Below are 535,283 nucleotides of genomic sequence, written 5' to 3'. Positions count from 1 at the left end.
CTAAGATCAATTATTTATATACTATAAAACAATTTAATCAAAATGCAAAATTAAACAAGTAAGAAAGCTGCAGTCGATATTTCCAATAAAACTAATTGTACAAAACTAAAAGATGGCTTTATATATTGGTATATTGATATAGTACTACATTCGAAATATACTAATTATTCCAGATTCCAACTAAAACCCTATTGCAGTAGGCGTTTTTTGCAATCCAAAAATTTTTCTTAAATACTTCTACTATTTTGTTCCTAAGCGCATCCAAATTTCCAGGAGTCATAACTACTGCAGTTACCCATAGGGTAGAAGGGTATTATAACTTTGTGACGGCAGGAAATGTATGTAACAAGTAGAAGGAGCCGAGACGATCTAGCCATGTCCGGCACTTTATCATGCTCCTAAAATTAGAGTTATGTCAATTTCAATCCAATGAGTGTCTATCTGATGTATTCGATTATTGGTCAGTTTATGTGATATAAGAGACTTCACAGTATTAAAGTATGTGAGAAAAATGAGCATGATATTATCAATCAACAATAGAGCATGAAAAAATATTTAAACGAGTGAGAAAGCTACAGTCGAGTTATCTCGACTGTGAGATACCCGCTACCCATTTTGAATAAAAGCAAAATATTGCGGTATTATTTTTAAAATATACCGAAAATACTACAATAGTACCACATTCAAAATATATCACAGTCGGCACAATATACCAGATTGTCGGTCAAAGCAAGTAAGCTAGGGGTCTTAGTAAGTGGGCGTTTTTGCCCATACAAAAGTATTTCTTTAATAACTTCGACAATTTTTATCTGATCGCAACCAAATCGGGAATTACATCTACTATAGTAATTATTGTATAAAACAAAATTAGCAGTTCTAGCTTTAAAATTTCGCTTGTTATTCGATTTATTTGCGGCGGCAGCGAATTAATCGCGATTAAGCTGCCCCGCGATTAATCCGCTGTCCCCGCGAATAATCCGCTGCTCCCGCGGTTTATTCGCTACCCCCGCGATTAATCCGCTGCCCCCGCCATTTATTCGCTGTAACCGCGATTAATCCGCTGCCGCCGCGATTAATCTGCTGCCCCCGCGATTAATCCGCTCCCGCCGCGAATTATCCGCTCCCCCCGCGATTTATTCGCTGCCCACGCGATTAATCTGCTGCCGCCGCGATTAATCCGCTGCCGCCGCGATTAATCCGCTGCCGCCGCGATTAATCCGCTGCCGCCGCAATTAATCCGCTGCCGCCGCGATTAATCCACTGCCCCGCGATTAATCCGCTGCCCCGCGATTTATTCACTGCCCCCGCGATTTATTCGCTACGGAGTTCGATATGCAGACTGCCTTTGGGAGACCCGTAGTACCGCCCAGCAACAGCGATATATCTGCATATATGTAAGTTGTTGTTAGATCGGATAGTCAGGGCAACAATTTTAATTACTTACACATAGTTGAGCTCACTTTTGGTAGGTTCCAAGAGATCCTCAATGCGCGGCAGCTGCAGGCGATGGTCCTTGAGCGTATACACCGGAGCCTTAAGCATTTTGGCCACAACCCCGAGTCTCTCATAGACCAAGCCGTCACAAAAGATGAGCCTGGGGCGAGTTATACAAAACAAATGCTTAAATGTGGCCTCATCGTGCCAGGGACTAACAGCATGAAATGGTGTGCCATTGAGGAGGCAGCCCAGCACAACAGGCATTAAGTATGTGGTATTAGTGCCAGCTATACCAACGACATCGTCTGCCCTCAGACCCAGGGCCTTCAGATGCTGTGCAATCCGTATGGCAAAGCTGATTGCCTCGCCATTGGTCAGTGCTGTTCCCTCTGTGTCGGAAATCTGCAATTGGAAAGGAGTATCAATAGTCGATAATTCGAAAAGTATGATGATGGATGATGGATGATTGCGCATAAAGGCAAACAGAATTTTGCCAATGGAACAGTCGGCGTCAAAGAAGTGCGCCGGCCTTGGTCCACTCCATATTTTTGTATATTTATCGAATTGTGTTGTGGGTCGATTTGTACGAATCCAAGCGAGCGAAGCGCAAGTTGTTCAGCAACTGCCGATTGATGCGTGGCCAGCACCTCGGCAATAGCCAGTTCTGGGCATTTATCAGTTTCAGTTAACCGGTACCCTTCCAAACGGTTAGCAAACGTCACCTATCAGACTGTCGTGCTAAAAGCTTTATAGATAAGCAACAATACCGATAAGCTCAACCTAAAGTTATACTAGATTGGCCAGCTGATAGCAAGACGCGATAATTGAATGATATTATGGCCTTGACTTAAATTTCTTAACACAATAATCTATACTATATAGGGACTTGCTTAGCTAGCCCTAATTAAAAGGAATAAAATAATAAGAGTTTTACAAAAGTAAATTATCCGAATTTAACGGTTCCTGCCACATCCCTAGAGCAGTGTTAAGAAACAGTTTGTACAAGCAGTACTCGCAAGAAGTTCATACAAAATGTTTTTACAAGCAGTTCACACAAGTTGTTCTTCAAGCAGTTTGAACGTTGGGTAGTACCATTATACGACGCCACACTTTTATGGCGCCACCTTGCAGTACAACCACTAACCATACAATCACGGTTGCCATTTTTGGTACAAATGTACCAAAACGGGTTCATTTTTTATGCGTTGGTACATTGGATCACTGTTTCACGTTTTGGTACATTTTTAATATGCCTGTTTTTCATAAAATTTTATGTTCCCACATATTATTTTAACAAATGGCTCTGTTCCACGGACATAGCGGACATAGCGGACAGAACGGACATAGCGGACAGAGCGGACATAGCGGACATCGCGGACATAGCGGACAGAACGGACATAGCGGACACAGCGGACAGAACGGACATAGCGGACATAGCGGACACAGCGGACAGAGCGGACTGACTGACAAATATTACAAATTTTGAGATCTTAGATGACTCCTTTCCAAATTTTTAGTATTGCAGCCAAAACAAACCTAAACAAAATAAGAGTAGCGCAAGCAAAAATATTATGAAAACTATGTAATGCTCCCTGGTACATGCGTACGAAAGATATAGAGAAGAATGTCAAGGTCCCCAAGGTTGGCGAAGCTATTCGGAAGCATTCGAATAACTTTCTTGTGAGAATGGATTTTCATCCCAACCCATTAGCGAGAAGTCTAAGAGACTAAAGAGGTGCCATCCACACGACCTTCCTACAAGGTTCCTTGTGTATAATTATATACATAAAATATATATATATATATATATCTATAGTATATTAATATATAATACATAGTAAGAATTTACACATAATATGATTTATTGTTAGTATTTTTTTTGTTTTAAGATATAACTTGTCAAGCTACCATTAAGGTGGCAGAACACCTGTTAAATAATAAAATATACAAATTTTAAAAAGGGGGAAAAACAAAATTAGATGACCCCACATTTTGTTGATCTTGATCGATAGAGTTCGTCCTTGCGATCCTATGTGTGCTTTGAAAATTCGGAAGGATATGCCCGAGATATTGCTTGTTTTCGAAAAAACGCTTGTTGCACCCTCAAAGTATGAAGAACAATTTTCAACTTTGGATTGGATTTTGAAAATGAAGTTGGCATAACTGAGCAATAACTTCAACTGTATGTTGTAGTGTTATCAATTCTTAATCCGTCAATAGTTGTCTTTTTCTGCATTTTTCCGCACAATTGACGAAATTCTCATTTTTTTTTTCAGATAACCTCACGTTTTCCAACACCGATTTGTGCTCTATAGGAAATAGACAGAAGGGCCCGTCTGAAGCAATGTTTTGTGAATTTTTCTCTAAAATTGCTCAAAATATACAATTTTTTCAAAATGTTGAGGGCGGGAATATACTAAAATAATACCAAAAACAGTAAAAAAATCTTTTATGGTTTACTCGTAATATTAAATGCCAGCTAAAATGAAAAATTTGAATTTGATATTTTTGCAGTGGACTCAGCGAACAGAGCGGACATAGCGGACACAGCGGACATAGTGGACATAGCGGACAGAGCGGACATAGCGGACATAGCGGACAGAGCGGACATAGCGGACATGGCGGACATAGCGGACATGGCGGACATAGCGGACATGGCGCACGACGCGGACATAGCGGACATGGCGGACATAGCGGACATAGCGGACATGGCGGACGAGGCGGACATGGCGGACATAGCGGACATGGCAGACATGGCGGACATAGCGGACATGGCGGACATAGCGGACATGACGGACATGGCGGACATAGCGGACATGGCGGACATAGTGGACATAGCGGACATAGCGGACATGGCGGACGTGGCGGACATAGCGGACATAGCGGACATAGCGGACATGGAGGACATGGCGGACATAGCGGACATGGCGGACATGGCGGACAAAGCGGACATGGCGGACATGGTGGACATGGCGGACATAGCGGACATGGCGGACATAGCGGACATGGCGGACATGGCGGACATAGCGGATATAACGGACACAGGGGACATGGCGGACATGGCGGACATGGCGGACATAGCGGACATAGCGGACATGGCGGACAGAGCGGACATGGCGGACATGGCGGACATAGCGGACATAGCGGACATGGCGGACATGGCGGACAGAGCGGACATAGCGGACATTGCGGACATGGCGGACATAGCGGACATAGCGGACATGGCGGACATGGCGGACATAGCGGACATTGCGGACATAGCGGACAGAGCGGACATAGCGGACATGGCGGACAGAGCGGACATGGCGGCCATAGCGGACATAGCGGACATGGCGGACATAGCGGACATGGCGGACATGGCGGACATGGCGGACATAGCGGACATAGCGGACATGGCGGACATGGCGGACATAGCGGACATGGCGGACATAGCGGACATGGCGGACATGGCGGACATTGCGGGCAGAGCGGACATAGCGGACATGGCGGACATGGCGGACATAGCGGACATGGCGGACATGGCGGACATAGCGGACATAGCGGACATGGCGGACATAGCGGACGTGGCGGACATGGAGGAAATAGCGGACATGGAGGACAAAGCGGACATAGCGGACATGGCGGACATGGCGGACATGGAGGACATAGCGGACATAGCGGACATGGCGGACATGGCGGACATGGCGGACATAGCGGACAAAGCGGACATAGCGGACATGGAGGAAATAGCGGACATGGAGGACATAGCGGACATGGTGGAAATGGCGGACATAGCGGACAAAGCGGACAGACCAGACTGACTGACAAAAATTACAAATGTTGAGACATGGCGGACATTGCGGATATGGCGGACATAGCGGACATAGCGGACATGGCGGACATAGCGGACATGACGGACATAGCGGACATGGCGGACATGGCGGACATAGCGGACATGGCGGACATAGCGGACATGGCGGACATAGCGGACATAGCGGACATGGCGGACATGGCGGACATAGCGGACATTGCGGACATGGCGGACATAGCGGACATGGCGGACAGAGCGGACATTGCGGACAATGCGGACAGAGCGGACATTGCGGACATAGCGGACATGGCGGACATGGCGGACATTGCGGACATAGCGGACATGGCGGACAATGCGGACATAGCGGACATAGCGGACATTGCGGACATGGCGGACATGGCGGGCATAGCGGACATGGCGGACATAGCGGACATAGCGGACATGGCGGACATGGAGGAAATAGCGGACATGGCGGACATTGCGGACAGAGCGGACATAGCGGACATTGCGGACATGGCGGACATGGCGGACATAGCGGACAAAGCGGACATAGCGGACAAAGCGGACATAGCGGACATGGAGGAAATAGCGGACATGGAGGACATAGCGGACATAGCGGACATGGCGGACATAGCGGACAGACCAGACTGACTGACAAAAATTACAAATGTTGAGACATGGCGGACATTGCGGACATGGCGGATATGGCGGACAGAGCGGACATTGCGGACAATGCGGACAGAGCGGACATTGCGGACATAGCGGACATGGCGGACATGGCGGACATTGCGGACATAGCGGACATGGCGGACATTGCGGACATAGCGGACATAGCGGACATTGCGGACATGGCGGACATGGCGGGCATAGCGGACATGGCGGACATAGCGGACATGGCGGACATGGAGGAAATAGCGGACATGGCGGACATTGCGGACAGAGCGGACATAGCGGACATTGCGGACATGGCGGACATGGAGGACATAGCGGACATAGCGGACATGGCGGACATAGCGGACAAAGCGGACATAGCGGACAAAGCGGACATAGCGGACATGGAGGAAATAGCGGACATGGAGGACATAGCGGACATAGCGGACATGGCGGACAGACCAGACTGACTGACAAAAATTACAAATGTTGAGACATGGCGGACATTGCGGACATGGCGGATATGGCGGACATAGCGGACATAGCGGACATGGCGGACATTGCGGATATGGCGGACATAGCGGACATGGCGGACATAGCGGACATGGCGGACATGGCGGACATGACGGACATGGCGGACATAGCGGACATAGCGGACGTGGCGGACATGGAGGAAATAGCGGACATGGACGACAAAGCGGACATAGCGGACATGGCGGACATGGAGGACATAGCGGACATAGCGGACATGGCGGACATAGCGGACAAAGCGGACATAGCGGACATGGAGGAAATAGCGGACATGGAGGACATAGCGGACATGGTGGAAATGGCGGACATAGCGGACAAAGCGGACAGACCAGACTGACTGACAAAAATTACAAATGTTGAGACATGGCGGACATTGCGGATATGGCGGACATAGCGGACATAGCGGACATGGCGGACATAGCGGACATAGCGGACATGGCGGACATAGCGGACATGGCGGACATGGCGGACATAGCGGACATGGCGGACACAGCGGACATAGCGGACATGGCGGACATAGCGGACATGGCGGACAGAGCGGACATGGCGGACATGGCGGACATAGCGGACATAGCGGACATGGCGGACAGAGCGGACATGGCGGACATAGCGGACAGAGCGGACATAGCGGACATAGCGGACAGAGCGGACATGGCGGACATAGCGGACATGGCGGATATGGCGGACATAGCGGACATGGCGGACATAGCGGACATGGCGGACATAGCGGACATGGCGGACATAGCGGACATAGCGGACATGGCGGACAGAGCGGACATTACGGACATGGCGGACATGGCGGACATTACGGACATGGCGGACTTAGCGGACATGGCGGACATGGCGGACATAGCGGACAGAGCGGACATAGCGGACATAGCGGACAGAGCGGACATAGCGGACATTGCGGACATGGCGGACATAGCGGACATAGCGGACATGGCGGACATGGCGGAAATGGCGGACAGAGCGGACATTGCGGACATAGCGGACCGAGCGGACATGGCGGACATGGCGGACAGAGCGGACATGGCGGACATAGCGGACATGGCGGACATGGCGGACATAGCGGACAGAGCGGACATAGCGGACATAGCGGACATGGCGGACATAGCGGACATGGCGGACATGGCGGACATGGCGGACATGGCGGACATAGCGGACATGGCGGACATGGCGGGCATAGCGGACATGGCGGACATAGCGGACATAGCGGACATGGCGGACATGGAGGAAATAGCGGACATGGCGGACATAGCGGACAGAGCGGACATAGCGGACATTGCGGACATGGCGGACATAGCGGACATGGAGGACATAGGACATGGCGGACATGGCGGACATAGCGGACATGGCGGACATGGCGGACAGAGCGGACATTGCGGACAATGCGGACATAGCGGACATGGCGGACATGGCGGAAATGGCGGACAGAGCGGACATTGCGGACATAGCGGACATAGCGGACAGAGCGGACATGGCGGACATGGCGGACAGAGCGGACATAGCGGACATGGCGGACATAGCGGACATGGCGGACAGAGCGGACATAGCGGACATGGCGGACATAGCGGACATGGCGGACAGAGCGGACATTGCGGACAATGCGGACAGAGCGGACATGGCGGACATGGCGGACATTGCGGACATAGCGGACATGGCGGACATTGCGGACATAGCGGACATAGCGGACATTGCGGACATGGCGGACATGGCGGCCATAGCGGACATGGCGGACATAGCGGACATAGCGGACATGGCGGACATGGAGGAAATAGCGGACATGGCGGACATTGCGGACAGAGCGGACATAGCGGACATTGCGGACATGGCGGACATGGCGGACATGGCGGACATGGAGGACAGAGCGGACATAGCGGACATTGCGGACATGGCGGACATGGAGGACATAGCGGACATAGCGGACATGGCGGACATATCGGACAAAGCGGACATAGCGGACATGGAGGAAATAGCGGACATGGAGGACATAGCGGACATAGCGGACATGGCGGACATAGCGGACAGACCAGACTGACTGACAAAAATTACAAATGTTGAGACATGGCGGACATTGCGGACATGGCGGATATGGCGGACATAGCGGACATAGCGGACATGGCGGACATTGCGGATATGGCGGACATAGCGGACATGGCGGACATAGCGGACATGGCGGACATAGCGGACATGACGGACATAGCGGACATAGCGGACATGGCGGACGTAGCGGACATGGCGGACATAGCGGACATGGCGGACATAGCGGACATGGCGGACATGGCGGACATAGCGGACATAGCGGACATGGCGGACATTGCGGACATAGCGGACATGGCGGACATGGCGGACATAGCGGACATAGCGGACATGGCGGACAGAGCGGACATTGCGGACAATGCGGACAGAGCGGACATGGCGGACATGGCGGACATTGCGGACATAGCGGACATGGCGGACATTGCGGACATAGCGGACATAGCGGACATTGCGGACATGGCGGACATGGCGGCCATAGCGGACATGGCGGACATAGTGGACATGGCGGACATGGCGGACATAGCGGACATGGCGGACACAGCGGACATAGCGGACATGGCGGACATAGCGGACATGGCGGACAGAGCGGACATGGCGGACATGGCGGACATAGCGGACATAGCGGACATGGCGGACAGAGCGGACATGGCGGACATAGCGGACAGAGCGGACATAGCGGACATAGCGGACAGAGCGGACATAGCGGACATGGCGGACATAGCGGACATGGCGGACATAACGGACATGGAGGAAATAGCGGACATTGCGGATATGGCGGACATAGCGGACATGGCGGACATAGCGGACATGGCGGACATAGCGGACATGGCGGACATAGCGGACATAGCGGACATGGCGGACAGAGCGGACATTACGGACATGGCGGACTTAGCGGACATGGCGGACATGGCGGACAGAGCGGACATGGCGGACATAGCGGACAGAGCGGACATAGCGGACATAGCGGACAGAGCGGACATAGCGGACATTGCGGACATGGCGGACATAGCGGACATAGCGGACATGGCGGACATGGCGGAAATGGCGGACAGAGCGGACATAGCGGACATTGCGGACATAGCGGACCGAGCGGACATGGCGGACATGGCGGACAGAGCGGACATGGCGGACATAGCGGACATGGCGGACATGGCGGACATAGCGGACAGAGCGGACATAGCGGACATGGCGGACATGGCGGACATGGCGGACATGGCGGACATTGCGGACATGGCGGACATAGCGGACATGGCGGACATGGCGGGCATAGCGGACATGGCGGACATAGCGGACATAGCGGACATGGCGGACATGGAGGAAATAGCGGACATGGCGGACATAGCGGACAGAGCGGACATAGCGGACATTGCGGACATGGCGGACATAGCGGACATGGAGGACATAGGACATGGCGGACATGGCGGACATAGCGGACATGGCGGACAGAGCGGACATTGCGGACAATGCGGACATGGCGGACATAGCGGACATGGCGGACATGGCGGAAATGGCGGACATTGCGGACATAGCGGACATAGCGGACAGAGCGGACATGGCGGACATGGCGGACAGAGCGGACATGGCGGACATGGCGGACAGAGCGGACATTGCGGACAATGCGGACAGAGCGGACATGGCGGACATGGCGGACATTGCGGACATAGCGGACATGGCGGACATTGCGGACATAGCGGACATAGCGGACATTGCGGACATGGCGGACATGGCGGCCATAGCGGACATGGCGGACATAGCGGACATGGCGGACATGGAGGAAATAGCGGACATGGCGGACATTGCGGACAGAGCGGACATAGCGGACATTGCGGACATGGCGGACATGGCGGACATGGAGGACAGAGCGGACATAGCGGACATTGCGGACATGGCGGACATGGCGGACATGGAGGACATAGCGGACATAGCGGACATGGCGGACATAGCGGACAAAGCGGACAAAGCGGACATAGCGGACATGGAGGAAATAGCGGACATGGAGGACATAGCGGACATAGCGGACATGGCGGACATAGCGGACAGACCAGACTGACTGACAAAAATTACAAATGTTGAGACATGGCGGACATTGCGGACATGGCGGATATGGCGGACATAGCGGACATAGCGGACATGGCGGACATTGCGGATATGGCGGACATGGCGGACATAGCGGACATGGCGGACATAGCGGACATGACGGACATAGCGGACATGGCGGACATGGCGGACATAGCGGACATGGCGGACATAGCGGACATGGCGGACATAGCGGACATGGCGGACATGGCGGACATAGCGGACATAGCGGACATGGCGGACATTGCGGACATAGCGGACATGGCGGACATAGCGGACATAGCGGACATGGAGGACATGGCGGACATAGCAGACATAGCGGACATACCAGACTGACTGACAAAAATTACAAATGTTGAGACATTGTCCGCCATGTCCGCTATGTCCGCTATATCCTCCATGTCCGCCGTGTCCGCCATGTCCGCTATGTCCGCTATGTCCTCGATGTCCGCTATGTCCGCTATGTCCGCCATGTCCGCCATGTCCGCTTTGTCCGCTATGTCTGCCATGTCCGCTATGTCCGCCATGTCCACTATGTCCGCCATGTCCGCTATGTCCGCCATGTCCGCCATATCCGCCATGTCCGCTCTGTCCGCTATGTCCGCTGTGTCCGCTATGTCTTGTCTGTCTTGCAAAAATATCAAATTCAAATTTTCCATTTAAGCTGGCAATTAATATTACGAGTAAACCATAAAAGATTTTTTACTGGTTTTGGTATTATTTTACTATATTCCCAAGAAATGTAACATAGAAAAGTAGGCGTGGCAACACCTCTAACGCCCACAAAAATCTGAAAAAATGTAATATTACGGGCACCTGTGGAGTTGATATTATACAATTTTACTCCAATATGTATTTACGTTTCAGAATTCGGCACGCCCATTCAAATTTTTCCCCGCCCCTTCCGCCTTCAAAATTTTGAAAAATTTGTATATTTTGAGCAATGTCCGCCATGTCCGCTCTGTCCGCCATGTCCGCTATGTCCGCCATGTCCGCTATGTCCGCCATGTCCGCTATGTCCGCCATGTCCGCTATGTCCGCTATGTCCTCCATGTCCGCTATGTCCGCCCTGTCCGCTATGTCCGCGTCGTGCGCCATGTCCGCCATGTCCCCTGTGTCCGCCATGTCCGCTATGTCCGTGGAACAGAGCCATTTGTGAAAATAATATGTGTGAACATAAAATTTTATGAAAAATTTAAATACTAAAACAGGCATATTAAAAATGTACCAAAACGTGAAACAGTGATCCAATGTACCAACGCATAAAAAATGAACCCGTTTTGGTACATTTGTACCAAAAATGGCAACCGTGATTGTATCACTAACCATACAATACATAGATGCGTCACTTCATACAACCAAAAGGCATCATTAAAAACAGTATTATTGCCGCCCCAGTCGGGCCGTGCGCTGCGATTCGAACACCGAGCCTCTTCGGCTCATTCGAAAATTCGAAGTTCTAACGCAGCGCGCAGCGTTGAGTTCAGTCGCAGATCAAATGCGGAGCGATGAGCACGGGCGCATTTCGTTGCGCTCTGCTTTCGTTTCTATGTATGCGTATCTACATGCTCGCCTATATTAGTATGTGTATGCATATGAAGTTTTGCAACGTGCAGTTGCCTCGCTGACGAGCAGCTAGCGCACGTCAATTTTGATTTGCCGCGACGAAAGTCTCGCAGAAGAGGACAACAACAATTACTCGCGTTCTATATGTTTGCAGTTAAATGGCACTTGTACAAGGATCGCGTTGGTTCTGCTGGTGGTTTGCAAGCCCAACATGTTGAGGGTCCGGGTTCAAATCCCGATCGAGAATATATGCATATTTTGTTTTTTTTTTAATGCGATTTAGCGAGCATGTAGATACATACACGCATACATAGAAACGAAAGCAGAGCGCAACGAAATGCGCCCGTGCTCATCGCTCCGCATTTGATCTGCGACTGAACTCAACGCTGCGCGCTGCGTTAGAACTTCGAATTTTCGAATGAGCCGAAGAGGCTCGGTGTTCGAATCGCAACGCACGGCCCGACTGGGGTCGCAATAATACTGTTTTTGATGATACAAAAAATTGTTCTGGGTGAAGCATCTATGTATTGTATGGTTAGTGGTACTACCCAACGTTCAAACTGCTTGAAGAACAACTTGTGTGAACTGCTTGTAAAAACATTTTGTATGAACTTCTTGCGAGTACTGCTTGTACAAACTGTTTCTTAACACTGCTTTAGGGATGTGGCAGGAACCGTTAAATTCAGATAATTTACTTTTGAAAAACTCTTATTATTTTATTCCTTTTAATTAGGGCTAGCTAAGCAAGTCCCTATATAGTATAGATTATTGTGTTAAGAAATTTAAGTCAAGGCCATAATATCATTCAATTATCGCGTCTTGCTATCAGCTGGCCAATCTAGTATAACTTAAGGTTGAGCTTATCGGTATTGTTGCTTATCTATAAAGCTTTTAGCACGACAGTCTGATAGGTGACGTTTGCTAACCGTTTGGAAGGGTACCGGTTAACTGAAACTGATAAATGCCCAGAACTGGCTATTGCCGAGGTGCTGGCCACGCATCAATCGGCAGTTGCTGAACAACTTGCGCTTCGCTCGCTTGGATTCTTACAAATCGCCGTGCTCTTATCAGTTGCCAACATGGAAGGCGGACCCACAACACAATTCGATAAATATACAAAAATATGGAGTGGACCAAGGCCGGCGCACTTCTTTGACGCCGACTGTTCCATTGGCAAAATTCTGTTTGCCTTTATGCGCAATCATCCAGCCAGTCTATGTCAGGTCCGAATTGGACTATCATACTTTTCGAATTATCGACTATTGATACTCCTTTCCAATTGCAGATTTCCGACACAGAGGGAACAGCACTGACCAATGGCGAGGCAATCAGCTTTGCCATACGGATTGCACAGCATCTGAAGGCCCTGGGTCTGAGGGCAGACGATGTCGTTGGTATAGCTGGCACTAATACCACATACTTAATGCCTGTTGTGCTGGGCTGCCTCCTCAATGGCACACCATTTCATGCTGTTAGTCCCTGGCACGATGAGGCCACATTTAAGCATTTGTTTTGTATAACTCGCCCCAGGCTCATCTTTTGTGACGGCTTGGTCTATGAGAGACTCGGGGTTGTGGCCAAAATGCTTAAGGCTCCGGTGTATACGCTCAAGGACCATCGCCTGCAGCTGCCGCGCATTGAGGATCTCTTGGAACCTACCAAAAGTGAGCTCAACTATGTGTAAGTAATTAAAATTGTTGCCCTGACTATCCGATCTAACAACAACTTACATATATGCAGACCTGAATCGCTGTTGCTGGGCGGTGATCAAACTGTGGCCATACTTTGCACATCCGGTACTACGGGTCTCCCAAAGGCAGTCTGCATATCGAACTCCGCCTGCCTCTTTGATTTCGGGTAAGTAGAATTTGTAGACTAAGTCTTGGCTCGACTAATGATGCAGTTGATCTTCCACATCCACAGCTTTGTTACCGGCCAAGATGTGTTGCTCTCATTCAGCACCATTGATTGGGCACCGGGCATGTTCAACATGCTCTATAGCTGCTGCCATGGCTCAACACGGGTCATCACCGATCGCGCCTATTCGCCGGAATATATGCTTCAGCTGATCGAGAGATATAAGGTCACGCTGCTAACCTTGGCACCTCAGCAGGTGGCATCGTTGTTAAAGACGCCCACACTTAGCCAGAATAGATTGGCTAGTGTAAGATTTATAAGCATTGGTGGCGGCAATTGTTATGTAGCCAATTTACTGAAACTACAGGACTATCTACTGAATGGACAAATGTCCTATGGATATGCTTTGACTGAATGCGGAGGAGTGGCTGCAAATATGGGCGTGGCAAAGCCCTCATCGGTTGGCCGAATAGTACCAGGAGTGAAGGTGAAAATTCTCGATGATGCCGGACGTAGTTTGGGTCACGGCGAAACAGGTGAGATTCTAGTGCACAACAGCAAAGTGTGGAACGGATACTATGGCAATCCGAATGAATCGAAACACATACAGGACTACCAGGGTTGGTTCCATACCGGCGACATGGGCTACTTTGACAATGAGAATTTCTTGCACATTGTGGAACGCAAGGGGGATATGCTGCGCTTCCATGGCGCTCAATACTGTCCCCATGAGGTGGAGCAGGTCATTGCCGAGCTACCTGATGTCATCGAGGCCTGTGTCTTTGGTCTCTGGAACGAAGTGGACGGAGATCCAGCGGCTGCTGCTGTTGTCAAGGTACCCGGCAGTCGGCTAAGTGAAATGGATATTGTCGAGTATGTGGCAAAGCGTCTGGTTGTCACCCACAAGCAGCTCCATTGTGGCGTCTTCTTTCTCTCCGAGCTACCCAAAACGGGCAGCGGAAAAGTCCTGCGTCAACAGGCACGTGATCAGGCGTTGGGCAAAAAGTGGTCGGACTATCGCAATGGACACGGGCACTAGCGATTGCTACTTAGACTTAACTAATGGTAGACATTTAGATATTTAGGTGACTCACACATTCCTGAATTCACAAACTGATTGAATGGTTGTTATTGTTGTTGGTGTCGACAAAACGAAGCGAATCGAATAGCGCCCAAAAGTTGTTTTAGATAGTCGAAAGTATTCATTCTGGCTTTGTTTTTCGCATTATCGCATGCTTATCAAAGAGAATACGATTAACAACCAGCATGTGAAGAACGACGGCAGTTTGAGGAGTTGAGCAAAGTAAACACCATAAAACAAAAAAAACTCCAATTTAAGAGAATGTGATTCGTGAGTCCTGACTCTTAGGTTCACTAAATATTTATTACAAATAATTGCTAATAAATGTATCATATCTTTATTTAAAAAAACAAGAAAAACTATTTATTTGAAATTCAATTATTTCTTCGATCATTGAAAATAGAATTCTAATCTAAATAATACTACTAAATGTTATTTTGCAGAAGATAAAAAAGTTGTATTGAAAGAAGTTCAGCTATTCAATAATTAAGAAAGAATACCTTCATCGTTTAACAAAGTCTTGCCACATTCTCCCACAAAAGTGTTAAAGCCTCCCTCATATTATCATCCAAATGTTTCGCTTCAATTATTATCCGCATCCCAATTGAATCATCCTTAACTGGGGCGGTTGTAAAGGTCTGGGGAAAGGGGTTACATGTGATGTACACGCATTTGATTGACAGCTAAGCCAAGTTGCACTTTGTACGTGATCTTGTCAGCATTGCAATTGGATACTTTTCAGGGTTTTTGATGCCTCTCCCCATGCCGAGCCATGATTCATGGACAACGCTTGGGTGCAATGCCCAAAAATAAACTGAAGATGTTTGCTTAATACTGCTGCTGTTGTGGGCACTTAAGAGCAAAAAGCAAAGACAAATGATTGAATTTTTGAGCTGCAGCACGATTGCAAGCATCGTTTGCTTGATAATTATCTTTGGCTCCCCTTCATTTCCCTTCCTTACCCAAAGTTGATTGACAGACAAGAGCAAAGACATTCGATGTTGCTGTTTTCAATGTCAAGTTCAATGAAATTCGATCTTATGAAATGAATGATATATATATTTTCGGGGCATTAAGATATATTTATCGTTGATTATACCCAGATGAAGATGATCGCGGCGGCGATAATGATTGTAATGGTGATGATCATGGTATGCGGCATGTTTGCTCAGGCGTATCAAATATGCAGGAAATGCAAGGCGTAGCCAATTGCATTAGTCTCGGGAGTAAGAGCAAGATCAGCATCAGCATCAACAGCAACAGCAACTGCAACATTTCAAAGCTGCCTGGCGCCAAGTTGGTTAACGCGGCTTAAGCCTGGCCTGATCTGATCTTGATCAGCGCGCGACAGCGACTCTAATTGTCATGCAAATACCAATTATCATTTGTCAGTAATAATGTGTCCATGGGTAATTAAATATCATACCTACGCTATATTTTTTCATGAATGATCGCAAAATCGTAGATCTTATTTCCCATAAAAGATATTAAATCTGAGATCACATCGCAGATCGCAAATCGTAGATCTCTCGTAGATCTGTACTGAAAGTGAATTGATTAGTTCATTAGCAACTGTCGACCAGCTTGTCAGCTGTACACTCGTTATTAATTGCCCAGAAATTGCTTTTCGTTATATAAAGAAAAATGTTGTTATCGCTATTTAAGAATACTTAAGACTTATTTATGCCAGCCAGAGTTGCCTGTTCGCAGTTTGAAGGATTGTTTAATTAGTTTCAACATTTGCATATGTCAAAGCAGTACTCACAGACCCCCCGCCTAGCAATCTTCTGTCTAACTCTTTCTCTGGTTGCACTCAAAGCCACTTAACACAGCTGCCAGACTAAACCTAAACCATGCACAGGAAAAATCCTATTAAGTCATCTAATGCAGCGTCTCATTATAAAAAGTGCAGTCCAGATAGAACAAAGAAGAGATCATGAGCATACTGACTTTAGGATATCCTATTTTTTTACGCTACAAGTTTCTAGCGTCACTTTTAAAATTGTTTTAACTAATAATGTCAAATATTTACAACAAAATTCTTCCGCAATGTGTCTGCTCCACATTTTTCCATGTAACTCTGCTTGTTGGCCTAATTATTTATGCGTATTTCATTTTGAAGAGTTGCTTGAAAGCTTTGGAAAATTGTCTTAATGGCATGTGTTACAATTCAAAATTAAAAAGAGAAAAATAATAATAAATAATTTTGTAAAGAGAAATGAAAGATGTAATTAGGCGTAGGTGAAGTAATGAGAATAGTTAATTAAATGTTAGCCAATATACCCGACTATACCCTGTAACAACTCTTGACATATTGCCATCGACATGGGAGCAGCGTTAAAACGCCGAGAGCACAATTTATGGCGCTTAAATTGCAGTCATGCGCATGAGCGGCAACGGCTAACAAGATCAACGTCTGGGCACCCCTTCCCCACCCGCTCGCCATGCAGCACCCCATCCATTCCACATCCCCTTCGGTGCATATAGAATGTATCGTATGCGAGTGCGACTAATGCGACTGCGGCTTTAGGCGGATGTTTGGTGTCAAAACATGCACAGTTTTCCCTGGAATTTCAGCTGGAGTTAGGCAGTTCGGTCAGGGATCCTTCAGCCTGCTCCAATGGGGTTGGAGATGGAGATGGGTATAAATGTGGGTCTGGGTATTGGTATCGATACGAGTTGGTTTAATTTATGTTAGCGACGTGTTTCCCACTCAATCGATAAAATAGAGTCGAAAACTCGTTGCTCGGGCTGCCGTTGTTGTTTGCTGCTTGCCTTTATCAATTTGTGTTCATTTCTAAGCACGAATCGACTAGCATAGATCATAAAATACTACCCCCGGCCATGGTCAATGCCAAGGAGGCAACAAAAGCAGCAACTAAAAAATTTACATAATTACTCGCAACCGCTGGCGGTGCTTTTATGCGCGCCGAACGAACGTGTCAAAATGAAAAGTGTTGCATGATTAGCGCGTAAATAACGCGGCCAGAGCATAAATCTCGCCAGTGAGCGGAGACTCGGGACTCCATCCACCCCAACGTTGCGACGCCACGGCTTGTGGCAAGATAATCAAATAAATGTAGCGATTAATAAAGATGAAGATGCACCAGAGCGACACCGACAGAGAGAAAAAGAAAGAAAGATGCAATCAAGATCGATTGAACCGCTGATGGGCTGCAACACAGGGACAGCAACAGCAACAGTCACAGTGATAGCGACTGGATGTAGTGGCTCATCTCGGGCCAGCTGTTTTGGTTCGACTGGCGCCTGCAGCGAGCGACGAAGCGATAGCGCGAATTTTCACTGAGGACGCCGCCCGTTGTGGGAGGTGTGAAATATAGAGAGAGGCAACTGGAGTGAAGTTGCAACAGCAGCGTTAACGTTGGCAACATGTTGCTGCCTGCTGCATGTTGCCTGTTGCCTGCGACATGGATGTGTATAGCCAACGGGCCAACATGACACATTGCTGTAGCATAACTTGGTCAATAATAAGCGACAACAGCAACAACAACTGTGGACAAGTGATATGCGGATGCCTCGTGGCCAAGATGGAACCGGCTAACTTGTTGCCCCTATCGCAGATTGTGCGATAGACACAATTCTTAACACGTCGCCCCCAGGCCCACAGACATTAAAAAGAAGAAAAACAACGAAGAAAAACAAAACAGTAAGAAGAAAATACTTGTTAAGAGCAAAATGTTGTTAGCCAAGCGTGGCAATCACTTGACTCTTATGAAGTATTTTGGAGGTTTCATATTACCGTTGCACGTTGTAGTTGCAGCCAGCAGACGGGTCAAGGTCTAGCCAACTTTCATTGAGACCGTCGTCCTGCCCCTTCTTGCTGCATCTTCTGCCGCATGCGACACACATAACATAAATTAGTTTTCCGTGTTCCCTTGTCAGTTGTATCGCCAGTCCAAGCCTGTTGCGGGTGTCCACTTCCACTTTAGAACTGGCAATACGAATGCCAATTGATTGCACTTATCAGCTGCCGCCTGCTCACGCAATTTGCAATCAATTTTGGCAAGAAGTCGACTAATTGCCCTCCACATTTACAACAATTGCTTCACCGACCTTTCATTCTCTGCTCTCAAAGTTCCGAATGCGCCTGAAACTGGTCGTTAATTGCCGATAAGACATTGTAAAAGCTAATGAACCAGTGGCAATAGCAAAACCAAATTATCCGACACAATTCGAAATACCTTATCTTCGTATCAGCTTTTACTTTTACTTAAAAGTTCAAGTTATCGCAGCAAATGACCAATGACCAATATCTGTAATTCTATATTTAATACTTGAACATCAGCTGTATGTGTATGAAATTCCCGCATTTGTGGTTTCTATTCTTTCATTGAACAACAAATGTAATATTGTTGCATTCACAGCAATATGCACCACATGCGTGCCATTTTACTAGTTCAAGTTCAAAGACCTCTCAAACAAGAGCAAGAAGAACTAATGCTCTTAGCTGGCACCGTCATCGACACCGCCTGCATGCCTTTGCCAGCCTCGCTGTCTATTTGGCTGTCTGGTTGTCTGCCTAACACAAACACTTTTACTCGCTTATCGCAATGCCCATAAATAAAGCTCACGTCTATTAACGTTGTCATTAATTTTCCTATTTGGGAAATATGCAAATTAAACACTGATTAATTGCAGCCAAGAAAAAGTGAATCGTTTTCGATATCTACAAGCATGTATGCAAAGTTGCGGCAGGTTACGACTTGAATTTTATGCCACTCGATCGTCAGGCGTTTCCGTAGTGTAGCGGTTATCACGTGTGCTTCACACGCACAAGGTCCCCGGTTCGAACCCGGGCGGGAACAAGTTACATATTTTTTATTTTTGCTTTGCACGCTACATATGTTTTTTGTTGTTGCTATTGTAGAAGAAATGCAAGGGCTATATACATGTTTACACATGTAAATATTTTGCATGCCTAATAATCAAGTTCAAGCGTGAGGCCAGTTTCACGCAAGCTCAATGCTGCAGATTCATCATCATGAATTGGCACTAACACTCTTACATAGTGAGGCATGTATACTTTATTTGCTTTTAATGAGTCTTGTTATGCGTTCATTAAGGTGTGTTGTATTTATAAACATTCAACCATCGGCACGCACCGATATCAACTGTTTAACGACCCGACAATGTCAGCCACTGCATTATTCCCTCCAGTCCTGACATTTTTATGATTCTCATTTATTGACCCTTGCATGTCTTTTATTGTACTTTAGTGCAGCGCTCTCTAGACGTATGCCACCCATAAAGGAAGCAAAATATTTAATAGAATCCATAAGAATTGTAGAATGTAGGAAGACATTAAATTTTCATGTTTTGTTGACAGATGCAACATTGAAAATAGCAAAACATAGAAGGGCAACTTTTATGTTTGTAAAATTAACAAACTAACAGTAAAAACAAATTTGATAGTTTTGTGTGAAAGTCTTTCAACATTTGCTTTCCCTTAGAGCCAATGGTAGTTTTGTTGTTGATGTTATTTTGTTCGTCCTTGTTTATAAGTTTCCGTAGTGTAGTGGTTATCACGTGTGCTTCACACGCACAAGGTCCCCGGTTCGAACCCGGGCGGGAACATTCCTTTTGCTAAATTTACGTAAATGTAAATAATGAAAAATGCTTTGACGTAATAACTTTTTTATTTCTGATTACACACACTTTCAAATTTCTAGTCTCAAAAAGCTTTTATGTGAAAAGCTCTTTGAACGTTTTTTCCAGCATATAGTGCAAAATGCCTTAACTTATAGCTCAGCGCAACCACGTTCACATGGGGATGTAGCTCAGATGGTAGAGCGCTCGCTTAGCATGTGAGAGGTACGGGGATCGATGCCCCGCATCTCCAATCGGTTAACTTTTTTTGATTCGCTTTTTTATTTTTATTTTGATTAAATTATTTATAACTTTTAATTGTAAGAATATTTGGATTTACTGGCCCTGTGCAAATTATTCAGTATGAATGCAAATTATGCTGGTCAAGTAGTAACTCTACTTTGCAGCAAGTTTCCCACGACTTCTGTGCAAAACCACTATGCGTCTGCATGTGGCTGTGTGTTCATATATCCAAGCAGGAAAAATAAATAGAGCTGAGTAGAAGTTGCAGCAGCTAATCCAATTAAGCATATTAATCATATTCATGTAATGCCAACGGAAACCATCGCGAGAAGGGTGGCAAATTTCTGACATTTCCGTCATGTTGCGTTTACTTGACGTTGTTTGAAAACCGTCATCATAGAGTTTAATATTAGTGCGCTATAATGAAGTAAATATAATCTTATAAATACTATTTATTTTGTATAAGACTGTTCGCAGTAATAGGTGAACATAGAAGTGAGTTATGTAGATCAGTTAATCAGTTTTCTGTGTATATACTATGTAAGCTACACGTATCTAATCTTAGGTTACGCGAATATATAATTGCCATTGGCATTGGCTTTGACAATGCCATTTACCGAACTGCAGCAGACCAGCTGCTTTTGGGGGTGTTTACGGTACTAGAACTGATTGTTTGTGTTTTTGAGTCGGAACGGTGTATTCTCCATACGTCACGTAGACAGTCAAAATGCCCATGCATATGGAAATCAAATGTCATTCTTAAATGACTAAAAATATATATTGGCGAAATGAAGATTAAAATGGAGGAATTGAAATCATAAATAAAAATCTCGATTGCAGACGTTGACTAAATTGTATGAGAATTGCTTAATTTTTGAAGACTCCGAATTGAGATTGCTCTAAACGAACTAACATAAATATTTACTTTTCAAAAAAAATATTGCATATCTAAATAGCTATGCATATTTCCGTCTCACAAACAATAAACAAAAAGAAATCGTTCAACATTAACATAGAAAAGGGTTTCCGATATGGAAGTCCGCATAAGTTCCACTTCAAATAAAATCGTTCAACGATTGGTCTTTACTCCGACAGTTACGTATCTAATCGTATCTAATCAAAAGGTCGACACGCAACTCGGTCTAAATGTGATTTTAACCGTTACGAATCAGATCTGCCGATCTACCATAACAAATATTTCCCAACACACACACAAAAAAGCTTCTTCTTCTCGGGGAATATTCCAATTAGAAATTATGGCAACGAGCGCCTAATATCAGCTGACGCGATTGCCGCAAAAGTGAAAGGTAAACAAAAACAAAAACAACAACAACAAGAAACACGACGACAACACGATGATGGCAGCCGGCGATTCTCTTTTTGGGCTTCCACTTGCTTCTAATCAGCCCGACCGACGCAATTAAAAGCTGACAGCTCTGATATCAACGCAATGCGTCCAAAAAGAGGAGACACAATGAGTGCGAGCGACAGAATAGAGCTGCAGACAGGGTGTGGGAGAGAGAGCAAGCGCCGTCATAATGATCATAAGATTCGCTGATAAGTTTCGCAAAAATTTCAGGCCAACAAGTGAGGCAGACGGGAAGTGCGCGTGCCGAGCAATGAGAATTGGGACGTCATCGCACTCAGAGCTTTATTTTCAATGCTTTATGCTGATTTGTTTGTTTCTCTATACCCTAGCTTGTTATGGAAAAGAGGTATTATAAAATGCCGTAAGTATATAACATAATAATGAAGAGAGTACCTTTTACGACCATTTATTCATGTTATATGTGTAGATTCTCAAGAATTATCTTTGCGGCCCTAAAGTTTCCACTTCTCAGTGCAGGGTATTGGGTAACTTGCGATCCATTTAAATCGAGCGAGCCTCTCCATCGAAAGCTGAATTCAATTGCTTGTTTGTTGCTAAGTGGGGGCAGAGCTTTTGTGTAGCTGCTGTTTGGTTTGCCTTTTGAATCGTATTTCGTCTATTCACGCGAAAATTTCAGCAGTGCCGTATGAATGAATGAATGCGAATGTGGGAACTTGAGCGACCAGCTACAGCAACAACAGCGTCAGCGGCAGTCGTCACAATTTCGCCATTTCAAGGCCTACGTGACTTGTCTCACACATGGAACTGGGTCTGGGTCCCGGGTGCAGAGTCTCCTCAGTTCTCGCTCAGTCGAGCTACTTTTGTTTGGGGCGTTCTCAAACGCTGCCCACTACTAATTGTTGTTGCATAGTTATTTATATGATTATTGCCATACAATGCACACGCTGCGTATACGGAACATTCTCAACTGCTCACCTGTCTCATGATCTTAACGTTTGCCTCACGTGCTTGCTCTAATACTATTGCGAGCGAAAGGTCTTTGACAGTTGTTCGTTGAGGGTCGAGTCTCTCAGCTGATTCTACTACTTATACTGATAACATGCAATCGCAAAACTGCACAACAGTTCGCTGGGCGTTGGGAATAATAAGTCGTAATGTTTAAGAGATAAATTTAAGAAAAACAACATCGGCATGAGGAGGAGCGGCAAGTGGCCCAAAAGTGCATTATGAAGCCCCAAGCACATAAAAAGTAAAGTTCTGTAGAACTTGATTAGCCCAAGAGAAAAGGGAAAAACAACAAACAGATCGCCCACCGCCCGCTGATGTTGTTTATACGAAGACGTCGACGTCGCACTCTGGGGTGTTGAGCGATTTAGTAGAGCAGACAACGAAAACAAATCGCATAAATTTTTAGCAAATTGAGTATTTCGGCAATGGAATAAAATACTATATATATATATGTAGTATGGTATGTATATCGTAGAGCCAACCTAAAAAATAAGTAAGAGCCCATTAATATTTTTAGAATGTCTTAAGCATTGTATAATTTATTTTCATTTAATTGTTTTCCTTCATCATCAGTCTTAAATAATAGAATATTTTGTATCTTCAATCTAAACAATCTAAGCATATAGATCAACTTTTATGTGTTACGAGTAAGTTTAAAAGTATGTACAATTGTAAATCTTATATCTAAGAGTTCAGGAACTATAGCTTGTGGTCCGTTTTTAAATTAATCGCAGAGGGTGAAGCTTCTCTGCATCCAGAGCATACTCAATAGATGAATTATCAACAATTTGGGGCTGAAAGTGCACAGAAGATAGTTAGGGAAAAGTTTGGGGAACTTAAAATGCAGTTTAATTTAAATTTCGGCATTAAAAATGAAATGCATTCCGAAACACCATGCCAAAGATCAACAAAATTTAAAAAAATGAATGCAATTTGTTCAGTTTTTTTTTTCTTTTTTTGAACGTGCTATTTAATTAGAACTATTTAGCTTTAACTGGCAATTCAAGAATCATGCAAAAGTAGAAATGATATAAACCAACTACAATGGTTCAACTACTTTTAATGCTACCTTTGCTTACCACAAAAAGATTTTTCAACATATTTTTAATCCACTCAGTTACAAGAAACATTTTTTATTTGTTGTATTATATTTTTGTCAATTATATTTTATTTTTTTAGTTTTATTTTGCAGTTTTCATGCTATTTGTTGTCGTATTTTAGAGAAGTTGTAATTCATAAAATTTAAAATAAAATTGATTAGTCTACAACTTAGCATTTGAGTTCATAAATACATATGTATATATATGCGGTGCTATTTCTTATTCAAATAAAATGTATAATAAATAAATAGTATAAATTAAAATTATATCAAATTATTTCACACATTTTTCGTTTTATATAAACTATTTTAATTCCCGGTTAGTCTAAAATACAATTTTACATGTTGGTAAATATTTTAATGTTTTCCTTTTAATAATTTGCTTCGTTTGTCGTTGGCTTCATTATTTTTGATTATGGCTTTGCATATTATGAATTAATTGTGTATTAATTAAAAAAATAATTGCATTTAAATTGGTTTACAACTTAAGTTACGCACTGAGAGACAGCGAGGTTCGACTTCGACATTAAGAGTACCACAAGCAAACAATTTAATCATCTATTGAATCGTAAACTTAAATACAATATTTACATAACAAATTTCACATGCGAACTATTCAAATTGTCACATCTCTTACAGGTATAGACTCTAGTTCTTGATCTTGCTCTCAAATAAATTGTTTGATTCTAAATATTTATTTTGCAAGCTTTAACTTTTGCAGTGTTTTTTCGAGTTCGAGTGGTTGTGTTTTTGAGTATTATATTCATGTTGTCAGTTAAAGGGTTTATCAGAGACTCAAGTATTTGTTAAATCAACAAAAATAAATAATTAATCGATATAGAAAATATTTGGCGAGGTAATTTATTTGATCGATATGTGGATACTTCAATTGTAAAATTAAAATGATGAATCGTTTGATGATCGATGTCAATTGGGTTGCCAAAACGAACGTCTTAAAAATACTCGAGACTCCGTTGTAATACGTTGAATTGATATTCATGTTTTTTTTATATAGTATGTGGGTTGCATTGGTTTACGCAGTTATCAATCGACGTTGCTCGATATTCTTCCAACTATCGCGATTTGTTCGCCGCTTCAAAAATACTTTTGAACCACAGTTGTTGGTATAAATAGATGTGATGTATGTGTGTGCAGCATAATGCGCGTTTGTGTGTGTGTGTGTATGTGTGTGTGTGTGAGTCGTTGTGAATGTGATTGAACACTTGCAAATTACAATATCGCATACGCAAGCCAATCTTTATACAAAAACTTTCTCAGCTTCTTAGAGATAAGTATATGGAAGGGTCCTTTTGATGGGACCCACAGATAGTATTTGAAATTGCATTTAAATGCCTAGAAACTGCTTTGAGGTAAACAAAATTCGTGAATTCACACTTCCACACTTTGTACGTTTTTCTTTCACAACCAGAATTTAAATCCATTTAAAATACCAAAAGAAATAATAAAATAATTTGGAAAACAATCGAATGATACGTATTAATGGTATAAACAACAACCAAATGAAAAAATAAAATAAATAAAAAAAATTATCAAAATTTTTGCAAACAGTACAAAATGTGAGAAAATGTAATGTAAAAAGTTAATGCCAATTAGATAAGAACACAATTTTCCAGTAAGAAATTAATTTGAAATAAAGTAGAAGTTACAATCGAATAGTAGAGTATTGAAAGTGTTCGGACAAACTCACAAATTAAAATGATCGTAGTCGAGGGATTCGTCAGCGGCACCGCTGCGTCCATGCCCCTCCTGCGTTTCATCCTCATAGCTGCTGGTAGCCTCCTGTGAGTCAGGCATCTCCTCCGACTCCTCCTCGTCCTCGTCCAGCTCTTCCTCGTCGTTGTTTGTCATGGGCATCCGCACATTACGCTCTACGCGATCGCTTGTCTCGCTCAGCGCCAGTGCCGGCATCGGAGAGCTGGTCTCCCAGAAGTTCTTCCCAGGCACGGCCAAGCTGCTGGCCATTGTAGATGTTGTCGTTGTTCTGACTGTCGTTGTCGTTGAGTTACTCCAGAACTGCCTCTTGGGGCTACGCTGCTTTTTGGCACCGCCATTGGGATTCGATCGTTGCTTGCCTGCTTGTTTCTTCTTGCCTCCCTGGTTCATCGGACCTCTGGGCTTTTGATGAGCCCCCTTCGTTGCGCCTGGCACAATTGCTGAGGTGCCGCCGTGACGTTTAGGTCCGCCAGGACCTGGTTTCTTGCCACACTTTGGTGGTGGAGCGCCCGTGGCTGCCGCTCTATCTCTTTCGTCCTTGCAGCGCTGAGCTTTGGGACCTCGCTTCCGCAGAGCACCCGCCTTGGCACCTGGGCCCGGTCTCTTCTGGCAATTGTGTGTCTCCTCGTTCTCGTGTTTCCGGCATTTGCGCAGTTTCTTTCCCTTCGGTTTCTGTTTGTGTGGCTGCTGCTGGTTACTGCTCTTGCTACTGTTACTGTTACTGTTATTACTACTGTTACTATTACTGCTATTGCTAATATGGCCGCTGAAGCTTTGACTACGGTTTGGAATACTAATCAGGCTGCTGGCACTGGCCGCAGGCTCAGGAACGTTACTGCTACTATTACTACTATTGCTAGAACTATTGCTACTACTACTACTGCTGCTGCTGCTGCTGCTGCTGCTGCTGCTAATGCCATTCGCAGGACACTTCGGGTGCGGCTTGAAGTGCGCCACGTCGATGAGGTCGATCAGTGGCTTGCCGGTATCACAGAGTTGGCGCACGCCATGCTTGACGCGATTGGCCCCAAAGTTCTTGGCTATCAGCTGGTCCACACGCAGCTGCGGCACCGGCTCGGTGATCGCATTCGTGTATGTGGTTAGCTTCCCCAACGATCTGGAGGCCGGAATTTGCATGCGACGCGGTTGGCCATGGCGATTCAGTGCCAAGTAGGAGACCCGCCTCGCATTTGAGTTGTATGTGGAGGAGTAGGTGTTGTAGTTCTGCAGCTCCATGTTCTCATTGAAGACACAGTCGTCGGTGAAGTCTTTCTGTAACAGTTGAGAACTAGAATTAAATTATTTGGCTTTAAGAAGGTCGATCACAGAAAACTTGAAACATATTGAATGGCTCAAAGTAGTATTTTCCTTAAAGGAATATGTGATATAAGATGAAAGCGACACGCTGTTAAAAGTATTTTTGAGATGCGTTAATAGCTCAGAATTCTGTGGCCAAGCTGTGGATATCGTAAACATTGTTTCAATGGCCTCTCATATGCATAACAAACAACGGAAGAACCCTCAAGCTAAGAGGGCTTAACCAACAATAACAACAATTAAATACTCCCAGCTACCTACAGTTGCCAATGCCAGTTGTCAGTTGCCTGTTAAGAGATGGCGGTTTTCCTTTTTCATCTACGTTTATAAGAATCTGAATCTGTTAGATAAATGTGCTCATTATCACAGGATGTGCTCGGTATCGGCGTTGCGATCGATAGACGCCGGCACCCCAGATCCCCAGATATGTGGAACTGACCTAGACTCTCATCTAGACCCAGACGTAGACACAGACGCAGACACTGACCGTGACCCTGACCATAAAGTAGACTACTTTATGAATGCCGCCTGACAGCCACACAAAAGGACAACAAACAAGTCGCCAAAGGCCTCTTAAGTGAATGGTATTTGGTCTTTACATGTACTCGCAGTTAGGTAGAAATTTAAATGAGCTACAAAGGATTTGTTGCTGCTAAAGTGTGTGCCTTAAATCGTCGGCAGCGCTTTGTTTGGCGATCATCAGATCAAATTCAATTAACAACATTGAATTAATTCGCTTGTCAGGCAATTAAAATTCTTTCCCCTGACAACGTGACAGAGTCAAAGAAAGCGAACTTCACTGCGAACTCGACGACTTCCATGTGGAAATGTCGCCGCTTAAATTTAGAAATTAATCAGCCAAATGGCGCGCCGGCTGCCGCTACACCAATTTGATATTAAATGAGCCATAAAATGGCCAAAAAGGGGAAAATACGAAAAAGTACAAAAGAGAGAGAGAAAGATGAGGTGAAACTGAGCATAGACTGCAAAATATGGCTAAAATGTTGACGCCATTTCAAAGTGCCATGAGATCTTGCTCTCGAGGGCAGACAAATTTTTGACATATGTGACAACAGAATGTGGCACGAAGAGTGAGTCGTGTGCCACATTGTCTCGACGTCTGCATCTTTTATAATTTTCCTAGCATTTGCCGCTATTTTTAGACTAATAGACGACACTCGAAATGAAAATCGCAGTCCACAAAGGGGGATATGAAGTTGTAGCTAGATAGTGTGAAATGCATCTGGCTGCTGGCTATCAAACCCATTAGCTCTTGATGTCTTACGTCGCAGGTCTTATCAAGTGGCGCCAGGTGGAAAAGGTCAACGTTTAGACCAGATACGGCGGACACCTACAACCAAGAGAGGCAAGAGCCAAGAGGAACCACTCTCAGTGCTGTGACGCGTACCACATTCTTTTGGGTTCGATTTTGGGGCATTATCGAGTGAACAACAGGACAATAACAGTGATAATGACGCAACATATTCATTGGTCTAAGACATGACTGGACATTAATTGATCGGCCCGAGCACCGCGGGCGGTCACCGTTTCAGTATTCTGTTCTCTGTTTGGTTGCTTGGTCTTCAGCATGGTCTTGGCTGCAACCAACCGCAGAGCAAATTATGCAAATTAATAATCATATTTATACTTTGTATATGCTTATGGCTATAACATATTAATTGGCCAGTAACACAGTTTGATCCGACGGAGACGAGACTCGGGTTATTTATGAATTGGCAAACGTTTTGGGATTTCAATTAGCTGCCCCATTAGGCAGCTAATCAAATCAGCTGCCATCGAATCACGAGATCATGACGTTTTTGGCATTTTAACAAAACATCGAAATGCAACGAAAAACTAACAGATCACAAGTTCATGAAAAGCTATTTTAAATATATATCATATGAAATCTATATTTGCATCAACTATTTTTAAACAATAATGCTAATTGTTTTCATTTATTAAATTGTTCACTTCGAATTTAAAATTAGCAAAATTAAATATTGTTTTGACTTTGAGTTTTAATTATTTAATTGTATTTACTATTTCTCAGCTAATAAACAAATTAATGATCGATTTTATATTTATTTTTCCGTTTCGATTTAAAATTGCATCAAAATGCATTTCTGTCAAGCAAGTTTACTTATGTATATAGTTCTTTGAAATGCACATCACAAGTTTCTTGGCTTTGGCCAATGGTCGCCAAAATAAACAAAAGCCGCCCAGAAAGCGGCCGCCCACTTGACCAACTTTGCGAAATGTCTGCAATGCATTTTACGGCGCCTTCAAAGGGCGGCGGCTGTTACAAAGTTGCCGCTGTTGAAGCGCATCAATCAACACGGCCACGCGGCGCAGCTAGAGTTAAAACTATCTCTATCAGCATCTGTATCTTTGAGATACAAAACACGAACACCAACCAACACTCGAATGGACTGACAGAATTGGCACAAATGCGTCTATTTCGGGTATGCATGCGAAAAGGTCAAAGTGCTCCGGCTGCGACAAGCTGCCACCCAGCAAAGACACACAGAGAGAGAGAGAGTGAATGCCGGACAATCGCTGAGGCGCAACGCAAAAACTAAAAACTAAAACTGCAGCCAGCCACGGCGCCAGTCGAAGGCGTTGAGAAATGCGACGCCAATGATCATGAGATGTGATGCCACGGGGAGTCGAGTCAACTGTGACTGGGACTGCGGCAAAAAGTGTCACATTCATTATCGACAGGACATGCGACCGTCCTCACTTGGCACTTGACTGCTCAAGTTGAAAGGCACGAAATCGAGCCGAGAGCCGAAAAAAATGAAAGGAAAAAGGACAAGGGTTGGCCCAAGGATATTCGTATCTTTTGTGAATGTTTTTGTTGTTATTGTGAGTGGCTTTGTTTTTGTTCACTTCACTCGACGCACTTAATGTTGTTATTTATTGAGGTGCGTTTCGGAATTTGTTGAGGTGCACCTCAATCATTTAACGGTCTTTTGTTTGTTTATGTTTGACTCATTGCTTTGTTATGGGAACAATCGAAATTTGCCGCTACAGTAACAGATAAAGCCGCAAAATTGAAATTAAAGCAGCAAATTGAAAAGCATTTCAAATAATCAATCAACAATTCTTCGGTCATTGCACAAATGTCACCACGTGTACTACTTGATTTAGTATTTAGTTCATATGTGATCTGAGTGATGAGTCTTAGATGGTTTAAGGGTTAGAGTTGCTTACTTACCCAGGCATAGAGCACGCCACAGGCATCCATACAGAGATACAAACAAGTGGCCACACTTTGTATCTTTATGCGTCCCACATCCACAGCTGAGCGCTGCAGAATCGCTGCAAGGTTGAGAGAAAGAGAAATGAAAGCATTCGTATTAATTAATTATCAATCAATTTCAAGCTGTGCTTTAAAAAGAAATCTGACCACAAAAGCCCCTTGATTAACCGTCCCGACACACACAGAACCAGTGTCAGATGGTGTCAGGGTGTCAGGATGTCAGTCGATTGCCCAAAGCGCAATCCCCTCCACCAATCTCTGTCGAGTTTGCTGTCGCCCCAGCTTCTTAAACTGTTAATTACCTGTCTGACACTCTGGCTGTTAAAAATATTGTAGCATTGTGAAAATAAATGCTTGGCATTGTCAAGTCAAAGGTGCAGCAGTTCTTTTAGTCCGACCACCAGAGGCTATTCAAACACGCGAGTATAAAAACCCATTACAGGCAGCTTGAAAAAACAACATTTAATCAGCTAGAAGCTAGTTTACAAATATACGCCCATCTACACTGGCGTCAATCGAACCCGCGCTACAAACTTCCACTTAATCACAAATGGGCGCGAACTTAGCGCACAGCGCCATGACTGCTGTGCAAATTTGTCAACTGTTCGCATTGAATGTGAGGTTATGAATGCCATACTTTGAGGTTAATTGAAACTGCTCTTGAGTTTTTAGTGAATTTCAAGTTCAGTGCCGTCTGCAGACACTTCCACAATTTTATTAAAGGTCAAACCACTTGTGTGGCCCATGCATCGACCGACCCAGTGCCTGTCAATTCCCAGTTTGCCAGTTGAAGTTGTTGTTGTTGTTGTTGTTCAGATTTTACGACTGCCTGGATAAAGTGTGTCAGCACTTGGTTTGCCATGCACTTGCGTTCAATGAACCTTCTGCACTTTTTCCATAATAAACAATTATTGTTATAAATACTGCAGCTTGTTATGAACTGATTGAGCCGATTAGCAGCTGCTGCGGATATCATCAAAGCAGCCACACATCCAAAAAGAAATAAAAATCGAGATTATTATTGGGAGCTAATGCTGGAACAGAGTTTCGATTTTGATTCCACCTCATGCTAATCGATTGAGTGGCCACTTGAGTGATTGAAAAATTAACTTTTGACGTCAAATTCCAAGTGTGTTTGTTATTTTTTCCAGAATTGTTTACGTAAAAATTACAATGTGATACTATGAATTACTGATTTACCATTCCACAACAGCATATGGCGGCTTAGAATATTTCAGGCAACAGCATAAAGGGTTGCAATTGTTTCTTTTTTAAGGGGTCGATCATAAAATTTTACTATGATAACTTTTAACAATAAGTGGAGCTACTGAAAATAAAAATAAAGGAGAATGCGTCTGATATCATATTTTATAACTCCATAAGAGCATAAACTTTTGCAATTTGTAACAACTTAGTGATTGGGGAAAGTGAATAATATGGTCGACTAAGTCTAAAGAGAGAGCTCCCTCAGGGCTTTATTGCAACTGTGAAATTGTGTCAAAGATAAGCAGACGCCATGGCGGCGCAAATGCCTATAATAAAATATTTCTGTCAATAGTTTTGCGATTTACGGCCTTATGTATCCGTAAGTATGTGAGGACTGTGTATACTATATGTATCTACATATATCCGCATCTGAATGACTATCTCCAGCAAAAACTAAACAAAGCCAACAATTACCACAACTAGATCAATGGGGAATTTTTGAAATGCATTTTTGAGTTTATTTACAGTAAGTACGGAAATTATAAAGTTGCTTCCCTACAGTTAAATTCGATTTATAATTTCCCTTGCATAAATAATTACTTCAATTTTATGCAACTTCTTCAAGGCATTTAAGTGTTTAGCCTTTTAAAAAGGAAAAAAAAACGAATCCAACATAGAAACTGCTAGTAAATAAATGATATGCTAAGCGCTTCAGTTCATTTGTTAAAATGCTCAGAGTAAGAGAGAAAGGGGCGACGGCATGTGGGCGGAGTAGTTGCTGGTAGCAAGTGACAGCCTTTCACTTTGTGTTCAAATGTCGCTTTTGGTGTTGCATTTCACTTGGGTCGCGTTTGTCAGTGACTTTTCTTTGGGGCTCATTTAAAAAACGATTTGTTTAGCTCGAGTTAACAAAAGTAATTTTTCTTGCTCTTTTTTATCTTTTTGGATACATATGGACATTTGTATTTTAATGTGTGTGGGTCGCACAACGAATTGCTCAAAATTATTATTAATACATTTTCATTTATGCTGTTGTTCTTGTTGCCGTTGTCAGCGTTCTCTTCTTATGTTTGTCTAGAGACCTCGTCACAGTTGCTGTTCCAAATTTAGTTCTCACAAAAAAAAAAGCAAAAACAAATCTATAGCAAATTTTATGGGACAGCAAGTAAAAGTAAAAGAAAGAGAGAGAAAAAAGAGCGTACAACATATACACAGTGCGTAGTACGCACACATATAGATACAGTTGCTTGCGCTCTCTTTGCTTGTGTTTGAACTTTGCGCGCTCAGTTTGCATGTGGCGCCGTGGCTTAGTTGGTTAAAGCGCCTGTCTAGTAAACAGGAGATCGTGAGTTCGAATCTCGCCGGGGCCTTGCGATACAAATCGCGTTGAATCATTTTTTATATTTATTTTTTAATTTTTAATAAGCAAATACTGATTATAAGTTGATTATAGAGTAAGAGAACCTATGTAAATTGAACATTTAACTCATACAAATCTGGTTATCAAAACAAATATATTTTATTTGGGAAGACTACAGGTTTATTCTCACTCGGAAGAAACAATTAACTTATGCGTTTCGCTCTTTGGAGGTGTGGAAAAATAAACAATAACAATTGGAATGATCATTAATTGAACAATAAAAGAGCTGGCAGCCCACAAATTAATCAGCAGTTCATTGAACTAACTGTGAAATTCAACAATTAGTACAGGAAGCACACACAAAATAAAAGCAAGTCCCAATTCAAATCGAAATCTGAAGCTAAATCCGAATCCGAATTCGAATCTGAGACTGATTATAAATTAGATATTCAAGTCACGCATTTGAGCTGCTTTAAATTGGCCACACATTAAGCACGTATTCGAAAGAAATGCAAAAGCAAAACCAACAAAAGCACGCACTGGCAATAATTAAAATGTCAAAAAATATTGCTGTCAAAATGCAGAGAAGTTCTGAAGGTGTTCGATTGAGTTATGTGGCAATTGAAATGTTTGTCTGTGTCTCCCTTCCATCGTGAATCCCCCTGGTATGTATAGATATATATGAACTACTCCTCTGTTAATCACCGTTAAAGGCCGTCTTGTGCCTTTATTTATGCTAATGAGGTCTTAATTTGGAGAGTTTTGTCGCTGAGCCGACTATCGGTAATAATCAAATTTATGTTCGAGCCTTCAATAAAACTTGACAAAAAATTTTGAAAACGCAACAGCACATATTTAAAATGCGAGTATGGGCATAAAAGTCAACTTTTGAAAACACATTTAAGTATATGTATATGTAAAATCGTTTTTTATTCATATATTTTTAATTATACTTAACAAAAAGAAGAAATCTCAATGTGTGACATATAAATAAAATTTATGAACACTTTGTGGTTATTTAACATAATAAGGGAATATCACAATGGATATTTCACTACTGTGGCACGCAGTTTTTACGATCGAGTTGTCTTTCTTTTTTTATCCAATATAATTTATTAACGTGGGTTGCGTATTTTGACAATTTAATAGCATTTACAGAGTCGGGTATATCAATCAATTAAATTCTATCTATACCCCATTAGAGTAGATAAAAAATTCAGTGTCGCAGATGTCGCACAGATGATCGTAGTGTCAGTGGTTGGGCCGAAAAGTTGCAGCTATTAAATACTAATTAGTGCCAGCTTATTGACTTGTCTCCGCAGTTTCATAAATCTTTCATGTTTTTAACAGAATTCGGAACACGCAACTGTGGGCGCTGTGATAAGCGTCTTATACTTATACTTATATGTTTATCTTAATCTATTTACATTTGGCAGTAAAACGTTTATGTGCATTTTACGAAAGTGAAACCTTCTTATGTAAATGAGGAAGTGGGAATGCCCAAAATGCTGTCTACCCGAATCCGACTGAAGGGATTTCATGGATGGGTGAAACAGCTTGACAAGAGAATTGCGAATCGTTTGAGTGCAAAAAATACAATTCACAGTTGGCTACCTTTTTTTACCCTCGTAAGTGTAATTATTATTATCATGTTCTTGTGCATTCTTTGCTGAGATTGCCAATAATCGAATTGCGTTTGCGTGTTTTTTTTTCTCAAAGAGGGTTGGGAGCGGATTTCCGGATATATTCCGCAATATCCAATAGATATAATTTACGAACATGTTTGACAGCTGACAGTGAGGGGTTGCAATAAATTGGCATAGTTTTGTCATCCAATAAACGCCCACAAAACTGTGCATATGGGTAAATGATATGAGTATATCTCAAAATATGAAAATTCATACATATGTATGTGTAGTTTCGAGATGCTTCCGATCTATTGTGATGATTATAAACGCACACATTGATTGGATTTGTCATTCACACGGCACATTCCACATAGCCGCAGCTGAGAGGCTGAGAAGACTTCTGTCAGTATCTAAAGCTGTATATCTATGCTCTTAGTGGCTTTCACTGCTGTACACAAAATTTATGGGACGTGACCTCCCTCCCAGCGAGGGCAGCTACCGTTTGGAGAGAACGATGAAATCTCGCATACCATCTCTAGGAAATGCCGAAGAAGAGAATCGGGGAACCGCTTAAACAAAAGTTCAACAACAAATCTCCACTTCAATTCATTAATGAAAAATGAACTTAGATATTGAGGGTGCCTTGATTTGATTAAATTAGACTAATAATGTGTAAAGTATGGCCAGCCACTTTAATCTCCACTCGTAACTCCGACTCCAAAATACCTATTCAATGGGCCCACCAAAGGAGCTGCCCTAAGCCGCTTTTGGTAAAAGTGGACAGTGAAAGTTTGGGCAATCCATTTAAATACAAATAAAAAGAAATGTGCAACATGTTGTTCTTACAAATTAATACAAGCGTTAAGCAACAAACAAATATGAAAATATGTAGAAGAGATTGTTCTCCTAACACGCCACGATTTGTAGATGTTGTAAAAATGTAAAAACAACATGGAAAAGTATGTTTAAAAAATGTCAAGAAATTTTAAAAAAGATGTTAAAAACTGTAAAAAAAACAAAAACTCTTTTAAATGCATCTCTCCGCCCAGCGTTCCTCAATGACAGGCCAATTTTAAGGCGCCCGCTGCGCGCCCCGCTGCCAGCGCCAACGTCGACGTCGACGTCGGTGTCTGCAGCAATGTCAGCAGAGTTGTCAACGGTTGTGGTCAGCGCACAAGTTTTGGTTTTCCGCATTTTCCTGTACATGTATCACAGCAACCAGTTGGAGTGGAAATGAAATATGTAGATGAGTCTTTAATTAATTTGAGACACGACAAGACAAGTGGCGTCGTCTGTGCCTGCGTCTGTGGCAGCAACGCGACTGTGGCGACTGCCTCCTGCCGTTTTAGCCGCAAAGCTTTTTAGGCCAAGAATGAACCAAGCCGCCAGCCATAGCGGACAGGTTTAGGACCAGCTCTAGTTCTAGTTCTAGAGAACGCTGGCAGGTGTTGACTCACTTGGTTCACTAGCCATTAGAGGCTGTAATCGGTTTTAAATGCACCCATTGATCATATCATTCCCAGCTGGCCATGGTGACACCTGACGATACGACAAGTATCTCCGAACATCGATCAGCGATAGTTGTCAATATAAATCCAGAAGACTTCTAAATACTCATATATAAAGTGCGATCTTATAATTCATTGTTGTTGTGTCTTCTTCATTGGCCATTTGTCTTTGGTGTCTATTATTCCAAGTCAATTTATCAGTTGTTGTTTGTATCAAAGCAGCTACTGATCTGTCTCTATTCCAAGAAGGAGTCCGTCAGCAACCACAACATCTCATTGATCACTCACATAACCCATATATAACTCGGATCCGCATGTCACCAGAAGTGCCTACACAGCACAGCACAGCAGCAGTCTCTGATGACAGTTCTAGACAGTCTGCCCGCATACAAGAGAACTGTATCTGACTAGGACGTGAAACAGCATCAAATAATTTTAAAAGCTGCACGTCTGCAAATGCTAAAAATGTTTTATGGTTTCTATGCTGCAAGTACATACATATTTCTGTATATTTTTTGCATTTTGTGGCATTAAAAAATGCCGTCTAACCAGACATTGGGGCAGCGCTGACAGCCCAAGTGGCATGGGGACTCGAACAGAGTTTGAGACCCGGCTAGGACTGGATACTGGGTATCTAGCAAATGGCAATTGACAGCTTTGGCTTTGACAGCGATGCATGCAAAACATGCGGCTTATAACAGTTAATTTTGGCCGCTGTCCTCATGTCAAACCATGTAATTAAAAGATATATATTCATACATTTTGCATATAAATCAAACATCTGACAAATTGCTTATTGATTTGTGACAATTTCCAATGGCTACCAATTAGCTGGCCATTAGACGACTTGCACAGACTGCACAGCGGAGTGCAGAGAGAAAAAGAAGAACAGCAGCTGATTGCTTATCACACGTTGGCTGATTGTTGACAAATTTCTTGCTCGTACTTACTGCATTAATGTGTCACCTAGATTGTAATGTCTTTGACTCTAGCTGAGAGAGTATTCATCTTAATGAGATGCGTAAATATTTGGCTTAAAGTGCTAAACGGAAGCAGCTGCAGCACTCTGTCACTATTTCATAGTTAGTTGGTAGAATTTGAACTCCAATGAAGCATTGCCTAAGCAGCTAGCAATTGTAGTTCTACTATATTCAAATGATATATTTATATCAGCTATTCTTGACCAGCGTTAACAGCTTTAACGGGTTAAAAGCTGCAGTTGAGGGGTTGTAATTACTCTAGTTGACAATATTTACTTTCCTATGGTATCTTTTGAATGCAGTAGTATAAAAATGTTGTCATATTTCGGTATATTTAGTGCCTTCATATTACTTTTTCATTTGAAAGGGTTAACGAGTTGATCAAACTCAACTGTAGCTTTCTTGTTCATTCTTAACACAATTCGCTGAAAAGTAAAGGAAGTGCTTCCCCTTCTCTATTGAAGCAGACAGCTGCTAATAGCTCCCCAGCCACACACATTTGGTGGCCCATTTAGTCGCTTCATATAAATGCGATCTGCAGTCAAAGTTCAAAGCATTTTCATTTGTATTGCATCCGATGCATGGCATTGCCGCTTTGTGGCTCATTTGCGTCAGCTTGACATGATTTAGCCATGTCATGGGATTGCCTTTGGGTTTCGATTTAGTTTTTGAAATACAATTTGGCATTGGCTGCGTTCTCTCTGTTGTCTGATGTCTGTTGTCTTTTGTTGGCTGCTTTCCCGAGTTGACACACATATTATACGCTTGCCATCAAATAAAAAAAAGAACAACAAACAAATATATATACATACATGTAAATCAACCAAATATAATGGAGAAATACTTGGAATCTGGAGCGCGACGAATTGCTTGTTGTTGTTATTGTTGTGCGAACAGGCAAATTGTCGCCTGTCAGCATTGCTGGCTGGGGCAACGTCAAGGGGCAGATATATTTTTAGCTGTCAACCCGAGAAACATTTGACATGCCCTTCACTCTGCCCCTTCCCCATGTGCTCCGCTTTAAAACAGAGATGAAGGCAAATATTTCAATTAGTTAAAGTTGAATTGTTGTACGCAAAGTGTTGCTAATGTCAGCTAATGCTTCCTCAAATGTTGATAGATGTAGATACGGATGAAATAGAAATTGCAGCCGCACTCACACACGTTTGCAACAATGTATGCGCTCCATTTGATAGCAAGTGTAATCCAACATGAGATACACCGATGTAAGTGTGTGTATCTCGAAGATACGAAACGTGTGCGTTGTGTAGCGACAGATGTGTGTGAGCGTAAATAGCGCAAAGCGAGCTTAGTTGCATTTGCAATTAATTCACAGCAAACAGCAAATGTTGCAAATAAATTAGCAAACAAAAACAGAAGCAACAGCAGCAACCACATCAACTATTTGTCCATGTAATTGTAACGAAAATGTATCTGTAAAGCGAACTGCAATTGCAACAACAACAACAACAAAAATGAAAAGTGCAACGATGTCGTTTAACGACAAAACACTCAACTGCAACGTCAGCAATTTTCGGTTGTTGTTATTGTTGTTGTCAATGGTTGTTGCTTGTTGTTGCTATTGCGCGCACACGTCATAATTATCGGCGCAAATGAATGTCGGGGCGAACAGCACAACTGAAACACACAAGCACACGCTCTACGTACTGCACATACACAGCTACAGATACAAATACAAATAGAGATTCAGCTACAGATACAGATACAGATACATACGTACATTTCGTAGTACACACATTGACCAAGCACAATGCAAAATGTATTGACTTAGGTCAGTGGCTCATTGAACGCAAATGCAAATTGTTGTTGTTGCTCTTGTTGTTGGTAATTCACACTTCACACTCATGCAAAGGCGTGTGTGTATGTGTGTGTGCTCGTGCGTATATCTGCAATACAGTATTCGTATTCGTACGTAAACTGCAAGTAGCTAAACTAAATGTGATAAACAAGCTTAACGCCCGCCAACTGAAACCGCCTTGCCGAGCAGTTAAAATCTAAAGCAAATAAAAACTCTAAAGTGTTACCACATCAGATACTGATAGAGATAGATATGCAGATATTGAGATAGAGATATTATAGTATCAGCGTGGTAGATAAATCGCGATGTGGTAACTTTGTCGAGTCTGCATCTTAAGTGCCCTCGCCAAGACCATGACCATCTAATATTGGATTACAATCTCCCGTATTGAAAAACTATCATGTTACTCAATCTCGATTGAAACATTTAATGGCTCGGACAGCAGTTAGTGTTATTAAATATGTATCTGTCAGTCATGATAAACATTTGATTGGAGGGATCATAAATATCTCTTCTCATAGCTTGCATATTTCCACAGAATTCAAAACGATCCCCGTAATGTTCATTTAATTGCGCATTAATTGAGTTATCATAAACTAACATTACAATTCCAAGCTGAATATCAAGTTTATTTATAAGCTGATGTAAAGAAAAGAAATATAAAATTCGAAAAATGCCCATAAAATAAAATCACTATAATAGAGGCATACGAAATCTGTCAATGCGTGTAGACGACACTCATTAAACAGATAATAAAGATAAATATAAATATATGCGATATCAAAGTTTTTATCTCCACTTTCCTACACAAGCGATTGCATGTAAACAGAGAGTGAAAGTGTCGCTCCAATTCCAGAATTTTTAACCAAAACTAAATAGACGATGAAAATAAAAACAAATACTTTACTAATGCTCGTAGCCATATCGTAAGTATCTTTGTATCTTTCGCTTTCTTGTTGCCGCCATGCATCATAAATGAGAAAATTGTAGCTTTCATCGCGGCCATCTGCAAGTTTTTTCGTTTCGGAAATGCCTAAAAATTTTCTTTGCATTATATATATGGGAATATGGGATGGAACTATATATGGAACTGTAGCCTCAAATATTATTGGGCTGAGAAAATCTTTACGATGTGTTAAACTATTATTATGGAAATTCTCATTTCTTGATTCTCATTTTCCTTGCGGCTTTCGGAGGGGATCGAAGCTATTTTCGTATTGCTTTGGGGTTTATTATTATTTAAATGCCAGCATTAATTGACCTCATAATGCGGCATGAAATTGTATTGCACTTGAAGCGAAATGCCGAACAAACGATTTGCACGCTTCAAATGATGGGATGAGTTTATTTGAAGATCTGGCATTAGCAATTCAACTTTTCAGATAGCAACCTTGAAGCCCACACAAACTAGATCCACAATATACTCAGTCAAGTAATTAGCTCTAATTAAGTTATAGTTTCCGCAGCTGAGCTGCTCGTGTTCGTTGTCAATTGCATTGTCAGCTAGTTAGGAGACCACCTGTGCGATACATCCACACAGTTATGCACCACATGCAGTTGGCTATTTGCCTCCTTTTGTTTGGGCCCACAATAAAAGCCCCCATTTGGAAAACGTTTAACAATGCTTGAGGTCTGGTCTGGCGCACTGCCAGACTCGCCTCTCGACTGTCGATTGTCGATTGTCGACAGTGTCCAGTGGAACATTGTGCATTTGTCATGCACGTAGGCAACATGCAACACACACTTGCCACCGACTTGTTACTGTTACTGTTGCTATTGTTGTTGTTGTTGCTGTTGTTGTGCTATATATGGATAACTGCGCTTTTGGTGGCCACGTTATGTTCACACTTCAGCCTGTTATTGAGATCGTTTATCGATTGACAGGTAATTGTGATTTATGCAAATTATAGCTCGACACCTTTGCCAAGGCAGCCTTAGCTGAGACTGCAGTGTTTATTGCTGCACTACGTACGAATTGTTTTAGCATGAATGAACATTTTCTTGGACTTTCTTTCCCCGACATGTTATTAGCTCAACGAGGCATGTTGATGTTGTTGTTGGCCGGCGGTCTATTGATTTGGAAAATAAATCGAGACAGCAGGAACAAATGGAGGAGGAACCCACACACGAACATCGAACATCGAAATTCGCCACAATATTCAATTGTTTTCATTTCTATTATTATTTTCTTTGGAAAATTATTCTTGCACCCCATAAAAAACAAGCAGTCTCAGTCTCATTCACAGCCTCAGCCTCAGATGCAAAGTCTCAGAAGTCAGACATGAAGCAGTCAGCTTCTGAGTAGCACGGACAGGCATTAATCACATGCCAAAATCTCACATAGCTTGAAAGCCAACTGAAGTAGTTCTGTTCTGTTCTGTTCTGATTTCAGATTTCTGTTTTGTTTTTTGTTTTTTATTTTTTTGCATTTTGCTTTTATTGTTATTTATAGTTTGGCGAGTAGACGCCGAAATGAAAACAAGCAAACACACCGCGATGGAGAGGCCAAAACATGCGTCAATAACCTCATTTCAAATTGATGTGTTGACTACAAGCAAAATCCTTTTGCAATCATCGGCTGTTGCTGCTGATGATGATGATCTTCGCATCATAATCATAATGGCATGCCAGTATTTAAATTGAGTGTGAATGGGGTAATAAGAGCGACTCTCTCGTAAACACGGCTGCGGCATCTGATCGTTGGACTCTAAATCAGGCACTATCAAAGTAGCTATCTAACCACTTTTCTCAACACTTTAGTTTGCTTTCAGTTATGCAAATCTCTTACACAGTTTATGACTCTTGCGATCTAGTGATAACTGCAAAGTTGTATAGAGAGAGAGAGAGAAAGAAGAGAGATACATAAAGTCATGTTCAATGTTCGTTTGAAGAAACATATTTCACAATTTCATTTTCAAACTAATGCGAGCTATTCAAACATTTCTGACCCCTCGATGCACCTCAAGCAAAACCAAATGAATGTCTGGGCATATAATTTCAGGTCCACTTCCAATAAAATTTCATAGACAAATACGAGTTCAGTTGCAGTTGCAGTTGCCTAGCAAATTGTAGCACAATTTGAACATAAACCAAAAGCCCAACCGGAAGACGATGCTAATAAATGTGGCACTTGAAGTTGCCTTTTTTATGAGTGATAATCCAAGTGCGCCACTTAATTATCGCGCAGATACAAAAGTATCTATAAGTTATGTGTACTTAATCCATCCCATACTGTGTGGCTTCTGCTCGCAGTCGAAGTCTGGCAGCCTCTGTCATCGTAATTGTCGTTGTCCCACTCAAGTGCATTTTTATGATCGCTCATTAAATTTATGGCTTTTAATTTGTCGTCGTAGGAATGGCTGTGCGTGCCGCATTGATAAGCGACCAATCCAATCCACATCCGAATCTGAATTCGAATCTCAATCCCACACACACACGATTGGTACTTGGGAGTCAAGTACTTGCAGCTTGTTAGCGTGTCACATCAATGATTGATATTTGTGTTTGTTGTATTCTCTGTGGCAACAAACAGCAATTAATGTATACAGGGTATTATAAGTTGTGCAGTTACGTTAAGCTACGTCTTATGGCCGATGAAAAGTGTGTGAACAATGAAACTTGTAATTTAATTTATAATGTTGGGAAAGAGTTGGAAAACCTAAGAGAAAGTGTATATAAATCAATATATGAAAGTGTATTTGCAGTTCGTTACTTCGCACTATCACTAAAAGCTTATCATTAGAATAATCACGTAAATGCATCCGAGTAATTTCGAAGTTAGAACTGAATAAAGCACTTGCTCCATTGACCGACTTAGGCATTGAGCATGCTTCAATCGCAAGTGGCAAAAGCAATGAAAATCCTTGCCAAAACACGTATCACAATCAGCTAATTGGATGAGCTTTTTATTGTCGGTTTGTGGCTTTCATTAGCATACCGCATGAGGGCGCACCCATAAGTCCGATCTGATATTTAATGGCTACTACGTGTTTGCAGTTTTATTTCGCATTAATTTTGTTTTTATTTTTGGTTGTTGTTTTTGTTTTTGTTTCTGTTTCTGTTGTAATTAATGTGATCCGGCATGACCTTAACAGTGTGTTGTCAGCCTGATTAAAAAGTGTTGAAAAACAAGTTGTAAATGCACGCAAATGAAACGGAAAACAGCACAAAAGATCACATCCTGGAGAAGCGACGATCGACTCTCGAGCGAGACGAAGAAGAGTCCCCTTGGAACGTTTTGTCATTTTAATGGACTGATACTTAGCCGGTTGAGCTTTCGGCGTATGTCAGCCTAATTAAAGTGAACATGTGCCAAGATCAATGTCGATGGCGCCGCCAGACCGTGTATCTGACAGATACGCATGCGACAGATTGCGAATCTGCGTATAAACGCAAATGTGAATTGGTTGTTTATTTACTTTTATGAGCTACTGCAAATTAATTTATGCCATATTCACAACTTATGACTTGTTTCGCTCTTAATTGCATTTTTAAGAACTGACAAATTGCGCCCGATTTTACCCCTCGCTTAATGCAGAAAATAATACGCGTTTAGCATGCGATTTATGCGCGACATGCGATTTTCGATTGTGGCCGATTTATCAATCCCAAAAATGGCATTGAACTCTTCTTCATATGGGAATTGTTGTCTGCTTCAGCCAGACTGAGAGACAATCTAATCTTAAAGAACTCGTCCGTTGACAGCAGACAAAACTCTGAGATGCAGATACATCTCCATCTGTGAGTCATTTTGCCTCGTTTAGAGAGCATCAACATCACTTATGCAGCCCCACCTATTTGCCATGCTAATGTAACGACTTCAGGAGAGAGAAAATAAGAGAGAGAATTTTTAAAGTGTAGGTTGCAGAGTCGTGAGTGGCTCATAACAGTGAAAGAGCTGCTTGATGAGTCGCTTTTGCTACCCAAAAATAATGTCAACGATTTGCATGTAAATTGCACAAAAGTTTCACAGTTCTGCAGTTGAGGAAGTTGTGCTAACAAGGCCGTTAAACTTGGCCCATCAGCATTTTAAGTTGGTTATCTCTGGGGTCTGGGTGGCAGTCTTGTGGCGTGGCAGTGCCAAAGTGCAAATATGTGGCCCCCACTAGGGAAGCAACGCCTCCACATTACTCAAACTCACGCCCAAGCGATATACAATTCAATTCAGCTAAAGGCTCGAGTGCCCTTTTAACCGCAACCTAATGAAGCTGAGGCTCAACGAGTGCGGATACCAACCACTATATATACTGCATTCTATATAGGCAAGCTAAATTTAGCGGCAAGTTGGTTGCAGCCAAAGCCGCCTACGATAAATCAAAGTTAATCAGATCTAGTTTCGATTGGGTTTTTATGGTCGCTTTTGCAGTCGCAACAGCGCGAACGGCATTGCCCATGCCATTTAAATTAGCTGCCGGGTTATTTATCGCATTGTTGCGGCTCGCAGGTTTCGTTTAGCGCCAGGATGCCAACTGCCTACTGCCAACTACCAACTGGCAACAGCCAAACAGGCAGCTGGACTGACAGACAGACAGACTGAGCAGACCATGACGGCTCCAACACAAAGGCCCAGACTCCTTCGACACCGGCAATCGGCGATCGGGAGTCAACAATCGACAGCCGCCAGTAGACAGAAGTTGTATCTTTCAGCTTCAGCTTTAGGCTGAGCTTTAGCTTGTATCCTATCAACTGACTAGTCGATAATTACGCATATTTTGTTGCCTGTTTTGATGGCGCTCTTTATTTTTATTCATTTTGCATGCATGCCCTTTCCACAGCGGGTATTATGAACTTGTCAGGCCGCAGGCAAGTGCTTAATAAAGCGATCACTAAGAGTGGGTAAATAAGCTGAGAAATGAAATCATTTCTCGCATCCTTTAATAGCAATCAACATATTTATCAGTTGAGCAGATGCTTTTGATTATCATAATAAACATTTTGGAAGCACCAGAAATAATCGAATAAGTTAAGAGCAAAAGAAATTCGGCGTGTTGCGGTGTTTTTAAGTTAAATTCAACTTCATGTGAATGGCCATCGGATGGGGTTTTTAGTAGCTGTTAAATGGCATCGACACAGTCGGTGGTCTGAGACTGTCGAATCTAGTGCTTGACTTGTTTTTAACACCCAGTCTCCAGTCTAAGGCGCTGCACCGTTCTTCACCCAGTATGCAAAGTCAAATGGGTTTCAATTTACACACACACACATATACACACTCTTCTCGTGCTGTGTTCTTGCCCACATATTTGCCAAGTTGAGGCTGGATGGCGTTGTCATCGCCTGGATAAGGCGCTTATTTATTTGCCGATGGTAGATGGTGAAAGAATCTATCGTATCGCAATTATAAATCAGTTTAAGTCGCTTGTGGAGCCCCTGACATTAAGCAATGAAACCTTTGAGCTTTGTTTAGCTTTGTCAAGTGGGCTGCTTGGCTGACTGTCAATCCCGGGTCGGCTTTCCACGCTCTGTGTGGCACCTTTGTTTGCACACTGCCAGGCGGTCTGATTGCCAAACATTCGCCAAATGAATGAGGAACTGAATGATTGCCGACATCTGACGCCACCAAGCTATCAGTATCTATCACCATAGATCTCACACGAAACTCTCAGATCCCACAGATCTTAGATATCTGTGTCTCTTGCTGTGTTTGCTAATAACTCAACAGTTAATCAGCGCACTTGCGACTCACTGAGCTGAGCAGGGGGAGATGGCTGGAGATACAGCGTGATGTTCGCAATTAAACGAGCAGAAATGTATCTTTGTATCTTTTTATCTGGCATCAGCATCTACGAAAAAACAAACAGCATTTCTCGAGTGTAATTGCCATGCACATGCCGAGTCTGTGTTTTCGCATTAGACAAATCAATTATGCCGTGTCTGTGTTACTCTTTTCTATTTTACTTCTCAGACTCCTGTTGGGAGAGGCCCCGAAAGCAAACATACTGTTAAAGTGCGGACTATCTAATGATTGTTGTCACATAAACTGTGGGAATATATGATTGTATTTACACCTGAGGTGAGATGTCTTCTCATGTATTTGCTTCACATTGAGCTTTCGAGAACCTCAACTTTAATCTAGCAGTGACGTTGAAGGCTCGACATGTCGCAATGTTGTTGGCAATTGAACAATAATATTTATTGATCTTGTCGCTTGTCACAGACTCTGGGTCAGTTTGTCAATCTGTGAAGCAATCAAGATGAGTTACTGAGTGTGTTAGCAGTGTGTGTTCAATCAATAGTGCGAGTTGCAGTTCGATTTGGATTCCCGCTTGCCTTAGTAACTTAGTGGCAATCAAGCGGGCAAATCAGCGCCAAGTGATAGGCAATTGTCCGCGAGTCTCTTGTGCTCCATAAATTCTGCTGATCATTATGCAAAATTCCGTGGCACAGGGTCATTAACTGGTCGGGCGGATTGCGAGATGGGCTCTTCTTGCGCGTTGACTTCTTGCACTCGTGCAAAACAGCCCGGTCAAATTCATAAATCAGCTGCCCAACTGAAGCTCCCTCTTCTGCTCCCTTGGCAATTGGTCAGGAATGCACTCGCAACTTTTTAAGATAGATCGCTGCACGAGCACTCTCAGATAAATTGATGATATGGGCGGACACAGCTGGTCCCAGATCTCCCCATTGACTAATAGTGTTAGATTCTCTCAAAGCCGATAAGCGTTTTGTTTCTACATACTCGAAAAATAAAGAAAACTAGCCCGCCAATTGTCATCAATTATATTGATTAATAGCATTTGAAATTCTATAAACCAGCCAAAATACATGTGCCAGTTGTATTAAGACTTAAACTTTGAGCGCGCTGCGTAAAAACTGCGCAACGCATTCAATTTTTATAACATAGCCATAAAAATGCGCTAGCTAAATATGTCAACTCTTATCGGTTATTACCCTTCGACTATTGATAACAATCCGTTTCATTCGAACTAGCGAACGAGTAAAATTCACAAAACTATCAGCTGACAACATCCGTTGTCATTTGCAGACATTAGCTTTAAGGCAGGTCATGTGAATTTGCCAAACGTTAAATTTCCTTCCAGTAAAAATTGAAGAGAGTTCAGCAAAATGTGAGCAGAATTATCAAATTAGAATAAGTGAAAAGTCCTTAGACAATCTTATTTTATTGATGCACCAAATCTTTGATGTGAAGCTGAAGAAAAACACTGACGTTTTTAAAAGAACTGTTTTTCTGTCACTTGCGCCAATTTGTGTAAGGCATAAACACGCACATATGCAGATGTTTGTGTATTCAAATATGTATATAAGATACTTAGATACATTTGTAGCTCATAGGCGCTGCTTTCTCGCGTAGTTTCGGCGTGTTTATTCAATTAACGTCTTGTTGTTGTTGCTGCTGCTGTTGTTATGGTTTGTTTGCCGGCTATGATGCCTTTGAACCTCGCAAGAGGAAGAAGAGCCGTACATCGATGTCGACAACATAGACGCAGCAGACATAATTGTGGGCAATTTATCATGGCCAGTTGGCAAGGCGGAGACAACGCACTGACAACTCAATGAGCAAAGTGAGCAACGCGCTACGCAATCAGCACGAATTAACACACCTAGGGCACGTAGTAAGAGTAGAAAAAAGCCTCAGCCCCCAGACTCGGCCTCCAACTCCAACTTCGACTGCGACTCAGAACGATGAGTCTGTCTTAAGTGGAGAGACACCTGCCGCTGGGCCAAGTTCAGCTCTTGGCCCTGGGCTGCCATTTAAATGCAGACAAAGTAATTGTGCACAGTGCGCTGATTAAAATGGATTTTATAAATTATGCGGCACAAACTGGCGATGAAAATCGCCTGGAGACCAAGAGTTGCGTTGGCGGTGCGGCTCGATGCGGCTCGGCGCTAACAAAGCTGCAACAGCACTTTTTTGCCGCATCGTTGCCAGTTGGCTAATAGAAAGATTTATCACTCGAACGGCGACTTGCAGGCCGCGATTTCTAGCTCAGTGATAAAAATGCGCGGCAAATGCGTTTTACCTTCTTCTTTTTTTATTTGCTGCGATTTCAATTTTCATTTCATTTTATGTGCACGGCGCGTCAATTCGTCTGACTCGAGGCATTATTTATGTGCAGTTCCAGAATCCCGAATCCCGATTCAATTCTCGCTTTGTCTTTCGCATTTCCTTTTTTAATTTATCGCATTTAAATTGCCATTTCTTTTTCTGTACTCTGGCCGTAATCTTTGCTGCCTCTTTGGCTTTGGCCATCGTTTTTTTCACGCCTAAACTGTAACGATTTTTTCTGACTTTTTTTTGGGTTCTCAAAGTGCTTTTCTATTAGCATGTAGCCAGCCCACATACCCAGCACGAAGTCAACATTTTCTCTTCTTCTCTTTTTGTTTGATTTGTGTGGAATGGGATAGAAAGATCACATGAATGGTTTGCGATTCAACCTTATGGTATAACAGTTAGTTCACACGGAGCTTCCCTGCTGCTACTCTGGAAAATTTTTGCAATACGAATTGTAATAGATAAAATTCAACAAGTACGAATTATTGAAAAGCATTCGAACTACTTATTATGATTAATGCGAATGGATTAAATGTATACAAAAAAGTGAAAGATGGATTAATTAGTTAGGCAACGCAATGCGATAAGAAATGCTAATTATAATAAATAACTTAATTTTTGAGCCAGCTTTGTTAGTAGCCGAAACTACTTGGAATTTGTATAAAAAATATATATGTTTAAAAATTCATATAAATTTTATAGAAAATTCAAAGTGCAATTTGAATATCGTTTAGATAAATTTCCTTTTTCTTTTTAATTTATTGTTGCTCAACATGAATTCAATTTAACGTTCCATAATAAAATGCATGGAATATTTATGTTGTTGGAAGCGAATAATTGCGCATTCGCCACGTGCGCCAAGCGAGAAACACAAAAAAGGCAAGCTATTTGTAATTATGCACAATCATGCCGTGAGGCAGCTAAAATATGTATTAAGCTAAAACCGACAACTACCAATAACATAAAGACGTCAAGAGCGATTGCCAAAAGAAAGCTGACCGCGATTTTCGAATCGAATTTCGATTAGTTTTTACAAAATGTTCAATTAGGAGGAATTAATTTCTGTTATGCACCGACTTACATATCAATTAAGCGAGAGCTAAAGACCGCCCAGACATTGATCATTGGTATCTGTATCGAAAAGGCATTTGTCTTCATTAGCCTTGTCAGATACAAATCAATCTGCCAAATCAAACTGTAGTCAAAGTCAGATTCCAGAGGAAAGACAGAGAGAGAGAGAGAAAGAAATGTAAATACACACTCGTATATCGATGGCTGGCTGATGTAATGCTGTAGATAGGTATTGATTTCTTTGCCAACTGTGTAGCAATGGTGTGGAAAGCCGTCTCGAGACAGCAACAACAGCAACACGCACATTAACGACAGCGACAAGTGCTGATAGGCAAATCAACAGGTTCAACAGGCGCCGCCTGAAAAAACACACTGGAAAAACTGGTAGCCAGGCGCTCAGACTCAATCAAAACAAAATCGTATCGGCTATTGAAATGAATTGAATTGAAAGCGGGTGCAGGCATGTGAATAGGTACGGAGATGAGGAATATCTCTATCTCTCTTTTATTGAATTGAATTGAATTGAATTTAATCAAAACACCGTTAGGCAGGTGAGCCAGATTTTCGAGATCAGTATCAATTCGGTTCAGTATATCTCGCTCTAATCGCCAGCCATGCTTGTCAGCTTGTCCAACTATTTCAAAGCAATTAAAAAAACTTAGACCCCAGCCGGAATAGACAAGACCTGCGAACGCAGCATGCACATAAACAGACAGTCTCTGATTGATGTTCCGTTTTCAACGCCTGTTAAGCGAAAATCCTATCCAAGTCTCCCAAGACAACTGCTCATTCGATCCACAAATGTTCATGCAAATGCAGCCAATCGATTATGTCTGCTCGCTGATCCGCAGACAGTCAGAGTCTGTCTAAGTGTATCTGAGTATCTGAAGTGTCGTCTGGAACGAGGTGGATCGAAATCTCAAACTGGGCAGCTGCTGCTGTTGCTGCTGCTTTTGCTGTTGCTGTTGCTCAAACACCCACCGAGCATGCAGCTCTAGAGTACATTATGCCGTTAATACTTTAATTGAGGGAGGCCTCTAAGTACATCACTTTACATGTTGTATTCCCAAGGAGAGAGCAGCTGCCATTTGCCAAGAACACCCACATGCCATAGAAATGATGTTCAGATATAAATAAAGTGCAAGTTGTGCATGCATGTAAATCGAGTTAAGCACTCGCTGATTATGCATGTTGTATATTCTTAAGATGCATTTATATTTTGAATGTAAATCTAATTTATCCCTACCATTTATTCCTCATTGCAATGCGGGTATTTAATGTTGTGCCAGTGTCAAACAGCGATGATGGGTGATTTGTGTTAATATGAAATTCTTCCTGAATTAGCTTTCATTTAATTTTAGTACTAACTCTTTAAGTGGAGTCTGCTTGACTCTGAGATACTGGCTACCCATTTTTTTTTTTACAAAAATATACCAATCAAATAAACTGAAAAATGATATAATATACCAAAAGCTATATTTCGTATATGGATATACTACTACATTAAAAATATACCATACCAAATATACCACATTCAAAATATACATTCAAACAGAACATTTTGTAGACGGCACAATATTTTAATGCTCTACTACACTAAGTATAGGGTGTAAAAAGAAGAAATGGTGAAGAAGTCTTCATTCGAAGTATTATATAATAATGTTGTTTGCCTTAATCTAAAATGATCTCACGCAAGTCTCAGCATGATTAATTAACCGCATTCTTTATAATGTGTGCTATTTCGTAGGCGCGATGAGAGCTAATTTGGCACTCGGCAAAAGGTGACAAATTACCTACGAAGCACGACGATAAGATTAAGCTGCTGATTATCATAATTTTTACATTTAAAGAAAATAAAATTTACACAAAGTATTTATTAGAACCGTGTTAACATTCATCCCATTTTGGATTTATTCGTTGATTGGCGATTTGAATTTACATCAATGTTTATCGCCTCAACAAGATCACGAATGCAAACTGTCACACATTAAGTGCAGAATTACAATTATAGTATTTGTCTCGCGGGTTAATCATAGATCACAGCGTCCTCAGATGCCGCTTTGTGTGTGGGCGTGTTCAGTAGTCGCACAAACTGTCACAGCTGTCAGAGTCAGTTGCAAAAGGTAATTAGCATAGAGCACCTAGCATCCAACAATCAGCAACCAGCAAGCAGCAACCAGGACAGACAATGCGAACTCCGGCGACATATGTCAACAATCTGTCAAAATGAAATGCGCAGATCGGGGGCGCCAGCTTGGTCTGGGTCATAAATTTATAGTGTCTGCTATTGGCCAAACAATGGCTGCTGCGTCTCTGACTAACATTTAATGGCCATATTTACTCAGTCTGAGCCAAATGATATGCGATATCAGAGTCTCGCAACAGAGACACCACGACACCAGCAATTCAGTGGTCAATTAGTGGTGCACGAATGCGGTGGGAGCTTTTATTTTTTTATCTGTTACACGAATTTATTAAATTTTATTATTTCTTTGTGTAATATCAAATTGTGGCCTTTGGCCAACGCATTATCATACACAAAAGCGAGCTCACAAATCTGGGTCACACGCTTCAGAGAACCCAAAGCCAAATGAAGTAATCGAAACAAGTTGCACACAAATTGCTGGCAAAGAAGAAAGGCAACTGCAACTACAACTGCAAGTACAACAAGTTAACAAGTTGTTTTGGCTGCAGGGCCCCACTTTCAATTGTCGCACAGCAGGACAGGACAACGGTCAGAAAGTCTGTCCAACTGCCATACAAAGTATACAGACAACCAGCAATTTGATGCGACTAAATTGGACCTTTTCGAATTGATTGTCTCCTGCCCTGTCCTGTCCACGTGGGTGGGCCACTTTTCCCTTTTCTTTTCCTTTCTTTTCTTTCTTCCAAAACTGATTTTTAAAGTTTATTGACTCTGCCTGCACATACTCTAACAAAAAAGGTTTCATCACTCAATCAGCAAATGTGACAAGTCTTCCTAGGGATGCAACTCTCGTATCTTTATGCTTTTGTGCTTTGACTTCTCGAGATTACTCTTCCTGTTGGGTCTTTAGTGGGTCAGTGGTTGTCTGACTGGGTTCATCAGCAGATCATTATGCAATTGCCCGAATCATAAATGTGAAGAAGTGGCCATAATATCGAGATGCCTGCGCATTTTATCTGCTCTTCAATTAAAGATGTTTGCTCCACCAATTGGCTGGCTAGACAAGCATGGCCAGTTCGCCTACACATCATGGCTTGGCTGGTTGACTATCTGGCGTCTGTGTTTGGCCAGTGTAAATAACAAAAACGCCGCATTTTGCTGTTTGGCAAATTAGTGAGGTCGTTAAAAACCATTGCATGCCCATAGGCATGTTCATTAAGGCGGAGCATGAGCGGGATTGGATCCATCAGTCAGCGGTATTCCCAATAGATAGATACCACACACCAAAATGCCATTGAAAACAAACAAGTTGAGTGCTACACGTTGCACGTTGCACGTCGCAGTTGCAGGCAAGTGCAGCAAGCATTCAACATATCGCCCGCCTCCTTTCACCGACTGCTCGACAGGCAACTTCTTAACTCATAAAATGCCGCAGGCCACGGAAGCATTTTGCCGCTGTCTGGCGAAAGTGTTTGATCTTAATGGATGGCATCATCTCTTTTAATATGGGATGCGAGTGAGTTAAGCTCATAAAGACTTTGAGTTAGAAGAGTGCGTAAATTAGTCTGGTCGTTTTCATTTGCCTGGGAAAAAGCCGTTTAGAAGCTTCACTTTTAAGCAGTCCATTAAATGTGTTAATTAATATGCGATCTATGAATGAAACAGTTCAAAATGTTAATTAAATGCGGCATTTTGGCATTGTGAAATTCTAAAAAGAATGCGAGTTAGATGAAAATTAATTCTGTATACTATATATCCATTAAATGTTCAACTTGATGAAGTTTCTAGAAAATTGAATCGATTTAATTAATTGCACAATAGTTCAGCAAATTTTTAATAATTCATATTGATGTTTTTTAATTTCGAAAAATATTTCGAATTTCTCAATATGAATAATCGATTCTTTTCATATTTATCTCAATTGCTAAAGTCTTTGTGCAAGTTTAGAATGGACATTTGTGTTTGTATACTTAACTTCCCACTAATCATTCATATTCATCATACCGTTGCAAGTTCAAGCACCCATGTATACCACACACAACCCCTCAGCCACAGACCCCTTTCGGTTGCATGGTAATCCGCTCAGCTCAATCAACAAGCCATTCAGACTTCCTCATTGCGGAGCAAATGTATCACGAAAAATGGCCATTGGAGAATCCAATGTGGCAACTAATTGAAACTCATTGTTCATTTTGACGCGCATCAATTGCCCTTCACCCCCGCTTCAGTCGCCCCCTCGCACTATTCCTGCATTCCAGCTCTAGTTGCTAGTCAACAGCGAGTCAAAGCAAGCAATTGACACTTTTCCAATTGCACCTCAGTGTAGTGAGAGAGAGAAGAGAAAGGAGAGAGGGATAGAGAACCCGCACACCTTTCATATGGTTGCGTTTTGCGGCGGGCGTCAATTAGTTTAAATAAAGCGGCCAGGCAACGGCTCGGCTTCGAGTCAATGGCCCAGCTACACATTGAGTGAGAAAGACATAGAGCAGCGTTTGGAAGAGAGAGCGAGCGAGCGAGCGAAAGATAGCAATGTCAGAGCTAAAGCCGCTTCCAGACGCACGTCTCATCCCGTCTAGACTCGTCTTGTGGCACGTTGCACACGCATGCCATTAGAATTTTGTATACACTGCACAACATCAGCGATGCAGCGACGGGCAATGCGAACGACATCGTGTGTGTGTCATCACCTCAATTGGGTACACTTCCTACTTGTAAGATACAAATGTATCTGCAAGATACAGCTCCAAGAAGAGCCCGCACTGCTACCGCTGTTGCTTGCCATTAGGCAACGATTGTAGCTTTGTCGATTGCGGACTTTTCACTTTTCCAGCGGAAGTCATTTGGCCGCTTGAGTTAATTTTCTTCAACTCTTTTCCCCCATATATCTATGTATCTCTCTCTGTCTCTCTCTCTCTCTTTCTTCCCCCTCTCTTTTAGCAAGTATTTTAAAGTTGTGTTTTATCAGCGCAAATTGCACGCACTTAACCCGCTTCCAGTAGCAATATGTGGAGCGGGTTTTCCATCTACTCTCCGCATACAGAAACAAACGAAAAAAAACGCCGCCTGACGGCCCCGGGGCAATGGATGTTTATTGCTTGTGGCATGCGGTGCGACGCATATTAAGAGCAGCTTGTGTCCTACGCCTCATGCATGCCAAATAGCGAAAACCTCAACCCAAAATACTCGTACGTACTTCTTTCTCGTTCGCTCTCTGCGCAGATTAACGCGCCAATTTGTCGATTGCCGTAAACTTGAGCTATTAAGTGCGAACATATCTATGCGTAAACTGCACTCCACCAAAGAGCTGGATTTGGGAGATGGCGTATTGGTGGATTGCCGGATTGGCGGATGGATTGGGTGGGTATCATAAAGAGCTACAGCTTGTTGCTTGCGATAGAGCCTCACTCTACTGTTGCTCTATTGCTGTAGCTGGGTGGCTGTGTATCTGGTCTGGCTTTCATTTTAAACCGGATTCATATATACACAAATAGTAGTGCGCGTTGTAATTGAAATTTGTTATTTTGTGCGCGTGTGCGGCTGCTGTTGTAGCTTTGCTGTTGTCGTGAGACGGTCATTAATATATCATTTACAAGCCGGCGAATTGTCACTAATAAATTGTTTAGACTAGCGAGAGAAATACGAGAAAAATATGCAATCCTCCAGCAATCAAGGCGACAACCACTCAAATACTCTGCCACCATGTGGGTTACTCAAGGAAATGCGAATGGATATTGATGACAAAAGTCAAGGTGGCTTTAGAAGGTTATCTTAAAAGAGAGACAATTAATTGTGACAGCTATTGCCGTTGCCTGCTACCTGGTAACCGTGATAAAGATCGCATCTAAATGGCATCTACAAACCAGCTTAGACTTTTCTTTATCTCCATGCCTCAGAGTAATTAATGGCGACAAACAAAGTGTGGCGAATAACTTGCAAATATTTAATAGAAATATTTAAACAGACCAATTATTTATCTATTATTGGCGTGCTGTTGCACTGTTGCCTTCAATATTCCCGGAAAATGCATTCAATCGTAGGAGTCGCAACACTCACGACCCACCCAAACAAAATCCGATGTGAAGAGTCATCGAGTCGATGGCTCCCTGCACCTTTCTAACGTCGTGGTGGCTTTGTGGTGGTGGCTCTGCACAAACAAAAAACCACTAAATAAACACTTTCTATGCACACAGACACGATATGGCAGAGCAGAGCATGGTAGAGCAGAGTACAACTCGAAAATAGTATAGACAACATAACACAACACTGTCAGATAGTTTTACACAGACCATTTACTGCATTTACTTCATTTTTCTTTCTCAGTTTTCGTTTCATTCGCATACCGACGCGATAATTTCTACCACAAGAGAATTGCCCATAACATGTATTACTCCTCATACCAGCACGTTCATGGTCATTTGAGTCGTAAATCTCAGTGGCCGAGACACGCGTCTCCCACCCAAAAGCCAAACCAAAAAAAAAAACACTGGGAAGATGAAAACTGAGACTAAAGAAAACTTTTGGGGTTAGCCATCGACTAAATCGGCCAACATCACAGAAAAAGAGAGGAAGCGAGAGGAAGACGGTGAAAAAGCGATCAGACAGCAACAAGTGGTAAACAGCCAAAACATGGCCACCTACAAGTCGCAGTCCGGAATACTTGCATCTCCATTGCACAGAAATAACTGGATCAATTTATTAAGCCACTTTGCATTGAGCAGCTAAAAGTTGTTCACGTTTTTTTCAGCTTGCAGCTTGCGTTTGGTAATTGAACGCCGACCGCAACATGTTTGGAAATGCATGCAAATTATGTGATTAATTTACATGTCAATTGGACTAGCGGAGGCGTCGCTAAAATCCCCAATTAATCAAAACAGCCAAAAAATTAATATATTATGAAAATGGCAAATGTTCAAGCAATTTGTGGCTACAACTCTATCGATAAGCCAAGCCAACTGTTATCTGCATAGTTATTACTCAGCCCCACTGGCATGCGGCTAATATATGACTCATTGCCCAATTCCTGAAACTCGTAACACCTTCAAATACAATTCCTCATGCACTGGCGCCTCGAGTCGTACTTTTTGCCTCCACTATAAATTTCATATCAGACAAGCAAGTGCAATCACATTATCGTTCATATTTCCACACACACAACTACATTGCATTACGAAAAGTGTGTCAAACAATCGTATGTGGGTCCCTAGAAGTAGTGTCTGGGATTATAAATTAATTGCACTCTAATTGGCAATCGTGTGCGCAATCATAAATCTAAAGAAACCAGCACGAAATGCTATCTCTTGATTCGTATCGTCGCTCATGCTCTGCAGATAAGATGTGCCCCACAGAACGAGGTGCTTTTTACATGTCTATAAAAGATAAAAGTCTAAGTAGTTAAGTAAATTTGGAATAAGTTTAATTGCTAAAAAATTAAATAAAAAAAATAGCATGGTAATAATTATACGAATAATTGGTTTTATAACTTGTTTGCTTTGTTTTTTTTTTATTTTGTTGTGACTTTTCTTTCTCAAACAACATTTTTCAAATCTAATGAAGTCTACACCGTCTAAAATACTTATTTTTTAACAAAAATTAATAGCCATCCTAGTTAAATGTCAATAAATATGTTTTCACATTTTAAAATATTGCAAACATATCTCAGATGGCTGAGAAATACCAATTAATTTCTGTGAGTAAACACTGCAAGATAATGCAAGAATTAAGTGAACAAGTGCGATATTGAGATATGATATTTGTAGTATTTAATTTAGCCGAGTCACAGTCAACTTGTCATAATCAGAGATTAAATAAAAGTCTTTTGAAAAATCTGTAAACAACTTGCAAATTAATTTGTATTAAAAATTAAGCATACGCCGCATAATCCAATCAACCTTAGTTTAGCTCAAGTATTGCCAACAACTTACTTAGCATGCTGTTAAACATTTTTAATGTTTATATAATAAATTTATTGCTTTTTATTAAACTCTTCATGTAGTTGGTTTCTGTGTCAATGTTTTTGCCACTGGGCAGCGGTCAACTTTTGCTGCTTTGCTGCTTTGCTGCTGGTTTTTGTGGACGGGGTGAAAATGAATTGCTCGTAAAAATGCTTGTAAAACAACGACAATACAACGACGGACGGCAACGGGGGGAAAACAGCAGCCAGCAGCATGACAACAACTGCGTGCAAAATATCATTAATCATGGTAATTTATATAGGCTGGCCAACTTCATAAATATTACGATCCTACCTGGTCTGGCTTCCAATTTTTTTTTTCGAACTTTACGCATAATTTAACATTCTTGTCAATGTTTTTTCTTTGATTTTGGACATTTTTTTGGGTAAGGAAACCACATTGTACATTAAAAGCGCCACTCGGCCATAAAAAAAGACAGCAACAAAAATTGTGGGTGACTGCATGTGTGTTGGCCAAGTTAAGCAAGTCGCTTAATGGCCTAGACCTTTTACATAATCGAAAGCAAGCACTTGAGCAATTTCGAAGCGTACAGTTCATTGCCACCAAACTATAAATAGAATTCCCCTCCGATAGCCGGAAAACTTTTGCAGAGATCCACCAAAGAGAACGTCGACGTTAAAACTGAAGCTGACGTCGACGCCAACTATAAATCCATTTGACATATTGCGTTGTCCATTCAGTTGCCATATACACTACATAATCTTATCTAAAACAAAACACTTTCACGGTGTTTTCTGCTATAGTCTGTGCTTCCATGCTATGGAACAAATGCCGCATAAATCAAGAGACAAGACAAGATACACGCTCAATGTGATGAGCCGACTCGCTGACAATAGCACGTCAAGTTGCTGCTGTTGCTGCTGCTGTTGCTGCTGCACCACCCACGTAAACTAAACCACGCAGACTCATTAGAGTCTATCCAAAATGTGTGTGAAACTATTTTCAACACAACAACAAAATACACATTTTGTGAAATTTTCATAGTAAATTCAAATAGTGGTGCGTAGAGATGTATCTATCTACTAGAAGATACATTTATATCTCTCCGTCTGTGACGTAGCACCTCGGAAATTGCTGTAAAAATAAATTTATTGTATTATGTGCTGAAAATGATATAGATAGATACATCGTAATAGCCAGGCATTTGGACATGCCACGATGAGTTCTAATCTTTCCCCACAAATGATTGCAATATTAATCATGATTATGCTTTAGTCAAAGATTTACGCAGTTTATGCAATTTCCTACACGAGTATAAATAGCAGAGGTATGTTGTGGAATCTTTAGCTTTGAAGTTCGGTAGATTTTGGAAAAATCTTTGAAAAGCTCATATCACTCATAATGCCAGCGGGTAGTTAAATCAAAATAATAAATATCAAATCATAATCGATTGGATATGGTTTCGAAACTGAGAACAAAGTGACCATTTGTTTGCATTTTCTTTTGACATTTATGATCTCAATCTAAATTCGGAGTAAAGCGGGTGAAAGAAGCCTCTTTGATGTGTCTAAATAAATGAACAAAAACTAGTTGAAGTGTGTAAGTATGGATGCTAAAAGCAATTAGCATGCCAGCCAAAAGTCGAGTGACAGTGAAAGTAACTTAAGACCGGGGCGGTAATTCAAATCGATGCAACTGGCGAGCGGCAAGTTGTTGTGGCAACTTCATCAACGCGCTGAAGACGTGCCGTAAATTAAGATATCAAAAAAATCTGTCGGAAGCTTTTAGCATCTACTGGCCAAAAGAAAACAGCGTCAGTTTAAAGCCAGGGCACTTCAGTCAACTTCACACCTCGCACCACGTACCACGCACTAAATCAGTCGCATAATTGCCCCAAGCCCGAAGGTGCACAGAGGCCAGCTCGAGTACTCGAGTCGTATAGACTCATATATCATTACGAAAATATGTACGCCCCGAAAAAAAAGAAAAACATAAAAGGGTCTGCTGTCTGCAAGGATCCGGTCTTGCCCCATGGAGGCAGTCACCGTTAGCCGGTTGAGCAATTTGCAACTGCAACTGGAACTTGGGGTCTATGCGTCTGACTTTTAGAGGTCAACTACTTGATGAACTTGACGTCGCCTTGCTGTGAATAGCTGCGGAAAATTCGACAATTTTCTGGCTGTTTGGACAGTTGCACTTTTACACAGTTGTCATTGTCTGTTAAAGCCTTTTCAGATCTGACTTTCCAAAAAACATTGTGGGTTAAATATGACAGTCATCGCAATAACACTCACTTTGCTCTTATCAAGCTTGAAAGCTGTTAAAAATTGTTAATAATTTTATGACCACAGAAGTCTTAAACGATCTCCGTTTTGATGACGGTGATGGTGATGTTGATGGTGCTGCACTTCACGCAATTTGAGGCACATAAAAAAACTCACTAACTTAGCGCAATAATGCCAGAAATAGGTCTGTTTGCTTGAGAAAGTGGGTGATAGAGTGGTCTACCATCTACGAAACATACATACATAGTATTGGGCAATGGTCACTTATGCTGTGGCTACCATAAAAATCATTTTAGGCGCCTTATAAAACCTCTACTTTTTTCTCATTTTGGATTGCTGCACTATGGGGGTAAATCTTATCGCACCCGGTTCGCATTATCGCGTGAGGAAGGCGAATGAAATCAAATTAACACCTGACTAACAACAACAACAACAATACGAAAGCCAAATATCAAATTTGTTCAACATAAAATGAGAAAATCTCAACTATCTGCTATCGGCATCGAGAGCACTCTGATGTCTCAATGACGCGATAGCGATAGCGATAGCGATAGTGAACGCGACTGCCGCGCGGTTAAAAACGCGCACAAACCGGCCGAAAAACCTCTTGCTGTTAACCGTGTTGAACAACAAGTTTTCGCATTGCCGCTTGTCGCTTTTGTTATCAGCCTTGCAAATTGCCGCAGTAAATTCGGAGGAAGAAAATACATACAAAAAAGGTGAATGAAAATGAAGTTGTAAATTAATTTTGGCAAGCTGTTGCGGTTGACGTAGCTGTTGCTGTAGCTGTTACTGTTGCTGTTGCTGATGCCGTTTTGTTTGCTTATCTCTAAAGACTGATGGTTGCCAGGTTATGCAAATCGTCCCAGCAGCTGATGTAGCTCGCTGACTCATGAGCATGAGCAGCAGGCCAACTTGCTAATCAGGTCGCTTAGTTCATTAAAACAAGATTTATGCCAGCATTCACACACACACTCGCAAGTTCAACATAAATTTATATGGCAAATAATACAATAGATTCTTCTCCTGGGCGCCCTCAGCAGCTACAACAACAATCAGCCAGCCAGCAGATTGCCAAATCAAGTGTCTGACTTAATGATGCTCAACATAAACAGCTCGCTACAAAAATTTTTGTTAAATTTTTCGTCTATTTTTCCTCTACTTTTTTTTTGTTGGTATTTTTCTTTTTTCTTCTATTTTTCCCCCCTTTCAGACCCCTCCATATAGTAGAGTCTTGGGGCGTATTTTGCTTTTGCGTTGAAACAAACACATACAAATTAAAAAGAAAATCTTTTTTTATGAGAACTTTCAACTTGTGGGCGCAGCGTGAGTGGGCGTGTGTAGATGCTACATATTGTTGCTGATATATATTTCAAATATTACGTATGAAGGGAGATTGTGCATTAGTTTATTTGATTGTTTATGTCTTCAAGTCTGAAAAACTAAACAACATTATGTTATTTCGAAGTTTCATCTCAACAGCATCTTAAACAATGGGGTGCCATCTTTGAAGTTCATTTCCAGCCTATTACATAAGGTCAAAGTTACAATTACCACCTAAACCAAATACCATAGAAACTGATCTTAAATTGAATAGTTTGATATTCAAAATTCATAATTTTCCATAATATTTTCAATATGTTTACAAGAAGTATCTCAGCTTATATATTTGCATTATAATATGTTTAATATATAGTAGTATGCTCACCATAGTCACTGTGATCCGATGTTGTCCCGTTTACAGTTCCATCGGGCAGTATTTGCAGAAAACGATTCTTGATGTAAATTTGAATCTTGCGGGATGGTTCAGCTAGATGGGAGATTGTAGAGCGTTCATTACGATCCAAGTAGTTGTTATTGTTATTGTTGCTGATGATGTTGGGATGGTTGTTACTGCTATTTATGTTTAGACTATTTCTAACGTTATTCAGTCTTTTCGATTTCGAACCAATGAAATTGCTGTTATTGCTATTGCTGTTACCATTAACAGAAGCAGATTGCTGCTGCTGCTGCTGTTGATGTTGCTGATGCTTGTGATGCGATTGCTGGTGTCGAATGCTGCGCTCCGTTCGCGAGAGGATCGCAAAGTGATCGCGGTGTGCGACTGAGAAGGTAAAGCCCAAGGCATCCGATTCCATCCGATCGGCATTTGTTGCAGGAGTTGTAACAGGATTCTGTGTTGTTGTTGTTGTTGTTGTGGTATTTATGGCAGTTAATTGATTTGTGGGTGTGGTTAACGTTCGCATGTTAAATTCAGCACTAATACTTTGATTTTGATTAACACTATATTCACTCTCCCTCTTCTTCAGCACTCGAGGGCTACTACGACTATGATCACTTTGTATGGAACTATTACTATCGATTAGATTACTAAAATAGGTGTTATTGTTGATGTTGTTGGTGTTGTTGGTGTTATTGTTGTATGTGCTATTGATAATATTTGTATTTGTATTGTTTATGGATTGGTTCGACATCGTCGTTAGCGCTGGCATGGCAAACACCAGTCTCGGCCAGGCGATAATACACGAAAGGAGGGCGCCCAGCAGCGCCAGGGCCCTCCAATCCAAACGCTGGTTTATTCGCATGAAAGATTACAACTGCAGTTTCACAAGAGTCTTCAAGTTGTAGTCGCTGCAGTTGTTTAATATTGCTTATACAATTGTTGTTGTTGCTGTTGATGTTGCTGCTTTCCTTGTTGCAGCTTTGTGTTTATGTTTTTTGTTTCTTTTTCTTTTTTTTTTTTTTGGGCACTGCCCCTTCAGTGGTTTATCAGTTGTAACTCTTGTTGGGCGTCCGCCACGCCCTTAACTGTCGTTGAAACATATGAACGCCCCGTTTAAAAAAAATTCGTTTTACTTTCGTTTCGATGTGGTATATTTTTTGTGTTTTTTGTTTTACGAGTCTCTCTTCCAGTTCAAAATTCACCGCTTGCTGGCAGGAAATTAGGTTATCATATCGTAGACGTGTTCAACACTTTTCAATTTCAAATGTTGTTGTTGTTGTCGTTGCTGTTGCAGATCCTCATCTTCGTCTTCCCCGCTGATAGTGCATTTTATCAACTTCAATGACTTCTTTGTCATGTCAGAGCAGTTTACACAAAAATCTACAGCTGTGGGAATCAAACAAGGTTTCTTCTGTTGGTTGTCGATGATTATAATGTTGTTCAATGTTCACGTTTAGTGTTGCAGCATCAGCGTGTTGCAATTCTTGTGCTGTAATGAAAACAATAAAAAATAAAACATTAATTAGTAATTAATCATCATTATGACGAAATCAATTAAATAGTATCTGTTATATAGATTAATTATCAGATAGCTCTCAACCTACGAAGCATACATATTTTTATCTTGACTTCATATATTTTCTGCGATTCTGAATTCTTAGGAGATATTGTTTATCCGAAATGGCTTTGAAAATTCCAAGCGTAACATATGAGATTAGTAGAATTGTATATAAATTCTTCAGTCGAAGTGTTTTTATGCGCAATTTTGACATTTAATTAGTGTGTATCTATATTAAGCGACAGTCGACGACGTCGGCAAAGTGGCACATTTTATTTTTGGCATCGTCTATCACGGCAGCGGCAATACACGAACTGAGATACAATTGTATCTATGGGCGCGCCAAAGTGGTCAGCGGGTTACATAAATACGACTTATCGCTAAAAGGGAGCCAGCAGCAACAGCAGCAGCAACAGCAGCAACAACAGCAGTAGTTATGCAAAAAACTCGGTGAAAACATCGAAACATCGAAATTGACTTTCCCCAGCCCATTTGAAAGAGTGCACAAATTGGCCAACTAAGCGAGAAAAACGTCATGAACGAAAAAGAAGGAAAAAACTCTCAAAACGTAACCAAGCAAGGGAAAAACTCAAAGACACTCACTGACTGGCAAATTGTTTAAAAATAAATGTGGCAACAAAAACAATTCGCGCATAAAACTGTGTCGAATTTGAAAATAATCACGCACTAACTGCAGCAGCAACATCGGCAGCAGCAGCAGCAGCAGCAGCAACAACAACAGCAACAGCAATAGAAGCTGTGTCACTACGCCAGCGGCAAGTGTATCTATGAGATACATGATCAGGAAGTGGCACAGGGCGTGCAAAGGGGCGGCTGAGTGACGTTTTGCCGTTGCACTTATGCACTATGCTGCCTCTAGGCTGACTTTTTGGCACGTGCTCAGATGCCTACGCAGCCGCAGCAGCAGCAACAGCAACAGCATTAGATGCAACAACAGTTGTAGGCACAGCAGAGAAACAGTAGCAGCATTTTTTATGCAACATTTAAGTGCACCCAGTTTTTAATTACAATAAACAACAACAATTCAATTGCAAAGAGTCGACAGCGAAAATAAATAGCCGACATCTCATAAGTTGCAAGTTTCACGTTGCAAGTTGTACTTTGCAGGTTGCACGTTGCACGCTGCAATGTCTATCCGGTTGACTGTCTGCTGTGGGCCAAATTTCAGGCATCAAAATGTTAATTGCTTTCTGCTGCGACGACGCGACGTTGCACTACAGATAATCAGCACACTGACATCACACACATACTCTTACATACGCATAAGCATACACACACATGCACAGATATACGCACCCCTCCCGCACCACTTATGCAATGGCCAGAGGCGTTGAAATTCAAATTTGTCGTCTTGCCACGCGCGCGTTAAAAAACGCACATAAAACACAAACAGTTACGACCGCTCAAAGTTGTCGAAACGAAGGAAAAAATATGCATACGTATGTTTTTAAAAGCCAGGGTTGGACAGCCTGTTCTGGATCCAACCAGTTTTCAAATCAATTTTTATAGCCAATAGCTTCCTTTTATTAGATTTCTTCAACACTACGAAATCCCACAAGTCACCAATCAAAATGTTCTGCAAAACGCGTCTTAAAATTGTGGCATTGTATGTTAAACTAACATTATGTTAGGGATCTGTAGAACTCTGAATTTTGAAGTAGAAGGTATTGGAATTCAGGTTGTACGGTTATAAAAATTAAACAAATTAATTCAAATCGCATTACCGTTAGCGAATTTCTATGTTAAATTAACATTATGTAAAGTGTCTGTAAAGCTCCAGATGACTTAGCCTTGCTTGGCATTCTTAACACTGCAATTAAAATACAACAAAACCACTATATTGCAAAAAATTTAATTAAGCCTCTGAACCTTAGGTTCAAGCCAAAAATGCAACTGTTTTCAGTTTTATTGGCATGTCAGTGTGCTTGAAAGTAAATATAAGAGTAAGAAAAAAAAAGTTATGGGCATTTAAAATATGCATAACCCTTTGGCATTGCCATCTCTGCAGACTTTTATGCCTTTCACCTAAAACAGCTGGCAGAAAGCAAGCACAGCAGGCCCGGTAAGCTGAATGTGTGCCAAGTCAAGTCAGAGATTCATTCCTGTTGGTGTTGTTTATGCCGCGAGTTGGTAGAATTTATGTTAAATTCTGTAAGGGCATCAAAAGCATACACCGCAGCGACCACAGCAACAACCACGGCAACAACAACAATGAAGGAATAGCACAATAAAAAATAAAACCAAAAAAAAAAACAAAACGCCCAATGAAAACTATTTAAGGGACAAGCGACACATGTGCCAAGTTATAAAAATAACCGAAAATAGCTAAATGTGTAGATTGTATATAAAATAACACCTAGTGATCGGCCACCATAGACATCATGCGGACGGACAGACGGACGGATGGATTTAATGATCGACGGATCCGAACTCCGGACTCCGAACTTGGAGTCTGCCGACTGTTGTCTGTCATTCATAAAACCAAAGACGCATAATCAACAAATTATGAAGAACATAAAAAATAATGAAACCAAATGTTAATGCCCTATATAGTGGCGTGGCATATCATGTGATATCAATGCGCGTTGGCAGGAGCTGCCAACTTATGAGTATGCAAGGCAACTTAATAATTATTATTGCTACAATGATAGCATTGCTGACTTCTCAGAGAGTAGTTGCCCAATTTCAATTCGGAAAGCGAAAGTTTCCCTCCGATTGATAAGCCAAATCTTATCGTTATCATTTATTGCCCAGCTAATTCCCTTACCACCTCTCTGCGCTCTCTACTATTCCTGTACAACCGTTAGACGACTTGACACTCCCATTGGCAGTTCACATAACCCAAATTCTTAGTACGACATAAGCGGCAGCTTTTGTCAAATTAATGTGCAAATAAAACGATGACTTAAATTGGAGCCAACAGCAACCATTTCAATAAAAAAAAAAAACATAAAAAATATGTGGCGGCAGCTTTTATTTAGCGAATAAAATCAAGACGAATAACAACAAGATGTAGTAATTTATTCACACTTTTGAATGTGTCAAATTATGGCAAATCAACTTGAGAGCAGCAGCTACAACTTCAAATGTTTTAGCTTCCTATTTGTTGAATGTAAAGCATTATTTAATATGCTGAATTCCTCTAGTGTTTTTCTACTTTCCATCAAGATTTTTTACTCATAATTTTTGTATGGTTTTCGCCAGATTTTCGCACGGATTTTCGAGTGCCGCAAGTTCGTTTAATAAATTAAGCAAATTCATCTTGTCGCTTTGCTTGACGACAACTCGCCGCAGTCACTGACACAGCATCACACAAGTTTATGCATATATGTATGTAGGTATAATATGTATATGAGGATACAACAATTATATGACTAGCTTATACCCTGTAAAAGCCATATGCAAATTGTCTTTGGGAGTACAATATGAATTAATAATAAATTTAAAACATTGCAAGTTATATAAAATATTTCATGCAATCTGACAGCCCGGGATTGCAGCCTTGGTTATCGATATGAAGTGCAGACAAGAATTTAATATTGATACATCGAATTATGATTTTAATATGTATTATTTATTAAGTATAAGGATTAGAATATAAATTAATTTAAAACCAAGCGTAGAGTAACTAGCACTTCTCTGATTCAAATTACATAACGTAAATAAATCGTACAGCCATTTAGTAGTGCTTCACTACAACACTTCAAATTGATACTCTCTAAAAAACCAGTACAGGGTATGCAAACATATAGATGACCGATCATCGACAACTCGCCCAGCTGAGTTTGCCAAATTGTGCCTAGACCTAGTCATTGAACTGTGTGCGTCTCCCCAGACTGATTATCACGCGTTGCTTTTTATCCAACCGTGCCAAATTTATGCGCTTCAAATGGATTTGACATTTACTTTTGTTTAGTTTTGTCGTCGGCTTTTTTGTTCGACTCGGGCTGGTCGTACTTGGTTTCGCTGACAGATGGAGGCATGGAGTGAATTTGGGAAAGTATTGCGCACAGATCGCTGAGGCAAACTGGTCGGCAGTAAATCTGATCGGACTGCGCAACTTAATTAGTTCATGTCAGACGCTTGGCTACCCCGCGCTTTGGGGCATCTATCCATCGGTCAGTTGAGTTTTTGTTGGGACACTCACTTCATCCAAAGGGTTGGAATGGGGGCTCGCTCTTGGACATTTATCACCTTAACAACATTTGAAATTTAAATTTCAAATCGTTTGCCTTTTGTTTTCGTTTTTATTTTATCTTTTGATTAGCTTTGAATGTGCTTTTTATATGAAAATGTGAGCGCAGCTCGTATATATTTACTATAGTTTAAGAAGCGCAGAAACAAAAAAATGTGAAACTAATTTAGTATAACAGCTGAATGCTGAATATTGTCTATTAATATAATTATGCATAGATATTATCATAAAATAAATTTCATATATAGTATAATTAGCAATAACTAAAAGCAAGTTTTATTTGACGTTTGAAAGTTGCTTTTGTTGTTATTCAATTTTTACTTTTAATTTTATTTATTATGCATTATATATAAACTAATGCGTAGTCGTTTAGAAAGACTCTTGTGTCATTGATTAAATGTATTCTATATATGTTATTAGTGAAATAGCTTAATAAACGAGAGGCAAACAAAGCAGCATAGGCGACACTTTGTATTATATGAATTTTAATCAGATTTTGATGAATACTTGTTGACAATTTAAAACAAGCAATCTTTTTAAACGTATGCACTCTCATCAAAATTCCGTGCTACACCGCTGAACTCGTATTTTCTCAAACATTGCTGCAACTAGCCGCAAAATCAATTTGGTAATGCAGCTTGGTCTCAGTCTAAGAAACCACAAAACCCACTTACAATATACTTTATGTGCAAATTATACATTTTTTCTTGTGGTTTCTACAGTCTCTTACTTAGATATATTTCGATTGAGACCACTGTGAGCAAGTCAGTAAAATCAAATTGCTCAAACAACTTTCAACTCACGCAAGAAAACAAACAAATTTGTGTTGTAAGAATCTTTTGGGTAATACTAAGTATGTATTTATTTAGATCTACACTTTCAATGCCAAACATTTCACATATAATAAGTAAGTCCTACAATACAATTTTTTGAGCGGTACACGAGCTAAAAGTCACAAGATTGAATGGGAAATATTATTCTTCTTATAGGATATTTATAAGGTGTAGGTAAGAAGTGCTTAGAGAGTGATTGATATGCGGCGGCATTTGTTGACAGCGTCAGCATTTGACTGTAGATAAATGTCTATTTGAATACAAACAACAAGATATTAAGATGCATTTGCTTATGGATATTGTCGCTAAAAATGCTGCCAAGAAATATAGTACATAAAAAGTATATACGAGTATATACATACATACATACGTATGTACAAAGATATATACAAGTAGACGAAGCTCTATGCACATTCGATTTGAATGCTGCTTTTTGTCATTGATGGCCTCATCCCCAATTCTAACCCCAGCCACAAGCGAAAACTCACGTGTTTACAAAACAATTAATTTTCTTTGGAAAAACAAGAAATTCAGATCGAAGATCGAACATAGAAAAAGAGAGAACAAAATGAAAAAGATACCGAAACATAACTCAAACAAAGGCAAACACAAACGGCATTTCCCAAAAAAAAAGAATGCAGTAATCGTTGTGCACTTCATTTGTATAGAAATAAAAACAACAACAATAACTGCAATAACGAAAGCATAAGATACTTGAGCACACACTGTCGGTTACACTACTTGTGACCAAGACGAGTGTTTAGAAAGCATCGGAAAACACAGCACTGAGAAGAAAAGAAAAGTGCAGAGCGCTTTTTTTTCTTTTAATTTTTTTTTTTTTGTGTAATCGATTTGAACCGGAAGCAATCGGGCCACCACAATACTCTCAAGTCTCAACTATTTTAAATATTTAGTGCACGAGACAAGCGAGGGCAAAGCCTCATTGAGACACCCAGTCAAGTGAGTGGCATCACAGATCGAATCACATGCGCTGCTCTCTTTGCTAACTACAAAGCAAATATCAATGGCTGCGACTATTGACAAGTGTATTCCTCAGATACAAAATCAAAGTGCGCGTGCAGCTCAAGCTAATACTAAAAGTAACAGTAATAATTAAAAATACAAAAAGCGTACGTTCAGAGTATCTACAACTAAAGTGAAATTCTCAGTTAAATGAAAATATTAAATTAAACTCCCACACATTTTTCACATTCATTATACTCTAATTAAAAGACACGCACTTTACGCGCGAAAATGTAGATGCAATCAAAGACAACATGTCGTATTAGTAATGTACAAAATAACATAACCAAACCAACAGCAATAATTACGTCTAGGATATTTTTAAAATGCGTCAAACAACCAAAAACCAAAAAAAAAACGCGACAAAAATGCTCGACAATTTTCTAAGTTTTTGTCTTTATCTTTTTTTCTCTCTTTTTGTGACTAAATGTACCTAAAGTTGGCTGTTAAAATGTGTGAGTATGTGTTAGTGCTAGCCAAATGTGTGCCGCACATTATGTGGTCTAGTGTTCACGCTTCGTTAATAAAAACAAGGAGAAACACGAAGAAACGTACTGCATTTTTTGCTGCGTTTTGTCGAAGTTGTGCCCCATGCCACACTTTTGCTAACATGGGCGACAGTTTTTGCGCCACATTCAACCAAAGTGCTTTACACTATTTACGCATGGCTATAAAACTTTGCCAGTGATAAGCATTATCTGCCAATTGTTTACCCCCACTTCTTTTAAACCATTTCTTCGATGTTATATGGCTTGGTTGTATTTCAAACTGCACGGCCTTTTTTTTGTTTTTGCATAGAATTCCAGGCCAATCAATCAAGCATAAAGCGAACACGAAATGCGTCAAAGTACAAATGAAAGTGTTGACCAACAAATTACGAAAACAAAGTACAACAAATTGAGCATTGCAGGGACCCGCTCAATCGAATTACAAATACCCTTTTTACTCAACTTCATTTCATTCTGGATTTTATTCACATCTTGATCTCAGAATCTCCATATAAGAGCTAGAAAAACATAGGATGCGATAATAAACTTGGAATTTATTAAAAAATCAATTTTGTAGAGCGTAAGTCATAATGAAATTACCAATTTAAATGAGCCGAAAAATAAATTCTTTAAAATATGTAGTGGGTACACAAGAACATTCGTCATTAAAATTGTGTTCTTTACATATAAATATTTTTAAGAACAAATTCTTAAAACTAACAACATTAGTCTAAAAAATACAAAATTTTAAAAAAGACCTAAATTCTAGATTTAGGTTAAAAATTTCTGTAATCCATCGAAAGAGAAGGGTGGTTCTAGCTTGAAATGATAATTAAATCATAAAATACAAAAATATTAAATAAAAATTATACTAAATGTTCAAGATGTGTTTTCTAGCGTTAAGCTCTTAATTTTTTTCTGTGTCGTATGTAGTATATTATGGATCAAAGTAATATCTATCAACTTTTGTATTTTAATAGAATTTACTTAAACTAGATGATGTTCACGGAAACCCCATTTATAGGAGTTAGGTGAGAAGGACATTATCATAGCCGAACCACCTGAAAACGCTCCTAAGCACTTTCGTGTGCCGAACTTGCTTTTCAAAACTATGAGATTTTCTCTTCTTATTATTAAGAACTTGTGTCTTATATTAAATGTTCTTGAAATCAAGATGGGTTTTCTAATTTATTTTGAATCTTTTTGTAGCACTTTTTAGACCAAAATTCTTAGTACTAAGACCAAAATCTTGTATTATAAATAGTAGAAATTTCACAACTTTCATGCATATATGCTAAAATAAAATATTTGCGTTTTTCAGAGTATTTAGAGAGTCTTATAAGTTATGTTTAATTATTGAGCAACTTTTATGACAACAGCCAAAAGCATGCGACTCTCAGGGGTACAATGAATGTTTTACTATCAAATGGAATTCCGATTATTTAATAGCAATTAAATAAAAAGTATTTAATATAGTTTTACTAATTTACGACTATTATTTACAGCTTGATTGCTGTTCGTTATTTCCCTCGTCTCAAAAATAAATTTACTAATGCAATTACATTAAATATTGCAGCACTTATCTAGAGAAATTTGTAGAAATTCAGCTCTAGCGAAACAACACTGTCATGTGATTAGCAGTTGTTGAACCCGACGCTACTTGACGTAACAATAACGCTAATTCACATTCGGCCGCAGATACAAAGACAGATACAGATTAAAGTGTCATAGAGTCTAAGCTGAGATAACCAAGTCTCCTACATTGAAAGTCTGTTATCTAACAGTAGAACAAAAAAAAGTGAAATAGAAAAGTTTTGCAAAGAAAGCAAAAATTAGATTAGAAATTGTATGTGTGTGTGTGTGAGACTCTCGTACGCACTCACGAATACGCACCTACGAATTCGCATAAAGTTGGATGGTATTGCGGATGGGATGTGGGAGACGGAGCTTTTGCGAAAAAAAAAAACTATAAATAAGTGAGTGCAAAATGAGGAACGTGTGTGTTATAAAAACTTTAGTTTTCCTTGTCACATTTTTTGTAAGCACAATAAGATTTATTAAATATATTTTCTGAGCATTGCCTAATGCATTTATTTTAATGTGGATTAAGTGGAAAATTACTTGGCATCAAATGTGTTGATGTCTTGTGATAACTTAAAATTATTTGCGTATTTAGTGGCAATTGCTTTTAAGCAAATGGCAACGTTTTCTTGTGTTTTTGCTGTTTCTTACACAAAAACGTTGAAATCTAATCAAATGGAAATTAATTTATTGCAATTAACGGTTTGCTAATTGAAAATGTGCCTTCACCAATTTCTATCAACAATATTTTTATTTGTTTAGCGGTTGAAAGCGTATTCAACTATCCACATTCACCCAAAGCCAATGACTTTTTCTATGTCTTAATATCTTAAGATTGATAAAATATATATATAATGAATCTTCGAAAGACTTTTTTCAATATTTATATTTAAATTTAGTTTTTTTCGACTTTCGCTTTCAAACAAAAAAAAAAACATTTAAATACACTTATTACTCGGCTGGGTGCCAAGTTCGAAGCATTTCAATTTGTTTAAATTCTAACATTTTGAAAGCAAATATAAAATCACATATAAATAATTGAATATTTTAAACTTTAATTACTATTTAACTTAATTTAAGCCATTTTTAAAAACGGAAAATCCTTCGCTAATTATGACCATTAAATTATGCCAAATGGCTAAATCAATGCCAAGAATTATATTAACTCAAGCCACATGAAAATATTCAAAATTAATAATAGACCAAGCACACAAAATATTTCGCAAACGAAAGAAAACATGAAAATTATGTAACTTTTTTTTTTGTTAATTTTTTAGCAGATATAAAAAAATGTACTCACCTTTTTAAAAAAAAGTTTGTACACTTTAAATAACTTTAAACAGCAACAATTCAACATTTATTTGCTTACACATTCAACACAATACTAGCTTTTCCGCTTTCGATTATATTTTTTCGATTATATGCCCTTAATTTTTTGTAGTTTTCTGTTGTACTTGTAAATTTTTAAACAAAACTAGCTCAGCGTTATAGATTTTCTTGATTAATTTGATAATTAATCAAATGATTGTGTTTGAGTAAAAATCTTTTTGCTGGCCATATAGCGCTAATTCGAATATTCCCAAACATTCTCATTTGAAAAATTTGGAATTGCTTTTAGTTTTGTCGCTTTAGTTGTTGTTTTGCATTAGGTAATTGTTTGGTCACCTTTGACTTATTTTAAAAATTTGCAAATGGCTTTAACACGTTTTTTGGCATTTCAAAAAATAACGACTCTTTTATTTGCATTTTATTTTATTTGATTTTAATTTTTTGCACAACAATTTAAGAACGTAAAGAACTGCGACGAGGTCAACGGTGCCGATTTTGCATTTTCCGTATTTTCCTGCAAGGGGTGCTCTGAAAATTCTTTTTCGATTCTCTTTAATTGTTACGAGACGCTACAACAATTCACAAGGTTTTTTGGTTGAAATTTATTTCAAATAAACCGACGCAACGATTTCAAAACACGATCGAACGCGACAAATTATTATAGCTATCTTTTATTTTTGATTTTACAACCGAAAAATATCGAATAGAATCGTAAAGACCGAACTCTCTACTCTCGTGTAGGTTCTTAGCGTGCCAGCGTGTAAGCGTGTCAGCGTACCAGCGTTTACTGAAGTCTCAAGTGTTAGCGAGTCAGCGACTCACTCAGTCGGGTGTTCGGGTGGTTAGTTCGGCTGCACAGTTCGGGTTTTCCGCTGTTCGTGCGATGCTTGCTGCAGCGATACATTTTTGAATGAACACAGTTTGTCTTTGGCCAAACTATTTTGTAAACTATTGCTGAACACAATATATTGCATTACCTTTACCTTTGGACAAATATAACCGGTGAATTACTTTTTTGATGATGACTTTTCTTCTTAGGAATAGGTTACGTAATGATTAATGCTTAGAAAAATGTAAAAATATTCTTCCAAATTATAAGCTGTATTTAAATAATCCTTATGTTACAAAAATATTTATGATTACATTTATTTTGAATTTACTGTATTAAATTGTTAAATTGAATATTGTACTCAAAGTAAAAAATTGCTAAAGTCTGGAATACTATTTTGCAGATTATAAAATCCACCAATTTATTTACTATTATGATTGATATATATTCTCATATATTGTATATTCATTTCGCCCCGTCTGGCAACAACAAAAGAGCGCGTTTCGTCAGAGAATTTCATGGTGGTTTTTATAGCGTTTTTTTTTTTTTTGTTTTGTGATTACAGAGCTTACTGGCGTTTGTGCTTTTTGGCGCGTAGACTTTTTCGATTTCACAATTGCACACTATTTGTGCAATTAGTAGCAAAAAATCCAGCTAGAAAACAATAACGTCAATAACTCACACCAGCTAGGGATGCTATTCAAATGGGTATGCAAAAAAAAACACACACACGAAAAAATCGAACTCTGTGATAAGCATTTCGGTGGCGTTTCCACTCAACAGACTGTGACGTTGGCCATTAAAATTTTAGTGCTCCCATTTCGATTGTTCTCTGCACCCCAGGGTAAACGATAAGCCATAAAAAATGTTATATTTTTGGCAATCATAATACAATCTAATTATAAAGTGTTACCAAATTACCAGTTGGACAAATACCTGTTGCTTCAAATGCCAAAGCTGTCAAAACCAGCGACTAAATGCAGTTTAAGCTTGTTACTTAATAAATGAATTTACTATTATATATGTATATATCTTATCTTTTTATTTTCACGGGGGTAAAAATCACATGAGCAACATAAGCGATGTGTACATTGAACTTGGCCACGATTGGCAAACAATTCTTTGGGGTAGACGTCTCCTAGTGTGTCATAGATGATAAGAACTATATTGATAAGTGATAACAACTAATTTGAGACGAGAATTTAGGCAGCTATATCAATTTTGGAGGTTCACAAGCTGAGCTTGCGTTTCGACATTCCTTCACCACTAATAGACTAACTAAATTCCTTAACTAATTGCAACTCTAAAGCATTTCTCCCAAGGGAGAAGCCGGAAGCTTCTTTCTATAGTTTTCGTTCACATTCCATTTTGTGGCATAGTTTTATAGTAAGTGCAACACGCACCCTATTTTGGTGGATCTAATTGCCAAACCACATTAAACAGAGGCAGTTCCTCTGTCCATGGCAGCACATGCTAAATGCCATCCTGGCATATAAATAACCAAAGACAAAATACGCGCTCCCCGCAGTTTCTGGATATCTTCTTCCTGACTGGCAACTGCGACTGTTGCACGCATTGTCCTTGACTTTGGCAGCGGGTGAGGAACACAGTACAGCAGAGCACAACACACGCACACACACAATTAAAATGATTAATTAAGGCTGGGGAGCAGCAGGACATTTTAGAGCTAATGACTTAATTAACCCCCGAGCGAAGTTGAGTGTTTCGGTTTAATGTGCTCGCCTCAACAGCCGCCGACCTTTGACCCTTTTTCCGTATAACTGCAGCCCGTCAAGATGTTACATTAATTAAGCGTAGCCACAGCAAGTGGCAACATCGTATGCCTCTGACTGTGACTTCTTATCCTGGCTGCCGCTGCTTCTGAGGTGTTCACCAAGTGCCGTTTGGCAGCTGCATGCTTTGCCCTTTCCCCTGGACTGTCGCATTATTAAACGCTTCGCTGGCTGATCCTGACAAACGTGACTGCCTATTTTACACCTTGTTTTCTTTTTTTACGTGCAGCGTTTCTCGCGCGTTTAAAAACGCTCAAGGTTGCACGCGTTTCCTGCTTGTAAGCTGTCGATTTGCTGAAAGTTGCCCAGCTGCCTGATCGCAATCCGCAGCTCTTTCGATTGTTGCAGATTAAATTACAAAATATATTGTCATGTCTAGTGTCATGATATGTCATTTGTTGTTTTGAGCTATTTTTCACCTTCTGATCACGTTCTAGGTGTATCTTTCTGTTAAGCATTTGTGATATTTGCAATTGATAATATTTGATAGCAATTGATAACTTTGCCAGCTATTCACTTTACTGCTCCAATCAAATCGACATTCCACTCATTTGCTGATTTAGGTAAACAATTTCGACGCAGTGCATTAATCGGCATTAATTTTTCATCATTTATCTCCAGCGATCGATAATTTATGTTAATAAAATTGCAATAGGCAGCGGGTCTCTCGCTGTCAGCGATTGGCGACGAACAGCATTAAAACTGCAGACAGACACTTCAAATCGAATTGAATCAATTACAAGTTGTACTTGCCAATGTTATGCCCATTGCTGTCTTTTGTCTTTAGTCAATCGACTGATTAATATAAACAACTGCCAGAGAAATGACTTTGTCCCATATAGAAATAGGTTTTAACCCATTGAAACCGATAGTCATCTTAACAGCATCAATAAACAATATTTACATTCAAGAATTAAAAGATAATTAAAAATTCTTATTAAAGACAATTAGCCAAGGTAGTCAAATATTATAGTAGCTATATTAAATTTTATAGATACTCTATAGATACAAAATAATAGAAACTGACTGTACACTGAAAAAAAATACCAGGTTGTAAAATGAAGAAACTTTGTTTTAAGAATGGTGCTTTTGAAATAAGTCAACTTTAAGAACAAATTCTTAAAACTAAGAACATTAGTCTTAAAAATTTAATATTTTCAAAATTAGTTCACAAATTCGAAAGTTATGTTACAAAAATCTATTATCCCTCGAAATTTCTATAAAGATTTTAGCTAAATTTGAATGTTTTAATTCATAACTCAGTTAGTTCGTTCAAATGCTGCGCGAATCGATGCTAAATATTTCGTAAGTAAAGTGATGAACATACAACTAAATAGCTGAATCATAAAATGGCAAAGATACAATACTTTTGTATCTTATAATAGATTTTTTTTCTTTTTAATAAGAACTTAGGTCCTTTATTATAATGTTCTTGAAATCAAGATGATTTTCTAGCATTAAAATTTTCATGTTCTTGACGCACTTTTGAGACGATAATTCTTAGTACAAAAATCAAAATCTTGATTTAAGAATTTATTTTCTGTGTAGATTTAAAGCCACTTTGTTGTTCATAAAAATAACAAAGCTTCTTCCCGGCAAATTGGAAATGGAAAATAGAAAATAATGAAACAACAATATTTTGCGTGCGAGTCTTAAACTTTGCCGAACTCAAGGAAATGCGTCAACGGCCACCATGGTATAAATATTATTACGGTCTTATATGCAAATTGCATTGGACTCTGTTTGATCTGTCGTCGCCAGATCGTCGCCGATGGCATTGGAGTGCCCAGCTGGGTGATCGATTATGCTGGAAGTGATTGCAGTAGTCGCTAATCATAATAATTGATTTGTAAATATTTTGATATTGATTGCAATGTTAATTAAAATGCAGACTAGCAATAAATTATAATGCCACTGCCAGATCGAGACATCTCACAGACGAAACATTTCTCAGAAATAACAGATCTACAATAAATGAAAACTTTCCTTAATGAAAGCCAACTGAGCATGCGTTGTATTTCATATCTAAGTAATCCAATTAAATGACACCTTGAATCTTAGGGGATGGGGGTCTCAAAGAGGACTTGTGCAAGAGTGGGGTTGAGTGTATAAGTGATTGTTGGTGAATTTAAGAAAACAATAGGCAGGGCAAACATTGACAACTAGATGTCTATTACCAAATTTCGATGTATTAACGATAATTTTAAAATTTCCTGAAATTAAATCGAATATTATGTCGCTCATCCATGAGATACTTCATCAGCAATTGCGACGCCTCTTAAGAGCCAAGCGGCGGTAAGTATTGAATGTATTGCCGGAATTATATAGAGCATATGTAGTCATCCAGCAGATCTAACGACAGACGCACAAGTTATTCGGTTGGCAAGAGAAGTCGCAATCGTTGGCAATCTCGATGCTATCGGCGATCTCCTGGTGGCCAGGACTCACATAGCGAAACAGTGACTTTCAGATTGAGTAGACAAGCCAGTTTGCCTGTGGGCAACCGTTGCATAGTACCCCTGTTGCACATATGGCTGCGACTGAACGAAAACACCTCAACCTCAAATCATATTACTCGTCAGCGTTGCATGCGTCGCATTCGACTGCAGCAGAGATCTGCGCTGGAGAATGCGACTCAAGTTGTCCAAATCCATTGGAGAAATTTCTGTCAGATGGTATGGCCAGCATCAAAGCAAACAACCATTGCCACGCAAACGGGTAGGAATCCTTATGTGGAGATTGTTCAAGCTAACAATGACCGAAATCGATTGTCATGGACGCAGAAGTTGAGAATTATCTTCCTTAAGGTAAGTCGTTAGCTCTCAACTATAATTGTACCCGCCATCGTCGATCTCCTAAAGTATATATATTTTTGATCAGCATGAACAGACAAGATAGGGTTCGTCTGCCTCTCTATATGGACTCCTACATGTCACAGACTACTCGTATATGAGCTAGAGCTACCAATAATTTAGATTCGCAAATAAATTTTGCGCTTAGAATGTTAAGGGGTCACACCACTGTAAACCTTGGTTTTGAATAGCTTCTTAGCGATATTTTTTAAACTAGAAGGCATGGGGTAAATGAATGAAATTTGGGTATGTTGTGAAACATATATTTTAAAGTACAACATTTTTGCTTGTTTAACTAAAACAAAATGTTATACAGCGATATGTATCCCCCCGCACTGAGACGTGCTTCGGTGAAAGACCTCCGCGGCACGTAACACAAATGGAGTAAATTTAAACCTACTGGGCGGAAAAAAAACCTCTTTATCTAAATCGGTATATCTAGAGAATGTCGTAGGGATTATTTAAATTATTGATTTTTGACATTTTAGTGAACAAAAAGTCAAAATTTCACTACAAATTTGGGTTATTTTCGTCAATTAATAATCGCCAAATAAATTAAAAAAAAAAACCATATGACATTCTCTGCGTATTCGCGGTATAAACATATGGTCGCAATTTAAGGCGAAAATGTTAAAAATTGTTCAAGTTTTGTTTTTTATATTCTAGGATAATTAAACCATTTTTAAGCAAAAAAATTTTTTGCGTCCATTTATTTTTAAATATTATAGTGGTGTTACCCCTTAAGAGAAGTTAAAAGCTACAGTCGAATTTTCTCCCAGAAATTAATATTCCAAAAAACACCAAATTATCCAAAAACCTACATATATTCTATATTATATAAGCCATAGAAGAGAAGTTATAGCAGATTTTCGAAAAAAAGCCATTAAAACCCGACAAAACATCAACTTCTAACATTTTTAACTAATCGCAACCAACAGACAGGTTCTATATAATTTCTAGGCTGTGGACGCTGATCAAGAATATATTATAAAAATGCCTTTATCATAGAGTCGAGCACTCTCGACTTTCTGTATGCAATAATTTATTTTTATCCCTTTTGCAGATCTCTAAAGTGCTGGAATCGGCACTCACCGATGCGAGTTCAAGTCCAGGGTATGTAAACACTTCGGCGGCCATGGAATTGATTAGCATTGGTGATTTATTTGACCAACTGAACTCAGTCCTCGTCGAACATTTAATTGACAATGCAGACTATGTAATAACTCCAAGCCAGTCGATGACACAATTTGACTTCGTTTTTCCAGAATAGACTCGAGATGCCACTGTTAATCAGTTAAGGTATACATTTTAGAACTCCACGATTATTTATCACTTTGGTTATTTTTTTCTCTATTTGTCGAGGCAAGATGTTTGAAATTTTCTTGCAATAAACCAACTCGTTTTCAAGGCGAGTCGCCAGCCTAATTCTAATTTAGTGGACATTTCAACGCCCAAAGGCGTTTTACAGCCCATAAACTGTGCATAAAATAGTTACCAATACAACTGCGGCTAGTTGGCCAAAAACCAACATTGACTACCATTGATCGATGGAATCACTAGTTGGAAGTGGTTCAGCTAGTTGTTGCTGGATATTTCAACCTCCTCCGATTGGTGGACAGACACTTTTCCTAGTGAAAATTTATGAGCATTAAAAGCATATTCTATGATCGCAACAGGTGCCTTTAGTATTTATGATCTAGAGTGCCAGTTGATTCGATTTTGACCCATTTCGAATGATTCATCTAATGATGAGACATCTTGCTTGGCAAATGGTAACTGGCAACGCACAACGAGCAACTGGCGCCTGTCGCCAGCTCCTCTCATCTCAATGAATGTCATCATCAAGCTGGCCAGCATCAAAGTTATGCGCTCGACACATGCAAAGAGGCAACTGAATCGGATTGGCAATTCCTGCTGCATTCCCACATGACGACAGCTAAATGAATCTCATTTAATTTGCCAAAATATTTATGCATTCCGCATTGTGGCATTGATTTTGTCTTCGACTTGGGCCGCGGCTCGCCCAAAATGTGTCCCTAATTTATGAGACTTATGAATCAAACAAATCTGTCACCCAACTTTATGACACTTTTCTTTCTCTTTTTTTTTTTTTTTTGTCATTCATTTCATATCGCTGTTGTGGGGGAACTTTTTTTTTGGATTGTCTCTGTCCACGCGGCTGACATTTTAATTTGGCAGCCATCGATGGCAATTTAATAAATGAAGAGCTTGATTTTAATGGGATCGCATAAGTTTGGGAGCGTGGTGAACAATTGATGGATGGGCAAGTGAAGGGCACCTTCAGTTAGCAAATGGGAACCTTGAACTACCAGACGCTGTCCGATGCCCGATGCCTGATGCTTGATGCTTGATGTTCGATACCAGAAAGCAACTGCAACACATTCCAAATCCTAATATCGATTTGAAATGTGATTAATTAAGTTACAACATATATTTGAAGACTGTCATAAATGTGTCAAATTGCATTTTCCTAAACGCATAATTTTACATATTTGATTTACACGAAAATTCTCAAAGTTCTGGCATAATTTTGTAATTAATATTTGAAATATTTGTATGCAGCAATTCGTTAGAAATTCTTTGGCTTTTATCTTAAGTGTTTGCAGGCTACTTGTTTGTGGCACATTCCCAGGCCTTGGCTCGTCAGACGACACCTGTTGAATGATGCTGTTGATGTTGTGGCAGGCGGCTAGCCACAGTTTGTGGCATCTGCATTCCGACTGAAGCTTTAATGTGAGCAATTTTTATTGTGGCTGCAACGAAATCGATATCAATATCGCGGCTATTAACCAAATCAGTGGAACGGCTATCGCACGATTGACAACAATTTATGGAACTTTGTGGCAATAACAATTAATAAAATTAGAAGAAAAAGAAAATAGAATAGAACAGCGCAGAGCAGCGCAGCTCTGGTGGCCAATAGCCAATGCGGTCGCTCACACACTCATTCTCGTCGCTGGCTCGGGTTACGTTGATATCAAAACTTAATCAAATATGAGAGAGACGAAACAAAAGAGTGGCATTGAGCATTTCGTTTTTCTTTTGGAGGTGAATCCGTGCGTCTAGCGCCAGTCGTAAAGAGTCCAGAGTTTTGGCCAGCCAAAAGCGTAGAATAGAATGCAGCAGCAACAGCAACAGCAACAGCAGCAGCGGCAACAACATGACAAGCAAACCGGCCTGATGGGACCGTTAATACAAGTAGAGAGTAGTCTGGAGTCTAGACTGTAATCCTTTGGAGATCTTGTTGTGCGATAAACTTGGCTCTGCGTCTGATTAGTGTGGCCTAATGTGACAGGCAAGCGACGTTGCAGATGTTTGGGGCACTTTTAACTGTTGTTTGAGTGATGTAATTGGAGCGGCAGCGGCAGCAGTGGCTTCCACATGTACATACGTGCACAACTGCCACCATTGCCGGCACCATTGTTAACCAACTGCCAGCCATAGCATAAATCAAGTGCCCAACACGATGTTAGATGCCGACCATGCTACGAGGAACATCGCGACTTGTTAAACAGGCCAACAAACCGGCTGCCGTTGCGCCCTCACTCCCCCATCCCTGCATCAGTTGTTGTCCTTAGGTGATGGTATAGTGTGTCCACCAAAAAAGGGTGTCATTCTTTTGAATGGATGATACATCAGGTTGAAGCTCAGATTCAGTTTCAGGCTGCCCCAAACCGTTTCCAGGCCGTGTTCCTGCCCCGCATATATGCCGTTAAGATTTACGAGTGTGTGTGACAGGGCAACGCCTCAGTTGAAGATCGCGTGTGGTCCTCAATTTAATTACAACTCAATGAGTTCGACTGAACTCGCCCAACAGGTGGTGCCTAAGGAATTCCCCTCTTCATATGGCCCAAAACAAAGACCCACAACAACAACAACAACAACAAAAACAAACAGAAGATGCATCAACTGCAGCCCAAATCACTTGACACAAAATGCTCTGTTAACTGATTGAGCATTGACATTGAACTTTTTTTTTTACTCAAGTCAAGTGTTATCAAAAACGATCAAAAATTGATCCCAGCGTCCATAGAGATTTCATGAGAATACCCAAAATATAATCAATAATCTTCTCAAATAAAAAAAAATATGTAAGAACCCGAGAAAGGGGAGCATAAATGTCAGAAATATGTTTGTAACAGATATATACAAATTTACCAAGCTCCTCATGTATCAATCTCATAATATTACCGTTAGACGATGCGTTAATCGAATGGAAAGCCATTCAATTATTACCTAATAGCCGAAGAAAGTCAACTTGAAGTGGGCTTGGCTCTTAAATGCCAAACTAATTAACTTTGGAACAAAGCATAAATAACCTGAGATACCATGTGCTTGCCCCCAAGGCTGGCGCTAAGTTTAGGGCCAAGTCAATATCTTTCTCTGATATTTTACTGCAATTTTGGTTTTTATACCCGTTACCCATAGGGTATAGAGTTTTAAAACTTCAGGAAATGAATGTAACAGACAGAACGACGCATCTCCACGTATATATATTCTTGATCAGGGTCAACAGCTGAGATGATATAATCATGTTCGTAAGAGATAGAGATATCTTTTTTCTCGACAGCATTTGTTAAGTTTGCACGCTGTTCGAAAATGTTTCAATATTTTGCCATAAACGCCTACTTCATCTGGTATACCTTCGGTATATTTTTAGCATTTTGTCATGGTATAATTTAAAATGAATACCGCATTGTTTTACTTTTACTCAAAATGGGTAGCGGGTATCTCACAGTCGAGCATACTCGACCGCAGCTTTCTTACTTGTATTTTTTTGGAAGTTCGCAATAAACGTAGCGGCTGCAAAGTCAAAAGCTAATTGAAACGACTTTATTACTACCAAAAAAAAAAAATGAAACCCTTTTGAATGGGAAATTATAAAGTGCATACATATGCATTATATCCGCAGGATATTTACCGCAGAAAGTCTCTTTGGCGAAGGCGTCAACAGAAGTTTTATGTGCCAACGGATATTTATATTTATACGGTTTAATGTCTTACGAATTGAATTTACCAAGACAGAAGACGTCGACTGGCGCTTGGGTTCGGGGCAATGTTAAATTTTACAACTTTCGCAGGAAAGGAAACACAATCCTTTACGTAAATATGAGCAACACACACGAATCGAAAAAAATAAGAAGAATTTCATAATTTACGAGCTCATAACTGGCCAGAAATGGAAACCGTAGCAAATGTGTCGGCTTCGGCGTCTGCTAAGGCATTGGGATTTCGAGATTAAGACAATGCCATGTGGTTCACAAAGTTGATACCAGTTTTTAGTTCACGTGTTGCATGTTGTATGCAACTAGCAACTGGCAACAGTCAACTGATCGTAGTGTCAACTTCACCTGTGGCCACAATCTAGCTCGTAGCCAAAGCCAAAGGGCGCAGCTTAGGTTTCTCCAGTCCAAGACAAGTGCCGCATCACATGAAATCGATATTTTCATCTCATCTTTTTATTTATTTCGTTTTTTGTTCTTTTTTTGCTGAACAGAGAGAACATTTCTATTGAACTTGTTGTGTTGAACCGGTTTGATTCGATTTGATTCGAGTTGCATTGAATATTTTTTTTCCCTTAAATATTTCGACATTTTTATTGATTTCTAGCCGCATTTTTATCATACATTTGTTTTTCCCCAAAGTACATCGTATGAGTCATTTGAGCTTTGGACTTGTGATTTGACGAAACAAACTCAAAAGGTGCGGGCACGTCATCAGCCAATTCAGACATGCCTAATAAAAATATTGAAATTAGCAAATATGCGTCAAATGATTGCTGCTGTGCTTTTCAAGTGAAAACCACAGCCATTCACGTTGTCAGGATTTTAAAATCATTTCAAGAATTGCGTACATGGGAAACTTGTGTGAGTTTTGGCACGTAGTCCCCAAAACGATGGTACTTTCCAAATGGCCTGCACCTTTTTACGGTACTGCAACTATGTGGTTAATGGAATGGAGGAAACAAATAAAAATCTCATTTTTAATAAATGAGTAATTCGAATTATCTGACCGTTCTTAAAAAAAAAACATGAAATGGAGATAAAATAACAACAATATAATATTATAAATTACACAAATTTTAAATTTTTTGGGTTATCCCTCATTTGTAAATAAATAAATAAAGCTTTTTTAGATTAACAATTAAATTAAGTAAATTTGAAAGTGTTTTATTATATTTACTTTATACAAAAACTAAAATTAGTTAACTCAAAAACCTAATTAAATTATTTATATTATTATGTTCAGCATTTTCAAACAACCGCCAAATAGTTTCTCGTCACATACAACTCTGTATATTTCTCGCCTACGTGGCAACGCCACCCTCGCATTACGTGACAAAACGCAGCATAGTGGCCCTTACGTCTTTTCTATTTGTCATTTGGTGTAGGGTTTTTCTGTCAAAGATCTCGCAAAGGCCTATCACAATGACGAATGTATTAACGCGTTTAACGGTTCAAACAAGTGCATTTATTTCGACGCGACAACGCTTGGCAGTTTGCAAATCGTTATACAGAAACGTCAGCTATGGCTATGGCACAAAATTACAGCCCAAAAACAATCGTCGCCTTCTATCGCTGCTGGGCTACAGCGCTGTCTCATTGGCGGCACTCGGCGCGTTTATCACATTTCGAAGTTCCGTCAACAAAGCGAATGCAATGAGGAAGAAAAGCCTGGTAATATAAAAACAAAAGTATATATATAACAAAACAATAACACTTATTATTGTAGTGAATTGTATAAAGATGGGGGTTCGTGGTGGAAAAGTCAATAATTGACCGTAAAAGACTCGCGCAGTTATTTTTAGCTTGGGGCAGCTTACGTTACACATAGACAGCTGTTGCTTTACGTTACGCATAAGTCAACAGCTGTTTGACGTTTCATGGTTTTTGTTTTGCTCCGAGCATTCGCTGCACATTTTAGTTGTGTTATTTGTGCTTAGATTGAATTTTAATGAAATCCCCAACGGAAATTTTTTACTCATTACACGTCATACGAAACGATTAGTCATTTTGAAACCTACTTCTATCATGAGAAGTGGTTCACGGTCGTTATCACTTTTCAGGCGCCTAGATAGTTTTTTGTTGTTGACGTTGTCGCTGTTGTGATTGTTGTTGTTGCGTGCCCAAGTTCATTGAACAAACAGCAACGGCAATAACAACAAGTAGTTTTCAAACCTGTTGACATTGTCTGCTTTTTGGGGGGGACAGACCCAAACAATTGTCGACGTGCGTTGCGTGCTCTGCGCTCTGATAAGCACCATTTTTTATATTCTGGGGTGTGAAGAACTAATATTTACATTAAGTGCTTTTGATCAAACTTTAAACAAATGTGGGTTATATTATGCTCTCAGCGCGGTTGACATTTGTCACCATTTTCTGGAAAAATAAGTAATAAAATGTTGTTGAGATTTGAAAATGTTGGAGTTTGGACATTGAACAACTCTCGAGATTGAAATTAACATACTTATCATCTTCATCGCACTTTTACAGTGAAAACTCCCTCAGCGCACTTTTCTGATAGGGCTCTTGGCCTGACACTTGATATTAATTTTGGTAACGTCTACTATAAAGATTTTAAGTGAGGGACAATCCCGGAAAATCATTTTATATAATTTTGCCTAATTCATTTATTCCGATTGTAAATATATTAAAAAAGCTGTTTTATTGTATGTATTTGTAATGATTTCAAATACTCTTAAAAAATAATACAAAATTTAACTGATGAAAAGCTCACAAATTAGATTTTCCTTAAGTGAATCTGTTTTAAAAAGAAATTATAGCACTGCATTATATTAATGAATTAAAAAAAGCAAGTTTCTTTTATATCAAGATAAAACGTTGCCTAGAATTTTAAATTTGCAAGAAATTAGAATAACTGAAGAAGCCGAGTAGAACTATCTTGGAAGCTCCTTGCCGACGCTTAAATTCGTTAAAATTAAAATATATTACTGTATCTATGTATATATTCTAATATAAGTGTAGCCCATTAATTTGTATGTAATAGAAAATCATGCCACACACCTTGAAAATAAGAATGAAAAGTGCATTTGGTTATGTATGTAATATGATGAAGTGGCAAGTAGATGCGAACTCCGCCCACGCACCTGACAACGTTTGCTTGAATGCTGACAGAGTGTCAGTCACTGAAAATTTATTTAACCATCGATCTGGTTACTGATTTGATACACCCACTATGCCAATGCCACCAGACACAGACGCAGACGCAGGCGTGGTTTTGATTTTGATTTTGGATTTGGATTTGGTTTTGGTTTTGCTCCAAAAAAGGCGTCCCTGACATGTGCCAAGTCCCTGGGCCAAGTTATGACAACGAAGCGGTGACGACGACGACCCAGAGGCTGAGATTGCAACTGCGACTGAGACTGAGACTGCGACTGATGATGATGAATGAGTTTTAATTGTTAACTATAAATCCAGCCTTTGGGGCCTGTGGTTCTCCTCCTGCTGTCTGGATGATGTCAGCCCAGTTATGAAGAATTATCACACGATTCTTGTCTTGTGGGTCGTGGGCGTAAAGTGCTCCGAGTTCAGTTGCGGCTGTTGCACATGTCTAACATTCAAATTGCGCATTGGCCTTTTGTTTTGTTGGATTTGGATTTATATTTGATTCTCATTTTTTTTTTGGGGCTGCTTGCGCAGACATGTTGCCCAGACAGAGGGCGCAACTTGGCTGGCTGAAAATTGAGTCATATTGTATTCCTGGGGCAGCAGCAGTGGCTACATTTTGTGTGTGTGGCATTAAATGTCAGATTTATGGAGCTTATGCCAATTTATTATACAAGTGTGCGCCCAAAAAAACTTGTTACCATATCAATTATGCACTTTATTTGGCAATTGGATTAGCCAAGCTTAACGTGAGAATCCTGTCCCATCAATATCACAGTTTAAAGCCCCACTCTCGCACACACTCACGACATTTTCATATTTAAATGAAGTTCAAGTCGTGAATTACACATTAATCAAAACGTCACCAGACTCAGCTCAGCCAGAGTTCCGATATCGATCAGTATTCTTGACTCTTTCGATGCCGCCGGCCTTTGTGAGCAATCGGAAATTAAGGCGATCCAATCGCTGCGTTGATTTATGCCAATTATATATATTCTTGTTGGATGTGGAACTGTATTGAATTACCCAACGATTCATCTTGTATCGCCTATCAATGCAGCACCGCGACGAGACCGAGACTGAGAATATCAAGCTGACGGCGCGCGAAAGACGCTTTATCAAATTCGCCTCTGTGGAGTATGGCGATCAGTTGTATATGACTCCGCAGGACTTCCTAGAGTCTGTGGTGGAACAGGAGCCTAGACGTGAGTATAAATTCATTTTAAATTCTAGATAATCATTCATTTCAAAATTATTGCAGCTCGTCTTAAGCGTCGCATACTCAGCAACGAAGAGGTGGAGAAGTACAAGGATCAAACGCCTGCAGTCAAAAAGGGTTCCTCTCGTCTATTTCGTAATCTCAGAGATAAAGGTAACATAATAACGCTCATGTGTGAAAATTAAATACCTTAACCTTACGTCATACTCCACAGGCATTGTTTCCTACACGGAATACTTATTTCTACTATCCGTATTGACAAGTAAGTTGGTCACCTACCTATGCATCGTTTAAATTTACTACGTTATTATACATTTCAGAACCCAAGTCGGGCTTTCGCATTGCCTTCAACATGTTCGACACTGATGGAAATCAACGCGTGGATAAGATTGAGTTTCTCGTCGTAAGTGAGAAAGGCAGAATTTATTCACTTTACCCAATATCAATCGCTGTCGTTGCCCTTCGTCTTTATTTTTATTTCATTATTATTATGATTTCTTAATTGTGCAGATTGTTTCGATTTTGGCTGGTGCTTTGAAGGACATTCAAGATGTTGATCCGAAAACAAAGGAACTTGTAAGCTTTACTTTTATTATGATTTATTATCTTTTAACTAATTTAAAATCTATCTAATACACAATTTAATGTTAGCCAGCATTATTAGCAAGGAAGTAAGAGTTTTGTGTAGCAGTGATTATTTGTTTGAATTAAGTACATTTTTTTTACAATATAATTTATTTAATTTAATGATTTAGCTGCTCCGTTTAGTACCGTATGAGGATCCAAATACTAAGAATAAGCCCACTCCGGAAGAACCTCCACGGAAAAAGGGTCTTGTAAGTGCGCTGAGAACTTTCTTACTCCATACAAAATGAGAGCTTTGGCTTTGCTTCCAGAAATCTACGCTTACGTTGTAAAATATGCACTGAAGGCATATGTACGTAGAAGCTTAGCAGTTACTTGTTGCGTTGTTGTTACGTTACAGTTGAGTACGTTGTTTGTACAGCGGCAGGAGCAGCAAGCAGTGCACCACTGCTTACATACGTAGCAGCTTACACCATTATTATTACTCGTTACGTTTTGTTGATTTCGAATTTTGTTATGTACAGACATTTATAAGAGAGAAACAAAAGCTGTTCATTTGCTTTGTATATATTTTAAGCTTGTTATAAATTTTATATGCTTTTAAATTGTTATTATGTTTTGCGTTCACTTAACATATTATTTCGTTTTTTACGTTTTTCTCCCGAAAACAAAACTTGTTACCAAAAAAAAACCCCCGATATTAAAACCTAACTTGTCTTTTCACCATTTCTAACAAACCCAAAATTATCCTGTCCACCTATCCGGAATGTATATGTATTAATATCCCAGATGGAGCGCATATTCAGTGGCGCTTGGAAAGAAAAGCACGGTGACCAATTGAATGAAGGTGAAGAAAATTCAAACGAGACTCCCGATGAGGTAAAGTCAAGCATGCTGCCTGAGCTTATACTATATGTGCTTAGACTGTGACTAATGCGTAATATAATAGAACTTGCTAAATACTAAAAGACTTCATATACTTACAGCGTGACTATGTTAACGATAGTGAGGGATTGCAGCGACGTCACCAAGTTGCCACCACGTTGCAACTGCATTTGTTTGGCAAACGGGGAACCGGCGTCATCAACTACGATAACTTCTATAAGTTCATGGACAATTTGCAAACAGAGGTGCTTGAACTCGAATTCAATGAGTTCTCCAAGGGTCAGACCCATATCTCAGAGCTGGATTTTGCCAAAATTCTGCTGCGTTACACGTATCTGGCCACCGATGAGTACGATGTGTTCCTAGAGCGTCTGCTGCATCGCGTCAAGGACGAGAAGGGAATATCATTCAATGATTTTCGCGATTTTTGCCATTTTCTAAACAATTTAGATGATTTCACCATTGCCATGCGAATGTACACGTTGGCCGATCGTGCTATCTCCAAGGGTGAGTTCACTGGATTCAGCTAATTTTATCGTCATTAAACATTGATATTTGACTTTGCAGATGAGTTTGCGCGTGCTGCTAAAATCTGTACTGGATACAATTTGAGTGAGCATTTGATTGATACCGTTTTTGCCATATTCGATGCAGACGGCGATGGTCTGTTGCATTATAAGGAGTTTATAGCGATCATGAAGGATCGCCTACATCGGGGCTTCAGAGTAAGTGAGCGTTTCTTTGACTACAATGAAGCACTGGATGCGTACGATGATCCAGAGTATCCGATGTTTCTTGCGTGGCGCCATCGTGTCTGTCGTCACTTGGATTTTTACATTGACAGCGATGCACTATGGCATTAACCAATCGCTTCGCTTCTGTTGTTGTTATTAAATGTGCTTATATGTATGTGTGTCCCTGTATTGTTTTTGTTAATTGCCTTTTAGTTATAAGCCTAATATTTGAGTGTTTCACCACATAAGCTTTACATTTATATTTTTATCTATTTAATTACTTATCTGTATTGTTACCAATTGTTAACCGACTCAATTGGTTTATAGCACGCCATTTATTTATAATATTCAAAATAATATTTTTAAGTTTTTAAGCGGCCAAATTAAACACATTAAAGTTTATTATCTATTTGAAATATTTATGTTTCTTTAATTTTTAAAATCTTTTTTAATAGAGGATTATTATTCCTCGGTCTAATACTAATTTATTTACAGCACTTCAACAATACATAGAGCCTCTTATATGTTTTTTCAAAATTCCTTCATTATGTTTGTCGTTTTTTTCCATATACATCGCATTAGCCACTTGTTGATTATTGGTTAATCAAATATTTTTATTTTGCCATCATCATGATTCACACTGCCGCTTGAATAGAGCTGACGACTAAATACTAGTCTAAAGTTACACGTATAAAGATTAGCAATATGTTGTTTTGCTTTTTTGTTATTACTTTAGCCTGGTGACGATATCATTAAGATGCGTTATAAAAAATCAAATGACTCTGATGCCAGTTCAAAGGTTAGTCTAGGCCATATGGAATCCCAGTGTTATTTCGATCTCTACACTGTTCTACTGCTGCTTATCATTGATCACTTGTCGTATCACCCAATTTCACACAATAACTTTTACTATTAATATGTTTGCCATAGCTTATTGTTGTTGTTGTTATTAATAGCGAAACTGTTGTCTTACAGTCGGTGGCCAAAACCGAGGGCTGGGATGCCTTCAAGTACTGCCTGAATCAAGAAATGAAAGCACTAAAAAAAGGATCCAACTAAGTGTCAACTGACTGATTGCGCAGCCGTAGTACATATGACAGAAGATGAAGCGAAAGTGACGCCAAAGTGAAACAAAACACACAAAAATTCTAGTTACCAATTTTTTCTTCCAAAGAATCAAAATCTCTTGTTTTAGCTCCAAGTACTTAAACCAATTATTTATTATTGTTAAACTTTAAAATTGTTATGACTTTGTTGATCAAAACTATGCCAAAACTTATATGATTTGAGATCTTTATGAGCACTAACCAATGCAGTTAACTTACCAAAAGATAAATGAAACCGACAACGAATAAATACAAAATTCTTATTTAAATGTATATATTTCTTCATAATTACATTTAGTAAAACAAGGACACAAATGCAAATTAGTCTGTTGATTAAAAAAAAAGTCCAATTTTGGTTGGTGTTACGAAACTTTTAATACTAAAAAGTGCATTATTACTAAAAAAAACAACTATACTGTAGAGTCTACAGTGTAGCTAATTTACACATTATTTTACCGTATATTCATCGTCTTGGGGGAGCCGGTTCATTAAGGATACTTAAATAATATAAATATTCATACAATAATGGTGTATAAAACTCTTGCACTATTTTCTAGATAAATTTGCACTTGGGCATTAAACAGAATTACATCAAATTATCACAGTTGAATTGCGTACATTCGATTGACGCAATTATTCTCTTCTCACTTTCCTAGCGATTATACATACTTATATAAAATAGGTCTAGTTTCCTCATATGAATTTCGATCAGTACGTTTTCCTTGCTTTTATCTAAACATTTAACTAATAACACGACATTGATTGGGAATTGTTTTGGAATAGTTGCATAGAAAAATTGCACATTTAAAATTATAAGAATTATAGTAAAATAATTAATTGTAATAAACTATTTACAACTACACAAGTGATGTGTTATAACAGATTAGTTTTAATCCGATGTAGCTGACGGCAAAGTCCAGCTAACAAATTTCTCCTTGTCCTGCTCCTTAGGACCAGCAGTATAATTGCGATTACCTGGTTTGGATCGTCGAAATTTAAAATTAGCGAACACATCGCGTTTGTCATTATCTGCTCCCAGAGTCTGCGTATCCAGCTCCAGATTACGCTGCAATCCGACGCCGGCAACCAGCTCATCATTTACTGGTTTTCGAAAATTATAGGCGCCTTTCCGCTGCTTTAACTGTTGTTGTGCTAACGTCGATGACGCTGGTGGCGTTTTCTTGGGGCTACCCACTTTGGGCAGCGGTTTAGGATCCCGCATCAATAAGGGGAAAAGTGCATCATCGGCATCAAAATACCAGGGACGGGAAAAGTGATAGCCAGCGTTGTAGTACGGCTTGAAGATGGGCTCATTGGAGCAAATACTGAATGCATGATAGGCATGCGAAATAAGCTGCGGGAATCGATCAACCCAATAGTTGGTGAACTCATGTGGTATGCAACCAAGCATCTCTTGGGCCTCGGCAGTGAGTTCGTGATAATGATGCTTCTTATTGCGTAGAGCACGCAACAAGTCCCGCACACTAGCACCCATATAGCCGCGATACTTTCGCAGATCATCGGTAATCAATGGATCTAAATGGGCGTTCCAATCGTCCAGAACAACAATGCGTCCGTTTTTCTCCAGTGACTTTAAAGGCTCTGCTTGAAACTGCAATTTCTCCACACGATCGCTAACGTCTTGCAGAAAGCTGAGCATTTTGGGTTCATCCCAAAATAGCGGATGATTGCCGATACAACGAGCAGGTGGACGCGCCTGTGAATCCTTCTGTATCATATCAGATATAAGTTGCTCCGCCAGTATCTAAAAGAGGATTTTGATAATTACATACAATACAACATAAAAGTACAAATCATTTGCTTACAATTTTGTTATGCTCCTCAGTACCGTCGGCGCGTAATTTGGACAAATTATATTCATGGGAAAGTATATTCGCTTGGCGCTTGAGAGTGTCACCAAAGGCATGATGACCACCGCTCAGCACATAGTAGTAGACGCAGCCCAACGAGAATATGTCCACAGCGGTTGTCTTTAAATAAATCAAAACATAAGTACTATAATCGAATATTCGGTTAAAACCAGTTAACTTACCGTACGTTGCGCCCGCATCATCTCAGGGGCTATCCATCCATCGGTGCCAGTGACCCCGGAACGACGCGAAAAACTGGTGCGTCCAAAGTTGAGCTTCTTACAAAGACCAAAGTCTGATATCATAACGCGTACCTTGCCCTTGGCATCGGGCAGCGACAACAGCACATTTTGCGGCTTGATGTCACGATGAACTGTCAATAAATACACAAGTTAAACAAATTTGATAAGATATTCGGTGTATTTACTTACCAATATCAAGGGAATGTAAGTGACCAAGTCCAGCCGCTGACTGAACAAGAACCTCCCAAATATCAATCTGTTGACGCAGTTCCAGTGAGCGATCACCCTCAGTGTAGTCCTGCAGTGTGGCTGCACAAAGCTCCACGGCGATATATCGAAATTGACGATCCTGCTCGGTGCAGAAGTAACGCACCACATTTTCGTGGGCATCGGATTCTCTCAGCAGCGCAACTTCACGATCAGCAAAAGTGAAGCACTCAGGTAGCAAACGTTTCACTGCTACAAAACGTTCCTCAAAGTTGCCCTTAAAGACAAAAGTTCCTTCGCAGCCTTTTCCAAGTACTTCGTTGGAATTGAAGCTGATCTTGCCCACACGTACATGACCTTGGCCCAAATCAACAAGATCCTGTGCGCTGATATTGCTCGCATTACTTCCATTACTGCCATTTGTACTTCCATTTGCAGCCTGCTGAGCCATTGTCTTGGATCCATTTTCGCTCTGTTTTTGCAATTCGCGCATTGTGCTGCATGTGTACCAGAACAACGCTATCATACCCATCACTATGACAATCAGTATCTGATGAACTTTTCCGCTCGGATGATCCATAAACCACTCGTTAATAAATGCTTGAACCTTGTTGCTGTTGGCCAGAATAATGGTTTTCGTGCGATTGATCGTATTGGGTCGCGATTCAATGGTAATCTCCACCATCTCTGGATCCGTTTGCACGCCAATATCAGCAGCGTTCTTTTCATTATTCGCTAGCAAACCGTATCCATCGTTATAGTTGTGTATTGTTGCCAAACTGTTAACATCTTTGGTTGCTGACGGTGTTGGCGAAAGGTGCAAATTGCCCTTGTTAGCATCATTGGGCATATTGTAATGACCTAGCATAATGCCGGGATTTTCTTGTAGCACGTCATTTATGTAAACCGTGCGAGGATCGTTTTCTTGATTATTGTTCAACTCGGCAACGGGTCCGTCCAGCAACTTAATTGGGGGCGTTGTTGAAATTCGGGGCGTATTCTTGTCCACCAACGACGGCAATGCATAAAGACCACGCTGATGCTCGCCCACGTAGAGGGATTGACTGTGGCATAAGGCAAAGAATTAGTTATTGTTTTACAGAGTTTATGTATGTGTAAACTTACAATAGTTTAACTGTGTTGACATTGCCAATTTTCGACTCCTCAACTATGGCCTGATAAGCCTCGTCGGAAACAGTCGTGAAAGGCACGCTGAGCAATCCATCAGGTCCTAGCAGAAATGCTGCCACCACAGGACTATTTAGATCGCGTTGCCACAAGAATTTACCCTGCTTCCGATCCAGGGTGACAATCTGGCCATTGCTTGTGGTGGTCAAGTGAATGTACTCTGTTAAAACATAAATGTAATGAGATAAGAACAGAAACTAGTGAATATTTTCCTTACCATATTCCTTTGCCAACTCTGGCGGTGCACTGAGTGCATTGTAATCATAGAATGTTATATTCCAGGGCTTTGCGTTCTTATCCTTGGCCAGGCTATCATACATCATGACCGTATACTGAGTGCGACCCAAATAAATAGCTCGCGATGTAGCCCAGCCAATTTGATCGCCTTCTTTGCCTTCCATATTGGTATCACCAAAGCCCATGACTTTCTCACGCCTGCCTGTCTTTGGATCGACCATGTACCATGTGTCGCTCTTCTTGCCCGAATAGAGAATACCATCGGAGGAGCGACAAGGTGCATTGGCAACCAACTGCGGTATTGTGTAGGGTAGCTTCTTCAGACTTCCCATTTGGCCAAGTTGATAAATGCTGCCATCACGTGGATCGGGTAGATAATGTGGAACTTGAACATTTTGTTGGGGCTCCGCAACAATGGGTGGATCTAAAATGAAATTTTCAATTAATTTAACAAGCTGGCAATGATTCTAATAGTTCTTCATGACAAGTATAATTGAAGTGGTTGTCGTTCTAATCGAAAACAAGAAACAAAGCTACACTTCAATAAGATTGATTGTTAAATATCTGCTTTCAGTTTTGTAGAAAATTCAAAGAAATTAAGGTAATCTAAGAAATTAAGTACTGATGATTTATGTTTGTTATTCTATCATAATGAAATTTCAACTTTAGTAATACTAGCAGTAAAATATTTAAATTTTAATGAGTATGCTATTGGATCTACCTTCTTCAAAGTTCCTTCTTTATAGGGTATATGTGTTTTTCAAATAAAAACAACTGCAATGCAGTCAAAATTTCATGACAGTCCTCCAGTAATATATGGAGAGCAAAGACACTTGAATACATATTTGATTAGCGAGTGCAGAAGCCTATATTGGCCCACGTGTTTGCAAAACATTCTCTGAGTAATTTTCTAATAAATATACTAGTGAATTTGAGCTTAAACTTTTTATAAATCATAATTCAAAAATGCTGGGTTTTTCCATATTCCCAAAGGTTTCTTTAGAAATAATTCGAAATAATCTGGAAAACAAGCCCAGTCCACAATCAGCACATTAAATATTTAAATTATGTAGATTCACTATACTGGAATTGCTAATTCTGATAAGCTCTAAAAATGCAAATAAGAAGTTGGTTTAATTAGTTAACTGTATACAGTAACAAAAGCAAGTGCATAAGCTGCAAATGACAAGTCGTGAGTTATATAACGGTTCTACGTTAAGTACAGCCATTACCCACATATAATTTATCTCAGTCAGCCCGTTACTGTTCTCTCTGGTTCTGTGTAACTAGTTGTAATCATACAAAATACCGGCAATATCGAGAAATTAGGTGATATTGCTTGTTGTAGTAAGAAGCGTTTTCAAATGTTGCGGGTACACGGCAACAAAAGCGAACGAAACGAAACACAACAATGTGGCAATGTGACGACTTTATCGCGCCCATTTCTCGTGCTTAGCCTTATCACTAATTAACCCACACAAGCCGTTGTTAATTATTCGACGGAAAGAGAGCAAGAGAATCGTAATACAAGAAGTTTGTTTTGGGTTTGCCAACTATTTGTACTATAGTATATGCTAGGTCATTTAACCCGCCTTGCCGGCCACTTTAATTAGCATGCGTATTCTAATCAAATAGCGGCAGAAACATTCATCTATCCAACTGTTGGCTTGGTCATTCGTCGGGACATGTGATGAGGTAATATGTTTTTGAGCTAAAATCTAGATCGATACATCTTTATAATTTTGTTATGGTCGACAAATTGCAATAATGCATATATAATTATATTTAACCGTTCGTAATCGTATTATGACATGTTCCTAACAACCAACCATTAAATGTGTCTCGAATATACTTTGGTCAAGCCTGGAAAATCGAATTCAGATGGTGCCCATGTGTTGTGTTTCTAATTCCAATTTCCACGAAATGAAAAGCCACACACACAAAAAGCAACATTAAATTTTCAATTCGAAACTAGCCACATGCACAAATTGTCATATATTATAGTGTACTATATAGATGTATGGTTGTGGGTTCATTTTTTTGTTATTTCATTTATCGATACCAACAATCTTTGAGAGGGGGGCGTATAATACTCGGTACTATGCATGAGTTGAAATGACTGGCCGCATGGTGATTCTATATTACTCTCGTAAATAATATATAAATGTCTGCGGGTTTTAAAGATAACCAACGGAAGAACACCAATACAATATGAATATTCCTTGATAAAGCACATAAGCTGGCACACAACCATAGGAAAAAACAAACATAGCTCTATTAATAGCAATAATTTAGCAAAAGCAAACATAAAACAAATTCAAAAAAATATGTACAATACATGTGTGCGACATTTATCGGATTGTAAATTTGTTATAGACCATCACAATACCCTTTACTAATTTTAATATTAAAATTGTATTATTTGCTATCTGGTCTAACCTACTGTTATACTATCAATCAGCGTTAACTGACATACTCCCAATATAACAATAAATTCGCACCGTTAAATCATAGTATAGCTACACGATGGCACTTTCATTAAAAGATTCGTTTACGTTGTGAGATTGTGTGACTCTCACACACACATATAATGTACATGTAAACATGCCGCCGCTGTTATCAGAAGAAAATAAATTGAAATAAAAACCAAAAATTACAGTTCATTTGTAGCGTGAGCATCTGAGCCAAACGCATACAAATGTTCAAGTGTGTGTTTTAGTGTTTCTGTGTTGTTTGTGTACGCATGCTACGCTTTGTTGCCGATGAGCGATGAGCTCATCACAGAGAGCAACTTGCTCTTGTTTATGTTGCAGTTTTAAGCAATTATTGCGAAATCAGCTTTGATGCAACAGCTTTGAGGTCAAAGCAGTGCCGGTGACAAAGAGAAAGGGAGTGCGGCAAAGAGAGAATACATTTGCTGCCATATGCTTAATATCTCACACAAACACACACAATTGCACACTGTGACACGCGGTGTAAAATGGGGCTACCTTTAACGATTGCATTTCAAGTAAAAAAGAAACAAGAATAAAGTAGCAGTAATATGTGGTTTGTTCCTTCATAGTTTGTGTGCGTGTAATTTATATATGTATGTTTATGTATTAGTAATTACCGTCGGCTATTGTCCATCGTATTTCACTTGTAATCGGATCGATTGCTGTCAATCCGCCGCCTAGCGTAGAGAACACCATCAACGCTTCCTCGTCGCGGGCAAGGTCCGTGCAATCCTATACAAAAGAGTAAGCAAAACAATTTGTTAATTGACATTAAAAATGAATATGGGGCAAAGGGCAAAAAGTGAACCCGCATATTTATTGGCAAATACTGTCGACTTACCGCCTTGTCTTCTGCGCTGCTCACAACTTCTGCTGAGTCGGCATTTGCACCTGTCGTTTGTTGTATTGCTGATGCAATCACGCCGCTCGACAGCAAAATGAACGCGCAACAAAAGACGTAGTATTTCATTTTGCAAACTTCAGACGACAACAACGTCGACGTCTTTGTTGTTTTTTTCATCGCGAGCGACACGGGGGAAAATTTGTATTCTTTTAATTTGAATTGTAATATGCACTTGCAGTCATATGCTGTCAATTATGTGTATCATATTTTCACACGTTTTAATTATTTATTTTTGCTCTATTTGTCACTTCACTCATTTGCGTACGTTTTTTTTACATTTAATAATGCGTATTTCTTCCATTCGTCATTGTCGCGTAGTGTCAAACTGTTCATGCAGTGCGACCTTTCATTCAAATGTAAAAAAAAACTTAAAATGAAAATACCAACTCCGCAAGAAAATACCAAATAATGGTTCACTAGTTCAAATAAACTATGCAATGATTTAACTTTAAGGTTATTAAATTGCTTTGATTATTTATTTTATTCTGGTACAATTATTATCTTATTCTCAAAATAACAATTATAAATAGTTCCCCAACTACAATAGAAAAACCAGCCTGACAACACTTTCAACCCTAACAAAATACAGAATTCACAAAATGCACTAAATTTAACCTCAGTGCTGTAACTTTGAACAGCTGTCTTTTATTTGTGTTTAACAATGCGGCAACCGGTTGCGATTTTAACCAATTGCATAATTCGGCGTTTTGTGCAAACTCAAAACAATCTGCACCATGCCAAGCAACAACCAAACAACCTCAAGGGAAAAAGCAAGAGCTCTCAGGAATGGCTGACTCGCCAACTCGCGGATCCCTATGTAGAGAAAGCCCACATGCTGAATTATCGGTGTCGCAGCGCTTTCAAACTCCTGGAAATGGATGATAAGTATAAAGTACTGAAGCCTGGCGATGTTGTGATTGATTGCGGTGCAGCTCCGGGCAGCTGGACCCAAGTAGCCGTCGAACGCACCAATGCTAATGGAAAAATAGAGCGTTCACCTCGCGGAGCAGTCTTTAGCATCGATCTCTTACATTTTCATGCTGTGCCAGGTGCCACAATTTTTGGTGGAATGGATTTCACTACACAACTGGCCCAAAAACGTCTGCGGGAATCACTCGCAGGTCGTCAGGTCAACTGTGTGCTCTCGGACATGGCGCCGAATGCTACTGGAGTTCGCATGCTGGATCAGGAAAGTATCACAAACTTGTGCTACGAAGTATTGAGGTTCGCTTTGGCCATGTCAGCACCGCAAGCAAATTTGGTGATTAAAATATGGGACAACGGAGATGTCCCCAAACTGGAGCGCGACATTCTCTGTTATTACGAAAAACTAAAACGTGTTAAACCTCGGGCCAGTCGTGGGGATTCGTCCGAGCATTTTTTACTAGCCAAAGGATTTAAAGGCGTTCCAACTCTTACCACTTAGTTCTAGAAAATTACTGCATTAGGTTTATATTTTGTTTATAAAGTTACCATAGTCTAAAATATTAATTGCTTGTTTTATATCAAAAATAAAGGGTATTTCCAAGACAGGCAAATTTGAAGTCATTACTTAACAGTAGTTACTATTCAATTCACGGTCCATTGTCACGGTTACATCAATAACATTTTTTAACAATTACTCTTTTAAGATTTACGCGCCAAACCGTTGGAAATAGACACCAATAATGTTAAGTAAAAATACTTTTCGAGTTTACATAATTTTGGTATATTTTAGAATTATGTACTAAAACACCCTGTATCACCACCGCCAATGTTGTTTGCAATAAATTAAATAGTATTGTTATGTTTTTTGAAATGAAATTGCTTGTCATAAAAGCATTGAAATTCACATTTACACTGTCAACATTTAGAAAATATCGAATGTCGATAACAAGTGCTCGCGCACTACACCGATCTGGCAACGCCTTAGCTTTGTCCTCAGGTCCAAGCATCAGAATTATACACCAGCTGGTTCCAGCGCCAAACTTTACTCCATTTCAATCGAACACTCTACCAACATGTCAGTTGCAGATACCATGGAGTACATTACCCTCGGCAATCCTGTTAGTCGAGTCCTCATCTCTTCAACATCGACCATGCTGCGTGCAATAGTAAGTTGTTATTGTGCAATTGAACTTCGCACTGTTTATACATTAACAATACATTTTGTTTTCGATTCTCCTTCGCAGGGACTTCGTCCCAAGCAAGTACCAATAAATGACCCAAAATTGCAATTGCAAACCCCGCAATTACCTTTGAAAGTGCCATTGTATAGTTTAATGGGAAGCCATTATAATTTTGTAAGAATCGCCGGCTTAGGCGGCGCGTCGGCCATTTTTATGGGCGCCTATTGCAAATATTTCCTGAAGGACGTGCACGATCCCAAGGAGCAGCAGGAGGCGCAGGCTTTCGCCGATGTTGCTAATAGAATACATTTTCTGCATTCTTTCGCTCTCATGTGCATGCCTCTGGCTCATTACCCAGTATTTGTAAGTATTGACTAAATTTCGAAATGGGTACTTTCCCCTCTTGTTGAGATGTGTTTATATAATGACCTAAAACTGTGGCTCAGTATAAACATTGTTCGGTAAGCTTTTTTGTTTGTGACGATATCCACCTACTGCTAGATTTAAAGTTTGTAATCAAATTATAGTAGCACTGTAAACTTCGATTTATTTCGTACGCACACTAATGCAATGCCAACATGTCAGTGTAGCCCTCTTACTTTTTTTAACCAGCTGTGTTTGGATTCTAATTTAGATTTTAATTTAATTTGACGGCCACACACGAATATAAACATAAATTCTTTAACGGCATATTCAACAGTCACACTCAAGATTAAACGAAAAGTAAAATTGTACTCCCTACAAATCTAAATTCATTAAAAATCTTTTCGTTTTTTTAACCTCAGTAGAGACCGTTTAGTGATTTCACTTAACCAACCACTCTTAAGTTGTTATCAAAGGACGAATGCAGAAAGCTATGTATTTAATAAATTGAACAATTGTGTTTATTTATCATTTATTTGGGCATCATAAAGCTTTTCAGTTATTTCTCATTTGTAAAGTTTAATCTTTGAACGGAATTTACAACAACTCACGTTACTTTTGGAATGAATGAATTGATTTATGCACAATTTTTATTTACTTTTCAACATTGATATAGTATATGTATATAAATATGTATGTATGTATTTAATTACATTTTAAATTTGCATGTATGTATATGTAATTGACACTCTTAGTTAAATTCTCATGCGCTGATTGATTTCTCTTTAGTTACAAAAAAACCACGAGTGAAATTTGATTTATGCTAAGCGTTCTCTAAATTTGTCCTTGTCCTTCCTTCAAAAAGATGTGAAGATTGTATATGAAATGTTTTCAAAGCTAAAGCTAAATGTTCAACAACCACTAATTGCAGCTTAAAAGTAATTTCCATACCACCACAATATGAAACTTGTATACAATAATTGCTAACATTAACGTTAATATTTAGGGGGAGCGATATGATGGGAGGTTCATAGCTGATATGGGCTTAGGATATAGGAAAAATGTTCACTTATTGTCATTTCTTAATTATAAATATTATTTGTTTGTTGTTTTGTGCATTTAAAAACGTACCAAAAGGCAGCTTCAATAACGCTGCTTTAATTTCCATATGTTATGTTTCATTGGTATTTTAACAATTTTGTTTTCAGCCTTATTAGATAAGTAAATCGTAGAGTTTTCTTTCATTTCGGGGTTTCAAAGCCAAACAACTAAAGCTAACATCAAAATATGCAGGCGGCCATATATTATATTTATCATTTAACACTTAAATGCAGCTCTTTTAATTAAAATATTGTCTTTTAATTAACCCCATTCTGAATTTTTCTCCATCTGCAGACTGGCGCTCTGATGACTGCTGGCACCGCACTCTTCTCCGGCTGCATGTATTACCGTGCTCTGACCGGGGAGAGGGGACTGCAGCATTATGCCACCATTGGGGGATTCTGTTTGATTGGAGCCTGGCTATCTCTGGTGTTCTAGATGGATGCGACATTCACATAAATACATTAAATACAATTATCTATTTATAAAATCAACTAAAGCTAAAGCCTAGATGAAGTTATGTGTGTACAGCAACTGCTCTATGTATAAATATATATTTTAGGCGCTTTTTAAAAGCGTGTTTTCATATTCATTTTAAATGTAAGTTGTTCTAGCACTTCAATTTAAAAATTCATTAAGATTTTCATTTTGTTTTTGTAATTTGATATCAGTTTAAGCAAATGGAAGATACTTGTCTTAAATGCATTGAATCTCTTAATTTGTTGTAGATGATTTAAATGCAGTTCTATGAGTTAGGATTACTTGTTTCAACTGAAAAGGTAATGCGCAAAATAAGAAATAAGTAGAAATTATAATTCAAATAAAATAAAAAGTTAATAAATTGTTACATTTATTGTGTATACTTGTACATTAATAAATTACTATAAAAACACACATACATTAATACTAGACGTAACAGTTTTATAGTTTTTCATTTTTTTTTTTGTTTGTTTTTTGTCTTTCGCTTCTTTTTTTGTTTTGTTTTGTAATCTTTATTGTCATTACGGAACACATTTTACATCTCCTTCTATACACCTGCAATGCAGCCAACCTTTTAAAGGTCAGCCAGAGTTATCAACTGATTGATACTCTGCATCTTTAGCTTATTGTCATCGATCAATCTATAGTTATAATTTCAAATCATCTAACATTTAGTTTGTACACGTGTCTCTTGTAAAAATTCTAAGCCGACTTGCTTGCTGATATTATTTGTTAATTGGGTCTGAATTAAATTTTAATTTTGATTTTGGCGTCTTCTATGGGGTTGAGCATTAATGTTTTTGCTACCCTAATAATTTCTGCTTGGAGGCCTCCGCAAATAGGAAGGTCTTTTGAATGCGTGCATTGGCCGCCGGGTGGTTTGTAATTGGTTCCAGTATCTTAAGTATGTAGTCTTTGAACGCCTTCGGAACGGCGAAATGTCAAGAGTCTTTCTTCGCCTTCAGATGATCCTCATGTGCCTGTCGCGAAATGCATAAATCAGTAAATTAAATTGTATTCATTGCTTCGTTGACTTACCTTCTGTGCAACCTTGAGCAACACATCGAATGTAGCGTCGCCCGTCTGCTTTACCATGCTGTGGAATACCTTCTTCTCGCTCACCGTCAACAGCTCGAATGGCGATCCAAATTCAACAGCACGTCCAGCGTCCATTACCAAAACCTTGTCCGAATCCATAACCGTGTGCAGACGATGAGCAATTGTGAGCACTGTGCAATCCTTGAACTTATTCCTAATCGTATTCTGAATGAGCGCATCGGTTTGTGGATCCACATTGGCGGTGGCCTCGTCCATCACCAGAATGCGATTCTCGCGCAAAATGGCACGAGCCAAGCAAACCAATTGACGTTGTCCCACACTGAAGTTGGTGCCGCCTTCTGAAATCTTGCTTGACAAACCGCCAGCGAGTTCGGCCACCACTTCCTTGAGCTTAACCTCCTCTAGGGATTCCCAGAGTTTCACATCGGAGTACTCATCGAACGGATCCAGATTGTAGCGCATGGTGCCCGAGAAGAGCACTGGTTCCTGGGGAATAATCGAAATCTTGCTGCGCAAGTCATGCAGACCCAGGTCGCTGGTGTTGCGGCGATCGATAAGGATCGAGCCCTCGTTATAGGATAGGCGGAAGAGTGCGTTAATCAACGACGATTTGCCGGCACCGGTGCGTCCAACAATTCCAATCTTCTCACAAGCCTGAATGTCAAAGGTCAAAGAGCGCAACACGTAGTCCGCATCTTTTTCGGGGAAGTAACGCAGACTCAGATCGTCAAAGACAATCTTGCCCTCATCTGGCCAGTCCTTTGGTGGTTTCTTGTTGGGCTTCGAATCAAAGTCACCCTCCGGCTGCAGATCCTCGTACTCAACCACACGCTCTACCGATGTCATGGTATTCTCCAGTTCTGCCGACTGACGCATGCCCCATTGCACCATGCCGGTCATACCCATAGCCTACAGAAGCAGTGCAAAGTTAGCAGGGGTATAATGAAAGTTGCTGAGGGGGTCATACCTGTGTTATAGCCAAGCCGACGTCGCCACCATTTTCGGGAGAGAACAGGAAGAAGCTAAGCGTCACAATCGCAATGTAGAGCACACAGACCAAATCCAGCCAATAGCCAAAAGCACGACTGGTAGCCAGGAACATGTAAAAGCCTGAACTGTGCATATCTTGGAAGTTGTCGAACTCCGAAATGAGCTCCTTTTGAGCACCAAAAGCACGAATCGTGGGCAAGCCATTAAGCGAAGCACTCAAGTGGGAGTAAATGGGCGAGCGAGCTAAAATATAGAATTTCTGATTAATTATAATTCATAATATATTGCGATCAACACTTACTAATAGCCTCCAGCCGCTTGACATCGCGGGATGTCGTCAGATAGAAGGCACGTAGGAGATAGAAAATGAGGACCAGAATGAAGGTGACCAGAAGGTACCAGATATTGACAATGCAAAGCACCACAATGATACCGATAATCACGAGGAAGATCTGCAGCACATCCATCATCACCGACGGCAAGATCTCATCCACCTGACCCAGATCCTTGGAGAAACGATTCAAAATACGACCCGATGGATTTGTGTTGAAGAAATTCATTGCTGCCCGCGTGACACCCTGGAACATCTTGTTGTGGAGCGTCGTTGAGCTCTTTGCGGCCAAGTGGAAGAAAAGCACACTGCGCACCAGGGAGAACACAATCACCAGAACGTTGATTCCCGTAAACCAATAAATATCGACGGGATCGGTGTCGTTATTAATGCGGGGCATAAACGAGCGCCTCAGCCGTGAAATCAGCGAATTCGTTTCCGTATCTGTGTCCGAATCCGTGCCCTCGTTTTTATTTACCCTAAAATTGCCAAGAATTAGTCGGAGGCTCGACTCCAAAAGAAGTTTACTCACCAGTAGGACAAGAATATGTCGCCGCCAGAGCCCAAGACCTGAGCACCAATGAGGAAGAAAGCAAAGATAATGAAGAGACCGTAACCATTGGCAGCAAAGTATTTCTTGTAGAGACCCATGCCAATCTGTCCCTCGGTGCGTCCCTCCTGCGTCTGCATGGGTGACTCCATCGCCACGGATTCCACAGTGGATGTCAAGGATGAAACACTGTTCTGACGACTGCGCAAGTTGCTGCTGACCTGCGACAGCTTGCGCTTCTCGGGTCCCTCATTGCTGCCCTCGTCCTTCTTGCTCGGATCGGTTAACATTTGGGCAAAGTCTAGACCACTCTTGCACATGGATTCGTAGGTGCCCTTGGCACTGATCTTTCCCTTATCCAGAATCACAATCATGTCGGCTTGCTCCAAGAATTGCAGCTGATGCGTCACCAAGAGCACAATCTCGTTCCGCAGATAGCCTCGCATACATTGATCGAACAAATGACGTCCCACATGTGTGTCCACAGCACTCAGAGGATCATCGAGCAGATAGATGTCCGCCTTGCGGTACACAGAACGCGCCAGACTGATACGGGCCTTTTGTCCGCCGGATAACGAAGCGCCACGCTCTCCCACAATTGTCTTATCGCCGTACGGCAAAAGTTCAAAGTCACGCTCCAACGCACACTTCTTCACCACCTGACGATAACGGGCCTTGTCCATGGGCAGACCGAACAATATATTTTGACGCACTGTGCCAGTGAAGAGCCAAGGCTCTTGGGAGGCATACGAGACGGTACCATTCACCTTCACGCTACCCGACTCTGGCGGCAGTTCACCCAGAATGGTTTGAATCAGACTGGATTTGCCGGAGCCAACGGGTCCAATAACAGCCACCAATTGTCGTGGCTTAAACTTGAGGTTAATGTTGTCCAAAGTGTATTCCGTGGCTTTCGAGTCCCACTTGGCCTTCATCTTCGTGATGGTCACGCTACTCTCCGCCTCGCTGGGTCGTCGGCTGTTCGGCTGCAAGACTACGGGGGCTGTGGTCACCGGCTCCTTGACCAGGTTATTCGAGGGCTTGTTGCCCAACTTCTGTTCATCGGCATCGTTGGACTTGTCGCGCACCTTTGTCTCTTCGTGCAACATGAATTTTTGTATGCGACCAATGGAAACGAGCAGTTCGGCGATCTACAGCAAAGAAATGGATAAATGAATAGGTGTCAGATGACAATATGTTAATTGTAGTATAGTTATAGTACAAAAAGCTAAAAACTGAAATTGATTTCTTTAAATCTATAGATTAAACTATAAAATTGAGTACACCTTTACTATAATTAGTAAATTTCTTGTTAATACGTTCAAGTATATAATTATGAATCACACTTATCGCCAAATGAATGACCCTTCTATCTTATTTTCTTTTTCAAATTATTTTTAAAGTTTTGTTACTTAATTAAATTAGGAATTGTATGTCTTTAATACGCATACCTTTTTTTACCAAAAGAAGTAAAATACAAGTAAACAACGGAACAACAACGAAAGTGATACAAAAAGTCGTACCATAAGCAATTATCAGTAATCTTGTTGTACAGTTGTTAACATGGCTGTGTTTAGATCTTAGATTAAATTATTTGTAGCAATATTATGTTTTAATATTTAACAACTGATTTGATGTTGAATGTCTTTGTCAACTGATTTCTGCTTTTAATAACTGCGGGTCTTAAAAAACATAATATATAAAAAAATCTACTATTTTGGAGCAAAATCAATGTACCAGCGAATGAAGTACCGTAATGCGATCACGGTTGGTACATGGAAATAGTTTGTATACTAATATAATATTTTTAAGGAAGACAATCTTTCTTGATTTTTTAATGTACCGAACCATAAAATGCAAAATCGCAAAAAATATGTCTTTTTATAATTTTAATATAAACCTTACCAAAATGTATACAAACTACATATGTGAAAAGGAAAAGTAAAATTACCTGTGAAATACCCATGGGGAAGTAGATGGTCATCGTGTTACGCAGAATATTGTAATAGGCTGTGATCACAAAGGCCTTCTCGGCGGTCAAGAGTTGACCCAGCAGGACGTAGCCAACCAGGCTGACAAATACGGATATACGCGTCACATACATGATGAAACTTTGCAAAGTACCGCGAATGTAGTTCACATTTCGAATGGCGCTCATCTCTTTGGCTCGCATATCGTTGACCATTTTGCAGAAGGGAATCTCCCAGGCGTACATCTTGATCACCTGAATGCCCGAAATGATCTCATTCATCATGCGCACTCGCTCGTCCGTGCGAAGAGCTGTCTTCAAACGGAGCACCGAAGTCTTCTTGCCCAAATATGCCTGCAGGGGAACGAAGAGCAACATGACGGCCACGCCAAAGAATGCCGAGACGCCAATCTATATGTGGGGGGGAAATTAAAATAATTGTTATGTTAAGAGTTGGTTAAGTCAAGTTCATGTCTCCTAAAAGTTCACTTACCTCTCTGTACATGAGCCAAGTGATTACTCCGATCTCCACAGGTCCCAGCCATAAATAATGCACGTGGATGACAGACACATCGAGACGGCCCACATCGTTCGATATGAGATTAACCACCTGACCAATCGTCGTGTCCCCCAGCGCAGTTCGGCTCAAGCGTAACGCCTTGCGATAAATCATACTGCACATGGCAACGCGCACCTTCATGCCCGTGTGGAACATGCCCAGCATATAAGGATGCATACCTAAGACGTTGAAAGCACTGCACAAGATCACGCCGCCGGCATATAGATAGGCCGTGCTCCGATCTTCACTGTCTGCATTGTCGGGATTGGCATAAAAGGCCACCAGACCGCCCAGACACAGAGGCTGTGTGACGCTAAAGCAAAAAAGATCAAAAATAATGGAAAGAGTAGGAAAACAAACATTATAATAAGGACCATAAATAATACCAAAGGGGTGTGTCTCAGCTTACCGGAAGCCCATTTCCAGAATAAATAAAGCGAAGCCCAGTAAACCAAAGTTCCAGCCAAAGACGCTCATCGTCACCTTGAACAGGCTTGGCGTCTTTTTCTTCTTGCGTTTTTTGTTCCACCTCATTTTCCCAGGCATCGCTTAGCTTCTTGCCAAGTTTATCTGAAATCCAAGCAAAGTTATACCTCCGTTAATCAGATTGCGTATTTATAGACGACAATCTAAATTGCCGCGCATAGAACGATTTGTAACCTTTCAAAATCTTTCATAAAAGAGTTCTTGACTTGATTTTTTTTATCGCTTACGTCAAGCGATTTTTTGCTATTGTCTGTGTTTTATATTTGAATTATGGCTGAGCTCAATACACGAGTCATGAAATCGACCAAGTTCCACCCAGCTGTCCAGTTATCAGTAAGCAAGCTAATCCCATCGAGCCAGTTAGTTGCAATTGAAATGCATATGGACATGAAACCATTTACTACTCGATCTAATATGTACTATAGTCATGGGTACTTCCGCAACGCTTGACCACATGCTTTAATTATCTTAAGTGGCCGATAGATCTTTATAGTATACATGTACTATACGCCATTTATACGGATTGACACATCATATGTAGTACCAAAGTTTGTTAAAAAAATTTTGCCATTGTTTACCTAAATAAATATTTACTCAAGGCGTATGCCTCGATTAGATTGTACAGTAGCACTTAATGTCAACTCACTTTGTCTCTATGGGCTCATTTATTATAAGTAAATATACGATATTTAATTGTATATCTCATATATCATTCTTCGGTCAAAAGGAAATTCATTAATTGCATCAATGGAAGTTGTCAATGTTATCGTCGGTAATCAATGAAAATTTCGGCTGTCCGGGCACCTGATTTTCTTTAAATAGTTATACGAATATCAAAGTTCAATTTGGCAATTTCATTGAAATACCCTTGATTAGGTCTTTATAATCTGGCAACTCATTGGATATAATATAATGGACTCCTATTTAAAAGCATTGGGTCTTCAATTTATTAATTGATTGACACCATTCTTATCTGGAGATGAGGTAGCCATTGATTTATGAAGACTGTAAGAAATTTATGAGATAATACCAATATAGATAAGTTTTATATAGGTATTTGAACTGTCGTAATATATATACTCCACATACAAATAGTAGAACTACTAGTGGAAATAAACTTCCCCTAGCTCATGCAATGTCGGCTAGGTTTGAAGAACTTTTGAATGTGCTTATCCATCGTACGACACAAGTTCCAGACTACAAAACCTTGCCACATGCACGCTCAATTCTATCTAATCATTGAAACCTGTACCCTTAAGTGGTGTCCCAGTGCCATTGCTTTAGCTTTGGCTTTTGTTTTTGCTTTTGCTTTTGATTTTGCCACTTCAGACTACACGTAAAAAATGTCTGAAGTCTTGATATATTTCCATAGATAATTCCCACTGTTAATACTTGGCTTTATATACTCGTACAGCTTATAGTATAAACGTGTACATAATACGAAAAAAAATCAGAAAAAAAAACCAATGACAGTTACTTTGTCATAACGATAGGAAGTCTACCGGTATCACAATTCCCTGAACGAATGATCCAAGTCAAGTGATGAACAAAGGGCAAACCCCAATTGAAATCCAATCAAAATAGATGGCGCTAACATAAAACCTTATTATGAAACTATTTAACTATTTTAAACAAAGATAAATTAAACGCAAACCGTGTGCCTTATATAATTTATGAGCATTTATTACCTAAGCCTATTCTAATCAATGAAGTGCTTCAAGTACTATATAAAAATTTTAATGAAACAAATCAAAGCAAATCAATGCAAATTTATTTGATTATGGAGGTAATTAGGATTATAAAACAAATCGCCACTTACCGGATCTATGTTCATTTAGAGCCCTATAAAGATCGTTTTCGTCCAGAGTCTTTTTACGTCCCTTGAAAAATGTGGGCATCGTGTAGCTGTATAGATAAATATATGTTATGAATCTAGATCGATAGATAATATTTTGTTAATTGAGACTTACCAAAACATAATCGAGGACAATGGATTTGCCTTCTCGCGCGGATTCGGCGGCAGCTCATCGGCGACGATGGACTGCATTTTGAGGGTCGGTAATATCTCTCTATGCGGGTCGATTCAAACTATGAATAACTTGTCATTTGTTGAGTGTTTTATCATTCAACAAGTGCCGCTGTAATTTGGATTATACAAACAAACATTAGTATCTCGTGGATTGCCCATATTAAAGTCAAAGCCAAATTCCCGACTGGAATATCAACATTTTTTTGCAGATAAGATTTTTGTATTTTGATTGCTCTCGATGGTGCAAATGCAGAAGTCTGCTTATCGGATACTGGAGGCTGAAGCTGATATAACTTCAATTGTAATTGTTTACCAATTATATAACAATAATCAAAGTCGCAATCATAATCATAATCATAATCAAAGCCGTCATTATCATGGTGAGTTGGCAAAATGAAAATCGTATTTAGTATTGGCACGAAATGATTGGCATTTATTATCAGGACGTTGGGAAATTTTTCTTTAAGCAATTCTTAAACTTATTGTCCGGTATTGTAAACTTGTATGACTAAACTTGTAATATTTTTCATTATTTTGGATTGGATAATTTTTATTAAAGTTTAAATTCACTTTGAAAGCTTATCGATATTTCAAATTTTTATCACAATTTTGAATCAACACTCTTTATCCTATAAGGATAAATGAACACTCGAATAATAACTCACAAAATGGCACTGGAACGCACTGGTAGCAACACGTCGCGTTCAGATCTATCGACGAAAAACAACTTGGCTCTTAGTCAGATGCACGACGCTCTTTTATAGCCAACACTGTTATCATAAGTCGACTTTGTATTAGTGGCGCGATCAAGAGAATGAGCGAGAGAGCTGTGGTGAGTACTGATATGATAAAACGTGACGGATTTCTCAATGAAAGTTAATCAAGGCTGACACAGCAAATGTTTGTTGCAATCCCTTATCAAAAGTGTCCTAGGATTTACGGTTTGGCGTCTATATTATTTTAAGCACTGCAAATGTCTTAGATTAATTATTTTGATTACCTCTTGCTATCGCTTATATGTATTTGTTGAGTCACAAATTGCCACTGGAACGGACTCGCAGCAGCACGTCTATTGACGATTAACAACTTGGCTATTAATTAGACGCGAGAGGCTCTTTTATATATAGTTAAACACTGTTATCAAAACTCGACTTTGTATTAGTGGCGCGATCAAGAGAAAGATCAAGAGAGTCGTGGTGAGTACTCAAAAGATATAGACGTGATCGAATTCTCAATGAAAGTCAATCGAACTTAACGCAGCAGATGTTCAATGCAGTCATCACTACTATGAGCTTTTGGGGTATCCCTTATTTGTATCCTAGGATTATGATTCAGTTTTGCGTTAATGGAATATCACATTGTAAATGTCTTAAACGAATTATGATGGTATTTACCTCTTGGTATCAAAGATGTATGTATGTACATATGTATGTATATCAGCTCGCAAATAAATTACCAAAACATAAACGCAAAAATTTCACAAGAAAAAATAAATAAAAAGGAAGGACCAACTTGAGTGCAAATCAATAAACAATTATTGTGCCAATTTAAAAATGTGCAATTCACTTATATCCACTAGTTGTTATTGTTACATTAAATAAGTGGTGCCCTATGTGCTTCTTTTTTTTGCTATAATTAAATTGAATTGTGCAATAAATAAAACGTTAAACAAGTCTGTGCGAGCCCGAATCCTTCGTCTTCCTCTTCGACTCATATTGCGCAGTCGCACTTTGAACGTTAACATAGCTACGAAAAGTCCTTTTTTGAAGAGTTGCTTGTTATGCAAATAAATAAATTATAAGCTTTATTTATGGTATTTTAATATCAAGTCCCAAATTGTATAGACTCAGTCTTAAATTAAAATTAACGGTTCGCGCCAATATTTTAAAGGAATTGTTACATATTGATGCAATTCAAAATATATTGATAACTCTAATCTAGTTATCGATAAGTTTAGCTAAGAGAAGTGTACTTCAAACTGTACATTTGTAACGCATTTTGTTTAAATTTCATTCGAAAGTAGAAACGTTACATCTATAAAAAATTCATTTTATCTAAATTTTAATATGCAAATGTATTCATTTTAGTGTATACTCCTATATGAAAGTTTATGAAGTTGTAATATATGTATTTTTGTTTCTGTTTATATTCCTCTATATCGACTTCATAAAAACATTTCCTTGAAAAGAGCGAATGCATTAAAATGCATGAAATGAATGAAATTAAAATAACACTACTCAGTATTTGTTTACCTAATAAATAATATCAAATTATCATTCGGATTTCGCAAAACGAATTTTGGTATTGTCGAATAGAAATGTTTAGTTTTCAATAAAGCGCAGTTTTGCCTTTCGACAACATAAAAATTTCGACTAAATTTTATTCACTCTCGGCATCATTGAGATGTCCAAATGTTCAAATATGTGAATTGTTCGACAAGCACGAATCCAGCCAGTTGTTTAATAAGCGTTTTCGAAAAACATCGCATCATATGCAGTGTAATCAAATGGCAATATCGGCCCTTCAGTATTTTGGTATATTTCTTCCGCGGTAAGACGTATGTTGAGAATTTTTGCCTATGGTCGCACTCCGGCTAAGGTGTTAAATAAAATAATTAATAATATTTGAATAATCGCTATAATAATTTGTATAACGCTTTAATTGTCTAGTAGTTTAGAAAATAATCACCATGCAGTGTCTTATGAGGTCCATTAATATTGGTGAGTTTACCTATTACTTGAATTTCTTTCTACGTGGACTTTGACTTGTTGATATGTAAATACGGCCTCCTTATCAACCGACTTTGTTTACAGCCCGCAAAGCAGCGCATCTTCGACAAATTGCCTCAATTGCCGCTCTGCCCGATACGCATCAGATGCTGCAGAAGACATGTAGAGACTTTGCAAACTCTGAACTGAGTCCAAATGCAGCCAAGTTTGATCGCGAACATCTTTATCCTGCGCAACAGATCAAACAGATGGGCGAATTGGGTCTGATGGGTGTGGCTGTTCCCGAAGAGCTCGGTGGCACGGGGCTGGACTATTTGGCCTACGCTATTGCCATGGAGGAGATTTCCCGCGGCTGTGCGTCGGCTGGTGTGATTATGTCCGTGAACAACTCCTTGTACCTTGGTCCCCTGCTCAGCTTTGGAAATGATAGCCAGAAGGCAGCCTTTATAACGCCTTACACAACAGGTGAACGTGTTGGTTGTTTTGCTCTCTCGGAACCAGGAAATGGTTCGGATGCGGGTGCTGCGTCGACGATAGCAACAGAAAAGGGCGACCATTTCGTCCTAAATGGAACCAAGGCGTGGATAACAAATGGCTTCGAAGCGGAGGCCACAATTGTCTTTGCCACCACAAACAAACAGTTGAAGCATAAAGGTATCTCCGCATTTATTGTGCCCAAAGGTCTGAAGGGCTTTACGGTTGGCAAGAAGGAAGATAAGCTTGGAATTCGAGGCTCCTCAACCTGTCAATTGATATTCGAAGACTGTGAAATACCCAAGGAAAATCTGCTTGGTCAAACGGGCTTTGGATTTAAGATTGCCATGCAAACGCTGGACGCCGGACGCATTGGTATTGCTGGCCAGGCACTGGGCATTGCTCAAGCCTCCCTAGAACTGGCCGTTGACTACGCACAGAAGCGTCAGGCATTTGGCAAGCCTATTTCGAAATTGCAGTCCATACAGCAAAAGATCGCGGATATGTCGCTGGCCTTGGAGTCGGCTCGCCTATTGACCTGGCGTGCCGCGTGGCTGAAGGATAGTCACCTGTCGTACACTAAGGAGGCCGCCATGGCCAAGTTGGCTGCCTCTGAAGCTGCGACACTATGCGCCCATCAGTGCATTCAGGTGTTGGGCGGCATGGGATACGTCACGGATATGGCAGCGGAGCGACATTATCGCGATGCGCGCATTACCGAAATTTATGAAGGTACGTCGGAGATTCAACGTTTGGTGATAGCCGGTTCAATACTCAAGGAATACGCTAGTTAGATTCCTTTGCACTTTTAACGAGATTCACACATGGAAATTATGAAAATATTTAAAGGAAATTACGGAAATTTGTATACGTCAATGCACTCTAAATACTCTTTGTACTTCAGTTTCAATTTAATTTTAAGCACAAAGTACCGAATGTTGTAGTCAAGTTTTGTAATTAAAGTAAAGTTTTGAAATTCAATTTGACCGCCACTGTTGAGCGACGTCGTAAGATTTGTTTGGTATTTTTCTGTGGTGGCAAATACAGCGAACTTCTGTGCTCGTCGCATTTGGTCACATTGGTGCCATTTTACAGCGGCGTCAACATCTCTGCGCACATTTCGTAAAAATATCGTATATATTAATATTAAGACGTTATAAAGTATTTAGCGCTTTGCAATTGCAACAAGTGAGTGGTAATGAGGCTGTTTACAATTTGTTCAAACGCACGCTAGCATCGCACAGCACAAATACGAACCTTGTTTCGTTTCCGTCCCCTAGGCGTTCCATCACAACAGTGCCAGGAATAGCCCATAGTAGGCTAACAGAAAGCAGCGCAACAGCGACGGCAGCAACAACAGCGCAACAGTAATGGATGTTGTTTGTGTAATTGATACTGTTGTGGGCGATCATCTGGAGGACCGTCTCTGTGCCCTCGAGGAGGTCAAACAGGCGGTGCAATCGGCGGGTGCCAATTTTCATCGAGTGCAGGTGCGTACAACAACTGTTATACAATAATTGAGTTGAATTCAATTGAAAACGGTAATTGTTTGCATATATTAATTGCAGTTTGAGCGATTGGATTTTGGGGAAACGAATGTGACGGAAACATTCATTGATGCCGATGTTGCGGTCATCGATTTAAGCATATTAACCCAACAGCGTCCCTTGTCCTATCATTATGGAGTTCGCGAAAGTTGCGGAATGAAGGAAACAATCTTAATCTACAACGATGTGGAGTCCAAACAGACGCTCAGTCTCAAGGTGTGTATCACGAAAAACAGGTGTGCGTAAGTGGGGCTTGATTAACAAAGATCTGTGTAATAAAAAAAAGGGGTAACTGCAGGTAAACAACAACACAGCATAATCGACACTGTTGCCGATAAGATAATAAGCAATAAGCATTTGTTTTAAGTTTTAAAACAGCGCCCCAAACGCAGCAGCCACTACTGTATGTGTGTGTGTGTGTTTGCTGTTGAGCTTCCGTTCTGCTGAAAACGTTATTAAATTTTATTTTGGCCGCCGCAGCACGAAAAGTAAAAGCATTAAAACAACATCAAATGCACGGACGCCAACGCAAAACAACAAAACAACACGCACGCCGCGCACACACATACAATCGTGCACGCTAGCAAGCACACGTATACAAACAAACACACACACAAAACAACATAAACAATCGAAGCGCCTCTTGCAGTTACAGCGGCGTCCATAAAACCTGTCTATCTGAAAATTTGATTTGCTTACAGCAGCATCCAACAAAATAGTCCAAGTTAATTATAACTATGTTCTTATACTCTTATGTTTATTGCAGCTTTCATGTGCCAACTACTTGTTTCTTAGTTATAAGCTCGATGGGGAGACCAACACCTGCAATCTTACAAACCAGTCCAGCAATAAAGAGCCGCCCGCCACATTACAGTCGCGTCTCAAGCGCAAGCTGCAAGATGTCGAAATACAATCAAAGTGAGTAACACACAATAAAGTAATGATGAGTGTCGTACATTTAACTCGCACCTTTTATTTATGTTTTGATTGCAGGGCGCATATGCGTGAGAAATTTCTCAGTGACCTCAGAGCTTCTCGGGAAGAGCATGGAGAGCATGGGATCGCCAAAATGAAGGAGATTCTACATGGGGTAAGATAAATGTATATGCAAAGATTATTATTATTCATTTTGTCTGGTCCAACTATAGTAAAGTCGTTAATTGCATCCACAGTTAATTGCATATAAGATAAAATAAGCCCAAACAAAATTTTTTTAATGCATCACTTTTTAATGGTGTGAAATTATCGACACTCTATTTGTAAGACTTTGCAATCGCAATGAACTAATTAAGATTTTTATGTTTATTTTCCTTAGATGCGCAAGCGTCTGGATGATCCCCATGTGCTATCTGTTGAGGTGCTGCACAGTTTTATGTTCTCTCTGCGCGATGTGCAGGACTATGATGCAATGGTGCGACTGGTAAACGATCTGAAGAACATACCAAACACACGCAAGTATGTGGAGACAGGCAACATGAGTTTCTTATACGCATTCGCGCTAAATCGACGCAATCGGCCGGGCGATCGAGAGAAGGCGCTAGAATCATCATTGAAGGCTCTGGAGAAGGAGGTGAATCATTTTCCCGATATGCTGTGTCTTTGTGGCCGCATCTATAAGGATATGTTTGTGGAGTCAGACTGCACCGACACGAAGAGTTTGGAGAATGCCATCAAATGGTATCGCCAGAGCTTTGAGGTGCAGCCCAATGAATATGCTGGCATCAATTTAGCCACACTACTGGTGATTGAGGGCAAGGAGTTTACCAACACAGTGGAGCTGCAGCACATTGGCATGACGCTCAACAATCTCATTGGCAAGAAGGGCAGCTTGTCGACGCTCAGTGGTTACTGGGATGTGGCGACATTTTTCGAGATCTCTGTGCTGGCCGAAGACTACACTAAGGCAATACAAGCAGCTGAATGTATGTTTAAGCTAAAGCCACCGGTTTGGTCGCTCAAATCGACCATTGGCAATATATCGTTAATACATCGTTTCCGACGCAAGCCCGAAGATCATCAACTAACCATTGAAGAGCAGGCTTTTCAATTCTGGATGGACTTTTTCCTAGCGGCCATCAACAAAGAGATTAATAGCATACGATTTCCCATATTGGTAGCTATAGCAACAATTGCAAAAGTTTTTTTTTAATTACTGTTTGACTTGTGTTCCTTGCAGATTCTGGAACCCAACAAGATTTATATGCCCAGCTACGTAACTATGAATATGGATGCCGATGAGAAGTCAATACAAATTGTGAACATTTGTCTGGCGCACTCGAAGAATGATTGCAAGAAGCTGCACGACTTTCTGTTCGTGGCTTCCAAAATCAAATCGGTTAGCCTTTATAAGCGGGATAATCTCTGCGCGTATCTCTATGTACATCACAATTCGGATGATTTTCAAATCTACTTTCCGTCCACCGAGTGCCGACAAAGCTTTTACGATCGCATACTAGAAATGACTGCTGATCAGCAGGTCTTTGTCAATTTGCAAACTGACGAGGCGCAAATTGAGGTGAGTATCTAAGAACGAGAGAATCACTTCTTGCTTAATTATTAATTAATTTAATTGATTGCAGTACGAATACGATTACAATGAACAGAACAAAAAGATAACGTTGGGCAAGGGAACTTACGGTACTGTGTATGCGGCGAGAGATAGACAAACCCAAGTGCGTATTGCTATCAAAGTTGTGCCGGAGAAGAACTCTCAGGATGTGCAGCCGCTGCATGAGGAGATCAAGCTGCACTCACAGCTGCGTCATCGCAACATTGTACAGTATTTGGGATCACGTTCCGAGGATGGTTTCTTCAAGATCTTCATGGAACAAGTGCCTGGTGGCTCATTATCTGATTTGCTTAAGACGAAGTGGGGCCCACTCAAGGATAACGAGTCCACAATGGCCTTCTACTCCAAGCAGATATTGCAGGGTCTTAAATATCTGCACGAACAGGATATTGTGCATCGTGACATCAAGGGCGACAATGTGCTGGTTAACACGTATAGCGGCGTCGTCAAGATCTCTGACTTTGGCACCTCCAAGCGATTGGCACGCATCAATCCCATGACCGACACGTTTGCAGGCACACTGCAATATATGGCGCCCGAGGTTATTGATCAGGGCGTACGTGGCTATGGGCCAGCAGCTGATATTTGGTCTTTTGGCTGCACAAATGTCGAGATGGCAACGGGCAGTCCACCTTTCAGTGAGCTGGGCAATCCACAGGCGGCCATGTTTAAGGTGGGATTCTACAAGAAGCACCCCACCATACCCGAGGAAATGTCACCAAACGCCAGGAACTTTATATTGCGCTGCTTTGCAATTAGCGTTCAAGACAGACCGTCTGCCTCGCAGCTGCTTGAAGATCCATTTCTACAAGAGTAAATACTGCCACTTAACGAAACAATTCCATTAGCATAGTGACCTGACCTTCTCTTCTCCTACAGCAAACCTCGCAAGCCAGTGAGACCCGTACTGCCCATTAGTACCTCCGAGTATGGTCGAAGCATATCCGTGCCAGCAGATCGTTTAATACAGAAGACAACGCCGCCTCTGACTTACAATACCACATCGAATACGCCTACAACGCCGGATCTGGAGTAAGTTACTGTCGGTTTCTTCCGCTAATATTACATAATGCTCAAAAACAAACTTTTTGCAGAGTTACACTCAGCACTTCTTCAGTGGACATTATTGAGATGGGTACCAATCACATCGAGCGTCGAAACTCATCAGGTTTTCTGCTCTCACCGGAAATTGAACCACTGACACCTTCACTGCGCACCAGCATCAGTGACACGAGTGAAACAGATGGTTTCTATCGCTTGAAGAAAGACTCGCAACGGCGCACAACGCTGTCCAAGGTGCTGGCACTGGACGAGTCAAAGATCTGTGAACTCTGGGAGAAGAAGATCAATGCGGATCAGAACTCTATAGCCATACATAAGAGCGATCTGGAGGTGTTGATACGTGGACTTCGCGACTACATTATGAGCGAGAATGAGAAGCATCTGGAGGCGACCATTAATGAACTGAAACAGAAACTCAATAACGATCCGGTGGCGTTGGAATATTTGCATTTGGCACTGTACTCATTTCAGGATGCGGTTGTTTGTGCCTTGCGTTTGCATTGCATTAAACCACATTGGATGTTCGCGTTAGACAATCTCGTGAAGCGTGCTGTGCAGGCGGCTATTACCATATTCTCACCCGAATTGGGTGCCAATTTGGCCGATAAGGATCTATCGGGCAATGACGACGATAGTGTGCATAATGCACATGCATCCATCGATAGCCAGGAGAAACAGGCCATTGGCAGCAGTGCTGCAAATCCCTTGCCACAGGCTGATCAACTCGACGGTGTTGGCAACTCTATTGAGTGTGCGCGCATCTTGCGCGATATACGTGACAATCAAAAGCAACTGCAGCTACAGATTATGGAACAGAATCGACAGAGTCTGCGTGCTTTGCACAACATCAGCCAGGAATTGGCACACATCTATATGGGCGGTCGCAAGCGTTTGAGGTAAGCGAAAGAATAGAAAATAGCGTCCACTGATGCATTGAGTTGACCAGCTTCCATTTCAGACGCACCTTTAACGGCTTTAATAAGAAGTGCCATAGAATGAGTCCCAGTGGAGCTGGAAATGTTTCCGCACGCCCATCGATAAATGCGAATCCACGACGCCAACTTACCAAGCACAATTTTGGTCTCCACGAGATAGACGAGCAATTGGAGCAATGGTTGTCCCAGCATGACATTGATGATTTCTCAAAGACACTCATTCTAAATGAAGGTTTCACATTTGAGGATTTCATATATAACATGGAGAAGTTGGACCTCATGCGTCTGGGATTAAGGTAAGGAATCAGTTGATACAAGATATCACTTAAAATTAATTGTATTTTCATACTTTAGGGTTGGCATCGAAGTGCGATTGTGGAAACTCATCATACAGGAACGGGCCTGCACCTCAGAATGCATGGATGGCCCAAATAGTCCCACAGAGTCATATCACAAGCCGGTTAACAATAACACCATAACAACGAGTGCAACAAAAGCTAAACGAAGCGAGAGTGAATACGTCTCGTGCAGTGAGTGATTAAGCCGCCCGGTGAATTGAAAGATCTATTTGGAATAGATGGATTTAAAATATAAAGTGTAGAAGCAGGAGAGAAGAGATGTGCATACACACATACATCGATTGTTGTTGTTTTTACTGATTCTGTTTAATTGTATATGTTGTCTTTGTGCTAATACTAACAGTTGCAGCCCTTTAGAAATAAGCTTAAAGTTCTTCAATGCGTGCGAAAGTTTGCCTTTAATTAACTCTAAATGTTAACTTATAAAATGAAATTTAAGTGCCTTTAAATTAAAAAACCTGAATAAATATATTGTGAAAAGCTTTGCAATAATTTCATAGATGAGAAGAGAGACAATTTAATTTTTTTATTTATTTAAAATTTAAGTATTTTATAAGTAAGTATTCCTTAAAATTCGACTTTCAACTGCTCTCAACATGAAACTTATTGCTTTCCTGAAAACTGAAACAATTATGTAACTTTTCTAGTTCGTTTGCCTTTATTTTTTTTGTAGATTTTTTAGTCTTTATTGACATTGCAGAAGATTGATTTTGACATAAGTTAGTTAACATTGTTTTGTTATTTAACAAATTGCTATTATTGTTATTCGAAAGCGTTTCGTTCTGTTGCTGCAGTTGTTCTTGCTGTTGTTGTTCTTTTGTATTGATATTGATGTTGTTATATTTGTTGCTGTTGTAAGTAGAAGTTGTTGTTGTTGTTGTCGTGGTCTCTTATGCCTTGGATTCGGCTTCGCTGGCTGTCGCTGTGGACTGAGCATCGCTGGACTTGCCATCGTCCACCTTGCCAAAGACGCAGCATGGGCACTTCTCCTTCAGTGCCAAGCGGTACTTGGGATGGCTGCAAATCAAATTGAAGTCAGCTCTAGCTGATCCAAGAGTTGAGTGTAAAAGGAACTCACCTGATGCCGTATACAATTGGATTGTAGCAGGCAGCCGACTTGGCAAGCAGGCGCCCCAGATGGTGTTCAGTGGTGTGAGACCCTCGAACTTGAATAGACCCATGCAGTTGATGACCAGATAGGGTGTCCACGCCATGAACCACAGTGTGATGGTGACCAGAGCGACCTTGGCCAGTTTGCCCTCAGCGCTCTTCTCGGCATCCTCGGACGAGCGCAGAGATTTGACATTCATTTTCTTGGCCTGTTCGCGCATGGCTTTCTCGTGGGCAGAGACGGCCTGTGGATCGCAAACGATTGATCAATGATCAGTCATTATAGATATTGTCGTTAAACTTACGGCAATGATGAACCAGTAAGAGTAGCAGATCAAGAACAGAGGAATATAGTAGACGAAGATCGAGTAGAAAATCAGATATGAGCGTGGATTCCAATCGCGTTCCAAGTAGTCAATACCGCACGATGTCAGATTACCCTCGGGCACATACCTAAACCGATCGATAACGATGTATTATAGCAATCAAATGCATTTCACGCCTCTTGCATACCTGCTCCAGCCGAAGGCGGGCGCCAAGCACCAAATGCTGGACATGAACCAAATGTAGGCAATCTTGCCCAATGCCAGCGGTATTGTCATGGGGCGGCCGGCCATGCCCTTGACAATCACTTGATAACGATCCAGCGATATCATGCACATGGACCAAATGGAGCTGCAGCCGAAGGCAGAGCCCAGACCGGCATAAATGTCGCACATCATGGGACCCAGCACCCAAGTCTCGAAGTACAGATTGATTCCCATCATGGGCGTATTGGTGATCATGATGCCAAAGTCGGAAATTGCCAGATTGATGACCAATAGGTTAGCAGGCGTGCGCAACGATTTTGTTGTGGCGAATATGTAGATCACCACGCCATTTCCGCACCAGGAGATCATGCCGATCATGATCATGTAGGCGGTTAGGATTTTCGCCCAGATGGGATCCATAGCGGGAAATTGATTCCAATATGGGCTGATTAAGTGCGCCATATCGGGTGTGACCTATGATTTGGAGAGAAAGTCGCATTCAAAACCAAACACTTGGACGGAGGATCATTCTTGCTTTGCACCTTACCTTGTCTACTACTGATCCATTGGACAGTGGGGCAAAGTGTGGCCCCAGCTGTGTGGCAACTGCTGCAAAGCTGTGCGAAAAGGATTCAAACAATCAGACATTGCCTGCAGAATAATTACACATGCATCCTACCTCTCCATATTTGTTGTTGCTTATAGACTTTTGTATTCCGATCTAACACTATATCCGGGCTAACGCTTTTGCCAAAACTTCTGCGTTACATAAAAAGCTGCAAGTTAACACTTTTAAATTTCAAACACTTTTTACATAAGATTCGGGCTGATTTGATTTTTCTTTTTTTCCTGAATATTTCACTGGAGCGGACTATTCGCGGCGATTGGTCGTGGGAAACCTGCGTCTGTGCCTCTTGCAACTGGCGTTTTTATACTCAGACGTTGCACTTACAAATTGAATTAGGCGCCAAGCCAAGACATTGTTCCACTCAAAGGGCCTAAAAATATCGGCGTTAACAGTTTTCGGCTTATAACATAAGCGTTGCACAAAGCACGAAAATAAATTATAACAAAATATAAAATATTATATGCGCTTGCAACGATGACGTGAAGACGCGGCACAATGTCAATAGTTATATTTCTTGTAGTATTTCAAAGGTTTCCAAGCTACACATTCTATATACCATTTCTTTCCTCCATTTCTCGTCTCATAGCTAACTAATGACCAAGTGGGCGGCTCGCTTGAGCTGACATTGTGCCACAAAAAGAGGCAATTTAATATGTCAATGCAATGTGCAAATATGAAGTGCAGAAGCAATCAATAAACATCAACAAATCGCAAGCCTTGTTAAGAGCACATTGACTTCACGGTGCGTATGAGTAACTGATTGCGCATACGTACTGTGGGCTCTCCCAAATCTTTTTAAATTGTATTTATCTTTCTATCGATCATATTCAAAATACATTTTTATCGATTTCATTTGAATTCTGTTCATGACTGTAATTAATTTTCAATTAAATTAAATTGTTTACGGTCGATGGTTTACTGTGTTTTAATTAATTTTATTTTATTTATGTCCAATTTAAATAAATCATTAGTTGATACAAATAATTTACATTTACATTTTTGTAGATAATGGTCTAAATAAACTCTTGTTTAGAGATGTTAGGAGATTTGGGTGATGTTTATGTTCATCTGTGATTCAATTTAGTACCACAATATTCATATCTACTCGTATTTTGTTTTCAATCATATGCTCTATATATTTTAAATTAGTTAATTAAAAGATTTCGTTCGGTTTCCATCATTCAATTTCAATTGTGTATAATAATTTGCATTTAAATGAAAATTTATACTATTAAAATTTTTTAAAAAACAAACTTTCTATATTTCTTTCTTTCTATATTTTGATTAAGTTCGTATTATTTGTCTTATATAATGTCTGAAATTTAAATAAAATTGTTTTTATTTTTGCATTTACTCATTGGCACCATATTTTGAATTCTTTAACTTTGATTTGTCTGTAACAAATTTTTATATGAATACAAATCTTTAATAATTATGTTTCACTTTTATTATTATGATTATTAATTTTTGTTTCAATCTAATTCCCACGATATTATGAATGATTTCATTTGAATTGTTGTAGATCATGTCTGTTATAAATTAGGAAAACCATTAGCGATTTGCCATATGTATATACATATATTTGGTGATCGAGCCGAGTCGCCTGCATTAAACGTAAGCTGCTTATTCATCCATTGTCGCAATTGATCTATTCACACTTCAATTGTGACGCTCGTGTTCCATTGTTTACGTGTTGTCTCACATGTCAGATAGCGTCTAAACAAATGACTGAATAAGTGTGCGTCTGTGTGCGTATGTGTGTGTGTGGCCCATGTTGAGGGTGTGCGGGTGTAACATTTGGCGTGGGGTTTGGGCTAAGTATTAAAGCTGTGGCATTGTCGAGTCTTCTATTTTGGGAGGGGGAAAATAAAGATCTCTGTTTGTTTTATGCATAGCAAAACTCAACACATTCATATAAATTGGGTCAACGCAAAGCTCAAGAGTCTAGAGCTAATCTTCTTCGTTCTTCGCGTGACGCCCTTATATGGTTGTGGAACGCGAGAGCGGCAAGACAGCTAAACTAAATAACTGTCAATTTATGAGACAATCAACATGTGCAAAGGTTGAGATCTTTTGGTTAAAATCAATTACCGCAAAGCAGCGCGAAAACACTGAAAACAGCGAAATGAGAAATGAGAAACGACGAATCGAAAGACGGCGCAACAACATGCAATAAAGTTAGAACAAAATGTAAACCGGAAGCTGCGCACCGTTGATGTTCATCGTCATCGTCAACACAGTAGCTGCAACATTTGCGGTTAACCCTCCCCGACATGTCTGAGCTTGTCTGTGCCCGTCTGTCTCTGTCTGCCTCTGTTTGCATGTGCAAAATTGAACAGCAAACAGGTAAATAATAGAGATGCCTCATCATACAATTTATATGACAGATGATCGCACAGAGTTCGAACATCATTTCAGGTTTCATTAAACAAACAATGGCGCCCACCTGCAAACTGAATATAAACAAAATACTACACATAATATACATCAACAATAGAGCCCAACAAAAAATACCTAAAATACAGCAACAATGACTGCAGCAAACATTAGCGATACTCGTCGACCTGAGGCACGACAGAAATAAGTAATTTGGCATTAGCAAAGCGAAATAAATGTTTCAGGTTTTATTCCTCTTCGTGTGCCACACAAAAAATAATCGAGTGAATATCGCAAAGGCAATGCTGATAGACAAATACCCTTTAATTATCATAACATAAATTACGCTTTTATAGCTGACAGTTGCACTGCTTGCCCTACGGGTAAAATTAGGAGATAGTGACCAGTGCGCAGGCTTTCACCTTCCTGCAAGCAGTGCACATCGTAAAAGCATTTGCAGCTTGCAAGCTTACCTATCTCTTCATCATACCCCATTCGCATGCTTTGCTTATAATTAACAAACACCTTTGCTATGATTTGCGTTGTTGCTTTTGTTGTTGTTTTCTTTTTTTGTTCGACAGCGTGTCGTGTGGGGGTACGGCAAGTGTTCTGCGTCTGCGTTTGCGTATACGTCTGCTTCACTGTCTGCGTCTCAGTGTGCGTGTGCTGTGTGGGGGTAAGTTAGAGAGCAGCACGCTGAGAGCCATAAAGTGAGTGACGAAGCAAAAGAGAGAGCGAGAGCTGCTGCGACTGTTCTTGCTCAAAGAACGCCAAAGTAATGGCGCTGTTGGCGCTCTCCTTACCACTCGTGTAAATGGATGTGTGTGTGGGAGCGCCCTAATCGTGTGCTCTCTCAGTGTCATTAGCTGCAGCAACAGCTGAGATCATTTCTACTTCGCACTACACTCGCCAACTGCGACAGCGGCTGCGCCGATGGCAGAGGCTGCGACTGCGACAGAGGCTGCTGCTGATGCTGATGTTATTTTCAGCGGCTAGCAGAGCAGCCAAAGATTTACAGTAACAACACGAAGCTAATCAACAGCGCTCGCGTCCGCGTGCATTGCGCTCGGTAATTTTGTGAACGTACACGGCAGTATTTTTGTTAAATTTAGCACCCCGGTCAGAGATTCCAGAAGATTTTCCGCCAAACTTGCCAGATGCGAACCAACCCACATGTACTCCGGGTATCGTGTGTGTTCGTGTTGTTTTCATTTTGAAAACTAAAAACTGCGATTCGTTGTTAACTTGTTTGTCTTTTGCGGCCAATATGAAATGTCAAATTGCAAATTCTTATTAACCTTTGTTTAATTAATTAATGACGAAATCCATCCAAACGCGAAGCGCGTCATCGTGACTGTCGTCAGCGTGCGCACGCCTGTGGGGCATAAATGCAATTAAATCATTAATAAAGTCAGACAAACATCAAAATATACTCGATAGCGCCGAGTCGCTCGCATTTGAGTATTCTCGAGTAGATACATAGCTACATACATGCTACATACATATGTTAAGTGCAATAGGAAAAGTGTGTGGCAAGCTACAACATCAGACTCAGCCTCAACAGCAGCGTCAACTACTTCGAAATTTATTTTCGAATAAATAGTACAAAGTTGAAGAAGCAGCAGCCGCAGCCGCAGCAAAGGCGGCTACAGCAGCCGCCGCTACACGTAAAAACAGCAAAAACGCCCCAAACGGGCTAAGGGGAAGACTTTTCAATTTTCTTACGCGTGCACAGTGTGCTGCACTCGATGGGCATTGCTTGATTTGTGAAAATGCAAATGAGTTGTTCATTAATTGCTACGCCTAGCTAGACACAACAAGGCAATTGCTGGTCGTTTATTTACCAATCTAATGCTGCTGAATACTTAGCATCTAGTTGTTAATAATAGTTTAATGCTTAAGTGGATGTCGCACCTTCACTTTTAGAAATTACATGCCTTCCATCAAGAAATAAATACCAAAAACTCAAGTCAAACGTTTTGATTTAAATTCTCACTAAATGTATTTTTTTATAATTTTTCTCTGTTCTCATTTTGTTTCCTACCAGAATATACTGTTTGTTAAAAGTCATTATCAAATATTCTCAGCAATTAGTATGATTCATATTTTTAAAGAAAACAATCAAATTTTAGAGTTGAGCACGTGTTCTTTCAAAATTTCTGTAGTATTCAAAAAAAACGATTTGCCATCGATTTAGAATCAGTGTTGTGCTCTGTGTGCGCGTTTTACTTATTGAGATGATGATGCCCCGATCCCGATGTTAATGCCGCCGTATTTTTTTGTATTTTTGTCTGTGCGTCTCCGTCTAGATCGCCGCATTTTCCGTGTTCGTGTTTGTGTGTGTGTGTGTGTGTGTTTCAGCAACTGAAATAAACGAAATAGGAAATTTTGGTATTTCTTTTATAAATAGATTTCGCCATACGGAGAAAAGTTAAGACGAGGAAAATGTGAAAAGTGAATGAAACGCACGAAAATTTGTTAAAAATCAAAGCGAATTACAGCCCACAAAAGCGGCCACAACGTGAATTGTGTGAATTGTTCGAAAAATGTGCAAATTGTGTGTGAGTGCGATTGAGAATTAAATTGATTGCCTACTGAGAAAGATATAGATTAAATGCAATCTACTCGCATTTTGTATAATCAACTAGACAAAGGCTAAACATGTGAATTGTGGTTGCACATTACATTGTGAATGCAAAATAAATAATTATAGCAGTGTGAAGCATATTTTCTATTTACAAAACGTACAAAATGCAAGCGTCTTCGACGACAACAACAACAACGACGACCAAAACCAAAAAGCTCAGCAGTAGCGGAGGCAGCGGCAGCGGCAGCTCTGGCGGTTCGGTGGCCATGACGAGTGCCAGCAAAACAACGACGACAACAACAACGACGACAAACCGCAAGCCTGCAGGAGCCGCCACCAAATCACCGAAAGCTGCGCCGGTCGCAGCGATCAGCAACGATGCGCACGCCGAGATTGCGGAGCTGTCAAAGAAGATCAGCGAGCATGCCGATGCCATCTATCAGACGTGGAGGAGCCGCGGTCTGCCGCCCGCGCAGCTGCTTGAGATGTACACAAATGCCGCGGCCTCGGGCGACTTTGCGGATGTTGCTGTTGCAGCTGCGACAGCTGCAACAACGGACATTAGCAGCGCCGAGGGCCTGCAGAAGATGGTCACCAGTTTTGTGAACAAAGACAAAGAGCAGCGCGGCAAGAATGTTGTTAAAAAAGCATCGGAAGTGGGCGTGGCTGCCCAGTCAATTGGCAATGGCAAGCTAAAGAAAACAGCGACAACAACAGCACTAACCGGAGCGACAACAACAACGCCGACAACTGGCACAAGCAAAGCCAGTAAACCGAGTCAACAGCAGGCCAGCGAGCAATCGTTGCAATCTCCCAAAAAAGTGGCAGCAGTGACTGCCAGCAAAACGCTGCCCGATGTGAATCTCAATTATGACATCGATTTGCATCTGGATGTTAACAATTTGTCGCAGCAGCAGACGCAACACTTGCTCAAAATCAGCGAGTTGCTGCAGAAAGAGGCAGCCGCCGCAGCAGCGGCAGCAGCAACAGCAACAGTTGCAAGCACAGGGTCAACAACGCCTACTAAGAAGCGGCAAAGCAACAACAATGGTAGTAAGACCAGCAGCAACAGCACTACTCTAATCAATAGCAACAACAACAACAACAAGTTAACAACATCAACTCAGAACAGCAAGAAACTGAGCAAAGCCAGCAGCAACAACAACAGCAGCAGCAACAGTCACGCCAACAGCAGCAGCGAAAGTGCTGGCGATGCAGTTGATGCACCTCGCGTGGGCGTGGCTGTGACAGTGACAGATAAAGGCGCCAGCGAGCCCACGATCAGCAGTCGTAAAGCGAGCAAAACCAAAGAGAACCACAGCGAACAACAGAAGCCGGCAATGGCGAATTCGACAGCAACAGCAGCAACAACAACAACATCAACAACAATATCCACAACCAAAGAAAAGCCAGCGATCACGAGGAAAACAGCCAATAGTCGAAATAGTAGCAGCAACAGCAACAGCAACACTGATAACAGCAATGCCAGCAACATTGTGGCGAACGCAAAAGCAACGGCAACACCATCGGCAACATCAACAGCAGCAGCAACAGCAGCAGCAACTACAACAGCAACAGTTGGATCGCCAGCGACATCGGTGGACACAACGATGCCAACGTTGAATAAAATCAAACCGACGAGCGGCAGCCGAGCAGCGCTCACCAATGGCCAGGATAAGAATTGTAATAATTAACATATACACATTGAATGTGAATTGAGTGTATGAAAACATAATCAAGCTGACGCTCATCTATCGTTGCCATCTATCTATCCATCTCCATTCCAGTGGGCAGACCAATCCTAACACGTGGTTCCGTCGCCGAGCGCGTGCTGCTCTTTGAGAAGCGTCCGGATGTGCGCAACTCGTTCCTCGACATCAAACGGCCTGTGGAGGCGCCGCCGAAGAGTCTGCTTAAGGTGAGTTGCCCCTAATTCCCCAATTCCATAAACAAACCATAAGTTTTGGAGCTAATTCCGTCCGTCTGACTGCAATGTTTGTGTGGGAATTTTATTCAGTTTGTTATCTAACAATTGCAAATAGCAAATGCAAAATCCCCACAGCAGCAACAATTCGTGTAATCCCTCCCCCATCAGTTCACCTCTCTCTCTCTCTCTCGCTCGAGTCAATCAGCAATTAAAAAAAATATATCGTGGCTGGCGCTGTTATCGTGCCGCTGTAGCATCATTGATTGATTTAAGGTTGCCCCAAAGAGACGCTGTCGCTGCCAACAGAGATGAGACTGAGGCAAAGGTAGAGACAGAGACAGAGAAGAGGGGCGAACAATACATTTTGAGCAACATTATTGCCAATAGGCCAATAGGGTTATTCACTTCACATGTGGGTTCAGCTTTAGTCGACTCTTTTATTCAGATGCAAATTCCAAACGATATCAAACACATAACTCAGATTATGATCGAGCCATCGTGGGCGTTGAAGTATTTTTATGTCGTCTCCAAATTTGTAAAATCGTTTGATTAGAGTTCAGCTTCAATCCGCGCAACTTTAAAGATTTAATGTTCTTCAGATTGTAGATGTATTTGTTTATCACAAATTCTTGTTTATTTTGCAACGAATATTTTACAAAATTGTGAAGCATCCATAATTACATTTTGTTAGTGTTAAATTTGATAGTAGCTCTGAATAATTATAGTGTTAATTCAATAATTATTTCACCTTGACTGCATTAAGTTGCCTTTAACTTAGTGAATACCCCTACTGAGTGTGCATATTCTCGACTACAAAAACAACCAAATCAAGCATTTGCGATCAGCACGATCGTGCATAGGCAGAAAAAAACAACAAATAAATAACAAACAGAGGAGTAAAAACAGCCCAACAACAAATAGAACAAAAGCACATGATTATTTAAGCAATGGAAAGTGCACTTTTTGCCGTGTTGTATTGTATATTTTGGGGAAGTTTTTATTTAATTTTGTTTAGTTATTTAATTACATCATGAACGCGAAGAGGCAACCGTATTTAATGGCATATGTCTGACAGCAAATTATCTGCTTTACTCATTGTATCCTCGCCCACTTTATTTTGTTTCATTCTGAAATTCCGTCCACATTGATTTGTTGTACTTCTCTTCTCTTATTTTCTCTCTTTTTGTACTTTATATTGTTTATAGTTTCAAAGTAAATAATTGCTAAAAATAATCCACAACTCTGTCGGCAATCAATTGTGCGATTAGCTTCAAGTCTTGTTCTTTCACCTCTTCTAGTCGTATTTATTCAACAACTATGCGTATGCATAATATTTTGTTTGGCTATCGAGCGAATCCATGCGTATACGTAATATGCGCATATGCTCAGTGCAATCAAGCATGAATGTGTGCGTATCTTTCCGTTGTTCCGTTGTGTTTGTATTACTCTTCAGATTAATATTAATGCTGTCGTTGACAGTTTTAAAATCATGAATGGTCTGTGCGTAGTTCATATATTCGATGAATGTGAACTGAACAAAAACGAATAACTTAATTATATGCTTATAAGGAATTATTGGAACAAAGAGCAGCTAGATCAACAAAAGATGAATATTAGTGTATTCTCTAATTGAAAATTCCACCAGTGTTACTCTCAACACAAAGCATTAATTTAAAAGAATTTTGAGAAGAATTCAAATTGTTAATTCTGAAATTCTAGTATACAACTATGCGTAGAAAAAGAATCCACTTAAATACAAATTAATGCAATAGATAAATGTTCAATCTGACACCACAATTCAAGTAGGAAATAATTAAATTACTTTATTGTTGTAATTTAACTTTTAACATTGCTGACACAATCTCACTTAATTAAATTTATGTTGTTTCAAAGAGCTCATATAGATTTCAACCGTAGATCATTTTCATTTGCGCCAATTAAGACATTGTACATTTGGATTCAATATGCGCATGAGTTTAGCACAATAGCAAAAAGCAAATCAACAAAATTATTGCTTCGCTGCAATTCCAATTCGTACGAAATATTCCGGTGTTATTGATATACACACACATAATAAGATACTATATTCTACACACGATAGTTCGGAAATGAAATCGAAAGAGAACCCACACAAAATATTAATATGTTGCTAACAATTTGTAGATTAAACAAAATTTCTTTGCATAAATTTAAGCAAATGAGACGGATGAAATTGCTCAACTAGAAGATACTCTACATTATTTGAGTAAGGGAACAATTTGTTAAAGAACGTACTTAGATTCCAAACGTTCATACCCAAGACTGTCTAACCTCATTTGCAGTTTGTTTATTTAAATTCATTAGCATATTTAAGAATAAATTTTAAGGGCTGTGGCAATCGAGCGTTGCAATTGAAAGCTCATTCCACGAAAAATGTGAATTGTAAACAGAAGGAAACTTGGCAAACATTTGAGAATAAATATGGAATTTTATTTAGTGATGCTTAGCCTCAACCAATCCAACCCAACCACATGGTTATATTGTACGCGAATGTGTGATAAATACTATAATAAGCTACTTATATACTACATTTTATTAAGAGACCTGTGGGATGTTTATATTGTTTATATTGCAGGTTAAATTGCACGCGACACCGCCTCCGCCGCCTGCTCAGGAACAGAACTCGTTGCAAAAGGAGATTAGAAGCTCCAAGAGTGTCTATATACCCAGGTAAGATAAATGTTTCCCCAAAGAAAAATAAATGATTATTATTGTTGGATTGCAGATTCTACTTTCCACATGGCAAGCCACAGCCAACGATTGCCATGGAACGGGTTATTCGCGGCATATTGTCCGCCTTTGATAGCTTTCCCAACAATCAGGTGACCAAGGATGAGCTGCCGCGCATCCTGAAGCTATGCGGACTGCCCTTCTATTGGCGCATGCCAGTGATGATCTTCTGTCAAGCGAGCACCACGGGTCTGGTCGAACGCCAGCGTTTTGTGGAGTTCTGGAAGCAGTAAGTCGTCGATGCGTCTCTTCTTAAACCACTTGATCAATGAACTGTCTTCTTTGGCGGCAGGATGAATGTATATTGCCATGAGGCTGCCTCAAGATTTGTTTACATTTTGTCGCGGGGCCAACGCTTTCGTTCGTATATTGTGCCCGATGATCTGGTGCCATTGGTGCAGGACGTGGTTGACACGCACCCCGGTCTGGCCTTTCTTAAGGAAGCAACCGAGTTCCATTCCAGATACGTGCACACGGTCATCGCACGCATCTTCTACTCAGTGAATCGCAGTTGGAGCGGCAAGATAACAATATCGGAGCTTAAGCGATCCGATTTACTCGAGGTGAGTCTTGCAACTCTTTTGATTCAGAGTTAAACACAATTGGAGCATCAATTTGCTTGGATAGATGATCAGTCTGCTGGAGGAGGAGGATGATATCAATCAGATAATGGCCTTCTTTAGCTACGAGCACTTTTATGTGATCTATTGTAAGTTCTGGGAACTGGACAAGGATCACGATTTGCTCATCAATCAGGACGATCTGGCCAAGCACAGCGACAACGCACTCTCCACACGCATCGTTGAGCGCATATTCTCCGGCTGTGTGACACGCAGCGACAACAAAAAGTCCCCTGAGGACGAGCCAAAGATGTCGTACACAGAGTTTGTGTGGTTCATTCTCTCCGAGGAGGACAAACGCACGCCCACAGCCATTGAGTACTGGTTCCGCTGCATGGATATCGATGGAGATGGTGCTCTTTCCATGTACGAGCTGGAATACTTCTATGAGGAGCAGCAACAGCGCATGGAGGGCATTGGCATTGAGTGTCTGCCATTTGAGGATTGCCTCTGTCAGGTGAGCTCGAAATCAATAAGAATTGATAAGGCTATAAATCAACTCTTCTCCTTTGTTCTTTTAGATGCTGGATATGATTAAGCCTGCGAATCGTGATTCCATAACGTTGGGAGATTTGAAACGCTGCAAAATGACGCACGTATTCTTTGATACGTTCTTCAATCTAGAGAAATATTTGGATCACGAACAACGCGATCCATTCGCCGCACAGCGGGATGAGTCAGTGAGTATTCATTGCCCCCTGAGATTTGCTTCCGTTTCGAGTGTATTTATTTGCTATTATTGCGTTTTCAGAATTCGGATTGGGATCGATTTGCGGCACAGGAATATGAACTGCTTATATCTGAGGAGAATGATTGAAGCTCGTTTGCCAAATTCGGTTTTTAACAACTTATACATAACATACAAACTCATATCTACACACACAAACATACTCATTCATGACAAAGCATATTTATTTACTTACAAATTTTTATACAAATTTATACACTACGTAAACGAAAAATCCAAGAAAAAAACCCAAAAAGAAAACTATTCTTTTAGTGCAAATGTGCAATAAAACTTTAAAACTATTTATTTATGCTTCTTTTCCGTTATTCAGTCATAACTATTTAATGAAAGAAACACATAAGTAGTATTCGCGATTTTAGCTTGAAAACTGAACTGAATATCGGAACACGCCAAATTGAGAATCAAAAATAAAAATTGTTTATTTTTTTTTTGAGTAGTAAACATTAGTCAATTGAATTTGTGCAAATTTTGTTTAGTTGAAATATGATAAATAAAATAATAATAAATTTTGTGAATTTTATTTTACTATAATTGGGCGATAATCCTCAAAAAACAGCAAGAATGGAATTACTTAATAGAAACTAAATTTTATGAATTTTACTAGTGTGAAAAAATGATTGCAATATACTTTTGTACATGATGAATTGAATAGGTCATAATTAAAGGTAATTAGCCTTAAATTTGGTTTTTTTTATTAACTTATTTTGAACATTTTTTTTTTAATTTTTCTTTTACAACTTAAATTAGTTAAAAATATACTTTGCTTTTCTTTGTATTCGTCTTCGCTTTAACACTTTTAGCTACGCCATCTGATTCGCCTAATTTATTTGCTTTCTATACATAACTTTAATTGAAATATATATATAGTATTTATGCAGTTCACGCAGCGCCAACTGATAAGTTAGATTAGATATTACATCGGATATTAGAAAAATGTTTATTCTTCGCATTACAATTCTAATTTATTGTTTTCTTTTTTTATTACAATTGCTGGTTTGTTACAAACGGTTCTTGAATGGTTGCGATGCAGATACAATCTACGCTGCTCGTCAGTTATTAAATCACAGGTGAATATGGGGTGATATATATTGAATTGTAATTGTTTATAATAATTGCGCAAATGCCATTCAAAAATTCAATTCTGCAGGAGGCGGGTGTAGGACGGCAGGCTACGTACCGACCAAAGTATCATTTAAACGTGACTAAAAATAATATAACATGTTAATGATAATGGAGAAGAGCTAAAGCAAATCAGAGTTTGTTTTAAACTCAAACTCAATATAAAGCATTTTAAGCAAATATGTGAAGAGGATCAAGAGTTTAAATAAATGAAGCACAAGCGCATAAAAAACGAGAAAATCGACAAAATCTTTGCACTACTACAAATGTTGTGTGCCTTTGTTAAACGCCTGTTTTGTATTCTTTTGTTGCTGCTGTTTTGCGTTTGCTTTTACTTTAGTTATGTTTTTTTTTTGGGATAGGCGGCGCATTAGCTAATTAATTTACTGTTTAATTCGTACTTTTTCACTATTCTCAAAGTTCTTATCATTATCGTCGGTGGGCTCCGAGTCTGGGGTTTCGCTTCTCTCCATGGCATTAGTATCAGTAGATCGGCTGTAAATTGGTTTATCGTTGCCTTTCACATAATCTGCGGTTATATGCACGCTCGTTATGTCCGAACCAGGGACAATGAACATGGGATCCAAAAGAAGTTGCTCCTGTAAAATAAACAGATTATTAAACACTGCCACAATCACAAAGTTTTGTCAATATTTGATACCATTATGGAGCGTAGACCACGTGCTCCCGTGTGTCTTTCCATTGCTAATGAGGCAATTGATTCAACAGCTTCCTCGGTAAATGACAGATTGACTTCGTCCAGTCCAAGCAATGCCTTGTATTGCGGCACCAGAGCGTTGCGTGGCTCGGTGAGAATGCGCACCAACATATTAACGTTTAAGCTGTGGAAGGGCACAATGACCGGAAAGCGGCCAACGAATTCCTATTGACGAGACACAGATATTGTTTAATTAGCTCATTTTATGTGAAACTGCATTTACGATTACTTACGGGTATCATGCCAAACTCAACGAGATCTCGCGCCTGCACCTTGGTCAGGCATTTGTCACGCTCCTCCTGATCATTGTCCATTGGGCTCGCTGCCGATTGAGCGGCCCGACGACCAGATCCGCTTGTCGAGGGCATGCCAAAGCCCAAATACTGTAATAAGACATTTTTATTAAATAATTTAATAGTTCAAGTGTAACAAAGGAGAAAGTACTCACCTTCTCGTTAAGGCGACGGGCAATCAGACGATCGAGACCCGTGTAAGCCCCAGAAGCCACAAACAGAATGTTCGTTGTGTCCACCTGTACAGTTTCACCACGAAGCTTGCGTGGAGAATTACGTTCCGGCACATTGACCACTGTGCCTTCGAGCATCTTCAGCATGCCCTGTTGCACACCTTCGCCGCCCACATCGCGCAACTGATGAATTCCCGGCACGGCGCCAATCTTGTCTACCTCATCCAGAAATACGATTCCAGTTTGAGCACGTTCCACGCTGCAATTAAAGAATGATAAATAGACTATCGATATATGATTAAATTTTGAGACTTACTTGTAGTTGGCGTCCTGCAGCAGCTTTGAGATAACACTCTCAATATCCTCACCAACATAGCCAGCTTGGGTGAGCGTTGTGCAATCGCAGATGGCAAATGGCACGTCCAAGCAGCGGGCAATAGTCTGGGCAATCAGTGTTTTGCCTGACCCCGTTGGACCAAGCATTATTATGTTGCTCTTCTCCAGTTTGACGTCGTTGTTCTGTTTATCAAGTATCTCCGAGCCAGGACGATGATCTCCACGTGGTATCGACGTATTGCTGCTGGTGTGGAGACCGAGACCGGACCCGGTCAATCCAGCACCACCACCCAAGCCCATCTGAGCCGGCTTTGGAGGCAATTCGCTGCCCGGTGTGCTGTTCAGTGTGTGACCAATGCCGGTGATATGCAACAGATCCGAACGTGGTATGCCATCCATTCCACCTGAGCCGCTGGTAGCACTCTGGTTTTGCTGCTGCAACTGCGGCAGATTGTGATGAATACGCTTGTAGTGATTGTAGACAGCAACCGCCAGCACTTTCTTGGCAAACTCCTGACCCACAACGTGCTTGTCCAGATACTCCATTATCTTCTGTGGCGGCGGCGGTGGCTTGCGCTGATTCTTCGGCTCCTCCTTGACACGATGCTTTGTCTCCACATCCGACAGCACCACGAAAAAGTAATTGCACTTGGCGCACTTCACGAAACGTGTCGAGCTGACAAATGTTTCCACCTGAGTGCAAGCGCTGCCGCACTTCGGACACGCCAGAAACTTATCGTTTCCGCCGGTTGTGTTTGCGCCGCCGCCACCGCCACTCGCCCCCGGACCACTTGCTTTAGCGGCACCACTTCCATGTCCGCCGCTGGCACTGCTGCTGTTACTACTGCTGCTGCTGCTGCTATTGTCGCTGCTACTGCTGCCATCGGACATCGTTGTTACACCATTCGTTATGTCAATGTAAGCGGGTATCGCCATCACTGGCTCAATCATCATCCGCCTGTTAGCGGCAAGGTGCCGTGTGGCCAGGTGAAAGTGTCGAGTGCATCCCGTGCTAACTATCACACATCTTGCTGTGTGTTGTGTGTGACTTAAGTTGGTTCCTGTAATAGCAAGAAGAAAGAGAGAGAGTTAGATAAGTAATAAACACAGTATATATCAGTTATATACAAAAACCAGCTTATGTTATGTCATGAAATGCGATTTTCTGTGTTGCATGTCCATTTAGTTGCATTTAAATGTATTCCACATTGATTATAACTGTAATAATGTTATATTCTATCATAATTCAAACATTTGTGATTATATTTTGATAATACTGAACACAATCACAGTTTAAAATTATATTTTTAGGTTAATTGCCCAACTTTAATGCCCATCAAAAAAGATTGAATTGAGTTGAATTTAGACTGGATATAATGCAATATTATTAAGCTACAATGAATGTTATAGAAAATATTAAATTTTTGTAAAATTAGTTTAGTAAGTATTAAACTGAGAAGTACAATTTTCTATAACATATTTTAATGTTAATATTCCATGTTAGCAATTCTTAGAAATTAATTTATAATTTTCGTAGACAACAGATTAACAAACTCTTTGACAATCGCATCGTTTATCTAATATTTATCTACGGGGGTTCGCGTCTTTCCTTGCCAACTTCACGGCCAATTAACACATATGCATCTACATAACAACTGACTTAACTCATTTAGATCCGATTTAGCTGACACTTTTAGAGCAAAACTTGACTTGGAAATTGTCAACAATTGAAAATAATAAGCATTATTTACTATTTAATTAGCAATAAAATAATACTTGTCATATTCGTAATGCTATTATATTATTACATGTAATTACAAACAGAAGGGAATATAAACTAACTGCCAGTCATAATACAGTTACATAATATGCGTTAATACTTGGCTTAAAAACATATTTTTTAAACTAAAAAAAAGAAAACCTTTTCCTCACAACCATTATGTTACTTATGCTTTTGACTCGTAAAATAGTTTATTAGCTATTAACAACAGATGCATGAAATGACTGAAATTACACCTAAACAAAACGTAAATTTTTCCAAAAACAAAAACCACAAAACTAGTAAAATTGCTTTAGCTAGAAGTGTCGACTATAAAATACCCTCTATTGGTTTGAACTATCTTTTTACCCAGATGGGCTAATTTTCTACAAATTTGTGAGTACACAAACAGTATATATAGATTATACATTATTATTACAATAAAGCTAGATCTTGGCATTATAAGGTATTCAAGGTATTTGAAGTTTAGACTAAATAACAAAATATTCTATTATTTGTGGATACTTGCGATGAAGAGAGTGATGTCACAAACTTGGTTTACATATGAGTTCAGGAGTCTACATAACGAATGCATGTGTCCAATTTTAATGGGTATAAGTAGCCAAATAAAAAAGGCCACAAATCAACCGGCTATTCGTTGCGTCAAAGTAGTAACCGCAATTATTAAACCTCGCACACATTTAAAACAATTCAAGTTCAGTTCAAAAACGCGGCCACTGTCTGTCTGTGTAAACAAGTAATCGAAATAGCAACAAATCAATGCTACGTTTTCTGATTGCCGCCATAACGTAATATCTTTCCGACTAGGCTAAAGCGCCGTAAAGCTGACCTTCGGCACGGGCTGTTTGACATGAATTTAAATTAAACCCAAAGCCAAAAGCCAAAAAGAAAAAATAACAACAAAAACAATCAGAGATCCAAGTTGGGTCCATACACCGAGAATTAGCTGCATTGAAATCGAATTACGACCTTCATCAAAGCCAAAAAATAGAGAGAGATAATTAGCCGAAACAGAATGGGATTGAAAGTCAAAGTAAACTTCGGTCATCAGCCGAAGACTTTGATAAGCGAGAGCTTTGCATTCTGTCTCAATTGGACAACAACATCGAGTGTAAATGCAGGCTTTATGTTGTTTTTATAGCTGCTTTTCTCTGTCCGATCGTAAGTTCACATATACACACACACTAATGGTCTGTCTGTACATATGTTTATTTGCGTGTATGTGCTACGTGACGCCCGCTCTCCTCAAATGACGCAGTTACGTATGCGATTTTGCACAACAATCACAATTGTGATGTGTGAGTGTGCCCGAATGAGTTGCAGATGTTACTACAATTCCCCCCGCCATCACACTATCTCTTACCCTTTGTCCATATTTTGTATTTTGGAGCCAGCAAAAGAATGCGCCGCACCATGCTCATTCTGGAGCTCTCTTGCTGCCTGCTATTACGGAAATCTCAGCTGGCGGGGCCCGCTCACACCTCACACTCTTCTTGCTTCCTTCCTTCAGCTACGATGATAATGTTGTATATGTGTGTATGTGTTGGCAGTCTCTCTGTTCTGGACTATTTTGACAAGCAAATAATGCTGATCATTCGATTTGATTTTGGTTTTGCACAACTCTTGAGACAATGTTAGTTTTTTTTGTTTTGTTTTTCACAAAATATTGTAATTTTCAGCAACTTCTTCGGCTTGTTATACGACGCAATTGTTACTTTTTTTTCGCTGGTGCGCTGCGGGTTTTCTGTGTGGAAAATGTGAATAAAATAGATTGCGCTCGGCGCTTTGCTGTATCTCTGCACTTGCTGGTTTGTTTGTGTGTGTGCGTGCGTGTGCCGTGCACGAGTGTGTGTTTTGGTTTTCTGATTTCTTTTACACGCTGATTCGTGCGCTATAGCTGCTGCTTCTTCTTGATATTTCGCTATTCCCTTGCATGCGTGTACAAAGAGCTTCAAATTCAACAATCCATTGCACAACTCGAATTTAATAAGCGAGAACTCCTCAAATAAAATGCAAATATTAAATTCAGCGCAATATTTTAACCGTAATTGTCCAACGTGTTTGCGCTAACAAGTTCACATAAAATACAACAATGCGCCCGAGTCAGCTGTTCGCTTTAATAACAGCTGTTGTGTGTTTCTTCTTCTTGCAAATGCCTTGCACCGTGGTACAAACAATGACACTAACCAACCAAAAAGGTAAACATAAGGCTAATAGAGATACACAATGAATTTGGACTACTTTACGGCCGGAAAATGAGAAATGTAATAAAATAAATTTGATTCTAAAAGTTCATCGAATTTTTGTATGTCAATTTTTATTTTGAGTTGTTAAACCTAGCTTAAGTTGCCAAAGTTTTTTTTAGTAGCCAGCTATAATTCGACCCTTCTTGCTTGCCTTTTTCAATTTCTTGATTTTCTTATCCTTGCTGCGCTTATCCAAATTTTCTTGACGTTTCTTCTGTCGCTTCGCAATATCGTGTTCCACTTTCTCCTTGCGGTCCGTCCACTTCTTCTTCGCCACTCGCTTCTCTACCTTTCGCTTTTTGATAGCCTTCTGTAGCAGCTTGGTGTCATCCTTGACTTTTTTGCCCTCGATCTTATCGAACGCCTTTTTCCATGCAATGTCATTTTGGATTTCAGCGGCCTTATCGGTGTCACCTTGTTCCTTCAACTCGTTGATGTGCTGACGCGTGTCCTTCAGCTTTTTCAATATTTCCTTTGGATTTTGGTGGGATTTTTTTGCCTTTGTACCAGGATTGGCGGCAAAATCGATCTTAGAGTAAACAATTTTCGCCTCTTCGTTATAAACGGGTTGCACTTTAACTGGTTGAATCTGTTCTTTGCTATCCTCCGTTTCCCCATTTACATTTTTTTCCATTTTCACAAATCCATTTTTTAGTTTCTGTTGCTTTACATTCTCGTTCTTTAACGATTTCCCTGAGGATTGTAGAATCTTTTGCACTCCCTTGCTTCGCTTCAATTTCTTTGCTTCGCGTCTCTTTTGTTGTTTCTCTGTTGTAGGCCTCTTTTTCTGTCGCAGTTTGTTTTTGATGGAAGCAATTCGTTCATCGACGTTTTCATCTTCTGAGCTATCTGCTTCCTTATTTCTCAACTGTTTTTTCTTGTTTTTCCCATTAGTCTTAGCGGCGTTTTCATCATCCGAAAGTAAGTAATCTTCGTAGGTGTCCTCATCTACAATAAGGTTGACGTTTAATACGGAATTCGGAATTATATTAATATATTTACCTTCTTTTGTTGAGTATGGCACTTTGTGTGTTTTCAATAAATTGAGCACACGCTGCTGGAAACGTTTCATCTGCTCAAAACCATTTTCTTTTTTATCAGACACTTGCTCTAAGTTATGTACACGGTTGTAGTACTGCCGTACCTTATTTTTAATAATATCTGCATCTATCATTTTGAATTATTTCCTTAAAAATCGCTAAGAAAACAATGTTTGTGTCCTCACACGTGCACTGGCTGCTAGGGTGACCGCAAATTTTCTTTAAATATGTACTAATAAAGGCTGAAAAATCCACCAATACGCTGCAATTTTGCATAGTTTCAAACATGATTAAGAAAAACTATACTACACCTATAAAACCTTAAAAAAGGTATTCAGTAGATAACAACTACGATTTTTTTTATTTATATCCTTTACTTAAAAATGAAATCCAATGAAAGCTCAGCCCTTGCGTTATTTGCGCCATAGCAGATAAATTTCCCATATCTAACCAGTGTGGGCTTACACAGCTGGTATATTTCAGTATATTTCTTAAACGCATAATAAGTGTGTTTGAAAATTGAACTTGTGGTCACGCTGGCATTTGGAGAATGACTAATTTTGCCAGTGTTACAAGTGTATTTACTTACTTATTAAGTATTTACTTGATGCCGAGCTTATTACATACAGCATACAAAAAACCACAACAAAGTGCATTTTTACGTAAATCGGCGGTCAGAATTGTATTGTAAAGCTGCAGCAAAATGAAGAAACAATTTGCAAAAATTAAAATTGCTGCAGAAAATTTATCTAGGTAAGTTCAAAGGCCAGGGCAGCAAAGAAGACGTAGGCGACGGCGACGACGACGCACATCGAAAAATACATACTTGTTATGTATGTAGTTGTCTTCTCCAGCCGCACACGATAATCGACGGGCAGGTGTTGCCTAATAACAACAACAATAACAACAACCACTGTAAATCAATGCCAAAATAAAGCACAGCATTTACATTTCACGTTTCATTTCGTCTGCTTCGTCGCTGCAATCAACGAGTTGTCAGCTGCGCCGCTGATGACCTAACGGCAGTGGTAGCTCATTTTATGTGTAATGGCATTTTACACGCACACCACTGCAAACATAAACAGATATACATTTACACAAATATTGTATCATACACACATTATGTTTGTATTCACGGCAGATCAACAAAATCAGACTGCAAAGATTCTGAACTTGAGACAATAGAGAAACAAGTGGACAGATATCGTGATACCATCGAGAAGATTGTGCGAAAATTACCAGCTTTAAGTAGCGGAAGCAGCAGTAGCAGTAGTAGCAATGGCCAAGTTAGCAACGAGGAACATGACAAGCGGATTAAGAAGAATAGTCACTACAAGATTGCACAAGCGTTGGATGAATCCGCCAGGGAATTGCCCAAGGATATGCCACTGCAGAAAGTCCTATCGAATTGCGGTGAGTATTGATTACGGACACGCCTTCCAAACGCATATTGTATACATGTATTATTGCGTGTGTGTGTTTTAGTGTTTGTTGTATGCTTTATCGACATTGATAAGGAAAAGAAGAAACAAAAAAAGGAATGAAATTTGAGTTCGCGCAAATCGCGCAAGGTGTGCACAATAATCTGCGTGTGTATGTGTGTGGAAATAGGCACACACATACAATACATATGTAAATAACTATGCATATATGATTATGACTGTGTGTCACGGGCTTGCGTGCACTTTATAAATGTGTGAGTGTGTTTGTGTGTGTGTTTTGTGGCCTCGCCTTGTCTGCGCTTGGCCTTGTGGCATTTACATTTCTCAACATTGACGCGCCGTCGATTTCTCATTGTTGTTGCTTTTTTTGTGGTGTTGTGGTTTCTGCCGCTTAGCGCGTTTTTTAATCATAATAATTTTATGATGACTTTTTTCGTTGCTTTCTTTTCAACAACCATTCGCTGCTGGCTGTTTGCTGCTCTTATTTTATTTGTGTATCTGCTTAGACAGTTTATTTATTTTTTTTTTTGTTTTGCTCGTTATAGTGGTGTTTATGTCTACTATTTATCGCCCCTTACTCAAGCAACTCCCTCTTGTTCATTTATATTTATGCTTTGGGTTTATTGCTGTTTTCTACAAAAGTCAATTGTGCATTTTATTAATGAAGAAAACAAAGGCAAAAGTAAAAGTAACTGCAATCATTATGATGTGATTGCCGATTAAAAGTAAAAGTTGTGCCAAATATTATTCATATACTTGATTATGAATAAATATAGACGCAACCCCCACACCTTTTTTTTTGTTTCTGCCCTCCCCACATTTTGTATTATTACTCATTATTTTGGTTCCACTTACACTTTTTGCACTCATACACTAGCATACACAAGTACACACACACACTGTGCAGGCAGATATGCGTGTGCCAATTGAAATTCAGGCGCTCTGTTTGCGGCGACGGAAACTGTGACTGCGGCAGAGCAGCACACTTACAACTGCAACTGTAACTGTAACTGTAACTTACCTTGGTTCAAGTGTATTTGATTAGCGTTGCATTTGCGACATTACGACATAAGTAAGCTCTTTGTTTACAACACAAAAAGTCGTACATGTTTAATAAATATACTGTGCGCGCTCTAAACAATGAACTTTAGATTAGCACAGCCTTTGTACACATTTAAAAACAGACACTAGTGATTGTAAACGTAAAACATTAGATTTATTTAGTTTTACTTTGATAACAGAATAGTTGGCTTATGCGCGAGTTTTTATTTAACTCGTTATAGTGAAATCCCAGTTTTGTAAATACCACTGGATTTTACTGTATCGAGTGTGAATTGTAGAACTATATTTTTGAGCAGTCATACAGATTGCTCATATATCATGTCAAGTTTCAATAAGGTTTAGTCAGCAACCGCAATAAGTACAAGTAGACCAAAACATTAATTATTTGAATAATAATTATTAAAATATTTATTATAAGGATTTTTTCCTTAATACAAAAATCATTTGTAAATTAATGTGTTTCTAAAATTACAAATTGTGGGGTGGCGCTGACTTGTAATTTTTTATCTGTATTCTTTCTTTAATAATTTCTTTATTATAAACATTAATTACTACTTAATGTTAATTATTTTCTGTGTTATGTTTTAGTTTTGTAGGGGTCGATTTAAATGTCGAAATCCATCAGTTTTAACCCACTGTGCCTGGTTCACTCGTTGCAACTTTATTTCTTAGCCACGATGCGCTTCAATTCAATTTTTTTCCCTATCTGTCGTCTCACTGCTACAGAGAGGAGAAAAACGAGCATATCTTATGGTAAATGTTATACTCCAGTGGTGTTGTCGCCTCGACTGCCTACTTCTCGGGTGCCTCTCATTGTATTATTCGCTCAGTTGCCACAATAGCGACGGCAGCGGCAGCATTGCACTCAACACAATTATCACAATTTTGTTTACTCAGCATCGTCAGGCTCGTTACGCCTTCGTCGCCGCAGCTGTTGTCACAATGTGCGGCCCACAGTTTTGAACCGGCATAACAACAACAATACTATCTTTGCTACCGTCTTCGCCCGCGATAAGGTCTTAAATAAGCATTGACTTCCTCACTTAGGCTCTCCAATACAAACACAAACACAACATAATACATATATAGTAGACACTTTACATCATTTTGTGTGGCTGTAAAAAGCAACTAAAGTTTTGTATTTATTTTGAATCTTTCGCAATTTGCAGGCGAACTGGAGAAGACTATTGCCGAATGCAGCATCGAGAGCGAACTGGAAACGGAGACCAAAGTTGTGCGGCGTTTAAAAAACATCTTAGATAAAGAAATACAAGAGATCTCAACATTAAAGCGTAATGTGTCCCGCACACTCCAGGAATACACCTCACTCAAACGCAGTCATGAGGTAAGAAAAACAAAACAAATCTCTTTGCTAGCTTCGTTATTATCAAGTACGGGACTGAGAGTTAAAGTTAATTAGTTAACTCGAATAACATCAGCATCAGGCGTTCAAATTCTTCATGATAACAGCACAAGCACTTATCCAAATTGAGGAATTCGCTTTGATTATGATGAAAGTGAACAATGGCAGAGAGGCCGCAGCTGCGAAAATAATAAAATAATAGCAACAACTATAATCACAACAACAATAATAATGGCCAATGGCAATAATATTTATACAACTTCTCGACTGTTGCAGTGCGTGAGTGCCTTTAAAATAGGGGGACAAGCGCACAGTGGTTTAGTAGTTCAGTAGTAGATATATTTTTGCAAAACGTTGATTAAGTACAGCTTTTAGTTATAGCGCAAGTGCGAAAGAAAATTGCTTTTGCTCAACTTGGAATATAAATTTGAATTTTAAAGAGACTTTTTTTTATATAGTTCGTTTTGTGTTGTTTAATTTGAGTCCAGTTTAATGTTGTTTGAGTTGTAACTTATTTTACTTGGTTTCAAATTGCGCTTGAAGCACTGTGCCTCGTCGAGCGGATGACAAGCGCCAGCAAGAAAGCAATCAATTTTTTTAATTTCAGTTTATTTCTTTTTTATCTATAAAACTCGCACAATTGATTTGTTGGTGTTGTTGCTGTTGTTGCTTGCCAGGCTATTCGCTTTATGCTGGCGTCGGGTTTCTTTATGATATGTCAGGGGGGATTAGGTGACTTTTGTTGTTTTTTGGTTCTACATTGCCGAGTTTAACGTTCTGTTCCAATTTCTATAGACATACTTTAAGAGTTTTGTATATTTATGTCTTTTCCGTTAAGGTTCTGCCAAAACTGTTACGATTACTTGTCAAATTTTCTGACGATGTTGACAACTTTTTCTTTTTATTTTTGGTGGGTTGATGCATTTTTACTTTATTATTATTGTTTTTTGGCATTGCTTTCCGTTGTTGTATATAACATATAAGCCAAGACAACTCGACGACACGCTTTATGCCTTATACGTGTATGTCGAGTCACCCAATCGAGTACCGAGCTGGTCATTGTCGTTGTTGTTGTTACTGTTGTCTAGAGTTGTTGTTGCTGTTGCTGTTTAAGGTGTCGGAAGACGTTCATTGACTTGATGGAGACACAGTGACATCATAATTGAAAATTGAGTGAGTCGAGTCAAATTGAAGCGAGTTTATCGTTGAATAAGTAGCATCAACTTTACGCATTAATTGCCCCACTCAAGTGTCAAACTAGTACTACATACAAATAAATATTTGATAGAATTTCAAGTTATGTTCGCTAATAATGGTCAACAGTTATTTACACTCGACCATAATCTTATCATCCGTTTCGCAGTGCCTCCATAAAACTGATGCGGGCGCCTGCTAATCAACGTCTAGCCTTCTATTGGGAGCGCTCTAATTGAGCCATGTATGTTTATACTTTGAATGTTCATGAGCTCAGCTGACACAGTTACATGTATGTATTTGGTGTGTACCTTGCTTGCAAGTGCTAGCTTTGGTCTGGGCTGGCACTGGAATGCCAGTAGGTAATGTTAGCTCAACGTCACTGTAGCTTTCATGTAGGTCGTTAGAGGTTACCCACATGGAAACGTGGATGTGAAGTGAGTCACACGGAGCCATTGGAGATGGTATTGCGACTTATAATTAGATGCTTGCCATTGTTTTGCGCACTCAGTTCGGCTCGGATCGGATCAGAGCTGAAGATTGATTGGCAAACAAAACGAGTCACAGCAGCAGAGAGGGGCTGAGATTTCAATTTGTCACGATTTGTTTATTTTTAGCTAACTTACGTCGCGAGAATGAGAGGGAGATCCGCGTATATTCAAATGGTGCTCGTTTACTGAAATTTTTTGGAAAATCGGCTCTTAAAGTACGATATGTGCAAGATAATATTATGTTGAGTTAGTTCTTTAGCTGATGGGATTGTTGGGGAATTCGTTATCTTTGTTTCGCTGCTTCTGCACAATACTTCAACAAATCTAAACAAATATTTTTATTCATATGTTTTAAGGTTCTTCTGTTATATTGAAGTGATTGTGAGCATAACAATAATAGTTGCTCTTATTCTTTGTATAAGCTATAAGTTCGCAAGAATTTATTCTGAGAGCTTCACTCATATTTTCTTATCGCTGTGCCGCTGCCGTAAATTTGAAGCCATTTTTATTTACACGAATGATTCAAACTCGCGGCAAATTGAAATTGGGTACTAGCAAGTTGGTATCGGTCAGAGGCGAACATATATATATATATATATATATATATATATATACGTAGCGAGATATTCGAAGCATACGTATATATATAAATATACATATACTTGTAGGGTTTAGAGTGAACAAAGAGATTTATTGGAGCAGCTGGTCAGTGAATCTATTTATAAATATATGTTAAGTGTCAAAGCATAAACTACAGACAGTTGTCGACCTGGCTTTTAGTCATGATGCAAGATCGTACTTGCAGAGATAATACAGTTTGATAGTAGGAGGTGGTGTGTGGGAAGACGAGGCAACTGTAGCGTCATACTTAAGCTCAGAGCGTGTGAAAATGACACCGGTAATTTGTGCAAACAAAAGAAAGCAACTCAATGTGCGACGAGGTGGGGTGAATAAATAGTGAGAGATTGTTGTGCTTATCGCAAATGTTTGACTAACTGTTTTGTTTTTTGTCAAATTTACAGGCTGCCATTCGGTTGGAGGAACCCGCCGCTAAGGTGAACAACATAAAGAGCCAACAGGAGGAGTGCGAACTGAAGCTGGAAAAGGAGCGAGATGCCTGGGCGGCCCAAATGCTGGAACTGATTGCCAAAGAGGATGAGATTGTCAACTGCATTCGCGACTATGTGCTCAACCAAAGAAACTATCATGAGCGGGCACTGCAGCATGTGAATGCCTCTCTGGCGCGCATCCAGGATACCATTCAGAGCACAGAGAAGTCCCGCTTTGGCACCTCACTCAAGGAACATCTGTCATCGAATCATCGCGATATTTCCTACATTGTGGAACTTTGTTGCTGTTGTCTGCTGGAGCATGGACTCGAGGAGGAGGGTTTGCTGCGAGTGGGATGTGCGAGCACCAAGCTTAGGCGGATGAAGCATGCACTGGAGGCGCAGCATGTGAAGACGCCGCTGCCACTAGAATATCAGGATCCACATGTCATTGGCTCCATATTAAAATTATATCTCAGGGAATTGCCGGAACCGTTGCTGACGTACGCGTTATACAAGGATTTTATAAAGATAGCCGAACGACACACCGAAGCGGAGCGGAAGACCGAGATTAAAGCAATACTGGGTAAACTGCCCAAGGAGAATTACGCCAATCTTCGCTACCTCACAAAATTCCTGGCGCTGTTGCAGCAACGAGCTGTGCATAACAAGATGAACTCCCAGAACCTAGCCATTGTCATGTCGCCCAACATGCTTTGGCCACGCGTTGATAAGAGTAGCAATGCCGCCGCTGATTATATTGGCCAGGTGAACAGCTCATCGGCAGCCAACATCATTGTGGAGCTGTTGATTAGCCAATGGGATTATTTCTTCGACGGAGAAGTTGAATTTTATTTGACCCTGCAACGTCAAAAACTTTTTGTCGAAGGCAAAAGCAAATCGAATTCCTCGAATGAGCATTTGGACAAACATGAAAGTGGTGAGTATTAATAGGATACCATAAACGACATTTAATAATTTAATGTTTGTATTTATTGAACAGAAGTCATTGAGAGTCCGCGCTATGGAACACTGCGTCGCCAGAAGCCTAATGCACCTTCGCCACCTACCAAGAACGAAGCAACAACCAATGGAGGTGGTTCAACTAATCATTCGCACTCGACTAGGCCTCATGCTAAGGAGTTATTCCCTCAGCAGCCGTCGCAGCAGCAAGATGACAAGCTGGAAAAACAAGAGAAACCCGCCAAGCCACCGCTTCCCAACTTAGCGCAGTTTCAACAGCCTGCTGTACAGTCTGCCGTCAGCCAGCCGACGCACACGCAACTAGAACCGCTGCCGCCGCCTCCGGTGACACCGGCCAAGCCTGTGCCGATGACGCGGACACAATTCTTTGGTTTGGACAATCTGCCGTCTCCCACAGCTGATCGCAGAAGCATCGATAGCATTGGTAGCTTTAGATTGAAGCCGGATTTACCACAGAAGCCGCAGCTACCGAAGCGCCCCACGGCGCTAGGCGTAGGCGGTGGAAATGGAGTTGGCTATAAAAGCGATAGCAAGAGTGACGACGAAAGCATCACGCCTACACAGGCCCACATCGATAATGGCAATAGCACTGTACGTTTTACAACTGAGAAGTTCATCGACCAGCTGCGGCAGGAGAATTGTTATACTAATGGAACGCGAGAAGAACCGACAACTAATCCTACAGCAACAACTTCAACACCAACAACAAGCACAACAACTGTTACATCAGCAGCAGCGGGCAAGGAGCAGAATCATAACCACAACCATGAGCAAGATCCAGCAAATAATGCACAGAAAGAACAACAAACGCCAACCACGCCCATATCGCCAAACTCATTTCAAACGCCCAAAAGGCCGACGGTACCAGCGCCTCCGCCGCCAATGTCTCTACGAAAGCAGGTCGATTAGATAGTTTGTGGGAGTAAACACAAGAAGAGAGTCCTTAGGGTTCGCTACGATGGCGCTTTTTTAGTTAATCGTAAGACTTGAACGCACAGTAATTTAGTTAAACAAAGCTTTTTAATAAGTTGCTGGCGGCATCGTGGATGTATATATGTTATCATATATATAATACCACTTTATGCTTTAAGGAGAGCAAGCAACTTAATTCTGTATTCTGCATTTGTATTCTTTGCATTGTGCATTCGCAATTTGAACTGTATGTGTTTTAAGCCATATGTTAAAACGATATCCATATACGATATACATTTATCTATAAACCTATTATATACAAACAATATATATATATATACATACATATGTAGTCTGTAGTAGGCATCCATGATTAACTCAATTGTCGAAATTTGATTAGCTGCCCAGCGAATGTTTTTTTTTAAATTACTATGTTAATATCCTTATTTGAAGGTTGTGATAGACAGGAAGAGAAAGGTTTGTGTTTCCTTAATTTTGCGTTGCTCTGTTGCTCCCCATTTTTCTGAAAGACAATTTCTATTGTGATTCTTTAATTTAATTAATGCGATTTGAAAATTGTTAAAAATTTGTTGCGCTTTGTACTTTGTTTATTTTGGGCTATATAGAAAAATTACCATGCAACCACTGTGTATTCCTTTATTCGTATTTTATTTTGTATGCGAAAGCGATGAGAAGATACGCTTAAGCGTTATTTTACGTTATGTACATATCTCTTTAAACGAAGTCCTATCAATTCTTATTTTGATGTATTCTGTATTTTTGCTTTATTAATTTGTATTGAAATTATTATGATTTTTATCTATAATAAAAACAATGTATGAAGATTTGTTGTGTATATGAAATATACATTAAAAGTGATTATATTTTAAAACAGATTTTTAATCGTTTTTTCATTTTGTTGCCTTAGATGCATTTATTTAAATGTAAATCCATTCATCCCATTCTCCCATTTACATTTATCTGAACTAGTTAAAAGTAACGCACCCGAGTCAACAATTCTACTAAATGTCTCCAAAAGATATGTGTATTATTTTTCAGTTCCATAATTACCTCTCCAAGCAATGGATAAATTTGAATATTCGTGCCATAATTGAATTGAATACCTGAACATACTGAAACATTTCCAAATAAAGCTTAATCTCGTGACACTCTTTCTAAATATTCCAGCAATATAGATTATTCTAAGCAGTTTAACATACATACATATATATCAAAGTGCAATTTTTTCTAGTTTGTATTGAAAAAGACCAAAAAAATGAAAAATCTTATGCAAAATAAAAATAAAGTTGTACACATTTATAGTATAGTACTTATTAAAGTACAGCTGGAAAATCAGTAAACACAAGAAGTAAAATTAATGTTGAAAAATTGAAATATATATTCTGCTACAATATAAATAAATGCGCCACACATTTGGAGCACAAATGGATGTATTTATTTTACGAAAGTTATTTAAAGTTATTCCATATGTATAATATTCTATTTTATAGTAGGAATATTGTTAGGGACTAGCTTATACAGCTGTCGGCAGCTGTTCGCTGCGGAATGCAAATGTCAAAAGCAGAAAATGATCCTGTAATCTTCAAGAATCTTATTAGATTGTGGGAATAACCTAATTGCGGTTCCACTGGACGTTTTGAATCGCTGCAAACTGTCTGCTCCTCCGCTTCCGGCGTGTTATCCAGTTCACGCACATAATCCATAAAGTTGTCTACGCTTAAAGGCGTCTCTTCCGCTGGCTTGGAGGTACTTGCACTTTGGATTTTTCGTTGAAACTCACTGCGATAATAATCGTTGATCATTGACATCATGCTCTTGGAATACCTTTATTTAAGTTGAAGTACGATTTCAATATATTCTTTGTCCAACTTATGTCTATGGCTTACCAATAGATAATGCCAATGAGCAATATGTCTTGCATAAATGGACCCACCATTGTGTCTTAAAACTTCAGTACTTCTATAGAGTTATTGCTGTTGCTGCCGTTCTCGAAAACTTTCCCACCATTGATTAAGCATATAAAACTGTTCCTTAATGTTTGGCCATGCCATTGTAACAATCAACATTACGGTATTAGCAAAGACGAACAATTTCATCATCTCAAATGCTGTGATTCGAAAAATATTGTTTATAAATAAGTCATAATTTTCTTGAGATTAATGCATATTTACAGACCCTCCGGCGTGCGAAGGTAATCCCCAAAGCCGGAGTTTAAGTCCTTTTCCTGCTCTTCCTTGTGCTCATGCAGATGTGGTTGTTTACCTTCTTTTCCCTTGGTCTTACTGCCTTCTGTCCTTTCCTTGTGCCCACCGTGCCCGCCGTGACCTTTGCCGTGTCCGCTGTGCTTGTGCCTGCCGTAGCCTGTCGATGTATTCGTAAAGGCGGACTTCTTGGATTTCATGGCATCCAAATTGAGCACAAGCAGCAGCTGCTCTCAACGTCGTAACGACACCAGCTCTGTTCCAGCAATGACGAGCCCCAAAAAAAATTTTACGACCCATCGTTGTGGCTGCTCGCAATTTTATGGCTTCATTTTTATCGATTTGCGATTCCCATTTGCCGCGAGTTGCCACGTTCAGCAGGTGAAATTACGGGTACACCTAAACTGCCAGTAGAGCAATGAGCTTAACATATCTATGCCTATTATATTTTTGTGTCAGCGCTCTCGCAGCTTGGCTTGGGACAGAGTACTGACTAGATCTGCTCAACTAACAAATCAATTCTCTGCTGGGGTTGCTTACAAAGTTCTGAAAATAATACAATTTTTCTTTTTAGATGATTGCACAGTCACTTCGGTCATTGTTCTTTTATATATTATTGAATAATATTATATTAAACTCACTTTATTTTGGTAACGTGACATATTTAAATATTGGATATTTTTCCTTGAGTTATCTACCACAGTGATTTTCATATGCTCAACTCTTAGATACTTTTAGACCTTGCACTATTGACATATTTTTTTGACTTTGAATATGAGTTTTGTCCTAATTTTTAAAAGAGAGGTCTTAAAGCATATTTAGATATTCGGCAAATACAGACGCAGACGATTTTAATATTATCAGCGCAGTCTGATGTCCACAAATGGGACATTTTAAGACTCTAAAATCAAATGCTGACATTACAAATCTCTAGATCGGAGCCTGAGTGCGTGTATACTGGGAACATTTGGAAGCAAAGATTGTGGCAAAGAAGATCGGAGATCATTACTTACGTCTTCAAGAGCAACAATAGCCCAAATTGGGAAACAGCTCAGAAACTTTGTAACGATCTTAAACACCTCGAGCTCAAATCGAAAAGCTCACCATTTAACTTAGCTCATATAGAGAAATCAAAATTTATGAATCACCGTTCTCTACAAAAGGCAGTATCATAGGCGAAAGAACTGAACTGAATTGTAATTTGTCGAATGTCAATAAGGGATTGTCTTTTAAAGATTGTGTCCTTAAAATTCTATCGGCATTTGAAAATTTTGATGCGCATTTGTATGCGCATTAAATGGTACATGCAATTATTCAAAACTGCTGTTATTTATCGAGAAGGCAGTTTTTTTAATGTCCTCCTCTTTCATAAGTGCTTGGTTAAAGACGGATTCCAAATGTATTGTGGAAAAATCCTTGCTTCCCCCAAATTTGGTAGTATTATAGAAGGGTCCGTCACTGGATATCTGTCTGGGATAGTGTTATTGTTTAATTTCTCGAAATCAATAACTAGTCGGTTTTTAAGACTTCCGCCCGGATTAAAGCTTTTTTTGCCAACTACTCAAACGGGTGAGTTGTATGGACTTTAACTATGTGGAAGATATCATTATTTAATAGCCGTGAAATTTCTTTATTCTCGAAGGAGTTTAATTCAGTAAATTGCCGTTATTTATTGAGTTTTCTTAGTTTTCTTTATATCTTCTTCTTTCATTTGTATTTGGTAAAAACTGGATTCTAAATTTATTAGTATTATATACGAAATATTTTTATTATTGTCAATTTTTTTTTTAAATCTGTATTGAGTCTCTTTTTACCAACGAACTGCTGCTGTGTAAGGACCGCTGCTGGAACGGATTATATAGTTCATACTAAGAGACTTAATTCATAAATAATGTACATATATATTTTATATTTTAGTAAATATTAAAATATAGTTATATTCCTCTGTAAAAAATAAATATTGATATACTTATTTAACATTACCTCATACATTTAAAGAGAATATATTTCTAACTAAACTTATGTACATGTATATTTTACTTATATTTAACTATTAATTATCACGTGCTTCAAATGCATTTTAAAAGTGACAGCATCGGTGTATTGCTCTTGTTTAACGTTATGTTGTATTTAAAAATTTCAAACATGAAATGGGCTAAACATTATCACACTCATATTACCTACAAACATTTAAAAATTAATATATTTCTATCTAAACTTATGTATTTTACTTATATTTAACTATTAATTATGAACAATCTATCTAGTCTATCTCGTGCTACAAATGCGTATTAAAACTGACAGCATCGTTGTATTGTTCTTCTTGTTGCCTATCCGCTTCCTGTTCATTGTTCACCGGAGTGCGGAGGCAACAAGTGCAGACTCCGCCCAATATGACGAGCACACAGAAAGTGGACAGCGACAGGGCGATGTTGAGCTCCTTGAGCACTGTAAGAAACGAGGCGGAAAGCAGCCAAACACGTGCCCATGTGACCACAGAGAAAGCGAACGGGGCACGTTTCTCGGGCGGCAAGGACTCGCCCATGCAGGTTAGTATCATGGCTTGGGCACATGAGATGCCAGCTTTGGGTAGTACGGCAAAAAAACATCCATAGAGCAATCTCATAGATTTCGGGTACTGCAAGATCAAAACGGCATTAGCTTGGAATAAGTCAGAAGCAGCAATATACCTACTCTCTCGACATGAGTAAAGAACCAGCAAAAGCATCCCACGCATCCACCCACAATGCAGAAGCCGCCCGCACATTGCCACTTGTGGGCATTGTGCTTAAACGTCAAGTACATGGCTAAAATGCAGCCTAGAATTTCGAAGACACCAACCACCATGGTATTGGGTGACAGATAGTCGCGTCCAAAGGAGCGTATGTTGAGCAGCAGACCCATGTGACCGATGAGGAATGTGGCCAGGGCCATGTGGGTGGCGAGCATATGGAGCTTGGCCCGTTTGTGACTATGCCATAGCTCTAGCCAACGAGCAGGAGGCGGTTGAGCGCGGAGCTTCTCGCCCAGATGTTGCAACTGTATTTCCAAGTCGTGAGGTATCTTGGAGTTGCGATCATTTATGCTGGCTGCATAATGAAGTAGGTTCATGACGTGCTCCACTGCGGCATCCAGAGATACGGATCGCTGGAGCTGCCAGCGTGGCGAGTCTGGTAACCAGGGCAGCAGCAAGACTATGATAAAAGGCAGCGACGTAATCCCAATATAAATCTGCCGCCAACTGTGAGCACCAACAGCAATTGCAGGAAGTACGATGATGCCAAGGGACCAGAAAGTTTCATAGAGAAGCATCACGCCCTGGCGATACTTACCCGATGTAATGTCCGTAACTGAAAGATCAAAGCAGACAGGATGTGAGAAACAGAAAGACAGAGATCAACCAGTGGAGTACCTACAAATGGTCTGACCAGCAGTCATCATAAGGGAACAAGACACGGCCGACAGGCAACGAAACGAGCAGTGTAAACTGAAATCATTGACTAGACCAGTTGCCACGCCACAGCAGAGCAGAGCCCAGATGCCAGAGATGTACACACGTCGCGGACTGACGACCCGCATCAGCCGCGTGGCAACCACGCCGCCGACAAACATGCCAAAGAGATGCCAGTACTGCGACCAGGCCACAAATATGTCACACAAACAGACCAGGTCGAACTCCATGATCAGCGAGTGAAAGCTTTGGGCATAGTGGAACTGTTGGCATTGTCGTACCGCATAGTTGCCATCACCATAGGATACCAACACGGAGCATTGATCCTCGCTGACGCTGCAGTTATCCATGGCACCATAGGCGCTGGTATCGCAGCAGAACTCCTCGTTGGGATAGATGTCCGGTGCCGTGAAGATGATGCAGGCCATAAACCACGCGGCGGGAATTTTGCAGAGGAAGATGATCAGCACGGAGCGCAGTTGCCATATGCCAAATTTTCCAAGAATCTGTGCGATAATGTCGTCGGGTTCGCCTTGATTTGTCTGCTCCCTGCCTTCCGTATCCTGGCCACCGTGTATGTAGGATATCTGAGCCAAGGCATCGGGATGTGGCGACGAACGACGCAACTTGGGATTGTCGCCATGAACGGGGTAGATTTCAGTCATCATCGGTCGCCTGGCTTACATTTGCATTCGTAATTTAGTAGCGACGTCTTGCTGGTTTCGACCCTCCAGCATAACTGCGACTTCGCTAGAGGTTTGCGTCAGCAGCTTAACAACATGGTAATCGAAGCGAGAGGTTTCAATTGGTGCTAGTCAACGATATCGTCGCTAATCAAATTGTCACTGAAATTAATCAGGCAATTTCAATTGTCCACCTGTCCGCCAACGAAGTCACACATCGAAAGTTCGTAAACAATTGTGTCAATAAGCGAGTGGATTTTTTATTTCTAACAGATTTTCCATAAAAGGCATTGTTTGTTCTGAAACAGTTGCACAACAATTTTATTTAATTTATTTACCCGCTTAACGACTTGTTAGCGGGTGAGCCGAGACGCAAACCAAAAAGTACTTTTGAATGGCGCCATCTGTCGGCGTAACATGTAAAAATCGGGTTGCAGTTACAAACTCACAAATAAATAACCGCTAACCTTTCCGTCTTCAAACAAAACGTTTAGAAAACTGCATTTCGGATAACAATTAACTCGTAAATAATATGATAATAATAAGTAATATGCATAATTGTTTTAAATTTTTAATTTAAAATGTTTTATGATAATTGTTGTAATACGTTTAGGGTAGTTTCAATTGTCTAATTTGTTTAAGTAATTCATTTGGATCAAATGTCTTAGTATTATTGCGTAATCTATAGCGAAAGAGTTACGTGAATGTTGTTTACGTCGCAGTGTGTAAGTGCCAATTCAAGTCCAGCTTGAACCAAGAGCTGCAAACGGCCAACTTGTGACTAAAACGTGTTTTTGTAGGACTTAACGTCACTGGGTAAGCTTTTCACTTTCTTTGCAGAAGAAAAATAAACACTTGTGAATCGCACTTGCACTTGCAGTTGATGCTGGGAGAAATGCAATGGCAACTCAGTTGCATTTATGCTACCAAAGTGAACACATGTGCCAAAGTATGGAGATCGTTAGTACGGAACCAAAAATGGATCTCTACCGAGAGGCAATCGTCTTTATAACAGGTAATCTTACACTTGAGAGTAGCTCCATTATTATTGCGTATTTTACAATACAGGTGCCACGGGATTTGTGGGAAAGGCCTTGCTGGAGAAGTTGCTCTGGAGTTTTCCACAAATCAAACGTATCTATATGCTCATTCGACCCAAAGGCGGCATTACCGCCGAGCAGCGTTTCCAGAACTTTTTGCAAAATGGGATCTTTGAACGATTGCGTAGTTCGTATCCCGAACGCCTCAAGAAAATCGCCTTTTTTCCTGGCAACATTGAAGATGACAACTTTGGTAAGACGTTTGAAAATGAGTGAAGTGATTTACTTCAGAGTCATTAAATCAATACCAACAGGTTTAAATGAGCTCGACAGACTTGAGCTCTGCGCCCAGGTGAACATTATTTTCCACAGCGCGGCGACAGTAAGTTGAAATTTGATATATACACCCACCATCCACCCACTCAGTGCCATTTTATATATACAAATAATCAACGCCCACAGGTGCGATTTAATGAGTGTCTAAAGGTAGCAGCACGTGTCAATTCAGTTGCCACCTACAATCTGCTCGAGATGTGCAAGGAGATGCCACAATTGAAGGTAATTATCAATCTTAAACATTGATTTATCTCATCAGCACAACTGGCAAGCAGACTTTTGTGGTAAACAACTTGTAAACAAAAGTGCGTAAAAAACAATGCTAAAGCGAGTTTTGGACTTATAAATGAATGGGAACTTTCTTTGAGGGAGCCATTTTCACTTATAACTATCATGAAACTATCTGTGACAACTTAATGATAACTCATTTTATGATTTTAGTAAGAAGGTCATTTTTAAAACAGTTTTACCATTCGCGGGGAATTCATTATATTCAATACTTATTTACAAAATGGAAAAAATTGTGCAACCATGAATTATTATTGAATTATTTAATTAGATTTAATTGGATTTAATTAGATTTAATTTGGATTGTGGTATTTTTATGAATAATAAAATCGCTATTATTATTTGTTACTTATATAAAATATTCGTTCAGGAACATAAGCTTAGTATTGTAAAAATTTAGTGCTATGAGCACTTTGTATAGAATTAGAAAAATTAGAAATTGGAGTTTATCCGCGACTCTAACATTTACTTTAACTTATGTCATTGCTTACAAATACGACGAAAAAAATGAATCTTATAATCTTGTGATTATATTTTACAGAGCTTTCTCTATGTTTCCACCGCTTACTGCAATCCGGGACGCAAGTATGTTGATGAGCGCATCTATCCAACACTGCCGCCAGTGGATTGGCTGCAGTTCCTCACCTGCACCAAAAAGATTCCCGACGAGTATCTCAATAGAATGGCTGACTACATAAAGGGTCCGCATGTGAATACTTACACCTTCACTAAGTCAATAGCCGAGCAGATCGTCAACTCCTACAAGGACCTTATACCCATTGTTATTGTTCGTCCTTCGATTGTGACGGCTGCGTATAAGGAACCGTATCCGGGATGGATTGATAATATTCAGGCAATCAGTGGTATTATGATGGAAATTGGCAAGGGCGGAATTAGCAGCATATTGGGCGATAAGAATCTTATCTGCGATATTATCCCTGTGGATTTTGTAGTCAATGCCATGATCATGATGGTGCACAAAGCTCAGCTGGGCAGGTGGGTAAAACTATTAATGCGAAATGTATTTTTCTCGATTTTTATCTTTCGGTGCAGCATCAGCATCAGCAATGCCACTTCGGGTGTTACGAATCCCATCAGCTGGCAGAGATTGGGTCAACTCACCATGAAATGGTCACGCATTTATCCCACCAAACGCATGATCATGTTTCCCAACTTCAAGTATCGTCGCAGTGCTCTCAAGCATGAAGTTGCAGTGTGGTTGCTGCACTTTGTGCCCGCTATCCTGATGGACCTTTCCACTCTGGTATTGAAGAAGAAGAAGCGACTTGTTACTCCGATTGCCAGCAAATTTCGACAAGCCTGTTTGGCGGGTAGGAATTGCGAGATGTTAAAATTAATCATTCGATTGATTAAGTTAATTCCATTGCAGGGAGCTTCTTTTCGCTCAATGAATGGATCTTTAAGAATCGTAGTAGATATTACTTCAAGGATCTGATTGAGAATGGCACATTTCCCATGCTCTATTGGAATCTGGATGAACTGAACTATGATGATTACGTTCGGCGTCATATGATTGGCATTAATAAATATCTACATCGTGAAAAGTCGACAATTAATGCGAATAAAATGCATGTGACAAGGTGAGTTTTATCATGAATTTAAAGTCGCTTCTCATATATAATATCGGAATATTCTAGAGTCTATTGGTTTTGGATCTTCGCACATATTTTCTTTTATATGTTGGTTGCCTATGTGCTTATGTTGTAGTCAGAATTTTAATAAACGACTGTGGAGATTTTGTGCAAATCACAGAGAATTGAATTTTATTAGCTAATTTGCAAGTCGCAACTCCTAATCTTAACGCCTATAGGCGTGTGTTATTCACATCGGACTCAATAGTCCAAACTGGCGTATGCAATGGCGACTGCTCCTTCTTGTCCTGCTGCTCCAATTGTGGCACAACCACTGGAGCTGAGCTGGTTCGGGGCGTGAGCAGCAAACACGTGCAGATGCCTCCAAGTATGCTGAACACACAGTATGAGGTCAATGACAAGGCGGTATCGATCTTTTTGAGCACATTGAAGAATGGTGCCGACAACAGCCAGACACGCGCCCAGGTGACCACGGAGAAAACAAAGAGTTGCTTCTTATTGGCGGGCACTAGTTCGTTCATGCAGGCCAAGAGCATTGACTGGGCACAGGAGACACCAGCCTTTGGTATGGTGGCAATAATCATCCACAGCGACACCCTTAAATCAGCATCCACTGTAGAACGAAGAAGTAAGTTAGCAGGAATTGAATTGAATTTGGCAGATTCGCAAAACTTACTTGAGTCGGCGCCAGTGAAGAGCCATCCCAGACAACCAAGCATGCCGGCGAGTATATTGAAGCTGCCAGCCCATTGCCACTTCCATTTGTTGTGTTTCAGTGCAAAGTGAAGTGCCAAGAAGCATCCAATAATCTCAGAGAAACCTGAAGTCAAGGAGATTATTAAAAAGAGAACACTAGGTCATTTTTTATTGGGAAGCACAGAAATATTTAGATAGTGCCTATTATTAACAGTGCTTGTACAGTTAATATAACATTCTTATATAATGTTATTTTCTATTATTGTTATCTACATATTTTCAATAGATTTTTTTCTTCGCTAAATACTGATCTTTTTCATCAATATGTATTTCAAAGTTTAACTTTCTTAGAAATACAATTTTGTAGAGATCAAGGCAAGAATATACTCGGAAATTGTTATTGGGAAGCACAGAAATATTTCGATAGCAATTATAACTATTATTAACAGTACTTGAACAGTTAACATAACATTTACATGTTAAAGTTAGAAGTTTACAATAGATTTCTCCTTCGCTAAGCACTGATCTTTTCCACATTTTGAGAGACAAGTTGTGGTATGGTATCATATATTAAATTAACATTAATATGTGTTTCAAAATTAAACTTTTTTAGAAATGAAATTTTGTAGAGATCAAGACAAACAGAACGAACAGATGAATATGGCAAAATTATTGAACCGGGTATAAAACCTATGTTCACAAGCAAATCTTACCCATTGCTATGGTGTTGGGTACGAGATAGTCTCTGCCAAAGGATCGTATATTGAGCAGCATGCCCATGAAGTTGATGACAAAGAAGGCCAGGGCCAAGTGGGCAGCCACCATGTGAGTCTTGGCGCGTTTGCCCTGCCAGAGCTGTGACCAGGGAGCTGGTGCTGGTTGTGCCTTGAGCTTTTCGCTAAGCTGCTCCAATTGCTGCCGAAAGTCTGGAGGTATTTTGAAAGTTCGATCGTTGATTTCGGCGCCCTCGCGCACCATTTGCTCCACGCTGTCGATGGCGTATCGATCGGCGGCATTTCGGAGTAGCCAGCGAGGTGAGTCTGGTGTCCAGTAAAGCAACACTATCAGCATGATTGTAGGGAATGTAATGCCCACATAGATCAAGGACCAGCTGTTGAAGAAAGACGACAACGTGGGCAGTAGAATGACGCCAACGGACCAAAAGGTGTCGTAGAGAATGATGGCACCAACGCGATGAATTCCAGCAGTAATATCGCTAACTGTTGAGGACACATTTGAATTAAACATATAAGAAGATACTGACTTGGATACGACTTACAAATAGCTTGTCCTGCGGTGAACATGATGGCGCAGCACACGGCCGAGAGACAGCGGAAGGCGCAATGCAGGCTAAAGTCGCGGGCATAGCCGGTGACAACGCCACAAAGGATCTGGGCAATGGCACCCACACAGTAGGTGACCCGAGGACTGATCCCAGCCATCATCTTGGTGCCCACCACGCCACCAACGAGCACGCCAAAGAGATGCCAATACTGTGTCCAGGCAACAAAGATATCGCGAAGGCAAACCAGATTGAACTGCATGATCAGTGAATCAAAGCTAGACATGTACTCGAACTGCTGGCACTCGCTGCTGATATTCGAGGACTCATCCAGCACATAGCACTGGTCATCCGAGACGGTGTAGTTGGTGCTGCTGTTCAGGTGGCTTGTATCGCAGGTGAACTCAGTGCCGGGATAGAGTTCAGGGCCCGTGAATATGATACAGGCCATGAACCAAGCGGCAGGAATCTTGCACAAAAATATGATCAGAATGGTGCGCAGCTGCCAGATGCCGAAGTTGCCCAACACATCGCTAATGATGTCGCTGCATGGAGCTGCCGCACAGCTGGTTAGAGGTGGAGCTGGCGTTGATCTCCTGATGCTGTCTGCTCTATTGCTGTTGGCACTCGGTTGACTCGACTGCACGACATTGCGATGAGATAGTTGCGGACTGGGCGTTGGAGAACGACCACAGCGTTGGATTGCTGACGCTTGATTAACCATATCTATAGTAGACAATTCCTAGTGGAGCATTTTGTTATTGAACACGATGACTGACTGCTCTTCTGTAAATATCAAAACGAAGGCGAAACATATCGGTAAGTTTACTGTGCGTGCCACGCTTTGTTATTTATTTATTTTGTTTATGTATGTATAAATATTAACAGTCGAAACATATATATTATCACTTGTTTACCCTCAAAACATTTCTTCCCCAATACCCCTTTCGCCAGATTGTTCAATTGAAATCAATTGAAAGCAGTTACAGCTGAAATCAGTTGACTTCCCATGTCGACGGTATTGAGTTTCCAAGCAAAAAATTCATGAAATGCCTGTGGTTCAAAATTTGATCCAGTTTTTCGTGAGTAATTTATAACATAACCATAATATAACCAACCAACGGGAAAACCGAATAAAGCTAGAATTAAGCATTTGAAATATTTGCCATACTTTCAAATCACTAGCATTAAGCTTTTAACTGATTAACTATTTATTTATTATAATTGTAATTTTGAAATAGATTGTGTAGTGCAATGTTATAGCTGGAGAATCTATTTTGCACTGTCTTTGGTTTAGGATGTTAAAAGACTTTATTCAGCTATTCGATGCCGCTTAAAAGCCTAGAACGTTCTGCAAGGAAACGGATGTACATGACTATATCAAGTTAGATAGGAAACTCCATTTAAATATGGATATGGTATTGGTATTGATTGATTTGCAACTTGGCACCCTTGTCCATAGCTTTTTATAAAGGCATACCACTTGAACTCTGAATTGTTTAGAAACATAAGTAAGTTTCAGTCCGCATATTACAGTCTTATCGTGACTGCGGGCAAACATTGATTATCAGCTTTTAACTGGGCTATTCTCGTATCTTTATAAAGAATTGCAAGATATCCCTCAATTGTTATGCCCACTAGCTGACCAAAATCGCATTTGTAATAATTATTTACCAGTTAATATTGATTTTCTATTAAAACATGGCTTTTAGCAACTTCATTTCACAGATTTCCCGAGAGAGGTGCTAACTCCGGCTGATATATCAATATGCATATGGAGCAGAGACAGTTTGGAACAATGCCCCAGACATCTGTCAAGCGTCGTCGCATGGGGCGTGCAAATATTTTAATTTCAAATTTAACCGGTAGTGTTAATTGCAAGGGGGTTTGCTTGACAAGATCTACGAAAACTGGTTCCCCAATATTTCATATTTGAATTTTCCATTTGAATTCCATAGCAATAGATTGGCACTTTTCTGTTTGCTGACCATGGGACAAACACAATTAGTTGAATTACGAGTAGTTATTGAGCAAATGCAAATTATTAATAAAGCAGAGCGCAGTTCGTTAATGGACTGTGGGCAATATTAGAATATTGTTTTAAATTAATTATCCAAGCAAATAAAAGTGATCAATTTCCGCAACTGATGCAATTTATGTCTCTCTATTGGAAACATTTAGAACAACTAATGCTAATCAAAACCATTTAGAGAGTTTCAGAGGCCTGACGTATATATTAGTTGAATTTGTATTTACTTTTTATATTTACATACACATATACGAATTTAACAATTTTGGCTCACTTTTTATGGAGTTTTTTGGACTTTAATTAACACAAAGTTTTTTCTTTTTCAATATTTTATAAGAGTCTGTTTTATTCCATAAAATTCCATCCAATGTCTCTTTTTTTTCTATTTCCAAGCACACAAATGAATATAAATTTATTAAGCAACAATAAACTATATGTTTGATATGTTCAATCGTCGATGACAGATATTCAATTTGCCCGTCGCGCGTTTTTTCGAGCACCGACTCAAACAGCGCGCGAGCGACTCAATCGGTTGAGGAACGGAATCCAACTGACGACGACGATGGCACCCGAGGCGTTACGTAGAATTCGAAGACAAGTCAGTTGTTGCTCCGACACTCGACGCGTTAATTTTCTTAATGAATTTGTGCAAATAATTAAAAGCTGTTGACTGTCTGCCTTTCAATCCGAATGCGGTGCGTGTCAACTAGCTCACTCCCACCGGAACTAATGCCTATCAAGTTTCTACAGGATATTGTTACAAGTGGTAGGCCTTACTCTGAGCTGAAGTTTGTATGTCTACCCCGTTTCCACTTATAATCAATAAAATTCTTTATTTTATTGCTGTGGAGACAAGTAGTGGCTGTTGCATTCACCACCGTATCAGTTGTATCTTCAATTGATTATGAGTTTTGTGATACAACTGCTGATAATTGTCATTAAACTTATAATAATCAAGTAAATCCACTTAGTATATTTGATGATAAAACACCCTTTAACTTGCGCCTGCTATTTTCTATTTTAATCTTTAGTGTACCTGTTGTATTTGTACTTGATTTTGTCAAGTGTGACGCATTGTAATTTATTTTCGATTTGCTGACACAGATTATTTCTTTATCGATTAAAGGGTGCCACCTTCTTAACGCAATTAAATGCAACATAAGCAGCTAAATTTGCAATGTTAAACTCATTTTAAGCTTTTTTTAATTTTCAGAGTTTACAAATGTAATACTTAAAGTAATTCTTATATATTGAATCACGAACTCTCTTTGTTCACTAGATTAAAGTGTGTCAAACTGTGTTAATTTTATAGTTTGAAAGTGTATTACTTATGTTATGGTAATACTCAAATATTGAATATCGAACTCTCTTTATTCATCACAGCATTTGTTTGCTAGATAGTATGTCAATATTTATGTCATCATTAGTATTGATTGGTTGAAAAAATGCAAATATTATATAACTTACAGAAGAATGAAATTATAATTAAAATGTGTTCTAAGTTCTTATATGAAAGTGAATCACGCGTTAAATTTACAATACTAATTGAACTCATACCTTGCACATTAGTTAATCAATAATTAAAAACACCGGCAATATTTCTATTTAATTTAATTAGCCATTGATTAACGCATCTTCGCTAGCAAATGATTTCAGTATGGTTATTGTCGATTGCGTCAAATCGCAACCAATACTCTGACCCGAATACATGTGCGAAAAGCGGATCTTTAATAAATTTATAACTATCTATATATTTAAAGTATTATTTTTATAATATACTAATATTTTATGGCATATCTACCGATCTCACATTTCTCGCATGCGGCATTAAGTTCTCTCTTCCGGATGAAGAAAAAAACTGTTGCATACTTTTAGACAGCTCAAGAAATTCAAATACTGTGCATACTACTGTGCGGCTTTTCGACCGTCTCGCTGAGTTCCTTCATGCTATCACACTCATGGATCGTATTGAAATTGATGTGCCAGAGATCAGCAATGCTTACGGCAACGGTTTGCTCAAAGTTTCGCAGCAACTCATTGCTGTAGCCACTCACATCGGAGCTGGCAGTGCTGCAGCGACGCATAATTACGGCAGAATTGCGACGATAGGTGTTGGGCGTGGGCACCTGACCAACCTGCACTTGCTCCGTATTCCAATAGAAACGATTAAGGAAGCGCATGATCAGGCCATACACCCAGCCAATTGTGGCAATTATGGTTATGGGCAGCAGTCGGTGCACCACAGTCAGAGTGCTCAGCAATGGAGAGAAAACCAGACAAAGGCGACCAAAACTGACCACGGATAGCATCAGCAAAATGCGTTTTGCCGGCGATACCATTTCTCCAGTGCAGGTTGTGAGTACAGCTATGGATGCTGAATTCGCAAACTTTAGCAGCATCCAAAAGATTAGCTCCAAGCCCACGCGTCTGGAATTGCGATCTGAGTGTGAGAGAAGTACTCGACATAAGTGTGAAATAATTAAAAACATGATCGGAATATATTCATGCTTACCGCTATCGGGCAGAAGCCAGACTAGATAGGTGCACAGACCGGCGACAATCATTAGATTGCCAGTCCAACGCCAATAACGACGTGTGTACAATATAAAGTAGAGGCCGACAAACACGCCCATCATTTCAGCAAAGCCCAACGCAGCTGTATTCACATGAACTTGAGCTTCACCCAGGCTGCGAATCATGAGCAGGATAATGTTGTACAAGACCTGAGCACAGCCCCAGATAAAATGAATATAGATGAGTTGTCGGCGCTTTGTTTCCTTATCCCAAATCTGGCAATAGCTGATTTTGGGTTCAGCGCTCATTTCGGCGGCATAAACAGTCAGTTGAACGTCCATAGTCAGGGGCACCATGCGATTGTTGTGTGTGGCAGATTCTAAAAGGATTCGCAAAGCGGGCTCCACCTGTTGATGGCGCAGCAGCCAACGCGGCGCATCTGTTATCCAGCGATGCAGCCAGACGAGCACAATGAGCGATGAAGATATGGCTACATAGAGATGGCTCCAATTGTCAAAGTAGATGGATATGGCTGGAAGCAGCACCAAACCAATCGACCAAAATAGTTCCGATAGTGTGACCACCAGAATCCGTGCCTTGCCCGACGTTATGTCCATCACTTGAGAATGGAAGTCAGCTTGAAATAAGTTTGTTGCTTAAGTCTTTTGTTTTCGCTTACGAATCTGATGCCCAGCGGTGTACATGATCGTGCAGCAAACAGATGTGAGGCAACGGAAGTAGATGTGCAACTGATAAGTGTCCACGAGACCTGTGAGATTGCCACAGAAGATCTGACCCAACATGCCAAGAAGCATAAGACGTCGCGGACTTATGCTGCTCACGAAAATAACGATTACATAATGCTGACCAATGATAATCTTAAGAAAACTCACTATCTCAGCGCTTGATAAGCCAATAGACCACCGAGCAAAGCACCGAGTGCGTGAAAAGATTGCGTGACTGCAACCAAAACGCGACGCGAACAAATCAAATCGAACTGCGTTATCAACGACTTGTACTCTGTATTGTGTTCCACTTTGTCGCATGGCAGCATTAGCTGTGCTGATGTCGCATTCCACGTCTGGCCGTAGTGTCTCACAAAATTCTGGGACAGACTCTGGGCATAGGCATTGCACACCTGCACACTAAAGAGTCGATCTGTGTTGCGACTATGCAGCATGCTGCCATGAGCCTGCGCTGTGTGGCTGCCATTCCATGTGGCAGGATGACAGACCAGCTCACCCCGTTGGGGATACGGTGCAGTATAGATGATGCAGGCCATGAACCAGGCCGTTGGTATTTTGCACAAGAAGATCAGCAGAATTGTTCGCAATTGCCAGCGCCCGAAGCTGCCATTAACGTGCTCCACAATATCCACATTGGGCGGAGCGGATGATCGGCGACGTTGGTAGTTGCTTTTACCTGCTGTCATGATCAGGCTGACATTTACACGCGTACTGAGCTTTTGCTAATTTTTCACTGATGATATGTATTATGCCGCAATGGGGGAAATATTTTAAGTTTGTTTTTGTTGTTAGCTCAGTCCACAAATTGAGTGCAAATTAGTTGACGACGCGTCGTCTCTTTTTACTTTGTATCATAATGAGAACTACGTAAGGCTAAATGCAAATAATAAAGTCTAAAATAAGAATTAATGCTAGATAACGATTTAAAGAAAACACAAATCAAATATTATGTTGAAGACAAAATTTAATTTTAAAATTTAACGGTAGTTTTAATTCCACAAGTGAATATTTTTGGACATATTTATTTATTCATTAATATCAGACATGATCAAGTTATCTTGTGATCATCATTAACGCTCCGATCTGAACAAGAAAGCTACAGTAAAGGGTGCTCGACTGTGAGATATCCGCTAACCCTTCTCAACAAAAGCAAAACAATGGGGAATTATCATTTAAATATATCAAATTAATATACCTAAAATAATTCCGAAAAATACCGAAAGGTCGATAATACTCTATGGGGTCAAATTACGATCCTTCTGTTTGTTAGCGCAAAGTTATAATAGCCCTCTATTCTATGCGTTTTGACTTTATAAAAATAATTAAACTTGAATTATTACTGAATGAAACACAACGATAAAGTATTATTTATTGAATTTATTCATTTTTACCTGCATTTAATCGCTTCTCAAAATGTACTCTAGTTTCTCCGAGTACAAATTGCTCAGTTTTGTTGAACTTTCTGATCATGACACTTGAAATTAAAAATTAAATAATCGCTTTGGCATGTTTAGCGCAAAGTCATGTTGTTTATTTATTTATTTATTAAGTTTTTGTTGTGTTGCTATAAAATGGCACATTTCAGATGCCTGCCTACTGAATGCAATTCATTTCTGATCTGATTTCTACATTTTATTATTATGAAATTCGAGTACTCATAGGACTTTTGGGATCAATTTTTCCAAGATATTATGTTCCATATATCATTTAATTATTTTTGTTGCTTAATTCGTTGCATTTATCAATCGAATTGTATTCATTGAATTTTCGTTTTGTTTGCATTTATCTGTTGTATTTTCTTTTTATAGTTCTCCAATTCGTTATTGTCTTAAACAATTAAGCCAGCTAACAATATTAACGCTTTACTTTTGAATTGTTTGCAACTAATATTCATGTAAAAATGTAAATTTAAAGTTAAGTATTCCATTATATTAATGCTGTATTCTTTATTTTTAAATGATTATACGTTGTGTGATGCTTATGGTATTTACAAAGTACGAATATACTAGAGAGTTAAATAAAATAAATGCGTTTTTGGATCGAAATCAGTTGTTCAGAGCTGAGCACTAAATATACATTGATTTGGCGTTTGCAAAGACATAACATTCACATAACAATAATAAAATAATTAATAATAGTTTAAAATCATATAATTAAATGTGACCTAAGACTAATGTATGGCGTGTAGTTGATGCGCTGGGTGAATTACAATTATCTTATTCGATCTACAATATTACAATTATGGGATACATGTTGAAGTTTATATACAATACGAGTGTAATGCCTGGAGTGCGACTTATTTTCGAGGAGTGTAGTTAGTTTATAAGTAAATATCTAACAGTTTAATCTTACAGTAAATGTTAAATATGCGCACAGAGATTTATCAATTTTCTGAAAGCAGCTGTAATTAATTGATTATGTATAATCAATGCGCTTTGTGTTTTGATTGAGTTGTTATATTTCGAATTTTGCAGTTTTCAGTAACGTTATGCTTACGACACTAATTTAAAGTCCTTTGTGTTTTTATTTTTTGTTTTTTTCGAGCATATGCGCGAGTTTTTCACTTTTCTTGCTTCGATTTGTAGTGATGTTACTTGAGGGTTCCGTTTCCTTATGACTAATATCTAGATAATTTTTGGTTTCCTTCATCCATTCGTTCAATGATCCGTGCTGAGCGCATCTTCAATGTTGCTATCCCAATTAAATTCCGTAACTCCTTGTTTGAAGTAGATGTTGCCAAGATTGGCAAATCGTTGCTCGAACTTGGCATCTTTCGCTTTCAGATGTTCAAAGCTGCAACAGAGAAAAGCATACATTTTTATAATTGTAATCGGTTAGAATATAATTCTTAAAATTCAAGATACAGCAAGAGTCTAAAACTTATTCAAATTTTTCACTTTTTAAAATTCTTAAGAGGCAGCTACCTGAATTTTTAAAAATCCTACAGCATACCTGTTATCCCATTCATTCCTAAATACTTTTCTAGCTAAACCAAATATACAAATGGATTTAGCATGAACTTGGTACGCAAAAAGTAGATTCATATTCTTTGTAAGAAATCTTTACTTGTGTGCTGTACCCTACATGCAAGAAATAATGGAATTCCTTTGCTAAAGGAAGTCTTTGCTTCCTTCCACCCTGCGCATTTGGCTGGGTATTTCCCAAAAGCTACTAGGCTTCTTATGTCAGTAAACACAACGAACTTGTGCACAAATCGAAATTCAATTGTTGTTGCAGCTGCGCTTGGTGCAGCTGTGCAATTAGAGGCAGCCAAGAATACAATTCTTACCTTACCCGGGGCATTGTTGTGCACAAAATGTCATAGGTCATAAGCAGCGATTGTTCAACGTATAACCTAAGCGAAAGAACGAAAAAACCAGAAGACAAAGGGGCAACAGGCAGCAGAGTTTACAACGGACTCAAGGAAAAATCCCGCCACAGACTGCGACCTACGAGCGGATTTAAGTCATTGCAGTGAATGGAAACACTTTTTACAGCCCAAGCTTGTTGATGTCGTTGTTATTTTGTACTGCGTCGTAGTTGTGAAGAGTCGTACCTTAGTCCACCCTTAAGAAGCGCATGCGCAGCTGCACATCTGCCTTTCTTGGCCGCCCCTTCCGTTCCGCTTCGCCTGAGGAAGCGGCAAGGAAGTTGGGTAACTCGGTTAAGTCGTGCATCAAGTCAGAATAATAATAACACAAAAAAAAGTTCCCATTGAGTGCGTTTGCCACATCGCACGTGTGTCATGTTCAATCTGCGTCGCATCGCTGGGGTTGTTGGCTGGGAAAAATGAAGGAAGTCGGAATCAAAACGAGTTTGCCTCTAATTGTCGTATGCAACAAATGTACATCATGTATTTCATCATATTCATCATCATCGTGCCTTAACTAAATATATATGTGTATTTCTAATAATTCATTATGTAGTTGAAAATTTAGCCTAAAGTTAGCTTTTTGTGATCGTTCTATTGTCCTCGTTGGCGGCTCTACATGTTCCGCGTCTTGAGCACCTGCTTCTGTGGCGGACTTGGCATGTTCTCCTTTCCGCTGGCAAAGAGCAGCGATTTCTTCGGAGTGCTGGTCGCCGACTTGGGAGTGCGCGGTGTGCGTGGACTGTGCGGGGTGCGAGGAGTGCGTGTCTTGGGCGATTTACAGTTGAGGATCTCGTTGAGCTCGCTGTTGTTGTCCTGGCGCACACACTTCTCCGAAGAGTTAAGCAGCCACGAGGTGATCTTGTCGCATTCGGCACGCAGCTCGGAGTCGATCAACAGATCCTCAATCTTCTCCAGATCTGTTGTATTCGGTTTGTTTGCTTTGCTCGGGGTTAGCATGGCCACTGTGGGCTGTTGCTTCGACTTGAGGGCAATGTTCTCGAGCTTCAGTTGCTCGCACTCTTCTCGCACCTTCAACAGCAGCTGCTCCTTGTTGTCCAGCTCTAGCTGGGCGAACTGCAGCACTGTGGCGAACTCGTCGAGGGCCTTCTTCATGTCGGCCATGTACAGCTCACGTGTTTCGTCCTTGCGCTTCAGATCGCTGTACATGTCGCAATAGTGGGCCAACTGTGCGTCCCCATCGATGCGATCCTGGAACGAGTTAGCAATCTTATTGAATTTCGCCAACGTGTCCGATTCGCTGGCAAGCAGCTCGTGCAGCATGGACTCTTTCAACGATACCTCACTCTGCAGTGTCTGCGATGAACTGCGCAACGCTTCAAGTGCCTTCTGCGATTCGTTGAGTTGCTGGCGCAGTTTCTCCGCATCCGCTTGCAAGGTCAAATAGCTCTGCTCCAACGCTCCCTTGGCCAGCTGCACCGACTCCAGCTCGGCCTTGTATTGCTCCACATCAGCATCGGACTTCTTGAGGCGCTCCATTAGAATGTTGACCGTAGAGCGAGTGTTGTTCAGTGTCAGCTGATAGTTGTACTTCTCCGTGATGGTCTTGGCCATATCCTGCTTCAGCTGCACCAGCTGCTGCTGCAGAGTGTCGCTCAGCTGGATGTAGTATTCGATGCCGTTGCGCAGCTGCTCCTCGCACTTCTGCAGCTTCTCGTCACGCTGGCGCAGCATGTCATTGGTGGTCTCCAGCAGCACCATAACATCCTGTTTCTCCAGCTCGATCTTGATGAGCTCGTTTTCGGCCAGCTTCTGGCGTTTGTCCAGCTCAGCGCGCCAATAGCACTTCTCGCGCTCCACAGCACTTTCCAGATCATTCTCGACCTGCTGTTGGACCTTGGCAACCGCCTGCTGTTGCTCTGCATGTTTGGCCTTCTCCTGGCACAGCTGGCGAATGGTGTCGCAGTGGGCATCGATCTCGCAGCTCTTGTCGAGCAGCTCATCCTGCAGAGAGCGGATCAGCGTGCACTTGTTGGCCAGATCGTTCTTCAGTGTATTGCGCTCCACACGTAGACACTCCATCTCCGACTGGCTGACCTTCGCTTCCTGGCCATAGGCAAGAGCATCTTGCTCAATCTGCTGCTTCAGCAGAAGCACATCGGACAACAGCGTCGCATTCTTCGACTGCAGATCCTCGATGAGCTCCATGTGTTGTGTGGTCTTTTGCTGTTCCGAGCTGCAGTTGTCACGTGCCTGAGCTACCTCTGCCTGGAGACCACTGAGCTGCTCCTTCAACTGATCTTGAGCTGTTTGCTGCTGCTCGCAGACTTGCTGCAGTTGCTCATTGGCCAGTTTGTAAGCCTCGTTCTCAGCCAGAAGCTGCTCCACTTGCAGCTCATGTTGTTCGCGTTGCAGTTGCAACTGCTGCTCGAGATTGGCGTAGCGCTCAAGGAGTTGTGTCTGCTCCACTGTCAGCTGCTCGTTGCGTTCCTTGTGGCCCAGATTCTCGGCATTAAGTGCCTGCAGCAGCTGATCCATTTTGGCCGTGGTCTGCTCGTGTTCTTCGCGCATTTTCAGCTCCGTCTCTTTCAGCTGATCAACATGACGACGCACCACATCCAGTTGGCTGAGATAGCTCTCGATGAGCTCATTCTTGTTGCGTATCTCCTGCTGCAGTGCCTCTTTGCCCTTCAAGCGGTTCGCTGACTTTGCCTCCTTCACCGGAGTAGTTGCTGCCGAGTGCAACGGTGTTGAGGCGGCTGTCGAGGCGCCACTCGAAGTGCCAGCGGTCTCAGCTGTGTGGCTAGACGCTGGACGGAAACGTAAGCGCTGTGGCAACGACGGAGTGCGGAAGAGACGCAAACCCTTGCATTTCTTATCCTCCTTGGGTATGGCAAACTCTTTGGCCTCCTTCGAGCTGGAGGCGAAACGCACGGCATCCTTAAAGAACTTCTCAATCTGCTCTTTTCGCTCTGGTGGCGGCACTGTGGCCGCACTAGCTGCTGTGGGCGTGGCACTGCCTGCGGACCCTGCCGAGCTGTTCGAGTTGGGCACGGAACCAGCTGGTGAGCCGCACACGACATCCACATCGTTGAAACGCTTCAATTTAGCTTTGGAGAACGACATGTTGGATAATAGTAGTATTTCTTTTCGTTGGTTGTTAACACTTTGCTTAATTATAGAACAACTTATATTGTTTCAACGTCAATAACAAAAACTCAATAGAACAATGTAAAACACAACTTTTAACTTTGTTTATAATAAAATATTTAACGAATTCTTTGTGTCCGTTTAATTTAGGTAGTACTGTATTTGGTTCGTTGTTGTTTTAGCTATAATGTTTCGTTCGTTTTTATAATTTAATTTTTTTTTTATATCCCGCAACCGTAACCCGCCTGCCCCTATAGCTGTAGCTGTAGCTGTTGCTGTTGCTGTAGCTGTGTTCCTACGCGATCTGTTGTCAAAACCTAACTGAAGCGTTGAAAGTTACGACTGCGCAAATGCAGACAGCGCAACGAGGCGATCGGGAGAAGAAAAACAACCCTCTTGGTATCTTAAGGTACTGAGCAGGGAGGGTAACATACACACACACAGTTGTTGTGAGTCTTGTCCCGTGGTTTGGTGGTGGTTCGTGCCACACTGCTCACACTCACTCACTCATACACATGCCTCCTTATCTGTATCTTTGTGAACTATAGAAATGTTCTTTTAGCGCGCGCAAATGTTGCAATTGTCAAGACGACATCGGAATCCCTTAGATCCTCTAAGGAACTCTCTATCGCTGCGTGAGAGTGTGTGTGTTTTTGTGTCTCACAGCTGCCTAGACACAATCACCTCAATGGTAACGAGTATCGGGTACATCGGCGAAATAACCGTTAGCCCCACCTTCGATAGCACACAGCTGGCAACCAGCATTAAGTTGCACTCAACCCGCATAATTAAAGGAAAATCGAGAAAATGCGCCGCGAATTGAATTGAATTGCGTGGAAAATGATTTGCGTTTGCAATAAATTGAATTGCGACTGCTAATATCAATCCCCTTTATAAAATACCCTATATCAATAGTTTCTTTTGTTGCCCCGCAGAAAAACTGCTGCCGCTGTGTTGTTGTGACATCAAGGAAAATGTCAGCAAAGTACAGGCAACAATTTCTTTAGGTATTTGGTAGAACAACAACTAGGTATAGGTATATAGAGTGGCTTATGCATTGTATATACATAAATTCGTCTTTGCAGATGCGATAAGAAGCCAATGCATATAACAACTGCCAAAGCAAATTGTTTACTTTACCTTTTCCCGCTGTGCGAAGCAATCGCAGCTAGTCAAACGCTCAGCTGGCAGATGGTTTCTTATAATCGTATGTGTGGACATTGCTTCAAGATGCACAACTGCTGTGCTGAGTGTGAAGGACATTAGGTGGTTTTATCAATGCTACAAACAACTTTGCTCAGACACACAAACAAGCCAAACTACAATTAATACAATTTCTTTACACTTCTTACTGCAAACTTCAGCAAATGTAAGTTACCAGTTAAGAGTCCCGACAATTTCCCATGCCTGACGAAGCATAAACAGAATTAATTCCCCTTTCAATGCGCCAAACATAACGCCATCTAATAGAAGGCGCATTCATTTCATATGGGATCCATTAATTCGATGAAGCCATTCTGTTGTCTATGTCTGCGACGCAACAATAACCTTTAGCTAGGCGATGTCAATATAATGCGATCGCTACAAAGAAAGGTCGTTGTTAAGGGGTTTCGCACCCTAACGCGCCACAAAGGCCCTAAAGGACTGACAATGAGTCATCGACCTTAGCAGAAGACAGTAAGCGGGCCGTTGACGAGACGCGCAAGATACGTGCAGCTAAAGCGGCCATAAGGATCGGGTTTCCCCATCCGGACAAACTTGTTATACCGATATGTGAGAAACTAGAAACCGAGAATCTGTTGGGGTTAACACCTCGATGTGGAAACTATCAGCTATTATTGTATTTGTACATAAGCCAATTATCTTCGAACTAATAACGGATATGTAAAAGTCGAAGATACACGGAGAAGAGCATACAATGAGTGCAAACTGTTTGCATTATGCACTGTTCGACAAAATTCCAAGCTCATATAAGTTGTGAGATGTTATTCACCACATTTCTTACTTTATCACAGGTTTCGTTACATCGACTTAATGAACATAACATAATTTCTAATTCAATTTTTAATTCTCTTCCTACAAACCACATTAAGCCGATGAAAATGGAATAATTTATTTAAATTACTTTTTAATCGAAATGGGAAATGAATTTAGTTTATCACATATTAAAAGGAGATTCACATATTATTAAGAGCTGCTTCCCTTATTTGTTTTTGAAGGGATAGGATTTATTCTTCATCTTGCAGTTTGCTAGCTAATTAAGAGTCACTTCATTCGCAAGTACTTACCGTTGGAACAGCAAATTCTTGGCAAATGCGTACAGCTCAATGTCCAGGCTATTGAGCTTCTCGATGCGTCGCCGCTGATCGGGTCGCAGATTCGTGACTGCAGCTGCCGAAATGGTTGCATTGTGTTGCTCGAAGGGTATGGCAAAACGCAGGTTGAAGGTCTCTTCAAATATGTATTGGGACATCTGTAAGGTACAAATATTCACCTCATTATTATCTGCATTAGAAAATAGAAAATCTATGAACGCACCTTTTGATATTCCGTCAGTCCAAAGTAGGCCATGGCGGCCAGATTGCGCTTAGCGCTGGCCAACATGACGCGATCGCGCTCGTGTGCCGGCATCGATGATTTGTTGTAGCAGCCGACTAGAGCGAGATCGGCTAACATGCGTGTTTGCCTGTTGGCGGCTAGATTTGATTCGCAGCCAGCAAACTGATCAAGATCCACATCCAGCCAATCTTTACCCTTATAGCAGGGCGGCAGCTCGCTGGCAGTGGCCTGGCGACCCAGACACCAATGGCGCGATCCCTTCCAGGTGGCGCCGCGACGCACATGTCGATACTCGGACATGTAGCGTGAGATCGGTTCGCGTAGCAGCGAAATGTAAAAGTATCGGCGCTTTGCCGTCTCTCCCTCGTTCTTGTCCAGCTCGACGTCCACACAGCTGGTCAACTCCGTCCAGTCGGCGTGCAGCCCACACTTCCAGCCTGTCGAATATCTGGAGAAGAGCCAGTTCTCATTACGATGCGGACGGAAGCAGTAGCAGCGTTTTCGCTGCCGTTGGCACTCGCATGGCCGCTGTAAGGAAATTGTCATTAGTAAAAACACATAAAGGCAAAAAAATGGTGACATTGTGACTTACCTTGAGGTCCAAATCGCGCACCAGATGTCTCCCAAAGGAAGTGCCGCCCGTCTTTTGTATGTGCAGAAAGACCATCACATCGTGGCCGTCCATGTCGAATTGAAAGTCATCATTCAACACATCCTCATAGCTCAGGCCTGCATTGGCTATTATGTTCTGTGGTGCTGAAGATTTCGAGGTAATGGCTGTGCTCCCGCCCACATTGAAATTGTTGTTGTTGTTATTATTGTTGTTGCTGTTGCTGTTGCTCGCCTGATGCATAGCTACAGGCTGGAGTTCATTGTAGGCCAGCATGTCCGAGGATTGAAGTATTACAGCGCGCTTGGAGAGGGCACATACCTGCGGTTCGGGAAGAGAGCAAAAGTGCAAACATTAAAATGCGAGTGCAAAAATGTTGAATGTAATTTCATTACTCGTTTTCATTGCCGTCGTGGGGCTTAAAATTCAATTTATTACCTCCTGCAATATTACATGAATTCCCTTCCCCACATCAGAGCGTGTGTTTGAGTGGGTGTTTATTTGTTTTCAACATTAATTAAATGAACAACAGGATTAAATGCATATTTTTCGTTTGAGCAGCGCGCAGCATTCGAGGCCCGACGGCTGTGAAATCTTCAGGCATGTCAACGCTCTGGACAGGATCTGCACATCTTTTCAGGTTTTTTATTTACTTACTGAAATGCGCACTCTCATTTATTGCATTCACTCAACAGTTATTAACCATGCACTTCAGATATTTGCCTCAATTATTGGCCTTTCATTAATACGATGTAAGTAAATTGACAGTCAGTTGACATAAATTTCGTTGCATACTTTCAGGCTGCATGGAATTCAATAAGTGCTTGCATATTGGAATTCTAATTGGATCGTTGAATGTGCACTAATTGGAAGTATTTGCTTCAAATAGTTTCAGACTCTAAATTGTTTCGAACATAACAATCTCAAATTAAAATTATTAGGCGCAGTTGGCCAAGTTTTCTAGATGACCAAGCGACACATGGTGTTGTGGCTGCCAGGATGTCTAAGTTAAGCCGAAACTAAGCTCTCAGTTTCGTGTATTCAAGTACTTATATGCAATCACAGCGAAGAAAAGTTTCTCGATTAAAATGAGCAACTTTGTCGAAATTCTCTTATCTAACCATTTCCGCTGCCACAATCTGAGAACACAACAAGCGTTAAGAAGGCCGGAACGGAATCAGAGCAAGTAACAATAACAACTGTAATGGGGCAACGGAGAAGCTCATTAAACAATTGGCAGTTGTTTTGGGGTGGTTCATAAGAAATTAAGAACATTTTGGGATTGTGGAGCAGATAGGCTTTATCTTAAAGTTCTGCGAGAACTCGTAATGTGCACATGCTCCAAAAGTTTCATCTTTAAATGACCCAGCCAAGGACCCAGTGAAGTGAGAGAAAAACCATTGAAACCATTTGCAGTTGCATGTAGCAAAAGTAAAGGTGGTTTACCGCTAGACAGATGAAAACTTTTGAATTTATTACACAACAAGAACAGATATAGCAAAAACAATGGCATCAGGCATTCATTTCGATAACAAATTTAAAGAGGAATAGCCTCGGGCTTCAGGTGACTATTATGATTTGGGTGGGTCATAATTTCTGATATACGATTCCCTACAGGGAATTTATCAAGTGATTGTAAAAATAATAAATAAAAATATAATAATAAATTAATGAGCAGAGCGTAAATGCGCATAAAATGCAATTTGCCCAAAATGAGACGAAAATCCACCACTAATGGGTAATTTAATTTTATTTTCGCGCAACCATTTTGGCCAACGCAACTAAAATGGCCTTCATATCATCATCCACAACAACAGCAACATCAAAATAATAACACTCTCATGTTTGTGTGTGCAACAGCAGCAAGCACTTTGCCGGCGATTTAATTGCTTTTTATAGGCAGACATAAAAAAAATTACATGACTATGACCAACCAACAACGCTATAGCCACAGGTCCAAAACCACCAAACAAATTCCCCTGTCGCCCAGCCCTCTTTTAGGTAAAATGGTGGCAGCGGTCCGTAATAATATAATAATAGTAATCATTTAGTGGGCAAATTTGTCGGATGTTCACGCGCCCGAAAATTCCCATACACACAGAAATACACACATACATACGTACAATGGCATTATGAGAGTTTATTATGTTAAATGTGTGCGTATTTTTATTGTTAAATATTTAGTGCACACTCTCCTTCATAAGTGTTTTGTTCTGTGCCATTTTGTTTCCTTCCATTTGAAATACTATGTAACTAAGCGGCTCTGAAATATTATTCACAAATTCATCGTGTTCAACTGAATTTGCAGTAATTTGTATTAAGAAATGTTGCATAATTTTTGCAATAAAAGGTTCACAAATTCATGCAAAACTGTGCAATATTTACTTCCATACCAACTGCACTTTTTAATATTGCCATTTTATTTCATTGCATAAATTGAATGCAATTCGAGTTAATAGCTACTTGAAGCCCTATAAAATCGAGCATTCTTGGCTCAAGACAGGTGTCAGGCATATGACAAGCCACTTAGCTTACTGTGAAAGCAGTCATAATTCTTGTATCTGCGAGTAAGACACAAAACGCTGGCAGCCAAAAGTCAACTGGAGTGAGCCACAAAAGCCTCAAGTTTGAGCAAGTAAATTAATATTTACGAGTGCGCCACTGAGATTTAAGATTTAACATTATATGCTTTATGAACCACCAGACAAAACCGCACTCAAACTGTGATAGAACACATATCACATCCTCACACTCGCTCTCTGGAAAAGGCTCGTAAATTTAAAGCACTCCGAAAAGTAAACAATAAAAGTTTTTTTTGTGAATCTCAAGATACAATTTGATGTTGGCAACCATAAAAACGTCAAGAGAAATAGAACAGCAAATGGAAACTGTGAAAATAAGGTACCTCCACATGGCCGTAAAATTCCTTGCAGATTCAAATTAAAGTGCAAACAGCAATCTCACAGTATTCGAGAGAGATTCCAATTCAAGAAGTCCTTACAATTTAATTTATTATCGTAAGACTTGCCAAATTTTATTTTTTTACACATATCGTAATTGCGCCTGTGATATCTGGTAGACATACTGTCAAGAAATTTACATTAAAGGATAAACTAGTTGTCTTACTCTTTTTCTTAAAAACTTACGTGTTTTGCTCTGCAGTTCACCAATGACCTCATCATCATCATTATCATTAGATTGCGCCAATAGCGAATAAAAAATGTTTAAAAATATCAGAAATAAAAACTGCAACACGAGTGGAGACATGATTAAAACTGAAGCTAACATTTTTAGATTCACTCAATTAAATAACTTACTTCTAATTGCGATTTTCATGATATCGTTTATGGCTGCTAATGAATTCGCAATGGACAGCAGATACACACTTAAAGGATTGATCGTGACGAACATAGCCGTACTTGCAACCGCAACCTAACTTGCAAATGTCAAAGTAATGACATTCATCATCAGGGTAATAGGGCACAGAGCAGGTTGGCTCGTAGCAGCCAACACAGGTGAGCTGCTCATTATCGCCACAGGCTGAAAGGTGTAAGGATAAGCAAGAATTTCGTTAAAATGCACTCCTATAGTTGCCTCTTTAGTTAGCTACGTACGTAGTCCAGTGGGAGCTGCTAGGTCAGCTGCCAACAAGCTGCCGAGCAGTGTTGAAGTTAGACGTGATGCAAATGCAAACAACATGACTCAACAACAAAAGCAAACAACTTGCTTCGGGCATGACTACAACACTAACTCATTTGGCCAACTGACTTTACGCTATTTAAGCAAATTCGACACTGTTGTTATGGCAATTAGCCAAATTTTTCAGACACTCAATTAAACTAGAACTATAAATAGTTTATTCATCTACCTTGAATAAAAAGCATTGATTTATAATACGTGTTACAGATAGACTTTGCTATGAGGTAGCATTACTAAATCGATAGGTAGCTGTAGATTAACATTAGCAGTAATTTGAAAGGAACGTAGCTATCAATTACAAGTTGTTGACATCGGTAGTTTAGCAGCAGCAGCAGTAGTCAGTAACAAAGTCATTCGACAGCAGCCAGAAATTTATACTCGTTTTAAACTAAATTGTCTTCTATTCTATTCTTAAAATTTCCATTAGAATAGAAATAACAATATACCTAAGACCGATAATGCAAAATGACTTAGTGACTGACATATTCATTTTAACCAATCAAATCGACTGCTTGCTTGGCATAACGTTAAAGGAACATTCCTGCATGATTCGGGTTGGCTTACAAAACGAACCGTTGTCACTCGGTTATGAAAGCCAAGAACATTCGAATTGATAATGCCATTTACCATATTTGCGACTAACAATTCAAGGGTCTACTCGAAAGCACACAAATCTATATAACATACAATGAAGAACACAAAATGGCCTGCCGAAAGGACCATTCAAATGCCATTCGTAGTACACACATACTCAAACAAATGCAGGTACAACATAAGCCATGACCATGACGTGTATCGTAAAAGTACCGTTTGCTCAATGTGGCTGGCATGAAAACCGGAAATATAAAAATTAAACATCAAAACATGGAAGCTTGCACACACTGGCTAGTAATAAATTACATTACCCTGCTGCATTTTATTATCATTTGAACAAATGCAGGCTATGCAACATACAAAAACACACAATTTCTATATGAAGGAGAGGTTAGCGCGGGTTTGGTTTTTGAAATTTACAACGTAAATTGTGTAAATTCTGTGCATAAAATTGCTGCTTATTATATTTTAGCATGCCAATGCGATTATTGCACGGCATTTGTAAATTATTTTTGACTCTCTCAGACCGATATTCTCACAGTCACGTCATGCCTTTAACCAACAGTAGATTTTAAATGTTTTGCAGCATATTTTTGGGATGCTATTTAAATGAAAGTATGCTGAAATTTTGTGGTGATATTTCTAGAAGTTGAAAGCTTTTACTTTCAGTTGGCTATGGCAAATTATTTGTAATAAAATCAAAGGACAAGAAGCACAGAAAAATAATTTCTTGCTTGCATTTCCGATCGCTTTCTACTGAATTGATAATTTAATGTGCGAATATTATAATATGAGTATTGACTAAAGGGTGTTTTCTCTTCTCTGACCCCATGTCGCGGTAAACTTATAGCAAACTTATGGCAAACTAAAATATTATATAAACAACAGTGTACATTAAACTTTAGTGCTCAATCAAAAGTTATCATAGTTTAGAACCTTTTGCGTCAGGTGCTACCATCAATTTGCCTCTTCTGAACTATCTGGATTGATGTATTTATTCTGTATTCTAGACGCTTGATAGTGTGTGTGTGCTGCTAAAGTGTTTGTCATTTCATTTATCAAACTGTGTGTATGTGTGTGTGAATGGTTGTGATTTCAGGCATTAAATCATTGACAGTTGCTTATGTTTTCAATGGATTTTCTATTATTTGCAGACCCAAATGCTAGACCAGCCAGTTGCAGGATAAAAAGGCCAACCAGAAATTATGGCAAGTAATTTATTATTTTTTAAAGAACAACGTTGAAAGCTAATCTATTTTAAGTGGCTGTAAAACATTCAAGGCAAACTCGCTTCATCCGCTCTGGAATGTGTGCGTGTGTGCTCCCTAATGAAATGTAGCATAATATTTTCAGTTTAGACGCTGGACGAAATGCACGACTCAGAGTGTGGATGGTGTAAATCCCGAAAATAAGCAAAGACACAAGCAACAACACACACACGTAAACACGTAGATACGGACATGAGAAAATCCCCTTGCCTAGGACATAAGAGAGCTGAATAACTGTGGAGAGTCCTGGCTTGCTAGCTGTCCGGCGCTTTTGGTCAATGACCATAAATTCAACTAAAATATATTTTGACATTTTGCACGCAGAAGCGGGCTGATGAGGGGGTGGGTGTAAATGCGGCTTTTGGGGTGTTGGAGTGTGTGTGTATTTGTGTGTGGTTTGGCTAGGCCAACAGCTAACTAAGCGTATTGGCCCCAAGGATCTCTGGGTGCAAAAAGAGGCCAAAAGGAGTCGCTCAGTTATATAAAGGTCATTGCAATGATGAAGCAAGGACCAGGCAAGCATTTCCTATGAAGTGTTAACATGCGATAACAGCAGCCCGACTCAACCAAATCAAACACAATGAAGCACAACTGATACTGAACATTCTCATGATAATGATGGCGACGACGATGATGATGATGATGAAGGCTAGGGACGATTCTGGCCAATCCTGTGGACTCGTGAACTCTTATATTTATCACTTATTGCTCCGTCATTTGACATTGTTTCGGTTTTGCAGTGAGTTTCCAAGAAGTAAATGAAGTGAAATGGCTTGAAAACGATGATAAAGCAAATCAATGCTTCACCATTTTCTAGTTATTTTCCTTCAGATAGAATTTAAGTAAATGTTGAATAAATTTGAAAACGCAGTGCTGGTCGAAGCAATTTAATTGTTCTTTTTATAACTGAAAAAATTCTTTATTTAATGCTCGTAAACCTGGTCAACAAATTGTGGAGGGTGTGTAGCATAATTGGCGACAGTTGGGGTTCGGAGCGCTTTCTTCACAGGGTCATAAAAATGTGCAAAGTATGTGAAATTCGTTCTCAGATATAAGCATGTATATATATGCTCAGAAACTTGGCTTTATGCCTTAACAAGCAGCGGCCATAAGATTTTAATTCAACGCCAGCTTATACAAACAATTTTCTTGTTAAGTGGACTTTTTGGACTCCACTTTTTCGATTTTTTTGTGCGTATTTTCTTTTATTACACACAAGTTCTTGCGTAAATTTAAATGAACTGGGATTTCTTCCTTATAAGCTGATATTGCGCAACAAAAACATGAAAAAAATATTGTTTTTGTTGTTTGCAACCTGGGAGTAGTAAATCATAGTAAGGTAATCCACTAGGCTTTGGAAATGTAACTTACTTCATATATAAAAATCCATCCAGACTATTTTTTTTAACCATCTGTCATAACACACAATGACAAGGGTCTTTACAAGGGCTTTAAAAACAATTTAAGGAAGTCTAGAATAAAGTTAAAGAGTTGATCCACCCTCAATATTTAAAAATGTAATCAGTGTGAACTGTGAAATATTCCAGGAATTTAATTAATTTTTATTACACAATTACTTTAATAAATTACTAGCTCTTGAATCACAAAAATTATGTAACGCTTTCAAGTGTGTTTTTCTAGTAGGCTAAAAACGGTGAGTCTTTAAATTTGACTTTTTTGTCTTGTTTGAGGACCAAATTCAATTTTGTGTGACAAATGTTTTTCCACAATGTCATTTCCTTGATGTTTTCTTTTATGTTGTTTTTGTTTTTGGTGCCTGAAAAATGCTGATTGAAATGGAGCAAAAACCTACTCGCCTTGTGCGGAAAACGACAAACGGCCTGGGTTTTAGCCATGCCTTTGTTAGCCTCAGTTTATTTATCTTTTCGTTGTTTTTTTTTTAGCTGATTTGATTTGATTTCATGGGTCCCATTGTGCTCGACTCTTTTTTTTTTTTGTAAATGTTCGCACTTTAATCAAATGCTAGCTAATCTTTTGGACAGCAGAAGCAGCATTTGCTGTTGTTGAGGCTGCTGTTATGCCCGTGGGGATTTGTTTTCTTAGGCTTTCGAGGACAATAGGCTAGACAAGTCGTTTAACGCATTACGTATACGCCATCCTGATGCTGATGCCTGCAACAACAACAACAATGAGAACGAGAGCGAGAGCGACAGCGTTTGTGGTTTGCTTAGAAGCTTTAGTTTTGGCGAAAAATGTTTGTCCATTGTGGGGTGAACAAAACTGGCCAGTTAGAGGTAACTTAATTGAGATTTGATATAAATGGAAACTGAAAACCGACTATCGTACATATGCACAAAGTGTCCAATTATAATTTAATTAAATTTTGAAACACAGAATGCATATTTGTTGTTGCCATAAACAAGATCCGAGCACACACAAACTTTTAGATGCATGCCAGACACGTACTCTGCCCCAGCTGTTGTTGTTGTTGTTGCTGCTGTTGCTGTTGCCTTAGCTGCTGCTGTTTTACATGTGCAACAATGTGTCACAACAATGGAGGCGAGTCGTGCAGCAACTCGTGCAACGATCCGCATGAGTGCTAACTGCCACTTCCCTCGGTGCGAATTGGACAAGACAGTAGGCGGGGAAAAGGGAGAAAGGGGAGGAGGGCAGTTGGCAGACTTTGTGTCAATGTGTTCGCTTGGCTTATTATGCTATTGCATGCAAGGCCGCAACAAATCATGACAAATGAAAGCATAGAGAAAGACATAGAATGTTAAAATATGTGCTAGCATAATGTCAAGGGGGCGTGGCATAGGAAAAACAAATACTCATATATACATACACATGTATGTAGGCGCATAACTAAAGTAGCACACACAAAAATCCAGAAAACATGCACACAATTGTCTTTATTGTTGTTGTTGATGGTTTGCTAACAATTGTTTTACACACACACATACAAACACACACACCCGAACACGCATACTAACACAGACAAACTTGTGGACCCTTTTGTTTGACTTACTCCCTTTTGTGTTTATTTATTTACTCAACAACTAGTAGATGGCGCCTTTCAGAGCTCATAATGTGTTTATTCCAAGTGTTTATTCAATAAATTTTTCTCATATTCCAAAAGCTTTTAGCTTAGAAAGATGTGGGCTCATCCACATAGAAATGCATTAAATAAAATAAATGTTGCCGTATCAAAAATATTAAATGATAAAGCCACTCATACTATTAAAGCTTTTTTTGTTGAAATGTTTACGCCCTTTATCAGCGTCAACTTACAGCAATCACGTGACACAAACTGATAAACAAATAACCGCAAAATATGAAAAGAAAATAAAATGAAGCTGCAAATTGAATTGTCTTTCTGCTTGCAAAATGTAAAATTCGACAGGAATAATTGTAAAATGTTAAATAAATACAAGTTAAATGACGTTGACAAAATGGCATGCAATATCAACAATGTGAAGCTTGTCAGCGCGTGTCGATCATAAAATACCCTATCAGTCTTGTTATTGTTAAACAAAAACAAAACCCTTTAAGTATATCTATTGTCAATAGAAGCAGACTGACTTTAATTTCAATTGCAATTCGAAGTTATTGTTTGTTATCATCCATGCATATAAAAGAGTATATATATAGTCAATAAGCTCCATGTAAAAAGTACACAAAATGTTCAATATTTTACATGTTCATGTGTGAAATTACTATAAAGCATAAAACTCAAGTGCGATTAACTTCATGTTACTCATAATTAAGAATCCTTGTCATGAAATAAAGGGCTAACTGGCTTTTCTAAAGGATGGAATACTATGTGCATACAAGTTTATCAAGTATGTGACAAGAACCGCAGGACATTAACCGTAAAAACCACAAGTAAGAACGAAAGTGTCTAGACACTGAGGGTGGACATCATGTGTATCATGCCAAGAGTAAAAATGATTTTGAGTACGGTGATTGCATAACTAAATAAAAATATTTTAAGTTAATTGCATTTTCTGTCAGTGCATTAGAATTTCGTCATACGTCGACTACTGATAAACAAAAATGCACAACAATTTGTTAATAACAAACTAGAAACTATTTACAATATGAGATTAGGCCCCAAACTGGCCTTATATATCAAGTCAGCAGCTGAATGCGCTGACAGTCGTGAAACGCAAGGTAAACAGTTAACAGCTAAAATGGCTCGAACGGTCGTTGCGATTCTCTTTTTCGTTCTGGCAATAACTGCCATTTCAGCAATACAAAGGTGAGTGAAATTTACAAAAACCGAAAGCGACTTCAAAGTGTAATTTTCTTATAGTGAATCTTCAGATGAAGTGCTTCAGTTGGCCTACAATCCAACCTACGATCTGTGGTTCTTTTTGCCAAGTGGCAGACCCGGTAAACTCAGTGCAGAAGTTAAAGATGCCTACAATCAAAGACGACCAGGAGGCGTGTGCTTTAAACAAGTAGATGACTGGTTCTATTGTGCAACTGGAGAAAAAATACAGTAGTACTCACTAATTAGTTATAATTACAATTTCATTGTTGAGCATCCGAAATTACCTGCAAAGAGAGAGAGAATATATTAATTAAATTAAATTTAAAATATAATTGTCAATATTAAAGTTAAGTGCTTTCAATAATCTTCCACACGCTTACGTGTGCATTGACAATAACTGATAGCCAAGACAATAGAACCTAGATAAGAATATTTGTGTGTAATTGATTGTAATTACTCGAAAAGTTGTGGCGTGTTTGAAAATCTTTGATGTCAATTTATTAAGAACGATGTCAAGTGATATTTTCCACCTACAAAAGAAAGAATACACAACACACATAGAATAGATGTCTGACCACTATGCACTCAAATTAAACTGAAACGTACCAAGAAAAAGATCAAAGACTTGACACAGTTACAAGGGAAGTTCTGGCGACATTTCTCATTTTACTAGCAACAATTTAAGAGTATATACACTTGGCTTGCATCTGGCTAACAGAAGTCTATGGATGAGTTAAAGCAAGGGCCGCAAAGAAATTCAAGTTGCAGTTGGTGTTATTATGTTTACTTTGGCCCCGCATTGGGGCTTGGCTCATTGCAACGAGGGAAAAAAACGCTGGCATTTCATTGCAACGCCGCGGGGCAGACAGGCAGACAGTTCGCATACATTTGACAGTGCTCCGACACATTTATTTCAATGTTTATATTGTGGTACTGTGCAGCACGCAAAGGGAAATGAAATATGAAATAATTTATGGGAGAAGACGAACGACAACATCTGAGTAGTAGTTTACTTTGTGCAGTCCAAATTTATGATTGGTATCTCGCAGATACGCTTTTAGTCACTTCTGATGGCTCGCTTATTGTTATTGTTATTGTTGGCGTTACTAAACATTATTAAAGGGGAAACCTTAACAGAGACACACCACTACCTCAACACCAAGACAAATTTAATATTTGCGCTTGAATAAAACTTGCAACTTGTTACAGCACAGCAAAATAATGCAGTGCGTGAAAAAGTCAATTCGTTACAATTTTTGTAGTTGCAGTTCCGACTTTTATGTGGCGCGGGGACAAAAAGCAAAACACAAGCCAAGTTTCCGACAACTGTTGTCATTGCCCTCAATTCTTTTAGTAGCTATAAAATGTAGCAGACAAAAAACCCGAAAATGGAAGAGATGTTAACAGACTTTTATTTAGTGGCAAGCTCTAAAAGTATGTCAGAAATTTGGTTTAAATCAAATAAGTACTTTCTATATACGCACTGTGTATACTTAACTTTTTGTTGCTTGAGAGTTCTAAATTATCTCAAGCTTTTTTTTTATATAAATTGTGAAGTAGTTGGGTTTTATTTAACTTGCAGTATCATGGCAATCAAATAAGATGTCTCTGCGAAAAGTTGTCAAATTCGATGCCAAAGAGAGAATTTTTTTAATATGATAACTTCAAAATTTGGCATTCGCAAAAGATTCGTGGCAGGCCGCAAACAACTATTTGCAACTAATCAAATTGGCATTCTGACTGCAAAACTTTCAGCAAAGCACACATGAACACGCATACAAATGAAATCGATAGATTGTCAGCAATCGCAAATCAAAGCATATTTTTCGGCATGCAAAAATAGAAAATTAAGCCAACTTAACTTCAACTATGTTTGAATACTCTGTATGCACTCTATATATGTGTGTATAATGTTTTAAATTATCGCTCTGAGCTTGACAACCCGATTTGGACTAAGCCATTTTAAAGGGTAAATCAACGTACGTGCATTGGCTTTTTATTTCCTTTCCATATATTGTATATATTTATTGATACAAAGTGGCAAATAAACCTTTTTTGCACTCGATGTGGTTTTCAAATTTGCACACACACATACACACCCACGCACACTCACTCACTCACACACTCAGTTGCACCACAAATTGAAAATGTTTTGAACGTTGTATTTTCGACATGAATTTTTGCACCGCAAAATGTTTCATCTGCATGTGGGTGCAAATTGGCTTTTTGCATTAAATTTAAAGCATTTTACCAACAGCATACGAGTCTTTTGTATTTGTATAAGTGTTTTTAATTGTTATTCCTTTTCTGCACTTTGCGTGATTATATTTTCCAATGGGACGGACAAGAGAGAATGTGTCTTTAAATGCATCTCATCTCTCTGACAGCACCTCTTTGTTTTGTTGCTTCGTAAATATTTATGAATATTACGAATATCATGCAAAAATGCAGTATCAAAGTCTAAATAACCAAGGGAAGATGAGAGAAACGGAAACAAAAAGATATGTCATCCGAGGAGCAGCGCAATCAAATCAAGCATGAGCACCAAAGCCCCCAGCTAGGCAGAATAGGAAAGGAATGGAAAGCAGGAGACGGAGACGGAGACTTAGACAAAGAGGAGCAGATTGGATAGCAGAAATTGCTGAAGGCAACAGAAGCGAAGCAGTCGCATCAAATGCAGCAGTGTGAAAATTACACCCGTTGACAATAAGCAAACCGCATCCACATTCGCATTCGCGTCAACATCAGCATGAGAGAATGTCAGCAAAGATTCCAATTCGTATTTTCTATAGAATGCGAGGGTCTCGTATCCATACAATACATTTTTTACCTGGTCACGTGAGGTCTTGTCAAATATGCAAATTAGTAAAATGATGGGTTGTTAATGGCTTTCAGAAATTTATGGAGAACGAAAATTTGCATCGTTGCTCCTGGACAATAATGGAAATGACGTGAACTTTAGATTATTTGCTACAATGCAAACAAGATTTGACAGTTCAAAAAGCATACAAGTAAGAAAGTTACAGTCGAGTGTGCTCGACTGTGAGATACCCGCTACCCATTTTTAATAAAGGCAAAATATTGCGGTATCATTTTGAAAATATACCGAAAATACTTTTAAAAAAATACTAAAAATATACCAAATGATATGTTTGGTATATCAATATAGTACCGCATTCAAAATAAACCATAGACGGCTCAATATACCAGATTGTCAGCCAAAGTAACTAAGACCCCTAGTAAGTAGGCGTTTTTCCCATACAAAAGTATTTCCTAAATAACTTCGACAATTTTTATCTGATCGCAACCATCAGGAATCAGGAATCAGGAATCATAACTACTACAGTAATTATTGTATATACCAAAATTCGTAGCTCTAGCTTTAAAATTACACTTGTTATTCGATTTTTTGATTTGCGGGGGCGGAAGTGGGCGTGGCAAAAATTTGAAACAAACTTGATCTGCGTGCAAACATAACAAATGCTGTCGAAAAAAAATTATAGCTCTATCTCTTATAGTCTCTGAGATCCAGTGTTTCATACGGACAGACGGACAGACACACAGACATACAGACACACAGACACACAGACACACAGACGGACAGACGGACATGGCTAGATCGTCTCGGCTATTGATGCTGATCAAGAATATATATACTTTATAGGGTCGGAGATGCCTCCTTCTACCTGTTACATACATTTCCTGCCGGCACAAAGTTATAATACCCTTCTACCCTATGGGTAGCGGGTATAATAATTATATCCGCTACTCATAAGAAGGGTAATCAGTCTTTATGCCAACAGCAAATGAAAATAACATGCAGAAGGAACCATCTTCGACAGAAAGAAAAAACGTGATAAAATCAAGAATAATATCTTGAATCAATATATGACAAAAATTGATCCAAAAAGGTTTATTCTTAAATCAAGATCGAAAATCTACAAAAATCTATGTTGTCCAATTTTGAAATTCAAGATTATAATCTTGTTCAAGAATGGAAAAATATTAAAATCAAAATAAATCTTTATTTAAGATTGTGTCAACATAAAAATCTTATTTCAAGATTGTTTCTTTTAAGATCGAAAATCAAGATCAAGATCAAAGATAAGATTTTTTCTCTGTGTAGATTTCAGATAATATAAAATATAGAGATACCATCTTATGTGTACATCACTTGTTATGACTGCACGTAGATAAATATTGCTTTAGCTTTTTGAGACGCCCACTTTCGACCATGGACACACTCTGTTATCATTGTGATAATTGCGATCAGGTAAAAACAGAAGTTATTCATGAAATAATTTAATATAGAACAAACAGCTGCAGCTATCGGATTTTAATTGACAATTTCGTATGATATAATATGAATGCTTTTGTGTATTGATATACAAAATATGTATAGCGTTTGGTTTATTTTGATACTTTCCAATGTATTATATTAATTTTAAATATTTGAACAATAATACCGCACTGATTTTTACTCTTATTGAAAATGAAAAGCGAGTATCTTATAAGTTTTGTATTTATTCGGTATCAATTCGGTATATTTAAGAGATAATACCGCACTGTTTTGCTTGAAAATGTGTAGCTCACATTCGAGCACACTCTATTTTTTTTAAGAGAGTTTATGTCGGAATAAAGCCAGTGTCAAGTTAATACGCATTCATTAAGCGCTAACCCACTTCCAAAGGACGTAAGGCAGCAGTTATGGTTAGGAAAAATCCGTTACCGGTTCAAATTGCTGTATAAAATTGCGAATTTCTTCTGTTGGCACAATTGTACTGCACCATAAAGTTCGCATCGCAGCCACAATGATGCCGCACACACATTCGCATTCGTTCGTATTTTTGCATATAGAAGTACTCGTATTTCCATATAGACAATCGCTCGATTGTATCCGCAAACTGTATTGTAATGCCCAAGTGGCGTCTCTCGCTCTCTGTCTTTTGTTATTGCCGCACTGAGCCGTAGTCAGGGTGCTGCCCTTGCCACAGCTTTCATATCGTTCTGTGCCGGATATTTACGATTTACACGTATGCCAAATGCAACGCTCTGCGTGCCACCGACTATTCTTGGTGTTCTTGCCGCTTCTGTTGCTGACTTCGACGCAACTGGAGGGCGTTAATGGTTTCGTGTTGTTGGGTGTAAGCAACAACAAATGTAACGCCGGATAAAGTGCAGTTGTCTTGAGATGCGACATTGGGCCCAAAAATATCCTATACGAACTGTATTTAGCGCGAATATATGTGCATATGTGCATTGCATATACCCATCTGATTTTGCAAGTACTGGGTATAAAGACAACAATGGAACTCCAAAGAGTGCCTATAGAATGAAACCATGGCAAATAGTGCACAGTGCGCTGTCGCCTTCAAGTATGCAACACATGCTGGCTTGACAATTATTGTGACGATGCTATTGAAATTCAATTTTGTATGCGGCGTGTTGTGGCATGCCCCATTGGCAGCCTCATCGAAGTGGACCGTCACTTTTTCTTCGCAGGGCCACTATGCAACGCTTGTAGATTCGCTCCTTTTCTGCTTTTCTGCATTTCTCCATTTCCCTTTTATTTACAGAATCTGCACATTTGTGTGTGTGTCTGTGTGCGTGTGTTTTATCGGCTACGTGTTTGTGAGTGCGTAAATTTCAGAGAGCCAAACACAGAGATGGCTGAGCTCTACAATTTCAGTAGATTTTTGATTTATTGAAACGCACGTTGCCTGTATTTGAGTAGTAAAAGTCATGCTTCATTTGTGATTTTCTGGCGAAAATGAAGCTATCCTCAAAATGCAATTAGCTTGCTGCCTTATGGACATTCGAGTGGAAAATCAAAGTTTGAGTTTACACAAGCGATGATGATGAGACTATGTGATGTTAATTGGATGTTATTGATAAGCTGAACGAGGAAACATCATTGTTGGCTCTGCCTTTCCGCTTTGTAAAAGTTGGTAATACAACATTGGTAATCTACTGTATTTCAGATGTATTGTATATAATATCTGGCTGACTTTAAAGCTCAAGTTGCTAAACATTTAATCTAAGAGGATTTCTTCTTAGCTACATAATTTTTAAGAATTTATTTCAGAAATGTTCTCGACTTTTTGTACTTCCATTTTCGCGCACAGTTTCAATATCCTCATTTTGCAGAGCGACTTTAATCTGTCGAGATTTTACCGAGGCCTGCAAATGTTCTTTGTGTAACAAACGAAAAATCCCAAAAATCCCATTCAATATTGATATATTCAGTCGAAATGAGAAGCATAATCTGCGAGTATGTATGTGAGGACAATGTGTGAGTTCCTTACACAAAAAATACCAGTTTTCATTTGTGGCCTAGTCCTGATTTCCTTTCCAAATGCACATGTATTTTTGTCATTAACAAGCCAAAGGTCCTTTTAGCATTATCAGTTGCTTGGGGCCTCCTTAGAGAGAACACAAACACAAAGTGAAAAACGAGAAGGAAAATATGCAAATTCTTTGTTGCTTTCTATTTCTTTTGTGTGTTTTAACTGGGATTTGCTATTTGCTATGCTTATACACTCTCACATATCCTTGAGGTTCCTTGATTCCAAGCAGTCCTGAGTCCTGAGTCCTGACAATTTACGCTTGGCTCTATGGTGGTTGGGGAATTGGCTGACTGCGGTTTCTCCTATGCTTCTTGTTCTTCTTGTTGTAGTCGCCATTAGGTGAACTACTTTGTACTGTGTATAAGGTTACTTGCTGATGCGTATCATGATCCAGGCACTTGTAAACAGACTGCCAGGCAGACAGACAGATAACGACCCACACAGATTGTAGCCATCACACTGGACCACAGAATCAATATGCATTTGAATACGTTGTATAGGTGAAGACTGGAACATTTCGCTTTAATGCGAGTGGAGTAAGAAGCTTGGGGTCCAAAAGGTGAATCACGCACGTGACTCCACGTGTTGTATGCTATTTTAGCTCAAGCAGCATTTGCATAAAGAAACGACGGTTACCATTGTGACAGGTGCCCCAACAGCCAATGAACTGGCCACACTTACCATTTGCTTGCCACAGTACACAAATAACATACTATGTAGTAAGTAAGAATATGTACATTCGCCTGTGTCCTATATCAAGTAGAAAACCTAATTATATGCTTTGCTAGCGTATAGTAAGTGAGACAGATACCAAATAAATCCCATTGCTGCATCAGCACAAAGTCCCAAATCCAATAAGTAAATCCGTAACAAAATAGAACAAAAAAAAAAATAAGAAAAACTGAAAAAAGGTGGTAGCAAATGAGCTGTCTCGGCGTCAATTTTTCCATCTGCCTACACTCCCATATACACAAACACACACATACATATATTCACTCAAATAACCGCAGTGAGATCCCAATGAACATAATAATAATAAGCCTTGGGAATATACTCACATAGATATATATACATACATTTATTAAAGCGTGAAATATATATGCTTTTGATGTTGTAGAATTTCCAATACCCTAGAATATATATATTCCAACATTATATGAAGTTTCAGCCCTGGTCTATCGAGTAATCGAGAGAATGAAATTGATATGTAAAACAGAGTCGATTTAAAAAAAAATACGTCTCTGTAAAGACGCTAGCATAGGAAAAACGGATAACAGTTGTGAAATATATTTAAGAACAAATTAAAAGAGAACAAATCAAATTAAATACATATATAACAAGTAAGAAATCTACAGTCGAGTGCACTCGACTGTGAGATACCCGCTACCCATTTTGAATAAAAGAAATATATTTTGCGATAATTTTCTCAAAATATACCGAATATACTGCAAAAATACTAAAAATATACCAAATAGTATATTTGGTATATTGATATAGTACCGCATTCAAAATATACCATAGACGGCACAATATACCAGATTGTCATCCAAAGCAACAACCCTAGTAAGTAGACGTGTTTGCCCATACAAAAGTATTTATTTAATAACTTCGACAATTTTCATCTGATCGCAGGATCAGGAATCATAACTACTATAGTTATTATTATATATACCAAAATTCGCAACTCTAACTTTAAAATTACGCTTGTTATTCGATTTTTTTGATTTTCGGGGGCGGAAGTGGGCGTGGCAAAAATTTGAAACAAACTTGATCTGCGTGCAAACATAACAAATGCTGTCGAAAAAAAATTATAGCTCTATCTCTTATAGTCTCTGAGATCTAGGTGTTCATACGGACGGACGGACAGACACACAGACACACAGACACACAGACGGACAGACGGACAGACGGACATGGCTAGATCGTCTCGGCTGTTAACGCTGATCAAGAATATATATACTTTATAGGGTCGGAGATGCCTCCTTCTACCTGTTACATACATTTCCTGCCGGCACAAAGTTATAATACCCTTCTATCCTATGGGTAGCGGGTATAAAAACTAACCTTCCGTTTGCAAATAAACTATTTAAAATATTCAATAAAATAAGTTCAGCAATATTTATTTTTGTTTTCATATTTTAAATCTATCGCTTTATTCAACTAATACACCCCTCACAGATACACTTTTCTGATGGGTATTAGACACAAGGTATGCTACGCATATGGAGCAAAAAGCCACTTGGCTCCTGATGTAATTAAAAGTAATTAAAACACAGTGTTTTTTTGATGAATTACTCGTAAGCCGAAGACAAAGTCGGCGCCGTGTCAAAAGTGATTAATTAATGTGTTTTTCACATGCTCGTAGCCTTTATTTGAGGACAAGTGTGGATGCGCAATGCGCATTTAATACAATGCGAGCATAAATCTCCAGTTTACTGATTAGTCGCCATAAGCCCACAAGGACTCGATTTCATAAATATTGTAATTTGTGTCTTAATATTCAGTTGTATGCTGCGTAGCACGGAGATGAAGATTTTATCCTTGTAAATTAAGCAGTTCATGTCTTTAATTACTTTTGCAAATTACATTGAGTTGAAGGGAAAATTGCATGCATGTATGTTGCAGATTTTACTCGTTTCCAACTAAAACTTATTCATTAGTTCAAGCCGCTTTCATGCTTCGAAGTATAAAACAAGTTGTTAATATGAAAAGCTAAATTAAGCATTCGCTCTAAGCACAATTCATAATAATAATATCCTAAAAACCCATTCAAATTAAAGTCAATATGCGTCAAACACTCTGCAAATTTTCTACCCTTGTATTCCGTATGGACACAAGTAAACTTTTGACAAGTCGCATTTATGTTATTCTTAGATCCATATTGTTAAAAGTTAGCAAAAAAAAAGCTATGAAAATACTGTGCAAAAACTTCCTTCGAGTGGTTCTGCATTTGACGGACTTCGAAATTTGATAGCCAAGGCAACTTTATCCGGGTTGATATTCAAAAGAGCATGAAACTTTTGGGCCTCAACTTAGAGTGCGAGTACATAACGGAAACGGAAATGTACTGAAGTATCTCACAGTTGTGAAACTTTTCATACTTCAACGTACAAAAATGTTGGTTGCAAAAATAATAGTTCCTCCTGGCAGAAAATTTTATCAAAAATATTCACTACAAAATGAGAATTTTGTTTTATTTTAATAGAGAGAAAAGTGGTAAATTTTGCAGGCCCTTACGAGCAACTTTACACCAACAATTTGGCCACGCCCACAATGTCCGCACGGATTTCGGTGTGCTCTGTACTGTTCTGTGTGGTTCGGCTCTAAATTAAAAGTTTTTCGCGAAATTTTAATAAACTGCTGCGCTCACTTAAATGCCACAAACGCCCCAAAACGTTTTGTGGCCGTCAACGTTACGCATACGACGTGTGAGCCCGCAGCAAATTTTAATTGGCTTGCCATGCGATATATATTTTTTTTGTAACCTTTTGCTTCATTTCGTGAACTTACTTTTTGTCTCATATATGTATGTCTGTCTGTGTATGGTATGTTGTAAAGTTCAACGTGCTTTGATTTGCCGTTGGTTTGATTAAAAACTTTACATAGTTTCGGTTTTTGAGTTTTTGTTTTGTTTGTATTTGCTTTTTGGATAGTTAGCCGGGATTATTGTATAACTTTGTTGTACGACTTGCCTTCAAAATTGGCCTCCATTGTTGTCGGTCTGTAAAGTTGTTAGGGGGCGGACTATTGGCGCTTAGGGAGTTTTCCTCGCGTATTTTCTATTAGAATAGTTTTTCCGGGCTCAGGTAAAAGTTTCGGTTTTTAATTAGTTTTAGTCGCTTAGCGCCAGGGCAATTTGTCCCTATATACAGTTTGAGTTTAATATAAATCTTCACAGTGCCACTTTCTGTTGCGGTTGATGAGGGTCTTTTTCTCGTTCCCTGCTCCTGCCTTTGTTACATTGTCTTGGTTGCGACTAATTGGGGTAAACTTGTGTAAAACGCTTTGAGGAAATTTGCAAAAATGCCAAGAAATTGTTACTCAACAGCTGGGTATCATTTTAAAAGGAGAGCTCTCCAGCTTAGATCGGATTACCAATGTTCGTGTTGAAATGAGACATCATGGTATAAATTGCAAGAGATAAGAAATTATTCTTATCCCTACGCCTAAGATACAGGCTACATGCGTAAGAATTGTAAATTAATTAATTGATAATAACTGCATAAACCTTACTAAGAACTGTTTCTAAAGTGTCGACACTGAACAATTTGATAAACTTGACCCGTATTTTGTATATTAGTCTTATGTACACTGTGTTCAACCACCCGAGTAATTTTTTCGCTCATTTTTGATCAATAAAATAGGTCGTTAATTTTGTTCTTTAATCGTTCCTATTTGATTCCTTTGGTGACGTTCTTAGTTTTTAACATCAAATACGTTTTGATTTATTATAAAAAGTTTTTGTATTTTTTACTTCAAAATTTATTGTTGTTAATTCTTAACCCTAAAAAAATAGTGACGATATCTAAAATAGACAGTTGTAGGAAACAACCAACCACTAAAATAACTAATAATCAAAAATCTATATGTGAACAAGTACGAAATAAAGATATAAAGTTATTAAAAAATGAACTTAAAAGCAAACATGAACAAATGAAGAAACAAAAAAAGAAGGTTAACTTACTATTAAGTTCATTCATTTTTCTGATTAGTTTATTTAGTTCGTTCGTGAATTATATTATATTATTATATGTTATACATCTACTTAATGAAGTCGGAAATATGTAATTGTCACACCAATGAGTACTGTAACAAATTCATACGAACAGTTCTAGCTTAGTTCTTGAAATACAAACAGAGGAAATGATTTGTTAATTGACGCTGATCAAGAGCAATTTTACTATACATTCCATGCCCACAAAAATAAAATTTAATTAACTTGAAAATGCGGCATGTCAAATTGAATGAGAAGTCGTGACATCACATACAATGAAGACACACACATAAGTGTGGGGTAAAGTGAGTGTGTGTGGGACGGACAAACAGAGAAATACCAAATAATGCACATTTCCGCATCCGCTGCGAATATATCGGCGCCATTTTGAGCCCCAGCTATGTACAAATATTAGCTCATTGCCTTTTGCCTTTTTGTATTGACCGCGTCTTGTGTCCCAGAGTTTGTGGGATGGAATTCAGCGCTTGCGATGTCCTGGCAAGTGTTTCAAAATAAACAGCTTCAGTGTAAATTGCCTTGGGCAAGTTTGATGCCAATGCTCGCATTTCGTTGCTTTTGAGTCAAGTTTGACTTGTCTACACGCATGTGAGATGAGCTGAAGTGTACAAGTGAGCAAGTGTGGGAGAGAGTGTAACTCTTAGTGTGAGTGCGAGTGTCAGAGCATGACTGTCTTTGCGGATAAGTTTGTATGTGTGCTGCGACTGTGTGTGTTTATGTGTTTGCCATATCGTCGTTTGCTACTGTTGCCATTTTGCAGCGGGAAGACAAACAGCAAAAGTTGCTGGCTAAACATTAAGAAATCAACTTTAGACGCTGTTCGCTATTCGCCGTTCGCTGCTCGCCTTTCGCGTCAGCCAAGGCGCCTTTGTTGTGCTCCGAGTACAATGTGTATTTATGCTACATCTGTGTGCGCTACTTGCTCAGACACTGCTATGGAAAGCTGTTGTAGCTGCTGCTGCTCCTGCTTTTCCCTTGGGTTGTTTTACCAAGCAACTTTCTCAGGCATTCCACATGCCGTTCGTTGGAGTTGTTGCTATTGCAAAATGCTCAAAAAGCTACAACATAAACATAAAGTTATTATATAAATATGAAGTAGCACTCTTACCAGCACTTCGGGGGCGGCAGTAACTGAAAGTGGGCGTGACGTTTGTGCTCTGTTTTTGGCACAAAGCGCGTTAGCTAAACGCTGGAATAGATCCAGAAACAAAAAGCATAATACTTAGCAGTTTCTGCTCAAAACTTTGCGCCAACAAAATCTTGACTTGACTTTCGGGTTTTTTCCTCAAGTTTTCGTTTTGGTTTTTGCAAATAATTTACTGACTATGGCTTCTGGGTTTCCCTTTTTTTTGTGCTGAGGATCCCTTTGTGGTGCCGTGGATTTGAATTATGTGGCAGATTAAGTCACAGCGCATGCCTTTGGGTTATTTACAGTCAATTCTTAGATGTCGGTTAAAATATAATTTCAGAAATGTTTCCACTTTCAAGTGAACAATTAGCAAACGCCTCTTTAATGTAAATATATTGCATCTAAATCTTTTTTAACTGCGAGTTTGGCATATTCAATTTAAACAAACCAATTTGGCACAACAAATAGTAAAAAATAAATGCTCTTTTACACATACATATAGAGAGCACTTGAACACTCGCACATGTTGTTGAAAGCAATGCAACCGCAAAATAAACAGCAACAAAAGCGTGCACAGGCCAAAGCCATTACTCATACGTCATGTTGCACTACCAAAGAGAATACAAATACAAAATGCATGCAAAAAACCAAAACTAAAAAAGAAGAAAAGCGAACAAGTAAATCGCTTGAGCGCCCAAAAAATAACAACGACAACTACAACCACGAAGCGATTCGGATTGGGTTTGGGTTTGAGTTTCGGGTTGCCAAGTGGATCAGAGAATGCGTTGCTGGTGCATTTTTGGTATTTTAGTGTTGGCTCAAACTCTGCTCGTTGTTTGTTCTCCGGTTTCTATAAACGTACGCACACACCCACAATCATACACACACACACACACACCCTTCAAATTGAGTCGACAACTTGGTTTTCTATTTTTGTTTTGACTCTTTCTCTCGTTTTACTTTTGGCTGAAACTTGCGTTATTTCTATTCCACAATTATACGTTGCCAAGACGACTTTAGTCTGCTGTCTGCTGCTTGCTGCCTTTTAGCCCATTATTCAAGCTGTGTGTGCGTAGCCAACTGATTGTAGGTGCAGGAATGAGAGTGCGAGTGCTGCTGTTGTCGTTGTTCTTGTGTTCTGCTGCTTGCTTACGACTAACTTGCGTTTAACCACAAATTGAATTACCCAACAGTTTAGCAGCTGCGTGATGTGCACCACTAACTGTTCCCTCAGCTCCCTCTTTATCATCATCATCGCTGTTCTCCGTCTGCTCTCAACCTTCTCCTGCCCTTGCACATTATTATCAATTGCTGTGGCACGCGCGTCTCTACAGCATTCAAATCTACAAATGCACTGCGTCACAAGGGTACGTGATGCGATTCTCTCCGGCTTAAGCCTTTTAGTTAACTTTACCACTTCCCGCCATCAGCATCGCTGTGTGGCACACAATTGTAGAGTGGCAAATATATGCCTAGTGGATTTAACTCAACTTAACGCTCGTCCATTCAACATACCTGCAAGAGAAAGAGAAAGGAGTGTTACTTCTGAATGTTTAAATTAGTTAAATGATTTGATAATATGACTATGATGTTTCTTGACAACACTTCAGTGCAGCAAGTTGACAAAGTCCATATGTCACATAATTGGGACTCAAATTAGACAAATTTCCAAGCATTTACGCTCTTTGGCTTTTTTGTCTACAATATGTCAACTAAAAACTGTTTAACTATTTAAGTATTTTCAGCACGTATTCGTCATACACACATGTACGTAGCGCAGAGTTAGAAATTACGAAAATCAGCAAAGCAAATAAATAAAATATCTATGTGGAAAAGGAGAAGAGAATGCTTTTCCTCATTTTTGTTCGACCCGGAATCGCTATTAGAATGCGAAATCTAGCAATAGCCGGAATTGACGACAACGTTGTCCTAACTGATTTCATCCTGATGGTGGTTGTTGTTGTTTTGGTTGTTGTGTCAACACACGAAAGGACGACACAACAAACCAGACACGGCGTTGTCAGAGAGGATGCCTAATTGCCAAGTATTCATCACACGCGCGCCCATGCGAGTAAACGTGACAGATGCCACTCGAATTATCTACAAATAGCGTGCGTCTCGGTCATATATAGAATCTCCCCTCATATACAAACACAGCATATTCTAATGTATACATAATATCTGGTAAGAATACTTAATCAAAATGCACCACATGCCACAAGGTAGAGCAAACAAAACTAAAGCAAAATAAATAGATGGAATTTAGTTTAATATCATTTGCTTAAACCTTTTTTTGCATTACATTCTTCTGTTGCCAAAGTGATAACGCTCCTTCCCCAATGGAAGCTAATCTAATACTTTTTTGCTGTTCAATGCTGTAAAATGTGGCAAGTAAAGTGCAAACTCTTGGCAAGCAAAATGAAAAAGTGCTAAGAAAAAGGTTGCCAGCTCCAGCTTCGACTATCATCCTCACAACTTGAATTATGGACTCGACTTAACGTTATTTGCTTGTACTTTATCTGAAAGGTAGAATATCCAAGCTCAAGCTCAACATCTCTTTTGTTTTGTGCTTTAAATCTACTCATGGATTTTATTTAAGATTCGTTAAAGCGAAAGTTGAAATTGAGTATCTAAGAGAAAAAGAGAACTTTGTTTTATATTTTGTTTGTATATTGTCTGAATTGAATTGATTAAAAGTAGTTTGCTATTAAGTAATTTTATTTTGACCTGTTGATAACTGCAATTGGGAAGCGTCAATCATAATAATAATGAGTTATCGATCAATCAATTAGGTAAGAGTTCCCAACAAGTATCAGCTTTGCAATTCATTGCAACAATGAAAGACACTGTCAATAGTATTTAAAACCGTTTTTGTGTTATCAGCTCCATTTCGCCTTTTCGGCTCAACAAATTTCTGGTTTATGTGATTGCATGTAGTTCATTTGAGGTATAAATCGCTTAAGCTGTCCTGCAGCAAAAATATGAAGTAAAGCTGTATGGCTGCAGCGGCACAGGGAAAACGCATTTGCGACGTTGTTTACGTGGCGTATGAGTAACAAATCAAATCCTGTACGCACCACAGCTGCACGGATGCCAACCACAAGCGAAATGTCTGATTGGCAACATAAATCAAGCTCCTGCACTAACTCTAACCACACACACACACATAAAAGCGAACACACACACACATATAGTCGACGTACAGTAAAAGAGGCTGCGATAAAGCCAAGAGATGACTGCACACAACAAACATAATGAACCCTGCCTCGTGCCGGGTTGAACTTGCCACGGAATTTGGTTGGCCAATTTCTTTGCCTCTTTTTCAGGCTGGGGCGCTTTGTCACGTTGGCACAAACGCTGAATGACTTCGTTAGCAGCATGCTAGCTTACAAACAGGCGACAGCGACACACGCTGCTGCAGAGCTGTCAAAACTTATGCAAAACAGGCAGCAGCCAGACAACTGTAGCTGCAAGCTGCAGCTCTCTGCTTGGCAATCTGTGTGCTGGGTGCAATTGAGCAGCAAATTGGCTGTGCAAAAACCAAAAAAAAACAAAAAGAGGAAAGTTGAAAAACCAAAAAAGAGAAGAGAAATGGGCGGGGCGACTAAAATTGTTAGCACAAATAAACGAGAGTCTCGAACGCAGAGTCACCTGCAACGTGCAAACGCGTAAATTTATTGCGTCAAGTGCGCCATTTGCATGCGGCCCCAAATCTGCTCCCAATTGCATTTCCAAATTTACTGTAGTCGATGTGGACCAAACATCACGTAACGAGACAACTTAAATGCCTTCTAAGCAGCTAAATGTGGGGCTGTTCATTCGAAACTTTATTCAATTAGCCCGCTCGTAAACTACTTTTCTATTATTTTCTTTTGTATGACAAAAAACCACTGAAAATCGGATTTTATCAGCTTTGGCTGACAATCTGGTATGTTTAGTACTCTAAGGTATATTTTAAATGTAGCCTTCCGTATTTTTTTGTATTTTAGTGATATATTAATTTGGTTTATTTTCAGATAATACCGCACTGTTTTACTTTTACTCAAAATGGGCATAGGGTATGTCACAGTCGAGCACACTCAACTATAGCTTTTTTACTTGTTTCAATTAGTGCGCTTAAAAGCTACTTCAAAATCAGTTAAAAGACTATAAATATTTATAAGAATGAATAGATTCATGCAATCAGAACTTGAATGTTTACTAAGCAGCTAATAGACGGTCTACTCGTTAAAAATCTATTCAATTATTATTATTGTCTATTCAGTTGCTCAGTAAATAATTTACATTCATTTTGGATTGCGATGATTTTCTAAATTTATATTTAAAATCAAAATCAGATCGACACTGTAAATAATAACAAGTACAAAAGCTACCCATTTTGAATAAATATTACGGTATTATTCTCAAAATATACCCGAAATATACTACAAAAATACTAAAATATGCCAAATGGTATATTTGGTATATTGATATAGTACCATATTCAAAATATACCTTAGACGGCACAGACGGGCGTGACAAAAATTTGAATCAAACTTGATCTGCGTGCAAACATAACAAATGATGTCGAAAAAAATTATAGCTCTATCTCTTATAGTCTCTGAGATCTATGTGTTCATACGGACAGACGGACAGACACACAGACGGACATGGCTAGATCGTATCGGCCATTGACGCTGATCAAGAATATATATACCTTATAAGGTCGGAGATGTCTCCTTCTACCTGTTAGATACATTTCCGGCCGGCACAAAGTTATAATACATCTCCTTCTACCCTATTGGTAGTGGGTATAAAAAGGAATAAATCGTACATTGGAAATTCTCCGTTATCTTAAATTTAGATCACCTGCTTTACCGTAGTTTAAGCTTGAATCCTCTATTGCGCTAGTTATCTAGAAAAGTTACGATTCACGTTGCACTGCACAAGAAAATAAATATGTGGTATATTTGTCTGTCGCATCTTTACGAGTTAGCTACAAAATTCGATTGGAAATTGGGATTTGTGCTGTTACACCTTTTGCGCTTTTGGAACTGATTTGCATGCTGGTCGTGTTGTTTTCTCTCTGTCAGTGTGTCTGTGTTGTTTTCCAGTGATTTAGCACCGCCCTCAAATTGTGCACCTTTGGCTGGATTTGGCTGAAAAGGTAAACGGCATCTTCTGCTGCTGCAGTGTAGTCGGATTTAGTGTTTGCTTTCGTTTTTAATTTGGACTTTATTTATTTATGTCTTTTGCCGTTACGTAGATGGAAAATTGGTGTCTAAATTAGAATTCAGCTCAAGTTGATTTCGCCTCTAGACTGCAGTCTGCAGACTGCGGACTGCGGACTACAAACTACAAAACTGTCGAGCGTTGTATGTGGGTTAGGCAAACAAACTGCAACCAGAATAGAAATGTGCGCCCATTTGGCACTTGCTGGGTTTTGGTTGCTTTCCATCCAACATGCCAAGTTCCTCATACAGCTGCTGCTGCCCTCCGGCTAAATGTAAGCACTTCTGTGGTTCAACAATTAAAACGAAGCGTTTGGGGAAGCATCGTCTCTCTCCGTCTGTCTGTCTGTCTCAACATCTCTCTGTCCCCGTTCTAGTTGCGCCAATTTTCACTCTTGGGTCGTCCCCCTCTGTGGATCTGTTTGCCGGTATTTACCCCGGGGTACGTGTGAGTGTGTTCCTCCTTCAGTCGCATTGTGGCACGTCAATTGTTTTGCATTGTTTTTAGTTTCTGTTGCTGTTCTGTTCCATTTTTCGTTATGTTACATCTAAGCTTTGAACGCAGCTGGCTGCATCGCCGCTTGCTACATTTGGTAGTCATCTGGGGTCTAATGGGAATTGCGAATATTGAGCAAAAGCTTTTCGTTTAAATCCATTTCGCATGTTTACATTTTTAATGCTCTGTTTTCTGATTGAGTAAAGATTTACCAAATTCAAAGCATTTACTTTTCTTCATAAATACATGAGGTAAGTTGCTCTACTTGATATATTCATGCCCAAACTACGCAAAATGAATTGTGTAAATAATTAAAGATTAAAGCAAGAACTTAGTAGATAGTTTAGTTGCTTTGGTAGTGAAATCTAGCTTCAAAGTGAAATCTAGCTTGGGTTTCTATACTAAAAGAAGAAAAAAAAAGGATCTCCCTAATACATAAAATGCTTTCCTTATAACATTTAATAAATAGATGAACTTTTAAGCTCAATTATTCGTATATACTACATCTTAGCAGTCACTTTACTCAATTTAAACTGAGATTTCCTCTGGCAATTTTTCAGACTGTTAAATCCAATTCAAATAGAAATTTAAGTCGCAATCACATGTGACGCCCCATTTATGTAATATCGAAGCCAAGTGCAAATAAATATGTTTGAAAAACTTATTCAGGCAAAACCATTTAAGTTTACAAGCAAACTCAATGTGCAAGTGCAGAAAATAATGGAATACTATCAAATTTGCCTGATAATCCAATAAAGTCAACGACAGTCTCACACACAAACACACTCTCATATTTACAACGAGAAAAGGAAGCAGAACGGAAGCGGCGCAAAGGAAGAGGAGACAGGAAGAGGCACTCGACTAACAACTTCATTGATACGCACGCAAGTCAAGAAACCTCGAAACCATGCCACAGTCTGAGTACTTGGCACCGCATACTTGCTTACAACAAGCCAATGGATGTTAAACCACATTTATAAGACGATGGTGGCTTCTCACATATGCAATATGAACCATTCTGTTCTCCATTCCCCACTGCATGTAGTTGATTTTCTCGCTTTCTCTCTCTCTCTTTCTTACTGTCTTGTTGACATTAGATTGTGTTTAAAGTGGTTGCGCACACTCACACACACACACACACATACTCGCACATAGCTTGTCATATATGGCAGACACAAGTCGCACGCACACATACCAGAGTAGTGTGGTTTGGCATATATAATGCCTCTAAAATTGTCTACTTATACATTTATGCAAGTGCCTGGGCCTGTCGGGATCATATGCCACATTGTCACACTTCAGCCTTGAGTGTCACATGAGCGTAAGTGTATGTAAGTGAGTGAATATGTGCGAGTGCGACTACGACTGCGAGTGTGTGTGCGTGTGCGTGTTTGACAATTGTTTGTTAATGTCCTTGTGCCAGCGGAAACGGAAGTCTAAATGACATTAACTCAATATGGGCCCAATTGATTTTCTCTTTTATTTTTCTATATTTTTTCCACCCAAAAGCAAAATAATAATAATAAGAACGCGACTTTCAACTCAAAAGTATAAAGACAAAAGAATTCGCATTAGCTTGAAGTAAACTTTGACAATAAAATGTCCACCATATTGCAGACTATCCCATTTTTGGACTAAGTAATACCCTGTTTTATTTTTCAACAATTCAATAATTTCGCTTAAGTTGTACAAAATAATTTTACATTGCGGATACCTTCCCAGTAAAGTATTGGGAAAACAGCATCGCAAGCACTTTATTCAGAAGTTTGACAGTTTACAAGGGAAGCCAGTATTATAATTGTCATCAAACAATTATTTTATAGAATGTTCTTTAAACTTAATTCTCTATTCAACTGATTGTGGTACCATAATTTGTTTGTCTATAATTCTACATAAAGAGATTGACAGTTGTCCTTTTTGAGTTTACATCGTTCGACAGTTTAGCCTGTATTTTTATTATCCTTAAACAATTATTTCATATATAGTATTTAACTGATTGTGATATCACACTTTGTTTAACTATAATTCAAGTCAGAGAGTCCAAATTATTCTTTTTACGTTTCCTTTAGTTTCGTTTATTTTTGTATTATTTGTGTTTAATTTATATTTCCCACAAATTTAATTTATGACAAATTATTTGCATATTTAAAACAGGTCATCCCATTAATTATTATTTTGCACAGAGCATATGCTTTTTTATAATGAATTGTATTAATTACATGTTTTATCTCGTCTGTATGAGCAATCCATAAATGTTGTTGTGTCATTAACGCGACATAAATCAATTGCGTGAAGAGGTCTTAATTTACCATTTACATTAAGAGCAGTGTTAATTAATGGTTTCCATTTCGAAGTGAAAACAAATATGAAAGTCACACTTGAATTTCTGAATATCTTATGCCAACAAATAGATTGAACTTAATAGCTAAGTTTGTATTATAAGAAAATGAAAAGACGCATATAAATCATCAGGACAAATTTGATTCTAAATCTCATAGACTAATGTAAGGCAAGAATGATATGACTGATTGGAGAAATACATGTGTGTATGCATGCAGCAGGGCGTTGAATGTTTGGTTATAAACAAAATTGAATTTTTATCGCTGCAGCATCGCAGAGAAGTAAAGAGAAAGATAGAGAGAGAAAGCACTGACAACATGCCAGCAAAGCGCATGAGAAACGTTCGAATCAATGAACAAGAAAAACGTACCGAGAGACTCATACAGCTACAAATAAGTGTGTACACATACACAAGAGTGTGTAACAGCCAAAAAGTATGCAACATAACTTTGAGCGCTGTGTAGCATAAGGTGGCATGTGGCAGGTGGCAGGTGATACGTGACCTACTTGACGGGCATTGCCGCAGTAGTGGAAGAAACTCAGCGGGTACAGAATTGATATCACATGCTTTTGGATACGTTTTGGAGTATTGCCCCGCTAAATGAGGACTTCTGGGGCATTCGGCATTCGGCATTTTATGTTTATGTATGCAAAATAGCAGAAAGTGTATAAATGCTTCAAGCGCGTATCGCGTTGCATACGTAAACGGGTTGGGAAAATCAAGGAAAATTATTTATACACAAGCATAAATGGAACAGAAAATGCTCAGGAAATTGGTTTATGCTTAGCTGACCTTTAACCGGATTGCAATTTGTTAGGCAGCACATACGACGAATGCAGAGTGAAACACTCTCGAAACTAATCCGATCGCCTGCTCTGACCGTTATGTGAACTGAATCATAAAAACTTTATGTGTCAAATGTCATAATCCGAAATCACTTTGCAGCTGGCGGTCAAACTCATAAATTTTCTGACCTTTGCGAGCATTGCTTGGTTGTTGCCCAAGACTATTTCATGTAGCCATTTAATAGAACTTCGCATTTTATTATTATTTATGTTTCACTTTAGTTTGCTAAACGAAGCACGCACATGATTTCGATAAAAGTTCAATCCCCCCAAAATCGTAATATTTTTGGGACGAAACCAAAAACAATAAAAGTAAAGACATGAGTCTGCATATACTTCGACTTTCCCCTATTTACGTATACGCAATATTTGCTTTGCTTCGCACTCCATTGCGCATTTTATGGCGCACACTCACTAAACGCTCCATAATTTCCCCACATTTTCATATATTGCTTCATAATATGCAAATCTCAAGCATCCTTTGCCTAAAAACCACATTCCTTGGACCGGACCAATTAAAAGCATGAATATTTAAATTTTTATTGTCTGTGCACTTAAATGCTTAGTATTTAATTGCTCCCGAATAAGTAAGGGTAAGTAATTTAGCAAGGATTATGTATGGACATTGCCAAAATTTTATTTTTAAAATAGTTAAAGCCACAAAATTTTTGGGGTTTCTCTATGTATAAGTATGCTTGGATACATTTTAATAGGATTTTGTGTGCTTCGGCAAGTTATATTCAAGAATTTGAGAGAGCATATTTTTGGCAACTGGCTGATTGAAATTACTCAATTACTATACAATGGCTATGAACAGAAAAGTATCAAAGAAAGCAAAGTCTAACAATACACAAAATAATCGCAGACTTTCGAGGAAAATCTCCTCGTTGTTTTCATATTAAAAACCTTTTTTCAACCAAGTCGCTATAAATCACGCTAAACATTAAATTATGCACATAAAATGCCAGGCAAATCCTCCACCAAGAGACACCCAGCTCACTGCATGAGCGGGGATAAAAAAGAACAAAGCCAAGGAAAAGCTGCTACAATTATGTGTTTAATGCATAAATCAAAAACTCATTTAAAATTAAATCACAGCATTCAACAAATCACAACACAAAGTTGTGCTGAAAAAAACACTGCGATATGAAAGCAATTATTATTTTTCCCTTCGTATTTTTTTCTTCTTTTTTGTTACAGAGGTTTGTGAGTATGTTGGATGTACGTGTATTTGAGTATGAATTATTCTTGTATTCTACATGCATATAAAAAATTCAAAAGCCTGCCAGTAACAACAACAATAACAACAACAAGGGGAGGACGTCAACAACAACAAGAACAAGAAACAGTCAGCGTCAACGAGTGTATAAAATGTTTATGTAGAAATAAATTGAATGCCGCCAAAAGAGCCAAGCTACAACAGCTATTAAAATGAGGAAAATAAGCAGCGAGTTGACTTCAAGTCCACGAATTGTTCATACTCTCAAAATATGAATATAAAAGGGAACACGAATTACATTTTGTCTCAAGATTTACTACTTAGTTGGATAAATAGATTACATTATGTTGGCATAAAAAGGATAAAATTTGGTAAGCGAATTTATGGTGTGACAATTGTCTCTGTTGGTAGATACTAGTTCTAGATGAGGTCTTAGTTTGAAAACTTAAGGCTTTGTATACTTTGCTAGGTTTTGGTCAGACTTTTCGCTTTCGCCATATATTTGCTTAAATTTAATAAAAATCTAAAGAAATTATTAAATTTGCAGAAATTTAAGAAAACTCTCGTTACTAACTGACTGACATAAGCGACGCTGTCAAGAGACTCGGTGAGGGTATGATAAATGTATCTGTATGCTCCGCAGGACACCTACGCACATAGTACAATAATTTAAGGAAGCCAACACCATTTCAGCAAGTGGCAGAACTGGGGTTGTGTGGCGGGTGTGGTTACGTGGGGTATGAATAAGTATTACCAGCCCGTTGTTGCAGGACGATGTTTGAGCGCCGCATGTCAACTGTCGGCAGCTGCGCACATGCAAGTCAGACACTTCATTCATACATATATCAACATCTACAAACACATGCACAACTACACACAAACACAGACACAGACAGGAAGTGAAGGGAACACACTTGGCAGCGCTGGGCCAGGCTGAGCAAACTTCAGTCAAGACTTGAGTACGTGTCGCCCTGCAGTTGAGCAGATGTGATGAGGACAATGGGGACAACGACAAGAAGCAAAATTCCTGCAGTAAAATGCGCTCAACTGTGCAGCCAGTTAGACTCCTTCTCCCCCGCTAACTGTTGTCTCTCTCTCTTGTGTGATGCGCAAGCATGCTCTGATCTATTCTCACAAATGTGCTTTGCATGCTGTCAAAAGTTGTCAGTGGCGCAGCGGTAACTGCAACTTGCACCCAGCAGTGGAGAAGAGCTGGAGCAGCTGCTTCATCAGCGTATTGCCTGTCAGGCTAATGGTACTACCAACTTTTGTTTTTCCTTCACATATCATTTACAGCCATGGTAGACTATTGTCCCAGCGATTGCCACTATAAGGAGCCAATGTGGCGCAGCGTGCGACCATGTCAAGTTCTATTCGGGCTTTGAGTTAAGGGTTAAACATCAAGTGCCAAGCAGCAGCATTTGACCCACTCTCTTGACTATTGGGAGATAATCCCTTTTGGCCCCAAAGTACTTTGGCTGATGTCTAGTGGTGCTCCACAGAAATGGTTCAAAAATCAAGCTGTGAGTACTCTTAAAAAGTTAACAACGAGGGGCCTAGCAATGCCACTTGGGTACAAGAAATTTATTGATTGCTATAAGAAAAGGCACTCTGGAAACCACACTGGCAACAGAGTCGCAATTTATCCATATGTAGGGCAAAAAACAACACAAAAAGGATATGTCCGAGAGGTTCAATTAATTGAGAAGTTTATGAGCATCAATTTCGTTTCTTACTAATAGAAATATATATTGCTCTTATCAATATTGATGCTGAAAACTTAAGCCAAGAGTAGCTCATAAGTATGCTATAAAAAGATTGGCGTGGAAGCTAACTTCAATCGCTTTATCATTTAGATACACACACTTATGTACACTCATGGCACAAGGAATTTCCTTGGCAATTGCAATATATCAGAATAAAAATTGCAATAAATTCCCATGGCCACAATATATACAATATGCATTTTGTATCATAAATGCGTCTGTTATATCAAATCCATCCTAATCCACTTTGCATGCAACAATATTGTTTGAGTATGTCAATATACTCTAGAGTGCAGCAATCTCTCATAAATTGGATTCCAACATTTTTTAATGCAGCTCAATTGAAAGTGCGCTTTTATTATTTGTGCCATTTCAATACAAATTATTGCAGTGAGCTTGTAAGCACCTCTGCTTCTCTGAAAGCTTGTGTTCGATATTAACATTGCATTCGTGCAATTGACTCGACTGGCACTCATCATACTGAAAAATCCGTTTTTTATCCACAATTTTTATGTGAGATAATCTCGGGCAATAATTCATAACCATAAAATATCAATTTTTGTCTACAGTTTCGTTATTGAGAGGGGGCGACTGTTATCTTCGCGCATAAATTTCAAGCTACTCACACATGCATACACAATACAACATAACAGAGCACAGCAGATGCCACAACAAACAACAGGAACTATGCACAAAAATATTGACAATGACGCTACAAGCGAAAAGTGGTGGGGAGGGGGACGAAGTGACATGCCAGACAGACAAGTGTATCGAAAACAGGAGGAGCCACAGCAGCAGTAGGAATATCTGACAACGGCAACAACAACGACAACGACAACAAGGACATGACTGGCAGCAGCGCAAGGACTATATCATAAGCAGCCAACGAGCATATCATAAATATGTGAGGGGTGCCTGCTGCTGCCAGCATATGTTTTAATGCCTGGCAATAAAAATTTATGCATGATTGAAGTTTTTCAAGATTGGCGAAAGGCAACCAAAATGCTGCTCAAATGTGTGTCTAAAATGTCTGACAGATGCGGGTTAAATTATGTACAAAATAAACGTCGTTTAACATTGAATTCCCCTTTGCGAATCAGTGCGACAATCATCACTGAGCAATCATTAAATTCGTACAGAAATGTCAAAAAATATAATTGCCGCACACGGTTTTGGGTAACAAATAAAGCAATTACCAAACCTGTCAACTGTTTAGCTAGACATCTAATTGAGACGGTAATGTGGCTTACACATTACAAATCCCTTAAGTACGGCACACAAAACTGAGGCGATAAATAAATAAATGCGCCAGTCAATGAAATTTATGCACCCAAATTAAAATCTTAGATTTAAGCTGAGCTGATGCGCATTAGGCGCCCATTTTACTGCCGTTGACAAAACCGCAACAAGGCATTTTTACAAAAGCAAAAAAAAAACGAAAACGAACAGAAACATGAAAAAAAGATATTGGCGACTGTGGCAACAGAGGGCAAAATGCCATTAAAACGGACTTTAGTTACATAAACAACCGCAAGCAGCAGCGTGAAGAAGTTCGCAACATAATCTAATTGGCACGGCAAAAAACACAGCAAGAAGCACCAAAGCAACAAAGCAAAAAAAAGCCACATTTTGTTTCTGGATTTCCTAATTCGCTTTGTTGACCATTTTAATTGCATGAACAACAAAAATGCTTGCTGGCTTTAATAGAATTCTTTTAATGTAGTTGAAAGGCATGACGTAAATGTTTGGCATTTATATCAATTCACGTTGCGTATAAGTAATGTGGCTATTTACAGTGCGTATGCTTGATGTCTGCTCGTTTTATTGTTTATAATTCAATTGAATTAAGTCATTTATCATGTTCTACTTTTCGATTTCGTTTGCTCGCCTGGCTCCAAAACATTGGCCGGATAAAAATTTCATGCAATTTCTGTGCGGTGGAAATATAATTTATCACATTGACGCTGATGAATTGTTTGTTTCACACTATGACAACTTTATCGCCGGCAGTAAGGGGAACGCCCGCCTCCCGCTTCTCGCTGCCACATGCCACCCCACTACTTCAGTTGCTGCTTCATCACGTCGTCGTGTTGCCGTTTTGCTGCTCCTTGAGTCTCCCTCAACTACAGATTGTGCTGCATCATTTGCTTTGCTACTTGTCTCTGCTGTTGAATTGCTTGTAAAATGTTTTGTAGCTGTCAGCCAAACTGTTGTTGTTGTTGTTGTTCGCTATTGCTGTTGCCGTTACATCTGATAATGATTTAATATCAGTGCCTTGCTGCATATTTTATGAAATGTTCTCGCCTCGTTCGTTTGTTCAACTTTTCGTCGCATTGCAGTGGAGCACATAAATATGAATTTCGCATTGCAATGGGCAAATTGTAAGCCTTTTGTTTGCCATTTCACACAAAATTATGTCGCATTGTATTAATGTTTTGCATATTCTGCGGCAGCCCTTCAAAGAATGAACTATTTCAACGTGTTGTCAGTGGTATGTATGGTACAAAAATATTTGAAATATGCATTCATTAAAAACACATTTATTTTAATCCACTAGTTTAAGAATAACTTTTGTATTTAAGCAGAGTTTATGCTGTAATAAAATTTAATTTCGAGCGACACCTTTTCGAAACAGACACGTCTCCGCATGTTCGCCTTGGGCCACGTCTGGCTGAGTCTCTTGCCCGATGGCTCTGTGGCAAGTTCCAACTAACTAACTAACTAAGCAGCCGCTTGTTTGCCTCCCTAAACTGTCTGGTTGTCTGCCTGCCTGCCTCTCTCACTGGCTAGCAACTTAACATCCAACCATCCCACCCAATGCGCCTACTCTGGACTGGCAGTTGTTGACTTCGTCTATCATAGCAGTCGTCAGACTGACGAGCCCCTTGACTATCCTCCTTATGCAAATTCTAGGTGGTTTCTCTGCAGAGCGTTCGGTCACGACGACGCTTTTGACATATTGAATTAAAAAACTGCTGTCTGCTTACAATTGATGCCTGATGGTAAAAGCGAATTAACGTCAGTCAATTAGTTCGTTTACATGATTCATGTCGAAAGCAGAGAGAGATTTGTTTGCACACCACTTAATAAAAATTCAAGTTTTAAAGATTTAAAGTATTTTTTAATAAATCCCAAAGATTCCATACTGAACACTGGGAAGACAGCTTAAAAAGTAATATTTGTCTTATTAAGCTGTCTTCCCAGTGTTCCCTTATGTGCAAATAAAACCTTTTGTGTAATAAAACACATAAAGAGATATTTTTATAGCGGAAAAAAGCAAGCTAATCGATACACTTTTCCAGTTAATATTTACACATAGACAGCATATTATGCAAATTCGATCATATTTATAGCTTCTTAGATCATAAACATGTCATGTGCAGAAGAGACTACAAAAATATCCAGCATGCAATGCAAACAAATTTAAATGCAAATGAAAATATTGCAAATATTCAAGGAATAAATCAAAATCAGTCACAATTTCTTCCATATAGATAACACAAATGATGCCATTAAAATGCAAAAATTCTATTTCTAATAATTTTCTCTCAAGAGTTGCCCATAATCTGAAAGCATTAGGTAAACCGTCGCCCTGCCCAATAAGCCGCTGGCTACATAAATTTGTTGGGCTATAAGAAAATACGAAAACATATACTACGATAGTATATGTATGTATATCAGTTTTGGAATAGCATTAAATTCTTCTGCGGCGTTGCTCATGTGCTATTTATATTCCTCATTTCGTCTTCTCCTTTCTTTTTTGCTATTGCTTTTGGCAAAGCCATTGCAGGATGAGAACTCACCACACAGCACCGAAGCGGACAGAAAGTGATAAATTTGAGCAGAAAATTGCAGCGCCAACACTTTCTCACAATGGACGCAAAACGTGGGCCGTCCAACATTTTACCACCTGCCCGCTCAGATGGCGCATAAAAAATACCCAAAGGTGTTCGAGGTGAAGGCGGATTGTGGCTAGCCCCATGGCAGCCCTTTCTACGTTTCCTCTCCTTTTGCCCACCTGTCGAGATGTCTGTCGCCCTGCGACTCTGTGTGTGTATCTGTGAGTGGTTTTTGGTATTTGCTGCCTTTTGCTTGAAAATGCAATTAAATGTTGTTGAATTTGCCGCAAACTAAAATATTTTGTTTTAATTATAAACTTCTGCACATTTCCCCTCCAACTAGTGGCTGACAGTTTGAGGATCCAAATAAAATTGCACATTGCACTGCCACTTCATTTGATGCTCATTTTAGTTAATAAAATGCCAAGTATTTAGTTTCCTGTTATATGCAACTACATTTATTTGACATAGATAAATGAACTAATCGTCCAATGAGATGTGCACTTAATGAAAGCGTATATTTGAACTTATTAAATGATATTACTTGGTCTATTTACTTTTGATTGAAACTTAATTTATTAGTAAACTTTAATACCCGATTTCCCAAATATAAACAATAAATATATCAATCTGAGTTGAGGAAATAATACTTAAAATTGAAGTAAAGATTTTTTGCCACAAATCCAGTCAAAAGCATTAAAGAAATGTTTTATTTACGTTGGAAAAAGAATACCATTAAAGTGGGATTTGTTATACGTTACGTATTTTTATTTATTTACTTTTGCACTCAACGGTGGCAAAAATCCGATTGCAATTTGCATTTGCAGACAGTTTATGCAACATACAAAATTTATGATCGGGCCAAAGGCAAAGAAAAAGCACCGTAAAAGTAAAACAAGAAAAAAAAGGTATGCGAAAGCGAACAGCCAAAGGACATAAACAGGCACGCATCACTGTACCTTCTGCCACAGAGAGAGCCAATTTATTATTATGGGAAAATAAGTGCGGCTATTGGTGTGTGAGTATGTGCGAGTGTGTGTGTTTTTTTGGGGAAAAACTATAATGCACACAAGACAATAAAAATAAAGCAACGCATTAATTGCGATTCCCAATTGACCACAATATGTATCCTATGGCAGCAAAAACAGAAAATTTGAAAACATAAAGTGAGGGCAGTTCCATAAGCCTGCCGGCTCGATAATATCTCTGTGTGCGTGCATGTGTGTATCTGTGAGTGTGTGTGTGTGTTGTGGCTGTCACATAAAGTAGCTAATTACTGTTAGTTATGTTGCTGCCCACAAAATGCCGTAATTTATGCGTATGTGTGTAGTGTGGCTTCCATGTGGTTGTATGCTGTGTGGCAAGAGTTGTGGTTACAACACCATAAAATGTCTGCTCTCCCTCTCTGGGTGTGCGTGTGTGTGGTCCTTTCGGCTAAATGCTGTCAAATGAACATTTTGCATGTGTCTCGCAGCCAGACACAGCGCAGCTTTTAGGCGTCATTTTACGTAAAAAGACAGCGGAAATTTGTCAAACATGTGTGTGCCAAAAACAGCAATTGCTATTTGCCAGTAGTAGCCAAAAATTTGAGCGCCTTTTTCATTAACCCAGTTGGTTGAGCAATAGAATTTGAAACTGGCACACAAACACACACACACACACAAGTTGCAGCTTCTGCATAACCTCAAACTGTCACGCTGCTCAAACGAATTCCATTAAGTTGGAATTCCAAATGAACCAACAGCGCTAGGCAAACTCTGAGAGATACCAATTACTACACAACCCGAGGCCATTCCTACAGCTACATCTACAACTGTCTGTCTGTGCAATTGCACAAGCAATTTTGCGCTCATTTGGCCAGCAAAGAGACGCCCGAAAAAGTATGCAGCACTAAGCGTAAAACTATTTAATTAGGCTAATCTATTTACATGGCCATCAGCATCGAGAGCAGCAGACACGCCCAATCGCCACAGAGAAGCACTTGATGCAAATTGGAGACGAAAGCAAAGTCACATGGTGAACACGATCAACACGTGTGAGTCGATGCTAGAGAAGAGCAGAATGTCATGGCACGCATAATGAATGTTCAATGATGTTCCTCTCTCTCTATCTCTCTTCGCCTAAAACTATGCAAAAGAATACAACACAATAAAAACTTTACTCTACACTCGGTTCCATTAGGCACTAGACAATTTTCAAAGCGAAATTGTCAACTGGATATTTGGTTTGAGGGACAGAACATTGCGATTTAGACGAGGCGTCAAGTTTACAAGTTGCGGAGTCAGAGAGAGAGAGACAGAGAGGGGGGAATGAGACGAACGAATGTGTCGTGTTTCAAGCTTTTATTGAATTTACCCAAAGTGCTTGTTTGTCTGCTGTCTAAGTGGATGGCCGATTGAGTGAGTGATAGTGTGTGGCTGTGAGTGTGTTGTTAATTCATCGAATTATCAAATATTATTGTTATTTTATACTTGAAAAGTCCTTTGCCTTTTAATTGACAACCACTTAATAGCCATGGCAATGTGTTCAAAAGATTTTTCGATAATAATATACCAACTTATTGAATGACTTCCTAATTGAAAAGTGAGCAGACTTTTCAATTAATTGAATCTGTGTTTAATAAAATATATATGTATTATTGCGAATCATAATTCAAAAGGTAATTTTAGTTAAGGATTCGGTCAATTGATAATACAAATAATAAGTGAGCAATTCTAATTTAAATTTGTAATTAATGTGAAGGGTTTTTTCTGGCTTTGTTTAAATGAATAGCTGGTATGAAGCCAATTTAATTACACTGCTAATTGGTAATTAATTGGTTTTAGTAAACGTTGATGCGGTGGTTTTTACGCTTGCCGTTAAAGCTTCGAATGAAATTAATGAGGTGTGTTAAATTGTTCCAGTAATTGAATTAAAGTCCAGTGCGCAAACATACGCGACGTATACGCAATGTAAAAGCTACAAAACTGAAACTGAAGCGGCCCAAAGCTAATGCAACGCAATTCCAATTTCGAATGCAAATTGCAAACGTAACCACAATTATTGTAAATATTATATCGAACATTTTCATTGGGACATTGGGAGTTCATCATGCACAACTGAATTCTGCAATTGCAACATTTGATGCCATATTTTATTTGATTAGCTTGACATTTGCTCGCCCCACCTGGCATGCAGTTGACCATTCACCACACCTGTGGTTTACCCGAGCACACCGACCCCAACCCCGACCCCGACCAGGGCATCTGCATATGTGAAATGCCTTCGGCATGCCGCATTCATTTGAATTGGCCTGACCATTCGTTGACTTCGATCACAAACGTGAAGTGCTGACATGCTGACTTCAATTATTGACTCTTCAATGTACCATTTCCTGCTGACTGCTTAGTTTTGCTTCCATGACCAATTAATGAGCTATTCATGCATATTATTAGCAGCCTACTTTTTGTGCTTTATAATTATAATTAATGTTTGCACAATAATAAAATTCCTTGTCAATAAATTCTTCTGCAAATAAACAAATTGCGGCTTCCAACGGCATTTGGCATATTTATGGTTATTTTTGTTTTTTTATTCTATCCTTTTGGCTGCTTCTGTTGTTGGAGTCAAATATGTGTATAATTAATCATACTGTGGCATTTCTGTTTGGATAGTTTACGGCCAGTTCTAGGGTTGGCTGACAAAATAAAATCAATATTTTGTTTCCCATTTTGATATATTCTGGGCAAATGTGGTAACTTTATTGCAGACAGAGGCAGCCAGTTAATTAATTAATCTATTTGAATATTCACTTTATGACATAATCAGATTGCATTACTAATTCCAAATGACATTTCAAATATTTTCCATTCATTCAATAAGGAGAATGTATTTATTAATTACATGATAATAAATTCAATTATGAAATAATAATATTCATCTTGGGCCTGATTGTGTTTCAATTGTGCAGACTTGTTGATGACAATCTAATTGTGGTATTAGAGCAAACATTTTAATAATTATGAATATATTTCGTTATCTATTTTCTTTGACCTTCCGGCTCTTCAATATATCTTAGTCGTTTGAAACGCTTCCATAAATCCATGCCAAAACCATTTCACAATCCATAGCTCAAATGTGTAGCATTGTCTACATGTCCCAGCCAATGACGAGTGCTCATATTTTCTGCGAACGCGCATCAAACTATAGTTCTCCCGGAGTTGGCAAGTATACGAAGTTGGGGTTGGCATAAAAAGTGCACTGACAAATGTCAAGTGTCAGGCCGCAAATGTCAGCAAGTGACAAGTCAAGCAGCGAACGGGCAACCAGCCAAAACCTGTCACATGTCGCCACGTGATTTATGTGCAAGAGTGGAGAAACCCCCAAGTGTCTAGAGGAGCCTCAGCAGCAGCTACATTGATGTGGCCATAACGACCGCAGCGTTTAGCGTTGACTGACAAACGTTTCTAAACCGAAAACAGGTGAAATAAAAAGATATGGTGAAAAATGCTGCACTCACGAATACCCTGTTACACGTTAAATACGTTCTGAATACTCTCCTTTCTTTGTTGCCGCAAAAGAGGAGTGCAGCTTAGAGATAGTTTAATATTACGTATACGCAGCATGGTTGCACTGCTAAAGCGAAAACTCTGTTGCATATGCACAGGAGGCAATTTCAATGCGATTTTAATTTGCAGCGAATTTAATAACCGAACAATGGCAATTTATGTCGGTTATCAGCAGCTGCACACATTTTCATTTCACATTCTAATTTTTAAAGCAACTGACTGCAGCATGCCACATAGCTGCACAATGCGATTTGCACATTATTTGCAATTAACTTTTCATATCGCTAATTGGCAGTGCAACAGACGCTTTTGCCAGAATAGTGACTATTAAATCGATGCAATGGATGCAGTATCCAACAAGTAATAATATCCTTGGCTCAGTGTCACTTTCATGGCCACTTCTCTTGAGTTATATATACGACCACTTGTACACGGACTATATTTTCTATAGTGTATGTAATCGCACTTGCCAATGGCATTGTGAGCACTTAAGTTCGTCGACTTGGCTACAGTCAGTGTCATTGGCCAATGGCAAGAGACCGGTCAGGGTCAGCGATAAACTGCTTTCAAGTCAAATGAAAAATTGATGTTGCAAAGTTTTCCACAAACTTTCTAAATTTGTCAACGTCGTCAGAAATGTGTTGACTTTATTAGTCAGTCGACCTTTGGAAATTCATTTAATATTCGAATATCCCTTAATACGAATTTCCAACAGGAATTAATTAAAGTTTCATTCCTCTTTCTGTCACTTCAAGTCAAGAAACCTGCTGAATAGTACTAGCAGATTATGCTTGAAGTTTGCAAAGCGGAAAGGTTCAGATCCTGAGAGATACAATTTATATGTTAAACATCAAAATTGCATTACGAATTACCATAAAATGAAATGCAACGGAGAATATCTTGAAATTTCAACGTTGACCGCGTCGATTCTTGGCTAGAGAGCAGAGAGGAAGCGAGTCTAAGGGGGGGGAAGAAGACGCACTTCCCGGCACTACTCCAAATAAGATGGCAGTGAGCTTGAGCTCGGCTGGCAACCTCTTGGCACCAAACAGCAGCCAAGCGCATTTGTATTCATTAAGGAATTTCCGCAAGTTTTTCAAGTTTTTTTCCAGTTGCCTGTCGCGCCGCTTCCTTGTTGGCGATGCTGCCGTTTCTTCCTTTCTGCCTGCTCACTTTAAAAACTGTCTTCTTGCACTTTTGCTTAACAAATGTTGCTTTTCTCCCTCTCTCTTCTCTCGCTCTCTCTCTCTCTCGGTGTGCTTTCTGAATGAATTCTTTTCTTCGGTCTCGCTCCTTCACCCTGACTATGGTTGATTAAAATGTCAAATGCCGTGCATATTTTAAATGCCGGCGCGCACCAACGAGCATAAAGCAAAAAAAAAAAAAAAAATAAAAACCAAAAAGACTTGGCCCAAAATCGAGAAAAATGGCCAAAAGCAACAGCATAAAACGGAGCCCTACAAAGAGGCAATTAAGAGACAAACGCGTCGAGTTGGTGGCAAGCCGGAAGTGGCAAGTGGCAAGCGGCATGCGTGCCAAGCCGCATGAACTTTCATTTAAATAGTATACAACATTTCTCGCTTAATATTTGACTTTCTTTTTGCGGTCTTTCAAATATTCATGCCGCCAATTTGCACTTGAAACAATATTTTGGTTGCTTTTTTTCTCTTTTTGTTTTTGATAAAATATGCAGGGCTCTACAAAAGGGTTTAATTAATTGCAAGCTCCGCTATGTTGAAGATGACAATGTTTAAGTCATCGCAGTCCCACCTCCTCCCCAGGCAAGCCTAATAAAACAAACACAACTGACAACTTTGCTGACAGCATTCGCTCACACTCATGAATGTATCCACACGCCTCGCCGGCTGTCATCGGTTTTTATGTTGATTGCTGCCCCTCCCCTTGCTTCGGCAAAAACCCACACAAATATTGACTCGAAGTTTTTCTTTTGCAAGCAGCAATGAAAATTGTATCCATTTATTTGATTTTCGCATTTTCATTTCCAGTTTCAAAGTTGCTGACAAGCTTTCAAACAAAATTCTATAGAGTGAAAAACCTTTGCTTTAAAGATTAAAAAAACACTTCAAACATTATAAAATTTTTGTAATATTACGAACAATTAATCCTAAGCTGGGGCTAGAAACTAAATCTTTATCCAGTAAATAGCCAAATTCACATTATTGCTTTAAAACTTATTTCGTTACCTGCAAATATTCGAATTAAATTTTCCATTTTCTCTTTTACCTTTCTGACTCTCTGCATTCGCAGACAACAAAACAGACAGAAGCAAGAACTAAAAAAAAAAACTTGAACACAACTGAAAAGGAAATAATGGCTACCGGGGGAAAAGTTAAACAATGAGCTAGAAAACTGCAGCCAAGAAATCAACTCTTTCTACACATCGTAGTTGACTACATTATTGCGGCAACGTGATTTATTAATGATGGTGTGCTTGATTTCAGAGCCTGAGAAAGAAATCCATTCAATTTCGTTGCTCAACTGTACTTAATTAAAAATTGGTGATTTAAATTCAAGATAAAACAAATAAAAAAACTGCAGTCGAGTGGGCACGACTATGAGATATCCGCTACACATTTTCAGTAAAAGCAAAACAGTAATTTAAAAATATACTAAATTTTGTATATTGATATATATTGATACCATATTAAAGTTCAAAACATACCAGATTTTCAGCCAAAGCAACCAAGGCTCATACACAAATATTTCTTAAATTACTTCTACAATTTTTAACTCACCACAACCAAATTTTCAGCAATCATAAAGACTATACAAATTATGGTATGTACCAAAAAACGACTCTAGCTTTAAAATTACAAGTGATTTTCGATTTGCGGGGCAGAAGTGGGCGTGGCAGAAATTTGAAACACACTTAATCTGCGTACAAACACAACAAATGAGGGTAGAAGATGACTTCGCAAGCTTGTTACATAAATTTCCTGCAGGCACAAAGTTATAACACCCTTTTGTCCTATTGGTAGCGCTTATAAATATTGAGGTAATGAAACTAAATTAAATTATTCAACTTATCGATGTTAACAAATGGTGGAAAGCTTCAAGGATAAAACTATAGTTGTATTTCGAAGGCTCAATTATTTCTGCAGTCATTGTTATTACCTGCAAGAAAAAAAAGAAGGAAAGATATAAAAATTAGTTAGAGTTGAATTTAAGAATGCAATACAATTAAAGTTAATATATTTTGGAGTGTACAAAAGTAAAACTACAAAACAAACTGAAATTAAACGAAACTTTTACCGCAACTTTCGCAACGAGACTTTGAAAAATGGCGGGCAATGGAAAAGTTTTGCTTATCAAGTGTAAAGCGTTGCCAGGCAAAAAATAAGGCAGCCAACAACAAAAACAACAAAGTGTTCGTGCCTCCAAAGAATCTGCACAGCACCGAATGGAGTTGTAGATAAGCGAGGCAGCCAAGCTGCGTGGCAACAACCGAAGAGGACAAATACCAAATACTAATTTAACAAGTAAACCAAAACGCAACGCGGTTGCCAGTGCTGAATCTGGAACTGAAACTGGAACTGGGCAGCAAAACTTTTTTGGAAAAGAAAAAATAAAATAATAACAACAAATATACAGCAAAGGGCCAAGTCAGGAAAAGTGAAAGTTGAAATTAGTGAAGGGGAAAATCAAAGCATTGTTGTTGGCGTTGTTGTTGATGTTGTTAGTGCTTCTGCTTTGGCTTGTGCTTGTGGGCGTTCAGTTGATATATTCGGATATTGTCCTTGCGAGTTGCTCAAATTAATTGACAAGAAAAGTAATTACACAAAGCACGGAGTACAATGAAAATGAAGCAGCCAAAATCTTTGCGGCAGTGCCGAATCTAGCTCTGATTAGCCTAACCAATTTGCTTTTAGACTCCGTCATAACTTATACGCCACGTTGACAGTGTTAGCCAGTGGTTGAATGCCAATTTAATGCAAGAACGCTTCACAAACTTATTTTTCGCATGCTAAAAAAGTTTGCTCGAGAAAAGAGCGAACAACAACAAAAATAATAAAGTTAACGTGGGAGATCATAAATCACATGAAATATAAGCGAACGTTGCTTTCGCGTGCGCCGGAAACGCGTCAGCATGTTATGCACCGGAAGCTGATATACGTCAGTGCTTGTGAAGCGCCGAACAGCAGCGAACAGCCAACAAAGCTAGTTGGCCAAGTGGCCTAGCCGGGTCGAAACGAACCGAAGCGAACCGGCGGAGCCGTAGCAAGTCAGTCAAGCAGCCAAGAGGTTGCATGTAATGAGGCACTGATTGGTGCATGAGAAATTGCTATAGAGTCTCTCGTTAGGTTTCTGCGTTGCATTTTTATGTTGATTATTTCAGCCAGGCTAAGTAAATCAAACAAGTTGACACTTGGCAGCCGCTCACTTGTACCACATTTTTGCCCATGGAACGCGTTCATAACTTTGCCACTTTATGTGGCACTGGCGTCAAGAACTTAACCTGCATCCTGTTGCAAATGCCATTACCCCGATGCTCGAGCTTCCCATTTTGCTATTTTACCATTTTACCATCACTCCCACTTCGCTTTTTAACCCATTACAATGTGCGACATTTTTCATCGCCCACATCAAGGATGCCACTACCCGCCACTTCCCTCGCCACTATAGTCTGCCGCAGCTCGCCACTTTTTAAGAATTTGCAGCATTTTTCAAGTGGCAAGCGCTTTGCTTTCTTGTCTACTGCAGTTCCAGCACTTTGCATAACTTTGTTGCATACTTTGTGCGTGTTCTGCTTGCCGGTGCCACTCTAGCCACATTATGTTTTATAAATGCATAAACATTGTGCCTGGCGTTTACTTAATGCTGCCACATAACTTCAAGCAATATGGCAGAGCGAAAGGGGGCGTTGGGAGATGCAGACAAAATGAAATAAAATGAAACTTTTCAATAATTACTGGTACTAGAAAACATTGTTTAAGTCGCTTGAAAGCTTGAAATGCATCGTGCTCTCAACTTGTGATTATATCTGTATATTCAAATAAAATAACTGCCTAGTGATGTTAAGGACTGTAGTTCTTAAGAGAACCTTTGAAGCGATAGCATATTAAATTTCATCGCTTCAAAAACTAACAATGTTGTTTAGGTAAAAAATGACGACGCCATTACAAAATAATCTAAACACATTTTGCCAGACACTTTTCAAATACCTGAAATGTCATGACCAGACAGACAAGCTTGACCCAACAACATTTTGAATAGCAGTACAAAAACAAGATAGCTTTGCTAAATCTAGGTAAACTTTTCGTGTATTTTAAATCACTATAAAACTAATAACTAAATAAAGTGTCATTCAAATATTCAATTTAAAAAGAAATGCTAATCTAAATCTGTTAGATCTGGCTACAGGGTATTGAGTTGTCAGTGTCAAACGATAAACATTTTTTTTGTACCAGAATAATCGCATTGTCGCTCTCGGCTACGAACCTAAAACTAATCGCAAGAAAAAACTGTGAGGCAAACTTCGTTTGACAGCCGACACAACAAAAAATACTAGGATAGCTGCATGAAAATTCAATTTTCGAAAAGCTGCATGCGGTGTATGCGTAATCCGACAGCTAATAAATATTACGTATACGCAAAAAAGTGATTGGAATAAAAATCAATATCTTATTTGTTACACCTGAATGTGAGTTGCCACAAGCAAATTAAGTTCGACATTTCATGCATCGAATGGCTGGCCACGTTTATAGAAAGAAAAGTCCAGTCCAGCCTAGTGATTGACTCGCCGCGGCGCCCAAACGAAATGGCTTCCATAAAAGTTGATAATTCGCGAGCGGGGTCGATGCAAGGTTCCTCTCTAATAGTTCAGTTTTTGTTCCCTCCACACCTGAGTGCCGGTTGCTATGTAGGTCGCCAATTGGATTTCAAGCAATTAAAAACGGATTAAACCTGCTGCGCGTGCGGAAAATGAAAACTTTTCTTTGCATTGCATTTTTCCTTTGCACTTTTCACTTGCGTAATCTGATTGTGCCCGCCGACAAGGATGGGAACAATCAGTGGGCATGAACATACGAGTTGGGAGGATGGTTTACTTGTGTCTCACTTGTTACGCCATTTTATGCGCATTAACTGGGTAATTGTAGCAGCTTTGCAGGGCTTAAGGCGATGCTAACTTGTTAGCATGATTTATGCTTCAATATGTTGACTCAACAACAGTTGCTAAGGATGAATATTTTATGCCAAATTGGAAGATGTAATATGATTAGAATTGCATTGATTGACTTTGAAGACGACTTCGATTACGGTGACAATTTGAATGCTCGTTAATCGTTAAGCTGCTTTGCAGAATGCAGATTAAATGAAATACGGTCTGCTATCGAAGCCATTTTGGAGTGCAGGCACAATCAACGCAACAACCGAAAGTTGAACTAATTATAAAACATGTCATTGTGCAAGAGCAGCAGTTGCTTGAACACCGGCAGCACAGCTATGACATTAGTCAGCTCTCATTAGTGCGTGCAACGGGGTTGCACCAACAATTTTCCAGCATGCTTGAGCTTCTGTGAGGCTAAAAGCGCATAATCGCATGTCAAACTGAGCTGCAAGCCAGCTCTGAGAATGAGGCTAACAATGTTATGCTGACGAGTGTTTGCATCTGTGCATGCGTGTGTGTGTAACTGTAATTAATTACTAAATACGTGTTTGCAGTGTACACACCTAGACACATACACACGACATTAACACATTGAGCAGTAGTTAAACTATGCGTCGACTAGCGTTCGCACTTCAAACAACAAATCCTTGCGGAACCTCACCGAGTCTCGAGAGTGTGCAAGTTCCTGCTTATGCAAGTGTGTTTAAATGATTATGTTGCAAGCCAACAGCCACCCACACTATTTTTGAGTATCGCAACAAAAAAAAACGTTGAATAACAAGTTGATGTCAAGTTAGAAGAGATCCCACACCCTTTATTTACGACTGGCGACCGTCTCTAAGCCCCCCAGCTTATAAATGGATACTGAGCATCTTAGTTATGATATGCTCTTTCACTTTTGCTCTCTCTCACTCCACCATATCTCTTTCATTTGCCGCCCTTTTCACACGCTGCGAGTTAAGACAAATGTTATGCCACCAGTGCTGGCGAGACATTCGAAATATGCTGGTAATTATTTTGTTGAATGTCTCACAGGTCTTACGGCGTGCAAAATTTATTGTCTGGCTTCTGGCTGCCTGGACAGTTATTAATGTGCAGGTTAGTTTGGCTACGCCCGAATACATTAAATAAATGACTTTAATTGCATTGTACATAATCCAGATGCATAAAACTCAAGTGACGTCATATTTGTTAATTATAATTGGGATTTATTAACACAAATTACTTATATTCTAAAAGGTCGAAATGTACGATTTTATTTCATTTAGTTTATTGAAAGGAAAAATACAATGTAGAAGGATAAGCAAACGTCAAAACCCTTTTGAAAATAAAAGATATTAAAAATATTTCTTGCATGGGGAAAATAGTATTTTCAAACATATGTTCAGATGCGAAATCAACAGTTACACACATATTTTCCAAAATGGAAGGAAAAACTAATCACGACAACAGTTGATATTTGCTATTTTCGTATGATAATATCAGTTTATCTAGTTACTATAGTTTCATATTAACAAATAGCGGACGGCAAATTTTGCAAAAGTGCCGCAAAGTAGGCAACAATATTTGAAAGCCAACAACTTTGCTAATGTCAACAAGCTGCAACAACTTTTCTAGTTCACGTACTTTAAAGCAAAGCACGTAAGTTACGGACCGTCACTCTTCACTCACCCTCTCCACCCACCGCCCGGCTGCCTTCCCATTTTTCATTGCTTTCTGCTTCGTCCACACCCTAGACACTAGGTTTTTTCAGACACATACTGCGTTAGGCATCTTTGCTTGTGGTACACACCCGAAACCCAAAAAAAAAGGAAAACATCCATAAAAAAAAACACCCAATTTATACTCAAAGCGTTTGCACATGATTTAGCGCGATTCTGAAGCTCTTTTTGTGCTTTTTGCCGTAGTCGTCTTTTCAGCCCCGTTGTTTTTGACCTGTTCGACTGTTGTTTATATTTCTTTTTTTTGCTTTTGCACTTTCATGCAGCTGTCAGAGACACACACGCTTACCTTCTCGGGGCACTTTTCTTTTGTATAATTGTTTGGTTCAAATATGAAAGTAATGAAACTTGGTTGTCTCTGCAGCATTTCATAATAATTATCGAAAATGCAGGGTTTTCGAAAGTTCGCTTCATGCTTTTCGCTTAACTAAACTTTTACAAAAGTTAATTATATTTCTTTAATAATAATTTGTCAAGAGTTTAATAAAGTTTTCAAGAATGTGTATTAAAGTTAATATGATACTTCGTTTATCACTTGTTAAGCAACAGTTTAAAAATGTTTCAAAGAACTTATATTAAAGTTAATGCGATACTTTGTTTGTCATCTGTTAAATCGTTTTCTATAATTACATTTATCGCAGCTCACGAAGAAAGCAAAAGTTATTAATTTTCCCCAGCACAAATATAACGACAATGACAGAAAATGGCACAATAATCGAGGCTGCAAAGTTATTCAATTATATTGATTCAAAATGTTCAGCAATTAACATAAATGCTTTTTGGACTATTTGATATTGGTTTTTATTGTTATTTGTTTAAGTAGACACAAAATAGCTTAACATGAAAAGTTTGTGATGTTGAGAATTTATTCGGTAGATCAATTTATTAAAAGTTTAGTCCTCTACCCATTGTTGCACATTCTTAACAAAACATTTTATAGTGTTTTTTGCCTTTGATGAAATTTGAAATGCACGTAACACACTGATATATTAACTATTCTGAGAGCACCTTCAAGTTGTGACTAGAGCAAATCTCGAAGTAAAAAGGAAGCTTTGTACACGTTCGTAAAATATGAAACGTGCCAGCCATGTCCTTTTATAGTACATATATATCTGTTGAAGAGAACGGTGTTGGCGCTGTCAAGTCATTGACATTTGATACAAGCACTGGGTCGAGCAAGTTATAAAAGGAGTGAAAATGCTAGAAATTGGAGGATGGGATGGCGCGTGTGACCATAAATGCGTCATTGGCTCATTAGTAAATGAACTGTAAATGGGTTTGAAAAGCCTGTCAAAAGATATTACCCCGTACCAACTACGTTGAGTGGCAGCTGACTTCGTTTGCTCAGCTTTCAATAAATTCCTCTTTGCCATTTCAAAATTAATCTGTTGAAATGGGCTTAAACTGTGGAATGTGAATAATTTCTAACTGCCAAAGGAGGTTGATTAATTGTTAAATAATGGTATACAAAAATAAACTAAGAAAGTCAAGAAACCTGCAACTACTGTTATTTATTTCGGCTTACATGAGACACCTCACCTGATTGTGTGTGCAAACAGTTCAACGACTTGAAGACTTAATTACGTTTGAAAATTGCAGACATTGGCAGCACGTTGACAGGTTTTCTCCAACGGCTCAATCAAATTAGCCAACATTCCTTAGCTCTGTTCTCACCTAAGCGTTGCTCAAATTCCGTTCGTGCCACAATTGCAATTAAATATGTGTATATAACTGATATTTGGCACGCAGCTCACAGAAGGTAAATGTGAGCTCAAGCATTAAACGCTTAGCATATAGGCCTCTTACTTACATCCATGTAACCTCCAGGGTCAATGAGACCTGCCCCCAGACTCAGGATTTGACAAATTTACGACATTGAAACTAGGAAATCGCACACAAACACTGGCTCACACACACACCTACATACACACACATACACAAACTACTATTAATAGTAATCAGAGTAATCACATTAAGAGCAAAGCAGACGCCGCTACCCAATTACGCACAATTGTGGGTGTGGTCGTTGAGCCATAAGTGTAAGCAGTTTGCTGTTAGGTAAGTGGACACAATGTATATTAATTACCGACACATATAAACACAGTAATAGAAGCAACGGCAACAAGAGCAAGAGTAAGAGCAAGAACAAGAACAAAGCAAAATCAATTAAAGCAACAGGCCGCTTCGCAACCAGGGATGGAATGTATATCAAAAGACATAATAATAATTAAATCAATCTAAACTCAAACTGTGCTGAGTTTAAAATTTGAATTAATACCATAGTACATATGGTAAATTCCCTTATTGTATTAGTAGAATAAGAATATTATTTCTGTATGTATTAATATTATTCGGGTCAATTCAAAGTTAATTTGAAATTTGAGACCATTAACTTTTTGTTTGTAAGGTTGAATAAAACTAAACTAAACACGATGCTAATACATAATTAAGCTTAATGCAAAAGAGAATATAGTATTTAACATAAAAAATATATATATTTATTTCGTTATTTTAAACTATATAATTAATATTCATCTTTGCTTATATTTTAATATATAATTTTTTTGCTTATACCAATCGGAATCGTGGTAGAATTAAAAAAAAAAATTTTCGAATCGCTCTGACATGATGTTAAAATTTAACCAAGAAAATAACATCAAGATCAAAAGTCTACAATAATTTAAAATTCACCATTCTTTAAATTAAATAATATATTCTTGTTTTAAGCAATAAACGAATAATAATAATAATAAAAAAAATGTTCTTTTCACATTCTTTTGATATTTAGCTAGGGTGTATACCTTTTTTTTAATATTACTTATCGACTAGAATCACTCAATCTCTATTCACTGAGCTAACAGCGACACTTGAAAGGGAAAGTGAATTTTAAAAGAGGAAGCAAATTCGAAGGATTTGAATTTTTGATTCCAGGATTTTTCAATCTGGAATTCCTGTTTAATGAGTTTTTCATGAGCTGTATTCTAGCTTATAGAGGGTCTTTTATTCTATCTGTATACGGAAAGTATCGCTTACTTCTTGCCTAAAAGTATACTTTTAAGATTGCTTATGTAGGCACATAAATCATTTCGCTATACTTGTACTAATATATATAAACTAAATAATAAAACGCTTACAGCAAAAATCTCTAGCTGACTCGCTGTTATCTATTGCAATCGCATGCGCACACATAATTACATTTAATGACAAAAGATTGACTGTGAACTTGGGCGTTTTTGGCATGATACGTCATCACGGCGTAATCGTGTGGTCCAGAGTTGTCCAGGGGATCCAAAAAAGTTTTTGTTGCCTGGCGCTTTAGATAAAAGCGAAACGCGAACGCGAATTCGAGAAGAATAAAAGAGCTTCATAAAACGTGGTTCATGTTAAGTGCAACGCAACGTTGTCGTGGTCTGTTTTGGGGTCTGTCGGGGGGCATGGTTCAACCTGACGCCATGTGGTGTCATTAACGTGGCTATATGTACGGCTTCGTGCGTGTTGTTGCTGTGTCTATGTCTGTGAATGTTAGTGAAAGTGTGTGTATGTGTGTGAGCATATAATGGCAAACATGTCGCCGCTTCACTTTTGGTCAGGGCAAGCTTAATATTTACTGCTACGTGTTGAACATGGAATTTAATTTCTTTGGTAATTAATTGCAATCGTGTTGGCATTAGGTTTAATGTTCTAATTGGGAAAATAAGTGGGCTGTGTCTATGTGCATATAGGGTCGATGCGATGGTATGTGTGCACACCAAATTGTTTGGCTTCTAGTTTAGCGTTTTATTTGCAAAGTCAACGCTGTTAATTTGAAATGCAATGTTCGCTAAATTGATTTTATGATTTGCCTAATTGCTTTACGGGCGTGAATACTACTCACACTCTTGGTGTATGGGTTTCTGTGCGGCATTTATATCATTCGTGTTTGTTATCACTTTATTGTCGCTATAAAATTAGAAATGGGGACCTGATTAATTTAGTTGCCTTTTGGGGAGTTACGAGTCCCAATGGGCAAGTAAAATAATTTAACGCCAAGAGACTTAATGCGCAAACTTTTATTAATATTAATGCAATTATGATGTGACATGCATAATCAATAAACACTTTACTAACTAATCAACAAACACATTAACAACAAACATTTAACAGTAAATAGTAATATTTTCGAAAAATATATTGCCAAAGCATCTTATTTTTCAGTAGCACTCACATTTTTCCATCTCGTTTATTAGTCTTTGTAGCAATTACTTCCACCAATTCGTTTGGTCAAAGTGTTTGCTCATAAAGCAGAGAAGAACCACAAATGTGAAAATGGTACTTAAATTTTTTACAAACGCTTGCGCTTACCTGAAGCGAAGAGATGAAAAATAGATAAAAAGAACTTTCATCTTGAAAAAATATGTTTGTATAAGCAAAATATATTTTACGTTCAGAAAAGGGACACAAAAAACAGAAACAGAAAAAACAGGGAACAGGGACTGACCAGTACAAAGGACAAGTAAAGCAAAAGCGGCACAAAAGCCTATTAAAACAGGACCAAGAGAGGAGACCCTTAAAATCCGGTCGCAGGACAACACTCAATATTTGAGTAGGCGCAAAGGCGTTTGCCACGTTTGTGACATAAACGCCAGAGGGCGCCACTCATTACACACACACACACATATATATATATATATATATACAGATACAAAGTAAAGTAAATTTTCCATATCAGACGCCTCGCTTAGGTCGGTGGCTCAAATTAAAACGTAATTGCAAAACTTGAAGAAGGACAATTTTCCGTCAAATGAGCCCCCTCATATAAAAAGAGTGTCAAAGCAGACTAAAATAGAAATTGGGCACGTGTCGAGTCAACGCACTTGACTTTAATTATTTTGCATGAATATTTGGGGTTAAATTTTCCATAAGAGGTGTAGTAAAATTAGCTGCCTCTTGAGGTCCTTAACGTAACCGAGTGTAGCTACTTTACGAGTGTGTTTGCATTCACCCTCCTCCCCGTCTCTCTCTTTCGTTCTCTCTTTTCCTGTTTCACGTCGGTTGACCGCAAATTAAATTAGAAGAAAAACGAAAACGTAACAAAAATAACGAGTTGTATACATAACAAGAACAACTCAAGAGGGGAAAAGGGAAAAACCACAACACCGAAATGCCTGGCATTACGGAAGCAGAACGTCGACAACGGCGTAACTAAAGTGGAACGGGCCGGAGCTACTGGATGAAAACAATAGCCAAAAGACACAGAACACAACAGTAAGCGGGACAAGGAACAGCGGACAGCGGACAGGGAACGACGGACATCGGACTTAGCCTGCAACTGGGCTGTAAACAAGTTGGCAAGTGTTTCGCTTTGTGCTCGACCTCCTTCAGCTTAATAGGATAATTACGTAGCTCAGGTACGTAAGCCGCTCTTACGTAACGTAATGTAGGAAACCCTTTCGGATCCCTCCCCTCCCACGTCCTTGCGGCCTTACGATCTAATGCTCGATTACCAATTAGTTTTATACCAATGCTGTTTATTTGAGTGTGTAAAATTGCCGACCAAGCAGCTGACCAACCAACTAGGTTCGCGTTAGGTTCTGTAACTTTCCCAAAAGTACTTAAAAACTTAAGGTAAGAAACTTTTATGTTTGCCCCTTTTTCCAGTTTTTTTTGTTTTTTTTTTTCTTTTTTGTATTTTCGTAGGGACGGTTTGGGTCAGGCCTAGACTGTTGTTTTTGTCAAATGGCCTGAAAGTTTTGTGCAGCAAGGCATAAAAAGGGTTTTCAACTTTGCCTTCTGCTTGGGAGTTCTAAGCGGCTTACAACAAATAACAGTTTCATGCTTTCTTTATCACAAAAAAAAAGGAAATGTGTAGATTCTTATTGAAATTTAATGACTTCGTAAAACTCATTAAACTAATTACAACCAAAGGAGCAAATTCAAATTATTATAAGATAATATATTTGTACATGTAAAAGCAGATGCATCCGAAAATGAATAGTAAGTTGAAAGATAGAAGATAAACGGGGTATGTTGATGTCAAATATATTCCACATTTTACAAAACTTTATGCAAACTTTATTCAATGCCAGTAAATGACAGACAGAAACTAAATACTGGAATAATTTATGCTGGCGCCAAATTCACAGTCTGTTGAGAGAATCACAGCTGTGGGGATCATTCATTAAATACAAATAAAATATCGCTAGAAATTCTCAAACATCAGTCCATACAATAACAACACGCCATAATCAGCCAATTGTGAAAAAAATATGTTAAGCATATGCATGAAATATCTGACAATAAAATAAAAAAACGTCACCGTCGACCGTCTGGCTGGCTGACGGCTTAAATCACAACAACACAAAAAACTTTGCCTCAGAATGTCGCGACAGTGTCATTAATTTTGTTGTTATTATTTATTATTATTTGTTCGGTTTTTTCTTAACGTTTTGTTGTTGTTGCGTTGCTTATGACGATGCAAAAAACTGCTGCTAGAGATACGAAATAATCCCGATTGCAAGAGATAATCTATCTCATGAATATGATATGCATTGATAACGCCCAGACTACACACTTTCAGTACAGTCTACTCTCCATCCAAGTAAAGTGATAAAACTACTATCTATTGCACCGCCTGTCTTGCGAAGTCGCATCAGATTGTATTGGTTCGCACACTCCGAAGTTGAAAGAGGGTAATAAATCATTTCATTTATGGTAGCGACTCCGTCGACGCTGAATTATTGCCGATAATGTGGCAACATGGCTGCCGATGGCAGTCTCTGATGTAGGGCATGCAAAATACACAAAAAAAAAAAAACAAATAACATTTTGTGAAAAAATTATTGAACACAATAGCAGTCATCCGTACTCACTTCATCTATCAAAATATAAAATCGAATAACACTCTCTAAATTCAATATAAAGTATTAATTTATAAGATTTAAAAATTATACATACTATGTACAAAAAGGTTCGGCTGGAAGCATCAGCATTGGAAACTTTGTCTTTCTCAGACTTACTATATAGACTTATATTGTGGTCTGCATAATAAACACAAGTGACATTTTTATCAACTGCAATTTTTGCCAAATAAGCGGAAACCATACCATGTAGAGCAGCAATAAATGTGGCAAAGCGGCAGCTGTTACATATGTAAGAATATTGCCGAAAAGAATAAAAAGGCATATTCAAATACAAATAAGAGTGCATTCAAACATTCACCGCTGGTCATTATGACACTTTCAGCACTTGCACTCAACTTTGTGCCGAAAATATCCCACATGACCATTATAAACATAAAAAAAGGGCATGGGAACTCAAAAACGAAAAAAAACGAAAAAAACACAACAAAACAGAACAGAGAAAAGGTTAACAAGAAAACAAAAACGAGAAGAACTGAATCAGCCAACCCAAATAAATGCAAATGTATGTGTGTGTGTGTGTCTGTGTGTTCGCTGGCAAGGCGTTAACAACAAACCACACTTCGGGTAATGGGCTTTGGCTCTGCCAAAGAAAAACACAAACGGACGTATGTGGCGTATGTGTAATATTGTGAGTGAGGGCGAGCAAGTGCATGTTGACTTTGGCAACAAGACCTACATATTTTTTTTAAGCACCCGTTTGCAACTGAATATGTGCATTGTTTGCTCACACATACGCAGATACACATTTTGACCTACATCTCGACACATATATAGTACGCACTCGTCTAGTTGGCAGGCTTGATTTTCATTTAAGCCTTCATGTTGCCCGCATTTCCGTTCTGTTCCATTCCGTCCCCGTTCCTTATGCATTTTTCGACCAAACGAATTTTCTTTTCCAACAAAAAATGGGGGTCATGGTTTCCGGTTATTACTTTGCACATATATTTTCATTTGCATTTTCTTTTATTTACTTTTCTTATTATACTTTTATTTTAATTTGCCCAGCAGAAAAAACGAGCAAAAAGTGCGCGTATTTAGTTAATGGAAATTATTCAAAATGAAACACTGTGGCAACAAACCAGGCAGGTCAGCGGGTTATGCATTGACTCCAACAAAATTATTCTGGATCTGATGACCGCCTTTCAGCTGGGCACAAGGGAAAAACCATCTTGAATTTCACAGGGATTTTAAAGCAAATATTTGTGTTTTGTGCTTTTTGCTGCGGCAATGCGGAAGTAAATGATAAAGATGAAACGAAAAGCGTAATTAAGTGCACAATTCCCTTGATTTTCGAACCACTTTGCTGTATATATGTCGACTAACTCAATTCGCTTGCGATTGAAGCCAAGATTTTCGCCATTTATGCACACATTTCAAGTAACGCTACGCTCACCTTACCTTATCAAAATGCCTTGCCACGTGGCAGGTAATTCAATTAACCCATACAACGCGCTATAATTTGCTAAGACACGACCTTTATCTTTTGATAAGGTTGAGTCTTCTCGGGCAAAGCGCCAGAAAGCAAATGCCTTTTACCTGTCTGAGCATTAAACTAATTTTCTACGACTGCACATTAAACACAATTTTAGGGGCAACTCCTCTCCCTCGGGACAATGTGTGAGGTGATTGCGGCAACGAAAGCAAAGGCAATTATGTATGTATGTAGTTTCATATGTATGAGTATGTACACTCGACCGTGTGCTTGTAATCCCAAATGGGAATGCGCCAAACTCAATCTGGGGCTCGTCTGCCCTTTATAAGAATTTCAACACAAAGCATTCAAATTATGCATGGCAGTCTTATCAATATTCATAACTTTATTAAAGGCCAAGGGCCAAGAGAATGAAATGTTTACGGACAAAAATTGCACTAGATTTATACAGAAGATTTATCGAATGTTTTCGAGTTTAAGTTCTTTGAAATTTCCCTTGAATATTGATAAGACAGTTAGATAAAAGCGAAAGCCTATTGAACCACAGCTCTGTTCGCTCTACATACATATTACGCAGATTTAATCGCCGTTTAAAATGGTTCTTTCGGGAACTGGTGAAAGTTGAGCATTAACCACCCTCTAACTGTTAATTTAACGCAACGCTTCAGCTCCAATCTGTGGCAAACGACAGCATTGAGAACAAAACATTGAATCAGCATAAAATCCACATTATGAAAAGCCGAGCAAAGCAGTACGAAAATTTTATTAAAATCACCCCGCCTTGGCTGAGCGCCAATAGAATATCACCTGCCACGCCCCGAACCCCTCAGCTTTTATGCTTCAGCTCCAGCATCCTGTCTCCTGTCGCTCTGCCCTTATGTCAGTCTGCCCATTCCGTAGAATCATAAAATTAATAGCCTACGCCTGGTTTACGACAGAGCATAAGACAAAAAGGAAAAAAAAAATTATACAAAAATTGCTTAAAGAAGAATGTTTTCAGCGCGTAAAGCTCCAGGATAATTTTATAGTCCTGCCTGGTCTGGAGCTCCATTCATTCAGATAAGCATCATAGAAACTTTCATTTCGGCAAATTCCAGTTGAGACAAGCACAAATTTTCAACGTGATTTCAGCTAAAATATGGCCACGATAGTATGCGGCATTTTAGCTAATTTAGTCAGGAGTCATGTTGGTTGGAAATATTGAGAGATTTTTATCAGTAAAGTACTGAAAGAAACAAATTACGCAACTGTCTCAACTATGAAAGGACATTCAGGTGAAGCAAATACAATAGTAAATTATGAAATGATTGAAATAAGCCAGATTTATGTACGTAGAGTCGATTCATAGCACATTTCATTCTACTTGTAGGAACTTGTTAAAGCTAATACAGCTGTCTAGTGCCTCTGTCAATTGTTATTGACCACTCACAAAGAATCTGACACAAATTTAAATTCCTAACACACACCTTTATGCCAATCGTTTGCGCAGCTGATATTTTACAGCAAATTTTCATTTAAGCATTTGAACAAGATCGTAGAAGCACCATAAATTAAGTAGCTCTCAACGATTGCAATGGCCTCATTTCTAACCGGCACTTACAAGTCAATTGAAGCACATCGAGCAGCTGCTGCACTTCAACACATCTCTGGCAGAAAAATAAAAGACGATGCAGACTTGGAGTAAGGAGCAAAAAAGTAAATAAACAAGGGAACAATTACAGTACTTATCGGCAATTAAAGACACGCCCGGATAAATGGAGAATACAAATGCAAATGCACAATGCAACTGCAATTGCAAATGCACAAAATGCAAACACTTCTGTCGGCTTGAATCGCAATAAAGAACAAATTTAATGCGCACCGTTCGCCATGAAAACTTCTAATCATCTTCAGGAAAAGGGGCAATGCAATGAAAAGAGAGAGAGAGAAAAGTAACTAGGAAACAGAACTTGTCGTTAATTGCATCACAAAATGCTGCAAAGGGCGCACATTACAATTGCCAGCCTCTAGCCTCTAATTGTTGCAGTTTATGCAGTTTAACGCACATCAACTTTTCAATTGTTGCGACATTTTTATTGCAGAATTTATGCAGCAGCATAGAAAATCAATGAGAAGAGTGCTTGATTGGGAGATACCCTGTAATAGATATAGTTTACTGTGAATCAAGTATACACTTTAACAAATTGATAATACTTTAACTTTGCCATTGGCATAGGGTATAAGCTGACGGAGGAGGAGTTCGTGTGACCGGTCGCTCCGAGACTGGACGTGCACTGAACTGGCGACAAAAAGTTTTGCAACTCGGAATAATGAACAGTTGCAAACACTCACACACACACATACATACAGTCATACTGCTGTATATTAACACTGAGGCGGCTGTAATTTAGGCATGTGTGTGCAAGTGGTGACATTTTGAATTAAGTGTAGTTAATGTTGACAAACGTCAACATTATGATGCCAGCCAAGCCTGACTGCCTGACTGTCAGATTGCCACAACAACAACAACAGCAGCATCAGCACCAGCAACAGCCGCAACCGCAGCTTTAGTAGCAAAAGAACAATGTGCCACAGTCTGTAACCCACTCGGATGCGGCACTGCGAATGCGTATGGATCTCTTGGGACTGACAGCTTCGTTGACGTAGGGGACACATTGAAGTGGCATTAGGCGCTTGATTGATGAATGTGTAAGTGTTAGATTAAGATAATCGACATTTCAATAATTCAATATTCGGATGCCAATGGGAATGGGAATGGAAATGGAAACGACGCTCTCAGCATAAATATGTTGTGCTTAAGTGACGTGTGAGCTTGATTTAAGGCATTAAAAGTGCTTAAGTTCAAAAAATCCGCCGAATTGAATTAACTTTGCTTCATGCTTCATGTGACATAAATGTTTACTTAACTTGGTATTGTAATATTACAATTGAAATGAATGAGAATTTATTTCAGTATGTTCTTGTTATTTAAGGTCTTAAACTTATAACATGTTCTTCAACATTTAACTTTCACCATACAGAAAACTCTAACACTTTTCGGTATCTATGGTCCGCTTATTATTGCAAAAATGCAACTTACAAAAAAATGTACTTATACCCGCTATCCATAAGTTAGACGGGCATTGTAATTTTTGCGACAAGAAATATATATGGGAAAACAATGATTGCTGCTGTCGAGTCTTATGTCTTGGTATGTTTTTTACTCTAATGTTACATTTTGAATACCGATATAGCAAATATGTTTTCAGCTGTATTAATTATTTTCCAAATGTACAAGGTTCAAATTACAAATTAATTTATATAGTCTTCCCATATCCAAATACTCATTTGCATTCCTTTATCTGCTCAGTTAAGTAGTTTTACATATTGTTCTAGTAATTTTGCTAACCTGACACAAGAGTTCCTGGTTTGCAATTCAAAACGCGACATGAATTAGAAAAATCACATAAAGGGACAACAATAAAAGCTAAAAAGCATTGTAGACCCGTTGTAGCATATACGAATTGTAAGTACAACACAAAGCAATTGTTTCTATTGTGGCCTCGACAATATTTAAATGCAACCCGGAGGAGTCAGATTGCAGCTGGAGCTTCAACCGGACAAATGGGCAAGCAACGAGGCGTCAAGACCCCGCAAAGACATGCAAAATATGCCAACTACATGTACATATATAAAGAGGCATATAAATAAAAAAGAATTGAAACATTTCTATGCGTCACGCGGCATTTGCGACAGTTAGTCGAACGACCGAACGGCCTATCTCCATCCCTGGCCAGTCTGTGCAGCATTTGCCATTCAGTCGCTGTCGTCACTTGAGAGTGAAATGAATGCGGGTTGAAAAATAACGTAAGTCTATTAGGAGAGCATGCCAATCAAAGAGATACCTTAGAATTGTTTTAATCTGTGATAAATTATGGTTTGGCTGACACCTTTTTAAGAACTATAGGAATAAATCGTATAGGAAATGAAAAAATGTTACACATCATTAATTATAACACAATATAAATAGTATCAAGTAATTTATTCTTATGTACTATGCAACTTGTTTTCAATTTAGAATTATAGAAAAATAATAAAATAATATAAATAATTTCAATTCTTTATCAACCAATCTTATGTACAGATTAAGTAATTGTTACTTTAAGGTTAATAACATAAAATAAAATATTTAAGATAAAACTAATTTTTTTCATTCATTTCATTTCATGTCCCTTTATTGATGTCGTGTATGCTACCTGCTTGCTCATTCGGTTACAGGGCATTACACCCAGCGAAAGACAGACTAAAACAAAAAAAGAATTAAAATTGGCAAGAGTTGCCAATGAATTTTGCAATAGGGCAATGTCAATGCACTTTCGTCGTATTCTAAAATAGACAGGCGGTCAGCGGGTAGAGAGTCGCGGATCGCGGCTCGCGGTTCGCGGATGAGTACAATGGGTAGCGGGAAATGGATGGAGGCAGAGATGCAGATAGAGATTGTACTCAATCTGCTATTCTGCTTGAAGGAGGAGCACTTAAAAACTGAATGGGAAATTGTTTGGAAATGCTTTTTAAGCAAATTGCAAAACAATTAGCTGGAAGTCAAACGATTCGAGAGAAGTTCTTAAACCTTAACCCTCTTTCAAAATTATTTAACACAAAACCATTAGGCCATGTGTTCACGTACAGTAAACTATTTTACAACAACTATTCACATAATGTTTTATTTGGTATTCTTAAGCTGCCACACAATTAGATGGGTTCAATGAAATTAACAATTTTGATTTACAACAAATGAGTTCCTGGAGAGTAAAAAACAATCCAAAACTTATATACGATTTTAAAAGCATTTCTAAATTTTTGTCACGCTTTGATTTCCTGTCTCGAATGTAACAACAGAAACAACAAACCTTAATTTCTATTAACACATTTAAGTTCAGCATGAAATCGGAAAACACATCCACCACGAACGTACAACTGTAACTGTGAGCCTGTCTGCCTTAGATGAAAGTGATAAGAACGTTGCTTGTTTGGCCCTCGACTGGAATGTGAACGTGTCCATTGTGTGTGCCTTCTTCGTAATACAAACGTACATATATCCCCTTGGTTTATAGTATCCTGCCTGGGCTTAGTTGCCTTACGTTGTTTCATTGATTTTTGTTGGCGTTTCCTTTCTCACCGTCTTCCACTTTCCTTCAATATTTTTATAGGCGAAACCACTCAGCGACACCTTTCTTAAGATTTACCTGCCGCTCAAACGCTTCTGGAAGTAACAAGTTGGACAATTGCTATCGATTTTACATCAAAAAATTCTCAAATTTTGTTTCACAATTGGCAATTTTCTTTGTAATTTCATGTTTAGAAAGCAGCTATTGAACACATCTCGAGATTAATTTTTAATTATTTTTATTTTCAACGTTTTGTTACTGCGAAACATTTATTTTAAAATTATTGAAATTTAATTAGGCTTTTCGAATCTGTTTAAGAAGTTGCTCTCTAGTAGATACGCATTTGCGTTTATCACAGCATTCTGCTTTTCTAACACAACTTCCCAGTTTTCGTACATATCCCAGTTTACAAGCGCATATCATGACGCACTCCTTGGAACATTTTTCACCGTCATATAGGAATTGTTCGCATGACGGTTCAAAGCAAGGTTTGCACTGAAACTTCTCGTGGTGTTTACAACCTATGAAAGCATTATAGTAAAAGCATGTAGAATAATAAAACACATTTTAAAATGCTTACTAGTTGAACCCTGTGCCATTATAAAATTATTCAATGATGCCACTTGAAGAACATTGAAAATCAAGAGAAATGCTGCCAGTACTGTATATATCATCTCGCTAACTTGGTTTATTCTAGTTTAGGGTAAAAGTGACTAAAGACTAAACTGAAAAACAAATATACTTTAGATCTTATGTACACGTCACTCAGCCCAACTGATATGTATAACTAATAAAAAAAAAATCAATTCGTTATGAAACGATAATAATTAAAACTCTTTGTTTTTCGCATACACAAATCTTTTAATATTAATCTTGATTTTACAGTTAAGAAGTTTCCCATTTCAATATTAGTTAAAATATAAGACTTGAAATATCTTATATTTAATAACTACACTTGTGCATTTTATTAAGCAGCTTAAGCCTGCTTTTCGTTTCGTACTTTCCGGATAATGGCCTCCTTCTTCGACATAATTTTCATACTTCCACTCGGAAGACATTTATCTTTTGTCAGACATTCTCCTCCAACGCGTACATATCCAATATCGCAATGACATTCAATTTGGTGTTTAGTGGGGCAATTGTCGCCATCGTAGAGAAACTGATAACATGAACTTTCAAAGCAACCGTCTCGAAGCACTTCATTTTTGCCACATTCTTAAGATCAGAAAACATCAGCATAAAGCGTTTGGTTGCAATGTGAAGAGCTTACCAGTGAATGAACAATGATAGATTTGATTAACGAATACAAGTGTGATAAACAACAGTTTACTGATTTTCAAATACTGCATCTTCTCTCTTTGAAGCCAAGAAAATTACTAACACAAAATATTGCATGCTATTTTAAAGCAATGTAAAATGAATCAGCATTAATAATCTAGTTTAAATGCAATATAATAGTTTAAATAATATTTGACTATAAAATATCCTATATCAAGTTTATACTCATTTCAAAGATAATTTCATGTAACTAAGAATTGTTTTAACCAAGTTGAAGGTTTAAACAATGATGAGTTAGGAAAAGAACCACATACCCGTTATTAAACTACAGAAAATAAATATTTAATGCACTGTGTTTATCTTGTGGATGTTGTTACAAGCCCCACAGGGAATGGATATCAGTTTGTCAATTGTTTTTTCGATGCTTCTTTTTAAATTTTTTCAAGTCTGAAATGTAATATTGCAAGCACTTTTCATCTCAGTTTCTTGTGAATTGCAAAGGCAAAGATGAATGATGAAAAGCAGAGTAGATGCACTTCCGTTTTGGTATCGGTTGCACTCGGATAGAATGCTGTGGATGCCACCGACCGGGTGGCAGTTGTGTGCTCACACTTTGTCAACATGTGTTCAACATGATCATTCAACAGGCCGACGGCTTTTACAATACATTAATATAAACAACATTACCAATAGCTGGACGAGAGCATGCTACAACTCGACCCAAGCAACTAAGAAGTGAAGAAGTGGAAGGGGCAAAGAGTTGCCATTCGATAAGGCTACTCATAGATGCAGTTGGAAGTCGGTTTTGGCCACTTGAGAAGCGCATGCTAAATATGCAAACACATTTTTGTAACAGATCCAGTTGAATGAGTCGCACATCGTGCCTCTCTAAGTGATATATAATAGGGCGTTGAAATGCGTTCTCAGTTCTATTTCTCTATTGTTTTCATGGCGATGATGAATTGCTGGCCACTCTGCATTCAGCATGTTGATGTCTGCCACTTGGCAGCTGTTTGTAGCCTGACGGGCAACATGAAAGGCAGACAGGAGCTATTGAACAGTACTAACACATTTCGTTTAAACATCTCTCTCATTTCGCCTTTCATTCTCATCACTCTTTCGAGGTTAGTCTAATGGGTTAATGCTATAAATATGTGCATATACATATGTGTGTACGTAGACAGAACTTGCATCGGTTCACACTATGACACGTCCGTCTGGGAACATTATTTACGACTTCCGTGATGAATTTTCAGTGGCTACTTCTGCAATTACCCCAACAGCGAAACAACTTCGAACTTTGTAAGCAATCGACATTCATAAAGTGCCTCGATTTTAAATATAAACCTCAATGCGTATTTCATATGCAGTCCATGACTCCGATGTCTGCGCTGATGGACAGACAGACAGACAGACAGCTGGACAGCTGGTTCTGGGAGGGACGCATGTGGTTTAAAGTGAAAATACACACAGATAACTTTGCTGTGCGGGCGGTCTGGAATTCTGGTATTGGATTAAAAATCTGCAGTGTATGATTAAAGTATGCATATCAGCAATGTGAAATAACACAAAATAAATAGAGGCAAAAATTAAGAATAAAGGTTGAAAAAACTTTCGCAACTAGATATTTTGGAAGAGGCAAACTATACTTTGTATTCCGTACCTAATTCGCCGAATATAAATCAAAGCAATGTTTGAAGTAACTCACAAGAAGCATAAGTCACGAAAATAGCACAAAAATAATAATACACAAAATACAAAAAGGATTTGTGTTAATATTTTCGTCATATTTTGAGGAGTGACCAAAGCAGAAAAGCAAAAACGAACAAAAACATCAAAAACAAAACATGTTTCGCTCAATAACTTCTCTGTTTTCTCCCTCATTTTTTTTATGTTTTTCTGCTGCCGCTGCCGCTGCTGCTGCTGTCGTCGTTTCCACTCGAGCAATTAATACGTGAGCAAACTGGAAAATACTTGAAGCACCGAGCTGTCAGCCAAGTGCAAAACAATGTTAGCCCTGATGTATTTGTACTGTACTGAGCATATTCGCGGGGGATGAGATTTAAAGCTCTTGCTAAGATAGTAAGAGAGAGACAGAGACAGAAAGTGAGTGATAGCGCGAGAGAGACAGAGGGATAAAAAGACATAAGCCATAAGACATTCAATTCAATGTCGCGACGTTGAGCGTTGGGCGTCAGGCGTTGGGCGTTAGGCGACGGTAAGTCGATATCCCGAAAAAAGAAATTTTCTTCTTATTCGGATTCCACTTCAGGAGGGAAAGATGGGGAATAAGAAGAAGAAGCCGAAGCAAAAACCATAACCATAAAATCGTATTATGTGTAGTTAGCAGTTAGCAGTCGTATTGCAATTGCGAAATCCAAACACGCCTCTCACATTGTCACATTGGTTTGGGATATATTTAGAAATGTTCATCGCCCCCTATGTGATTCTCGTCGACGGCTTTTGTAGTGCTCGTCTCGTTGTAATTATCATCCTCTCATTGTCATCATTTGCGTATGGATGATGATTATCACGAGTGCCACTGGCGTCGTCGTCTACAAGAAATATAACACATTTTCCACTGCATAATAAATCGCTATACGGTTTTTCCTATGCTCGCCACAGACAGAATATAACATTCTTGTCGAAATCTCCTCATATTTCAAGCAACCAAGCGGAAATCCTTTATCCCCCTCCTTTCCTCTCCCACACACACACACACACTTATTTATGTGCGAGCATATTCTATATTGTATAATACGAGTACGCTCACATTTTTGCAGCTCTTTTGATAGGCGACAGTATAAAGTTATTCATAGAATTGTTGTTGTTCTTCCCATTATTATTGTTGCTGTTGTTGTTGTGGTTATACGCTTAGTACATTCGACCATACAACTAACTCATTGTTAGAACGACTTTTGTCAGTTGCCTTGCAATTGTGTGAAAAAGTTTTAATTGGATGCTTATTGCACAATTTGCTTCATTTTTACCACGACTCGAAAGCGTAATGCAAAAGTTTTATCATATTACTGTTCATTAGGCTTACAAAAATGAAAACCATCAACAAATTGAAATAGATTAGATAATTTTTGTGATATAAAAACCAACTACAGAATATATTATACAATTTGCTAATAATTTATATTCAATCAAGCATTTATAATCAGTAACCAAGGACCGGAATCGATCAACTTAAATTTGAATTATTCAATGTAGAATGCTCTGATTAAAAAAATAAAACACATTAGCATTTAATCAGTTATTTTTTACAAGTATTCGGTGAACAGAATCCACTAATTAAAAAATGAAGAATCGTTTAAAAATTGTCTCCTCGAAAATAGTTGAATTGTCCATCCAGCTGCACACGATACTACCACAGCATCTGGTCTAAAGGGAAACGCACCGGATAAACTGATCCAATTAGAAATACAAAATGCTAATTGCCTTTTATAAAACATGTTGAATTGAATTTGTAATTGGCCAAAATGCTGGCACAACAGTTTTCCACATTAATGAGTTTATACTATGAAAATGGAAATGGAAATGAATTAAAATGCAAAAAACACGCAGCGAATGGTGCTGGAAAAACCTCAAACAAGTTGCAGAATATAATTTTCAAATGTGTGGATGGATAGTAGAAAGTGTTTTCACACAAGCCTAGCATGAAATCAATAAGAAGAAAAATTAAAAGTCAAAACGAAATCAAATACAAATCGTTCAAATTAGACGGCGTCCAATAACCAGTCAGCTAAGAGCGTAACTCATGCACTTGGATTTCGATACGGTCAAGTTTCATTTGACCCAATCGCTTGCCATTTGGTGCGCCTTAACTGTTATGGAGATGAGATGCCGCTGCCAATCGTTTGATCCCCTTTGATGAACTACCCCAAAGGCATAAACAAAGTGGAGAAAAAGGCATCTTCTACCTGCATTGCCATTTAAGCTCATAAACGGCTATCAGCTTACAATGCTTTCAAAACATGAGACCGCCACACATTCAATAATAAAAGCAGCCAAACATTCAAACACCGCACTTTGGGATGCCCTATAGATCAAATAATTACGAGTCTTGCAATATTGACAATTAAAATGCAAACGTGCTCTTCAAAGATTCCGCCTTTCAAATGATCTTTCACACATGCGACCATAAAAACAATTATTTTATTAATCACTTCAAACTGCGTGACATAGTGATTATAATCAATTTATGTAGGGTATCGTCGACCTGAAAAATAAACTCAAAACCAGTTTTCATAAATGTTCCAGGCACAGGCCCAGCCTAAAAACAGCTAAACAAAAAAAATGATATGTTCGAGGCTATCAGAAAACTTTTATCAACAAAAAAAAGTCTGTTTAAGAACAACTTAGGCCTGTGTTCGACAGTAAACGGGAACGTTTAACTAGTTTACTAATTTGTGCCAGACGATCATATGAATTAGCTTTAAGTGTAAGAACGATATAGCAAATCTTAGAGATTCTTTCTTTTCTCTTCTTCCTATCTACTTGTCTTTCACTCTCTCTTTCTATCCACATCTGAGATCTCTTGGGCATAAATTAAGTTCAAAGAGGCGTGAAAAATACGAGCTGATCTTTATTAAAATCATTTGAGCTCCCCATTGTTTTTGGGATTTCAGTTTAGCCTCAGCAAAAACCGCAGATGGCATAGCACTAATCCGAAATTCATGTGCCCCATTGTTAGATCCGCTGGTACCACATTAAAGTGCCGCTGACACGCGTCTTCTGGCTTATGACATGTGCTACACTCTCTGTGTTGCTGCTGACACACAATCTCTGACCCAGCCGCCCGCTTCTTCTTTTTCTTTTTCTTTGCCGACTTTTTTAGCTCCGCACATTTCTTGGCATGTGCGCTTTTTGTACATTTCTCAGATTTTGTTGATAGTTTAATTGGTTTGGACTTGATAGTTTGCTTTGTTGCTGTCGGGCTACTGGTTTTACGTTGCGGGTTGTTAGGATGATAATAAAGATAACAAACACATAAAACAGAATATTGATGATAATTGGATGGACAGAATTGTTTTCAATTGCTGCTCAACAATTGGCGTGGTGTTAGTTGATTCTTGCAATGGAATTTTAACAATAATTCAAATATTTATACTAGCCAATTGTTATCACTGTCATATAACATAAGAATTCTTGACCTAATAAATTATAAAGTTGCAACAATCACAACAATGTAGAGTGTACATTGTATCGATTTCGAAATTAAAGTATCGTTTCCCAATAAATAAATAATTCAATTACACTCATGCTATTCAATATTTTCCACAGAAAACTGATTTTACCAAACCCATCTAACAGATAATTATCATCAATAGAAATGTTGTCAAAAAAAAATGTATGTTGATACAAGCAGAAAGCCCTGATCTTCAGATTTCCTTTATATCGACAAACAAAATGTTTATGGCTCTTAATTATATTGTAGTTACTGATTTTACAATTAACGGCTGTGTATTGTGTGGGGACATGTGTTGCTCCGACACACCATTAAATTGATTAAAGCGAGACGCACCTTGTCGTGAACATTGGGGAATGGAAGTAAGCCCAAATAGCTCAATAGACAAATCTAACATGGTCATAAAACAACGAGATCGTAAACCAAATCTATGCTAATAAAACTGCTAAGATATGGTGAGACCTGAATATTATGTTCATTGGCTGCCGTTGCCGTAGTTGATTTTATGATCAAACTAAAATCAGTTGCGTGTTTTTTATTCAACTCAGCTGAACTGTAGCTAGACGACAAGTGTTTGCAGTTCTAATAGAGCAATAAATTCGTAATAGATATTGAAACCTGGTCTGATGGATGTGTCTCCTAATAAACATGCACACTCACTCAAGCAAACACTCGCTGCTCTTACAGAAAGTTAAACTCATAAACATTTTGTGTATGTGCTTTTCCTCCAAAGCATGTTAAGGCAATAAAGCAAACTTTGTTTGTACCCAGAAAGTTGTTAAAAAATAAAGCGAATAACAAAGCGGTTGCATTATGGAAAACAAAAACCGAAATATTACGAAACTAACACATTAAAAACAAACAAAAAAACTCATAAATGACCTTGATTTTACATTTTATTAGATGGGACGGTAAAATTGATGAAAGATCATAAAAGTTGTTTTTGACAGCACAGTAAGAAATGCAAAAATATAACTTTCGATACCTTCAACGAATCTGATAGATTCAATTCTTTGTAGACACTTTAATTCGCTGCTGGCATTAACTAATAGGAAACTCAATTAGAGACGTGATATACATTTGCATCTGGATACCATTCGATTATTACGCAAAGTGCGCGTCGTGGTTGACTTCTCTAACCTCCACGTCTATTCCACTTCAAGTTGTAAATATACAACGAAAGCAACTCAACAACAAAATAGAGAAAAAACAACAAAGCGTGTAATTAATGAGTTTTTATCAAAACGTCGAAAAAAGAAATACAAATATTCAGCGAGCTCAATTTTATTGCGTTTTTTTATCATTTACTTTTTTATTTATATGTTCGTCTGACGTTTACCTCGTCGAAATTTGAATAAATGCAAATGTGTAAATAAAAGAGCATCTGAAGTTGTGGCAGCGAGTTAATGAATATTCAGAGTAAAAGTGTTCAATTTTGTTTGTTGGTTTAGAGTCTGATAAGTTTAACACATTTCTAGTGCGCTACCAACGCCACAGTGGAGCATATAGATTTCATTTGAAACTTGGGAAATTTTCTTCGTAAATGGAATAGCATTAACAATTATTTCGATTTATTTTTAAAACATTTTGTGTGTCACTTGAAAGCAAGAAGTATAAATATATAATACATAAATAGACTGCTGGTTAATCGTACTTAATCTAAGATAACGAATGATCTGTTATTCAAATATAAGCTCTTGCCCATCAAAATAGACATTATGACGACGCTTGGACATGAAGAAACACGCCCACGCAATGTATGATTTTCATTTATTTGAGTACACTTTTCATTTGTCGTAACGCGTCACTAATTAAGCTATTTTTGAAACAAACATATTTCCCCAACACCCCAACGTCAGCTGGGCGTGGCAAACCGAAGGCCTCTTTTCCTTCCCTTTCCTTCACAAATGTCGAATATTCTTGTATCTGTCTACGATGTCTGCCATGCAGTCTCACTCGAAACTAACACATCGTATTCACATTCAAGATCGCGTGTTTTCCCAACTCTGGCAGCTGTACCCAATTAATGTCACTTTGTGCACTCGTTTCACTTTGCCTAAAGACAAACTGTTGCGTATAACTATAGATTGTACATATTGTTTGTCTCATTTAGTTCAATTCTCTATTTGCGAATTGATTCGCGTTGATAAGCCTAATTTGTTAATCAATTGACATATCAATCCAAGTATATATTTTTGTTATTTATACGTGTATAAGAATTTTTATATGTATATCTTTATGGGGTTTACACACAGATCTGACACTGAATTCATTTTCAAAAACAAACGCCTACGTGTCAGTTTAGCACACATGGATATTATATGGTAATATATTTTCCACATAGTTTCATATATGTTTATGAGACATTTGGTAGACAAAAGTTCGTTTGTTTATTTCAATCTAAACGGGCATATTTAGATTCTACAAAAGAAGTTCAGAAATGTTTCCTAAAATAAAATATGTACATATTCACAACTTTCTAATGTTTATAAAAACGTTTTTAAAATATTTTAAAATTAAATAAGTAAAAAACTACGTTCTAAATCTAGCACGGGTATTTTAAAGTCATTCCAAGAAGTATGTCAGATACCTATACAAAATTTGAGGCGAGTCAATTTTAATGAAATTGCAGTGCATAAAACGCGCGGCATTTCAAAATTTATGAGCTCATCTAATGAATTTATAGACGCTAATATTAGAGAAGACTTGGCTCGACGATTAATTGATAATTTACATATACACTCCCAGACACAGAGGCGCATCTATATTTATGTAGCTGTAAACTGACTGCTAGCCTGGTGAGTTCAGAGTTTATGAGTCCCGGGAGTGCTGTTAAATGCACAGAAATGCTTGGGAAATATTTTTATGGACCAAGATTAATGCACTTTTGCACCTCACTTATTAAATCCGTCATAACATTGTGTGTAATTTCAACATAGTAGCTACTATTTTTTGATTTGAAGACATAAATTTCAAATATTATATTTTTGATTTGGAAACTGAACAGAAGACATAAATCTTAAAAGAAAGAATCTATTGGAAATGCCAGAAAAACTTTAATAAATGATTACCCAAGTTACTTCTGATGTCGATCATAAATTAGAAGAGTATTGCAATTATTATAAACAAAATTTGATATCTAGGGTTGTATTAGAATATTTGGAAGATTTTCTGACACCTTTTCGACTTGTGTGTATACAAATATCTAAACAATGCAAAGGTTAAGGCGCCAATATTTTCCGAAAGAACAAAAAATTATTTGATTTTGTTTTGTTCCCTGAATGAAAAGAAGCGGAGTCGAATGTTTGGAGTGAGCGGCTTGTAATCCGCTGATGAGAGACATGCTAATAAATACTTTACTTAAACAAAACAAAAACCGGTTTTGGGTCTACGAAAACCCCCAAGAATCGATTATGGAACGAAAATAAATGTTTATTGAATGCAAACAGCAATATAAATTATGAAATTTAACATTTCTTGCTACCTTATTTGCATTGGCGCCAAGAAAAAGTCTCAAAAAATGCAAAAAGTTAAATTTATGGTTTTGCGTCAGACGGAATTCCGAACGAAACCAAAAGAGATAATAATAATTATAGCAACAGTTATCGATTACTGATCAGTATCTATAGTCATTTGACACTTACCTGATCTTGACAAAAGTAGCCGAATCCAATGATGCCAGCAATGGCCAGAAAGAGACAAAATACAATAATTGTTCGTATTTTGGATCGTGGTTCCATTTTCTTGATTTCATAAACACCGCTGGGCAGTAATAAAGCAAAATCACTATCAACTTGTACGGAGACGTTTTTATGCATATCCACGGGCATGTTCCATAGGGCCTCAATTTAGTTTACCGCGAATTTGGAAATAATAAAATCCACATTGGTACCATTCATGCCCCTTCAACACCGAACCGATTAACATTTACGTAACCCAAGCAGACGCCAGTCATTGTCCGATAACGATTGTCGCTCACAACGATCATGAAAAGTACGCCGACGATTAATCATTTTTGGCGACCCATAACAGAATTCTTGATTTTTAAATGTATTCGAAATGGTAACTGCAAAAATATAACAAAAAAATATTTAATTAGATAAGTCATGAATATGTTTTTATATGTATAATTCTACAGTAATGTTTCAAATAGATTACACAAGCCGGCCATTACAATTTGAATAGTCTTATCAGAAAAGAGTGGGGAACCAAAACAAGTCTGACATTTCAGAGCGAAGTTAGCTTTACAAATTATTCAAATTAAAATCTGAATTGTTTCGAAAAGTGTTTCCTGTTTTTTTTTTTTAATCGTTTAAAAGCTTTAAAAATTTTTAATTAGGTTTATAGTGTCTAACAAATGACATACTAAACTTTTTATTACTATATTAAATAAACATTAGCTGATAAAAAATATTACTTTTATTAGCACAGTTCCAGCTGTCTGAGAACTTCATTGATACAAAAACAAAACTTGCTAATTACAAATTGTAGAGAGAAATAATCAGTTACTCAAAGTGATATTCCTCTCTGTTCGGTGACCAAAGAAAAGCAAAAAAAAATTAATACATATACAAAAAATATATAATATGTGACTCGAAAAAGTAGACGACGCTCACTTAAACAGATTTATATTTGTTACGATCCAAACACTTTGTGTAGGCACTTTCGATAATCTCAAGCCACACAACTTATAGATAAAATACAGGGGGCATAAATCAAAAATTGACACAATACAAATGATAGAAACATTGAACAGAAGCTGAATGAGACTTGCCACAACTGGTTGGGACAGTCAAATCAAACCTATATCTACACTGTGGGTTGATCTCAATTTCCGCAAATGTAAAATATGCGTATGCGATTTTGTGGTGGTTGTTGCTGTGGCTGGCATACATAATTATATATTGACAGAATATATCATAGTATTGCTTATGTGCAATGTGGAATTAAGCTGATATCTGATAATCTATATATATATAATATATTAACAAAAAGGTAAATATATTTAAATAATTCAGCAATGAAACGCAATTGCAATCAATCTTGAGTGATTTATTTATACTTTTTAATCAACCGATGCAATTTACTAGTGATTGTTTGCTCTTATTCAGCACGTAAAATGAATTGAATTACGTCGAATTTTTGTTCATTCTAATCATGGAAATTTCATAGATTATAAACATTGCTATACACAAAACAATACAAAACAACAAATACAAACATATTTGAAATTCATGAACTTAAGAAAAGCTTTTTGCAATTTTTATTTAGAATAGAAGGAATGGAGGTAAATTAATGAAATTTGGAAATGTAAAATGCAATTTTCAAAAAGTTCTCATTTTAATAGCTCATTAAAATGTCTCTGAATTGCAAAGAACTTGTGATGGGAATCTAAAAAAAACTTAATTATAATATCTCTTCAACATTTGTATTGCATTTCAACTCAACAATCAATTTATAAAAGGGGAATAAATTTCCAATTGCAGATTCGGCACGCGAATAGGGCGTATACACATTGTATGCTAATATTAGCCTTGTTTATTTATTTTAGTAACAATTTAGCAACATTTCGAATTGGATGCTTGAGCTGCTCTGACGCCATTCCCCAACAATCCTCAACCCTCGTGGCAACCCCCGTCGCCACCGCCCCCAACCCCCAATTAACGCCGGTGTCCATCTGCAGCATTTGTGTCGGCTGACGTCAAAAGCAAGCGCTGTGAATGTTAGTGGCAGCCGCAATAGACTAAATCGCTAACAAAATGTGAATGCAGTAAAAAAAAAGAATTAAACGAATTACATATTACAAAAGAGCTCGTAGTTAATGCACATGCTGAGAGACGAAGCGACTAAAAGTAAACCACTCAACAAAAACAAAATGCGAAGGCAAAGCAGAAACGTAAAAACAGCTGTTCGCTGGTGTCTTATTGCAACATTTGCTTTGGCCAATTGGTCGATTAACGGGGCTAAGTCCAGTAGATAAATGTTTGCAATTCACTTACTTTGTTTACGAATAACTGACCTCTTCAATTTGTAACAATTTGCAGACAACACTGCTGTATTTATTTACATTTTTCGAGTATTTTTGTGTATTCTTATTGCTTACATTCTCATTTAGCACACATTTTCTTTTTGGCTTACGTTCGTATAGACAAAACGCGCCACACGACACAACAAATGCGTAAATATTGCAAGAAACACCCAAACGAAAACTGTAAAACACACTCGGCGTTTTAAGCACTTAATTATTGTATTATTTGTGTAAATATTTAGCGTTTAGCGAGTAAATGTTGTAATAATTCTTAGCCACAAACGCGCATTCTTGCTTTACACGTCTATTTTCACCAGCAGCAGCGGATAAACTGGCGAAAAGCGAAAACAAAATACGCACATGTGACGTCACGATGAATATCGGGGCTACCAACTTAATTTCGTTTAACAGCACAGCTGTGAACAATGTTAGCTGGCAACATAACAGAAAATCACAATTCAACTAGGTGGCAACGTCATGTTATGAGTCTTTAATCGAAATTAAATTCGTTTGCCGCTCGTTTTGAAATGCATGTAATTGTGCTGCTAAATATAATTTGTGCATCTTTTTGCTTCGAAAATTACCGCTTACCGAGTTCCATAAAACCTCATCACTACAATCTGCGTTTATTAACCCATCTGAATGACTACACTCGGCTATTCTTCACCGGCGATGTTGAAATTCATCTGCACATTTTGCAAGCCACCAATAACATAACGTTGCATGTCGGTTCCCGACTAAATATCGACACTACTGGCATATGGATGCAGTCCGTGGCCAGCAAGTGCCACAAGGACATTGCTATTAAAGGTGTGGAGCGTGACTCCAAATTTGATTTCTATATATTGCATCTAAACACTCAACTGTGGCCTTCACAACGTTATGTGCTTCGACTGCCATTTTGGGCCAGACTCTGCCAAACGTTATCGGGTTACTATGCCAGTAGCTACCAAAATGAATGTGGCCAAACACGGTAAGAATATCTGCATCCTTTGATTGCCTCTTAATGTTGTATTCTTCTCCACAGATTCATTTCGATAACGCAGTTCGAGCCGACGGACGCACGAACCGCATTTCCCTGCTTCGATGAGCCCAATCTCAAGGCCACCTTCAACATTACACTGGGCCACCACAAGCATTACAATGCTCTTAGCAATATGCCGCTAGCTGAGAAGATTCCCATGTATGTAGCTTGCTCCTAATTACAGAGAGACGTGCTTAGCTCATAGTAGTTCCCAAGACTTGCAGGTGTGAACGCAGGAACTGGGTATGGAGCATATTCCGGCAGACTGAGATAATGTCCACGTATCTGGTTGCTTTCAGCATCAACGACTTCGCAGGCTACGCCTCGTACAATGACCCATATGAGCGCCAAGTCAAGTTCATCACCTGGGCGCAATCATCGGCCATTGAGCAGTGCAAATATGCTGCCGAGATTGGACCACGCTTAATGGCCTACTATGAGCAGCTGTTTGGCATAAGTTACCCGTTGCCCAAAATGGATCAACTGGCTGTGCCAGATTTTAGTGCCGGAGCAATGGAGAATTGGGGTCTAATTACCTATCGAGAAGCATCGTTGCTCTACGCAGAGGAGGCTTCATCTCTGCTGGATAAGCAGCGGGTTACCAATATTATAGCACACGAGCTGGCACATCAATGGTTTGGTAATCTGGTCACAATGGAATGGTGGAATGATCTCTGGCTGAACGAAGGCTTTGCCACATATGTGGCCACCTTGGGGATGAACGCGTTGTGCAGCAATTGGCATGCCTATGAGGAGGAATCAGTAGAAAACGTGCTTGCCATCCTCTACACAGATTCCTTCTGCAACACCCGACCCATTCATCAGCCATCTGTGAGACGTGGCAGTCAAATTGCCGAGCTCTTTGATGTCATTACCTATCGCAAGGGAGCGGTTATTATTCGAATGATGCACTTTTTCATAGGGGACAAGGCTTTTAAACGTGGCCTAAATTCTTATCTACAGAAGCACTCATTTATTAATGCCAAGCAGCAAGATTTGTGGCTGCAGTTGACGGAGGCGGCGCATCTGTTGAAAACTATGCCACATGACTTAGATGTGCAAATCGTCATGGACACTTGGACATTCCAACCGGGCATTCCATTGATTAGTGTGCAACGTCACTACTTCACAAAGTCGGCAACAATTACCCAGAGCCGATATCGAATGTATGATGAAGTCGAGCCTCCTAAGATGAACGAGAGTCCATTGCAGTCGGAGCCCTGTTGGTTTGTGCCAATTAGCTACACGACAGATTCCCAATCCAACTTTGTGTCTACCGAGCCAAGAGCCTGGCTACGTTGTCAGGGAGGCGAAGTGTTGCCGCTTGAGCTGCTGGACTTGCCCTATGCGCAGGAATGGCTGATCTTAAACGTGCAGCTGGCAACTCCATATCGCATTAACTATGATACTGGCAACTGGGAATTGATCATCAAAGGTCTGCAAAGCGGTGTGTTTAAGCGCATTCATGTCATGAATCGGGCACAATTGTTGGACGATTCCTTGTCGCTGGCTTGGAGTGGTCATCTCAGTTATGCGTTAGCTCTGAAGCTGTTGGGATACTTGAAGCATGAGCATGAATTCATTCCCTGGCGGGCTGCATTGAATCAGCTATCTGCCATCGAACGAATCATGCGACAAACATCTGAATTTGAAGAGTTTCAGGTTAATTTAAAATAAGTATTGATTCTACCACATCAATAACATGCTACACTCCCTAATTTACAGCACTTTATGAACCATCTGCTCGATCCCATCTACAACTACTTGGGGGGCATACACGAGGATGCAGACAATCGTCATCACGTGGCCCACAAAACACTAATCAATCGTTGGGCTTGCCGCCTGAACCAGGCAGATTGTGTAAAGGGAGCGTTGAAATATTATCATCGCTGGTTCATCCTTAACAATCCGGATGAATCGAATCCAGTTCCCCAAAATCTACGTACAGTGATTTACTGTACGGCAGTTCAACATGGCGATGCGGATGATTGGAATTTCTTTTGGCGACGTTACACGAACAGCTCAGTAGCCAGTGAGAAACGACTTATACTTCTCTCATTGAGCTGCAGTCGTAAAGTTGATCAAATTGAGCACTATCTGAAAGTAATATTTAGAGAAAAGTCTCTCATACGAAAGCAAGATGTATCTCAAATTTTTGAAGCGATTGTACGCAATGATATTGGTTTTCATATAGCCAAAGACTTTGTCATGCATAAGTTTGAGAAACTGAAACAGTTGTAAGTAAATGAGTTTAATTAAATGTAATTAATAATTTATTTATTCCACACATAAAAAGCTATGAGTCAAACCGACGAGAACTAGCTGCGCTACTCGTCAAAATTGCCCAAAATATCAATTGTCAGCGGGACTATCAGCAAATGAGAACATTCATTGAGACACAAAAGCAGCTGCTGGAGTCTTCAATGCTTATCTTGCGACGAGCGCTTGAGCAAGCTCAGTTGAATCTTCGGTGGCGGCAAAAGCGAATCTCGGAATTCAGCAGCAATCTGTATATGCACTGCTATGACTAAAGTTTAAGAGGATGTTTTATTATCCTAAATAGATTTTTGTAATTTTAACAATTGTCGTATTTTTTTATTAGTATAACAAGTAGTATTATAAGCGCTAGTATTAATCACAGAACACAAGACCAAATCCTATTCGAATGAGAGATGCACTCAATTGTCTCCCGCACTTCCATGATTACCTCCGCCACCGCCTGAGAAAGCGGAGCTAGCATTTCCAGCACTCGCTGCAAACACGCTGCGCAGATTCTGCAATATGCCCCAGAGCATAGTGCCAAGCATGCCCAAGGATTCGAGGGTATTGAAACCATTGCTCTCAATGGCTGTTTCGCGATCCTCTTCCGTCTCAATGGCAGATGATTCGTTACCACTGTGATGGGTTGTATGATGAACTCCATGATGGCCAATCAGTCGATGCGTGTTGGTGCGCACATGTGTGTCATTGACACCGCCTCCTCCAACAGCATTCAGCAAGTGCTTGACCGGCTCCAGCACGGGAATTGCAAGCTTAATGCGATTCCATGCGTCTGGTGTTTCCATTGAGCTTTCGTGTTGTTCACTCACCGGATCATCAAGGGTAAGCTCATCATCGAGCGTATTCCGTTTGGTTGCCGGCGCATCGTCTGTGTCGAGACTATTGTTGCTTGGTCCTTGCAACAGCAACAAGCTGCCAAATAATTGTTGCACTTGCATCGAGTTGTTGGCCTCCGCCTCGTTACGTTTAAAATCGAATTCTTCTCTTGGTCTTTGTGCTTTCTTTAGATTCACGAAGCTGACAATATGTGTCGACTCTTTTTTACTGACTATGGATGGAGATGGGGATGAAATTGCCTCATAATTGTAGTCTGCTGGCTTTGCCTCTGCTCCAGGTGTCGTCGTCAGCAACAGCAGCCATACGAACTGCATAAAAATGTTGTATATAATATGAATTATTAGTACCTTAATCAAAAATCCATATGCAGATTGTGAATTATAATTAGGCAGTTCATATGCTACGACAATCGTAGCTCACATGATTGGCCTTAATGAGATGACGACGCTTCACCCGAAATCATTTTAATGGTTCTATTATACCCTACAAATACACTCAAGGTCTTGAAAAGCAATAGTTGGCTAAAATTTTTATTGCGAATGCCAGTCCAAATTGAAATCCTGTCCTTAAATATAATCCACAATTGCTGTTTGAATAATTAGAGGAGCACTTGGATGTTTAATTTAATTTGGCCTAAATTGATCTTTAATATTTATATCCCATTGAGAGAAAATTACTTGTTGTGGAAGAATGAGCAGCCTACCGAATATGTGTGTTTAATTATCCAATCACATGCAGCTCTTGCACAACGTGACTGATTTGCTGAAGCACAGCTCAAAGGCTACAAGCTAGGAGGTTGAGATTTGGGCCCTCACTTCTTCAAGCATATGACTTAACTCTTGGTTCGAAGACAGAGCTAGCAAATACAGTACCAAACTTTACTAATTGCGTATAATTAAAGGATCTTTCAAACTGTGCTACTACTTTGTATCTTACGAGTTTTTTATTTGATGTTTGGGCTTACGTGGAGGAACAGCAAAAGACATAGTGAACTATATGTGGAGCTTGACAATCGCGACATTGTCAATGACATTTATGCACATACGAATAACTAAAAACGAAACCGTTGCCAGCAAGCGTACAAATCAAACCTAGACCAACAACCAGGTAGGTATTCGTACTCACGACCCGTTCAACGTCAACCGAATACTGACTGGCTACAGACTGAGTGTCTATCGGTGTGCCCAAAACTGAACGTTGGCTCTGAATCTGAAAAAAAAACAATAAAAGATTGATTAATATGCTGTAAGTGTACAGTCAGTTTTTGAACATAAATTCATTGCATTAGGTATAAAGAGACGCAAAAATAAATTCGAGAACTTATAGATATGTACGAATATTCTTATGCAAGCGTATTGAAACCCAAAACCTTTATATTTTCAAATTTAAAAAAAAAATCTACATCGTAGTTAACATGCTTAGACGTTCTTTCGTTTACATTTACATAATGTAAATTAGTCCTCACACACAGCTCAACACAAAACCATCCAAAATCTGAAAAATATATAGCGAAATTCCAAATTTTCTGTAAATGTACTGCTTATAAAAGTACATATTTTTTTCGACTAAAACAAAACTTGAATTATTTTTGGTAAATGTTTTTCATTGTGGTGTATTTCAAGTAATTTTCGAATTTTGTTATTTAAGAGTTATTAGTGGTTATGAGGATATTTGGTAAAATGACCCGATTTCTTCAGGTATGTTGGCGGTACATTTAATTATCTTAATAAATCTATCATTCGTAAAATGATAAAAGATATCATAAATTTTTGTATTATCTAAGCAACCATTGATATCCAAACTTAATACTTTGCTGAAGGGAAATCTAGCAATGCTTCAGTTAATTCATATTTCTCTTTCGATTCACTTAGTTTTCCATAATATTTGTTCAGAAAATTCAAATTGTCTAGCGAAATTTTTTTAAATACATTTTTATTTTTTGTTTATTTTTTTTTTTTTTGGCAATCGAAATTGTGCAAATTAATAAAAGTTAATCGAATGGCGACATATCTATCACAGATTTCTCGATGTTTACGTTATCACGCCCCAATCTGCCGACCGCATCGCTTGCTCCATGGCAGTTGTAAGCAATGGAAAAAGATCTGCTCAAACTGCGCCAGCTGGCAGCCGCCATTACTGATGGAGATTCGCCCACATCTACCAATGCGCATCCATGTGCAACTCTTCACCACAAGGACTACGAACGTGTTCACCTTTAACAACGCATCTGACATGCTGCGCAAGCGAATCTGCTTCACTGGAACACAAAATGAAGAAGCAGCCTCCCAAATTGTACCGGTTGGCGTTATTGTGCCAGATAAAGGCGAAAGCAATATGAAAATCGTTATAGTGCCGCTGGACTTAGTGAATCAGGATAGCGAGAGCTTAAAGAACACGCTGACTGTCATCAATGAGCTGCGTAAACATGCCAATGAGATAGACTTATTTACTAACACCATAATCGAAGACTATAGCAAGGATCAGTTGAATAACCAGATTTCCGACATTAACAATAACAGCAATATAGTTGAAGAAAAGGCACCTGTTATGGAGGAACTAGAACAGATTGCTAAAGCGGATGACATTCATCTATGGGACACATACACTACCAAGGAAGTGGATGTCGTGGCCTCCTCTGCACCCGAGATAAGCGCACCCGAACTGGAATTACAGGCCGCAGTAGCATCGCTGGCCACCGATTTAGCTGCCTCTACCCAAGCAGATGTGGCGCCCATGACTCCCTCGCCATTCACACCAAGCTTGCCAAACGCACCGCCGACGCTACCAATTAATCCGAACACAGTGCCCATCACAACGCCACAGACGCAACCCGGTGCCATGCCCTTAGCTGATCCAATTGAAACACAAATTTCAGCCCAACCGCAAAACGAGGACGTTCCACCAGAGGCTGAGATTCAGCAGATAACCATAGATGTTCCCCAACAGCTGGGCGAACATTTGGCTGATATGGCCATTGCGTCGATGCAGCTGTCATTCGAGATGAATATGACGAATGTGCGGGATGCAATCCTCTATGGCGATGAATTAATCATGAAGGACGGTCCAAAGTTGGACAACGAACCGATGGTTTTCTTGGAAACCAATGTCAAGGTGGATCCTGCGAATGAACCACAATTTACAGTTCCCCTTCACTTTAATGCCTTGATTAAGGGTACCGTCGATATCGATGCCGATCGCCTCAATCCCGAACAATTGACACAAGAGAACCTACCTAATTACAACGACGCAGTTACCTCGATAGCTGCTAACATTTGCAGCACTGCCTTACAACAAGGCTTTGCCTCCGAGCTGACTTCAAAGCCCACTGCCCAAGCTAATCATGATCCTCACAAATCACACGCTCAGGCCCGCATGGCATTGAAGCGTCATCAGGCCCAGAAGCACATGAAAATGGATCACAAACGTCCGAAAGTCGAGTACAACAGTCCTAAAGCAGCTTTGCCCAACACTCTTCCCCAGGAAAGCTTAGCGGCAGCTGTACCAATGCCATTAAGTCCATCTCTAAAAGACGGATGCAAGCACCCGATTATTAAAAAAAAGAAGAAGTGCCCCAAGCCATGCAAACTACCAGACCCCTGTAAAGAAGACAAGTGTAATCGTCCGCAAAAGCACCGAAAATCAAAGAGTGAAGATAAGGTTGAAATAACGGCTAGTTCTGGTAAGAAGGGTGGTAAGGATCCCTGTGCCAAGGGTAGCGGCGGTAAGGGAAAGGATGCCAAAAGCGGCAAGGATGGCAAGGGTGGTAAGGACGGCAAGAAGGATCCTTGCGCCAAGTTTAAAAAGGGAAAGGATGGGAAGAGTGGACAAGATGGTAAAAAAGATCCCTGCGCCAAGGGCGGCAAGGACGCTAAAAGTGGCAAGAAAGGAGAAAAAGGAAAAGATGGCAAGGACAAAAAGGATCCTTGTGCCAAGTTTAAGAAAGGAAAAGATGGTAAGGACGCAAAGAGTAAAAAGGGAGGAAAAGACGGTAAGGACAAGAAGGATCCCTGCGCCAAGTTCAAGAAAGGAAAAGATGGTAAGGACGCAAAGAGTAAAAAGGGAGGAAAAGACGGGAAGGACAAGAAAGATCCCTGTGCCAAGTTCAAGAAAGGAAAGGGCGGTAAGGACGCAAAGAGTAAAAAGGGAGGAAAAGACGGGAAGGACAAGAAAGATCCCTGTGCCAAGTTCAAGAAAGGAAAAGATGGTAAGGACGCAAAGAGTAAAAAGGGAGGAAAGGGTGGAAAAGACGGCAAGGATAAGAAAGACCCTTGTGCCAAGTTCAAGAAAGGAAAAGATGGTAAGGACGCAAAGAGTAAAAAGGGAGGCAAAGACGGCAAGGATAAAAAGGATCCTTGTGCCAAGTTCAAGAAAGGAAAGGGCGGTAAGGACGCAAAGAGTAAAAAGGGAGGAAAAGACGGGAAGGACAAGAAAGATCCCTGTGCCAAGTTCAAGAAAGGAAAGGGCGGTAAGGACGCAAAGAGTAAAAAGGGAGGAAAAGACGGGAAGGACAAGAAAGATCCCTGTGCCAAGTTCAAGAAAGGAAAGGGCGGTAAGGACGCAAAGAGTAAAAAGGGAGGAAAAGACGGGAAGGACAAGAAAGATCCCTGTGCCAAGTTCAAGAAAGGAAAGGGCGGTAAAGACGGAAAAGGAAAAAAAGATCCCTGCAAGAAAAAGTTTTCCACTTGCACAAGTCCTTTATCACAGTTGAATCAGTCGAAGTCCTTGTGGCATCCGAAACGCAGATTATCCACATCTCGCCGAACCCAAAGCTTAAAGCCTGCACGTTTCACTGTGTACTCGACTCTTGTGCGCCGTCATTATGCAGGCTTGCAGATGAGTGCATGGTTGCCTCGTACTCAATTTATTCGGACATATGGAAAAAAAGATGAGGGTCAAAAATCAAAATGTGCTGCTCTTCAAAGCAAACAACCAAAACGTAAGCATAAAAAGGCACGGACTGGTCTTCGGACCGATTGTTATGGACAGCATTCAGATGAGTGTCCAAAAAAGTTTGTAGCGAAATGCTCTACCGTGAAATTCCCCAAAAAGAAATGTGAAAATCCAAAGAGTAAATCCAAACCTCCAATGGCCAAAATGCAGAAGCCCAAGAAGAAACTTCCTAACGTATGTAAGCATGCAAATCCTCGTCAAGGTACGCTAAACAATAATTCAGTTCAGACGTAGGAACAAAAAACTAATCGTTTCTCATTGATTAGGTAGAAAGAAATAAGCTCTTAAAATCGGGCTTATGTAGTTTAAACCAGATGCGTATGCAAAGTTATTCGTTACTTAGCATAAAACGGTTTGTCTCTCAAGCGGCCACAGAAAATTGCATGCCCCAAGAAGAAGAAGCTTCCTCCGGATCTGTTGAGGTCGTCAAAATTCCAGTGTCGTACCACATACGCAAAGAGCACAAAGAGCGTCCGAATCTCAAAAAATATGGTGATTAATCTCTTCGAAAATGTGTATACATTTTAATTTAAAAAGATTTTACTTTATAGATGTTCTAATCCGTACCGCCTCGATTGCTTTAACCGGCTCAGATATTCATGTCTATGAGAACGCGAACCGTGATATAGAAGGCATAACATTGGGACACGATGCCACTGGTTTTGTAGAAGAAATCGGTAGTTGTGTGCAAAATCTGCATGTAGGCGATCGTGTAGTCATGGAGGCGGCGCTGTCATGCGGTATTTGTGATTATTGCAAGAATGGTCAATACAACATTTGCACGGATTTGGTTTACAATGGCTTTATGGCCAGTCATCAATCGCATCCCGCCGATCTGTGCCACCGCTTACCAAACTCCATTAGCATGGAGGAGGGCACACTCACCCAAACGCTGGCCATGGGGTGTCAGGCGTGCTTCAAGGCAAACATAACACCCACCAGCAATGTACTGATCATTGGCTCAACTCCCACTGGGGTGTCGACAGCAATGTGTGCTGCCGCAATTGGTGCTAAGAGGGTGATAGTTGCTGGGACAATGGCCTCTGCGCTACAAACAATTAATCGGGTATTTGGCTTCGCTACGATACACTTCGAGCCGAACGCTTTGTTTGGCGAGGTTCTCGAGACAATATACAAAAATTTCGACGGTTGGCCGAACTGTGCCATCAACTGCGCCGTGGCTCCTATGACTATGAATCTGGCTGTAATGGCGTTGCAGCCATGCGGCGTGTGTGTGCTCTCTGAATGTGAGTGTGAGTGTGCCAGTTTCAATGCTCTTGATGTTCTCATGAAAAACATACGAATTATTCCAAGCTTTCGATCCGCCAACATGTAAGTAAGATAGGATTTGCACGCTTATTATGTTGTAACGATATGCTCTCTATAAAAAAAGGTATCCAACGGCATTAACGCTTATGAAATCGGGACGCGCGCCGATGCACAAATTCATTGCCAAAACATTTACATGGAGCGAACTCGATGAGGCCTTCAAATCGGCACTGCACGAGTCCAATATTGGTCCCCGCAAAATTATCGTCAACAGCACGGAGGGAATTAACATTGGGGACTTGTTAAAAAAAAAGTTAAATGCGAATGTAGCTGATAATACTAAAGTGGCCTGTGATAAATAAAAGCATTAAAAAATTAAATAGACATAAAGAATGTTAATGCCAGGTTATTGTTCAGTGCTGCAACAAAAAAAGCTTCGCATATTAACATTTTAATTGAAAAAAAGTGAGACTGCTTTTTGGATTTAAAATACAATACATAAGTAACATTGTTTTTGTTTTCTCAGCATCTATGAATCTCTCTCATTATAGACTATTTAACGACATATAAAAATTATTGTACTTCGCTGCTTACAACAAACTATTTTACAAAATTTACATACGCAAAAACTAAATGGAGTCGTTCATTTAAAACTGTAGTCTAAGGAAGGATTAGAATGTTCACCCATAACATAAATCACAACATAATCAATAATTAAGAATTTCAAAACAATAATAGAATTAGCATAACATACAGCGAGTCCATCGCACAAATTGTTTGGAACATTTGCTCGCATCGATTTCGAGTATAAATAATAAAGAATTATAGCTAATTACTAATCAATAGCAAAGATATGTAAGACATGTCAGAGGTATGTTCGTGTGTGACTAATTACTGGACTGTTTCTTGGTTTCAAAGCATGTATGTTATCATGCGTGTGTATGTTTGACTCTTGTTCCCTGGTTGGTTTTTGCATTTAAATCTTTAAGACAACTCTTTGATCGCCTTCGCAGACGCTCAAAAAGTTGCATTTGGCTAATTCCAAGCGCTTATGCTATAAAGTAATTTATGGTAATATAAGTATTTAATATAGTAGAATCGTCAGTGTCAAAAATAATGTTTAGACGCTCGTGCATCAAGCGTTCATTTGTGAAGGTAGTTTGTCTTTTGGTGTTCAATCTTTTCACAATATTTATATATATATATTCTTTCATTTAACTTTTCAAACAATATATTCCTGCCGTTCATTTCTAATTATCATGTATCTGCATTTCGAGCTCAATATCTGACAGATTTATTTCGCGAATCGAGTTAATGAACATGTAGCGCGATGTGTAGATATACAGCCAACGGAACCATTTCAACTGCGATTGATGCTCCATCATGGCACTTCTTACAATCGACGCATCCTTCCAGCTTAGAATGCACCTATAAAATTAATGGTTAAATACTATATATATATTGATAAATATATATTTAAATACATACCAATGCGAGGACATGAAACATGTGCACAGCAAATCGAAGATTGATAGATATTTCCGTACCAAATTGATCGAATCTAGTGTATAAAACTTACACCCTGCAAAAAGTTATATCAGAATATTAAATTATTGAAGCTATAATTAGAAAACGAATCGAAGCAACAACACCCAGAATTAGCATGACAATTAACATGTGCAATTTAGGTTGTGGCCTATTTGTTATTGTTATTGTTGCCGCAGCTATTGCTGTTGCTGCTTATGCAAAAACCCGTGACTCACCCTTAGGCAATAAATTGGCTAAACACAATGAAGCGGCTGCGTAGTAGACTGCACAATGATTGGGATGTGAGCTGACCCCATCGCGATCGAAGGTGAATATCGCCTGTATATCAAGACTCTCAACCGTGTGCAATATAAAGCTGGCAACAGCATCTGATCGCCACTCAACATTTGGATCATCTGGCAAATTGGTGGCGTTAACCAAAATGATATTCGACTCGCAAATACCCAAACGTTTGCACGCCCGATATAATTCATCTCTTCGCACCTGGCCCTTCTGCTCGTAGTTGCCTAATTGTTTTCAAATAGTATTAATAGATATAGATAGAGGGAGAATTTAATGCTCACCATTCGACAAGCAGAGCACGTAGACTTGACATCCATCGCGCTGTGTTAGCGTATAGATCAATGGCCCAAAGAACATGCACTCGTCATCCGGATGTGCGATGACCAAAAGTACACGACCCATTAAAGCTGCCTTGGGCAGATGAACGCTACGCAGACCGCATTGCAAAGCGTTGCGCAAGCCGCTCTCCCCGCTGCCACTGCTGTTGTTGCTGCTGCTGTTGTTGTTGTTGTTGTTGCTGTTCCTTGCGTTTGATGGCGACGCCGCTGCTGTTGCCGCTGCCGCAGCCGACAGCCAGAAGGTCAGCTTGTAGAGTCCCAGGCATACTAGCAAGTATACCGCACATGCTATCAGTATATGCTCCAGCGCTTCAGCCGATGATGACTTGATCAGGCAATAGATGCTTGATGGAGTCAGTTGTTGGCGCAGGCCAATGAACGGACGTGTGACAGCCTCGGTAATTGCGCTAGCGTTAACAATATTGGCCAAGTATTCGCTTAGCCAGTTCAATTTCATTTCATTGCGTTTGCTTGTGTATTCTACTACTGTTTTTCCGTTTGGTCAAAACGTACACCAAAAATGGACATAAAAACTCAATTAACTCGAACTAATTTATTATCCTCGTCCCCTTTAATGCACAGTGCAACAATTGCTTTGCAATACTTAAATAATTGTAAACGAAATAAACGTATGTCGGTAATTTAATACTTTAAACGGCTTTCCAATATACGCGGCGGAACTAAAAAAAATTGCATTTTATTTTTGCGCTGCGTGCGTGTGTATTTTGACGGGGCAACAACTAGGGATGGGTGCGTGTAGCGCCAATTTGCGAATATCGTGTCCTCAAATGTCAGCGCACGATAGCTAAACACATGCTTTTGTTTTCAAATACCTCTGGATTTTATGAGCCTCGATTGCTGAAAAAAAAACTATTACTAATCAAACAAATTTATATATTTACAAAAGAGAACAAAGCAGACGTATACGTGTTAAAATCTAATAACGTGATTATTTTACTGTCATCACCAGCAGCTGTCAGACGGCAACAGCTGTTTAATGTTGTCCAAATATTAATCGATTAGCCCCAGTTATCGCATGCGCCAACGATAAATTTATGTGAAGTAATCGATGTTCTTATCGCTTCTTAGGCAGCTCTAGTTGCCGAACTTGTAAAGAGCAATAAATTTTTTTGATTCAAAAAAAATTGTTAGTTAATAATTTGTACACTAGTGTTATATTCATCTGTGTGTGATTTTTTGTGAGCTTTCTATAGTCCCAATCATCCAAACTAAGGCAGCCGTTTCGCGTTTCCAATCTGCACAAAACTAAAACGTGCCGGGTTTAACTCAAGCGGCATTTGGGGAACATAAAAAACAGAAAGAAGGAAGAAAAAACAAAGCGTGCGCGTTGCTTGCGGCTCGCTGTAATTAGGTTAAAAGAGACGACACAGGCAGTGACAGCATAACAACAGCACCAGCGGCGTGTGGTTAGATTGAGTAGAGTGTGTCGTCAAAATAATAAAAAAAGAAATACCATGGCACAGCAGGGCATGGATTCCGCATTATTTGAACGGCGATTGCGACCGGTTTATGGTAAGTTTTTGCTTAAGTTGTTGATTGATCTAATTGATATTATTTGATATGATTGACAGACAACTTGGAGGTGGGTAACAATCGTAAAGCACTGCAGGAATCGGAAAAGTTGCTACGTAAGCATCCAAATTTATTATGCGCACGTGCTCTAAAGGTAAAAGGAAAAAAGTGTAGCCAGTACCCCAAAATAAACATAAGATATATAATCTATCATTATTATTTATAGGGTTTGTCGTTGCTCCGCTTGGGCCGCTACGAAGAGAGCCATGGCTGTTTGCAGGTTGTCGCCCAGGAGAAACCCATCGACGATTCCACGTTACAGGTGCTCTCCTTCTGCTACCGGGAAATGGAGCAACGTAAGCAACGTCTTATCTATATGTATTTGCATACACACGAGTCTGTGTATCTAGATACAATTCATATTCTTAAAAATCTTTGTTGGCACACGCACATGGCCGGCTAATTAAAAATTGCCTCTCACTCACTTTCATTTGCGCAAGAATTAGCCGAAATAGTGAACGACCATCAAACTGACAGCTGGCAGATGAAGCGCGTGCCAAGAATATATGCAAAGCATTTATGTCTTAGTTTACTCATTGCTCACTTTACTGCACACATAATTTATTCAAATACTTACCATTTGCTTCTTCTTGCAGTTGACAAAATCGTTGAGCTTTATCAACACGCTGTTAAACAGAATCCCGGCAATGAGGAACTTTTGGCGCATCTTTTCGTTTCACATGTCCGTGTCGAGGATTACAAAGCCCAGCAGGCGGTCGCATTGCAGCTGTACAAAGCGCAGCCAAAGAATGCCTACTACTTTTGGTCCGTTATCAGCGTGGTATTCCAAGGGATTCGTGGTCCCGAATCAGCAATACCTGAGAAACGTAAACTTTACTTGGCATTGGCTCAACGTATGGTCGACAAGCACATTAAGGAGGGCAAAATGGAAACTGAGCAAGAGGCATTTCTCTATTTGCACATATTGAAACTGCAAAACAAGCACCAAGAGGCCTGGGAATTTCTTACTGGCGAATTGTGTGCAAAGCTTTATCCTGGTGCGCCAGTTAGCATGAAGTTTGAACTGCTTAAGGAGCTGGGCAACTGGAAGGCGCTGAATGAGCTACTACAGCAGCTCTTAGAGGCAGAGTGAGTATCAATATCAGCAAAACAGTCCAACATTTGAATTAATCGCTATTACTGTTTTGAACAGTCGAGATCGCTGGGATTACTACAAAGAATATCTGCAAAGCTGCTTTGAACTGATCAAAAGTACTCCTACTACCGAAGAGGGCACTCCAAATGACACGCTTAACTCTTGCCATAAGTTTTTGCTGCACATCATTGAATCATCGACGCGCAAGACACGCGGTCCATATCTGGCACGACTTGAGCTGCATAAAAGAATGCGCGCCATTCAACTGCCAGCAAAGGAACTTGTTGGGGACTTTGACGATCTTATCATTGAGTACTTTGTTCTATTTGGTGACAAATCGTGTTGCACACATGACATCGCGCTCTTTCTGCCCTCAATCAGCATGGAACAACGTCAGGCACTGGCTAACAAACTGCTTGCTGAGAGCGGCATTAGTTCAACATCATTGCCTCAAACAGTAAGTGGCGCAAAAAATTACATTAAATTTGTTAATATATATATTTGTCTTTTGCAGAAAGAGCATATGCAAAAGCATATTTGCGCCTTGCAAATCTCACGCATGTGCGGCGTTCACATCGAGTTGTCCGTGGATCATCTTTTAGCCTTTTATACGGCACTTAAACTGCACTATGAGCATGGATACAGTTCATTTGGCACGCAGCTATTGTCAACGGAAATGGGACCCTCAGATCCATATGCTTTGCTGGCAGCCAATGTCATGTACGATATATCGTTTCGAGAACAAAAATCGGATCAACTCTTCGAGGCTTTGTGCTTACTTCAATATGTTTTGAGGAATAGCACGAGCAACTTTCACGTGAAACTGCTTAGCCTGAAAATCTATCATATGTTTGGCTGCATGCTTGGCGCCCAGGAAATGTATGACTATCTGGATATTAAACAAATTCAATTGGACTCGATGGGTTATGTGCATTGCAATTTGCTGCCTCTTTCTGGTCGTTTTTCTGGTGTGCGCACTTGTTACGATTCCACTTTGAAGTTCTTCACAAACAGCTACAAGGAGCGTCTGGAATATATTGCACTAACTTATCGCTTCTGCACGTTCTCCAAAATGGAGGAGTTTATGAACTTCAAGGAACGCCTGACAAACAGTTTGCTGTATGTGGCATGCTCAGTTGAAGCGCAGCTCTGTGATTTGGTGAGCTGCTATGGCAATGTACAGCAAAATCTGACAGCCTATGTAACAATGAGTATTGAGCCCGCTGACGATCGAATTGCATGGAACGAGCTAAGCGATAATCGTGACTTGGAGGCCATTATACGATGGGATCCATTGCACTTGGTTGATGCTGAAGCTGCTCGAAAGGAGTCGTACGATCAGGAGATTGAAGTGCTACAAATACGTTCACTGCTGCTGCGCTTGTTTGCCTCGTTTATTGACTTGTATCATGCACCGCCTACTGCCAAATTGGACATGTCGAACTCGAAGACGCCCTTAGAACCGCCCGTCGAAGATACTGCCACAATAGAGCTACTGCGCGAGTCATGGACAGGCCTCCATCAGCGACTACGACTTATGAATTATAAGCCACTTTCGCAACAATTTCTAGTCAATTTGTTGCCCACGCGGCTGCACCTGCTGCTTGAACTGCCCTACGAACGTTTCTTCGATGATTTGGCCCAATTTGTGCTTAATCTTTACGCTGGTGCGCCACAACTGGCGATGCAATGCAAGCGGATGAGTGAAAATGTGGTTGCCGTCATGGAATTATGTGTTCAGACCATCACAGAAAGTAATGAATGGAATAGCAAGGACGGACTATGGAAGCGACGCAGTCACCCAACAAAAGGTGGCGGCTTGCCTGGAGGTTTGTAGTAGACGTTTTATTCGACGATTGCAACAACTTGTATATTATTTATTTATTTTTCAATTGTAGATACTTTCACTTTATGCCTTCCTGTTATCGGTACTAAACGACAAGCTGCAAGCCAGCGCGAAAACAAAAACAAAAAAGAAGCCTACGGGAGATAACAAGACACAGGACATGCCACAGATTATCAGTGAAAAAAGAGCGCAGTCAAATGCTGCAGGAATTGATGCGTCAATTAAAACACAAACTCGAAGCCTGCGACAGCGCCTTACGTAAGTACAACAGGACATCCATTGGAGGAAAATCCGAAATGATAATCGAAATTTTATTTTTATTCAGGATCTTGGAAGCCACCAAATTTGCCGCGAGAGCTTAGTTCCTTTATGGCAGACATGTCATTGAAACCGGAAGTTGAGGCAACACTTATTGGCGATGTGTCCGCCACATTTAAGGAGTCTCATGAGGTGATGGTTACCGAGCTGCGCAATTTGATAAAGGATAAAATTCGCATAGTGGGCAAATAGAGTTGCCTCTGACTTTGCTGTGCAAAGTCATGATCACCATTGCCCATCTCCATTGTCTCCCACAATCAGTCTTTCAATCAACTAGCCCAGTTTGTTATTTAATATTTTAAAATACAAGGCAATAAATATGCCGAGATCGATCCAACTTCTATAATAACTTACGAGTATAATCACCAATCAAATTATAAACTTGTGCACTTTTCCACTTACCAATTTTTCGGCATTTTTATACAACAGGTAACGAGTTGTAAACTTGCTTAACAAGAAGTGTATGATTCATAAGTTGAAATTAAACCGGAACAAATTAGATGCTACACGTGTATTTTTATTAATTCTCAGCTAACTTCTCTAGCAGCTATAACATTTGCGGCTCGAAGCGTGTGCAGATAGGCAGCACAACGGGGATCGTTCACATGCTGTTGCGTCTGGAGATGGGCCACCAAATTGTGATGGCGAGCAAAGCTCTTGTTGCATAGTTTGCACATGTGCGGTTTTTCGCCGGTGTGCGTCTTATAGTGCACCTTGAGCACATTTGAATAAGTGAAGTTTTTCCCGCAGGTGTTGCAGACGTATGGTCGTTCATTACGATGTATACTGAAAGAAGAAACATACAAATGATTATAGATCTCATGTCGAAATTGTGTATTAGAAAAATTATAACTAAAAAGCCACAGTTATTCTTGATGGCTGACATGTCATTGAAGCCGGAAGTTGACGCAACACTTATTGGTGATATATCCGCCACATTTAAGGAGTCCCAATGTGCTACATAATTAAGAATAAAATTTGCATAGTGAGTAAACAGAGTTGCCTCTGATTTTGCCGTGCAAAGTTTTGATCACCACTGTCCATCTCCATAGTCTCCAACAATGATTCACCTAGCTCAGTTTGTTATTTAATATTTTAAAATATAAGGCAAAAAATATGTCAAGATTGATACAACTTCCCTAATTACTTACGAGTATAATCACCAATCAAATTATAAATTTGTGCACTTTTCCACTTACCCACTTTTCGGCATTTTTATACAACAGATAAACATAACATACAACTAGATTAAATACGAATATTCTTATTTTCCATATAAGGTTCATTGTTGGATATTATAATTGGCAAATAATTTCTTAAATTATAATTCTTTATGTAGGAAATAATTACAATTGCAATTGTGCAAAGGTAGGAAGTAAATATTGTGTTATTAGGATGAAAATATATAAATCAAAAACGGATCTTATGGATTTAGTTAAGGAGTTAAAACAAAGAACTCAACCAACTCACCGTTCATGCTTTACTAGCGATGTGCGATCTGCGAAACTTCGCTGACAGTATTGGCAACAATAAGGTCGAGCTCCGGTGTGTTGTCGTATGTGACGCATCAACTGATAGTTTACATGGAACGTTTTCTGGCAGATTCTGTTTGGAGTAAGCAACCATGTTAAGCAACGATTAAATGTTTTTGTAGATCGACTTACTCGCATTGATAAGGCCTGTCGTTGTTGTGGCGGCGTAAGTGGGTGTCAAGCGTGCTCTTGCGCGGATAACTGTTGCCACAAATATCGCAGACATGTGGCTTTGCCGCCTTTGAAGCTGCCACTACTACGAGACTGGTTGTTGGCTCCGAGGGAACCGATACTGCCGTTGCGGGTGTTTCTTCAATTACTTCGTCGTTACACCAGACACCTTCCTCTAGCACTTCGACTTCAACTTGCTCGTACGTCTGTGCGGGTGCCTCTTCTAAGTTGGGTTTTTCCGGCTCCTCACACGGATCGGGGAATATGAATTCGCGCAAGAAATCATCTGAGTGTCGGCAAATTTGTCGAAACTTATGGGCCAGTGTCAAAAATGCACGACATTTCATGCAGATCCGCGTGGGAAGCTCTGGAGTGCGAATAATCTGATAGAAGAATTAATTGTTAATATCCGTGCTTCCAACTGGATATCCAAATACTTTTATTCCGCAGCAATGTTCGATTTTATCGCAAATGGAAACGCCCCGTTGCTGCTCGTCATGGTCGTAGATGGATACCATGTGTGCATCGTTGTCCTGCAGGCAAATACGGCACACGGATGAAATGTCTAAGACAGGCTCTGTGGTGTCCATAACTCCAGCAATATTCAAAGGCTATTTATTATTATTTTGGGCTTTGTAATCGAAAGTTAACGATGCTGCTAATTTGAATAAGATGATGTTTATAAATAAATCGCGAAATGCATGCTTATCGATTATGGGTATATCGAAAAATATAGAGAAAACTTATCGAAACGAAGCAAAATCAATTCGGCGATTTGGTCTTATCGATATATTATTATTTTGGTGGTGGACAACATTGTTAATTTGCTATCAACATTGAAATCAGCATTAAACATGAACAGCGCGGGACCGAGTTGTAGGATCTGCCTGCAACAACCCAAGACAGAAACACTAATGCCAACGGATGAGAATTTCTGCTCCAATATTAAACAATGTACCGGAGTTATGGTAAATTTGACGCATTTTAATATTCATTCATAACACGAGTTCTCATCTCTGCAGTTCACGCAGGAAGTGGAGATGCCCAATAAGATCTGCACCAGCTGCGCTTTGCTGTTGCGCGCCGCGCTCAGACTGCGAACACTATGCCAGCAGGCCGAAGAGCAATTGCGTCACTTGAAGCTAGAACAGCAACAGCCGCAGGAGCAGCAAATGAAATTGGACAGTGACAGTGAAAGTGATGTTGCTCTATCGGAGATTGAGGGAGGCGTCTCTTACGAATTGACGCTGGAGACGGAAAGCATTACCCACACTGAGACAACTGTGCCCGAAACTAAATCGGAGAGACATCAGCCTGAGGAAAACAAAGGAATAAACTATGTTTGCAACATCTGCAATAATGTCTATTCGGAGAAGGTGAAACTGACGGCGCATTTAAAGCTGCACAGCGTGCATAAGCCACACGAGTGCGAGTAAGTTGCAAGTTGATGTCATGTTGAAATTATATGGCAAGGAGTAAAGGAATGAATTAACAGGAAGTAAAGAATAGCTACGAATACAATTAAAAAGTATCTTAGAGAAAATGAAAAGAGCTTAAAGCATTGCTCCTAGGAAGAAAGGACAGGAGACTCAACAGCAAGAGATCATCTGATCAAATTGGATATAGAACCACAATAATCCAAAGCTCACATTGTTGCAGAATCCTGTCCTGTACAGTTAGTTGCGTCTAAGATGCAGAGATAAGTCTGTGAAATGGAATGAAAAGATAGCAAATATGAAATTATTCAATGCCTTGAAAAGCTGTAGATTCATAAGGGAGACCATATATTACCAATTTACCATTTGTACTCGATCTTAACCATATAGTATGCATTTCTTATAGAATCTGTCACAAGCGCTTCCGACAGACGCCTCAACTAGCGCGTCATATGAACTCACACACTGGACTACGACCATACAAGTGTGACTATTGCGAGTCCTCCTTTGCAGATCCTTCCACACGCATCAAGCATCAACGGTAAGTATAGTCGTAAAGCACTTCAAATATGAATTAATCATACAAAACTTTCGTAGCATCCACACAAAGGAGAGACCGTACAAATGCAAATACTGCACTAAGTCATTTGCCTACTCGAATGTGCTCAATGTACACCTTAAAATCCATACGGGAGAGCGACCCTTTAGTTGTCAATATTGCGGTCGACGATTCTCTCAGTTGCATCACAAGAATACGCATGAACGCTCGCACCGAGCGAAGGATTCAGATTCGATAATGATAACACTGGAGGAGGAATAAATGTCATTTCGATAAATGTCTAAGAAAATCACACTGTGTAGTACAATTAATTAATTTTTTGATTTGTATTTTCTTTTAAGGAATGAAACACAAAGAAAAAAACTTCATATCCAACGTAAGATAAGGCTATAATTAGTATATATTTGTAGTTTGTACGCAGCCTAAGACGAGGGCAATATGCCAATAACCATATCGGACATATCATTTTTAATACGCTCCGGTCGTTCTATGTCCAGGTCGACGGGCTTCCAAGGACCACGTTTCTCGTGCGTCACACGATGCAGACGCATTTTGTATGCCTTGACAAAGCCTTTGCCACACAGATCGCAGCTACAATATTAAAAGAATTGTCTTTAGGATTGGCTAATAAAAAGAGGACAAGTGGCAACTTACACGTGTGGCTTTTCACCTGTGTGTATCATTTTGTGGAATTTCAAATTGTCCGAATAGGTAAATGTTTTAAGGCACACATCGCACTCATAAGGACGCTCCTTTGTATGTATTCTGAGGATATTGGAAAATATGTAATGAAACATATACATAATTTTTATGGCCATACAAACCGATGATGCTTCGTTTTCGTGGAGCGATCAGCAAAGGCAGCGGGGCAAAAGTTGCATTTGTAGGGTCTGTTACCTGTATGTGTATTCATGTGTCTGACCAGTTGCTGGTTCTGCACAAAACCACGTCCGCAGATTCTGTATGGGTTAGATTATTAGATTGCTTGGAATATTGTAGCTATAAAGCATCTTACTCGCATTCGTGTGGCTTAATGCCGCTGTGGAATTTCATGTGTTCGGTGAGACGCGCCTGGGAGGGATAAATGTTTCCACAAACATCGCATATATAGTTGGAGTGCTTGTCGCGAGGCTTGCGCCCCACTTTTTTCTCCTCAAGCAGCGTATCTGTGTGGGACCCACCTGTTTTTGGCTTTTGTTGCACCTTTCGCGGCTGCCGTACCCGATTCAAAAGACGAGGTGGCGTCTTCGTTTTCGCTTTTGGCAAATAGCTTTCGTCGTCTGAGCTCAATATATCGTTGACTATATCATTATCGGGCACATCGCTCCAGACAATGCGCCGCACATTACGATCAGCCAATGACACCGCTGTGGTGCTTGGATTCAGCGCTTCGCTTGCCAGCACCTCCAATTCCTCATAATCTTGAAAGTTCTCGCCATCGGTTTCTGTTTCAATTTCGGCTTCGGTCAGCGTCACAATGTCGTTGCCATCATAGACAACCTCATGTTGCTCCTCTGTAGCTACATCATAGACATCGACGACTCCAGCATCTTCGCCAGAAACCACATAGCTGATAAATTCTGAGCTCGCCTCTTCCGCCTCCTGTTCCATTTTTATTGGTGCATTCACCTGATTCGTGTTCTCTTCCCACGCTCGCGCAATTGCTTCCGTCTCCGCGTCCTCGTCCTCGCCCTCCTCTACGCCAATGACAGTGCTCAGCTGTGTCGCCAGCATATCGGCAATGTGTTGATGAGATCGCTGGCAGGTTGAACGAAATTTGTAGGCGACTCGCAACAGACGCACGCATTTTGCGCACATCTTATCCGGGAAATTATCGTCTATGCTGACCTACAAGCATTAAAGTTGTAAAGAGATATTTCAAATTGTTTGTTTATTAACGATACTCACAGGAATCCCTGCACAGATGTGCAGCATTTGATCGAGGCGGGTGCTTGCATTTTGGCTGAATATGTCCTGCAGCATCTCCTCGCCCTCGCTGGGATTTGTTAGGCAGACGCGACACACAATCCATTTCTCATTCAGTTCGGTTTTCATAACTTATTCGTTATATATCATATACATCTACGTATCAATGCAAGTGTAATTATTATTAGTTCAATTACAGTTACAATAATAATGCAAGCGTCCCTTGCTATGACTACCATTCACACGTTGCGAACACATGCAGTATTTTATTGTGTCGTTGGTATTTTTGAAACTATTTGAAATATCGTTGCTCGAAATTTAATTAATCTTTTGCGATTACAAATCGCCCAAATTAGCGCCGATCACTCAATATCTGAGTAACTGAGCAGTGTAAGCAAAAATAAAATTTCAAACTCGCTTAGTGCTAACTCCGTTTTACGATATATTAATCGAATAAAATGATTTTTGCTGCAATAAATCGGTTTTCTTTTTTCTATCAAATTAGTAATGACATTTTTAAATTAAAAATAGCATAAATTTTTATTTTATGCAGTTACTTTAATTTTAATAGATAAGTGAAGAATGTGAATAAATATGATTTGCACGAAATTCCTAAGAATACCAGATGCAATGCCGCCATGGTCATCTTAATCGCTGCCATTCACAGAATACGTAAACATCTTGGTTTTTTTGCCTTACATTTTTTGTAACATTTTTTTGGCGTCGTCTAGCAATAAATAAAGCAATTGTGCATTTCTCAAGAAAATCAAAGTATAAACATGCCGACGACTACAGAAGCAGCAACACAAAAGTGGATAGTGTGTCGCGTGTGCCTGCAACAGCCCAAGGAAGCGATGGGAAGCATTTTCAATGACGACGCCTCTAAAGATTTGACCAACATGATTCTTGAATGCGGCGGCGTGCCTGTAAGTCAATATTATACTTAATATATGTATACTATTCATATTTATAATGGATGTCTTATGTCTCTTGGCAGATCAAGAAGTTTGATCATTATCCAGATAAGATATGCGACAAGTGCTCGAAGAATCTACACATTGCATTTAAGTTTCGACGAATTTGCCAACGATCCTATAAACACCTTCGGCAATTCATAGCTCCTGTTGTCGTGGAGCAGCAACAGCAGCAACAACTGGCCACAGAAGAGGATGCCCCCCATATCATGGATGTCAGCAATGAGCCGGCCACCACTGAACTGGCTGAAGTCCTTGCCATGGCGGGGACGGAAGAGCATGAGCACGAGGAGGAAATTGACTCCAAGGAACGCTTGGTGCACGTGAAGAGTGAACAAGTGGAGGAGGATGGCATCATCGAGGAACTGTACGATGTATACGAAGCGTACGAAGGAGATATTGTTACCGAGCAGCCAACCAACTATGAGGAAGCTCAAGGCGGTGACGAAGCTGGCGAAGAAGAAGCTGATTTGGGAGCCAATTCAATATCGGGACTTTCAGCAGACATTGAGTATCTCGAGCAATTGGATCAGGATCAGCTAACTGAAAGTGCACACGAAGATGACATTGAAATGCAGCATACATCAGATGAGGAATTCCTACCGGTTAAAGCACGTAATACATCCAATGCAAGGGCTACGTCAGGCGTAGTAAGACGACGAATCAGCACGCGCAAAACCAATAACACTAGCAAAACGGCGGTGGCAAAGATAAAACGGGAGAGCAACTGCAATGTGACGACGACAAACATTATTCTTAATCCGGATGAAACGATCAGTTTTGGCGAAACGATTGTGCGCAAAGCGGCGGGCATCAAGACCAAAGGTGGCCACAAGATACTCGTGGGCGACAAGAAGGAGTTTAAGTATATTTGCGACATTTGCGGCAACATGTATCCATCGCAGAGTCGCCTCACCGAGCACATTAAAGTGCATTCCGGAGTCAAGCCACACGAGTGCGAGTAAGATTAAAATGCCCTACAATTTAAGCCTTATTTATAACACATATTTTGCAGAATCTGCGGACATTGCTTTGCCCAGGCGCAGCAGTTGGCGCGACACATGAACACGCACACAGGAAACCGGCCCTACAAGTGCAGCTATTGTCCGGCGGCCTTTGCGGACTTGTCCACGCGCAATAAGCATCATCGGTGAGTAGTTGGAGTTGTAGTGAAGTGGCAGCTATAAAAATTTTTCCCGATTTCAGTATTCACACTAATGAGCGTCCTTATGAATGCGATGTGTGCCACAAGACCTTCACCTACACTAACACACTGAAATTCCACAAGATGATACACACTGGCGAGAAGCCTCACGTGTAAGTTGCCTCATTTGCAACTTCCTCTAAGGAATTGACTCTAATTTTCTCTATTACTTTTGGCAGCTGCGAGATTTGCGGCAAGGGCTTTCCCCAAGCGTACAAGTTGCGCAATCACAGAAGCACACATGATCGTCGTGTGGGCGTGGTCAGGGATAACGTGGATGTGATGTTGCCCTATGATACGGCGGCTACAGGTGGCCTGGAGCTGTAAATAACTAGGTTGCTTGTAAAGAAATAATACACATATACATACATCTACATATACAAAAGTAAATAAATTACAATACATAATTAAATAATAATAATAGTAGCTATTATATTGAAGAACTTGAAAACTGTAACAAGAAATTGAAATAATTTACGGACGTATCTCAATCATAAGTTTTTTGTCAGCTTTGCTTAGTTTAATTGATAAGTCTAATTATGTGGAAATAAATTAAGTATAGCCGCACAGATTGTCTTGGCATCCGTCTCATCGGGATACAGCTGAAGCACAGCGTGCACCTGATGCTGCGGAAACAGACTGCTCAAGTGATAGCGCAACAGACGTCGCTGCTCCTCGCGCGAAGCCTGCGTCGAGTGCAACTCTTCGTTGATGCGCGAATCCGAGGCAGACAGATGATGGGCCAAATTGTGGCCGACGGGCATCGATAGTGACAGCGACAACTTGGCAGCCTGATGCTGATCTGTCAACGGCGCAGACGGCGTGCGCGTCAGATACTGGTGATGATAGCTGCTGTTGTTCATTGGTTGAGTTTGTTGTTGCTGCTGTTGTGGTGCACTGTAAGTGGGCACCAGCAGTCTGAAGGCGGAAGTTGGTGGTTGTGGAGCTGCCTGACGCTGCAGTTTCTTGTGACGATTGAGCTGCTGCGATGATTCCGCTTCTAGCTCCAATTGGCTGTTGAAGGAATGACATAACTGTTGTTGCTGCTGCTGAGAGATTTCAACTGTATTCGACTTGGTGCGCGCAAGTGCCGCCAGTTTGGCGGTGTTGCTGTTGCCACTGACGCCGCTAATGGTGCTGCAATTGCTGCTTGTTGATTGTGGTCCGCCTCCATTGCTGTTGCTGTGCAGCGGTGCACTGTGCGAGACTTGGAGTGGCAAACGCTGTAGCTGCAACGTAGTGGACTGATGACGAAACTTGCACTTCTGGCCATAGGTGCACTTCTTGCCATACGGACATAATTGCTGCTGTGCATCGGGCATCTTTTGCTGCGCCTGGGTGCGCAGGAACATGTCTAGAGTGGGACCGGAGCGACCTAGCGGATCGTCGGGCGGCATAAAGATGTCATCCACAAAAGAGTACATCAGTAGACGCTCTTGCACCACTTTGCGGAACTCGTTGCTCTCCAGAAGCAGATCACGATAGTTGTCGTTGGACACTACAATGCCGTCGGTTTCCACAGCCAACTTGAGGATGAAACGATCGTCGTAGCACGAGACACGCTTGCCATCCAAATGCCTCGAGGGCGTAAAGACCAGAACACGTTCCTGCTCAAGCTCATAGAGGAGCTCCTGCTCCGTAATGTTGTTGTTGGCCAACTCCTTGCGCCAGTTCGGCACAAAGGCTGTGACATGTCGATGGCCGCGCTGCCGAAACCACTCGACACAAATGCGAATGCCGCGGCAGCTGAAAATAGTGTTGTTTCCGTGTGACAATGCCACATTGCTGCCATCGATGACAATGTGACGCAGTGATCCATAGAAGTTGTTGCTGCTGTTGTTGCTACTGCTACTGTTGCTGTTGTTGTTGTTGTTAGCGGGTGGTGGGCGGGGCGCATCTGCAGTCAACTTGATGAGCTCGGCGAGCAGCTCGTTTTGTTTAGCCTCTGAGCCAAGGCGCGTTAACGCCGTGTGTATCGATTGCTCGCTATAGCCCAATTTCTGTGCGAATTCCAGATTCTTGCGTTCCGTTGTGCTCAACTCATCATCATCGCTGCTTTCCTGTTGGTGCTGCTGCTGTTGTTGTTGTTGCGACGTCTGTGGCTTTCTAGCATACAACTTGTTGGTGCTTTGTTGTTGTTGCTGCTGTTGCTGTTGATGCTGTTGATGTTTTTGCTTGTCTGGCACTTCACAATCCATTTTAATGCGCATTTAATTTTCTGAGCGTATGTTAAGCACTTTAACTTCTTATATTGCTGCACTGTCGCGTGCTTGTCTAAGATATTTTCTGAATTTTTTTTTTTGCAATTTTTGCAACAAGTTCCGTCTTTTTACATTTTGTTTGTTGTTGCCAGACTCAGATATGTTATTAACATAACAGAAGAGTAACATTAACACTTGCCACTTGTTTTCGTTAGCTGTTATTAACAGTAACATATAGACAAACATTGATATTTGTATTTGGATTAAAAATTTGCCAAATAGAAAGTTATTTCAAAATGTTGTGCAAATACCTTTACAAAAATCTGTAATTATCGATTGCCAATCAAACACCAAAAGACCAATCGGCTTTCTGACGTTGCCAGACCGTTGAGAATTTTGGCGCCCATTTTGAAGAGTGATTTAACGATTGAACCTTTAACATGCATAAACAGATTTATTGTGATGTACAATTAAATATATCGCATACAATTTTGTAACAATTTGACTACAATGCGTATAGACTTATAACATTTAAGTGTTTCGGCTGTCTTCAACACTACAGTTCTCACTTTTAAAATAAAGTACACATTTCATTTTTTGTTTGTGGTTGTGTGTTGGTCCCTCTTTTCATGAAAAAAGAGTGCGCTGCATTCTAATTAAACTACTTGTTCAATACAAATATATATATATATGTATATGTAGGTACATGCTATAGTGGTCACATCTATACGGGTTTATAGATTTTATTTTTAATAGAGTTAAATGCATAGAATACACACGTAATGCAAAGACAATAAAGTAATTCATTAATTTCGCTTCGTTTCCATTCGTTTTTGCCAACACATGTGGCAATTAGTGTGACACTGACATTAAAAAAGGAAACTATAAAAATGGACGTAAAGTTCGCAATGCCACGAGTACACGAGTACGATGTAAATTGGATATAGAGCAGCGCTTCGTACATAGCAAGTGTGAGTCTGTGTTTGTCAGTGTGAATGTCTGCTTACACGAGTATGATGATAGGTGATTGTGCGTATTTGTGCATGGTCCATTTCAAATTGCGAGATTCATTTTCACTTTGCACGCATCTACACTAAAATGTTCCTTCAAGGAAAGTGCTAAAGACGTATCCCCTGCCATGCTAGGTTCTTGTATTGTTGGCCTTGGGTGCTCAACTAATCTGCAACGCTTTCATTATACACAATATTCTTATTGCTGTCATTAAAGTTATTTTCTCTTTTTTGTGGGTACTCAGTTTTATGTTAAATTTACTTCTTTATCGGGTAATTAGTAAAGTTCTTCATGTTGACATTTAGTCCTTATACTGCTTTTTTACATCTTAGATTTTCAACAAAAAGTTTAACAACATTCGGTAAATATGCATTTTTAAAATTTTAAAACTTAAATTCAATTGACGAGAAAATCTACGTATTTGAATAAGAATTGTAAATTTGTTGCTGGCCAATAGATTGGCAACAGAATGAAAGCATTTCTGAAGAATACTTCATCTATTGAATTCTGTAGTATATAAAGATTAATTGTGTTTACCTTAAGTTATTGTGGCTATGCTTGAACTGTTCTGTTCCCGTAATGCAATTGGATTCCGGTGGCAGACAATTGATGAGACTTCATGATGCCCTACCAATTTGTCAGCCGATAATTTTTGGATGAGCAAACTTTGCCATTAATCAGTTGTTTAATTTTTAAAAGCATGCGACAGGATAACGCCTACATACTGCCTCATGTGTGTTTTCGGCTCTTCATCCAGCTTTCTGTTGTTTTTTTCGTGTTGTCTGCTTTTAGGAACACAAACCTGTTTTAGGCCCGTTAAATATATATTGTGGTGTATGTGTGTGTGTATGCTCGAGAATGTATGTGTGTGTGCACGATTCTACATAATATGTTAGGTTGCTAAGCTGATTAACATTTAGTCCGTTCTCGGATGCTGTTCGAGTGTGTTTGTGTTTACATTGGAATGTGAGCTCTTCCACTTGTGTGGAATACATTTATTTTCTATAGAAATTTAGGCGAGGTGCCTAACCTTTTTTGGTTTTGCCTTTTTGGATAGTGTGTTTTGCGGTCAAAGTACAAATCTTTAATGCAGGCATTGCCACTAATTTCATGTCAAGTTGATTTGACCATTGAATTCCCGTTGGTACCTCGTTTTATTTTCAGACAATTGTTATGCGACGGTTTTTATTGTTTTCGTTTTCTTTTTGCCTTTTTCCCTTTTGTTCGTGTGCATTGCAACCAGTTTCCGTTACTGTTTTTATTATTATAGCTTCGAGCAACCGAAAAATTGAGAAAAAGAGAAAAAGTCACAAACTTTGTTCGTTTGTCTCTCACTGTCCCTGTGTTTGTGGGTCTGTTTGAATGTGGGGTGTCCTTTGGCTGGTTAAATGCTCCCATGATGTCAATACTTGAAATTGACAGCAGCATCAGGAATATCGACAGCCGGCAATCCGCATTGTAACTTGCAACTTGAAGGTCCACGCTGGATAATACATATGTATGTATAAAACACATCAGTTTTGCATTTCAATTAGCGAATAAAATTAAATTCACTCCAATCTATTTTTCTTTGCCAAATTAATTTAAATTGAAACTTAAGTGTCGTTTGAATGCCAATGCATAAAATATGAATTTTAATCGAATGCCAAATATTCAATTTTCTTTTTTCTGAGCCACTGTGCATCATAAGCCACAATTACGTACTCCTGTGGGTATTTATTCCATTTTTGACGAGCTACCTTAGACGTACTCGAAATCGAACTAAATCCAATAAGGATTCGCGTGCAGCGCACATAGCACATGGATAAGAATACGAATAACGTTTAAAAATCGCAAAATTGCACTATTTTACATTTCTATGTATATGAATATATATATATGTGTGTGTGTGTGTGAGTACTTGTGTTTGTGTGTATGTGTTTAGTGTAAGCTGCAGGCAAATACTTATGGCTGCCAGCATGAAAACAAACCAGCTCCTCTTGCCCCTTCGCCCATTCTGGCCAACTAAATCGTCAACGTCAACATTGTTGCAGTCGCCGCGTTGTTGACATTTGACCTTGCAATGTTGCCACGCCACTTTTTCTACTTTTTCGGTGACTTTGTGTGTGTGTCAGTGTGTTTGTAGTTTTTGTACTATACTAAATTGAAGTGGGAACCCGTTAGGCGTTGATAAAATATTCACGCTTCTTGTGACATTTCTCATACGCAATGTAGCACAGGGCAATTGTAATGAGTACCAAAATCGTAATGCCCATTATAATGCTGACCAATATAATCTCGTCGTTGATGCTTTTGTAGGAGTGACCTGCGAAACAGAGAGAAAAGATAAGGAGAAAATGTTTTAGAAGTGCCATTGACAAATTGACTATAATTTCCATCCTCCTTTCTAGAAGAGAGGGCTGCCAGGGGAATGTCGTCTGACCACAGCTGATGGCAGAGATTCTCTTTGGGATGTGTTTCTATTTCATGTTTTTTGTCAATACGAATTTCGGTTTGTTAAGTCTCATGCATATTCAAGTTGCTCGTTCCGACAAAAGCGTCATCAAAATGTACATATCCTGACAAATGTATTGTTATAAATATAAAAAATAGATGTGTATACTCACACTCATACACTCTCTTACATACAAACAATAAAGGACCATCAACAACAATAAAATGCGAACATGACTCAAACATAAAAAACAGGAATATAAAAAAATAAATTACATTGGAATACGCATTTTGCTTTTATTGTAACAGATGTATCAAAGCTTAACGATTCCAATATTTATGATTACGATTATTTTCATTTTGAATAAAATTACAGCAGGTTAATGGATGAAATAATTTACCTTCTTCGAAGTGATTTATATAATAAAATTAAAGACCTAATTCTTTTGTTTTGTGCGAGTCCATGATATTAATTATCTGCTTTGATGGTAAGCATTTAGTAGTATTCTGTAGTCCTTAACACTTAGCATATAATTGCGGTAGAAGCCTTTGGCAGAGTTCTGGATACCGTCTAGAGTATTTTGCTTTCAATTTACTTCATCTTTAAAGGCGGCTTGCCTTCGATTTCAATTTACCGATGGCGATTGTTGTTTTGTTTTGCCTTTATCGTGTTAATTGATTAGGAAAATAATCAATAGTAGAAAATCAAATATGCTTGTAGTTATTTTTAGCAAAAATTGCTTTTGTCAGAAAATTGACTAATTGAAATGCAAAGTTAAAGGCGGCGTTGAGAAAGCCAACAAAATAGTTATGTGTCAATAATGTTTTAAAAGTATTGGCAAGTTGTCACTTCGTAAAACTACACAAATATAAATTTAAATGAAACTTTTTTAAGAATTTATGGTTTTAAAATGGGCGAGTAAGTAGATCTACTTTTAAACATAAACTTTATCAAACCTTATCTTGTTCATTGTCCATAGTGAAGGAAAGATTCCACCAGGCAAAAGCCTAAAGACATGTTGTGGCTTTCATTGGAAGGGTAAAGCTACGGTTTTAATACCGCTGGTAACTTTACCCATTTTAATCTATGGCTTTATGAAGAAATCACCAGTAAGAATATCGATATAATTACAATAAGGTTTAACTAAATTTGAATTAATTGTATTTAAATAGGAGTACAAATGCATGTATCTCGTTGTTAATATGGCTATGTATTGGATAACAGAATGTATTCCCCTCTACTTAACATCCGTGTTTCCTATTGTATTTCTCCCGCTTCTGGGCATTTTGGTAAGTCAACTCTTTAGATTTACTATTCTCCTGATCGAAGTCTTAATTAAAGCTGTTCATTTAAAGAGCTCGGAGCTCGTTTGCAGTTTGTACTTTACAGATACGTTGGTAATGTTTCTGGGTGGACTTATTATGGCGCTGGCCATTGAATACTGCAATCTGCATCAACGCATTGCTTTGGGTACGATTCTAATTGTAGGATGCAGTCCCCGACGGTGAAATTACACTCTGTATATGTAGATATATTTGTATTACAATAATCATTCCATCAGCTTGCACTTTGGCTTGGTGATGGTCACCTGCTTTATATCGCTTTGGATTTCAAACTCGGCTGCCACAGCAATGATGTGTCCCATAGTAAAGGCTGTTCTCAATGAAATGGAAGGCGTAAGTTTAATCCACATCTTATGTTACTTAGAAGTGCTTACAGTTTTTCATCTAATGGCAGCAAAAAATTTTTGCCGTTTACATGACCCAAGAGGAAGAACCAGTTGAGGAGGGCGAGTAAGTAATTTGCGAGTTTTTTAAGCGTATCATTAACATGACCTTTAACTGTAATTAATCAGAAAACCTCATCCTTCAATTATATCGATGGCATTCTATTTTGGCGTCGCTTATGCTGCCACAATCGGTGGCTGCGGCACACTCATTGGCACCGGCACAAATCTAACATTTAAGGGCTTATACGAAACGTAAGATATTATAATGTTACACGTAATCGTGGCGAGTTAATGCATTTTCATATCTTTCAGACGCTTTCCAAATTCAAAGGAAAAAGTTAATTTTCCCATTTTCATGGCTTATTCGATTCCCATTGTGGTGATAGTCAACATTTTTTTTACTCTACTTTTCCCTTCAACTAACCCACATGGGTTTTCTGAGACCAAATAGCAAGATCGGAGCTGAGGTGAAGAGTGGAACTGCAAATAAGGACTTAGTTAAGGCCGTTGTCATTCAGCGTTACAAGGAATTAGGGGCATGGACTTGCCACGAAATTCAAGTTGCAGTTATGTTTGTACTGATGGTTCTATTACTGTTTACTCGGAGTCCAGGGTTCACTCAGGGATGGGGTGATTTTCTTAATGCCAAGTGAGCACGTTTTTTTTATGTGTAACTTCACGTTTTGATCCATTTGTATTATCTTGTTACTTTATAGAGCTGTCGGCAGCTCCGCTCCAGTATTTCTACCAGTTGTTCTACTGTTTGCAATGCCCACTCAATACACATTTTTTAAAGTATTGCTGTGGCTCTGGTAAGCTGAGCAATCGTTTTGCAAAACTTAATTTTATCTTAGCTCTATCATCAGCTCCATTCACTGGTCGTACCATGGATGCTTGCATCTCCTGGGTGTTCATACACAAGCATACCCCATGGGGTCTATGTTTTTTACTGGGTAATCTGGGCAATCATTCAAACCGAAACTCTGTTCACACTTTTATTTTGAAATTGTCTTCTAATTTTAGGAGGTGGCTTCGCCATCGCTGAGGGTAGCAAGGTCAGTGGAATGGCCAAAATGTTGGGTGACTCCTTGTCTTTTGTATCCGCCTTACCAGACTTTATGGTGGTCGGACTTACTCTGGTCGTTAGTCTCGTGTGCACAGCTTTCAGCTCCAATGTCGCCATCTGCAACATTCTCATACCCATCTTCTGTGAAATGGTACGCATATTACCCCGTCCCTATGCTCCCTCTTTTATGAGTCAATTACTTCCGCAGGCACTCGCTATTAAGATGCATCCTTTGCTCCTTACATTGCCATCCATGTTGGCCATTAGCATGGCCTACCATCTGCCGGTCAGCACACCTCCGAATGCTATTATTTGTGGATATGCCGGCATAAAGACAAAATATTTGGTAAGTACTTCATATACATAGCTGCTCATTAGCAGGTGTTTTCCGTCTCGCTAATGTGATCACTTCTTTAGGCGCTTGCTGGCATACTGCCGACTGTATGGGCTCTAGTTTGCCTTTGGCTTAATGCCATGACTTGGGGATTGGTTATATATCCAGAAACCAAGAAATTCCCCTCGTGGGCCGATGAGGAATAAATTGTTTAACAGTATATCAAAATTCTATGTTTACAAAATATATTATAAATAAAGTGTTCAGATTTGTTTGGTAATAACGTTATCAATCGCTTTGAAGTTGTTTCATGATTTCATCGGATCCTTAAATGCATGTAGCAAAGCTTTTACCTATTTCCTTATGTACATATGTTAAATACTTACACAGCTTTGCTTTGTAAATAGCATGCTTATTATGCAGTTCATTTGGTCAGATGTTTGCTCTTTGGGTAATTTAACACGTAATCGATGAGACGTTTGACTCAAGAGCACATCTGGCAAATTAAAATCATGTTTACAGCAGCCGAAGCGTCGCCGTATTGTTTGCAAGTCAACGCCGAGGGATTCGTTAATTAGACGGATTGAATTACGTTGTTAACTTGAACTCGAGTCGCCTTTTAACGTTCTTATGGCTTATTGCTATCCGGCCTAATAAATTAAAAGCAAATGGCATGACGTTGCTGCTTATGTGTAGAATATCTTTAATATTTCATGGTACGTTCATTAAATTTTTCAATTGAAAGCATATTTAAGAATACTTTTAAAGTAGAGATTTTTTAGTTATACCATTCCTAAAAGTATGCCACTTTTTTATACTTCTTCGATATTTGTGCGTAACTTTTCATTTACCATTTAATTTATTCAGCATGTCCTTTCGTTTTATTTTTGAGACCATTTATTTTTAGACAAGTATAAAAGGGTCTATACAATTCTCGAAACATAAGAGTGTGGATCGAGAAGACTGAAATGTAATGCTTGTTCTTATTCGTTATGAACACTTTGATCGTGGGAATTATCATATGATTAAATGGGTTGCCTTAATGTACCTTTTAGAATTTTAATTACTTTTGTAAATTCATAAAATCTATAATTAACTCAGCCTCGTTTATTAAAATATCAATTTATCTGGTCGTCATAAATATAGATATATAAATAAATTGAATTCAATATATAAATAAAAGCCTAGCAAGTGAAGGGTCTTTCATAGTCATAGCATGCCAGTAGCTTTGATACTTTTTATGTAAAACATTCACAACGTTATGCAAAAAGCCTAATAAGAAAGTTAAACTTTGCCAAACTATGTGAAAACGAAGACCTTAAATAAAAGACTAATAAAAACAAGTAAAGAATGTTGTAATCGAGTGGCCTCCACAATGGGACGCACAGAACTCAGTACTTCGCAACGAGCATGGAAATTCACACTGCTTAACAAGAAAACAAAAGACGCTCGTAACATCTAGTATCTTTAGATACTATTGTAAAACAGTACAAGTTGCAGCACAAATGCTTTAATGGCGACAATCTTGTTGTCAACAACACATTAATCCTCTCGTACTTTATGGTTGCGTTTGGCAAAAATGAATGAGCGGAAGAGAGAAGAAAAAATTAAAGTTCAAGTACTCTACTTGCTGTGCCAAACAAGTGCAATTATAATTAAAAAATCGTCCATTCCATTTCACTTTATTTTTTTCATATTCATGTGCGCTTTTAAAGTCGTAGCCTTGAGACACTTATAGTAAGGTTAAGTCTACCGTTTTTTTTGTTGTCATTTCTGAATGTGAAATAATTTATTATGTGTCCAAAAAGTTGAACTGTCAAAACGAAAATCACAAAGTTGAGAAATCTATGCATAGTTTTTTACCACATGGTATACTATTTGCCAAAGCAAATACTCATATATTTATTGCAAATCACAAAATTCATCGCAAATATTGAAATCTAAATTAGAATTGTCATGCGAGAATTCTGACAAGCACAGTGTGAATTATTTAGATTTACGAGCACAAGTAAGCGACCGTCGGATGAGGCATTTGGGGACGAGGGATGTTGGAATGGCGCCATTTTGTGTACAAAATATACATACATATTTTTAGGGCACGTGGCAGTGATTGCATGTATTAAATTTCGTTTATTGTTTTCCCAATAATAGAGTCAATAAAGCTATTTGTATTATTATTATTATTATAATATATGTGGGCTAAGTGGGCTATATCTACCATAATAATAAGTTCCCTCCCAACTTGCTTATATTAAAGTCAAGTTGCGTCTCACTCTCTCGATGAGTGTCTGTCTGTCGACTGTCTGTCTGCTGAAGTCTCAAATGGTTTGTGGCGAGTATTAAAGAATTTCATAGAATTTACTGCGTGTTTTGCTTTGATTGAAGCAACACACAAGGATATACTTATGTATATGAATATATATAGTTAGTATATATTTATATATATATGTAACGGTACATTATGTACAGTAATGCATATATATAACATTCGAGTTAAGCGGGACTACGTTATGCTATGAGTACAAAGATATACGTATATTCGAAAACGATATAGCAAACGCTTCAGCTACGTTGACAAAACACATTTTCCTCCTCCTGCCGGTTGCCTTTAAGCCAGGACAAAGCTTTAATTTCAATTTACTTCTCGAAGCTGTTGTGCTACGATGCGTTGCCTTGGCTTTAGCATGGGAGGTGTAAAAGGAAATTGTCAATTACGCAACTTCAAAGCGTGGTTGGTTTCAGTATCAGATATGCTTGGGGGCATTTTCACACAATCGGAGATTTCCTTCCAAAATATTTCCGGAACTTAATGACAAAAAATTTTGAATAAGTCTGGCAAGAACACTCAGTTTTCAGCTATATCATATTTAATTTCGATATTCCGAATTTATTAAGTAACCCAACATTTTGTCGAGTTACTAAATTCAAGCAAATATGAATATCACACAATTTCCGTATGGTGTAAATTTGGAGTGTATTTAACTTATCTACTTTCTCGATAATGGCCGAGTATGTATAATTGAAAAGCTTTTGCAATAAACTATGATCAATTTGTTCAATTCTGTTGGTAAAGTGATGAGAAATTATCCCCCGCGGAATCTATGCGTTCTTGCTGTAAATTTCATTGGAGAGGGAAACTTACAGTTCTTGTGCCATTGATAACGCTTCCGATTTTAATATTTGGATTTCGGAATAACCGACCTGTGAGTAGGCAATATTATTATGCAATATACAATATATGAAAAAAGCATTATATTAAATAGGAATTAAAATGCATTTATTTGATTGTTAACATGGCCATCTTTTGGATAACGGAATGTGTGCCTTTATATATAACATCCCTATTTCCAATCATTTTTTTGCCTTTGTTTGGAATTTTGGTGTGTTCAGGAAGTTGTGTAAACTAATCGACATATTGAAATTTCTGGCATTTTCTAGTCATCCGAAACTACTTGCAGCTTATTTTTTACAAACGCTTTGGTGATGTTTGTTGGTGGACTTATTCTGGCCTTAGCCATCGAATATTCTAATTTGCACCACCGTATTGCATTGGGCACCATCTTATTGGTTGGCTGTAGTCCGCGACGGTAAATATGTAATGCTTAAATTAATCCTTAAAGGTACACTTTTTTTATACCTGCTATTCATAGGGTAAAAGGGTAAAATAATTTAATTGTACAGAAAATGTATGTATTTTAGCGTCTAAAGCCGAGATTATATAGCCATTTGTCTGTACAAAAATCTAGATCGCCGAAGCTAGAAAAGGTAGAACTATATTTATTTTGAATTCACTTTTTTATTTTACATGCACGTCACGTTTGATTTAGATTTTTACAACGCCTAAAGCCATACAACTAATAAAAGCTGCAGTATTTATGATTTCTGAACATTGATTGCAATCAGCTAGAAAGAAGTTGTTTAAAAAGTATAGTCGATATATAAAATTTTAAGTATGTATATATTTTCAGTATACTAATTCAGTATATTTTAGAAGTACTACCGACTGGTTTGCTTTTATTAAAAAAAGGTAGCACGTATCTCACAGTCGAGCACACTCGACTATAGCTTTCTTACATGTTTTTGTTCTCTATTAGCTTGCTCTTCGGTCTGACTGTGGTCACATGTTTTTTATCAATGTGGATGTCGAACTCGGCATGTACTGCAATGATGTGCCCTATTGTTAAGGCCATATTAAACGAAATGGAAGCTGTGAGTGATACCATACTTCTTTTGCCATTATTTTGCTTTTGCTTCAATTATTTGTTTACCTTGTGAACTTTATAGCAAAAAATTTTTACAATATACATGACACAAGAGGAAGAATCAGTTGAGGAAGGCGAGTGAGTACCTTTAAGAGTAGTTAATGCACATGATAGTATTTAAATTGATGCCAGGCAACGTCATCCTTCAAAAATCGCGATGGCATTTTATTTTAGCACTGCATACGCTTCTTCAATTGGTGGCATTGGTACCATTATTGGAACAGGAACAAATCTGACCTTTAAGGGTATATATGAAACGTAAGTTAATTTGTGTGTTCGACAATCCGGCAGAATTATTACAAAGTTTTGGTTTGCAGCCGTTTTCCAGATGCTAAAGAGAAAATAAATTTTCCCATATTCATGGCATATACAATCCCCATTGCGGTGGTTGCTAACATTCTGTTGCTATATCTTTCAATTCAATTAACTCACATGGCTCTATTTCGACCAAATAGCAAGACTGGCCAAGAAATTAAAAGCGCAACTTCCAATAAAGATATACTTTATGGTGTTATTAAAGACAACTATAAGGCACTGGGAAGGATGTCTTGTCATGAAATTCAGGTTGCATCCGTATTCACATTAATGGTTCTCTTGCTTTTCACAGGCAATCCTGGGTTTATGATGGGATGGTCCGATGCACTTCATCTCGAGTAATTAGATGTTTAATTATTTATTTTTCACATACATATATTCTTGGCGCACCGGTAATTTCGTTGTTTTAGATTCAAAAAATCTTGATACTCAGCCATTATTATCCTAATGGTATTATAACTTTGTGCCTCCATTTAATTTATTTAATAGGTAGAAAGCGTCATCTCTGACCCCTTGAAGTACATACATTCATGAATAGCGTCAGTGGATCTTAAACGACTATAAACGAGCCTAAAAATAAACTTTAACTAGTGTTTTATAATTTATATTTTCAGCGATGTAAAAAGCTCATCTATCGTATTTTTAGCCGTTGTAATTTTGTTTGCCCTTCCCACTCAGTACACGTTCTTTAAGTATTGTTGTGGTTCAGGTAAGTTTAATAATCGGGATTTCAATTATATATTCATCTCGACACTCTAGCTCCATTCACTGGCCGTGCCATGGATGCCTGCCTCTCATGGACGTTTATTCACAATAATATGCCTTGGGGACTCTGTTTCTTGATTGGTAAGTTTTAATTAAAATTGTTTTAACTTCTTTAAATTCCAATTGGATTTTTATAGGTGGTGGCTTTGCTCTTGCAGAAGGAAGTAAGGTCAGTGGCATGGCCAAAATGTTGGGCCAGTCGATGGCATTCATTGAATCAACTCCAAGAGACGTGGTGATAGGAGTGACAATTGTGATAGCAATTGCTTGTACCACCTTCAGCTCCAACATGGCTGTTTGTAACATATTGACACCCGTCTTCTGTGAAATGGTATTCTTATCTCAAATCCGAAAAAGAAAACTTATTAAAACGCCCTCACATACCAGGCATTAGCCGTTAAGATCCATCCATTGCTTCTGACCTTACCATCCACGCTAGCCATGAGCTTTGCCTATCTTCTGCCAGTTAGCACACCTCCCAATGCTATTGTCTGTGGTTATGCCAATATCAAAACAAAATATATGGCAAGTACTAACGCCTTATATTATTATAATATGAAAACGTGGTTCTTCTCCAGGCGGTGGCCGGAATATTGCCTACTCTTTTGGGCATTGTTCTTCTATGGATCAATGCTGTGACTTGGGGTGCTGTCATATTTCCCGACACTAAGGATTTTCCAGATTGGGCAAAAGAAGCGAGACTATTTTAAAAATGTTTCATATTTACCAGCAATGCAATTGCAATGTTTATATCATTATCATGACAAGTGTAATAAATGGCTCTTCGAAATTTAGATAAAAAAACAAAAGATCAAATATTATGTGGAATGTGTGCTAAGAAGAACTTTCCACACTACAGAATCATAATCAGACGAGTGTGCTCGACTGTGAGATACCCGCTACCCATTTTGAGTAAAAGCAAAATATTGCGGTATTTCTTTAAAATATACCAAAAATAAAAATATGCTAAAAATATACCAAACGATGTATGTATTTGTTATATCGATATAGTTATATCGACATTCAAAATATACCATACACTTTGGTATATACAATAATTACTATAGTAGTTATGATTCCTGAAAATTTGGTTGCGATCAGATAAAAATTGTCGAAGTTATTAAAGAAATACTTTTGTATGGGCAAAAACGCCTACTTACTAGGGGACTTAGTTGCTTTGGTTGACAATCTGGTATATTGTGCCGTCTATGGTATACTTTGAATGCGGTATTATATCGATATACCAAATATACCATTTGGTATTTTTAGTATTTTACAGTATATTCGGCATATTTTAAGAAAAAAAAAACCTCAAAATATATTTTTTTATTCAAAATGGGTAGCGGGTATCTCTCTTGTTTTATTTTGAAGTTATTTTGAGAATAGTACATGTTTCGAAAATATTAGAAATCTAAGTAGTCCAATATAAATGTAACATAAACCAAAAATATCCTGTTTTGATTCGATCATTTCGTTTATAATTTTCTTGTTTGTTTAAAATTTAAAGTTTAATTTATTTATTTATTTTTTGGTGGCTTGTGATGGGCGAGTATGTATAACTAAAAGCTTTTGCGGTGAACTATAATAAATTTATTCTACTCTGTGTGTAAAGCGATAAGAAGTTACCGCCATCAAGGAGTATGCTTTCATGCTGCAAATTTCATTGGAGAGGAAAAGTTTCAATTCTTGCACCCTTGATAACTCTGCCGATTTTAATCCATGGACTTCAGCATAACCGACCTGTGAGTAATAACCATCGGTAAATTTAGAACATAAAAAAACACTTGACTATTCAATAGGAGTTTAAATGCATTTATTTAATTGTCGTGATGGCCATATATTGGATAACAGAATGTCTACCTCTATATGTTACATCTCTATTTCCTGTAATTTTTTTGCCTCTGTTTGGAATCTTGGTGAGTTTAGAAAGTTATCTAAAGCTCAGTCTCTAAGCTAATCGACATATTGAAATTTCTGATACCTTCTAGTCATCAGAAAGAACTTGCAGTTTGTTTTTTACAAACACTTTGGTAATGTTTATAGGTGGACTGGTTTTGGCTCTGGCTATAGAATATTCTAATTTGCACAAACGTATTGCTCTGGGTACCATTTTATTAGTTGGTTGCAGTCCTCGACGGTAAATACATATATACTTTATGTATATGCATACAATCATAAGTCGAGTATTTTTGTCATATTTAATCTATTTAGATTGCACTTTGGTCTGATTATTGTCACTAGTTTTTTATCTATGTGGATTTCCAATTCAGCATGTACGGCAATGATGTGTCCTATTGTAAAAGCCATTTTAAACGAAATGGAAGCAGTGAGTGATTATTCTTTGCTGATCTTCTATTTCTGCTGCAGTTATTTGAACTTCTATTTACTTGTAGCAAAAGATTTTTACAGTATACATGACACAAGAGGAGGAGCCAGTTGAGGAAGGCGAGTGAGTACTTTCAAGATTTGTCTTTATCGTATTGCTGTTATTTGATTTGATACCAGGCCTCGTCATCCCTCCAAAATCTCGATGGCATTTTATTTTGGCACCGCATATGCTTCTTCAATTGGAGGCGTTGGTACTCTGATTGGGACGGGAACAAATCTGACATTTAAGGGCATTTATGAAACGTAAGTCAATACACAGTCTAGACAAACCCAACTGACGAATACAACATAATATATTGCAGCCGTTTCCCCGATTCTAAAGAAGAAATCGATTTTCCAATATTCATGGCTTATGCGGTACCCATTACAGTAGTTGTTAACGTTTTGATGCTTTATATTTCCCTGCAATTAACTCACATGGCTCTATTTCGGCCAAATAGCAAGACCGGCCAGGAAGTTAAGGCTGCAACTGCAAATAAGGACTTGCTCCACGGTGTAGTCAAAGAAAATTATAAGGCGCTGGGAAAGATGACGTGTCATGAAGTTCAGGTCGCATCCGTGTTCGCATTAATGGTTGTCCTGCTCTTCACTGTAAAGCCTGGTTTTATGACTGGATGGGGCGAGGCTCTTGATCTTCAGTAATTTCATATTTTATTAATTATTTATTTCTTACTTTCTGATTAGAGAAGTTTGACCTTAAAAAACATTTAATTTTAGAGCCGTTCAGAGTTCGGCTATCGTCTTTTTGTCTGTTGTGATTTTGTTTGCCCTTCCCACTCAGTACACGTTCTTTAAGTATTGTTGTGGTTCAGGTAAGTTTAATAATCGGGATTTCAATTATATATTCATCTCGAGACTCTAGCTCCATTCACTGGCCGTGCCATGGATGCCTGCCTCTCATGGACGTTTATTCACAATAATATGCCTTGGGGACTCTGTTTCTTGATTGGTAAGTTTTAATTAAAATTGTTTTGACTTCTTTAAGTTCCACTTTGGTTTTTTTTTAGGTGGTGGATTTGCTCTTGCAGAAGGAAGTAAGGTCAGTGGCATGGCCAAAATGTTGGGCGAGTCTATGTCATTCATTCAAGCGTTTCCAAGAGACGTAGTGATAGGAGTGACAATCGTAATGGGAATAGCTTGCACCGCTTTCAGCTCGAACGTGGCTGTGTGTAATATACTCACACCTGTCTTCTGTGAAATGGTAATATCAATTAAAATCTAGATGACAAAAATTTGTATAACTCTCTATTACAGGCTTTAGCCGTTAAGATTCATCCATTGCTTCTGACTCTACCAGCAACGCTAGCCATGAGCTTTGCCTATCATCTGCCGGTCAGCACACCTCCCAATGCGATTATCAGTGGTTATAGTAATATCAAAACAAAATATATGGTAAGCAATCGCAGATCGTCAAAAATATCTCAAATAATATAGTATGAATTTTTCTTCAGGCAGTGGCTGGAATATTGCCCACTTTGTGGGGTATTATCCTGCCGTGGGTCAACGCTGTGACTTGGGGTATGGTTGTATTTCCCGAAAGCAAAAGTTTTCCTGATTGGGCAAAAGATGCTTAACTACAATCATTTTATGAAAATTATGGGTTGACCAGAATTGAATACAATATGACAATATAACTAAAATCCGAGTGAATCAATAGTTAAGGGAATCCAATAGTCGAACACTATACACTCGCTCAATCGGTTGTTGTACAATATGCTCATTTTATGCTATTGACCAACACTGCCTCTCTCGACAGTAAGCTTACTTTCATAAGTTGTCGTCTTCTTTTTGCCACTTCGCTTGGAATTAGTCTCGCTTGGCAGGTGGTCTTTTATGGGGATTTTCGGCACAATTTGGCATTGTCAAATGTGTATATATTTCTTATTTGCAGGATCACAATACATAATTTACGCACAATTTGTGGCAATCAAAAACTATGATAAACCTCAAGAAAGGAACTAAAAACACAGTCACAGCCATCAGGCTGCAGCTTTGGCTCACAACAAAAACGGATAAGTTTAAGTAAGTGGGGCTGTCGGATGGGCGTCATTGTAGGGGCGTTCATGAGGTTATAAACTCACTTAGGGGCATTTTGAGCCAAAGGAAACAAAACTTTATGCAAACACAGCAGAAAGCCGGCTGCCAGCACCATCTCAATGCTGGGCACTTTGGCGACCACACAACCTTCAGTCATTCACTCAAATACGTAATGTATGCGTGCTTTGTGGACGCTTACGAGTTGGTTATATGACGCTCTGGAGTTTATTTTTATGTTTCGTCTAGTTCCGAATCTGAAAATCCATTTCCGTCTACGGGTAAATGATACCAAGTCCACAAAAGGCACATAAAGCGTACCCAAATCCCATATGCAGAGAAACACCCTGTAATATTCATGCGGACAGTCGTACACACAAACACACACAAACGTACTTATATGAACGCGAAACGCAAAGAAACTGAAATGTAATAAAAACACGTCTGGGGTAGTCTCAAAAATACAATATAAAAAATAAAGAAAAACATGTAAGGCGCTGATTACTCTGAAGCAGGCGACATCAATACTAGGAGTATATAAACGAGAGCGTGAATGACGACATGATAAAAATAAAGGTAAATGCAGAACGTGGCTAACAAGTGATTATTATGACTTATTTAAAGAACAATGCGAATAATATCGCATCCAGTTATTTACAGTGTCGTTTCTTTTTACAGTTCTGCAAAAGTGCGTTACGTACCACTGTAATAATTGTTATCCGAATAACCGTATTTTCCTGCTGTCCTACCGCCGCCAGCCATCTTGTATGATTGCTTTGTACCGTTGCTGCGTGTGGATAATTTGGCTTCCTGATAATCTTGTTGTTGCGCCAACACGATAAAATACTTAAGGTGGTTGTTATTTATGTAGCACTGTTCGGTTGCTTCGCCGTTTCGCAGTTCGCTGAAAAGTATAAGACCAAAACATACTTCTGTCAACAAACAAAATTTAACAATCTCTCACAAAATGGTACTCACACAGTCTCACGAGCTGAAGACTGTGTAACATGTGTGTGCTTGTGTGTGTGTTTGTGTGCGAGTTCAATTAGAAAACATAAAATCATAACACAAAATGTTAACGAACGACAAACAGCGAAAGGCGCAACGTCACGTTACGTATACGCAACGGCAGCCGTGTTTTAATTACACCATACACGCAGCGTGTGTATTACACACACACACATGAGCACACAAGCACACTCTCAATCACACACTGATTACAAGCTTGTCGTGTAATTATGCATATAATTAATATGCATGTACCTACTTAATATTAACAAAATTGCTGGCACTTTGAGCGTAAAATCAGCTGAGACGAGAACAGGACATAAACAGAAAATGGACCAGCTGCCTCGGAAGCCATAGCAGCAGCAACAACAACTACAACTACAACAATAAATTCTGTTCAATTAGAGTAATTAGTGTAAGTAGGGTCGTGCGTCTACAAATTTGTGTGCTGCAAATTGTTTACCTCAAGTCTTGCGGACGGATTCAACGTGCAAGCTTATAAAGCAATTTTGTGAATTGCATTCTGACTGCACTTCATTTGAGCCGGCTTTTATTCACATGCCTGCAGGGTGGCAGCTTAATGAGTGGCAGCAGCCTTTTTGCTGCCTTGCTCTGTACTTTGAAATTGCATTTCCACAATGTATTCCCCGCGCCGTGTCTCAACATATTGCTGCATATGTGGCAAGTAGGGTGGCAGTCAATCAAATGGGAGAACTGCCTCAGAAGTTGAACAGTTGCTAACCTGTCAGTATGGCATATTGACCTGACTAGCTTGTAAATGTTCTCACTTGCTTTATGCTAATCAATGCGGTAAAATGATTTCTGGCCACGAGAATGGCGTGTGAAGTGGCTTTGACAATGAAAGTTATAAACCCCTCAATTAAATGTGGCAACTGTTAAGTTTGGAATAAGCCTCTTATTGGTTTCAAAGTTTTACAAAGTTTGTGTTGGGGTGGTATGTAGCTCAATAAATCACAACGTGAAAGTTTTGCTATGAAAATTAATTGCCATCATTACTTATTGTTAGAATGAACTGTTGAGAAACAACACACTTGCTTAGTAGAAACATCTTTAAAGTTTGATTTTAGTGTGCGTTGAGAGTTCTTTAAGCACCTAGCTGACCAAGCGAGCGCACTTTAAGAGGCAACCAATTTGAATTTATCGAAAAGTTTATACTCCAAACTAATTTACAAATTTTGCACGTATTTTTCAGCAAACTCAATTATACGCACACAGAGCTAAATCTTCCTGTTGCACTTTGATGTATTTATATTGAATCGAGCGACAACAAATTTTAATAAAACTTTGTCCTCTAGCAACCAATCTGTGAAGGGGATCGAAAAGCACTTGACAGCATTCCCGGGAATCTTTGAGTGTCAATATAATAACATCACAACATTCCATTCGAAACAATAAAAAATTCCTTGCAAAAACCTCTTCAAAAATGGAAAAAAAATTTAAAAGTATTATGCTTTGAAAATGAATGTATATAGTGTTGTTCGTATATTTAATTGATACTCCAAATCATTGTTAGCGTAAAACACACGAATTGCATCCACAAACTTTGATATAAACATTAACAAAAGTTTTTAGCATGCGTGTCACATAAGATGAGTAGAATGCCAGGGCTGCGTTCTCTGACAGCTGTGCTATTTGCGGGGCCAAGGCTCGCGCTCGCGGTGCACACATGATAGTCATCAGTGGGTTCAATCTGCTCCACTTAGTAGCCTTCGCCCACCAGTCCTTGGGGCCACTCAAACGACGCAGCCACGACCCGGACACGAAGCAACCGCAGTTCAAATGAATGTGCGAATCTCTTGGCGGATACAAAAAAAAAATAAATAAAAAGAAACGAAACGAAAACAAGAAACAAATGGTCTGCTTTGGCTTTAGCATTTGTAGGTGAGAGTGTCTGAATGTCCCACCTGATGGTAATTGAGGTTGAGGTTGAGGAGTGCGTGATCTGCAGCCAGTATTACCACATGTTGAACAGGAGTAACACTCATACACTCAGGAAAAACCAAAAATACTTGTGCTTATGAGTGTTTCCGCCAGAGATATGCCGACAGTGGTCAACGGTCTTCCACTTGCTCTCGACTTTCTTCTTCCATACAACGCCCAAGTGATGTACCGCAAAAAAAGTAAAAACAAGTGAGAATGCCCTTTTTCAAGTGTGCTCGACTAAAACGTTCCACACGCTCGTCGCTTTTCATTTGTATGCGATTTTTACAGCACTAACTATAATGGCGAATAGGTATAAATTGCTTAACCACATTTCATACAATGTCAGTCATTAATTTGTGTGTGGTTCAGGTGTCTGATATACCCAATTTTCCTTTCAACTTCCCTTTACAGGGTATAAAAATAGGAAAATACTAAAATTGTCGCCTCTTGTTTTGTTTCTATTGGGCATGAAGTGTGTGTGTTTGTGTATGTGCGTGTGTTTGTATAAGAGTGAGTGTGTCAATGTATGTGTCTGTTATCTGTGTCGGTGTGGCATCAACAACATCCTTTTCCGAACCCAGCGTATCCACATCTACAGACACATCCATTTTGGATGGGCATGATGGCATTTGCGCACGAGTGGCCCATTGTCTAAATTATTTCTATGACGAAAATTTTCCATTTTCCGTTGAATTTGCTTGCTTGGTGCCCGGAACTTGTAGCAGAGAGTAACGGGCACGGCAACGGTAACTGACATGCAAAAACAATGCATCAATTTGAAGACGCACGTTTCCCCTCATGTTTGTCGTCCGCAGTGATTCCTTTTGATTGCCCCAATTGTGAGTCAAGTCAGTTCCACACGGCGGCAGCCACAGCCACAACGACAGCGACAGCCACAGTAATGGCCAACACACTTACTCCTACAATTTGTGTGAGTGTGAATATATTTGTGCAAGGTTAATTGAAGTGTTAATGGTTTCTCTGTTTATAAATCGATTTTATTTTATAGCTATTTTAATTGCCAAGTCGTAAAAAGGCAAACGAAATGAATATAATTGTGGCATAAAATTGCTTATTTATATTTATTAAAGCCTCTCTTTTGCTGTTTATCAATCCGAGTGATAGTTTTACATAATAAATCATTCAGTTGTCAACCTGCATATTCAAATATAATTAATGTTTGCGGCAAACCGTCCGGATACCTCACCTTTGACTTGCTCCTCAAACTAATCCCAACTCACAGAATCATAAGCATGATAAGCTCTTTTATAGTCCCAGACGCTCTTTGCACATCCATTTAAATATGAACGAGTATACACTATGTGTGCTAATCTGCTGTATACACATGCTTTCAACTGTCAGTTAGGATTTGTGTCAGTTTTAAGGACTAAGGTATTTATTAATTGTTCGACGGTGTAAAAGCTGTCAGTCAAAACAACAACTTAAACCCCTTTTCAGTTATTTATGCTTATGCAAAGCTTTAACAATTCACACTCAAACAACCCAACAAACTCGTAAATGTAATCGCAGCTTTAATGTATTCCATTAAATCTAAAAAGCAGATTTTAATCTCATATAATAAATGTAACTAAAACACCAAAAAGAATATTAAATGGATCTTATTTTTATATTGTGTACTTATATTGTGTATACTCACGAAACGCATAAAGTTTAAGTAGTCACAATAAAGGGCTCTTGACCATAAAATAAAATACTTCAAGATAAAAATAGTAATCTGGTTGTAATTAATCTTCACAAATTGTACCATAGGTCAGACCAATAGATGAGCGTGAAATACGAGGTACTAATGACTGCACTTCAAAAACATTTCAAGTAATATCATTACTTTTATTAGTGTAATATTCCTATTACCATGATCATAAAATGACACTGTCGAAGTTGCGGCGGAAATTTGAGATTTCTGCGAAGTTTTGGTTCCCTTAAGGAAAATATAACCATAATCATTGTTGCATTACAAGTAATATTCAAGGTACTTGCCAATTACGCTTATCCTCATTAAAATGAAAATATTTGTAAGAAATTCGAGACTCGCGCTTAAAAAACATCTGCCACCTTAATAAATTTAAACTTTTAGCAATATCCATGCTTTAACTCTGTAAATTAAATCGAATGCCTTAGCAACAAATTTCAAAGAAATTGACAACGAGACCAGACAATTTGTTCGAGAACTTGGCAACCTAACGTTAGGGTACTCGGTGGTGTTTCACTTTTATGGAAAATCATAAAAAACAAAAATCATTGCATTGAAATGTAATAGCTTATTCATAATATGCAAATGCTCTGCAATAAAAATAACGTTAAATGTTTAAACTTTTTCAAAGCTTTAATGGGGACGCAAAAAATTGCTGACACCAAAATATACATATATATATATAGAGACGGTATTTTTTCTCCATAGAATGTTTAAATGTAATTAAAAATAGAAAAGCATTTGTATAAAATGTATAAATAATTGTGTTTATTTTTAACAAATTAAAAAAAGCTTTCTTTTTATGTATTATTTTTTAATATTTAAAGACTATGAAAATTATATTATCCTTTGTATTCCTACTAACTTGTCCACGGTTGTTTATTGTACTTAATACATTTTCAGACTATTTTATGTTCACAGAAATTGGGTATGCTAAATTAATTTGGAAATGTGGTAGAAAATACATAAATGCGAAGCTTTGCTTTATGAAAAGGGAGGAATCGCATACTGTAATTTATTTACCGGAAGCTTAAGCTTAAGGAACAAATAAAATAAAAAATATTTGGTCGGAAGTGATTTAAGCGACCTTAATAAACAAGTGGAATCAAAGAAAATGTTGGGCTTTAGATACCCTATGCATAGCATATATAGTAGGCTTCACTGAACGATTTCGGTTTTAATGATGTCATCAAGCTATCACTCAATTGGAAAAATTTCAAGTCTAAAGCGCCGCTATTTTTGATTGGACATAAAAAATCGACGTGACTTCGCCGTTTTTCGGGCCATTTGAATGACGTTCGAATATCGAAATGGGATAAATTGTTTCGCTCCGGGCATGGAAAGTCAATGCTAAGGATAAATAAAGAACTCGAGGATACATTGTATGTAGTAGCTAAATGGCCTTGCGTCGGTCTGTTTGCACAACTTTGTTTTATCCGTTTACCCGTTTTTATGGCTACAGGGTATTAAAACACCTTTAACGAGATCAAAAAAAGGCTCTTTGAATGCTTTGGGGCTTCTGGCGTTTAGCTAGCCCATCTATCTGAGCTGTCAGCTGGCAGCTGCTGGGCTTTAAGTGACTCCATAATTGATTTATACTTCCATATGGACGTTGGTCCGGACATAGTAATGGTTTCCCATGCTTCGGGGGGATAGCACTTACCCCGCTTAACCCGTCACCGCAGTTCGTGGTTTAAATTGTGTGCAGCTATTGTTGTCTGGACTCCATTAAATGCCTAATTAATGCATCAATTGAATTTAACTGCCAGCAGTTGATCAATATGGCCGCAAATCTCAGGCAGTGGAAGTCCTTTGGGCGTCTTTCCTTTGTCCTGTCCTTGCCTTTGTTTGCCGAAATCGTTGGTTAGAGGCTAAGGCATTGGCCAAGATAAACAGAAAAACAGGCGACACAAAAGCGCGCGAAATCACACACAACCAGACGCTGGGATACACATACGCACACACACTTCACGCACATACATAAATGCTACGCGAATACGACTTGAACCCGGTCCAAGCACTTTAATATGGCGCCAAATGATGCGGCATCCATCCAACGAAGTTATCGTCGTTGGGATTTCTTTGGATCTTATTGATGCGCGACCGTAGCAGCTTCGACTGTGCCATCAAACGGTATTTGTTGTACTGGCCGCCCAGCGTCAGCCGCCAGATGAATGAACCAAGAAATTGCCAAACAACTTTGCATTGTCGGTGAAAGATGTGAAAAGTTTGAGCACAGCATGGACCATAGACGCGACGGACACTAATACAGACGCACACGGCCGAAGCTTTTACTACGCGCTGAGCTTTTTAAGGGGGTGTCATTTGTCAACCCCTACGATATATAGAGCTTTTCTCCTGACGTATTTTCAATAGTCAAAGTGCTGTGTCAGTTTGCTAAAGTTTTATAAAAAGATAAATCATTAATTTTCGATAATTTATTGTAAATTTTAAGATTATACGGTTTTTCTTTCTAAAGCATCAGGCATCCGAAATCAAAACTCATTTACAGAGTTTAAGATACTACAATAGTTTGATTTGAAATATGATAATTTTAAAAATTATCTGACTGGTTTATTTTGTAATCTTGCAAAATGGGTAGAACTTTTAATGTCACTAAGTTATTGAACGTCTCACACAGCCGTTTAAAGTCCTTCATACTCATTTCTTATACGGACTACTTGATAGTTGCGACTTTGGATTCAAATAGTAAGCTCTGACGTCGGTTCCATTCATTTTTTTCAACACGTGATACGTAGCAATACCCTCTTTTAATATGGGCATGTGTGCGTATAAGAATTATCAGTAAATGATTTGCTAAACAAGGCAGATGATTTAATTCAATTTTAAGCACTATAGTTTCTAACAGTCGACAATGAGCCAATAGATAAGAGCTGCTGGCTCGAGCTTATTTGCTGGGTTAAGAAATGAAGTCATCATCTATTATAGACGATGTGCGGGGTTGTAAGCAAGTCCCCAGTCTGATTTAAATTCTATATATGTCCATACATATGGCATGTACGAGTTTGTACATATAAACTACTATCTACGCGAAACTTTTGAATATATTAGTGTACGTTTTTGTATATTATTTTTTTATTAAATATTTAAAATTAATAATTACAAAATATATGTATGTATAGTATACTCGTATTATGTTTATGCATTATGCATTGCGTTGGGGCTGATGCTGTGAAGGAGGTGGTGCTGGAAGGGGGCGTGTATTGTATTCTGCTGAAGCACAACTTAAAAATATCACACACAAATACCACGCAAGAAAAGTAACCAACAACTTAAAGAGACATCGTCTGTACTTAAGTTCTCCATCTGATTCTGATACTGCGCACTGTCAAAGGGTTAAGTTTTAGCATCTATGGACACTCCTTGTCACTGATCTTTTGGAAATCTATACAAATTCAATGTGATTAGTATATATTTGTATACATACATTGATAGTTATTGTAATTTCTCCAATCGATTACTTACTTGCATTCTGTAGACAATTATCTGTTTTCATTACGCATACATTGCGATAGGTTTTGGTTGTGCCTTTGTCGTCAGCTGCGCACAAATATTGATTCTCCTGCATATCACAATCCATGGCACACTTCACATTGGGATCGGGCAAGCTGAGGCACTGCACCAGAGTCAGAGCGTAAAGCGTTACTGTAAATAAATACAATCACATAGTCAAAATTCCCAGTTTTTTATTAAAAACATAAAGCTCAATTCTAATTTCAAATCAGTGCTTGGTAACCTGTTCTGAATTCATGTCATCAATATTACTATATGAAAAATACTATGGACATTATAATCAACGTCAACACCCTCAATCTGTATAGTCCATCAGTCAATCGTACGCCCATCGTTCCGACGACGCCAGCATGTCTGGCTGGTCATTGGCCGGCCGGAAAGCTCTAAAATGGGTCTGATGGTTCAGTCAAAGTGGATCTTTGTTAATACTATTTGCAGTATTTTAATGAAGTTAAAGAATTATTAATCCTGATGTATACCGTTAAATGTCTAAGTTCAAATGAAATATTTAAATTTATTTTCAAAAATTATTATTGCTATCCAAGACACGAATTAAGAGTCTATCATAAATCAATCATAAAAAAATTCTGTTTAAATTTTCACCAAATATTTGAAAATATATATTCAAATTTCATTTCCTGGAATCCCACTTCTATCTAAGCAATTTAAGCACACAAAACACAAATTCTAAGAATTTACATTTACTCTAATTTATAAGAGGGAAATTAATTTAACAACGCATTTCAGCAGAAATTTTTAATTATTTTTGTAGAAAAACATTATACTATACGCTAAATGTTTTTCAAATTTGCTCGCTAAAAAAAACTAATTTATTGACGGTATGGTATTTAATTGGAAACTAAAATACCCAAAAAACTAGAAAACAATACGTACATGCGAGGAATACTGCAAACAGCTTCATTTTGTTGCGATGAATATAGTAATAAGTTGACTTTGTCTATAAAGATGAGTTCGCTGTGATCTATCACAGCAAAAACTCGGTCGCACAATAATTAATCAATTAATGCGTTGTGTGAACTTTGCGGGTCATATGCAAATGATGTTAGAAGTTGTTTGTTTTTCTCGTTGATCGAATATTACACGATTTCTTTATATACACATTTGATTAAACACTTTCGAATATATATACTCCTCTGTGTATATTCAATTGAGGCTTGTCATTCAACTTCAGACACGTGTGTAGTGTTATGTGTGTACAAGTATTTAATTAGTACTTGTATGTATAAGTTATTATTTTATTTTGTATATTTCAAATAGATTATTTAATACGCGGAAGATTCACTTGTGTGTGTTTTATTTAATATTTCTTTCGGAATTTTTGATTCGATTTTCTCTCTCTCGGCGATTCCGCACCAGCACGCGTCTAAATGCGAACTGAAACTAAAACGCCGCGCAAAGATATCCTCCAGCCAGCGGGAGAGTGAGCTGACTCTGACTCTGACTCTTGCGACGAGGCTGACTAACTGAATGACTGGCTGGGATGCTGCTGCTGTTGATGCTGCTGCTGCTGGTCGCTTGGTCGCTCGCTTACTGATTGCTGTCTGCCGGCCGCTGTTAGATACAGATAACTCAATACATGTGTGCACATGTGTGCATGTGTATGCTGCTGAGCACTGGGAACTGGGAACTGGGAACTGAGCAATGGGCACTGGGAATTGGGAACTGGGCACTGGTCACTGGCACTAGTCGCTGTTTGAATTTTCAGTTTCGAGTTTCGGATACCAATAATCAATCAAAATCACTGACTGACTTTTCGACAGACTCACTGACTGACTGACTGACTGACAAAATGTGCTATCGTGGCTTTGGTTTTTGGCTGCTTCTCTGTGTAGCGCACACGAATGATGTTCGACCACACAGTGTCTGTTAGTTTTATAGAATTTTTTCATGCTAAAATGATTTACGCTCGTGTCGTCGTCTTCAGTTTTCTTTTCGTTGCTTTGTACATTTTGCCTTTTGTTTTATTTTATTTATTATTTTGTATATATGCCTGTGTTGGCATCTCTGTATGAGAGTATGTTTTTTCTCTTTTTTTCGAATGTAGTGAGTGCTGTTAGTTGGTTGGATGCTCGCCCGGTCGCCCGGTCGGTTGGATCGTATCGGATCGATCGTTTGATCGCTTGATCGATAGCTCTGTAGGCGGGTCACGCGTCACGTTGTCCAGCTCTTTGCTGTTTTTTTGTTGTTTTTGTTTCTGTTGTTGTATTACGTTTGAATTATTTATGTGTGTTTTATGCAGTCAGTCGTCACATCTGAAATTTTCGAAAATTTTCTTGTTATCGTCTTTGTGTTTTATTTATTTTTTGTTTGCCATAATGATGCTGCCGCTATCGTTAATTGGTTCACGTTCACGTTTCGCTTAAGACTGTCCAATGCGGCTGCTACTCAGCATTTTTGAAATTTCATCAGAAAATAAATGTTTTATATATTTTTTTTAAATAATGTTTTATTTTCATTAACGACGATGGCCACAAGTTCAGTCCACTCCATCATAAGCGTCGTCTATGAATTTCCTTTGATGATCAAATATTTTGACAATTTTATATTATTCATATGATCATACATACACACTTAATCGTACTTCAATGTGTCGCTGTGTATTTATGTGTATGTTATTATTTATGGAAGCACTACGCATTTGATTTGGTGATTTAGATTTCCCCCATATTTTTATGCGTCTGAATTCTAAACTGATATTCAGTTATCAGTGGATTTTTTTTGAGCATACATTAATCATCTCTGAATTTACGTACATATATTATTATATTAATTATCTTATAACTCATTTCATTTGCGATTATCAATATTCACTGACTAATAACACAAGGTCCGTTGATTTATGGCATTTCCTTGGGACTTTACACGTTTCACTTGGAGTGTAAACAATAAACACTTTTGTTTTTTTTAATTCCTTCCGTAAATAAAATAAAGACATTTTATGTTTTTTTTTTATGCTAGTGCGCCTAGGGCAAGTCTACAGAGAATGTGATTTTATTTAGGAAAAAAGTGCTTAGAATAGGAAAATAGTGGAATTTGTAATTCTACCAAGTTAATGAAATATAATAAGCATAATTGCTCAAAGAGTTACTTGAATGAAGAAAATCTTTCTAATACTACTAAAAATATTATTAATAAAATATTGCATTTTCTGCAATCCTAGGTTTGTAAGAGCAGAGCAACGCCCGCCAGGGTCCATTTCCCTGGCTTGTCTTTGGTCTTTAGGTTGAATGTCCAGACATAGGTTGGACCCCGTGTGCGTGTTTTATATACGGGGCATTCGTACATATTCCTCAAGTCCTGCTTGTCTTGGGTAATGGCCTGTAAAATTAGATACAAAAATGTACTATAGAAACGTGGCAGCTAAATCGATAGATTTATGCAAACATGCGCCGATCTTTAGACGCCATAGATCCGCTCCAAATTCAATGTTTTGATCTAGAATTTAGATTAGAATTCGCTACGAGGGGAATATTTGCATTTTGAACTCACTCGAATATTGATCACTGGCATTGATGGATAAAGTTCTTTGAGACGTGATTCCATAATAATACCCTGCTGTATATCCCATCTGGCGCCCTCCATATAGATTCCATGAACACAGCAGCCGTCCCGCGGTGCCGTGCTGTAATTATAAAATATACATTTTTATCTGATAATCTTTAATTGTTATCCATGTCTGTCTGGACCTGAGTCTCAGTTTGTGATTGTTATTGTTAGCTTTGAAGTGACGCCAAATTAAATCGTGCGATGTTTTCAGCGAAAGAGATAGATGCATTGAGAGCGAGATCGAGAACAAGACCAGGCGCCACTTAATAAACAATCCAGACTCAAGAATAGACAATCGGCAAATAGACAATTGTTAATTACATGCTATTAATAATGTCTATTTATAGACAGCAAAAACACTTCAATTGCTAGTTTAAAATTAGCTTTCATCGAATAGCATTGCGGCTATTATTAGACGCGCTTGAAGCCGTTGTCCGATCTCCGTGCGGATCGAATGGGTCGATCTTTACACTATCTTTGTCTTGTAAGTATTGATGCAAGTCATTGTGATTTATGTACATAGCTGCGAGTGTTTGATAAGTATGTCGAGTGTACAAAGGCACCTAATTAGGTTGTCTGTGATGAGCACTTGGCTAGTTTCAAGCTAAATGCTAAATACGATGCAGCTAAGCGGAGCTTAGGCAAGGATCATTTGTTCCTTCTTGTTCTCTTTTTAATACAAACTCTGTCGAATGGTCTTCTCGAAATACCTCCACTTGGGTATCGCTATAGGAATGCCAGCCAGTGCGGGCATCGCGGTAAATCAGTCAAAGTCGTCTACAGGCACACATGTTTATATGTACGCATACATATGTATTGAAAGGGTCAGCGCAAAAGTCAATTAAAATTGCGTATTAATGTGGTGTGTGTAGCTTTGGAGGCTTGGTTGACTGATTGACTGGCTGACTGGTTGACTGCCTGACTAACTGACTGTCTGGATGTCTGTTTGCCTGTTTGGTTGTCGGCACTTACGTAAATTCCTCCTTCTGTTTCTTGGTCACGTCACACTGCAGGCACATCTTGTCCAGCGGCAACTCATTGCGTCGGGCGGTGCTCTGCATGATGGCCGTTAGCAGAGATTGGGGGTTAAAAAAACCAGCCAGCCAAACGCAAGAGGGCAGCTGCAATAAATAAAATATGTACATTTTTTTTTATTATGCCGGTGTTGATGGTATTGTTCGCGCAATTTACCACAAAATCGGTAGACCAAGTTTCCAACTCTCGCAAACGCAAACACAAATCGATAAACCAATTGTTGAGCCCCAGTAGCGAGGGATAGGCACGTTGCGTCCAAATGGGCGGCACTTGATCCAAAAATAATGAATTCTCCAGCACCTCCATATCTGAGGTAATGGTCAATTCGCCTTTTAGGCCGAGATCGAGCTCTTTTAAGCTACGCTTCATTTCGCTGGTTAGAAAATTCATACGTTCGCATTCCTGAAACGCTACAATTACGTATGGAGTACGTTCCTCCACTTTGTTCATTATCTCAACCATGTTGAACTCTTCCGGCAGCTTCTCAATAATTTCATCAACAATTTGTTTAACCTTATCCTCACGGGTAACAGTTGCGCCTCCCCCAGCACCCGCATCTCGGGGCTGCATTTCGAAGACGGTGCGGAATATATTCTCCGCTCGAGTTGTTAGAAATCCAACTTCCGCATTTGGATGTAGACCATATAAATAAGGTGACTCGGCTGGCATCATTTCATCCACATAAGTGTGATACCCCAGATAGTCGGTGTTGGGTGGCGCAGCAAAAGAGGGTGCCAGGAACAGTTCACCATCGACCAAGTCTGGCTGCATGTACTCCTCCAAGTAGGTGATGCACAAGCGTCTGTCCCAATCATCAGTTATGTGTCCGCCATACATAATCTCGCCAAAGAGGTAACGCAAATCCTCCCATGGTACCTTCGCATTGGCCTCGAGATAGTTGTACAGCACCGATACACTGATATTCAAGTCGCCCACGTTAAAGGGATAGATCTTGTTCCAGCCTTGCGGACCAAATTTACGACGCTCAGCGACCACAGCATGGAAATAACAGAGGGAAAAGAGTATGGCCTTGAACTCGGCTTCCTTGCCGGACATCTCAAGGGTTTCCTGTGTGAAATTGTCAAGTGCTTTATGCAAATTGGCCAACATGCCCGTTGGCGGTTCATTGGTAATCTTAATAGATGACTCCAAGATACCCTATTTAAATACATCTAATAATATTGTAATAATATTGATATCTTTTCGCATAGTTACCTGTGGTATTATGTGAGCTGATGGTGTTGAGGCTGGTTCGGCGCTTAGGAACATGCGATAGTCCGGATGTGAACCATCAGCATAATGTTCCAATTTCTTTTCAAGAACCGGCAGCCATTTTCTTACCAAGTGAATATTTTGCAATACAACCCAATGTCCATTTTTGGCCGCCGTATCCATGGCTGCCTCGGCAATAGACTCCTGACCCTGACCCAGGGATACATTGTGAAAGTTTCCTAGGTCCAAGCTAAAGCCCATTTGTTTACCCAAAGCTTCAACATCTTTCAAGGGATTGACACCGGGTGACAGTATAAAGAAAATAGGTGTTGAAGGACTGGCTTCCTCATAGGATTTTGCAAACTCCATAGCGCGATTTTCTACATATTTAGAGCCCAGTTTCTCCTCAATGAAGTCACTAAATGTCGGGTAAACTTAATTAAGCAATACATTCAATTATAACATAATTTATAGCGAATTACTTACGCTAATGCATAAGTCATACGATCGGGTCTCAAGGCTCTTATCATGCAGAGACGTTGTAATGCGGTTTTGTTCTTCCATTCCTGTGGGAATTTCTCTTTTTCTGGTAGCTCCGATTCCACGAGTTTCTTCCAGCGTTTTGATGAAGTCTCAATGTCGCGATCCAAGTTCCGAAACTCATCTTTGGACGCTAGACTGCAAATTCCGCCCCACGATTGATTACTCAAGAAATCCACAGGACTTGTCACATGTGGTTTTATCGGGAAGCGGAGTAGGAAGTCCAGTTCCGCAGATGAGACCTCCTCGTTCATTAGCAGTATCTGCAAATCAACACAAAAGACATTAATAGTTCAAACAAAAGACATTCATAGTTTGGTATTCAAGATTTCTCTTACCTGAAAAGTCATTTGCGAGGCGAAGATGAGTTTGTCGCATTCGAAAAGACCACGCGAAGTATACTGAAAGACCGAATACGTTATGCAATCGATCAGATTTGAAACACGCAAATCCAAAGTTTCGCCCGGTTCAGCCTTGGCTATGGCCTTTTGGAACACTACACTAAAAGCCTGAAAGCCGAAGTAGATTAGTTATGGCTTTATTTTGATGTGACCATTTCTAACATACCTTCAGGGAGAACTGATAGATCGGATTGATTGTGTTCAATTCGTTAAGGATAAAGTACAAAAGACTTGCTCTGGCCGCCGCTGGCCTATAGTATTCACGGGCCTTATCAATTTCCTTGGATGTTATCTTCGCTTCGGCAACTTTTTCCTCAATGTCGGAGGCTGTGCTCTTTGTTGTCTCCAGATTCTCCACCAATGCCGTGTCACCTAAAATATTCTCACCCGCCGAAGATAGACGTGATAGCAAATCATCCTCCAGCTTTTTTAGCATTATCTTAAAATCGTTTTGCTGTTTGGTTAACTCGGCCTTCAGATCCTCCAGATCGGGACGTTCGGCCTTCACGACCTCTGCGAGCAGCTGATCCTCTAAGCCATCGCGAGTGACAGTGAAATTGATCAGAGTTGTTTGTGCTTGCATCTCTGGTTTGTAGTGCGGATTAGCTAGTTTTGTGTGCAGAATTAAACGGAATGTCGAGTTATATTCAATCTCCTTGTCTCCGATCTTAATAGCTCTGTAATTAAAAAAAAAAAATTATTCATTAGTTTGAAATTAAGGATATTCAATGGGATACTTACTTGCCCTTCTTGATCAAATTTCGGCCGAGCAATGAGTCCAAAACAGGATCTAAGTTCTCATCAATGTTCTCTATCAACACTGTGATGCCGGTATTGATTGATTTCTCAATAATATCCAAGTAGTTACGCTGTCCCAATCTTATGACCTTGAGGTCCTCTCCATACTTTTGCTTAATCCATTTCACGCCCTGCAATTGTGGATCAATCATCAGTGGCCAACGATCCGAATTGGATAGAATCGTCGCATTCTCAATGGACATGCGATCACTGGGTAGTCCTTCGTTAGTCCAAATAGCGATGGTCGTATCATCTGTGAGCAGGGTGAGTGGATCGAGATTTTCAGTTGTGGGTATGGGTGGATCAATGCTCTTAAGAAAGGGTGTCCACATCTTTTGCAATAGATCAATGCGGAATCCCTTCGTGAAACAACCGACATAGGAAATGAAGGCGGTTATGAGTAGAATATCGCCGGGTAATGTAATGCCCTGCTTGACGAAGCTATAGAAGAAAGAAGTGTAGTAATACTGCTTAACTATTGTTTGTTTATCTTACTTATTAACTGCCTCAGCCCACCGGACATTCTCACTGGCCAGGCCGCCAACAAGTCGATTGGCTAAGGCAATTGTGGCCTGTGTTGCATCCGCCTCCTGTTGACAACGAAGTTTATCTGCAATGGCCTTTTCGAAGTCCGCCGTAAGCTTGGCGAGCTGTTCTTCTAGACTCTGAATATAGAAAATACGTAACATTTTACAATACCATCCAGATTTATTTTCAGGGTCATGAACATACCGCAACTTTGCGCTTGATGCCTGCAAGTTTATCCTGGGCTGCAGCAAGTTCGGCATTGGCTGCAGCGAGAGCCTTCCTCTTGGGCTCCACATCGCAGTAAACTTCATAGAACTTGATGATGTTAATAACCCAAGCACATAGTCCGGCCGCAGCGCCAGACTTTGAGCGCACAAACTCTGGTTCGAACTCAGGATCCTTGAGATAGGGTTGGATGGCTTTGATAATCTCGGGATGTATATTTTCCTTGTCGTAGTTAATCAGTGCGTCGAGGAATGTGTCTACTTTGGCCATTGAAATTTTAGCTGCCTTCCAGGAGCGATCCTTGGGTAGCTTGCCACCAGGCGCTAGGAGCACCATAACAGCAGCAGTAACATTGGTGACTGCGCCAGGTGGTGATCCAAAGCTCTTGAGCTCTGTTAAATTGGCCTTGTTAAGAGTGTTTAAAGCCTCTTGGGCGGCTGTTAGGGCTGGCTCTGCTTTCAAGAGATCTTCCTCGCAATCGCGCTGTTTTTTGCTCACTTCGTCGGCTATCAAAGCAACCTTCATTTCCTCCTCATCGGCCACGGCTTTTTCCGTTTGCACTTTCTCCGTTTCAATGCCCACAATTTCGATCAAGGCATCGGCCGCATCGTTCTTCTCCTTCAGCTCAACCTCTTGGACAGCTAGCTTGACTTTCAAGTCAGCTACCTGCACTGCCGTTGAGCGCAGCTTTTCCAGACCGTTCTCCAGACGTTCGATTTTGCTCTGCAAATCTTCATGTTTGTGATTGAGTAGCTTCAGATATAAATTGATCTGTTCGAGATAACTTTTGGGTGTGGTGTAGTTGTAACGACGTTCATTCTGTAAATAAACCTTGGACGTCGTGTTGACCGACGTGTGCACGTAGGCCATGAACTTGGCCACAGAATCGCGGTGATTCTCTGGCAACACTTTGTTTTGTGCCAAAAAGTTCATGGCAACCGATATGAGTGCCTCCTGAGGCCATTCGTGGAACCAATTGATGGATGTTGCATTGATGATGGCAGGGAATTTTCTCGACCGAACACGCAATGTTGAACCCACTGGTGAAAAACACAGAACTATCTTAAGTTGCTTGCGTACACGATCGATGAAGAATTTCCAGCAGTTTTCTCGCGTATCAACCAGTCCCGCACCTTTGACCTCATTACGCACGCCAGCGATTATGTTCTCGATTTCGTCGTCCGGAAATAGATCTGGAATCTCGCCAGTGGCTAACAAATCGTTGATTAAGACAAGAAAATCCTCGCTCGGTATCTGTGCATCCGTCATAAGGAACATGATGCTAACATTTTTGAGACCGGCCTTCAGATACAAACCGGAGAACTCGTTCTGTTGTACATGGATCACATCAGTTAGAAGCTAGCTCAAAGAGTTAATGGGTATTAATATTGATTGTACTCACTTTCAAGTCGTTTACACCATAACCTTTCTTGAGCTGTATCTGCACAACCTCCAAGCTGGATATGAATGCTGCCAAGCGCGCTAGAGATTGTTTGCCACTGCCACCAACACCAACCAATAAAGCGCTGCCACGCGGCGATTCTAATATGCGATTGATTCTGCAATGAAAACCTCAAGCGATGAAATAGAGAGTATTAAATGGAATCAGAGTTTTTACTACCTGCAGACATGCATCATCGCATCCTCGAATAACACCAGATTCATGGCAGCGACTAGATCATTATACGATGACATTGCTTCCTGAAGGAGTTTGTGAAGCTCAGGCCAACCCTTGATGGGCATGTACTTAGGATCACCAATTCCTCCAGCGAAATGACAGTAAATATTCGGCTTGTCGAATATAACGGATTCGTCAATTTCTTCGAACGACTTCTTGACAATGTCATGCTGCATTTTGGTAAAGCTATCAATATCCTTATCATCAGTTAGCTTATCCGAGTACACACGCTGTGTCTCATGTTGCCACAAACGTATAAGATCTGTTGAGCCCGTCAAGCACTCCGTCGAGCTGAATAACAGACCCTGTCAAATCAAACATTAAGATATATTTCAATAAGATAATAATAATATTTCTACTCACTTGAAAAACATTGCTGATGTCGCGCAAATTGAAGATATAATGAGATTTAATGGCCGTGGGTAGAAAGACCTGCAGGCATTTATTGTGCAACGCAATCGTGGCTGCCACAATATTAGGTGTCATTCGTGTGACGATCGGTGTGAACTTCTGCTCGGCATTGGCAAAGTGTTGTGCCAATATTGCCGAATACATAACAGTTATAGAGTCAACACCTGGAAAACTAACGGCCAATACACAGAAGTGTCGTTGCAGACGTGGATTGATGGTAAAGCTGCCCGAGGTAGGATTCATGCAGGCCACATATTGACAATTATGGATGTCCTTGAGTGTCAACTTGTTGCGATCATACCAATGACCATAGTCCAGATGTTGGCGCATTAGAGTGTGCGGCTGAACGGTGCCATAGCAGTCCACCTCGGGCATATTGATGTCGTCAACAAAGTAGATCAAGGTCTTGTTGCCGGGCGGTCCATAGTTGCGGCCCGCTTTCTTTTCCAGCGGTTTCTCGAGTATCTTTTGCAACATTTCGGACGTGGTATAGAAATTGAATGGTATTGTGGTGACAGCGTAATTCTCAGAAAGCGATTGAAGCTTCTCATTGACCAGTACGGTCTTGCCGCAACCGGCATTGCCCACTAGCATCACCGGGTGCTTCTTATCCATGAGCAGGTCCAGGAAATATCGCAGTCGAATTGACTCGGAGGTGTGCACGAGCACAGCTTGCAATGGCAGATCCGAGTCCAGCTCAAATTTGGGTATCTTCTCCGTCCAGGGCATGAAGGTCTTTGTCTCGCTATCCAAAAAGTAATCGAAAACTGTGCCGCCTTTTCATTCGGAATCGAAATGAATTGGATATGGCTAAAGTGATGGGACTTGCTTCGAATATGACTTGTCATCTTACCTGCTGGAAACTTAACAGTTTTGAACTCATTTACCCACCATTTGCTGAACTCCACGCGATAATCAATGGCTTGATCCTGGAACATGGCCGAACCGAATGCCCAAATACAAGCAAAAACAAAGTACAGCTCGTGCCATTCTTTTGGACAATCGGCCGGCGTGTTCGCTGGGATTAGAAAACAGTTTAGTAGATGGCACAGCATTTGTATGTGGGCCATTTCAGCGACAGGCGTGATCTTTTTGAAACGCACGCGAATCGTCTCCAATGAAGGCGGTATGTACTTATCGAATAACATGACCAAATTGGACTTTTCGGCTGGAATTTTTCGCGTTTCAACCCAACTGGTCACATAGCTGCAAATTGACAACATAAATTCATATTAGTAAAAGAAGGATCATAATATTTTAATCTCCTTCTTAAACATTTTATTTCTTCTTACATAATTGTTTGTAATTGACACCAAATATATTATATATTTGTTGCAAAATTTAAAGTGATTGCATCATATTTTTTACCAATTACCTACCAAATTTGTTGCAATGTTTTTATACGCATTAAATCTTGGAAAAAAGAATAATTATCCCAAGCTACTTACGGATTCCAACCCAAGTCCTGTGGATTAATGTACAATATGCCAGCCCTGGATACGGTTGCCGGTGTCGCTGTTCTCAGATTGGAGATCTCAAAGAGCAAACGCATCGAAGGTGTCAACGCAATGCGCTCATTGCTGGCCAAAGTTAAAACTTTGTTATCATCCATTACGGTGTTCAAGCTCTCGATCCACATGGGATCGATATCGCCATCGAGCACAATCCACTTGGGTTGATCACCCGTTATGTTTGCCTGGTCCCGCATCAGCACTGAGAACAGCCCGTCCTTCCACTCGCGTGTCGCCGGGTTGATAATGCCGAAAAGTTCATCATTGGTCACCGCTTTTGGATTCAAGTCATTGAATATGGGCTTCCGTTTAATGTTCTGATAGGTGCGCAGCAGCGTCTTCCACACTTGTGTTTTACCAGTGCCAGCATTGCCAACAATGAATACAGAATGACGTACCTCCAACAGTTCCTCCAGTTGCACTACTTTCAATATGAAATTATCTTCCGGTTGTAGTAGCAAATCGGAGGCAGCTTGTTTTACGGTGCGTTCAAAGTCCTGATCACGTTTGCGTGGCACATCCAAAGCGGGAAATAGATCGCTGATGAGCCCCATGAACACTGGCATATCATCCGTGATTATCTTTGGTATGTTAAAATCTCTCAAAGCGCGCATCAATACCTCCTCCTCAGGGCGTCCAGGATCGCCGCGCTGCAAGTATCATAATTTTACTTCAGCCCTATATATCATAGTTAATATTGGCTTGAGAACTCACCTTTAGTGATCCGGCGACCACCAGCACAGACTTGATGGCACGCAAGCCCCAATCGTAGTGATCTTGCTTAGAGAGCAGCTCCTTGCAGAGCGTGTAGAGTGTGATGAATTTGCGGGCCAGGACGCGAGCATCTTGAAAGCCTTCGGCCACGAGCATAATCTCGCAAATGAGTTCAAAGTCTGGCACCACCATGGCACAGGGTCGAAAGAGTGCCTTCAAGTTTTCCGGCAGCTCTGTACGTCCGGCATAGCCCGGGTTCATAGTAATAAATATGCCGACCGTTGGCACGCATGTGATAAACTCGCCCATAAAGTTGAACTTGTCCTTTTTGTCGCGAATTGCATCCTGAACGGACTTGACCTGTACGGCCACGACGGACAGCACCTCAACCGTAATACGATTGAACTCATCGAAGCAGCCCCAGGCGCCCGTTTGTGCGAGGCCTTTGTAGATGTTGCCGCAGGATTGATAATCCATCTGTTCGGAGCAGTTGAAGACGTAGACCATGATGCCTATGGCACGACCCAGATCCTTGGTTGTCTCCGTTTTGCCAGTGCCAGCAGGACCAGCTGGTCCGCCGCCCATGACCAAGTGTAAACTTTGTGTGAGTGTTATGTAACAGCGATCTGTGAGCGGCGTTATGACCAGGCGTGGGGTATTGCCTAAGTATTCGTGACAATACTGGAACTCAGCGTCGCAAATATTGGCAAAGCAATCTTTCTCAACATCATCGAATCGATGGCGCAGCTGCGATTGCCACATAAAAGCCGAACCTGAATCCAATTTGGCCTGAATCATCTTAGCGACCACATCTCTTGAGTGCACATCAATCGTGCATATCGTCATTATTTTCTGACGATCCCCCTTGGTCAGCTCGCCGAGCAGCAGTGTTATGAGTAAACTGAGTTGTGAGATTTGTTTCTTGTAATAGTCCTTGATGGCATTGTCATAGCCCTCCTCCAGTCGGCTAAAGGCGATGTTCACCTCTGTTGACCACCAGATCTGTGAGCCGCAAAGCGACACCTGGGCAGGATAGTCGAATAACCATTGCTCACGTTGCTTTTCCTCATAAGCGACGACAGCTTCGGTGACATAGTGTCGCAGGGAGGCTCGCATCGCCGCTTGAATGCGATTTAGCCAGACTTCAACTGGACCACGAATGCTGGCCAGTTCATTGAATTCAACGTATTCGCCATCTTTGGCGTACATTCCAGAAGCTGTCTCTATCTCATTGGCCTCATCACGATTGAATTTGAGACGGGCTATCGAATCAAATAGCTTGGTCAGATGCTTGGTGACCATTTCCGGTTGAATGCCATTGCTGAGCACATCGAGCAAGTCGGCCGATGATACAAAATAGAAACGAGGAAAAGCCAAACGTTTTGTTTCCAAGTACTCTGCCAGTGCCTTTTCGCATAGCGTAAGCTCCTTTTGCAAATGCTCCAAACGTTCGATTAGCCCTGATCGATTTGTTGATGCCACCACATTCGATGAGACGGACATCTCATCCATGAGTACACGGAATTCGGCATCGATGTTATCGAAACGAACCGAATCGACGGGGAGCTGTTTGCGTATGTCTTCCGAACTCATGAAGATACTCTCAAGATGGGTCCAAGTGCGTTGCACCTCAAACCATACGGTTATCACTTGATCGGCAATCATCAATTTGTTTTGCCAAGTTGAAACTTCTTCGAGGAAATGAGCGATGTACTTGGATGTTATTAAATTTTGTAGGCAAACCTGGTTCTCTTCAAGCGTCTCTATGAGTTCTTCCGATGCCTTAAGGAGTTTGCAGCCAGTGCGCGGATGCAGCTCATGATCGAACTCCATTGCCGACCACGTTGAGTTTAGGTCTCTCAATATTTTCTCCATTGACATTTCCTTAACAGCCTTATCCACAATATTCTTTACTTCCTCCTCACATTCATGAAGGTTCAAGCCCAATAGTTCCGCCAAAGTTGTCTCGTGATCCATTATGAATTTGACCTGCAATCCGATGTTAATTTCAGAGAACGTTATTATCTCTTTACTATACTGTTTATCTATATAAGAATGCATACTACATGGAAATTCTACTTTAATTTATGGTTTAACATGCGAAGCACTTACTGTTACTTCCTTTGGCAAGGCGGCCAGACTCTGGAATGAAATGGTATTTACAAGAACTGTACAGTCGAGGCTCAACTAGTATTACTATGGGCCTCACATAGTGGTTTGTTAACAAATCAAGTTAGAAAAAAAAAGTTTAAAAGTTTTTGCTATACAATTGAGCATCTCTTTCAGCATGTTGCTAGGATTAAGAACGCTCAGGTGCTAGGAAAGTAAAGATTAAAAGATTTCCATGAATTATTTACAATTGCCAAATGGATTACAATAATTAATAAAATAGTCCGTTTTTGAAATCTGTACAAACAGTAAAAGAAACATAAATAGACCTTGGTTGAGTTCATAAGTTGATTCCAGTGTCGTTCCCGAATCGCCGGATTTTGTAATTCACCGACAGCTCGGAGAGAGGTTAACATATTTTTCACCGTCGACTCGAGGTTGATAAATGTATCCCAGGTGCGCATTTCCTTATCCAATAGACGGATATCCTTAGCAAATTTCTTGCATTCAATATCCATATTCTCAACGTCGACTTTACGCCATGGAGTTGTCTTCCAATCCTCTATGCTGGTTTGCACAATGTTCACGTAATCCCAAAGTTGCTGTCATTATTAAAGGATGTTCATAAAAGTATGAGATTAGTTTAGTAAAACGAATATATTATCTTTATCATTGAAGGATTAGTAAATATTGGAAAATATATATATAACGCTAGCTATAAAGTAAAAGCTTTAAGTTCCACATGTGGCATGCAGTAATGTTTAATAAGAATTTAGTTGGTTGATTATAAAACATGCAAAAGGTTTGCTATGAAACAAATACTCTAAGAAGATATAGGAGCTCAAATGTTACATTAGATACCTTGAGCATGCGCAGCTCCTTGCGACATTGCTTGAGAACCTTAAACTCTGGTATATTGACTTCAAAGAGGCTGCCCGACTTCTGAATCTCGCCCATTTCCCTCTCGCACAGATACATATCGTCATTGATGCGATCCATTAACAAATATGGCTTGAAGCAGTCAAACCGGAAGAAATCGTACTGCTTGAAGACCTCGCGGAATAGTTGGATATGTGCTTCGAAGAGAGTTATTTTGTTCCTTATGCTGACCACCTCGGTGGCTTGCAGTGGAGACACCTGTTGCTTAACAGTGGTTGCTATCTTCTTGGTGTTGGCCCACTGCTCAGGCAGCTCCTGCAGCAGCACATTCACTTCTTCAGGTATGTCCATGTCGTAATACTTAAGCAGCTGAATGGTTTCCTGCATGGGTTCAAACATCTCATCGGTGTTGGCAGCACGCTCCTTCACCTGCATCAAATAGGCCATAATGCTGACCAGACCCTCATAGTCTTTTTCCTTTACTGTCTGCAACAAACCCTCGTCGGCCTTGCGTATAAAGTGACTGAGATTCATGAGGCTGGATGTTACAGTTGTCACCAGATGCTCCTTGAACATATTGCCCCACTTGCAGACGGTGTTGAGCAATGCTTGCCGAAAAGGACGTACATCCACTTGAAACCATGAGCTGAACACTTGAAACGAGGGTATATCCTCAATCTCAGTGAACAGCGACTCGTAGTTGTCGATTTGCTCCCTAAATGCCTCGATGGTTGGCTGGCAAGGCTCTGGGGGAGGAGGGGCAGCTGGATCATTCATTTGTATTAGCTCAATTTCATCTGGATCCAACATGCGACCGTATTCCAAAAAGTATTCCATGCATTCTTCACGATCGTCTAACCACAGATACGAGTAGCGTTCGAACTGTCGACAGAAACGCGAAGCCTCCTCCATGACCAAGTCAACGCCATTGAGGATCTCGCGTCGCATATCAATAATGTCCTGATTTTCCTTAATTAGTTCCACATAATTGCGTTTCTCATTCGGCTTCAATCGCTTGACAAGTGATCCCATCTTCATAATGTCTCGCATAAGCTCGATCAGCATGTTGTTAAAGCCCATGGGATCGTCTGGCTCCAGGGAAGGGACAAACACCAAATTTGGCTCCAACAGCTCCAGGCGTGATTCAAACAGCGGTGCATAATTGTTGTCGGGATCCATATTCTCTGCTAGGTATCCCACACTGACTCCCACTGTACGCAATATGTTTTCATAGACAATATTGTCGACAAAGTCGACGTAGCTCAGCCAGACAGCATCGTTTTGCTTTTGCTCCATGTCGAACTGCAGCATGTTGTCTTGGAGAAGTTTATGAATCTCCACAGAGGCTGCCTGTATCTCCGAGTAACGCTTAGCAGTGCGATCGGGTCTTTCGTCAATTGATAGTACAGTATCTTTCTTACAGTCGCGTCGCTCGAAAAGCGGCTGCTTGGCCCAAACCTCCATTATTTTGCGTATTTGGCGTAGATTCTCCTGAGTGTGATTCATACGATTGCGTAGAGCAGCCACAGGATTGCGCAACTTCTCCAGATAGCTCATAATATCTATAGGAATAGAAATATTTATTTAATACCCAATTAATTCAATTCCTTTCGCGCACCTGATGAATTCCAAACAAGGTGATCCACACCAATTTCAACAAGATCATCAATCATTTTTATCTCCGGTTCAATCAGTCTGAGCTCCACCGGTGAACTGCCCTCCTGTATGCTGTTATACCAATCAATGGTCTTCTCCAGGTTCAATGTATACGAACGCAAGACATCGCTCTTTTCGGCAAAGTCAATGGCTATCTCGGGTATTCCATCGATTTTCATTTGCTGCATGTAGTGCACCTCTCGCAGAATGGAGAATAAAGTACTGCTAAAGTTGAGAATCAACGAGTTGCTGTGCTGGTCGCGAGCTATCAATGACTTCTTGAGATCCTCCTCAATTTGCTCGGCCAACTGCATTGACCATTCGTCAAAGAACTGCGTCTTACAGACGCCCAACTTGGCAATGAGGCACTCGTAACGCTCTATAATTTCCAGGGATTTCTCTGTTTTGGTTATGCTGTAGATGAATGTATAGTTATAATACTCGTAAACGACAAATTTAATATTATATTAGCTTACTCATGCTGCAGCGCCTTGAAGTGCTTCACTGGTGCCGTAATGCGCGTCTCTAGTTGATGGCACCAGCGTATAAAGGCTGCCACAGGCGGACAGTTGTAATTGGGGTATAAAGATTCATCATCCCTGATCAGTAGAATCTGCTTGTCGTATATGCTTTCGCAGACTGTCAGCTCCTCATCGAGCATGCGTACAATTTCTGCGTAACGCTGTGTGAACTCTTCCTTGATCTTTGGTCGATCAAGAACACTGCCCACAATGCTGATAAGCTGAAAATGAGAAATATAATTGTAATTTAAATTAATTCATTCCTATAGAATATTCCAGTAATTTATCTGTTTAATTTTGTTCGATATTAGGAAAAATATTATGATGCATGACATAAAATATTTTTGTAATAAATATAAATTATTGCCAATGATTCGTTAAAATCAATAAGGGAGAGTTAACGATAGTAATTATGGGTATCCTTCATAAACACAGTAGAGTCTTTTATAATATACACAGACAACTCGAATGAGTTATTGCATAGAATAGTTGGTTATACAGATGCTAAAGTATAAAGGGTAAAGTTATTTATGTGTCTCATAGGGACAGAAAAATTGATCTAACATAACTTTAACTAAGGCGATTTGTTAATGCTTACTTTAAAAATACTTTCTAAGTTGTGACAATCGTCGAAGGCCTGACACAGTATGGCTGCCAATTTCATATCCAACTCCAGTATACGCGTTTGAAAGCCGCGAAAGTCTTCGTCGAATTCATGATCATCTGGATCCAAGACATCATAGCTTTTTGAGGCAAATGCCGTAAAGTATTGATTAAACTCCACATAGACATCCGTGATGCGTGTGCTTAGCTGTCGACCACGCAGTCCACCGATTTCGACTTTCTCTAATTTCAGGAATTCAATCACAGTAAAGAAGAACCTAAAGAGAGTAGAATATAAATGGACAATCTTAGAAATTCATAAACAAAGCGTTGTCATACCACTGAATCGTTGTTAGACGCTCGAGGAATGCATTAAAGCGCTTGAAAACTGAATTTGGATGAAAAGTCCATAAAATCGGTGGCCGCTCCTCGGGTTCCGTGAAAAATGCGGCCAAACGTTCCTTGTAGTAGTCGAATAGTTCCCTAAAGAACTTTAGTATTTGAATGGAGAGTGTGAGGCGTTGCATGGCCTCATCGATATCGCTATGGAATATAGACGAGGGATCCAAATAACGCTTGGCCTGATGCATTATAAGAAGATTTATTATCGATTCTCAGACAAAAATGGATATATAATAATATTGTAGTTACCTGATGTATAATCAAGTTGCAAATCTCTTGCAATAGAACTGTTATCTTCGCCGACTGACAGTAATAGCGTGAGTTGCCCCAAAGCGTGCAGACAGTATGCATGAAGGGTATGAGCAATGGCTTGAATTCGGAAAAATCAATTTCCTCCAGCTGATGCAAGGGGCGTTTCAAAGGGTTCAAATATAGTGTTATATCCTTTGCCTCTGCAAGTGCTGTGAGATTGTTCAATCAAAACCCCAGAACACAGTTAGTTTGTCGGCATGCAAAAGGCATAGATAGTATGTACATTTCTTTATTCAATGGCATGTTGCACAGCCATTAAATTGGCTTCACTCACCCGTAACAACGTTTTTGAAGAGCGTTTGAAAGCACGGATGATAGGCACTCAATGAGTACTCCAATATTAAGGCCATGGCTCGTATACGTTCATTGCGCAATTGGTCATAGATAAAGGATAGATTTTTCAGTCGATTGTTCCAAAATGTAAACTCTGTGAGAGAAATCGGGCAGATAAACGCATTATGAGTAATCAGTGCATTAAATAAATTAAATGAAATGAATTGAGCAAGTTGCTTGAATAAATTAATTTATAATTTCATTAGCATATTTGAATATTGGAAATACATTTAACTATTTAGTGGAGTTGGAGAAAGGGAAGCATAGTAAATGTATATTTTGTGAGCACTAAATAAGCTTATTGAAATTAGTCTTAACTACAATACAATTACAATATGCTAATAATATATTGAGCCTCTGGATATGACTACAGATTAAAATAGTTAAGTCTCGTCCGCTTAATCATCTAAGTGTCGACGATAACTCTTAGTTTTCATTAAGAGCCAATTTAGCTGGCCACTAACATTGAGAAATTATTAATTTCTTGCAGCTTATTGCATGTTATATTTTTCACGTTATTGAATAGAAGGGCTCTTTGTATAATCGATACACATGGTCTATGATTTTCAGAGCTTGATGCATAGCTTCTAACACTTTAAGTAGTGAGCAAAAAAGGAATTGTCTTCTCAATAGTCACATACATACATACGTGTGCATGTATTTTTAAAGTTTGACTACCAGCTTAAGCATTGATTGCAAAACTTTCCGCATTCGATTTCCTCGTATTCAAATCAGTTAAATTTTATTGCTGTGAAAAGCTAACTGGTATTTTAGGGTGGTTCATTTTAAAGATAAAATGATAACAATCGCAATAACTTATGGCTACAGCTGCTTTTGATTATCCCTATACTATATAGCTTCGGTATAACATTGTGCACATGCTACTGAATTCAGTTAGAGCAGATGTCAAACCGTCACAAAATCAAGCAACAAAAGTTGTAACAAAAGAAATGCTTTCGCATGCACGAAGTCGGATAATAATAACAACTTTTGAAGACAATTTGCTTAATTCATACACATCCATTATATGGACAAATGTATGTGTGCGCATATAGGCATAAGCATGCAAAATTCGAGCGGTTGCTAGGATATGTCAAACAAACGACAACTGCAAAACTTGAATTTTATCAATAAATAATAAATAAAGCTGTGCCAAAAATAACCAAAATAATGAAATGCCTGTGTGGCAGACTCTATAACCTATTACCTATTGTATGAACTGTGACCCCACCAACCACCCTTTGCCCACTCACCCGTGTGTGGCGTTGGATTCTGTCCATTGGCAAAGGCATTCGTTGGACTCTCCTTGATGACCTCGTGTATCTGCGTAGCCCACTTGATGACAACGCCCTCAATGGCACTCTTGAGGTACAAGTCGAACTGGCAATGCTGCGTTTCGGTCAATTCCTTGGCGGCCTTAACAATTTTCTCGACGCCCACAGGCATGGCCAAGATTGTTTCGCCGCTCACCTGTCCCTTCACCTGATGCACGGTGCTCTTCAGACTGTGCACATGCTTCTGCACATCCTGAGCCACCATAATGGGCCAGCTTCTATAGTTGTCCTCATTGGAAAGCAGGGGCACAAGCACCTCTTCGACGAGTGCCGAGAGCTGATCAATTGTGCGGGTGGCCAGGTCCCCAAAGATGATGAAATTGCCACAATTCTCACGTGGCACCGGCTTGGCATACCTCTTAATAAAGTAAACACCCTTGCTCTTTAGCTGCGACAATGGGAACGTTGTGGACGGCACAAGTTGGGCAGCAGGCGTTAGGATGATAATCAAAACGACAGGCACGCTGCGATCCAAAAACTCCTTGATAATCCCTTTGTGCTCCTCGACAGTGATGACACGTGTCCATTTCTCAGGTTTCAATTTGAGAGATTTAATAACAAACGAACCCATCAGCTCCAGACGTGGATCCGGACCACCGCCAGCAGCGGCGGCGGCCGCCTCGGCGCTGGTGGAAGGCTGCTCCATCAAGAGGCCTGGGTTTGTTTGGTGGTGTTGCTACCACAGATGTTGTTTTCGTTTTTTCGTTTGCTATGTGTGGGGAGGAGAGTATTGCTGTTCGAATGACCTTGTTACCAGTAACAACTACATATATCAATCAATACAAACTAATGCTAATCAATATTTTCAATCAAAAAACTTATATAAAACACTTTCAATCTTATTAAAGCCTTTTTGGTACTTATTATTTCTTCAGATTATGCATTTTTTTCTACTCTTACGTAACTCGAAAAAAATATTAATTCATTTTATTTATTTTATTCGCACAAAAACACAAAGCAAATATTTTAAATACGTTTGGCATAATTTACTACAATATTTTCATTTCTTTAACATTTTTTCATAACATTTTTCATAATTTATTAAAGCTCTTATAAGTTTAGCCACATCTTTAAGAATTTTTACTTATTTTATTATTTTATTTCCGTATCACAACTGCTCACCTGGACTAATGTTAGCTGACTGAAAGCAGTTGCTACAAAAATTGTTAACATTGAGTCAACCGGGTGGCAAACTGATCGTGGCAGCACCTCGTTGCTAAGGAGTTTGTTGATTTTGCAGCTTGACCATTGTTATTTCCCCTCCGCTATAATCCTTGGTTACCAAGGAAGCTCCTGACGTTACCATGCTTCTAGCCGACAGTTGCAAATGCCTAATATGTCTATTGCATGCAACGTCGATTTGCACGCCACGTCGATTTACTGTCAGCACTGACGTGTTGCTTGCTAAACTTGGCCTATTGCAAGATTGGTGATGTTTTTATTAGGCGCTAATTAAATCGATTATATTGTTAGATTAGTGGATAACATAATTCAATTTGATTAAGTTTATTAAAAGCAGCAGGAATCACAAGATGTAAGGACTACAACTTTTCTAGTCCTAATGCTTTATCGTTAACAATAAAAATTGATATCGGTATTCCAATTTATATGAATTTCTTATAAGTTTCGAATTAAATCGATTCACTAACTTTAAATTGAGCTATTCGATTTATTGAAATCGGGTAGAAACATATCGTCATAGGCGACATTCTCCAGTACCTTGTTGAGAATACCAGTAAATGCCACCGAAAATGCCTTCAGTAGTCCCGGCTCAACACCGTTCCAAAATTCCACCCAATTTTTATTGAATGCTCGATTTATAGCTATTGTTAAGTCGGTATTTTCTTTATACAAATCATTCATCCAAATAATCCATCTATAATTGAAATACCATCATTAAACATGTTTATATAACATATGTATGTTTTGTATTGATCAATAACTCACCGATCCAAAGTGACTTTGGGTACGATTTCATACACTTTAAGATATCGCTTATTGTTGCGATATTCCAGTATGATCTTGATCTTGAGCGTAAAGTGAATGTTCTGAAAATCAGATTGCAGTTTTCCGGTTGTATTTGCTTTCAGCTTTAGCAACTGACCTTGCATATCGTAGGTTGCTTCGTGCACAAGTCGCGGAATGCGAGCTTTTATCATGATTGGTTCTATTGTTGGATCTCGATTAAAACCCTCAATGTGGGTAACTGTTGCATTGTTGAAGCCCTTGATAACATTATCTCTCATGTGAAAAGTTAGCCAGATCGGACCGCGGTATGGTGAATCCAACATAGAAACATCTTCCATTTCCGTTGCATCCAATGGCGGCAGACCAATCTCCGGTATGCCTTTGGGGTATCTTCTGATTACATCATTAATGCTTTTTATAATACAAGGTGAATCTCCAAAGTGGCATTTTACAATATCACTAGCTATAAACAATAGTTTAATAATTTATCTGCCAACTTCTTTGTTTATTGCAATAATACTCACGCAGAACGGTGCTACACACAGCTTTATATAAAAACCAGACAGCTGCTATTAATATATACGACTTAATCATATTGCTTGCGGAACTTTAAACTTTTCAATATCTCAGCTCCAATATGAACCTGCTTTAAGCAGAGATCAACAGCAAATAAAATGAGTAAATCGCATTGTAAGTTTATTTACAAATCTGTGTTTGATTCGATACTTACTTGCACGAATATATGGCGTTTTTTAAAATGGCTTTGAGTTCAAGAAACCCCTTTTTTTAATAATGAAATCTAGTTTGTCGTGGGGGAAAATAGGGGAGGAAAAACACCCGGGTATTTGCTCAGATACTCGAGTGTTTTGCTCAGACATTCGAGTGTTTGATCAGACACTCTGAGTGTGTTTTTCAGAATTTGAGCAGATACTCATAAGCCATTTCGTAATGAGTGCAAAAATGATCGGGTGCACGAAGAAAAACCACCGGCAAGTCACAAGTGTCTACAAGCCGAGAGTCTAAAATGATCGGGTGCCGAATAGGAAAAAGAGCAAAAAAGGCCGGAGTATAATATATATATATATATATATATATTTATATATGTATATCTCTTACTCGGTTTGCGAGTGCTAAGTAGCACCGGCACTCAAAAATGTATGGGTGTGAGTTGAGTGTCGAAATTTGCCACCCTTGACGACGTCTGATGTGTCTATTGCATGCAACGTCGATTTGCAAGCCACGTTAATTTACTGTCAGTACTGACGTATTGCTTGGTAAACTTGGCCTAATGCAGGATTGGTGATGTTTAGATTAGGCGCTAATTAAATCGATTATTTTGTTAGATTAGTGGATAACATAATTCAATTAGATTGAGTTTATTAAAAGCAGCAGGAATTACAAGATGTAAGGACTGCAACTTTTCTAGTCCTAATGCTTTATCGTTAACAATAAAAATTGATATCGGTATTCCAATTTATACGAATTTTCGATAAATTTAAATAAATTAATTAACGTTAATTATGAACTAATCGATTCACTAACTTTATAATGACCCATTCGTTCTATTGAAATCGGGTAGAAACATATCGTCATAGGCAACATTCTCCAGTACCTTGTTGAGAATACCAGTAAATGCCAACGAAAATGCCTTCAGTAGTCCCGGCTCAACACCGTTCCAAAATTCCACCCAATTTTTATTGAATGACCGATTTACAGCTATTGTTAAGTCGGTATTTTCTTTATATAAATCATTCATCCAAATAATCCATCTGTATTTGAAATACCATCATTAAACATGTTTATGTATGTATGTTTTATTTCGATCAATAACTCACCGATCCAACGTGACTACGGGTACGAGTTCATACACTTTAAGATATCGCTTATTGTTGCGATATTCCAGTATGATCTTTATCTTGAGCGTAAAGTGAATGTTCTGAAAATCAGATTGCAGTTTTCCGGTTGTGTTTGCTTTCAGTATTAGCCACTGTCCTTGCATATCGTAGGTTGCTTCGTGCACAAGTCGCGGAATGCGAGCTTTTATCACGATTGGTTCTATTGTTGGATCTCGATTGAAACCCTCAATGTGGGTAACTGTTGCATTGTTGAAGCCCTTGTTAACATTATCTCTCATGTGAAAAGTTAGCCAGATCGGACCGCGGTATGGTGAATCCAACACAGAAACATCTTCCAGTTCCGTTGCATCCAATGGCGGCAAACCAATCTCCGGTATGCCTTTGGGATATTTTCTGATTACATCATTAATGCTTTTTATAATACAAGGTGAATCTCCAAAGTGGCATTTTACAATATCACTAGCTACAAACAATAGTTTAATAATTTATCTGTCAACTTGTTTGTTTATTGCAATAATACTCACGCAGTACGGTGCTACACACAGTTTTATATAAAAAACAGACAGCTGCGATTAATATATACAACTTAGTCATTGCTTGCAGAACTTTAAAGTTTTCAATATCTCAGCTCCAATGTGAACCTGCTCTAAGCAGAGATGAACAGCAAATGAAATGAGTAAATCGCGTTGTAAGTTTATTTACAAAACTGTATTTGAATATATGGCGACTTTTAAAATGGCTTTGAGTTCGACAAACCACTTTTTTTAAAAAATGAAATCAAGTTTGGCGTGGAAGTATATTATGATATTTCTTCTTTTTATTACTTCAGTAGAACTTTATTTTAAATAATTTTCAACGTATCTAAAGCAAAAATACGCTTGCATTAGACGATAAAAAAAACCGTAGCGTGCTTCGCAAAAACGTTTGTAGAATAACGTTACGAATATGATGCGGAACTTATTAAGTAATCATTGCACAGTGGGAGAGATATTAGCGGTGATTTGAGAAAAGCTTGTGCAAAAATGTTTGCTACTTGTGAAGGAATACATTTCTTATTGTATATACACCTATAATCAATAGAAGCGTAAATTTTTTCAAATATATGTACTAGTCAACTTGATATTGGGCAAGTTTTGAGTTTTATACAAGTAAGTTCTGTATCAAATAAATATGTAGAGCACACACAATAGGTATGTAGTCAGTATTAAAGATTTTTTCATGAAGAAAATGCATATTGAGCAGATACAACTAATTATGGTTTCATGTATTTATGAAAGGTGTCAAAATTTGCCAAACAACTTGTCAACAACTAAGCCAGAAATTGTTTAGCGCCCCGATAAAAGAAATTACCAGAATGTCTTCAAGTCACGCCAAGAACTGTTGCATATGCGCAACAAATGGAAATCTTCTACCCCAATCAATTCCCCTGCAATTTTATAGGAAATTCTAGCGCAGGCGCCATTATTACATCGCAACAAACAACTGTTGCATGTTGGGCAACATGTTGCTAAAACAAATTGGTAAAGGGCAACATTGTTGCTAAACTTGAATTGAGCAACAGTTTCTTGCATGACTTCCGCTCACAAAGTTTAGCTATTTCTATTTCAATTTCTATTTATACCACAATTACGATTATTGATTGACCTAGGTCTAGGTGTGCACTGTGGTTCGTTCAACTTGCTGGTTGCTAGGAAAACCTGTTGTCTGTTTAAAGCGTTGCAATGCTGTAATACAAATTAAAGCAAAATTAAAGTTAGTAACCGCAAGTTATGCAAAGCTCACTGGAGCCTAAAATTTATTCATTTATAAGTGTGGCCCTGCATATCTAGTGAGGTTACATTTAAAAATGTGGCAGTTAATCTTGGGCCTGTTGCAACATCTGGGAGCTACACCGGCTATTGTCGTCGAACGCAATATGTTTGCTTACTATAAACTTCCATTAAGGCTGCTGGACATGGAGGTGACTCATTCGGACAAATCTGTGTCAGGATTGTATTATGTGTTGCAGTGTCCGCCGAAACTGGATGACAATATTCCCAAGCCAAGGGACATGCAAGTCTGTCGTGTAGTCGACAAGTACAAAGACATATGGCGAAAAAAACAAAAATCCAAAAAGAATCTCTGGAAGGCACCGTCGCGAATGATGTTAAGTCCTCTGCCACCACCAGCTGTTAAGCGCATGCAATGGGGTTGGCGTCAGCGACGACCCAAACGACAGAATCAGGAATCGAAATCAACATTTGATGAGGCGACTCCATTGCAACATCTTCGACACCCGCATCGCAGACAAAAGCTGCTAAAACTATCCGCCGATCATCAGAAATTCAAGCGTGGTAACAGCAGTAAGGGCTATCAACATATGTATTATCGAGATGAAACCTACAACGATCATATATTCTACGACGAACTCAAATTGGACGGAACATTCAAGAACCGCGGCAAATCAAAGACTTATCTTGTGGATAAATGAGACAAGAATTCAATTTTACTTAAATATATTTTTTATAATCGATTATTTCTTTGGCATGTATTTTTTGAGTATTGGTACCCTATTCCACTTAATCAAAGTCAAAATCAGTCTGGTAGAAATATATCGTCATTGGCGACATTCTCATGCGTCTTATTCAGGACAAGCGCCTTATTCTAGGCTTAACGCCATTTCAAATCTCTACCCAATTTTAATTAAACATTGAAATGAAAACTATTATTAGTTCGATATTTTCTATGTGTAGATCTTTCTGTCAAATAGTCCAGTTGTAAGTGAAATCAATCCTTGAATACTACCACATTTAATTTTGAATCATAACTTCCTGATGCAATGTGAACGGGACACACTTTAAGGTATTGCTTATTATTGCGTTGTTCCTTGATGGTAAGCATGTCGGATGTAGAATATGAGCTTTTGTTTTAATTCATTGTTGAATATCCAAAGAGGGTTTTTTACTTCTACTTTAAATGATTAGATGGTTTTATCAATTACAATGATACACTCGCAGCACGCGTCTAACCGCAGTCGAAATAAGACAACAAAATTCACTTCAAAACCTGGATTCATCTCAGCTACAATGTGAACTTCCTCTAACCAGATAACCGAATTGTGAGTAGTATCACAAAAATGTGGTTTTTTATAGGAACTATTGGATAAATCTTACGAAACCGGAAATCATTCTATGCAACATTTATGTGTGCTCCAACTAAAAATACTTTCTGTTACAATACAAATGGAAACATAAAAATACTAGAAACTTCGGTAGAACTATTTAAGAAACCTCATATTAAAATGTTATAACATTTAATAATAACAGGATACAGATACGGATAGATCTGGATTAATATATTTTGAAACATCAAACTGTTATTAGAATGTATTATACTATTTATTTATCCCACTCTCAAAGACAACAATTGAGCGTGCACTTGCACATTTATATACTGAGCAATCTCGTTGTAATTCGCATAGTTTTGAAACCGGTTTTTTTAAAGCACAAACGAGATTTTCACCATTTCGCATGAATTTAACGTTAAATGCATAAGTTATCTACCCTTATATACAAAACTTGTTCCTGACCATGGACAAAACGTAAACTATTTATTTCAAAAATGTAAATACAATAACAACTTCAACTTTTTTGTTCATTACCAAAATCATTTTTAAGAAACAGTTCGTCATAGGGCACTTTATGAAAAATTCCTCCGATCAAGCTGGTAAAGACCTTGCTAAAAGCATCCAAAATAGACGGCTCCATTTCATTATAGAATTCTACCCAATGGGCATTAAAAACTTTATTAACAGCAAGTGTTAAGTCCGAGTTTTCCTTGAAAAATTCGTCCAGCCATAAAATCCAGCTAGTATATAGCAGAATGGTTGGTACTGTTTTCGAAAATGTAAATATGATATTTATTGAGTACTTACCGCTTCATTTTAACAATTGGTACCAATTCGTATATTTTCAAATAACGAGTATTATTACGGTATTCTGTAATTACTTTCAATTTCAAAGTGAATTGAAAATGCTGAAAGTCCGATACCGACTCTCCCGTTGTATTTATTATGGTGAATCCAACGCGTCCTGTAGCTATATAGCTACCCTTGTGTATAAGACTTGGTATTTGACCATGTATTTCCATCGTAGTAGCTGTTGGATCTCTGCCAAAGCCTTTTAGTTTCGTTATTGTTGTATTTTCAAATCCATAATTAATTTGATTAAAAAGCTGGAACTTCAGCCAAACCCCGCCTGATTCGTCATTATTCCACAATTCTAAGTTTGGAACATCAACAACATCCGTGGGAATCATCCCAATGGCTGGGATGCCTTTTGGAAATTGCTTAATAACATTATTCATAGACTCTATAATGCATTTTAGATCTCCATAATTACATTTTTGAATACCCTTTGCTATAAAACACTTTGATTATTAAATAGTGGTTGAAATACATTTTTGGCTACCCACGTAATGTTAAAGTTTGACATCTAAACACAACCAGAAACTGCAAACTGATCACGACTTTTAAAATTCCTAGCATTTTTCAGTTCCAATTTAACTATTATTAAGTTATTTAGATTTCTGATAACTAATAGATAATGTGCACTTGTTGCTTTGTCTACATTTTTCGCGTGATTAAAACGTTTGAACATTCATAATGCTTATATATGTTATATACATACACCCAGTTCTTAGCAGCGTCTCGGTTTTATCTCAAGTAGTGGGGAGTATGCAATCCAGAAAACCATTTTATAAAATGTGCAACGTATGTACATATTATAATTATTTGAAGCTCATGACCTGTTTTTATTGCTCAGTTTACTAACCGCTATTTGTATATAAAGTATGTGTGGATTATTGTATTCATAATTGTTTGGTGTCATTCTTGGATATGAACAAGTCATCATATGGAACATTATCAAAAATACTTTTCAGCATACTTAAAAGTACGTTAGTAAATATTTGCAATATTGGATTTTCTAGTTCTTTCCAAATTTCAGACCAATTCTCATTAAATATTGTATTAATAACAGTGGTTAACGCCGGATTTTCCGGGAAGAAATTGTCAAACCACATTTGCCAGCTGCAAAAGAAGTGAATTAATTATTGTCACAATTTCTAGATGCACAAGAAAGCTCACCGATCAATGCCGATATTGGGTGTAAGTTCATTAATCTTAAGGTAGCGTTTATTATTACGATATTCAGTTTGAACTCTTAAAGCCATTCTAAACAATACATGGCTAAGTTCTGATTTAGTAACTCCAGTTGCATTAATATTCAGCATCCATAGCATGCGGCCCTTGGCATCGTAATTACCCGCACAGACAAGTTTGGGTATAACGCCCCGAATTTTTATCTGTGCAGATGTTGGATCTTTAACGAATCCCTTAGCTTCCGATATAACTGTATTCTCAAACCCGTAAATTGATTGGTTATACAGCTTTAACTTGAACCAAAAATCATTGAGCTCATCATTATTCGCGAATTGAACATTTGGCAGCTTGACAACATCCATGGCTTTCATTCCAATCACTGGGATTCCTTTAGGAAATTTCTCAATTACCTCGTTGATCGACAATCTTACACACCTGTTATCTCCGTAGTGACATTTTGTAATACTCTCAGCTAAAAATGGCTTACGTTATCCAAAAGCTTTCCTTATTTCTTGATAGTTACCTACGTAATGTTTCACATTTCGACGCGATGATAAACTGTAAACTTATCGCAACATATAATATTTGGTACATTTTGTTGTTTACTTTTTTTCAATACAATTTTTTCTGTTATGAATATTTTCAATATGCATTAAAGTGTACTTGCTTTGTTTACGGTTCTTGATTGAATAAAATATTGGCTTACATCAGTTGAACATTTACGAAGCTGAAAAGCTTCTTTGCATAGTTATAGAACTAGTTACCTGCAAAATCAGAAACTCATTCTTAACGTAATTAGTGGTGAATATGCAACAAAGAAAATATGTTGAAATACAAGTTTGCTGAATTGTAATTAGACAAATGAGGTGAAATGTTTATTATAATATAGAAAAGCGCATAACTTGTTTATCTTCTTGTGTTGGTTAGCTTACAAGCCCGTTGAATATTCTCTGGGTGGTATTAAAGGAAGTTAAAGCTGTATATTAAGTAAGCGAACAAAGTGTGATCATAATTCTTTAATGTATTTATTGGATAGGAACATATCATCGTATGCAACATTCTCTAAAGTATTTTGTATTATGCTGAGAAAAACACTAGTAAATATTTCCAAGATGGGTTTTTCTAGCTCATTCCAAAACTCAACCCAATTCGCATTAAATATTTTATTAATTAGAATGGTTAAGTCCGAATTGTCCGGAAAAAAGTTATCCAACCACATTATCCAGCTGTAATATGAAATAATTTATTAATTGTTACAATTCCCAATTCTAAAACCCACCGATCGAGGCCGACATTGGGTACGAGTTGATAAATCTTAAGGTACCGCTTATTGTTACGATACTCGGTTTGGACTTTTAAGGAGAACTCAAAAAAAAAGTTAAAAAACTCCGACTCAGAGTCGCCAGTTGAATTAATATTAACCATCCACAGCATTCGACCTTTAGCAATATAGTTACCCTTGTATACAAGCCTGGGTATTATGCCCTTAATTTCAATCTTTGACGACGTGGGATCTTCATCGAATCCGTGCACTTCCGTTATCGTTACATTCTCGAAGCCATAATTAATTTGATTCACCAACTCAAAGTGATACCATGCATTGCCCACCGGCGGATCGTTGACGAGTACAGTATCTTTCACGTGAACTACATCGAGCGGCTTTAATCCGATGGATGATATACCTTTTGGATATCGGCGTATTAAATTATTAGCTGTCTCCTTAATGCATTTAGTATCTCCGAAATGACACTTCTGGACAGCATTCGCTGCGAAAAGCGAGATAATGATAATCAAAACAATATGTCATATGAATTTTAAATACGCTACCCACGCAGTTCAATTACGCACTCTAAACCGACACATAGCTGCAGAAATATCACAGTTATTAACACAGCCCTCATCTTGGGACTGAAGCACTAAACGTCCAGCAGCTTAATAAAGTCGAACAAATACATTGAATAGTTTTCTTGAGAATTCTCCTAGTATATATGTTAGATTATCATAACACGTTTTCTCGATTCTACCACATAGAACGAATTAAACCAAGCTAAATAATGATATTTACACTTATCTAAGTGCAGGTAAAATTATCGTGGTGAGTTTTTCTCAATCATCTGATTTGAAAGCTTGGCCGCTTGAAAGCTTTTAATAGTTAACAGCTGTTAAGTGACACTTGCCGCTTTTCATTTAAGCCATTCAAAAAAATCATACTAAGAAGTATGTTTCCTTGTATTATTTTCTAAATATTTTCTAAAAGTTAACTCATCAATTATTTTATCCTCTGCATATGACAATTAACTAATAATTAATATTCGAAAACTACTGATTTATGAAATATTATACTTAAAGATACATTTTAAAAATATTAGTTGCTTTAACGGCAATGAAAGAGACTTCATCGAATTAGAAACACATCTGTCAGTCCGAAATATGCTCATATGGTAATATTACTACCCCAACAGGTAATTACGTTGTTGATTTGATTAACTCATTCCATTAATTTCCCTTTCATTCGGATGGCGACTATTTAAATATCAATTACAAAACAAGTATGCAAGCTCTGAGGTAATACGTCATGTGCTAATGAGCTGTTATAAAAATCAACGCCCCCAAAGTGCTTAATATAAAAATTGTTGAGTATATTAATAGTTCTATATTATTTAACTTAGCTCACGATGTAATTGCTTGAAAAACACTAGAAAAATGGTTTATTCTTTAAAATAAAAAACAATTTTTCAAATCTTTTTGCACTTATTTAATAATATTTATTTCATTTTTTTGCATCTTAATATATGACAATAAATTGAATAAAAACAATTTTACGTAGATTCAAACGAGAAGTGTTGGAAAATGATCGATTAACTGATAAAACTGTGATTAAAACTTTTTATATGTATTATAAATAAAATATTGTACCCATGAAATACTTTCGATAGCATATTAGGATCTTTAGACAATTTTTAAAAACATTTTACACGATTCAAAGATGTTGAATGTTCACAGCCTTATAACATAGTCACTATTACACACTAAACGTATAATTAGAATAGGCTATATTATGTTATAATTATTAATTACATTAGAGTTATTGGGACAACTCTCATATGTGTATGTTTATATTATAAAGTAGTATTTTCTTTCTATGAAATCCTTTTTTTTGCCTTTTTGGTATACTCGCGGATTATGTTCAAATAACTTTGCTACAAAATTGTTACACTAATTCCAAAGATTTCTCTTGTAATTCCGGTCAGATAAAAACAACAATTCAAATGTTGCCATGAGGAACCCAAGGCGTACCCACGACCAAGTTGATGATATGATGAACAATGTGCTGGAACCTGGCCAGCAGGAGCCGTTACAACATTTGATTGATTTCTCGCAGACGATTTGCTAGGGGAGTCTTGAAGCCAATGCTAGCTGATGACCACATGACCATTGCTTTGGCCTGTGGCACTGTCAACATTGCTGCTGTGGCAATTCAGCTCATTGTTGTTGCTGGTAAAACAAATCTCTTCACTGCCATCGGAATCAGTGCAGAACAGTAATGGCTACGCATCCCCATCCATGATGTCAGCATCTGTGTCGGCATTGGTGGCAATTCTGTAAATGAAATATAGTTTGAGATGAGATGAAAGCGGTGAATAAATGATGGATGACCGAGTGTAAGTGTACATATTGTGTGTGTTCGTGAGGAATTGGGACTAGCAGTATATTTACTTAGCATGTTAAGAGGGGCCCACATAACAAGATCTAATTTCTGCCAACACACAAACATTGATGACTACATTTTTTGTTAGGACATCCTAGATTTACCATTAGCATTAGTTTATTACAAAAAGAAATCAAATAAACAAACATCTATATCTAGAATCTACAATTAACAGGCAAGTGAATGGAAATAAAAGACAAGTCAGCATCCCACATCCTTAATAGGTACGCATCTATATTTTATTATCTTTATTGACATTGGGAAAGGAAATGATGCTATTGGGAGTTTTATTTATTTAACCTATACATACTTATATTAATGCATATACAGGTATATACAAAATTGCTTAAAGTGAGTACGTAAATTCTTTCGGTAAATACTTAATTTACATTTAACATTCAATTAGCTAGAGAATACATACAAGTACGAAGATCAAAAGAAATAAAAAAAATAGATTTTTATTATGTACATTATTAATTTATATAAACGTGAAGAGGACTTAAGAATCGTCGACCCTTTGTGGATTATTAAAGGCATTTATCGAAATTCCATTATCATTCAGCGTCAGCTCACTGCGTGATCCACATGTGGTTGGTTGGTTAGATGAGTCGTTGATTTGTTGGATTTCGTTGTTGTACCACAGAATGTTTTTGCCCCAGAAAAAGGCAACAAATTGGCGGCACGTGCAGCAGCGGATTGTCAAGTTTAAATAAACAATTGGAAATTTTCAAATCGGTTTATTTTCTTAATTTCTTGTTTGTTTTTTACTGTGATGAGTAAAACTGTCAAAATGCTAATTTATTTTGTTGGCTTTTAAATTTTGGTTCAGTGCTCAGATCAATTTTCATCTGATTTTTTGTTTAAAAATCTTTGCAAACTCTGAGCATTTGTTTGGATCTCGATTTTCTATGAGGCTCATGTCAATTGTAAACTTTTTTTGAATTTGTACAATCGCCAAAATAAAAGATTTGCAGTTTGTTGATTTTATTATTGAAGGTGTTGTTGTGTGTCAATTTTGAAATGTGAATTGTTTGCACAGTTTTTCATTAGGCCAAAAAGTATATTTGTGAAATATCAATCAATCCAAGACATTTGTGATTTTAATAGTTTTGCAAATGTTTTTTGCCAATGTCACGAGGAAGGGTTAGTGTATTTTTGCACACACGTTAGATACATAAAGTACAGAGTTGGGTGGAAAACAAATGTAGTAGTCGCAGACACATATAATAAAAGAGAATTTTCAACACAAAAATAAAAAACAGTTTGAAGAGTATTAGCAACAGTTCACCCGTTGATGTTAATTACGTAAACATTTATTATTCCTTAATTAACCGCTCGTAATGGATGAATATAATAATGGATGATCGAATCTTTATACCAGCGCAAAATGATACTGATAGTCCAATATAGTTGTAATCCCGATGCCAGCATATAATTCTTACTTAATACCATAAAATGTGAGAGATCTCCATGGTCCGCAAAGTCAATTCCATTATCGGCTGCGGCAAAGTAATTGCTTAAGGTATCCACTTAAAAACTATTTCATGCGGCAAAAGATTGTCCAAAAAGGAAACACTTTTAAATGAAATGCTAATAAATGCAGAGTTTATTTATAGAACTAAGCGCCCTGACTTAAATTATTATACCATGCTTGATAATTACCATGTACAAGTAATGTAAGACCATAATATCAATAGCATTATGACTTACCATACTTACTTATAAATAGATTAAATGATATGAACTCAAATCTCTAAATTTACGCGGCTATAATAGGCATTATAAATTCTTATGATGTGTATCTAAGGATCCTACAATTATTTCATTGTTTATGGAATTGTTAGTGTTGTTAGGCGCGTGATTTAGTGTTAATATCACAAAAGTGTGGGGTCTCCTGTAAGAGCTAAGTAAATGGTAAGGCTAATGATTCAAATTGAATCACTGAGCCACCTTTTCCGAAACAGTATCGAGACCTTTGGCAGTGTTAGTGTTATCGCCTACAACTAAGGTAACATCACTGTGAATAATTGAAAGAAGAGCATAGCAATACGTTTTGGATTAAGTATTAGTAAATGAGAATTAAACGAAGATAACCGGATGGTACGAAGAGTAGAATAGGTAGAAGATTAGTAGTAGATTAGTAGATTAAAGAGGACAGCATAATAGTTGCAGACAGCATCAAGAGTGCTGGGGAAGTAAAGGCAGTTGATAGTTACAGATAGGTACCAAATAGATACTTCAGTTAGTTTACCATATACGTAGACAGTTAAAGAGATCGGAGTGTTTAGTGTGCATTGATGTGAATGTGTGTTGTAAATGTTATGGTTACATACGAACTAAGCTTCGACATACCTGGCATATGTTGAGTTGGCGTTCTTTATAGAAAAGCTATTCTGGCTTGGCAACACGAAACGTTGGACCCACTGTAAATAAGTAGAATAATACGTTAGGCACTTGTAGGTGATATTGTCTTGATTTTTACTACAAAGTATGATATTTAAAGCCACCCACTCTGACTGCAAACAGTCACGTAAAATGATAAAGTCTTGTTCGTCTTAACGGTTCGCCATTTCAATTTATGACAGACTACTTAATGCCAAAAACTGGCTACTGTCACGGCTATCGATAAGTGCCCCCGACTTCTCGGTACGTGACGCATATATTGCGGTAGGAAAACGATGGAGGCGACCATAACACTTACCCGACTATTCATCAGACGCTTGTTGCCCATGCAGGCGGCCATGTGTATCACAAGATATATATTAAACAGTATGTATAATACAGCAAATATGCCTGAAATTTAAAAATAAAAGAGAATGCCGTTTATCAATCTGCGCAATCAGCAACAAACAGCGAAATGCGATATGCGAAACTTACAGACGAGTGCTAACAGGCCGCCTTCAATGTTCAGCGCTTCCACTTGGGCGACCACAAAGTATAAATTAACGCCAATAACCACAATTGTGAGCAATATGGAAACGATTTTGTTGCCGCTGTAATTGAAATGGCAACAATATGCATTATTGTTTAAATACGCATCAGAAATCATTCTCATACTTACAGTCCATTGACAAACTCGCCCATGATGGCTGCACTTGAGGTGAATGCTATGGTGGGTATTGCAGCGAATGGCAGCTGCAACGACATGACCGCATTCAATATGTCATTCATATTGGTTAGGTCTTCCATTTTGCTGAACATGGCTAGACAAAAGGTGGGAATGATGGCAATGCACCGCGTGACCAGCACGCGACACCACCGTGGCCATTGCAGATTGAGGAAACCCTCCATTGAGAACTGTCCAGCATAAGTGCCAGTCATTGTGGAGCTCTGGCCAGCGGCCAAGATACCAACGCCCCATATGTACATGGCAGCAGCTCCAAATGTGCAGCCCAAGAACAGACCGCCTTTGTACAGATCCGCATTAATAATATCATTTCCGTGATTATTGTCAGTAAAGGACAATTTGGCGTCCTCGTACATAGTTTGGTTAGCACAGATATCCAGCTAAAGTCAAGTAAAATTAGCGAGTGTTTTAGAATGACGAACAGATCAGATACTCACCACATCTTGATTGGTTTTGCCATACATGCCATGGGCAAAGACAGCGACAACAAACAGATTGATGATAAAGGAGACAAACAAGGCAATCGAGGCTTCAATGAAGAAATAGAAATTCGCTTCGCTCACTTTCTTTGGCTGGCGACGATCCACATCGCGAGACTGCAAATATAGATATTAATTGGAATTATCTCTAACAATACAATATTTGTATGTTTATCTTACCTTCACCAAGGCAGAGTGCAAATACAGATTGTGTGGCATAATAACAGCACCAACCACGCCCACCGCCTGCAGCAACACATCCGAATTGCAATCGGAGCACCATGGTATAAACATGCCCTTCATAACATCTCCTTGATTGGGTGCTGAGACAATATACTGCGAATATGCAAAACAAATAAAAATTGAAATTACTAATGAGAATGGTTTTTAAAGGTACATCATTAAAGTACAATATGGTATATAATCAAAAGAGTACCCTTAAGCCCCGAAGTAAATCCCACACACTTATATTGAATTACGATTACAATGCTATTAACAATCTTTGCAGGACAAAATTCTAGTGATTGTAAACATTTGTGATCAAATAGATTCTGAAAGATTTGTTGCACTGCATTTTATCTAATCATTGCAGTGCGCCAACACACCAATTACGAGAAACAAGCGCTACAAAAAGACAGTTGAACAAACAGTTTCCGCATTCGCGGAATCATCTCGAAAACAAATGTCAACGTGAAGGCAAGCTGCACTCAAGTAATGATTGATTATGAGATACTCTGCATGTGAAACGTATTCAATGACTATATATTTTTGACTTCACTATTCACTAATTATACCACCCCTTTAAGTCGATTACTATCAAATAAAAAGTCATATCATTAGTTACCGAGAACGGGAATGTAAAACGCCCCCGACAGACGCTCATAACAATTGACAATTTATGACAACAGACAAAAATAAAATTGTTTTATAAGTGCAGGCAAAACAATTGTTTCGCCTTTTTATTATTTCAGTAAACGTAGACTGAAAAAATTATCCAAATAATACTATTTATTTTTGGATGGCAGATACTAGGGGAATTTTCTGGGGGTATTTTTCTAAACTGTACAAATATAATAAGGCTTACCTCATAGCCGAACGTGACGGCCATAACAGTGATTAAGAAACCAAATAGGAACTCCAGCTTACGCAATCCATACTTATCCAAAAATAGGAACGTAAATGTATCGACAATGGTGATCAGAACTCCACCCCACAAAGGCACACTTTGGGATAAGCACAAATGAGCAATTGGTATTATTTGTAATTAGCATCTAAACTTACACTTTATTGGATAAGAGATATATGGCAATGGCTGTTCCAATAACCTCCTGCATGTCAGAGCCAATAATGGCAATCTCAATCATAATCCAGAGTATCCAGCGCGGCAAGCGTTTATACTGGCGATAGCACATCTCGGCAAGATGCAGACCTGTCACGACGCCCAATCTGAGAAGATAGATACATAAAATATAGAGCTTCACAATATATCGAAAATACAACTCACCTTGCAGCCAAGCGTTGCATAAGTAGACCCAAGACAGTGGCCCATAAGAGAACCCACAGAATTTTGTATTTGGCTGCTGCGCCCGATTGCAAATCGGATTCAATATTGCCCGGATCTAGATACGCAATAGACATGAGAAAACCGGGTCCCGTGAAGGCCCACAGCTTGCGAAAACTGAAACCGATCTGCGTATTGTATGAGAAATTGTTAATCAATTGATGCTGCACTTAATTAAATTATTCAAATCAACTCACATTTGTGCGATCATCATCAGGTATGAGCACCTTCTCATCACTAAAATACGCCTGTTTCGAGGGTTTCAGATATGTTGTTTCATTCAACATCTGTTGATGCATTTGCGTGCTATGACTAGGACCATCGCCAGCTGTGCTCCCTCTGGCGCTGCCGTTTCCCGAACCGGATGCCTGATCATCTCCAGCGCTGCCGGCTCCAGGCTCGATTTTATTGTGATATCCCTCATTTAACGACATGCTGAAAAATCAAAAAAATTATTGTTAATTAACACTAGCAACACTTTATAGCAATACTTTTATGCAAAATGTGCGTGACAATCAATTGTAAAACAATTCAATTTGTACTTTGAAATTGAAATCGGAAACCGAATACAACGAATTGTCTCTATATTTGTGTTTGTAACGCAGCGAGAGCTCAGCACGTGATACTTTTGACTCAAAGGCAAAGCAGTTATCACAATTCAGACGATTGTTTATCACAAATGAAATGTTGATTAACTTTTTTTTGCTATACGACTGTTGTGACAACATTTACAGATGTATAATTTGCACATAATTCAAATTTATTGTGTCAGTTCACATTGTACTCTGTTATTTCAATTATGAAAATATATTATTATATTATTTGAAAAAAACCCCATAATTTTGTTATTATCTTCATTATATATGTATGTATGTAATAAGAGCTAGCAGATATAATTAGAATGGAACCCGGAGTGCAAAATAAAATTCCCTAGAATTCAAAGCTGATTTTTCTGCATATCTGGCGGATTCGTCAGACTTTGTTTTTGATAACTTTAACTGTAAGTTAGCGAAGAAAAATAACCATCATATCGGCTGTTATTATATAAAATGTATGTTTCATAGAATATATCATGAAATGCTGTTGTCAACGAATTAACTTCATACGCAAAGCGTGAATAAATCAAATGTGTCCGTCAGCGACAATTGTCCGCTCTCAGAGCTTCCACAGTAATTCACATAATAAATTGATAACAATATGGTTTGCCTTGTTAGACGACTGTTCAATGCTCAAATACAATCTGCAGATGAATTTTAATGGTCTGTTGTTATTATTGTGATTTTATTATAAATAAATTTTGCTTATAAACAAAGCAATAAAAAAAGATGAAAAATTAAAAGTACTCGTAATACTCTGTATGTACATATATAATTGGGAAATGTCTAAGCAAATAAATAGCGATACACGTTTAAAAACATTTTAAACGTATTTAGCAAGTTGCGTTTCTGCACAAAATTAAGGGTAATAACCTGCAACGTTAGCAAATATTTATTTACTTTTTATATATAAAATAATCGAGTCATTTATTTGTTCAATATGCTGCTTTAAAGTACGGATTGTATTGATGATTTCTTATATGTGTGTATTTTACTTGCACCGTGAAGCTCTTCGCATTGTAAGCGTGAGTGAGGTATAAGGTAGTGGCAGCAGATCGCTTGGAAATACCGGTGTCTGGTTCACCTTGACAACGCAACACAACGCAACGCCGCTTTCCACATTAGTTCAGTAATGTTCAGATCTCTAACTGACTAAAGACCCCGAATCAAATTATGCTGCTGCCATATAGAGGCTTTGATGTGCTCTTAATTGAGAATCGATTTTTATTTTATGGCAAGCTTAAAGAGTTCAATCTGCGACGGTTTCTTCAAGTTCTACGGAATGTTCGTCATACCATAAATATGAAATCTTGTTTATTCAGTTGGGGGAACAACAGTTAACACCTATCGCATTAACTGTGCCATACTTATCTGCCATATGTCTAGTTCCATATACATATCAGCTATGAAATCGTTAAGAAAAATACAGAAGGCTCGTAAATAGCGATAATGGTTTTAACAAATATACCTTTAAAGATTTAAGTTTTATGAGCATATTTATAGCTTAAGTTTTGTTTGCTAATCTCTCGAATCTCTAGTTAACAATAAACTAAAATGTAGCTAAATTATTTGAGCTGCTGATCGCGACAATTTGAAAGACTATAAAGACTTTTTTCTAAGCAAAACATACATAAAAATATGTTTATAAGCAAACGGCACTCTGTGGGGAACTGCGCATTTAACGTACTATATTGCATTCTTTGTCCATCCAATTTGAAATATAAGATAAAAATGCGTCCACAGAATATTCTGCGGCGTAAAAATAAAATGGAAAAAAAGCTTTTTTCAACAGCAAATTATTTATGGATACAAAAAAAACAATAATTAAGTAACGCCCTTTACAACCTAAAAATCGAAAAGCAAAAAGTTATAATCTCAGGTAATTAAATTGATAGTTATTTCCTGGGCACATGAGAACTAACTGTATTTGAACTTTAAACAATAATAGAAAATGATACCATCGAAGTGCGCTAAATTAAAGCATTTCAAATGTGACTTTTTCATGCATATTCCATAAATAATGCAGCTAATTAACTTGATTCATTTGAGAATTGTTTTCTATTGTTTGAAAATGATATTGCATATTGGATCATTGCTTATCGACAATGTATTATTGAACAATTTCAAGTGACGATTACTTGGCAACAATTCGCCCGCCACAACAGAGGAAAAGCTCCTGCTTCTACTCTCTCAATTATTCTCATTTTCTCTCTTTCTTTTGTGTAGTTCTATAGCACTCTTTTAGCCGGTGTGCGTGTGTGCTTGTGTTTTCGATTTTGGCGCACCTGTCTGCGCACTCACACTCTCTTACATATGTAAGCATGAAGAAAAAAAAACAAAATCTACACAAAATAACACATTAAAATAATGTCTTTCTAGTTCGTTCAATTGCAGATTACAAATGATTAACGATAATTAGTTAGCAATTAAGTTAAACAAACATATTTCACGTACTTTTAACAGCTCGACGATTGCAGGCGACCGTAAAATTAAAAAATGTAAACTGTTTCCAATGCACAGTGAGGCGAAATCGTTGACGATTGAAGATTTTGTTAAAATAAATTTATCACACAAGTACGAGGAGAAAACGAAACTGAACTGCACACGCTATAGCCTTTAGGCATACTATGTATATACATATATTATAAATGCATCGCGTTATATACGTAATTCCTTTGTTGAACCAATTACACGACGTTCGGTGACGTTGACCGTTCGGTTCAACTTTTTTTTGGACGACTTGCCAGCGTCGTCAGTGCTTGAGCATCGTCTGCCACACACTATTCACAATTGTCAATGTTTTGCGAGTTATTGCCTTCAATCAAATCGCACGCGCGTCGTTCAATTTAGCAAACACCCGTGTCACGTTTAGATAGATGTTTGTTTTTATTTTACTTTGTATTTAATTTTGCTGAGCAATATTGTGATTGTTGCTTCTTCTTTGTGAATATACCCCAGATGCTTTCTTTTTCATTCGCACTCACGAGCAGCGCTATTTACCCCAAAACAGCTGTTTGAACGTTGAAGAAAAAATCCGACGTGGTATAGATTCGTTATCGATGTATCGATATTTTTCAATTCGCCCAAGCTATTTGCAACGAACAGCTGTTTTACTGTTAAGCGTCTTCTTCGAACGTTGTCGTTACGTTGGACGTCGAGTGACTGGCACTGATGGGGTTCGCCGCTATATATATATACAATAAAAATATTGCTAGTGAGCGCGTAATATCGCTCACCAGTCGTCGCACTGATAGTGTGGCGATGAGAGCAACAGCGACATTTTGATGTGGGATTTTCTGATAAAGCTGTAAGATCCAATATGTTCAACACAGCACGCCCGGTTAGAAGGACAATAAAAAAAAACATATTTTGTGTACATACGTATGTACGTTGAGTATTGTCAAAACTGCTTAACGTACCACTAATAGTTATCATGCCGGCATTGCCGTTATCTGCTCAGCAAAATTGGTATTCATGGCAATCGCTCCCAACACGATTGTCTGGGGTTCTCTTATATGATAGTGTATCTTGCCGATGTATTGGCGAGCACATATTTGTATTGCATGTATGAAAATGTACATTCGCTCATCTATCTGAACGGTACACAATCATTTTGACAGACAATGCGAATCGGTAAATCAAACGTTGTTCGCTCCACGCACTTGTTATCATAAATCCAGTTAACTACTTTGGCTTATGAGCTAACAGATATTTTTAATGACAATTTTGAGATCGTAGACTTATTGATTGATATGAAGACGACTCTGACGGGGGTCACCTCAATTTTAATGAAAAGTCTTTGATATTTAAAGTCACGAGATATGTTTAAAGCCTTACTATAAATATTTACAAAAAAAAAAATAAAAGCAAAAAATGTACAGTCATATGTTTCTTTATCAACTGGAAATACGATCCAACAAAGTAAATGATTCATTTGCATTACAACTGATAATCCACGCAAAAAGGAAATACTACCATACCATTCTAAGATTACAAGTAATTTACATAAACATATACACATACATATATACATACATATGTACATTCATACTTTTGTATGAGAAATATAAGATTATGATTCGGGAAATCCCAAAAGAATTCACAGAATAATTAAAATAACTAGCAAGGATTGCTTTCTGGTAAACACGCTGATATAAGCCAGAATATATTTTTGTATTCTTAATTTTAAGAATATAAATAATATACAAATGAATACTTCTAAATATAGTTTTGAATATATTTTTATTATGATTTTCTTTATCAAAAGAACAGACTTTGTTTTCATTGCCTTTAACATTTTTGAAAACATTTATATACTTTATACAAGTGTTCTCACTTTTGACACAATAACTTTAAGTTTAACAAATATATTTTCGGACAATAGAAAACAAAAGCAATTACAATTAGTCATTTTGCACAATCAAGTATTAAAATGTTTACGTAATAATTGTTTATAAATAGTAAAATATATTTTTAAACAAAATAAAATCTTAGAAACAAGAATCGAATGTAAATTTCAATTTTTTAAATCGAATATGAATGATGTAAATAAAATGGAATAATATAATTATTGCGTGTGACGATGTAATGTAACAAATTACAATAATGTTAACGTTTCTTCGTTGTAAGTAGAAATAAATGTTGAGCATGACTTTTATATAATGGTGAATTATGTGACTCAGTATAAAATTGTTCACATCATAAGTTCGTTTATGACATTATCAGAAATTAAGAAGTTTGATTAATAACTTGCACATAATTTGCCGGGAAGAGACCATAACGGTTTTTGCACAGACCTCGCCACCAACCATCATCGATTTTCTCAATATGAGTGACCACATCATCAGGGTCAAACGATATCTCATCATCGTCAGCTGCCTGATAATCGTAGAGAGCAATTGCATGCGTGCCAGTATCCTCCAGATAATCGGCCAAGTTGTCCGAATTGGCGTAGATGGCCTCCTCGTTGCCATTGGCAGCTGCTGCTGCGGTTGGAGTTGGCGAGACTGATGCTGGCAATGGAGATGCAGCCTTCAGTTCTGCTTGGTTTTGATACAGCGGCTCAGCTTCAGGTTCTGGCACCGGCTCAGGTTGTTTTTCTGGTTGTGGCTGTTGAACCGGCTCCGGTTCCGGTTCAGCCGCAGGGACATGAGCCGGCGATTGTGGCTCGCTTGAAGGGGGAGTGGCAACAGTCTCAATCTCAATTTGTGGCACAACATCAGGTGGTGCAGTAACTTTTGGAGTTGGACCGACGACTTCTTTAACGACGACTGGAGGTGGCGTGACGGGCTTTGGCTGCTCAACCACAGTAGGTTCGCTGAGCGCTGGTTCCTTGGGTATGATAATGGGATCCTTACGGGCCGGAGGAGTCTCTGTCACTGGCGACTGCATTTGATTGAACGCACTAATGGCATTGCCAATGCCTCCGGAACGACCTGTTTGTATTGCCGTGCGACTTCCTTTCACGGGAGCCGTACGTGCTTCCTCTGCGGAAGGTAATGGCGTGTTTTCAACAACTGTTTGCTTGGCTGCCTCCTCCCGATCCCGTTTATCCTTGGCCTCACGCAAGCGCTTTTGTTCCTCCGCCCGCTTGCGGGATTCCTCCTCAGAGTTCTTAGCCAAATTTTCAAATTTGGCACGCAAGTTGGAGGGCTTAGCACCCTCAATGACGGGCTTGACTTTATGATCCACCTGACTGGCGTGCTTTTGCGGTTTCTCAATATGATCCCAGCCGACAGCAGATTTATCCTTACGATCTTCCTGTACGCCAAACTTGCCGCCAAACCCTTTGGAATAATCTGTAAACCAGAGTCGATTTAGTCTTGTATTTTCTATGACGGTGCTATTTCTATCCTTACCCTTTTGCGACTCGTGTTTCTCAACCTTCTCAATGTGATCCCAGCCCAAAGCAGATTTGTCCTTGCGATCTTCCTGCACTCCAAATTTGCCACCGAAACCCTTGGAATAATCTACAAATGATTTCTTAAAAGCTAATCGTTGAGGGATTCTCATTCATTTCTTACCCTTCTGCGACTCATGTTTCTCCACTTTTTCAATATGATCCCAGCCAACAGCAGATTTGTCCACACGATTCGTTTGCACACCGTATTTGCCACCGAAACCCTCACTGTAATCTCTTTGCGATGCATGCTTGTCCACCTTGCCCTGATAGTCGTGCCCCACCGCTGACTTGTCCATGCGATCCTTCTCTACACCGAATTTGCCACCGTATCCATATCCCGCATTTTGATCCTTCAATAATTGTTTTTTCTTGTCCAAATCGGATTTCTCAGTCTCCTCCCGCAGCTTGTCCATGCTGTTATTCGAACAATAAACCAAGAAAAAACGTAACACTCATCAAGAATGATGACCCCAAAGAGGTGACTCACTCAATGGCTCCGCCTCCGTCACGACCGCTGCCATCAATGGTTTTGGAGCCCCAGCGCTGCTCTTGTTCGCTAACATCGTTGACAAAATCAGGATCCGTCTCCCAGTCATCGTCTTCGGCCGCATTAGTGGCCTGTATTTGGTGACCGGCAGTTGCTTTCCACATACTGAGGTTTTCTTATCTGCATTCAACATTGGAGCCAAAGATAAAAACAATGACAGGTTTCTTTTCGTCGGAATTTATTGATAGCGATGGGAGGGGCCCATTCGCCGAACAGAAATGGTCATATTTTGATCATACTTACACTCACTAATAGGATTTTAAGCGATAAATTTTCTTATTTAAAAATTATCTAAATAATACAAAACACTATGTATACACCGCAAATGAGTAACACAATTAATTTAAGTGCAATGTTCGGAAGAATTGTTGTTAATGAACGGCAGGCAGCGTGACCGTCAATCGAATCTTAAAATGTACTATTTTATGACAAAAATATACCACACAATCACTTTTGTGGTCAATGCCGTATATAATATTGAAGGCAAAGCAAATCTGTTTAAACATTAAAATATTGCTGCTGTTAAAAAATATAACGTCCACTTTTACATTTTCTTTAATTTAATCTTCAGTATATTGGATTTCAAAAAGTACATAACAGTAAAATATGTTGCACAATCAGTCTGGCAGCACCCAAAATCAACAAGTGTTGAGTAACTATTCAATTCAAGCAAAACCTTAACGGTTTGTAAACAAAAATGGTACATTTTGTTTTGTTGTTACTTATTTAAATACTTAATATAATATCAAATTAATGTTATCTCGACATGTCTATTACCTATGATAGTTATCTTCATCAGTCAGCTTCTAAAATCGGTGATTCATATCTTTAAAAATGTGCCTTGCATAGGTAAATACGAGTACAACGTACGTCATAAAAACTCTCAACTAGAGATCAAACAAAAAACAGATAAGAGAGCGAGCTTCGCAATTTTCAACTTTACACATACAACATATTTGTATGAGTGAGCAAGCTTTCCACATGAAACTAATTCCAGTGTTACGTCGCCAACTACGACAATAGCTCTCTGAGAGTTACATTGGTTGGTAGGGATGGAGTATGTGGCAGAGTTTGATACATTTACATGAACAATAAAAAATATGATATTTTATAAATAAATAAAAAATAAAATAAATCATTAATATAAAACTCTTAAAAAATATTCATTTACATTGAGAATCAGCTTTACCAATTTCTGCCGTTCCGCTTCTGAATGTTGAAGCCCTGCTAACGCCTCCTCAGAAACAACACCCATTACTCTCTTGCTTTCGCTCCCGAGAGCGCACCGACTACACCGGCATTCTGCAGCGCATATAAAACAAAACGACGAGCGCAACCCGCTTTTAGTATTTAATTCGTTTCGGTCAGAGTCCCAGCATTGTTCAGCGGAACACTTTTGTACGTATTGTGAGAATATCACTTGGTAAATTTTTCGAATACCTCTCTAGTTTGTATTTTGTTTATTTTCGTTGTGCTTTCTCATACCCACTTAATTACATACATACACATACATTTGCAAGTAAATACAAATGCCACACGTACACTTGTGTTCGATGAGGCCACAAACAACCAAATTATGTGAAAAGTAATCAGAAGTGCAAACAAAGTGTATAAAAAACAGAAAAGAATTTTCATATTATAATTTTTGGGCGCGGCAGTGGGAGAGTATTATTAAATTATATGCGTATCAATTGTTTGCTTGATTTCAATAACACAATTCACTTCAAAGTTCTTTTGAATGTACGTTGTCAAAATTGTAGAAATTCAAAAGATGACATCATCAATGTTCAAATGAAGCTGCATAAAAACTTTATGGTGCGCTCTCTCAGCGCTCTTTCTATCTTTTTCTCATTCGCAGCCGCGTGTGACTTTTCCAGTCAAAGTTTCAAAGCTCACAAATTGTCTATATGTATATATTGTAAATACATACATATAGTACACTCACACATATAAACCTGTCAAATAAGATTTTATTTGTTAGTCAGCGGCAATTTGTACTCTGCGCTCCATCTTCTCTAAGTATCTCTATAAGTAATATGCACTTAAGTTGCTATCTCGATTGCTGCTCTTTCAATCAAATGAATTACTGCCAGCAAATCTGAGGTGATTACAGTAGAAACTGTTCCATATTCAACACAACAGCATTCTGCATTAAAATGTAGTTACAAATATAATTGCCAGCCCACATTTCCTGGGTGTGTCATCAGGGTTTCAGAATAATCACACAATTTTTTTAAAATGCACAATACAAAGCACTTCAAGGGTACAGTCAGTCTCGTTTTAAAATATTAAAGTGCTTGGAAAAGTTCAAACAAACAAGTATTTTTATGCTACTTCGTTTCGAATTTATTTTGTGTCACGCGCATTATCTTAAATAAGATACAAGAATAACTAGAAAGACAATAAAACCGCATCTGAATTTCTTAAAAATTCTTTGGAAACATCCGTACTTTCAATACAATTCTATTTATAGTACATCATAAAGATAAGCTCTGCTTAGCATTGTGGCTACCTTAAAACTTTCTAGATCTTCCAGTTTCTTTTTCCACTAAATAAAAGTTTGCACGACACTGAGTATTATTAGTATGCTGCGATTGACGTCACTGATGATACGGTCTTGAAAATCAGCTCAACAGTGATTATTTTCTCAATGATTCACGATCAGTGTCTCACAATTAGAAGTGTAACTGATTCTTCATCTATTTATAGATACTTCATTTGCATTCCGTACACAGAATTGTATTCTATGCACAGTTTTCTGGAATTAGAACAGCATTCCAGTAAATTTACTTGATTTTCTAGATGTTTGTCCACTTCCAAATTGTTCCGTTGCGTGCTGCGCACTATACAAAATAAGCTAATTTATAGCCTAAGAGAACCTACAAAAACAAAACTCTCCATGCCTGTGTATGTGAATCTATTCTACTTTGCCACACATTTCAACCGGTTTCAGCGATAACTTTTGGTAGTGCTACCTCTGCTTCAGAAATTTTGTTATTGCCTTGTTTTTGTTTAGTTATGTATGTGTTTATGCAGCTCTCTGAGGAGGCGTATTTGTATAGGTTTGGAACATAGCCACGTCATTTTTTCTCTTTTTTTTTTGGTTTGTTGACTTTCTACGCTGTGGCAATTAAAGAATTTTTATTCAATATGTATCATTACGATATTAAAATATATTGATTGTGGTTAATATTAACACACAAAGAACAATAACTACAGAAATCATGCTTTAAAATCAACCCACTTGACATTGGGCGGTAATCCATAAGGGAATCAAAGTGCCCCTTTGTGTTTCAATATAGGATAAACTTGAAACTTATGAGCTCATCCAAAGTTCTGTAGCATGTAATAATTACATCATAGTTTATTGGATCCACCTATATATAAAGCATACGCACCAGGGGCAACTCCCACAGCTGTAAGCTTATCAACAGACCAAGCCCAAGACGAAATAGTTAACTTTCACTTTTACGCTGTGCGTTGAACTCAGCTAAAACAGCTGCTAAGTGAAATTAAAAACTCATAGTAAACTAGTCATTTTGTTTCCATGTTTTTGTCTCGCTTTCCCAACAACCCATTTTGTGGTTCATGGCGCCACAAATACTACGAGGCGTATACGTAATGACGCAGCGAGGAAACATGCCATGTTTCCCCATGCTTGATGATGTCATTTGGTCGGCAGGTTGCCACAACTATTATAGACTGTGTGTCTGACCTTCCAACAGTCCGTCAGACTTCAAGCTAAAAAGCCTCTTCGTCTCATCATGTCTGGCTGTAATCAATTTAAGCCATTATTAATTATACTATATATTTTTTGTTTCCTCTTTACAGATTTTTCTCAACTAGCAAACTAGAAAAACAATAAACACAACAAACATGAGCTCCGCCGAGTACTATCCATTCAAGGTAAGAACTGTGAACACTGATAGATGATTAATAATCTAAAGATTACAATTAGATAGTTGAGTGTAATCGGTTAATAATTTGAAATTAGACTTCATCAAATTTTAATCGATGTACTTCAAGTGCAATTATGAAGTATTACTTATATTCGCTTATCACCCAAACTCAAGCGATAAAAAGTCATAGAGATGTGTGTGTAACTATAATATTATATTTATTATTAAACAAAAATTGTATATAAATAAATTAACACACACGTCATTTTGAGGAAGCTGAGTCAATGCAAACTACTTATAAAGTTGTACGTGATGACGATTATTCATGACTTACTCATGAGTTTGCCACGGATTGAGCTATTTATATAGTACTTATGCATACTCATTTGCGGTTACTATTACTATTGCAGTGCAAGCCCACCGTTTACCCCGCTGATCCCTTTGACCCCATCGATGATGCCGCCATTCTGCGCAAAGCCATGAAGGGCTTCGGCACCGACGAGAAGGCCATCATTGAGATCTTGGCCCGTCGCGGCATTGTTCAGCGTCTGGAAATCGCCGAGGCCTTCAAGACTGCCTATGGCAAGGATCTGGTTTCGAACCTTAAGTCCGAGCTGGGTGGCAAGTTCGAGGATGTGATTGTGGCTCTGATGACACCACTGCCCCAATTCTACGCCCAGGAGCTGCGCGACGCTATCGCTGGCTTGGGCACCGACGAGGAGGCCATCATTGAGATTCTCTGCACTCTGTCCAACTATGGCATCAAGACCATCGCCCAGTTCTACGAGCAGGGCTTCAACAAGTCCCTCGAGCATGATCTGAAGGGTGACACTAGCGGTCACTTCAAGCGTCTGTGTGTCTCGTTGGTCCAGGGCAACCGCGATGAGAACCAGGGTGTGGATGAGGCTGCTGCCGTTGCTGATGCCCAGGCTCTGATCGATGCTGGTGAGGGACAGTGGGGCACTGATGAGTCCGTCTTCAACTCGATTCTGATCACTCGCTCGTACCAGCAGCTGCGCCAGATCTTCCTCGAGTACGAGAACTTGACTGGCAATGACATTGAGAAGGCGATCAAGCGTGAATTCAGCGGATCCGTCGAGAAGGGTTTCTTAGCTATTGGTAAGCTAATCATTCTGTTGTAATTTCAAACAAAAATGTACACAAATATTCATTGTTGTCCGCTCTATTCTACTATTCACAGTCAAGTGCTGCAAGTCCAAGATCGATTACTTCTCGGAGCGTCTGCACGATTCCATGGCCGGATTGGGCACCAAGGACAAGACGTTGATTCGCATCATCGTCAGCCGCTCTGAGATTGACTTGGGGGATATCAAGGAAGCATTCCAAAACAAATACGGCAAGAGCTTGGAGTCATGGATCAAGGTATCTATGAACTTTTCTACGAAACTTAGCATGTTTCTAACGTTCCTGGTGTTGGACATTTTTAAATACTTTTATTCCCTTTTAACGTTTTCTAGTATATTATTATGTGTTGCACAAGTAGATTGATTGATGCACTCTTAGCATAATCTATCCCAACCCAATAATCATCCAATTTAAAATTTTTTAAAAAAAAGCTCGTTTTTAACAGCGCAAAAGTATCGATTATCATTTGAGAAAGCTTCTTCTGTTCAGAAAACAATTTGGTAGAGTTCACACAGTTTGAATTTGATACATTTAATCAATATGTCCAAAATCCGCATTAACGCAAACGAATTTACGAATTAACGAATTTGACACAATCGGCTAATCAGATCTGTTTGCTTATATGTATTATTCATTATTAGTGTGCCTAAAACATTAAAACATGCCAAATTCTATATTTTTAGGACGATACATCTGGCGATTACAAGCGTGCCCTATTGGCTATTGTTGAATTCTAAATGAACTCAATTATCCCAACAATACATTTTCACTGTCTCGTGTCTGTTCCATGGCTTAAGCTACTCTTTAAATAATATATACACAAATTGTACAAACGTTCGAATATCGAGTAATTAGTTATCAGTAAATACAAAAATATTTTGTACGTACATACATATGTAGTTATATACACAATATGATCTACAAATACAAGAGTTGAGCACTTTTAAAAGGCAAAACGCTGCGCATTTAATACCGTCAAAGTTACTGTCGCATCACATGTTAATTATACTATAATATATACAACTATGCACTCTCAATTCACACACTTAATCTCAATTTTAACATAACCTCGAGTATCATTTATAATATTGTTAAAACCAAAAACAAATAAAACGCAACAATAAAAAAAAACCATCTCAAATTAAGCGCCATCAATTTGAATTTTGATTGCCGTTGCTAAAGCTGCATTTGCAAAAGCTTGCTTGCCATGTTACTAACAGTGCTCTGTTATCGCTTAACATAACTTTAACATATGGCTTTCGGTTACTTTATAACACTAAGTAACTATAATCAACAACACCATTTACGAAGATGTATACAAAGTAATGCGTTTAATGCTTTCTGCTCTTTTTACGCTTCTCTTCCATTCCCATCCATGCGTATACGCAATTTACAGGAGGATGCCAACTCTGAAATTGGATATTTACTTGAGACTCTCGTTGCGTGGTAGATGAGACCCGAGGTTATCCAGAAATAATGTTGAATGAACAACAAATTGTGCAATTGTAAAATTTCAAATTAAGTTGCATTTTCGAGGATAACAAAAACAAACATACACTCTGAAATTATTTATGTTGTGATTTGCTAAATTTCCAGTAGATACTTACATTTGAAGTGCAGCTTCTATTCCATCATATATTTACACCTTCTTGCTATTTTTGCAATATTATTTATTATAACGTCTTTTATTTTGTATACATTTCCTGTAAATTATTTCACATACATAGTATTTTTGTTTGTGCTTGCTATTATTAACAAATAAAAAGTTTGCCAACGCCAAACGACGTTTGATCAGTTTCAAGTTTGCTCGCATCACAAAACATATTTTTTCCGTTTCAATTTCAGGATGATATATCTGGCGATTATAGCTACGTGTTGCAGTGTTTGGCCTCTTATTAAATCCAGGCATTACATTATCGATTTATAATGCATTAAACATTTCGTAAATTGTTGTATTTTTTGTAGCAATCTTTTTACCTTATTACATAAAACTGTTTTGAAATTTCTTAACTAATTGTGTTTTATATGGATACTGCGTGTTTCTAAAGACCAAACCCAAAATGCTTACAACTATTCATAATTCGGGAAGCGCAATACAATTAGAGGTAACTTGTACATCATCCATAATAAATGACACGCCTATTTGGCAATACGATCAGTGTAGGCCGCCCACAGGCGATCACGATAATTGATCGCCGCCTGTTCCACATTAGTGGCCTGCAAGATGCCGCGTCCGACGACGCCAATGTCAGCTCCACGCTCCTTGACCGCATTCTCAGGCGATTGATATTGCTGGCCCAGCTTATCGACGCTCTCGTCGATCTTGATGCCCGGCGTCAATTGCAGCAGTCCGGGGAAGGAGAAGCAATTGGCCGACTGGCAAACAATGCCGGCCACAAAGTCAACGTTGCTGCCCTCTGTAGCGATTTTGTTGCTATTCTCTTTGTACTTGTCATCGATCAGATTGCCACTTGAAGACATTTCAGCCAATAGAAAGACACCGCGTTCCTTGACAGCATCGTCTCCATCCAGTGCAGCCTTGAGACCCTGCACTATGCTGCGTCCAGGCAGCGTATGAGCAGTCACCAGATCGGCCCAGTTCGATATCTTGTAGACTCCTTTGCTGTACTGCAGCGAGACTGTGTTGCCTATGTCAACGAATTTGCGATCCTCCATGATCAGGAAATTGTGACGCGTAGCCAAGGCTTGAAGGTTACTAACGAAACTCTCACTGAAATCCTCCACAATGTCCACATGTGTCTTCAGCAAGCAGATGTATGGACCGCATTTGTCGGCTATGGCCAAAATCTCATCGGACTTTGTAAGATCAGCAGCCAGACAGAGATTCGTTTGTTTGGTGGCCATCAGATTGAAAAGTCGCTTTGCAATCGAACTCTTCGCCAAGTTGGCGCGACTCTCGTAGCTCAGTTTAGTGCGTGAAAATTCGTTTGCTGTCCAGAAAGATTTATTATTAGATTTAGCTTAAATTGACTAAGTGTAAATGTTTTTTGGCGTTAAATTGAAAAATTCGGATTTTAGACCCATTCTAAATTTATTATAGATACTTCTGATGATTCATTCAATTAGGAAATCTGCCACTATTGAATTATATGAATAGTCTTAGTCTTAGACAATGGAACTTTATTAACATCTATTTTTAAATTCGCATTTGGAGACAATGAAGTAAAGATCGAATTAAAATATTAAATTAATTCAATTATTCGTAAGCTGCAGTAAGTTAGTAATTTAGAAAACTTCCCCAAATAAATTAAAAAATTGAAATTTATTACAAATACTAATCATTCATTTAATGAGAAAATGGGCACTTATGGAACATTCAATGTATTTACTAATAAGAAAGATAGTAAAATTAATCTACAATGAAGTTTGCTTTCAAATCATTCATTCATTTTAAAATTTGCGACGTATTGCACTTAATAATTTCCATCTAGACAATGATATATTTCAAAGTTGACATTTTACTTTTATATGATGTCCGACAGAAAATTAAGTAAAACACTACATTTCTTAAACAAAAAAATCTAAGATAAGCAGTCATCAAACTATATCAATGGTTTCCGATTAGGACATAGCATTTTGAATCTATTCTTATGTTGACATTTAAAGCAATTTAAATTTATTAACAAAACTAATACTAATCAGTCATTCCCATAAAACGAAAGGGCAGACAGATAGTCGACGAATAGTCCAATCAGATTGATCTACGGGCCATATACTTTATAGGACCACAATAAGCGATATGATTATCATGTTGAGCTATGCTAAATTAAGGCAAATTAGTGGATTTATAACCAAAATTGAGCAGACGAACTCGCAATGGGAGCAGTTCGCTTGCCTCTGTCTGGATCTAATCAAGTTCAGGGGGCTTTACTTAAATTAGCACGCGCATATAGAATGTATGTCTGCCTATGTGTGTCATGTTTTCATTATCGTTTCATATCTGAGGGCCAATGATAGAGAGAATGTGGTGTGTTTTGTGGCACTTACCTTCGCTGGGATTGCGCTTATCTCCGCCACCTATAAACGAGCCATCACTGTTTATCTGCACCGCAGCAATATACTTGGCCACCGCATCCACAGTTGCCTTCTCCACTCGCCCCGCCTCATGCAGAGTGTTCAACAGGAACGAGAGCGTAAACAGCGAATGCATGCGAACGCCGTGCTTGGCAATATTGCCTGCGCCTCCTTGTTCTCGGTCCACGACCACAATGGCATCGGTGACCACAATGCCCTCGCTCTGCAGATCGCGCACCGTGTCCAGGACGCTGGAACCGGAAGTGACCACGTCCTCTACAATCAGACAGGTGTCGCCCGCCTGGTAGATGCCCTCGATGAGCTTCTTGGTGCCATAGGCCTTGGCCTCCTTGCGCCGGACTAACATTGGCGTCGACTGCTGCACTGAGACAATCGTGGCCAGCGGCAAAGCGGTGTAGGGAACCCCGCAGACGTGCTTGCCGTTCAGCTGCAGCTCCTTGATGTGCGCCACCAGCAAATCGGATACAGTTTGCTAGCAATAAAGACTCATCAACATTTCTTCTTACAGCAGCTTGTATAGAAACTCACCATGACATCTGGATAGCTGACAATCACCCGTAAATCGAAGTAGACAGGCGAATTGATCCCGACTTTCATCTTAAAATCCCCGAATTTAAAGGCATTGATCTCAAAGAGTTTGAGCGCAAGCTCCTTTATTTGATCAGTGTTCTTGGCAAGCATGGTTTGGTTTGTTGTTAATACAATTTACGTAAATATTTAACCTAGACTTAAATCAACCACCACGTTTATTACACACGTGTAATCCGCGAGTCAAATTGAAAGCACGTCCGCCCGCCGCTAACAATCAACAAATAATAAAATCAGTGTTGGATTGCGGCGGGCATTGGAGCGGGTTGCTCAATTGGCACTGTTGACTTCTAAAACGGCTGTTAATTAACAGCCGAGATATGCACTTTGGCGCTGTTACCACTTTGTGCTTAGTTCTAGTATTTTTTTAAATGTACCCTTTATTTTCCATAAACACATAAGCGCTGCTGCTACCAATAGCCATTTTGCAGCTAAATTTGGCCCGCTTAGAGGTTTTTTTCTACTGAAAAGAAGCTATGAGCCACAAAAAAGCTTCCTTTAGTTATTTATATTTATTGTACAAATTTCGATTGGTTGATAACGGTTCACAAAGCTATCAAAACATTTAAAAAGTATTTAAATATCAGAAAAATGTAACTTCAATAATAGATTCCTAAGGACTTACTTTACTGACTTTCGTACAAATGTACCAAAATGTGAAAACGGTGTTAACAGCCGGAAACTTTTCCTAAAACTTATTGAAACATTCATTGACGATTGTTTCTGCTACAAACCAATAAGGATTTCCCAATTTCGCAGATAAAAAAATAACAAACTAAATGCAAACAAATTGAATAATTAAACGTTCATCTTAGGTGATTATAATTTATTAGAATTTTTATTGACTTAAGGTATATATATATATATATATATAAATAAAATATTATTCAAGTACAAAGTTATATATACTCATTATTATTATTTAATTCAAGTAAATATAATTCAAAGTGTATGTGTGTGTGTGTTGTTTGTTGCTATATTAAGTAAGTACAATTTACTGTTCCTGCTCTTTGCCATACAACAGCAGTTTGCCTTCTTTTATTTTTTATTTTTGTTTTATTTCTCTTGCTCATTGAATTTCGATCACAAACAGTAAATGTAATTATAAACGAGTCAAAATTGTATTTGCATTAAACAAAGTCGAAACAAGGCTAAGATTAGTTATAATTATAAAAAATATTGTAGCTGATTCATTTGTTGCAACTTCTTTTTCTCTTTGTTTTGTTTTTGTTTAGCTCGAAAATACATAAGTATGCCTAACCTTAAACCAATGTCGTCTCCAACCTCGCGGGCTTTTCTTATCTTCCCTTTTTTTTTATTTTTTTATTATTTTTATTGTTGTTTTGTTTTTCGTCCACGTCCATGTCCATAACACTCGCAATTTTGTTTTTAAACGCTACGTTGCCTTAACTTCAGTCCTTTCGCAGAAAACCTAACCTTAAAATGTATTAAGCTTTTCAAATATATTTTCTTTTTATTTATATTCCTTTTCGTTTTTATTTTAGTTGCTGCTGACACTAAACATAAATACAGTACAATACATACATACGGTATTTGCATTTCTGACTTTCATTAATGGTATATAAAAAGTGTTTACATCATATAAACTTTTAATTCATCGTCTTCCTCTTCCGTCTATTCTTCCTTTCTTGCCGCCTTGATGCTTGCGATCCTGACTTCCTGCATTTCGGTATGCTTTAAAATGCTCAACCGTCGTTTCAACTTTTGCTGTACTTCTAACTACAATTCTAATCTTCATCTTTGGCCGCACACTTCCTACGCACATACTTCCATCGATCCGTTAGTTTTAGTTTTTGTTTTGTCTTGTATTTGTAAATATGTAAATTGTAATACATTTCATTTAAATTCACTAAGAGTTGCACGGACTGTGTTTTGTTTTACGTTTTCGTTTATTATTTTAAATCAATTGTTTTGCCTGTTATACCTTCGCTAAACCAATTCGTTAAATATTTGGAAAAATATGTGTGTTTAATTTATTATTTCATGTTTAATATGTTTATGTTTTCTTGCTCTTTTATGCTCTTGTTTGATTTTTATTTATATAAAATGCCAAAAATTTGTGCAAATTTCTAATGAGTTTTTTTTTTTATTTTGTTATTATCATTCGTTATTTTCGTGTTTTGTTTTTCTTTATTCTAAAATATTTAACTTTAAAATGTACCATTTTTCTTTTATTTATAAATTTAGTTTTGTTTTGCTTTTTTTTTTGCTCGTTTTATTTAGTTTCATTTAAAATATTGCATTTTTTACTTTATGTTTTTTTGTTTTGTTTTGTTTGTTTGGAGGCTTCATCCCTGAGTGATTTAATTTCCTTTGTTTGTCATTTATTGCAATTTTTCTTTATAAACTTATTGTTTTATATTCTCTTATGCGATTTATATAAGTATGCTAAACAAAAAAATTGCGAATTTTAAAAGTTTGCGTGGGCTTTGAAGGTTGCTTATTATTTTATAGATTTATCGGGGGCTACAACTTTGGATAGTTACCTGACTACTCGTCTTCTGTGTGGCACTCGGAGGCACATTTTGGGGAGCTACGAAAAAGTTTCCAAAATGTACCATTCTAATTTGTAGTAACTGTACTTTAAGCATTCTCTCCCATCTATGGTAATTAATATGTAATTTTTGGCTAATACTTTTTATGGCTTACTTCATTTAATCTGGGTGCTTCTTCTCTTTACATTTAATGTACACCACATGTATTGTACACTTGTGAATGTATGTATGAGTGTGTATTTGTTTGTACTTTACTGCAAGTATTTCAATAACTTTTGTATTCAAAGCAACGCACAAAGCCAACTATTCCGGTTCGCTCTGAATATAATTTAAGCTGTTTTTCTTCTTTTTTGTTTTATTTTGTTGCACACGAATAACGTACATATTCATAGTAATGCCTTAAGAAAAAGAACTGAGCATATTGTGAATACGAATGTAGCACATTGATATTACATCACAAAGTATGACTAAGGTCAAAACCAAAACGCAATAAAAAACAATCTCTGCATTCGTTTCAAATGACGCGATGGGCACGAAGTTCGACAACTGACTCTATTTAAAAGCTTACAAGTTGAATGCTCAAGGGAACGCAAATGGGAACAAATCTTTCAGGACATTGAAGAAAGAGCTTTACAATGGTGTTGTCAATGTTGATTGATCGATAACTTTGTGCCCAGAGATCATTTCTATGTGATATTGAGAAACAATGAAAAGGATGAGGATAAGGATAAAACACAAAACCATTACAACTATTTGTATTTGGTTTAAATGTAATTATGCATGTATATTAGTTTGAAGCTTTCGTATAACTATATGTAAATATGTATGCTGGTACATATGATAAAACGTATATGGTATTGTTTACACCTTTACTTTACTTTATAGTTAATCTCAAAAAATGCTATGTATTTGAACAGTAAATTACGTTTCACTTGCACGAAGTGTTTGCACTTTATTTCGGTTATTGTTTTATGCCTTTCATTCATTCATATCCTATACTTTTAACGTTTTCTTTTTCCATTTGTTTTTGTTTTTTTCTTTTTTATTTGGTATAAGTCTGTTTCCTTTTGCATTTATATAAAATATATTTCTTTTGTTTATTGAGTTTTATTGCAGTTATTGTTTTTGGTTAGCGTTTTGTTTTCATTTAGAGCTGCTCAGCGGTTTCTTTTTTCTTTGTTTTTGTTTTTTTTTTTTTTCTTTTGTCGATTGGTTATAGTATAGTATCTATATATGTATATATATTGTTGTATTCTGGTTTTTCCATTTTGTTGTATTTTGTATTTGGTAAGCATGGTAAGTTGGCTATAGCTAAAGAGTATTATATGGTATATTGTTGTAATTTGCTTTTATCTGTTAATGGTAGCTTTGATCTAAACGACGATTGGAAGTTGGGCATGCAAAGACGCAAGCTTGGATTGCATTTATCTGTTTAGTGTTTGCTCACTTCGAAGTGTGGTTTTCTTTTCTTTTTTTGTTACTCTTTAAAAGCTTAAAATTAAAGGACACGCAGGCTTGCTTCGAATTCCGCTCTCGCAACTTTTTCTCATATGTGAAATGCGAAAGCGGAACTCGAAACAGGGCTGACTGCCTCAAGTTACTCATTCATAATTGATCGAATAAAGTATAAGACTAGAAATATATACCCTTCTCAATTCGTACATCTTTACTTATCAAATATGCGCATCAAATGGGTTTTCTCAAATAAATTTCCAAACTTATTCTACGTACATATATTTAAGACGATCAATAAACAAAAGCCTGATGAACAATAGAATATGCAAATTATAATGTGTGTAAACAAATTGCACATAAATTCTTTAAAACTTATTTAATTACACTTAAAAGCTTAAAGTTGCCATCTATCCGTTTTTTCTTTTTATTTTCATTTCTTTCGTGTTATTTTTTATGCAGCAAAGATCACAGATCCTCATAACGAAATGAAAGCAAACTGTTTTTTAGTCGAAATGAAATGCGCTTACTTCATGTTTTAAAATTTCTCTTCATCTTTTGCGTTTGCTTCGTTTTTGTTTTACTTTTTTGTACATTTAAATTGCTATACTTTGCTTAACTTTTTGTGCGAAAATGTGAACTGAAAGAACCAAAGCTAAAGAACTGAAAGTGTTGTAAACAAAATTTAACTAATACTTGCATATATTGTAGTTTGTAAGTATATAACTTGTATTTGTTTTGTTTCTTTTTTCTGAGGGTTATTGGATTTGGGGTGACGCTCAGCAGGACCTTCGGTAAACTCCTCAACACATTTCAAAAGCACACTCAGCTTTTTCCATCACTTTGCGAACGCATTGCTATCGACAAAGTGTTGGCAAAAACTGAGTAGCTCTTTTGTGGCATGAAATGTGTTAAAGACTTTACCAAAAGTCCTTGTACGAACCTCAGGAACCATGTAGCGAATTATTCTGCGCATTGTTAGTGGCGGTAGTGCCACCATTCACATTCTGGGCTGATACTTCCGATTTGACGCGTCGAGCGATGTGCGAACGCGTATGTTTACGCAAGTGATCCTTGCGATAGAAACCTGCAAGTGGAGAGATATTTCAAGTAAGTAAATGGAACACTTTGGCAATCTCTTCAATTCGTTTTCACCTTTTCCACACTCGATGCAGACGTGTTTCTTCTCGCCCGAGTGTATAACAATGTGCAAGGTGAGCTGTTCCTTGCGCTTAAACGACTTCATGCATATCTGTAACACATTCAATGAATAAATAGTACTAGTAATAATTACAATCTAAGAGTATTGAAGAAATCTACTCACATTGCAAACATGCGGCCTGTCTGGTATGTGAGACAGCTTGTGCCGGGTCAAATGATCTTTGCGCTTAAGCGCCGCATTGCAGATATCGCAGACGAAGCGACGCTCCACGGCATGCGAGATGACGTGCTGTTCGATCAGACTGCGATCCGGATAGGCCATCTGGCATTCGGGGCAGCAATAGAGCGTGGAGCCATCCAATGCTTTCGTTTCACGAATTTCGCCGGGCTTGGGACGTGGCTTCTTCTCCTTTGGGGGTTTCTTCTTTTTGGTTTTCTTGCCGGTGGTGGTGGTGGTGCCACCACCTGTGGCATTTGTGGTGCCCACTGCTGCAGTGCTGGATACGGCAGCTCCATTGGTCACCGTACCGTTCGCATTGCCATTGACACCATTGGTGGCGCCACCGTTGGCCAATGCGGCGCCATTGGCATCCGTCATGTTGGTCATATGTCCGCCACCATGCTCCATGCCAACGAGGCCACCGTTATGATGGGCCCCACCACCGTTGGCGCCATTGTTGCTGGGCGTTAATGCGACGCCGCCCAGCGCCAGGCTGGCCAAGTTAGTGCCATTCTTAAGCACATCACCCGAGGATTCCTTCTTTATTGTTTCCGAGTACTTGAGGAAGTGCTGTATGGATATTGGCAGTGTTGCGGATAGCAAATGCGATGAATAGTCGACAGTGTTGGCCGTGTTGGCCAACGTCTGCCACGACTGATTGACATTCTGTAAGATTTGCTGATTGAGCACTGCGGATGGTAGCATAAGGAATAATATGTGAGTCAATTAAGTCTTGCTCTCTTCTCTACATTCCCCATCATCATGATGGGTGCTACTGCGGATGATGATGATGATAATGATGATGATGAAGATGAAGGATACACCCAGACACAGATCCCCACCCACGCCTTAGTAGCAGCAGTTCATGCATTATCTAATAGCTTCCTGGATAATTTTCTGGCGTCGACTGGTTGTGAGTAGAAAAAACCTACCCCAACAACAAATTGCTTCGGCTTGGCAACACACACACACACACCTCCATGTGTCTGTGTGGGTGTGTCTGACTGCTTCTGTTCAAGTAAGTATATGTGTGTGTATGTGTGCACAGGCTCAATTCTATTTTCTTGAAAATCCCAGGCTGCAAACATCCATGCCACAACTCCAGCCTTCAGTCACTGTGCCTACTTTTACTGCCGCCAAGGACACATGACATTCCATTTCCCTAACCCTATAGCCCACTCCATATCTTTCTCTCTCTCTCTTCGATTCTGTGTGCCAATCAACCATCTCACTCCTGCTCTCTACTTGCCTCCATCAACTGCCTGTTCCCTGGGGCTAAGCTCAAGTTTTCAGCTGCTCTTTTAAAGTTAATACGCCCACGTGGAAAATGTGAGGAAAAACTTTCGGCTCGACAACAAGTAAACACAAATTCTCAACTTGTTAATAGGAAATACATACGTATATACTCAACATAAATACATACATATATACATAGTAGACTCCTTCATCTACAGCACCCATAAATTTGGCAAAGATAAAACTTTTTGGGAAAGCGCTGGTCGCTCCAAAAAGTATGCTACAAAAATCTCAATCCAGACAGCGCAACATTTTTTCCTTTTTTTTTGTTAACTTTGAGCCGAACCAAACGAGCCGACTGCAACCCCGCCACCCTCTCCTGATGTCGAGCCTGCCCCGGCTAAGGGGCTGAGGGGCTGAGGGGGATGAAGAACTGTAGGGAGCCAGCGATGGGCGACGCACACGAAGAATAATGGGCGTCCTTGAAATTACATGCCACATACAGATAGCAAACCCAACAAAGCAGCCGAAAAAGAAAAACAGAAAAAAAGGTATAGCAAAGAAAATATATATGTTCGTGTGGCGTGTGCTTCATACACCATCACTGTCATCTAGCACACTATCCCCTCGACAATCCCCCGCTCAATGGCGTCTGCCCCCTCTCTATGTCCGTTTCCGTCTCCCCCTTCCTCTATCATTCTCACTCTCTTGCCAGCGTCGCCGACTCACCTTCTTCCCGGTCACGTTCAATTTTTGGATGGATTTTACCCTTATGATCCGCTGCTGCTGCCGCATTCAAAAAGTTTAGATCACTCTGCGGCTGTGAGTACGGTATGGATATATTTTGACCATATTGCATATTATTGGCCGCGGAAACTGCAAAGGGAAGAACAAAAGTAAGACAATTAGTAAAGCAAACATTGTCGAGAATAATTTAAAATATCCCAAATGTATTTAATCATCATTTAATATTTACACATGCTCGAATTGCGCTACAGTCACAGCCTTTTCGAAGTTTTGTTAATTTAGTATAAATAGTAAATATTAGATTGGTGTGTGTATATAATAAATTAGCAGATTTTTCTTTATCTTTGATTTGATTTCACGTTAAAAAGTCTTTAAACTGAGGACGCCACACGCGAGCTTCAAACGAGCACACCGACTAACTACAACTGACTGGGGCCTGTGTCTGGCTGGGCACAGCAGCTACAGCTGGTGGCCAACACACACACACACACACACGAACACATACACGCACAAACAGACTATACATATTTTCAGACACACGGACAACGAACGAGGATCGGGTGCCGGCACAAAGCGGGCGGCTCGTCGCTCGTTGACGTCGTCGTCGGCTCAACGATGACAATGTCCCACTGGCACACGATTTATATATGTATATGTATGTACACACAGACACACACGCACGCACGTTACTGCCTGTCTGTGTGTAAGTGGGTAGCAACATTCTGTGGTAGTAGTTGGCAACACTGGCTGCTGTTGACTGACATGTGTATGTATGTGTTGGTATGCCTTGTTTTCGTTGTTGTTTTCGGTTGCTGGCTCTTACTGTAGGCAGCTGTGAGCTTGTCTGCCTGCCTCCGCCTGCGCCTGCTCGCCTGTCGTCGCCTCTCTGCCGCTGCCAAGGCCAAATTTGGCACCCACACATACACAGAGCAAGAGAGACGCACACGTGCGAGCCACGCATACATAGGAAAAAGGAAATTAAAATTGAAAACGCCGGCCCTACCGACGCGCCTCAAAATGTATGCTACACATTTCTCAATGTGCTATTTGTATGTGTGTGCGTCTCTATACTATCTGTATGTACATATGTATGTGTGTGCGATGCGTATAGGTGTCTGAGTGCGTGTATTTTTCGGCATTGCCTTTTGCGCTATCGTTTTGCCGGGCGCTCGTTTTTATTAATAAATATTTTCTGGCTGTTGCCAATTGGCCCGGTTTTTTCGTCAGAGTATTTTCTTTACATTTGCTTCCTTTTTCCTGTCGATATCATTATGTACACACAATGGCCGAGGGCGAGGGCCGAGAGGCGTGACGGGGCTCGTGATATGGCCAGGCAGGCAGGCAAAAAGGTTACAAATTTAATAATAATAAAATAAACGAAAGAAGAAAAAACCGAGCTGAAATCTTTAAAAGGAATACGTTTGTGTGTGTTTGTCGGTGTGTATGTATGCGTGTGGGTGTAAGTACGTGAGTTTAGATGTATGCCTTTGTGCAAGGCATCTGTTTGTCAGTCCCTTGTATAAATTAACTTGTGACCTTGTGTTATAATTTAACAAATTTCTTATGCTTTAATGCTTTGTTGTGTGTGCTGCCACAGTCGAATAATAAACTCTAGCATACTTTTGGGGGCAGCGCATTAAATGTGCTGATCTCAATTAGGCAGGTCATATGTACATGTACAACATACATATATGCTTCTATACTCGTATGTAATTCCTTACGCTTGTGCACAAAGTAACAAGAAAGGAAACAAGCTAATAGGATTTAATAAAGGCAAGTAAGTAGTCCACATGGGAGATTAAGTTAAGTTAAAAACAATTGATCAGCGAACCATAAAAGGTACCGAAAGTCATATTAAGAATATGGCAAATAAACTGAAAATATTCCGAAAACGTTAATTTATCTAAGAAAATAATAATTGAAGTTTTTTAAAACTCTAGCAAAGGAAATAAGTTTAAAAATTTAATTATAAGTTATAATTTTAAAGAACTATGAACACATTTAATTAATTATAGATCCTTTCCATTAATGTATATCCATATATAAAAAAAAAAATTCACATGTTTCGATCTCCGCAAATTACAAGAGATTTCGCGATAGACTTGTAAGACTGTTTCAATTCCAATCGTTTCCACGTGTTACCATTTTGCTTGTCGTTATAGTTAAGCAAGACCTATTTATAGAATATTCAACTTTATCTTGAAAAACTACTACAAATAAATAAATCCTATCTAACATATAGTATAACCTTATTTAAATATAAGGTTTCAACGTGTAAATTGCTCTCATTGCTTACGCACGAGAAATCGATTAATAACATGGGCCGAAAATCTCAACGCAAACATCGTCTTAGAAAACCGAATAAACGAAAAGAACGAGATAATCAAATATTATTCGAGCAATTAAATTGCCTCAAACCTATGGATTACCAATGGTAGCAGTTTGGCAAATGCATGGCTTATGTACGGTAATTAATCAAGTGAATAAAATGAGTGCACAGACTAACAGCAGCCCCAAAAGTAGACAAAGAAAAAAGTGACAGAAAAACCAACTGGCCATAAAAATGACAAACAACAAGAAAAACAAGTCACAAGTTGACAAAACAAAACCGGCCAAAAACATGCTCAAAAGAGTGAGATGTTGTACGTATACTATATAGGAACAGAAAGAGAGAGCGAGAGGGAAGTACATGGGTACGAGTAAAATGATAGACGCACGGAAATACTGGGCTAAGCCTTGTGGATACGAGAACGGCTAACGACAACATCGAATGTCCTGACAACAACAAACACAACACAGCTGAAAGCATACGCTCCATTTTCATCGTCGTACCCGGCATTGTCGTCGTTGTAACATTTCACTTTTCACTTCACTTTCACATGAGCCAGGAGCAAGACCAGGACGAGAACGACGAATGTTAAGCGATGAACGATGAGTACGAGACGCCACGGCTTTTTGTTGCTCGTGCCAATGCCTAGCAACGAGTTAAAGTCGGTGAAAACTGACTGAAACACGGCCAAGCGAGAGTGAGAGCGCTCCCAACTTCACACCAAAGAGACCAGAGAGGAGTTTTCTGACACACACAGAGAGTGAAAGAGCGTGAGAGAGAGAGTCAGTGAAAGAGAGACCATTAGACTCTCTCCTACCTACAATATGGCGGCCTTTGACAGCGATGTCTGTGCTTCGGGTGGTTTGAGTTTCGATCTAAAGTGGAACAAAATGGAAAGGAATTCGCTAGGTTTGGGGAACGTTTCGGAATACATGGACATGTCTGTGTTCCTACTTTTAAGTGTGTTTATAGTGTGCCGGCACACACAAATCGTTCGTGTGAGGCCAGTGAAAGCGGTGAGAGAGCGCGCGCGCAACAGAAAGAATGATGTATGTGTATGTTTGTTTGTATATATGTATGTACACACATATATAATACCATATGCAAGTATATAGAGAGAGAAAAAATTGAGAGAGAGCGAGAGCGTCAGAGAGTGAGAGTACGCCTAGAGTGGCGTTAAGTTAGGAAACTGGAAAAACTGCAACCCCTATTAGAGTTGGGGGTTGGAGTATGAGTGCTAGTTGGTGTGGGCGTGGGTAGCGCGACGCGGCGCCAGTCACCAGAGTTTGAGTCATCAGCGGCCAGCAACGTCAACAGCAACAACAATTACAGCACGAATAAACCGCTCAGACCACGACAAAGTTGGCAGCACAGCTTTAAGCCTTAAAGCTGCCATACGAAATACGAAAAGAAAAAAGCTTCGTTTTGGCTTTATTATTTTACACTTGCCTGCTTTTTGGTCGGCTTTGTTAAGTCTAAAGGAAGATGAGGAATGAGGGATGAGGTGGGACAAATGTGAGTTGGGGTTCGGATGGGGATTGTGGTTGTAACTGTGGCAGGGGTTGGCGTTAGCGTTGGGAGTTAACTCAATTACATACACACCCATACGGTCATATATCAGCACGATGTGTTGTTGTACTATGTAAGTACATATGGAATGTATGTATATAAAAACACACACTCATACTCGCACTCTCACACTCACAGTGTCACCCACCCCACCACACCTAAGCTCTGTCAGACTTATAAGCACGCGCATTTTTAGTGTTGCATAGAATCAGGCGTTGCCGCCTCGTCTCGCAGTGGGGGTGTAAACCAGCAAAGCCACCCAGGCGGACGGCGCTCCCACTCTCCTGAACTCACACTTAGCCACACTCTGCTATGTACACATAGAAAATATGTACATGAGTGCAAATTATTTATGGGGTTGGGGGTGGGTTGCAGGTTGAGGGTTGGGGTGTGCCAGCGACCAGAAGAGCGAAACCTTCCACCCTCCTTCACCGCAATATTATCACATTCATTTGCTTGACTGGTCATCCACATGGAATATGAAATTTCTTTTTACCAATTCTGATCATGTCATTATGATCGGCATACAGTTTTAAACACATTTCTAAAACTCTTAAGCACCCTTCCACGTCAACACTCACACCGCATGCGGTTTGCTATTCATCCTCAACGGGTGCTACGGACATTTCAGTCTCAATCGTCATCATCATCGTCGTTCAAAATCAATGAGCTTCGAAAACTATTTGTCTTATATTTTTCTTTCCATTTTGTTTTGTTTTGCCATACTTTCCCCATATAAAATTCTTCATGATATCAAATCATTTTGACGTTAAAGGTTAAGAAATTATAGCAGGAAATAAAGTATTATGTAAAAAACAAACATACTTATTATGTCCAGAAACAACATCCATGATATGCCATAAATAATATGATATAATATTTAAAGGTTGAGACAATTCAAATGTTAAGCATATTTAAGATTATTATTAAGTAACTTGAATATTTATAAACGTTATCATTCATACTTCGTATTGAATAAGAAAACAAAAAGCTTAAAAAGAAGTTACCTTTCCAGCAAAGAGCTTCGCATAAAATAAATACCAAAAAATCAAGATTCTATAATCTACTATCATCACTTATTTACTCTTCTATCATTTACTTTCCCAAAATCAGTCACATTCTTTGTAAACGACATAAAGACGTCTCACAAACGAAGACATTTTGCTATGGGAATCTTCAAAAAATATCTTACTAATTGGCTGGCTATACAAGAAGAGTTTTTCGATTGCAGCCGTTCATATATTTTGTAGTTTGGTCGTGGAGCAAATACAACGTAGAGTGCTATCGGCTGGGTTATCTATCTCCAAAAACTGGACTCTGGGACAAGTTACGGTCGTGTTGCAGCTGTCCGCTCTGTACGGTATGTGCGTTCATGTGATAAGCCAGCTAATAAGTGACAAGAAAATGCAGTAGCTGCAACAGCAGAGCAGAGAGCGGACCGGGGGTACTACGGTCTAGTCTAGCTATATACCTGCCTGCATTCGCTGACTGCAGCCACACGCACAGTTTGATAGATAAAAAAAAGAGCACACACACATGCATAGATACATTTTCCTGTTGTTGCCTGGGTGCAGGTAAAAAGAAGAAAAATGAAATAAAATAAAACGCTAAACTGGAAATGTAATGCGTAGAGCTGAAAAGCTGGGATCAATGAACTACACGAACAGTGGCATTTGGTCGTTTGTTTGGTCTCTGCTCTGAAGTTTTAATTTGGGTTTGGGACTGTGACTGATATTGGTATTGGGTTCTTTAATTTTCAATGAATGCCTGCATACGAAGAGTGGAAAGTGGGAAATAATGCATGATGGAAATATAAAAAAAAATTAATATAGTTATGAAATGTAAACCTAGGCTATTGGTTTGAGAATCTAATTATACAAGTGAATGCAACTAATTGCAATTAACAAAGAAGTGCGATGCATTTGCTGAGGACTGAGATAGGTGTCGGTTAAAGGGTTCGGTGCTATTGTATTAGGCCTGTCTATCTACCTTATGTACATGCCCACAATAGGGGATGTTAGAAGGGGGTATGACAGTAGTCACCCCAGCCACAAAGAGTTGCAACTTGGCTGAAGGAAGTCAGTACAATTAAAAAAGCAGCGACGCTTCCTCACAGGGGGTTGGGGTTGAAAACTGCGCACGCACACACACACACACACAATAGCATACTCAGCCACTCAAACTCCCCCATTGTAATTGTGTTTCTATGTGTGCGTTGTGTGTTGAGTAGCTAACGACAAAAACCCACCCCCGGGGCTATACAAAGTAAAATGCAGCAAATTCAAAAGTTATTTGAGTTCATTGCATTTTCAAGCGAAGCTAAGCAACAACAACGAGAAAAACTGGCAGCAGCAGGCTCACCAACACCATCACCAACACACACACACACAACACGTCCCACACACACACACACATACATATGAAACGAGGGTGGGTGGTAATGACTCAAAATATAGTGCAGGAAAAAAAAGCAACGCAAAACAGCAGCAGCAGCAACAAAAATCGTTATATTCGGTTATGATGACAGTCGTTCCCGCTCCCTTTACAAGTATAAGTGTGGCAAACAAACTAGGGTGCACGCTGGTGTTTAGAGGGTTTGCTCTTTTTAACGATTAAGAGGGATGTTAGCAAAACAATTAGAAATGATTTTTTAGTGTTCTCGAAGCAAAAAAGATAGATTATTATTATCTTTTTCTCTCACTCATATTCATATTCTTATATATTAATACTTTATCAATATATAAGGTATATTAGCTTTCTGTTTGCAATTTTTAAATATTTTTTAAATACAAATTTGTTTATTGTATTGTAAAGTATTTTATTTTTTATTTTAGTTTTAGTTATGTCCAAGTAAATAACAAAAAACATTTTCAGTATTTTATTATTTGAGACATTTAAATGTTCAATGTGTGAATAAAACTCGTTTTCCAGCTATGTGGCAACGCTCCAGCAAAGGCAATATTGATGAATGCATCTTTTCTTTATGAGCCAGTTCTGTGAACCAAAATACCACAATAACAAAAATCGAAATACTAAGCGGATGATTAAGCGATCGTGCTATTGCACTCTAACATATTGTGTTTCGTTAACGAAGAGCACAGCGAAATCAAAATGAACATTCTCAGTTCTCTTCGACACTCTTATTCCATGTGTGATATTGTTTGTGCTTGATCTTCTCCATTCTCTTCGAAAGAGCTGATCAAAACAAGAATGTTGTTCTAGTTACACATGTTCAAAAGACCCCAAACGGCGAGTTGTAGTGCATGGGGCATAGGGAAAAGCAAATCGTCGTTGTCGCCGTTTGTGTTGTAGACGCCAGCGCTGGCGTCGCTGCCGACGCAAACGCAAACGACAGCGACAACGACGCGGCAGGCAGCAAGCGAAAATAAATCGATAAAAATAAAATAAATTTTTAGTGATTATGCTGTACACACAACCACACACACACACTGCGCTTATTTTTATGTACGCCTATTTATGTACATAATTTATATATATTTATTTTCGAGTACATATGTACATACATACATACATATGTGTGTTTGTTGCACTTACCGTTGGGCACATTCTGATTGAAATGATTGCCATTGGTCTGATAGCGTTGCACATGATTATCGCTGCCCGCTGCAGCGGCCGCTGCGTTCACTGGTGGCGTTCCAAATGCACCCGGTGTTTGTGCATCAAATTTAGCAGCAAACTGATGAATGCCAGAGAAGGGGCCGCCGAACGCGGAGAAATTCATCATGACAGTTTTTATATTATTTTAACAATGCTTCTTCACCATACACAAGCACACTAATACACGCACACTTCGCGTACACAAACAATACACGCGCACTCGACACACGCAGGAGTGCGCTGGACTGCGATTTACCAATTGGTTGTTGTTTTTTTCTTTTCTTTTATTTTCTTTTCTTTTTTGGAGACGCTATTCTTCGATGACGGTTTTGTGACTTGTGTAACACTTTCGCTTTTTTGTTGCGTTTATTTTGGTTATTTCAATTGTGCACTAACCAACACTACTAGCAGAGTTAACTGTAACTGTGTAACATTAATGATGAGCGCTGAGCCTGCGAAACTGAAACGCATTGGAAGTGGAGGAGAAGAAGCACACAAACAACAGACGATGACGATGACTAAAATGCGGTGCTTCTCAACAGTGGGTGGTGCTAAAACTTGCTTTCTTGTTGTTGTAGCAGTTGTTTTTGCTGCTGCTGTTGTTATTATTGTTGTTATTCTTGTTGGTGGGGGTTGGTTTTTGGTTGGTGTGGCGTGGCGCACACACACACGTACTATGTGTGAGCGCGCGATTGTATGCAGCGCTTTGCTTTTTGGGGGTAGCAAAATGTACAACTTTCAATTTCGCTTAAACTAAACATACACACACGCAAACGGGGACGATACACATACACACAACACGAGCACACTCACACACACTAGGCAACGGAGACCGCGGCGACCACGACGGCGGGCGAACAACAACAACAACAATAATAAAGTAGAATTAAACGAAAGTCACGCTTACAACCGGCTCGTCGAGGCTCCGACATCAAACTAAAAGTAACATTACAACGAAAGAAAGCGGAAACACTGGGGCAGGCAACGGCAATCAGGCGCAGGCAGCGACTGCGACGCCAACGGCGACGCAACGGACAAATGACAGTGACAGCGCAGCGCTCTCTTTTTTGTGTTAGTTCGCTAATATGTGTATGTGTGTGTACATATGTTTATATGCATGTGTTTCTTTTCTATGTGTGTATAGTGTTTGTGTTCACTGCTTTGAGGGTGGAAGTTTTTCTACTTCTATGGAAAATGTGCGTTTATTTGTACATTCTTTACAATGCGTTTTTGGTTAGGCATTTTCAAAATGAATGCACGTTATAATGATCTCGCAAAAAACCAAAATGACATTAGAATACTATGAAATTTGTCATGTATTTTACCAATATTTATTTATCTATATTTAATAAAATACAAAAAATGTTTATAAAATAAACATATAAATATAGTAATTATGCTATATATTGTATATTGATGCAATGTAAAACCCTACATGATTTGCCTTTAAATTATCAACATTAATTGATATTGCAGGACGTTGGCAAGTCGACCAAATTGAACCAGAAAACTTACAAACAGCGGGCCTTGTATTCGTATTTTTATTTGGTTTTCCAACTTTTGGGGTTGTGTGGCCTGGCAGTCGCAGTCACAGTGTGTTCACAGTGTATTCGACCAGTGCATTTATACATGTAGCGTGTGTTTGTATGTATCCATGTTTGTTTATACACATCTGTATGTTTGTAAATCTTGCTGTACATACATACATACGTATGTGCAGGCTTACGTGCGTATGTATGTATGTAGGTATTTTTATACACACATCTGAAGTTACATACATATATACGTATTTATGTGTGGATGTTTATCTGTATGCAAGTACACTGGGATGTCTAGAAGCGCTTCGTATGCGGTTGCGTCGCAGTCGCTGCATTAAATTCTGCTGCTGATGCGTCCAGTGCTTGTGTTAATGAAAGTGAGTGCTGCATCAGCATAAGCACTTCTGTATATGTATGAGTGAGTATACGGACGGGACGCTCTAATAAGAGAGCAGTAGCCTCTGTTCGCCACAACACTAGAAGCAGCAGCATCAGCAGCCTCTCAGCCTGAACGCCAGCCAAGCACATTCACATGCATTTGTTGTTGTTTTTGCCTGCGATTGGCCTGCAAGTGTTTTATTGTTTTTGCCAATGCTCTGCCACAGCACAAAGCGAAATATGTACATCTGTTGAAAGCAAGAGCAAAATTGAGGATACCTTTTCTATTAAATATTTTATACAAATTTAGTTTAATTTATTAATCAATAAACTTCTAAGAAGTAGTATGCATGCACATGAATGTATCTCTATACATTGTATGAACAACTTTTGTAGATACATCCTACAATTATACATATGTACATATGTATGTATACACACTTAAAGGTAGTATAAAACATTAAAACTGGTTTTGAAGTGCAAGCACCAGTCGCATAGGATCAAATTTGTTGAACCGTTTTCCTTCTGTATATTACGGGTGTGTGTGTGCGTGTTTTTTTTCTTGTAGTCTTCTATTCGTTGACTTATGAGGGTTGGAGTTTTTGACTTTCCATGCCTTCTTTTTACCTCGCAATCTCTCATTCTCTTTCGTTTCTCTCTCGCGTTTTTGTGTGTGTCTCTTTGAATGCAATGCTTTGTTTAGCTGGACTTCAGAGCTCTTATTGTTACATGTGTTTATCTTTAATTTGTATGCATATTTTCCAATTATGCATTTACTCTCTGGCCATGGTGCAACTTAAGAAGTACGTACATTCATACATATGTACGTACATACATACATACATACATATATTATTCCATATGTACATATGTATGTATTTACATATGTATCTACATATACATATACATACTTACATATGGAGATGCAAGCAGATATCTAAGTCCTCATGCATTTATGTATGATTGTTGCTTAAATTATTAATTACTAGAATTTGATCAGCAGGCTACTAAGCACACCTACATTGCACATACATATGTACATATGTACATAAGTATGTCTTACTACGTACGTATGTAATTGTCACTAAATATAAGATCATGTATGCATGTTTATAAGTTTGTATCTATTCTTCATATGAATACATGAATTTCATCCCATGCTCCAGCTTATTAAGACCCCCATGCATTAATCAGAAGTAAACATCATACCATCGTAGTCCCTCACACCTACAGAAATAAACACATACAAGCTACGTACATATACATATGTATAAGAAAACTGCATGTGTTGTTAATACCATTTCCACAGTTTTTATTAGTATATACATATGTTTATAGTGCAGTAAAAACTGATTGGGCATGGGGATACCCTACGATTTTAATACATACCGCAAGCCTCAAGCTTCATCTCCAACTCGTTTTCTATTGCTCTGTGTCAAGGGTCATCAATCAGAAGACTTAACGTTAAAAATAAAAATACCCCACTACAATTAGGTTTATTCATTTTATTAATTAATATGAGCTTTTATCTGATGTTTTCATACGGCTTATGACCAATCAAAAGGTATGAGATATACTTGTAAGAGACGTGTATCTTAAGCCTTGCTAATTGAAAATTGCATAAGCAAATTAAAGTGAAGGTGGGCGGGTTACATTCCCTACCTAAAGCCTTTGCTATACGTATCCACGTAATGTTCGATTTAACAGCATATTTTGCAAGTTTTAGGTACTAATGCTATTGACTGTAAATTATATAAAAAAAAAATTAGAATTAAATCCATTCCTACACGTATTCACGTAATATTCGATTTAACAGGAAATTTTTCAAGTTTTAGGTACTAATTCTATTGACTGTAATTTATATTAAAAAAATTTAAATTAAAGCATTGTCGTGCATTTGGTATGAAAACATCAGCGTTATATTGCGATATATATATTGTGTATTTGTATATTGAGAGGTTACATTTTATAAATATATTGAAATACTTTCATGTCATTTAATGTCACTTCATTCGATTACGCACCAAAAAAAAACCATCCAAACATACATATACATATATAGTAATATATAAATATGGATTGATTTACGTATAATATCTTTTAGCTAGAGTATAATATAGTATGTATATGTATATATATTGAAATTATCAATGATTTGCTAATGATTTTGGTTGCTCTTAACGAATGCTTACAAAATATTTTTTTTGTTTTTTCATAATTTTGTTTTTCTTGAGACAAAAAGATATTTTACACATAGTAAAGCCTTGGAGTTTTTTGTGCATATTTTTACACGGTGTTTGTAAAAAAAATAAACAAACAAAATCAATTTTAACAAAGGTTTGTAAACGCAACTGAATGTATAATACAATATGTGTATTTATAGTAATTGGCAACTTAAAAGTTAATATCACACAAAATATTTGATAACAGCGCAAATGAATGAATAAATGAATTAAGCGAATGTACACATTACAAATCATAATATCATAGATACAGCTACAGAAGGGTATGAATGTTGTGTATAGATATAGATATATATATATATGCCATAAGGTTTGTTTTTCAGCAATTTTGCTTGAGTATTACAGTATTAAGCATTTAGTCATATTTAGCAAAATGTTTCAGATATATACGTTTTTTTGTAGAGTATATTGATTAGTTGCGTGTTTAGAGAGGATAACCCAAGGCTGCCGATAGCAATGGCTCCCAGGCGCGATTTATGTCTAAATATAGCATTGTGCACTGTTCAGCTAATGTATCATCATCGTCCAGTATAGTTATTGGGAAGAGATCATTCTGTGAACACAAAAGTAATCTGTATAGTAGCTGTACAAATAGGTAAATAGCTTGCTACGCACATTTTTGGCTTGCCACAGCTGTTCCAACAGTCGGAGAAAACGTTGCATCTCCATGTTGCTGGCAAAAAATATTACTAAGTCATCCATGCACTCCACAGGCGCTTCCTGACACGAAAACTCTAGTATACACCACCAAGTTTCACTATGCGATGGTATCTTAATGCCTGTCATTGCCTTAATGTCCGCACAGGTAAGAATTTCGAGGCCAGAGTTTTTCCCATAAACACTTCTCATTTTTTGAGACTGTCCCACTTCACCAGCGCTTTTCTCCGTCGCTTTGACGACATCCTGTGACTGCTTCGTGGGCGTTGAATTGAGAGAGGAGCAAGAGCGTTGTGTCCCACGCGTTGGCGTGCTTGTCGTTGAGCTTAGCTACAAAAGAAGTTGCAAAATCTTAGCCTACTTACACAAATCGAAGAGCGGTAATCTTACCACGCTGCTTGTATCAAAAATACACAACATGTCATCATCTCGTATAGGGGGTTTGGGTTCTGGGGCTGCAGCAGTTGGGCTTTCCATCTGCCTGGTGAGTTGACGCAGCGGGGCAGAAAAATCCTCACGTAAGGTAATCAAATGGTTTTGTGTAACAATCAATGTGCATCCCAGAGCCTTGTGCTTCTCTTGCAGCTCGAAAAGCTGCATATCAAAAGTGGCATACATCAATCAAATATTTCATTGGGATGATTTTTAGCTTATAACTTACACCACTGGCTGATTGCAAGAGCGCTTGTAGCCATTCCGAAGCAACATACTCATCCGGTGCTGCCATTTGCAGCAGTTGACCCTTCAGCATTATCTCAAAGCAATGCGGTCGAGCGGATTTCACAGCGCGCCTCGCACCTTGACACTCAGCCAGCGCCATGGCCCAGCTTGGCAGCTTTTGTGTGGAGTCATTAAACATGTACAGCACACCAGCTCTGTAACAAAATGCAATTGATTATGACATTCCAGACGTTAAATGGCCATTCGTTTGGACTACTCACTTTAGTAGGAAGTAACCTGGTTGCCAATTAATCTTGGATGCGGCAGCTGAGCTCGTCGATTCTCGCACTCGTCGATGCATGAGAAAACCTTTGGTGTGCGGACCAAGTGGCTCCTGTTCATCGACCAAGCCCATGCCCAGCACACCGCCTGCTGGCATATTAACCACCGCATAGAATATCCAGTTCTCATCCTTGCCCACACAACTGTTAGCTCGCACGAACGCCTGCAGCGGAGCCAAGTGTTCCAATGTCAGTTGACCGACAGCGGGTAGCGTTGAGCCGCTGCGACGTGCGCATAGCTCTAGATTGGCAACTAGTGCATCTGCTGGATACGGACCACCGGCGAGCAGCACCTGTTGCATGTCCCTCATGCTATTGCTAAGCAGCACCGTGTTTCCAAAAGGGCCCATCTACAAGAAAGTGAAGTATTGATTATTGTTCAATTCACGACAAATGCCTTAAGCTAAGTTGGTTACCAAAATGACATCCAGATCCTTATACGCCAGCACAAACTTGGCACACAGACAGTTTCTCACCAGGTCGGAAACATAAAGCGTTTTGTCTGTGAGCAGAACCAAAACTGGCGTCATGTATCCCTCGCAGCTGTAACCAGTGTATAGTTTAAATACCTGCAAATGCAATTGACAAATGTATATTTAATTTATAAATTAATTCAAATCCCTGCTGCTTGTTTACCTTGAGCAATTGCTCGTCGGGTTCACGAAATATGGACAAATGTTTGCCACTGAAGATGTCAATGGATATTTCGCCAATGCCCAACTCGAAGCGTGACAAATCTCCTGGCAAATCCAGATCCATGCCCACGGCCAATTCACGACGTGGCGAGTTGGCGCCCGACATTTCAATTTCCATGGCAATTTCAGCATTTAAATCATCAATCAACTCATAGTTTTTCGGCCGCACACCGCGCACATATAGATGTGATCCCAGATGCTTCTGTTCGCCACGTAGTTTATCCGCAAAAAAGTCATTCTTGCGTATTGAGGACTCGAGTATTTTCTTTTGGGTGACATTACGCAGAAAGCGATTGATGAGCGAGGTCTTTGCACCCGGCGTTGGCGGCTTCAATAGTTGTGCATAGTCAACATCGGTATAATCTACTATTACTAAATCACTCTCTGTGGATGGTCGATCATTGGCCGTATCTGTTGTGGTCGTAATGGTTAATATGTCATCGAACTCTTCACTTAAAATCGTGCTCTTTGAGTCACGTCCACTTCCACCCGGAGCACCAGGACCTGGACAACCGCCGCGTGCGCCCAAATAGCTGCTAGGACTGTGCAGACTTCGACTATGATGCTGTTGATCACCATAGCGTGGCGGTTGCAATGGTTGCCCGCGTTTCTTCAGTGGTGAGGGAAGATGTCGCGACTGTCGTTCCACACTGCCAAGCATCAGTGGATTCGTATTGATCTGGGATTGGCTTGGTGGCTTGGAGCATGAGTTGGAGTTGCTATTGGTGTTGTTGCTAATGGAGCTAAGCTCGGATATGGTAGATGATGAGTGTGTAGTGGGAAGTTTGTTGGGTATCGCTTGTGCCTGCTGTGGTCGTGCTGTCTTAGACATTTTTGAAGCTGTTGCCAAGAGTAAAATCAAATATTTATTAATTTTAATGAATATTCACATATTTTACCAAAGTAACTATCGGTTGCTGCCTGCTGTTGCTGCTGCTCTTTTTGTTCCTTCTCCTTTTCAGCTGCTGCGTTATTAGCGGCACTGTCTGTAAAACTGCGGAAGAAGTTGCTAAAAGTCTTAGCAATGGGAGCAGCCATAAATGAAGTGCGAAGCTGGCTGGCTGGCTGTGCAATGGGCGTGTCCCGCTCCAGCAAGCTTGCCACACTGCTGTGCTGTGTGCTCGGTATGGATAGCTCGAGCTGATTTGGCTCGCTGGTCTCATAGGAAACACCTGTGTGCTCAAAGACTGTGCTCTCACAGTTGATGATAAACTTGCTGCGGAATTCACTTTGTGTGCTGGTGACAATAGATACTGTGCCTGCTGCTGTTTCCTTATCGAACTCATCTTGACGTCGCAGCACGTGCTGCTTGCTGCTGTCCATGGGTGAGGCCTCTGTGGAACTGCTCGCTGAGTGGTCATCATTTTTGCGTCGCAACTGCTCATCTACATTGTGCACAAACTTCTTAACACCCTGTGCCTGCTTGTTGCCATCTAGACTCTTGCTCAAAAACGGTTTGGCTTTGAGTGGTGGTGAATCTGGTGACTGATACTGCAGTTTTTGCTGATGAGTCGGTTTATGCTCAGGCGTCTGTTCCAGTTCTGGAACACACTCCACCACAGACTGCAGATCCTCGGAGCCTTCGGGAACGCCACGTTCGGGCAATGGCATTGTGAAAATGCTCTTCAATGAGCCAAATATCATTTTACTGCTGTTGTCCAGCAGCTGATGCTTAATGTCGTGCACATTAAACTTCTTGACACGATCACTGAGATCCTGCTCTTGTATGATGTTTGTGTGTCGTTTGGTTTTCTTCAAGCAGCTCGACTTGGGCTTCTTCTCTTTGTTCCACACGGATTTTTGCTTGGGGCTGCCCGCATCGCCAATGTTTGGTTCCGAATAATAACAATTTTCGCCTAAAAACAAATGCATTTAAAATATAACTTTTCATTGCATTTAAGTTAATATCAAAATTACCAATTAAATTATTGTTGGCATTGCTCATGCCAATGCAGTCGCAGGAACTGCTCTTTGCCTGCTCATACTGCTTTCGATTGGCATTGCTATTAGAGTTTTTGTCCTGCTCATCAGAATCCAGACTCGAGTTGGAACTGCTGCACGCACAGCGATATAGCAATCGTTCATCCCGTTGCTTGCCTTCTGTGGTAGTCGAGGCATATTCAAAGACTCCTGAGTTATCATATTGCAGACCAACTGGATCATTAGTGTCATAGATGTCGGTGTTTCCATAGTCCAAGACATCAGAGCAGGCATTTCGATAGACCAGACGACGACTACGTCCCACTACGTCACCGCCTCCAGTTTCCTCCGAATCTCTGCCCGCTGCGCTCAGCTCAGTAGGTCCATGAATACGCTCGCGTTCTGCACACCATGAGTAGCGACCGGCGGCACCAGCTACACCCGCTGAGTTGCCACCCACCACGGCCAGCTTGCGACCATTTTTGTATGTGATGAAGCCATGCTCAATGTGAATATTGTCAGTACGCGTGTTCTTCAATATGTCCTCATGAAAGGACACACGTTTCTTGGGCGCCTTGGGGGTGGACGTGGTTTTGTGCACCTTGCGCCTATACACGATCTTCTCGGTTGTGTCGAAGGTGGAGTAAGCACTAGTGGTCATCGTTTCCTCAGTTGCTGCCACATTTGAATTGGTGTCAACCGTCGGTTGCTGATGCTGCTGCTCTGCAACTATTGCGGTGGCTTTCAATGGCTCTTCATATTCCAAGCCCGTCTGGGAGGTGATGGACTCAATCATGACATCACTATTCTCTGAATCTAGCATTTGTACCCCCGAGTCACTGGGCGTCGTGTCCTCCAAAGTGCTGCTGCTATTCATGCTAGAGTTCATCTTGTCGCCACTGGGCGACACCTTGGAACTTAAATTGTTGTTGACCTTGGGATATAGTGGCGACTCCATTACGACATCGTAGGCATATGTTGTCTGTTGTGCCAAGACTAGGGTCTCTGGTAAGTAAAGTGTTTATTTAGCACTAGTTTAGTACTAGCTTAGTATGTTTTGGGGGATGTTTGCTTAACGAGTCTTTCTGAATTATTTTATATGCCAATTAGTCGTGCTTTAACGATAAAAAGAACAAATTTCAAAAACAATGTCAGTTTTTCACATTTGCAGTGGTTTTGTGTATCTTGCTTTTCTTGCAAGTAATCAATATCAATATACAAGTTGCACACTGCGCCGCATCACGTCACTGTGCAACAAAGAAGTACGGACGACCCTACGACCCCCAACCCTCCAACCATCAAACCCACCCACATCCAAAAATGAATCTGAACCTTACGGAAAATTATTTACCGCCGCAGTTTAACAGCTTACCTTCGATTTGTTGGGGAAATTCCATGTTGAACTTGTGCTCGGCACTGTTAATTAATAATATGACAATGTTTTATTTTAGATTTGCGGTTTTACAAATTTTTAGTTACATTTTAAAAAAAACAAGTGCGTACAAGTAAAACAAATCAATATTTATCTTGAGCAGTGCGTCATTGCCACTGTGCAAAGAAATTGCTCGACTTGGCAACGCTGTTGCTCAGCTGTTTGCTTAATCCCATACTATTGGCAACGCCAAAGCTTAACAATAAGTGAGTTTGGTCGGCGCGAATTTTTAAACTATGTGATACAATATTGATTTTCAGATATTATAAAAGGCGTGCAATATTTCTAATTCATATAGAAATTATTTTGTAGGTTACAAATTACAATAGATTTGTCAATTATATGCCAATTATTACGCATAATTCGCTATACAAGACTGAATAAGGGTATACAGACTATCTCGTCGTGTTTAACTAGCTAGTATTATACTCAGATATTGGACTGTATATATGGGTTCGGCTTACAATTGTGCATCTGTTTTGTACTCACTATCTCGGACATGTCAATTTTGAAAAGTACAATAGCAAAAGAGAGGAATGCCAATGAAAACGAAGCCTTAGGAATGTATTTATCACGCCTTGAGCAGCGCACAGCTAACGTCTATATAACTCTTTTATTTTTTTTGTTTGGTTTTGCCGTATAAAAGTAAAGAAGAATCGTCTTGCATTTATTAAATTATCCAATAAATTACAATTGCATGCGACAAAACTGCTTGAAATGTTTCGACTACTTTTAATCAGTTGAATAATGTCATCCACATTCACCAAACAATGTGCGCTAAAATTATGAATTTAAATTTTCAATTCAAACGTAAAAAACAATACGTGAAACGCGCAAAACTATGCAATACAAATAAATTAAGTAAATAGCCGTAATAATAAAAATTGTTGATTTATACACAAAAACAACGTAACGGTGTGTTGGTGTGTTCAAAATGCAAATGCCAAACTCATTTAGACAATTGAAAAAGCATAATTTCATGGTGGCCGTTGTAATTTATTTACTAATATTAGAGAAATCAATTCAACCATGTGATTGTGTTCACGGTTTCAGGTAACAAATCAAAAAACACATAATAACAATTACTTTGATAAAACATTTGCCAACTTGGCAAAAACGCATTGCATCAGACAAGGCTGAAACATAACCTAAATTCTTGTGTGCCGTATAATTATACCCGGTACACAAATGACAAGAGTTTAAGTGTAAATAAAACCAAAAATCCTCAGCTTTGTTGTCAGCTGTCTAGAAAATATTGCTATGATCATCTGTGCGACTGCTTAATCCCTTAGAATTGATAAAAGATTTCTGAAAATTAATTTAACTTATATGCTTACTTAAAACGAATTAAAAATATATTAGTTATAAGCTACTGCAACTAATGTGGCTCTACTTGATATAAATTTCTTAGAAGTAAAATGTTCCGAAAGAATTTTTAAGTGGTGAAGCCACAAGTTAATAAGTATGTAACAGTCGAGGAAGCTGAAAATTTCATGGATTTCATATCAGTATCATATAGTCGAGCACACTCAACAGTAGCATTATTTGTTTTCCTCTGCAGAAATAATACAGAGAGCGCCGAGCTGGTATCTCATTACGAATCAAGCCTATCGCTGCCAGATATATTGCCCATACCTTCGAAAACCTACGACAAGAATCGTGCACCAAAGCTGCTGGGACAACCAACCGTTGTATATTTTCATGTCACCGTGCTCTCCTTGGACTCTATCAATGAGGAATCCATGGTAATAATAATATAATTAATTGTTGTATTTTCCGTTTAATTAATAATCCTCTTGTAGACCTATGTGACGGACATATTTTTAGCACAAAGTTGGCGCGATCCGCGTCTTCGTTTACCAGAGAATATGAGCGAACAGTATCGCATTCTAGACGTGGATTGGCTGCACAGCATTTGGCGTCCCGATTGCTTCTTTAAGAATGCCAAAAAGGTGACATTTCATGAGATGAGCATTCCAAATCACTATCTTTGGCTGTACCACGACAAGACGTTGCTCTACATGTCCAAATTGACGCTGGTGCTGTCGTGTGCCATGAAATTTGAGTCCTATCCGCATGATACACAAATCTGTTCAATGATGATAGAGAGTCGTAAGTGGAAAATCTTTTGGGCAACAGCAGTCTTTTTAACAGGCAGCTTTTATATAGTATCGCATACAGTGGAAGACTTGGTATTTATTTGGAACATGACCGATCCACTGGTCGTCAATGCTGAGATCGAGCTGCCACAACTGGACATATCAAATAATTATACGACCGATTGTACCATCGAGTACTCAACGGGTGAGTCGTTAAGTCTCAAAACTGTATGCTAAGATTTTAATATAAACCTTTCCTAGGTAATTTTACATGTCTGGCGATTGTGTTTAACTTGCGCCGACGCTTGGGCTATCACCTGTTTCACACGTATATTCCATCTGCCCTCATTGTGGTTATGTCGTGGATATCGTTCTGGATTAAACCCGAGGCTATACCGGCACGAGTCACTCTCGGCGTTACCTCGCTGCTCACCTTGGCCACACAGAATACACAATCGCAGCAATCTCTGCCGCCCGTTTCATACGTCAAGGCCATTGATGTGTGGATGTCCTCGTGCTCGGTTTTTGTATTCCTCTCGCTCATGGAATTTGCTGTAGTCAACAATTACATGGGTCCGGTGGCAACAAAGGCAATGAAGGGTTACTCCGATGAGAATATCACAGATCTAGACGATCTAAAGGTGAGTTTGTCAAGGGCACTTTTGCTGATGATTGAAACTCTGCAGCGTGTATTGCAGCATCACCATCGGGAGTCGATAATTGAGCCACAGTATGATACATTCTGCCATGGGCATGCCACCGCCATCTATATAGATAAATTCTCGCGCTTCTTCTTTCCGTTCTCGTTCTTCATTCTCAACATTGTCTACTGGACGACGTTCCTATGATCTGATTGAACCAAGGGAGTTGTTAAGCAATTAATGAAATTATAAATACAAAGCGCATTTGTTTAAAAATGTATATAGTTTGTAAGCCACAAATAATTGCAGTAAATTATATAAAATATATATTATCGTATTGTATAAAGGCGTTTATTAATTAAATTTAATTCAAAGGAAGAAATTAAGAAATGCATTTTAATTGCGCAACAAAGGTGGAATTATCTTTGGTATTTTTGTATTTTTACTATATAAGTATGTATGTTTCCATAAATAGACACATATGTCATATGCGTAGACATATATATATAAATAATGTATAAAAAGTTGCTATCGTGGCTTCCTTTTCTCTAGTTATTCTCTTTTTCATTTGATCATCATTCATGTGCTTATTATTATTTATCGCATAATCACATAATGTAGATTCCCTTTTTATATGCACATTTACTTTTATACTATTTTGTGTTTAGTTAATTTTTGTTTCTTAGCTTTTGTCGCTTACGTTAATTGTTGCTAAATATTCAAGTAATTTATGCATTATGCGAGTGTTAATAAACAACGTTTTCACACTAAATCAACTTATATATGTAAAAAAATGTTTTTGTTATAAATAATACACTCAGAGCTACAGATCCAGAGTAATACGCGAGTTCACAAATAAATTCTCTCTCTCTCTCTCACATTTACACAAACAAATGTTAATAATAACGGTAATGGATTGTCCTAAAACAAAACAGAATATTCGGCATAAATATATATGTATATATATCTAAGGAGCAGGAAGCGAAGAGTGCATAGAACAAATTTCTATGCTGAAGCCACGGCAGAAGAATAGTACTAAGGTGAGTGCCAGTTTTAATAACAATTGGTATTTGTTGCTGAGGCTGTGGTCGAGCTTGTGATTGTGGCTGTTTAATCTACTGCAGACAGGCTTGTAGTTTTTCAGTCCACTCCTGTGCCAGATTTGCGTTCATTGCATAAAAGTTATACGTACGCTTAGATGTTTTAAGCTGCAAAAATATAATACACATTATTAAATTGAAGGCCAATATTTTGAAAGGCATTTTACGTCAAAGAATCCTTTATCATCGACGCCTTTTGTGCCAATTTGTGCGGGTTGTGCAGCGCTCACAGACTGCACCTCGGCTAGCTCTGTTGAATTAATAACTCACATAAATAAAATCGCGGTTTTATTATCAAAATATACGCATTACCTATAATGCCCTTAGGCGCTGTGTCATCGGCGGTATCGTAGTAGCGCAATTGATGCTTAATAGAATCAAGAACAAACCAACGTTGCTTCCATCCCTTGAGTAGAGCACCACGCTTATAGAGATGTCTGCACAAAACAAATCAGCTTATGTTAGAGGAAATATTATATTATTTAGAAACAATACTTACCCTTCGTGTGTGCGATTCTCGGCAACATTACTACTGAATTGATTGTAGAAATGATGGCTGGAGGTCCGTGCCGTAGTCGCTGCACTGGAGGCAATGCTGGCCGTGTCACCCTGCGACATATTCACATTTGACGGACCGACAGTACCATCTATGGCCTTGTATTTTGTGCAATTCTTCATCGAAAGCTCGGTGCACTTTTCGTGATATGAATTGCCACAATCCATACAACGATAGCCGACAGGTCCCCAAAGCAGTTTCGTGCAATGATTGCAATTGGTGGGTGTTGTATATGGGTGCTTCTCAAAACGATGTGGATGGAAGAACTTATCTTGATAGCCAGCCAGACGTCCCTTGATAATTATCTCTAAGGTGGAGCGTTTGAGTTGTTGTGTATGTACTAGCATGCTATTAAGCGAGGTCTTGCGCGACATTGGCTCCACAGCTGGAACCACCAAATTGTTCCACACCTGCTGCCACTTTTGTGGCAAATATCCCCGTTCCGTTTCCGCCTGCTTCACTTCGCTCAGCAAGCACACATAAGCATTGGGATTACATTTCTCAATGTTATCATATCCAGCGCTGATTACCATGCGTTTGCCCTTAATTTCCGAAAGATCGATTTCGTCGTCCACATTGGTCACTTCCAGATCGTAGGGTGGTCCTTGGGCCAGTTCCTCATTCGTATAGAAGGTCCACAAGTCTAAAGCGGCCACGCTATTCTGCGGACGTAGCACTACGTCTTTGTCAGAGGAGTACAGGAAGTTGTAGAAAATTGGCGACTTGTTGTGTTGTCGCTCAATGTAGTCAAATATGGAATGGCCAATGCGATTTAGGGTGGGTGTGCGTGGACTACGTATATCAAGTGGATAAACATTGCATTCATCATCAGAGCCATTGGCTACACCTCCTCCAAACAAGTGCTTGGCACTCATAGAACCGCGTTTATCCTCCATGGATGCAATACCCGAATCATAACGCTCCAACTCGCAATCGAATAGAAAAGTCCGAAAACGACAGGATACCACATGGTAGGCAAGGAATCGCAAGTAGAAATCATTGAATTCGAACGCCATAGGGAATTGCCGTTGCAACTGATACACGACGTCCAGAAACTGCAGAAATGTGGGTGCAAATGCAATGTTTGTGCTGGCATGAGATGGTTTCAGATTGCTACGATGTGCGAATCTATGTCCGAATGCCAGCCACTCCTTTTCGATAAGCACTCGAAATCCGTCCAGTGTGCGATAGTACGGATCCAGGCAAAGTTGGGCTATGGCCGAAAGTTGTGCGGTCACATCAGAGCCATCTTCTAGTGACAACATTACGCTGCTCTCCTGCAAATCAATTAGATCGACAACGGCGCCGGATAGTTGCAAAAGTGTTGAGACTTGCTGCAACCAATCAGATTGCTCCACCATTTTGGCGAAGCTCTGGCCATCTGCATCATTTGCATTATGTGATGGCATGCAGGCGCGCATCAGTTTCTTGAACGCCGAACGAGATTGCCGAATGTCTGGATAGTCAACGGGTATAAAATCTGCACAGAAGTCTCCATTCAAATTCGATTTGGCCTGTGATTTTTCACCTGCAAGTTGATATAGATTAGACATAGTATTCAAGAAGTTTAAGCAATTATGTGGAACTTTCTTACCCAACGCATAGAGTCGCATTTTGCGGAAGGCATGCGCGGATGTATTGCTTGCATTTCCCTTCATAGTGCCTCCTTTGCCGCCAGCAGCGCTCGATTTGCTGCAATCGGGTACATTTAAATTGGTCCTTTGCTTACGCATGAGCTCTGGTGTTAGAGATTGATGATCGTCTCCTACCGCACCATGACCTAGTAGCGAGCTCATTGAGAGATTCAAGCCCGTGTACTGATCCAGAGGCGTTAGTTTTGGCATTGTATTGATCAATGCCATAAAATACTTGTCCTGCTCCGGATAATGAGTAACATCATGGTGCGATATAGTATTCGCTCCCGTTGTGTTCTTGATCATGCCAATAACGGATTTACTATTCGGTTGGGCACCACGTATGAGCAATGATCCATTCGCATGTCGCCAAGTGGGCAATGGTATACGTTGTCCCTTGAAATACCGTCCCAAATGCGTCATTGCAGTATCGCTGCATTGCACTGGTGCCACAATTATAGCCGGATATGTACGGCATGTAGCATAACTTGCATTGGCATTGCTAATGCGAAAACCGCGTTGTGCATCCGCATCAAAACCCAAACGTTTCCAATCGCGCACGTAACTTCGCTCACGCATTCTTTCAATATCCTTGCTTGTTAAGAGGCGTTGCGTGGCGGCCTCGCTCTGTTGTATCTCAAACTCATCCCCATCCTCGAGCTCGTCGTCCATCGAATGAGTTTCCAATGCATCGGCACTCCCTCCGCCGCCTCCCAACTCATATTCCGGCACTAATTTGCGTTTTGTCTGCACCTTTTGCTTGAAGCCCGCTTTTTTGGCAGTGCGCAGCAGCGTCTTCTTTGCAAATCCTTTGAGCGTCGAGTACTTTTCCTTGGTCTTCAGCGGCACGACACCTTGGAGCATGGTGCCATAGGACTGAAAGGCGAAATACTCAAATTCATCGAACGGATGTCGCGCTTTACTAAGCGTTTTACGCAGAGCTTCGATTTGTTCTAGTGTCACCTCCGTGTCAAAGGCAATCTTGAGCAACTGAAAGCAGCTGGAGCGCAGCTGCAATCCCTCCGGCAGAGTTTGATCCAAATGAGCGAGGTACAGCATCGATATTTTCTTCTCCTTTAGTAGCGAAGCAATGGGAAAAGCTCGCACTATCGTTTGCTCGCAAAAGAGCGGATCACAAGGTGAACCCTTGAAGACAATGCGATAGTTGGTCAAAAACAACGCGCCTTCAGCTGGAATTAAGCACTGGGTATCATCTTCACGGCCATCCGGCATCAGAAAGCAACGCAAATGATCTGTTGCCAACTCTTCGCCAGGTAGCAAACAAGGCGTTTGAATCTTCGGTTTTTGCACATGTGGATGCCGTTTGGCCTCCTGATATACTGGCTCTAGCGACTCGATATGCATGTGCACAACACCTGGCACCATATCGTGTAGATTGCGAATGTGCTCCGAGGTAACACCGCCCTCCGTGCAGACGCAATCGATGAAGCGCGAAATGGTCTTGCCCACCGTAACACCTATCTCTAGAGCATCATTCTCCTCAAAGCCCTCATCGGAATGTTCACTCAGGCTATGTGAGCCCATAATACTGCAAAGAAGTTACACGATTAATGTTAAAAACTTGTAAGCTTTGAAAGTAATTCACCTATTAGAAACACTCTGGTTTTCTTCAAGCCTAAAGGCGAGTTTTGGCTTGCTGGCCGCATCCACATTGACATCGAGCGGTATCAGCAGGGAGACCATGCGATTAGCAAAGTGTATGGCCTGGCTATAGAGCGTCGATTCCTCCGATTTTGCCAGCTCAGCCTTTTTCTCCTCCTCAATGGCTGGACTCTTGCGTAACTGCTCGGCGGTAATTTCTAATGCAGTCGGTTCCTCGAGCGGCACCTCATCCAGTACACAATTTGCCTCCTTGTTGTTCTCATTTTGACGGCGTTGTAGCAAGTAAAGTGACTTAATTTGTGCCTGAACATCTTGAAAGAACGTTGACTCCCAGAACTGTAAATTTTTCCAAATAACATGATCCTGTATCTCAGTGTAGGCAAATTGCACTACACCCATCGATAGCTTTCTGCAGAATATTGTGGACATAGGCAACAGAGCGGCTGCCACTGTGTATTCATCCACTCCTGACGAGTTCTGCAATGCTTTGTTCATAAAACGCACGACCAGATCAAATTGCTGATGATCTAGCACCGCCTTATTGCCATGCACATAACCAAATAGTTCACGGCACAAAATGAGTCGAGCATCCCTATCCTTTAGTGTTCGCATTACAGCCGGCAGCAATTTTCTTGCATCGGCAATGCGATTCTCAAAAATGTACGACACACAGGTGCGCAACACCTCCAGTCGTCGTGCCGAATTGTGCACTGTAGTGGGACGCACGTCCAGCGCCTCCGGTAGCCTTGGTCCCATGGGTATGATGCGATGCTGATTGCGTGTGACATGAAAACGCTGCGATTGCCCGTTCTTGCGAATGCCATCCTGAATGATGAGCTCTACCTTATCGCTACTAATGCGCGGAAAAGCGGGCTGATGGATGCGTTGGAAAGCACCTTCGGGTGGTCGAAGCACTTTCTGCGCATACGTGACGTGGGCATTAGATGCTTCGTTCTCGTATAGAATGCGACCCAGCTCCTGGATATGTGTGAGTATCTAAAAATAGCAAAGCTAAGTACTTGGCTTCTAATATTATTTAATAAAAACTTACGAGATTCTTATTCTGTGCCTCCGATTTGAGCAACTCATTCATTGAGCTATATAATTCATCCCAGGCATCAGATGCTCGCCATGGCGGCCCGCGCTCGTTAACAAACGTTGTAAAGAACATGCTGTCTAAAACGCGAAACAGAAACTCGCTTTCGATGAGATCACGTGCACCCAGAAAACCAGCTTTGTGAAAAGTAATAACCGTCTTGGGATGAATGCGTATAATGGTCAAACAAGAACGATAGCCTTGCAGCAATTGTGCGAAGAGACGCATAAATATAGCACGCAACTCCTTGTCAATTTGTGCCTCGGTTTTAGCTAATGTTGCAGTTGGGCGCTCGTTGTTGGGAAATGCGAGATCCGCTTGCGCCAAATTGGGAAATAATATCATTCCAAGTAGCTCTTGTGTTTGCTCCCACAAAGGTGATGGAAAGATGGGCACTGGTGGTGTTAGAGCATCTGGTATGGTAACCAATCCGCCATCCAAATCCACAACAATTACATCGAGTAAATCGGTAATTTCCGTTTGCAATGAACTGTGTATGCCCATTATGAATGGGGTAGGCGTGGACAGCACCTCGGTAAGAGGCGCTGGCAGAATCGGTATGTAAACATGTGTGTATCGAAATGGATACATGAGTGCCACCAAAGCACGACAGCTGTCCGTCAAGTGCCAGTAGCACTTGGAGTGAAAGAGTATTTTGTTTTCGGTCATCACAGCACACAGCAGAATTAGAACATTCTTAATGCCCAGCTGTTTGAACAGAAAGTTAACACCGTTCCCCGTGATGGGGAGTGAGGAGCTCTGTGGAGGCTGCAGCGATTGCTTGTCCCCGGCACCGATGGAGAAGCGAACTTGCGGCCCGCCAGCGGGTGGCACTTGAATGCATCCGAGTATGTTGCCAATCAGATTTTCCATGGCATATGGCAAGTTTTCAATGTACACCGTATAAATGGTGCCCAGACAGTTCTGTAAAATATTAGTAATTAATTTTATGCATAGGCAACTACAGCAGCAGATTACCTTAAAAGTATCTGCACAATCCAAGCGGGAGATGAGCACCAAACACTTTGGTGCATACATAATGCTATGGTGGGTTATGGGCTCTACAGCCGTAGAGACTGGAGGCCCTGCTCTGCTGTTGTTCGCTATGGTCTCATCTTCATCGTCCACGCTGCGCGTCTGGGTGATGGCAAGCGTTTCATGAAAGCTCAGACAGGCGCAATAATGCTTGTTGGCATCAATGTCCGTGAGCACAGAGATGAAAAATTTGGGTTCTTGTTTCTCATACGATAAATTCCATCCGAGTGGTTGACAGAACTGTGTGGAGATAACAAAGAGTTGAATTGTGAATGTAAGTGCGTGGCGAAGTAATTCACAAAAACAACCATACCCATTCGATGCCCTCAATAAAGGGTGTGTCGGGCCAATCTTTCTCTGGGAAACGTTGCACAATTTTGCCGCATATTGGCTGACCGCTAACATTGCCGGCAGTTTCTATAAATGTAAGTATATAAAAATAGTACAATCACACAGGCATCTAGTATATGGTATTATTGGCACTTACTTTCTTTGTCGTTATCGTAGCCAACAATTACAAAGTAATCAGCGAGCCGGGACATCTCGAACATTTACACTGCAGCTGCACATTGCAGTCTAAACTTGGGAAGGGAACTCGATGTGCTGGCTGCTGCTTTCGAGTTTGACAAATCTACGAAGAATGGAAGAAGAAGCACACAACGCAAATCAAATATCTTAGCTATTGGCCTTTTTTTTGTTTTTTGTTTTCATATACACACAATAGCAGCCGCTTTGGCCGCTTGCCACAAAAAACACTCGACAGCACTCTCATCTCATTTGCATAAAAATGGAGTGTTCAATTAATATAGCGCGTTGCTTTGTGTTTGGCATAAACAATTAGCTCATACAAGCGCAGCTGGACATATTGTTCTTGTACACCGTATTATTATTGAAAAAGAATTTATTCAAACGTCCTCAATTCCGCAACCACACCCCAAACACTTTGGGTACCATTATTCGAGAGCATACGTGTCGATTGGATATGTTGAAAATAAACGAACAGAAGGGGTATATACCGTTTGAACTCTAGCCAATTTTTCGCGAATCGTGTCTAGCACTCTTTTACAATAAACAAATTACTTTAACTTTTAGATTTTTCATGCCTGCGGAATGTAGGGTTGTTGATATGCTATCGATATATTTGAAGATTCATTATGTTCGCAACAGTGTTGATCAACGTCAAATTAATAACGTTTTGTATTTCACAGCACTAAGGTTTGCGAGGCGCAATCAATTCACAAATTCATAAGGCTTTGAAATAGATATGAAACTATTACTGTTAGTTAAAGGTTTGAGGCTTGCACCATACTAAATTCTATGTAAACAGTTTTGTGGTTGACTAATGAAACATTTTTTTATATGTTAACGATAAGTTAGACATCTATCGATATATTTACAAATATTCAGAATTTGAAAGTATCGATATATCGACGTTTGTGAGATAGTGTATGTGTGTGATTTTTTCATACGACGTTAATATTTTTGTGCTATTTAGGTGATTTTGGCACTGTTTTGGAGCTTTAATTTGCAATTTTATATTTTTAAAACAGTGATCAGGCAGTTACTACATGTGTTTGCTACAAAAACACACCAAACAATATGACTCTGATGCCTGCAAATTAGCAGTTTCCTCACTTTGCCATTAAGGTGTCTTGTCGGGCTTCGGGCAGCAAGCAGCAGGTAAGCTCTCCTTATTCCCCCCGTCCATTCAATTCATTCATACTCTCTCTCACTTGCTCACTCTCGCTCTCTCTTCCAAAATATTGTGCTCTTTCTGTCTTATTCGACTCACAGCTGTTTTTCACTGCCCATTCTCTGTTTCTTATCACCAACAAATTTAATGAAATTTTAATGCACAACCTACTACAAGTTTTATGACAAATTTCAATGCATGGACAATTTCTCACATTGATGACGAATACGAAGTTTTTTTATTCGTGAAGATAGCAGCTTGATTTTCACGGATGATGTAGTCTCAATAATATAGAATCCCAGATCTCTTTAGATATTGTATGCTTATAGAGAATATAACCAGTTGGACCTAAGTTTGAAGTCACGCAATATTATTTGTAAGTGCTAGAAATGTCTCTTTAGATAGTAACATTTAAATCATGGCAATCGTAAATATTTTAAATGTGGCCTAGACAGTACTTATAATAAATCTCTCAATTCAAAAGGCAGTTTGGAAGATTTAATTAATTAATGTGAATTTCCAATTACCAATTTCCTGATTATAATTAATAATTGTTCAAAGTAGTAGGCGAGAAATATAGTGCAAATATTTTAGGATTTTCTGTAATTCTCATAATACTCAGATTTATGTGATCGCGTACACATTACAATTTTTTTCTAATTTCTGTTTCTCTTTAAAAGTAAAAACAAAAAAAAAAGCGAAAGCATGGAGAATGAACAGGATGAACTCAGACATAGACATTTGCAGGACCAGCATCGAAGCCAGCATCAACATCAACGACTTTCAATTGGCTACCCCAATGTAATGCTTCACGTTGGCTCTCGAGAAACGCGTAAGTTTGACACCCTCGAATTAGAAGTTGTGTATAATCTGAATATCATTTTAGAGCGCTCGCCGTATACTGTCTACTTTGAACAGCAAAGCGATGCGCTGTCGGATGGATATATGCTAATGCCCTCATATCTGCAGACGTCGGATCCGCAGGCAACTGCGCACATCAACAACATGGAGGCGTCAACAACAGCTGGATATGTGCCCATGTTTCAATATCAGACAGCCCCAAGATCACTGAATCGGGAATCATATGCGGAGCCAGCGAGCTCAACTGAGGCTGCTGCTGGATCACTTCGAGGTGGTAGCAGCAAGTGCCGTAAATGTAATGGGATGCGTGAGGTTTGTCACTGTCATTTGATGCGTGAACTCAGCAGCAGCGGCTATAATGTGGCACCGCCGCCAGTAAATGAGCACAGTGTAGAAGAGCGAGTACATTCGACACAGTCCACGGGAAGCTCGGGAAGCAGTACAACAGAGCCAACCCAATTCTTTGAGCTCTCCTCAACTTCGACGGCAGCCACATCCACACTTTCGTCTGCAGCAAGCTGTAGCATTGGGGGTGGTGGCGATAACTCTGCTCCTGTTACTGGTGCATCGCAGTTCATTCCGAATCACACTCAACGTAAGACTGAAACGGAAACCCGCTCATCGCATGCCTATGCAGTGGAGCGGGCTGACCAAAACATACACGACGAGCAGCAAGCAAATAACAACAATAACGATAATAATGTTGACAGTAATGAGCGCGAAGTGGCGGCGACATCGCGACTTGTTAGTATTTGGCCAGCTGCAATGGATGATCATGCTGTCGATGAGCCGCTGCTCTTGCAACCGACCTCAAGTGTGGTGTACGAGCTGCCCTCTAGTTCGCTGCTTAGCTCCAATGCCAGCAACACGAGCAGCTCCTTCGAGGCGAACAGCAGCAATCAGCAACTACCGGCGCTAAACAATAGTAATAATAATTCCACAGTCTACGATGATGTCACATCGAGTGCATCGGACACGGAGCATGTGCAATTTGCAAATACACGCACCACCAACACAACAACAACGACGTCGGCGCAAAAAAAAAAGCATTCACAGAATCGATCTCGCATTTCAGCTGGTGGAGCTGCAGCTGGTGAATCATCATCAGCAACTGCATCGTCTTCTTCGACAGTAATTGAACTGGATGCCACGCCCAGCACCAGCGCCCAAGCACAGCAGCAGCAGCGGCAACAACAGCAGCAGCAACAACAACAGCAGCAGCATCAACATCAGAATACTTGTAATTTATTTCGGCTACGACGCTACCACAATAACAGCGCCAGCATTTATGACCTCGACCATACGGGAGACAACAGCAGTGATGATGGCTGGGATCTGCGAACACACAATGCACCTGCTGGCGCTCCAGGAGGCAACCGTTCACGGCCGCAAAGCAGCAGCGATTTGGATGCACTTCACGCAGATCACACCTACTATAATAGTCGTGGTTATGTGCATGGCATCATTGGGCCACCGTTGCTGCCGCCGGATGGCAATTTTATACGCTCCACTTCGGCGTCTTGCACAACGGACACACATACAACATGTAGTGTAGATTACGGCGGTCGTGATATCTGTGGAGTGCATCGGCTAACCACAGAGAGAACCAACGGCAATGCCAACGCCAGCTCGACATCCTCCGGTATTGCGGATCCGCAGCAAGAACAACAACAGCGTCCTGCCGCGGTGCTGAAAACATGCTATGGCTCGGGATTGGGCAGTGGCATTGTGCGAACACGTTCGCGAGTCCGCTCGATGGATGAACCAATAACCGCTAGCAGCAGCAGCAATAGTAGTAGTAGCAATAATGGTATACGTCATCCACCTAGGAAACTGGCACGTCTGGAGGCGCACAATGATGTGCAACTGTCGCCCATGTCGAATCTGTCACCAACAAACTTCTATGCATTTCAACCAGGTCGTCATCGACATCGCACTTTTGCCGAATTGGCTAGAGCCAATAATCTGCAGGTGAGCTGAGTACAAAGTTTTTACCTTTTCCTCAATGTGTTTTCCAGCATAGATTTAAGTAAAAAGCAAACCACAATGTGATTTGTGATCCATGAGTTTGCATTCTGCATCAGCGTGAATAAACTTATGGGCTTTGTTTTTGAGTTTCGACACGCTTCTTTCAGTTTCTTTAAATGAATAATGAGTATCAAGTAATTGAAATTTGTATGTATTGGCGTAAGCAGACTATATACTATACATATATATTGACTATATATGTTCTCTTCTAATTTAATTGCAGGCGCAACAAGCTGCAACGAGCCAGCCGCAGCAGCAGCAACAACAGCCAACAAGCGGCGGCTCGTGCGTAATTGCTTATGTTGGCAGGCCCCGTGAGACTGATGGCAGATTGACATCTGGATCGAGGGAGCAGCACAATCTGCCTTCCACCTCGACGAGCAGACGTCACAATCACAATCCGAATGGTGGAGATGCGGTGCTCACGGCCCCCGACTTGCAGTTGGATGACTGGTCTTCGGACTCGAATGGCGAGGACGATGACGTTGTGTTTGTGCATTCCACACGTGAACCGATACTCTCCATTGATCTAACCTCCGATGATGATGGTCTGGGAAGCAGTAACGAGCCAGCACTTCACCAGCAACTACATCAGCAACTCCAGCAAATTCAACAGCAACAACAACAGCAGCAACGTCACCTGCGCGAAGAGCCGCTAGCCACATGCAGTCGAGCTGATGGGATGGCAGTCCAAGCAGCAGAATCAAATGATGCAACAGCGCCAGCAGCTGCGACGCTGTTGCCTCGTTCGAACTCGGCCAATGAATATGAAGATCGACGACGTCGTCCTGCGGCGGGCACTTCCTTCGCCTTCTACAGCGGCGCTTTGGCGGATCGTGCGGCCATCACAGATCACAACTACAGCAGCTACAATCATAATCCAGCGCAGGCGCCGACAATTAGCTACCGAGATGTCATGGAAGCAGCCACACCATACTCACGAGGACCCCTATGCCCTACACGATGCCCGCGTCTTCATGCCACTGTTGCACATTCGCAGCGCTACTTTCAGCCAATTACTCCGCCACCCATTTGGCATTTTGCACCATTGGCCGAAGCACCACAACCACCGCCGCCGCCACCGCCGTCTAGTGGCAATGCTGGCAATTATGTGCGCATGTCTCGTGGCAATGCGAATACGGCAAGTGGTGTTGTGGCGCCACCACCGCCGCCGCCGCAGCTTGATGCCGTGCCTAGTGGCGGCAACAGTCCGGCTTACTATCACCGCTATCAGCCGTACTATGTGCCGCATTATACGTTTCCGACGTTGCCTGCTAGCCGAAGTCAGAATGGCGGCGGCGACTACTCACCAGGTCCACCGAATCCCCACTATCAGGGCGGTCTGAGTAACGCCAATGGCAGTAGTCGCAGTTCGTTTAGTGGAGCGATGAGTGCAGCAGCAGTGGCTGCCACGGTGGCAGCCGCGCAGGCGCAATCCTTTCATGATCTACTGTCGCTAGCAAATGTACCCAGTTCACCGGTGACCAGCATGGAAAGTGGCAATCTTGATAATGACTATCATCGCACACAAACGCTCAACATTCTGCGGCGTGCCACAACGCCAGTGGCAGCAGCTGTGGCCACGGCCGCCGGCGGCCCGCCTCCGGTCATGTCATCCATTGTGACAGTGGCAGCTGCGGTATCGCCGCCACCACCGCTGGAAATGTATTCGGGTCGCACAACGATGTCGTATTGCGGCTCACCGCCATTTAGTTTGCGCCGTTCGGAGGCGTACAACAATCATCGGCAGCATTATCAGCCGCAACCGCATCAAGGACATCAGGCGCCGCAGAATCAAATGCACGCTCACATTCATCCACCGCATCGGGCAAGTGCGGTGGTGGCCACTTCGCTGACACCGGCGCCGCCATATGCAGTGCATCAGAATCTGTATTATCGGCAGCAAAACATGCAGGAGCTGCATCGCCGTCATATGACGCCAACGCCCATTGATCTCTCTTCCAACCCGCTCAACTTGACAAGCAGCTTGCGCCCACGCTACTTGCACACCATCTGCAACTGTGTGCATGCCCGCAACGGACCTGTTTCCAGCCTTGATCCTGCTTACTATCCGGCATATGATGCGGTGCAGCAGCAAACTACTGCAACAGCCTCTGCACCAATTGATGCGCATCAGCCTCATCCACCGCCACCGCAATATGGCCTGTATCAGCCTCCTCAGCAACAACAACAGCAGCATCAGCAACAACAACAGCAGCAGCAGCAACAACAACACCAACAGCGACGGCGCCCTGCAATACATCATCATATGATCCACCATTATTCTCCATTGCATCTGGAAATCGGCTTGGCCACGCCCCTTTCGTTGGGCTCCTCACGCATACTAATTGGACCACCGCGTCCCAATCGTGGCGCTACTTTGGTAAGTTAAGTTTTTGCTTTTAATACTACAATAAAAATTAATTAAATGCTCATCGCACAGGAAATCATTGAGCGCAATACTTTACCGCATAAATATCGACGGGTTCGACGTCCCAGCGAAACGGACGAAGATGCAGAAAAATGTGCCATTTGCTTGTCCCTCTTTGAGATTGAGAACGATGTGCGGTAAGTGCATGTCAATCAATTGCTTCAGAATCGAATTTAATGAAATTTTAAAACTTACAGCCGGTTGCCATGTATGCATCTCTTCCATACTGATTGCGTTGATCAATGGCTAGTCACGAATAAGCACTGTCCGATTTGTCGCGTCGATATTGAAACACATATGGCTAAGGATGCACTTGTTCCCAGCTCGAGTGGTGCCGCTGCTGCTGCTGGTACCGCTGCCTTATGACATTGTGTACATGGCATATTTATGTAATCTGGCACCCAGAAGCAAGAGCAACAGCAACAAACATCATGCATGGACATGCACTTTATTCGAATTAAGTTCTTCGTCATTATTTAAAGATCACCGCACCGTTGTGCTGCTGGTTATATTGCAAACGCACACACGACTATGAAAAGAAAGATGAAGGATATACTATATATATATACATTCTAAGTGTTGTTGCTGCTGCTGCCAATGTGATACGATACAACATACAATGGGAAATGCATATTTATGTTAACTGGTTCGCAAAAAAAATTAAAAGCTGAGTTCGTCATCAGGTTTGCCATGCCAGTGCTAGCCACACAGCGGCAATCAAAAAATTCTTTAATATTCAACAAAAAAAAACTATAAAAAAAATTACAAAAAAAATCGTCAGCCAGGAACAGTTTAAACCCACCAGCAAACTAAGCGAAAGTCAAATTTTAGCGTTGCGTTAAAATACAAAAACTTAACAAAAAGTAACTTCAGCTCAAGCTCTGCTCTACGTACACACATAACATATAAAAGTTAATAGATAAATATTTCGAAATGTAATCATTTCCTATGAATACACATAAGAACACTATATATATATAAAGATATATATATATATATATACATACATATTATGTCCATGTTTTGTGAAACAAAATTCTTGTGATTACACGTATGTATATGCAACTACGTATTGTTAGTGTGATTGGCGCCTCCCCCAAAATGGTTAATGATTCTATGTACACCAACTCTAATTGTTATAATACACGCAGCCATGCATACATATTTTACAATTTATTCCGAAATTATAAAGTGTGGTTTTCATCAACAAAAAAAGGATAATTGAATAAGCATTTTATTATTTGATACATTTTCAATATATTTTTTGTTTTGTTCTTAAATTTATAGTTTAACTTCTCATGTGCCATAATTCTCATTGAGTTTTTGATTGATCCGTTGTGTGACGCAAGGCTAAATGTGAGCCACTTCTTTAATTCTAAAATTAGGCATAAGTTTATTTGCTCGATACCCTAATCCAATTGAAATTTGGACACAGGATAGAAATAAATTTTTGTAATTACTCGTATAATAATAAAATTATCATAATATTAATTGAATTTGTGAAATGAAAAATTAAATACAATAATTAATATTCAATTTCCACATTTCCAAGATCATCTCATTTGTCGAGGAACAAAAAAATTAAAATCATTGGAGGTACATGCTAACTTTATTTAAAGATTTTACAGCGAGAAAATTAATGTCTATGGCTAAAAATTGTTAAGAAATCGTTAACAATGTGTATGTATAACGCCGAACTAGAAATTTATTTCTGATTTTTATTTATCAGAGAGACATCATTATCTAAGTTATATTGCTGGGACCAGCACCTGTATCGATAATATCGTTACTTCCTTCTCCCGCATTCTTGTCGTCCTCGTCATCGTCGTCATCATGTTCATTGGTCATATCCGCAAAAAAGTCTCCTGCATTTGTGCACTTGGATGATGGTAAATTGTGTCGTTTTTCCTTGTAAGCATTGTGCTTTTCATTGTATTTGATGTCACCAAAGTCCTCGAAATATTTGACATTCCAGAAGCGCACATCGTTGTTATGTGATGAGGATGCCAAGAGTTCACCGCTGTTGTTGATGTCCAGTGATTCGATGGGCATATTGTGTTGTCCCACAACACCGAGATTGCGATATGGGGCAATATGGCAAGCACGTATGTTGCCATCCTCGCCAGCCACGCACGCAATTCGATCTGTAATGGGTATCATCAGACTTATGGGGCTCTTGATGCCTGGGTACATGTCACAATGGTAACCGAAGTAGCCCCAGTTATAGGTGTAGAGTCGTCCCTTTGAGGTGCCCGCCACCAACTTGGAACTGCCGCGATAAATGCCCATGCAGTTCATCTCTTCCTCGTACGGTTCCGACTGCACGTACAACTTGCGAGCACCTATATTGTAGGTGGTCAAATAGCCATCGGCACTAGTGGCCAATAACAGTTTATTTTGTTCATTGGTCAGTATTTGGGTGATCTGATCCTCCACTTCCTTCAGTTCGAAGATGGCGTCTTTTGTACGAAAATCCCACAACTTAACAGTTCCCGCATCATCGCCGGTGGCAAACAGACGTTCGTCGAGCACATGGAGCTTATTGATGGCATCATCGTGAGCTGTCTCATAGAGTTTCTTCAACTTCTCCGTCTCCATGTCGGTAATCATCACACACTTGTCTTTGGAGCAAGTGATCAAACTGCGCCCATCCTCTGTGAACTCTACGTCACGACAAGCCTTAGCATGCACTTCAATCGAGCGCAAGAGTTTGTTTTCTTCGTTGCCGTACTCATACAAGTGGACATCTCCAATTATGGTGGCCAGAGCGATAATATCGCGTTGCGGATGAAAGCAAATGTCGGTTATGAAATCTTCCAACTTGATCTCTGGCGGTGAGCTGCGCGGCTTCTTAATGGCCGCTATGATCGCACGCACTGTCTCGTCCGTCTCATCATCTTCATCCAAATGTGAATAGTCAGCTGTGGCAGTATTTCCACTTCCACCTGAACCACTGGGCCCTAAGCCATCGTTAGCTGTCTGTTCCTTGCGTCGTTTGGCATTGCTCGCACCGCCAGCTGCCGCCTCATCGAGCATGGAATCATCCGAGTCAGAGTCTTCAGCATTTGGGTCAAAGCTACCATCACTACTGATGCTATCGTCGGAGCTGCTGTGGACATCGTTCTCTTGGGGTGCCCCCAGTGCATCCATGTCCACCAAATCGTATTCGTCATCGTCGCTCTCCGATTCGTTGAGCACCTCTTGTTCTATTTCAGCTATAACACCAACTACCATATCGTCATCAATGTCCTCGAGCTCATCTTCATCGGCTGGCGTCTTAAAATGCTCATGCCTAGTAAAATAGAAATTAACACGTTGCGACATCGTCAAATCTTCCATTTCTTACGTATGCATATTATAAAAGATCCAAAATCGGAGTTTTTACGCTTTATTTTTATGGAGCACGCTTTTTTCCGCCAGAATAACCCAACACAACCAAGAAGAGAAACAAGAAGAAGCAATACACACAACAAAACACATGCTAGGCACACAGCTGATGGCATGGCAACAACAACAGCAGCATACAAAATGGAGGGTACATTTAACGATACCCTGTAATAGGTAACTATTCGAAAGTGTTTAGCGCTATTGCGATGCTCTTCAAATAATACGCATATGCATTCATCGGCTTAACGATTATTTGAATTCATTAATTTTATTGAATCTGAATTTAAAGAGTTTTATTTGTCTAGAGCCACGCTCCGCATACAATAATCTTAAACGCATTTTGCGTAAAGCGCAGGCAGCAACAATAAGAACAAGACTTGTGAGTGATGCCAGATCGTTTAAAAACAATGCCATTTCAACTGATGTCCAACAATGGAGTGATGAAGAAACGCACATACATTTCCTCCTGAGCGTCCGACTGCATCATGAAATGCATCTCCAGCAGACCACTGGCATCGGTTTTTATGGCCACTTTAGTGGCCACCTGCAATGCCTTGTTGGTTAAGCGTATCTGTTGACTTTTATACTGAGCTACTGTTGTTGCACGGCAATTGAACAAAATAATCATGTCACTTGACTTAGCCACTTCGACACTGGATTCCGCCTGCATGACACCGAGCGTGGCAATCTTGAAATGCGGTTTTAATGGCGATATCGTCAATTCGTATTCCTCGGCTGCCTTGTCCAGTTCATGGAAAATATTCGACATGTCGGGACCACGCATAAATATCGTATTCAAACTGGAACTATTTGAGTCCAGTTCATACTCCATGGGCTCCTCCACATTGGTGGTTTTGATGGCACACTCTGTACTGACTTGTTCATCATCGTGGGGCTCCAACAAAATAAGTAGTGGCGAACCCTCGCCTTTGTACAGCATTTTAATGCCACAATCAGCCAAGCCGAAGAGGCTTAAACATTCTGCTAACACATTGATTTTAATGCTGAAACTCTGGGAATCTTGAATGTGATATTCCGCAAAAAATGAGGGAGAAATAAATATTGTTGCCTGAATGGATTTGCCCTGCTCCACAGTGATAAGCAATCCTTCTTCACTAGCTTGCAACGTACCGAACTGAAAAAAAATATGTTAGTACTTGTTTGTTTATAATAAGACGGACATTTACATCACTGAAGCAAATAGATTTGATGGCCGCGTGGAAGGTTTTGATGTGATCGAGCCGACATACGAATTTGTAATCATCATACTGCGATTGTGTCAGCATTTTACGATTTTTAATAATTCCCTTCGCGTAAAGCACTTTCGAATGCTGCATTAATCCACATATATGTCTTCATGAAAATATTTAAACTGCTCCAACGTTAAGATCTGCTTTCGTGACGGTGAATTAAATAACTGATGCAGACGCTGGGCCAGCACATGCTCACAGGTGAAAGAAACGTACTCACTGCCCGATTCTGTATTAACCCGCAATTGAAGAACAAAGTCCTGGAAGTAGGGACACTTGCAATAATTAATGCCCGGCAGAATGCGAAACACATGTGCTGTGTTTCGCTTGCTAACTAATTCAACGATTTTGCGACAGCGATCTGGAGTGTAGTATGTAATAAATGACCATTCATCGAGCAATCGGAGTGTGCGTTCCAATAGATCCTCTCCTAATAAAGCAGTAAGTTCGGCAAATAATTGAGCTCTTTCACCTTTAAGTAATGGCAAAATAAATAGAAAAAATTTATAAATTGTGAATGGACTGTGTTACCTGTGGAGAGTGTATTGTCCTCTGTTTTTTTATATTTATTAAAGACCAGTTGTACCAATTCTGGCAAAAAGAAATCGCTCGTTCTTAAATTCTTCACGTCAATATGCTCCATTTGAGGATTTTTGTTGTTTGCCACCAAATTGTAAATCGATTTTAGATAGTCGATTACATGACGGCGCATAAGTTCGATAGATAGATAGATTTTGATTGAAGATGTTCAATTGGTAAAGTAATTTATATTTCAAAACTACTTGCACTAGTTCTTTAAAAAATTATTCCTTCAAGTAAATAAGCGATGTACTTTTGATTTGCGTTCATCTTGAATTATCTTATTGTATGATTGTATTTATTTATTTTTATCAGAACACACATCAAAATCACTTTCAGTTTATAAATTGTAACAGTCGACTCACCGCCACATTTGACAATACTGATGACACTTGATATCGATAACCAAACGGAGTCTGAGGAGTCTTGCCCGCGTTTTTATGTTGAATAGTTTGTTTATGTTGATGATTGTGTTAAGTTTAGTTGTTATTAAAATTTTATCAGTATTTAAGTTGTGTGGTGCTTCACAAGATGTCTAGGAAACCCATTGATTATGTGAAGCAGATGACAATGTCGAGCTTTCTTGGATTAGAGGATTCCAGCCAAAGTCAATCGACGCTATCGAAGAAAGCTGACCGAAAAAGTTGTTAAATTTTATTAACAATAATGCGACGCAATATTAACAATAGTTTTTGTTTGTTCGCAGATATTGTGGAGGCCAGGAAAACTAAAGCAAAGTTCTATAATCCCATCTATATTGATTCATCCTCATCCGACGAAGATGATAAACAACCTTCAATTTCAGCAACTGAAACAGGGAAATTATCAAGGAGCAAGGCGATGGATAAACCCTGCACAATCGGCAATGCTCTTATTAAAAAGTATAGCTTTGAAAACGATAAGCAATCGCCATTGGCTCCACTTTCATTGCCAACGCAATCGCCATCAGGTTCAGCCATCAGCTCAGACATAAAAAAGAACTTTGATAACTTTGAGGAGGAATTGAATAGAGATGCCACTTATCAAGCGTCGTTATCAAAGCTAAATGGCCACATCAAGAAGCTATCCATGTCGCCGCATAAACCACTACTAATGTCGCAGTCGCCGCTAAAATCCGCAGTTTATGAGACACCTACATTGAACACTTCGAATACGAGCGGATCCCAAGACAGTTTTGACTTTCTGGTGAAGCAAACACAAAAGAAGAAACCCATCCTAAAGCTGGAGCAGTCCACAGAAGATACGAAATTGAGAACTCAGGCGGATTCAAAAACAGAAACTAGCGTTGTGAAACCAAAACTCAAAATTGTCTTTAGCAATTCACTAGCCGAATATTTGCGAGATTTGGGACAGTATGATATTGATGTAAGCAAGACGGATTTTGGCCAACAAAATGAATCGACGCTAAAGAGCACTATGGGCTCATATAAAACACGCTATGTGGAGCTAATGGAAAAATATTGTGAAGTCATTGATCAAATACCCGCTGCACATTTTAATGAAATCGATGGTTTCGAGCCAAACACATTTCTTAAGCTCAAGGTAATGCGACAGAAATTCAAAGCGCGATCTCAGTTGCTGGAGCGGCAAATAGAGCGACAGAGGCGTGAACGTGAAGCAGCTGTGGAAAAATGTGATTTTGAGGAACTTGAGCGAGAGGAACGCGAGATGCTGGCTGAAACAAAGCAAGCTCCAGCACTTGCGCCAAGCAAACCAAATGCAATCAGTGATATTAAACCAGCGACAAAAGCGATAAGTTCAGCTGACAGCAACTATACAAATGGCGTACCAGATGATTTTGATGATTTGGTACCCGTGGCAAGTCCACAGTATGATCCTGATGAAGATGATTACTTAGCACAGAGCATGTTGCTGGATGATGAAGAGATCAACGCGAACCCTTGCGAGCCTCCAGCTCCTGCAGCAGCTGCCAATAAAACTAACCCCACATCAAAGGTGGATTCCGATGATGATTTCGAGGACACTTTAAAACAAATACGTGACGAGCACGAAGCGCAGCAAGGACGCAAGTCTCAGTACAATAATTGCATTTATGCGGACTTTGAAGCTGTCAAGCTGCCGACGTCTAAAGAGAATTTACAGCCTGCCCAGAGAATTAATTTTGCTGACAATAAACCGTCGACTAAACCATCAACAATCGTGCTGGACGATGATGGTTTCCCTGAGTATGATCCAGCGCTCTTTGAGCAGGCTTTTGCCAAGGCAGCGAATTCGAGTAGGATTGATTTGACCAGCGATTCGCCTTCCACAAGCCGGTTAAGCTCTGAAATAAAACTACCAAAGGCTGCGGCACAAAGAATACCGGGTAATTTTCATTCAAATGTGCACAATGATGGCACCACTGGCGAGTTCGATGGTCAAAAATTTGAGCATTCAACGCGTTTGATGCAGGCGCTGAGTTTCAACTTTGGATTGCGAAGCTTTCGTCCTAATCAACTGCAGGTGATCAATGCGGCGTTGTTAGGCAACGATTGTTTCGTCCTCATGCCAACAGGAGGTGGAAAATCGTTATGCTATCAGCTACCCTCAATTCTCACAGAAGGCGTTACCATTGTGATTAGTCCACTCAAGTCGTTAATCTTTGATCAAGTCAACAAACTGGCTTCTTTGGATGTAAGTACAAATCTGTTTTATATAAAAGCCATCAATTGAACGCAATTATTTGCAGATTTGTGCCAAGTCTATGTCTGGTGAGCAGACAATGGAGGAAGCTATGGCCATCTACTGCGATTTGGAAAGACGTCCACCGCTGGTCAAACTGCTTTATGTAACGCCAGAGAAAATTTCTAGTTCAGCGCGGTTCCAGGATATTCTGGATCAGTTGTATGCCAACAATTATATTAGCCGCTTTGTTATCGACGAAGCCCATTGTGTTTCCCAGTGGGGGCACGACTTTAGGCCCGACTACAAGAAATTAGGTATACTGCGAACACGCTTTCCCAATGTTCCATCCATGGCGTTGACTGCCACGGCAACGCCACGTGTGCGCAAGGACATTTTGCAGCAACTGAATCTCACGCATTGTAAATGGTTTCTTTCGAGCTTCAATCGCAGCAATTTGCGTTATCAGGTCCTTCCCAAGAAGGGCGCATCAACCATCGATGATATGCGCAGCTTTATACAAACACGTCCGGCTACCGCTAGCGGCATTATCTATTGCCTTTCTCGCAAGGAATGCGATGAGGTTGCCAATAAGATGGTCACGGCTGGAATACGTGCGGTAGCCTATCATGCTGGCCTGACTGATAAGGCACGTGAATCACGTCAAAAGGATTGGATAACTAACAAAGTGCGCGTCATATGCGCCACTATTGCCTTTGGAATGGGCATTGATAAACCAGATGTGCGCTTTGTTTTGCACTACTCGCTGCCCAAGTCCATTGAAGGTTATTATCAGGAGGCGGGCCGCGCTGGTCGCGATGGCGAAATAGCTGATTGCATTCTCTATTACAACTACAGCGACATGTTGCGTCTCAAAAAAATGATGGATTGTAAGCATCTTAATATTATTGGTATTTTCATTGACTAACTTCTTAACTCCAACTGCAGCTGATCGCGCACTTCAATATCATGTGAAGAAGATTCATATCGACAATTTGCATCGCATTGTTGGCTACTGTGAGAATCTCACTGACTGTCGTCGTGCCCAGCAGCTGGACTATTTTGGCGAGCACTTTACCAGCGAACAGTGTTTGGCGAATCGGCAAACTGCCTGCGATAATTGCTTGAAGAAACGCAACTACTCAAATATCGATGCACTCGAGCAATGCCGCAAGGCAGCGTGTGCCGTCAGGGACTTGTGCAGTGGTCGCTCAAGATTCACGCTGCTGCATGTGGCTGACGTTCTAAAGGGAGCTATGATTAAGAAGATTGTGGAGTTCGGGCATAACAAGACACCACATCATGGGGCTCTTAAGGACTGGGATAAATTGGATGTGCAGCGACTGCTGCGACATATGGTGCTTAAGGAATATTTAAAGGAGGAGCTCATCTTTACAAAGGATATTCCGCAGGCTTATCTCTACCTGGGTAGCAATATAAATGGCCTAATGAAGGAGAGTCCCAAAATTGATTTTGCACTCACACGCAAGGACAGCGGTGGTTCCAAGGTGGTGGCTACCGTCTCAGAACCAACTGCAGCAGGCAACAGCGATATGCGGCATGTGCACGATCGTTGCTATAGCGATCTGCTAGACTTGTGTCGCACTTATGCTGCTGCACGCAATGTCACCATGGCCAGTATCATGAATATGCAGGCGCTTAAGGCGATGGCCGAGGAGCTGCCTACCACAGAAAAGGACATGTGCGCCATTCCCCACGTCACCAAGGCCAATTTCGATAAATACGGCGCCAAGCTGCTGGAGATCACAAGTGGCTATGCCACCGAAAAGGAATGTCTGCTGGTCATGCAGGAGATGGAAGCAGATGCAGTAGCTGCTGACGAACCAACGCCAACGGCTAATGACAGCAACGATTGGGAACAGGCGGCAGCGCAACAAGGCTCCTCTGGTGGTAGCGAAACGTCTTTCGGGGGTAAACGCAAGCGAGCCTGGCGTGGACGTGGAGCTTCTAGTGTCAAGCGATACAAGGGCGCAGCAGCATCGCCTGCAGCGGCACGAAAGAAAGCCGTAGTAACAAGGGGCACTCGAGGAGCAACTAGAGGCGCTGCTGCATCGAAACGAGGCGGTGGCTCGGGCTCCAGTTCGTGGTTGGGTAAGAAGACAGGCAGCAGCAGCGGTTTTCAGATGATGCCTTTGCCAGGATCACGTTAAGTAGTTAAGTTTGTGTAATAATAAACGCTTGGTTTTCTTTTAACACTTTTGAATAACAAGAATCTTATGCCTAAACCATAAGTACTGCTTTAGTCTCCAAGTGGCATTTCTAACAACAACAAAATAGTAATGAAATAGCTACTCTGGCTATTATTCCTATTTTACGCTTGATTGTGGCTTCTCCTCGAAGTCGTAGGCGCCCATGGACCAAATCAAGTTACCATCTGTCTGCACTTGAACAAACTCTGTGGAATAGGTATTTGATGTGCTGACCATGCCACCAAAATCCAGTTGTGCGTGGTCTGCAAGTTATAAGATTAACTTTGATATGATAAGGGAAACATTACTACTTACACAGATTCCACTTCAATCCCGTTGTGGTCACATTATGGGCCGCACTTCCTACAGGAATTAAAGAGCACCATCGTTGATTGGTCACCAGATCGAGTGGAATTTGGATTGTGTGTTTTCCCGGACGCAGCAGCCACGTTATTGAATCGCCACTGAGCAGATACACATTGCAATTGTCTTTCTGCATCTTGTACAACGTATTCAGATTGGCCATCACCTGATCCAATCGACCCGAACAATCATGAAAGACGACGACATCTTTTACTTTACGCTGCACCATCACCGGCTGGAGCACTGTGAAGGCTTTGGTAAAATCTGTTGCATCCTGATCGGGCGTGTTGATTTTGGGCGTTGATTTGAAAAATTCGATCGTTTCTTCGGTTATAGAATCAAAATCGCCTGTTATTAGATCTGGTGGTTCAACCAACTCTGCAACTGGCGTTGTATCATTGTCATTGTCGCTCATTGTCTGTTCTGGCTGCCTTAAGGCCGCTTGCTGTGCTTGTGATACCACAAAGTTGCGCCAGTGATTTGAACCGCCGTCAACGGTGCATCGCAAGATTGCTATTTTCAGATTTAGATTAGATGAGCTTTAATTTTTGTTATTTATATTTTGGATACTTACCATTCTTCCATAACCGCTTGACCACGTGTGCGGGAACTTGGATTCGCCGATTAAGCACAATACACACATGTCCATTGGGGCCCAAGCGAAAATTCTCACTAATTAGGTTGTTGGGCATCCATTTGTACTCTTTGGGTGGCACTGTGTGGTCCATTTGTTGTCTGAAGCCGATGGTTGTTTTGGTACAGAAATTGCGTGGGTGACTGCGTGCCCTGCCAGACTGCTGCAAAATACGCCAATCGTCTGGCAACGCTAATATGGCAGTTCCCGCGCTACGCAATAATTTGAAAATGACATTTTTGTTAGCTGCCGCCGCTACCATTTTATGGCAGCGAGTGCCGGTCAATCGTACGAAACTCATCAAATTTGAATTATTATGCTTGGCACGAGCCGGCATATTTCATAAATTCCAAACAAAAATCACAATTAAAAGTCAAGTGGACCAGCTGGCCATGTCAATAACAACGGCGGAATGACGATTAATCGTGGCTTGCAACTCTGCGACGCCGCAAACAAAATGGCTCTGATTTTTGCAGACTAACTAAAAAAAGATGGTTTGAATTTTTGCAATTTAAAAATACAGAAAATGCAAATGGTAAATTAAAACAAATGTAATACATTTTTCAAGTGTGCAATAAGTGCGTAAGTGTTGGTAAGATGAATGTGGCGAAATTTGTCGAGTGAGAAATATGGCTAACAAAGATGCGTGTGAATGAGATTTGAATGTACTTGAAAACTAGTTCTTACAAAACTTCACGCATACACGCACAGCCTCTGCCTCCTTCTCAGTCTTTCTATCAGCCTCCGTCTCGGACTCTGCTTCGAACTCAAAAATGGAAGGTATGGATCTGTGGACATCGATGTTTTCGGCTGATTTTGAGGAGGGCGACGATGTGATTGATAATTATAATCATGGTAACAACGCAGACGAGTTTATTGGTGAAGAAGAGGAGGAGGAGCAGGAGGCTGATATCGATGAGATGGACGACGACAGGGAAGTGGAGCAGGAGAGGGAGGAGAGAAGGCGAAAGCAGAAGGGAAATGAGCCTGATGATGATGCGATATTTGATTTCGAATTGGAACCCATTATTAGCATTGCTGAACCGGAGTTGGAGCCACCTGTGCGACGCGAAACTGTCGCCTTGGCGCCTCCCAATGGCAACCGCTGGGCCACCGGTGCGTGGCGTACACCGTCAGTCGCTTCCCGCATCGTTTGGTTCCTCGTTAATGCCACGAGGAGGGTCTGTGGTGGCAGCAACACCCCCCAACGCGTCCAACAACATCGCAGATCAATGCAACCGATGAGAATGGCGTACCCATTAATTATGAATTGGGTGTCATTTACATTTGTCCCGCATGCGGGGCGGAGTATCGACAGCAGGACATGTGGAAGCGACACATGAACCAGATGCATCAGTATAACACGCGTAAGGGTCTCAATTTTGTGGCCATTGATAAGCTGTATCACCGGTGCCTGGAGTGCAACAAGCGAATTGCGATGCATAGTCGAGAGAATCTCTTGAAACACAAGTTTACACATTTGCCGTATCGCTGCACCAAGTGTTTCATCTGCAAGCGAGAGTACAAATATAGGCAGGACCTGATGGTACATCTGCGCATGGTTCACTGCGACGAGGTGGTGACTATGATGCGTGATGGTGACACTAGTGCGGGGCGTAAGACACGTGTGCGCGAGCCACGCACCGAGCAACCAAGAGCGGCGAGCTACGACGATGACGACGTTAAGCATGAGGAGCCGGTGGAGACAGAGGCAGATGCTATTGTTGTTGGAGAAGAGGTGGAGGAAAAGAGAAAGCACAGTATTCCAGCGGCAACTATCAATGGGAGCAGTGTGAGCAGTGCTGCTGAAATTTGCGAGGATTACATACACTATATGTGTCCTGACTGTGGCAACGATTGCGACACTCACGCACAGTGGAGTCAGCACATTGAGTTCGTTCATGATTATGTCAGCAGACGAGGCCTCAACTTTCGCTGCGTGGACATGCAGATGCAGTGCCTAGAGTGCAAGCAGGTGGGACACATTTTATTGCGGTAAATCTTTCTCAAGTTTAATCTTTTTTACATCTTTTTACAGTTTGTCATACCGAACACAATCAAGAGTTTGCGAGCTCACAAGTTTAGCCACTTATCACAACCTAATTGGATGCGCTGCAAATTGTGCTATAAAGGCTACACTGAGCACCACGAGCTGGTGACACATCTGCTCAAGCAGCATCACTTGGAGACATTAATGCCCGACGCCGAGGAAACGGATGAGCCCCTGTGCAATATCAGTGGCGGCGAAGTGGATGGCGAAGATAAAACTGCAACTGGCAATGATTGCGAGGAGGAATTGATAGCACATTGGGACGAAGCACCACGTCGCGGCGGACGCATCAGCAGCGACGACATGTACGAGCCACACATCGACTATTTGTGTCCACAGTGCGGTCGTGAGTTCATCGAGAAGAAACACTGGCGAACACATGTCGTCCAAGTGCATGGCATGAACGATCTGACCAAGTTGAACTTTGAGGTGATTAACGATCGTCAGCTGAAGTGCACAGAATGCGAGAAAATTATAACGAATGCATATGGTATACAGAATGCGCAGCAGCACCGCATTACCCACTTGCCATACAAGGCCTATGCTCGCTGTCGAAAGTGCCATAAATCGTACACGGATCGCAAGGGTTTGGTCAAGCATTTGGCCACATATCATCGTGTTGGCTACGAGCCACGTAAAGCGGCTGCTGGAGCAGTGCCCAGTAAGGTGCAGACGCCGCGAAAACAAATTGTCACTGTGGGAAATGAAACCTATGAGATCATCTACTTGGATGAAGAACAATCGTCGCCGGGCAATAATAACGTTAACGAGGAGAATGATTTTGGCGAACAGATGCAGGCAGATGATGATGACTACGCCATCAGTAGTACTAATTATAGTACCACCAGCAGTCGTCAACTATCGTCAACTCTCACGCCCTCTCACTGTCATAATCCCAATCGTTACAAGTGCGTTGATTGCGGCTCGCTATTTCCAACGCAGGCGGCGCTCAAGGAGCATATTAGCGAGGAGCATGATTTTATGGATACGCATTATAGTGCCAAAAAGTTCGACAACCCCGAACTGACTGATGAGACAGCTCCGGTTTCGGCTTCAGCTTCCGTTCAAGTGGCAACAATAAAAACGTCTTCAGGTGTTAAGAAGTCATCACAATTAAATCCATCTGGTTCTTCGACCATTGAACAAAACTATATATTCCTGTGCCCATCATGTGGCAAGGCCTACAAGACGCAGTTCGAGTGGCGTCGCCACATAAACGATGCTCACAATTTCGACAAACGTCAATACTTAAATATGCACCAATTGGACAAGTATCGTTATCAGTGCAGTCAGTGTAAGGATATTGTGAGCAGCTCGAAGCTAAAGGGCCTACAGGATCACCACTTTCGCCATCTGCCCTATCGCCTGTATCTGAAGTGTCTCGTCTGCGGCACTTGCTACAATCACAAGCCCAACATCGCAGCTCATCTGCGTACGCGTCACAACATCTACGAACGCGATACACCATGGCGTGAATTACAGCCGAAGCCGCAGTACAACTATGTGATAATGAAAGACAAGGATAAAGAGAAAGAAAAGGAAGGTGGTCGAGGGATTTCCTCTAAGTCATCGTCGCCGACACCTGCCAGTAGCAGTAGCTGTAATGCAGGGCGTTCTCTAAAGCCGCAGACAGGCGTATTGCCCACTCGACCCGCTGGACTGAATACGCTGGAGGATAGCATTTCATATCACAATGCTGTGGACTTGGATTTCATTACATACTATTGTCCTAAGTGCAATAAGAACTTTGACTCACATGCGTTCTGGCGCAAACACATTGTTGAACAGCACAATTACAACAGCCGTCAGGGCCTCAATTTTCGTCAGATCGATATTCATCATTATTTGTGCCTGGAATGCTACAAGCGTGTTACAGTCACCCACACCAAGGGTGCCATTGGTCAGTTGCAGTCGCATAAGTTCCGGCATCTGCCCTATCGATCCTTTAAGTGCCTGACCTGCAATGGTGAATTTGTGCGAAAGCAAATGTTCTTCAAACATCTGAATCGTGACACAAATCGCTGCGACAACAAGCCTTTGAGTGCCCAGGAGACGGACGATGATGGTGTAGAGCCTACCGAGAGTTTGGTTAGCGGCGGTGGCGATGATTGTTTAGTACCAGCTACTGCTAGTGCTTTAATTGAAGTTGATCCCGCTGCTTATCGCCTGATATGTCCTCAATGCGGTGATAACTTTAAGACAACCAGCAAAGCACTATGGCGCGAACACATAAACATCTATCATGGCCTGGGCAAGCGAGAGCAGCTGCATATGCGCAAGATCGGCGAGGATCTCTATCGCTGCACAGACTGTGACGAGCAATTACAATCAAAACATTTGTGGATGCTGCAGGAACATCGCTTTCGCCATTTGCCCTATGCTCCATACATTCGGTGCCAGGTGTGCGAAAAGCAGAAAGATGAACTGGGTCTTGGGACTGCTGCAGCTGGTCTGCACAGTATGATTGAGTTACAGCAACACATTCGCGAGAAGCACCCCGACTTGGCTGAGGGTGATGATCGAATAGAATCGCTGTTAGACGACGATGACGATGACGACCATCAACATACGAACGATGAGACGACAGGCAATGGACGATATATGCCGCTACCGCCGCATTTATTGGACGACGATGTGGATGATGTGGAATTTGAAGATCAGTATCTACTGGGCTAAGTTTTCACTAGGCAACAATACTCATAGTTTTAGTTATGCTCATATTTTTCCCTGCTTCCACAATTTCCTGAATCTAACTAATTCTTTCATTCTCCATAATTGTGAATAATCTTATTGTAACAAATGAAAAACGTTCAAAAGAAGTGCAAAACAGTAAACTAATTGGGGAGCCTTGGTGCACTGAAATTCCGCTTATGTGGAAACTGTATTTATATGAATTGAATATTATTTTATAATCAAGTAAATCTAACAGTAAGTAGATATCTAAAACGGAATATTTATTATAAATTTATCGGTTAAACAAATGACTCTCTTGTCCCACTCATTAATATAGCTCACTACGATGATATTAAGCTCTTTAATATTTTTTAAATTATAAAAAGTTTTATATTTTAGCTGCAGTTTATTTATTAAATAGCCATATTATATTTTTTGAAATAGTTTATTATTAGGCACCATTATGAAGTTAAACCTTATATTACCTGAACCTTTTTACTTATGAATACATTTCTCATTGTATTAATGGCAGCTTTAAATCAAACCGCCCCTATTTATTATTTTGATATGTAGAAATAAATAAGATTTTTCGATCAAGCAAAACATTTCTATTTGTATTTTACTGTTTTAATGGTTTGTATTTATGTATGTATATGTATATATATTGTACCTTACCAGTTCCAGGTGTTGATGATTTTGAAGGTTTCATTGAAGTACATATCGCCACCGCAGATCTATCTATATCTTTATAAATGAGTCCTAATAACATAGTATAGAAATTATGAAAGGCCGTGGTTGCTTTGTGGTTGCACCACACACAATGTGAATACATAAACGTACAGCTGTGTTTATATTAATCTTTATTTTATTAGTAATAGTGATTTATTTTTAATTTTTACTAAATTCCCCCGAGTAACGCCCCATAAAGTTTGGACAACAAAATTGATTTTAACGAAAGATGTTGAATTGCATTTGGTTTTCTTAAGTGGTTTAGTAAACACGGACCAATGTATATAAAAAACCAACTATAAATTAATATACAAAATGTATATATAGTATATAAGTTATTTAATTAGAGGAGAATGCATGCGTTTTTTTTCGGTTGTTTGAGCCATCAACATTATATATGTAGCTGCCAATAAAATGTTGGTTGTAAACAGTAAATCAATAATAAGTATGATAATAATACGATATGTATTCTGGTTGTAAATTACTAATGCTATCAATGTTTTAAATTTATGTAATACATATAATAAATAATAATAAATACTTTTGAAAAGCATAAAAAAATTGCACGCATATAATAATTGCAACTATATGAATTAAATTAAAGAACAACCTTTCAACTTATAAAATATTAAACAAACTGTTGCCAAATACTTTCGTATGCGCATGGAATGAAAATAATCTAATTCACTGTTGATTAGACAGTTTTTGTTTTTGTTTGTTTGTTGGTTTGTTATTCATATTTCTGTTTATCATTTTCATATATCGTTTCGAAGTTTACAAGTTTCAGTTCCGTTCTCCTTTTTTTTGTGCACGTTTCCCTCTCTATTCGACATTGCATGTTTATGTCTTGTATATATATTCAAGTAAACATATATAAAACTTATGCGCTGTATGTTTTCGTGTGAGTGTCTGTTGTGTGTTTAGTAACAATTTGATGCTGATGGTTGTTGTAGTAAATAGTTGGCGTGTAGTGCTCCTTTCTCCTCACAGCGTTGGCATGTTGCGCCTTCCATTACTTGTGCTTGACTCCGCCCCTCCACTCGTTGCCCCATCTTGCTGTGCCTTTTGTTTGGCACGTCGCGCCTTTTGGCGTGTATGTTCAATTTGAAAGTCTTCTACACGCAAATTGAGACGCATCATATTGTTTATAATAAACTCCTCCTCCATAATGTGCTCTGGGGGTGAACGTAGCACCGCCAACGTTTCGCACAGCCCTGTGCACGTCTTGCGCACCTTGTGCCGACTTAGTGATGCTCCAATAATGACGAGCGCCACTTTGAATATGACTCGTATGCCCTCGGCAAGAAAACAATCCCATACTCGCAGCAGGGTCTCCCAGGGTAGAGTGCGCGTCAAAGCGCATAGAAACCAATCGGTCATGTAGAGCAACGGTTCTACTTTGTGCTTCTGCAGATGACGGTAGACGGGCGGGCAAGTTTTCTTCAGCAATCCCTCCAGTATCCCGGCATCATTTTGTATCACTTCGAGCCCAGGTATAAAGTAGTCCTGCAAGTAGCTGCAAGTCAAAATAAATGCTTAGAAATCAATCAGATAATTAAAAGTTAGATTCGACTTACACATCACATACGCTGACAAATACCCAAAAGGCATCTTCTGCCGGCAAATGCATCAATAGAAATGCTGCTATTGGCGCTTGTGCTTGACAGAATCCAACCTTTGGGTTGTATATCGAATAGGCCTTCAACACATTGAAGAGTTCGATTTGTCCCACCTTCTGCTCGTCGAGGAACATTTCGTGAAACGGAAACTGACGATGCTTATCTTTTTTGATTTCCTCAATAGTCGCTGGATTTCCAGGCTTCTTCAATAACTCCTCATACACATCTGGATTCTTTTTCTTAAGCAAATATGCACCCGACAAATAGAACCAAGCCTTGGGACGCACTGATTTCGGTATTCCTTTGCGACATCTATCGCGTATCTATCAAACAAAAAAAAAAAAACATTTACATTAACATATTAAATTCGCACAATTCGTATTAAATGTATTTACCTTTTTGTAGTTTTTCGACATATATATGGACCAGTTGTCAATCATATAAAGCCATTTCTTTTCGCGTGCAATGATCTGTGCCTTAGAGAGCGGTTCCTTGGGTTTGTCGGTTCGCTGGAATCCGCCATAGAAGCCATTGCGGTCTGGACAACTGGATACTGTGGAGCACAGCGAGATGGTATCCAAAGCCCGTGGTGGTGTTGCCATCTGAGATGAATGTGCTTTCTGCTCGCCGCAACGATAGCAAACTAAATCCATACAAATGTAAAGCACACATATTAAAATACGCCCACTGCAAAAGCAGCTAAACAAAATAGGTGCAACAATTGAAAGAGATCGAGGCAGGAGAGAGAGAGAGAAAGAGACAAACAGAGATGGAAAATCACCCAAGTACCAAAGCTCAAGACAATTTGCATTAATAATTTGTCTGTTTGTAATGAAAACTGCGCAATTAAGTGCGATCAACGACGAGTGTTTGTCGGTCTCTCAATTTGTCTCGTTGGGTACAATTTGGCAAATATTACTCATACGTTCTATAGTACATACATATAAACACATAAATGTGAATATGTTTGTATCTGTATCTTTACCTTAACAATAAAGATATGATTGTTGTGGTTTATTTATTTTTAACCAAGTCTTATCAGCTAGCACACATTAAATAGATAGCATTGCCTTGAAGATCAGATCGTGTTATGAACACCGTAAAAATGTTCGAATCTGTCTGACGGCTGCACAACTGTTTTTGCTTTAATTCACAAGCAAATCAATTAAATAGCGTCTGTTCGCCAATTGCAAATTAGTCAGCAAAAGGTTCTACACACAAAATAACTATATATTTATAAGAAAAGAGAATCACACTGTGATAATTATTATTTCTTGAACAAAAAAATCTATTAATACTATTTGTACATTGATCAAAATTGTCTATCTTTATCGCATAAACGTAAGTTGGAAAATTTTAAGTTGATGCTTTAAGCTAAACCAGGAAGTTTGCACAAAAACTATTAAAACTAATTGTACATCGATCTACTCAGCTTGTTATGATTTTTTCATCGCATAAACGTTTGTAGTAATGTGTCACAAAATGTATATGGGCTTTATAAGCTGCAATCAGGAAGCGCGAAAGTTAGTGACTTCTCTTCCCCTCTCTTTCAATTGTTGTCTTCAAGTGGCCGAGCGGAAGCTCTTGCCTTAGCTCAATTTTGAGTTTGAAAGCTTAATGACTACTAAATAATTGAGGCAACTATGTTGCGCTTTAATAGCCTCTAGAACACTTAATTGCAAAACAAAAAGCGAGCGGGTAAATGCAAAACTACGAGAAAGAAAGTCAGTTTTGCAATTTATGAGGGCAAATATTATTCAGATGGAAATTGCTGCTGATAAACTATGTGGGTAGTACACACATGCCTGAATCAGTTAATATTCTTATCAGAAGATTACAAGCAAACTGAAATTTTACTTTTAACTGTTCACGTTAAATGTGGTTTGATTTCATTAAGTAATAATCACAATCATCACATACGTCACAGAAGCGACAGAGGTAACGACAGAGGCAGCGGCCCACCCACTAAAATCGTTAATATCGTATCACACAACTCTGGGCTGCCATTTTGCCTACGCGCTCCAAAAACAAGTGTCACTGTGTGCCACTATGTGTGGCTGTGATTGTCTGAGTATGTGGATGTACTAGTGTATGTGCACAGTACCTAGCAATTGTTATTATTAACAGCACAACGCTCTTGCCCTCGCTCTCGCTCCTCACTTTGCTTACCTTTCGAATTGCTTGTTCTCGTTGCTCTGCTGCTACTATAGTGGTCGTTGTTGTTGTTGCCGTTACTGGTACTACTGCCGTCGTGGAATGCGCAATACTCGTTTTACGTTAACTTTCTATGCTTTCTTACGTTATTTACGTTATTTTACACTGCGCCCGCACATTATTCGTGTTGTTTTTATTGTGTTGGTGTAATCATGACTATTTTCCAATTGGAGTTTTGTTTATTTCTTATAAAAACTGGAAAGGGAGAGGTAGCCATTGAAAAAAGATCGCAACTTTTCGATTATTTCGCGTTTGAACTTTAGATTCGATTAGCTATCAACTTGGCACTTTTTCCGTATATTAACTAGCTCGATAATGGTTAAGCACACCGCAATTTTTATAGTTTTACAATTATAAAATCCAATTTGGTTGGACTTGGCTCAAAAATAAATTGTGTTCATGGTGACCGCAAGTGAAATTAAAAAATACGCTATTTTATATCGCAAATTATACCAAATATACTATTATTATTATTATAAGAAGTTTGTTGACATTTTGTTAGGCATGGAACAATTTTGGACAGTAAATAAAAATTGTCCTTAAAAATTAAAATTCAACATAGCATTCAAGAAATGGTATGGGTAAATTAAAAAAAATGAATTTACTAATTTAAATAGATGATTGTTAAAAAAGCTTTAGCCGATGTAAATCTCTTATCGATATCACACAAATCAAATAATTCGATATTTATCGGATTCGCGTAGAGAAACAATTTTTAAATGGCAATTTCGTTAAGTTTATTTGAAACGATTTCTAGGAATGGAAACTCGCCCACAAAAGAATGTACCGAATTGATCAGCAGCCATAAAATCATGGGTAATATCTGAACTTCAATAAAATTACCAATTCGTATACCAATCTCCCATGAGCTACCATAATCGCGTACACGAAGAAGGAAGGCTATTGCACATGGCTAAGATGGTATAGAAGATGTGTCAAGGCAATTTCACAGATTATACTAATTACGCAAAGAAGGATTAAAAGCGGGACACACAGTCTAAGAGTAATGCAAACGAATGATAAATAAAATCCAAATCCGTTAAATTGTCAATTCCTTCTCCGACAACAATAAGGACATGATTTGGTTGCGCCTAATGCCATCGTCATTTTCATTTTTGATTTGTAACGCTAGTCGTAGTTCCTGTGAAAGCAGCTGGATGACCAATGCCTTGTATAATGATAAGAGCAGTGAGCATAAGGTACTCAAATTGGACATCAGAAACTTGAAATTTTGTGGATAAAACACAAAAATAATCTGACCTACAAATTTAAACGCCACCGCGAAGAAAGAATCCAATTAGACAGTGACAACACAAGGGCCAGTTTCCAAATGAGTGCGGGCACCAATATGAAAACACTAATCTTGTAAGATTTTCGCTCAAGCATCACTAGCATAATCATGACCATTATGAATTTATCTACCAATTTCTTGGCTGCTGTACTTCATTAGGGTGACAAACCCCTGCCGATGCAATAGAAGCTTGCCACTGTAAGCAAAGTCCTGGGTATATAGTACATCAGGAAACCTCAATGATGATACCGCAGGTGAATAATGGCCTGCTGCTGCAACTGTAGGGCATCGCTGAATGTGGCTCACGTCTCATAGCGCCTCGTAGCATTTAGAAGATTGATGACAACACTGCCACCTTGATCGGATTATGCCCCCAAAGTAAAAAGACAGTTTAAATTTCCAAAGAAACCAACGGGATTCTGTTATTTTAGATAAATGGAAGTAGAATGAGCCTTAGTTGGCTGATCCCCAACCATAACATAGAGGCCCCAATCAAAAAAAATGTGCTTGTGAATATTCCATTTCCATTGATCGAATCCCGAAATCTTCTGGTGACTTCCAATGGTTCAGTGTAATTGCACGAATTATGCCCACTTGACCCTGGTGCTGAATAATCGTCTTTAGATCGACGACGTTGCAGCAATGATTTTGCAAGGAATCATTCGGCGTTCACTTCATCCATAATAAAAATAACCAATCGATCCGCAGGTGAATGCTTAACTAACGACTATTGAGGTTCTTTGCGCACAAAAATTGTTGGTTGGAAGTAGATAACATAGACAGAGCATATCATTATGAACTGCAGTGCAATTACATTATATTCCATTTAATTCTATTGCTGATAAATATTTTGATAATTGTGATTACATTATCAAAAGCACAATTTCTTTGTCATATTTATCGGCATACTATAGGATGTAAAAATAGTAAAACAATCGAGAGTTCTATCAAGAATATGAAAACATTTTCAATTGTTATTCTTTCAAAAGGGCGTAACGCTCAAAGTTTTCAAAGTAATGGCAAATATGCAAATGTTATTAACGAAGACTAATTAAAAAAAAACTCTATTTTACATAAAACACATAAAATGATGAATTTTTCAGCAGGCTTTGCATTTTTGAATATGTTTAAGTTGAGATAATGTTTTGCATTATATCATCGACAGAACACAAGTATTGTAGGACAAGTCAAGTTTTAGTTAGTATATTTTTCAAAATGTGGAAGATTTTTGCTCTTTTAGTGCACATTTTGATGCTTGGTTACATATCGAAGATCTATTTCCAATCAACTGTTCTTAATGGGATGCTTCCGCAAGTGACGCACCGCGATTTGGGCCTCGAACCACCGGCAGATCGACTTGTTGTGTTTATTACCGATGGATTTCGAGCGGAGTCCTTCTTCCGCAATAACTGCAGCGGGTTACCAAGTCTACGAAACATTTTATTAAATGAAGGCTTGGCCGGAGTAGCACGCACCTGTGCTCCCACTCAGTCGCGTCCTGGTCATATAGCGATCTTTGGAGGCTTCAATGAGGATCCAGCTGCCGCTATGACCAACTTTCAGAAAAATCCAGACGTGTTCGATACCGTTTTTAATCGCACCGCAGGAACCTGGGGCTGGGGTGGTAGACCAGTGATAACCATTTTTAATGATTTGGTAACTAAGAACGGACCAGTCAACTTTGAGATGTACACGTTGAATGAAGAAATGGGAATCTATGGAGCCGATAACTGGGTGTTCAACAAGGTACGACACTTTATGGCCAGCAATGCAAATGTGCTAATGGTGAGAGAAAAATTGCCCTCAATGTTTCTGATATACCTGGGTGATCTGGATCTCGCTGGGCACTCGGCCAAGCCCAATACTGCTGAGTATCTGAAAATTTTGAACAATACTCAAGCGGGCATAGCTGAAATGTATGAATTGTTTGAGCGCATTTTCAAGGATAAGCGAACGGTTTATTTATTGACATCCGATCACGGCATGACCGATTCAGGTGAGTCTTATCTCCCCTATTTGCTTCTATTAGATTAGCAGACTTGTCCTTAGGCGCTCACGGGGCTGGCAGTCAGCTGGAAATTGAGGTGCCCTTTTTACTTTGGGGAGCTGGAGTCAAACGTGCAGCGCCCAATGCTGGACACTTCTTTAAGATTGGCGAACATGGTGTGCGACGTCCACTACACGAGCTGGATCAAGTGCAGATGGCACCGCTGATGTCAGCGCTCATTGGACTGCCTCCACCAGTTAATAATATGGCCACCTTGCCTTTGGGTTACATCAATGTCGGCGCTAAGCACGAGGCACATGCACTGCATCTAAATGCGTTGCAGTTGTTGGCGCAGGTGAATCGTATGCAGCAGCTTCACCAGAGGGATCGTATTATCGATTGGCTCCCAATGTTCGAGAGTCTTGAAGAGCATCGTGTGGAGACCTATAAACAACAATTCCAACATTTAATGAAGCTAAACTACGCGCGGGAAGCAATTCAAACCAGTCAAGAAATGATTCGGCTTTCACTCAAATGTTTGGAGTCCTATAGAAACTACTATCGCATTCCCTTATCCGTGGCGTGCATTGTTATGTATCTGGGCTGGCTCTACTATTTGGTAGCCAAACAGGCACGCACCTCGAATGCACCAAAGCATGATTGGCTCGATTTACCAATAATTATATTATTTGTGCTGGAGATTGTGCTCGCGTTGTTCCTCTATCTGCACAAAGTATCTTGCGGGACCAGCTTTTATCTGCTGGTGCCATTGCCGGTTTGGATAATGGCGTTGCGGGAGCGTGGACTCCACACCAAGTGCATAGAGGCGCCACTCATGCAGCTGGCTTGGATTGTGTGCACTGCTGCCTTGCTCATCGCCACAATCCACTATCGAGAACTGACCACCTTGGGCTACTTCGTTGTGGTATGTATCAACAATTGGCGTGCATTCACAAGACCCACTCTGAAGTTTGCCCTATGGATTCTACTGGTCTTGCTCTTGGCTGGCTTTTCATTGGTGCGACCCAATCTGGGTTACCATAGCAAGTGTTTGCTGTTCACTAGCATGGTGTTCACTGTACTGCGTCCTCTGGTGCTGGGAGAGTCGCATGCTTGGCGCGTTTGGATCAGCAATAGCGCCGCTTTATTGCTGGGAGGTTATGTCGTGCAACGTATTTTATGTGACAAGCCTATAAGCCAATGGCTACATGGCACTGCCTGGATCTATTTGGTATTTGCCCTCATCTCAATTCCGTACAGCAATGCAAGATCTCCGCGAACTCGCGTTCAGCTCATTCTATTCAACCTGAGCACAATCTATACGCTTTTGTGTCTCTCCTATGAGTCAATATTTATACAAGTGCTCTGCACAGAGTTCCTTATTGGAGTAGAGGTGCGTGATGAAAGCAAACAGTTGGAAGACGACGAGGACGATAGTGATGGCGACGAAGCGGACAAGCCCGCTAAGGCGTTGACCTCAGTTCAACACATACTCAACTGCTATCGCTACGCTCTACTTATAATATTCTACACATACTTCTCCCTTATTGGCACTGGCAATCTGCCGCACATCAACTCGTTCGATCCGGATACAGCTCGCGTGTTTGTCAGAGAGTTGTCGCCAGCTTTAATTGGTTCACTGATTGTGCTGAAACTTTTTATTCCCAACATCATCATCATGTCCAGCATGTATGCATTATGCGCGAAGGCCCGTCAGAATGTGCGTGGCATCTTTATCTGCTTGTTCCTTATATGTGATGCTATGTGCCTCTACTTCTTCTTCTTTGTGCGCAACAGTGGCTCCTGGAGCGGTGTTCGCGCCTCTTTGTCGAATCTGCTGATTGTGCATGGTCTCCCTATTCTGTTGATCGTCTTCTCTTGGGTTCCCAAGCAGTTCCTCAGTGCTCTTCCCATGACTATGCTGCCCATGCTGAGTTGGAAAACTGATGTACATATCTCACAACCAGGACAGAGCCAGGCTTAAATTAGTTCTTCACTTGGTCAATTAAAAGTTTTGAAAATTAATTTTAGTGTATGCAAAGCAAAAACAACCTTAATAAATTTCACGAGATTTATTTAACTTTCAGATTACACATTGCCTGCCATTAAGCGGTTTTTGATTTCTGGGATTCCAAATGAGCCTGTAATAAAAATATAGGCATCAGCTATGATCTGATCATTCATCGAATTTGAGGACTTACCTTCTCCGCCACCTTCAGAAGACTGTCGAAACTGCTTTTGCCAGTTTCCATCACCATGCTGTGGAATATTTTCGAGTCACACTGAGTCAAAAGCTCATAGGGAGAACCGAACTCAACCAATTGGCCAGCATCCATGACTAAGACCTTGTCAGAATCCATGATCGTGTTCAAACGATGGGCTATTGTCAGCACTGTACACTCCCTGAACTTGTTTCTAATCGTGGCCTGGATGAGGGCATCTGTCTGTGGATCCACATTGGCTGTAGCCTCGTCCATTACAAGAATGCGATTCTCGCGAAGAATCGCCCGTGCTAGACACACCAGCTGTCTCTGACCCACACTGAAATTGGTGCCACCCTCGGAAATAGTGCTCTGTAACCCACTCGGAAGTTCACTGATGACTGGTTTCAATTTGACCTCCTCTAGGGCATCCCAAACTTTAGCGTCAGTGTACTCCTCAAACGGATCGAGATTGTAACGCATGGTTCCAGAAAACAGTACTGGCTCCTGAGGTATAATGGAGATCTTGCTGCGCAGGTCGTGCAATCCTAGTTCATTGGTATCCCGACTATCTATGACGATGGCGCCATCGTTGTAGGAGAGTCGGAAGAGGGCATTAATAAGTGAAGATTTTCCAGCACCAGTGCGTCCTACAATGCCCACTTTTTCCATGGGCTTGATCTCGAAGTTCAAGGACTTGAGCACATATTTCGACTGAGGATCCGGAAAATAGCGCAGACTCAGATCGTCGGCCACAATTTTGCCTTGTTCTGGCCATGTTACTGGAGGCTTCTTGTCTGGTGCGGAATCGAACTCGCCCTCTGGTTCAATTTCATCGTACTCGAGGATACGCTCAACTGCAGTCATAGTAGTATCCAATTCAGCGGATTGTGTCATTCCAAACTGAACCATGCCAGCTAAACTCATGGCCTGCGTAATAGTGAGCCCAACCTCACCAGGATTTGTGGGTGGATTGATGAAGTAGTTGATAACAATGACGATAGTGTACAATGAACAAAAGAAGTCCACGTAGTAACCAAATGCTCGACTGGTAGACAGGAAAGTGTAGAAACTAGAGCTGTGCAGATCCTGAAGATTATCGAATTCAGCAATAAGGGTTTTTTGTGCCCCCAGTGCTCGAATTGTTGGAAGTCCATTAAGGGAAGCGCTAAGGTGAGAGTAGATTGGAGATCGGGATACCGCCTCTAGACGTTTAACGTCTCTTGATGTCTTCAAGTAGAATTCTCGAATTTGGTAAAAGACAAATCCGAGTACCACAGTTAGAATCATAAAGTAAGGATTGGTGATACAAATGACGACAAGAACGCCCGCCAAGGTGAGAAAAATTTGCATTACATCCAGCATGATAGTTGGCAAAATTTCGTCGAGTTGACCCAAATCCTTTGAGAAACGATTTAATATCCGGCCTGAGGGATTTGTGTTGAAGAAGTACATAGCCGCTCTTGTGATGCCATGGAACATGGAATTGTGTAGATTTGTAGAGCTCCTTCTGGCCATCGTATAGAAGAGAAGTGGACGCATTACACAGAATAGGATTGAAGCTACATTAAGCGCAGTAAAGTAATATATATCAGTGGGATCGTCCATTTCTGATACACCTTTGTTCTTGTCAACCCTGAAATACAAATGACCATTAAATATGAGTAGTAAGAATCAGCAAATGAATAATTAAAGCTTACCAATATGAGAGGAAAACATCTGAACAGGATATTACGACTTGAGTACCAATGCAAATGAGTATCAAAGTCATTATTAAAAAACCAGCCGCTGCCGGCAGCAAAGTATTCCTTATAAAGTCCCAATCCAACCTTGCCCTCGACTCGAGTCTCTTGAGGTGTCATTGGTGCATCTTGAATAATGGAATCAGCCATCGAGCTCAATGAAACGAAACTATCCGTTCTCGATGTCTGTCTACTACCACTGACAAATCGTTTGCGCGAGTTTATACTATGATGGTCCATGGCATCACCAGCATCACTCTCCTTGTCGTCGAACGTGTGCTCATTAACATTCGGATCTGACATAAGCTGTGCAAAGTCCAGGCCACTGCGTTGCATTGCTTCATATGTTCCCATTGCACTGATTTTACCCTTTTCCATAATGACAATGAGATCGGCTTGTTCCAGGAACTGCAGTTGATGTGTGACCAGAATAACTAATTCGTTTCGAAGATAACCTTTCATGCACTGGTCAAAAAAGCTGTCGTCCTACGTGGGTGTCCACTGCGCTGAGTGGATCATCCAAAAGGTAAATATCTGCCCGACGATAGACAGATCTAGCTAAGCTGATGCGGGCCTTTTGGCCTCCAGAGAGTGAGGCTCCTCGCTCACCAACAATCGTTTTATCTCCCTGAGGTAGTAATTCAAAGTCACGTTCCAGAGCACACTTTTTCACCACGGTACGATAGCGATGTTTATCCAGAGTCAACCCAAAGAGAATGTTCTCCCTCACGGTTCCCGTGAAGAGCCAAGGCTCTTGGGTGGCAAACGAGAAGGAGCCATTGACTTTAAGGCTACCCATTTGAGCGGGCAGTTCACCGAGAATGGATTGTATTAGACTTGACTTGCCTGCACCGACTGGACCGACCACAGCGACCAGTTGGCGACGTTTCATTTGCAAGTTGATGTTGTCCAGAGTGTTTTCGGTCGACTTGCTGGCCCACTTGGCTTGGAAGTCGCTGAAATCAACAAGAATGTCATCCTTGTCGTTGGATTTTGAGACATCGCCATTGGCAGATGTGATTATTGAACCGTGTTCTTTATCGTAAGATGTTCCAATCTCATTTGGTTTGCCACAGATTTGACCCACTTGAGTCTCATCACGAAGCATAAAGGTTTCCAAACGCTTAATCGACACCAGCAGTTCGGCAAACTGAGTTATTCCCATAGGAAAAAAGTTGGTAACTGCACGCTGCAGCAAATTGTAATAGGCAGTGATGAAGAAGGCTTCGCCGGCAGTTAAAACGCTTCCAAGCAGCACGTAGCCCACCAAACTGACAAACGTGAACATGCGGGATAGAGATATGCCAAAGGCTATGAGAATGCCTCGAATATAATTGACTTTTTTAATGCAGTTCATCTCCTTGCGACGCGCAAGTTCCACCAGCTTGCCGAATGGTTTCTCCCATGCATACATTTTGATAACCTGGATGCCCGAGATAATCTCGTTCATCATTCGCACGCGCTCGTCTGTGCGCATCGCTGTGAGTAGACGCAAACCAGATGTCTTCTTTGCCAAGTACGCTTGCAGGGGAAGGAAGAGCAACATCAATGCGACGCCAAAGAGGCAGGCTATACCAATCTAATACGAGAGAACACAAATTGTTAAAATATTTATCACAACTCAAACACAATTCCATACCTTTTGATACATAAAGTATGTAACCACAGTAAGTTCCAAGGGAGCAAGCCAGATGAAGTGCAGAGTGAGCAGGATGCCATCGAAGCGACCCACATCGTTGGACAGGAGATTCACCACTTGTCCAATGGATGTGTCTGACAGAGCTGTTCGGCTCAAACGCAATGATTTGCGGTACATCAAACTGCAAAGAGCCACCCGCATCTTCATGCCCAGATGTAATTGACCCAGTAGATATGGATGTCCAGTGACGACAGTGAGCAGACAAGCTGCAATGAGGCCCGCCGCATATAGTCGTGCTTTCACAGGGTCAGGATCCTCGTTGGAAAAGTATATCATGATGCCATACAAACAAATAGGCTGGGTGAATCTATAAAAAAGATGACTAGGAGTTAAGCAAATGTTCTTTAAATAACGTTTGTCTGTGTTTCTTACTTTGTGACAAACTCGCGGAAGCCCAGCAGCAGTCCCGTCCAAAACATATACCAACCAAATACCCGCATCATAACACGTAACAGACGCGGTTGTTTCTGTTCCGCTGTTCTTTTGGCCACCTCCTTGTCCCATTCTGTGCACAAGCGATCGCCGAGCGATTCTGACAAAAATTAACATTTTGTTAGCGAATTTATTAAACTGCAATCTTAGTATCCTGAGGGATAGCTATCGATATATCGTATATCGAGAAGTGAACGAAACTGGTTCAATTGTAAGGATCAGTTCCCGATTTCTCACTTTGAATCTTATGAAGACCGATAAAATACATCTATCATTTATTTACTCACCTGATTTGTGTTCCTTAAGTGGCTTGTATAAATCTTGCTGTTCCAGGGTCTTCTTGCGACCTTTCAACAGTACTGGGAAGACAAAGCTATATCAAGGTTGTAAAGATTACAGAGACCATGAAGGGAGAGCAGATATGAAAAGAGCAGACACATCATTAGTACGGGAATTGATGCGAACGCAACGCGCGAAAATCAAAATTTTGTTTATTACGTCACGCAATCTTGAAGGCAGCGTCTTCAGCAACCTTCTAAGTGAAAAAACCCACTTGGAGTCAAATAAATTTTTCCATGTTAATGTTAGTGTAACAATATCAGTTTCTATAACAATTTATTGTGGAGATACCACAACTTTTTCAAGGAGTATTCATATCTACATATTAACACCTTAACAGATAAGCTATCTGGAAACTCGTGTATCTAAATGCATTATCATCGTTGCGCAGGTCTAATATTAAAGATTTTTTATATATCCAATTGAATGACTAGAAATTATGCTCATCTTTAAAAGCAGAGGCGTGCGGTATTCAATAAAAACTATTTCGCAATATCATGAAATATTGAAAGATATGAATGTAGGTACTTACCAGAGCATAAGTTCCGAAATCGGATTGCTTCGCTCGCGTGGATTCTCTGGAAACTCATCGGCTTTTAACGATTGCATTTTGTTTGTTTTTGTTTTATAGTTTTTAAGTACATAGAATTACACTTAAGATCAAAGATAGAGTTTGTCACTCATGTATTTTACTTTCACTTCTGTTTTTGTTTTAGCACACAAAGAGAGATTCGCATTTGTACTCGCGAGCAACCCGATTCTATTGAAATTAGTTTTTATTATTATAAAAATATTCCACGGTGCTGTCTAGCAGCTGTTTGTGACAGAGATGCTCCTCAAATATCATTTATCACTTGAACACCGATTAATATTAGTTAGCCAATTAAGTAACTGATTGCAAGCATGAGCAGTCCACACAATTTGATTATTTACACTTCAATTCACTTATTTTATAAACTACAATTGTTTCACATTTCTATTTTAATCAAAGACAATTTTCGATCTTTCCATTCACACTCAGCTGTTTACCCTCCGAACGGGGAACACGTTCTAAAACTCAGCTGGTCAGCGCACTCGCTTTTTTATGCGTGCTGATGGAACAAAGCTACACAGACAACTGTTGCTCGACGCTTTCGCTCTCTGAGATGACACTTGTGTTTTTATACTTGAAAGCTTTTATTACGAGCTTTGCATATGTTATCGTAATTTGGCTTACCAGCGTTTTCTTGCACTGCTTTATTTGTAACTTGGGTAATGCTATACAACACAAATAGTTATTTATCTTATCTAAATTACTTGACTGACACATTTGGTAGATCCACAATACATTTTTTTGTTGCGATAAAACATGACAATTGAACTTATTTTTTATATCGTATATACTTGAATAAATATTCAATGAACACAATAGCAAATTATGAAGCGTCTTATTTTTGGGAAAATATCGGCAGTGTTACTTTAAAATTAAACTACCATTTATACTATAATTTAAATACATATGTACGTATGTAAATAATTATATAATATATTAATGTTACTAGGTTTGCTTAGTTTTCTGCGATTCCAAATGAGCCTATAATGAAAATGTATTCAATTTATTTTTGTTTTATTACATACATTTGTTATAGTACGTACATACATATGTACATACATACATACATATGAAAATCATTTGCTTACCTTTTCAGCTACATGTAATAGCCCTTCGTAGTTTCTTTGTCCAGTTTCCATCACCATGCTGTGGAATATTTTCGAATCACACTGAGTCAAGAGCTCGTAGGGAGAACCAAATTCAACCAATTGTCCAGCGTCCATGACTAAGACCTTGTCTGAATCCATAATCGTGTTCAAACGATGGGCTATTGTCAGCACTGTGCACTCCCTGAACTTGTTTCTAATCGTGGCCTGGATGAGGGCATCTGTCTGTGGATCCACATTGGCTGTGGCCTCGTCCATTACAAGAATGCGATTCTCGCGAAGAATCGCCCGTGCTAGACACACCAGCTGTCTCTGACCTATACTAAAATTGGTGCCGCCCTCGGAGATAATGCTTTGCAAACCATTCGGAAGTTCACTGATGACTGGCTTCAATTTGACCTCTTCCAGGGCATCCCACAGCTTGACATCGCTGTACTCTTCGAAGGGGTCGAGATTATACCGCATGCTCCCAGAGAACAAAACTGGCTCCTGAGGAATAATGGAGATCTTGCTTCGCAGGTCATGTAATCCAAGTTCATTGGTGTCCCGACTGTCTATGACGATGGCGCCATCGTTGTAGGATAAACGGAAAAGGGCGTTAATGAGCGAAGATTTTCCAGCACCAGTGCGACCTACAATGCCTACTTTTTCCATGGGCTTGATTTCGAAGTTAAGGGACTTGAGCACATATTTTGAACTTGGATCGGGGAAATAGCGTAAACACAGGTCGTCGGCCACAATTCGTCCATGCTCTGGCCAAGTGATGGGAGGCTTCTTGTTTGGTTTAGATTCGTACTCGCCTTCTGGTTCGATCTCATCATACTCAACGACACGTTCAACCGCCGTCATGGTATTCTCCAACTCTGCAGATTGACGCATGCCCCACTGCACCATGCCAGTCATGCCCATGGCCTGTGTGATGGCTAAGCCCACCTCACCTGAGTTTTCGGGCGGATTGATGAAGTAGTTGATTATAATGATCACAATGTATAATGAACAGAAGAGATCCAGATAGTAGCCGAATGCACGATTGGTAGACAGAAACGTGTAATAACCTGAGCTATGCAAGTCCTGAAGATTGTCGAACTCAGCAATAAGAGTTTTTTGTGCCCCCAGTGCTCGAATAGTTGGAAGTCCATTGAGGGAAGCGCTGAGGTGCGAGTAGATGGGAGATCTGGCCACTGCCTCAAGTCGTTTTACATCTCTCGATGTCTTTAGATAGAATTCTCTGATATAATAAAAGATGACTCCGAGTCCGAGGGTTAATAAAAGATAATAGGGATTGGTTATACAGATAACAACAATGATTCCAGTCAAGTTGAGGAAGATTTGGATCACATCCAGCAGAATACTTGGAAGATTTTCATCAATTTGCCCAATATCTTTAGAGAACCGATTTAGTATCCGCCCTGACGGGTTAGTATTGAAAAAGTACATTGACGCTCTGGTGATGCCACAAAACATAGCATTGTGTAAGTTTGCGGAGCTCCGCATCGCCAATTTAGTGAAGAGCAATGTGCGGATCACGGTAAATATAATCACTGCCAGGTTTAGGGCCGTAAAGTAGTAGATGTCAACTGAATCCGAAGTGTTACCGGTGCTTTTGGAGCTTTGATTTTTATTAACCCTATAATTAGCAAAATGAGTATTATTTAGAATAAATAGGTATGCGTAGCAATATTAATATTACCAGTAAGATAAAAATATATCAGCAGCGGAACCCACGAACTGCGTGATTAAATATAAGAATATTAATAAACTTATTATGAACCAGCCGCCGCCAGCGGTTAAGTATTCCATATAGAGTCTCAATCCAATCTTGCCCTTGATACGTGATTCTTGCTGAGTTATCGGAGATTCTTGATTAATGGATTCAATTATGGAGTTTGTCGACTTAAAGCTATTAGTGCGAGAAGTCTGCCGACTACTATTTCCAAAGCGATTATTTTCTGGATCTGTGCATGGATTGACACAAGGAGCTTCCTTTCTGTCCTCAGTTATGTTATCATTAATATTCGGATCAGACAACAGCTGTGCAAAGTCCAGGCCACTGCGTTGCATTGCATCATACGTTCCCATGGCACTTATTTTTCCTTTGTCCATTATGACAATAAGATCGGCTTGTTTCAGAAACCGCAGTTGATGTGTTACCAGTATAACTAATTCACTTCGAAGATATCCTCTCATGCACTGGTCGAATAAATGTCGACCCACATGAGTGTCCACTGCACTGAGAGGATCATCTAAAAGATAAATATCCGCCCGACGATATACAGCTCTTGCCAAGCTTATGCGTGCCTTTTGTCCTCCAGAGAGTGAGGCTCCTCTCTCACCAACGATAGTTTTATCACCCTGAGGTAGAAGTTCAAAGTCACGTTCCAGAGCACACTTCTTTACTACTGTACGGTAGCGATGTTTATCAAGAGTGAGTCCGAAAAGAATGTTTTCCCTCACGGTTCCAGTGAAGAGCCAGGGCTCTTGAGAGGCATAAGAGAATCTTCCATTAACCACCATGGTGCCTTTGTGTGCAGGCAGCTCACCAAGAATAGACTGTATGAGGCTAGATTTTCCAGCTCCTACCGGGCCAATTATAGCGACGAGTTGTCGATGACCAAGTTGTAGGGTAATATCATGGAGAGTGTTCGCTGTGGCATCGGCTTCCCATTTAGCGTAAAATTGTTTAAATTCAACAAGAGTTTCCTCGTTGCTAGTGGCCTTTAGTTGGTCTTCATTGCTATGGTTCATATTTCTCGAATAATGCTGAATTTCTTCTCGAAGTAGAAATGTTTGCAGTCGATTTATAGAAACAATAAGCTCCGCAAATTGTGAAATACTAAGCGGAAAGAAATTGGTGACCGTTCGCTGCAGCAGACTGAAGTAGGCTGTGATAAAGAATGCTTCACCGGCTGTTAAGACATTGCCCAGTAGAACATAGCCCACAAGACTGGCGAAGGTGAAGATCCGGGATAGACATATCCCAAACGCTATAAGCATGCCACGAATGTTGTTTGCTGTTTTGATAAGCTTCATCTCCTTGAGCCGCACACGTTCCACCAGCCTGCCAAAAGGTTGCTCCCAAGCATACATTTTGATCACTTGGATGCCAGAAATAATCTCATTCATGATCCGTACACGTTCATCTGTGCGAACTGCAGTGAGAAGGCGTAGTGCAAAAGTCTTTTTGGCCAGGCCAGCTTGAAGAGGTGTGAAAATCAACATTAGAAGGACGCCAAAAAGGCATGAAACTCCAATCTACAAAAATAAATATGTATTTATAATAATGCATAATATTTTTTATTTTTATTATACTTAAAATATACCGAATTAATATACAATAAAAATACTTAAATACACCAAGGTTATATTCGGAATATTCAAAATAATACTACATTCAAAATATACCATAAAGTACAAAATATTTCGCTTGTTTTCGTTTTGCGGGGGCGGAATTGAGCGTGTCAAAAATTTAATTGTTTTTAAATTAATAACAATTGCTGTCGAAAGAGTATTACAGCTCTATCTATTATAGTCTCTGAGACCCATTGTTGCATACGGACGCACGGATCGAAAGACTACCAGACATAACATATCATAGCTGTATCGTCTCTGTTTTTGACGCTGATCAGGAAATTACAAAAAATTGTTATTCTGGACTTTAAATTGTCATCTTGTTAATAAATAGTAAATAGAGCATTTCAATAACTTATTTAAATCACCTCAAGTTTTAAGATTCGATGAAAAGAGTAATTATTTTTAATTTTTAATTGACATCTCGCTTACCTTTTCATACATTAGATATGTTATTACTACCAGTTGAAGTGGGCCTAGCCACATGAAATGAATAGTGGCCAGAACTGAGTCAAAGCGCCCTATATCATTCGAAAGCAAATTCACAACCTGACCAATCGACGTGTCAGAGAGAGCCGCATGACTCAAGCGTAATGACTTCCGATATACCATACTGCTAATGGCGATTCTCATTTTCATGGCCAAGTGCATAATTCCCAGCATACAAGGGTGTCCGGTAATAACTGTTAGAACACATGCGGAAATAAGTCCAACAGCATAGAAGATTGCCTTGTTTCGATCAGGATCAGCATTCGTAAAGTATGCCATAATACCAAAGAGGAAAATTGGCTGGGTCACCCTTAATAAATACAAAAATATTACAAATCATGTAGGAACATGCATGAAGACTATGGCACCTTGTCAGAATCTCTTTGAATCCTAATAGCACTCCAGTTATAAATAAATGGAAGCCAAACACTCGCACTACAACCCGTCCCAGGCGAGGTGACTTCTTTTGGGCAGTCCTACGAGTAACCTCTTCATCCCATGCTGCACACAAGCGATCCCCAAGTGTTTCTAAATAGGAGAAATATTTTACTCCTCATAATATCTTCATGTTCCACTCACCTGATTTGTGTTCTTTAAGCGGACGGTACAGATCTGTTGGATCTAGTGTTTTTTGCCGGCCCTTGAACAACACGGGAAACACAAAGCTACGAATTCGTGATGGATAACCGTTAAAAAGGCAAACGCATGAATATATGTATATATCAATATATACATACAAATATATAAAAAATAATAATTTTTGGCATCCTAAAGTAATTATATCAGGCTGATTTTAATTTGATAATAAAAATTCAGAATTCACCCATCATATGGTAGGCACATTTATTTGCTTATTATTATGTTTGTCGTTGAATCGATTTACGCGTACATATTTTTATTTTATTAGTTCAGAATTGTTTCGTTGTATATTTACATAATATACATTTCAAACTGTTTGTTAACTCTTTCAAGATTACCAACGTAGATCATGGTATCTATTAATTTTTTTGGTAAGGTAATACGGTCCGCGCTCCAACTTTATAATTATCTACTTTACAGCTTGAGTTTGTCAGGCGATTACGTTACTATTAGGAATAAATCAAAATATTGCCAACAAATTACAAAAATTTCACAGTCATATTGCCTTAATTACGTAGCAAGATTACGATAGTTTTTATTTTATTTATTTTTGTTTGCTTTGATTTCAATCTTAACTGAAATCATGTCACTAAAAATAAGTAAATCAACTAACCAGAACATGAGTTCCGCAATTGGGTTCATTTGTTCACGGGGGTTTTTCGGAAGCTCATCGGCTTTAAATGATTGCATATTGTCAAAAATTTTTAATCACTTTCACCCTATTTTTATACAGATGTCAATAAACATAAGCGAAGAAACTCTGTTGCAGTGATGTTAACTTGATCGTGAGTTCTTCTCGTTGATTTTTTGGCCATTTACAATAAAAACTTTCCACAGTACACGGCGCTATTCATATCAGAGATGCGGACGCAATATCACTTCTTCCTTAAGTATTATATTTACACAGACACTTTTCTATATTTTTCAAATTTCTTCAGCTAATTTAAAATTTCACTACTTTTTCATCAGTTTTTTTTTTATTAATTGCAGAAACGGGTTCCGCATCAATTTACAATCAGCTGTTTCCACGCTGAGTATGGAACTGGTTCTAATACTCAACTGACCAGTCGCGTTGCTTTTATGGAAATTGATTAGACAACATGGTATTTGTTATTGTTTAAACCACATTTAAACACTCTTCTAGTGACTAGTAAACCGAACTTCAAGCAATATGTTTTTAGCTTTATCGTAAAAGGGGGTCAAAACTCTGGGTCTGCTTTAATGTAATTTTGATACAGCTATGGAATGTTATTATTACCATAATTGTTTTGTAGTATCGGTTACATTAAATGATTTAAACAACGCAACATGTTGATAAAGCTAGGGCATTTAATATTCGCCTTTGTTAGGTATTGAGCTACTATCTTATCAACTTATACTAGAAGCCGACTTTTTAGTTCCCTCGGTATATCTTATCATCCACTTCGTTTTTAAATTGAATAATAAAGATTGTAACATTTACTGGCTTATCGGATGAAATTAGCATTTAAAACATTGTGCACGTCAGTTTATCAATTTCCTAAGTTATAAATACTGAAATAGACAATAATTCCTAAACAGTTTTTCAAAATTGATTTATTACAAATTATTTTAAATTTAGCATTATACTCTAAAATTCATAAAAGTAATACTTTAAGTAGCAAAAAATAGGAGACTCATCTTCCAGCATTGAAGTAGTATTACAGGTGAAGTCAAGCTTACAGCTAAGAAATGCGGATAATTCTTGATCCTAGGCAGTTTTATGTTTCTGTGATTCTAGTTGAGCCTGTAAGTATAAGTGTAAGTCAGATTAACTTTTTTTTCCTTATCTGAATTTTAACATACCTTCTCTGCTACCTTGAGCAGGTTATCGAAGCTGCATTGACCTGTCTCCATTACCATGCTGTGGAATATTTTCGAATCACACTGAGTCAAGAGCTCGTAGGGAGAACCAAATTCAACCAATTGTCCAGCGTCCATAACCAGGACCTTGTCTGAATCCATAATCGTGTTCAAACGATGGGCTATTGTCAACACTGTGCACTCCCTGAACTTGTTTCTAATCGTGGCCTGGATGAGGGTATCTGTCTGTGGATCCACATTGGCTGTGGCCTCGTCCATTACAAGAATGCGATTCTCGCGAAGAATCGCCCGTGCTAGACACACCAGCTGTCTCTGACCTACACTAAAATTGGTGCCGCCCTCGGAGATAATGCTTTGCAAACCATTCGGAAGTTCACTGATGACTGGCTTCAATTTGACCTCTTCCAGGGCATCCCACAGCTTGACATCGCTGTACTCTTCGAAGGGGTCGAGATTATACCGCATGCTCCCAGAGAACAAAACTGGCTCCTGAGGAATAATGGAGATCTTGCTTCGCAAGTCATGTAATCCCAAGTTCATTGGTGTCCCGACTGTCTATGACGATGGCGCCATCGTTGTAGGATAGTCGGAAGAGGGCGTTAATGAGCGAAGATTTTCCAGCACCAGTGCGACCTACAATGCCTACTTTTTGCATGGGCTTGATTTCGAAGTTAAGGGACTTGAGCACATATTTGGAACTTGGATCGGGGAAATAGCGTAAACTCAGGTCGTCGGCCACAATTTGTCCATGCTCTGGCCAAGTGATGGGAGGCTTCTTGTTTGGTTTAGATTCGTACTCGCCTTCTGGTTCGATCTCATCATACTCAACGACACGTTCAACCGCCGTCATGGTATTCTCCAACTCTGCAGATTGACGCATGCCCCACTGCACCATGCCAGTCATGCCCATGGCCTGTGTGATGGCTAAGCCCACCTCACCTGAGTTTTCGGGCGGATTGATGAAGTAGTTGATTATAATGATCACAATGTATAATGAACAGAAGAGATCCAGATAGTAGCCGAATGCACGATTCGTAGACAAGAACGTGTAATAACCGGAGCTATGCAAATCCTGAAGATTGTCGAACTCAGCAATAAGAGTTTTTTGTGCCCCCAGTGCTCGAATAGTTGGAAGTCCATTGAGGGAAGCGCTGAGGTGCGAGTAGATGGGAGATCTGGCCACTGCCTCAAGTCGTTTTACATCTCTCGATGTCTTTAGATAGAATTCTCTGATATAATAGAAGATGACTCCGAGTCCGAGGGTTAATAAAAGATAATAGGGATTGGTTATACAGATAACAACAATGATTCCCGTCAATGTGAGGAAGATTTGGACTACATCTAGCATAACAGTTGGCAAAAGCTCATCAATTTGTCCAAGATCCTTTGAGAAACGATTCAATATGCGACCGGATGGATTCGTATTGAAGAAGTACATTGCCGCATTGGTGATGCCGCGGAACATGGAGTTGTGAAGCTTTTTGGAACTGCGCATGGCCAATTTATAGAAAAGCAATGTGCGAACCAAGGTGAAGATGATGACGGCCATGTTCAAAGCAGTAAAGTAGTAGATGTCAACTGGATCCGAATCAATGCTTGCTGCATTTTTGTTCTTGTCAACCCTGAAATTGGTAATTCATTTGAAAAGACTTTAAAATATATTTTTAAGAAAGATCAATTACCAGTAGGAAAGGAATACATCTGATGCGGAGCCTACAATTTGTGTTCCCAAGCAAAGGAAGACCATGAAGCTAATCATGAGCCAACTACTGCCAGCTGTAAAGTATTCCTTATATAGACCAAGGCTAATTTTGCCCTCAACTCGAGTTTCTTGTGGCGTAACTGCTGCTTCGTGAGCCGAGTCCGCAAGAGATGATAATGACGTAAAGCTCTCATTGCGTGAAGCCTGTCGACTCGTTTTACTTCCCCGCCTGCTTCTTGAAGCTAGACTTAATCGATCCCAAATATCACCAGGCTCACTTTCATTGTCATCCAATGTCTCATCTTCCTTATTGGGATTTGTGAGGAGTTGTGCAAAGTCGAGTCCACTGCGTTTCATCGAAGAATAGGTTCCCATAGCACTTATCTTTCCTTTATCCATTATGACAATAAGATCGGCTTGTTCCAGAAACTGCAGTTGATGTGTTACCAATATGACTAATTCACTTCGAAGATATCCTCTCATGCACTGGTCGAATAAATGTCGACCCACATGAGTGTCCACTGCGCTGAGTGGATCATCCAAAAGATAAATATCGGCCCGACGATAGACAGCTCTTGCCAAGCTTATGCGTGCCTTTTGTCCTCCAGAGAGTGAGGCTCCTCTCTCACCAACGATAGTTTTATCACCCTGAGGTAGAAGTTCAAAGTCACGTTCCAGAGCACACTTCTTAACTACTGTACGGTAGCGATGTTTATCCAGAGTGAGTCCGAAAAGAATGTTTTCCCTCACGGTTCCAGTGAAGAGCCAGGGCTCTTGAGAGGCATAAGAGAATCTTCCATTGACCTTCACGGTGCCACTGTCAGCAGGCAGCTCGCCGAGAATAGACTGTATCAGGCTGGATTTTCCTGCACCTACGGGACCAATCACAGCGACTAGTTGACGACGACCGAGCTGTAGATTGATACTGTCCAAATTATTATCTATCATTTTGGCATTCCACTTGGCATTGAACTGACTGAATTGGACGAGTGTCTCGTCATTGTCAGCGACCTTTGCTACATCTCCATTAATATTGTTGATTGTAGAGCCCTGTTCCTTATCAGTGCTACTAGCAGGTATGGATTCGAAAATTGCATTTGATTTGTCTAGCACCTGGGTCTCTTCGCGGTGCATAAATGTCTGCAGACGTTTGATGGAGACCAATAGCTCTGCAAATTGAGAAATGCCTTGGGGGAAGAACATGGTAACCGATCGTCGCAAAATATTGTAGTAGGCTGTGACGAAGAAGGCTTTCTCTGCGGTCAAAAAGTTCCCCAGCAGCACATAGCCCACGAGACTGACGAACGTAAAGATGCGTGACAAGAACATGGCGAAGGACATAAGGATACCGCGTATGTAGTTCACTTGCTTGATGCAGGTCATTTCATTGCACCGGGTGAGCTCCACCAGCTTACCGAATGGCTTCTCCCAGGCATACATCTTAATAACCTGGATGCCCGATATGATCTCATTCATCATCCTCACACGCTCGTCCGTCCGCAGGGCAGTGCGCAGTCGTAGCACGGATGTCTTCTTGCCTAGATAGGCTTGCAGGGGCAGAAAGAGAAGCATCACGGCAACGCCAAAGAGCGCAGAAACGCCAATCTATAATAAAAATACAATTACTAAAATGGCACCTCTAACTCAAAAAAAAAATCGTACTCACTTGGTCGTACATGAAATATGTGACTACAATAAGCTCGAGCGGAGCTACCCAAAGGTAATGAACATTGATCAGTACCGTGTCGAAGCGTCCCACATCATTGGACAGCAGATTGACTACTTGACCCACTGTCGTATCGCCGAGAGATGTCCGACTTAATCGCAATGCCTTTCGATAGACCAAGCTACAGAGAGCGACTCGCATCTTCATGCCTAGATGCAGCAGACCCAGCATATAGGGATGACCACCGAACACTGTCAGCACTGAGCCAGCAATGAGTCCAGCTGCATATAGCTGCGCCTTGGTTAGATTAGGATCGTCGCCAGCGAAGTAGGCCATAATGCCAAATAGACAAATGGGTTGAGTTATTCTATTTAACATATCGAAAACTTTTGTTATAAGGATTCTATAGATATGCTTGCAAATGTCACTTGCTTGGTCAGAAACTCCTGAAGCAGCAACAAGAAACCGGTCAAAAAGAGATTCCAGCCAAACACTCGAATCATCACTCGCAGCAAGCGAGGCTGAAGATTTTTGGCTGATCTGCTGGCAACTTCCTCATTCCAAGCAGCACACAAGCGATCGCCAAGAGTATCTGAAAATATAATTGATAGATTGATCATTCCAGCTTCAAGCCACATAGGCGGTTTCACTCACCCGACTTGTGCTTCTTTAAGGGTCGATAAAGATCCGTCTGCTCCAATGTCTTCTCGCGGCCCTTGAACAGAACGGGCATTGCGAAGCTAAAATACATGAGTGTGCAAAATGTATGTTAAATAAAGATAACAAAAATGTTGTTCAGATAGCAACAGACAATAACATCTTAAAAATAAAACAATTAAAGCTACGTGTGCCTGAGCATGATGCAATTAGGTGGATTTGCACTGTGCCTACTACTAACAGTTTTGTAGAATTAAAAGACCAAGGAAATCTGTAGATGAGAGGACACTGAGACATAGCGACATAAAGATAGTAAAGCCAATATTATTAAAGGTAACTAGATAACATAGTTAGCTAGCTAATTGTAAAATGTAAATTTATAATGCTGAGATTTTTTCACCAACTAGTTGTTATGATTTCTTATTAGAATTAGTTGAAATTATTTCAAGTGGAAAAGTCTATAAATTTTAAATTTACAATTTGGATAACATAAAGATTTTAAAATAGAGAATGCTTTGCAATTAAAGGTCAGTGTAGTTTCAATATTTGTTTGCTTATCGACAGAATAGAAATCTAAGCGCCCTTTACAAACATTTCCTGTTGTCACTAAGTATTTATACATAGAGATAGTGGGGAAATTTGCAATTAGTTTTTAACAGTGGTATTTGTTAGCACCTTGAAAGATAACAAACATTCTTTGAATTTCCTATGACTATCGACATTAATATATCAAGAAAGCAACAACAAGCAATGCACCTAACTTATAATCACATTATATTCATGCTTGGTCACATCGGTTGAACATTAAGCTACTGCCAATTTCAATCAAATTTATTAATGATAAGTTTTGCCACACGATCGCCTTTTATTACAGGCTACATTTGGTTGACAACGAAATTAAAGTTGCCTTATATGACAACCAATTGAATAACATGGAATACTTCATACATGCATATGTATTCGTAAGTACATACATACTATATGTATGGGGCTCTATGGGCTCCCTCTGAGGCGCTAACTATGTAAATTAAGCGACCCATTGAATATAATAATAATGAACTCGCCGCCGTTGTCACGTTTTCAGCTCAATTCCAAAAGGAACAAAGCGCTCAATGAGAGGCGTACAAATTACATATGATATTGTATTGAATTGACATTATGTTCTGCTCGTATCTACAGACATTGTCTTTGACTTACCAGAACATGAGCTCGGAGAAGCAATTAGCCCGCTCAACGGGATTCTCCGATAACTCATCGGCCTTAAATGATTGCATTGTTTTTTCCCTGATTTTTGATTGTTTGATTACAAGCACAATGCAAGTATTTGTAGTTACAACATTCGCACTTATTACAAATTGATAACTTGTAGAGCTCTGTTACATGAGATTTCGACGTGATATTTATTTAGTCGTGGATCTATTGAGTTTTTGGTAACTTTTTTGAATCGGCTTCATTAGCACCCAAGAGGGATGCGGACACGCGCTTGTCGTTAATATAATTATTATTATTTAGGCATTAATAGAATATATCTTATAGATACATTCGATTCGTATTGGCTCGATTGAAACATACGAATTTTTGATGGCCTAAAACTTTCCACTCACACACACTGTCCCAATATTAGATATATTATTACTAAAACGTTTCAAAGTGCATTCTGATTATTGTTACGCTTTTTATTTGTACTTATTTAGTTTTCATTTCACAATGATCACTACGGGTTTGGTACTATTTGATAATATTCCCACATATTGTAGAAGTTCCACAGCTGAATTTCATCACAGAAACATTTTCATATACATGTGTATGCATATGTCTGTGTGTATATAGATAAAGTGTTGTATTATTATTGTGATTTTTATTTTGTATTTTAACGTTTGGCGATCAACTTTTCTCAATTATCAGACTTCGCGACGCACAAATAGTTCGTTGCTCACGCTCCGAATGCCGAAATCGTTCTAATGTTCAGCTCAGTAATACGCTTTGTTTTAGAGAAATAATTTTAAAACTTGAAAAATAACAAGTGTTACTCTTCGCTCAACGTAGAGCTTTTCGCTCGCGCTACTTCGTATTGTTTGCATGAGCGATGGAGCATTGATAATCGCCACGATTGCTCATTCTCTATATCTCTCAATTTTATACTCTCTCTCGTGCTGTAAATTTGCGTACAGCGTTTGTTGGCTTTGGAGCAATGTTTACCGGGTTAACGATAAGGAGCGGCCGGTGTATTTTCTGGTTTGATTGACACTTGAGTTCTATTATCAGTCATACACCCTCACTTGAAACGCATTCATGCAATATCTATAAAATTTCTTGGCATTTCTATTATCTGTAAGATATTATCACTTTGATAGCCTAATGAGAGTATCAGATAGAAAACTGGAAATTGTGCTTATATGAAAAATTAACATGTGTCGTTATTACAAGTACAAGTACAAGTTCAATATGCTGTGAATGTTTTATTATTTTATTCTTGTTCACTTTTAAAATTAGCTGATGTTCAGTTGAGCTGCTTTGTTACCGATAGTGGTTCAGAACTTCCATAACAAAGCAGTGGCGTAGCAATGAAAGCTTCGTTCTTATTCTTAAGCAATGGTCACTCTGTTTTTGAAAGCTCTTTAGAGCGAATAACGAATTTCTGAATGAATCGTTCGAGCAGAGTCCCAAAATATACAAATATTTGGATATGTTAAACATAACTAAATCTATACTGTTCTTTATATAATATATATAGATACATTTGTTATATTTGCAATGAAGCGAGACAGCGGAAAGGAATAATGGGCATAATTGATTTAACAAGATAAGAAAGCAACTGCGATTCGGTGACTTGGCGACGTGTCGGGAAAATTCAGTGTAAAATTGCATCCGACAACCTATTATAGAGTATAATGGTCAATTAGAATGCTCGACAAACGTGCATTGATCATTTAAAAAAGATACTAAATATGCATATAATATCATTAAGAATATGAATATTTTTAGAGGAGCACGCGATGCCATTGTATGATTGCCAGTACTTGTATGTACAGTGGAATAATCTAAAAGTAAGCTCCCACGGGTCTTTAATTTTGGGAGTGTCCACCGTTGAGAAACCAACTTTATTAATCTTTTCCTTTCGGATGTGTAATACTGTAGAGTTTACACAGTTTCAGATTCACGGCATTTGAGATGGTGTTTCTCACAGAACACAATATAAATGTGTACTATATACATTGTATATACGTATTTATATATATCAGTAATATGACCGGTGCCTTTGAATCAATTAAAGTGCAAGAAATTGATCATGACATCCCTCACAACGAGGGGTGGGACGATTATTGTCATAAAGCAATCGTCGTCAAACGTGTAGGAGACAGAATTCAACTTTAGTCAGACTAAAGAAATAAAATTCAAATAAATATAAGCAATTTTTTATAACGAAACAATTTATTGAGTTAAGGTAAAAAGTAATAATGAATACATATTTAGAAACAGTATTTAACCACGTATGTTTTTCTCTTTACTATTGAAATTGTTGTAGAAAACCCGAATATACATATATATGTAAACTTTATAAAATTGGTGTGCGATACTGTTTTATGATTTGTACCTTTAACCAACCTTTATTTGCGAAAAATTGGACATACATATCTACTAATATCGATATTGCATATGTGGAGCCATCATAAATCTTCCAATTGGAGAGCACACAAGCTCTCTCTCGCACTCATCGACGGATGAGAGAATGAGCTTTTGCGCAACTTTATGCATCTGGCAATGCCAAGTGCGGGTATAAAAACGACTGGTGGTGCGAGCTTTTATGAGTTGAGTAGAGTTCGCTGTGCGGGTCACATTTTCTTCGTTGAGCTTAAGCAAATAAAAACAACTGTGAAAAATGGCATCTTTCATTGGCAAGAAGTACAAATTGGAGAAGTCCGAGAACTTCGATGAGTACATGAAGGAATTGGGTAAGTAAACAGTTAGGATATTGTTATAACCTTACATGCAAATATTTTATTACGTACATAACCACATGGTGCAAAAGAAGTCGAAAGATAGAGTGAGAAAGACAGTGCACATAATAAGCGAGAACAAACACGCAAGCCGGCCGGCAGATTTGGCAGATGTGCAAAATAATGATGAAAGAAAGGCAAACAGAAAAAAGAGGGCAAAAACGTGGTTGTTAAATTTTTGGGACATTGGGAGGTTTTGTTGTTCCACTTTCCGCATGGGTGCTATTGGTTAACATGAACCCAGAATACAGGTGGAAAGTGCAGAAACGCTTATCGAGCGACTAATGGTGTAATAAACTTAAAAAGTAATTAAACTTCAAACTGTACTTTGGTCTGAAGCACATGGACAGGGCTCACTCATTCATTATCGGAATACATATGCACATGTACATGAATGTTCTTAGTATAAGTTTGGAAGTAAAGTGCGCTTAGTCATTGCAATTGGTGTTGACAGCTTAGAGAGCTCTCTAATTTGTGGAAAAGTTTCGAACTGCCGAACTTTGCACAGACTTGTGTTGATGTAAATGTACAACACGATCTTATCGATCGATCGAAGGTTTATTGTAACAGTCCATAGTCTCTTGATACGCATTGTCGGGGAATTTAGAAATTCAATGCTTCTCGATTCGATCAACAGTGCTGCAGTTGTGTGGGTCTGTTATTACTTGCGGTCTTTTGTGGTTTTGAATCTAATATTAAACTATGTATGTACGGTTCCTGCCACAGTCCCAGTCTCAGGCATCACTGGTGGCAAGGTTTCAATTTTCATATTTGGTATATTGTGATTGTGGTGAACGACCATTTCAAGTGGGGGTTTTCGATTACCGATTTAAAGTGCAGCTGATTGAAAGCTTTGAGGACCTTCAAAATAAGTTTGTGTACTTTTATCAACCTTATCTCGATTTTTGTATGTACCGAGACCCTATTTAGTCGACAAAGTTGTGATAAACATTGTATGTATATAAAATGATAATGCCTTTTTTTATTATGATTGCGAATTTTGCACTTTGCTCCATATCAACAACCGTAAACTGTATGGCAACTATACCGGATCCTAATCTATGTCAAAAGAAATGAGAATATAATATAGTATTTGTTGTAGATGTGCAGGAACAGCTGAAAAAGTTCTCAAAGTGGCGATGGGAACTTATCGAACCGCAGACACTTGACCGAAAGTCAGTCGCCACTTAAAAAAACAGTCATAAATACATAATTGAACATAATTGATTTGTCTGTTTGATGGATGGTCACCAAGGGACAAAGTTCTATACATATACATATATTGTAATAAATATAACATGTATGTATGTGTTTGCATTCGCGATAAGGTTGCTGCTTGCATTTGCCGGCTGTGCGGATCGTTAGCTATATTTAGGTATAGCAATTGATAAGTACGGATGCTGTTGTAGACAGTGTACACGAGATTAACCTTGAGCACGACTCCGACCGACGTCTGTGGTCTGTGGTTTTTGAGGGGTCTAGAGTGTATATATGAGTCGGGGTCGCGGTCTGGATAACTTGTCGAGGAACTTCATAATTCAGCTTTATTATTTCAATTAAATACAATATGATTTATATTGTATGCAGGTCTTCAACTTTGACGGGCTAATTCAATTAGCAGCGCATCAAATCTTGAATTTATGATACTCGTATGATTTATATGGAGATAGTATGATGATGGTACATTCATATATATTTTCCCTTTCTTATTTTATAGGCGTCGGCATGGTGCTGCGCAAGATGGGCAACTCTGTCAGCCCCACTGTGGAGGTTACTCAGGATGGAGATACCTACACTCTGACCACCACCTCGACTTTCAAGACCTCGGCCATCAGCTTCAAGCTGGGCGAGGAGTTCGATGAGGAGACTCTCGATGGTCGCAAGGTCAAGAGCGTGATCACCCTTGATGGTAACAAGCTGACTCAGGAGCAGAAAGGCGACAAGCCATCGACCATTGTCCGCGAGTTCACCGATAGTGAACTGATCACAGTAAGTTGCACCGCTAATATATATATTTCTGTTCTTTCTGAGAATAATACGATCTATTTTTTTGTTGCAGACACTCACCATTGGCGCTATCAAGAGCGTGCGCGTCTACAAGGCAGCCTAAGCGTCTTCTGACTACACCTTACACCATCATGACTGAACTAAAAACTGTCTACGAACTAATTCCCAGTTTAGTAATATTGTTATCGATTAACGTTTAATAAAAGAACTGCACTTTAATTCTAATGTTTATTTATAAACACATGATCACTCACATATACACATTTGTACCTAGCTAATACGTACATGTGCGTGAGTGTACATGTAAAATGACATATGAAAGATTTCAAAATGCATTTGAATAAAACTAATAATTCGCTTAAAGTTTTGATGAGTTTTTGCTTCAGTTTAATTCTTTTATTGGTATACAATTTAAGTGATTAAAAAAAATTATTACAAAATTAAAAAATTTATTTTTTTTCACAATAGCCAAAAAGTTAATATTATTTAATTAACTTGGTTATGCACATCAACAGGCTAATCGTTGCAACTCTCGATGTCCGCTATGTAAAGCTTTCACTGTAATTGTCAAGTGACGTGACTTTAGCATAGACGGGAGGCGTCCACCCCTACGCATTTCCGCAATGGTCATTACGTCTTCGCAATATGCGAGTACATGAACAGCTTACGTAGCGATAGCGTGTGTGGGAGTTTTTAGTGCTGGCCCTCGAGCATGCGCAATGCAAGGGGGCAAAACGAGACAACAGCAGCGCTGTAATCTACACGGACTCCAACGTTTGGTTTAGTTAAGGTGCACAGTTTGCCGGCTACAGTTTGATAAATTGTGCAGTGTTATCTATGTGGACGGCCGTTGATTAAATAAAATAGAAAGGTTCGTTAATGAAAAGGTTTATAAGTATGGCACGTCATAAAATGATAAAAATACGTATCGATGGCTAAATGGATAGATAAATAAAAATACGTGTGCTTAGTTTATAACTAGACCAGCTTAGAATAAATAAATAACACAAACGGATAAGTTTGCTACTCAAGCTTCCAAGTGGACTGCGTAGTTGTATAATTGACGTAAGAAAAGTGTTGTCGACTTTGCGGCGCACTTGAAAAGTTTACAAAACTGTATCATTTATTTTTGTTTCGTTTGCTTTGCTTTGCGTCGATTGCTTTTAACTAGCGCGGGTGTGAGCTTTTCTCCAGCAAAAAAAGCTTTTGTATGTTTCGCCATGCTAAACGGGTTTTGCTGATTAAAGAGACAGATCTTGTTGTTGTTGCCTTTTCTGCCGCGTCGTCACAAAAATCGAGTATCACGCCATCGCCGTTACTTTTGCTCTTTGACGGCAAATGTTCTGCCTCTCACTCTCACTCTCGCTTTGCCATTGCTCTCCTGCTTGATCTTAGTGGAGAAGCAGTTGGTTGTTTACAAAATGCGCTGCCTATTTGAATTTGTTCGCTTTCTCTGCGGTTGGAAATTGGAATTTTGTTCGTAGTGTTGTGTGTGAACAACAGTTGACTCGCTGCCCTAGCCGCGATCGCGTCGCTGCCGCTTTTAAACAGCTAAGCACTCAACCAAAGATATTTTCCGAATTGTTTAAAATTTTTTCTCTTAATTATTCGTAACCAGAATTATTGTGAGTAATATTCGCCTATATTCATAACTGCTGTGTGCTCCAATTAGATTTGCTCATAAAGTGCAGCTGCGATTGCCCATTTCGACAGATTCGTAGCGTGTGTGCCTCAATACGTATGCTTAAGTGTACACTTCCAATGAAAAGTTTTCACAAACTTTGTTTATCTTTATCGGAACTGTGTTTAAGCTCGTAAATATTTAATGTACATTTCAGATAATTCCCTATAAATAATTATATTTTTGCCAATCTAATAATCTTTTGCCTTCATGCACAACTTATATAATCAATACAAGTGAACTTAGACAATTCTCTTGTCTCTTTTTAAAAGTTGAAACTTGAAACTGTTCAACCAAGTCACTATCGTACGATCTGCAGTTATCAGAATCAAATGGAATGTTTTGAGTGTTAATGTGTACGTGTGTGTTTTACATACAGTCTGTGACAAACAATAATCCCTATATAGTTTTTGTTTGAACTTTGCTTTCAAGGTGAAAACAGTGCGATAAAATTATCAATTGTCAATTATCAACTATCAAGTAGCCAGAATATATGTGTAGATTATCAGCAAACCTAACCAAATTTAATAATGTTTTATAACTGAATTATACATATTATATATGTATATGGTACATATCATGCTGTACAAGAAGTTGCATAATTTGCAACGTCAACTGTTCTTCAGCAATATATTTTGTTTTCTTTTCGTGCCTTGTTGAACTTCGGAATCGGAATATCGATGTTTTTTTAAATGAAATGTATTTTTACCCACACTTTTATTGCATACACACAATAGATTTGTTTTTTTTTCTTGTTTAGATCTTTTGACAACAGACTCCCACATATTCAGAATATTTAATTTTAGTTTCTATTAATATCAGCACACATTTACATTTGTAGAGTTATTATTGTTTTTTAAATTGAAAATGTTACCCGTTTATCTGCAGTACGAAATGGATCGTCAAAATTTAGTCACGTTTCTTAGTCCCTACAAATCTCGCCCATGGATGATCAATAGTGGTGCTGCAGCGCCAAGCGGGGGGCAGCAAAGGTCTGAAAGGAATCATTGCCGGAGGTATTACTGGCGGCATTGAGATCTGCATAACATATCCCACCGAATACGTGAAGACACAGCTGCAGCTGGACGAGAAGGGTGCAAACAAGAAGTACAATGGAATTGCCGATTGTGTAAAGAAGACTGTGGCCACAAATGGCTTCTTTGGACTGTACCGTGGTCTGAGTGTGCTCCTCTACGGCAGCATCCCCAAGTCAGCAGCCAGGTAAAAGTACTTAAAGTTTCCCTTTTATGTTTCTCAAGCATATTCTACTCTATTCAGATTTGGGGCCTTTGAATTTATGAAAACACATGTCAGCGACTCCAAGGGACAACTGACCGCTGGTGGAAAGCTTTTCTGTGGCCTGGGAGCTGGTGTCTGTGAGGCTGTTCTGGCGGTGACGCCCATGGAAACAATCAAGGTGAAGTTCATCAACGATCTGCGCAGTCCGAATCCCAAATTCAAGGGCTTCGCTCATGGCGTTGGTCAAATTATTAAGGCGGAGGGCATCAGTGGCATCTACAAGGGTCTGACTCCGACCATCTTGAAACAAGGCTCGAATCAAGCCATTCGCTTCTTTGTCGTCGAATCACTAAGGGATCTGTACAAGGTAAAGAGGGGCTTTGATTTATTCCGACTCAATGGGATAATTGTGAATAATTGTGGCATTGGTTTCAGGGCGATGACATCAACAAGCCAGTGCCCAAGTTGGTTGTGGGTGTCTTTGGTGCAATTGCTGGAGCGGCTTCCGTGTTTGGCAACACGCCCTTGGATGTGGTGAAGACTCGTATGCAGGGCCTGGACGCTGCGAAGTACAAGAACACTGCAGATTGTGCAATGCAAATTCTGAAGAACGAGGGACTTCCCGCCTTCTACAAGGGCACAGTGCCCCGATTAGGTCGCGTGTGCCTGGATGTGGCGATAACGTTCATGATTTATGACTCCTTTATGGATCTCTTTAACAAGGTCTGGAAGGATTAAATCACATCACATCAGATCGGATCAGATCAGATCAGACTGGCTCTTAGTTTCTAGGTATAGGTATCGCTGTGCATGTTACGTTCACCTAAATTTGACCTAGTCAACTGTTGCTATAGTTGATAACTGACACTCTTATACAGACACACATAACAGGTACGAGTACACTGGCAAACATATTCCATGATAGCATTTTTTTTATCTTACGTTTATTGCGTATCACAAATTGTATGTTGAGCATTTTAGGATCGATTTGTATATAGTCAATGTCATATGTTGTTTAAAATCTGAGAAAAGTGTAATCGAAATCAATAAATAATAGTAACGTGTTTATAAATTATGTCTTATATAAAATTAGTTCTAAAAGTGGTTGCAAATTTAGAACAAAAAACATTTAGCTTTTGAATTCAGTGTTGGAATCGTTCTTATGTAGCAGTCAGCTTCAAAGTGAGTTCACTGCGTCAAAGCTCTAAATTCAAATATGTCAAAAAAATTAGTTGGTTTTGCAGTCATAATACCTTCAGTTGGACGTAATATTTAACTTGCAACATTGACTAGCGATTAGTAACAGTTAATTCTTAGTTAACATTAATATTAAGTGGCATTGAACAAAATTCCTTTTATACAGATTTGTAGCAATCAGCTTTCAAAGGTGTTCACTTCTTTAAGGCACCAAATTTTATATCAACCAAAAATGCAGGTGGTTTTACAAAGTTGCAACAACTTGTGACATATTTATTATGCTAGTTATAGGGTAGTATATAAGCTTGCACCATTAACATAGATTAGGCTAAAACTACGCTAAAACCACTTATCGTATCACATTCAGTGGTATCGATCCGTGTTTGCTGCTCAAAATGCTCGCCAACGCTTCGTCTAGCGGCTGACTGAGTTCCTGCCAGATGCACTTGCCAATCAACGAGATTTCCTCCAGTGCTGGCCTGAAGGCAACCAGCAGATTCAAGCAAAGGCCATCCGTTGCATCATCGTTAGATGGCGAGTGCTCCAAGCTCAATAGGCCATGGGGTCGATGCTGTGGTAGCTCGGCGCCAAAGATCTCGATCATAAACTTGCGTAGTGTCGAGTGTAGACTGCGGTTCGGATGCAACTCCACAGTGGGAAAGTGATGCGAATTCTTTTCACTAATAAGTATGTTCATGGAGTTCGTGGCACGCTTTCGCACAACGGCTAGCACACGCAGATAGTTGCGTTTGTGCGGATAACGTGTCGGCAGCACATTGTTGTGCCATACGGGCTGACGCACAATGTCCGATTGCTGCTTGGCCTTCTGGTTCTGATGATACGCTTGTCCAATGCTAATAATATTGAGTATGTCGTTGGCTCTCAGGGGCACTTCTTTGGGATCGCGCAACCACAGCGCTTGTATGGATTCCGCATCCGCATCGGCGGGCGTCTTAAGTCGGCCGCCAGTAATGCGACCCGTCAACACAAAGCGAAACCAGGAGCCGCCAGCTGACTCCAGAGCCAGCAGCGTTGTCATCTCCGCATTGAGGCCAGTCTCCTCGAACAGCTCACGTGCAGCAGCCTCCGTGATGGATTCACCTTGCTCCATGCGTCCCGCAGGTAAGTACCATTTGCCTGCAAGCACACAAAACTCGTTTAAATGGTAACAAATTAGAGTAACTACAATTAGAGTCACCTGCACAGCTTGGTTTGGCCTCCTCGATCATTAGCAGCTCGTCGTGCTCATTGAACATGACACAGGCCACAATGTAGTTGATGGTCTTGCCCACTTTGGGCACAAAGTCGGCTGACGATGATGGCTGTACACCTTGCGCCTCGGCTGTGGCATTCTGCTCTTTGAGCGAGAAATCACAGAACTCTGTTGTGATGTCGCCCAGATCTTTGGCGTTCAATATGCAACGCACTTTCTCTTCAATTGAAGTCATCGTGCGCAATAATTTTTAGCGTTCTTCTTAAATGTGTGGCTATAATGTGAAAGTGGGATAGATGGCTTAGATGATTTAAATGCCAAAATTGACAATCAAGAAAGACACTTACGTTCAGCACAAATATGCGTTGCGTTTGGCTATCAAATGACTCAATATGAGAAACATGCTCGACCTGAGTTATGCATAAAGCAAAGCCCAACTAACAACTTGTATGCAAATGACAAATTCTTTTTGCGTTATCGTTTTTCTGTTGTCTTTGCTGTTCAAAAGCTCTCGTCGCAGAGAATCGAAACGTACTCAAGAGTGGGCAAGATGTGACTGTTGTTGTTGCTCCAGCTCCATTGTCGCATTGGCCAGGCCAATAAAAACGGCAAAATCAACTCAACACGACACAGCACAGCTCACAACGCAGGTGCTTAGTAGTCTGCTAACAACACAGACGAGACGAGACGGCCAGAGTATGCTTTTGGCCTGTATTTTTTTCTATTGATATCGAATAGATGTCAAAAAAGCCGCAAGACTGGTTTTACACCATTTGGAGAAAGTGCATTGGAATTCCTGTTGTTGCTGCTGCGCGAGTTGTTTGGTCAGCAGAACAAGGAACTGTTAGCAAACAAGCGATTTGTTAATTATTTTGTACATCAACTAATTGTAAACTCAATTGTTTTGCTTTGTTTTTGTTTAATTTCGCACAAATTCTATTTGCACACACAGAGTTACGCTTGTGATTGAACATCTGGCAGCACTACAAGTTTGTTTACAAACGTCAGCCAGTGTTACCGTAGCACAGTGACGAGAAAAATACCGCAATACAAAATATGCAAGTTAGTATACTGAACAGCTGTTTTTAGAGAGTTCATAAAAGGCGGGCGGAATGGGTGACGCTGCTTGATTACGGCCAACTTTGAAACATCTTCAAATTATGTTAACTTTTCGCGCGTGTTCAAAGGCGCAAGAACGCCGACAATGACAATAACAATCATTCAATTTCAATTGAAAATTAGCTAGCAAACATCAAAAGGGCGTCACCTGTGATAGATTAATGCAATTTAAGTAGATAATGGGTATGTACGCGTTGTATATGTACGATATTTGCAGCTATACTACAAACACATAACAAGTAGCTGTACTAGTGGCTGTGTGCACAAGGAAATACTTCTGATTGCTAGCAATAAAATTTGAATGCGGAAATTTCATTGTTTGCCCAAATCGATCATCATTAAAAGCGTTTGGCGTAGCAAGTGCGAATTGCTCGATTCCATGGCGTATACTTAACATACAGTGGTACATAAGTATTAATAGCGCCGCTCGACTGGCATTATAGGTAATTCAATTTGGTGTGGCGCAAGAACCGAGGAGCGGGCAAAGTGCTCGATTGCTCGATTTGTTATTAGCTTGCTGTGCTCTGCTTAAGGTTGCTCTTGTTTTTAAGCAAGTTTCATCGCATGCATAAATGAGATGAGATTGCGAATGGGAATGGGAATGGGAATGATGCTTGGAGGTAAGTAAGTATGTGAGCATATGTATATATAAGACTTTGTCATTACATAGTTAATTTGTTTTAGTTGTTTTTTAATTTCCTTGGAGAGTCGCAAAACTCATAGATGCGTGCATGTAGCATGTGTGAGTGTCTCTCTATCTCTTTCACTCTTAGTGTGTGTGTGGGCGCTAATGTACTAAGAGTGGGTGGAGAAGGGGGGAGTCTGGTAATAACGGCTAAAGTAAAATGCTGATAAAGTGGCGAATGTTTTGTGTGTGTGGAATGCGTTGCGAATGTTCGGCGTGATGCGATGACAAGCAAAAGCGAACACAAAACGCTCATTTCCCACAAGCACCATTATTCGTTAAAACCCGTAAATTTTCTGAAAACGAACAGCCACATAGCAACAACAGCAACAACAGTAACACCAGTTACAGCAAAAGCAAGAGCAGCAGCAGCAGCATCAGCATCAGCGGCAAAAGCAACAGCAGTGCCAGCAATAATAACAACAACAACAACAATAACAACAACATCAGCAACAAGAACAACATCAGCCATGCCATGAAGCTGCTAAACACGAATATAATGTTTAAAATGTTTATTATGTGTGTGCAAGTGACGCGCGCTTCAGCTTCAGCTTCTGGCTTCAGCGTTGGCTTCGGCTTCTGCCTGGAATGACAGACAGGCTGCCAGTGAGACCAGACGCACGAACACACACTCGCACAAATACACAGGCACGCATATGTTTGCCTATATAACTATATTACATGCCAGTGCACATACACACATACACATGTGTGTGGCAGTGGGTGTGGGTGTGTTGATTTTGGTTTTTGCCGGCAGCGACATTGACGCCGGATGTGAAACAAGTAGCCCAAATAACCCGCAATAAGCTTTTGTCACGATTAACAAGGCTTACGCAAATGCGTATGTGTGTGTGTGTGTGGATACACACAGTACACACATATAGTATGTGAATGTGAATGTGAGTGTGCGTGTGGTTGAGCATAATTACATGCACATTGCTCTGCGAGTGTGTGTGAGTGAGTGCTGCTCGTAGATGTGTATGTATGCGTGCGTGTGTCTTTGCCATATTTTAGATTAATGATGGCGTCGAGTCGTATTAGGCAAATGAAGAAATCGACATCGACATGTGCGTTGTGCGTTGTGCTGCGGTGTATTATGTGTGCGAGTGTGAGTGTGAGTGCGAGTGTGTCTTGAGCGTTCTCTCTCTGGCTGCGGTTTCTCGCAGCATTTCCGTTAACAAATTTGCCACAACAATAAGTGCATATCATTATGCTGATTTAAGTGGCAACTCGGCACGTAGCACCCTCCACAGCCACATTCACATTCACATCTATAGCAAGTTATTACGCGCACACCTGACCCGCGCCCACACACACACACACACTGACACACACCGCACTAACACATATATCTGCGGTGGTTACTTGGATAGCTATGAGTATGCATGCAAGTGGGTACATAAATCTTTGTTTAAAGACACATGCACAATGTAAGTTAAATTGGCAATAACGTGCTTTTCTTTTATACGCCAGCTACAGACACACACAAACACACATACAAAGAGGGAGAGAGAGAGAGGGAGACATGCATACATAACGGCATAACGGTAACGGAACCTTGTTTGCAAGGAAGTAACAACCTGTTTTCACCCCATGTAGTGGGTTTCGCTTTTATGTGCGCCTCGACTCGACTCAACTCAACTCAACTTGCCTCGGCCTCACCTTGCGACGCCTTGTCCCCGGATTGCCCCGCCTTGCCCCGCCTTGATCCTCAACGCCTCAACGCTAAGAACCGTTTCGGGTTCGGGTTTGGGGTTCGGAGTTTCACCGGAGTGTTAGGAGAGGGATTTGAGGGGGAAGGGGGGAAGGAGATTGGGGGTAATGTTGGGTACGTTTACTGGGCGTTGCTGTTGCTGCTGTTATGCTTTAATTATGCCCTTGTCAAAAGGTGGGTTTTGGGCCCGGTCGCCATGTACTGGCCGAAACTTTGCTCCTTTTGTTGTGCACACCAATACATACACAACAAATATACAATTCATGTACATGCATGTGTGTGTGTGTGTTTGTTGTCCACACACAACTCAAGAATATACGGCGAGTCTGTTATAAAGGAGACCAAAAAAGATGATTTGTTAATGCATTAAATTTTTAAGTAATAATTGGAAGTTTGAGTCAATATGTATATATTATACGGTGTGTGGGTGTGTGTGTGGGCAGCGTTCTCTGAGGAGAGTTGCGAGTTTCATTTGCAGTTGAAGCTGTTCTCGTCGGGCTTTAATATATCAGCATTTGCAAAATGTTTTGACAACTTTAAATGTGCTTAACATATAAATAGATTTGAGCTCTCGACTCACTCGCTTTATCGTTTGTGGTTTGTCTTTTGGTTTGTTCTCGAGGTTGCTTGGCTGCCTGACTGCTTGTTGTGCGATTCAAGGAACGCCAATGCCAGGAAACACAGATTTGTTGTTTGCAGCCTGTTTTGAAGGCATTGCAAGTGAAATGCCAAAGCATAACCGCATTCCGATGTACGTTAAACTCACACAGTCCGATTCCCTCTCTCTCTCTTCTCTGTCTCTGACTCTTTCACTCGCTGTCTCTTGCTCTCAGTCTTTGGTCTCCATTTGTAGCTGCGAATTGTGTAAGCTCAGTCAGCAGCAATGTTGCATGCAGCAACAGCAACAGCAACAGCAGCAGCAGCTAGCGGTATGTTTGGTTAGCGCTACGTGCACGATCCGGGAGGCCTTTTGTCTGGCACATTCCATAATCTTATCGCACAAAGCGCGCGCTTATCTCATTAAATGTCAGGAGACGCCATTGAATCATTTTACAAATGGCTGAGTACATGTCACACTCACAGTCGCATATAGTATGAATATGACAACGTTGTTGGCATCGCTGGTAATGTGGGCTCATCCGGTTTGCTATATATGGATGTAATGCCTTGACTGCGACTCCGTCTCCGACTCTGACTCCGTCTAGGCGGGCACTTGAGTCTTTGGGTGCACAGACCCACGCAACAAACTCACACACACATACACGCATACACACACAGCGCAATTGCTGACAAATGAGATAATTTACACGCTGAAATGAAGCCCATAAAGGCTCATTTAAAATTCAGCGGCGTCTGGGGCATAATTTTTTTGCAGTGTTTTTTTTTCAGTTTTTTTTTTTGTTCTGTGTTCCGCTCTTTCATTCAGCTTTGGCTTTTACTTTGCTAGCTGACTGTTTTGCTTCGCTTTTTGTGCTTAATGGTTTTGTGCCATGACATACGTGGCTGGATATTAAAACAGAGCGCGCGGACCCCAGTAGCACAAACCCGGACCCGGACTCAGACCCAGACCCAGACCCAGAACCAGTCCCATAACCATAGCCAAGACCAGAGCCATACACCGTGCCCGAGCTAGAGACAGAGACAGAGGCAGCGGCAGAGACGGTGGCAGAGGCAGAGGCAGGGGCAGAGTCAGTGCCGTGGCAAATGGCTTGGGGCACGACAGAAAATCTTTATTAGCATACGGCATAAAAATTTATTAAAGATGAACGCGCGGCAAAATGAGAAGCGCGCCAAGGATTCGAGTGTGTTTTACATTTTTAGTTAGCCTGCCTCCTTTACTATACTATTCCCTGCTCTCCTCTTCTCTCAGTTACTCTGGGTTGTTGCTTTTGTTTTTATTGTAAATCGATTTGAAGTTTTTGATTAAACCAAAACACAACTTGGGGCGTAGTTGCTAGTTATTTAGTTTTTTTTTCTTCTCTTATTTTTTTATTTGCTGTATTTTGTTTGGCGTTTCTTGTTCTCGTTGCTGTTGTTATTGTCATTTGTTTGCTGGCCGTTTTTATGATGCTCAACTTAATTTTATACAAATGACCTTAGGTCATATCACCATTTATATCCGTCAATCCCTTTTTGGTATAAGTTTTATATTTGCTTGGTTTTTCCCCCAAAAAATATATATAGCTACCATATTTTTTTTTTGCTTTTGCTTTTTATTTTTTTCCTTCTTGTGTCTGTCTCAGCGTCAGCTTTTAAGGGCATTTTTATGTTCCCTTGAAGCGCCAACTAACGGCAAGCTGGCCCTAAAAGCCTTTAGCCAAATATCTTGAAGAGACAGAGCTTCAGCTGACAGACAAACATCAGGACAGACAGGCGGACAGACGGACAGACAGACAGACAGTCAGTCAGAATCCCATATGTATGCTATATACAAATATATGCTCTTATGTGCCGATGTGTCTCACTCTCTCTCCTGCTTCTGCTCCTGCTCCTGTTTAGTCTAGCTATATGTGCTTATGTAAATAAACAAACGCAGCATTTGTTTGTATAGAACGCCAAGTTTCGCTGAGCGACACCGGGATGGCAATAAAACAAGTTAGAATGCTCTGGACGAGAGTGCGTGACTAGCAGATAACCTGGATGAGGTGCTCAAGAAGATACGTTTGAAGGTGCCTTCAACAACTTTATGTGATCTCTGTTTAATTTCCGACATTTTATTGATGGCTTAACAAAGTAAATGCCATCTTGAATAGATTGTTGCTGTTTTGTAAAAGATGCGATGCCAGTCAGTTGGTTAGTTCTTTCTTCAGCTTTCTTTTCGCTTATTTTCATTGCCAGCACAAATTGCCATCAGGAGTGTTCTTCTTATCTCTCTTATCCTTGTTGATCCCCAACAAGACGTTCGCATCCTAGCAACCCATTTGTAGCCTTAGGCCAGGATTCGACCAACGCCCGCAAAAGTTTCGCATACCCAATTAAGTCATTTGGCATGGGCATAGGGTATATATGTTAGTAGTAGAAAGCAAAGTCGATGCCACTTGCGAAAATGAATGGAAAATGTCCGAGTGTGAGACCGAGGTGGACGGTGGAAAGTACATATAAATATAGATGCGGATGGAGATAGAGCTTGAGCTAGTAGCGGAGCGGACTAGAACGAGCAAGAGCAAGAACAAGAAGAAAAAAAAGAAGATGGAATAGAAAAAAGGGTGCCAAAGCAGCCAATGGCCAAGTTTTGGCCTAAGTCGGAGTATTTCCTGGTTATTCAGCTTCCTAAGAGCCAGCCATCTAGGCAGGCAGCCCAAGCTCAGTCCGGCAATTGAGTTATATTTGATGCATATCAGATGCTCAATGTCCAAGTCTAAAGCGAAACCAGACAAAAGTCCTTCTCATATGTGTTTGCGAGTGTGGTCTATGTAAATGCTCCCGCGGGGCAAAGCGACAGGGAATTCAATTCAGTGCTGGCCAGTTAGGCTTAAGTGGAAAAAGGAAAAAGGATGCGATACGATGCGATGCGAAGTGATGCGATGCGAGCTCAAGTCGGAGAGGGAAATAGACACACAAAAAATAAACATTTACTTGCTTAATGCATTCATATACATATCTAAACATATCTATGTACATTTATCTGTAAGTAAGTATGTAATTAATTATTACTGCACTCACATCGCATTCCATAGATACATGCCATGTGTACTTGCGAGTACTCGCATTGTATGCAGATTTCTTTGTTTGACCATTCACATAAATCATTATGAAGCGGAAAAGCAATGCTCAAGTTTAACTGACCATGTGACATTCAAGTTGTTTGTGGCCCATAAGGCTCGTAAACAAATCAAATAATCGTTAAACTTACTGTCTGCAAAGGAAGCAACGGCAAAAAAGCATTATATAAATCAGTCGACTAATGGAATATAAATGATTTTATAAGAACTCTGGCTGCTCTGCATAAAACAATAATGATAATCAGACAGAAAACGCTCGGCTTGCATAACCCTCGATTTAATAACTGCCCAGATAATGCCAACCAATTTATGCAAATCATTTACGAATCCTACTGATGCATACTTTGTTTTGATGGAAACACACTCACTCGATGTGGCTATTGTTATTTGCTCTTGTTTATTCACATGTGAAACGATTTTAGGTATGTTGATTTTTTTTCAGACTCAACTTTACCTTGCATTCGTGTGTGTTATGATAAAATTCATGGAAAAAGCTCTATGCTCAATAGCTAATAGCATATTCTATTAGTGCTTAGATTTACCCTCAAAAGAAATTTAATCTTATTGCATGAATTGCATAACCTGAATAACACAGTTATTCAGTTTATTTCTCTTACAGTTTATTTTTCTTTAACAACATGAAGTAAAATTCAATTTACTTTATCTAGGCAATCTTTTCGGAAAAAACAATTTCCCTTTCTTCTTAAAAAAATATTTTAAGATTATAAATTAAATGACCATACATAATAAACAGTTGAATAAAAACCATTATGAATAGCATAGTTTCCGCTAATAATATAAAAGAAAAGGAAATTTCCAACTTTCAGAATCGAAACAAGAAAACTAATATATTTCAACCTTTCATTTGTTCTCTCATATTATATGAGATATAAATGTTAATACTGACGGAATACTAATGGACAGACATTTACCCAACGTAGAAATAAATAATATAAAAGTTCAAGAACTTGGAGAACAATAAAATCATTTGAAAACCTAATTAAATCCAGAATCTATTTGTGTATTCGTTTAAATACCTAGATCTCAGAGACTTCAATTTATTTTGAGCAACATTTGTTCTTGCTGCACGCAAATCCAGTTTGATTTAGATTTGTGCCACGCCCACATCCGTGCACGCAATTGCAAAATAACAGATTACTTTTAAGACTATGTAGAAGTCCGGTTGAAACACTTTGAACATATTTCTTCTGCACCTAGAGAAGATTAATTGATTTGAATGTAATGGCATATTCTTATACTAACTATATCTGGTATGTCTTTGGGCATATTTTTAGACCCGCTACCCATAGGGTAGAAGGGTATTATAACTTTGTGCCGGCAGGAAATGTATGTAACAGGTAGAAGGAGGCATCTCCGACCCTATAAAGTATATATATTCTTGTCTGTGTGTCTGTCCGTCCGTCCGTATGAAACACTGGATCTCAGAGACTATAAGAGATAGAGCTATAATTCAATTTTGTTTCAAATTTTTACAATAATTACTACAGTAGTTATGATTCCTGAAAGTTTGATTGCGATCAGATAAAAATTGCCGAAGTTATTAAAGAAATACTTTTGTATGGGCAAAAACGCCTACTTACTAGGGGACTTAGTTGCTTTGGCTGACAATCTGGTATATTGTGCCGTCTATGGTATATTTTGAATGCGGCACTATATCGTGCAAATATATCATTTGGTATATTTTTAGTATTTTTGTAGTATATTCGGTATATTTTGATAAAAAGATCGCAAAATATATTTCTTTTATTCAAAGCGGGTATCTCACAGTCGAGTACACTCGACTGTAGCTTTCTTACTTGTTTGGTATAATAGTGTGAGCAAAAGGTAAGCAGCTAAGTTCAATTTAAGCTTCGCGGGCTAGTTCTTTTTTCTGTGACATTATTACTAACATATTTACGATTGTGTTTACCAAACGATCAATAGGTCTTTGGTGAAAGGTGGTAAAAATACTTAAAAGAGGGTCGGGAACGTGGTGATAACCTAAAGAGCTCTGGACGACCATCCACGACAACAGATGACCAATGAAGTGAAGGAATTAGTGCTTCCATTTCTTATTTTACAAACAAATTCACCATATTATTTGCCCACAGATACATATTCCACACATTTTTACTTTTACTGAAAATCGGTAGCGGATAGCTCGAAGTCTAGCATTCTCGACTTTTTTATCTGGAATTATGCTTGCTTCTCATTTTCTTTAATGCCTTTCTAAATTAAATTAGCTGTACTCATTGAACTATACACACCAGATTTCAGATGATTTGCAAAATATAATTTTGCTGTGTCAAGACTACAAATTTTAATTTCAAACATATTAATTAAGAATCGTAAAATGCTTAATCGAAGAATTGATTTGTTATTTTTAGAATGTATTTTCTTACCTGTGGATAAAAATTGGTAAACAGACGGATTATTTATGAGTCTGCTTTGTTTTTTCGCAGTCCTTGTATTGCCCCTTATAAAAATAACGTGTGTTATCTGTAGCATCAACACTCATAAAGACTGAGAGAGACAGAAAAGCAATCTTAACATTAGAGGATGTTATCTTCATGCACGCAACCATCAATATAGAACTTAATTAAGTCGCACATACAATATATAACAAAAACGAATCTGTGACTTTATTATGTCAAGGGAATTATCATGGGCCAGATTAGTAGGAGAACATTTGTCTTTCGGCATTGCTGCTGCATGGCCAACGAATGCAATTCGGACTGAGCTGGTGAGTGAATCATAAAATTGAATCACATGCGAGTCGAGACAAAAGCAGGACAGTAAATTGATCGCATATCGACTGGATGTACATGCGAGTATAAGTATCTAGATTGCAGGCGTTGTAGCATCTAGCATCGCATTTAACCTCATTCGAGTGTGAAGTACTTCGTTTGAGCGCTGTTTATTGCTTTTACAAAATAATAAGAATGATGGAATGATGGAATGAAATGATGGCAAATGTCTGGCTGGCAAAACAGAAGGCAAGGCAGGGCAAGGCAAGAGCAGCTTGCTTGGATCCTTAAGTACTCGATGCAATAAAATTGAAAGTGGTTTTTAATACTTTTCCGCTCGCTACAGATGCAAAGCGAAATTTACATTGGCTGCGTCGTTATCTGGGCAAGAAAGTGCTTATCGTTATTTTGCTGGAACGCGTACGACGGAGATACAAGATTCAAGATACGATTTACAAGATACAAGTAGCGAATGTTCTCTCTAATGAATTGCAAGCATTAGCTTGTTTCCCTTTTGCATGCAAATCAAATTGGAGTCCTAGAAAATCGGGCATGGAAATCGATTCGGAAAATACAGAACGAGGGAGTCAGACCGAGAGCGAGAGAGAGAGAGAGACAAAGTTAAACAACCTTGGGCAACATCCAGACTGAATGAAGGTGAGTTAATGGCAAGTGAATCTCAAATGTGATGCCAATGCGATGGGACTGCGAGCACACGGGTGACATTCGAAGTTAGTTCACAAAGGGAATCGTTGATTTGTATGCCATAGGTCAATGGGTGTCAGTTAGAAATGCCGTTTGGCCTTTTGAAAGGTCCGACAAGAAGACGATGACTGGAGCAAGTCTTCTTTACTATGTTACTGTGTATAAACACCTCACTGGCGATGACATTAAAGGAGTATACAGAGAGCGAGAGAGAGATAGAGAGAGAGAGAGAGTGCTTCTTACATCAATAATCATACTCGCTGTAGCTGCAAGAATCGTTGTCGACTGTCGGTTTCCATTACCATTATAGTGGTTGCATTTGCAGTGGCTGTTGCTGTTGCTGTTGCCACTGGCCGGCAGTGGCCTGCCATCGATGTCCCAATCAGTTGCACATCTAAATACACCTCAAATTGAATAATGAATGCAAAGTGGCTGAGTGGCCGCCCATTGCTATCGCTGCTCAATGAAATGCATTAAATCAAAGTATCGTTGAAAGCAATTTCTGGCCAGCGACCAAACTATCTCCTCAGTGGGAGTAGCTATTAGACAGTTGCCCTGAAAACTAGGCAACGAAATGGAAATTCGCAAAATGTGAGCAACTCGTTCGCCTCGCTTTTCCCTCGCTTTTCACTGTTCAGTTTCGCAGATGGCAACTGGGCTGCTTAGCTGTAAACATCAATTACGACGCCCAAAACTATTCACGCGATTAGCTGCGTTTTCTAGTTATTGGGTAATAGCCATTGCCACCGCGTTCAGTTGCCAGTCGTCAGTTGGAAGTTGGCAGTTGCCTATTCAGGTGGGCCAGAGATGTAGACGTAGACGAATAGGCGCACCGAAAAAGCGTTACGCTGAATTGAATTAACGGGTCCGGTGTGATGTTGCGCTGTAAATTTCCAACGGTGCATCTGATAAACGTGGCCGTGCCGACATGCGGGGCCATAAAAAGGCTGAGCCAGTGAGTCAGCAGAGTCGCACCCGAAGAGTTATTTCAAATGTTGAAACTGTGCGAAAAACACAGCGAAATGTAAAACAGACAACGCCACGCTGCAGGGCCTGCTTTCTATATGTGCATGTGTGTGTCTGTTGTATGTGTGTTTGGGATTGTGCTGTGCTGTGCTATGCTATGCGCTGTACTTTGCTGTGCTGTGCTGTGTATTCTGGCTGGTCTTAAAAGCGAAAAGCCATTTGTATTCATTTGAAATTAATTTAGCATTCATTCAAGGCACGAGACGAGGCGGAGGCCGCAGGAGACGCAACATCAGCAACATAAAGGCCAGCAGGCAAAACACCATGGGCCGAAGCTTGAGCTAAAGCTGAAGCTGAAGCTATTGCTCGAGTCAGAGTCAGAGTCAGCGTCAGAGTCGCAGTTAGAGTCACAGAGTCAGAGCAATATATGCCGGCAACGCTGAGCGGCAGCTAAGCATTGGATAAATACGTGTACGTGGCATACATTTAGACACAATGCAAGACGAGCGAGCGTGGCCAACAACTCTTGGGTCCTAGGGCCTCGTCCTTGTACACTTCGCCCTCGTCCTCGCTTGTTTATCGATAAGCAGTTGACGCTGTAGCTGGGCCAATTGAAACTACCGCAAGCCACTAGGCGTGCGCTTTCTCCACTAATTTTAACAAATTAATTGGCAACAATAAATTCACTTGCAAAAAGGTGCGCAGATAGCATCTCGAATAGGTTGAAATAGGTTGAATAGTCGGCACGAGGATAAACGTTCTTCACCGTGGGGAGGGGATTGAATGCTATAGATTGTTCCACTAATTTGATTCCCTCAATGACAGACGCTTAAGCTCCGCTACAATGCTAATATATTTAAGCTAATATACCCAGTACTTGCAGCTCACGAAGCCTGGGGTTACTTGGGGGATTAGAAGGACATCGCAACACTGGTTTGAGGCGAAATTTGTAAGTCTTATTATGTTACTTAACGGTCACACATTATTGATTATCAGCATTAATTTAGCGGCACACTTAGCTTACTTAAGGATTACACAAATAATGATTTCAAAATTCTTTTATACATTAAATGTTATTGTATAACCAAACATCTTCTCGACTAACGGCCTGTTTCTTAGATTCCATTTGAGGTTGCTAAGCGAGGTATACTATGTTTTTAATTTTAAATGTTTACATGTTCCAATATTGACTATGGAAACGTTATTGAAAGAATTTCGTAGAAAAAATTTGATTTAGCCACCGTGATTCGCTTTAATGGTATACAAATACTTATAGGATGAAATTTAACTTACGGGTCACACTTGATTCCATTTAATGATGGTATACTATGCTATTCATTTAAAATGTTTCAATTTTTATAAATTGAAATGCTATCAATTGAAAATTTAGCTCGTTTAAAGGTCATACATTAATACAAAATGAGTATTAGAGCGATGCGTATCGTACTTTCGCTTAGCTGGCTATTTGTTAAGTTCTAGTTGATGCCGTTAAGCGATCTTTAACTACTATAACATTATAGATTTCGCTATAAAACGGTCTTCTAATTGTTGAAATAATGTTTTGAAGAAATTTTGCTATAGCTGCTATTTGACCAATTATATTTCATGTATTGTTCACACATTGTCTCACATTGTTGAATATAAACTTTATTTTCCTCGCTTACTGGTCTCACAACATAACAACTTAAAATAACATTTAATGTACAAATGAATATTGTGGCCTTACTTGGAGTGTTTTTGCTTAGCAGCCTATTTGTTTGCTTCCAGTCGACGCTATTAAGCAAGGTATTCTATCAATTCTAAATGTTTCCACAGTCTACAACAGACTACTATGGAAACACTCTTGCAAGAATATCTTAGAGAAACGTTGCCTTAGCTGCGATGATTGGCTTTAATGCCAGCTAAATTCTTAAAGAATACTGGTGTTGTGGCAAATCTCACGAGCTTTCATCTTGCTGTCGAAAAAACTGTATTCTCACAGATTAATAATAAATAATTTAAAATCATTCTCACTCTCAATTTCGCAAGAATTCCGCCATCCCAAGCAGAGAAAACTTTTTTCTTAAACGTTTATTGGTGTTGCTCTAAACTGAATTCTTTTGAGAATTAAATTCGGAACACACAAACTTTTAGTTTGAAAATGCGTTTCACGGGAAAAGTGTCCCGACTTTTGTTTATATTTTTACGCACCTCAAAGATTGCGAAAAATTGTCAAGTTTGCATGCTAAAAATAGTTTTAGTGCCTTCATTGGAATGCCATGTATGTTTTTTTGGGAATGTCATATGAAAGAATGTTGTTGAAATCGTTGAGTATTTGCTTTCTCTCTCCTCCATTTCCATTTTTCGTGGTTGCTAGGTGTCACAGCAGGGCAAAGCGGGGGTCATATGCATTGCTCTCTGGATTCGCTGAAATTTACATTCCCAAGCGTACAGAGCGTTTTTCTAGTCAAGCACTCTCGACGCTACCAACAATTTTGGCACTTTATTTATTAGCTTGTAAGCCGCGCGTTGAAATGTCTCGACCCCTCACGGTCCCGGCCCCGTCCCCGGCCTCATCCTCTGTTCATATCCAGAGTCAGACGGAGACCTGGGGCGAGGGTAAGCTCTAGTCTGGGCGGGTTCCTGTGCTGTCCGGCACTTTTCGGCAATTGCGGGAGGATGAGGTTACGGATACGCTTTCGACAGCAACATTTGCGGGCCATAACACGCAACATTTGACACGGTCGGCCGTAGAGACCAGAACAGCAACAGCAACAGCAACAGTAATAGCAGCAGCCACAGCAGCAGTAACAGCAAGAGCAAGAGCACAGCAGCATGTAGAGTAGTTGCTGGTAGAAAGGTAGAAAGGCAGAACGGCAGAGAGCGAGAGACACAGGTGCTGCAGGATAGGCAGCGAGTGGAAGCGGAATTCAGCTACATTTACAGGTGTTCAGTGGTGGCCTCAGGCGGGGCGGCCTCACAAATCTTTCATGACTGCGACGCGTGTACATAAACTGAAATTGGCCTATAACTGTCTGTTCAATTGTTTTTGTCGCATGCGGAGGAAGGTGTCGCAACTGCGGGTGTCCAAGGGAATGCGGAATGGAGTGGAACGAATGAAGAAGGGAAGGCAAGGCAAGGGAATGTTAAACGTTGGCAAGCATAACGGCACAACGTACTACTATACAGACATACCTACATATTGCGGTAAAAATCACATTTCAGTGGGCCAACGTAAATCATTCATGTGCGATCCAAAAGCCCCCCAAATGTAAACTATATTAATATGCCAAAATGAAGGCGTGTGTATTGCGAATATTCATTTGTACGTGACTATTGAGCACATTATGCTCGTGTTCGCTTTTCGCTTTTCGTTTTTCGCTTTTCGCAACGACTCCCCGACGATGCGACACGACACGACAAAACGCGACATGGCGAGACGAGACGGGACGCGATGAGACGGGACGCGACGAGACGCGACACGACGAGTTGAGTTAAGTTGAGTTGAGGCAGGTTGTGCTAATAACCCAGATAGCCTAAGAGTCGCACTCTCTATTTCGTTATATTGCTCTCTCGTTCCCACTCTCTGCCTCTCTCACACTTGCTTCGGCTCAAACCATGCTCTGCGGCTGCGGTCTCACTGAGTCGCTTACTACCTGCGACAAAGTCAAACCCTTTGCCAGAGCTTAAAAGTACGAAACACACAAAACAAAAAAAAAAACGTAAAAGCAAAAACAAGTTGCCCACTTTGTTGCTTATTAAAAATGTAAAGAAAAAACGCAAATTAAAGTTTCATGTGTGTCGCCTCTCGCTGCGTTTGCGCCTTGAGCTTTCGGAGAGCGCGAAACCGAAGGCATAGCTTCGGCTAACTTCGTGAGCTTTACTCTCGCTGAAGGTAGACATCGATACGCGTTGCCTGCTGATGAATCAGTTCCAGTACGTGAATCCTGCCGCAAGGATGCATGTGTGCGCACAGCGATTGCATTTGATGCTTACTACTAACATTGTGCCACATTGAAAATAAAACAGCTTAAAAAAAATATACCCGAAAATAAAAAAGAAAAACAACGGCTATTTAATAACTGAATCCCAGTCAAGAGCAGCAGCAACAACAGCGCACGGCTCACGTACGAGACGGATACATAAAAATGCGACGCTCTGACTCTGACTGTGTGTGAGTGACAGTGTGGATGTGAACGTGAATGCGAACGTGGATGTGGATGTGGACGTGGACGTTAATGTGGCAGTGGCAGTGAGTGTGTAGTGTAGTGCTTATGTGGCATACCTATAGAGCTGTACCTAATGTGCCCATGCATACATATACATACATAAAAATAATATAATACAAAGGCACCGTAGTCGTTGTCGTTGTTGCCTTTGTTGCTGTCGTCGCCGTTGTCGTTGTTGTCCTTGTTGTTGTTGTTGTTGTCGTCGTCGCGTTCTTCTCCCCGTCGCTCCCTCTACCGTATATCCGTGTTCATTCTCGTTGCCGTTGCCGTTGTCGCTTTCGTAGTCGCTGTCGTTGGTCGAGTGCTAAACGGAAATATTTGGTAGTCCAGGTTATTACCTTCAACGAACAAAAAACATAGAGAGCATGGAGAACGGAAAAGCAACAATGGAATCCAAAATAAGCGACAATTGAAGCGAGAAATGTGTGCACACATAAATGTAGAGTTTCCATTAATTATTCCGCATTGCGCAATCGATTGTCAAATAAATCAACTCTGAACAAAAACCCACAACCCACTGAAAGCGTAGAAAAAGCCAATTGAATTGGCTCAATATGGCGACAGGACACAAAGCGTGCGAGGAATACACATAGTATGCTGCCATAAGACAGGTGCTATCTTTGGTAAATGATTACTACTACTACTACTACTACTAGGTATTATTATTATCCCATCAAATAATGCGAAATGCGCAACAATAATATTATATGCTGAATGCAGCCATGACGGAATGAGTAACAAACACTTATTCAACATATACATACATATATACAATATATACTCGTTTTGTTGTGAGTTGCTGGCGGCATTCTTTTCTCTGTTGGCCTTTTGCGGCCAACGAATTCTGTTAAGCGATGATTAAGGCTTGACTTTTGTTTGATTTCCTTGAAAAGCTGACGTTTCGGGACAGGCGATAACTCTTTGTAATAGCAGTGAAAAATGCTCATGCAGAAGGGACAGCGGTCAGAAGAGCAAACAAACAAACAAACAAATACATACGGACATGCACACCCACACAACCGTAACCACACAGCACTGCATACACACGCACACACAAACACACACACACACACAGAGAAGAGAATGACCAAAACAAATAGCGGGCCACACGAACCCCTTGACCCGAGTCACGCAGCTAATTGGACTGACAACGAATATATTTTTGAGTAATGGCCAGGATTATGAATATTTTCCCGTGCTAAATGTATTTCCATGGAATTTTTCGTTGACCCATCCAGCTGTGCGGGCTCCGAGACCGCGGCAGCCAGAGTATGCAGCAACAACAATAGCAACAACCAATAGCAAAGCAACCCGAAGAGAAGAAGAAGAGAAGAGCTAGACCTAGAGAGAGTTATAAGTGGTTGTAATAAATTTAGCTATAAGTTATAACAAATGCACTGGGATATTACGAGTACTTGCTGCTAGGCAAGTATTAAAGCGTATAAATAAGCACTTATTTGGTGATAAAGTAGGCTCGTTTATCTAAAGGCTCAGCTCGCAACACAACTCCAAATAGTAATTACAATAATTTATTCTATTAAGCACATTTCGCAGCTCATTCCTCTCTGTCTTCATTTTTGCTTGCCAGTCACTTAATTTGTCCGTTGGCATTATTGTCGATGCCAATGCCGATGCCAATGCATTATCAATTTTCATTTTAAATTAGGGATTTTCACTCAAATGCCTCTGCTCATTTTACTACACTATACACATACCATATAATCCAAGCATGCCCCAATAAGTGAGCTATATAAAATTCAATGCAATTGAATTCCAAAGTGAAATACGAAGTACTGAGAATGCGAGATTATTGAAGAGCTTTTGTAGACAATTGGAAAGTTCAGCATCTGATTGATTTTACAGCACAAAGAAGCTCAATTAAAGCTTGCAAATAGTTCGAAACGGTGAAAAAAACCGTCTTTCTCTTAACTCAACTTCTTCTTTTTCAGCATTCTCAATCCGTGTTCGAGTCCCACGAAATTCTTTAGTGCACAAAATTAATTAAAAAGTCTGTTCTCCAAAGTGGATTTTTACTTTAACTTTTTCTTCTATCCAATGCACCATTTAAAGTAGAATACGACAATTAAGATTAAACCTTCGTGTCCTTTATTTGCTCTATGAATATGAAATGGAAATAATGAATTCAGCAGGTGTATAATTCAAAGATTAGACAGATTAGAAAAGCACACAATGGCAGCAGAAATATTATCTTTTTAATTGTATAGCCATTTGAAATTCGTATCCAAAAAATCAATAAATTTAATGTTAGGGCTATTAATACGGTCGGACATAAGTATGATAAATGCAACAAATACGTGTCTTTAGATGGTTATTCATTGACATTCTGGCCTGTCATTCGCATTGGTCGCGTTTCCCAACACTGCAAAGAGCTCAACCCAATGACCTTATACACTATACATACATATATGTATATATTTATAGGAACGCGAAACTAAGCTAAGCCCCAAGGATGTCCATCCATGCTGTGCATGCATAGGAGACGCCTTAGAAAACAAACATATAAACATACAAAGGAAAGCCAGCTGGCAGTTCATCGATCAACTTGGAAGGAAACATGACGACGACGACGCCATCGACAACGATGAAGTACTCGAGGCCTCCACTAAAAGTGCTTTGGCTAATACAACTGTGGCTGCTATTACTATTCGGTAAGTTCAGGATCAAGATGCAATGACATGGCGTTAAAAATCGACACACGCTGCCGCCGAGTGGAGTCCATTTGACTCCAAAAATATACTATACAAAGGGTGTCATGACCCGAAACTGCTTGTTTGTTATTGTTCTTGATATATGTTCTCTTATTCTTGTTGTTCTTGTTGTTTGTTTTTATTCAGAAAGCGGCTTGGTCATCAGCGAAGTGCCTCCACATTACTGGGAAACACCATACTCTCAGCCCTACTTTGACAACTCCTCCCGACGCGAGGTCACGGCAACCGTCGGCCAAGCGGCCCTGCTGCATTGCCGCGTGCGGAATCTGGGCGACCGGGCGGTAAGTGAATGATGTTGGTCTCCGATTCGGCTGGGGTCGTGGTCTTGGTCGTGGACGTGGACGGGGTCGTTGCTGGGGTCGGTGTCGCAATTAAAATGCGCTTCGAGCACAAACCAAACATTATATATGTATGCGTGTATGCCGCATAAAGCATACGCCATACGGCATAAGGCATAAGGCATTGGGCATATGCTATAGCATACAATATAGTACACGATTATATAGTATGGGGTGCCTGGGCCACAGTAAACGTAGAATGTATGGTATAGGGGCAAAACAAACGACCTGCGGCGTCCTCGTGGCAGATTTGTAGATTACTTTTAAAAGATTACGCCATAAACTTGGCGGTCTAACCGCCATGCAGCGTTCTCTTTCCCCCTGATTACTGCCATCTCGCTCACTCTATTTATTCGTGCTCTCTGTTTCATTCTTGTTCTGGTTCGCGCATTTGTAACACGGCTTCGCTTCCGCTCCCAGCGATTTGTTAGCAATGCAACAACAGGCGCTTCCTTCATCTGCCACGCCCCCTGCAGCGCCTTGCCCCGCCTCGCCGTGTCGTCGCCAACAAACACAGCACAGTTGGGCACGTTGATTCCTACCTCAAAACGCGCTGTGGCTGTGCAATTATGCGGTGTAATAAATTTCGCGCTGTCCGTGTCCGTGTCTGTGTCCGTGTCTTGTGCCTTGTGTCTTGCGCTCTCCCCTCCCTTTCTCGCAATCCGCCCCTTCTTCGAAAAGTTACTGGATAAACGACAACGATGTCAACGACAACGCTCTCGCTACCAACTTTTAGCGAGACAGTTGAATTGAGTAATTAACGTTGTGAAAATGAAAGACAAACCAAGGCAGCAGGCAACACAAGACAGACAGTCCGACAAATAGACAGTGAGACTTTGAGACACTGAGACAGCCAGATAACCACCAGGTATTCAGTCATTCAGCCACTCGCCAAGCTTAGCTGACAATGTGCTCTAAGCCAAGTCAAAGCAAACGCATTGTCTCGTGTTATATGCAGCTAATTGGAGCGATGTCTCACAATAGTGCGTCAATCAAGAATGGCATCACAGATTCATATCCAATTTCTCGTTTAAATCCATTCACACATTGCATTTTGTTATTTATTCAATCATTGCGTATTCTTTGTGACCTCCCGTTTTGTGAACTCAAAGTTTATTCGTTTTCAACTCGCTTAAACGTGCATTTATTTTGACAGCAACGATAATTGGGAATTGTATAAATCTTATTTCAAAACAATTGACACACGATTAGCAATTGTTCACGAAAAATACTGTTGAAAGTTTTCTTTTTTCTTTTTTTTTTGAGAAGTTGTGAAGTCAATTATGGTTTCAGCTTGATTTATGCTTTATGCATAGCCAAAAGTAAAAATCTGTTTGCTGAGAAAATATTATTTTACCGCAAATTGCAAAATAATCATTGTATTTATACGACAAGAAGTGATGAAAAAGTCATTTCTCGCAAAACGGATTTAGGATTTATAACGGTTGAATAATCAATATTGGAGACTATTTTTTTTTAATATTGATATAAATTTTATTTTGCAATAATTGACACACAATTAGAATTTTCGTTTGATTTATTTTTATGATTAATTAAAAATATGTTCGTTGAGGAGAATAATACAAGAAAAAATAAAACAAAAAACGATTTCGTATTTGTGACTTAAAACGGTTGCATAATCAATAACAGTTTATTGAAATATTTTTGGAAAATTGATATAAATTTTATTCCGAGAGAATTAACACGAAATTAGAATTTTCGTCTGATTATAATTTTCATCTGTTTAATATTTATAGTCAATAAAAAAAATCTGTTTGTTGAAATTTAGAAAGTAATCACATTGTTAAACTCCTATGAAGCGATGAGAAAGTCAAATCGAATACTCAATTCGGAATATTTATGCTTGCAATAATTTACACACAATTTAAATTCCGTCTGATTATGATTTTCATCTGATTAACGTTTATGCACAGTCAAAAACAATATGTTAACGGAGAATGTATCATAATAAAATAATTATAGTAAGAAGAGATGAGAAAGTCATTTGTAGTTGGGATTTAAAACGGATGAATAATCAATACAGAATAGATCACATGTGTAATTAAAGCATTCAATCAATTAGATTGGGTGCAGTGAGCATTGAGTATTTAGTTACGAATTGGAATTTGACGTTAGGAAAATAGATGAAGCAATAGGCAGTTTGTAAATACTCTACGATACTTTTATCATTTAATATACAACAGATTTCATGCATATTCCTTATTGACTCACCGCATCTAGAATTTAATCGTCTCTTGCGATTAATGTATAATGGAATTGGTCAAATGAATCGAGCTCAATCCTGTTCAGAGCGACACTATTAATTCTATTGAAAATAACAATTTATTTATCTGAACACATTTCAGGAAATTGTATATTAATTAACAGATTATAGTATTCGAGTAAATTAAATTTCAATTGAATATTGTTCCCATTGAAAATAAATTGTGCTTTGCGGCTATTTGCCGATGTCTCTTGCAGGTGTCCTGGATACGCAAGCGGGACCTGCATATCCTCACAGTCGGTATACTCACCTATACGAATGATCAGCGCTTTCAGTCGCTGCACTCCGAAGGCTCCGATGAGTGGACGTTGCGCATATCTTCGCCACAGCCTCGGGATTCTGGTACCTATGAGTGTCAGGTGTCTACTGAGCCAAAAATCAGTCAAGGCTTTCGTCTGAATGTTGTCGGTGAGTATGCGGGCGCTCTTCTCAGCGCTTCTCATTGTGTGCACCTGAGGGTGGGCGTCACTCTTTGTGTGTGAGTGTGAGTGTGTTTGTGTGGGTGATGGTTCGTTTTTAAGCAAGAAAGCAATTATTTGTATTGTGCGGTTTTACAGTGTCGCGTGCTAAAATTCTTGGCAATGCGGAGCTGTTCATCAAGAGCGGCAGCGACATTAATCTCACCTGCCTGGCAATGCAGTCGCCGGTGCCACCATCGTTTATCTACTGGTACAAAGGCAAGCGGGTCATGAATTATTCGCAGCGCGGCGGCATTAATGTCATCACGGAGCGCTCGACGCGGACCAGCAAGTTGCTGATAGCCAAGGCCACGTCGGCGGATTCCGGCAACTACACGTGCTCGCCAAGTAGCTCAGGTGAGTTTGTGTGTGTGTGTTTCCCACTGCCACATAGTGTGGTTGCTGTTGCTGCTCTTGCCTTCAGGCGCTCCTTCAACATCAGCATCAGCATCTACTTTAGCCGCAACGTCCTTATTCGTCTGAGTATGCGTCAGTCTCAGTCTCAGTATCTGTCTCTGTCTCTGTCGGCAGTCTCGTTCTATTGCCGCTGGCAATTAATGTGACGTCTCCTGCCAACGGCATTTCCTTACCGCTTTTACGTCTCGTCTTCTTTTGTTGCCTTTTTTGCTTTCACCTTTTTGTTGCCCCCCGCCACCACCCCTGTCGTACATCTTGCATCTTTATGTATGGCTTTATCTTAATCTATTGCTCCCAACCTATGCAGACTCCGCCTCGGTGGTGGTGCATGTCATAAATGGCGAGCATCCGGCCGCCATGCAACACGGCAACAGCAGCGCCAGCTCCTTGCGATGGAGACCCGTGCCTTTACTTGCCATCACCACGACGACGACGACAGCTGCGTTCGCTGTCACTTGGAACTGGAACTGGAGCAGTGGCGGTTTGTTTGTAACATGGTTACCCGCGGCGCTTGCCAACTCCTGGAGACGGCACTGGAGCACGAGTTGGAGCTGATGTTGCGGCAGGCTCAAGCTCAAGCTGAATGACAGCCCCGGCCTAGTTGGGGCGGTTGCACATACTCGTATCTTCTGTTTAGCGTTAATGATGATGATAATGATGGTGTTGACGATGATGACGATGCATTTAATGTGTGTGTATGTGTTTTAAAAGTATATAGTTGAGAATAGAGAATGCGATTAAAATAATAATGATAAACTGTGGTGTACATAATGCAAGTCCTTTAACGAGTATTATCTTTAAGAATATTCAACATAAGAGCATTCCAATGCCAGCCATGCTGACTAAAAGAAAGTATTAAGATGGAAACTTTTTAAAACGAACCTAAACTAAGATTACACTCATATATAAAAACAAAAAAACAAACAACAACAACAACAAAATATCAAAGCAAACGAATACGAAAAAAAACGAGAGTAAAACTAACGAAAACTTTACAACTTTTCCTTTTCGCAATCCACTTTTCTTTATTAAATTTCGTTCAAGCTGAAAAGCATTTACCACATTATTCCGTCAATTTGTTTGTGGGATTAATAAATTAAATATGTCGATATACACAAGTTTATTTATCATAGAAATTCATTGAAGCAACATTTTTTTAACCGACAAGAAGACAAGAACAACAGCAAAAGCAACAGCAACAGCAGAAAAAAGTTAAAAAATAAATAAACTTTTCCGCACGTGCCGCAAAGTATGCAATATAAAAGTTTGTGAAATTGAGTTGAAAGCGTTTTCGACTAGAGCCCTTGTGCTTTGTTCCGATCCGTTCTGTTGTTTTTTTTGTTTTTTTTTTGCTGTTGACAAACTCATTTGTAATTCTTTCGTCCCCATATTTGACATGCACATAATACATACATGTATGTATATGTTTGTGTATGAATTGGATATGGTTATACACACTCAACTATAGAGTCCAGCCAAATTACATAGTTTGCTATTTAATTTTCAGTTTACATTTAGGCATAAACCAAAATTAATAATAGAATAACAAGAATAATGAAATGTGCGGCGTGCTCCTGTGTATATATTATGAATATGTATATGTTGTTTTCGCTTGCCTTATTCATTATTTAAACAAAATAAATACCTTTTAATAAGCACACACATACTCTCACTTACACACTCTCACACACACACACACACACACACATACATATGCGAAAAAAGAGCAACAATAACACGAACAAGACAAGCATGCAACTGTTTTACCGATTCTAAAAACCAATTATAAATATTTAACAAAATTCTGTGTATAATGAATAAGTTCGTATCTGGTTGTCTGCCATAAAATTCTCCGTAGTCAGTCCATCATCGTGTAAAATATTGGTTATATACATACATACATATATGGATATATTATATTAATTAATAATTGTAAATTTAGCGCTCGATTTTAAGCGGTCTTGATAAGACTTTTAAGCGATAAGTATAATGCCCAAGTTGACAACATTCAAATCATATAAAAATACAAAAGATACGACAAAAATACAAAAACCAAAAATGTTTTCTGTTTTAAAACAAAAAAATGACAAATGTTTCTCCATAATAAAAGTATGGTTATGGTTAAAAAAATTACCCGCAAAAAGTTTATTATTGGGATTATTGGAAACGTATTTATTGCGTGAATACTTAAAGTGCTGCCAAGCAGATGATTTCGCACACGTTTCGGCTGAGTTGGCAGCACTCGAATATAGTGTCCATTAATTGATCAAAGCTAACGAGGAAAACAATAGCGTTTCGTTTATTGTATTATGCCAATATTTAATTAACGTGGCAAATCTGAAGCTTCATTTGGATTCGATCTTGTTCATTATGTATACGACATGTTGACCACGTTGACCCTAAAATCCGACAGTTTTTGCGGCTGCAATGCCCTCAAAATGAAAGACTAATTAAGCGGCTTATTTGCGAGTATTAATAGACCAACTTGTGGTCAGCATATGGATGGGTATTTTACTGTGCATGTGTGTTCCTGACTGTAAGTGTGTGTGTGTGTGCGTGTGTGGGTCAACTGCTACTGTAACAATAACAACAACAAGCAGGGAGAAGCATTTGCACAGTCAAAGCTATAGCCATATAGCTGTAACCATTTATTTATATTTCGATTTAAAAATAGCAAACACACAAATGGACTTATAAAACTCTCTAGCAGCTTACGTGCCGGCGCCATTGGGGGATAGAATACAGAGAAAGCGAGAGAGAGAGAGAGGGAGAGGGAGTGGAGGGAAAGAGAGGTAGTAGCATGGGGAGAATAAAGGGTAAAAAAGTCAAAAAGAAATAAATGGTTTTTCAAGTCTTATTTACTCAAGAGAGAGCTGCTGCCGCCGCATTCGCTGGCTGCTGCTGGAATCAATGTAAAGGTCACAATTTATTCAATTGCCCGGCCAAGATATTTTTATAGCGTGTTCATGCGCCACATCTAAGGCAACAACAGTGTCCTATGGCCGAGACCTAATCCCAAATCACAACGGAATTACAGACTGGTAATGGTTATGTAGCGGATGAGGCGTCGGAACTGCGACCGGGTTCAAGAATCCAGCGTATAATGGCCAATTGATAGCCAAAAGGCATTAACACGCCAAAGAAATTCCCCAGACTAAAACCAAGAAGCTGCTGCTGCTTCTGTTGCTGACTCAAAGAGAGCAAATTTTTTGCACACTCAAGCAAACACAGCAAACACCGAGACTCAAACATACCCACACACACACACTCGCACTCACTGACACAAATATTAAGTTCAAATGTAGCAGAAATCCAAAATACGTGCCACGCAGTAGTAAACAGGCGTCAAGGCGACCCCTGGCGGCCAACCTTAGAACCTGCCAACCTCAGAACACAACAGAACCCAAAGCGTAAACCCGAACCCAACTTCCAATTGGTCTTGTTTAGGTGTGGCTTATGACTGTGTGCGTGTGTATGTGTCTATGTGAGTGTGGGTGTGAGTGTTTTGCGTGAGCTGAAAATCACGTCTTATTCAATGCGTTCGCTCGAAATTTATTGAGGGAAGGTCAGAATATTCATACATCGATATTTTTTATTCCCTCTCATTTTTTTTCATAAAATTTAATAAAAATTGCTGCCAGCTATGCGACGGAGACGGAGACAAATGGTGGCCGCTTGCCAGTTGCCAAGATTTTTTTTACAATATCCAAGGTGATGGGCAATGGTCGAGAATGCGGGAGGCAGTGTCGAGTATTAGTGCTACAATGAAGCACCTATAATACGTCCGCTCGCACAAACAAGAGGGGCAATCACTTAAAGCTATTAAATATTTTACGATATATATGGGGCATTACATTGAGAAAGAGAACGAGAACGAGAACAAGAACAAGACCGAGAATGAGAATGAATACGAGATAGAAATGGAGATGCACAGAGGGTGACGGGCAAAGTTAATGGTTTAGAAACGAAAATGCGAATGTTACGCAACGGCATATTTATGAAATTTTTATCGTCATTTTTCAAAAGCCAGCAAGAATGCAAGGCTCGATTCAACAAAGCTCCCAACCCCACCCGAGTAGGAAGCCCTTGCAGGATTGAGCTTCATAAATACCTACATATTTGGTTTCAGCTGCCAAGTATGTGAATAGGGGCAACAGGCCATAAATAGGAGGCACAACTTGGGAACTAACTACGAGTATGTTACAACTGCTGTATTGATGGGTGATTGGGTGATTGCCACAATTTCTGATACCCATCGGTATAACATTTGTAATTGCTCACGGAGTGTATGCCCCATTGGAGGCGTGCTTCAAAAGCAGGGTATTCACACATTTATAAATGTGAAATAAAATGAAAATTGTTTAAACGCATGGAAAGTGCTTGTGGGATGTGCACATAATGTTTCTGAGCTACTTACCGCTGGGGTCGGATAAAGGAAGGAGAAGGAGCTTTGGCTGTTTGGTAAAGAGTTGCAGCTTAGAGCAAGACCATAAAAAAGCAGGATATGGATGAGCTTTGGCTAAGACAAGCAGCTAAAAGAGAAAGACAACAACAACAACTACAACAACAGGAGCAGGAGTAGCACTAGCACTAAAATTGCTCAAGTGCATGGAAATTGCTAATCGGATGTGCGAGAAATGCTCTGAAACGAGGTGACGCCAATAGACACATAGCATCTCTCTGCACATCTCCGCTCCTTCCCGTCCTGCCCGTTCATCATGCTCTCTCAAGCCCAAACGCAAAGAAGTCAAATGAGTAGTGCGGGCGACGGGTGACGGCAATCCAGAGTCGGGTGTATGGGTTACGAGTAGACTATTCGAGTTGAGTTGAGGAGATTACGGGCAAATAGCGAAGACCACAACCAAATGAAAATTGCTTAAACCAATTGCATGGAAAAAGTAGCAGCATCCAGCCGAGCAGCAGCCAAGCTGGGGCAGAGTGTGCCAAAAGTCAGTGCGACAGCTAACAAGGCTTAGTCGAGAATCAGATTACTTAAGAAAGATACATGTCCTTTGACACATACTCGTTTTTCCACTCGCACTCTTTGCCTTCGACCCTCGCATTTAAGTAGCTTTTGACAATCGCATTAATCCGGGCAAACGCAATCACAATCAATTAGATTTGTGAACTGGATTTTTTATTACCAATAATAATTATCAGTCATCCATATTTTATGTGCAACTAATACTTGCGAATGTGAATGTTGCACACATTTATATTTATACATCTACTACATTTATTTGATATCTAAATATTTATTTAGCTTAGTTCAAATGAAGCAATAATATTCTTTAAATGTGCAAATATTCTGGCAAAAATGTACAGTATTTATACCCGCTATCTATAAGGTAGAAGGGTACTATAACATTGTGCTCGCTGGAAATGTTTGTAAGAGGAAGAAGGAGTCATCTCCGCCTCATGAAGTATATATATAACAGACGAGACGATATGAACCCAGATATTAGAGACTATAAGCAATAGAGACAACACTTACCATTTTTACACACATATTAAGTTTCCTTCAAATTTTAAACAATAACAATAACAATAGAGTTGAGTTGTTTGATACAATAATAACTAAAGTGTGTATGATTACGATTTGCGATGATTTGATTGCGATCAGATAAAAATTTTATAAGTCATTTAAGAAATTCTTCTGTATTACGTCTACTGCAATCGGGTTTTAGTTAATTTGGTTGACAATTTGGTATATTGTGTACTCCATGGTATCTTTTAAGTGTAATCCGGTATCAGTTTACCTAAAATAACCTTTGGTGTTTTTAGTGTTTTTGTGGTATTTTATTCGGTATATTTTAAACATAATACCACACTGATTTGCTTTTATTCAAAATGGGTAGCGGGTATCTCACAGTCGAGCACACTTGATTGTAGTTTTCTTTCTTGTTTACATTTGAAATGTGAAAATGGCATTCGGCTTGATTGCACTCAAGATTAGTTCAGTCTAGTTTTAATTTCTGAGAATGCATTGAAATGCAATTTGCGACATTTGAGCTTCATGTATTGGCTGCTATTCAAGCAACAATTTTGCTACGACAGTCACATTTTATCGATATAAAAAGATAAACATTAAAAGATGCCGAAGTTATAGGCTGTATGATGATGATTTTATAGTGCTATAATTTCAACGAACGCAGCATCTCTATGTGGAGAAGATTTCACACTGCGTAATAGTTCTCTCATGCGAATTCAATTCACTTGTTGTGTCATTGCACAGAGTGTATTATTATTTCATTGTGAAATATACAACTCATTAAACGAAACAATTGCGATCCCGATAATCCACCTGAGTATTAAATTATCAGGCAGTCCGAAGATAGCTGCTGTTCGTTCTCGTTAATTTATATGACAGTTTAAGTCTTAAGAGCAAATGGTCTTTGGCTGAACGTGAACTCGGGGGATAAATTTTGTGTTTTTGTGTTTTTGTCACTCCAACGGACGAATAATTGAATTTTAAATTAGAGTTTAAGCCATTGCAAATTTGAATTAAAGTCCAACGCATACAAAAACTGATGCGGAAAGAAGAACAATAACCGCAATAATGAGATAAGAGTTTGAAATCCAAAACAAAAACCGACCGCAAAAAACATCAACAAGCCCACTCACCTTAGACAAAGAGAGAGAGAGAGAGAGAAAGAAGATGGGAGTTTGGGTAGTTTGATACTTGTCGTAGAAGCCACAACACCTAGCTTTTTGGGTTTGTTCACTAGCCCAGCTGGGGCATCATCCTAACAATGGGTCCAAAGAATTTGTCCATTGTGCTGTTGCCTTGAGTGGGGGAAGGCGACGGGAGACTTTTCGACTTCTCGAATTGTGCGCAGCGATAAGGAGCCAAAGTGCCAATACACCTGACAGTAGCAGCCGCAGGTGGAGATGGAGGTGGAGTAGGGGCAGCCCCTAGCTTGTTCTGTTCCATGGTCTACACATTTCTTTTAGCCATTTGCAGACTGCATAGAAAATGGGCAATGACTTGCCCTATAGCTCATTTGTTCACTCTATTCGTCCCGGTGAGTAAGTATGTGAGTGTCGATGAGTGTGCGAGTGTGAGCTGGTTTGTGTGTGTGTGTGATGTTGTCCATGGGACACGTTTTTATGACTTAATGCTAACAAACGCGCCCACGTGCCAAAATAATCGTCTGCCTTTTCTGTCGACTCGGCTCATTGTGCAGCTGTTCCGCTCGCCGGCGTCGCCTCCCCCTTTCCGCCTTTCCCCCACCCCATCTCGTTTAGCCCTTGTGCGCACCGTGCTTACCCCTGTTATGCTTTGCCCAGCTTTGCCATTTTGTTGCCAATACGTTTTAACCATGTTTGTACAAAACGCAAACGGATTTGCCAATGTTTATGCCGGGGATTATTGCGGCGTGCGTAAATGCGTCTATGGAACCCGCTCTACTCTTCGCCCTCCTCTGTCGCCACTCTCTCTCATCTCTGCAGCGTTTCAGCACTGTCCCTGCTCTCTGCCCTCTTCTCTTTGTCAGCCTTTGTGCGCGTGCATGTGGATGTGGATGTGGTCCAAAAAAGAGTGGTAAACGCGCATTGGGTTTGTCCAGGTGGCTGACATAGTCAGCTAACGGGTAGAAGTTGAAGCCGTATTAAAAATTTATGAGCCAAAACCAAAGCCAAATCTGTTACATGGCTTTAAAATTCAACGTCATCCTTTTGCCAGCCTGCCTGCTGTCTGCTGCCTAGTGCCTGTCTGGCATGCTAACTCTCTGCAGTCTCTACACACTCGCTACAGTCTCTGCTGACTGTTCCGGGCAACAGATTTAGCTTGGAGTCATCTAGTGCACTTCAAAGCTGCCAATTAGTGTGCACCCGGCAAATTGTCTCGCAACTGAGGCGGAGTTATAATGCGATGTTACAATAAAAATGCTCCACTAAGCTGACATGCAACATTGCAACAAATTGCAGCAGCAGCGATGACGAATAGCAGACCCCAGTCTTAGTCTCAATCTGAGTGCGAATACTCAGGAGAGAAGAGATTGAGTTGCAGCTGCACAAGCAGAATGAGCTGCTGGAATCTGAATGGCAATGAGGCAAACGCAGAGGCAGAAGCAGAAGCAGAGGCAGGTTGTCGCTTAAAGCTTTGACAACTTCTCGAAATTGTCAAAATCCTCGAGCGATTGAATCATCAAGCAGCTTAACCCAATAAAACTTTTATGCCAACTACTTAATTATGTATTTCGTATTTCATGCACACACATTTAAATCACGTATGCATTTACATACACTATATATCATACATATATAGTATATATCGTACTACGTTCTCTACTAGTACTTGCCTGTAATCCATCTGTGGATTTTTAATTGATTTTACGTGACATAGCAATTATGGTCGATGGCATTCAATTTTGGTTTGTAATTAACATGTTCAAAAAATAATAACCTTTATTATTCATTCATCATATTTTATTTGTTTTGCTTTTATTTAATTTATTACAGGCAACAACAAACGAGAGATTCATGCAGCTGCATGGCCTTATTTTCATGTCAGATTAGTTTTGCTTAGTTTAGTTCAGCTGAAAATGGAAATCTGATTAACAGCTTGCAGGCCCTTAGCTCATTAATATAAATATGAATTGAGCATTTATTGAATGTCCAATTATTTTTCATTAATACTTATACAAAAACTAATATAAACAACCCGAAAAAGTCGCAAGAGTCAGCTTAAACAGCAAAATGTCAACTATAAATTTTGTGAAATTCGCATTTAATTGAGAAACGTCCCAAAACTTTTACAAAGCTTAACTTTTGCTTGTCAAAGATACTTATGTTGCTGCTCTTTTGAGCAGCTTTTTTTTGTTGCAATTAAATTAAAAATCATCTAGAGACTTAACCTAAATATTGGATTCAGAACACATTGTCACACGATGCGGTTGTATTATGCGGATGTGTTATATAACTTTGTATTGATTTTAGCTTCAAGTTCTCAAAGCTTAAATTCTGAGTTTGTATGTTGCATTTTTGTTTCTTTTTGATTTCCTTTTTGGCACAGATTTGTAATTTGCTAAAGTAATTTATGGAGTTCGGATTGCATCCTTTTTAAGCCAGACATTTCTCTTTTTTTCCTCTGCAAGTTTGAATTATTTTTAGTTTTAACTCTTTTTATAATTTCAGCAAAACCAAAAAGTATATTTCTTACTTCCTTGAGTATGTTGAGATTAAGAGCTTTAATTCCACAAAGCCTTTTAGTTTTCCCCTAACTAATTCGTAGGGAAAAAGAAATGAGTAAGTTCGGGCAAGTATTATTAGCTGGAGCGATGGCACAGGGTTGTCAACATATTGTGATATGCTGATGCTACGGACATCTATCTAGTGAATTCAGAAAATATCTTCATGGTTAGTGGGTTAACTGGCTGTCGGAATCGCTTTATTCAGCCCGTCAGTTGGAGGACAACCGAGTGAGGTACATAGATTGCAGCGGGCGATGCGATGCCATGCGAAGCGAAGCGATGGTAGATGGTGGATGGTCTATGATGTTGGGAGTTGGGCGTTGGGGGCTGGGCGTTGGGCTGTGGGCCGTTGACAGTGTGACGTGTGTTGCAAACTGTGGGCTGCAGGCGGGCATGGGGGGCGTGGCTGTCTGCCTTAATGTCAGACTGACTGGCCCAAATGACTTGGCAAATGGGCTGCCGTATGCTCATTTGTATTGGCTACAAATACAATTTGATGGTCCTTCTGCCTGCCGCCTGTAGCTGCAGGCGTAAGGATATTTATACACACATGTTCGCTTGCAAGCAGAAAACAGTTAAACACAACTCATGGGGAGAGCGGTCCCAGCGGGGACGTGCTGTGCGGAAGAAAGAGGCCTGGGAAGTGAAATTCTGTTATTCTCCGGCTGCTCGGTTGAGTTCTGTTCTGTTCTGTTCACTTTGGTTCAGTACAGTGTTGCGTTCTGCTCTGCTCTGTGATGTGCCGTAGCGTGCTATGCGAAATGTCTCTGGTACACCTAGGCGAATGCGTTATAATAATATGTATACGTATGCACATAACGACGAGTCCAAGTGCTGGACGAGAGGAATGGTTCGGGGTGGCTAAGATAAAAAGTTGAAAATAAATTTTTATTGTTATGGGGCACACACGTTCTTCTTGTTGTCCTTGTATCTGTTTGCGTGTTTGCGACACTCATTTTCTGCAGATGTCTTTTATGTCTGTGTGCGTGTGTCTGTGTGTGTGTGTGTGTGTGTGGTGTGTGTGTGAGCGTATGTGCAATGGAATCCAATGAGAACATGTGTACTTAACATAAATCGCTCACTCATTGAAAGCAGTTGCATAAAAACGAACACAGTATTCGCCAAGGAACGAGAAACTCTACTCACACAGGATCTCCCAACTACACATACTTACTATACTTTGTTACATACATACATTCATATATTACAAGCTAGTTGCTAGCTAGACCAGCCAACTAGGCATCCAGGCTGCTACGCTGCCATTCTGTCGGGCATCGAGTCAGTGCTGCATTTACAAACATTTATCGATTTCTACCCAAAATTATCTATGTATGCAGATTTCCGCACATACGAAGCGCAGGCACACTAACTTTCCGCATTCCACTCCTCCTCCCCCTTTTCATATCATCCACTCTGATACCATGTCTATCCCCTCCACACACACACACACTCACACTCTCTATCTCTCTCTCTTTCGCTCTATGGCAGATACGACAGTCGTTGTGCTCATGGGCTCACGTGTGCAGAAAGTTTTGCCAACAGTTTTAATTTCCCATAATTACACAATTACAAAGCGTAAAGTTTTCCAGCACACGCCACGCCTCCAGCCCCCAATGGGCACGCCTTATACAATGCCAACTGCGCGTCATGGAAATGAGCAGTCGAAAAAAAAAATGCAGCAGAAAAACAATGTAACCTCCAACGAATCTCAAATGCTCTCATCGAACTAAGAAGTTGCAGAGTCATTAGATAAGCAAATCGAGAAATATTTTTCCAAACTCTTGTAGAGTTGCTTCACTTGTTAACCGCGTATCTTTATGCACTGCACAACATAAAGTTATTGTTATTACTCAACACTTCAATTAAGTAATCATTACGCACTACTCAACACTTAAACTAAGAAAGTATCGATAAGAGAAGGAAGAAGAAAATCGATCAAAAACGCCACTTGCTTTTTATCGATGCTACAAGTAACATTGCGAAATTTATTTTGTATAAACTGAATGTAACAAAAAGAAACATATGAGAACGTAATACTTCTACAGACTTGTATATTTATAAGCTGTAGATGTGTTAAATTTGAATAAAGTAGTTAATTAAAATATCACTAACAAATTATGTCGTAAAAATATGCGTGGTAGTAAAGAATGTAAACAAAACGGAACTAAAGATGTAGCTGAAGTGAGGTAAGTAATTAAGAAAATCTGAAGTAAGTTTATTATGGAGGCATAGGAGTGATAAATTATGATTAAGCACATAATCAACTGTCTTATATATTTTCGTATTTATGTTTTTGTTAATTCTTGACTGACGATGAAAAACTTTGCCAAAAGAAAATGAAAAAAAAACGACAGTTTATTCATGAATTTATTTTTAGATATACATGAAGTTATGCAATCTTTTTAATCTCGCATATCTTACAACGCACTTTGTTGTTTGTTCATTTTGTGTACAGCAAGCATAAATTGCAAAATGTTATCTGGAAGTAGGGGCCATGAATTATGCTGGAAAAGTATTAAATTTATAGAAGCATCCACGTCGAACAATGCACCTTATAACTAGCAGTAGTTGTTTCTTCGTCTAGCACAAATATCGTGATAAAGTGAAATGTGTTAGCCGCAAAACAAGGGTACAACTGAGGAACAGTCAAGCGAGCAGTGAAAAACTTTTGGTCGCACACATGCACATGCACACACACACACACACATACACACACGCACACAGACATAGGCAAAACTATTTATTGAAAACTGTTACCGTTAGCAGCAAACAATTACCCTTTACCCCGTGAAACATCCCTTTCAGTCGCCTTGCCGATCACCTGATACCCAACTTGCAGCTCACAGAGAATTGCAATTTTTGTTTGCTGCACAACAACAGCAACAGCAAGAAGAACAAGAATAGCAACAACAACTATGCCAAACTGCCGTTCACACTTTGGCAGTGTGTCGGTTATCGCTGCAGTGTGACACAGGCAAAACGGTGGTGGGTGCTTGGGTGAACGGAAAGGGGGACACAGAGGTAGCTTTAAATGACATCCTGACAACAGCGACAGCGACTGCAACTGCAACTGCGATGCCGACTGCGCCGTAAGCGACAACGACAACGCCAACGACAGCGACAGCGACAGCGTCGAGGACAACGGCTTTGTTGAGGGATTTTTTTGAATCAATTGTAAATGCAAGTTATTCGCTTAAATCAGCGCCTGTCCAGCCTGTCAATGGGCATAATCCATGGCACTATTTAATTTTCAATTGAAAGGACACGCAATTTATGACGGCGCTATTCATCGAGCTCGCTTCCCTTCGTTCCCCCTGTTTGCAATAAGCGTCTTGCATAGTTCTTAAAAGACAATCAAAATTTTGCCAGCGGCTTACAAGTTTTTGGGGCTCGTTCATAATTTATGCCTTGCCAATAAAAGATGCGCGAACGTCCGTCCGCATTGGCCATCAATTTCATGGCTAAAAGCGGGTAATGTGTAGACGCTGGTTAAAGCAAGTAGCCAGATGGCAGCATGCAGCAGGCAGCAGGCAATGGCAAGAGGGCAAAGGGGGGGCGCGGAGCAGGCGAACTGAGGGCCACGTTAATTATGCAGAGGTTAGCTGAGCACAAACCAGGGCCAAACTAGGCCACATGGTTGCGTCAGGGTTGGGGGCGGAGCGTGCGTCGCGTTGCGTTGCGTTGAGTTGAGCCTGCAACTGGACTGGGTACCAAAATGTCGGAGCCTGGGCATCGCGGGCTGGAGGCTGGTGACTGGAGACTGGAGACTGCTGACTACGAACTGCCAACTGCGAACTGCGAACTGTGGACCGTGGACCGTGGACCGTGCATGGGTTATGTATGTGCGGCGTGCAGCGAACTTTTAATCCGCTTTAACTAAAAACATTTAAATTTGCGAGGCAACGCGCGGGGGGCTAACCAGCCACCAATACCCCATTCCCCATTCCCCATTACCCATTCTATGCCATCACCAGCCAAGCACAACAAAAAGCGAGGAAAAAAACCTCAAATAAAAAAACTTTTTGCCACATGCTAATGCCAGCGCGTTAGGCATAATAACTATGCGGAAATGTTTGGAGTGCTTAATGCTTGATAAAACAAAGCCAACTTAACCCTATCAGCTACAAATTATGATCTAATCGCAGCATAAATGTACAGAAAATGTTTCTCATAACACATCAAATAGGAAAAATGTAAAAAGCTAACTTCAAGCTAAGCAAAATTAATAAAAGTCGATAAAGCTATAGAACGATTTGATTGGTTTCACATAGAATTGTCTACGAAAAGGTTTCTTATTTGCCTCAGTAATTGGATTAACTAATTTATAATTTGATATGGTGATTAAATTTTTAAATTAAATTAAATTTAAATTAAATTTTCCTTTATTCTTATATCGCTTCATTTACATTTTTTTTTACTTATTTATTTTATGTTATAAATATATTTACTTCTTTTCCAAGTTATAATATTTTTCATGAAACTCAAATAATAAACAGAACAATAAATAATAACTTACAACATTCGAATTGTTGTTTTAATTGAAACTCGTTATCAGGGCAATAATTGGAATACAAATTTTGAATTTATTTTTATAGTTTTGACATATATTTTCAATCATGTTTTACTTTCGCAACTATTCAAAGTGTATAAAGGATTCGATCTGACTTCTGCAACCTAATTTTTCATACGTTTTTTATTGGTAGTGAGTGGTTTATACATATATTTTTTTTTTGGTAAATGTGCTTTTGCTCTCTTTCTCTCTCTCTGTATGTTGGGCTGTTGTGTGGAGAGGATGAGTGTTTGGTTTTTTCTAATGAAAGCCGCGTCGCGCTGCAGCCACAAGCTGCTGTGGAATTTTCTGTGTGCTAATCACAACTTGCAGCTAAGCAGCTTAACAAACTTGTTTTTTGGTGTAATTTTTAGTAGATTTTCCAACGAATGGACCAAGTTTTTGAACCGCCGAAGAACAGCTGCAAAACATTTTAAAGAAATGTTTTAAGTTGTCATCACAAGTGGTGGTTGCTGCTTTGTTGCGTGTGGCCAACAGAGTGTATCTTTTGTCAAGTTCTTTAACAGCACATTACAATAAACAATTTTTCATATACAGACTCACAAAACACACACGTATATATATGTATATGTGTATACATAATACAAAATGAACACAAGACACGAGGCACGAACAACGATCCGCTGGGAAACCGCAAAACAGCAGCCTGAGCCGCAACCATAACTTAAATTTTGACAAATGTATCTGACACTTACAATTAGTATAAATTGACTGGCATGTTGAGTGCCACACACGCACACACATACTATGGCAGAGACAGAATCACACACACACACTCATTCATGTGCATACATACACTCAAAGGCCTGCTATGTTGGAGAGCAGACAATAGAGCAACGAGAACGCCAGACCACAACAGCACCAACAGCACCACCACCAACAACAACAACAGTAACAACAACAACAACAGAAACAACAACTACAATAACAACAACAATTATATCACGATATCTGCTATTGTCAGCGTACAAAATGCCGATTTGCATTACACTCGAGGGAAGTTTAAAGCGTTTAGCTCACACTTGCTTTTCACATTTTTATTTCTAATAGTCTGTTTTTATAAAACTTTAAAATAGGATGACAGAAAATCCATACATTTTAGTTCCAATCTATGTGGGTGGATCTCAGATTCTTTCTTAAGCATTCTCTATTGTTTCATCTACATTCATAGTGAATCACTTTCGTCATGTACTTTGTTTCTAAAGAACACTGAAGCTAACTTTAAAATAATAGGTTATTAAATACGTTTTGTTTCTATATACATAAATAATTGCAATTGGAATTATTCTAAACAGTCTCTTGCTCAAATCGCAAAACTCTTTGATGACATTGCTATTTAAGAATTTTAAGTAATCGAATTTCAGTCAACAAAATTTGTTCATTCGATATATTGAAATGATGTTCTCATAATTGCATTTATTCTAAAAAAGCAACATAAACTTTATTTAAATTGCAAAACTATTTCACTTTGCTGTTATTCGATGGCATATATTTAGAATAAATAAATGTGTATTTGGCTTTTTATGTGATAACTGCAATTATTGCAATGTTGCTGCATATTTCTGTTTGACATTACTCACCTTTTAATTTGAGTTTGTTTTTATAAACTTGAAATAATCAGTTTATTGACAGAACCGTTTTATTGACAGACTGTCTAATTTAGTATTCAACCAATATCAATAAAATAAATATAATTATATTAATTGACGAGTTTTTCTTAATTATTTGTTTACTCATGCCCCGTGTGTGTGAAACACGTCGCTCACACCTCGCACATACACCACACACGATATTCTGGTGCTGTTAAGATATACAATACGTAGGTATGTCAGTATGTTTTAAAATATAGGATATTTACGTACGTATGTATATCTATCTATATGCAATTCATATACGATATACAAATATATCATCGAAGTTTAAACTGGCGCAAAAGCTAAGGGCAATTGCTTTTGACAGTTATGTATAAATTTATGAGACTTAATGGAGGAATTGGAATATGGACAGAACAGGAGAGGAGTGGGAGACTCCTCTCTCCATATGCTTCAACTTTGACTATGCTCCTGGCGGGGCTTTAGCTTTAATTGATTGACTGACTGCCTCTTAACAAAATTCCTTCAATCCCCCCACCTCCTACTTTGACTTTTCTCTCTCTCTCTCTCTTGCTCTCGCTCCGTCTCTGTCTGCCTGTCGCAGATATACAGAAACAGTTCTACCTATTCGAAACGTAAGTATGTAAGGTATCAAAAATTACTTACAATTCAAAACAAACTTTTGCGCCAAGCAACCTAAATTTGTAAGTCAACAATGGCTAGCGGGGTGAAGTGGCTAAGGTAGGCGGTTGGTTGGGATTAGGGGGTAGGGGTTAGGGGGTATGGATTGTGCTTCAGCGGGGGTTTTAAGCGTTAGCCGAAATGCGAAAATGTCGCAGAGCCAAAAGTAAAACCAACTCGTAGTCGAGAAGAGGATGAAGACGAAGATGAAGATGAAGATGAGAGCAAGAACGCGGGCAAGGACGAGAAACTGCCTGCTGCAAAGTGAAGAAAAATTGTAGAAAACTTTTGCTGATTTCGCCCAGTGCGCTTCATTTATTTCAACGATTTGTTGCCAGGCCAGAAGCCATTGCGAAGGGCTGGGAGCAAGAGCGGGAGCAGCAGCAGCAGGACCCTAACCATAGCCATCGCCATAGCCATAGCCATGGCTGAGCCAGTAGAAAGACCAGAACCAGAACCAGCACCAGACTCTCTTCACTCCCAACTCTGACTGCCGACAGTGACTCCCTGGCTAAGGCATTGTCCAAATAGCAGCTGTTTTAGTTCTTGATGGGGCTGTCTTCTAACCGGCAATCCTCAACCCGCACCCTGTAACCCCTGCTCTCGGCTGACTTTATCGCTTCAGTAAGTTGCCTCGCTGCCGTTTTATAATATTATAACGTGCGTTGTTTGTGCTTGAACAATTTTTCGGCGCTACCTTCGCCTTTTCTTATTGGAAAATTGCAAGTTCTGTTTTGTGTGTGAGAAAGCGCTCGTGTGTGCGTGAGCGTGCTTGTGTGCCTGTGTGTGTGTGTCGGCTTCACAACAGCAACACTAACACTAACAACAACGCCAATAACTATAATAAAAGATATGCACACTAGGTGGCGCTAGCACAAACTTTCTGACAGCTGAAGTTTAGTTTTCGCATAGGTACACGAGTATTTACCTTGCAGATTCCTATTTGAGTTATATAACTATGCACATAAGTACGTTTTACATGGGTCAGGGTAAGAGTTCAAATTTGCTGCAAGCAAAAAAAAACAAAAAAAAGCATGAAACAAGCGGTGAAGAGAAGAGTAAAGAAAAGAAAATCGGAGTGAATGTTAATTTAACAAAAGTCTTAAATTTCAGTTTTCGCTGGAATCGTGACTATTTCGTATTGCATTTGTCCTCTTCGTCGCTGTTGTTGTTGTTGCTGTTGCTGTTGCTAATTAGGAAAATGATCAAAAAGAGTGAAAAGGCTGGCGGTTCTAGGGCAAAATTCAAACAAAATGCGCGTGTAAAGCGAAAGATCAAAGTTAAGCTTATCTTTAAGTGTTCGCCAATGACACTCAATTTTTATTTTAATGACTTCAATTGTAATTTGTAAAAGTTATCTTACTTTTTCACTTCTGTTTCTATTTCAGGCGACGTTTTAAATTACTCGCGGGTTTTTTGTTGTTTTTGTTTTTTTTGTTCTAGCTATTTCAGGTTTTCTACTTTTTAATTTCGTACTTTTCATTTACAATGTGTCCCCAAACAAAACGTAATGACAGCAATTGAAGAGGCTGCAGGCAGCCCAACTATTACAATGTAACCGACTTGCCAGAGACTCAACCTAATTGCGCTGTTGATTTAAAATTATTTCACACAAAAACTGAAAGGGTTGCGATGAGCATAACCTTTGCTTTTACATTACTTTCCATATATAAAAGCGGGCTGAATTAACTGTTTTAATGGATTAAGTTTAAGCTTTGCTTTGTGAATTAAAAAAGCTCATTACTGAGAACAAGAAATAACTATTAACTTAATGTTAGAAATAATAAAAAATGTCGTAAAATTGTGCAAGCAATATAAACACGAAATAACAGTTATTTTTTGGGAGTATACCAAAGATAGACATCACATCATGTGGCAGCTGTTATTACTTCATAGCAAACATGTAATTGCTGAGATTGATTAAGAAATCTGTAACGCACAAAAACTTCTGATATTCTTGCTTGGAACATGCTTACAACAAACAAAACAAACTTTGCACTCCTCTAATATTCATTTAATGTGGCAATCACATGTGGCAGCTTCCCACGTGCTTGTCGACTACGTAGTATAAAAAATAGCAGCATCTGCTCGGAGAGATTCTCCGATACATATTTAAAATTAAGAGATTGCGGATCCGATGTACATAGGGATGGATAGATTTACAGACTTGATTAAGTTTATCTGATTGATTCTGAAATGTTTGTGCTGTTTCTCTTGTTTTTTTTCGGGGGTGGGGGCGGTGGAAAAAAACGGAATTCACTATTCAATTAGTCGGCAAATGTAATTGAAAGGAAAATATAAATAGAAAAGTTTTCATCAGTGAGTTACAGATATTTTTTCGCAGCAATGTAATATGGAAAGAGCGTTGTAGATACAGAGAATACATAATAAAATGTCGGCTTCTGTCTGTGTTCATATGCGAATGCATCTGTTTGCATAACTTTATTATTAACAATATAAAAATGTTGCAAGCATCTCTGAAGTTCTTAATTTCGGAATTTAACTGTAGCACACTTTTAAGGGCCCTCCACTTTACATGCATGCATGCATGGGAAACAGCCGAGCGCTTGATTTATTCAATTACCAACTGAGCAGAAGCATTCCTACCATAATAATGAGTTCTGGGTATTTTGCGAGTGTGGGGTTCCATATATATTCACATTTCATATTTCCTTAAATCTATAGTACACTCGTTTCACTGAGTAGAAAGAACATTTGTTCAAACAATGTTTGTTATGCTCTCACAGTTCACACATAGTTTAGAGAGTTCACAGTTCATAGTAGTGTAGTAGTTTATACTTCATTTAATTCATATGCTTATTTTTAAACAAAACTTGCAAAACTAATTAACTTTTAAATTTCGTTTGTTTTCAAGTGCTTTGAGAGAACTTTTGCTGTGAATAATTGAGTAGAACTCAAGCGTCATATACATTGTACACTAGGCTTTAGTGGCTTTTAACAAAGTAATCTACAAGTTATATGATTATAATAAAATCTTTTGAAACATGAGCGGAACGCTGACAAGTGGTTCATTAGATGGGACCAGTTGGCGAACTAGTTCACTTCAATCATTTACTATGCAAATTCTTGTGTTTCAAGCATCAGCATTTTATGTGCAGTGCTCCGAATTTTAAAGTATCTTCAAATGCTGCCTGCGTTGCTGTTACTTCTCTTGTTTTTCTTGTTGTTGTTGTTGCTGTTGAGTTGACGTTCCCGTTGTGTGTTAGTTCTCTCTACACTCTGCATACGAGTGTGCGTGTGTGTGTGTTGCAAACATTTGCAAAAAGCGACACACGCTGCAAAACTGCACAATGGTGCTCCACAGTGTTCCTCATTGCTTCTCATGGCTCCACGTTGTGTTGTGTCGCGCTGCGTCGCCTCGCTCCTCCTTGCAGCTTAACAAAAAGCATTAACACAATGCAGGCGCAGCATGACGAGGGCCACGTTTCGGCGCTCAGGACATGGGAGTGAGATAGAAGCCAAGCCAGAGTCAGCCTGAGAGTCGGAGTCGGAGCTGTAGCTATAGCTATAGCTATAGCTTTAGCTCTAGCTGTAGCCTTCGCGGGTCGTGTTATGTACCGACATTGTCGTACATAGAGTGGGGACTGTGCAATGTGGAAGGACTGCGGGGAGTTGCAGCTGTTGCCGGCGGGCATTGCGTGGGACTTCCGCTGAAATGTAACCACAGCAGAGCAGAGAAGAGCCAGCGGCGATGGCAGAGTCAGCGATAGAGCGACACAGAGATACACATAAGCTGTCTCCTTTCCCCCCCCCTGCTGAGTTGCCGTCGCGGATATGCATTGGGCCAGTGCAGGACAGACGAATTTGCAAGCTAGTCAGGAATGGGTTTATGCTATGGTATGGTATGGGATGGTATGGAATGGAATGGTAAACGGAATGGGTTTAAGCCGAAACGAAATGCGGGGATGAGAACTTGCAAAAGGGTAATTGCTAAGCAATTACCTTCTTGCAAAGATTAATGGTCATGGCAACAACTTGAAAATGTTGCCGCAATGCTAACAATGACCCCGACACATACACACACACACACATATGTATGAGTTGAGTGTGCTTGTGTGTGTGTGCTGGGCGTGTTGCATTAATTAGATGATTGTGGGCACGGCAGTTATTCATGCATATTTGTGCGGGAAAAAAGGTTGAATTATATGCAAATTAAAATGCATTGTATTGTATTTATTATGAAGCAATTCAACTCGCAGATGGGATGTATTTGTAATTCGCACCGGATATATTTTCCAGGCATTTTCAGCTGCAATCGGCGTTGCCGCTGCCGCATCCACATTCCATACCTTGGGTCACCCGCTGCGCTTTACATAAATTATATTTCCGCCGGAAAAATTAACATTTTTATGAATTTCCTTTCAGCAGCGCGCATTGTGGTGTCGGCAGCGGTTGAGATAGAGCGAGAAGTCAGCAAAGGGGCGAAGGGGCGAAGGCTGGCACATGACAAGCGGCGAGCAGAGCAGAGTCAGCATTGCAATGCAGCCAATGCGACTGCGGCGGCGAATGCGAATGCGAATGCGAACGCACACTGGCGCCAAGGCGCAACCCTCAAAACAGGCAACAGCTTTGGTTTGGCTCCCCAGCGAGCGTTTTGAGGGAAACTGCGAGAGCTGCGAACTGAAATGCTGAAAATGAAATGTTGTTATTGAAATTGGCAAAGTTTTATGTGCGCTCGTAGTTTTTACATAGAAATGTGGCCATGACTTGCTGCTCAAATCTAGCCAGCAGAGCCATTTTAGCCCATTGCCTCAAAGTCGTTGCCTATTTATGCGTTTTGAGCTTTGCGTGCTACGTTTTTATTTCACTTGTTTAGCTTAGGGTTTTTTGCGCTTTGCATTTTTTTTTGTATTTTGACTGTGCTTTCTCTTTTCGTCCTCTTTTTCAAAGTGATATTCGCACATTTGCGCCAATGTGCCGACGCTAACGTTGGCGTCGATGTCCACAGCAGCAGCGACGACGTCGACGCCGACGTCATGTTGGTGTAAAATGGCACAATACGCCAACAACAGCAACAGCAAGAGCAAGAGCAAGAGCGGCAACGTCGGCAACGGCAACAATAAGAAAAACAATAGCAACAGCTACAGAATAAAGTGCCAGGAAACACATTTAATATCTACGCATAAAAATAAAAGTCTGGCAGCACCGGCAATGGAAGTGACCAAACGAAGCAGCAGCAGCAGCAACAACTACAACAGCAGCAAAAGGCTACCAAAATGGACAGCAAGAGCTGTCGTTGAGGGGAGCGAGAGGAGCAAGTGGCAGCTGCAGAGACGACAACGGCGACGACGACGACGACGACGTTGGTTGAAGGTCTTGTTTATTACGCTCGCATAGCCAAATGCATAAATTTACGGACCGATGCGTGCAAACTGTGCAAACTTAAAAAAAAAGAAATGAAAAAAATTATGGCAACCCCGAAGCTGCAAATGAAAAAAGCGTCTCACTACAACAACAAGAACAGCAACAGCAACAACGACAACAACAACAAGAACAAGCACAGTAAAAGCAACGGTAATGGCATCAGCTACTTGCAAGCTTCGGCTTCCATGCACTGCTAGAAAAAAACAACGAGGAAGAACATCGAGCTGAGAAGCGCCGTGATTAAATACACACTTTTACCAAGGGCAAACAATTACATACTAAAGGATGAACCTTAAAATATTCTCGTAATTAAGATGAAATACGAACATGAGAGTTTATTCGTAGGGTAATATTTTAAAATGTTTGTACATTACCCTTTATGAATTTTGTAATTAGATACATGAAAATACTATTTAGATTTTTGAACACACATGCTCATTAGTATAATATATGAATTCCAATTGCAACCATTTTTGAGTAAAACAATTGTATAATCCGCAATGAAACAAAACGTAACCATTTCTTTTGTGTCAAAGTGGAAAGCAGAACACACGATTGTTTTTTGGTGTTTCCACATGTGTGTGCATTTGAATAAAAATGATTTCGTAGAATTGGTAAATACAAAAACAAAGTACAGTGGTAAATATACAATGAAATTCTAAGCTTTGCATAAATAAATAATTTTCGCTCAGTGCAGCATGTCCAGGAATGTGCATGTTTCACACACATACACTCGTATTTTTATGTCGCTGTATGTGTGTGTGAGCGTGTGTGTGCTGTAAAAGAAATTATGTAGAGACTGAAAAGATAAAATGGTCGAAAAACAAAGCGCACGAAGATCAAGGAAATGCAACAGAAATGAAAATTTATGTTTACGAAAGTATTTTTGCCAGGCCGTTTATAAATATGCATATTCATAAGTGATGAATGACTGTTACATAGAAATGGTTATATATGTATATGAATATGGTATGTTGCGTACATCTATATAAATACACGCACACATTGTACATACATGAGCTCTGTGGGTCTAATGAAAATAGCTTAGGTGCATATTTATGAACAGCCTTGCCATGACGCTACGGAAGCTGCTAATGTGCTTAGTGCTTTTGCCCGTCAGGCTGTGGCAATAACTGGTTAATGGGCTGTCATTTGTTCCAAGCTCCTCGGACTAGTCCGGCTTGTCGGATTGTCGCTTTGTTGGTCGGCAGAAGCGAGAACTGGAGCTCATTATGCCGCAACAATCAGGAAAGCTTCGTCATTAATGTATTGTGCACAAAGCTTACGGCTAAGCTTTCGCAAGTCGTCTAAGCTTTGTGGCTTTAATGGTGAGTTTGCTATAAGCTTTAAGCTCGTCACATAACTTTTTTGAAAGCTGTCGGATATTTCTGGCGCATATTTTTATGGCGTATTTTATGGTTCCACCGTGGGACTTTTCAAATAATTTACCCCAAAAAGGAATTATTCAAGAGAAATAACCGACCAACTTGAATGTGCAGCAAATTGAGTTTCTGTTTCTGGTTTTGGCGTTCTTGAAATACATATTGAATAATTCAAAGTTGACTGCTATAAAATCTCAGCGGGTGTCCCATATTTCAGGGCGGTAATTTCATATTGTTCGGTTCAGTAGCAAGCCGGCCAGCCGTCGAGCAGGTGGATTGGAGACCCCCCGAAATGATTCCCTTTTTCATCTCGGTGTTTCGTTTTCGCCTTTCGCCTTTTTGCCTTGTTAATGTTGAGGTTTACTTAGCGGGCTATTTTGCTTTAAGGTTATTGAGTCCTGAGCTTCCTGGGGGAAATTAACCTCTTGCCAGGGGGTGCAATTGTAGTATGCAGTTAGCAGGCTTTGTCTGCTGTCACATCATCTGTTTCCCTCACTCTCGCTCTGACCCTGGCTCTCTCTCTCCCTCTCTCTCTTTGGCTCTTTTTCTGCCTGTTTACACCTCTACACATCGACTGCTGAATGGTTCAGCCACGACTCCTGACTTTTCAGCTGTCCAGGTCGGGGCGATATGGATCAAACGATTTTGTTTGTAGATTAAACTACATGCGGACTCACCTGCCATTTGCCATTGCAGCAAATGGTCGCTGGAGTTGGAGTTGGTCCTGGTGGGGGATAAAGGGAAGGGGGAACCACCAAAAGCTGGCTCTAAATCGGCCTGCAAAGCTACAGCAGAGACCATCGCGTGTCGCATGCAAGAAAATGACAGCAACGAGAAGAGAAACAAACCAAAAAACCAAAACTAAAATTAACAAAAAAAAAAAAAACATATAACAAGCGTAAAATGAAATTGCTGCAAAATGCAGGCACTTTGCACTTTTGTGCGCTGTTACAACAAAACTTAAATTAAAACTCAAACCAAAATCCAAACCCAAAATCAACATTTTGTGTGAGCTATTCAAATAGTGCCAGGCCATTTATTACCCGAACTGAGATTTTAAAGCCACTCAGCAAATCACTTAAATCTCTCTCTCTATCCATCTCTCTGACTTGTGCAAAAGTCGTGGCCAAGTTAAAGCTCCTCCGACTGAGCAAATCGCATGATAAATGTTATCTAATGCTTATGTTGCTACTGCATCGCATTTATGTGGGGTATATGCGTTTCATAACTATATGAAAGCAGCATAATTGATCAAGTTAATGCTAAAATTGTGATGTCAACTTTCAAGTTCTTTTTTTAATGGTGACTAACATATGTCTGTTTCTTTTTAAAGAGTGTAAGTTTGCATAACAAGCGAGTGCTCAAGGACTTTCTGAGGACCATAAAAAACAGGGTATTTGTGATTTAATCAGTTAACATTGTTGTTGTTGCTGCTTGCGGCGTCGGGCTTGAGACTGAGTTTGTGTGTGGTTTGCATTGTATATTTAATAAAATCGTTTGCATTTCTTATGTGTTGCTAAGTGTCAGCGAGCATCTAATTTGATTTATGACCCACAAAGTTATGCCCCAATAATATCGAAGATAAAGTTTTTCAGCTTCTTATATTTGCTCATGTTCTCTCGTTACTTTGCTGTTGTTGTTTGCTCAGCTCAGCTCAGCTCAGCTTGTTGTTATTGTTGTTTATCTAGGTTGGCTTTACGACAACGATGACTAAGGCCTTTTTAAATGTTAAGAGTTGTCATTGTTTTTGCCAAAGTTGCGTGAATAGCAATCATAATTTATTCACATGTATGTATGTGTACATTTCCCATTACACACATACAGTCACACACGCACACATACGCAGACAGATCTCACATTGTAGATGTGCACACAATTTGAGTATCAGGTGGGCCTCAAAGCTACGCACTCAAGCAGCAAATATCCTGTGTGGACGGACAGACGGACGGACGGACGAACGGAGTTTCATTGGTTGCCTTGGAGCAGAGCAGACTAGAAATTTGTCAAGCATAATACCTGATAATCAATTGACTAACAGTGTCTGAATAATGAATTGTTTTTCTCAACGTAACATATATGTCCCCATTTTTCCTTTTTTTTGCTGTTCTTTTCTTAATTTTTTTTTTGGCTAGCCTTTCAGCTAGCTATCAATCAAATTGGCCGCTTCGTTACAGTTACCGTTGCTGTTGGCCGTGCTGCTTTTGGTGTTTCTCCGTCTGTTCCTGGTCGGCTAATTAGCAAATTAAAAATGTTAAATGTTCGCTTTCTGTTCGTTTTTGTGCGACGTATTTAAAATGTTGATTTTGCTGCAGCACGAAAAACTCATTAGTAATTAAATATTTTCCGTCGCGCCAACGCCCCGTAGTTTCTTAGCACTCTGCTTGTTGTTGCCATGCCCATGTAGTTGTTGTTGTTGTTGCTGTTGCCGTTGTCACTGTAGTCGTGTTCGCACAGTCTGAACTTCCGCACATCCGTTCTGGTTGCTGCTGCTCCTACAGCTCTACGGCTGCTGCTGACGCGCACACAGAGCGTATACGCAATTTCTCCTTTACTTTCTTCTCTCTCGTTTTTTCCTTTTTTTTGGTTATGCGTATTACGCCCGTAAACAAGTCTACGGCTCTGGCTCCAACGGAGCCGGTCTGCTCTGCTCTGCTCAGGGCTCGTTGTTATAGCTGTAACCCTGAGCATGATTTGTTACTGACAGCGTCTCAGGCAGCAGCAGAAGCAGAGCTCCAGAGCTGGAGGAGCGTCGGCTAGCGTTGATGCTGGGTTTGATTTATTTCTCGTTGTACAATTTATGAGTGAAGGTGAAGTAGCAGAAGCAGCAGAACAGTTACTGGCAAGCGCCGTACTGTTAGCACTTGCAATTCATTGAGCTCAGGCATTGCCCAATGGGTTATGGCTATATACAAACACACACACACACACGCACACTCATTTATATACACACTTAAAGTATGTATGTCTTTTTTGAGGGTTGGCAGAGTGTCAGCGCGTGTGCTGAAGATACGCAAAAATTCCCAAAAGATTTCTATTGCCAGGGGTATAGGGTAGGGGGAATGGTAGGCCATCATGTTAACCGGGCCTGCTCAGCCATACAACTGTCGAGCATATCTCAAATACTTTGCCCATTCTCGGCTATTATGATGGATGTTGATGCTGATGTCGGTGATGCTGATGTTGTCTACTTTACGACCCAGTTTTGGGTGCTTCGTGCACCATTAGCACGGCTCCTGGCGGCTTTTATTTCAATTAGTATTGGCTCATGCAAAATTTAGCTTATCGTGCTAAACTCTGCCTGTTTCAGGCACCTCCTCCATCTTCGGTACAAGCACAGGCTCAGGCTCTGCCTTTGGCTCCTTAAAAAAGCAACTCTTCAAAAGTAGCCCACTTTACTTGGCCCATTGTGTTGCCTACTTTATGGCGTCTTTGATGCTGCCACGTGCATTGAGGGAACACAACTTCTTGAGTTCAGTGTATTTCAAATTATAAGACCCAACCGCAAAAACCTTTCACAACTGCTTTAAGTTGCCAGTGATGCATATTTGAAGGCGGAATAAATTAAATTCTCCTCTCTCTCTCTCTCTCTCTCGATCTGCTTTGTATACTTAGTTTGCAGTTTGCCAAAGAGCAGCTGCAGTTGTTGTCTATCAAAACCCCCAAAAACTTACCCTAAAAACTTTCATCAAGCTCCCTCAGTTTCTTTGAGGGAGCAGTAATGCCAGGCAAAGTAACCTTTATATCGAATTAAGCAAATTTAAGTAAATATTTATTTAGTTAATGTAGCTGATTTTGGCTTTTAGGTGCGTTTTATGTCAATAACCTCGTTAAGTCCACAATAAAATCTTTGAAATATTCTATCTGCGCCCCAAGCGTTTAAATTTCGACAACCGTCAGGTGCAGTTCGTCCTTTATCGTTTTTCAATTACCGGTACACAAACCCTTCCCCCCGTCACGTGTCCCCCATCTCCCGACACGTCCTTGGTCCGCACACACAAACTGCAATTAAGTCATATAATCTCGGTTATAGCCTGGGGCCAATCTACAGCGGAAAGTCAGAATCGTAAATGTTGTTAAATTGCTTGCGATGATGAAGTAGAGGGAGGGGCAGGGGGATTGGAAAGTATCTGAGTATCTGGAGTGCAGGGCCTTTGGACTCTTCACATTCATATTGCCATTAATCATTCGTTTTTAAAATTTAATTTTCCACTTGCTGTACACAATTTATCATAATTAATCTAGATGACAGATACCTATGTGTATATATCTACGAAATATTTGAATAGTGCGTGTCTCATTTCTCATCTTCGTGGGTCTGGATGATTGCGAGAGGAGGTGGACAACACTTCAACTGTATTTGTTAATTAAGATTAAACATTTATTTACAACTTTTCGATTTTATGTTTGCATATTCGATTCATTATACTTATTGCTATTCGATTGCTCGACTTTGTTCGACTATTCGATTAATCATTAACGCTATGCTTTTTGAAGTACTCGCTTGATGCTCCATGATGAAGTACACACATATAGTACGTATGTCATATACTCCTCATACATCGGTGTAAGTGTAAGTGTAAGTGTATTGCGTCTATTCACTTAATTACGTATAAAAATACTTAAAGCTGTTCAAACAAAACCTCCGATTTACATATATACAGGTGCATCCGATTGCCTTCAATTGCAGCTATGCTTATGTACAGATGGTGGGCTGGCTGGCAGTGGGCGTGGCAACATCTATCGCTCGATGCTTGGCAGGTGCTGTAATGCAGGTAATGAAATCAATTTCTAGCTCCCAGATGGCCAAAGTCGACCCAAGTCGAGTCGAGTCGATTCGAGAGTCAACTTACTACACTCCAAAGCTGCAGAGGACGCAACGCAGACATCAAACATAAGTTGCCGCTCAGCTTAGACCACGAGATGTTGGGGGCGTGGTGGTGCCATGTGAATAACCGCCAGCAGGAGCAGGAGCAGCCACAGGCTGGGCAGCTCCAGTCTCACGCCCAGTTCATGCTGCATGGCCGCGTGCTGTTCGCTTTTAATGATATGCACAAAGACGCTGTCGGAGTCTGCAATAGAAAAGCAAAAGCGCCAAGGGAAACCCAAGAGTCAAGGCAACAACAAAGAACGAACATAAGGTGGGGGGTTCGAACACGAGTTAGGTATTTAATTTCATCTGCTTCTGCTTCTGCTTCTTGAGGTCAGGACTCACTTGAGTTATCCGCGGAACATGTGTAATTGCCGGAATCTGTGTGCAGGACACGCGATATCACCAGATTGCTAGTCTTCATCTGTTGCTCGGATATGACGCGAATCCCACCCCGGGTCGAGTCGCTCACCAGCTCCGTGTCCTTGTACCAGAGCATGTGCGTGTAGGGTCCTGGCGCCTGAGGTGCGATGCATGTCAAATTGATGTCACTGCCGCTTTGAATGAACAGCTCGCGATTCGCCAGGATTTGCGCCCTAGATGCTGTCAAAGATGGGAAGTGATTGTTAGTATGCTATCAAGTGAAAGTTGCAACAGAATTTCAGCTCGTTTCCCAGGCATTGTGTGAAACTCATTAGCACCTGCTTGTTTGCACCTGCAACTGCTTTTTACAAAATTCGAGCACTATCATAGCTTGTGCAATTAACCAAATTACATAACAACTAGCTGACTTTTAAGCTACATTTACACAGAGCACAATTACATTCTTAAAGCTATGATAAAAGTTTTGTAGTGCGAAAAATTTTTGAACTTTAAACAACTCTTGAGGCAAGATTTGAATCTTAGAAAGTTTTTGAAACAAGATTTCACAATTCAATCATGTTTACAAAATTAGTCTTTCTGATGGGAAAGTTCTTAAATTCAAGACTTCTATTTCTTTTTTTGTAATAATGAGCCTACTATTCTTAAGATCGAATGATATAATATAAGATTTTGGAAATACTTTGAAAAATATATATTTAAAAAAAAACTAAAGAAACAAAACAGACTGAATATACATATAAATAAAATATATGGCTTATGTGTTTTTTAAACAATCTATGTAAATTTTAGTATGTCTGCTCTTGATTGGAACAATTTCGTTCTGAAATAATTCTTGTTTGTCAAGAATGTTGATATTGAATTAAAGTTTTATTTCTGAGTTCAATTTTAACATGACTTTATTCGAAATTTCTCTTTTAAATTAAAGTATGTTTTTACTCTGTTTAACTGTCACTTAAAAAAAATCCCATTTTTTAAATATAAATATGTTTAAAAGTACTTGCAAAGTGTTATGCAATAAATATAACTTACATTCTAAGCTTGAATATGGACTATAGTACAATAAATTCAAATGTAAGTTAAAAGTTGAGTTTTGAAATCTCTTCATCCCCTATTCAGTTAATGTCGTAAATATAAAGTTTCACTTGGTTCAATAATATTTGAAAAAAATTTGCAAAAGTTGCCAAACTAAATTTAACTAACTCGCAACTTTTGTAAATTCATAGTTTTGTTTATATTGTTGAACAGATATACACATACATACATACACTTGAATACATAGATAAAAGTTGAGCATGAAAGTCGAATTGAATTTTTTCGTTTATTTCTTATTTCTTCTTTTATTGTTTCCCCGAATTGAGCTTAATTTGCAACCTTGGCGAATTTTTTTATTCTCTGTCTCGCTGCATTTTGTTATTCTTGTTTCTTCCGGTCTTATATTTACTTCGTTCTCTTTGACTAAGTATTTTCTTTCTCATTAAAGTTTTCAGCGCTGCAAATTATTTCCGCACTGATTTGTATTTTCAGATTATTTTACCGCGTTTATTTTAACACTTACTCAGGTCTAACAAACCCAAAAAAAATGTAATTAAAATGAATTTGAACACCTAATAATACATATTAAATTATATATTAAGTTAATGTAATTATTAAAAACTACTAAAAAGCCCCTAGCCCCTAGCCTTTTTTAATAAAAGTAAAACAATTCGGTATTACTCTTAAAATATACCGAATTAATATACCACTAAATAATAAAATATATCAAAAAATATACAAGCCATTCAAAATATACCAACGAGTATACAATATATTAGATTGTTAGTAAAAGCAACTAAGATCCGATTGCAGAAGCCGGTTTTTTTATTACAAAACTTTTTATTAAGTAACTTCTATAAATTTTATCTGATCACACCAAACTTTTGAGGTGCATTAAAGACTGTAGTTATTATTATATGTACCGTGATTCTACCTTTAAAATGACGTTTGTTATTTCACTTTGGGCGTAGCAAAAATTTAAAACAAACTCAACAAGTGCTGTCGAAAATAATTATATCTTTATATTGTATAGTCTCTGAGATCTAGATGGGCGGACAGACAGGAAGATGAACACGATTTTATCGTCTCATCAAGACTATATAGTTAATGGGATGAAAGGGTAAAAATCATTTTTAAATATTCTCATACTAATTTAAGAATCAATTAAAATTAAAAACCAATTTAATTATACCCGCTACCCATAGGGTAGAAGGGTATTATAACTTTGTGCCGGCAGGAAATGTATGTAACAGGTAGAAGGAGGCATCTCCGACCCTATAAAGTATATATATTCTTGATCAGCGTCAACAGCCGAGACGATCTAGCCATGTCCGTCTGTCCGTCCGTCCGTATGAAACACTGGGTCTCAGAGACTATAAGAGATAGAGGTATAATTTTTTTTCGACATCATTTGTTATGTTTGCACGCGGAACAAGTTTGTTTCAAATTTTTGCCACGCCCACTTCTGCCCCCGCAATTTAAAAAAATCGAATAGCAAGAGTAATTTTAAAGCTAGAGTTGCGATACAATATATATATACAATAATTACTATAGTAGTTATGATCAGATAAAAATTGTGGAAGTTATTAAAGAAATACTTTTGTATGTGCAAAAACGCCTACTTACTAGGGCTCTTAGTTGCTTAGTCTATGGAATATTTTGAATGGTGTATTATATCGATATACCAAATATACCATTTGGTATATTTTTAGTTTTTTTTTTTTTAGTATTTTCGGTATATTTTGAAAATAATACCGCAATATTTTGCCTTTACTAAAAATGGGTAGCGGGTATCTCACAGTCGAGCACACTCGACTGTAACTTTCTTACTCGTTTTATTTGAATCATTCAAGTTCATTCCTATTTTTGTTATTATAAACTTGCATTCTTTGAATAATGTAAAATTAACGTAATAAGAAAAGCTAAAATATATTGTTTAATATTAAACTTTCCTTAATTCCATTTAGTTTGAGTTATCTTTTTATTTGTTACCAATTGAAAAGCTTTGATACTTACTCACAACCATCAGTTTGTAGGCGAGGCTTATTTTGGGCTCTGTAGAGACCTGACATTCATAGATGCCAGCATCGCGAGGCTGCACGGACACGACCTTGAGCACCCACTCGTCGGAGTTGTCGATGTGGCGGGCCAGAAAGCGCTGATCATTGGTGTAGGTCATGATGCCAATGGTGAGAATGTGAAGATCTCGCTGGCGAATCCAAGACACAGCTCGATCCCCGAGGCTGCGGACACGACAATGCATACGCGCTGTTGTCCCGAGGGCGGCAATTATTTCACGGTCCGTGCTGTTGTCAAAGTGCGGCTCAAAGTCCTCGGGTATGATGTTGGAGAGCTCCGTGGCCAGTGCTGTGGGGGTAGACGGGCAGACAAGCAAATAGAGAGTCAGTCAGTGGGAGTGTGGCTGGGTCAATAAACGCTTGAGAAACTACTCGAACAGGAGCTTGTCCACATTGTGCGAATTGTGAGACATGCGAGATACTCAATCATATGCTTCTACTCTACACACACACACACACTGAGAAACCGCACACACTTCAGCACACTTGGGTTCGCAGACACTCACACAGAGAAACACTTCAGAAGGGTATTAAATAACTGTATCTAAATGTCAATCTCAATGTATTCATGTGCATTTATATTCAGCAGCAACATTAACATCAACATCGCATTCACAGCCAAGCTGAAGCTGAAGCTGAAGTTGATGTCGACGTCGAAGTCGAACACACAACGTTTCTATCGAATGAAATCAGATGGAAGGCATTGTGCAATGGACAGCTGGGCAAATGGATATGAATGGCCTGAATGAGTGAGTGCCACAGACGAATCAGCATTCATTTGATTAACGAGTATTTGTGCTTAATTTATGCTAAAGTTTACCATCTTATTGGCATCATATACTAAGTACGAAAACACACATACTCTAATAATGTTTCTCTCTCTCTTAAGTGGAGCCAACACCCATTCATATTATGATCCATCATTGGATCACCACACCGCACCGCACTGTGGAGCAGGGCAAGTGATTTATGTGGAATTGGGGCCGCTTTATCAACATCAACGTATTAGCCAACTAATGCGCTAATAATCCACGACAGCCTAAACAAATACAAATACTAAGCCAAAACACAAATACTAATACAAACATGGAAGCACAAACACTAATATAAATACAAACACAAATAGAAGGAGACTAACATAAATACAGTGCCTGCTAAACAAACATGCATATAAAGTACCTCTATATATATGAGAGTATATATTGATTTATTGACACACCCACTGTCCATGTAGCTATCAAATATCGAGCAATAAAATGCCGTTAAACACTTAATTGAAACTGTTGCTCACTTCACGACTTCCCGCTTATGCCGTTTTTCCGCGTTTCGATTCCCGGTTTCCCGTTTTTCCAGTATTTCACCGGCATTGGCCAAACATTTTACAAATGAAATTGCTTTCTGTGCTGCCCACAAAAAGTATATAAAAAAATCAAATTTACACACCCAAACACTCGCACACACACGCACACGCATACTAACTTCCACACACATACGCATATAAAAAAATATAAAAAAAAATTTTTTTAATAAAAGTTTTGTATTTACATACAAAGTGCGGCACCGACGAGAGGAAACCAGATCTGAGTTTCGGGTTTTCAAATTGTTGTGTTTAACCGCAGCAACAAGCTCGACCGGCTCATACCCTTCTCCTTTCCTCATCCCTGCGACCATGCCCCATGCGGGCACTAAAAATAAAAGCAGGTGCCATAAATAATAAATGAGAAATTGCACTTGCTTGTGCAAAAAATAATTCCAAATACATGAACAAATAAATAAAGCCCCATATGAATATCTCGTTTTTCTTGCCTTTATTTTTTGCTCATCTGCAAATGACATTTTAATTTCACACGAAAGAGTTGTGGAATGAAATACGAGTCTATTTAATTAAAATCTATTTTCGGCTACTCCGAAGAACATTAAATTTGGCAATAACCAAAATAAATGGGTGCATTCCTACATCACTCACAAAAGTATGCTATACTTTTTCATTAACGATTTGCGTGTAAACTGTGATTTGTAATGAAAACTTAAATGAAAATAATAACAATAATAAATTAATGAAAATGCAGTCACAACAAAGAGTAAGTATGAAATCTAATTACGAACATTGTCTGACTTATTGCCCAAGCAATTAGAAGCATGCGATTAAATTTGTCTTGACTGAAATTCAATTTGTCAAATAAATTTATTTTCAACTACCATGCTCAGCATGAATAAGTAATTTAATCCATCTCGATAATCTGCGTTGTCTTCGAGTTAAATCTAATTGATTTTGTCAGCTCTCAATTAAATATTGAGCTCTCGTACTTACCAAAGTGTGGCATATGCCTGGTGCTGTGCTTATCGAATGTTGTGGTTAATCCCATGATCACAAGCATCGCCATAAAGTATTCCAACAACATTTCATGCGCAATTTGTGACGCTGTTGAATTATAACTGCAACCAAAGACGACAACGGCAAAAAGTAATTAAAATAAATGATGGCAATCGCAAAACTCGAGACAAAGACACTGCCAAGGACTTAAATGAGTCAACGCCATATTGTTTTGCCATCCGCCATACTTAATTTATAAGTATTATGAGTAGAAGACGTAGGACGCACGGACACGAACGAAACCATCTGAACGGATTAGATTTTGAGTCCCAAAGTCTTATTCTTATTCTTATCATTGGCGCGAAGGATGCGGCGGAGGAGGAAGGACCAAGGCGGAACGGAAATGGAGACCGCAGCACATTCATTTGAAATGATGACAAGTCCGCAATGCGGTTGAGTTTTCAATCACCATGACGCCCGCAGGAATCGCGGAGGGTCCCAGGGTGAGGGGGGTGTTGCCATTGATGATTGGGTGTGCGAGGGTGCTAGCAAGAGAGAGAGAAAGAGAGACGAAGTGAGATGGCAATGGCAATGGCAATGTCGATGGCGATGAAGCAGCCAAAGTTGAGCAATTTCTTCATTAAGCACTAAGCTGTTGTGAAATTGGTCGAGAGGGAGTCGAAGATTGAGAGGGGAGGCGGGGCGGGGCGGCGCCAGGGAGGAGTGGAGGTGAGACGAGTACAGTTAACTTTTTTGACCAGGGGCTATAATTTCGGTCTGGTCACGTTTTGCTAATACACTTAATTGTAGTCATCCTCACACTCACACTCGTATTCGTTATCGTTTTCGTATTCGCATTCGAATTCGTTTTCGTACTCTCACTCGCATTCGTTTTCGTATTCGTATTCGTATTTTTGGGTGAGCTGTGGCTACCTTTTGCGGACTACAGCAATTTGTAAGTGATGCGTTTGGATTCAATGTAGCGCGAACTGCGTGCCGCCATTTCATGCGCACCGTAACGCATTCGAGCGCGTGTATTTTGATTTCTCTGCTGTTTCCTTTCCTTTTCTTTTTGTTTTTCTCAGATTCTTTTGTCTTTGAGAAACTCTTTAATGTGGTACGTTGCGTTCATTTCACAGCGATTCAATTCGACACTTCGAAAACTATCAAAATGTGACCCGCGTGAATCGTGATTCGTGACTCGCGTGATTCGTATCGTGTAACTCGTGATCCGCGTGGCGTGTAACGTGTATCGTGTAACGTGATCCGTGATTAAGTGATTAAATGTTGTGACAGTCACAGTGACTCGTTGTCACAGTTCACAATGTTCAACTGCGCACGCTGCGTTGTGTGTGGCTTGAGGCGCGGTAAACAACTGAAACTAACCAACGATGAACCTCTGGAGTATGCAAATGCTGTCGGAGAGAAGAGCTTCGTAGCACGGAGTTGGCGCAGTCGCAGACGCAGTCAATGTGGCTGCAACATGTTGCGGCAACATTGATTGAAATATAATTTAATTGTAACACATACCGTTAACCGTCATCAATGGGTGGACACCTCCACCAATGGGCTGCCATTGATATCACATACTATACAGTAGTTGTCATCACACACACACCCACATACACCTTGATGACTGGCGGGAGGCTGTGGTTAAATTTCATTGAAATTGCTTTAGAAGTGCTTATGAAATATTTAACAAGGCATTGAATGTAACGCCAGAAACACTTACAAAATGTCGTTTGATTTGTGTCACGCAACAGCAGCAAGAGCAAGAGCAACAGCAACAGCAACAATGACAACGGCAACAATCGAAGCAGAAACAGGAACAACATTAATAAAAAAAAAGGCAAAATCGCATGCATGACAAGGCGCGTTTTTACAAGTTTTGTCAGCGTGTCTCAATTGAAAGTGGAAACCCGCACACTCGCATTCACACACACACACACACACACACACACACACACACACTCACAAGCACACACATATTCACACACAAATACGCATCCACGTACATGGCGTGACCCATTGTGCTGGAACGGAAACGGATATGAAGCTCAGGCCAGGCCAGGCCTGGGTGTTGTACCATCCTCCTCCGCGCAACCGTACCTCCGCTCCCCTCCCCTCCCCCCATCCACACCACGGCCAACGCCGCTGGCAGCTCTGCCAGCGACTTATCAAAATCGATGAGGCAACATATGGTCGATTTTAATTTTCTAGCACAGACAACGACAACGACAACATTGACAACGCAGCAGCATAGAAGAAGCAGCAGCCATCGACACTAACACACGTACACACTCACACGCACATGCACACTTACACTCACACCCATGCTGAGTACTGCGCTCGCCCCTCAATGCAAATTCGTTTAACATATTTTCTTTAGAAATTGAATTTCAAAGTTATTATAAATATTTTTCAGATAAATGCAATTTCAATGGAATTTTCCATTTTACCTACGCGCATTTATTACAACGCGTTGTTGCTGCTGTTGTCTTACTTGAATTGACGACACCAGCACAGCAGAACAAGAACAACAAACACACAACATAAATATGAAGAAATAAAAATCAAATAACCAAAACAGTTGCCCAGCAGCTCCTTAAGTATGTGCGCCCTCACTCCCCCCACCACCCCACTCACTTGCCTTGTTTTGTCTTGTCTTTGCCTTTGCATTTACCGAGTGCTTTCTTAACTAATACAGTACTCACTCCCTGTTTTGAAGAATGTCATCTATTATTTTACACTAACAAGACAAACATTCCTTAGCTAAGCAGGATTCCCTCTTCGCTACTCTCTTTGTCTCTCTTTCTGTCTGTCCCCGCGGCCGCTCATTCACTCTCCAACCGCGCAACTCATCGCTCAATGCTCTTAAGTGAATTTTTATGCACAAGTGGGTTGTTCTACATGTTGTCAGCATTACTTCAATGCATAATATTAAGCACATGCTAAAAATTCACATTGTAATTTCCATTAATGTAATAAGCTTATGTGGAATGCCTAATTAATGGCAATTTAAATTATTTTCACCAATTTTTATCGACTCTTTGCTTTTCGATCGTTCATTGCTGACGCTCGTTTATCGACGTCTCTCTTTGTCACAACTCTATTAAATTATCGAATGATAGCTTGCACTATCGATATATTTACGATTGCGTCAGCACTAATAAATATACTGCTTATATACCACAAATTAAATTCTTGTTTGTGTTTACTAAATATTAAAAGAATTCTATAATTAAAATATACTGTTTGCATCGTAAAAGCTTTAAAGTGTAATGCGATATACCATTAATTACTTTTCTAAATTCGTAATGTTTTTCTTCGAAGAAAACTCTCTTGACAATCCAATAGGAAATCCTAGTAGACAGCGCAAGTCCTTAAGTTTGTTTTTGTGCCTATAAAAACACGGAAGTGAAGCCAAATATATTGCTGACCTGAGCAAACTGAAAAGTACTTGAACAAACAATTTGATTGTTATGCCCTTGCTTCCTTTTTTGAAGAATGTGTTAAACAGCCCGCTGAAGCCGACCTCTGGTACTCTACTTGTTGTTATTGTTGCTGAGAGGCTTCGTCGGTTTGTGTCTTCGATTTGGACATTGATTGCATACCGAATTGATGGAAATGCCGCCAAACGATGATACTAGCAGTGTGACTGGCGGTGGAGGAGAAGGGGAAGGTGTAGCTTTGGGTGATGTGGCGATGTAATGGTATGAGAACATGTTGTTATCCTGACAGGAAGCCCATCCACCGGGAAATTGAATGCGGGGCGTGTGTAAAATTGATAACTTTGTTTGTGTAAACAGCGTCGCGACATTGCCACCCTTCTTCAGCCATGTTGTTCATCTTCCTCGCAGAGAGGAGAGTGGAGGGCGACGGCCAGAAAGAGAGGAAGACCAACAAATTTCACTTGACATGATGTATGTGTGCGTTACGTGTGCGTGTTTATCGCGTATACGTACCATTGCCCATGCACGCACACACACACACATACAGATGGAGGCACACATGCATACATACACACACTCACACGTGTGGCGATATCGAAACACACACACAAACACACTCGCACATGCATGCGAATTATCGGTGTCAATTTTTATGCTGCTACGTGTGCGAAATTTAACAGAGCAACTGATGATGAGTGGACGACGAGCTGAAAGGCGCACGCCCAGCTACCTTTAAACAAAGACCGTGGCAACAGTAAAAACAACAACAACAGCAACAACAACAACAAGAGCGAACAGGCGACGAACAGCAACAACTGAAGTAACAACAACAAATAGAACATAAAACGATGTCGCCCAATTTGGCATTACATCTGGCCCATTGTTGTTGACATCGACTCGATAACGAAATGGATCCAAACAACAGAAAGCAAAGCGCATAGAGAGAAACAACCGAAAGAACAACAATAACACCAGTACAAACACACACACTCATATACACACACAGAGAGTCCAAAGAGACATTGACAAAAGTAGTGGCACGAATAAAAAGGAAATCCAGGAGCTGGTCGTGGACAGATTCAGCAGAATGGTTAAGCTTTGCTCAACTGTTCATCAGAATTACAAATTGTACGAGTATTCGATTTCCGGTATTTGTGACGCTTGAGTTAACAATCGCAGTAAGCAGCCAAAACGATACTGTTCTGTTTTTTTTTTGTTTTGCCTTTCTCCCCCTATCCGACTAGAATGTGAGACACGCCCCCTCCACGAATACGCCCACGTACACAGAGACACACGATTTAAATGCCATATAAAGTTTTATGCATATTGTGCACTTGTTGTTGTCATACATATTGCTCTTGTTCTTGATTTGTACTATACGCTAGTTTTATAAGACGAGACGAAAACAAAAGTCGCACAACGCACAAAAAAAAAAGAGAAGAGATGAGAATTCCCCAAACGAGCCATTTGATTCGCTCAGTTGTCAAAACGTTTGATTCGATTAGACCGATTGATTGTATTAACATAGAAAACGCATTGATTTTTCCCCCCACTTGAGCAATCATGAAGAAGGGCTCCTTTTTGCTATCTATCTGCTATCTGCTATCTGCTTTCCTCTTCAATTCGATTTGACAATCGCTCTTTGGTCAGCTGCAAAAAATGGCCATCAAATTCCACAGTTATCACTCTCGAAATAACTTTAACGCAAATTATAAAACCCTTTTGCTTCAAAGGATTTTCATTAAACTCAAGTTACAACTCAAGTTGCCACAATAACATTCATTCATTCGTTCTTTCAAAGTGGGTACTCATACCGTAATTGAAGTTGTCATTCGCTTTAAATTGAATGCTTCAAGTTGATTGCGAAATTTAATGTGTGATTTATAATTTAATAATTAATCGAGTAAACAGTTTAATATTAATTCAAATGCATACTTTTCCTTTCGTTTTTTGTTTATTTGGCCTATCAATTTTTTCACACTTTATTATGCTAATTGCCGGGGGCTAGTTTAAATATTTTGATAAATCAAACAAATCATTTATGATTATGGAAATTCCATAGAATGAAACCTCATTTAAATGCAGCATTTGCTTACTAAATTAAATCTCTAAAAATGTAGCAGAATTATTATGAATTGCTCTAAACGTTGTCGAACAATGAAATGTTCTTGGTTTTTAATGTGGGAAATGGACAAATGGTTTCTGTGTGCGCTTGGATTTTGTGTGTTTTAGTGTGTTTGGCAACTGGAAAGGCGAGCAAACACCACATAAATAGCCATCAATTGAGTTGAGGTCATCGCCGAGGCGCCATTTTAATGAGAGAGAGCGACCGAAACTCATGTGGACGGAGTGAGAGCCGCATTCGCACTTTGGCCATAAATGCGAATAAAGTTTAAACGTCTGTTGGTCATAAAATAAAGCAAACCAATGATTGACCAGCCATCACATAATGTGGCAGTTGACTGTGGCAGTCACTCTGCCACATCAGGCGGAGGCCAGTTCAATTCAACTGGGGAATGCTTGCTGGCAATGGAAATGGCTGTTGGCTGGTAATTCGTATCTGGGCGTTTAATTATGGCCAACATAATGCGCACAAATAGCAGGTTACATTCAATTTGACATGTAATTTTATCGCATCAAGCAAAAACTTGATGTGTGTGTGTGAGTTTGGGTGTTACTTCGTGTATGCCGCGTCGCGAGCAATTCAAATACATATATTTTATTATTTTATTATCTACTGTTTTATAACTTTTTTCCCTCTAAGCTGGCACTCAAACTTTCCGCACGTTTTCCGTATAAAAAATGCTATGGCCAACGTATCCAAAGCTTCCGTCAGCAGATTTGTGTGTGGACCACGCCTCCTTCGAAAAATCCAGTTTGTCGCCCCTCTGCCCCTCCAATCCCTCCCAATCCCTGGCCTCCGTCATAAGACGCGGCAAATGGCGCAATTGTGTGAAAGTTGAAAAACGTTTTTGGCGAAATGTGCGGCACTAAACAATGCCATAAAGCGTCAAACTTGTCGATACTTTTTCTCTTCTTTTTTTTTTTTTGTGCTAGATATCTGCGAGAAAGTACGAGCGCTGCTGCTATCCGTATTCCGTATCCGTATCTGTATCTGAGTTGAGCTGAATGCTAGTGTAGTATCTATCGCTCTGCTTGGGTTTGGTTTTCATATTGCCTGCCTGTCAATTTCAGTAGCTGGTTTTTCTTATTCTTGTTATTTGTGCTACTTTGATTATAACAATGGAAACTGAAACAGAGGAGAAGTGGCCTCATCTCAACCTCATAGGGATGGGGAATGGAGAATGGAGAATGGCGAATGGGAAGACTCAGAGACAATCGCTTACAATCTTGGCAGACAAAAGTTTTCAATTTGTAACTATTTGTTGTTCTGGGTTATGTAAATTGGCTCATGTTGTTGCTTGTGCAACTTTAAAAACATTTTCATTGCGTTTGCATTTACGAATTCTGTTGACTAACACTCCACTCCACTCCTCTCTATCCCTCTTTTACTGACGTTTAGCGAGTAAAACTCGTATCTGCTTTACACTTCATTTGCAGTGGCAATTCGTAGTATTTGGTTGAATGTTCAGCATTTGCCAAAAATTGTTATAAATGGCCATTAATGTGCATTCAGAGTAGTTAATGCAAGCGACGACAACGCTCGATGCTTACCGAAAAAGAGCTGACTAATTTCGAGAGCATAAAATTACGCAAAGTGTTTGGGCCATCATCAGAAAGTGGGAAGCGAAAACTTGGCCCATTAATCATTTATGGGCGTCAGTTTTACAGTTTTCAGTTTTCGGTTTTTCAGTTTTTCACTTATTCACTCTTTCAGCAAGTTGCCAACTTTCTGCATCACAATGCACTTTTATAGGCCAACATTCGGGCAGGACGTGCGCCAGGATCTTGCTGCGTCCCATTCTATCCTTCTCTCTGTGACCCTCACTCTCATTCTCTTTTGCTGTCAACATAATGGCAATCGGTAGCTAACATTGCAGTTGTTATTGTTATTGCTGTTGCTGTTGTTGTTGTTGTTGTCGGTGCTGCTGCTGCTGGTGCTGCTACTTTGGTCTGTGGCCTTGCCACGATGGCAGCAGCTATGGCAACAATTGTTTGCCCCGGGCGGCTTTTTCAATGGGCAATTTAACTCGGGCTCTGAGATACAGTTGTCCCCATCACATAGACCATAGGCCATAGAAAATACGTATGTAAGTTGTAGACCGCTGCCGCCCCATTGATTGTCCCTGCTGTCGCTTGGCAACTATCTTGATAAGTTTTCTCAATATCCTTTCGGCTTAATAAATATATTTCAGCGATAAAAAGCACAAACATGTCGTCGACAGCTTTTCGCACACCAAAAATGCCAACACAGAGGTAATAAAATGCTTCAATAATTTAATTTAATTTCTCATGGCGACTCTAAACTCAAAAAAAAAATTGAAAAAAAAATTCGATGAACTAGAATTTTAAATACGCTGCACTCACGTTAGATATTCGCTTTGAATAATTACGTTTAATGCTTTTGAGCTCGTTGAATAATTTGCATTTTTGGGGAAATGGGGAAACACGTCAACAGCATAATATATTCTTCGGTTCGATTAACCATTAAGTGTAGTAAATTAAATTATTGCCAGCAAAGCCATGAAAAATGTGCGTTAAAAGCAATGCTGTGAACATTTTTAAATTTGTATTTTATCTATTCAATATGGTCATTAGGTGTATTTGACATTTTTGTGGAGCCAAGGAAGATGTCGAAGCTCTGAATACCTTTCAGTTTGGTAGTGCGGCAAAAATCTAATGACGCCCGACTCTCAGCCACTCAAAGTAAAAAACAGAAACAGCAACAACAACAACAGCAAAAGCAAAGCGGACACCAACAACAAAGTAAACATATGTCAATTTTCCACTCGAATTGCGATGCAAAGCTGAAGTGAAAAACGTAACGGAAAAAAGTTGAATGGAAAGCAGTGAAAAACCGGAGACCGACCAGAACCAGAACCAATGCCTGACCCTAGAGCAAAAGGGAGAGAGAGAGAGAGAGAGAGGACGAAAGGGAGAGGAAGAGGGAGAGCTAGAGCAGAGACCAATGCTCAGGAATGTTACGTTCTAAATGCGAATGTGCTGTAGTATATGTAATTGTGTTCATATGCGTTTGTATGTGTGTAGATGATACAAATGTAACTGTAGTTGAGAATACACAGGACACTTACACACACACACACACACACACAGTCACATACATTCTATGTATTTTCATTTGGCTGCCAACAAAAGTCGATTTTATTGAAAATTTCTTTGGCTATTTTGCAACGTTTTCTTTTATAACGTTTTTTATTTTTTATTTTTATTTGATATTTTCTATAATTCTAAAGCATTTTAAGAAGTTTTGCAATGCGCCCGACACGAACATTGTTGATAAATATTGGTTTACTCACATGAACCTAAATATATCGTATATACTTCGTGTATGTGCGTGTGTGTGTGTGCGTGTGTGTTTGTGTGAGTGCCAAGGCGATGGAGTCAGTGACTGGTTCCGCATATAGAAAAAGAAAAAGAAAGAGCTGGACAAGGACATGTCCGACGACAAGTGGGTGGCTTATGGGTTGCAAAAGAAAACATTGGCTTCGGTTTGGTGTTGCCTTCCATTGGTTAGATTGTTATGCAGGGACGTCAGGGCCATGTCAAAATGGCAAATTACTGAGAAACATGTCATTTTCATGGTTAGTTACATTTTTATTGTGACATTAAGTGGTTGGAGTCGGTGCTCGGTTGCTCAGTTGTTCAGTTTTTGTGCCTATAAATTGATTGCAATGGCAAAATAAAAGGCCATTATCGCAACGTTTATTTTTGAGCTGCAAATCGCCCAAAGTTGTTGTATATAAAGTGTGGAGTGTATATCGATTGTCGGCCATTATACTGTATATAGTATGTATTCCAATAGAGTAATCAATCAATCGAGCGGTCGATCGATGTCGATTTCAATACAACACCTTTCTTCCTAACTTCGTTGTGAATAAAGAGCAGCGTCTCAACAAGCCGAAACTATGCGAATCAAGTGTTGACCATTCAATAGAGGCAATTCAACACTTCAGGCACTCGAGCACTGACCGAGTGACAAGCAGGAGAACACAGCCTGATTGCCTGAGACTCCCAGACTGCCAGCTGCCCAAAGGACTAAATGACTAGCTGACTGAGTGACTCACAGAGTGACTGCAATGTCATGCAGCTCATTGGCTCCGTGCAATCCTTCGAATCCGAACACATTCATCAAGTCGCAAGCCGTTCAGTTCAGTTTGTTTTGCCATTTTGCCTATTTGGCTGTGTCATGTCATCCATTCTGGCCATGACTGGTTTGCTTTTGTTGTGTTGCTGTGTTGGTGTGTGCCAGGCTCTGGATTAGATCAACGTTTGTGTTAACGGTGTCTGTAGGCCCCAGCCATGACCTCAAAGCGCTATGCCACGCCACGCCAACAGCGAAACACCAAAAACAAGCGGCAGCGGTAAACGTCAAACAATAAATCGCAGCTCCTTGTGCTTGCCAGCATAATAAGTACGTTAGCTGCCACGTTTACGTAATCCGTTGGCTGCTCGGCTTGGCTCGCCTCCTCCCGCCTTTCCCCTTTTGCGATTAACCCGCCCGCCTAGATGATGCCAAACAGACACAAACACACACACACACAAACACACTTCAATACTGACTATACAGCTTAGCAGCAACAGCATAGACACTACAAAGCAGACAGCATCAAGTTGAGCTTACCTCTGCCGAGCGAGAGCAGCAGGGGAATGTGTTAATAGAGGAGCGCTGCCTCTTTGCATTTTATTGTCGAAACGTTGCTCTCGCTCATTGTTGTTCTTGTCGTTGTTGTCATTGTTGTTTATGTGCGGGTATCAAAACGCTATTATGGCATGACTATGACGTCTGTACCTCTATACCTCTATAATTCTATACCTACTTATACTTATGTACTTGAGCGGATGCCGAGGAAATAGCCAACTTATCTCGACTACTTAAATACGCTTCAAGGTTATGTCTTTTCCTCAGGCAATTATTAGCTTATAAAGAAGAGTTCATCAATTATTACTTACTTTCCTATTTCGATTCCTAAAACTAACTTTTATTTTCAACTTTTTTATTATACAATATTATGATTATATAATAATATAATAGTTTTTGTAGAAAATATTTCAAAACCTTATTTTAAATATATAAATGTAGTAAAAGAAAAGTTGGAAAGTAATGTTAATAAATAATAAATAAACTTTTTAGCGGAGGACTTTTCGAAACTAATCCTAAATATAATACCCATTTTTATTTTTACCTTTACTGCCATAATACATTGTTTTGTGATCATATAACAATTGGTTCTTATAATAAATGTTCAAAATACCTTTTTTTTTTATATATAATTAAGTTTTACCTTAACATTTTTATTATATGGTATATAATTTAGTTATTTTTTACCGTAAAGAGAGTTATCTTGGGATGTTATGTTATGCCGTTATTTTTGCAGAAATTTGTTTAAAAGATGTCCTTTTTATAATTTAAGAGCTGTCTCCAAACTATTCATTGAAATAAATGGAGGTTGGTTTATATGTAAAAAATCTTTTATATTTTGCCTTATTTAAATTACATATACATATTTAAAAATATTTATTTTCCTGTCAGCAAAGTCGACTATTTATTTGTTGGATGTGTTATAAATCTCATATTACCCTCATATTTTTATTATAACTGTTCATAAATATCTAAGATCTGTAATTATTTGGTTAATCGTTTATAGTTATTGTAATTACGACTTGTTTAACAAGCTTTTCAAAGTTGTTTAAGTAAATTCTCATTCGACCCGTACCATCAGATCAATCTGGCAAACAGCTTAGGGCAAACTACAAAGATATTAAATAGCCACAATATTCTTGAATTTTAATTAAAATGGAATAGATTCATTAAAATGAATTTAACAGTATTTCAATTTAGCTGAAAGTGTTGTCGGGACACTGATTGTTTTCCTCAAGTTAGAGGTGGTTGTTGCGTCCTTTTGGCAATCATGCGCTTGAGCGAATACCTGACTCAGCTAATGATTACAGGGTATTATAGTCTATACAACTACATACATATAGATAGATACATATACTTATGTATATATTTCCCATTGTTGTAGCTGGAAATAAAGAGCAAGTTGTCTGTGTGTGTGTGTTTCTGGCGCTTGTTAACGCCCCCGTTTTGGCGGCTTTGAAAACTTTGTCAGCGTTGTTGTTATTAGGCAAAATTAAAGACTTTTGTCGCCTACGCTACGCATAGAGGACGCACGTACCCAGAAACAAATGGGCTTTGCAAATAAGCAAACAAAGCCCCCTTGTTGTAGTACGAAAGTGGTCTGAGGAAGGCCTAGGTGTAAGATCGTCGAGGGGGCTAGGGGAGGGGAATGGGAACAGGGTCGACGGGAGGCATAAGCCTGGACAGCTTGCAAATTATTTTAAGCAAACTTCATTCTTGAGTTTGTACAACTCGTTGCTGGCTTGGGTGTGAGAATAAGATGGACACTGAGACTGAGGCAGAGACTGTGACTGCAAGACTGTGACTCTGATGGGGGCTGAGAATACGGAAAGAGAGAGAGAAAGTGGTGTGAGAAAGAGGGAACAGGGAAGAGAAGACCCAGAGCAAGGCCTGAAAGACCGAGCCCCGTTCATTGCTTGTTTTTCAATCATTATTCAGGCAAGGCTTTTCCAAGGCTTTGCCCAAAAACATTGTATACGACTTGGCCAGATTGTTTCAATGTGCGTGCGTGTGGATGTTATAGTATATATATATATATACGTATATAGTAGAAGTCTGTGTTGGTGTGTCTGTTTGTAGAGTATCGTGTTTTGCACGCTTTTAATTAAAATGGGGCTACGATTTTTCACTTTTGCTCGGCTTTGAGCTGTGATTTATGAAACTTGCTTTCATGTTATAGTTTCGTACATGTAAAACTAAATGCTAAGTAAATGCTAGAAAGGTTGAGCCAGATACACAACTACACAAATACACACCTCCTGCCCACACTCACACAATAGTTCAGAAAGGTCTGCAGTTTTAATTGAAAACAAGTTTAAAGGTCAGTTGAATGTGGCGAGCCAAGAAAACAACCTGAGTGTAACCTCAAATACATTCCCTTATGTAATGCCCAGGCATTTAATGTTAAAATATGAAGACACTGCCATATAAACACACACACATGTGTGCCTATAGAGAGACTGGCATCGCAGCCTTATCAGGCAGCGCAGGCCTCATCTGGGGGCGGGCTCTGGGTGTCCGGGGTGTCCTGAGTGTCCCATTTGGCCCGGGGTGGCCTTTCTTGTATGTGAAGCGATTAACAAAAATGCCAGCAACTAAGTACAGCAACTAAACTAAGCACAATTAATAGCCCCCGACAAAACTGTCTGTGGGCCATAACAATGCATGGGAAGCACATTTGGTAATATTGATACATACATAATAAGATTATGAGGCACGTGAATGTGGCCATTACTTATCACTCATTAGGGGAAGCAGGAAGGAGGTCGCAGTCGCTTTGGTAGTTAATGACAGACTTTTAGCCTTTCATTCTTCCAGCCTGTCGCCTTTCACCGTTCGTTCGCCTTAAAGCTGAAGCCGAAGCTGAAGCTGAAGCTGAAAAGCGTTCGCATGTTTGTCGCACGCTGCGTATGCTTAATATGGCCAATTGCTGACTTTGACAGGCGTTAAAGTGTTGTTGTGCCCCAAGCACACATTCAATACAACATCTGGCAGCAAATCGAGTAAATAAGCATATATGAGTATCGATGGGGACAGTAATTGCAGTCATTTTCACATTTCAGCCCAACACAACAACAAAAACAAACAATTGCGAACAATGAAGCCATTACGTATACGTTAAGTAAATACTAGAGTTTGGTAGCATATATAAGTAGTTGGTCAATTAACTGTCACAATAGTCTGGTCTAATAGGCCATGCACCTGGCTGGCATTACAATGGCTGTCGATGCTTTGATATAGACCCATTAAAAATGCAGCGCACATATAAATATTTATTAGTCTCATTTACATTAATTTTAAATCAATATTTTGTTTTGTACGTTTGACAAATTTCTGAATTACAATTAAGTCATATTCATGGGTATACTTCAATAGTGGCTGTCATAGAGACAGCAAGGAGTACAAATCGATTGCCAAGTAATAAAAATATTTTTATTTATTTTCAATTCGGTCAGCATTTGTTGGCAATTTATCTTAGAGATCTCACACTTTTGTCCGACTCACATTTAAATAATTCATCGATTTCCATGTCCCTCAACTACAGAGAGTGCAATTTATAAATTCATTTTTGTGACTGCCTGTCCTTTGTTGTAATTGTTGTTAATTGACATCCTATTGCAATGGCTTTTTGAAAAATGTGCACACACAAAACACATGCATTTGTCAGTATGAATTGAGCAATTTAATAGGATTTTCTTCGACGTTCAAACGAAATCAATAAACGGAATGCACACATCTAGAAAAATACCAAAATACAGAAATTATTATTGCAATATTCAGACAATTTCTGCAAAGTCATTAAAGATTTATAAAAAGTAAAAATAACACACAAATACATACATCAATGAATAAAAGAATTTGGCTTTCATTCTCCAATCAAGTAACTGGCATTCATTCAACCAAAGGCAAAACAAAAAAACAAAATTTTTTGAGTATTTTCTCTATTCATTAGAAATGACTTTTGTCATTAGAAATGAGTGTCAAGTCAGGCTCAATAAATGTTAACAAAAAAAAAATAAAAAAAAAACGCAGCAGCCAAAGAAAATAAAGGAAATTGAGAAAAGACCTTTTGTGATTTTCCTGTTTAATGCTTTTACCAAATTGCCTGCGTCTACCCAATACTCTGATGGCCATTATCCATTTAACAATAACAGTTAGCCAATTAGAAAATGATATTGCCAGTGTCACAGGAACACAGCAACTCCTACTGCTACTGCTACTGCTGTTTCTGCCACCGTCACAGTCACAGTCATTGCCATTGCTGTTGTCGTTGTCGTTGCCACAGCCGATGACTCTGCATCCGTAGCTTTTTCCTGGTTTCTTGTCTGTTTCAGGGCCTGCGTGCGTTTCGTTTCAATTTTTTGGTTGTGTTTTTCTCTCTGTATCGGTTCTGTATCTGTCTGTTCAGGCCCAGTATCTGTTTGGGGCTTTGCTGTTCAATTAAAGCTCGTTATGGTTTCGAAGCCATAAAAGTGGGCGAGCCAATTGGCTTGGGCATTGCACATTTAGGCACAAGAACATAAAAATTAAACGCTGCCCGTTGCAGCTAATGAAGTTGTCCTGCTCAGTCCCATATCATCCCAACTCGACTTGCCTCAGCTCGTCTCGGCTCAGACAATAAACGACAACGACGTGACAGACTTTTTGGCCTAAAACAGAGCTGAAGTGAAGCCACAAGAATGACAGCTACGTGGATGTTTGCTCACTTTAATTTGAAGTGTGCATATGTTGGCCATTATTCCCACATTATGACGCTTCACTTTGTCACCACTTGGCGACCGTCATTCATCTCTCCAGCCGTCGCCTTTGGGCTTTATTCACGTTGATATTCATGCTAAGCCCCATCCTTGTGCTCAGTGAGAGCCAAAGCTACAAAGCATTGCATACATACCATGAACTCCTACTATTACTACGGACTGCTGTTTGCATGTCCTCCGTCCTGGTTGTCTGACCGTTCGTTCGGTCGTAAGCCCAACATCTATTTTACATTTCCACATCATTTGTTCTAGCCATGAATTGAATGTATTATACGGCATCCTCGCCGTAGGTGGCCCCATAACATTCACATTCATATTCACACACACGCACACATGGACAGCACAAAGGCAGCGACATCGACATGGACATGGACACAGCCAGCTGGCTGGCTGACCATTTTGGTTGCGAACCACATGCGAATGTGATGTAGCGCATAATGATAACGTGGCCCGAATACGATCCCTACTCGTGTCCCCCTAACTCCCTCCCTCCCTTTAGCATTCTCTTTTGCACTCCAAACTGCCATAGCTACTCCCAATAAGCGTGTGGCATGCTAACCGACTTTTTATTGGGATATGATTATGGGAGCCCATTTTTTATGCGCCACACTTGGCAATGAGTGCAGCCAAAAAGACCATGTGAGACAAAAAGAGAGAGAGAGACAGAGAGTGATGCACATAAAAGACATATAAACACCACATAAAATAAATTGAAATATTTACAAGCTTGCGTAAATGTTTTCACAATGTTATATGAGCCTCCTCTCTGTCATTTGAATACGCGCCGCAGAGGACAAAGGAATGATATATATACCTTCCAACCCACCGATTTATGAGTATTTTTTTTCCCCCTCTTGAAATTAATACAAATTGTAATTTGTGAATGTGAATCCATGTAAAGTGCATAACTAACAAGCAGAGCATTGATAAGCCAGTCAACTGAGCAACTCAGAAGCAGCTATCAAAAACAGATGCTAATCGATCGGAAAGGCAAAATCCAAGCTAATAAGGCAATTAGAATTGCCTTTGTCCAGATGATCAGATCGACCTCCGTCGATTATAGTCTCATCAACACACACACACACACACACATGAACAAGATTGTTTATGACTGTGCTGGTATTAGAGAAGTCTGTATATCAGTTCAGCCTAATGTCGGCTTCTTTTCAGTCTCACATTCATTCCCTGGGCAGAACTTAACTGGTCCTTTAGCCGACTTTCGTACCTTTACTTTATGAATTTATGGCTTCGAAACTGCTTTGCCAGTTAACCTGCCAGTTGGCACACATTAAGGGTTGGGGGATGAAGGTTAGTTATGCAAAGAGGAAGCAGCGAGGAGGAGGTACAGACAGAGAGCGAAAGAGAAAGAAAGAGAGAGAGAGAGAGTTTCACTATTTGTGGTCGTAGAGTCTATGTAACTGCGATATAAGCGAACCATTTACAGTTCATAGAATATTCCTTAGCATACAACTTGGCGCAGCTCTTTGTAAGTTTCTCTGTTTGTATGTGTGTGTGTGTGCGAGTGCGTGCGTGCCTGTTTGCAAGTGTGTGCGTAGTATGTGCACACATACTTAGCAGCAACTTTTGGCGGCCTACAGCATGCCAACTTTGAACTTCGACGCTGCCGTTGCTGTTGCTTTTGCTGCTGCCTTTGCCGCCGTCGTCGTCGTTGTCGTTGTCGTTGGCCGTGGTCGCTGTTTACATTGTTTCAAAGCTAAATGTCATTATAGCTAACCTTCCAGCTTCCCCCGCCCCGACTGAGTTGAGAAGGGCTCTTTTGATGCAAAGCGAGAGCGTGTTTGCTTTTATGCATGTCGCTTGTGTACACATCTATCTGCGAGCATCTATGCGTGTGTGTAACAGTGCGTATGCGTGATGCGCATAAAATGCCAAGCGAAAATAAAAGCCTTGCCACTCTACTTCACAAACGCACACACTCTCGCACTCACACATGTGCGAGCAAAACAATTCATTTATGTGCCCAGTCGCCCCCCTTCCCCCTCCCCATTCATTCTCACTCAACTCCTCTCTTTTTGCCAGCTGCCTGATTTCTGTTTGTCCTTCATCCTGGCTACCCCTTTTTGCATTGGGGCGCGTCGCCGTCGCCGTCGTCGTCGTCATCGCTGCCAGAGGAGGCGTTGTCACTTTATCTTAATGTGTTACCACCTACGACTTGGCGTTTTGTCGCCATCGTTGTCGTTGTCGACGATAGCGTCGCCCCTCGCTATAGTCGCTTTTCTCAACAACGTATCTGGGTGTGTGGCAGCTGAATGTGTCCCTGCGGTGGCATAATATCATCATTTATTGATCCGATTTATGTGACAGGCGAAACTATCCTTCGCTTTTACTTTATCTGCACACACCACGGCGATGCCATGACCGGATGGGGGAAATTTCAATGGGATTGCAATGACAGCGATTTAAAATATATCACAAATTAGTCGAGCAGTTGAATTGAGTTCACTTTAAAGAGCCAACTGCTAGGGAGTGCTGTCAATTAATCATCTTGCTTGGCCCTATGCCTGTTCCTGTCTGCTCCTGGCCAAATCACATGCATAATTTATATGTTAATAAATATCTATTTTGCTTTTGCGGTTCTTGCCAGCGTATAAATTACAAATTCATGACCAGATATACTCGCACACATACACAAACAGGCACAAACAGACACACGCACGATGCTCTCAATGAACTTTAATTTACTGACTTTTGGGCAATCAGCTGCCAGAAGGCTGCCCTACACCTAACTCGAAGCCAATGCTGGCCAACAACTGCCCAGCAAACGGGCTGCCCAACTACCCAGTTAAGTGCAAAGCAAATCTGCCAAAGGCAGCCATTCAGTCAGCCATTCAGCCAACCAGCCATCCAGGCATCGAGTCACAGCAAAACGAACTCCTCCGTCCTCCTTCCTACGCCGAGGTGTAGGCAATCGAAATGGTTGGATCCACTACGTGTAGCGGATGCGCTCATAAATCAATGTTGAAATCAAATAGTACTCGGTAGTTTTATATGCTCACTCGTTCCCACTTCCCGCCCGAACTACAGCACTACAGAGGGCAGAACGCAGAGCACAGAGCTCAGACCATGGCAAAGCGGATGCCATGGAAATGGTCAGCGTCGCCGCCGGAGCGACTCAGTGAGTGTGATTTGCCCTTGCCTTGCCTAACGTTGGAGGTGGGCTGACAGAGTTTTGCCATTTGACATGGGGCCCAAGTAAATGGCAGCTGCAAAAAGCGTGAGAATTAAAAATAAGTTTGCAGCTCTCGACCCATTGTACACACACACACACACAAACGCACACACACACAGAAAGAGAGTGAGACAGCCAACTAAACTTTCCTTTGGCATAAAATATCTTATTCAAATACTTCAAATAAGTCAGCTCGTTTAGTGCGGTAGTGAAGTAGGCAACTTGTACAGCTTTCGGCGTCATTAATATTGTATGCTTTTTGCGCCAGTCACAAGATGCGGGAGCAAAGTAACAAAGCATCTATAACGTATGCCTCATAAAATTAGTTGCGCAACTTTGTAAAATACCCGTATGTTTAAAGTATTTTGTGAAATAAAATTGAATTTACATGGCGACGCACATGGTTTGCTTTTGACTGCGCATCTATAAAGATTATTAGGATTTTATTTGGCTTTGGCCAAATTCTTTGAATACTCGTATTTATCAAATTGAAAATTGAAATTCCAAGAAAAGTGTCGAATGTCACGAATGGGACCATGACAGAAGCATATTTTATTCCGTAGCATTAAATTATCTGTGCTCCCTCTTAAAGGTCGAACACCAGTGAGGAATATTAAGTGACAACCTTTGTTTAGACAATGCTCCTAAAAGTAAGCCATTTATTAAATGGCATCAATTAGGAATGCAATTGAAAGTACCGCAGTAGAAACCTACGTTGAGGATGGAATTGTGCATTTGGTATGAAATACGTAATAACATTGAATGCTTTACATTTTCAGCAAAATAAAATACCACAACACCAATGTAAAAATGTTAAGTATACGTAATGAAAACATTTCTGCTTGATTTTGTGTTCAATTATAGCGCACTCGATGTTATAAAAAAATAACAACTTTTTCCACCCTGGAGCCAATAAAAAATGTTGACAAAAGCATCCTTTGATGAAGTCATATTATTATTCTATTATTATTATTATTATTATTCTATAGGGCAAATGTGCATTTCTGTAGAAATTATTAATCGCATTAACAAGCTTTTTTTGGAGGAATTATTATATTTAATTGTTGTTCTTATTTTAATTTTTTGTATGTCAGAAATATGTTATAACAAATTTATATTTTTAAAGGATATGTTCATAAATTGGCAATAATATGGCAGAATGATTTTTAACAATATTTATTATTTCACAAGATAATCAAGATCGGAAATCTATAAAAAAGGCAAAATCTTACAACATAATACAACAATCTAAAATTTAGATTAGTTAATTAGATGGTTAAAATAAAGCTTGTTCTTCTGTATTTATTTTTATGTTAGTCAGTTACACAATTATAAGACCCCTTTTTATATACCACCCGATCACAGTTTGAACCCACAAGGCATGTCAACTTACTGAGCTAACAGCAACAACACCACAAATCAGGCTCTAATTTTAAAGAAAGAGGTTTCCCACGTATTACGAAACAAGAAAAAACATTGAAACGTTCTTTAATAAAAATCAGGAAACTTTCCTAATTGTTTTTAGTTGGTTGTTAGTTTACTGGGTTAATATATTTTTCCAAATACCAATTGCATACGGATTAGTAGTTTAAACAATTTTTGAAATTCTCAGGTAAGATTATAGAAGGTAAAGCTTAAAGTGTTCTGTGAATTTTTGATGGCATCCATTGAACATAATAGAAGGGTAAACGGACAGAGAACAAAAGCAGCTTATAAACATTTGATTCTTTTAAAGAGCACCTCGAATGTGAATACCGAAAAATTTATTTACCTCTCGAAAAATAGGAATTTGATCCAAAGGCTTTGTTAACCTTTCGTTGTTGACCTTCGTTCACTATTGATGTTGTTTTGGCTTAAATTTAAGGATATCTAAGCATAGAACAAACTCTTTAAGGCTATAAATAAACTTCCAAACAATATATCGAATAAATACCGAAAATATACGAAAGCATTGAAATTATTGTCTAGCACCTCCACTCGAAATCATTTTAGCGAAACAATTTCAACTCGGAGCGAACAATAAAATTTGGTAATGTTCGTTCGCTCTCTGTGCATAATTATGGCCATAAATATATTAGTATGTCAGCGTGTTGTCTTTTATATGTGAAAATCATTGGAGATAATTGTGAAACTCTTTTGGCTTTCCATTACAACACTTTCTGGCCCATTTGCAGCTGTGACTCTTTTGCGCCCACAAACGAGCTGTTAATATATTACACACGCATATATCTACCATAAACTCACACAGAAACATAAACATTGGGAGCACAGACAGAGACACGCCCTCTCCCGCTGCGACGGCAATTAAGTAATCAGGTTGTTGGCTTACCAATTTTGCATGAAATTCCGTTATCAGCTCATTTTTCTTTAGACAGAAGCCGACGCTGAAGCCGAAGCCAGAGCTGAAGCTGAAGCCGAGTTCAGTCAGGTTCATTCAAGTTCTATCTCTTGTCTGTCGTCCTTTGGCGATGTCGTCAATTTCTATTTTCACTGCGGGTTAAGTGCCTTAGGCAAAGTTTTTAAGGGCCTATTCAATTTCTACGCTTGATTAAATAATGTGACATGTTGTTGTTGTTGTTGTTGTTTCAGTAGCTGCTGCTGCCGCTTTGGGTTGGCAGACGCTTTTAGCATTTGAGGCCTCGACAACGACAATTTTCATGCACACTCTGCTCAGATTATGTTTATTTTGGGTGTGCTAGTGTGTGAGTCTGCGAGTGTGTGTGTGTGTGTGTGTGTATGCATGTGACAGACAGCAGACCATCAAAATGGAAAATGTTTTGCTCGATGAGCCGTGAGAAAAAACTTCAAAAAAAGAAACCGAAGAAAATAGAAAAGAAAAAGCGAAAAGCGAAAAAGATATGATAGAAACGAAGTAGCTGTAAATGCGGTTGTGACCATGGCCTGACAAAATGGTGCCCTATAAATTTTCCATTTCTACTCGCACTCGCACTCACATCGAACTACATTGAATTCTATTCATTTGCATATTCTTTTACCTACTCATATTTAGCATACACAGCACCTACATATATACGTACATACATATATGTATGTATAGCAGATACGTATACATATTCAAAAAATATATATATTGTATGCACATATTTAAGTATATACTTTGTTCATTATTTTAATGTTCTAACACTGAGATAATTGAAAGTGGCAGCAACATGTTGGCAGTCAGACTGGCAACATTAAATGTTGCCAGCTCTCTTTCAGTTGCACACTCACTCCTATTAAACTCTCTCTCTCTCTCTGTCTTTCTCTCTTTCTTGACTCTCGTCTCTCTGAGAGCATACTTGCTCTCTGACTTTTTCATTCGCCTTTTTGTGTTAACTGGCATAATGTTAGCCAAGTTATGTGTCGCTGCTTATGGGTTAATATGGAACTCTGTCACCGAGTCACCGAGTCAGTGGGTCAGCCATAAGGCGTATGGGTTGTGCCACACTGTTGCAGCTCATTGCAAGCGAGGCATTGAAAGGCAATGGCAGGCATTGAAATTAAAGCTAGTTAATTAGCTGCTGTCACGTCAATTGCTTACAAATTGCCAAGCAAATACATATATCTCTGTGTGGGTGACTGAGTGGCTGTCGCTCTGTATGTATGTGTGTATGTGTGTGCGTGTGTTTGTGGGTGTGAGTACATGTTAACAAAAGGCATAAAACGAACAGACGTGGCGTTGCCTTGGCAAGCTGAATGCCATAAGCGACATCTCCTAATTGGCCAGGTCAACTGGATCAAGCGCTGACTGTGACTGAGACTGCGGCTCAGTCTACGGCTTAGTCTTTGTCTCTATGTCTCGCTCTCTCTATCTCTCTTTCTCTCAGTCTCTCTCTATCTGACGCTGGATGTGTAATGTTTATCTTCTTGCTAATTTTTGTTACAGTTCACATGTTTTGGCTTTGGCCAAGCGAAAACAATAACAATAACAAGTTAACAGGGCCAGATCTCAAATAGCAGCAACAACAGCCACTACGTATAACAACAACAACAACAACAACAACTACTATTACTACTACAATAACAACAATGCAACAACAGCAAACAAGCAAATGTAAACAAAACGCATGTAAATCACGCATACGCAGCGTTGTATGCGCACATCAACAATAACTGTGGGCCTGATGACTCAAGTGCCAAAGGTTGAAACAAGGTTGCAAAGCTGCCAACCTGAGTTCTGAGTTCAACGGGCTGCTGCAATTGAAGTGCCTTACTAGAGTTCAACTAGAGCATTTGGCGCATAATTCTAAGCACATTAAAACTACGCACATCCGAAAAAAAACAGGACGAAAAGCCCCGACTATGTATTACACATGCAGCCATACAGCATTATGTACTATATGTAGTAGAAGAGAGCATCAGAGTTGCATAGTCACAGTCACAGGCTACTGCCACAGAGCAGCTCTGTTGTTTGCAAAGAACTTGGGCAACTGGGTTTCTGGCATAACAAAAGTGTGCAGCGTTTGCATTTGTAATGTCCCCATTACGATTCCCATGGTTCATATTTCAATTAAGTTTGCATGCAATAATATCTCAATTATGATTTGAAAACTTGGCACTAAAATATAAAGGAACTAATCCGACATGCAAGAAAGTTATTCAGACTTTTTAATATACATATTACATACTCGTATACATATTTATACCCGATACTCATATGACAGAATGGCATTATAACTTTGTGCCCACAGAAAATGTATGTAGCAGACTGATAGAGGTATCCCGACCCCTAAAGTATATATATACTTGATCAGCGTTAAGAACCAAGACAATGTAGCCATTTCCGTCCGATTGTCTGTCTGGCTGTGCGTCCGTGAGATAGAGTTATAATCTTTTTTCTACAGCACTTGGATATTCCACTGACGAGCACATTTGCTTACTTATTTTTTGCTTTTAATTTGTTTATTTTGTAGTTCACTAATATCCTGCTACTACTTATATGACAGCTTAAGCTAATTATATTTTAAATTTGCTGCATACTTTTAGGATTATTCAAAACATGTCGAGCACAGTCGTTGTATTTGTGATATATGAATGTTCATATGTAAATACATTAATTTCTGTGAAATTGATTGCAAAGTATAGTTCAAAGAAAATCTTTTTGAAAATAAATAAATTGAGTTGCATGTTTCGTTATGAGTTGCTTTGCTGCAGAATTCCATTGAAAACGGAAAGCAAATTTATTTGCTTTTAGAGGTGAAACATATAGCTACGTTCATGGTATTATTTTCTGGCACATGTCCACATGCATGCTCTTATAATAATGCTCAGAAAATACACATTCAATTCAGCTGCAAACCGTTTGAAGAGCTTCATTGTTTATGCAATACTTATAAGTAGTTACTATAATACCAAAGAAGCAATAAAAGTATTTTCCTGCCAAGGCAAGTGAAGCATATCGGATCCTTGAAATGGACAAAATCATAATGCATAAAGCGAAAGCGATTTCAGAAAAAAAATGACAAAGAATTCGACTATTTTCTTTTGAATTTATAGTTTACAACGAACGCTTTGATCTACTTAGGATTTCAATTTCTTTTCAATTAGTTTCAGTAGCTTTTGCTAAAGATTTCGCATGCAACAAACTCAAGTGGTTCTCATCTGCTTGACTGGTTACTCCTCCTCCCTCTTTCTCTCTCGGGGTCTCGTTTTCATTTTATTCGTCTGTCTTGGGTTTATTGTGTGCGTTGCACTTTTGCCAGCCGAATTCCATACAAATTTCGTACATTTCTTTGAGATTGCCAGTGTCGCCCCCATTAACCGCCAAGCGGCAAGCGCCAAGTGTGCGCAATTACAGGGAAGCCACGTGGCCTCGGTGACTCCACTCCACTCAACTCGACTCGGCTCTTCTCGTCTCAACCTGGCATCACGGGAGTCCACATTCAAGGAAGGTGGCAAGAGTTGAGGCAGGATGTCGGCGACTTGCGACTTTGCTCGCGCTTTACACCTGATTTGCATTTTGGGGTCCTCGCTCGCACTGCAGGAGGCGACACTGCGACAGCGACAGGATCTCCAATATTGTGCGAGTAGCAAACAGCAGCTTGACTTGGGTCGCTGTCGCCGTCAGCTTTGGCTACAACTACATACACTACAGTACAGGTAGCAGCTTTTGCGTTTCAAGCTTATGCGAGCAGGCAAGGGGCACTTGTGGCATCCGGTTGAGAGTCACCTCCCATAGCCTCTGCATGCCATGCGTTCGCCACATCCCCCTTCGTTTTTGTGTTCCATTGTTGGTTAGCGAGTCGCTGTCACATTTCCTTTATGCTTGAACCGTCTGTTGAGTGTTTCGCTTAATGCAGGTAAACGAGTTTTTTATGTTGCCAGCTGAGGGCATCGGGCGTTGGGTGTTGGGCGTTGAACAGTTGAGAGCGAAGAATGCTCGTTCGACGGTTACTTAATGAGACATTTTTCACATAAAAACCAAGTGCTGCAGACAAAATGCGAAAGACTGCACACTCGACCGCACAGCGCTGGCTGACAGCAAGTGCAGTTTATTGTATTGACGGATGCTTCAATTGTCCAATAGCAGCAACAATAAATCAAGCTGTGTGGCTGTGGTATTAAAATTAACCAACTAGCAGCTCAATAAACATTATCTTCAATCCAATGTGGCACAGGCAGCAGCCAGGAGCCAGAAGCCAGCAGAAAACAGAAAGCAGCCATCTCAACATTCTGCCAGCTTGCCAGCTTGCCACAACCCGCAGGCGAGACGACGAGGCAAACCAGTTGATGTTGCTGCCAAGACAGCAATGACAGCATGTGATGAATTGTGCGCACGTTCTCCGCATCCATTGGAGAGTAAAACGTAGGCAGAGACTGATGGTGATGTGTGAGGACCAACACACATCACACACAGTCACACACTTGCACACTTATACACCTTTGCCCGCAGACCAATCGAGTCTGAAGCTGCTTGCTGCTGCTGCTGCTGCTGCTGATGTTGCTCTCGCCAAAGCCTTTTTGATGCAGCGACCATAACTCATCGGGGCCAAACACTTGCCATTTGAGATAAAAACTATCATTTGCCAAGAGGTGAAGTGAGATTCCTGCTCAGAGTTAAGACCAGGTGGCTGACCTGGTCCTTCAGCAATGTCCTGTTTGTGTAGCCTGCCTGCCAAATGCCATTTCACACGTTTTTATCTCTCGCTTTCAGTTCAGAAAAAATAAGATGAGGGAAAGATGGCAACAGTTCAGGCCATTTGTTTTGCTCCTGATGCTGCTGCTGATGCTACTGCGTCTGATGATGCTACTGATGACTAGATGACTTGATGACTTGACGACTTGCCGAGTTGCCGAGTTGACACCCTCCGGCAGGCCACGCTCGAAGGAAGACTCCCCGGGATGACGCCATTGATGACACGCACGCGGCACTTGTCGTTCGCCTGTCAACTCGATTTGAATATGTGTATTGTACGAGTAAGTGGTTGCCACACACATACTACATAGGAGGAAGCAGTGCGTCTAGTGACTGAAGAGAAGCATCTAGTATCTTTCTTTGCATATGTTTTTGGCCATTTGTTTATTGTTTTGAGTCACAAAAAGCAAGCAACGACATCGTGGCGCAAATTATTCATGAAGCGAATGAGCTCAACAAATCTGCCCCAGCCCATAGAGATAGAGAGAGAGAGAGAGAGAGAGAGAGAGAGAGAGAGAGAGAGAGAGAGAGAGCGAACGAGCGCATCCCATTCCCAGTCAAGTCCTTGTGCCCTCGGAAAAGGCACAGTCACAGTCAAGTGGCCTAATACATATTTTTGGCAAGCCAAAGTGGCTTTCGCCCCAACTCTTTTCAGGATTCTCTTTCACTTTTGGCATGTTTTGCATATTTTGCGGGGGAGTCTTTTCTATTCATTCTCCTTGTTATTTTTGCTGCTGCTGTTGTCGATGTGGCTGTTGCTGTTGCTGTTATCCTTGCTTTCG

The 535,283-nt window shown here is 39.7% G+C and overlaps 71 protein-coding genes, 4 long non-coding RNA genes, 4 other non-coding genes and 1 pseudogene across 124 annotated transcripts; 34 read left to right on the top strand and 46 right to left on the bottom strand.

Annotated features, from left to right (window-relative positions):
- Positions 1-1,311: 1,311 nt before the first annotated feature.
- LOC132783956 (uncharacterized) lies at positions 1,312-2,155 on the bottom strand. Its single transcript, XM_060789289.1, has 2 exons — positions 1,445-2,155; positions 1,312-1,384 (listed from the first exon to the last, which is right to left on the bottom strand). Exons 1-2 carry the CDS (start codon positions 1,909-1,911, stop codon positions 1,312-1,314), a joined length of 540 nt encoding a protein of 179 aa, XP_060645272.1. The 5' UTR covers positions 1,912-2,155.
- A 10,653-nt stretch (positions 2,156-12,808) lies between these two features.
- Positions 12,809-15,361, top strand: LOC132787050 (uncharacterized). Its single transcript, XM_060793921.1, has 4 exons — positions 12,809-13,314; positions 13,377-13,771; positions 13,832-13,948; positions 14,015-15,361. Exons 1-4 carry the CDS (start codon positions 13,171-13,173, stop codon positions 14,985-14,987), a joined length of 1,629 nt encoding a protein of 542 aa, XP_060649904.1. The 5' UTR covers positions 12,809-13,170; the 3' UTR covers positions 14,988-15,361.
- Positions 15,362-19,782: 4,421 nt separating this feature from the next.
- Positions 19,783-19,855, top strand: Trnav-cac (transfer RNA valine (anticodon CAC)). The gene has a single exon. It is a non-coding gene; the product is annotated as a tRNA-Val (tRNA).
- Positions 19,856-20,551: 696 nt separating this feature from the next.
- On the top strand, positions 20,552-20,624 carry Trnav-cac (transfer RNA valine (anticodon CAC)). The gene has a single exon. It is a non-coding gene; the product is annotated as a tRNA-Val (tRNA).
- A 192-nt stretch (positions 20,625-20,816) lies between these two features.
- Positions 20,817-20,889, top strand: Trnaa-agc (transfer RNA alanine (anticodon AGC)). The gene has a single exon. It is a non-coding gene; the product is annotated as a tRNA-Ala (tRNA).
- A 2,933-nt stretch (positions 20,890-23,822) lies between these two features.
- Positions 23,823-73,077, bottom strand: LOC132785973 (putative uncharacterized protein DDB_G0289263). Its single transcript, XM_060792315.1, has 5 exons — positions 72,280-73,077; positions 61,266-62,769; positions 30,588-30,691; positions 26,025-27,322; positions 23,823-24,011 (listed from the first exon to the last, which is right to left on the bottom strand). Exons 2-5 carry the CDS (start codon positions 62,140-62,142, stop codon positions 23,942-23,944), a joined length of 2,349 nt encoding a protein of 782 aa, XP_060648298.1. The 5' UTR covers positions 62,143-62,769; positions 72,280-73,077; the 3' UTR covers positions 23,823-23,941.
- Trnat-agu (transfer RNA threonine (anticodon AGU)) lies at positions 33,135-33,208 on the top strand. The gene has a single exon. It is a non-coding gene; the product is annotated as a tRNA-Thr (tRNA).
- Positions 73,078-76,959: 3,882 nt separating the features above from the next.
- LOC132787124 (uncharacterized) lies at positions 76,960-80,242 on the top strand. 5 transcript variants are annotated; one of them, XM_060794023.1, is made up of 4 exons: positions 76,960-77,225; positions 77,278-77,737; positions 78,846-79,081; positions 79,982-80,242. In XM_060794023.1, the coding sequence occupies exons 1-3, from the start codon at positions 77,164-77,166 to the stop codon at positions 79,050-79,052; spliced, it is 729 nt and encodes a 242-aa protein (XP_060650006.1). In that variant the 5' UTR covers positions 76,960-77,163; the 3' UTR covers positions 79,053-79,081; positions 79,982-80,242. The 5 variants fall into 5 exon arrangements, with proteins under 5 accessions (XP_060650006.1, XP_060650008.1, XP_060650005.1 ...); XM_060794025.1 differs by lacking the exon at positions 79,982-80,242 and having other exon boundaries at positions 76,961-77,225; positions 77,293-77,737; positions 78,846-79,207; XM_060794022.1 differs by lacking the exon at positions 79,982-80,242 and having other exon boundaries at positions 76,961-77,225; positions 78,846-79,207.
- Positions 80,243-84,171: 3,929 nt separating this feature from the next.
- Positions 84,172-90,717, top strand: LOC132787416 (calcium uptake protein 3, mitochondrial). 6 transcript variants are annotated; one of them, XM_060794446.1, is made up of 11 exons: positions 84,175-84,480; positions 86,990-87,134; positions 87,191-87,301; positions 87,363-87,410; positions 87,469-87,551; positions 87,659-87,724; positions 87,904-87,984; positions 88,523-88,612; positions 88,720-89,125; positions 89,186-89,343; positions 90,328-90,717. In XM_060794446.1, the coding sequence occupies exons 1-11, from the start codon at positions 84,232-84,234 to the stop codon at positions 90,409-90,411; spliced, it is 1,521 nt and encodes a 506-aa protein (XP_060650429.1). In that variant the 5' UTR covers positions 84,175-84,231; the 3' UTR covers positions 90,412-90,717. The 6 variants fall into 6 exon arrangements, with proteins under 6 accessions (XP_060650431.1, XP_060650428.1, XP_060650433.1 ...); XM_060794445.1 differs by lacking the exon at positions 90,328-90,717 and having other exon boundaries at positions 84,173-84,480; positions 89,186-89,741; XM_060794450.1 differs by lacking the exon at positions 88,523-88,612 and having other exon boundaries at positions 84,174-84,480.
- A 91-nt stretch (positions 90,718-90,808) lies between these two features.
- Positions 90,809-97,940, bottom strand: LOC132787415 (serine/threonine-protein kinase/endoribonuclease IRE1). Its single transcript, XM_060794444.1, has 8 exons — positions 97,540-97,940; positions 97,316-97,430; positions 94,184-94,627; positions 93,904-94,126; positions 92,761-93,842; positions 92,512-92,702; positions 92,285-92,449; positions 90,809-92,223 (listed from the first exon to the last, which is right to left on the bottom strand). The coding sequence occupies exons 1-8, from the start codon at positions 97,717-97,719 to the stop codon at positions 91,348-91,350; spliced, it is 3,276 nt and encodes a 1,091-aa protein (XP_060650427.1). The 5' UTR covers positions 97,720-97,940; the 3' UTR covers positions 90,809-91,347.
- Positions 97,941-98,150: 210 nt separating this feature from the next.
- On the top strand, positions 98,151-99,132 carry LOC132787417 (rRNA methyltransferase 2, mitochondrial). The gene has a single exon (XM_060794452.1). The coding sequence runs from the start codon at positions 98,264-98,266 to the stop codon at positions 99,026-99,028; it is 765 nt and encodes a 254-aa protein (XP_060650435.1). The 5' UTR covers positions 98,151-98,263; the 3' UTR covers positions 99,029-99,132.
- A 301-nt stretch (positions 99,133-99,433) lies between these two features.
- On the top strand, positions 99,434-102,021 carry LOC132787418 (transmembrane protein 256). Its single transcript, XM_060794453.1, has 3 exons — positions 99,434-99,695; positions 99,774-100,073; positions 101,469-102,021. Exons 1-3 carry the CDS (start codon positions 99,603-99,605, stop codon positions 101,610-101,612), a joined length of 537 nt encoding a protein of 178 aa, XP_060650436.1. The 5' UTR covers positions 99,434-99,602; the 3' UTR covers positions 101,613-102,021.
- LOC132787414 (probable multidrug resistance-associated protein lethal(2)03659) lies at positions 101,990-110,386 on the bottom strand. Its single transcript, XM_060794443.1, is given in 12 exon segments — positions 101,990-102,634; positions 102,693-103,622; positions 103,681-103,946; positions 104,005-104,513; positions 104,567-105,735; positions 106,536-106,964; positions 107,047-107,425; positions 107,522-107,634; positions 107,636-107,682; positions 109,418-109,503; positions 109,569-109,736; positions 110,293-110,386. Coding segments are annotated over 11 exon segments (4,044 nt in total). The 5' UTR covers positions 109,646-109,736; positions 110,293-110,386; the 3' UTR covers positions 101,990-102,595.
- Positions 110,387-112,183: 1,797 nt separating this feature from the next.
- Positions 112,184-113,811, top strand: LOC132786468 (short-chain specific acyl-CoA dehydrogenase, mitochondrial). Its single transcript, XM_060793006.1, has 2 exons — positions 112,184-112,347; positions 112,441-113,811. The coding sequence occupies exons 1-2, from the start codon at positions 112,317-112,319 to the stop codon at positions 113,622-113,624; spliced, it is 1,215 nt and encodes a 404-aa protein (XP_060648989.1). The 5' UTR covers positions 112,184-112,316; the 3' UTR covers positions 113,625-113,811.
- Positions 113,812-113,904: 93 nt separating this feature from the next.
- Positions 113,905-119,811, top strand: LOC132784836 (mitogen-activated protein kinase kinase kinase 15). Of its 4 annotated transcripts, none has more exons than XM_060790710.1 (12): positions 113,905-114,025; positions 114,111-114,320; positions 114,399-114,593; positions 115,144-115,295; positions 115,371-115,467; positions 115,693-116,490; positions 116,554-116,892; positions 116,957-117,759; positions 117,826-117,978; positions 118,041-118,904; positions 118,955-119,239; positions 119,298-119,811. In XM_060790710.1, the coding sequence occupies exons 2-12, from the start codon at positions 114,201-114,203 to the stop codon at positions 119,479-119,481; spliced, it is 3,990 nt and encodes a 1,329-aa protein (XP_060646693.1). In that variant the 5' UTR covers positions 113,905-114,025; positions 114,111-114,200; the 3' UTR covers positions 119,482-119,811. The 4 variants fall into 4 exon arrangements, with proteins under 4 accessions (XP_060646693.1, XP_060646692.1, XP_060646694.1 ...); XM_060790709.1 differs by having other exon boundaries at positions 113,907-114,018; XM_060790711.1 differs by having other exon boundaries at positions 113,907-114,320; positions 118,967-119,239.
- A 121-nt stretch (positions 119,812-119,932) lies between these two features.
- Positions 119,933-121,857, bottom strand: LOC132784841 (opsin Rh1). Its single transcript, XM_060790717.1, is given in 7 exon segments — positions 119,933-120,319; positions 120,381-120,426; positions 120,429-120,657; positions 120,718-120,865; positions 120,926-121,416; positions 121,490-121,559; positions 121,622-121,857. Coding segments are annotated over 7 exon segments (1,119 nt in total). The 5' UTR covers positions 121,630-121,857; the 3' UTR covers positions 119,933-120,192.
- A 4,155-nt stretch (positions 121,858-126,012) lies between these two features.
- LOC132784837 (serine/threonine-protein phosphatase 2A regulatory subunit B'' subunit alpha) lies at positions 126,013-133,794 on the top strand. 2 transcript variants are annotated; one of them, XM_060790712.1, is made up of 8 exons: positions 126,020-128,216; positions 128,321-128,451; positions 131,075-131,169; positions 131,225-131,458; positions 131,522-131,792; positions 131,857-132,306; positions 132,371-132,529; positions 132,601-133,794. In XM_060790712.1, the coding sequence occupies exons 1-8, from the start codon at positions 126,698-126,700 to the stop codon at positions 132,664-132,666; spliced, it is 2,925 nt and encodes a 974-aa protein (XP_060646695.1). In that variant the 5' UTR covers positions 126,020-126,697; the 3' UTR covers positions 132,667-133,794. The 2 variants fall into 2 exon arrangements, with proteins under 2 accessions (XP_060646696.1, XP_060646695.1); XM_060790713.1 differs by lacking the exons at positions 131,075-131,169; positions 131,225-131,458; positions 131,522-131,792; ... (1 more) ...; positions 132,371-132,529; positions 132,601-133,794 and having other exon boundaries at positions 126,013-128,254; positions 128,321-128,453.
- On the bottom strand, positions 133,563-139,260 carry LOC132784840 (ATP-dependent Clp protease ATP-binding subunit clpX-like, mitochondrial). Its single transcript, XM_060790716.1, has 7 exons — positions 138,380-139,260; positions 135,217-136,297; positions 134,883-135,159; positions 134,668-134,817; positions 134,378-134,599; positions 134,118-134,315; positions 133,563-133,799 (listed from the first exon to the last, which is right to left on the bottom strand). Exons 1-7 carry the CDS (start codon positions 138,435-138,437, stop codon positions 133,767-133,769), a joined length of 2,019 nt encoding a protein of 672 aa, XP_060646699.1. The 5' UTR covers positions 138,438-139,260; the 3' UTR covers positions 133,563-133,766.
- A 56-nt stretch (positions 139,261-139,316) lies between these two features.
- On the bottom strand, positions 139,317-140,526 carry LOC132784842 (surfeit locus protein 6 homolog). The gene is made up of 2 exons (XM_060790718.1): positions 140,265-140,526; positions 139,317-140,210 (listed from the first exon to the last, which is right to left on the bottom strand). The coding sequence occupies exons 1-2, from the start codon at positions 140,434-140,436 to the stop codon at positions 139,378-139,380; spliced, it is 1,005 nt and encodes a 334-aa protein (XP_060646701.1). The 5' UTR covers positions 140,437-140,526; the 3' UTR covers positions 139,317-139,377.
- Positions 140,527-140,861: 335 nt separating this feature from the next.
- Positions 140,862-149,644, top strand: LOC132784838 (rho GTPase-activating protein 92B). Its single transcript, XM_060790714.1, has 5 exons — positions 140,862-141,055; positions 141,444-141,715; positions 143,976-144,151; positions 146,877-147,843; positions 147,907-149,644. The coding sequence occupies exons 1-5, from the start codon at positions 141,006-141,008 to the stop codon at positions 148,794-148,796; spliced, it is 2,355 nt and encodes a 784-aa protein (XP_060646697.1). The 5' UTR covers positions 140,862-141,005; the 3' UTR covers positions 148,797-149,644.
- Positions 149,645-150,213: 569 nt separating this feature from the next.
- LOC132784844 (uncharacterized) lies at positions 150,214-150,796 on the bottom strand. The gene is made up of 2 exons (XM_060790721.1): positions 150,707-150,796; positions 150,214-150,644 (listed from the first exon to the last, which is right to left on the bottom strand). Exons 1-2 carry the CDS (start codon positions 150,754-150,756, stop codon positions 150,329-150,331), a joined length of 366 nt encoding a protein of 121 aa, XP_060646704.1. The 5' UTR covers positions 150,757-150,796; the 3' UTR covers positions 150,214-150,328.
- LOC132784843 (uncharacterized) lies at positions 150,788-151,299 on the bottom strand. The gene is made up of 2 exons (XM_060790720.1): positions 150,996-151,299; positions 150,788-150,927 (listed from the first exon to the last, which is right to left on the bottom strand). The coding sequence occupies exons 1-2, from the start codon at positions 151,219-151,221 to the stop codon at positions 150,788-150,790; spliced, it is 366 nt and encodes a 121-aa protein (XP_060646703.1). The 5' UTR covers positions 151,222-151,299.
- Positions 151,300-153,104: 1,805 nt separating this feature from the next.
- LOC132785665 (solute carrier family 22 member 13-like) lies at positions 153,105-155,222 on the bottom strand. Its single transcript, XM_060791862.1, has 3 exons — positions 154,438-155,222; positions 153,716-154,371; positions 153,105-153,659 (listed from the first exon to the last, which is right to left on the bottom strand). Exons 1-3 carry the CDS (start codon positions 155,138-155,140, stop codon positions 153,300-153,302), a joined length of 1,719 nt encoding a protein of 572 aa, XP_060647845.1. The 5' UTR covers positions 155,141-155,222; the 3' UTR covers positions 153,105-153,299.
- Positions 155,223-156,080: 858 nt separating this feature from the next.
- LOC132783994 (putative fatty acyl-CoA reductase CG5065) lies at positions 156,081-158,586 on the top strand. Of its 2 annotated transcripts, XM_060789341.1 has the most exons (8): positions 156,081-156,170; positions 156,224-156,448; positions 156,510-156,577; positions 156,658-156,753; positions 157,361-157,815; positions 157,873-158,150; positions 158,210-158,420; positions 158,478-158,586. In XM_060789341.1, exons 1-8 carry the CDS (start codon positions 156,095-156,097, stop codon positions 158,545-158,547), a joined length of 1,479 nt encoding a protein of 492 aa, XP_060645324.1. In that variant the 5' UTR covers positions 156,081-156,094; the 3' UTR covers positions 158,548-158,586. The 2 variants fall into 2 exon arrangements, with proteins under 2 accessions (XP_060645324.1, XP_060645323.1); XM_060789340.1 differs by having other exon boundaries at positions 157,361-158,150.
- Positions 158,507-163,080, bottom strand: LOC132783993 (solute carrier family 22 member 13). Of its 3 annotated transcripts, none has more exons than XM_060789338.1 (5): positions 162,667-163,080; positions 160,408-161,196; positions 159,842-160,348; positions 159,109-159,252; positions 158,507-159,045 (listed from the first exon to the last, which is right to left on the bottom strand). In XM_060789338.1, the coding sequence occupies exons 2-5, from the start codon at positions 161,132-161,134 to the stop codon at positions 158,645-158,647; spliced, it is 1,779 nt and encodes a 592-aa protein (XP_060645321.1). In that variant the 5' UTR covers positions 161,135-161,196; positions 162,667-163,080; the 3' UTR covers positions 158,507-158,644. The 3 variants fall into 3 exon arrangements, with proteins under 3 accessions (XP_060645321.1, XP_060645319.1, XP_060645320.1); XM_060789336.1 differs by having other exon boundaries at positions 162,684-163,080; XM_060789337.1 differs by having other exon boundaries at positions 162,714-163,080.
- A 765-nt stretch (positions 163,081-163,845) lies between these two features.
- On the bottom strand, positions 163,846-166,397 carry LOC132783991 (solute carrier family 22 member 19). The gene is made up of 4 exons (XM_060789335.1): positions 165,847-166,397; positions 165,633-165,787; positions 164,952-165,572; positions 163,846-164,879 (listed from the first exon to the last, which is right to left on the bottom strand). The coding sequence occupies exons 1-4, from the start codon at positions 166,383-166,385 to the stop codon at positions 164,329-164,331; spliced, it is 1,866 nt and encodes a 621-aa protein (XP_060645318.1). The 5' UTR covers positions 166,386-166,397; the 3' UTR covers positions 163,846-164,328.
- A 1,816-nt stretch (positions 166,398-168,213) lies between these two features.
- Positions 168,214-251,774, bottom strand: LOC132783995 (heparan-sulfate 6-O-sulfotransferase 1). Of its 3 annotated transcripts, none has more exons than XM_060789342.1 (6): positions 251,419-251,774; positions 249,064-249,485; positions 175,332-175,670; positions 174,719-175,267; positions 174,469-174,653; positions 168,214-168,492 (listed from the first exon to the last, which is right to left on the bottom strand). In XM_060789342.1, the coding sequence occupies exons 2-6, from the start codon at positions 249,247-249,249 to the stop codon at positions 168,357-168,359; spliced, it is 1,395 nt and encodes a 464-aa protein (XP_060645325.1). In that variant the 5' UTR covers positions 249,250-249,485; positions 251,419-251,774; the 3' UTR covers positions 168,214-168,356. The 3 variants fall into 3 exon arrangements, with proteins under 3 accessions (XP_060645325.1, XP_060645326.1, XP_060645327.1); XM_060789343.1 differs by having other exon boundaries at positions 251,439-251,774; XM_060789344.1 differs by having other exon boundaries at positions 251,523-251,774.
- LOC132786520 (myosin-11) lies at positions 169,515-172,524 on the bottom strand. Its single transcript, XM_060793065.1, has 2 exons — positions 170,372-172,524; positions 169,515-170,281 (listed from the first exon to the last, which is right to left on the bottom strand). Exons 1-2 carry the CDS (start codon positions 172,154-172,156, stop codon positions 169,685-169,687), a joined length of 2,382 nt encoding a protein of 793 aa, XP_060649048.1. The 5' UTR covers positions 172,157-172,524; the 3' UTR covers positions 169,515-169,684.
- LOC132783998 (uncharacterized) lies at positions 177,246-179,151 on the bottom strand. Its single transcript, XM_060789347.1, has 4 exons — positions 178,964-179,151; positions 178,667-178,889; positions 178,496-178,595; positions 177,246-178,433 (listed from the first exon to the last, which is right to left on the bottom strand). Exons 1-2 carry the CDS (start codon positions 179,046-179,048, stop codon positions 178,669-178,671), a joined length of 306 nt encoding a protein of 101 aa, XP_060645330.1. The 5' UTR covers positions 179,049-179,151; the 3' UTR covers positions 177,246-178,433; positions 178,496-178,595; positions 178,667-178,668.
- Positions 185,018-185,445, top strand: LOC132783996 (uncharacterized). Its single transcript, XM_060789345.1, has 2 exons — positions 185,018-185,132; positions 185,187-185,445. The coding sequence occupies exons 1-2, from the start codon at positions 185,065-185,067 to the stop codon at positions 185,377-185,379; spliced, it is 261 nt and encodes an 86-aa protein (XP_060645328.1). The 5' UTR covers positions 185,018-185,064; the 3' UTR covers positions 185,380-185,445.
- LOC132784001 (uncharacterized) lies at positions 236,668-238,473 on the top strand. Of its 4 annotated transcripts, none has more exons than XR_009632225.1 (4): positions 236,668-236,752; positions 236,821-236,990; positions 237,049-237,646; positions 238,058-238,473. It is a non-coding gene; the product is annotated as an uncharacterized LOC132784001 (long non-coding RNA). The 4 variants fall into 4 exon arrangements; XR_009632227.1 differs by having other exon boundaries at positions 236,705-236,990; positions 237,049-237,305; positions 237,377-237,646; XR_009632226.1 differs by having other exon boundaries at positions 236,705-236,990; positions 237,049-237,305; positions 237,370-237,646.
- On the bottom strand, positions 239,169-239,710 carry LOC132784000 (uncharacterized). The gene is made up of 2 exons (XR_009632223.1): positions 239,528-239,710; positions 239,169-239,468 (listed from the first exon to the last, which is right to left on the bottom strand). It is a non-coding gene; the product is annotated as an uncharacterized LOC132784000 (long non-coding RNA).
- LOC132783997 (uncharacterized) lies at positions 239,796-240,315 on the bottom strand. The gene is made up of 2 exons (XM_060789346.1): positions 240,218-240,315; positions 239,796-240,162 (listed from the first exon to the last, which is right to left on the bottom strand). Exons 1-2 carry the CDS (start codon positions 240,294-240,296, stop codon positions 239,924-239,926), a joined length of 318 nt encoding a protein of 105 aa, XP_060645329.1. The 5' UTR covers positions 240,297-240,315; the 3' UTR covers positions 239,796-239,923.
- LOC132784002 (uncharacterized) lies at positions 247,757-249,400 on the top strand. The gene is made up of 2 exons (XR_009632228.1): positions 247,757-247,996; positions 248,168-249,400. It is a non-coding gene; the product is annotated as an uncharacterized LOC132784002 (long non-coding RNA).
- A 152-nt stretch (positions 251,775-251,926) lies between the features above and the next one.
- Positions 251,927-255,002, top strand: LOC132786434 (aminopeptidase N-like). Of its 3 annotated transcripts, none has more exons than XM_060792960.1 (5): positions 251,927-252,420; positions 252,475-252,630; positions 252,771-254,133; positions 254,197-254,708; positions 254,768-255,002. In XM_060792960.1, the coding sequence occupies exons 1-5, from the start codon at positions 251,975-251,977 to the stop codon at positions 255,000-255,002; spliced, it is 2,712 nt and encodes a 903-aa protein (XP_060648943.1). In that variant the 5' UTR covers positions 251,927-251,974. The 3 variants fall into 3 exon arrangements, with proteins under 3 accessions (XP_060648943.1, XP_060648942.1, XP_060648944.1); XM_060792959.1 differs by having other exon boundaries at positions 252,696-254,133; XM_060792961.1 differs by lacking the exon at positions 251,927-252,420 and having other exon boundaries at positions 252,575-252,630; positions 252,688-254,133.
- A 1-nt stretch (position 255,003) lies between these two features.
- On the bottom strand, positions 255,004-256,751 carry LOC132786435 (uncharacterized). The gene is made up of 2 exons (XM_060792962.1): positions 256,553-256,751; positions 255,004-255,896 (listed from the first exon to the last, which is right to left on the bottom strand). Exons 1-2 carry the CDS (start codon positions 256,619-256,621, stop codon positions 255,150-255,152), a joined length of 816 nt encoding a protein of 271 aa, XP_060648945.1. The 5' UTR covers positions 256,622-256,751; the 3' UTR covers positions 255,004-255,149.
- A 304-nt stretch (positions 256,752-257,055) lies between these two features.
- On the top strand, positions 257,056-262,187 carry LOC132785422 (uncharacterized). 2 transcript variants are annotated; one of them, XM_060791515.1, is made up of 5 exons: positions 257,058-257,285; positions 257,608-260,740; positions 260,809-261,030; positions 261,090-261,870; positions 261,932-262,187. In XM_060791515.1, exons 1-5 carry the CDS (start codon positions 257,250-257,252, stop codon positions 262,167-262,169), a joined length of 4,410 nt encoding a protein of 1,469 aa, XP_060647498.1. In that variant the 5' UTR covers positions 257,058-257,249; the 3' UTR covers positions 262,170-262,187. The 2 variants fall into 2 exon arrangements, with proteins under 2 accessions (XP_060647499.1, XP_060647498.1); XM_060791516.1 differs by lacking the exons at positions 261,090-261,870; positions 261,932-262,187 and having other exon boundaries at positions 257,056-257,285; positions 260,805-260,948.
- Positions 262,188-262,200: 13 nt separating this feature from the next.
- Positions 262,201-264,904, bottom strand: LOC132785429 (N-acetylglucosaminyl-phosphatidylinositol de-N-acetylase). The gene is made up of 4 exons (XM_060791525.1): positions 263,919-264,904; positions 263,571-263,861; positions 263,296-263,389; positions 262,201-263,235 (listed from the first exon to the last, which is right to left on the bottom strand). The coding sequence occupies exons 1-4, from the start codon at positions 264,430-264,432 to the stop codon at positions 263,058-263,060; spliced, it is 1,077 nt and encodes a 358-aa protein (XP_060647508.1). The 5' UTR covers positions 264,433-264,904; the 3' UTR covers positions 262,201-263,057.
- A 117-nt stretch (positions 264,905-265,021) lies between these two features.
- Positions 265,022-269,165, top strand: LOC132785423 (phagocyte signaling-impaired protein). Its single transcript, XM_060791518.1, is given in 10 exon segments — positions 265,022-265,508; positions 265,568-265,662; positions 265,735-265,864; positions 266,165-266,657; positions 266,722-267,121; positions 267,179-268,465; positions 268,467-268,493; positions 268,563-268,691; positions 268,693-268,768; positions 268,836-269,165. Coding segments are annotated over 10 exon segments (2,880 nt in total). The 5' UTR covers positions 265,022-265,450; the 3' UTR covers positions 269,021-269,165.
- A 59-nt stretch (positions 269,166-269,224) lies between these two features.
- Positions 269,225-271,255, bottom strand: LOC132785431 (zinc finger protein 436). The gene is made up of 4 exons (XM_060791528.1): positions 270,969-271,255; positions 270,493-270,914; positions 270,299-270,433; positions 269,225-269,614 (listed from the first exon to the last, which is right to left on the bottom strand). The coding sequence occupies exons 1-4, from the start codon at positions 271,119-271,121 to the stop codon at positions 269,356-269,358; spliced, it is 969 nt and encodes a 322-aa protein (XP_060647511.1). The 5' UTR covers positions 271,122-271,255; the 3' UTR covers positions 269,225-269,355.
- Positions 271,256-271,318: 63 nt separating this feature from the next.
- On the top strand, positions 271,319-272,787 carry LOC132785430 (zinc finger protein 502). Of its 2 annotated transcripts, none has more exons than XM_060791527.1 (4): positions 271,319-271,499; positions 271,563-271,963; positions 272,374-272,508; positions 272,565-272,787. In XM_060791527.1, the coding sequence occupies exons 1-4, from the start codon at positions 271,386-271,388 to the stop codon at positions 272,785-272,787; spliced, it is 873 nt and encodes a 290-aa protein (XP_060647510.1). In that variant the 5' UTR covers positions 271,319-271,385. The 2 variants fall into 2 exon arrangements, with proteins under 2 accessions (XP_060647510.1, XP_060647509.1); XM_060791526.1 differs by having other exon boundaries at positions 271,322-271,499; positions 271,554-271,963.
- Positions 272,788-272,833: 46 nt separating this feature from the next.
- On the bottom strand, positions 272,834-274,812 carry LOC132785428 (zinc finger and SCAN domain-containing protein 12). The gene is made up of 5 exons (XM_060791523.1): positions 274,435-274,812; positions 273,542-274,374; positions 273,351-273,485; positions 273,181-273,291; positions 272,834-273,117 (listed from the first exon to the last, which is right to left on the bottom strand). Exons 1-5 carry the CDS (start codon positions 274,579-274,581, stop codon positions 272,949-272,951), a joined length of 1,395 nt encoding a protein of 464 aa, XP_060647506.1. The 5' UTR covers positions 274,582-274,812; the 3' UTR covers positions 272,834-272,948.
- Positions 274,813-275,183: 371 nt separating this feature from the next.
- LOC132785427 (zinc finger and SCAN domain-containing protein 23) lies at positions 275,184-276,957 on the top strand. The gene is made up of 5 exons (XM_060791522.1): positions 275,184-275,378; positions 275,450-276,387; positions 276,442-276,576; positions 276,633-276,743; positions 276,810-276,957. Exons 1-5 carry the CDS (start codon positions 275,232-275,234, stop codon positions 276,955-276,957), a joined length of 1,479 nt encoding a protein of 492 aa, XP_060647505.1. The 5' UTR covers positions 275,184-275,231.
- Positions 276,958-277,037: 80 nt separating this feature from the next.
- LOC132785424 (probable ribonuclease ZC3H12C) lies at positions 277,038-278,959 on the bottom strand. Its single transcript, XM_060791519.1, has one exon. The coding sequence runs from the start codon at positions 278,838-278,840 to the stop codon at positions 277,164-277,166; it is 1,677 nt and encodes a 558-aa protein (XP_060647502.1). The 5' UTR covers positions 278,841-278,959; the 3' UTR covers positions 277,038-277,163.
- LOC132785432 (uncharacterized) lies at positions 278,898-301,969 on the bottom strand. Its single transcript, XM_060791529.1, has 3 exons — positions 301,496-301,969; positions 295,871-296,073; positions 278,898-282,147 (listed from the first exon to the last, which is right to left on the bottom strand). The coding sequence occupies exons 2-3, from the start codon at positions 295,929-295,931 to the stop codon at positions 282,002-282,004; spliced, it is 207 nt and encodes a 68-aa protein (XP_060647512.1). The 5' UTR covers positions 295,932-296,073; positions 301,496-301,969; the 3' UTR covers positions 278,898-282,001.
- On the top strand, positions 283,084-285,693 carry LOC132785425 (protein I'm not dead yet 2-like; annotated as a pseudogene).
- On the top strand, positions 288,257-291,536 carry LOC132786950 (protein I'm not dead yet 2-like). Of its 5 annotated transcripts, none has more exons than XM_060793732.1 (13): positions 288,262-288,414; positions 288,479-288,608; positions 288,669-288,785; positions 288,844-288,992; positions 289,500-289,614; positions 289,690-289,745; positions 289,842-289,925; positions 289,985-290,320; positions 290,597-290,691; positions 290,742-290,828; positions 290,885-291,078; positions 291,135-291,272; positions 291,326-291,536. In XM_060793732.1, exons 1-13 carry the CDS (start codon positions 288,407-288,409, stop codon positions 291,455-291,457), a joined length of 1,641 nt encoding a protein of 546 aa, XP_060649715.1. In that variant the 5' UTR covers positions 288,262-288,406; the 3' UTR covers positions 291,458-291,536. The 5 variants fall into 5 exon arrangements, 4 of the variants coding, with proteins under 4 accessions (XP_060649715.1, XP_060649714.1, XP_060649716.1 ...); XM_060793731.1 differs by having other exon boundaries at positions 288,263-288,414; positions 289,800-289,925; XM_060793733.1 differs by lacking the exons at positions 288,262-288,414; positions 288,479-288,608 and having other exon boundaries at positions 288,702-288,785; positions 288,864-288,992; positions 289,800-289,925.
- On the top strand, positions 292,172-294,775 carry LOC132785426 (protein I'm not dead yet 2-like). Of its 2 annotated transcripts, XM_060791520.1 has the most exons (13): positions 292,172-292,296; positions 292,360-292,489; positions 292,547-292,663; positions 292,736-292,884; positions 292,959-293,073; positions 293,141-293,196; positions 293,253-293,378; positions 293,438-293,773; positions 293,853-293,947; positions 293,998-294,084; positions 294,143-294,336; positions 294,390-294,527; positions 294,587-294,775. In XM_060791520.1, the coding sequence occupies exons 1-13, from the start codon at positions 292,289-292,291 to the stop codon at positions 294,707-294,709; spliced, it is 1,674 nt and encodes a 557-aa protein (XP_060647503.1). In that variant the 5' UTR covers positions 292,172-292,288; the 3' UTR covers positions 294,710-294,775. The 2 variants fall into 2 exon arrangements, with proteins under 2 accessions (XP_060647503.1, XP_060647504.1); XM_060791521.1 differs by lacking the exons at positions 292,172-292,296; positions 292,360-292,489 and having other exon boundaries at positions 292,560-292,663; positions 292,791-292,884.
- Positions 301,970-302,947: 978 nt separating the features above from the next.
- On the bottom strand, positions 302,948-305,224 carry LOC132784874 (uncharacterized). Its single transcript, XM_060790764.1, has 3 exons — positions 304,261-305,224; positions 303,319-303,498; positions 302,948-303,238 (listed from the first exon to the last, which is right to left on the bottom strand). The coding sequence occupies exons 1-3, from the start codon at positions 304,286-304,288 to the stop codon at positions 303,204-303,206; spliced, it is 243 nt and encodes an 80-aa protein (XP_060646747.1). The 5' UTR covers positions 304,289-305,224; the 3' UTR covers positions 302,948-303,203.
- Positions 305,225-306,231: 1,007 nt separating this feature from the next.
- Positions 306,232-325,314, bottom strand: LOC132785514 (dynein beta chain, ciliary). The gene is made up of 28 exons (XM_060791649.1): positions 325,258-325,314; positions 324,055-324,844; positions 322,743-322,895; positions 322,406-322,617; positions 322,094-322,335; positions 321,750-322,032; positions 321,107-321,372; positions 320,593-321,044; positions 318,957-320,536; positions 318,425-318,697; positions 318,099-318,128; positions 315,987-317,975; positions 315,210-315,922; positions 314,615-314,967; positions 313,714-314,537; positions 313,294-313,655; positions 313,075-313,231; positions 311,652-313,001; positions 311,415-311,584; positions 310,863-311,360; positions 310,288-310,798; positions 310,059-310,229; positions 309,667-309,983; positions 309,184-309,598; positions 308,125-309,126; positions 307,906-308,054; positions 306,877-307,009; positions 306,232-306,705 (listed from the first exon to the last, which is right to left on the bottom strand). The coding sequence occupies exons 2-28, from the start codon at positions 324,779-324,781 to the stop codon at positions 306,544-306,546; spliced, it is 13,494 nt and encodes a 4,497-aa protein (XP_060647632.1). The 5' UTR covers positions 324,782-324,844; positions 325,258-325,314; the 3' UTR covers positions 306,232-306,543.
- A 465-nt stretch (positions 325,315-325,779) lies between these two features.
- Positions 325,780-327,107, bottom strand: LOC132785515 (uncharacterized). 2 transcript variants are annotated; one of them, XM_060791651.1, is made up of 4 exons: positions 326,628-327,107; positions 326,240-326,566; positions 326,083-326,183; positions 325,920-326,011 (listed from the first exon to the last, which is right to left on the bottom strand). In XM_060791651.1, the coding sequence occupies exons 1-3, from the start codon at positions 326,695-326,697 to the stop codon at positions 326,131-326,133; spliced, it is 450 nt and encodes a 149-aa protein (XP_060647634.1). In that variant the 5' UTR covers positions 326,698-327,107; the 3' UTR covers positions 325,920-326,011; positions 326,083-326,130. The 2 variants fall into 2 exon arrangements, with proteins under 2 accessions (XP_060647633.1, XP_060647634.1); XM_060791650.1 differs by having other exon boundaries at positions 325,780-326,011; positions 326,083-326,566; positions 326,628-327,050.
- Positions 327,108-327,259: 152 nt separating this feature from the next.
- LOC132786789 (uncharacterized) lies at positions 327,260-329,926 on the bottom strand. Its single transcript, XM_060793445.1, has 3 exons — positions 328,484-329,926; positions 327,939-328,422; positions 327,260-327,872 (listed from the first exon to the last, which is right to left on the bottom strand). Exons 1-3 carry the CDS (start codon positions 328,551-328,553, stop codon positions 327,647-327,649), a joined length of 780 nt encoding a protein of 259 aa, XP_060649428.1. The 5' UTR covers positions 328,554-329,926; the 3' UTR covers positions 327,260-327,646.
- Positions 329,806-330,429, top strand: LOC132783949 (uncharacterized). Its single transcript, XM_060789280.1, has one exon. The coding sequence runs from the start codon at positions 329,806-329,808 to the stop codon at positions 330,427-330,429; it is 624 nt and encodes a 207-aa protein (XP_060645263.1).
- Positions 330,430-331,495: 1,066 nt separating this feature from the next.
- LOC132786788 (protein takeout-like) lies at positions 331,496-332,588 on the bottom strand. The gene is made up of 3 exons (XM_060793444.1): positions 332,412-332,588; positions 331,873-332,356; positions 331,496-331,805 (listed from the first exon to the last, which is right to left on the bottom strand). Exons 1-3 carry the CDS (start codon positions 332,482-332,484, stop codon positions 331,580-331,582), a joined length of 783 nt encoding a protein of 260 aa, XP_060649427.1. The 5' UTR covers positions 332,485-332,588; the 3' UTR covers positions 331,496-331,579.
- Positions 332,589-332,807: 219 nt separating this feature from the next.
- LOC132786790 (circadian clock-controlled protein daywake-like) lies at positions 332,808-333,770 on the bottom strand. The gene is made up of 3 exons (XM_060793446.1): positions 333,627-333,770; positions 333,085-333,571; positions 332,808-333,027 (listed from the first exon to the last, which is right to left on the bottom strand). Exons 1-3 carry the CDS (start codon positions 333,691-333,693, stop codon positions 332,808-332,810), a joined length of 774 nt encoding a protein of 257 aa, XP_060649429.1. The 5' UTR covers positions 333,694-333,770.
- A 335-nt stretch (positions 333,771-334,105) lies between these two features.
- Positions 334,106-335,127, bottom strand: LOC132785783 (uncharacterized). The gene is made up of 3 exons (XM_060792062.1): positions 334,931-335,127; positions 334,379-334,865; positions 334,106-334,325 (listed from the first exon to the last, which is right to left on the bottom strand). Exons 1-3 carry the CDS (start codon positions 334,998-335,000, stop codon positions 334,106-334,108), a joined length of 777 nt encoding a protein of 258 aa, XP_060648045.1. The 5' UTR covers positions 335,001-335,127.
- Positions 335,128-336,048: 921 nt separating this feature from the next.
- LOC132784372 (protein Malvolio) lies at positions 336,049-345,740 on the bottom strand. 3 transcript variants are annotated; one of them, XM_060789944.1, is made up of 12 exons: positions 345,026-345,739; positions 342,173-342,410; positions 341,919-342,103; positions 341,696-341,860; positions 341,499-341,637; positions 340,595-340,750; positions 340,373-340,531; positions 339,870-340,315; positions 339,686-339,801; positions 339,510-339,601; positions 339,161-339,231; positions 336,049-336,699 (listed from the first exon to the last, which is right to left on the bottom strand). In XM_060789944.1, exons 2-12 carry the CDS (start codon positions 342,407-342,409, stop codon positions 336,648-336,650), a joined length of 1,818 nt encoding a protein of 605 aa, XP_060645927.1. In that variant the 5' UTR covers position 342,410; positions 345,026-345,739; the 3' UTR covers positions 336,049-336,647. The 3 variants fall into 3 exon arrangements, with proteins under 3 accessions (XP_060645927.1, XP_060645926.1, XP_060645925.1); XM_060789943.1 differs by lacking the exon at positions 336,049-336,699 and adding an exon at positions 337,014-337,380; XM_060789942.1 differs by lacking the exon at positions 336,049-336,699 and adding an exon at positions 337,403-338,825 and having other exon boundaries at positions 345,026-345,740.
- A 1,343-nt stretch (positions 345,741-347,083) lies between these two features.
- Positions 347,084-349,406, bottom strand: LOC132784373 (hematopoietic lineage cell-specific protein). Its single transcript, XM_060789945.1, has 5 exons — positions 349,264-349,406; positions 348,961-349,140; positions 348,595-348,887; positions 348,430-348,540; positions 347,084-348,369 (listed from the first exon to the last, which is right to left on the bottom strand). The coding sequence occupies exons 2-5, from the start codon at positions 349,122-349,124 to the stop codon at positions 347,300-347,302; spliced, it is 1,638 nt and encodes a 545-aa protein (XP_060645928.1). The 5' UTR covers positions 349,125-349,140; positions 349,264-349,406; the 3' UTR covers positions 347,084-347,299.
- Positions 349,407-350,297: 891 nt separating this feature from the next.
- LOC132784934 (annexin B9) lies at positions 350,298-356,075 on the top strand. Of its 5 annotated transcripts, XR_009632295.1 has the most exons (6): positions 350,298-350,418; positions 352,852-352,926; positions 353,330-354,038; positions 354,121-354,302; positions 354,749-354,945; positions 355,911-356,075. XR_009632295.1 is itself a non-coding variant. In XM_060790850.1 (5 exons), the coding sequence occupies exons 2-5, from the start codon at positions 352,897-352,899 to the stop codon at positions 355,962-355,964; spliced, it is 975 nt and encodes a 324-aa protein (XP_060646833.1). In that variant the 5' UTR covers positions 350,298-350,418; positions 352,852-352,896; the 3' UTR covers positions 355,965-356,075. The 5 variants fall into 5 exon arrangements, 4 of the variants coding, with proteins under 4 accessions (XP_060646833.1, XP_060646834.1, XP_060646832.1 ...); XM_060790850.1 differs by lacking the exon at positions 354,749-354,945; XM_060790851.1 differs by lacking the exons at positions 354,749-354,945; positions 355,911-356,075 and adding an exon at positions 355,462-355,657.
- On the bottom strand, positions 355,712-358,941 carry LOC132784930 (uridine 5'-monophosphate synthase). Its single transcript, XM_060790840.1, has 3 exons — positions 358,650-358,941; positions 358,074-358,593; positions 355,712-357,016 (listed from the first exon to the last, which is right to left on the bottom strand). Exons 1-3 carry the CDS (start codon positions 358,800-358,802, stop codon positions 356,205-356,207), a joined length of 1,485 nt encoding a protein of 494 aa, XP_060646823.1. The 5' UTR covers positions 358,803-358,941; the 3' UTR covers positions 355,712-356,204.
- Positions 358,942-359,969: 1,028 nt separating this feature from the next.
- Positions 359,970-374,509, bottom strand: LOC132784933 (zinc finger protein 793). The gene is made up of 5 exons (XM_060790848.1): positions 373,495-374,509; positions 366,024-366,170; positions 364,002-364,747; positions 363,833-363,929; positions 359,970-363,764 (listed from the first exon to the last, which is right to left on the bottom strand). The coding sequence occupies exons 1-5, from the start codon at positions 373,682-373,684 to the stop codon at positions 363,622-363,624; spliced, it is 1,323 nt and encodes a 440-aa protein (XP_060646831.1). The 5' UTR covers positions 373,685-374,509; the 3' UTR covers positions 359,970-363,621.
- Positions 374,510-378,042: 3,533 nt separating this feature from the next.
- LOC132784929 (uncharacterized) lies at positions 378,043-383,533 on the bottom strand. Of its 2 annotated transcripts, none has more exons than XM_060790839.1 (10): positions 383,362-383,533; positions 381,987-383,104; positions 380,969-381,925; positions 380,011-380,909; positions 379,791-379,943; positions 379,315-379,724; positions 379,035-379,248; positions 378,764-378,967; positions 378,332-378,703; positions 378,043-378,269 (listed from the first exon to the last, which is right to left on the bottom strand). In XM_060790839.1, the coding sequence occupies exons 2-10, from the start codon at positions 382,945-382,947 to the stop codon at positions 378,141-378,143; spliced, it is 4,299 nt and encodes a 1,432-aa protein (XP_060646822.1). In that variant the 5' UTR covers positions 382,948-383,104; positions 383,362-383,533; the 3' UTR covers positions 378,043-378,140. The 2 variants fall into 2 exon arrangements, with proteins under 2 accessions (XP_060646822.1, XP_060646821.1); XM_060790838.1 differs by having other exon boundaries at positions 381,987-382,994; positions 383,362-383,532.
- Positions 383,534-384,010: 477 nt separating this feature from the next.
- Positions 384,011-386,495, top strand: LOC132784931 (glycine receptor subunit alpha-2). 6 transcript variants are annotated; one of them, XM_060790845.1, is made up of 6 exons: positions 384,013-384,474; positions 384,983-385,166; positions 385,224-385,533; positions 385,591-385,725; positions 385,782-386,161; positions 386,207-386,492. In XM_060790845.1, the coding sequence occupies exons 1-6, from the start codon at positions 384,356-384,358 to the stop codon at positions 386,366-386,368; spliced, it is 1,290 nt and encodes a 429-aa protein (XP_060646828.1). In that variant the 5' UTR covers positions 384,013-384,355; the 3' UTR covers positions 386,369-386,492. The 6 variants fall into 6 exon arrangements, with proteins under 6 accessions (XP_060646824.1, XP_060646825.1, XP_060646828.1 ...); XM_060790846.1 differs by having other exon boundaries at positions 384,016-384,474; positions 386,219-386,487; XM_060790842.1 differs by having other exon boundaries at positions 384,012-384,474; positions 385,224-385,725; positions 386,207-386,495.
- A 14-nt stretch (positions 386,496-386,509) lies between these two features.
- LOC132784928 (myotubularin-related protein 13) lies at positions 386,510-394,342 on the bottom strand. The gene is made up of 11 exons (XM_060790837.1): positions 394,222-394,342; positions 393,693-393,836; positions 393,519-393,622; positions 393,149-393,445; positions 392,126-393,094; positions 391,058-392,070; positions 389,412-391,000; positions 387,761-389,345; positions 387,574-387,698; positions 387,429-387,511; positions 386,510-387,369 (listed from the first exon to the last, which is right to left on the bottom strand). The coding sequence occupies exons 2-11, from the start codon at positions 393,754-393,756 to the stop codon at positions 387,277-387,279; spliced, it is 5,922 nt and encodes a 1,973-aa protein (XP_060646820.1). The 5' UTR covers positions 393,757-393,836; positions 394,222-394,342; the 3' UTR covers positions 386,510-387,276.
- A 323-nt stretch (positions 394,343-394,665) lies between these two features.
- LOC132783948 (uncharacterized) lies at positions 394,666-410,270 on the top strand. Its single transcript, XM_060789279.1, has 13 exons — positions 394,666-394,885; positions 395,579-395,730; positions 395,785-397,730; positions 398,011-400,170; positions 400,231-400,355; positions 400,416-400,581; positions 402,631-403,052; positions 403,194-403,513; positions 404,248-404,453; positions 405,918-406,077; positions 406,141-408,068; positions 408,124-408,946; positions 409,005-410,270. The coding sequence occupies exons 2-13, from the start codon at positions 395,604-395,606 to the stop codon at positions 410,225-410,227; spliced, it is 9,606 nt and encodes a 3,201-aa protein (XP_060645262.1). The 5' UTR covers positions 394,666-394,885; positions 395,579-395,603; the 3' UTR covers positions 410,228-410,270.
- Positions 401,410-403,674, bottom strand: LOC132787223 (WD repeat-containing protein 55 homolog). The gene is made up of 2 exons (XM_060794153.1): positions 403,565-403,674; positions 401,410-403,510 (listed from the first exon to the last, which is right to left on the bottom strand). The coding sequence occupies exons 1-2, from the start codon at positions 403,570-403,572 to the stop codon at positions 401,962-401,964; spliced, it is 1,557 nt and encodes a 518-aa protein (XP_060650136.1). The 5' UTR covers positions 403,573-403,674; the 3' UTR covers positions 401,410-401,961.
- LOC132787226 (cell cycle checkpoint protein RAD1) lies at positions 403,872-405,757 on the bottom strand. Of its 2 annotated transcripts, XR_009632523.1 has the most exons (3): positions 405,387-405,757; positions 404,793-405,327; positions 404,619-404,740 (listed from the first exon to the last, which is right to left on the bottom strand). XR_009632523.1 is itself a non-coding variant. In XM_060794156.1 (2 exons), the coding sequence occupies exons 1-2, from the start codon at positions 404,889-404,891 to the stop codon at positions 404,021-404,023; spliced, it is 819 nt and encodes a 272-aa protein (XP_060650139.1). In that variant the 5' UTR covers positions 404,892-404,939; the 3' UTR covers positions 403,872-404,020. The 2 variants fall into 2 exon arrangements, 1 of the variants encoding a protein (XP_060650139.1); XM_060794156.1 differs by lacking the exon at positions 405,387-405,757 and having other exon boundaries at positions 403,872-404,740; positions 404,793-404,939.
- A 28-nt stretch (positions 410,271-410,298) lies between the features above and the next one.
- On the bottom strand, positions 410,299-411,603 carry LOC132787224 (thiamin pyrophosphokinase 1). Its single transcript, XM_060794154.1, has 3 exons — positions 411,204-411,603; positions 410,582-411,142; positions 410,299-410,529 (listed from the first exon to the last, which is right to left on the bottom strand). The coding sequence occupies exons 1-3, from the start codon at positions 411,598-411,600 to the stop codon at positions 410,384-410,386; spliced, it is 1,104 nt and encodes a 367-aa protein (XP_060650137.1). The 5' UTR covers positions 411,601-411,603; the 3' UTR covers positions 410,299-410,383.
- Positions 411,604-411,692: 89 nt separating this feature from the next.
- Positions 411,693-416,607, top strand: LOC132787227 (zinc finger protein 850). Its single transcript, XM_060794157.1, has 3 exons — positions 411,693-412,414; positions 412,459-413,238; positions 413,302-416,607. Exons 1-3 carry the CDS (start codon positions 412,037-412,039, stop codon positions 415,987-415,989), a joined length of 3,846 nt encoding a protein of 1,281 aa, XP_060650140.1. The 5' UTR covers positions 411,693-412,036; the 3' UTR covers positions 415,990-416,607.
- Positions 416,608-416,829: 222 nt separating this feature from the next.
- LOC132787225 (TBC1 domain family member whacked) lies at positions 416,830-420,970 on the bottom strand. Its single transcript, XM_060794155.1, has 4 exons — positions 420,504-420,970; positions 418,730-418,977; positions 418,293-418,657; positions 416,830-418,231 (listed from the first exon to the last, which is right to left on the bottom strand). Exons 2-4 carry the CDS (start codon positions 418,934-418,936, stop codon positions 417,700-417,702), a joined length of 1,104 nt encoding a protein of 367 aa, XP_060650138.1. The 5' UTR covers positions 418,937-418,977; positions 420,504-420,970; the 3' UTR covers positions 416,830-417,699.
- Positions 420,971-422,987: 2,017 nt separating this feature from the next.
- On the top strand, positions 422,988-425,919 carry LOC132787222 (GPI ethanolamine phosphate transferase 1-like). The gene is made up of 2 exons (XM_060794152.1): positions 422,988-423,835; positions 423,889-425,919. The coding sequence occupies exons 1-2, from the start codon at positions 423,055-423,057 to the stop codon at positions 425,808-425,810; spliced, it is 2,703 nt and encodes a 900-aa protein (XP_060650135.1). The 5' UTR covers positions 422,988-423,054; the 3' UTR covers positions 425,811-425,919.
- On the bottom strand, positions 423,945-431,315 carry LOC132787220 (probable multidrug resistance-associated protein lethal(2)03659). The gene is given in 9 exon segments (XM_060794149.1): positions 423,945-425,967; positions 426,028-427,663; positions 427,728-427,807; positions 427,809-428,243; positions 428,245-429,348; positions 429,409-429,775; positions 429,841-430,000; positions 430,188-430,273; positions 430,772-431,315. Coding segments are annotated over 9 exon segments (3,981 nt in total). The 5' UTR covers positions 430,849-431,315; the 3' UTR covers positions 423,945-425,931.
- A 129-nt stretch (positions 431,316-431,444) lies between these two features.
- LOC132787221 (probable multidrug resistance-associated protein lethal(2)03659) lies at positions 431,445-437,863 on the bottom strand. The gene is made up of 7 exons (XM_060794150.1): positions 437,027-437,863; positions 436,354-436,439; positions 436,143-436,302; positions 435,718-436,084; positions 433,628-435,189; positions 431,920-433,564; positions 431,445-431,812 (listed from the first exon to the last, which is right to left on the bottom strand). Exons 1-7 carry the CDS (start codon positions 437,101-437,103, stop codon positions 431,777-431,779), a joined length of 3,933 nt encoding a protein of 1,310 aa, XP_060650133.1. The 5' UTR covers positions 437,104-437,863; the 3' UTR covers positions 431,445-431,776.
- Positions 437,864-438,000: 137 nt separating this feature from the next.
- Positions 438,001-444,231, bottom strand: LOC132787219 (probable multidrug resistance-associated protein lethal(2)03659). Its single transcript, XM_060794148.1, is given in 8 exon segments — positions 438,001-438,178; positions 438,238-438,795; positions 438,797-439,877; positions 439,938-441,562; positions 441,624-441,990; positions 442,056-442,215; positions 442,278-442,363; positions 443,478-444,231. Coding segments are annotated over 8 exon segments (3,990 nt in total). The 5' UTR covers positions 443,555-444,231; the 3' UTR covers positions 438,001-438,142.
- Positions 444,232-446,074: 1,843 nt separating this feature from the next.
- LOC132786065 (fatty acid-binding protein) lies at positions 446,075-448,648 on the top strand. The gene is made up of 3 exons (XM_060792452.1): positions 446,075-446,233; positions 447,996-448,267; positions 448,338-448,648. Exons 1-3 carry the CDS (start codon positions 446,161-446,163, stop codon positions 448,386-448,388), a joined length of 396 nt encoding a protein of 131 aa, XP_060648435.1. The 5' UTR covers positions 446,075-446,160; the 3' UTR covers positions 448,389-448,648.
- Positions 448,649-450,767: 2,119 nt separating this feature from the next.
- On the top strand, positions 450,768-452,280 carry LOC132785470 (tricarboxylate transport protein, mitochondrial). Its single transcript, XM_060791587.1, is given in 4 exon segments — positions 450,768-450,953; positions 450,955-451,187; positions 451,245-451,572; positions 451,641-452,280. Coding segments are annotated over 4 exon segments (984 nt in total). The 5' UTR covers positions 450,768-450,833; the 3' UTR covers positions 451,944-452,280.
- On the bottom strand, positions 452,016-454,598 carry LOC132785469 (8-oxo-dGDP phosphatase NUDT18). Its single transcript, XM_060791586.1, has 3 exons — positions 453,963-454,598; positions 453,601-453,889; positions 452,016-453,539 (listed from the first exon to the last, which is right to left on the bottom strand). Exons 2-3 carry the CDS (start codon positions 453,848-453,850, stop codon positions 452,752-452,754), a joined length of 1,038 nt encoding a protein of 345 aa, XP_060647569.1. The 5' UTR covers positions 453,851-453,889; positions 453,963-454,598; the 3' UTR covers positions 452,016-452,751.
- A 14,599-nt stretch (positions 454,599-469,197) lies between these two features.
- LOC132786310 (limbic system-associated membrane protein) lies at positions 469,198-477,821 on the top strand. The gene is made up of 6 exons (XM_060792808.1): positions 469,198-470,104; positions 471,924-472,150; positions 472,337-472,491; positions 475,030-475,240; positions 475,390-475,647; positions 476,015-477,821. The coding sequence occupies exons 2-6, from the start codon at positions 472,057-472,059 to the stop codon at positions 476,260-476,262; spliced, it is 966 nt and encodes a 321-aa protein (XP_060648791.1). The 5' UTR covers positions 469,198-470,104; positions 471,924-472,056; the 3' UTR covers positions 476,263-477,821.
- A 6,897-nt stretch (positions 477,822-484,718) lies between these two features.
- On the bottom strand, positions 484,719-486,705 carry LOC132784295 (uncharacterized). The gene is made up of 3 exons (XR_009632242.1): positions 486,598-486,705; positions 484,871-485,040; positions 484,719-484,798 (listed from the first exon to the last, which is right to left on the bottom strand). It is a non-coding gene; the product is annotated as an uncharacterized LOC132784295 (long non-coding RNA).
- A 16,033-nt stretch (positions 486,706-502,738) lies between these two features.
- Positions 502,739-510,547, bottom strand: LOC132787089 (hemicentin-2). 2 transcript variants are annotated; one of them, XM_060793982.1, is made up of 6 exons: positions 510,120-510,547; positions 509,184-509,308; positions 506,811-507,161; positions 503,724-503,981; positions 503,362-503,580; positions 502,739-503,272 (listed from the first exon to the last, which is right to left on the bottom strand). In XM_060793982.1, exons 2-5 carry the CDS (start codon positions 509,272-509,274, stop codon positions 503,420-503,422), a joined length of 861 nt encoding a protein of 286 aa, XP_060649965.1. In that variant the 5' UTR covers positions 509,275-509,308; positions 510,120-510,547; the 3' UTR covers positions 502,739-503,272; positions 503,362-503,419. The 2 variants fall into 2 exon arrangements, with proteins under 2 accessions (XP_060649965.1, XP_060649966.1); XM_060793983.1 differs by lacking the exon at positions 510,120-510,547 and adding an exon at positions 510,013-510,099.
- Positions 510,548-535,283: the final 24,736 nt, after the last annotated feature.

Source organism: Drosophila nasuta, chromosome 2R (assembly GCF_023558535.2).
Source record: "Drosophila nasuta strain 15112-1781.00 chromosome 2R, ASM2355853v1, whole genome shotgun sequence".
Lineage (NCBI taxonomy): Eukaryota > Metazoa > Arthropoda > Insecta > Diptera > Drosophilidae > Drosophila > Drosophila nasuta.
The sequence above is the reverse complement of the archived record's forward strand: the minus strand, read 5'-3'. Positions and strand labels throughout refer to the sequence as shown.

What these genes read in the sequence shown, in the direction of transcription:
- LOC132783956 (XM_060789289.1), bottom strand. Translation starts at nt 1,911, where the DNA reads ATGCGCAATCATCCATCATCCATCATCATACTTTTCGAATTATCGACT. An exon ending in AAAAGTGAGCTCAACTATGT is followed by an intron (nt 1,385 to 1,444) that starts GTAAGTAATTAA and finishes ACATATATGCAG; the next exon opens with ATATATCGCTGTTGCTGGGC.
- LOC132787050 (XM_060793921.1), top strand. Translation starts at nt 13,171, where the DNA reads ATGGAAGGCGGACCCACAACACAATTCGATAAATATACAAAAATATGG. An exon ending in ATCCAGCCAGTCTATGTCAG is followed by an intron (nt 13,315 to 13,376) that starts GTCCGAATTGGA and finishes TTCCAATTGCAG; the next exon opens with ATTTCCGACACAGAGGGAAC. An exon ending in AAAAGTGAGCTCAACTATGT is followed by an intron (nt 13,772 to 13,831) that starts GTAAGTAATTAA and finishes ACATATATGCAG; the next exon opens with ACCTGAATCGCTGTTGCTGG.
- LOC132785973 (XM_060792315.1), bottom strand. Translation starts at nt 62,142, where the DNA reads ATGCGAATAAACCAGCGTTTGGATTGGAGGGCCCTGGCGCTGCTGGGC. An exon ending in ATCGGATCACAGTGACTATG is followed by an intron (nt 30,692 to 61,265) that starts GTGAGCATACTA and finishes TCAACCTTGCAG; the next exon opens with CGATTCTGCAGCGCTCAGCT. An exon ending in GACTACGATCATTTTAATTT is followed by an intron (nt 24,012 to 26,024) that starts GTGAGTTTGTCC and finishes GTGCACTTTCAG; the next exon opens with CCCCAAATTGTTGATAATTC.
- LOC132787124 (XM_060794023.1), top strand. Translation starts at nt 77,164, where the DNA reads ATGTCGCTCATCCATGAGATACTTCATCAGCAATTGCGACGCCTCTTA. An exon ending in CTCTTAAGAGCCAAGCGGCG is followed by an intron (nt 77,226 to 77,277) that starts GTAAGTATTGAA and finishes GTAGTCATCCAG; the next exon opens with CAGATCTAACGACAGACGCA. An exon ending in TGAGAATTATCTTCCTTAAG is followed by an intron (nt 77,738 to 78,845) that starts GTAAGTCGTTAG and finishes TCCCTTTTGCAG; the next exon opens with ATCTCTAAAGTGCTGGAATC.
- LOC132787416 (XM_060794445.1), top strand. Translation starts at nt 84,232, where the DNA reads ATGACGAATGTATTAACGCGTTTAACGGTTCAAACAAGTGCATTTATT. An exon ending in CAAACGAGACTCCCGATGAG is followed by an intron (nt 88,613 to 88,719) that starts GTAAAGTCAAGC and finishes ATATACTTACAG; the next exon opens with CGTGACTATGTTAACGATAG. An exon ending in CGATCGTGCTATCTCCAAGG is followed by an intron (nt 89,126 to 89,185) that starts GTGAGTTCACTG and finishes TTGACTTTGCAG; the next exon opens with ATGAGTTTGCGCGTGCTGCT.
- LOC132787415 (XM_060794444.1), bottom strand. Translation starts at nt 97,719, where the DNA reads ATGAAAAAAACAACAAAGACGTCGACGTTGTTGTCGTCTGAAGTTTGC. An exon ending in GCAGCGCAGAAGACAAGGCG is followed by an intron (nt 97,431 to 97,539) that starts GTAAGTCGACAG and finishes TCTTTTGTATAG; the next exon opens with GATTGCACGGACCTTGCCCG. An exon ending in GTCAACACAGTTAAACTATT is followed by an intron (nt 93,843 to 93,903) that starts GTAAGTTTACAC and finishes CTTATGCCACAG; the next exon opens with TCAATCCCTCTACGTGGGCG.
- LOC132787417 (XM_060794452.1), top strand. Translation starts at nt 98,264, where the DNA reads ATGCGGCAACCGGTTGCGATTTTAACCAATTGCATAATTCGGCGTTTT.
- LOC132787418 (XM_060794453.1), top strand. Translation starts at nt 99,603, where the DNA reads ATGTCAGTTGCAGATACCATGGAGTACATTACCCTCGGCAATCCTGTT. An exon ending in CGACCATGCTGCGTGCAATA is followed by an intron (nt 99,696 to 99,773) that starts GTAAGTTGTTAT and finishes TCTCCTTCGCAG; the next exon opens with GGACTTCGTCCCAAGCAAGT. An exon ending in TGGCTCATTACCCAGTATTT is followed by an intron (nt 100,074 to 101,468) that starts GTAAGTATTGAC and finishes CTCCATCTGCAG; the next exon opens with ACTGGCGCTCTGATGACTGC.
- LOC132786468 (XM_060793006.1), top strand. Translation starts at nt 112,317, where the DNA reads ATGCAGTGTCTTATGAGGTCCATTAATATTG. An exon ending in TATGAGGTCCATTAATATTG is followed by an intron (nt 112,348 to 112,440) that starts GTGAGTTTACCT and finishes CTTTGTTTACAG; the next exon opens with CCCGCAAAGCAGCGCATCTT.
- LOC132784836 (XM_060790710.1), top strand. Translation starts at nt 114,201, where the DNA reads ATGGATGTTGTTTGTGTAATTGATACTGTTGTGGGCGATCATCTGGAG. An exon ending in CTGACGAGGCGCAAATTGAG is followed by an intron (nt 116,893 to 116,956) that starts GTGAGTATCTAA and finishes AATTGATTGCAG; the next exon opens with TACGAATACGATTACAATGA. An exon ending in CCTACAACGCCGGATCTGGA is followed by an intron (nt 117,979 to 118,040) that starts GTAAGTTACTGT and finishes AACTTTTTGCAG; the next exon opens with AGTTACACTCAGCACTTCTT.
- LOC132784837 (XM_060790712.1), top strand. Translation starts at nt 126,698, where the DNA reads ATGCAAGCGTCTTCGACGACAACAACAACAACGACGACCAAAACCAAA. An exon ending in AGCGATCCGATTTACTCGAG is followed by an intron (nt 131,793 to 131,856) that starts GTGAGTCTTGCA and finishes TTGCTTGGATAG; the next exon opens with ATGATCAGTCTGCTGGAGGA. An exon ending in TTGAGGATTGCCTCTGTCAG is followed by an intron (nt 132,307 to 132,370) that starts GTGAGCTCGAAA and finishes TTGTTCTTTTAG; the next exon opens with ATGCTGGATATGATTAAGCC.
- LOC132784840 (XM_060790716.1), bottom strand. Translation starts at nt 138,437, where the DNA reads ATGAGCATGGTGCGGCGCATTCTTTTGCTGGCTCCAAAATACAAAATA. An exon ending in TTGAGTTTGGCATGATACCC is followed by an intron (nt 134,600 to 134,667) that starts GTAAGTAATCGT and finishes TCTCGTCAATAG; the next exon opens with GAATTCGTTGGCCGCTTTCC. An exon ending in ACTTTGAGAATAGTGAAAAA is followed by an intron (nt 133,800 to 134,117) that starts GTACGAATTAAA and finishes TATTATTTTTAG; the next exon opens with TCACGTTTAAATGATACTTT.
- LOC132784842 (XM_060790718.1), bottom strand. Translation starts at nt 140,436, where the DNA reads ATGATAGATGCAGATATTATTAAAAATAAGGTACGGCAGTACTACAAC. An exon ending in GCCATACTCAACAAAAGAAG is followed by an intron (nt 140,211 to 140,264) that starts GTAAATATATTA and finishes ACCTTATTGTAG; the next exon opens with ATGAGGACACCTACGAAGAT.
- LOC132784838 (XM_060790714.1), top strand. Translation starts at nt 141,006, where the DNA reads ATGAAGAAACAATTTGCAAAAATTAAAATTGCTGCAGAAAATTTATCT. An exon ending in GCTGCAGAAAATTTATCTAG is followed by an intron (nt 141,056 to 141,443) that starts GTAAGTTCAAAG and finishes TATTCACGGCAG; the next exon opens with ATCAACAAAATCAGACTGCA. An exon ending in TTTGGACAAACATGAAAGTG is followed by an intron (nt 147,844 to 147,906) that starts GTGAGTATTAAT and finishes TTTATTGAACAG; the next exon opens with AAGTCATTGAGAGTCCGCGC.
- LOC132784844 (XM_060790721.1), bottom strand. Translation starts at nt 150,756, where the DNA reads ATGGTGGGTCCATTTATGCAAGACATATTGCTCATTGGCATTATCTAT. An exon ending in CTCATTGGCATTATCTATTG is followed by an intron (nt 150,645 to 150,706) that starts GTAAGCCATAGA and finishes ACTTAAATAAAG; the next exon opens with GTATTCCAAGAGCATGATGT.
- LOC132784843 (XM_060790720.1), bottom strand. Translation starts at nt 151,221, where the DNA reads ATGAAATCCAAGAAGTCCGCCTTTACGAATACATCGACAGGCTACGGC. An exon ending in TTACCTTCGCACGCCGGAGG is followed by an intron (nt 150,928 to 150,995) that starts GTCTGTAAATAT and finishes TTCGAATCACAG; the next exon opens with CATTTGAGATGATGAAATTG.
- LOC132785665 (XM_060791862.1), bottom strand. Translation starts at nt 155,140, where the DNA reads ATGATGACTGAAATCTACCCCGTTCATGGCGACAATCCCAAGTTGCGT. An exon ending in GACTGCTGGTCAGACCATTT is followed by an intron (nt 154,372 to 154,437) that starts GTAGGTACTCCA and finishes TTGATCTTTCAG; the next exon opens with TTACGGACATTACATCGGGT. An exon ending in TCTTTACTCATGTCGAGAGA is followed by an intron (nt 153,660 to 153,715) that starts GTAGGTATATTG and finishes TTGATCTTGCAG; the next exon opens with TACCCGAAATCTATGAGATT.
- LOC132783994 (XM_060789340.1), top strand. Translation starts at nt 156,095, where the DNA reads ATGTGCCAAAGTATGGAGATCGTTAGTACGGAACCAAAAATGGATCTC. An exon ending in AGGAGATGCCACAATTGAAG is followed by an intron (nt 156,754 to 157,360) that starts GTAATTATCAAT and finishes TATATTTTACAG; the next exon opens with AGCTTTCTCTATGTTTCCAC. An exon ending in TCGACAAGCCTGTTTGGCGG is followed by an intron (nt 158,151 to 158,209) that starts GTAGGAATTGCG and finishes ATTCCATTGCAG; the next exon opens with GGAGCTTCTTTTCGCTCAAT.
- LOC132783993 (XM_060789338.1), bottom strand. Translation starts at nt 161,134, where the DNA reads ATGGTTAATCAAGCGTCAGCAATCCAACGCTGTGGTCGTTCTCCAACG. An exon ending in CACCGCAGGACAAGCTATTT is followed by an intron (nt 160,349 to 160,407) that starts GTAAGTCGTATC and finishes TGTCCTCAACAG; the next exon opens with TTAGCGATATTACTGCTGGA. An exon ending in ACCCAACACCATAGCAATGG is followed by an intron (nt 159,253 to 159,841) that starts GTAAGATTTGCT and finishes CCTTGACTTCAG; the next exon opens with GTTTCTCTGAGATTATTGGA.
- LOC132783991 (XM_060789335.1), bottom strand. Translation starts at nt 166,385, where the DNA reads ATGACAGCAGGTAAAAGCAACTACCAACGTCGCCGATCATCCGCTCCG. An exon ending in GCTTATCAAGCGCTGAGATA is followed by an intron (nt 165,788 to 165,846) that starts GTGAGTTTTCTT and finishes TTTCGTGAGCAG; the next exon opens with CATAAGTCCGCGACGTCTTA. An exon ending in CTGGCTTCTGCCCGATAGCG is followed by an intron (nt 164,880 to 164,951) that starts GTAAGCATGAAT and finishes TCTCACACTCAG; the next exon opens with ATCGCAATTCCAGACGCGTG.
- LOC132786520 (XM_060793065.1), bottom strand. Translation starts at nt 172,156, where the DNA reads ATGTCGTTCTCCAAAGCTAAATTGAAGCGTTTCAACGATGTGGATGTC. An exon ending in CGCAGACACTGCAGAGTGAG is followed by an intron (nt 170,282 to 170,371) that starts GTATCGTTGAAA and finishes AACTCGTTCCAG; the next exon opens with GATCGCATCGATGGGGACGC.
- LOC132783998 (XM_060789347.1), bottom strand. Translation starts at nt 179,048, where the DNA reads ATGTTGTTTGCATTTGCATCACGTCTAACTTCAACACTGCTCGGCAGC. An exon ending in AGCAGCTCCCACTGGACTAC is followed by an intron (nt 178,890 to 178,963) that starts GTACGTAGCTAA and finishes TACACCTTTCAG; the next exon opens with CCTGTGGCGATAATGAGCAG.
- LOC132783996 (XM_060789345.1), top strand. Translation starts at nt 185,065, where the DNA reads ATGGCTCGAACGGTCGTTGCGATTCTCTTTTTCGTTCTGGCAATAACT. An exon ending in GCCATTTCAGCAATACAAAG is followed by an intron (nt 185,133 to 185,186) that starts GTGAGTGAAATT and finishes ATTTTCTTATAG; the next exon opens with TGAATCTTCAGATGAAGTGC.
- LOC132783997 (XM_060789346.1), bottom strand. Translation starts at nt 240,296, where the DNA reads ATGCAGTATTTGAAAATCAGTAAACTGTTGTTTATCACACTTGTATTC. An exon ending in CTATCATTGTTCATTCACTG is followed by an intron (nt 240,163 to 240,217) that starts GTAAGCTCTTCA and finishes TCTGATCTTAAG; the next exon opens with AATGTGGCAAAAATGAAGTG.
- LOC132783995 (XM_060789342.1), bottom strand. Translation starts at nt 249,249, where the DNA reads ATGCCCGTGGATATGCATAAAAACGTCTCCGTACAAGTTGATAGTGAT. An exon ending in GCTACTTTTGTCAAGATCAG is followed by an intron (nt 175,671 to 249,063) that starts GTAAGTGTCAAA and finishes CCCGAACCGCAG; the next exon opens with GTATGTGCCCTCTCCAAGCG. An exon ending in AAGAATTTGCTGTTCCAACG is followed by an intron (nt 168,493 to 174,468) that starts GTAAGTACTTGC and finishes TCTCTGTTGCAG; the next exon opens with CTTTGAACATCTGAAAGCGA.
- LOC132786434 (XM_060792959.1), top strand. Translation starts at nt 251,975, where the DNA reads ATGCATGTAATTGTGCTGCTAAATATAATTTGTGCATCTTTTTGCTTC. An exon ending in AATGAATGTGGCCAAACACG is followed by an intron (nt 252,421 to 252,474) that starts GTAAGAATATCT and finishes TCTTCTCCACAG; the next exon opens with ATTCATTTCGATAACGCAGT. An exon ending in CTGAATTTGAAGAGTTTCAG is followed by an intron (nt 254,134 to 254,196) that starts GTTAATTTAAAA and finishes CCTAATTTACAG; the next exon opens with CACTTTATGAACCATCTGCT.
- LOC132786435 (XM_060792962.1), bottom strand. Translation starts at nt 256,621, where the DNA reads ATGTCATTGACAATGTCGCGATTGTCAAGCTCCACATATAGTTCACTA. An exon ending in GTCTTTTGCTGTTCCTCCAC is followed by an intron (nt 255,897 to 256,552) that starts GTAAGCCCAAAC and finishes ATTTTTATGCAG; the next exon opens with TTCGTATGGCTGCTGTTGCT.
- LOC132785422 (XM_060791515.1), top strand. Translation starts at nt 257,250, where the DNA reads ATGAGGATATTTGGTAAAATGACCCGATTTCTTCAG. An exon ending in TCCGAATCTCAAAAAATATG is followed by an intron (nt 261,031 to 261,089) that starts GTGATTAATCTC and finishes TTTACTTTATAG; the next exon opens with ATGTTCTAATCCGTACCGCC. An exon ending in AGCTTTCGATCCGCCAACAT is followed by an intron (nt 261,871 to 261,931) that starts GTAAGTAAGATA and finishes CTATAAAAAAAG; the next exon opens with GTATCCAACGGCATTAACGC.
- LOC132785429 (XM_060791525.1), bottom strand. Translation starts at nt 264,432, where the DNA reads ATGAAATTGAACTGGCTAAGCGAATACTTGGCCAATATTGTTAACGCT. An exon ending in CGTGCTCTGCTTGTCGAATG is followed by an intron (nt 263,862 to 263,918) that starts GTGAGCATTAAA and finishes GAAAACAATTAG; the next exon opens with GCAACTACGAGCAGAAGGGC. An exon ending in TGTTTCATGTCCTCGCATTG is followed by an intron (nt 263,236 to 263,295) that starts GTATGTATTTAA and finishes TTAATTTTATAG; the next exon opens with GTGCATTCTAAGCTGGAAGG.
- LOC132785431 (XM_060791528.1), bottom strand. Translation starts at nt 271,121, where the DNA reads ATGGACACCACAGAGCCTGTCTTAGACATTTCATCCGTGTGCCGTATT. An exon ending in GACAGGCCTTATCAATGCGA is followed by an intron (nt 270,434 to 270,492) that starts GTAAGTCGATCT and finishes TACTCCAAACAG; the next exon opens with AATCTGCCAGAAAACGTTCC. An exon ending in TCGCTAGTAAAGCATGAACG is followed by an intron (nt 269,615 to 270,298) that starts GTGAGTTGGTTG and finishes TTCTTCTTTCAG; the next exon opens with TATACATCGTAATGAACGAC.
- LOC132785430 (XM_060791526.1), top strand. Translation starts at nt 271,386, where the DNA reads ATGAACAGCGCGGGACCGAGTTGTAGGATCTGCCTGCAACAACCCAAG. An exon ending in CATAAGCCACACGAGTGCGA is followed by an intron (nt 271,964 to 272,373) that starts GTAAGTTGCAAG and finishes CATTTCTTATAG; the next exon opens with AATCTGTCACAAGCGCTTCC. An exon ending in ACACGCATCAAGCATCAACG is followed by an intron (nt 272,509 to 272,564) that starts GTAAGTATAGTC and finishes AAACTTTCGTAG; the next exon opens with CATCCACACAAAGGAGAGAC.
- LOC132785428 (XM_060791523.1), bottom strand. Translation starts at nt 274,581, where the DNA reads ATGAAAACCGAACTGAATGAGAAATGGATTGTGTGTCGCGTCTGCCTA. An exon ending in ACATCTGTGCAGGGATTCCT is followed by an intron (nt 274,375 to 274,434) that starts GTGAGTATCGTT and finishes TAATGCTTGTAG; the next exon opens with GTCAGCATAGACGATAATTT. An exon ending in ACAGGTGAAAAGCCACACGT is followed by an intron (nt 273,118 to 273,180) that starts GTAAGTTGCCAC and finishes TTAATATTGTAG; the next exon opens with CTGCGATCTGTGTGGCAAAG.
- LOC132785427 (XM_060791522.1), top strand. Translation starts at nt 275,232, where the DNA reads ATGCCGACGACTACAGAAGCAGCAACACAAAAGTGGATAGTGTGTCGC. An exon ending in GTCAAGCCACACGAGTGCGA is followed by an intron (nt 276,388 to 276,441) that starts GTAAGATTAAAA and finishes CATATTTTGCAG; the next exon opens with AATCTGCGGACATTGCTTTG. An exon ending in ACTGGCGAGAAGCCTCACGT is followed by an intron (nt 276,744 to 276,809) that starts GTAAGTTGCCTC and finishes TACTTTTGGCAG; the next exon opens with CTGCGAGATTTGCGGCAAGG.
- LOC132785424 (XM_060791519.1), bottom strand. Translation starts at nt 278,840, where the DNA reads ATGCGCATTAAAATGGATTGTGAAGTGCCAGACAAGCAAAAACATCAA.
- LOC132786950 (XM_060793731.1), top strand. An exon ending in CACCCGTCTTCTGTGAAATG is followed by an intron (nt 291,079 to 291,134) that starts GTATTCTTATCT and finishes CTCACATACCAG; the next exon opens with GCATTAGCCGTTAAGATCCA. An exon ending in ATATCAAAACAAAATATATG is followed by an intron (nt 291,273 to 291,325) that starts GCAAGTACTAAC and finishes GTTCTTCTCCAG; the next exon opens with GCGGTGGCCGGAATATTGCC.
- LOC132785426 (XM_060791520.1), top strand. An exon ending in GGCGAGGCTCTTGATCTTCA is followed by an intron (nt 293,774 to 293,852) that starts GTAATTTCATAT and finishes ATTTAATTTTAG; the next exon opens with AGCCGTTCAGAGTTCGGCTA. An exon ending in GGGACTCTGTTTCTTGATTG is followed by an intron (nt 294,085 to 294,142) that starts GTAAGTTTTAAT and finishes GTTTTTTTTTAG; the next exon opens with GTGGTGGATTTGCTCTTGCA.
- LOC132785432 (XM_060791529.1), bottom strand. Translation starts at nt 295,931, where the DNA reads ATGGCTGGCGGCGGTAGGACAGCAGGAAAATACGGTTATTCGGATAAC. An exon ending in GGATAACAATTATTACAGTG is followed by an intron (nt 282,148 to 295,870) that starts GTACGTAACGCA and finishes TCTGTTTCGCAG; the next exon opens with GTCACTCCTACAAAAGCATC.
- LOC132784874 (XM_060790764.1), bottom strand. Translation starts at nt 304,288, where the DNA reads ATGAAGCTGTTTGCAGTATTCCTCGCAT. An exon ending in GTTTGCAGTATTCCTCGCAT is followed by an intron (nt 303,499 to 304,260) that starts GTACGTATTGTT and finishes ATTTATTTACAG; the next exon opens with TAACGCTTTACGCTCTGACT. An exon ending in TAATTGTCTACAGAATGCAA is followed by an intron (nt 303,239 to 303,318) that starts GTAAGTAATCGA and finishes GAATTTGTATAG; the next exon opens with ATTTCCAAAAGATCAGTGAC.
- LOC132785514 (XM_060791649.1), bottom strand. Translation starts at nt 324,781, where the DNA reads ATGGAGCAGCCTTCCACCAGCGCCGAGGCGGCCGCCGCCGCTGCTGGC. An exon ending in GAATCCAACGCCACACACGG is followed by an intron (nt 322,896 to 324,054) that starts GTGAGTGGGCAA and finishes TTTCTCTCACAG; the next exon opens with AGTTTACATTTTGGAACAAT. An exon ending in CTTCAAAAACGTTGTTACGG is followed by an intron (nt 322,618 to 322,742) that starts GTGAGTGAAGCC and finishes ACAATCTCACAG; the next exon opens with CACTTGCAGAGGCAAAGGAT.
- LOC132785515 (XM_060791650.1), bottom strand. Translation starts at nt 326,697, where the DNA reads ATGATTAAGTCGTATATATTAATAGCAGCTGTCTGGTTTTTATATAAA. An exon ending in TGTGTGTAGCACCGTTCTGC is followed by an intron (nt 326,567 to 326,627) that starts GTGAGTATTATT and finishes TATTGTTTATAG; the next exon opens with CTAGTGATATTGTAAAATGC. An exon ending in CCCAAAGTCACTTTGGATCG is followed by an intron (nt 326,012 to 326,082) that starts GTGAGTTATTGA and finishes TTTCAATTATAG; the next exon opens with ATGGATTATTTGGATGAATG.
- LOC132786789 (XM_060793445.1), bottom strand. Translation starts at nt 328,553, where the DNA reads ATGACTAAGTTGTATATATTAATCGCAGCTGTCTGTTTTTTATATAAA. An exon ending in TGTGTGTAGCACCGTACTGC is followed by an intron (nt 328,423 to 328,483) that starts GTGAGTATTATT and finishes TATTGTTTGTAG; the next exon opens with CTAGTGATATTGTAAAATGC. An exon ending in CCCGTAGTCACGTTGGATCG is followed by an intron (nt 327,873 to 327,938) that starts GTGAGTTATTGA and finishes TTTCAAATACAG; the next exon opens with ATGGATTATTTGGATGAATG.
- LOC132783949 (XM_060789280.1), top strand. Translation starts at nt 329,806, where the DNA reads ATGTGGCAGTTAATCTTGGGCCTGTTGCAACATCTGGGAGCTACACCG.
- LOC132786788 (XM_060793444.1), bottom strand. Translation starts at nt 332,484, where the DNA reads ATGCTAGGAATTTTAAAAGTCGTGATCAGTTTGCAGTTTCTGGTTGTG. An exon ending in ATGTCAAACTTTAACATTAC is followed by an intron (nt 332,357 to 332,411) that starts GTGGGTAGCCAA and finishes AGTGTTTTATAG; the next exon opens with CAAAGGGTATTCAAAAATGT. An exon ending in CCAATTGTTAAAATGAAGCG is followed by an intron (nt 331,806 to 331,872) that starts GTAAGTACTCAA and finishes GCTATATACTAG; the next exon opens with CTGGATTTTATGGCTGGACG.
- LOC132786790 (XM_060793446.1), bottom strand. Translation starts at nt 333,693, where the DNA reads ATGTACCAAATATTATATGTTGCGATAAGTTTACAGTTTATCATCGCG. An exon ending in GTCGAAATGTGAAACATTAC is followed by an intron (nt 333,572 to 333,626) that starts GTAGGTAACTAT and finishes AGCCATTTTTAG; the next exon opens with CTGAGAGTATTACAAAATGT. An exon ending in CCCAATATCGGCATTGATCG is followed by an intron (nt 333,028 to 333,084) that starts GTGAGCTTTCTT and finishes CTTCTTTTGCAG; the next exon opens with CTGGCAAATGTGGTTTGACA.
- LOC132785783 (XM_060792062.1), bottom strand. Translation starts at nt 335,000, where the DNA reads ATGAGGGCTGTGTTAATAACTGTGATATTTCTGCAGCTATGTGTCGGT. An exon ending in AGAGTGCGTAATTGAACTGC is followed by an intron (nt 334,866 to 334,930) that starts GTGGGTAGCGTA and finishes CGCTTTTCGCAG; the next exon opens with CGAATGCTGTCCAGAAGTGT. An exon ending in CCCAATGTCGGCCTCGATCG is followed by an intron (nt 334,326 to 334,378) that starts GTGGGTTTTAGA and finishes TTCATATTACAG; the next exon opens with CTGGATAATGTGGTTGGATA.
- LOC132784372 (XM_060789942.1), bottom strand. Translation starts at nt 342,409, where the DNA reads ATGTCGTTAAATGAGGGATATCACAATAAAATCGAGCCTGGAGCCGGC. An exon ending in GCAAAACCAATCAAGATGTG is followed by an intron (nt 340,316 to 340,372) that starts GTGAGTATCTGA and finishes ACTTGACTTTAG; the next exon opens with CTGGATATCTGTGCTAACCA. An exon ending in CGGCCTGTTAGCACTCGTCT is followed by an intron (nt 339,602 to 339,685) that starts GTAAGTTTCGCA and finishes TTTAAATTTCAG; the next exon opens with GCATATTTGCTGTATTATAC.
- LOC132784373 (XM_060789945.1), bottom strand. Translation starts at nt 349,124, where the DNA reads ATGTGGAAAGCAACTGCCGGTCACCAAATACAGGCCACTAATGCGGCC. An exon ending in GAAACATGAGTCGCAGAAGG is followed by an intron (nt 348,541 to 348,594) that starts GTAAGAAATGAA and finishes AATCATTTGTAG; the next exon opens with ATTATTCCAAGGGTTTCGGT. An exon ending in GAAACACGAGTCGCAAAAGG is followed by an intron (nt 348,370 to 348,429) that starts GTAAGGATAGAA and finishes TCTGGTTTACAG; the next exon opens with ATTATTCCAAAGGGTTTGGC.
- LOC132784934 (XM_060790850.1), top strand. Translation starts at nt 352,897, where the DNA reads ATGAGCTCCGCCGAGTACTATCCATTCAAG. An exon ending in CCGAGTACTATCCATTCAAG is followed by an intron (nt 352,927 to 353,329) that starts GTAAGAACTGTG and finishes TTACTATTGCAG; the next exon opens with TGCAAGCCCACCGTTTACCC. An exon ending in GCTTGGAGTCATGGATCAAG is followed by an intron (nt 354,303 to 355,910) that starts GTATCTATGAAC and finishes TTTCAATTTCAG; the next exon opens with GATGATATATCTGGCGATTA.
- LOC132784930 (XM_060790840.1), bottom strand. Translation starts at nt 358,802, where the DNA reads ATGCTTGCCAAGAACACTGATCAAATAAAGGAGCTTGCGCTCAAACTC. An exon ending in TCAGCTATCCAGATGTCATG is followed by an intron (nt 358,594 to 358,649) that starts GTGAGTTTCTAT and finishes CTTTATTGCTAG; the next exon opens with CAAACTGTATCCGATTTGCT. An exon ending in TAAGCGCAATCCCAGCGAAG is followed by an intron (nt 357,017 to 358,073) that starts GTAAGTGCCACA and finishes CTTTCTGGACAG; the next exon opens with CAAACGAATTTTCACGCACT.
- LOC132784933 (XM_060790848.1), bottom strand. Translation starts at nt 373,684, where the DNA reads ATGATGAATTTCTCCGCGTTCGGCGGCCCCTTCTCTGGCATTCATCAG. An exon ending in CAATCAGAATGTGCCCAACG is followed by an intron (nt 366,171 to 373,494) that starts GTAAGTGCAACA and finishes TTCCCTTTGCAG; the next exon opens with TTTCCGCGGCCAATAATATG. An exon ending in ACAGGCCGCATGTTTGCAAT is followed by an intron (nt 363,930 to 364,001) that starts GTGAGTAGATTT and finishes AATGTGTTACAG; the next exon opens with ATATGCATGAAGTCGTTTAA.
- LOC132784929 (XM_060790838.1), bottom strand. Translation starts at nt 383,386, where the DNA reads ATGGAATTTCCCCAACAAATCGAAG. An exon ending in AGGATCTGGATGTCATTTTG is followed by an intron (nt 379,725 to 379,790) that starts GTAACCAACTTA and finishes ACTTTCTTGTAG; the next exon opens with ATGGGCCCTTTTGGAAACAC. An exon ending in AGCTGTGGCAAGCCAAAAAT is followed by an intron (nt 378,270 to 378,331) that starts GTGCGTAGCAAG and finishes TTGTGTTCACAG; the next exon opens with AATGATCTCTTCCCAATAAC.
- LOC132784931 (XM_060790841.1), top strand. Translation starts at nt 384,356, where the DNA reads ATGCAAATGCCAAACTCATTTAGACAATTGAAAAAGCATAATTTCATG. An exon ending in GATTGTGTTCACGGTTTCAG is followed by an intron (nt 384,475 to 384,982) that starts GTAACAAATCAA and finishes TTTCCTCTGCAG; the next exon opens with AAATAATACAGAGAGCGCCG. An exon ending in CTATCAATGAGGAATCCATG is followed by an intron (nt 385,167 to 385,223) that starts GTAATAATAATA and finishes ATCCTCTTGTAG; the next exon opens with ACCTATGTGACGGACATATT.
- LOC132784928 (XM_060790837.1), bottom strand. Translation starts at nt 393,756, where the DNA reads ATGTTCGAGATGTCCCGGCTCGCTGATTACTTTGTAATTGTTGGCTAC. An exon ending in TTATTGAGGGCATCGAATGG is followed by an intron (nt 393,446 to 393,518) that starts GTATGGTTGTTT and finishes ATCTCCACACAG; the next exon opens with TTCTGTCAACCACTCGGATG. An exon ending in AGGCACAGAATAAGAATCTC is followed by an intron (nt 392,071 to 392,125) that starts GTAAGTTTTTAT and finishes TGCTATTTTTAG; the next exon opens with ATACTCACACATATCCAGGA.
- LOC132783948 (XM_060789279.1), top strand. Translation starts at nt 395,604, where the DNA reads ATGGAGAATGAACAGGATGAACTCAGACATAGACATTTGCAGGACCAG. An exon ending in TCTTAAAATGCTCATGCCTA is followed by an intron (nt 403,514 to 404,247) that starts GTAAAATAGAAA and finishes CACTTGACTTAG; the next exon opens with CCACTTCGACACTGGATTCC. An exon ending in TCTCAAAAAAATGATGGATT is followed by an intron (nt 408,947 to 409,004) that starts GTAAGCATCTTA and finishes CTCCAACTGCAG; the next exon opens with CTGATCGCGCACTTCAATAT.
- LOC132787226 (XM_060794156.1), bottom strand. Translation starts at nt 404,891, where the DNA reads ATGCTGACACAATCGCAGTATGATGATTACAAATTCGTATGTCGGCTC. An exon ending in AATCTATTTGCTTCAGTGAT is followed by an intron (nt 404,741 to 404,792) that starts GTAAATGTCCGT and finishes ATTTTTTTTCAG; the next exon opens with TTCGGTACGTTGCAAGCTAG.
- LOC132787224 (XM_060794154.1), bottom strand. Translation starts at nt 411,600, where the DNA reads ATGCCGGCTCGTGCCAAGCATAATAATTCAAATTTGATGAGTTTCGTA. An exon ending in CAAGCGGTTATGGAAGAATG is followed by an intron (nt 411,143 to 411,203) that starts GTAAGTATCCAA and finishes ATCTGAAAATAG; the next exon opens with CAATCTTGCGATGCACCGTT. An exon ending in GGGATTGAAGTGGAATCTGT is followed by an intron (nt 410,530 to 410,581) that starts GTAAGTAGTAAT and finishes TATAACTTGCAG; the next exon opens with ACCACGCACAACTGGATTTT.
- LOC132787227 (XM_060794157.1), top strand. Translation starts at nt 412,037, where the DNA reads ATGGAAGGTATGGATCTGTGGACATCGATGTTTTCGGCTGATTTTGAG. An exon ending in CGTCAGTCGCTTCCCGCATC is followed by an intron (nt 412,415 to 412,458) that starts GTTTGGTTCCTC and finishes CTGTGGTGGCAG; the next exon opens with CAACACCCCCCAACGCGTCC. An exon ending in AGTGCCTAGAGTGCAAGCAG is followed by an intron (nt 413,239 to 413,301) that starts GTGGGACACATT and finishes ATCTTTTTACAG; the next exon opens with TTTGTCATACCGAACACAAT.
- LOC132787225 (XM_060794155.1), bottom strand. Translation starts at nt 418,936, where the DNA reads ATGGCAACACCACCACGGGCTTTGGATACCATCTCGCTGTGCTCCACA. An exon ending in TGTCGAAAAACTACAAAAAG is followed by an intron (nt 418,658 to 418,729) that starts GTAAATACATTT and finishes TTTGTTTGATAG; the next exon opens with ATACGCGATAGATGTCGCAA. An exon ending in TTTGTCAGCGTATGTGATGT is followed by an intron (nt 418,232 to 418,292) that starts GTAAGTCGAATC and finishes TTTGACTTGCAG; the next exon opens with CTACTTGCAGGACTACTTTA.
- LOC132787222 (XM_060794152.1), top strand. Translation starts at nt 423,055, where the DNA reads ATGTGGAAGATTTTTGCTCTTTTAGTGCACATTTTGATGCTTGGTTAC. An exon ending in TCACGGCATGACCGATTCAG is followed by an intron (nt 423,836 to 423,888) that starts GTGAGTCTTATC and finishes ACTTGTCCTTAG; the next exon opens with GCGCTCACGGGGCTGGCAGT.
- LOC132787221 (XM_060794150.1), bottom strand. Translation starts at nt 437,103, where the DNA reads ATGCAATCATTTAAAGCCGATGAGCTTCCGAAAAACCCCCGTGAACAA. An exon ending in GCTTAAAGAACACAAATCAG is followed by an intron (nt 436,303 to 436,353) that starts GTGAGTGGAACA and finishes TCTCCTATTTAG; the next exon opens with AAACACTTGGGGATCGCTTG. An exon ending in CATATCTAATGTATGAAAAG is followed by an intron (nt 435,190 to 435,717) that starts GTAAGCGAGATG and finishes TTATTTTTGTAG; the next exon opens with ATTGGAGTTTCATGCCTTTT.
- LOC132786065 (XM_060792452.1), top strand. Translation starts at nt 446,161, where the DNA reads ATGGCATCTTTCATTGGCAAGAAGTACAAATTGGAGAAGTCCGAGAAC. An exon ending in TGAGTACATGAAGGAATTGG is followed by an intron (nt 446,234 to 447,995) that starts GTAAGTAAACAG and finishes CTTATTTTATAG; the next exon opens with GCGTCGGCATGGTGCTGCGC. An exon ending in CCGATAGTGAACTGATCACA is followed by an intron (nt 448,268 to 448,337) that starts GTAAGTTGCACC and finishes TTTTTGTTGCAG; the next exon opens with ACACTCACCATTGGCGCTAT.
- LOC132785469 (XM_060791586.1), bottom strand. Translation starts at nt 453,850, where the DNA reads ATGACTTCAATTGAAGAGAAAGTGCGTTGCATATTGAACGCCAAAGAT. An exon ending in GGCCAAACCAAGCTGTGCAG is followed by an intron (nt 453,540 to 453,600) that starts GTGACTCTAATT and finishes GTGTGCTTGCAG; the next exon opens with GCAAATGGTACTTACCTGCG.
- LOC132786310 (XM_060792808.1), top strand. Translation starts at nt 472,057, where the DNA reads ATGACGACGACGACGCCATCGACAACGATGAAGTACTCGAGGCCTCCA. An exon ending in GTGGCTGCTATTACTATTCG is followed by an intron (nt 472,151 to 472,336) that starts GTAAGTTCAGGA and finishes GTTTTTATTCAG; the next exon opens with AAAGCGGCTTGGTCATCAGC. An exon ending in GTGCTCGCCAAGTAGCTCAG is followed by an intron (nt 475,648 to 476,014) that starts GTGAGTTTGTGT and finishes CAACCTATGCAG; the next exon opens with ACTCCGCCTCGGTGGTGGTG.
- LOC132787089 (XM_060793982.1), bottom strand. Translation starts at nt 509,274, where the DNA reads ATGTTGTTGGAATACTTTATGGCGATGCTTGTGATCATGGGATTAACC. An exon ending in CAGGCATATGCCACACTTTG is followed by an intron (nt 507,162 to 509,183) that starts GTAAGTACGAGA and finishes CTACCCCCACAG; the next exon opens with CACTGGCCACGGAGCTCTCC. An exon ending in ATGTTCCGCGGATAACTCAA is followed by an intron (nt 503,581 to 503,723) that starts GTGAGTCCTGAC and finishes TTTCTATTGCAG; the next exon opens with ACTCCGACAGCGTCTTTGTG.